The following is a 552,987-nucleotide window of genomic DNA, read 5'->3' as shown; positions in this document are numbered from 1 at the left end:
TGTGTGGGGGGGGGGTTGTGTGTGTGGGGGGGGTTGGGTGTGGGGGGTGTATGTGTGTGGGGGTGTGTGCGGGGGGGTGTGGGGGGTATGTGTGTGGGATTGTGTGTGTGTGTGGTTGTGTGTGTGGGGGGGTTGTGTGAGGGGTGGTGTGTGTGGCTCAGCGAGACCTAAAAAACTCTAATCTCAAGATTTCATGACATGCGGGAGACTAAAACAGTCAAAATTAGACTCCATTCCGAGATCTTTACGGATTCTAAATGGTTATATATTAAAATCTACTGTGCAATTTTGCACCAAAACCCAAGTAGAATGATAAAAGGAAGAGGCACGAATCTCATGCACAGCTTGGTATAAATCTATTGATTCAGTTTTGCTCTAACTGGCATCTGGAAATATTTGTATTCGCCAGAAAGTGCTATACACTTCCATCACCGGAATTTGCTGCTCAAAATCTGACAAAAAGCTACCGTGGCATTTTGAGAAAAATTTCCTGTAGGCTGGTCAAACGTGGACATCTTAGCAATTGGTTAAAGCTTTGCCTGCATTATGAAGCTTGAGAACCAAGTACAGCGTTCTGTTTTATTGCGTGCATTCGCACATAAAATGCAGGCACCGAACACGTTCACTTATGTACTTCTGCTGCACGATGAGCCCTGAACTTAAAGTTTGGACCAATCAAAAGGCGGATGAGAACCGGTTTGCGTGCTCTGTGCTGGGGGAGGGCCATTAAAGGAAGGGGGCGGAGAGGAGCCTGTGAGAACTTGCGGCTGAGATGAAAGGAAGAGTGGGCGGGACATTGGCGAGCAATGATATGGGGGGAGAGGGGGTTTGCAGCCTGGTGAGCCGAATGCGTGTGGCAGCAGAGGCGGAGTGCTGCGCGCGCACGAAGTGTCTGGTTGCAAATGGAAGCTGTGCACAATGCGCGTGGTTGCAGAATGCCTCTATACAAAAATGTTGAAAGCTTGCCCTCATTTGAAGTTGAGACAAGTCCCCAAACTAAGTTACGAACATTGTACAACTCTAGAGGCAGAATTTAAATTCTGCACAGACCTACTCTGTATAATATTGTCCTTTCCTATACTGTGACATCAGCTTTTTAGACTAGTTTTCTCTCCCTTTGATTTCAGTCCTCTTTTCACATGCGTATTAGTGTTTTGTTTAAACACAAGCCCCAACGAAACAAGACATCAGCATAGATTGTCCAATAAGTCCATTAACTCTTTAAAAACAAGTCCCTGTTGAGCAAAGCAAATCCTAGCCACATCTATATTTGGGTCTACCCATCTGCCTGTACAATGATGTAGAAATATTGATGGCAAGTCCTCTGTGCAGCCTGTATGGGATAGCGCCAAGAGGTGGTAGCTTTCTATGAATTCTCTAGAATTACTGAGATTGATAGAACATACAAGAACCCTACATTATGTGATCAAATTCAAGATTACGTCTGATTATAGTGAACAAATGTATCAGCCAATCCTGAAGAAAGATTGTCACCTTGGATGTGGCTATGACTCTTTCTGCCCAACAGGGAGTTGTTTTTAATGAATAATGGACTTCTTGGACAATCTATGATAATGTCTTGTCTGATTGTGTTAACTTATTACACAGGCGAATTTTGATTAAAGTGTTTTGTTATAATTTACTTGTGAGTAATTACTGCTCATGTTCCTATTTAAAAACTGTAAAGAGCTTAGATGAAATCGTTCTTAAATTTCAATGAAAGATAGGGTATGAGGAGTAAACGTTTTTGTTTGTGTTAGTTGAGTGAGCTCTCTTCTACCCACTTTGCACCCTACACTCTTCATTTGATGATAAAATGTCCCTGGTACCACTGCACATGCTGCACCTATGGTAGCAACACGTACAGTAAGCCAGCACCCTGGTGGAAATTGCAGACACAGGTGATTTCAATTTAGTCCATTTGCAGCATCTGGATTTTGGAACATTTACTACATATGACCATTGGAAAAAGTGGATTTCTACTCACTAAATAGTAACAACAGAATCTAATAAACACCAATTAAAAAATCACACAATTAAAGGCATTAGACAATTTCAAAGAGGGAGCTGGGATCGACTGGAATTTTCTCCGGCCATGGCCAAGAAACAAAAAAAAACCTGTCATTTGACTCACCAAACTGACGGCGTAAGGCACTTAAATACTTCAGTTTCGACTTATGAATTCGCCTGTGATTGCATTATTCGGGCATACGGTGACTGTTTAAAGGCACAGCAGGCCCAGTTCATCACCTCGGCCAATTATTCACTCGAGTCTGTCTGTGAGGCTGGAAGGGGGCAGAAGAGAGCTCGTAATCTGAACAGTGTTTGCACGCAGAGGTCATATACATGCGCACACTGCCTCTTAAGTGCTAGATGCCTTGCCATAAATATATTTTTTGAGCCGCGGTTCAGCTCTTTAAAGGGGGCATTCCTGAAATGGTTTCTTGTCTATAAAGAAGGGGTCGGTTTATACTTATACCACAAAATAAACACCAGAGGTCCCGCTGATTTTACGGCCTGGCTCTTCGTAATTTACGGCGCACCCTCGCATCAGGAGCCCTTGTTTCGCGGACCACGCACATGGAAAAATAAATCATTTGAAACATGAAACACAAAAGCCGTGATATGAAAGCAGTGGGTTAAACAAGACTTTTTAACATTTTAAACTGTGCCTGGGGTTGTGAAAAGGCAGGGCGGGAAAAGAACAATTTTGCAGGCCCAAGGACACGGTGTGCCAGCTTGCGAGTCCTGTGCCAGGCGGCCTGGCATCTGCGCTGCCCGGTAGCTCATGGCACATGCAGCGGGGTGGAAATGAATAACGGTCTTCAGTAGCGTCTGGACTTTCTCCAGCACTCCTGTTGTTTCAGACTGACAGTTCTCTAGCCCAACACACAGCCCTGCTGGGCACCCAAAGGAATAAGGTTCAAGCTGACGTCAGTGGAAGCCCGCGTGGGCAAAGTAGTCGTTGTCGTGATCGTGAACTGTGAGTGCACGTGCTTAGATCTGCCTTGAAAGCGCTGCTTCCAGTCCTTTAACATATATACAACGGGGCGTTTGCTACGAAAAGAGAAAAATATTCCTTTTCTAGCCACATGCTATTAGCTTGTTTGTGTGTCATTCCGCCTCCTTTAGTGTGCTGGAATTAAAATGCATGAGGGGCTGTTTTACAACATGTATAATCCTCGTCTCATAAATGCAGTGTATATAGTAAATAATCTTTTCGTTGTTTAGTTTTTTCACTGCAGCAGACCTTTAAAACAAGGACTGGGTGAGAAGGGAGGGGGGAATGCCAGCAGGAAGGGAGGGGGTGTCAAAGCAGCTGGAGTGTTGCTTGTAAACAACGAGCTCTGGCATTGCGCAGAGGGAGGCGGGGGAGCGGATTCCTTTGAAGTGTAAACCAGCATGAGGACAAATGGTGTGGATGTGCACGAGCTCTCACACATGCACTGTTGGCAATCCGCTCGGAAAAGCCTTTGGGTGCATTTCTGAAAGTCCCGTACATAAGTCTCGCAGACAACGCATGCGCGTTGTCTAAAACGAGACCTAAAAAACGAGAGAATCGGATTTTAAATTTCAACAGTCCTTCCTTTTTAGCCTATGCTGCATCCATTTTAAAAGCACATATATTAATCTTGTATATCAATGTTCATAAATTCGTTAATTTCAAGTTGCATCATAATTTTTCGATTTATTTATTTATTTATTTATTTTTTAACATTTAATAGAGCGCGAACAAATGCCCGCAGGCGTCTCGGCGCTGTACTATTGTGAACTCTCCTATACTTGGCTTCTGGCTCAACCATGTTTTCAGCTGCTTTCTGAATGACAGGAGATTTGGGCTGGATCTAATGGATTGAGGAAGCGTGTTCCATAATTTCCGGGCAGCAACCAGGAAACGTCTGTCTCCCCAGTTGACTAATTTAGTCTGTGGTACTACCAGATCGTTCAGCTTGGCTGAACGGAGTGGCCGAGGAGGATAATATGGCGTAAGGTGATCTCTCAGGAATTGAGGGGCTTGTTGGTGCAGTGATTTATAAACGATACACAAGGTCTTGAATTTAATTCTATTCCTGATAGGGAGCCAGTGAAAGTCTCTCAAGGTATCAGTTATAGGTTTAAATTTAGGGACACCCGAGAGAAGTCTGGCCGCTGCGTTCCGTACTGTCTGCATTTTCTTGATGACCCTAATTTGGGCATTGCAAACAAGCCATTGCAATAGTCTAATGCAGACAGGACAAGGGCGCTAACTAATGTCTTGCCTACGGTTTTGGGGAGAAATGGAAGGATCTTTTTTACCAGACGTAGTTTGTAAAACGCCGTGGAGGCCGTCTGGTTGGCATGAGCCACAAAGTTCAAGTTGTCGTCGAAGATGACGCCTAGGTTTCTCACCTTCGAAGTAGGTTTAGGCAAGGCTCCAAAGGATGAAGGCCACCATACAGAGGACCAACTAGGGCTAAGGTGACCAAAAGTTACCACCTCGGTTTTTTCGGAGTTCAGTTTTAAGCAGTTTGCTGACATCCACCGTCCGATGGCCAGCATACCTGCTTTAATTCAATTCATGAACATTAATCGGGGGAGGTTTAACACTATTACAAGTGGCTATACAAGCTGTACATATTGTAGGGGCACACTGAATGCAGCAACAGCAAGTGAGAAAGATGATTACTATTCCCATGAATAATTTCCAGCCCCAAGTAGAATTTTTTTTCCCATAACCACTGAGACCAAGTCCATGTTCCTTGGTCTTGATGTATTTCCGTATCTATTTTATGCAATTTGGAAATGTCGTCATAAACAGATGACCGTGGTCAGGGATGAACACACAGCAGCTACTCCTGATAATGCGACATGCTCCACCACGATCAGCTAAGACTACATCTAACACCATCCTGTTTTGTAAAGTTACAAGTCTTGAAATTTGGAGCTCTTCTGTAATACTTCCCAGAGCCATCGCTGTTTGATTAGTTACTGCTTCTACTACTCGAAGTAGGCGTTGGATTTTCCTACTATTTAGGGCTGCACCAACAAAGAAGAAGAATCCCAAATTAAAAAGTCAACACATTGCTGTAATGCCGTATCAGTTTAATCTACTTCATCATTAGTTATAGTTCTCTTGAATTGGTTCAAAGAAACGTCATTAAACAATTTTTGGTCTATGTGATAAGATGCAGGTGCTAAGAACGCGGGAGGAAGCAAAAAGGACACATAGCGTATTCCAGACCATCCAATTGGTAGATGATAGTAACCTTTGTTTCCACAAATAAAATAAGTGTCATGAGAAGATAGAAAACTGCTATTGTTTGTTCCAGTAATATTCAATACTGTTGTACAGTCACATTTTCCCACAGGGATACTGCCAACACTGCTTACGCAGAGATTTGCTTGGGCTCTGGTAACAGTGATGACAGGAGGTCCATTACCATTGGCTGTTTGAGTGTTAGGGAAAACGTATCTTGTGGAGGAATTTCCTCTGCGATACTCCCCATTTCCCATACAGTTCCTTTGGCCTGTGGGAGGCCTTCATCTTCAGGGTAACAGACCTGATTTAGCTGTGTATTAAGACTTCCTACGTCCGGTGGAGCAATATTATCAACAGCAGAGGCCCATAACAGTGCGAACCAGGCTCCACAAGAGCCCTTATGTGAAAATGGCTGGGGAATGAGAGCGTTCCTAACTTCTTCTGATGGGCTGGCAACATTCAACATACCCAGCAGTTAGTAGTATTTGTAGCATTATGAGTATGATGTAACATTTGTATGAAAGTGTTATTGAGGTATGACATTCAATGCTTCTTTTTATGATAGGGAAGAGTGAAGAAATAATGTTCTGTGGGGGCAGGAGTAGTAGTGGGCAATAAGTTTCGAGCCGGAATTACTTCCTCCATTGTCCAAGAAGCTGCTGCCAATATTATCAATAATATGATCAAAGTCACCATACACAGAGTAGTGTCATTGCTTCGCAACTTAGATCCCAATTTCTGCATTTCTCCTTCCCGGTATCAATACAACCACAGGTCGGAGAGAGACCCAGGCACCACTGAACACGTATCACAACCCACACTAAACCTAGTTCAGCTGATTCTGCAATCCTACCGTGTCCCAGCCGAACCGCCTCACTAATTGGAACTGGTCCTCCGGTACCTCTATTTGCTCCTTCCCTTCCTTGGTCGTAAATTGTACCTGGTTGCGAAAGGCGTAGCTTGATCAGGAAACAAAGTTTCTTGATTCAGAGGAACAACACTCTTCTGAGTTTGTAGGATGTCTTTCAGATTGTTTCTGCCTTCTGGTTGGAGAACAGTCTCCGGGATCCTTTTACAATGTGCAGCATTAATCTAGTTGCGTCTTTTGGTGACACAGACAGCAGTTCGGGTTGCCAGCAGAACTTGTTCTGTGTTCTTCCATCGAGGTTCCAGATTCTTAGAACGTTGAAAATTCTTTATTAGAACAAACTTGCCAGGCTGGAGACTATGAGCCGGACCCTCTGATTTGTCTGGTATCGTTTCATGCACCTGCTGGTAAAGAGACAATTTATCAGTCAAATCTTTCAGGTAATCACTCAAAATAGGGTACTGTATTTCTTTTATCACATTTGGCCTTGGGGGTGCCCATACTTTCATAGGCCTGCCAAAAACTATTTTGTAGGGTTGTAACGAACAGATAACAATGCTAGAGGCAGAGCGTCTGGCCAATTTAGGCCCGTTGTTGCTTGTATCTTTGCCAGTTTCAATTTTAATGTGGCACTGTACCTCTGTACTAGACCAGCTGCCTGTGGATAATTATCAGCATTAAACGTTTGTCTTACCCCTAAACCCTTCATTAGGTACTCTATTATTTGGCCAGTAAAATGAGGGCCATTGTCACTCCATAGGTCTTTACAAATTCCAAAACGGGGGAAGAACTCTTTTAGCAGACTTTTAGCCGTTGTCAAGGCTGTGTTGTCTATGGTTGGATAAGCCTCCACCCACTTACTAAGGGAACAAACCACTACTAATACATACTTCAAGTTATTACAGCTCTCTAACTGAATATAATCCATTTGAAGGGCTTTGAAGGGGACCTGGGTGGAGAAAATCCGCCAGTAGGGGTTGATACTCCCTTTCCAGGATTGTGCTGTAGACATATCATGCAATGTTTACCCAAATCCTCAGCTGTTTTTTGAATGTGCTTATTATCCCAGACCTGTTCTAATTGGGAGATGGTGTTTTTGGCACTAATATGAGCAGGTCCATGAGCCATGGTTACAAAGGGCCGTAAATAGGCATAGGGCAACTTCCATTTCAGCATATCTTTGGACCTCCAACATCCCTCTTCATCTGACTCTCCTTCCTTTTTCCATTCTGCCTTTTCTTGTTCAGTAGCTAACTGCTGTATTTCATTGATCTCCGTGTACATATTTTCCCATCTTTCAGCTTGGGGTCGTAGTACATACATCCTACTTGTGTGCGTACTTGCAGTATTTCTTGCAACTTCATCCACAAAGGCATTTCCTTGTCCCACTTTCTGATTTTCTTGTGGGCACTGCATTTGTTATTTGATACACTTTTTGGCAAAGTCAAGGCGATAAGAAGGCTATTTACCAATTCACTGTGCTGTATTTTAGAACCATGGGAGGTTAGGAATCCCCGTTCCTTCCAAAGCTTGCCAAAATTGTGTGCCACACCAAATGCATACTGACTATCCATGTAAAAGTTTACTGATAACCCTTCACTAAGTTCACAGGTCCTAAAATGTGAAATGAGTTCAGCTACTTGGGTGGATTTTTGTGGGATACGGGCTGTTTCTAACACTGTTTGTAATGTAATTATGGCTTAGGATGCAGAGGGGGTGCCATCAGGTAATCTCAGACAGGAACCATCAACCCATATACCCCCCTCGGGATCTAACAAAGATGTATCTTTAAGAACAACTCTTCCCTTGGTTTGTTCTTCTGTCATGAAAATACAATCGTGCAAATTATGAGATAGTTCAGCTGGTAAAGGTAATAATGTTGCTGGGTTTAGTCTCTTGGGTGTGATATGGGGTGCCAAGAGCGTACGTTTGTATCCTTTGAGTCTAGCGCTAGTTAAGTGTTGTGTCTTGGTCTGATTAAGGAGTGCTTCTACGAAATGTGGTACCATAATCAAAAGCTTGTTACTTAACACTATCCCTTTCGATTGTCATATAGAAATGTCTGTGGAGGCAACCGCCCTAAGACAGCCCGGAAGTCTTCTGGCCACTGGATCTAATACAGCTGAAAAATAAGCACATGGACGATGTTTACTGCCATGTGGCTGTGTCAAACCGGATAATGCACATCCTTCCTTCTATACTACTATTATAAAGCAAGAACTTTGGACCTTTGAGGTGGGTAAACTCGGGAACCACAGCGCAAATCCACACACCCGATACATCATTGTAATCGTCAGGGTGTGCAGATGGACATAGGCTATATAAATAAAAAAAATATATGTTATTTTAAAAATTGACGATAAAAAAAAAGTAGTCCCTTGCAAGTAGCGCCGGCCGCGACCTGCGTGGTGACATCAGGAGCGCGGGGAGGAGCGGCGTGCAGGAGCGGAAGAGGAGCGGCGGACATCAGCGCGGGGAGGAGCAGCGGACAGGCTGGAAGGAGCGGTGAGGAGCGGCGGACAGGCGGGGGGAGCGGTGAGGAGCGGCGGACAGGCGATGAGGAGCGTCGAGGAGCGGCGGGGAGGAGCGGTGAACGGCGGATGAGGTAGGTTATTTATTTATATATTAAGGAGCGCAGAGCGGCAATGACAATCATGAGCCAAAAAAATACAAGAGCCAGCAAACGGTGCATTAGCGTAGCAAACGGTGCATTACAGAAGAAAAAAGTGACGTGTGCAGGAGCAGCAATGAAAATCGTGAGCCAAAAAAATACAAGAGCTACCAAACAGTGCATTAGCGTAGCAAACGGTGCATTACAGGAGGAAAAAGTGATGTGGGCAGGTTACAAAAGCATACAAAGTAAACATAGAGGTATAATACTGCAATATATGGAGGAAGGCTCCGGGGGACCCACGGACAACGTCGGGGCGGCAGGGGGCCTGAAGCCTAATTGCTACCGGACAACGTCGGGACGGGCTGCTAGTATAATATAAAAGGCTTGGTGTAGTCTGGAGTGCCTAACACTGGCGCAGAACAAAGGGATGTGCAAAGCTGCTGATATGCATTTTGACATTCAGATGATCATGGTAGAGGAAAGGAAGTGTCTTTAGTAACAAGGGACAAAAAAGGTTTAATGATATGTGAAAGGTTGGGGATCTACTGTCTGCAATAGGAAGTAATACCAATAAGTGCCCTGACTTCTTTTTGAGTACTTGGAATAGGAATATTTGGGATAGTTTGAATCCTGCCCTTAGTGAGAGTGCAACCTTCCTTAGACAAGAGGTGACCCTAATAGGTGACCTCAGACTGACAATATTGCAACTTATTCTTAGAGACCTTATGTCCCTTAACAGCAAGATAATGTAATAGGGAGAGAGTGGCCTCTTTACAATGCTCAACTGTGTCTGCTGCTAGCAAAATGTCATTGACATATTGCACAAGTGTAACTCCTGGTGGCAAAAGAAGTTCATCCAACTGTCATTTAAGTGCCTGTCTGTAAATGCTAGGATTTTCCGTATAGCCTTGTGGAGCCCTACAAAATCTAAATGAGCAGCCCCTTAATGAGAATCCAAACAAATATTTACCATCCTTATGTATAGGAATAGAGAAAAAAGCATTCTTGAGATCGATAACCGAAAATACAGTGGCAGTAGGTGGGATTAATGTCAACAGGGTCGTAATAACAGAAACAACAGGATATTGAGGAACCACTATTTTGTTTATTTCTCTTAAGTCAATCACAAATCAATAAACCTGGTCTCATGTTCCATCGCCCCTGTTAAGGATAGGAAGACTAGGGCTGTTGATTGCATTAGAGGAAACCTCCTCAATGACTCCTATACATATCATGTCATCAATAATAGATCTTAGCGCATCCTCACCTTCTTTCGATATTTTATATTGCGGGACCCGTGGTAAGGAAGCACCCTCCCTAACCTGTATGTGTACTGGGGAAATGTCCATTCTTCCTACATCTGTGTCAGTAGTAGTCCAAACACATGGGGAAACAGAATCAGGATCCGGACATAAAGAAGAATTATATTGTTTAGGCAATGTCTTTTTCCCAAAAAAGACACGTACTCCAGATGGGGAACAATGTATGGTAGCATGCAAATATTTCAAAAGATCAAGTCCCATCAAATTAGCAGAAGCGTGGGGGGGGAGTAAAAAGGGGGATAAAGTGATGAAATTCTCAACCTGTAAAGGTAGTCTTTGGGACACAGGGCTAGCAGTTGGTGTTCCACCAAACCCTATAGATGTGATTACTTGGCCAGACAAGGGTGTCCCAGGAATCAGTTTTTGTGATGTTGCACTGCATGTCACCCTTGTATCCACTAAAAATGTCTGATCCTGCCCAAGTATGGTGGCTGTTATATAGGGTCCTGACTGGTCTACAGGTATCTCAACTGGTCCTCCTTGTCCTACGCTGTCCTAGGCAAAGTGCGTTCCCACAGTTTCCTCTGATTCTTAATCCTCCATAGAATATTGATTATTTTGTTGATCAAAATAATTTTTCTGACCTATTTTTCTCTGGAGCTTGAGCTTGTTGTAGCTGCTGTCGGGGAGCTGCAATCCCCCGGCCACCGTTCCCTTGTCCCATTCCTCTCCCACTAGCAGCTAAAACAGGACATTCAGAACACCAATGTTCCTTTTCTTTACAATAAGTGTATTGATCCAGCCGAAGTGGAGTCTGTCTACGTGGTGGCCCTACTGGAGGTTCTTGTTTAAAATTCTAACCATAGTTTTGACCACGATCTCTACCTTGGGGTCCATAGGCCTGGACCAGCATCCCCTTAGTTTTCAATTCTTTTAGTTTTTCTTCTTTCCGTTCTGCTCAGTTGTCACCTGATTCTGATAATACTGAGCCATATCTAATATAGCTTTCGGGGTTACCAAAGCCCAGGTTTCCTCAGAATTTTTTACGCTAACACATACCTCGGGAAGTAAGTTTCCCACAAATCGATCTACAAATAAATGCGCACCGTGGGTGTAGATGTATCTTCCCCACTAAAGTCATGCAACACTTCTTCAAAGCGAATAAAGCAATCAGGGACGGCCTCTACCTGTTCCTGTGTACAAGCAGTAAGAAGTGCCCAATCTATTTCCCTTGCCGGAACTATCGTCTTTTTATAGGTAAGTATGTTACCAGGAATATCCAGTACGAGCTGACTAGGTTTCTGACCAGGCTGCTTATCCCTGTTGGCGGCTATTATAGCAGTGCAAACTCCTCCTAATTCAACAGCATGATCCTGTTTCCGAGTAAGTTGCCACATATCCGGTGGTAGGATCATACCAAAAAACATATCAATGTCAGCTAAGGAAGGTATGACCCAGGAATCAATAGCTGCCTGTACATCATCATAAAATCCTCTAGGGGTTTTCCGTATGTCCGGTAAGGAGGCTTTTAAAGTGAGTACATCTGTCCTTTTCCAGGGCGCATATATCGAAGTGTACATAAAGTGGGCTTTAGCATTTGGACTATTAGGGTCATCATTATCTGCATTCCCTCTCACAGGAATAAACTGCAGCATGGCTTCCCTCATTGGTCTTATCCGCGGAGAGGAAAAAAGTTCATTACGATATCCAATTATTCTTGCAATGGCGGTGTTAACTCTACTTACAGGGATAGCTCCTATCTGACATTGACGATTAATGGCTCTAACATCATCTAGACCATTCTGTCCTGTAGTCATCCCTAATTGGACTGTGAGTTGATGGGAAAGCTTATTCACGAGGAGACAAAGAAGCTCACCCTCAGAAAAATCCTGTATCTGACCTATCATTTCTTCTACTTCCATTTCTTGTTCACTCAACCAATTTAATACTATCAGCCTTATTGCGTCCTGACGTGACTGAGGTACAGTAGAACAAAGAATTCGGGGGGGTCGGGACAGGCACAGGAGGTACGGAATCATCAACCATTTCAGGCTCAGTGGCCTGGGATGGAGAGGGTAAAGGATGTACCTGTACTGTTTGAAAAATAGGGAGCTGGAAAACCGCAGGTAAAGGAGGTGGAACCGGAGGGACAGGGGGGGGATGACATTTGGTGGTCCAGGGAGAAGAGGTGTTAAAGGTACATAAGGGGTAGGGGTCGTTCGATCAATAATCCATCAATATCTGAATCCACATCTTCTTGGTGAATCTGAGCTGCTATTGTCGGCCTGACTATATATTCCTTTAATACTAGCAATCTATGCTCTCGATCTAAACATTCCTTTTTCTCCTGAACTTCTTTATCCTTCAATTCCCTATACTTCTGATACTCTGTCTTCCTTTCCTGGTTCCTTTGTACCTTCTCTGCCTTGAGCTGCCACTCTTTTACTTTCACTTTCACTGTCAAACATAGCTGGCCTAACTTTCTTTATGAACAATCATTTTTCTAAATACTCGAGTTTATGAGGGTCCATTGTTCCCTCTAATGGCCATTGCAACTGGGGATCCCCTTTTGTATATTTGTTCCACAATGCATTAAACATAATGGGAAAAATACCATATTTGATGTACATCTCAAAATTCGGGTACCCGCTGGTGGCGCTGGCTGACTTGCTTCCAAAATGCTCTGCTTATCGCAGCAGGAGCAACAAAACTTCCAAAGTGTACTCATTACAGGCATGTTATATAAGATATAAACCACTTATAAACAGAGAGAAATAAAAATGCTCTCACGTTACCTGTAAGAAAATATGTTAATCAATACAAATAGCAATTCCAAAGAAGGTCCCAAACAAGTTCCAGACAAATTCCAAATAACCAAAAGAACCGGTTCAATACAAATCTACCTTATTTGTAGTCTTCAACTCCCACCTGTCGATCATCCCTGATCCAAAAGAATGACCGTCCGAGGGCCCCGGTCGAGGTTAGCAGCCGCCGGGAAGATCAGAGTCGGAGAGCTGAAAAAGCACCTTGGACACGAAAACTAGTCTCTTCAGGTGGTGCGCTCCTGGTACGATCTACTTCCCCGGTCCAACTGCAAGCCTTCAATGGAGCCCCACGTTTGAGCGCCAATTTGTGGAAGCGGAATATTAAAAACCCACTGGTGCAGGGGTCACCCTTCGTCCATGGGTTCTAAACAAGGAGAAATCAACACTGGAGTGAAGTACAAACCAAGGATCATTTATTAGCATTATTATTAGCATTCATGAATGGGGCCTCATCCGGTAAGCACCATAAAAATACTCCATGAGAAAGCACACTGAATGATGGTTACACGGGCAGTTCGGTCTGGACTGTTCGCATGGGGCCCAGGGTCAAGACTGATTTGCATATGGCTGGGTCCAAACTGGGGTGGTGTAGTGGGCAAAAGAACGATGGATGTAACCCAGATCTTTTGACTGGGAGAGAAAGTTTGCATTGTCAGCATTCCGTTCATCATTTGTTTGCTGTAACACTTTTCGCCTTAAGTGGGATGAGTATGCCCAGACGTGGGTCCCTTGCACACTGTGCCACTGGAATCAAGCTAGCCTGGCAGAAGAAGTGTGACATACCCTGAAACTGGTCCCAGGATGCTTGTTTTTGGTCCAGGGAGGACCGGGCCTGGCAGTTCGGTATGGACTTTTCCCATGGGGCACAGGGTCAAGACTGATTTGCATATGGTTGGGTCCAAATTGGGGTGGCGTAGTGGGCAAAGGAACAATGGATTTAACCCAGATCTTATGACTGGGGGAGAATGTTTGCATTGTCAGCATTCCGTTCATCATTTGTTTGCTGTAACACTTTTCGCCTTAAGTGGGATGAGTATGCCCAGACGTGGGTCCCTTGCTCACTGTGCCACTGGATTCAAGCTAGCCTGGCTGAAGAAGGGTGAAATACCCTCAAACTGGTCCCAGGATGCTTGTTTTCGGTCCAGGGAGGACCTGGCCTGGCAGTTCGGTCTGGACTGTTCCCATGGGGCACAGGGTCAAGACTGATTTGCATATGGCTGGGTCCAAACTAGGGTGGCATAGTGGCCAAAATAACAATGGATTTAACCCATATCTTTTGACTGGGGGAGAATGTTTACATTGTCAGCATTCCGTCCATCATTCGTTTGCTGTAATACTTTTCGCCCTAAGCGGGATGGGTATGCCCAGACATGGGTCCCGTGCTCACTGTGCCACTGGATTCAAGCTAGCCTGGCTGAAGAAGGGTGACATACCCTGAAACCGGTCCCAGGATGCTTGTTTCCGGTCCAGGGAGGACCTGGCCTGGCAGTTCGGTCTGGACTGTTCCCATGGGGCACAGGGGCAAGACTGATTTGCATATGGCTGGGTCCAAACTGGGGTGGCGTAGTGGGCAAAAGAACAATGGATTTAACCCAGATCTTTTGACTGGAGGAGAATGTTTGCATTGTCAGCGTTTCGTCCATCATTTGTTTGCTGTAACACAGGTTTCTATACCAAAAGATCACAAATAAGTGACGCCCAGATGTAAATAGAACTTTGGGAAAAACACACAAATTAGGTAACGGAAAGAATCGACAGCCTTGGTGCTTTGTGCAATCGTCACATTCTAAGGCTGCACAACAAGGTATGCTATCTGGGTAAACTTTACTTGAGGCTTTACCATTGTCTGAAAACCTCTGAGCAGACCCCAGCTGTTCTTTTGCGCTGACTCTGCATGTATACATAGCCTACAATACCCTAATCTAGATTCTTTACCAATGCTTATACCAGTGCGGTGTCAAGGATAGAGCCGGGGCTGAAAGTTGGGCAGGGGTGAAAATGGATGATGCATAGCTCAATAAAAAAACGAGAGAATCGAATTTTAAACTTCAACAGGTGTCCCCGTTGTTCTGAATATGGGGATGACATATCCCTCATGTTTGCTACGTGCGATGGTAAGGACATTTTGTCCCTGAATCTATCTCTAACCCCTTCTGTGATATTATTAGGGGTGCAGAAAACCATTGGAAGGAAGGACGGGGGCTTGATGTTTTTCACTATGGCCTTACTTAGGCTGTATATTGCCTCGGCAAGGCTGGATTGCAACCCCCCCCCCCCTTCGTTTCAGCAACGGTTGACCCGATTACTTTCAACTCACAATTTAGAAAAAGCAATTTATGCTACGAAGGGAATCCGTGACAAAAAGAAGGGTTTGAATATTTGGGTGCGCTTGACCATCTGGATTTGTCACACAACTATGTAAATCAGGGGGGATAATGCCCAAAGGACAAAGAATTTGTCCGGTTCAATCCAAGTCGAATAAGTTGTTTGCGCTTTGTTGTTATGAATCCATATTGTTAGTTTTTGTCATTTGTAGGATGTTGCTAAGAATGCATGAATTTTTTTATTGAAAACTGTGATGGTTTATGAAGGGGGAGGGTTAAGCTCAATGGGTACTCCTGGTTTAATCATCGATGAATAAGCACTTTGTACTTTGCACCTGCCACTTTAAACTCTCATTGTTAGTCTTTGTTTATTACTGGAATGGTGCTAAGAATTTAAGATGTTATAGAGAAAATTATGAGAGACCATGAAGGGGAAACCCCAGTTTAAAGGACACTCCCTGGTCAGTTAGGGTTGAACTGGTAGCTTGCACTTCGCACGTTGCAGTTTGTAGAATTCTTCTGGTCAGCATTGGGTTACCTGAGGAATGCTGTTAAGGATGAATGAATGTATATTCAAAAGGTTGTGGTTTTGTCTATTTTGTAAGTATGCGTAGGGCCGCGGGGGGAGAGGGAGGGTGGTGGATGTATTAATTTACTCTGGTTGTATATTTCTCTAAAAAATAATTTAAAAAATAAAAAGATAATGTCCTATATAAACAGAAAAGGAGGAACAAAGTCCACATTTCTCAATCTGGTAGCCTTGAACACTGGAATATAGATGGAATAGGTGGTGTTAATATGCCATAGTTGTGGATCCCTTCCTGGATCTATTCACTGCTCAAGAAGACACTCAACTTATGAGGTTCTTCTCTTGGTTTCTTACTTCTAAAGATTCAACAAGAAGTAGCAGAGTTAAAAGGTATTTTACCTTTGTAGCCTTTGTAGAACGTGATTTTCTCTCCTTGAATCCATGGCTCTGCACCTCCTTAGAGAACCGCACTAGCACCATGTCCTTCAGAGCATAGGGGGTCCATTCCTTTTGCTTAGCTTTCTCTATAGGTTTGAAGGTTACGAGGATTAGGTTTCAGAGAATTTAGAAAAGACAATACCAAGTGCCAGGTGTCTCTCATCCTTAACGGCTTATTCCAAACACGGAAATTAATTTTAGCAATGGTGTGCTGTGAGGGATGTTTCTCCTATTGACTGAAAATGTCTGCTTGTCTTCAAATGTTGCTTTATGGCTTTTACCACTTAGAGAGCACATGAGAAAAGCATCTAGAAATCTTTGAAAAAGATTGAGTAGGGATGAAAATCTAGGTGTGAGATTACTGAGAATGTTTTCTGTTTCGAGATCAGTAACTCAACCTTTGGTACCTCCTTGAAATCCGAGAACTCTAGGGGGGTACCTTTTGAGCCATTTACTTTGGTAGATTTAAAATGTTTTTCAATGAAAGTGACTCTTTTGTTGGCCATTACCTCTGCTAGAAGATTTGAGGAATTGAGAACTTTGTTGGGTAAATATCCTTTACTACCCTTGTTGAATAGTGGTATTGTTTTGAGACCTAACCCTGCTTTTCTTCTAGTATTTGATCCATTTCTTTCTTCTAGGGAAGCAAAACTGCTGCAATTATTAGATGAGCAGTATTTCTCTTGAACTTTCCAAATGCAACTGCAGAGGTATATTATGATGGGATCGAGGGCCCCAAAAAACTGCCCTCATACAGTGCAGCAGGTTGCGGAGGCCTGGGAACAGGCTGTCAAGCTAGTTCTTTGCAGGGCACCGTATGCTAACACTTTGCCACTTCCGTGGTTACAGGGGTTTCAAAATATTCAGGCGACAATGGACATCTCAAAGTGGTACGAGGGAGGATGCGAAAGGTCTGGGGATCTATATCAGAATGGAACTTTTCTGACCTTTGAGGAGGCACAAAGTACTGGCAGGGCATTTCCTGCAGTACGCAAAGGTCTTGCGTACGGTTAGGGAGATATAGACCACATTTTCGGAAGAGCCGCAGGAGTCACACACACTATTGACACTGCTGTATCCAGGCTCTGGCAGAGGCCTGATCTCATGCATTTACACAGTGATAAAAGAAGACCGGGGACCAACCTGTCGAATACTAAGGGGAAATGGTAGGAGGACCTACCTGCTTCCCCGACAGACGGGGAATGGAAAGAGCACTAGCACTGATGGCTGACGCAACAAGCAATGCTAGGTTTAAGCTCGTTCAATTCCATTACTTGCATCGCACATATGCATCGAGCGCGGTTCACACCGGGAGCCACGCCGTCCTGCCCAGGATGCAGCACTATCTAAGCCGCATTTTTACACAACCTGGATCTGCATACGTTTACAATTATACTGGAACCAGGTGGTATGGACTCTCCGTGCAGCAACAGCATTGCACATAGACGTCTCCATAAAACAGTGGTTACTGGGTATCCTCCCAGCACCAAAAAAAGGGGACATGGATACAACATAAGTTGTTGATGATGGGTATGGTCCTGGCAAAAAAGACCAATCGCGAAACATTGGATTCTCTATACGCCACCCATGTTGAACATATGGAAAGATGATGAGCCTGAGTGGGTGACTTGAAAGAATGCCGCCTCTGGGCATTACAAATGGACGAAAATGCAAAGAGTGACTTAATGGATTGGGGACAAAGTTAACAGAAAGTGCCCGTAGCAGCAACCCTGGGTAATGATGAAACAACACCCACGCAGTCGCCCACTCACGCTTCACAGGTACCCAGCACAAAAACTAACACCAACCCTCTAACACACACATTAATTTAAATTAAATATGTCAGCCAATCTGAACACCCACACGATAAATAGAAAGGGATGCCAATTGCTGCTGGGTGGGGGGCCTGAGGGGGAAAGTTTCATGTTTTTCATGTTCATTTGGATATGTTTATGATCAAGAAAATACTAAAAGGGCATCGCAAGTATATTGTAATTTGATATGTCATGGAGGACATAGCACATCAATATATAGAACTGAAATGTAAGAATGTGCACGATAAAGATACAAGATGTAATGTGATGCAACGCTATCAATAAAAACAGTTTTTAAAAAACTAAACAATTTTCCTGATGCTTCAGGAAGCCTGACCATTTATTTGTTACATTTGGTAGTGCAAATCAGCGACTAATATTACGATGAGCAGATGAGTTTGATGTATGAATATTATGGCATGTTCTATGATATCAGTATCACAAGAGGGGGGGTCAGAGGAGATTTAAAGACCGGCTAGGGTTAGCTCTCACACTCAAATATCAGAAACACAGAAAAGGAACCCTTAGGTCTATAGTGTTGGTACCTGTAACAACATAAGAGCGTCTCTTTTATAGGATGGTTTCCCTTCCCCACCTGAAAGTGGCATGCTTCATCATTGGGGAACCTCCTCATACTGTGATGCTTAGTCATGATACAGGCTACAACCCCTTCTCTGAGAGGAAGGAGATCAGGGATGTTTCCAATCTAAGTGAGGGATGGACGAAATACCCAAATGTGGAGCCGGGGGTGTTGAGGGCAGCAGAGCACAAGAAAACTAGCTCCAGGGTTTGCAAAAAATGCTTCAATAGGGCGACCCTGTGCTAGGATTAAAAACAGTGTGGCACTGCGGGTGGAATTAAACCAGCTGGTGTGTCACTTAGGTTGACATGTTTCAGTCTATGACCCAGAAGCTGTTGAAGCTTTCTCCAGGACCTAATAGTGTTGCTGCTTAGCGTGCTCAAGGTGATAAAGAAAAATAGACAGTTTATAAAAAAAACCCCAGTGATCCCACAGAACATCAGAGGGTGAAGGATTCACTGGCGGTACCTGTGGAAGACAGATTCAGAAAGAGCTCTTCGTATGGAAACACATATATAATAAATACATGTGAAACAGGTAAAAAGCCAGAGGGAATTATATCATAACAAAGTCAATGCTACAGCATAACGCATCCTGTAGTGGTCATGTGAGTGCTAAGGTCTGTCCCCAGATTTACCAACCTAATATTTTGAGGCCGGGACATTTGAACATTACACACTAAACAAAACATAATGATGTATAAAAAACTAGAGTGGGGAGCTTACCCGCTGTAGTTGGGTATTGCACCTCATCCGACCTGGGCATGGAGCACAAGGAAGGGAGGGGTATCAATCCTATGCAAAATGTCATAGAAGAGAGAATGAGAGTAAAAGAGAGAATGAATCCTTAGAAGCTTAGAAGGAGGAAAAGCAATGGAGTGCACAAACATTATGCAACAGTGTTCACATGATGATGCTAAACCAGAACTACCCTAATACTGTCATCTCATAGAGGAGAGAAAAAAGGTAGTCTAGTCAAGCAATCAATAGAGAAATAGCAGGCAGCTCTTAGCGTAAATCTGTAAAAGGCCCCGAGCGTTAAAATTTGTTATATAGCTTCTCTGTCGTCTGACAATTCAAATGGTTGTTTAGAGGGGGAGGGAGACATTAACCAGGTGAAAGGGAAAACACACAGAAGAGAGTATGTTTATTTGGCTTTGCTGTTCACAGCACGGTGTGTCAGAATCAAATTTTAGTAACCAGACACTTCATCATACATAAAACAGAGGCATGTACCTAAAAAGTAATAAGGGAATTGTCAGTAATACTGTCATGAAGTGGGGGTGACAGCAGTGTAACATTGATTCTGATGAGGCAACCGCCTCGTGTTGGCACCCATAGTGATACTACCGATAGTTGGCAAAGAATACCTTTGATAGGAATGCTTTGTTCATAAATGGAGCGGTGTATAGAATTTTAAAAGGGAGTATATAATGTAGGGCTCCATAAAAATGCTCAGTCCAATGTGAGGACTGAAGCGGAGTAAAATCTATGGTGTCAATAGATTGGAGTTACTATTCTCTAACAGCGGAGTAGAGCAGTGTTAAATGTTATTTAAAAGAGCCGATGATATATGGCTCCATAAAGTTACTTTGTTAGTTGGACAAAGTGTAATCTATGTTGTGGGCAATAGTGATTTCCTATACTGGAGGGAATTCAAGGCAGATCTACAACAGGTGTTGCAGCCTCTTTGTTAAAATGTAAAATCTGTTTCTCTCGTTTTTTAAATAAGCTATGCCTCATGCATTTTTTACCTCTGCCCTGCTTCCAGCCTGGCTCTATTCGTGACACCGCATCTGTATAAATATGAGTAAAGAATCTAGATTGGGGCATTGTAGGCTGTGTAAACATGCAGAGTCAGCGCGAAAGAACAGCTGGCATCTGCTCGAGGGTTTTCAGACAATGGTAAAGCCTTAAGTAAAGTTAACCCAGATAGCATATCTTGTTGTGCAGCTTCAGGACGCGACAATTGCACAAGGCACCAAAGCTGTAGATTCTTACAGTTACCTCCTTTTTGTGTTTTTCCCAAAGCTCTATTTACCTCTGGGCGTCCCTTGTTTGTGATCTTTTGCTATGATAATCCATGTAACCATCGTTCGGTGTGCTTAATCCTTGAGTATCTTATGGTGCTTTTCGGATGAGGTCCCATTTATGAATGCTAATAAATGACCTGTGGTTTGTACTTCGCTCCAGTGTTGATTCCTCCTTACTTGTTAAGAACCCGTGGACGAAAGGGTGACCCTGCACCAGTGAGTTATCAATAACTCGCTTCCACATCTTGGGTGTAATTACATGCAACCATGTGCACTTCTGCTCATACTTTTGTCATATACTATAGAATAGAAGTAGAGAGGGTGGAGAGTCACTCTTTAGGTCAAACTGTGTTAGATGCAGTTTTTTTTCTAACTGAATGTATTTTACTGTCACTAATTAAAGTGAGCGTTTATAATTACATGGTGGAGAAGGGCAGCATCATTTTGTCATACCGCTAAAATAATAACTCAGATGAGGTCTGTAATTATTCTACTTGGTCTTGTCACAGTTAATACAACCACCCACCTTCCCTTATAGCTGTTCTTCATTCGGTTTGGTACAATCGGTAAGATATATGGGTAGCTAACTCTATTAAAGTGCCAAGAGGGGGTGTAAAGTTAGCTTGCCGCCTCTACGTAATAACTGTGGTGAGGCTGAGTGGCTCCCAGCCATAACTAAACTATCACAAATTTCTACCCTATCTCCTCTGCTGCACCCCTCTACCTCATATCCCACTTTGTCTATCCCCCTGGAGCCAAACACAGCCAATCATCTCCTCCCACGTCAGCCATGTTCCTTCGCTCACCCTCACAATCATTCCCCTCCTAGTGAGCCACATCTCTAATTCACCCATATAATTATCACCTCCCACATGAGTCTTGCTCCCGAACCCCCCATCATGAATCTGATTCTACACTCTAGCCCCCTCGCATTGACTACCTTATGAATATACAATCCATTCAGGGGAAGTTAGACTTTATCTTCTCCAAACTCCAATTGTTTTCTAAAATTATCTTGCTCTGGTCCAACAACCTCTTCCTTTGAGCTCAGAACAAGGTCTCTCCTACACACCATAACATCTAATACTCATCCACCCCACACTCCCACTGACTTGTTTTGCACCTCATGCAACAACAAAGGTCCAAATCCCTACAGAGCCTCCTATGATATCTCTTACAGTTCCCTTAAACATTGTCTTCTCTCCAACAACACTGGGTTTCAACCCCCCCCCCACACACACCGGTTGGATCCTACCATCACAACAAACAGACCCTAACCCTACATATCCTCAAGCAACTCTGCTAATCATAAGAACATCATATATATATTTCTATTTAATAGTCCACAATCTCCAAATCTGACAGATCTGGTCCCTCCACAACTGCAGATCCACAACTAAGCGCAAACTAGAAATGAGGATTTGTAGCTAGATTCATGAAGCAAAATTGTGATCGCAATAGCTGCGAATTAGCAATTGCGATCGCAATGTCAAAGAAAGGGATTCATGATAGTGAGAAATCCAAAATAGCGAATTCGCAACATAAAATTTGCGAGTCCGCAAATAAATTCGCAGAATCCAGGGACAAGCCCATTTGCGATTCTGAAATAGCGAGAAACCATGGTTTCTGCGAATTCATTTGCGAACTCCCAAAATAATCGCAATCGCCATTCATGAAAAATCGCATATTGCGAAAAACCCGAAAATCGCTATTTGCGATGCGCAATTTAAGGAGAACCCAAACCAGGTGGTAACCAGTAAGAATAAACATTTTTTTTTTCAAAAAAACGTTAGCAAACTACAAACAGGTGCAGGCCTGACCAAACACACTTAAGGACATGCAGCTGGAGCCTGAGCACTCTCACAATACCAGGACTCTACATGGTGGTAAGGCGGCGAAGGCTACAGCGAGCAGCACGGAACAGACGTAGGATCCAGGAGCGGATATTCCGTGTGCGGGTCACCCTTCTGGGCCAAACCAGGGAGCAAATTTACGCGAAGTATCGCCTAAATGGGGCAATGATCATCAAGCTGATCCAGGACCTAGACCCCCTGATGCAGCACCCAACAAGGAGGACCAATGCCGTTCCCACCCATGTGCAGGTATTGTGCAGCCTGCACCTACTGGCCTCCGGAAGCTTCCAGGGGATAGTCGCTGTCGCAGGGGGGATATCCCAGCCCACCATGTCCCGCTGCCTAAGGAGTTTCCTGGAGGCCATGCTGACCCAGCTACATCACTACATCTCATTCCCCACCAGCCAACAGGACTTGAATGACACCAAGCTGCAATTTTACAATGTAGCCCAATTTCCACATATAATAGGATGCATTGACTGTACCCACATCCACATCTGCCCACCAGCACAAACGGAATACATGTATCGCAACCGCAAGTCCTACCACTCCCTCAATATCCAGATGGTGTGCAATGCAAAGACAATCATCACGGACATAGTGGCACAGTACCCGGGGAGCACACATGACTCCTTCATATTCCGGCACAGTGGCATTCACACACGACTGGCCAGGGGAGACTTTGGTGAAGGACACCTACTGGGTAAGTACACATGCCCCACAATATTACGCTGTGATAATGTAGCTGCGCAGCACAGGCACTCACCCTCTGCTCCTATCATTCAGGTGACAGCGGCTACGCTCTCCGTGAGTACCTCCTCACACCATACCTGAACCCTGCAACACCACAGCAACGGCGTTACAATGCAGCACACATACGCACAAGAAATTGCATTGAGAGGACATTTGGCCTTTTGAAGAGCAGATTCCGCATACTGCACAAGACTGGTGGGGCCATCAGATACGAGCCAGAGGTCTGCTGCCGCATCGTGGCTGTGTGTGCAATCCTCCACAACATTGCTACCAAGCGCAGGATACCTGTTGACATCTCTGGCAGTGAGTCGGAAGGGGACAACCGACCACCTGCACATGTGCGTCACGCACGCGGTGAGAATCCTGCAGAAGGACACATGCGGCGCAACCAAATCTGCATGAACTATTTCTAGTGCACCCACTCCCCACACCCATTACCTAACTCATGCATGACAACATTAATAATGACATGAGTCAGATTAAGTTAGTCAGAATATTTGTAATTGTTACAGCACAATAAACTGGGCATTCTGAAAACTGGTACATGAATGACATATTGCGTCATATGTCTGTTCTTCAGGAGGGCATGCTTGTAGCAGCAGCATGGCCCCTCATGTTCATGTTATATTGTTCAATGCCGCCTCCGGGCAGATGCTCCCAGCCTCCTTTCTCCATCCTCCTCCTGATTAGGCTGTGAGGCAGCAGAGGGCCTGCTGCTGCGGCGGGGTGCTACTAGCGGTGGAATGGACTGGCTGCTATGGCTGGATGTAGCCTCACTTGTGTCGTCAGCCCCCTCCCCCCTGGCCATGACCGACAGCCTGCATGCCCTGCACAGCTGTTGACACATGCTCCAGAGCTCTCGCGACGTCCTGGCAGCACTGGACCATTTGGACCTGCATGGCCAAGGAGCGTCGCGAGAGCTGGGAGGTCGCGTTCCCTATTATGTAGTTGGACCGCGTGTATGCGGACAGGCGGGTCAGCAGTTGGCGGTGTCTGCGGCGGTTGAGATCCCGCTGCCTGTTCATGGCCTGTGTGTTGGCCTCCATAGCAGCTGTCATCCTTTCCATGCGGTCTGACATTAGTGCTACATTTCGGGCGGTCTTGTCCAGTTGGAGGTGGATAGCCCCGAGATGACGGGCCTGCGTCTGATGCACATGTAGCATACAGCGCTCGATGGAGAGCCCAGCTGCACGCACGTTTTGTCCCCTGCCAGCACAGGAATTGTTAGTGCGCTGACCCCTCACCAGTCCGCTGGACTGGCTCCTCACAGCCACAGGGCGGCGGGTTGGTTGGCGAACTGCTGCTGGTGTTGCATGCCCCACTGGTGGTTGTGTGACGGGCAGTGCTACTGCAGCGCGTGGTGGCACAGGGGTAGCACTGGCCACAGGGGCAGGTGGTGTAATGATCGCTGGTGCGGCAGCTGCCCTGATGGTCCGGGCTGTGGGGATAGATTTGTGTCTCCCTCTGTGTCCTCCGTGATGTCCTCAATGACCAGGCCATCGCTGTCTGTGCTGGGGACTTCTACGCCACCTGTAATGTAAAGTGGACATTGATTAGTGACATGTTTCTTACACATTTTGGCTTCCTACATGTATGCAGACTACCATTCACTGAGTCGCTGCAGGATTGACTCTCACTTAACACGTCTGGCTTAATGGGGCAAGATGGTAATTGTGGTCAGACTACATGTCCCACAATGCAATAGCGCTTTAGTGGTGTGCTTTGGCTGCATGACTGGGGTTTGATATGGGATGCTCTGGAGTCATGGACATTGTTAGGGGACAGGGGGTCGCAGTCGCATGGCACTTACCTGGTGTGTCTTCAGTGGGTCGGGAGGAGTCAAGCTGTGTCACACCCACGCATGCCTGCGGATTTATTGTGTCCTCCACTCGGTCCTCCAGTGGTGTATTCGGTGGGACAGTGGGCTCCCCTCCACCTGTCGCCACACGCTCCCCCAGCCTCTCTGCAATCTTCTCCTTTGACCGCCCTCTGAGGTCATACCAGCGTTTTTTTAGCTCGTCCACGGAGCGCTGGGTCACCCCCACAGAGTTAACTTTAGCGCGGATGCGCAACCATAGCCGCCTTTTATCAGCCTTGGGCACCCTTCTGGAGTCTTTCCCGAAGAGCCGATTGTAGTCCTTGCAGACTCCTTCAATTAAAAATTCGAGCTCTTGCTCTGAACATTTTATTTTCCTTTTTCTCCCACTGGCAGATCCAGCTGCAGCTTCCTCAGACATCCTTGCCACTGGGGTGTCTCCTAAATAACTCCTGTAGGCACACTGGAGGGGACCTCTGATGATGATGCTTCCAGTTCAGGCTCTCACTGCTGAATGAGAGTGGAACCTGCCTACTTCCTGGTAGTGATGTCATCACTGTGCTCAGGATGCGACTTCCCGTTTTTGCGATCTCGCAGTTAGAGAGATCGCAATTTGCGATATCGCTAATTGCGAAATCGCAATTTCAACACGGGATCGGCCGATTATGCGATTATTTACCGATTTTCGGGGACTCGCAATCGGCGATTGCGGCCGATTGCGATTCGCATTTTTTACTCGCAAAAATTCATGAATGCCAATCTGCGATTTCTTAATTGCGATTCACTTTTTCTCGCAATTTAGAATTCGCAGATTGGGACATTGATGAATCTGGCTGTTGATTAGTTCATACAATCTAGACTTCCTGTAACTTTTTACAGAAACCTGGCTTACAGATTCTTCTAATTCCGACCTTGGCCTTCTTATCGTTCCAAGATAAGAGAGGTTTCCTGCGTAGATCGAGAAGTAACAACAGGTGGGGAAGTTGCAGTCATCCGTAAACCTTTGGTTCAATGTAAAACCCTTAAAATAATCCAGCCTTAAACTTTCCAATGCCTATGTGTTGAAATCAAAACTGCTGAACTATCTGAAGTAATATTCACCATGGTTCACTCATCAGGAGAAAACTCTATTTTTGTAAAATAAATTATTTATTACATGGCAGAAATGATCTGCTCCACTACAACACACATTATTTTAGGCTTTTCAGTCAACATTTGGGAAATACCCTCAATCCTGCGATCATACATCTTGAAACCTTAACAAGCCCGCTTAAATGCCACACTGTTAAAAGGACATTTACTCAACAGGATAATAGCGAAAAGAGGAAGTGTCAAAATAGCACCTCTACCCCACCCCCTTAAACTGGTCAGACCACTTCCTAATTCTCTTCAAACTTCCATCCACCAAAATACTGTCTTGAGGTCAACCCAAGCACATGAGAGGATGGATTGAAAATGTCCACGCCTTTATCTTCCTCAAAAACAAGATTTTACCGAAATTAGCATTGATCCTAATTGATCACAGTCCTGACTCATTACTGCCCACCACGAACTATATCTTGCCTATGGTGCCATTCAAAATGGCTCCTCTGAAACAAAAAAAAGTTTGGGAAAAGAAATCCACAAATCGGCAAAAACCAATTCAAAGAATGAAGATCCCTCAGGCTAACAGAACTTACATGGTGTAAAAACCCTCCAAATTGAATCTGCTAACTCTGCAAGAAATGCAAAAGACACATAAAACACATGGTCATGGCAAAAGCCAACTTTATCAGCTATGCAATGAAAGTCTGTGTAACGGAGCGGCTGCTCCAGCGGAGTACTCACAATACCCCTCCCCTCTTGTTTGCCCTTCACAGCATGAACTTCCCTCGATGGACTACAGTGCACGCCCCTACGACAGTGAAGTGATCCACTGGCCCTTTAATTCCAAGCACTGGGACGAGTGGGCGGAGCCTGATGACGAGGCCGCCGCGTCAAATGCGGAAGCAGGGGACAGCGGGGTGTGCTTGTTCACCCAGAGCGTAGGAGGAGACCAGAGTGAAGATCGAGTGTGGAGAGGAGCGTTGCGGTAGGAGAGCCGAGGAGAGCTGTGGAGAGAGGGAGCGGCGTACGAACGACAGAGGAGCAGGGAAAAGCCGTGTCCGACGAGGAAGAGAAGCCAGGAGGCCACCGACCTCTCGAGTCGCCCCGCCACACACCCGGGGGAGGTGTGTGGCTTTCCCAGGTACGTGGGAGAGTTGCGGGTTGGTTCGGGAAATAGGAGTCACCGCATGACCTAAGATCCCCCTCCTTTTTCCTGGTGAAGTTACCCTCCCTGAGCACAATCCCCTCACGGGCGAGAGTGTGTGTGTCACGGGTTACAAACTCCTCATTCCTTTTCCCCATTGCATTGACTATAGCGGGACTATTCCCTGACAGTCTGTTTCTTTGCTGTACGGTACCCAACGAGAGGCACCACGGAGGACGCAGAACCCCGACCTAGGAGGAGCCCCGAGGGTTTGAGGAGGAGCCAGTCCACCCCAGGGAAGAAGAAGCGGACCAGCCGTAGCGGATCTCCCCGGCGTTCTCTTCACCTTAGAAAAACCTGCACAGACTACCTGTATGCCTCAATAAAGCCTTCCCTAACCAAAACCCGTATCTTGCCCATTCCTCCTGCCCGCGTTACAGTGGTGGAGAATGCGGGCATAACGTCCATCTGTCCCGAAGAGATGGAAACGGTGGTACAGCAGCTGACCAAAGGGCAAGAGAGACTAGAATGGACAGTGGAACAGTAGTTGACCTCGGCTCAAGCTGACCGGGAAATCCTGAAGTCCGCCCTAGCCGCCCGTGCACTAGACCCCCCTTTACAGCCATGGGTAGAGACCCCCAGGCCGAGAACCCCGGAGGAGAGGATCATACCACATGGGACGGCCGGAGTGGCCCTTCAAAAATACCAGCCAGGAGAAGACCCGGACTCATTCCTTCTCAACTTCTAGAGAGCGGCGCGTGCATGTGGGTGGCCCATCAGTAAGTGGCCCTTCTTTCTGGTCCCTCTCCTCGTTGGCGAGGCCCAGGCTGCTTACCAGGTGGCCAACCCAACAGGAAACACTCCATATAACGAAGTGAAGAGAATCATACTCGACCATTTAGGGTTAGATGCGGAGGCATATAGACTCCGGTTCCGGAAGGAAAGGGGAACTCTGGGGGAGAACCCTAGGACTCTATTTGTGAGACTTAAGATGGCCGCCGATAAGTGGCTCACTCCTAGCACCAGTTCCAAGGAGGAAATAATGGATCGCATCTACTTGGAACAATATCTGGAAGCCCTGCCCTTTGCCACACAACGCTGGTTGCGCCAACATCACAATCTATCTACGACGCAAGCTATAGACATGGCCGCAACGTATGCACGGGCCCAGCCTAAGGGTCCCAGTTGGGAAACAGAAAAGTCATCCAAACCCCTCCCCAAGCCCGAAAACCGGCGGCCTCGAGGGCTGGACACCCCCCAAAACCAAGAATCTGGAGGCCAGAGCCCACGGGTCCGTCTGGACCACAATGTTTCGACTGTGGAAACTGGGGACACATAGCTCGCTTGTGTCCCCGGAGAAAAAAAACTGACAAACCCATGGAGGTGGGGTACCTCCCGAAGGCGGTCCTCTACTCATCGCAAATGGGGAGTTCCTTCCGCGTGAGTGTAAGAGTAAACGGGTCTTCTATCCATGCCTTCTTAGATTCGGGGTGCCGTCAGTCGGTGATACAAACACAACACGTGAAATATTCCCAATACGTCCCCCCGGCCCTGGTCAACATAAGATGCGTACACGGGGACATCAAACCCTACCCCCTAGCAGAGGTCCCCATCCATCCCTCCCAGGGGACCGCACATGTCATCCGGGAAGGGGTTCTGTCTTCCCTGCCGGAAGACCTTATAATAGGTACAGACAATCCGGACTTCCTACGCATGTTTCAACACAGTTTACATCAGGAACAGGCATACCCGGTACCAGAGCCAAGCCCCATAGGCCCTTCCCCTGCCTTAGTTTCCCCAGACCCCTGGGTGTTAGACAGGAACTTCAAGTTCGCCCAGGCAAACGCCAATACCCTTTTCAACGCCTGGGAACAGGCACATCGTACCCAGGGAGAAGATTCCCCTACTTATCCCAGGTTCTACATACTAAACGACCTCCTGTACCGCCAAGGCAAAAGAGATGAGCCCTCTCAGTTACTGGTACCCGTTGCCTTCAGAAAACAGATACTGTTTTTCTCACACAGCCACCTCTTAGCCGGACACGTGGGGTCCGAGAAGACAATACAGAACCTGACACGACAATTCTACTGGCCAGGTATCTATAAGGACACCACCGAATATTGTCGTGAATGTGACATTTGCCAACGCAAGGATATGACAAAACCCCCAGCGGTACCCTTGCAGCCCTTACCGATAATCGGTAAACCCTTCGAGCGAATCGGAATGGACTTGATCGGACCCCTGCCCAAAACACGCAAAGGATATCAACACGTCCTGGTGGTAGTCGATTACGCCACCCGATTCCCGGAGGTTTTTCCCCTAACCGCCGCCACCACAAAGCAAGTTGCAGACAAGATGTTAGAACTGTTTAGCCGCGTTGGATTTCCTAGGGAAATTCTGACGGACCAAGGTACTCCGTTCGTCTCCAGGCTAATGAAGGAAGTATGCAGACATCTGAACATCCAGCAAATAAGGACCTCGGTTTATCACCCCCAAACAGACGGCCTTGTGGAGAGATACAACCGAACTCTGAAATCAACTCTCCGAAAGATGATGGAGTTGAACGGTGCGGAGTGGGATCAGTTGTTGCCATTAGCCCTGTACGTTATAAGGGGACAGACCCAAAGCAGTCTTGGTGTTTCTTCATTTGAACTTCTATATGGAAGACAACCACGCTCCCTGCTGGAGATGACCCGAGACGCCTGGGAAAACGAGACTTCCGAAGACACCACAAAACCGCTGGAATACGCACAGAACCTAAAAATGAAACTGGGGAAACTAAGAGACCTTGCATACACCCATCTCGCCCGGAGTAAGAGCCGACAAAAGATCGCGTATGATAAGGGGAAGAAGTGGCGACAGCTACGCGTGGGTGAATGGGCCTTAGTACTACTCCCCTCCTCAACCCAGAAGTTTAAGGCTGAATGGGTCGGGCCCTACAAAGTGGTGGCCACCATGGGTCGGACCAGCTACAATCTACAGACGAACCCCAATAAAATGCAGATATACCATATTAATCTGCTGAAGAAATGGCTTGGCCCCCTTCCTGCAGGAGTACATTGACCAACTCCACTCCCATAGAGAACAACAACCGGTTCACCATAGACCAACTGGTATGCAACGAAGACCTGACCGAAACCCAGCAACAAGAACTACATGACACCCTTCAGAGACATAACGGTTTGTTCTCGAACCTACCGGGAAAAACCACCTTGGCAGAGCACTGCATCGAGACCACGCCAGGGAAAATTGTAAGGATACACCCGTACAGAGTACCTGAGGCCCGACGACTGGCTATTCGCAAAGAAATTCAGGACATGTTGGACCTAGGAGTCATCAGGCCCTCCAAAAGTAATTGGTCCAGCCCTATTGTTATGATCCCGAAGCCAGACGGGTCCCGCCGTTTTTGTATGGATTTTAGGGCTCTGAATGAGATTTCCAGTTTCGATGCCTATCCAATACCAAGAGTGGACGAACTCATCGAAAAGCTACACAACGCCAAGTACATCACGACGTTGGATCTAACGAAAGGGTATTGGCAAGTGCCCCTAAGGGAGGAAGACAGGAAAAAGACCGCCTTTACCACCGACGACGGCCATTATGAGTTCACAGTCCTCCCTTTCGGACTTCACGGGGCCCCAGCCACTATCCAGAGATTGATGAAAGCTGTGCTGAAGGACCTGAAGGGTTTTGCATTGGCCTACTTGGACGACATAGTCATTTACAGTCCCGACTGGCCTACCCATCTGTCACATTTACACCATGTGTTTGCAGCCCTGGAGAGAGCCGGACTCAAGGTAAATTCCAAGAAATCTAAGGTTGCCTACCAAAAGGTGAAGTACCTAGGGTATGTGTTGGGGCACGGGCTAATAGAACCCCAAATAGAAAAGAATAGGGCCATTTCAGACACCCCTTCCCCTCAAACCGCAGAGAGTTAAGATCATTCCTGGGTCTGGTCAGTTATTACCGGCGATTTATCCCCCAGTTTGCTGACATATCCGCCCCTCTCACAGATGCCCTTAGGGGACGGGGTGGGTCCACCACGCCGGTAAAACACACTGAGGAACTACACAATGCCTTCCACACCCTGAAAGGGCTCATCACGTCCACTCCCGTATTGACTTCCCCAGACTTTTCCAAACCATTTACTCTACACACAGACGCCTCGGAGTACGGTATCGGGGCGGTCCTGTCCCAGGTGGCTGAGGACGGCCTGGATCACCCAGTCCTTTATATCAGCCGTAAGTTGTTCCCGAGGTAGCTCCGATACCCTTTCATTGAAAAGGAATGCTTGGCGATCAAGTGGGCGGTGGAGAAACTGTTGTATTATCTAGAGGGACGCCCGTTTCACCTCTATACTGATCACGCCCCCTTATTGTGGATGGCCAGCAACAAATCAAACAATGCCAGGGTGATGCGGTGGTTCCTGTCTTTGCAGCCCTACACCTTTTCAATCCATCACCGTAAGGGTACTGACAATGTGGGTGCGGACTTTCTCTCTCGCCACCCGCTCCCTGAGCGGGAGCGTCCATGGGGGGAGGTGTGTAACGGAGCGGCTGCTCCAGCGGAGTACTCACAATACCCCTCCCCTCTTGTTTGCCCTTCACAGCATGAACTTCCCTCGATGGACTACAGTGCACGCCCCTACGACGGTGAAGTGATCCACTGGCCCTTTAATTCCATGCACTGGGACGAGTAGGCGGAGCCTGATGACGAGGCCGCCGCGTCAAATGCGGAAGCAGGGGACAGCGGGGTGTGCTTGTTCACCCAGAGCGGAGGAGGAGACCAGAGTGAAGGATCGAGTGTGGAGAGGGAGCGGCGTACGAACGACGGAGGAGCAGGGAAAAGCCGTGTCCGATGAGGAAGAGAAGCCAGGAGGCCACCGACCTCTCGAGTCGCCCCGCCACACACCCGGGGAAGGTGTGTGGCTTTCCCAGGTACTTGGGAGAGTTGCGGGTTGGTTCGGGAAATAGGAGTCACCGCGTGACCTAATATCCCCCTCCTTTTTCCTGGTGAAGTTACCCTCCCTGAGCACAATCCCCTCACGGACGAGAGTGCGTGTGTCACGGGTTACAAACTCCTCACTCCTTTTCCCCATTGCCTTGACTATAGAGGGACTATCCCCTGACAGTCTGTTTCTTTGCTTTACGGTACCCGACGAGAGGCACCACGGAGGACGAAGACCCCCGACCTAGGAGGAGCCCCGAGGGTTTGAGGAGGAGCCAGTCCACCCCAGGAAAGAAGAAGCGGACCAGCCGTAGCAGATCTCCCCAGCGTTCTCTTCACCTTAGAAAAACCTGCACAGACTACCTGTACGCCTCAATAAAGCCTTCCCTAACCAAAACCCGTATCTTGCCCATTCCTCCCGCCCGCATTACAGTCTCTAAAAATCACCCAAGAGTATTGTTCAAACTTGTCGTAAATCTTGCAACTAAACAGACAACCAATTTTCCCTAACTCCACAGAGGCCTCTGAAAAATAAAGACGATAGAGCTCCTGTTAGATTATGATTATTTATGATAAATTCTCAATTATTAGAAACCATTGCATACAGTTACGTAAAAACAATGAATTGACATAAAAACTAATCATAAAAACGTTGAGTTTAAATCCGCCCTTTCTGGGCTGAAATTGTAGCCCAAATCAAAGATATGTTAGGGTACCCTATGCCAAATACCCCTGACTCTTGGGCTTTCGGGATAATTGCCAGAAATATCAAACAAAAACAGACCAAGCTATAACATGGCTTTGCCTGGGAGCAGCGAAGACTGCAAATGCTGCAGCTTGGAAAAAGAGGGAAGCATCGGCCCTGACACAATGGCATGAATGTCCATGGCAAGCAGTCATAATGGAAAGAATGAGTGACATTTTTAGAGATGAATTTAAAAACGTTGAATACGCCTGGGGACCACTGATCAGTTACCTCTCTAGGGGTCTTCCACTAGTGGCATGCCCCTCGCGAGTGAGAGCGGTACATCTTTCAGTTCTGAACAGCGAGGTCCTACCCACAGTATTGATTTCAGAATTCACACTCACCCCCATGTCACCCGAGTCTCCTGCTATGCTTTCTTGATCTTTTTAGTTATAGTTTGTTATTTCCTGTTTTTTTTTTCTTTTAAGTTTAGGAGGGAAGAGGGACAGGGACAGAAGAGGAGGGGAGGGCACAATCTGGCAGGGATATTTGAATAAGGTTTCCTTATTGACCCTCAATGCTTAATGAAAATCGGTACGAGGGGGTATCCTGAATAACTGAAAAACGCTGTGAATTGACATAGATACCGGGTAGCTGTAAAGGGATTCCTATAATGAATGTATTGTCATGTTTTTTTGACAAAAAGTTTGAGTTTAACAATATTTTGGGAGAAACATTGTTGGAATTTTTAATATTACTTGATGGCGAGATGGCATTTCTGGATGCTTGTACTTTTCTCATAAAATGTCGGCAGAGAGGTAGTAATAATAGGCTACCGATTCTTGCGTGAGGCACACATTGAAAACTCAACTTGTGGAGCATTAGGTTTCTTCGCTGTGCAGGCCAGAAGGTTTACAAAGCGCACATTTAGCCTATAGTTAGTGGCTTGCTGGGACTTGATCACAGCACTTTTACACGTGCGTATCCCTATTGTGAGCAAGATAGATTTAAACCAATGTCTGAGTTCAATTTGCCTGGCTGGGCAGGTGCAAGTTATATGTTCAATTGACTCTCGTTGGTTGTGGCACAACCTGCAATGCTTTCTGCCATCCGGGTTTGCGCCATATAGAGGCCAGATGAGCTGCTGTTTCACTATGGTTGACAGGCCGGCTGCAAGGTAAGGTTCCGACTGCCATGCCTTATAACTATTAATAATGAGGTGGGCATGAGATCGTGTTCTTATCCATGATAGAAGCCGCTGCACAGCTTTGTTGGTAACAACTTTAAAGGTTGTGAAGGAGACAAGTGAATACCAAAAATCCCTTAGTTGAAGAGTTTCAATCGCCTAATCTAAATAGGCTCGAGCCAGAGATAATGGCCCTATGTTCGAGATTTCTAACCATAGGAGCTGGTTTAGAGTGTCAGGCTTTGAGCTGCGGAGTTTGTGCCAGAGTTTTACATAGGAGCTGTTATGTTTCAAATGGTACTCCAATATAGGCTACAGTAGTCCCCTAAACCCTTCACCTACATTTACCCTACCATTACACAACACGTAGAGTCCCCTGAGGGTACCTTTTGGATATATATGTACACCATATCTTTGCAAGGGCAGGCAGAGGAGAAACACTTCCATGCTGACACACTGATGCGAGACGCTGAGGTTCCTACACACAGATACTCCAGCTCGCAGTGGTCTGTCATCCCTCGCGGGGTGTCCATATCAAGACCAAAACGGAGTCCCACAGTCTCTCACTTCAGGTAATGGGTTTGGCTTTAGCTTACAGGATTCTTGGCTCTACACCTACATACATGCTAGGTACACAGAGGTACATCAAGTTAGGGTTGCATCGTAGGAGTACGCATTATTATTGTCATGTATTTATATGCTTGCATATATCCATAGTTTTAGCACTGTGGTAGAAATCTACCACCCATTTACTCTATTGCTGCTTAATTTAGTTTTTATCTGTTTCTGTCTTGTGGTTGTTTCAGCACACCTATTTTAAACTAGAATGACGCTGGTTCAGTAAATGCTTATTGAAAACGTCCCCACTGTTTACTCTGTGTATCTCTCAGAGACAAAGTGAGTACGAGGGACTGAGCGAAAAGTACTGTACTGTTTCCACGATCCATGATGGGACAGGGTTGTCATGTTCAATAGTTGCTAAGGACTATTCTCTCCTTGGTAAGAGGAGTTTACAGGCGAACATACCCAGTGGGGGTGTCTGGAATCAATCTGGACACCAGTCCCACAGTCTATGTTGTCTAAACACACAGAACCTATATAGGTCTATAGGAACTACACAACATGGTGCCACCAATGCTGGTGTGGTACTTATTTAACGGTCAAATCTGAGTAGTTCGGTCGGGCTTTTCTCAGAGACCCCTACTCACATTTACCCAGAGACGTCTGGAGTGGGAAGGGTAAAAAATCTGCTGCAGCTGAGTATACATATTCTATGTATTAGATGTAGGTTTATTCAAGCCTGAAGGACAAATAGTTCCTATTGTGTATAAAATCTTATCTCAGTTTCCTTGAAACTTTTTCAACAATGGCTGATGAAGACCTTGCTGCGCCAGCATTACGTGCAAATGCAGTGGAGGAAAGAGAACAAGAAGGCGAAATAAACATTTCAGAAAATGTCAGAACTGCACTTACTTTGAAACTAGCAGACTATGGAGTCACAGCTAGGGGTGGGACAGTAACATGTGTGATTGAGGCACACGAATCATATAGAACTGAGGTATTCTATTCATGGGTTAAATTCCCACAAGCAGATGCACGCACAAATACATTTCATTCTTACACTGAAAATGAAACACCAGCGGAATATTGTCTATATGAGGACATTGAAGTTCCGCTCACCTACCTTGAGTACATAAACTGGTTTAAAGGAACCCTCTCACACACAAAAGATAAAGTAAGAGTCGGTCCGCTTGGCAGAGACATGGGGCTACATGTAGGTAAATAGAATTTACCAATTCTAAAATACCGAATTTTACCGATTCGGTATTTTAGAATCGGTAAATGCTATGTAGGTAATAATTTAGTAAAAATTACCGAATCGTTAAGATTCGGTATTTACCGAATCGGTATTTACCGATTCGGTAATTGCCATTCATTCCTATGAGCCTGGAGGCCCATAGGAATGAATGTCAATTACCGAATCGGTAATTACCGATTCGGTAAAATAGGGAAAGAGTCAACTGTGGCAGGGTGTCACTTTGACACCCTGTTGCACCCCTGAATAGTGCTTGTATGCACATGTGGCACACATACATGTCTGTCACATGGCACAGGTGTAAATGCACATATTTGAATTTACAGAATACATACATACATACAATACATATTTGGAATTCGATTCCCATCGAGCTTAAGAGGTTGCCATCAATTGATTTGTTCAAAAAGGAGCTAAAGACATGGTTCTTTAGGAAGTCTTATCTCTAACTGAACGTTCCCTGGAGTGATAAGCTGTGATTCTGATGTTAGGCGCCTTGACGCCCATGGGGCAAAGTATGCGCAGAATAAAAACATTTTCATTCATTCATTCACAGAGGTATTCTGTATTTACCACCAACTAATAGTTGGTGGTAAATAACGAATCCTTAAAGCACAGAAGCACTCTTCAAAGTGCTTCCTACATGTCATTTACCGATTCGGTAAATACCGAATCGGTAAATGATGATTCGGTAAATACCGAATCGGTAAATACCGGTTTGTTATTTACCAAATCCTCCCCTACATCCCAAATGCCCAATACCGGTCGGTAACGGCCGAAATTCGGTAATTTCGTCCGTTACCGACCAGTATTGGGCCACCTACATCTGGCCCAGAGTGACTTGGCCAGTCCTATAGGCTTACACACCCCATCTAGATATTGACACACTACCGGTAGCAGACTTATGTCCGCTACACAAAAAAATATTAAAACTTTACAGAAACCTGATACAGTTTGTTATGAGAACACACACACACTTCAGCCAATAAGGGCTACACCAGCAGGACAAATTTAGGGATCTACAACTAAAATAACTCCACAAATGCTACACACAGTTATGGGTAAGTTGCTCACTAGACGGGAGCAAATGCCATTCTGGATAGCTCCAAATATCACACAATTAAAGGCAGTATTTCCACACACAAGCCCTCGAGAAAAACACAGAATGCTAACAATCTGCTTGCCAATGGGGATAGCTCCCCAGATAGAGGATTGTACCTCTTGGGTACAGTTTTCTCTGCCATATATACCAGAACACATGGTAAACCTTCCATAGCAGTGATACCATATGTATTAAGACAAATACATAATGAGTATGTAGCAGAACCTGCTCTAAACTTAGGGATAAAATTGATTGGAAATTTTGCCCTGGTATCAACTGTTATATTAGCAAATATAAAATGGGAGACAGTAGCAGTGGCAATACGCAAGCGCCTGAGGGACTTAACTCCATTACAACAGGGGCGTGAGTTACCTAAAATTATCGAAGACACGTACCAAATTAAGTAGCGATGATTTGGGAGCTAGAGCAACAAAACCTCAACTCATGGGTGGTCTTGAAAAGGACAACACCAAACAAGCACCTGATTCTTCCAAGAAGACAATAAAAATCAAAAGAATAGAGAGAGTAGGTCACAATCCAGGGGTGGTTCTCCTCAACAGGAGCCCTCCGAAAGGAGGTAAAACCTTAGGAATCGTGATAACATTAAAAAATCTGACAGGTATCAGGATACTGATACTTGTTCCTCTCGTTCCTTTCAGGATTCATCAAAAAACTCAGAGAGGGAAGGACAGTCAGAACATAGACAAGAAAAATGGACAAAGTCCAGAGACACATAGCGTACTTCAGACAATAATATCAAGAAAGAAGATAAACCAAAATCAAAACCTCAATTTAAAATAAGAAGAAGGTAGCAGGTCTTAAAGTTAGACATGCCCATAAATTTGAGAACTTAACTTCTGAACGGTAAATGGACTCAGACGATCCTAGACAGCGCAGCAGAAATAACAATAGCTCACCAGAACCTGATGGAATTTCTGGTGACAGCGGTGTTGAATGAACATATCACAGTGGAGACAGCTGATACTAGGGTAAGTGTCCCACACCCGTTATATGAAATAACACTCCAAATGGAGGGGGACAAACCCAGAAAGATTGAAGGTCTCTTTTGGGAGAACACGAGTTATGGCTATGACATCCTTTTGGCTGAAAAACATTGGCTGCCTAAGATTGTTATGGAGTGCCCAAAGGGAGAAATGTTAATTTTACTGGCTTTTTCTAACCTCGATCCAATATACTTAAAACATTCAAATGCGTAGGAGTGGGTGGTAGCACTTGCTCCAACATTATATCTCAACAATGTAGAATGGGATGCAGAGTTATCTCACCATGTAATCCTGTAAAAACTCCAAATAAACAGTGACAATACCCTAATAAACAAGAAGTGATGAAACAGGTCAGGGAGATCTTAGATCAACTTGAATACCAAGCTGTAATAGAAACGTGCACCTCTTCAAAGAATAATCCTTTATTTCCGGTAATGACACCTGATAATTAATATAGTTTACTTTTAGACTACAGACATCTGAACACATGCATAAAGACATTTGCAGTACAGAACGAACACAATGCCGCATTGATGAATAACATTGTGCGGAAAAAATAAAAAGCAACCCTAGATATCTCAAATGGATTTTTCTGCTAAAATATAGCACCAGAAAGCGGATATTTGACAGCATTCTCAGCGCTCCGCAATTAGGGTCAATTCTGTAGACTGCCCCAAGGGTATAAGAATAGCCCTGGGTTGTTCTCAGCCAGGGTAACTAAGTAATTTCAAAATTTGGATGAGGAGGCATTGTCCTATGTAGATGATATTTATCTGATGGATGATGATTTAAAAGATCATTTGACTGGGATAAGCAACATAATTTGGGGGTTCGCCTCTGAGGGCTACAAATTCAACTTTAAAATCAAAAATAGCCCACTTCAATGTCCTATTTTGGGTATATGAGTTAGCAGGTTAAGGAAAAAACCTAGCAGCTAACTTTTTAGAAAAGTGTAAGCTGCTCCAACTTCCAAAAAGGCTGTACATTTTGGATTACACAGAAAAAAGTAAAACCTTTCTACAACTTATCAGACCTTACTTTTTAAATTAGACATTGGACACAGGAATACACAGATATCCTATGTTCCTTACAAGCTGACATGATAGCTTCAAAACACTTACACACATGTGTAAATACCACAAATGTGGTGATCCGTGTAATCGAGAGTCAATCACGATACACTTACCTAACCTTCAATGAAGGAGAAACAGTGCCCAAAGCATACAAATCACACTTGTGCACAAATGCTGAAATGTCTTTTGCTTCTACAGAGAAAATTCTGACAGCAGTACAGACTGCTGCAGTGAGAGAAAGAGCACTGACTCAGGAGAAACAAACAATTGTTGTGACTCTGGTACCTGCCTTAGAGGCTCTTACAAAGGCTAGCGTTCCAAATGCTAAAGCTTGACATCCAAGATAGATACAGTGTGCTAATTCTCTCACTGCAACAGCAGTAGACTACAAATTTAATTCTACAGTAAAAATACAGGCATTCCTGCAAGAATATCCTCTCCCAAACAAAATTATGTCTCTAGATCAGTATGAATACATCATTTAAACTGACGGTTCTGCTCAGCCTGCCATAGGAAGTAAACAGCAATACAGCACAGCTTTTGCGATTGTAAAAGGACATATGCAGGACAACAAGTTCCATCCTAACAGTACGAAGACACAGTCTCTAGGAGATTGCACAGCACAGCTGGCAGAATTAAAAGCACTATTACTGTCACTAATACAAACGGATCAGGAATTCCCCACACTTATAGTGGGCGATTAGTTTCACTGTGTCTAGTCTTACAATGATTATCTCCTCTACTGGGGTCCGAATGGGTTTAAAGACTCAAAAGGTTGCACAATAAAGCACAAAATGCTTTGAGAACAAGTTGCAGAGTTGAAAAAAGACTTGTTGAAAGCTCACATGATAAACACGCTGAGTCATCATCGTTATGGCGTTCACATTGAAGGGAATTCATTGGCTGATTAAGCCGCAAAAGGGGCAGTACAAACTGCTGCTGCAGCTGCAATCACTCGTTCTAGCACAAGAATATATGAGAGCACAATGATAGCTGTCATTGTTTCACGCAAAAACAGCATGTGCTTGCCAAAAGTATTTCCACACAAGTGCTCCTACACATTAGATGCAAAAAATATTCTGTATGCTCAAATTCCAGGAGTTGGGGATAGAGTAATTCCAAACATGGATCGCAGGTTAGGTTTAATTCTAGCTGCAGACGAGGATCTGGGTACTGCACACGCAGGGGTTACTGCAACCGTTTCATTGCTGAAACAATGCTATTGGTGGCCAGGTATAACCAAACAGACAAAGCATGTATACTTAAGTGCGACATATGTAAGCAGATGAAGGGATCAACTGTACCACACCCACCACCACACCCACCACAAACACCATTACTAATATCAGGCAGACCTCTTGCCTGTGTCTATTTGGACCACTGCGACCCCTTACAATCTAATGGGGCTTACAAGCACATCTTGGTGGCAGTGGATTCATGTTCTAGATTCCTATGGGTTTGGCCTCAGCGCTCGGTTGACGCTTGAATTGTTATAAAAGATTTGCAAGTCTTCATAGGGATATACGCAGTTGGCACATTACATTTTGACCGTGACCCTGCGTATAGCTCTAGGGCTTACAAGGAAGCCATGGGAAGTTTGGGTGTTGCATTGTGGTACTCCTCTCCATACCATCCCAAAGGGAAATTCCATTGGGAGAGGAAAAACCGGGGCTTAAAGTCTCTTTAACAGCAAGGGTATTAGGTTTGGGTACTGGTTGGGTCAATCACTTATATGGGGCACAGAGGGCACTAAATAATATGTCAAGAAGATCCCAAGAAGGTGTCCCCCCTTATGAAGTCCTATTTGGACAAGAATGTAGGTACCTGATCTTGATTATGAAAGCACAGTGGCGGATGAAAAACCTTTTGACATCGATAAACGTTTGGCCGTTTTACAGGATCTCAATGAATTGCAGGCACTACAAAGCAACGTGCAAGTAAAACGCACCGCCACTGGGAAAGTGAAATCAGTAAAGGCAAGACCTGCCTGGATCTTAAAAGTCAGGCATCTGGGCAAAGAAAAGATTGTGGACAAGAAAGAATTTGGGCCACCATACAGAAAGCCTGTAGCTGTACTGGCTGTTGATAGAACAAGAACAGTACTTCTTCGGCCTCTTGCTGTCAAGAAAGGAAAGAGATGTGTCTCCATTGATCTGATCAAACCATACTATGTGGCTGATCCTGAATAGCAGGTCATGGTGGCTCCTGGGTAGCCGCTGCTCTCCTCTCACTACCATACAGGAAGTTCAGACAGAAATATTTATAGCATTTGAAGAGTCTATAATTTGAAGTAATGAAATTACCAACAATGAAATGGAACTTGTTGCTATTGAAATGGAACAACAACAAAATTCAACTTCATCGATTTCAACACATTTTCTTTGGGTCCAGGTGAACCTGAGTCGCTGCCAGCTCTAGTTTCCTGCAAAAAGCAACTTCATAATTTCTACATTTTTCTGAAAAAGACATATCTAGTTTGACCATGGCTACAGCTGGATATTCACTGATATTCTGTTCCTACTTTTCTGGATAGGTTTAGTGACTGTCTTTTCAATGATCGTGAATGGACACTATCTTCCAGAATGCTCTGCAGTATCAAAAGTGAACTTGGTATTGAAACCTCATACGTCATGTCATCGTGAACAAAGAGACCTGTCCTCTGTGAACATTACAGCAGTTCCAGTTCCTGATGGAATAGTTCGGGATACGGTTTCATATGATCTATTGGTCTCACTAAACTTTTAAAAATACCACATGTATTCATAATTTCTATAAATTATATCATCACCTCAAGTACATATTCTGACGATTGGGATTTTGAAACTGCAAATAAAATGTTGTCTAATTTAGAAATGTCTGCAGCATTTTCAAAATATGAAATGTTTGATGGCTTATCTGATTTTGATACCATGTATTGTTACCAACATTATGGTCATCACTTTCTGCATAAAACAAGTGCACCACACAATGTTTTTACATACCACCAATGGGAACATTGCCCAAGACCACCAAAAGGTAGTTAACAAATGTTTGCACAAAAGTTTGCCTATTTTTTGGGGGTTTAATACATCCGATCCACGCTCATATTATTATAAGCTTGCACATACATCTGCAAAGAAAAATATGCTCACTAATACGAAACAGATATATTCAGCGTCCTTCATTGCCCAACTGTCTGAACAGGGTGTCGATTTACAGAAAGACACCATTGACATAAAATCAATCTGGGGTAGTAAGGAATGGCAGGTTTAAGGAACTGAGACACTATTTAGAGCATGCCTTATACCGCAATAGAATATCTTCTGGAACGACACTGTGCAACAGACTTCCTGTCTTGGGTTGGCCAAGATTAAGGACCTAAACACACCTCGTATTCCCTGCCTAACACACTTTGAGGGATGGCAAAATGGTGGGAGAGCACTTGATGACATCATGCACGAAGTTTCAAACAGTTCAAAAGACCTCAAGTAGAAGGGATGGTTAGTTTAGCCTATCGACACAAATAGGTGTCAGTCAAGATTCAGGGGTACCACCGAAGGGTTTAGTACCTGTAGGCCCGACTTACTTATGTAGAACGAGAACATATGGGTGGTGACATCATAAAGTGTTGGGAAGTTATGCCTAAACTGGCTAAGAACCTCAAGACACTCAGAGGTGTAGCAAAACTTGTCCCAACTGTCAGATGACATGGTTCTCAGGATTTTTTTACTAGGCCCCTGAAAGCCTTTTCAGAAACGCTTCTTATATGCTGTTTATAATGACATTTGGAAAATATTTCAACAAGAAGCTGTGGAGAGATTGCGTGAAATTCACAGAATTAACTTGGAAAAGACTTTGGCTGTGGTTGACAATGCTATGAGCACACTGACATCAAGAATTTATTCACTGGGCAACATTATATCTTCTGCTATAGATATAGTGGAACAAGATCTGTCCATCTTACAACACCGACAATCACAGTTACGTTCTATTGTGTCATTAAACTAAATGCTACAATCACTGCACTCTGGATATGTGCTCTGGCAATATATATCAATAGTACATCTCTGTTCTCTGCATATAATTGGACTAAAAAGCAGAAAACAATGGCACAAAGGGATGCGAAATATACAATGCTGCACATTGAAAAATTAGACCAATTACCTTTCACCGTGGCAGAGTCACTGTCCACAGAATGGTTAATTCATGGCCATATAACATTACCTATAACAACTTTCTAGTTTCAGTATGGACTAGAACACCACCAGGTAGGCTGGTGTGAAGCAATGGGTAGGGAATTCATCCATGAATCTTGGAAATGACTGTATAAGTTTAGATGCAGGAAGAGGGACACTGAAGTGTTTCTCAGCAGTGCAGACAGCGAGAATTCTTTGAGAAGATCTCTCATGTGTCAGGATAGTATGCTTAACGGGACCTTTAATGGTTCAGTAGCTAACTTATCCTGTCCTTTCAAAGGTTCCTCAGCTGCCGTGATTAAAACAGTGTTCAGGATGCTCTTAAATGGGAGTTACTTAATTCTGAATGAGCAAGGTTGTTGAGGGATGCTTCCAGGCATCGCATATCTTGTCACTGTAAGTTCCAGGGTTACTTGTTGTTTGCAAGAATTGTTTCCACTGACCCACACAGTCAGGGAGGAGCCGTTATGGCCTTCGTTGAATGTTTCCTTTATACAGTTTGATACTCTGAGCCGAATAAAAGCCATGCTTTTACAGAAAGATGTGTGGGGGTAACGTCAGCCCGAGAGACTTTTGATCTCCAGGTTCCAACGTCTTTGGCTGAGATACAGGCACTAGTACAAACTTACTGTCCATTTCCATTTTGGAGAAATGGTACAGCATCAGTCACTCAGAAAATCTTTATTCGGCTTAAATGACAGCCATAAAAGAACAAATAAAAACATTATTTGACAATAATACACATAATAAAATTTCAGCCAACCAAATTAATTCCAGGGAGTTTATTTTCCAACAATGTTACGGAGTTGGACTGCAGAGGAGATACATTAATAAACGATAGACAAGTGAATTAATTGTTTAAAAGAAGTAGATGGCATAATGCGGATTTACACTTTCTAATGTTAAAAAATCCTAATAATGGTTTTAAAATAGTGTGCCACGGATTAAGATACAATGTCCAAAAAAACATAAAATGCAAAGTGCTCTGTACATAAGTTGAGTTACATGGGCACAGGTCTAGTTTGGCATCGCAATAAACATCATGTGGGTACGAAACCAACAAGTGAGCAATACCCATCCTAAACCTAATCAGATAAAACATTTTTGCTTTGTTAAAATAGAAAGAGAGATCAGATTCAATTTGTGGGGAGCTAATTAACAATGAATGCTCTACAACTCTTTTTTTGGTCATCTCTTCACTATCTCTTGCAAGCTTCAAAAGTGAAAGGGAGTCATTTTTCAACTTAGCTTTTGAAATTGCAGTTATGTTTCCAGGACTACTAAAACAATCCCGGAGTCCCATTTTCTCCAGTTTGTCTTGCAAATAAGAGAGCCAGGGAATTTTGTTTGTATAGTCCAATTTCACGGTACAGCATATCTTTAACATGTGTTATACGAAGGGTATAGTACACCTATTTAAGACCATTGGTTCTGGACTGTTAAGCACCTTTAAGACAGTCTTTGGAGTAATTCCAGCTTTCATTCACTCCATAATCTGAAGCATTTTTGAAGGGCTTCTGCTAATCCTGCTACTGGTAGTGGGAATCCTTATTTAAATTGTTCTGCTGGCAATGGATGTCCCAGTCACCAAGGAAATTGAAAAAACGCTCTTGCAGCGATGTTACCGTGATTGCATGGTACTCCATCTTGGCACACCTTGAATTCAGGAGCTAAGCGAGTCTTGGTTCCTATTGTTTCCACCAGTCTGGATTGACTATGTTTTGCCTGTCCTCTGCTGCCTGTTCTGCATCAATTAATGTTTGTTGGATCCTTGCCTAACACTTCCATCGGTTTCACAACCGGACGTGGATCTATTGCTGGACCTGTTAACGGCCCACGTACTGTAGTGTCCCCAGCGTATTCCAATGTTGATGTCTGCATTCTTAGAGCCACCACAGGACTCATCAGCTCCTGTTGGATCGGATACTGGCTCTACTACAGGCACACAGGCTTTGGATATTACAAATGCTTCCCAGCATCGGTTGTTGGAACTGAGGAACATCATCATTGTTCAACTGACCTGATCTGTGAGCAGCCACGGCCCGTGGAGGGAGTTACGGTGGGGCAGGGAGGCGGGGAGGGGGAAGGGCAGGGTGGAGGGTGCTAAAAACCGGCATATGGATAATTGCAGGTAAGTAAACAATTTAATTAATAAAACGAATTTAGTAGCGCGCCTTGCATCGCAAAATGCGATGCAGTGCGTGCTACGATTTTTTCCAAAACAACCAAAATCGGAATTTTAAACAAAACTTTTTCTTTCGATGCTATTATTGAGCTCCATGGCTTTCAGACGTACTCAGCGGCTCAGACTATATATATATATATACGAATATATTTTAACGCCTTTTCAACAATGTTTAATGCTTGATTAGAAGAGCATTCCCATTTTAGTATGTCGCCGGTCGGATGAGAAAGGGTGTTATGTTTCATAGGGTACCCCAATATAGGCTTCAGTAGTCCCTTAAACCCTTCACTTACATTTACCGTACTATTACACAACATAACGGGTTTTGGTATTGACCTTTTACCTAGTTAAGCTCTACATAATTGTTGTGTGGTTTCCCTTGAAAACTAGCCTCATTAATTATGCATTAAGATTCTCAGAATCACAGCAGGATCATCATCTTCTGCATAACAACTATGTATAAGGGTCATCCCTTCAGTCATCGTTGGCCAACATGACACAGCAAGGTAGAGTCCCCTGAGGGTACCTTTTGGGTATATATACACCATATCATTGCAGGCAGAGGAGAAAGACTTCCATGCTGACACACTGACGCTGAGGTTCCTGCACGCAGATACTCCAGCTCGCAGTGGTCTGACACCCCTTGTGGGGTGTCCTTCTCGAGACCAAGACTGAGTCCCACAGTCACTCACTTCAGGTAATGGGGTTGGCTTCAGCCTAGGAGGATTTCCGGCTCCACACCTACATACATGCTAGGTACACAGAGGTACATCTAGTTAGGGTTGCTTCGTAGGAATAAGCATTATCATTGTCATGTATTTATATGCTTGCATACATACATTGTTTTTGGACTATGGTTGAAATCTACCACCCATTTACTCTATACGTGCTTAATATCGTTTATATCTGCTTCTGTCTCATGGTTGTTTCAGCACATCTATTTTACAATAGAATTCCGATGGTTCAATAAATGCTTATTGAAAACGTCCCCACTGTTTATTCTGTGTATCTCTCAGAGACAAAGTGAGCATGAGTGACTGAGCAAAAAAGTACTGTACTGTTAGCATGATCCCTGATGGGACAGGGATGTCATGTTCGACAGTTGCCAAAAACTATTCTCTCCTTGGTAAGAGGAGTTTATAGTGGCACTGTGAGCTAGCTGGTATACAGTCAAACATACCCGGTGGAGGTGTCTGGAATCAGTCTGGACACCAATCCCACAGTCTATATAGTCTAAATGTGCAGATCCTATATAGGTTTATAGGAACTACACGACAGAGCCCTGACACATTATGTTTTGGCCAATGAGCCCAAATTCTGGCTGTTTTTGGGCCAGGGACACGCATGTGGTAGTCTGAAGTCCTTCCTACATGCATTTGAAAACAGGCTATCAAGAAGCAATGCATTCACACTGCGCAGGGCTTCAGACCCATATGTTATGTTAAATCCTCTAATAGAGGGCAACTGTTTCCCAACAATAGGCATCCCATTTCGGATAGAAGGAGCTCATTGACACACAGAGTTATATGAAGATGTTGTCCCAGACTTATGCAAAGAGGTGGGTTGTGAGTTGATTCCTAAAACGTAATTGATTATTTGACTTAAGCTGAACAGGATTGTCTGGATCAATTTTGCCTCGATTACTTTTGTGATTGGTGCCAATGGGATCCCGGTCAGGCGGTTTGCCAATTTTCCAAAGGCGTTTAGAAGAGCTCCAGCCTTATTCCTAATGCATTTCTTTTGTGATAGGGATGAGCCACGGCTGTCTATTAGACCACCTGAATACATATAGGTGTTGTCTTTGGAAATGTTGCTTCCGTTTAAGAACCATTTACCCTTCTTTTTGATTTTGTACCCTATGATCTTGTTTTGGTCTTTTGAAAGTTCGCCCACCAGTTGGTTCTTGTCAGTGTATGCTTAGAGGGTGTTTAGCATACTCTGAAGGCCTATTTTATTTTGGCTTATAAGTGCAGCATCTGCGTAGAACAAGCATCCCAAATGAATGTGCAGTCTTGTTGTTTACTGGATGTTGCCAGATCTGCCAAGAAGAGATGGAAACGAAGTGGGACTAGGACACACCCCTGACTCAGGTTGTTAGTGCAAAGGATTTTTCTAGAGACGGTGCACTCGTCCCCCAATTTATGCACACCCAAGTGTTCATATGCAATCCCAAAATCACTCTGAGTGGATGTTGTGGTACCTCCTGTGCCGCTAATTTTGCCCATAGGAGTGGTCTGGATATCGAAGTGGGAAAGTGCCGGTTTTTGTCATGGTCACACGCACTTTTTGCCACTAGTACTGATGTTTTTCAACTGATGTGCACTGGGTTTAAGCTATCCAGGCTCCAATGCCAATGCTCTTTCCGGACTTTCCACATTGTGTATCTCATTTTAGTACACTACATAAAACACCTGCTTCCTCTACCAAATCAAAAGCTGCCATCAAGTTTATGAAGCAAAGGTAGAGGAGGGTACAATTGGATTTGATCGATCATAAGGGAAACAATCATTATGGGCCATATGTAGGTAGGTGTTTTGTGATCGCAAACCCTGTGATTCGCAGAATCCAGGGTGTTTGCGATCGCAAAGCAAAAGTATTTAGCCACGCAACCTATTTAAACAGGCCCACAATGCCACAGTGGCTTCTCACAATGATAGGCCTGTATGTAATAGCCAGGAGGCTGCGTATCCGAGAGGCTGAACAGAGAAGGAGACGCCAGGAGAGGATATAAAGAACACGCATCACCCTCCTCCAGCGCACTGAGGAGGACATCTATGTGCACTACAGGCTGCACCCAGAAAGTATCCTGGCGCTGATAGAGGAGCTGACACCCATGATTGAGCACCCCACATACAGGGTACACACCATTCCCACCCACATACAGGTGTTGTGCTCACTGCACCTCCTAGCATCAGGGAGTTTTCAGGGGGTAATAGCCGTAGCAGGAGGGGTCTCCCAGAGTGCACTTTCGCGCTTTTTTCACGCTTTCCTTAATGCTATGATGCAGATGATGCATCACCACATCAAATTCCCAAGCACACAGCAGGAACTTGACCAGACCAAACAAGATTTTTACCAAATAGCACAATTCCCCCACGTGATTGGCTGCGTAGACGGAACCCATGTTGCACTGTCCCCCATCACACAATGAGTATGTGTTCAGAAACCGAAAATCCTATCATTCTTTAAACAGCCAGGTAGTCTGCAATGCTAAACATGTACTCACATATATAGTAGCAAAATTCCCGGGAAGCACTCATGATTCTTTCATTTTCCGAAACTGTGGTTTACAACGCAGACTCACAAATGGCGAGTTTGGAGAGGGATACCTGCTAGGTAATTGTATGGCACACACAAGCACTAGTATGAAATGTCTGAACTGGCAGTATATCACTAAACATCAACATACTTTATCCCTGCAGGAGACAGTGCATATGCTGTGCGGGACTACATCCTCACACCCTACCTCAATCAAGCCACAGCATCAGAGCGCCCTGTTGCCCCTCCTTCTGGCTGCACACTTGCCTCACTGTTGTCTTCCCCTGCTCTGGACTGACGCCCACTCTGGCGCCTTTCAGCAGTCATTGGTGGAGTCTGGGTGCTCCTGCTGGACTGGCTATCAGTGTCCAAGCTCCCTGGTGTTCCAATGCCACCGGTGACTACAGCACGCAGTTGATCTAGCGCATGCGTGACCTGCACCAGGCCCCTAGCCACATCCTGGCAGCAGTGTGCCATCTAATGTTGCATGCTAATGCATCTCCGAGCTAGCATGGAGATTGTAGTAGATTGGCAGGTTACAGCCTTAGTGAAGTGGTCCAGGCGGGTGTGTAGGCGATGTTGTTCCCTGCGCCTGGCCAGCCTATCTCTTCTGTTCTCCCTCAAATAAGTCTCCAAAGCTTGTGACATGGTAGTCACCCCAAGCCTCAACTCTGACATGTGGCGGTTATGTTGTGCTAATTGGAGCTGAATTGACATGATACCTTTGCCTTGCAGGCGCTGTGCATGCAACATGCTGCCCTTAAAGGCCTGCAAAGACCAAGTCTGTTCCCGAGGAGGCATTGCTAGTTGTGGCCTGTGCCCGGTGTCTTGCACCACTGCCAGTTGCGGTTGGTGCACTGGATTGTGGTGTGCTCTGCCTTGGGACTTGGGTTGGAGCAGCCTGTGAGTCCGTTGACTCTGACGCCATTGGTTGTAGTGCTGGAACGAGTCTGCGCTGTTTGGGTGGTGCTGATTGTGTGTCCCTTGTTGCACCATGCCCCTCCTGCCCTGCCCAGTCTTCATCTGTAGCTGTCTCCACCACTTCAGCCACTGTGTCCTGTGTTGTTGGTCCAGCTGTAAAAATCTTTATACAACTAATGACATGACTACTTGTCTAATTTGCACATTGCTAGTATGACTCTTCCCTATGTACCCTTTGTATGTGTCACAGGACCAAGTTTCATTGCATGGGACTACATTTCCCTGTGGGAGGGTAGGTTTGATATACAGGCGAGGAGGCTGTATGTATTTGCCAAATGGTCTATTTTTATTATCAGACGTAACACGAGTGAGTGACACAACAGATAAGTCTAGTTTTTTCCTCAGGTGTAAGTCTGGTCGAGCTGGAAGGGCCAGTAGAGGGCAACGGTTCCGACTCCTCTTCTTGGTGGTCAAAATCTTCACCCCGGAGGCTCATAGAGACGGAAAAGAAAGGAGCCGTCAGCAATATGTTTTCCTGTTACTTCTGTTTTTATAAACCCTTCACCACACCGCAAAGTGCACCAGAAGAAACAACGTGGTATATTTACAGGGAAATAGAATCTTAGTGCCTAGGGAGTCTAGTCATGTGTTCACTGAGGAAAAAGGAAACAAATAACGTAAACGCTGCTGGTTTAGGCAAGGTTCACTTAAGGGACCCGACGTTGAACTGAGTACTGACTTAGCCAATGTTTCCTCCCAGTATCTGAGTCAATTATGAGGATTTAAACATTAGGAAACACCGAGTAAAGAAAATAACATGGCACAGTAATCTCAATGGTATTCACGTCGAGCCAATTGCAAGACTTTACACAACAAATAAAAACATGGATAAAGATATACTGTCACAGCAACCTCAATGCTACTCAAGCCGAGCCAAGAGTTTTCTCCCTGATATCTACAGGGTACGAGTCACACAATTCTCCCTCTGAAGTGGTACCCGCTACCCTTTTGAGTTCTCCACCCTCGTTCCTCCTGCCACCCTCCTGTTCCTCGAAGACGCTGCCACTCACCTGCTCCGCCGCAACTCTCCTGAGTTGCGGCCGCTCTCCGGCATCCTCCGGCGGACTCCACCAGTCTTCACACCACCGCTCTCTGGATTCCTGGTCCACGTCCTCCTCGTCATCTTCGGTCCTGGTCTCTCGGGTATTCTGCGGACACGGCTTGTTTCCCTCCGTCTTCCTTTCCAACGTCATCCCTGTTCCCTTCGCTTCACTGGAATGACCCGCCTCCTCCTCAAACACGCCTCTTATTATTGGTTTCTCTGCTGCACTTCTGGGGTCATATTCTTTTGCTTCCGGGGTATCGTTGGTTCCATGCTGTGGATACATAAAACAGCTGAATGGATTTTGCTGTATAATTGGAGCCTGTCGGTCCGAGCTGTCGTGGGACCCATGTTCGTCAGGAGGGGAATCCGCCCATCGTGTAGTACGGGTAAGTCCTGCCTCACATTCCCATATTGCAATTCTGGGTGACCCTGAACACATGGACTGGATTTCTACTCATGCATCGGTGTTTGGGGCTGTGAGTGGGATGGGTATGTTTTGGGGATATTGTCATGCATCTTACCTTGTCTGGTGTCTCTATTTTCTGAGCTGTCAAGATCAGCCACGCCCGTCACTGACTCAGGCATGAGTGTGCCCTCCACCAACTCCTCCAGGGGCGTTGGCTCTGGTGCAGTTGAGGTCCCACCTCCAGTCGCATTTGCCTCTGCCAATCTGGTGGCCACCCTCTCCTTTGATCTTTGCCTCATATCGTACCACCTCTTCCTTAAGTCCTCAGTGGAGCGGTGAGTTACGCCTATCGCATTGACTTTTTCTTGGATGTCAATCCAAATTTTCCTCTTCCAGGCTTCAGTAGCACGGAGTGAGCTTTTCCCAAACAGGAGGTCATGCTGCCTCACAACCTCCTCTATCAACACCTCAAGCTCCCCGTCAGAGAACTTTTGCTTTCTCTTCCTGCTGTGTTCCTCTGCCTGCTTGTCACCACTCTGGGAATCCATTTCAGCTCCTATGAGATGCAGAGACAAAACCACACTCCCTCCTCACAGTCTCTCAGGCAGCAAATGAGTCAGGAACAGGTGCAGGCAATCAGGTGCAGCATGGGCAGTCACACTTCCTGGTTGTGATGTCATCATTCTGAAACTGAATTGTTTTTTCCGTTTTTTTGCGATTCCTTAATAGCGAATTCGCTAATAAGGAATCGCAATTTGAGTAATCGCTCTTTGATTCTGCGACTTTTTGGTAATCGCTATTTTTTAGCGATTTTTAACCTACATCGTGTTTTGCGATTCCGAAAATGCGATTCGCAGAAAATCGCATTTTCAGAATCGCAAAATTGAAATTATCTACATAGTGCCCATTCCCTTTTTAAATCCTATCTGGTTTGTGGGCACAATGGAATTCTCTGATACCCAGGTCTCAGGTTCTTCTAGGAGATACCCATAATATTTTGCACTATTGTCTAGCAGGGAGATTCGGTGATAGTTTCCCAGATTTGAAGGATATCCTCTGTTAAAAATAGGGTGTATGATAGCCCCTTGCCAGGAGTCTTCGATCTTACCAGTCATTGCTACGTGGTTATAAAGCGGTGTTTGGATTTTTGCTTTTGCAGACGGAGAGCAATATGGTCCAAAACATGTTGACGTGGTTGTTCTTGTGCTCCCAGAGTTTATTTTCATATTGGTTGTGTAACAGCATGACCTTTTTAAATATGTCCTGGTTTGAATGGTTGCAGGCCAACAGACGCATTTCTCCAGTTAAGCACTTAAGTATTGAGGGGAGACTGGGTGGGCTTGTCGGGCTGAGTGTCAGTTAGTGAGCTTTGCATGTTATCGTTTTTTGGTCCAGAAGCAAGGCTCTTACAAGCTACTCCCACGAGTTAAGTGGATTTTTGAGGTCTATTGATTTGGCTTAAAAAGTTTACGTTTTGGCCCGATGGATTCTGTCAGGGTGTCCTTCAAGTGTAACCTTTTCAGGTTCATTGAGTGCAGGAATAACCCCAAGAACTGTGCTACATTTTGAAATTAGGTTTTGAGGTTGCTTGCGGTGTGCTGTGGGAAGCTCTTGTTAGATTCAACAGCTGACCATTTACAGAACAACTAACTAGTAAGACTCCATTAAAAAAGATCAACTTTTAAGGAGGTAATATATTCTGGTATTATCAACAAATATCCACCCAAAACCTTCTAGCCACTTTTCAGACACTATCCCTCCAAAATTCTGAAAGAAATCCCTGCTACCTATACTCGTGACATGGGTGATAAAGAACTCTTTCTCAAAAGTAGTCCCTGACTCTCCTTTAAAAACTCAACAGGACTCACACCTTGAAATATATTCAATTGGAGCAAGATGGAGCCAGCGTGAGTGCTTGCGCTGTTCGGCTGCTCACGCCAGCTGCGTGGTTGATCGGCTAGGCGCCCTGCGATGAGATGCGATGCACACATGGATGCTCACACGGACGCGGAGGCTGCTAGTGGGAGGCTCGTTGATTCCCTGCCCTCATCTTCGGCGGCGCGCTGCCGCGGATACGGCGGCATTTTTTCTCATTACCCCAGCAGACCTACGGGAGCTGCCCATCTGGTGTTGAGTCCCCCTCCTGGCCTGGATTGTGTTTTTCATCGCGTTCTTGGACCCGGACCCAGACTTTCACTTAACTGCATCTGCAGCTTTACCTTCCTACAGACTCGGCGGCGGCTGCGTCTTGGCTGTAACTCCAGCATGAACATCCGAGGGGCCAGGAAGGGCGGCAAAATGAAAACGGCAGTCAACCCTGAGCCCAGAGAGCCTAGGGATACCGCACCCATCGAGGGCACTGCAAAACTCAGACAAGAGGTCAGTAGCAGAAAAAAATCATTGCAGAAACCTGGGGGAGGACTGTCTAAGGACTCAAAAGAATCAGCAGATACTCAGCCACCTCTAGCGAAAATGTTTCTTGGCACTAAAACTCAACCCCCTGGCACTAACTCTAAGACCCTTATGCATACACCTCCCCCTGAAAATGTTCCCTTGGTCCTTCCGACCACGTTGACCATGATAGCGCCCGCACCTGTCTTGCAGCATGAGGCTGGCCCAATACATAACCAGCAGCAAGAGCCCGACCTGGTAACAGCGACACCAGAGGAAGGGTCGTGTACTGACGCAGGTACCTCAGGGGGGGCACAGGACTTTGCCAAGAACCCGGGTATCTCTCCCTGCATCCCCGTTGCTGATCCTCCGAATGGAGCAATTGAGCAACAAAGTCAGCTAACCCTGCCCACTGTAACTCAGAATGTGGAAGATTATTCCCACACGATTGATCCTGGTACCCCCTCACAGCCCCAGAGGCTAGCATGGCCTGCATAGCCAATTTAATCCAGACCTTGGAAGCTGCCGCTGGTACACAAGTTCCTTGGACTACAGAAATAGGGCCTGAGCACTTCTATTCAGTCTCTGATAGCACAGCAACCTCATCTGGTGAGGGGGGGTTTGACACAAGCGAGGATGACAGTGAGGTCTCAACTAAAGGAACTGGGACGGTTCAGCGATCAAAGAAAGCCAGGAGTAAGGACAAGCGGCGCAGCCAACTTAAATGGGACTATTCTGACTCACAAATGTCCTACCCGCTGGATGAGGACGATTCTAAAATGACAAAGTGGGGGAAAACAAAAAGCATGCCAATGGACACTGCTGAGCCCTCACAAGCTTCTATCCTAGCCTCTATCAAGGAATTTCAGGAAGACGTTCAAGCAGACAATCGCGCAGCAAAAGGTGCTGCAAAGAAACTGCAGGGAGGCCTAAGGCGACTGAACAAAACGTGCACAGACATAAGTGACCGTGTCTCTATGATCAAGGTACGCACCGAGTATCTGGAATCAGAATCCACGGCAGTCAAGCAGCAGAGCGAGTCTAACACCGCTTGTCTGGCAGATTTAATGTCTAAAATGGAGGAGCATGAAAATCGCCAATGTAGAAAAAACCTTCGCCTGCTTGGAATTCCAGAGGGAAGGAAGGGGACGACCCCAGGCACTTTATTGTAAAACTCCTGCAGGAATCCTTCCCTGACCATCCTGGCTGGGATTGGGACGGTACAGAGAGCGCACCGCTTTCCCTTCAATCAGAGGCGGCAACACGATGGCAGCAACCCAGCTGGAGAACAGCAAAGGGTGTTTTTGGTGTATTTTGGCAACTTTCTCCTGAGGCAGCTAATTTGTGACCAGGCCCGTCCGAACTCCAAAAAAGGGGCCAACGGCATAACATTCTTCGCAAAACCCGACTTTTGCCATCAGACAGTAGAACGGAGATGGCGCATAAGACAATTAATCTCTCCATTTCAGCAGTTGGGGGCAGAGGTGTACTTAATAACCCTGCCAGAATTAAAGTAATTTTCAACGGGGGCACCAAAATCTTTCTCTCCGAAGTTAAGGCTGGCAAATATCTGAACGAATTGAAATCTAGGAAAAGCTTCAGATAAAAAGTCCACCACATAGGGCCTTCGCTTTTTGATCATTTCTTTTTTTTCTCTTTTTTTCTTTTTCTCCAGTCCTTTTTCTCTCTTAGACTTCCTTGGGTTTGGCACTGCTCATACCAGGGCTGCTCTATGCAAAGCACAAGGTCGTCCGACCGAGCAGCTCTCTGTTCTAAAGGGGGTTTCTAGCCGAACATACGATTAATTTCACTTTCAGGCGTGGTCAGCAGCCGAGACTCATGACTGACTACCGTCATTCAGGTTATTCCTGATTGCTCAGAAGAAGGGGGGGTGGCGTGGGCAGGGAGCGGATGGGCACCTAAACCGACACAGAAGAATCAAGGGCACTTTTTTGTATGCACGCACTCACACATTTACTTACTGAGACACTGGGCGAGGCTAATGAATTCACCAAGTGAAACACACCCTAAGGTTCGAGAAATCTCAGTCCTAAATCTTCTTAAAATACTTAAATGCCTAAGATAGATTCACTTAGGCTTGTCTCTGTTAACATCTGTGGGCTGAATGATGCATCAAAAAGTTAAAATGTAACGCAAGGTCTGCGCTCTCTGGGGGGTAACATCACCTGACTTCAGGAGACCCACATAGATGGTTCACAAAAGCACCTACTAGATCCCTTGGGGTTTAAGGTTGTGGGAGCCACTACGGAGTGCGCCAAAATAAAAGGGGTAGGAATCATGGTAGAAAGGAGACTTCCTCTTAAAAATCCCCATATTAAATCCGACTCATTGGGTTGATGGGTAATTTCCGAATTCCACTTTCCTCCTAACCCCCCTTTTACCCTTTGCTCGCTACACGGAAGCAATACAGATGACCCAGGGATCATCAACCTGGTTTCAGGGGAGCTAGCTCACTGGCCCACACAAATTATTCTCTGTGGCGACCTTAACATACATCTGCCCAGTGACTGGAAAAGAGACAACAAATAGAGGTACAAACTCACTACTAACTAACTAATTTAGCTCAGATCCACGGGCTGAGCAACATTTGGGCTAGACTAAACCCCGCTCAACCTGGCTACACCTACTTTTCAGCTCCGCACCAGACACTTGCCAGATTAGACTACTTTTTAATCTCATCCTCCTTACTTAATAAATGCACCATAGACATCGCACCTCGCTTCATGTCAGACCATAACCCACTTATCCTAAACATCAAGGGGTTAGGAAACTGGAAAGAGGCACCAAGGTGGAGCTTTGAGAAAGCCCTGCAGCAAGACGCAGGATACCGCCTACACATGCAAGGATGGATACAGGAGTTCCTGGAAATAAACATTGGAACTGCCCCATCTATGATTGTTTGGGACACATTAAAAGCGGGTGTTCTGGGTGAGACTGTTAGGTTTTCAACTCGGAAAAACAGGAAGGAAAAGTCCTTAATATGGGATCTTCAGGAAAAACTAAAGAAAGCAGAAACTAAACAGGTCCTAATGGTTAATTCTAGACAGGATACTGAGGAAGTTCAAAAAGAAGTCATTTTTGAAAAGGCAGAATTAGGGGAAGTATTCGCAGAAAAAACTGCAGCTAAATGGGTGACAATGCGGGCAAAGACCTACGAGTGTAGCGAATCTATTGGTCATCACCTTGCCGTTAAAACCAGGCAGCAGTTCACAAGTAGCGAGATACATGTAATCAAACTGTCAACAGGGATGGAGACCAATGATCCTATTACAATACAAAAGGGATTTCAAGAACTCTACACCGAACTATACGCAGAAGAGAACAGCAGGGTAGCTGGTTCAGTAGAATACGAGATAATCAGCTATATGAATGAGGCAGACATAGAACAGCTTACCCCTGAGAGTAGTGATCAGTTGGATCTCACCCCAACATGGGATGATATCACGGAAGCCATAGACTGCCTGCCTGACGGGAAAGCCGCAGGAATGGGATGTATTCCTGTTGAGTTTTATAAAACCTTTGCTCCTCAAATTAAATCTATTTTTACTGCCGTAGTGACCTCCATCTTCAACGGGGGTTTCCCCTTCTGCGTCCTGGTCTAACGTCAAAATATCCATATTCCCCAAAAAAGATCAAGTACCGCTAGAAATGGGCTCATACAGACCAATCACACTTATTAACTGTGATTCTAAAGTCTTCTCTAAAATAATAGCTGTTAGAACCGGGAGTCTCTGGTTGGCAAAGGTAAGTACCTTGGCCCAAGTAGGGACCCCTGGTTCCGGTCAGGGCGACGGAATAACCCTCTGAGATAACCCCTGCTCACCCTCTAGGTAGCATGGCGCAAGCAGTCTAGGCTAAACTCGGAGGCAATGTGGATAACATTTGCACTTAACACAACAATAATTCCCAATCCACCACAAACTGAGACCACACAGGTAAGTATATATAAAATATAACTTTATCTAGTTTCAGCATGTAAATGAAGCCGTTGCATGATAATCACTTCTGTAGAACACATAGCATTTTAGCTTAAAGGTTGCACGTAATTTTCTAGGATGGTACTTGTAAATAGGCAGTTCTGGTCATTCAAAACAATAGTCTCAGGGTCCAAATCAAAAATAGTCTCTAGTCTCTTAAATCAGCACTTACAAAAATATGGCCACTGATCTATAACTGTGACGCTCTCAACATGAGCAAAGAAAACAAGGCCCACGTGTACTTATATCTATGGGCTTCAAGCGCTGTTTCAACTCCCTCGCGAGGCCCAGGGACTCTTTCTCGTCCCCGGGGCAGCCTCGCGTCTTCCTGGGACTCAGGCGCACCACTGCGCACCAGCCGTGCAGACTGCACGCGTCCCCGCCCCGGCCGGTCCCCTTTCCTCTCCCGCCCGCTCTCGACAATCCAACGAGCGGCGGGGGAGGCGGTGAAGCTCACCTGATGGAGGGACGGCTGGCCAGGGGTGCGGGACGCTTCCAAGTCCCTCGGTGGGGTCAGAGCTCTTCCCCGGTCCCGGCGGTGATTTCGGCAATTCCTCGGCACCTCCCGCAGCTTCAGCGGAGGCAGCCAATCCTGTCGCGGCCCTCAGTCGAGCCCCTCTGAGCGCGAGGCCGCCAACCAATGGCAGCGCGGCCTCGCCGATGACGCTCCGCAAGCTCGGCTAATCACGGCACCAGGACGCTGATGATGCTACGCCGCACGGGCCAATCCCGTCGCGGCGTTGGTGAGGGGGCTCGGCTCCCTCAGCCAATGGGGTCGCGGCGGCTTCGTTCTTCGCCGCGGCAGCTCCTGGACCTCGGAGCAAGTCGCGGGGGGGTTTCCTGGCCCCGGGCCGCGGTGGTGATTTGGCGGCAAAGGGTTTTCAAGGGCGCTGGTCTCGATTAGACCCCCCTCTCGACCTTGCCACCACCTGGGAGCAGATTTCACGAGGGGAGGCTCCACAAGCCTCCAACCCTCACGGTTAATGTGCCGATGAGCACACCGATCCCTTCCTCACGCTCCGCAGTTCAGCACCACGCGTCTCGGGTCCCAACAGCACGATTTTCCAGCCGTTTTCTGGGATAGCTTTTAGGAACCTTTAGTCCTTGGTTCCCAACAGGAGGCCAGCTCTTCTCAGGCCCTTGGAGATTCAGTTGTAGACACAGCACACAGCAGAGTCTTGGCAGTTTCAAGTAGGCAGGGTCACAGCACACAGCAAAGCCCCTTTTCTTCTCCTCAGCTTCCAGGTAGACAGTAGAACAGGTCAGCCCTTAGAGCACACAGCAAGGCAGTCTTCCTTTAGTTCCCTAGCTGTCCTCCTTCCAGCAGAGGTTCCTTCTTGGTTGCAGAATTTCAGAATCTACCTCTCTGTAGACAGGGGTCCTTTCCTTATACCCCTCAGTGCCTTTGAAGTTCTTTGAAGCCTTTGTGCATGGAGGCCCTGGGTCCAGTCTAAACCAGTTCTGGGGGTTGAGGAGCACTGAGGTGTCTCTGGTTTTCTTCTTCCTGTCAGCTTCAGGGCCAGGGGGGTCAGTTGACCACCAGGAGAGAGCTAACGTGGGGGAGGTAGGCAGGCGCAGCTCAGCACTTATCAGGCATTCCTTCCTCCCTCCTCCCAGGCAGGCAGATGTGCCCTTTCATCCCCGGGATGGCTCCGACCCTCTCCTCTGGGGCTCTGCAGCCCCTCCCTGTCACATCCAGACCAGGCAGGCATTCCACAAACCCAGGCACACAGAAAGGTTTAGACAAGAGAACAGCCACTTTCTAAAAGTGCTATTCTCCAACACAGGATTTAAAAACACCCTTCACTAAAAGATGTGTCATTAAATTCTGAGTCCAGGGATATCTTTCACTTATGTCCCATCTTGTTCCTAGGGGAAGATAGGCTGGTATCACATGGGCCCAGCCCCCTCCATGTTACTCTATGGAGCAAGATAGCCTTACGGCTGCAGCCCACTACCAGAGCATATTACCTGCGCTAGCACATGCTCTACCTTATCCATACACTGCACCCTGCCCAGGGGGTTACCTTGAGCCTTCCATAGGGGTGACTGATGTGCACAGACAGGGAAGGGTTAGGCCTAGCCAGTGGGGACACTGGCCAGGCTGACATGGCAGTCACTGACTGCACACAGGCTCTGCGCTGGCAGGCCTGAGTCACCATTTTAAAGCTACTCATGTGGGTGGCGCAATCTGCGCTGCAGGCCCACTAGTAGCATTTGTCATCACCAGCCCTGGCACACACAGTGCACTTTACTAGGGACTTCGTGGTGATACAAATATGCCAATCAGGTATATTCAATCAATATCACAATTTACAGAGGGAGCACTTACACTCTGACACTGATCAGCAGTGGCAGAGTGTCCAAAGCATCTAAATCAGCAAAAACGAAATCCAGCACAGCATCAACACACATGAGTCAGAGGCAAAATATGGGGGAAGAACCACGCCAAAAGGTGTCAGGTCTAACACGTGTCCCCTCCAGCTGAAAGTGGGGAGAACTACCCAACCTCTTGGGAGTCCTCATCACTAAGGCGGAAGAATCTGGACAGACCGTCAGCATTGGCGTGTTCTGTACCAGGGCGGTGCTCCACCGTAAAATCCATCCCCTGTAGGGAAATGGACCACCTCAACAATTTTGGATTCTCACCCCTCATCTGCATTAACCATCTGAGGGGCCTGTGGTCGGTCTGAACGCGGAAGTGAGTCCCAAACAGGTAGGGCCTCAGCTTCTTCAGAGCCCAGACCACAGCGAAAGCTTCTCTTTCGATGGCACTCCATTTCTGTTCCCTGGGGATTAGCCTCCGGCTAATGAAAGCCACAGGTTGGTCTCCTTCCTCCTCATTGATCTGTGAGAGTACTGCTCCCACGCCTTGCTCTGAAGCGTCAGTTTGCACAATGAACTCACTGGAAAAGTCAGGTGCCTTAAGCACCGGTGCTGTGCACATGGCAGTTTTGAGGGTGTCAAAAGCAGTTTGACAGGCCTCAGTCCAATTCACTTTCCTGGGCTGATTCCTAGATGTCAGCTCTGTCAAAGGGGCCACAATGGTGCCATAGCCTTTGACAAACCGTCTGTAATACCCAGTGAGACCAAGAAAGGCTCTCACCTCCGTCTGAGTCTTGGGGGGTTCCCAAGCCAGAATGGTATCAATTTTTGCCTGTAGGGGCGCCACCTTGCCGCTCCCCACCTGGTGTCCCAAGAACACCACAGATCCCTGCCCTATCTGGCATTTACTGGCCTTGATAGTGAGGCCTGCCTTCTGCAGAGCCTTCAACACTTCAGTGAGGTGTTGCAGGTGTTCTTCCCAAGTGGAGCTGAACACCGCAATGTCATCCAGGTAGGCTGCGCTGAATTGCTCCAGCCCTGCCAGTACCTGGTTGACCAATCTCTGAAATGTGGCGGGGGCATTTTTCAACCCAAAGGGCATGACACGAAACTGGAAGTGTCCTTCTGGCGTTGAAAATGCTGACCTCTCCTTTGCCCCGTCAGTTAAGGCAATCTGCCAGTACCCTGAAGTCAAATCAAAAGTACTCAGGTACTGGGCAGCTCCCAACCGATCCACCAGCTCATCCGCTCTGGGGATGGGGTGCGCGTCAGTCTTCGTGACCGCATTGAGCCCACGGTAGTCCACGCAGAACCGAAGTTCTGGGGTGCCACCGGGGGTAGCAGCTTTCTTAGGCACTAAGACCACTGGGCTAGCCCAGGGGCTGCTGGAGGGCTCAATAACCCCACGCGCCAACATCTTGGAAACTTCTTCCTTGATGCTAGCTCTGACCTTGTCAGCCACCCTGTAAAACTTCTGTTTCACAGGCATGCTGTCTCCAGTGTCCACGTCGTGGACGCACCATTTGGTGACACCTGGGGTCAGGGAGAACAGTGGGGCGAACTGACCCAACACTTGGCGACAGTCCTCCTGCTGTTCTGGGGTCAGGGTGGGGGAGAGGACCACACCATCCACTGACCCATCTTGCTCCTTGACTGCCAGGAGGTCAGGGAGAGGATCACTATCCTCCTCCCCTCCAACATCTGTAGCCATGAGCATAGTCACTTCAGTTCTTTCAAAGTGGGGTTTGAGGCGGTTCACATGTAGCACTCTCAGGGGCTGCCTGGGAGTCTTCAGGTTAACCAAATAGGTAACCTCGCTCTTGCGCTCCACCACCTCATATGGGCCAGACCACTTGTCACGGAGCGCACAAGGCTCCACTGGCGCCATCACCCACACCTTCTGACCAGGTTGGAACTCAACCAGAGAAGTGTTCTGGTCATACCACCTCTTCATTTCCTCCTGGCTAGCCTCCAGGTTCTCTTGAGCGAGCTTCCTGAAGCGCTTGGTCTGGTTGCGGATGGGCAGCACATAGCTGAACACATCCTGAGGGGTTTTCCCACGGGATTTCTCCCACCCCTCTTTCACCAGAGCCAGAGGCCCTCTGACAGGGTGGCCATACAGCAACTCAAAGGGACTGAACCCTAAGGATTTCTGAGGCCCCTCCCTGTAGGCAAACAACAGGCATGGCAACAAGACATCCCATTTCCGCCTCATGGGCTCCTCCAGGCCCATGATCATGCCCTTCAATGTGCGGTTGAATCTCTCAACCAAACCATTTCCTTGAGGGTGGTAAGGAGTGGTGAATTTGTATGTCACCCCACACTCACTCCACAGGGACTTCATATATTTCGAAATGAAGTTTGTCCCGCGGTCCGAAACGACCTCCTTCGGAAATCCCACCCGGGAAAAGATCCCCATCAGGGCACGGCCCACCACTGGGGCGGTGACTGTCCTGAGCGGAAGGGCTTCCGGGTACCGAGTGGCATGGTCCACCAAGACCAGGATAAACCTGTTGCCTAGGGCCGTCTTGGGATCCAGGGGCCCCACGATGTCAATGCCCACCCGCTCAAAAGGGGTGCTCACCACGGGAAAGGGTTGGAGGGGTGCCACGCGCTTCCCTCCACTCTTGCCACTGGCCTGACAAGTCTGGCAAGACTTGCAAAAGGCAGAGACATGCGTCTTCATCTGGGGCCAGTAGAAATGGGTGACAAGCCTGTGATAGGTCTTGTCTTGCCCCAGATGTCCTGCGAGAGGCACGTCATGAGCCAGACCCAGTAGGAAGTTCCTGAAGCGCTCCGGTACCACCAGCACACGGGCTGCGCCGGGCTCAGCGAACTTAGGCTCACTATAAAGTAAGTCATCCTCCCAATAGATCAAATGCTCCTTGGACCCCAGGCCTGCGGCCTGGTCGGCAGCCTGCTGCCGCACACCAATGAGAGAAGGGCACTCCTTCTGAGCCTGGCAGAATTCCTCCCTGGAGGGACCACCCTCTTGCTGCCACTGGGACAGCTCAGGCAATTCCCCTAGTTCGGCCACCTGCTCCCCTGTAGGTTCCAGGGCATCCCCCTCTGGGTCTGCCTCCTCCTGGACCGTGGGAACAGTGGGGGCCGGTTTCCCGCGCCCTCTACCCCTTCCTCTCTTGGCAGGTCCCTGGGCCACTGTTCCAGGCTCCAGTTTTGCTAGACCGCCCTCTCTGGCTGTCATTGCACGGGTGGACACACAGATCCACGCAGGCAAACCCAACATCTCCAAGTGAGTCCTGTGCTCCACCTCCTTCCATGGGGAGCTCTCCAGGTCATTACCTAATAGACAATCTACAGGCAAGGCATCACTTACAACAATCTCCAAAATACCGGAGACTCCTCCCCACTCAAATGGAACTCTCGCCAGCCTGCAGTAGCGCACTGAACTGTCAGCTGCCACCACAGGCCGGAGTACCTGGGGAATAATTTGCTCTTCAGACACCCACTGACACCTAACAGATGTCACGCTGGCCCCTGTGTCTCTCAGAGCCTCCACCACCTGTCCATTGATGGTCACCTTCTGCCCGTATTTCTTAGTGTTTTGGGGCAGCAAGGTTTCCTGGGCCATCTCTTGGTCCCCTAGAGAGACAAGGGTCATCAATGCTAACCCCTCCTCCCCACTAGAAATCAAATCCCCTCCCAAAGCTACACTGGCTATCGCCGGAGCTGGAGCTGGAGCACCAGTGGGTGCAGATTTCTTCTTTGGACAGTTTGGGGCAATGTGCCCCACCTCCCTACATGCATAGCAAGTGAGGGTCTTCTTGTCCTGCGGGCCCTTATGGGGCCAGGACTTCTTAGACTTGGGGGGTTGAGACACCTTCTCTTGGGAACTACTTTGGGGCCCTTTAGAAGACTCCTTTTGATTACCCGTGTCCCCCCCACTCTTCTGCTGGGGACCCTGTCCACCTTTGGCTGGGGTACTTACCACCCCCTTGTGGACCCTGGTGCTAGTCCACCGGTCCGCCTCTTTAGCAAGCTCACTGGGATCAGTTAACTTACTATCCAAAAGATGCTGGCGCAGCTCTGGGACACACAAACTACTTAAGTGCTCCCTACTAATCAAGTGACACAACCCCACATAATCAGTAACTTTGCTGCCCTTCATCCAACCTTCCAGTGCACGCGTGTACATACTCACACACTCCACCCAAGTACTTGAATCAAGCTTCTTGAAGTTCCTAAACTTCTGGCGGTACTGTTCAGCAGTGAGCCCATACCTGAGGCACAAAGCCTCCTTCATGGCGGAGTAGGACAAAGCATCCTTTGCGTCTAAGGGTGCCAAAACATCCCTCCCAGAGGCCTCAAAATGCTTCCACAATCCTGCTCCCCAATTCTTCTTAGGCACCTCATTCATCTGTAAGGCAAGTTCATACGCTCTGAACCACGCATAAATATCCTCACCCCTCTGATAATTCTGTACCAGATCCTTTGGTATGTATACCTTACCCGCCTGTACTGGTTGTGCGCTGCCACCATTAGAACTGGACCCCCTCTCTTTATATTTGAAATCCAATTCCTTCATGCTCCTCTCATGAGCCAATTGGAGCTTCTTTTCCTCCAAAGCGAGAGCATGCCTTCTCTCCTGCGCCGCTCTCTCCTGCGCCTCTTTCTCAACTTCTAGGCGCAGTCTCTTCTCGTCGGCTTCCGCTTTGAGCTTCAAAAGCTCAATCTCATGGGCCCTAGCTCTCTGATTCTCCTCCACCTCCTCTGGAGAAATAATCCTACTGGAGTGGGTGCTGCCGGCCCTAGACGCTGGCTTCGCCACTGGCAATTCACTGGGCAAAAACCCATTCTCCTGTGTGTCTCCCTCTCCAGTAGCAGCTTCCGGGGCACCATGTTTGGCCTCCCACCAGGCCCTCAGAGCTGTCCGTAGCTCTTCCTTATTTGCGCCGCCCCTTACTGGGCATTCAAGCTGTCTGCAGAATTTTCTCAGTTGCTCCTTGTTATAGGTGAGCAACTCCTGGCTTTCAAATTCCACTTCCCCTTCTGCATTCATGCTTTGCGCGGTCTGAGACATGTTACCTCCTACCCCTTTTCAACTAAAAAGGTTTCACCAAAAAGAAAAAATCCTGCGCAACCTGTTCCGCTAAACTAGACTAGTGATGTACAAGAAATCACTGCAGGTCAAGTGCAATCATTAGTTCAAAATACGCACCGCGAGCCACCAATGTTAGAACCGGGAGTCTCTGGTTGGCAAAGGTAAGTACCTTGGCCCAAGTAGGGACCCCTGGTTCCGGTCAGGGCGACGGAATAACCCTCTGAGATAACCCCTGCTCACCCTCTAGGTAGCATGGCGCAAGCAGTCTGGGCTAAACTCGGAGGCAATGTGGATAACATTTGCACTTAACACAACAATAATTCCCAATCCACCACAAACTGAGACCACACAGGTAAGTATATATAAAATATAACTTTATCTAGTTTCAGCATGTAAATGAAGCCGTTGCATGATAATCACTTCTGTAGAACACATAGCATTTTAGCTTAAAGGTTGCACGTAATTTTCTAGGATGGTACTTGTAAATAGGCAGTTCTGGTCATTCAAAACAATAGTCTCAGGGTCCAAATCAAAAATAGTCTCTAGTCTCTTAAATCAGCACTTACAAAAATATGGCCACTGATCTATAACTGTGACGCTCTCAACATGAGCAAAGAAAACAAGGCCCACGTGTACTTATATCTATGGGCTTCAAGCGCTGTTTCAACTCCCTCGCGAGGCCCAGGGACTCTTTCTCGTCCCCGGGGCAGCCTCGCGTCTTCCTGGGACTCAGGCGCACCACTGCGCACCAGCCGTGCAGACTGCACGCGTCCCCGCCCCGGCCGGTCCCCTTTCCTCTCCCGCCCGCTCTCGACAATCCAACGAGCGGCGGGGGAGGCGGTGAAGCTCACCTGATGGAGGGACGGCTGGCCAGGGGTGCGGGACGCTTCCAAGTCCCTCGGCGGGGTCAGAGCTCTTCCCCGGTCCCGGCGGTGATTTCGGCAATTCCTCGGCACCTCCCGCAGCTTCAGCGGAGGCAGCCAATCCTGTCGCGGCCCTCTGTCGAGCCCCTCTGAGCGCGAGGCCGCCAACCAATGGCAGCGCGGCCTCGCCGATGACGCTCCGCAAGCTCGGCCAATCACGGCACCAGGACGCTGATGATGCTACGCCGCACGGGCCAATCCCGTCGCGGCGTTGGTGAGGGGGATCGGCTCCCTCAGCCAATGGGGTCGCGGCGGCTTCGTTCTTCGCCGCGGCAGCTCCTGGACCTCGGAGCAAGTCGCGGGGGGGTTTCCTGGCCCCGGGCCGCGGTGGTGATTTGGCGGCAAAGGGTTTTCAAGGGCGCTGGTCTCGATTAGACCCCCCCTCTCGACCTTGCCACCACCTGGGAGAAGATTTCACGAGGGGAGGCTCCACAAGCCTCCAACCCTCACGGTTAATGTGCCGATGAGCACACCGATCCCTTCCTCACGCTCCGCAGTTCAGCACCACGCGTCTCGGGTCCCAACAGCACGATTTTCCAGCCGTTTTCTGGGATAGCTTTTAGGAACCTTTAGTCCTGGGTTCCCAACAGGAGGCCAGCTCTTCTCAGGCCCTTGGAGATTCAGTTGTAGACACAGCACACAGCAGAGTCTTGGCAGTTTCAAGTAGGCAGGGTCACAGCACACAGCAAAGCCCCTTTTCTTCTCCTCAGCTTCCAGGTAGACAGTAGAACAGGTCAGCCCTTAGAGCACACAGCAAGGCAGTCTTCCTTTAGTTCCCTAGCTGTCCTCCTTCCAGCAGAGGTTCCTTCTTGGTTGCAGAATTTCAGAATCTACCTCTCTGTAGACAGGGGTCCTTTCCTTATACCCCTCAGTGCCTTTGAAGTTCTTTGAAGCCTTTGTGCATGGAGGCCCTGGGTCCAGTCTAAACCAGTTCTGGGGGTTGCGGAGCACTGAGGTGTCTCTGGTTTTCTTCTTCCTGTCAGCTTCAGGGCCAGGGGGGTCAGTTGACCACCAGGAGAGAGCTAACGTGGGGGAGGTAGGCAGGCGCAGCTCAGCACTTATCAGGCATTCCTTCCTCCCTCCTCCCAGGCAGGCAGATGTGCCCTTTCATCCCCGGGATGGCTCCGACCCTCTCCTCTGGGGCTCTGCAGCCCCTCCCTGTCACATCCAGACCAGGCAGGCATTCCACAAACCCAGGCACACAGAAAGGTTTAGACAAGAGAACAGCCACTTTCTAAAAGTGCTATTCTCCAACACAGGATTTAAAAACACCCTTCACTAAAAGATGTGTCATTAAATTCTGAGTCCAGGGATATCTTTCACTTATGTCCCATCTTGTTCCTAGGGGAAGATAGGCTGGTATCACATGGGCCCAGCCCCCTCCATGTTACTCTAAGGAGCAAGATAGCCTTACGGCTGCAGCCCACTACCAGAGCATATTACCTGCACTAGCACATGCTCTACCTTATCCATACACTGCACCCTGCCCAGGGGGTTACCTTGAGCCTTCCATAGGGGTGACTGATGTGCACAGACAGGGAAGGGTTAGGCCTAGCCAGTGGGGACACTGGCCAGGCTGACATGGCAGTCACTGACTGCACACAGGCTCTGCGCTGGCAGGCCTGAGTCACCATTTTAAAGCTACTCATGTGGGTGGCGCAATCTGCGCTGCAGGCCCACTAGTAGCATTTGTCATCACCAGCCCTGGCACACACAGTGCACTTTACTAGGGACTTCGTGGTGATACAAATATGCCAATCAGGTATATTCAATCAATATCACAATTTACAGAGGGAGCACTTACACTCTGACACTGATCAGCAGTGGCAGAGTGTCCAAAGCATCTAAATCAGCAAAAACGAAATCCAGCACAGCATCAACACACATGAGTCAGAGGCAAAATATGGGGGAAGAACCACGCCAAAAGGTGTCAGGTCTAACAATAGCAATCAGAATATCCTCTGTAATTGAGTCCCTAGTCTCAGAATGGCAACACGGCTTCATACCAAAGAAAGGCACCACGTAATATGTTAGGCGGGCCATTACCCTATTTGACGCAGCACAGGTAGCAGGAGACCCAATATCATTAATACTACTAGATGCCCAAAAGGCATTCGACCGGGTCTCCTGGCGGTTCTTGTGGGGGTGTCATTGGTAGGATGGGTTTTGGGCCAAAAAGTACACAGGTTGTACCGGCTCTATATCAAAAACCGACGGCCTGCGTTTCAATCAACGGGCGGCTTACAGAGCAATTCAACATCTCCTGGGGTACCAGGCAGGGTTGTCCTTGCTCTCCCCTGCTGTTAGCCCTCTATATAGACCCATTCATTAAGAAAATTGAAAAGAACCCCCCAATTATGGCAACAAGCATGCAGGGTAGTAACACCAAAATCATGGCCTATGCCGACGACCTGGCCATATCTTCCCCCGTTCCCAAGAGTGCCATTCTGGCACTGGAAATGGAGGCACAAAAATGTGGGAAAATTTCGGGGTATGCATTGAATAAAAAGAAAACCCAACTAATAATAAACAAGGAAATCACCTGGACCGACAGCTGGGTAATCTCAAAGGCAAAATACCTTGAGGTTTTCATTACTGCTAACATGGACCAAATTGTAACGGAGAACCTATCCCCCCTTGCAGCAGAACCAAAGAAAGCCCTTAAGCAAACTGACAACTTGCACCTGACTTTTGTTGGCAGGTGCAACGTTATTAAAATGACCTACTTCCCAAAACTGCTCTACTTCTTCCGCATCATACCACTGGAATTCAGCAAAGCCAATTTGTAGAAATGTCAGCAAATATTTACGCAATTTATCTGGGCCTACTCACAACCTAGGCAGGCTCTAAAACAACTGTCTCTTCCCAACATTGCACTGTACTACTGGGCTTCAGTCTTGCAGTATAGTACTGAACTGCTGAGGGAACACTCCCCTTCCCCTCCATCCAGGTTTTCTTCACCATTTCAACTTTTACTGGGTGAAGAGCACCCCGGTTGCCTTTTCAGGCAGGTATCCTTCGGATATTACAAACGTGTGAGATTTAAGACCTTAATGCACTCCTTTAATGTCTTCCGTAATATCCGCAGAATATTTGGGCTGGGAAGATTTAATTACTACTCTCCTATCACTGCGAATTGTTACCTCCCCGCCATCTTTGGTAGGTCCTATCTTCTAGACTGGCACAAGGCTGGCATCACGAAACTGGGAGACCTAATCACCAGTGAAGGAGTTAAATCCTTTCCAGACCTGCAAAATAAACACGGTCTGGAAAGCCAAGATGCCTTTAAATACTTCTCTATACGTGACTTTCTCTCTAGAAAGGTTGGGGGCATCGCAGGGTTCTCAGAAATAGAACTCATCAATACACTGAGGGATTCTGCGACCCCTCGAATAGGTCTTATTTACACTGCTCTAAACAGACAAACTCCAGACGATCTACCGAGAATAGCGGACAAGTGGCATACTAAACTTGCTGCCCCGCACAACACGTTTTATACCTCACTAGAACTTTCTCAAAACTTCTTGCTGTCAGCTAAACTGCAGGCACAACAATTCACAACCATCTTTTTTCTGTTGCTAAATGGGGAGCCGGCAAAGGGACATTGTGCCCTCGGTGCTCGGAGTTCAGCTCCGACTCAGTGCACATGTTTGCTACTTGCCCCAAATTCACTCCAGTTCTTCTTAAGGTGCAGGATTTTCTGGGGAAAGTCACCTCTCAGGCCATCGCACTTACTCCCACAGTCTTGTTGGGGACCCAGATCGAAACCAATAGGAACAAAGGTGGGGCACTAATCTTTGTTGCAATGGCAGTGTGGAGGATCTGTGTTGCCTCTGCGTGGCTGGACGTCGATCCCCCCCAATCTCCCAGTGGCTGGCTAGGCTAGGCTAGTCCTCGGTTCAGGCTAGCCACAAAAGGAGGGAGATCCTTTTCGGTCCTACTGCCCAAAATGTGGAATGAGCTGCCTGAAGCCCTTCGCAAGGAAGGAAACCTGCTCCGCTTTAGGAAAGCCCTAAAGACAACTCTATTTAGAACAGCGTTGAGCTCAGTATAGATCCAACGCGCCTCCTGTTGCTGCCCGGGCTGTTATGTCATTGCGGTCAAAAGCGCCCTGAGACCTGTCGGTGATTTGGCGCTATATAAACCGACATTAACAATAACAATAACAACAATAGTAGCAGCCTACCATCTAGAAAAAGCTATTTATGCCAAAAAAGTTCGTAAAGGGCGGAAGAAGGGGCAAGGAGTCTGGGAAGCTCTCATTACATGATTCGAGCACCCGGGCTAGCTCGGCTTGCGATTTCTCCCCTCCTGCTTTCTTTTGGTTTCTATTATTTCTACCCTTCTTCTCTCTCTTCTCCTTCTCCTATGGTATCACTTTTACCTAGTGCTCTTGTACCTAACACCTTGTCTCTTTTCTCGCCCTTCTTTAAGGTGCTATTTATTCCTGCTATCTCCATTTCTTTCTGTGTCCTTGAAACGTTAGCTTTTTGTCGTGGGGGTGGGCGGTGGACGGGACGGGAGTTGTAAATGTCACACCTATGTATACTTTTGTTTACTGCAAAATAAAAAAACTTTCAAAAAATAAATAAATAAATAAAAACCCAACAGACACAGAAGACCTGAACAATTTCCGATCGATATCCAATCTTCATTTAATGGCTAAAATATTAGAAAGCAGTGTAGAGAAACAGCTGAAACCTTCATGGAAGAAAACAACCTGCTTGAGCCTCACAAACCTTGATCCAGAGACAGCTGTAGCACAGAATCTGGTAGACTACAAATAAAGCGCAATGTGATCACAATCTTAGAAAAGGTCATTTTGAACTTCTGGCTCTTCAATATTTGTTGGCAGCATTTAACAGCATCAACCACAGCTCTCTGCTTAAAATAAAATAAAAACCTGAACGGATGGGTCTAGAAGGCATATTTCTAGCTTGATTTGAATCATACCTTTCCAATCAATCACAACATGTGAAAATGACAAACATCTCAACCCAGTCTCCCATCAATAAAAGAGTACCTCAAGGGTATATCATGTTCCTCACTGTGTTCACTTTATACATAGAACCCCTGAACACTCTCCTGAACAATTCGGACATCTCATTCCACACTCTGATGACAATCAGTTACGTCTTAAGATATCTTCCGCGAGTGACATAACTGCACTGGGAAGAGTGATGAAGAAGCTACAGTCTGCAAGCCAGGTAACAGAATGTCTTCTTATTTCGCCCTATCAATGCAAAACCCCTGTGCAAAGATGGCTAGATGCTTCTAACATTCCAGACAGTAAGACTACCATTATTAAGACAGCAAAATCCCAATACTGCACACTTAACAAGAAAATAAATTAACATCCCACCATTAATACCACAGAAAGTAATCCACTTTACCAGATCAGACTTGTTCGGAAAGTTAAACTCTTTATTCATACAGAGGACTTCAAGATTGTGGTGTAATTCCTAGTATCAAAACTTGATTGTGGAAATTGTCTCCTGTCTGGCATTCCCAAAATAACCCTAGCCCCTCTAAAAACAGCCTTAAGCTTGGCAGTCTGCCTCGCACAATCAAACAAGATCACATCTTACCGATACAGACCACACTTCACCAATTAAAGCTAGAAATCAATTCAAACTAACATTTATTATCTATAAGGCCCCATGCTATGTAGCCTCTATTTCCATCTAGTTATTACACTACCCTTCATTACTTGAACACTTAACCTCACCTCAGTCATTTTTTCACTATGGAGTCTATTCTAATGGCTGTTAATGCGCTCCAGTACGGCGCTTAGTATAAGGCGAACCAGCCCAGTTGGGGCTGGTTCGCCTTACACTAAACCGTAAATAAATAAGGACAGTGAAGATTATCAGTTAGCAGAGCAACTGGATTTGAGCAATTTTCTGAATTTTCTGCAAAATAATTGATTTGCTGTATTTGCCACATGATCCATCTACTGCATAATCCGCAGATATAACAAAAAAATGTGTTTCTAACTCATCCAGATCAAAAGTTCCTAAAAATGTGGCGACATGTGTTGTTGCTGCGCTGTGGAAGACCCTTCGCAAATGTTGAGGGGTCACCTTTCTGTAGCTTATTGCAGTATTTGAGTGTTAGACTGATACTAATTAGGCATTGTTTACAAGTATAAAACTGGCAAAATAATATACTCTATGACAAAATGTGGTGCACTATTTGACTTTTTTTGCTGCATTATTGGTCCTCCCTGTCGCATAATTCCAGTGCCCCTGCAAGACAACTTTTGGGTATACCTTGCAAGGATATTATGTTGTTTTGTTTTTTTAATTGGGGATTTAATTTGCCCAAGAACTTGGAGAGTGAGAAGTAGGGAGGGAGATGTGGCATAACAACCCCTGGGAAACCTTGAAACTGTGGAATCAGGCTCGAGGCCCAGCCTAACATCCTGTGATTCTGGGTTAAATACTAAATTTCATTTGGTGTACCTGCAACGCTCTCCAATACCCTTGGGACACGTTCGCGCTTAAGTTCGAAATGGTAGAAACCAAAATAGCACCATTTTATGAATTTACGTTCGCGCTACAAGCATCTGCACAATAAGTTCTAAATGGAAGAAAGCAAAATAGCACCATGTTATGATGGATAGTTAACACACCATGTTATGTATTTTATTGGCTTACAAATCGGGGCCTTCTGCTTAAATTCGGGAGTCCTTGGATGTATAAAATAATTCATACAGTAATTTGGAATTGCGCAATTAAGGTAACGAGCAATCGATGAAACACAAATTACAACCACCGCTCCACGCTCTGCACATGAACTACTTGGCGGTCAGTGTTTTTCCGTTGCCTAGCATCTTCTGAGACACCTATTTTTGCCTATGAGCAGCTGTGCTGGCAAGCAGCGCTGCTCCTCGACTCCTCTTTCTGTTGCAGCTGCTGGCGATGGGGGGAAATGAAAATGAAATTGACTTTTCCGAGAAAAGAATGAGGCGGTCTGACTTCACCAATGAGAGCTCAGGACCGACTTCCGCACTCCTTCCTCGTTAACTGCCGCTCGCCTTCCTCACCCTTGGCAGTGTAGAAACTGAGAGGAGACTACAGGCTCTGGCAGGCTGAGCAGGGGTCGGATGGAGATAGAGGCCATCTTGTATTAAAGCATTATTCAGTTGTATCACACATGCACTGAGCGCTTCGCTTACAGGTTGTCTTTCAGTCTAAAAGAAAATAAACGCAGGCAAACACGTTATTTAACAGCTTTAATAAAATAGTTAATCATAGAAGCAATACATGATATTTCATTTTGCTTTATAAGTACTAAAAGAATTGTATTTCACAACAAAGTGGCCATGCGTACTGGTATTTGATACAATTAGGAAAAAAACAATGATTTACAACATGGTCTCAGGGAACTGCTCACTCGTCATATCGCTTCAAAATGGCTGCGCGGTATGTACCAGAGCGAGCACGCTCCCTCCTCGACTGGTTGAGCCAGTCCTTCTCGTATCCATGCCCCTCAGCAGGTCTCCCTTCCCCCACAGCTCCCTCTGCAAACATGAAACAAACAGCAGGGAGGGGAGGCGTTTCCAGGGCCAGCTCACTCTCGCTCTCTTCGTCTTGTTTTGCTTTCGATCTAGACCCGTCTCCAGCAACAGCCTCTGCTGCCTTAACTTTTAGTTTTGATACTGCGGATAATTACCCAGGGTCCTTCTAACTTCCATTTTCAAACGCCTTGACAACAGTGAAACAATTTGGGATTTCGTTGTTTTCATCCAGACAGAAATTAAAAAAAGGTAACCCTTTTTTTTCTTAAAAGGAGTACGGTTTTGCTTCGTCTCTTAATCAGGAAGTAGCTGTTGGCTCGTTGACAGGAAGAAAAAAATCGTATATTTGTCAGCTCAAGTTTGGATCAAGCGAATTTGGGTTTCGTTTATGAGGTGAAGTTTGATTTCACTTTTGGATTTAAAATGATGTCACGGGATTGGATGTGAGTGTGCGTTTGGAAAGCTGTTTGTTTACCTGTCATTCTATTTCGCCAGGTTCGCCCAACAGCCCTGAGACGTGTTTATTGAGCGCATGGATGTTTATAAACCTGTCACTTAACTGTTTAAAACATGTCACTGTATTCCTTGTTGAGACTATTTCGGAGGTTTAATCTGGTATAATATTCATGCAATACGCACTCGGGTTGTGTCAAAAACGACAAACGTGCACCAAATGAAGCCTACCCTTTGGATTTGTTTTTATAGGCGCCGGGGGTTAACGTTTAAGCTAACGTCTGGTAAATGGCTTCTGTTAAACTAAAGTTGTATATGTTTTATTGTATTTCTTCTGTGCTTCACATTGTTTTTTATCGGCATAATTCCATCAGTGTAGTTTAGTTACATTTTACTTTTTTGTTGAAATCCAAACCATTTGCTTCGCGTTTTTCATTAACTGATACCTTCCAATCGAAGACTGAAACTGAAACCAATTAAAGGGGAAGCCCCCCCCCCCTTGGTTGCTTTTAGGGTTGCACAGGTCCAAATTGTTACTTTTGGACAGGATCACACACATATTGCGCAACACATTTCTTATTATAGATCGCGGCGTAACTGTGTAACGATGCCTTGCATCCTTTCAGTACATTCGTTCATACTTCAGTGTGTCAAGCATTCTCACCTTACCTTTTACTGGAAACTGTTGCAAATTGTGTCTTGATCTTTGATTAAACATTTTTTTGGGGGGGGTGGGTGGGTGTGTGGGTGGGGGGCATATTAACCACTTTTCTTTTAACTATCAGAAGGGGATCCAGTCGAATCTAGATCATTTTTGGTAAAATATACAGGCGCGTAGAAAGGCCATTTAAGGTCACATTGAAAGTACCCGATTACCTTTCCGTATAGGGCATTTGCCGGCAGTTCTAGTTTGCATGGCACGGCGGGCCAGAGCTGCATGCTGGCACTTGTTGCAGTTTAAGCACGTTACACTCTGCTGAAGTGGAAGCAACTCGAACATTTGTAACTGCAAAGGGGAGCTGTCTTTCTTATTTTTAGCGCAGCTAACGACAAGCTGGTAGCTGAAGGTGTCTAAAAAAAGCCCGGAAAATGTGGCCACGTCCCTCCTTTGCTGGGAGGCAGGCTGCTGCCTTTCCACTGTACTGCCCGACTTCTGTAAGTCGGTCCTCTCGCCTTGCTGTTAAGAGCTAAGCTGCTGTCGGTGGCCTCCAGAGCAAACATGATAGGCTGACCAGGTCTTCAACAAAATAAAAACTCTGAGTAATCACTTTTAATCAGCACACACGTCCTAAAAAAGAAGTGGGGGGACTAACGTGTTGATTAGAATGCAAGTGGCATCATAGTGCGCGACATCACGGCGCGTGACATGACAGGAAGTGGCCTCATAAAAAGTGACATCAGATCTTGAACCCTTACATGTATGTTTACATTGGAGCACATTTCGAGTATACAAACAAACCCTCCTGATTGAGGCAGAGATTCACACTTTTGAAAGCTATGCATTAAACAGTGTTGCCTAGTGTCAGCGCAATCTTCCTCTACCCATAGTGCTTAACAAAAAAAAATAGTGGTACTTGAATTATTTCAATGCCTCCTCAGGGGTAGTAAGCACTATATAAATTACATTTATTTAGTGTAAATACAGGGAAAGACCAATGTATCTGACATTCCTACAGCACATGCATATCTCCTAAACAGAGCCTGACCAACATGAAAAGCTGCCTTTCAAGTATGTGTGAAGTGTACCAAGGTGTGAGCCTATGTTTCATCTCTGCTGCATTTGCTTCTAGGTGTGAGGCTCCTGACTGCTGCCAGCCAGATTCGATTAAAACCAGGCCTGATGACCCCTCAGATTGGACCTTTGTTATGGGCCCAGCAGGAGTCTGAACTAAGAAAGCCCTCACGTTGTGCGATCGAAAGCAGACAACAACGTGTAGCTGAATGTGTCTTGGTGTTTGCCAATAACACCGGGACGAATTCAGCATATTTTTTAGTGGGGGTGAACTTCTTGGCTGGGTGGACGGCGTCCACCCTGTAAAAATAGTGTGCGGCTGCCCTCCGCTCGCGTGTACCCCCGACTCGTGCCCTGTTTTTATTTTAATAATGAAGAGCTCCAACATTACACATACACACCACTCCCTCTGAAAGAAAACCAAAACGTTTAAAATGATTATTGCGTTTGACGGTTTTGCAGGAAGTTGAACTGCTTTTGTTTTTTGCTCTTGCCACCTTGAATGACCACTCACTTTTTAATAGCTTGTCGCAAACCCCATTGGCTATGTTCACACAACTACTTTCATCTGATGTGTTTCTTCTGATCTTTTCTAGCCTTTCTGGTAATCATTTTTATCAACCTCTTCTTGATTTACGTCCTACTGCAACATCAATTTCCATATCCGATTAAATAACCTATTTTAATATGTCAGTCACCAACATCTGGTAATATTACAGAATGACAGAGAATCCCTGTAGCCTTCTTGTGTGGATAATAACCTACATTTTACTTGGGAAATGTGGCCTCTTTTTCCCCTCTTACAAAATGTCCAGCATATTCCGTGACATTCTACGCACAGTTTCTTTTTTTCATATAACTGATACTGATCTGAGAGTCAGTACATTTACTCCACTCTCCATTTTACTACTCTAGACAGTTTCATCCACCAAGCGCACTTTTGGAATTGAGAACCCTGGCACTGTTGAAGCTCGGTGTACAGTAGCTTCTGGCGTCTCTGGTCATGGTGTTATGCGTGTCCCACATAGTTATTCATTTCTAGCTCCATTTCAATTCCCTGTATAATGACAACTGTAATGTATGTATATGTATTCAATCTATTACACCTTAAAAGAGGTCCAGGTATGTTGATGGCTAGCAACTCAAAAAATGTCTGCATTACATGCGCTGAATTGTACCTGATTGCTATTAGGCATTCCTTCACTATGATTGACTATTCCAAACATTTTAGCACAGGTGCTATGTTCGAGTCATCACCTGTCCATTTAACCTACTTAATGACATTTAAACAAATGTGACCAAATGAATCCCGGCACTCTAAAGTGTTTCAAAATGATAAGTGTTTAACCTTAATAAGTTATTGTACCCATACAACAAAAGGTCTATTCACTCACAAGTGTGAATACCCAGCGATAGAATTCAACAGAATTGCTTTAAACAAAATGTTGTTAATTTATTACATACAAAAGAGGTTATACAGGTAAGCTAAACGCATCACTTATAACAATCGTTAGACAGGATCGAATACACTTAAAGTACATCCCAACCTTTATAGCTGCGGTCAAAATGGATGTCCCGGCGCATATAAACTACAGAATATAGATAGGGGCCAATCGTAGCCTGTAAGATTCACTATTTACGTCTGCAAGACTATATCCTGGAATTTTGACTGTTATTTAGGAAATGGAATTTAACTATTATTAAAGAGAGCTGCTCAAGGAAATGTTTTGCAGCCAGTACCAGCTCTTATATAAATTATTTCGGGCATTTTTCCATTCTTTAGTACTTACATGAACAATTGAGCGATCAGCACGACTAGTCTATCAACATACTGGTCATTCCAGGACCTTCAAGATTTTTTTTGTGAAAAGCCTTGAGGAAGTCGCTGGATGTGACTAAACACGTGTGGGCTGTTTCTGTATTTGCTCACGTGGACTAATGCACGTCATTCCCAAAGAAATGTTATGTCATCTATATGGATGTTGGGATGTACTTTGAGTGTATTCGATCCTCTCTAACAATTGTTATAAGTGATGCTTTTAGCTTACAAGTATAACCTCTTTTGTATGTAAATAAATTAACAACTTTTTGTTTAAAGCAATTCTTTTGAATTCTATCTCTGGGTATTCACCTGTGAGTGAATAGACCTTTTTTCGTATGGGTACAGTAACTTATTAAGGTTAAACACTTGTAATTTTGAAACACTTTTGAGTGCCGGGATTCATTTGGTGACATTTGGGTACACTTGGACCCTTGAGGTTTTAGTGTCTTGTCGCACCCATGGTAGTGGGGTGCTAGCAATCCTGAGGGGCACCTCAACTTATGTGATTGTTTGTTACGACATACAAATTAGAAACTCCATCCTTAAGCCCTGCATATATTTACAATTCTGTGATGTGCGTCCTGTTTATACACTACTACCATTGTTGTTGGACATTGTAAACAAGGTCAACTGTTTGTACACAGAGACAACTGCTGTCTGTGACACCCTCCAAAAATGTCGGTCCAGAATGTCCTTTTCTCAATTCTTCTAGAGTTTGTGGACAGCAGCAGAATAGGTCTCAATATTTCCAATGACCGGTTCATGCTTTCACATGCAACACACTTCACAACAGCGTATAATCTCCCTCTTTAGCATAACAGATGCTTATGAAGTATGCTGAAGAGAAGCTTGACTCGTTTTAACAGTGAAAGAGTGCCTGAAAAACAGCAAAATGCGCAACTCAAAACATGGAAGAAACATGTTCTACAGAAAACACTTCAGAAATCCTCTTGCTCTCCTCTCATTATGATGATCTACACCAGGGTTCTCCAACCTTTTCTGTAATAGGAGCTACTTATGTTTAATGAAAATCATCCTAACTACTAATATTAATATTATTGTAATAGTGACAACAGACAAAATTACACTAGTGGACACCATATGCAAGATTACCAGCACTGATCACATACTGACGCACTGGCGTTGTCAGCAGTAAGGGTTTGTTAATTTAGAGTGCTTCTACATGAGTAATAAACATGACATCCATAGCCGCAGTGCCCCTGGTACCAAAGTAATAATGTTCATGATAAATCTCCCAAGTGCCACATGATTTATCACACCAAAATCAGTTTCAAATATATTTTAGAAATTGTCATTTTCTATACACATTAAAGTACGAATCCTGAAAATACAAATATTCTTGTCTCAAATTCACACTCTGTGTTGGTATGCATATTAATTCAACCAAACAAGAGCTTCATTCAGGAGCGCTACTTGCAGGTAGATTGAGAGCTACCAGTAGCTCACAAGCTACTCGTTGGAGAAGCCTGTTCTACACAGTCCACCAGTGCTGTGGGAAGGTAGCCTACACAGTCCACCAGTGCTGTGGGAAGGTAGCCTACAAGACCTGGCTTGTTGTCATTCCCCCTTATCTATGCAGAGGAAAAACCATTAGCTCTTCAACATTCTCCTGGAATAGACACAATAAAGTTGAGCTTCAAATGAAACAGCTTGAAACTCCAGAAGTCTCACAACTCCTATGTGAACTCTGAACTCCACACTACAGCATATTATTGTTACAGGTTGGCGGGGATGATCTAAACTTTTGTGTCATATCTTAAACCGAATCTCACCCTCCTTTCACACTAGTGAGGGAGATTTTACATTTGATGGACATCATGGATATTATATCCCAGACAAGCTCACTATCTCTGGTGTTCGCGGCAGAACCGCAGCCAGGGCACCTTCAAACTGCAGGCTAAGAAGCGTAAAAAAGAAAAAAATAGAAAAGACCTTTTCCATCTATACATCCAGGATCTGGAACAAAATTCCCGTATCCATCAGGACTGCCCCAACAGTCTCCTATTTAGGATTTATATTTTTGAAGAACACTACATTACATTCATATAGAGAAAAGCAGAATCCTTGATGCTAGAAGCTCTTAATTCAGTAGTTATCAAAGCATGGAAGCTTAACAAATGTCTGCTTTGATTCTGTAGAGACCCACCATCTCCTACAAATTGCACATTCTTTTTCAAACAACTAATGGTGTGTTTCGAGGAAATCCAAGTCTAGAGTTGCTCCTCCACCAAGATTTGTAATTCCTTCAAGTACATTTTATTCATAAGTAATGAGGGTTCTTTTACTGCCCCAACTAAATTCAGCATTACATTTATTCATAAGCCTCTTGTTTTGTGTACCAATTATAGTATACAGGACGCAGCAAACTTCTATTTGAGATACTGTTGTGTTGAATCTTAACCTCATTCAAAATCCTTTTGCCCCTTGCAATTCTTCTCATTTGCCAAACACAATCATAACTAATTTGAGATACATTGAGGAAAAACTTCCTTCACTTCTAATTGCTCCAAAAACATATTTTCACCATTTATTTATTTTTTATACATCTTTTTATTAAACAGACATCGGTATAGATAAGACCACACAGGGGATCAGACAATGTATACATTACAATAAGCATGAAGGGAAAAGTTTATAATCATTACATAAGAGAGGAACGTCACAGGGAGGATGGGTCATCTTGTTCATTACATCGAGGCGGTGCACAGATCTCTCCTCTGTAGGTTTTCCATGGGCCCCATATTGGGAACCACTTTTTGGGGCATCCCCTTGCCAAGGTCACTGTCTTCTCTCTAAACATGCACCAATCAAGGTTCATTTCCCAGGCTTCTAGTGTGGGTGGGTGAGTTGCCCCCCATAGTTGGGCAATGTTTCTTTCGTTAGCATGAACCCTATCGTGGCTGATTGTGTCTGGTGAGTGTTTAGGTCCGTGGGCTCCCAAATATTTAGGAGGCATAGTCTCACCTCCGGGCGGAGACAGACATGCAACACCTCATTGATCGTGTCATGTATCTTGAGCCAGAAAGAGCTGATATGTTTACATTCCCAGATAATATGCATGGACATTCCCATAAGGCCACAGCGCAGTTTGCATTCTCCAGTCTCTGACCACTCCATGTGTACTAATCGCAGCCCCGTAATGTATATCCTATAAAGGATCTTAAGCTGTTCCAACCGCAGGCGCGCTGGGATAGCCACCACTCTGGGGGAAGACACTGCCATTTGCCAGTCCTCGTCATCTAGCTCGCCCCCCTCTTGCACCCACTTATCCTGTAATGTTTGGAGGGGGTCTATCATGTGGTTGATTAACTTCTTGTAAATTAAGGAGATAGTTTTGTTAGGAAGGTGACCATCTAAAATTCTGTCCTCCAGGGGAGAAGCCTCCGGAGGAACAGTCCCCTTAGGCAAAGAAGACTGGAGAGAGTGTAGGACCGGTGTATAGCAAAAGTGTTCTGTGTCTGCCAGCTCATATTCAGTCTGAAAAACCAAAGGTGGTGATGGACGGAGCGTTGACAATACAAACACTCACCCCCAGTCAACTGATCTGGGTTTAATCCATCACCGTTCTTTAGCTCACTCCGCCACCCCAGTTCAGACATACCTTGCCAACTTAGGTTTTTCTTTGTTCGCCATAAGTTGGCAGGGTATGCTCAGACGTGAGTCCCTTGCTCACTTTGCCACTGGATTCAAGCAAGCCGGGCTGAAGATGGCTGAAATGCCAGAAACCGGTCCTCGGTAGCTTGTTTCCGGTCCAGGGAAGGCATGGCTTGGCAGTTCGGGCTGGACTGTTCCCATGAGGCACAGGGTCTGACTGATTTGCATATGGCCATGTCTGAACTGGGGTGGCAGAGTGGGCTAAAGAACGGTGATGGATTAAACCCAGATCGGTTGACTGGGGGTGAGTGCTTGTATTGTCAATTCTCCGTCCATCATTTCCTTTGGCATATTCAGTCTGAAGCGTGTTGAAGGACTTAATCCCTCCACCTCCCCAGCCATCTTTAATATACGAGATCCCAATGAGGTCCCACCTGTCGAACCCCTTCGTTTTCCACAAATCACCTAGTCCCAAAGAGGGGTGGCTAGTGTCAATCTTTGTCTCCATCCAAGAGAGTTAGTGGTATTGTGCCAATTTTGAACGGGGTGTTTAGTGGGGCCAGTTAAAGTAAATCATTTAGGTCGGGAATACAATGCTTTATTGTAGTTGCCACCTGGAAGAAGCCATCTATCCATGGCGTAGCCGGGATCATCAGCGTGACCATATGTGCCATGGTTGACGGCTGCAAGATGGGATGCCAAATAGTATTTTTTTATATCGCGGAAGTCAATACAGAAACGTATTGACCCGTCGGGTTTGGGCACTAAGACGATGGGGGAATTCCAGTCGCTCATGGATGGCTCAATGATCCTCATTCGTGGCATTTGCTCGGTTTCTTGGCGTATGACAGACCGGCGGGCCTCCGGGACTCGGTAGGGTCGGAGGCGTACAGTCTTCCCGTGTTCTGTTTGTATAGCGTGCTCTATGATTGAGGTCCGCCCAGGAGAGGAAGAAAATGCGTTCTGTAGGGGGTATAGAACGTCCCGAAGGTTCTGTTTCTCGGATTCGGCTAACTCGGGGTCAAGACAGGTCTCAACGGGGAGAGGCGTTAGGAGGTTTCTGCCGGATAGGACCGGAAAGGGTCCTTCCCATTTTTTTAGGTGGTTTATGTGATATATCTGGGTTGACCCCCGAGTGGGGTCTAATTCCAGCTCGTATGTGACCGGGGTTACTTGTCTTAGAATGGAGTAGGGTCCTTGCCACTGACCGAGTAATTTCTGATCGGAGGACGGAATCATTAAGAGGACCAGGTCTCCCACTGCAACGTGTCGGGTTTTAGTGCCGTTTTCATATTGACGCTTCTGGGAGGCTTGGGCATTTTCCATATTCTGTTTGACTATGTCTCGTATTAGGGAAAGATGTGTTTTGAGATTGTCAATGTATTCAGGGAGAGGACGCGTACGGTCGGGTTCTGCCTCCCAGGCCTCTTGGGCCATGTCCAAAAGGGTACGTGGAGGGCGACCATAAAGGAGCTCGTAGGGGGAATAGCCGGTGCTGCTTTGGGTCTTGCACCGTATGGCAAACAGGGCTAACGGCAGCATCTCTTCCCACCGCTTATCTTCTGGCGCCAATAGTTTCTTTAGGGTTAGCTTTAACGTGGCGTTGTATTGCTCCAACAGCCCGTCCGTTTGCGGGTGGTAAGCGGATGTTCGGATCTGTTTTATTCCCAGTTGAGAGTATACCTGTTTCATAAGAGCAGAGACAAAAGGTGTGCCCTGATCCGTAAGGATCTCTCTGGGGAACCCTACTCTGGCAAATATTGTGATCAGTGCTTTGGCTATGTTCTGAGTAGTGGGCTGGCGTAGGGGCACGGCTTCAGGGAAGCGGATGGCATAGTCCACGAGGACTAGGGCATAACGACAGCCAGTGCGGGAAGGTATCAGGGGCCCTATGATATCCATCCCGATTCGGCTGAAGGGAACGTCAATGAGAGATAGGGAGTGTAGGGGGCTCTTGGTGGTCGATACCTGCTGTTTTTTTGACAGACCGGGCATTCCCGGCAGTAGGTCTTGACCTGTTGATACACCACTGGCCAATAGAATTTTTCTAGGATGGAATGCCCTGTCTTCTCATCACTAAAGTGACCCCCCCCCCCCCAACAGGTGGCTGTGAGCAAGGAATAAGACCTGGTCTCGGAACGGTCCGGGTATCAATAACTGGGGGGGTTGTCGAGGACCACCTTTTCTGTATAACAGTCCATTTTTTTTTAAAAATAGGGACCTACTTGCAAGGGGTCTTCGTTATCCAGGGCTTTTCCCCACGCTTTCTATAGAATGGAATCTTCTCTTTGAGAGGCCCGGAATTCCCTGTCCGTCTGCCAGGGGTGTTCTTCGGATAAGACCGGGTAGGCAGCGGCATGCTTTTTCTTCTCATTTCTTTTCTGGGTTCGGGTTTTCCGTTGTCTGGGTTTCTGTGTTGGTGGGGGCTGGTCTCGAGAAAAAGGAGCTTCAGTCCACCACTGGGTCAGCGAATCAGTTGTGTCTTGAAGGAGCTTTGGAAGGCCTGAGTAATCACTCCCTAAGATGACCTGTTCCGGAAGGCTGGGTATGAGTCCTACCGTGAGGTTGGTTCCTGGATCGGTGGGATGTTGGATGCGTACCTGAGTGGTCGGATATCTCTTAGTGTCGCCATGAACGCATTGGATGGCAACCATGCCAGTGGGAGGACCAACCGGGATTTGCATATCTTGTGGACGGAGAACACTTTGTCTGCACCCTGTATCGGCCAAGGCCAAAACCGGTTGTCCATCAACATTTACGGGACAACGGAACAGTGGTGGTGCAGCCCCTGGCGTGGCACACACATAATTATGGATAATTAAGCCCCACCTCCAATGGCTCTTCCTTCTGTGGACACATGCGGGCGATGTGGCCAAAACCCCCACAATAATAGCACTGGGGTCCCGGGTTGGGTGGTCTGAACATGATAGGAGCAGGTAATAACGGCAGAGGGTCTGGTTTCCGGGGAGGGGGTGTCCGATAGTGTCGGACGGTATTTGTACTGTGTTGGCGGTTGGGGTGTTCGTCTTTGTCTCTCTGGTACTCGTGGGCTCGACTGTAGGCGCTTGCAATTTCTACAGCCGTGTGCAAAGTGAGGCGGGCGTGTTGCCTTACCCACCTCTGGGTGGCTGGATGTAGGGAAGCCAAGAACTGTTCGAGATAGATCTTTGCAAGAATGTCTTCTTTTGTGGACGTATCGGGTCTAAGCCAGCGATTGGTTAAGTCCTTGATACGGAATGACAGAGCTCTTGTGGTTTCCTTGGGTCCTTCCTTGGCTTGGCGTAGCTTGACCCTATAGGTCTCATCGTCGATGCCGAGGCGCTCTAGGATACACTTCTTTATATCCTCATATTGTGTGTTGCCTTGAATGTTGGCTTGCTGGTAGGCGGCCTGTAGATCTCCAGTCAACAGTGGTCCCAGGTATTGGCCCCACCGGTCGGTCGGTCGGCCATGAGGCGGCCTGGGCCAGTCTCTCAAAATTCGTAAAAAAATAGTCTGGGTCCTCCCCCTGTATGTACTTCTGGAGGACCACCGAAGGAAGTGAAGGCACTAGTCTTTGTTGTCCGATGGCTTCGGTGATCTTCCCCATCGCCTGGTCGTGTGATGCTCCCTGACCCTTGAGGACGTCATGTAGTTGACCCCTGTCGTCCTCCGCGGTTTTTAGGAAACGTTCCATCATTTGCCCCAACAATTCCTGGGACTCTGCCATTTTCTGGACGGTGGCCTCCATGCTTCCGGCTGATCCCACTTCTGACACCAACTGTGGTTGTGGGGTGATAGCGGGCCGGAATAACAGGCGAGGAGGCCGGATAAGGTGAGCAATGACGGTCTTTATTTGTAGAGGGTGTGCTCAGGAATATAAGGGATGACTGGGTAACAGAAGTCCAGGCTCCCGAAGGGCGACGTCTTGGTAGGCCCCGAGCTCACGTCGGGGTGCTGGATCTTCGGGGAAGGTCTCGTCCTGGCGTGGTCCTCGGAGGTTATAGGGGGAAGAAAGAAAACAAGGGAGCCGTTAGTCCGATACGGACTATACTGAGCGTAAACCGTAACCGGCACCGGGTTTAGTGTGGAGAGGGTTGGAAACGACCGTGAGGTAAGGTGGGGTCGGGCTCGGGTAAGGAAGGGAGAGAGTTCCAAGAAGGTATACGTTCTGTGAGGGTCGTGAGGGAGAGGAGGTATCTACAGTGCTGTACACCGGGGCGAGTGCTATACAAGGTAATTACAGTGGTAGCCAGAGGCAAGGTGACGCTATAGGGAGATATATATACAAGGCACCTAATGTGCCAGAGAGGCGGATTATGGGTACTCGCACGCTTCGCCGCAACTCTCCAGTGAGTTGCGGCCGCTCCCCAGCCACCTCCTGCAGACTCCACCAGTCCTCAATCCACACGTCTTCTTCTTCCTTCGCCTGCTCTGCTTCCGCTTCAGTCTCGGTCTCATGTCTCGAGCTTGCTTCTCCGACGCGGTTCCTGTCTCTTCCGTCGTCTTTTCCGGCTTCCGCGATCGAGGCTAGGGAGGGACTTCCGGGGTCAAGGTTGAGTGCTTCCGGTGTCTGGGCGTTCCTGATTGGCTCCTGGAAGAGAGGACAGAGGGTTAGGCTTCTGGTTGTCAGGGTCGTTTCCATTGACGCTTCAGCGTCGGTTTCCGGGAAGGGAGAATGTCCGCGGAGATGCGGCTCCAGCCAGGTAAGGAAGTACGCCGCATCACAATGCACTAAACCACTGATCACTTTAACCAAGCGATTAGCTAAGAGTTTGGCTAATATTTTAGGCTCAGCGTTTAGGAGAGAGATTGGCCTGTATGAGGCACAGTCTGTTTTGGGTTTTCCTTCTTTATGAATAGTGACAATGGTAGCTATCCTCTGCTCCCTGGGCATTACTCCTGCCTCCCTGGAGTCTTCAAACATAGATTTCAAATATGGGACGAGTTTATCCAGTTGTAGTTTGTCTAGTTCAATGGGGAGGCCATTAGGACCCAGAGCTTTTCCCGAGTTTAAAGAGTGGATCGCTTGCGCTATCTCATCCATTGTCAAGGTACTGTCCATATAGTCACGGTCTGCAAGGGAGAGGCGGGGGAGCTTAATGTCTCACAACAATTCTTGAGAGTCCACCTCAGTGAGTGAAGTCACTGTTGTATAGACAGTCTGGAAATGACTGCCAAACCTGTCCACTATTTCATGCGGCTCGTAATCAAGATGCCTCCTCCCACCTTAAGCTCTGGGACCAGCCTGCTCGCCCACTCCCTCCTGTCCAGCCAAGCTATGAGCTTCCCAGCTTTATCTGCCAGGTCGTAGATCCTACCCTGTTGTTCCCTACTCAGGGTCTTGGCCCTTTCGGAGACTAGAGCCTTGTAGTCGTATTGTTTTAGGCTCAGTAGATGGAGTTTCTCTGGCATCACCCCAGATTCTAGGTCGCTCTCCAGTCTAGAAATTTAGGTTTTGAGTTCTAGAACTTTTTGTTTATCTTTCTTGTAGCCAGAGATCAATGACAGAGCCTGCCCCCCGAATTTCCATCTTGAATGCTTCCCACAGGGTATGGGAAGAGGATACGCACCCCACATTGCCTGAGAAATATTCATCCATGGCTTTGATAAGGTCCTTACGGATTTTAGGGTTACGGAGGTGCCAAGGCTAATTGGGGCTAACCTTCCTACTTTGCTCTGACTAAGGATCATGTGAACCCATACGGACAAATGATTGGAGATGCCTCTAGCCAAGTGTTTGATTTCGTGTATGTAAGTGACTTGTGCAGCTGGTATCCGACAATAGTCTAAGCGGGGAGAGGCTGTGATGTGTCCCAGAATGATAATTGTGTTGTATCTCGTCCGGATGATAAACTCTCCATCCGTCAACCAGCCCCATCGCTTCAAGGAAATACGGCAGCCAACGGGCAGAGGGACCCACCTCCCGTGGGGGATATCTATCTAATGTGCCCGAAATCACTGCATTGAAGTCGCCCCCAAGGATTAAAAGGCCATCCGGAATGGTGAGTAGGACTGCACCTAAGTCAGCGAAAGTAGTGCCCTGCAGGCCTGGGGGGAAGTATACGGACATAAAGGTGATGAGATGGCCCTCCCACATCCCCGAAACACCAACATATCTACCTCTATCATCTACCCATGTGGAGCTTATGACAAGTGGGGGCGTGTTTTTCACCATGATACCCACACCTCTGGAACCAGAGATAAACCCAGCATGTGCAACCATCTTGTATCCCCCTCTATGCATTGCCTTAAATAGGTTTCCGATCAGGTGTGTCTCCTGGAGCAGGACAATATCCGTTGCCTGCCGTTTAATGTATTGGAGAACCACACTACGTTTGATTTTGTCCCCAAGACCGTTGACATTCCAACTCAATATTTTAACATTTTTGTCCCCCATTGCACTTGCCATTCAGTTCGTCAGTCCCGGAATCCTCCATACTGACTCATCCGGCCCCACTTCTATGGATGAACCCATATATCGCACCAATGTAACAATTACAACAATAAACAAACAAAATGTCCCCCTCCCAACAACCCCCCAGCCCTGCACTCTGGGCTCGAAACTGCCCATTCTAAACTTGCAGAGTGCCTGTCGCCCTAGCGAAAAACTAAAAGGAGAAAAAAGGTGGGGTGCAGCTCGCCGTTCTCCATCCACCCTATCCCAAAGTAAATGGTAGAACCCCAAGGGAAAAAACACACATCAAAGTCTTGGATCTCAAAAGTTGTGGAGAAGTTCCTCCCGGATTATTAACAGCGTGGCCACCCCGTACCTGACAGAGGCACTTTCTGGGCCGAGAAAGCCAGGATTGGCATCACCTCGTCGTCACAGTACCTTCATCCAGTAGGCTGCAATGCTTCGGCGTTCCTGGAGTGTTGATCCTGTGGACTCTGGGCCTTCCTGCTCTCAATCCAGTCTGCCGCATCCTCAGGATATTCGAAGAACCAAGTTCTCCCTTCCACCTCGACCCGAAGACATGCAGGAAACAACATAGAGTACTTCAGGCCTCTTTTCCTTAGCTCTCTCTTCACTGCAAGGAAAGTTAGTCTCTGCTTTTGCACCCTCTGCGTGGAGTCTGGGAAGAAGGAGACGTCTGCATTCTCATATCGGAGTGGGGCCCCTGCCCTAGCGTTTTGGAAAATAACATCCCTATCCCGGAAGTTTAACACTTGCTAGCATCGGTTGTCAAGGGGCCCCGGGCTTCGGACGCCCCCCCAGTACTCTGTGGGCCTGCTCAATGACAAAGAACTTGCTAAGCCCCTTGGGTTGGAGGTGCTTTAGGATCAAGTCCTCAACAAAGAGGTCAGGAGACTGCCCCTCTGCCTGCTCCGGGACTCCCAAAATGCATAGGTTGTTGCGCAGAAGGCATCCTTCATAATCATCTAGCTTCATTTCGGTGAATTTACGAAAGTTCTGTAGGTCTGTGACTTCCCCTTGAAGCTGTGTGATATCTCCCGTCAGACTGGTTGTAACGATTTCGGCCTGTTTGACTTTCTCATTTAGTTTGGTAAGATCCGCTCTGATCAGATTGACGTCAATAGCAATAGTGTCCATCTTGTGCTCAAGGAAGGTTTTAACAATTGTAATAGCGTCCGTGCTATCTTTTAGTGAAAGTTCCTGTTCCTCGTCACCTTGTTCCCCCAGGGATGCACATCTAGACTGACCGCTCTGTATCATGTCTTTGGGCAAAGTGTAGTGGTCAAGTTTGTTGGTCTGCATTGATTTGGGACCTCTGGAGCCTGAGGGCTTATTCCTCTCAATTGCGGCCATTCCTTACTTAGCAGGTTTTCAATAGTGTCTAGGTCTGACTACAATGGGGGAGATATGAGGGGAAAGGGCCGCTCCCCTCCCAGACATCTGAAGGAGGCCAGCAATTCAAGGAGGGAAGGTGGGAGGGACGGTGGGTGAGTGCGCTTAATCGACCTACCCACGCCCGATCCTCGGCGCAAGAAAATGTGTGGAGGTGTTGAGCAATCATCTGGTCTAACTGGAGGTCGAGGGCCAGCTAAGTCACACTGGCGGCTCTGGATACTCGCAATCTCAGGGTATAGGGCAGGCTGACTCATCCACTATCCTCGTCCGCTGGCCATGGAACTTAGATTTTCAGGGGGCCCTGGATTTTAGTGTTGGTTTTTAATGTGCGTGGAGGGGGGGCACCACCTCCTGCAGGGTAGCACCTTCGGCCCGATCAAAGCGTGTGTCATTCAGTAAGACCTAGACCTTGCCGTTACCTTACTGCTCCTCCCGGCTCGCATCGCAGGTAATGAGCCAATGCCACGGAGCAATGGCGTCCCAGCCAGTCGCTGCATACCCAGCCTCTGTCTTGACTCCAGGCTGACATGGGCCTCTCTCCTCGGTCTCAGCTGCATGCACCAAGTCCCTATCGTCGCCGCATTAGCAGGTGAATGATCCCGAGGGTTTGTCGTCTAGGCCCCGGGTTCTCACAGGGATCAGACGGGTCCGCCTTGCCTCAGCTGCGGTGCCTATCCATACTGTGGGCCCCGGCTTCAGGACGCCATACAGGCCTTGGGCGGTCGACCCGTTAAGTCAGTCTACAGGTGTCAGTCGAGATCGGGGTTAACGGGAAACTACTCTGCAGGACCTCCGGTGTGTTTTTGCCCCTCGGGGGAGGCAGATCAGGGTGGCGGATAGACGTGGGGGGCGCAAGGATCAGGGAGCTGTGGAGTTAGGCGGCCATTATGGTTCGCTGCTAGGCCACGCACCCTATTTCCCCCATTTCTAAACTTCCACGGTTTCTTGACCCGCACATCGCTCATTTTTCCAATATCTTGTCATGTTACTCCTTATATACACCTTGCACCTTCTTAATGTTGCTTCTCACAACCTCCGCAGACCAATTTAATTGTCTAGATTTTGACATTCAACCGATTATGGTAAATGAAACTCTTCTATATATAATGGTAAAGGGGCCAGTATTTGTGGGAGTGTTGAGTTACATCCAATTAATTTTATTCACTTACAACCTCAATTTCTTATTTTTAATTTTATCCATTTGTAAAGTCCCCATACTGACACAATTAAACTACTTATCTTCTCGATTATCCTCTGGACCAAATTAAACGTATGCTGAAACTGAAATGTGTTAACAAATGTCAGTCTCCTCTGCCATAAACTGAACACCATTATCAATAATTATCCTCCTGTGTATTTCTTCTCCCTGGAAAGTCTTATCCAAAAACTTGACCCCACTGGAAGCATCACCACTTTCCACATATCTCTCTCAGCTCTGGCCACTTTGAAAAGTAATCAGTGGCAACTAGAGTAAATGTGATATTAGCCTCTTCGTCCACCGCAGGTCTCTTTATATCAACTCCCCCTGTCTCCCAAGCCATACGAAGGCTTTATAGTGGACACAAAGCAGATTTCAGTGTAAGGTGAGATTTGTCAACACTCTCACATTCCCAACACACCCTCACTTGTCGCTCCACCTCAACATCCATTCTTGGCCACCAATGCGATTCATTGATCTTTATCTTGCTTTTTACAATTCCCAGGTGTCCCTCCAGTGACAAATGCACAGTTCTTCTCCTTTACACTTTCAGTGGAATTGCTCTCGTTCCTTGCAACAACTTTTAATTTACAACAGAAAGTTCATCATGTAGCGCTCAAAACTTTTTTTCATGGCCTGCCCTGACACGACTCCATCTTTCACCGCCTTCAACTGTCAATCTCATACCATTCTTCCTTAGTCACTGCCTCCATCCCTTTTGCCCCAGTGCTAAACCAAACTGAAGTCTTTCCAATTGTCTTTTGGCACGTCCTCAAGCGGCAAGGTTAAGTGGCTCAATCAGTCAGTAACCTTATTTTTATAGTTTAAATCTTTTATTGATTTGAAAAGAATGCCAAGCACATAGATTATGCATTACACGTGTCACCATTAGACACCTAACCTCCTTTTTAACACCAGGAAAATACTGAATCTTATATTTATAGTACAGGAGACTAATTGAAAAGCTTGCATTCCTCGTAGTGGCAGAGAACAATCCCATCTGTAGACGATAGTTTACTGAGAGGTTTATGGTCATATTAATTAAAATTTCAAAACTGAAGCCTGAATTGCTTGCGAGCACAAATTAGAGCAAGAGTCTTCCCCTCAACCACGGAATAACATTCTTCCTCTGTGACAATACACTTGACGCGTATGCTAGTTATTTTTTTCCCATTCCGATCTCTTTGGGATAAATCTGCCCCAATCCTTTTATAGCTCGGGTCTGTAGTGAGATTGAAATTCACATGCTGGGTCAAATCCTTGTATCGCGTTCGCAGAACAAATGTCCGATTTATAAGTTAGAAATCCATTTGTAAGTCGTTAGACTATACACATCTTACTTAGTTCTTCAAAATATGTCTTAAGCTAAGTTTTTTCCCCTAAAAGTTTGGGCATAAATGTAACAAAATTAAATAAGGCCCAAGAAATTCCTTAATTCTCCTTTATTAGGTACTGGGGCATCTCTAACTACACTAAATAATTCTTTTAATTTGTTTTGATACCCTCCTTGCTAACTTTATGCTCCAATATAATGCAAAGATTGAACACCAATCTTGAATTTGCTAAATTCTGCTGTTAACGTATGTTTTCCTAAGTTAGCTAAAAACTTTCCTTATATACTCAATTTCATGCTTCTAATTGGTACAGACCACCAAAATATAATCTTGGAAAAACAGGTTCCTCAAAATCTTTGAACAAGTTATGCATCAATATTTGAAATACAGCAGCTGCTGAAGCTACATCAAACAGCAGGCGTAAATATCGGTAACACCTAATAGGCATCATACATGTATTCAGTTTCTTACTATCAGGGTGCAAGTACACATGATAAGCAGATAAGTCAGTTGAGGAGAACTTTGCCTTCCCTTATCCATTCCCACCATTTCATTAATCTTAGCCAGAGGGAGCCTCTCAATTACCATGTTACTGCTCAAGTCTATGAGGTCAATACACAATCAAATCTTTCCATTAGATCATCTGACCCATTCAGAACCTTTCCTATCTCTTGGTTAACCTCTTCTCTAACCTTCTATGGCAAATTATTCATTTTATCTACCTTGGGTATCAATCCTTTTTTTAACACTATTTTGAGACAAAAACTAACAAGGGCCCAACTTTTTCAGAGAAAAACTATTTGAAAATCTTCCAAAACTTTCTTTACTATGTCCTCACTCTTTCCAAAAACTAGCTCTGAGCTGTTAGGGTTCAAAATGATACCTGATGCCCTATAATCGATCCAGCCCAACACAAAGGCTCCTTCTACAGAACTTTCTGATTGCCCTTTATTTTTAAGTGCAAAGAATACTGTCCTATCCAAATCATTGGTATTGATGCTCCAGTGAAAATATCTGGAAAAGTATCTGACTGCAGATGGTTGCTTCCAAGTACACTTACTTACACATATTTCTTCCCAAACATTTTTATCCACAATGGTATACGGGGAACCTGAACCTGCTACTATTAAAATTTGAACTCCACCTAATTTTATTTCACCTTTACCTCTTGAAATCTTAGTAGGAATACTCACTCTTCAAGGGGCATCAGCATCATTAACACCTTACACAGACACTTTCAGACTTGTAGCATCTTCATCCTCTGATGTTCCAGACTCGCAATTAGACTATGACAACTCTTTGACAGTGTTAAATCTATGTCAGGTACTAGTCTTTACCTGTAGCATAGTGTCTTATAAAATATGCAGCACACTTTTCATTAATCGCTGAACAGTTTTTATATAACACTCAGTGTTCTTGACTTCTATACTCCTCCTATTTTTTTCTGTTTACTTTATCCCATAAATTAGCTACCAACTGACCCTAGTCTAGAACTTTTTTGGATTTCAAGAAATAACATTTTTCATAAGCATTCTTTTTAACTTCTGCTATCTCCACATGCCATTTAGACCTACTTGTGGTCCTCTCTAATGTGACAGTAGCACACTTGTTCGAATTCTCTGCTCATCGTACCACCGCATTCACTTCACTAAGCTGTGAATCCCCATGGGCCCATATTCTTTCCTGAACAAACTCATTATTCACATGCATTATGATTTTGATCCTTGACCAATGCATTGTGCAGTGACACATATTTACAGTTAACTGCAAGAACCTTGTACCATTATGTACTCATTTATTATATTAAGCCTCAAAGATTCTCTGCATTTCCCTGTATCTCATTCATATTTTCTCAGCAGGTCGGGTAGTATCCTCTTCTTTCATTTCTCTACAGCTGCATGCAATTCTTTAGTCTCTTAGGTAGTGGCCTCTAAAGCACTTTTTCAGTATTCACATGAGTGACACAACTTCTTGATTGGTATATTTTGTCTGATTGACAATACTGTTTCATCATAAAAACCGCGGGCATAAACATCTAGGTTTCTTGCGTTGTCTTGTATCCTTTTCAGTGTATACTGCGACGGAGTCCTGGCAAAGGCTTTGCCGAAACGCGCACAGTTTGCCAACAAACCGCCAGTTTTTTCACATCGTTTCGACATATGTATTGTACGTTATAAACAATTAATGACTATGTACCATTTATCGATGTGAAATATATGTTATGAAGGAGTGATAAACACTCAATCCTGTTTGTATGAATGTATTAATTATGAATGACTTTTTCATTTATTCGCTGATGTCTATGACAACAAATGCTTTTAACGAAAAAAAAAAAAAAAAAAATATATATATATATATATATATATATATATATAGAGAATTTTTTTAATTCAAATCGAAAAATATTTTTCATACAATAAAAAATTATAAATAATTGAATGACATCAGTTTTGGTCAAACTTGTCTGCTTTTCTATAAAATTTGTAAGTGTTTGAAACATGTCCTAGATAGTTTTGCCCGCATATATAGTAAAAGTACCCTGCCGAGGTGTTTTTTTATTTTTTTTATTTTTTACAGTTTGAGATATATTCATCAACAGGTTCTGATTTTCTCTGTTTCCTCTTAAAGAAATGAAATCTGTTTAGAGCAGTTAAAACTGATGGGGTGTAGTAGTCATTAAATCCGCTAAGGTGTTAAAAAGGTCTCCTTTTTCATACCTACTCATATTTTTTCAATTTGTTTATAAACTTTTAGAACCTGTAGCCCCTATAAATGTAGGGTTTTATTTTCCTTTTCATGTGTTAATTCTTCATCCTCAATAGTGTCATAATTTAAGAAATACTCTTTCCACTCTTGTCATTTCAATGGCTGATTCTCTGAAGTAGCGAGCTATGGTTAAGGAGGAGTCATTGTGAATGTTTGTGAAGCACACATTGTACAATAAAATTATTCCACAAGAGATCAGTAAGCTGCTCTACCAATTAGCTCGAAGAATTTACAGAACATTTAAACAGAACATTAAAGGGAAGGAAAAAATCTTCTGTAAACACTATGCGGTAAAGAGTGTGTTGTAATCCTCGCTGCCTGATATTGTAGAATTACTGTAACATCCACTAAAGAACACGGAGAATAATCAGACAGTAGTTCACAGACAACTGTAAATCCTGTATTTGCAATTGTTCAATAAGGTTGATTGTAAAGGTGGTTTAACAATACCTTTCTAGTATTTACACCTCTGTCTGGTAGTCTGTTAACACTGTAACGGTATATGTGTAAATGCTGGCATACATCAGCAAACATGCATGCGATGACAGTAGGCACCTGAATGTCATTTAACACTGTACAAAAATGCCACGCCCAAGAGCCATGAAACGTGACAGTCTGCATTGTGATGACATGCCTGGTGAGCTCAAGGCTGGTACTTAACCGCAGCGCGAATTCCGCCGAGGTGCAGGAGTTTGATTAAGTGGGCGGGACCGTGTTGGCCAACGGACGTGCGCAGTACTACGGAGGTAGTGCTCGCGACGGCCGTTGGCCGACGGGCGCAACAAAGGGGTTAAGATTTCTTGTGTTGCCCAAGCTGATCCTCTCGCACAGTACTGTGACTCGTGCCTGGAGCAGACTGGCAGTCATCTCGTGCCCAGAGTAGACTCTTGGCAAGCACCGACTGCGATGAACAGCTAGCTGTTCACTCACCCAAAAACTACAGAAACTGAGATTTTGAGTGAATTTTAATGAGGAACAAGGAAATCAAGTCACTCGTCCGCGAGCTTACTGTTTCCTCAGGGAAATCAACGATTGGAACCCCTCTTTTCTGAATTTACTGTTGGCAACTTGGCTAATCGTGAGGGTCAACCCTGCTATAGATGTTGTAGTAAGAGTAGTCACCAGTGGATGATGCACTGCACAGTTGATTAGCGTGCACCTGTCCTATTCCATTGCACAAGGTCCCTTGAATGGTATACTGAGTTTTCCTTCTGTCCAAGACTAATCTAGTGTACACAAGTGGTTTAGATTATCATGAGGTTTTGGGATGTAATCGGTCTCAGTGCTCTAGTATTAGGCTATTCTCCAATGCAGTAGGAAAGCATCATCCTGAGATACAGCCTAAATCTGACCTCCCTTTACAGGGCAGAGATCACATTATTTCATTAATGGACCCATATTGAAGTCATCATGCTACCGATGTTTTTTGCCAAGGTTGTGTGCCCATGAACGATGGACTACATGTAAGCAGCCTGCACCTAACCTTCTCATTTGCAGAATGTTTCTTGCATGGTATTCTAATTGGTGGTTTCACAGGTAACTGTTTGTCCCCCATTTTCTCATTTTCACCATTCACTAAGCCTTCCACTCTTAGTATATTTCAGGCCTCAGTTTTAAGTAGGCCTACTTTTTGCCTCATTGTGTGGTACTGCTTATTGGGTACTCCGTACCTCAGGGGCAATGGAGAGCCTGAGTTTCCAGCTGTTAGGACAGGTTCACTAGAGTCCCTCAGCTTAGTCAGACTGTGCAAATAATAATGGGATGGACCACAGCTGTGTGTTTAATTAATCTAAATAGTGTATGTACAATTCTTTGTCAAAGACACTCGTCCAACTCTTGATTTTCAGCACTACTGGAGTCCTGCAGAGGACAAGTGCTCATTGCTTTCTTTTTCATTACTTTTACTTCGCCCCTTTTTCAATGGCCACTAAGGCTGCCAGATGTAGAATATTGGAAATTGGGGGCACTGGGAATATAAAAGGACTCATCTGTATACTTGATTTGCAGGGCCATTGGTTCCCTTTGTTGGCAGCTCCCATGTTGTAAAGGCATTGCATTTAAGCTAATCAGAAATGGATAGTACGACTGAGAGAGGCTGGTCTGCAGGGGATGGCTCTCGGTTTGCTGGTCAGCTTTTTAGATCATCGCACGTAAACCATCAATCTAGGCCCTTTTCGATCTCAAACTGTGAAGCTTAGTAAGGGGGTGCCCCAGGGTTCCTGTCTGAGCTCTACCCTGTTTAAAATCTATGTGGCCCACTTGCTAAAGTCATCCGAGAGTACGACTTTACGCCGTTCTCTTACGCTGACGACACACAGTTACTCCTGTCCTTTGATAAGGACATTGAGTTAGTCGATCAGCGCTTTGCTAATGGCATGTCAGCCATAGCAGAATGGATGACTGAACACTCTCTGCAGTTAAATGCGGCCAAAACAGAAATCCTGCTGTTTGGTGCTGCACTAACTTCCTGGTCCCCTGAGTGGGGGCCGACAGTTTTAGGACCCACCCCTTCGCCAACTTCGGTGGCAAAAAATCTAGGGGTCCGGCTGGATGTACAGTTATCGATGAAGGACCAAGTCATGACCACAGCCGGGAACTGCTATCATACTTTGAGCCTTTTGCGCAGAGTGTTTATGTGGCTACCCTAAACTGTACGTAGAAACCCTAATTCAAGCTTTGATCATTGGTCGCCTGGACTATTGTAATGATTTATTGGCATCTGCGAATGAGTCGCTTCTTAGCAGACTGCAGATCGTACAGAATGTGGCTGCTCGCCTACCTCTTAACAAACCACCCACACCAACCCCGGGCCATTACTAAAATTTCTCCATTGGCTTCCAATCCGCCAGAGAATAAAGTTTAAGCTCTGTTGCTTTGCTCACAGAGCTCTTTATGGTACTAGCCCGAGTTATATGGCGGATAAGTTCAAAGTATACTGCCAGAACCGGTGTCTGCAATCGGAAGGCAAAAAGTGTTGGTGGTCCCTCGTTTTAAGAAAAAACGATCTGGAGGCAAAACTGTTGCTTATTTGGCGCCAATATACTGGAATTCTCTGCCAAATGATTTACGTAAATGTCCTAGTCCTGCTCGCTTCAGAAAACTCCTGAAGATGAAATTATTCAAGAGTTGAGCTATGGGAATCTGTGCCTGCCTGACTTGTTTCTATGTTAGCGCGGAGATACCCCTTCGGGGGTGATTTCTGCGCTCTATAAATTCCCTACGTACATACACAAGCTGCAGCATGGCAATGAGCTTGACTTAGGTTCAGTAGAATAAAGAAATGGCCCACATACTGCATCTGGGAGTCAGCTAATTTCAATTGTTGCACCTCTTGAGTAGATTTTCTTCACTCATTTGAGTTGTGCAGTAGTTTGCTTGGAGCTCCTTTGGCTTTTTATATGGATGCCTACCATCTGTGCACAATTAAATGGCTTTTCCTTTCCTTGTTCCAAAGCAAAGATTTTAAACCCAAGCTGGTTAGGAAAGTAAGAGATATGGTAGACCATGATAACTTTTATGTTTAAATACATATGCCATTTAGCAGATGGGGGAAACCGAAGGTTTATGTCGAAGTCTGTTTTCCAATGTAAGCAAATATTTGGGAGATTTGACCATGAGCTTGAGGATGGTTGGTTCTCTGGATGTACCTTCTCTGGCTTAGCAATATTATTCTGGGGTTATTAGAAGTGTATAACTGTAGTTGTGAAACTGTGAACTTGGATGAGTTACTGCTTGGTAGAGCTGTGGTGTTGCTAAAGCAATTCATTCAATTTCAGTCCAGAATTACTTGGGGCCCACCAATCTGTTGCATATTCTTCAGGATTTTCCTACCATGTCAGTGCTTAATGTGAGCTGGTGGTTTCCAGTGCTCGACAGGGCACTTAATTGTCAACACCAGCACTTATGGCAGCAGCCGCATGGTGGCGCTGTTTATATAATTTAGAGATGAGCAGAACATCAATTGTTTATTAATTCAGTATACATTAAAAACACATAATACCTGCTGCGCAAGCCATTTTTATAGCTTTGGGGGCCTGGAATAGTGTGTATTGTCACACTTGTAGCAGTGTCCTGGTTAATAGTTGTGTAGGTCCTGCCATTGGCAATGCTGGCAGTGACAATAGGTGGTGCAAGCTGCACATGCCTCCTGACGAGGTCCCTGGCACATTTCTGTACAAATTAAGATCCTTAAATATTTTTGTTTTCTAAAACCTAACTGGTATTGCAGGTATGACCCTGGAACAGTTTTTGCTGTGTTAACTCCCATATTTTTAGGTAAAGTATTGGGGAGAGGCAGGCAAATGGGCGAATGCCCCCAGTTTAACTGCTGAAGATTCTTTATAGGGTGAACTGAGCCCTTCTAGTTACTCATGTGGTCTGGATTTTCAGTCTTGTCTACTGATAATGGCTTACCCACCAGCGTACTGTCTATTAAGTTCTTGGTGTTCAGGGAGGCCGTTAGCATCTTTTTTATTTTCAGAACAAAATTTTATTATGTTGTTGATGAATTACATAGAGGACACCGTCCCCCAATGAACCGGAGGACCAGTGGGCAATTCAATCAACATTGAAATATAAAATAACCCTCCCTCCCTCCCGGATCCCACCCCTATCCCCTCACGGTGTCTACATAGTTCAAAAGTCAGAGTTATCAAGTCGCAGGCAGTGTGTACTCCTTATCGCCCAGGGTCAACGAGCATTCGTTCAACATCAACATCTTGTGGCGCAGGTGGTTCCAGCCACAGCCCTCTATAGTTCGCCCATCGCTTCCATATCTTAAAATGCTTCCGGGGGCAGCCCCTGGCCTCGAACACCGGACGCTCCAGTCCCATGCAAAATTCCAAACCCCTCTTCCACACTTCCAGCAAGGGGGCCCTGGGGTCCTTCCAGGCTCGAGCTATATCTCTTTTGGCCACCGTAAGACCTAGGACTAGTAGGTGTCGTTTATATATGTTTCCTCCAACCTGTTCCATAATATGTAATGGGCCCAATTGCGGCGAGCGGGGAAGGTCCCAGCCCAGCACCTCGGACAAGCAATTCCACACACCCATCCAAAACCTCGACAGCTTCTCTCAAGCCCATACCGTGTGTATAAATGTGCCCACAGCACGCTCGCACCGCAAGCACTCAGTGGAGGCAATCAATCCAGCCCTCCACAATCGCTCTCTGGTATAATAGGCCCTGAGGAGGTATTTGAATTGAATGAAAAATAAGCGCACCGCTATCGCTGCTCCTCTCGGAGCTTCCAGGGCCTCCCTCCAGTCTTCTTCATCAAAGGCCCCCACGTGTCCCTCCCACACAGTGCGCAATTTATCCAATGGAGAGGAGCAATGTGTGACCAGGGTCTGATAGATGTTGGAGATTTTCTTTTCCTCCAGTTCCCCCATAAACACCTTAGCCTCCAGGGGGCTAAATTCGGGCAGCGAGACTAAGCCCACTAGGGAGGGGAACAGGGCGTGTCGCAGCTGCAGGTACCGAAAGAATTGGGTTCGAGGCATATCATATTCGTCTCTCAATGCTTGAAACGACTTGAGGGTCGTGCCATTCATGACATGCCCCAATGCCGATATGCCGATGGCATCCCAGCCCCGAAACCCTTGCAAAGACGCCAGGGCCGGCAGCTGTCCGTTCTGCCACAACGGAGTCTCTCTCGTTAATTTATTCCACCACCCCATGCGGCGTAGAGCTCCACGCCGCACTCTGAAAACCACCTGGGTAGCCATGAGAAGCCTCTTCTTGACGGCCGCCGAATATAAGATGGTATGCAGCGTATCCGGCTCCATCATGTATCTCTCAAGGGCATAGGCCGGGTCACCCTGGTCCCCATACCACCATTCGTTGAGCACCAGCAAATGAGACGCTTGATAGTAGGATAAGATGTCTGATGTCGCTAGGCCCCCACAGTATGTGGAAAGAAAGCAGGTACGAAGTGCCACTCTCGCCACTCCTCCGGCCCAGAGAAACTGGCTTAACGCCGAGTTCACTTGCCGAAACCACTGCGGCGCTATGGGACACGGGTGGTTTTGCAGCTGATAAAGGAGGCGCGGGAGGGCCACCATCTTGAATATCACCGAGCGACCATATATATTTAGGGGCATTCTGGACCATGTCTTCATATCCGACCGCACTCGGTCCCAGACAGGCACCACATTTCGTGCCCAAGCCACTCCAGGTACATCGGTCAAGAAGACGCCCAGGTATTTAATACCGCCAGCCGCCTCCTGCAGCGCCGACGCCCAGGGTCCCCTCTCCTCCTGACCCCCCAACACCCACAGCGTGGATTTCCGTACGTTCAGGTGTAAGCCCGACACCTCCCCAAAAATACGCATAATTTCAAGGACCCTAGGCCCGACCTATTTATGTCTGTAAGGAAGAAGAGGACGTCGTCAGCGTAGAGTGCAATTCGATCAGACGGTCCCATCTCCCATTCAAGTCCCCGCAACTGTGCGTCCACCCGCACCCACGCCGCCAGCGGCTCCACGGCCAATGCAAATAGATAGGGTGAGAGAGGGCAGCCCTGCCTGTTACCCCTGCCGATAAAAAACGGGTTAGACACCGCTCCCGCCACTCTCACAGACGCCGTCAGATCAGTGTACAGCAACTGCAGGTAGGAGAGGAAACGAGGCCCACGGTTTGGGCGGGACAGGAGCGCTCAGAGATAGACCCAGCTAAGTGAGTCAAATGCTTTATCGATGTCGGCCAGAAGGAGCCCGGGCTACCTCCACCACCACCTGCGCGCGACGGATGTTGTGCCTCGTCGCCCTATGGGGCATAAACCCGGCTTGATCAGGGTAAACTAAGTCTGTAATATATGGGAGGAGACGATTGGCCAGGGCTTTCGCCAATAATTTCGCTTCAAAATTCAGGAGCGATATTGGCCTATACGAAGAGTGGTGTTCGGGGGGTCTCCCGGGCTTACAGAAGACCACTATTTCGGCATGTCGCCAGTCCGCCGGAAGGCGACCTCGCTCCCTGGCCGCCTCCAATGCCTTCCTAAAGCGCGCCCCCAGCTGGAGATGAAAAGTCTTCATGAATTCACACAGGAACCCATTAGGTCCAGGGGCCTTCCCAGAGTTCAGCTCCCCAAGCGCCGTATCTAGCTCCTCCCTTGATATAGGGAGCTCCAACCGGTCGCGACCCTCATCCGACAGCGCACGCGGCGGGAGGTCTGCCAAAAATGTATCTACGTCGTCCGCTGGGAGAATTTCTCGGGGGGCATACAGGGCCGCATAATACTGCGCAAAGCTGGCTGCCAGATCTTCCGGGGCCGTCATAGGGTCCCCCTTGTCGTCGCGAAGTCCCGTCAGGGACTGCGCCTGGAAGGCATTCTGGCAGAGTCTATAGAGCATGGTACTGGATTTATCTCCCCATTGGTAAATGGGAGGCCGTTAGCATCTTTGATGATATGTGTGAATGTGTTTAACAGATGATCTTGTGTGTGCTATTGCGGTATCCTAAGTCCTGCTTCTTATGAGAGGCCTGACACGTGTTTGTATTTCAACTTGTTACCGCCCAATGCCATTTGGCAGTCTGGGGCAGGGCTTTGATTTTTAGTTCATAGTGATCCTTCCCTTGCTAATAGCAATTCAAGGGCTAAAAATGTCATACCTATCCTGTCTGTTTTGGATCGTGGCCCCAGACCGCTTGCAAACTGTATTCAAGCACTTATATCCCATCCCTTTTGTCAAAATGTGTGACATCTCGCCAAAACGGTACTACTTCTGGGCATCCCTATGTCCAGTACTGGTTTGGTGGAGGTGGGGGGGGGGGGAGGGATTTGCGGGATAGCTTTGTAGGGTACAACTACATTTTTTTCCACTCTTTCTCATGAAGCCCCGTGTATAGGTCTGATTCCCATGTTTCATTTAGTCTTATCCGGGATGTTTCTGCTGCCCAAAGCATTACTCTCTGTGGCCAAGTTATTAACCACTTGCGGCTCCCCATAGCGTATATTGATTGTTTAATTCTTGTGTAGATGACTATAGTTCAGCAATCTCCCATATTTTACGCAGCCCTGTAGTGATGGTTCTGTGCCACTTAGGGAGTCTGTACTCCCTTCACTAGTCACTCAGATGTGGCTTGTGTCCATCGTCAAAGTAGTGCTCTATATAGGTAACACCGCAGTCTCCCAATACTGTTGATTCCTGGCCAACTGAAAGCTGAATTTGTCCTTGGACTCCCAGCTAAAAGAATATGGGAATGTATGGTGTGTCCCGCTTATTCATGTAATTTTGATAACACTTTAAAGCTAGTCGTACCAGTCCGGGGAGGGTTTTCTGTAGTCTGGTCTTCGGTAGCTGGAACTCGTGTATTGATTAACTGTGGTTTCTGGCTCGATCCATGCCCACTTCAGACAGATGACAGGCTTCCAACCACTGGGCCACCAACTGTGTCTGTGGGGCTAGACATTAAAGCTTGAAGTCCTGGGTTCTCATTCCGCCCTATTCTGCATGTGTTTTCAACATTCCCAGTGCACTCTATACTTGCTTCCATTCCAAATCAGGTCTCCCAACATAAGGACTCATTCCTTAAAGAACTTCATCGGAGCATACACTGGAAGTAGATTAAAATAATGTAAGAGTCTGGGCAGCATTACCCTTTTTAGGTCTCGCCTGGAAATAAGCATCCGAAGGATGCGTCCAGGCTGGAGACTTATAGCTGCCTGTCTCGGGGGAATGAGGGACAAAAGGGTGTTACGAGCTTTTCTCCAGGATTTGGGTGCGCGAACGCGCACGTCGGCTCCGTCCACATTCTGAGCAACATGCGTGCGCACACAGCCAGCCACCACACAGACTGAAACACACGCGCGCTGGTTACTTTCACTTTCCATCCCCCCACCAGTCATCGGCTCTTTGTACACACGCACGCACACATGCATGCATGCATACATACACACACACAGACACACGCGCACACACAGGCACACACGCGGACATACACGCGCACATACACACACACAGACAGACACACACACTCGCGCGCACACACACACACACACACACACACACACACACACACACACACACACGCACACGCACACATCCCCCCCCTCACACCCCACTCACCGAGTTCTTTTCGTGTGTCCCTCTCTCCCTCGGCAGGCAGCGGGTCATCCTCAGCAGCAGGCGGGGCTCTCCACAAGCACGGGAGCCCCGCTAGTTGACACGCAAATCTTCCGGCTGACGGGCACAGGAGCGCTTCAGCACAGGAGCGCGGGGTAGGCTCCCGTCTGCTTCCTGTCTTTTTGCGGCCCCGCCCCAACACAGGTTGCCTGGCTTCCTGTTCAAGCCGGGCTGCGGCGGTGAGTTTTTATTATTTCATTTTTGGTATTAGATGACTCCTTTTGTCGAAATTTCCCCCAGATTATTTAACATATGTATTTCGTCTTTAAATTGTGGCATTCTCTCTAGTTTTACAAGGGAGATCGGGGTATGAATTTACATAACATTTTACACGGGAGATAGGGTATGAATTTACATAACATTTTACAAGGGAGATAGGGTATGAATTTACATAACACGGTTTCAAGGGCGTTCTTAATTAGGATTGCTACACTGCTTGTGCGCTTTGTAGTCTTTCTTCTATGCCCGATTATGTGTCTTAAGATGTGTTCGTAGTCTCCTTTCGTTGTCTATGGTTATGTCAGACTAGCGGCATCTAATTTCTTTTTTTTTTTGCTTGTGGAGGTCATGCTGAGCAGGATGGATTCCTGGTAATCGCTTAAAACCGCTTCTCCGCAATCTTTGTTTCCTTCTTTGGTTTCTTGTTCTGGGGTGAGTATTCGTCGGCTCAATGAATCTCGGATATAAATAAACAGTGGTGCTGTGGCACATGGTACCATTATCTGCAATGATACTACTCTGCTGTCCTGTGCCCTGGCCGGGAAACTCCTGCTTGTCATCGTTCGTGTCGCGACCAGTGCCATTTAGTCCATCCTATCCCCGAACTAGTGTCCCCACGCCTGTCCTCAGACCAGTGCCCTTAGATCCACCTCTGCATTATCCCAGACCCGTGCCAGTCCTCAAACCATTGCTCTCCGTCCACCACTGCACCGTCCCAGACCATTCATTGCCTTCAGGTCCAGCCCAGCCACAGAGCAGCTTCCTTTCGGTCGTCCCTGGCTCCGTCCCAAACCAGTGCCCTAACCTTGAATGATTACGGACCTGTGCCAGTTGGTCCGTCTCTGACTTCTGGACAAAGCCCTTCCATAACGTGCCCCCGTTTAGGACTTGCGGCCTCTAGCAAGCTGATCCTTCTCACCTGCTTTGGACCGCCGCTTTGGACGCATTTGGACTTTGCCTTTTCTTTTTCGTTGTCTCCCTGTTTGACTGCCTGAAGCCATTGTTGGTTATTCTGAATTAGTTTCAAATCCTGAGCAATCCCTTCACCAGGGCTTTAAATGGGCCGGGTCCTGCCGGTGCTGAGCAGTTATTAAAAGCAGGTGCTGAGACTGGTCCTTATCCGACTCTACATATTTGCCCTCACCCTCAGGGTGACAAATAAATCTGAACTCTGCAGCAGTACCACCATTCACTGTCGTTGACCTAACGTCAAAGAGACTCGTTATAGTTCTTTCATAGTCTCATAATTTCAGAACTGAAGCATATTCAATGTTATATATAACAAAGCCAAAGTTGTTGCTTATTCATTTTATGCAGCTAACAACCACTGACAAAGCCAATAGTCCTGGCTTGTTGTAGTTGAAATGTTACTTGTTGTGTTATATATCTGGATGCAAGGACAGAAGCAGTAAAATACCAGTCGGGCGGTACACTATGCTAAACACAGATTTTTAGCATGTGTATTTTAAGCCACGCCCTTAATTACATTGGCTACGCCCCTTTGAGAAGCCCCCCCCCCGTTTTTCAACTCACTTAAAGCCATGCCCTTCACCATTGCATGTTAAAGCGTATCGTGGCCTCTTTTTGAATAATCAGCTGGCCCTCCCATGGATCGGCGTGGACGTGGGCCAACTAAGTAGTCCCTCTCTATTCCTTTGGACCCATCCGGGCCATATGTCTGGCCTTGTTTCTAGTACAGTTATTTATTCAGTTACAAACTTTAGGATCTACCTTCATTCTGGGATTGGATATTGCTCTCCTCCCCACATTGGTTGGCTTTTAATTCCTGTGACGCCCAGAAAAAGATGTGACCTTCCCTTGGTCCTCACGAAAATCCACTTACCATCTGTTGAATACAAGGACCTGCAACATTGATTGTTATCATATTGGAATTAAAGGATTGTTTTTTTAAATATAACATTAGAATTATCTGTGATGTTGAATGTTGTCTATTTTCACCGCCCTTATTTCATCCTAGGTGATCTCAGCCACCCATAGCATTTTTATGTCTCGCCTAAGCAGCGCGCATGCACTGCATAGGAGGACCTTTAGCTGTCTCACTGCTCTTTTTGGGAGCACACTCGTGCTTGTGGGGGTATCCACCTTGCGGGAGCGAGCAGGGGCACGCCACAAGCATGAGTAGATGCTTCAAAAAAGAGCATACCACGCACGCACCACTCCCGGGCTTGTTTATGCCTGTAGCCCAGCAGATTGCCATAACCTCTGCAGGCCTCCATTTTGAATTTATTTGACATTTGTTCTGGCTAGTTTTCAGCCCATTACTCTCCTGACTCAAGCGGCGCATTGCCTTTTCAGACGCCAGAACGTGTGATTTTTTTTACACGTTATTTTTAACTTTTGCTTCAGATGTACATGCATTAGCCTGATACAATTATTATTGTACACACTGGTTATTCCTACTTATGGAATGGGCAATCTCAAAACATTTTAGGCGAGGCACATATTTTGTGCCAATATGTGTGCACACTGCTTCAGACCTGCTGAAGAAATACTGCACCGCTTCCCGTCGATGGTTCCTGTCCCCCCCCTCAAGAGAGGCAGTAGAGGTGACTGCCTATCATTACAAGCTGCCCTGCTTTTACTATTGACAATAATATCACAGTGTAAATGGGTGGCAAGGGCTACGCCCAAATGTAAAAATAAACAACTGTTGTGGCCAGCAGCCTGGAAGGCTTGCCAGAGGTCAAACAGTCTTTTGTACGAATAATATAAATTATAATATTGATGGCAGAGATGTCCAACAGCATAGTCAGACTTTTTGGGGGCAGGTCGAAGCAGTACTAAACCTAATTATTGGTACTGCATGGGCCTCGGGTTGGGCTCAAACTTTGTGATCAAATGACGAGACGGGCCGTTTAAATCCCAGGGCAACGTCAAGCAGTTACTTTGCTTCCACTGGTCATAGGCAATTAGGTCATCCTGCTGTTTTATGACCAAGAAAGAAACTACACAAATTAAAACAAACATGCATTTACAATGCACTAGGTCTTACATTTCCGCGAGTTTAAGCAATTGCCATTGTAAATGACAAGGCCTTTTATTTATGTTTTAAAAACGAAAACAAAAAGGCATTGTTATTTGCAATGTCAATAGCTCAAACTCTCGCAAATGCGAGACCTATTGCATTGAAAATGCTTGTTTCCCAAAGCAATCATCCCTTCTACTGACAGCAGCATAGTTTTCCATAAAGAGATTTGCAGTCTCCGGGTCACAGTAGCTTCCCTATATTTCCTTCAGATAGATCTGGTTCTGCATGTGAACTCCTAAATAGCAGAAAGAGCTTGCTTCCCATCTTTTTTCTTCCTATGTCAGTCTCAGGTTTGTGGGATAGAAACATCATTTGATCTCATTAACTCCCAACCCATACATCTCCTCAAACTAGTCTAAAGCAACAGTGATCAGAGCTAAAGAAGCATTCACTCGTCTTTAATGTATAATATAAGGGTATCCAACCTTTTCTGTAATAAGAACTACTTATGTTCTATGAAAACCTTACGGTGCAACTAATATTATTAGAGCTGTAGTAGTTACCACATCAGACAAGATTACATTAGTGGCCACCAAATGCAGAAAATATCAGCAGAGATCACTTCAGTGCATCAAGCATGATTTTTGTTATTTATTTATAAATGTTTGCGAGAAATACAAAATGAACAAGAATATAAAATACAATCAAATACAAAAATAAAAATAAACAGGTCACATATTTATATACTGTACAACGTCAGACTGTAAAAGAAGGAGGAGGATATTGGGCACAGAGTGATATCAGCAACAACAGTACTACTGTAACACCTCCCAGGGAGGGATGATCTAGTCAGGGAAACCATTATCTCTCACAGACGTGGAATAGGGGACAACAATCATGTCACAATTACGGCATGGCCGATAGACATTAGTCGATAAAGCTACACAGTGTTTAGGCATCGTGCATTTCAGTCTCATTGCGACGCACCTTTCTATGGTCATTAAGACCTCTAACATTCCATGTCAAGAGTTACAACCGTTTCCTATGATCCATAGTGTAGTGTAATCAATATGCAAAGCGAGAAAGCATCTCTGCTGCACCCATCATGAAGTGACTGTGCCACCTCCCTACTCAAGGAATAAAAACCACAACATGTGACCTGTAAAAAGAAACCATTAAACATTCTAAAAAAAAAAAAGCTCCCCCACATCACCACCCTCCACCCACGCCATGCATACCCCAACTGTGCAAAGGCGACACACAACCCTCCCATATCCAGACACAACTCAGTATTCACGTAAAAGACATAAAACACAAAAATTAAACTCCATAACAACAACTGGTAACGCTTAGGGGTGGATGTTACCCAGCAATCACAATCTACACTTTCCTACGCCTTACCACCTTTAAATATATATGTAGTATCCGTGTCAGAGGAGAAACTCCCGAGTGGGACCAAGACCGTCGGCATTACTACCGGGATCACTACGCTAAGGGTACCTCTTGAGCAACAGTTCAACAGTTATCAAACATTATCCATCGTTAGGATGTGAACCCCCTCAGGAGCCAGGGAAAACAGGGTAGCCTCATCACATTAAACGGTACTGTCAAATGCAAAGGGAGAAACAGTTTGAACCCAATGACCTGCACTCAGCCATTTTCATCAAGAGTATGCGGAGTGGCATCACCACCAGCATCCTCACCATGGCCTCTCTTTCGTTTGCTAGCCATTTACCAGGTTTTCAAAGCCTTCTGCAGGGACTGTGGATCAGAGAAAGTTCTAGGTTTGCCGTCAAAGAGAACCTTCAGCCTTGCTGGGTATAGCATAGTGTACTCGATGTGATGATCTCGCAGCTTGCTCTTTAGAAGGGCAAACTGCCTCCGGGCTTCCTGCACCTGAAGTCAGGGAAGAGCCATCGTACTGCAGTGTGCCCAATTCTCTCGCCCTGCGAAGCGCAGCGTCTCTGTCACGATAGTTGAGGTGCTTAGCTATAATGGGCCTCGGGGAGCACCAGGTTGAGGTCTTGGGCCCAGTGAACGATATGCCCTCTCAACCACGAACATAGCAGAGAAGGTTTCAGCCCCAAGCAGTGTTGTAAGAAGGTGTTCGATGAAAATTCCATGGGGCCTGTAGCTGTCGATTCAGGGAGGTCCCTGATACGGAGATTACACCGCCTCGACCTCGCTTCCAAATCTTCTGCCCTATCCTGCAGCGCTGCCAGTGCCTTCTATACTTGTCGTTGGGCATTGCTGGTATCCACCTGGGCTTCCTCCATTTCGGTTATTCGGCTCTACGCCATATTTAGGCGTTCTGCGTGTTTGTCAACTCTTTCGGTCATCCTGTCCATCCTGTAGGCCAGCGTGTCTATCTTAGCCTCTATAGCTGTCAGACCTTGCTGCATGGACGCGATTATTTGTTTAATGTTACTTACAGGGTCATCAGTAGGGCCATCTGAGTCGGCCACCGCCCAGTCCGCCACCTCCTCATGGCGCTTCGATTTGCGCTGCTCGAAATTAAGCTTTGGCTGGGTTTTATCCGCTTTGCCCATAGTTATACAAGCGGTGTGCGTGGACTCCGCAGTGGGTGTACGTCCAGGGCCCTAAACTGCGCACACCAGTTCAGGAGGACGATGAGACAAGAGATCAGTGTGCAATGGGGGGAGGGGCAGAGTCGCAATAAGCACTACTACTCTGCAAATGTCACAAAAAAGGTTGTCCGTCGCCCAGACAGACGGCAGCAATGGCACCAACAGGGCACGTTCCCAAATACCGAGCAGCTCGGCCTCTGGCAAACGACAGTAGACTGATGCACAAGAGCTGCAAGTCCAGCCTCCAGATCGTCAAGGTCAGAGCAGCACGCCAGCACAAGACAGGCACCCCAAGATGTCAGTGTCTCTGATCAATGCGGACAACAGCGGGGGGGGGCCAGGTCACAGCCGACACGCCCAGCGTGTGTTTCGTCCTAGTTTCGCGAGCCGTAGGACCCCAGAGTACTTGGCTCACCTGCCGATCCACGGAACGCAGGATCGTGTAATAAGCTCACCACGAAGCTGCATCACCATCCAGAGTGCGCTGGAGGACCTTCGCGCACCCTCCGATCACAGTCGCAGCTGGCTTCGATGGGACACCGCAGCTCGCACGTCGGCCACACGTCAAGGCCGGGCGCCAATGGAAGAAGCGACGGTCCAGTACTCCTGATCAAATGGCGCTAGGCAGGACTGGGTAACCTCGGCTGGGTCACAGACCGCTGGGATCACTTCAACCGCCTGACCCTTCCCCATCTAGGCTGTAGGAGCTGCGGAGTGTGCCGGATTGCATCGGTGGACGGGGGAGGGCCTGATCACCGAGTGACCCCCCCCCCCCCGTAGCCAGGCAAGATTCGCTCACCCTTCGGTTTGCTCACTTATTGAAGCCTTCCCCCAGTAGGTACAATTTCCGCACTGCAGCGCATGTAGGCCCACTGCAGCCCCGAGCCAATCAGTCAGTATTTGAAGCTGCTTCGGTTGGGAAACAGCGCCGGAGATCATGCCCCTCGCAGTCTTATCTTTGCTGATAGCCGCTTACCGGATAACTCTCTGCGCTTCCTCTTAACTTCACGTATCCCGGTCCCCGGCGATGCAGCTGCAGTCCCCGGCATAGGTACTTAATTATCTGCGGAACTCCGTCGGATCGATAGCGACCCCCTCTGCACGGTGACACCAGTCTGTGTAGCCTCAGGCGCACCGCCGCCGGTCTCCAATGGATACTCCGCACTGCCTCGCCAGGGCCAAGAGCGCCAACGCGGCAGGGCCGCTGTGAGCCTCCATGGGGCAGGGGAACCTCCCATGCTCCTTCGCCCCGCTGTGCACCACAAACATTAGCTTTGGAGTAACGTCTGCAATTCGGCCGGTACTTAGCTCCCTGGATAGCGTGAATCAGCTGCTACAATACTCTCCCACTCAGCAACAGGATACGAAGGATTTAACAAAGGTTTATGTAGGATAATTGGTGGCGATCAGGAGAGCTGTTCTAGAGCGCGAACATCTTAGCGCCAGGCAAGCTCCGCCCTCCTGCATCAAGCATGGTTGCTAGCAGCAATGTAAAAATGCCTTGTCAATGTGGAATGTCTCTACATGTGTAATACGTAACAGCCACAGGTGCACAAGTTAATATTATTCACAAATCTCCCCAACATCTTTTGATTTCCCAATCAAATATCAGCTTCAAATATATTTTGGAAATTCAACCATTGTTCTCCACACATGAGCTTATGAGTTTTGCAAATACACACATTTTTGTCTCAAATACATGCTTTTCAATTTTGGTTTACATATATTAATTTAACCGATCAACACAAGCTTCCAATTTAGTTGACGAGGCTGCACACAGGAGTGCTACTTACAGGTAGCTGGAGAGCTATTAGTAGCTCACAATCTACTTGTTGGAGAAGCCTGATATAATACAATTTCATATGCATGAAGTGACATTACATGCAAGCTGCCATCCAACTTTCTACTCCATTTCTGACCGCCTGCCCTCTGATTGGCTGCAAAAGTTACAACTGTGAGAACGACCGTAGTGAAGATGTCTGGCCACCCTGGTGAGTCTGTCTACTGATATGGCACTGGGCTGATATTCCTTTCCCGTAGACTCTGTCTAGCCTCTGGGTTGGTTCGCAGTTGTGAGATCCATATTCCCATTACAAATTTCCAGATCTCCTGGAACAGATATTGCTAGCTCAGGGAATCCTATGTCTTTTTCTTGAGCAAAGGCCAATACTGCTGAGTTTCACCATTTCCAGGAAGCCCCTTCAGGTAGCTGAAATTGGCTTCTAATACTCAGTCATTGTTACGCTTGATAAAAAACCTGATTTGTGTGATCCAGTGTAGGCTTGCACAGCGGCAGCCTTTAGACTTTCCCTAGGATTTTTTTAATCTGTCTGTATTCGGTATCAATGACAGTCGATATGAGACCATTTGTTTGATTTTATTCCCAAGCTTCAGCAGTGAAACCATCAATGCCTCCCTCATTGTGGGGGATCAGTTGTCCCTTATCATATATCGCTGCGTAGAAAGTGGCTAGTGTGTGGACTAGATTATCTTTGTACATGCTATAGAACTCATGTGGGAGTCTATCAGTTCCAGATGTCTTTCTGGATGCCAAGTCTGAGGTAGTCAACCCGATCCCCTAAACTGATATGGGCTGTTTCATCCATTCCTGAGAATCTGGGTCTCTTTGAGGGAGCATTGTTATCTAAATTAATTTCTATTTCTGCTAACAATGCCCTAAAATAGTTGTAGATATTTTAAGATTATGTTTCTAGATGCATAATGAAATTGAGGGCAGACTGGTATTCTAAGCCACCATTTTTTGCTTTGTGAAAATGAATGTATTTACCCTAATTGAAGGCATCAGGTGGTGTTTGATTGTTTAATCATATCAATTGCTTATGTAGAACCATGGCAAGTAAGAGTCGGCATTGCTAATCTAATTCAGATGGCAGACATTTTTTAAGTATTTGTGAAGGAGTTTAATAAAGTGTTACATGTCACTTTTCGGCTGCATGTGTGCTCTTTTGGTAAACAAAATGTCTGGATGCTGTGTTGCTAGGGGAAGTTAGAGTCCAGTCGATGAGAGTAAGCAATTACCTCTTATATATATTTCCCTAGCACTGCCCCCGAATACATAGCCTTTAGTTGAAGACAGCCTGGACTAAGGGTTGAAGGTCATTTTTTAGGTCGAGCCTCAGGCATTGCTTTAGCAATGCTTGCCTGGCGAGATTATAGTAAGGCTTTCAAAAGTGTACCCAAACTGCGGATTAGGTACAGTTCATGTGAGCCAGGCGCGTGCACATCGCCAGCCACATCGCACACCATTTGTCTGAGTCTTGGCATCAGACTTCAAAGTAATCCTCTCCCCCGCTCCCCCATCAGACTTCAAAGGAATCCGCTCCCTGCCACCTCCCCCCCCCCCCCCCCCCCCCGCCACGCAATGCCGAGAGCTTGTTGAGGCTGCAGCCTAGCCCCACTCCTTTCTGCTCTCTCACACTTGATTTATCTCTATCTCATATTCTTGTTTATTTAGACTCCTGACACTGAATCCGCTGAAACAATGACTTTGCTGACTGTTTTGAGTACCCATGGGAGAAAAGAGGTGTTGTGAGAAATATGGAGCTTATAGCAGCTCTGGTGATTGCCTCGAATATTGATTTTCCACGGTGACTGGCAATATCGAACGTCTTGTCCTGTGTGTTATTTTTTTCTGTATAATGTAAGTGCTACTTTGATCTTAATAATGGGCTAGGGCTTTTTGTCTGGCTGAATTCCACCTCTTATTCATTGTCCTGGCATCTCACCAAACACTGCATTTAACAAATCTGCATCTAACACCTTTTATTTTATGAACGTTATCTTGATTTGCTTGTCACTTTATGCAACCTTGACACTGCTTGGTGAATTCCCCTTCTTTGTTTCGCTGTCATGTATTTTCCTTTGCTATCCTGTCCTTTGCTGGTGTGTGTTAACACCTGGATCTTTTCACTAGGTCCTTGGTCTCGCTGCTTTCCCTACCACTCTGACTCACTTTATCGTCCTCAGGGGTGTGGAATTTATTAAAATATCCACGTGTCCACGGGACAGGTTGCTTCATAAATCTACTTGTCCTGTAACAAAATCCACTTGTCCCTTTGGTGCCATGTAGTGCTGTCACAAATTATGGCAGCAATCTCATTATATAAGAGCTCTTATATAGCCTCCCTGATTATGCCAGGGCATATACCATAGTAGTGTTTAAATACTAGTAATCATTTTATGTTGCCACGTTTCCCCAGATCTACATACTGGGATTGAAGATGGTGGTAAGCAGTAGTTCCAGGGTTGGAATGCCCTTTTGAGTCTGTGCAAACCTACTAACTTGCATGTTTTAAGGGTTTTCAACAAATCTTCTCTAATCTTTCCCATACTGAGAAATGTTGGAAATGTACTCCTGAGAGTGGCAGGCGTAAACCTTCTTTCACAGTTGGGGGAAAAAAGTAGTTGGAGGGAAAATGAACTTTTAAACATCAAGGTTTTCACATGAGCAAATCTACACATGCATATTTATTCATGCTAAAATGCAGTTCACAAATATTTTGTAGAAGTACAATTTCTTGCCCTACTATTGTAAATTCTTGTGAATTCATGAAAGCCATATACCAAAGGTGTACTTGTGAGACTTTCTTTAATAATTGGGCCCCTAATTTGGTCTGGCGTTAACCATGACCTTTTGTGTTTATTAAAATTCTCTATCCCTCTGAATCGCTGGCTTCACTGTGAGTGACAGCATTCTGCTCTTTCACAAGGAGCATATCGGTACACAAAGTAGTTTTGTTCAGTGCCAGTAACTAATGTGACAGTGTGTGCTTTTTTGAGACCAAAAACTACTTTTGCGTTTGCCAATGTTTGTAATAATGGTGAGGGCCCGGCAGCTCTCACATCAATAAGGTTTTACAAAAGCCATGCCAAAACAAGTCCCGCATTGCCAAAACTAAAAAGCTGACCACCAATGTCAGGCCTACTGGCTTTGCAAAGGCTTGTTTATTTTTGTTTCCCATAATCTTATTGAAACTGGTTACACAAATTTTCCATATGAATATTTTTGGGAAATACTAGCATGCATTAACACATTTTACTAAACGATGCTGCAAAGAAATGGTACCTGAAGTTCAGCAAAATGTTTTTTTCCCTACTTTCATTTTTTAGGAACATTTTATATTGAAAGCAAAGAAGTATTAATCTTGCTTTCAAGCTTCTGCAAATGTTTGCATCTAATCAGAGAGCATTCTGTGAGCATCATGCACAGCCTCATGTTGCTAATTTTTGAAAGCATGTGTACATATTTTCATACAGGAACCACTGTCAGTAGTGCAGTCAGAACGTACATGTACTTAGAGCGCTCACCCTAATAATAAAGACTTTCAATTATTGAACCATAAATACAAGTTTGAACAGCATTAACACATGCACACAAATATTAACTTAACTACAGGCAGTGCCCTTCCCTGATCCATAGTGTGGTACTGCAAACTGGCAGCCAAAGGGTTTGTACTGCAGGGGGTTGGGCCTACTTGTCCCAAGGACAAAATACACATTAAATCTTGTAGCCCTTGACCCCAAACAATATGTCCTGGGCGTCGGGCTATAGGAATTCCACATCCCTGCGCCGTCCTTTATTTTCAATTGTCAGGAGTACCTTATCAGTTGATGTATGCAGCTCGCACAACTTTTCAGTTTTCGGAGATTTGTTATTGTCTTGTACTGGACCTCAGCGTCTTGTGGCTTCTGACTGCAACCACACCCTTCTTGGTTTTGCCACCTCCAGTTCAGGTCTTAATTCTCTTCCTGCTTTTCTCTGGCATCCCAGCCCTCCCACTGTGGTAGACCTCTACCGGTCTAAGGTGAAGCAAGACACCTGTCTGTGTGGCACTGAAAAGTGTAGTCCGGATGAGCTGAGTAGTCTACATCGGCAACATCATTTTCTTCTCCTCTCCTTGTGGCAACTCCAAGTACTTCAAAGTTCACCTTATCAATGTCTTGAACTTGTCTCGCTCATTTCTTCTCTTTCCTCCTATTTGAGCTGTCAGGATGACCCTCTGGCTTTTCCTACGATGGTACAGTTAGAATCAGGAAGACATGACTGGTTGTGGTGTGTCATATGTGAATCCTGTCTCAGTACTGCTGTAGCATAAATTTGGATTTGATGGGAAGGTTTGGTGTTCGGGAAGATGGCTAGAGGGAATCACAGCCACACACCTTTTAAGTGTGATCTTCCTTGTGCCTACTGCCAGGAATATAAACTTTAACCAGAGCCTTTGGCATGCGTGGCTTCTTTTGTTCCAGGCCGCAATTTCTTGAATATTATGCTGCTGTTATTTTCTTTTTTGTTTGAGTTCAGCTTTTTTTAAATAATTCAAGCCAGCATCCTTTTCAGGAGACTTTGTCATAATCGACCTCTGAATTGTTTTTACCTCTGATTTGTCAAGGCAGATAGCTGAAATATAATTTTGCTACTGCTATCAGTTGGCTAAATACTTGGAGGAAAACGTTTGACTACACCTTTTAAAGAATAACATTGAAACAGTCATTGTCATCATAACTTGAATACCTCCTACCTCATCAGTTGTGATAAGCCTCAACACTTTGAACCACTGTCCCGTCAAGTTAGAACTTTTAAAACGTTGTAATTCAAGACCCACATCAAACTGTGACAGTAGTCTTCTGACTTTGGGGCTTGCCTGCCTTGGACGTGCTTTGCGATATCTAGGTATGATGAAGAGTGCATACCAGTCTCAATAAATTTGGTTAAAGAGTTTTTGTAATTAATATCATGTGCGAGCTGTACATCATTTTTTTTTAAATAGTTGTTGGCGTGCCTCGGTGTGAACACAACTTTGCCTGCCTGCTGTGCTTGTTTTGCATCCCACAGATGCTGCCTAGGAATAGATTTCAATCTGTCCTTCTCTGCTTGTTAGCGCTTCATTAGCCTGCCCTTGTTTCTTTTCTAAAGTGTCGATTTTCACTCCAAAACATCACACTATCACAGACTTTCGGTCTGCTTTTGGCCACCCAAAACCACGATTTAAAATGGAACACTTTAGCCTTTTGTACGGTTAAGAAATATTTAGTAGATTAACTTGAGGGCCTCTACACATTGTTTGTTTCTTTTTTTGTTTTAGTGTTTTGCTTAGTGACATTTAGAATATACACAAAGCACTGTAAAAAGGATTCAGCCCCCTCCCGCTTTCCACTCGCCCAAAAATTATTATCATTACACTTTACTTAACCGGCTTTAAGTGAAAGCAGGTCTAAGCGGGGTCTAAGTTTGATGTTTATTATTGGTTTTGAACTGTTATGTGCTCCCCGGCATTTTGTTTGTATAACAACATTGTAGCGTGAGTGTTTGACGCAGTAAAATGTTTCCTGCTACAGACTGGTTCAGTTTTAATGCTTCATGTTGTTCCTGGCAGTGTTGCCCTGCACATGTCTGATGAGTTCCTTGGTGACGTGTGCCTGTCGTCCCACTCCAGTAAAAAGGCAATCGCTAGACGTTATTTATTTTGCATGTGCTGTAGAGTACAAACTACACCCACGGGTATATTTTCCCTGAAACAGCACTCTAAGAGAAGATCCACCCCCCACTTTCGGTAACTTGAGGAAAGAAGAAGTCCGGTTTTAAGGCTTTTATACATTGTGATAATTTTGGTTCCGCTAGAATATTTGCTGTAGCCACTGAAAAGGCCTTGTCTCCCGTGCTGAGCACTTACCTTTGGGAACCTCCCACTAAACCTGATCAGCTGAGCTTAGGAATTGGTGGGGTTAGTGCCAGGTTAAGTGATGGGAGAGAGGGGCTTTTCTTAGTGGGAACAGACGGAGATTTGTTATTGGTTTTCAAAGCACGTGATCTGGCATCTAAAACTGAAGGTGCCATGTGCAGTTTGCACGTCTGTTCTCGTGACCAAGCAGCGTAGGGCGCGATGCCTCCTCAGAAGTATGCTGTAAGTTTGCACTGTAAGATGCAGTGCCTGTGTCCAAGGGATTGCACAGCTTTCCAGCGGTGAGCACGCACAGCAAGATACAGTGCCAACAGTGCAATTTGCTCCTCGTGCGCTAAGCATGCAGTGTAAGATGCTGCCTTTGCACCCCTCCCTCACTGTGAACAGGGCAGGCAGTGCAAGATACAGCGCAAACACCCCTCAGTGTGAGCAGGGAGTGTTAGAGGCAGGGCCTATTACCTATCCTATGAGTAGGCAGCGTAAAACAAGCATTTGCAATGCAATAGGTCTCGCATTTTTGCGAGTTTGACCTATTGGCATTGTAAATGACAATGGCTTTTATTTATGTTTCAAAAACCAAAACATAAATAAAAGGCAATAAATAAAAGGCAATGTCATTTACAATAAAAAAAATAGCTCAAAACTCTCGCAAATGCGAGACCTATTGCATTGCAAATGCTTGTTTATAAGTGTGTGTCATTATTTTTCAACCCTAATGTGAGTTTTTTCTTTACTCTGTCTTGGGCTCTCTATTTTCAGAGACCTTCTCCTATAATACAACCTTTTGAAGGGTGGCTTTTCAAAGACACATGTATCAGCAGAGTTATTAAATCATTTTCTATAAGGAACCATAACAGAATGACCTAATTTATTGCAGGATTCTCTAAATGTGTTCATAGGTTTGGAATGTCTAACTTTTAATGTAAGATAGTTCCAAACTCTTGCTACACAGAGCTTTAGGCCCAGTGAAATGCTAACATTACAGGAATTCAAACAGGTGTTGAATTGCTGATATCCAGATTCGTGCAGACCGTAGTGGGCCATTGTGCCCAGTTAGTAGCTGTGCACATTGTGGTAAATGCTTACTATATCTTTTCCCCTCTACCACTGCATCAGAATGTCCTGTGACATCATGGAATGTTAAGTGTCTGACTCTAGCTAGAGAGTCAGTTGGTCATCTCAGGCTAAGGAGCTGGAAGCTCTCTCCTGGTGGGGTTTTCTACTTGTATCTTACCATCCTGTAACCTGCCACCTATCTACCTGCTAATAAAGAGGGATCTTATACTACAACTGGACTACGCATCATTGTTTTTGTACCACAATTTGGCGACGATTTGAAGCTGATGAATCTACGTGTGTCAACTAAGGACAAGTGTCTACTAAAGAACCAAGAAGGAACCTAAACAAACTAAAAGGTAACGCCCAGCTAACCCCACCAGTGTCCTTTTCACCTTGGACAGCCTGCACCCTGGGCGTCTGTGTTGTGAGTAAGCTAACTGCCTTTTCACTGTCATCTGGAGTCTATCTGTTCCCAGCTACAGGAGCCAATGTCTCAGCGGGCCTGATCACCCTGTTGTACCTTCTGGCTTTCTTGTGTACTGTGACAGTTCGCCTTGGATTTAACCACTGTGTATTCAGTCTGTTTTCACACAGTGTGGACATTTACTTTGAGCACTATTTTGTTTGCTCTTATGGAGGTCCCCTGGCGCTGGCAGTTCACTCTCAAGCACAGCAACCTTCGTCTGTGAAGTTACATTTTTCTTTTATTTGGTTTTTGTGGAATTTTCCTTTGAGTGTCACTCAATGTTTTCAGTGTGCCACTGGGATTTAGCTGTTCTCGCAGTTTTAGGTATGAGTGACCGCCCCTCCATCACTTTTGTGCCGGCTTCCTTCAATTTGGAACTACACACGAAGCACATGTACAGTATTGAGGGTGCGTGTGGCCGCCCCTCCTTCACTCTTGTGCCGGCATCTTTTTGTTGGAAAGTGCACACGGGGCGCATGTACAACTTTGGGGGTGTGACTGGCCCTTCGTGTTTGAATTTGAAAATGCGCACGAGCCGCGCACATCTTACCTCTTCACGAGCGGCGTCTATGACGTTTTTCTTTGTTCCTCTTGCCTTGGCTGCTCCCAGAAGTCTCGCAGCAGCAGCGCAGCAACGTGCCTTGAGCCATCCTGTGTACGTCGTGCGAACGTACCGCCATCTTGGGATTGCTTTACTCTGGTCAGTTTGCGACGGCTTTCCATGCAGTTTCTCCCGCACGAGCGTTGCCAACCACGGTGTAATCTACAGTAAAATTACAAGCGTCAAGCACTGTTGACATATCGTCTTCCAGTTTCGTTGGTGCTTGTTCTGGGACTCTCGCAGTTACTGTGGAGTAGTTGCTTTTGTATAAGATTCACTTACTCTTCAATGCTGGCGCAGGAACGGTCGACATGCTTCTTCAACAGTTTTCTTCCCTTGGTTGGATGTTTTGTTTCCTTGGGCGTAGGATCTTCTGGACTACTTTCCTCGTCTTACCTGCACGTCGCCTGGTTGTAAGGATCCAAGGAAGCAGTTGTAGTTAAGATGATTTATTGAGCAGCACAGCATCCAGTCCTGACACAGCAGGACACAGGTTACAACTGACTAACAGTGGAGAATGCTGTATGAGCAAAGCTCTGTTAAGAATGCAGAGTTAAAAGGAAACACAGCATGGCTCATGCAGTTAAAGAGGTACAAGCATAAATAATATAGGCACTTAATAATAACAGGATATAACACACCTCCCTCATTAAATGAAAATAAAAGGAGTAAGGCTGGGAGGGCTACAGACCAAACAAAGGAAAGAGAAAAAACAGCTATACAAAATCTTGCAAAGAAACTGGTCTTCTTCTGATTCGCCTATCGTCTTTGATCCTTGAAGCTACAGAATCAGAAAATGAATCAGACCCACCATCAGAAATGTAACCTCTATCAGTAACAGCGTGAGGTTGGAATTTAGACACATCTTGAGTAGGACATTTAGCAACCCTGCCTGAGTTCCAAACCTTGCCATCCTGAGTAACAACTGAGTTACTGAAAACTCTTTTGATTTGAATAGGTCTGCTAAACTTACTCGTACCTTTGGTGACTAAGAAAGGTTTTAAGATTCTTACCCAATCCCCAACACACAATTCATGCTCTCTTGTTTTCCACTTCTTATTGTACCAAACTTCAGATTTACTTTGTTTCCCACTTACTCTCTTTGCAACTTCCTTGACATCTACATTATTTTGTACCAGAGCTTCACATTTTTCCTTGAACCACCAAGGGCACGTGTCTGACGCAGGATCCCTACCTTTGAGTAGTTTGAACGGACTAATCTCAGTAGTGCTATGGGGAGTTATACGATAAGTCCAAAGTTTCTGTCTGATACGGTTTAACCAATCCCCTTTCTCTTTGATGGCATCAGAGACAAAACCCTTTAAAACACGGTTGAAACGCTCAACCTGCCCGTTCTCATGTGGCTCGTAAAGAGATGTACACATGTGTTTGATGTTGCAGGATTGTAAGAACAATTTCATTTCAGCGGAGACTAACTGCACCCCATTATCAGAAACTAATACCGAAGGACAGCCTTCCCTAGCAAAAACTTCTTTAAAAAAAGAAATGACAACTTCAGAAGTGATTTTGGCTACAAATTTCACTTCTGGCCACTTAGAGTGGTAATCCACAATGACCAATGCAAAACGTGAACTTTCTGGCAACACTTGGAAGGGTCCTGAAATATCAAATGCTATCTTGCTCCACGGAAATTCTGGCCATTTCACTGTCTTAAGAGGTGGAACATGTAATTTTAACATCTTGTCGCTGTTACAGCACTCATTGCATTCTCTGACAGTACGGTCTATGAATCTATCCATTCCAGGCCACCAGAAATGTAACCTTATAATACGCTTCATGGCCGAGATTCCCGGATGGGTCTTGTGTGCTAATTTGAGAATAAGTTCTTGCACCCCACTTGGTGGAATACATTTTTCAGATTTGAAGAACAAATCCCCTTCACACCATAACTCTTCTGCTATGTTGTAAAATGGTAGCAGATCATATTCAACGTTATTCTTGCTGGGCCAACCTTCTAGAAGGTATTTCTTCAGCTTAACAAATTTCTCATCCTTATTCTGGCATTCTAACCAAAACTGTTCAGAAATATCTTGATACTGGGGAGATACTAAATCTGTCAATCCTAACACAAAATCAACTTCAGAAAGATTATTCACATTGTCTACTTTACTTTCACACGGAAGACGTGACAAACAGTCAGCAGTGACATTTTTCTTCCCTGGAATATATTCAACCTTAAAATTGTACTCCTGTAGCTTGGATGAAAGACGTGCAATCCTAGCTGTCGAATTCCAACCACCCCCGGCTGATAGGATATGCACCAAAGGTTTGTGGTCCGTTCTTAGAATAAACTCACTGCCCCAAATGTAAATCCTATAGTGTTCAATGGCCCACACACAAGCAAGCAACTCACGTTCAATAACCGCATATCTGCGTTCAGTTTCACTCAAAGTTCTGGAGGAGAAAGCTACGTTCCATTCTGCAACATCATCAGTTTGAGATAGCACACACCCAAGACCGTACAAACTTGCATCAGTGGTGATGATGCATTTTTTCCCAATTCTAAATGGTTTCAAAGTCGGGGAATTAACAATATCATGTTTGATATCTGTAAAAGCTTTTTCCTGTTCAGTTTCCCATACAAAATCGTTGCACTGTCTTAACAGTTTTCTTAAAGGTTCCATCTTGGTGGCAAAGTTCACAACAAATTTACTATAGTATTCACACATCCCGGAGAAAGAGAGAAGTTGTTCCTTATTCTTTGGGGCTGGAGCACAGAGGATGGCCTCAACATTAGATTTTTTAGGAACAAGACCTTCCCCCGACAAGGTGTGACCTAAGTATTCCACCGACTTCCTAAAAAGTTTGCACTTGTGTGCTTTGAGGGTAAGGCCAGATTTTTCTAATCTTTTGCATACAATACTCAAATGTGAACTATGTTCAGCCTCATTTTTTGAGAAAATTAAGATGTCATCCTGAAAGCATTTTACGAATTTATCAAGATCCCTAAAAATTTGAAACATAATACGTTGGAAAACGGAGGCAGCGGATGCTAATCCAAACGGCATCCTTCTATATTGAAATAGTCCCATCGGGGTAATGAAGGCTGTATATTTCTTGGAATCTTCAGTAAGCTCAATTTGATGATACGCAGATCTAAGGTCCAAGGTGGAAAAGATCTGCGCACCATCAAACAAGGAAACCAGCTCATTAATATTGGGGAGTGGATGACAGTCTATAACAATATTAGAGTTTAAAGCCCTCAAATCAATGCAGACCCTCAATTTCTGGTCAGGTTTGCGCACCAAAACGATGGGCGAAACCCACTCTGAAGATTCAATGGGCTCTATAATACTGTCCTTGAGTAGGTCATCCAACATTTCTTTTAGCTCATCCCTAACATTTAGAGGAACTCCCCTAAGCTTTTGTTTGACTGGGACAGCACCCTCCTTGAGAACAATTTTGTGTGCAAAATTTTCCAATCTTCCTAAACGGTCACAGAAAACTTTATTGAACTTTTCAGACCATGAAATAATTACATCATCCTTTCCATTAACATCAGAAACAGAGTTGATCATATCTTGTTCACTACAAAGAGAGATGGGATCCTTGGCACGTGGATTCAACGTGATGCCAAGTTCCCATTGATCATGCCAACCCAGAACATTGACTCCTTTGATAGCTATATAAAGCTTGATTTGAGCTGATCTACCTCTGAAACATAAAAGAACATCAAAGAAACCTTCAATATCGATAGTATTTCCATTGAAACTTTCAGCTAAAATGTCTGAAGGTTGTAAATCAGAAATATTGCAAACACTTGTTAACTTTTCGTTAAAATATTCTTTGGTAATAATTGTCCATGGAGATCCTGAATCTACCATAAGTTCAATAGCAATACCTGAGACATGAAAAGTACATTTGGGAGATTTCTTAGTGGTTGATCCAAGAATAGAAACAACATAGCCACGTTCAACTTCATGTTGTACTTCAACCACCCCAACAGAAGAAACCTTTGAGGAAGAGGGAGTGACAGATCGTCCAGAACGAGGTTGAGAATTGTACCTCCTTTCTCTACATACGTTGCTGAAATGTCCTACCTTGTTACAAATATTACAAGTTCTGTTTATGGCAGGACAGCCCTGAAAAGAGGCTATATGTGATTTACTCCCACATCTGTAGCATAAAAGTGATGAACTATTAGAATCAAATCTTCTATTACCAATACCCACAGTATTTTTAAATTTAGATTGGAAAGGAACAACATTTTTTTCATCAACTTTGGATTTAACAATACACACTTCTTCTTCAGTGTTGGATTTAACAGAGTGAGAATTAGATGTTTGTTTCACAACAATATTCATCCATTTCTCTGACATTTCTGTAGACTTAGCAATAGCTATAGTTTCTTCCAGATTAGGATCACCTATACACCAAAGCTTATCTTGAATTTTTTTGTTTTTGACATGGACAATGATCTGATCGCGAATCATTTCATCTGCCATGGCACCAAAATTGCAATGTAAGGTTAATGCTCTTAGAGAAGTAAGAAAATCATCAAAGGATTCCTCTTGTTTTTGTGCTCTAGTATAAAATTTAAAACGATTCAACGCAATGTTAGCGGTAGGCTTAAAGCGTTTTTCCAACCTACCTAGAGCTTCAGTGTAAACATTCACAGAGTCACCACTACCACTAGGCGCAGCAAAAGGAGGCAAGGTCCTAAAGATTTCCTGACCCTCAGAGCCTAAACAATGTAACAAAATACTTTTTTTTCTTTCTGAACCCATACGCTCTCCATCAATAGCTTTCATATAATTGAAAAACTCCTCTTTCCACCTTGACCAAGGCAACGGTGGATCGCCCTTGACTTGTAAAAATTTTGCAGGCGGATCAAACTGCATGTTGTTAATAGTAAAATAGAATAATAAATTGAACAAACGAATAAAATGATAAAATACAAAAAAAATAAAATGTAAATATGCAGAAAAGGTAAAAGGTAAAATGTAACAGTACTTATGCCAATTGAAGTCAGCGTGGTCAGTAGCTTGTCAGTGGAGAAGAGGCGAAGCTGTGGTTTTAATAATGGTTGTGGAGCGCTTGGCGAGGTAAATAAACAGTGTGAACTGTAATTAAGAGAAGCGCTAGTAAAAAGGGCTAAAAACTAGATAAAATCAAAAAGAAACGAAGCAAAACGATGACTGGAAAAGGTTCCTTCGTGAAAGTTGATCGCCGTGTGAAGTTGCTAGGCAACCAAGAAACAAAATGGAGGCACGTGATGTAGCGTGCGTGTAGACGTCCAAACAATGCGTGCGTGATGACGCGAAGACGTTGTTAGCAGATCCAGACCAATGATAGCGTGGCTGGTAACGCAGGGTGATGACGCGGAGGCGTTGCTGGAAGTTACGGCCCAATTGTAGCTGGTTGCTAAGGAGCGCGTAGAAAACTGAAATGACTCCGACGATGTTCAAAGCGTCATCGCTAATTAACCAAGGCGATGACGTGTGCGCTGGCAACCAAAGCGTTGTTAAGGAATGAGGCAATGACGAGTGAATGTTGTCAAGGCAGCAGGAACACTCGTGAAGAAGTCGCGTTGTCAAGGCAGCAGAAACGCTCGTGAAGCGATCGCGCTATAAAGTACCAGCTTGAAAGATGCCAAAAGACATTTAAAGGTCAGAAAAGGAAAATAAATGCCACAAAAACATCCAAATTGCAGGGAAACGTTGGTAGAGACGTTGGTAGAAGCCAGTAGGTAGTGCAGGATGTCTTGGGTATTTTCAAAGCAGGCAGATCAGTAGAATTTTGTAAAATAAGTAAATATATCCAAAAATGGGTTCAAACTCCGCTCCTGTGCTGTAGATGGCTGGAGTAAGGTTGTCCTCGTCGCCAATTTTGTAAGGATCCAAGGAAGCAGTTGTAGTTAAGATGATTTATTGAGCAGCACAGCATCCAGTCCTGACACAGCAGGACACAGGTTACAACTGACTAACAGTGGAGAATGCTGTATGAGCAAAGCTCTGTTAAGAATGCAGAGTTAAAAGGAAACACAGCATGGCTCATGCAGTTAAAGAGGTACAAGCATAAATAATATAGGCACTTAATAATAACAGGATATAACACTGGTGTCAAATAATTCATCAGAGTCTATGAACAATTCAAGCCATGAAGATCTCGGGTGAGAAATCGCTCACCGGAGCTAAAAACTCTTGTTTTTTTTTGTTTTTCTTCATTTGCCTATGCCTTACCTTATTTGTATTTTGGTGTATATTGAAGCTTGATGTGTGTATTGGGCATAATGAATTGTTCCATTTACTTTTGAGGGGTTGTAGTATGTCATTGTAGTGAACTTTTTAGTATCTCCGTGCATGTTGTGGGTGAGTATATGTTTTGAGCATCATTTCTCTCTGGTTGATTTAATACTTTTTGTTGTTCTCTTTTGTGGTGAGTTTAGTTTCCTAAGGCAACATCTTACCCTATGGTGTACCCTTACTTAGGGCAGGGCGTGTGGCTTGTCAATGCCATATTTTGAAACTAAGGCGAAGATGTACCTTATGGCGTACCCTGTATATATATATATATAGGGGATGTTGTAGTTTTGGTCTCACAGGGTGTGTATCCTGTGTTTCACCCTGCTTGAGCAGCTAGGGTGTTTGTTTCCTAGGGTCTTGTTGTTACCCTTTGGAGGAGTTACGTTGCGCACTTTCACGTGGTGTACCCTTTTATTAGGGGAGGTTGTCTGCATGTAACTAATTTGTTAGAAAGTTTCAAAGATAAGTATCTTTGTGTACCCTTTTCTGGGGAAGGTGGTGTGCGTTGTCAGCACCGCCATTTAGTGATGTTATCTTGAACAATTCCTACATTGTTCAATGGTGTACCCTTTTATTAGGGGAGGTTGTCTGTGTTGGTCTGAGTTGCATCACTCTTTGTGGGTAGTCGAGGTGCGTAGTCAGCGCTACCTCTTGGTGTAGTTCCGCCACTTTTGTTAGTGTGTGGCTACTGTGTATTTTGTTCCAGGGGCGTTAGTTTTCTCTGGTGTACCCTTCCCTGGGGAGTTGTTGTGTTCTACAGTTTAAAGGTTGCCTTTCTAGGTGTACCCTTGGAGGGGAGGTTGTTAGTGCACGTCATGCGCTAGTCTTTATTGCAAGGCATACCCTTTTTCTGTGTAGGTTGCTTGTTCATTTTTTTTAATTGTGCTTATTTCCATCTGCACACATTTTGTCATTTAGTTGTTACACCCTACTTAGTTTACCGGGATCGCTACCTTGTTTTATTAAGGAGGGTGGATGGGCATGTTATGTAATTTTGCATTTCTTTCTACATGCCTCTTTTAATTTTCTCTCTGCTTTCACGCTTGAGTTTCTTGCTTTTCAAATTGTCTCTTTGACTTGCTCTTATGTCTACAGTCTCTTCTGGTTTCTTCTGCTCCATCTTAACTTATTACTTGCTGTTGTTCACTAACGGAGGAGGATGTGTGGTAAATGCTTACTATATCTTTTCCCCTCTACCACTGCATCAGAATGTCCTGTGACATCATGGAATGTTAAGTGTCTGACTCTAGCTAGAGAGTCAGTTGGTCATCTCAGGCTGAGGAGCTGGAAGCTCTCTCCTGGTGGGGTTTTCTACTTGTATCTTACCATCCTGTAACCTGCCACCTATCTATCTGCTAATAAAGAGGGATCTTATACTACAACTGGACTACGCATCATTGTTTGTGTACCACACACATCAGTAATGTTAAGAGTGATAAGATGGCGGTAAGGGGCACGTCTCTACAATCTAGAACTTCCACGCCAATACAAGTTGAAGCATTGCATATATTTTATTATTCATTTGCTTTATAAAACACTGATAAGACCAACTGGGTCTGCTAACTCATAGGGCTTCACATGTAAAAGGAGGTCGAACCAAACACATGTTCACAAGAATCATCAAATCATGTAACCTTTAACAAAACATTTAATCATTGATAACTCGTAGTAAAGATGTTCAAAGACGAGGACATACACAACTGATTTTAGCGCCCCAACTGACTGCCACAGGCTCGGTACACAGGGCACCAGAATAACCCCGGATCCTGTCATGACCGGGGCAGTCCGAATTGTGATCACGTGTTTACGCTGTGTTCAAACTGATGGAACATTTCGAAATAAATAGTTTCCAGTGTCAAAGGGCGCCCTGCACAATTGCCCTGGAGTAAAAAAAAGTGTTGTATCCAGATCAGGTTTCTAAAGACCTGTATCTTTCCGATGCATTCCTAAGAAAGGATGGGCAAAATAGAAGGTAAAACCCTGGCTTGTGGGCTTTCTTATGGTCAACTGTCCCTGGTGGTAATAATGTACCACTTTCACCATCGGATTGCAAGTCGTGACATTCATTTTGCCTTTAAGAAGATCACACATTTAAAGAGTTCAAATAGGGGCTTCTCATCTTTACAGTATTTCCGTCCCTCTCCCTCTCTCTTAACAATCAAACTTTTTAAAAAATATTTACGCTGTCAAACCATTGACATTTAAAACCTGTATAGAATGCCAGCACTGCCCCAGGCCTGTTCATGTAGAGTGTGGTAAAGGCTAACGAGGGGGATATCTGTCAAGTAGGTGGGGTTTGTGCTTGGCCAAAGACAGTATTCACATTGTTATCAAAAGTAATTCTTTTAGGTTTCAACCAGATCTAGCGATTTGGAGCAAGACTGTTTCGAAAGATGAAAGGGTCCCCATGTGAAGGACAGTTTAACTTCTTATGAGGTGTTCTGTATTGCACTTTGAACTCTGCTTCTTTCAGATGTTATCTAAATTGCCTAAGCTAACTGTTGCATAATTACTGTTTGCTTTATGGCTCTACTATCCCTGGCTGTGTACTTTAGAATAACAGGCAGTGGCCACTTCCTTGTTTTAACTGGGCCTTGTTTCATCGTTAAGGGTGCGTCCTAAGCGAGGTCAGTGCAACGCAGATGCCGCTTGCAGTCCGGCAAGTCTGAACCCCTAAATAGACCCGAAGCGCCACTCCCTGAAGCTGGTGACACTGCGGATTTTTGTAGACCTCCTCATACGTTCTCAGACCGTTGATGATGCCTATTCCGTGTAAAGAAGAGCCGAGACCCTAGTAGTACAGGCATGATCGAATCGAAAGTATGGAAGGGACTCAAACCGGACACTGTCTAATTTCCGGCATTTTGTAAAACGAGCGTTTGCTTTAGTCGTGTTCTTTAATGGCCACCAGTGTTTCAACACATGCATGTAGCATCGTTGGCATTTTTCTTTTAACTTTTCCCAACGAATATTTATTTTAGCTGTAAAAAAAGACGCGTCCAGTCGCAGTAATACATAGCATAATTTCAATGACAGCACATTTCATCTAATTCAGCTATTCACTTCGAAGATGAATTTGTTTGCGTTTAGGGGAACAATATGCATTACTTATATACGATAACGTTTTTGCAAATGAAAAATGTAAACTTCCACTAAAAATATGGGTAAAAAGGTACTTTCAATGTATTATGCTTAAATTCCTCAACCTAATGATGTACTAGAAGAATTTCCAGGCTTTTTAATGCCATATTTTAGTTCTAGAATCTAGACCAATGTGCTTTTCTGATCAAAAGCAAACTTTTAACAGTTTGAAACCATTTAGTCACTTGGACCCAGAACAGAATATTTATGCTAAATAGCCCATTGCAAATGTGATCGGTGCTTGTTTTGAAGGTGGGTAGTTGGTGGAGAGTTTTTATTGCTCACAGAGGTAAAGAAAGAGGGAGGAAACCCGGGAACATGCACTGTGCAGCTTTACAAACTGGGCTTAACAGAGAAAGTAAGGCCTTGGCAGCTGTACGAATGGACATCTGTGGAATTTTCTTTGTAATGTATTTCTCCCCAGAGTAAAAGATTGCCTTCCACACACAGAATGTACAGCACTGCCTTTGCTGTGACATCTTGAGGTGGACACAAGACTTTTGATGCAGCCTTCAGAACTGCACACAATACGCATTAGGCAGTCTTCACACAATATGCCACATTTAGCATCTCACAGAAGTATCAGTATTCCTCAGTTGGCATCGATAATTAGGCTTCCAAAACTGGCCATATTATGCTGTAGCTGACCTCCATGGCAGTACACAATATTCTAGATGTGTCTTCTAAATTGTAAGCTCTCAAAAACTGACACACAATTCCATACATGGCTTCTCAGACTAGACACAACGTTCCAGATATGGCCCATAGACCTGGGCTCAATAGTCCAGGTGAGATTTGCAAAACTATACATAACATTATGTAGGTGGTCTCCAGAACTAAGCACTGCGTTCTTGTTGAGGCCACCAGATGTAAACACAATACTCCCATCTTAAACCTGTAGAACTAACAGCAATATTTAGTGGGTGGCCTGTAGAACTAGGCAAAGTATTCTAGATAAAGACTCTAAAATAAGTAGCAGTGCTACTGCAAGCCAGGGATTAAAGAAATGGATACCATACTCCAGATGTGTCCTCCACAGCTAGACACAACGGGCAACATCCTTTACAACGTGGTAATGACACCGCAGTGCCATTACAACGCGGGTTTCACAACGCAAGTCGTTACCACGACTTGCGCTGGAGGGCGCTCTAGGCTAAGGAATAGTAGATTTACTATTCCAGCACCTTCCCTACTGTACGTAGGCTGGTGTTGGAATAGTAAATGTTACTATTCCTAAGTCCAGCACCCTACAGCGCAAGTCGTGGTAACGACTTGCGTTGTAAAACCTGCGTTGTGATGGTCTGCGGTGTTTTATACTGCGTTGTACTGTCATACATCTGACATAACACACTCTAGATGTAGTTTCCAGTACCGACCACAGGAAGAGAGTTGTGGCCTTTATGACTGTTCATAAAAAGATAAGCTGTGACGTTCAGATCTTAACACAATTTTGCTGGGGTGGTCCCAAGAACTGGATGCAATACAGTAGCGGTGGTATTCAGAACTCAACACAACACGATATAAAGTGGATACACAGTACTTGTGAACGAAAAATGTGAACAGCGCCTTTTGGGCACGTGGAAGAGTGAAGGCAACAGCAAGACGTGCTACAGGTTGACACTTTGTCGATGCAGACCAGCGTATTTACGGCCTCTGGCACTTAACCTGCTTCTGTAAAACTCCAGTATTCATGTTTTGTACCATTTTAAATTAATACTCTCTCGCTGATATCTTCCTCATGCCTCACATGCACCGTTCACAAGCACTGTGTCCACTTTATATCGATTGCACATCCAAAGAGTAATACCATTATTGCTGTCCGAATTGGTTTTTATTCTTTCTTCTCAATACAGACTCGATAATCAATCCTTATTGTTTCTCTTTTTTTCTATGTAATTACTTTACTTTGTGCAAATAAGTTCTTAATACCTCTTCAGACGTTGTTTGCTATTATACTCACCCAGGCCTTAACTAGGTATACAGTATTTTCTCCTGTCATTGTTTACTGTTAGGGATTGGGTTAAGTCACGATTTGGATTTTATCAAGGCTCTGATTATGCCACCATTCCGATTTTGCAAGACTGAACGGCAGACACTGAGAACTCCGCTCTTATCATGTAATATATTGACATTATCACAGGCTCTGCTTACGCAGAGGCTCTGTTTATAAATGGGCTCTACTTAAGTTAGGTTTCTTATATAAAGATACCACCACTTTCGTTATGTTATAGTTTTTGTAGCAGAGTTCAGGATATATCTTCTCTTCTTGCACCAGTGCCCTTTTTCTTGTTTTATTTTTGGAGAAAGTAACTTGTGAATAGCTCTGGCGAATTTACTCTTAAGCACTCATTTGATATCACAAAATGTGACTTTAAATAAACACAGATTTTACCTGCTTTCCAGTGCCTAGGTAGCCATGTGAGATCAAGGAGATCTTCATCCAGTCTGATATTTTCCATTTGATCACACTTTGTAATTCTTGGGCAGATTACTTCTTCTCACTGTGCTACAGCTCTTTTGTTTGCCATAACACTACGCTTTCAGCAAGCGCTATAGCAATACGTGGATATTTACATTTTGCAACTAGATATACTCTGCAAAGTCTTGTCAGATTCAAAATACAATGGGCTATTAATGCATTCAAGTTTGGCTTACACATGCAGAAGTTTTATTTGCACACATAAAAGGATTTACCTACACTCCGATTTTCATGAGCCAATCTATTCACAGCAGCTGGTAGTCAGCCAGAAAAAGTTCCAAAAACTGGAATGCACAGTGAGTTATTCCCGGATCTGGTGGCTTGGAGGACTAATGCGTCCATTGAATGGACCTGTGTTTGACCGCATGGTCACAGATTCAAATCTTTCATCCTTCTGAGGTCAATAAAATGAGAACCATTGAGTTGGGTCACAATAAACATCTGTTATTCAGCACAAAAATACTCTTGGGTGAACGTGCGCTTTACAAATACCCATGTTATGTTCCCATTCTAGAAATGGTAAAATATGTATTCATGACAATGAGTAAAATCTTTTCCAGGGTGGGAATCGGTCCCGAACTTTGGAATATAGGGAAACGAGTTTCTCCATGGGGGAAAAATGTTTTTCCCATCGAGAAAAAAGAAATGTAAGTTCTAACAGGTGGATTTGAGCTTGCTCTGTGGAATTTTGCATGAATAAATATACTTGTGTGGATTTACTCTTGCGAAAAAGGAGTTCATTGAAGTTTGCTAGGAGTATGCCTGGAAACCAACTAGTTTTGAATTCCGGGAATTCCTACATCTGCACCTAAGCAAAATCAGATTCGAGGGTGCACTTTTGTGTCTTTCTTTAAGAGTGCATGCCTAATTAATTGTTTTATGTTGCATCTATGTTTATTAAATGATACCTTGGACAAAAGTTATTTACAGTTGTCCTTAAGCATTGCCTGATTGTTTTTCTTCAATTTTCAGGCATTTTTGGGTACATTTTATTTTCGCACAAATTGTACTTTAAGATCAAAACTGTCAGCAGCATTCCATGCAAATATTTTAGGTACATTGTTTGCTTTAAAAATCATCATCTTGCTACCGTTTTTCTTCATGTATTAGCATATAATAATCGAGCATTATCAATAACCACATACAGTTACATGTTTAAAATGTATGCATGTTTAGGTCGCGCCTATGCAGCGTGCAAGCGCTGCTTTGGTGTGACCTCTTGGAATCACTCCGGGCTTTTGTTGAAACTCGTGCATGTTTTCACTGTTTCCTATTAGTACTCGTGCATGTATGGCGTTTCCCTTGCGGGAGCGAGCAGCGGCGCCATCTGTTAGCAATTATTGTGCCTACTGCTGCTCGCTCCCGTAAGGTAAACGCTGCGCGTCACTTTAACTTTTTTGGCCATGGGGCGGCACTGGTTTTATATAGGAACCACGGTCAATAATGCACGCTGAGCTAACAATTCACTATATTTCCTTGAAATGATTGCACTAATAGTGAATTCAGGCTTTGTGTTAATGAACCATTTATACAATTTTGAATAACTTATACATATAGGTCTACATCGTGCCTCAGCAGCAGACATTTATCTTTCCCACAGCCTTGTCACACTGGAAACCGGCAGCCAAAGACTTTGTGAATCATTGCGCTGAGCCTACAAAATATTGTTCTCCTTGACCCCAAACAATACATCCTGGACATCAAGCAATAGAAATGAAAAATTCCTAGTAAACATGAAGCAAAGTTTTAATTCTATTAAGGACACAGAGTTGAGGATTATGCTTTAACTTGCTTTATTCCTCCTTCCAGCGGTTTTTAACAATAAAGACAAAAATCTCCTTCCCAGAATGCAGAGGGAAACAGTGGAGGTCAACAGGTTAACCAGTCAACGGTGCCATAGTCCCACAAAAGCCTATGCCATCACGTCATCTTCCTCTTTCTTGACTGCAATAAGAGGCTGTCCCCATCATCATTTCACTCTGCTCTCGAGCCCTCCGAACCTGAAAGGCAGAGAAAACCCAAATGAAACTGAACATCGGGAGGACACAAGCAACTATAGCGCCCCCTGGGATTAATACCAAATAACACTGAAAGCAAGGCAGAAACCAGCAACAAGCAACTAAACAAGGCAGCAACAGAGAAACCTGAAAAAACGTGTACTTGTACCTAAACTCCGGTGTCCCAAGTACATCCAAGGTAGAATTGCGAAAGAGCCTCTTTCTCTGAGTAGGGAGAACAGTGACCCCAGGAAACATGAGTGGGAATAATCCTTCCCTCCGTGTTCTTAACAGAATTGAAACTTTCCTTCATGTTTACTAGGAAATGTTTCATTCTACAAGAGGCGAGTGAACAATGAAAACTGAGCGACCTCCTAATGTACATTTCTACAAGTGGGGGAGGAAAACAAAGGACGGATATACGAGCTGAGTTTTGTGAGATGATTACAGATGATTGTTGGAATAATATAGATTTGTATGTGCATGCCATGCAAACTATGCTGTAATTGAAATGCCCTGCGAAATGTAGCAATAAACATTGTTTAAAAAAAAAAAAAAAAGACAAGAGGCATGGATTTTCCTAATTTAAAGCTTGTCTACCACCTAAGACACCATATTCATTACTGGCTTAAAATAAAACTGCTTGAACATTTAGTCCGAAGACCAGTCTGCTGCGTTAATAATGTCCTCCAAGTGAGCTCCCTGAGCATAAGCCTTCAAGGCCATGGCTCCCCTGACAAAATGAGCTCCGAATTGAGTGACATCTACACCAGCTTCCTGCATTACCCAGCAGATCCAACGAGCAGTGGCGGGAGGAGCTACCGCCTTGAACTGTTTCGTGAGGGATCTGATCTCTGAGCCTGCCTCCTCCGGTGTTGGCAAAGATCCGTAGGGAGCTGAACAGGCTTTTGTCCAGGCCCATGACCTCCCTCCATCAGGTGACTCGGATTGTGGGCCTTCTCTCCTCGTCTATTCAGGCGATCTTCCCAGGTCCCCTTCATTACAGTGCACTCCAGCGTCTCAAAGTCTTTCACCTAAGACGGAGATTACAGTATTCCAAGGTGGTTCTGTTGTCCGACGAAGTCAAGGACGAGATAACGTGGTGGCTCGACCAAGAGGCATGGAATGGTCACGCTATTTTCAAATCCGATCCCGATTTGGTGATAGTCCGACACCAGTATGCCCGGCTGGGGGCCACGTTGCAGGGACTCTTTCAGCCAGCCAGCCATTGAACTCCCTGAGATTTATGACTAGGCGTTGCCCACCTTCGGATTTGTCCACCAATAAGATATTGCTGAGGAAAACCCAAGGTGGATACAAGATCTGGTTATCACTCCCTTTTGCAGAATATCTGCCACCTCCCGATCTATCAAGGCCGCCTGATAGATGGGGGGTGTACACAGGCTTACGCTATCTCCATCAGGCGGTGCTCATAGGGGCCCATTGCCGCCGCTACTGCCTGTTCGATGAAGGCATCCACAGCTTCGCAAAAATCATCACCCGGGGAGAACCTGTAGTGACTTCTCCTCAACATAATCCTCGTCCATTTTTTCTTGGCAGGAAAGGAGCAGGAACCGCACAGGAAGGCCAAGAAGGCAAGAGAGGGGGTAAAGACCACCCACAGGGGTAGATAGATGTAACCGAGCAGCCACAGACTAATGTGATTGACTGGGGATCAGTCTCAGTCAAAACACATGAGGTGTTAAACACACTGAATCTAGGCAACAAAAAGCTAGTATGGTAGCTTGGGGCCAGCCGAGATAGGACACTCCAAGTGGACGGCGAGGCAGGCTCCAGCCGGGGCTGACTCGCCCTATGTAGTGAGAGGGTGTCCGTTTTGCCTGGGCTGGGCCCGAACAGCTGTAGCGGTGCTTAAAGTGTGGTGAAAAATTGGCAAAATACAGACCCGCAAGGGAGCCTACCTCACGGGCGTCAGGCTGTTCACCGTAAGTTACAGACCTGTGAAAACTGGCGCCACGGCTTGGGGGAGGTTGCAGGCTATGCAGGGAAGAAGCGAGTCTCCGAGGAGAAACGAGAAGTTCTAGAGCACTCTGGCACCCTCAGGCGGCCCACCGGCCTCACCACACTCAGGCAGCCCGAGCTCTCAGATATGTCCGCGAGCGAAGCGATTGAAGAGTGCTCCCGCTGCCTGAATAAAGTAAATGAGAGTGCTGAATCTTGAGAAAAGCAAACAATGAAATATGCAGTGATTAGTAAGAAAGGTAACTTAACTGCCAGAGAGCAGGAAAGAAAGAGGAAGAGGACGTGATGGCATAGGCTTTTGTGGGAGTATGGCACCGTTGATTGGTTAGCCTGTTGACCTCCAATGTTTCCCTCTGCATGCTGGAAAAGAGAGGTTTTTTGTCTTTTTTGTTGTAAACTGCTAGAAGGAAGAATAAAGAAACTTAAAGCATAATCCTCGCCTCCGAATCCTGACTTTGAATTCCATAGCCCTACCAAATTAGACTTGTGGTCTTGTGCTTGGGCTGTCAACGTAGTCTAATCATCTCCATTTGTCCATGTTAAATAGGTTGTGTAATTCTTGGGGAAATCACTTCATTTAACAGTGTCTCAGTTCATCAGGCTCCTTGTTTGCCATAATTATGAGCATATTTGCACTGTATTAATGACTGAATATTTACATTTTACACGTAGATTAGCTCTACAGGTTCTTGTCAAAGATGTGTTGGTCCGATAGTCAAAGCATACAAAAGTTGATTTTGCACTTGTACAAATATTTACTCATGTTAATATGAGTAAATCTGGCCACATGGGCTGGGAGTGAATGGGAAGCATTTGTTTTAGAGCTGGAATTCGTGATGAATTTGTGCACACCCACAGACTTGCATGTTTGTGAATAGCCATATTCACCCCTCCAACCCCATCCCTCTCAGGAAAAGGATGGAAATATACTCCTGACAAGGGTGGAGTTGAATACACCATAGAGTTAATGTATGTACGTGTGTGGGTGCATAGAATGGAAATAGCGTAAGCCCTGGAAGCCGTGGATGTGCATAATGAAAGTTATACAGTGTACGAATTGTTAACTTTTCTGGTGCAATTGGTACTCTTGTTACATAAAGTAACGGCTGAGCCAAACTTTTAATACAAGGATTGCAGATATATATATATATATATATATATATATATATATATATATATATATATATATATATATATATATATATATATATATATATAATTATAGATGACCGCCACCAGCTTTTATCTTTGCCCAACGCCTCCTTTTAATTATCCTCTAGTAAAACCAGTGTAACCTGGATATCTTATTTACTTTTGGACTCGCTAGTGTTTGAAAACTATTCCATCCTTAATCCATGAATATCGACAAGCAGCAACAGTTTGTTTGAACTGTTGTCTGTTTCCGTACAGTAGAATTGGACTGTTCATCCTGGACTGTTCTATTGCAGCAGAGCCAAGATTGATTTGCATATTGCTAGCCTTTGTCTAGAGTGGAATCTAGTGTAACAAGCATTGACCAAGCCAATAGGTCACGACTTTTGGCTTTGCCAATGGTGTTTGCTATGTTCAGCATTTCCACCAAATCCGTGGCGTGCTTCGGCGGTTGGGGGGCTCCTCACTGGCCGCTGTAAGTGGGGAGGGTGCGGGAACAAAGGGAATGAAGACAACGGGAGGGGGGCAAGTAAGCTAATGTCTACGACAAAGCTCATGCAAGAAAGGTCAGGAAAGAAAAGACCGGAAGTAGTAATTTCGGGTCTTAATTGCACACGAGAGTAATAGTGCCAACGGGCAAACAAAGCAGAAGGAATCTTGTGACTCATATAGAAGTGGGAAATCATCAAACCGCACACTATGAAAAATTTCCTAGCTATCGTAACGGAAAGTTTCAGTTCTTTTAAGGACTCGAAGGCGCAGATTATGCTATACTTTCTTTGCTTTATTCTGATAGCAGCTATTTTAAAACTTAAAACCAAACCACATTTCCCAAAGACCCTCAGGAAATTGGTTAAATAAAAGAAACAAAGAAGGGACAGCATATCCCTGAGACCAATGCACCAATCACAACACTGTATCCAGTACATAGTCCCTCGTCGACCCCTTGCTCATCCTCTTTCCTAGCACGAGTCACGCCATTCGTCTTGGTCTAACCGTCTTGTTTCCCGGAATCCGCTCATGGAACCGAAAGACCAAATTAGGACTAGGAAAAAACCCAACAAAATCCATAGGTGCAATTACTTTACAAACAAGGCTAACCAAACATTACATGACTGTATCGACACTAGAGAATGTTATACCAGATGGTCCAAGAAGAATTAGGCTATCACAAGAACTACAGAAACGCAACAAGTGCAAGTTACAAGCAGTAAAGTACAACCATAGAGGAATGTACTTACTCCCAACGGGCGGGTCGTCTCGTAGGGATCCATGGGTGGGATAATCCTCGCCTCTTAGTCCTTAATAGAATTGAAACTTTCCGTTACGATAGCTAGGACATTTCTCATTATATGTCCAGACCGGAGGCTTCAGATTATGCTAGTTTAAAGCTTACTTACCACCAAATGTGCCATATCAATTATAGGCTTAAAATAAAACCTCGTAAAGGTTGAATCCGAGGACCAATCTGCAGCGTTCATGATGTCCTCCAATCTCGCCCCAAGCATGAACACCTTTCAGGCCATCGCTTCCCGTGTGGAATGAGCTCCGAACTGGCGAAGGCTAATGCTGGCTTCTTGCACGACCCACCACACCTAACGTGCGGTCGTCGGAGATGAAACTGCCTTGTGTGGTTTCCGGAGAGTAATCAAAAGTTGCCTCTTCCCTGGAGGTCTCGGCTCCCCAGACATTTCCTCATAAGCTTTCAAGCAGCAAACCACACACAGTTTGGGGGAATCTGGAAACGTTAGGTAATCTATTACTCAAGTGTTACTTTTAGTCCTACGGCTGATGGTAAAGGACACACCAGAGGGGAAATAAACTCAGCCCGTGATGTCCAGGGCCTGTACATCAGAAACCCTCCTGCAGGAGACAAGACAAAGGAGCATTGCCAGTTTCGCTGACATTTCCTTTCTCGACAAATATTCATTAAATTGACAGAAATAAATTGAGTACTCTATTAACATCTCACAGCTCTGAGTACCGAGGCTCAGGGGGAAGTGACAAACAGAGCCCCCGCAGCAATCGGCAAAGAACAGAATGTTCACCTACCGGTTTGCCTTGCAGCAGGACATGCCCCGCTGAAATGGCAGATAGAAAAGTGTTCACTGAACGGTAGGCTAAACCTTGTTGGGGTAAACTTGCCACGAAATTCAGAATGTGGACTATGTCTGCGCCCACGGGATCACAACCCTGTCGCTCACACCAACGCCCGCATCGTCGCCAGGCCGATCGATATCTCTTGATGGTACTATCCGACCAGGCTTTGGACAAGAGGCCCTTTGCGAACTCTGAAAGACCCGGGATAGACCATCTGCTCCTGTAATCCTCTATGCTATGAGACGCAGGGATCCGTCGAGCACCATCTGATCAGGGAGGTGATACAGATGGAGAAGCAGCTCTGGAAAGTGGGGGAGTCTTATTGGAAAATCCCAAGAAAGTTCCTGAAGAACTGGAAACCAGACGTGTGACCTCCAAATGGGAGTGATGAGGCCCATGTTCGCTTGCTGCCGCCTGATTTGGGCTGACACACGGATGATTATGGCGAAAGGTGGGAACGCATAGGCCTGTTCCTGCATCCATTCTTGCAGGAAAGCATCCGTGGCTATTGCTAAAGGATCTGGCCTCCAGCTGAAAAACGGAGGAACCTGATGGTCCAGTCTGGAGGCGAAAAGATCCACTGAAAAAGGACCCCAAAGGTCCTGAACCAGAGAAAAAACGGCTCGATGTAACTTCCACGGACTGGAATCTCTGAAGTGATGCAAATGCCAAACTGCCACTTGATTCTCTCAGGCGGCCAGATACTCTGCTGTTTCCGAAGTGTGATGGTCGAGACAAAACTGCCACAGGTCCGTCGCAAGATCAGAAAGCACCTTCGAGTGAGTGCCCCCCAGGTGGTTGATGTACTGGACTGCCAAAATATTGTCTATTTTCAAGAGGACACAAGACTGAACCCGCTCTTTGGTCCAGCACCCTACGGCAAAGGAGCCCGCCAGGAGCTCCAGACAGTTGATATGCTGGGTTTTCTTGCTCCTGCGGAGACCTGCGGAGACTCTCCTGTGGTAAATTCTCCACACCTGGTGCCCCAACCCGACCTGCTGGCGTCTGACTCGATAACCAGGTCTGGGGCAGAGCTGAAAATCGCTCTCCCGTTCCAAGCTTCCATGTGAGAGAACCACCAACAAATCTCTGCTTGTGCCTCCTCTGACATGGAAACCGGATGGGAATACGGAAGTCCCTTTCACAAATATTTTGCCTTGAGGCGCTGCAAGGCCCGATAATGCAACAGACCGGGAAATATGGCCTGGATGGAGGCCGACGACAATCCCACTACGCGGGCAATCTGTCGAAGTGGGACCTTTTGTTTGGTCAAAGTTCACCTTAGCTTGTGACGAATCTTGGCGAGCTTCCGCAACGGAAGACTGAGGGTCTGTAGTGTCGATGACGGAGCCCAGAAAGGTGTCTTATTGCGCCGGAACCAACAGGGATTATTTGGTGTTTTATCACATACCCCAAACTTTCCAAGAGACTGACTGCTTGTTGTAATTGATCCCGAAGCAAATATGAATCCTGGGTCAACAGCAGCATGTCGTCTAAATAAACTATGAGCCTCGTACCTCGCGCCCGCTGCAACTCCACGACGGGCTTGAGTACCTTTGTGAAGCACCAATAGGCAGAGTATAGCCCGGAAGGGAGTGTGGGGAATTGAAATACTTGCCGGCGCCAGAGAAACTGAAGGAATCTCCTGTGAGGCGGAAAAATAGGAATGGCCAAGTAGGCATCTTTTAAATCCAAGCGGACCATCCAATCTGCCGGCCACAGAACATCTCGTAAGAGGTGAATACCCTCCATTTTGAAATGGCGCTATATGAGCCATTCGTTGTAGTCGCGGAGGTTCGGGACCGGTCGTTGCCCCCCATCCATCTTGTCCACTACGAACATGTTGCTCAGGATACCCTGTGGATGCAAGTTACTGTGACATGTAGCTCCTTTCTCTAAGAGCGCGGACACTTCAGTGTCTATCAATTCCTCTTCTTGGTGAGAAAACCGAATAGGCCTGGGCTGAACCACTTGCTTGGGATCGCCGCAGAATTCTATCTGAAAACCTTGGACCGTTAGCAACACCCAAGCATCTGACGTGATTTTCCTCCACACACTTAGAAAGACGGCCAAACGGCCGCCCACTCGCGCCAGAGAGTCGGTAGAGACACTTACCTGCGCTGGAGGATTTGACCCCTCCTCAGAAACCACAGCCTCTGGACCTTCTCTCCCGGGAAGGGTAGACCTTGTTGTACCTGGACTGGTTCTGGTCCTGCCCTTGCCTGGATCCTTGCCCCCAGGAGTTTTGAGAGGCTTGGCCGGTCGAGCTGCCCTGTCCTCGACCGGCCCCACGGAAAACCCGGGAGGAAAAAACTTTTTTTAATCGAGGACTTGGCCTTATCAAGTGATGGGAAGGTGTTATCGAACTTGCCCAGTTCCTTAATGAATGGTTCCCCAAATAAACCTCCCTTGGCTACCGCCCCCGCTTCTGAGTCGACAGATCTCCCAACTTCGGGTCCACTTTGATAAGAAAAGACCGCCTCCGCTCTGTTGAGTGTGCACAATTTGCGTTTCCCAGAAAAAACACTGCACGTTGTGCCCAGTTTGCCAGTGTGTCTGGTGAAATAAGAGCCCCCGAACTCTTGGCGTCCTCTGCCATGTCTAGGATCATGGTGAGGGGTCCCAGGGAATCCAGAAGCTTGTCCTGGCAAGCCCTCCAGGAACGATCTATACCCTTTTTGAGGTCCTTGATGAACTTTGCCCGGAAGTTGCCATTCTGGGGTCCACTCTGGGGTCTGTGCAACCTTCCCATCAAGAGAGGGGCACGGCCACTCAGAGCGAAGACGGCTACGGGCTTCCTTGCTCATGGGGGTGCGAATCCGACTCGCCACGTAGCCGGCGACCTTCACTGATGGGGTCCACTCAGAGGACCGGGGGTGCATGAGCAATTCCGGGTCCAGCATGTCGGAACCTCCACTTGTTCCTTAACGCTCTGTAGAGCCTGACGGCGCTGCCATACGCCATGGTCTAGACGGCCCTGGCTCGTCATCGGTATTAACTTGAGTGGCATCCCGAAACCCCTGCTAAGGACTCACTGGGTTAGTAGGGGGTAGGGGATGGGGGGTCTAAGGTGGCTGGCTGTGGCTGATTTTGAGCCAAAAAGGCCTCTTGCAAATGCTCGAAAGCGTCTTGATCCACACTGTCTACCCTGGGACACTTAGCTGGCATTGTGTGTCCCCCATGTGCATCTTGGGAAGATTTAGGAGCATTGGGAGCTGGTGGGGCCCACTTGGCACACTCTTGCGCAATCTTTTTCGACAAACGCTCCTCCATGGGAGCCATGACTTCTTCAACTGCCTTGTAAATGGACACAACCACTGCATCATAAAACTTATCGTCCATCGGCAGTTGGGCTAGGGGAGCCTCCTCCCACTGCATGTCAGCCTGTTCCGACATAGAAGAAGCATGTAGACTCTGCGGCCTAGTGAAGGTATATTACGTAAGCAGTGGCGACCTCCACAGCCTCAAAGACTGCTGATTATACGCTGGGGACCAGCAGAGTGAGCTAGGGCACGGCCCTAATTAATAAATGGAAACTAGGTCAGAGCCTCCGGGACACCACCAATCCTTAGAAATGGATGGACAGGCTTGAGACACCTCTGGGAGCATGTCCCCTCTGGCTCAAATTCAGCCTGCTAACCAAATGTGCCTAAAAACACAGATCTCTACACCCACCGGGCATTAAATGTAATGACACACAAACCTACTCAGAGAGCACTCTGAGCGTCACTGGGCACGAGCGCACAAGCTCTACAACCCTCTCATGAGGGCGTAACTCTCCAGGGGGTTGCAGAGCTCCAGGCAACAGCAGGCGAAATGAATGCAATTGACGGTCTTTCCGATTTTGCGTGCATTGCTAACGAGGCACTGACGCGCTGCACATGCGGAACAGCGCCCCCTGGCAGCGGAGGTCGGGGCCACGCTCCGCGGCAGGGAAGTGAGGAGCGAACCCGCATAGGCCCGAAAATGGACCCGCGAGTCGAATGACAAAAAACAAACGCGCGCCTACAAGAAACACAGAGAACCGCAAGGTAAACACGGGCGCGGAGAACAGCGCCTCTACACGCGTCTGAGATCAAGTGTGATTACACGGCCAAAGAGCAAAACAAAATTTTTGAACAAGCTGCAATAAGAAAACAAACGTGCCTTAACAAGGCGCAGTAGCACGAGCACGTATCTTCGCAATCGCGGGAGCCAGAACAACGCAGCCCCGTGACTGTGCTAACAACCTTACACAATCAATCTTGGTAAAATAGATGGGAAAGTAAAAGGCACTCATCTCGTGGCTGCATAGCAGCAAAGAAAGCGGATGAGCAAGGGGGCGACGAGGGACTATGTACTTGATACAATGTTTTGATTGGTGCATTGGACTCGGGGATATGTTGTCCGTTCTTTGTTTCTTTTATTTAACCAATTTCCCGTGGGTGTTTAAGATATGTGGTTTGGTTATAAGTTTTAAGATGGCTGCTATCAGATTAAAACAAAGAAAGTATAGCATGATCCGAAGCCTCCGGTCCTGACATAGCACCACAGTTGCGGATATGTGTGTTCATTTTATGACCCTTGATCCGACTTTAACGTGGCTGCAGCTTTAGAGGAGCTAGTCTACAGCTACAGCAGGAGATGTGGCAGCCATGGCTCGTGGGTGGGGTCCACCAGGTGTAGCGGGGGAGGGGGGGTTGAGGGTGGTGTTGCATGGGGTAGCGCAAAATAAAAAAAAAGTAAACTTACCACGAGGCCGGCTCCGCATCTTCTCTGTTCCTGCCTCTGACAGGAAGAGGAAGCAGGCAGCCAGGCTACCTCCCCTAAGTCCATCACAATGCAACAATGCTGCTCTGTGATTGGTCTGAGCACTGTGACACTGCCCTTAGCCAGGGGCTGGAGGGGTGGGTATGTTCTCCATGCAGGCTGTTATGCAGTCTGCATGTAGAACAAGTAAGTGTGCATGACAGTTTTGGCCTGCCCGATAGGTCCGACCAAACATTCATTGCGCACTTTAGCAGTGGGCAAACCACTTCTCCCCTGTCCTGCTCGGAGAGCAGAGCAGCCCTGCCAACCCGCTGGCGGCAAAGCAACAGGACAAGTCAGGAAGCATAAAATGATAATAACTTAGTTATCATTTTATGTTTTTCTTCTTTACACTTCTTAAAAGAAGTGGGGCGACGCCCCTGAGCTGCAGTCTGAATAAGCGGGTCGTGGCATGATTTTAAGGATGAAAAAATACAAAGAAAACCACCCTCAATCTGCAGCCACTTACAGGGCCGGACTGGGAACCCACAGCAGTCCTGTCAGATTTTGTTAGACCAGCCACCATACAATGCCTAGCAATCAGGCGCAAAGAGTGAGCCTGGACAAGGGTGATTGAGGAGGAGAGGGGTGGGGGTACCTCACGGGCTGCTGCAAGTGGGGAGGGGGAGCGGGACCAAAGGGAATGCGGCCAACGGGAGGGAGGCGGGAACATGGTGAAGACAGACAATGGGTGTTGGGAACAAAGGGAATGTGGAAACCCGGAGGGGGGCGGAATCATGTTTAACACCGACAACTGGAGGGTCGCTGGAGTAAAGGGAATGCGGACAACGGAAAGTGGGTAGAAGCATATGGAATGCGGACAACGGAAGGGGGGGCAGGAGCAAAGTAAAGCACAACAGGAAATTCAAAAACTAGCCAAGGCAAAAGAAAAAGTAGTGCGGGTACCAAACCATATGGCCCGTATCGATGGATCCATGCAGCAGGGGCAAACGCCAGGGCGGAAACAAATCAGCCACATGGCGAGACAAATGTACTCTATCCACAAACCAAAACTGTGGCAAATAGCCAATAAAAAATGCGTTCCCCCCTCACCGGGGAGATGTCCCCTTGATGCACAGCTTGTTGTTCTCCAAAAAGATGGATTTCTCACATTAGTTAACATCCAAACAAAAAGGGATGCAGTTAAAGTTTAATCATTTTAGGATTTATTTTGTCATCCACATGATTCGGTTAGAGTCTGAAAACTGTTCCATATATACAATCAATTTAATACATCAATCCTAATATTGCGATGTATTCATTCCATCAATCCCAATGCATTTCAGCCTGAATCTAGCCCTTCATCAGGGGAACTGTTAAGCTCTAAAAAATGAAGCTCAAAAACAAACTGGATTACCTACCCTGGCTATCGTTCGAAAGGGAGCTATAGGTGGTTTAATAAAACCAAGAAGTGCACGTGCTTTGAATAGTGACCGATTCACCTTAAGAGATTATCTCACAACCAGAAAATCTAGTCGACGATATTAACACCATGGTGAAACGATTTGAGGACAGAAAATATCCACACTCCATGAAGCTAAACAAAGAGTTACCAACAAGTCACAAGAACAACTTTTAAACCAAAGCCTCGAACCGAAGAAAAGTAACCGCATGGTGATGGTATCCAAATATTCCACGTCTAGCATAGCCTTAAAAAACTCATCTTAAGGCACTGGTCTATGCTTGCAAGTGAACAAGATTTCAATGATATATTCAATCACAAACCTCTTTTCGCTTATGAATGAAGGAAGAACATCAGAGATTTCTATAATTCACCTCACCCATCACCACAAATCAGCAACATAAAGGAACATTACCATGTCACAATTGCAACAACTGCAATAATATCATACCAGGAAATACTATCACTCATCCCAGAAAGACACAATAGCTACATGTAATAGCAAGAATGTTACATACATGTTGAAATGCCCCCGCAGGCTTGCTTACATAGGCAAAACTGATACGTATTTTAATTTAATTAAAATACGCATAAACGAACACAAATCCAATATTCGGACATGCAACTTACAATCGTGTGGCCACACATTTCCAATCCAACCACCATAATGTCAGCCAACTTCGTTTCTTGATTCTCAAAACTGTACAACCAAGAGAAGGTTGGAATATTACCGAACTACTTTTACAACATAAAATCGTTTGGAAGAAATTACTGGACACGCTACAGCCGAATCGTCTCAATGACCGCATGGAATACAGCTGTTTCCTTTGACTATGGTGAAGTTTTGATTGTTGCTAAATTCGTTCATATACTTAATATTTGTTTCATATGAATTTGACTGTATGTCACCACGGTGCAATGTTCAGCATTTATCCTTTATTGTAAACCCTTAGTTACTACTTCAATATGGCTGTTGTTACCGCTTGCACTTTCAGTTTCAATTAGTTAAGTTCTCTGTCTAGCTCCACTAACCCGCCACGCGTCTCCGTTTACTTTTTTTTATACGTACTGGGTCACTAAAGCAGGATACCAGTCGGTACACTTTATCCGGACACAGAATGCACCCGACTAGCATTCACCAGAAAGTACGACACTCAGCATTATTTTATTTCACAAACTAGCTCTTTCTTTTTATTTGAGCACGCTAATTTCGTTGAACGCGTTGGTTTTTCAGTTCGAATGCAGTTACTAAATAAATGTGGCCAGCATTCAAACACCCGAAGGCACGCCACTTTCACGAGCCTTTAGCTTATTGAGCACTTTCTCCGAGCATGTTAGTTTTATTTATCGTGCCGTTTCTATGCTTTCCTTTTCATCTTCATGTTTCACAACCAGCTTTTTATCGTTGCACGCAATATTAGTCACATTCATTGATTGGGTACTTGGAATCTTTTTTTAGGATAACACCGCATTCCGTTCCCCTTATTCGACATTACCACTAGTCTACATTTTTATTTGAATTTTGGACACAACCTCTTAAGGTGAATCGGTCACTCTTCATAGCTTGTGCACTTCTTGGTTTCATTAAACCACTTATAATTTCCCTTCAAATGATAGCCAGGGTAGGTAACCCAGTTTGTTTTTGTGCTTCATTTTTCAGAGATTAACAGTTTCCCTGATGAAGGGCTAGATTCAGCCCGAAATGCATTGGGATTGATGGGATTAATACATCGTGATATTAGGATTTATGTATTAAATTGATTGTACACATGGAACTGTTTTCAGAAACTAACCGAATCATATGTGGATGACAAGATAAATCCTAAAATGATTAAACTTTAACTGCATCACTTTTCCTTTGGATGTTAACTAATGTGAGAAATCCATCTTTTTGGAGAACAACAAGTTGTGCATCAAGGGGACGTCTCCCCGGTGAGGGGAACACACTTTGTTATTATTTTCATACGCCTGTGGGCCAGAGGGATATACCCTTCATAGCACGCTCAACCTGATTACTATAAAAAATTAATATGTTCACTCGGTGTGCAAGTACCACTTTGTATATCATTGTTCATTGGTCTAAATAGCCAATGACAAGTGTTGGGCGTGTGGTGGGTGTCTTCTAACTTCAGAGACATTGCAGCATGCCTTGCAGAGCAGCGCATGCGCACTGCCTCTAAGCTCGACCTAATAAACAAGCATTGAAAATGCAATAGGTCTCGCAATAGAAGAGTTTAACTTTTTTCGTTTTGCAAATGGATGAGTGGCGTTGCGTGGATGAGTGGCGTTGCGTGGATGAGTGGCGTTGCGTGGATGAGTGGCGTGTGAGAACACTAAGGCTATTGGCATTGTAAATGACAATGCCTTTTAATTTAATTTAACTATTAGTGAATAATATATTTTATTTATTCACTATTAGTGTAACAAAAAATTGACAGAAAATCAAGTGAGTGGAGCACCAGCTGACCCTGTGTTTCTGGCACTGAATTTGCCACCTCTTATGCCAGGAGACACAAAGGCAGTGCTAGGGTAGCAGCAAAGGTAAGCCACAGCACCCCTAAATGACGTCCAAGGTCTGCATAGTTGGTAGTTTGAGCAAGCAGATCTGTTCTGGGAACTCCCAAGTTGTATCAGTATAATCATTAGCAACAAGCCCACAGCTGCACAATGTGCTCACAGAGTAGACATCAGTGTAGACGTGTGTGTTTCCTTGCTAGTTGAACTAGTTAGCTCTCAACCAAAATGGTTGTAATGGTTTAGGTTTGGGGGTTTCACATTCTCACAGGCCATCTAACTTTGACACTCTTATTTTCTCACTGGGTGTTTTGTTCACATTTCATATTGTGTTGCAGGTCCCTCAGTCTGTGCACACAATTGCAACTAATGCCCCTGCTTGTGCATAGATGCGGGGGTGCAAAGAGACAGGCTTGGGACGGTCACGATACAAATTAGAAAGTGTTCCTTTCAACTTTATAGGCATCATTGATGTTTACCATAACTCCAATACTAAAGGCCACACTCCATCGTTCTAATACGGTTGCAATGGAAATAAAAAGGGGGGACCCATGGGGAGCAGGGCACAAGCCGGTCTCCCCCAGGCTGTTTTGCGCGGAGGGAGCAGCGCACAGGTGGGGGCAGGGGTCAATTAGGGCAGCTGGCGTGCGGCGGCTAAATTTATTTAGCAGGGCGGGCGGGGCGGGAAAACTACTGTGCCCTCGGGAGGAGCGGAGGAGTTTATGTTCGGCGTCGGGATAATTTTACGACGTCACTCACCCTGCTCGGAGTTCCTTTCACATGACGGGGCTTAAGGACATCAGGGAGGCCGTCTGGATTCTGCAGGAGGCCGGGAGGAGTGACGTTCTAATACGGTTGCAATGGAAATAAAAAGGGGGGACCCATGGGGAGCAGGGCACAAGCCGGTCTCCCCCAGGCTGTTTTGCGCGGAGGGAGCAGCGCACAGGTGGGGGCAGGGGTCAATTAGGGCAGCTGGCGTGCGGCGGCTAAATTTATTTAGCAGGGCGGGCGGGGCGGGAAAACTACTGTGCCCTCGGGAGGCGGGAGGAGCGGAGGAGTTTATGTTCGGCGTCGGGATAATTTTACGACGTCACTCACCCTGCTCGGAGTTCCTTTCACATGGCGGGGCTTAAGGACATCAGGGAGGCCGTCTGGATTCTGCAGGAGGCCGGGAGGAGTGATTTATTGGTGCCTGGGGTCCCAGGTGCGGCATGGCTGGGAGCAGCTCGCCGGAAACAAGACGGAGGGAAGAGAGGGGAGGGGGGAGGAGAAGTGCGACAGGGGAAATGCGAGACGGCGGGAAGGGGAGGGGGCGGAGCGGGTAAACAAAGACGGACATGCACGCGCCCGTGACTTTTAAGGTCAATGCGCATGCGCATAAGCTTAATGCGCATGCGCATTGACCTTAAAAGTCACGGGCACTGCAAGGAATCGCCACGATTCCTTGCAGTGTGGATAAAGAGTGGATAACTCGCAATACTCTCGCCTTGCTCGATGCGCATGCGCATCGACAGGCGAGACCTAAAACAGTGGCCTGAAATGCAGCCCCATGCAGTGACTGACAAGCATTCCACCCATCACTTTGTTATCCTCAGTACAGTAGAACCCAGCAACACCATCCGCTTGCAAAGCCCAGTCATCTGCTTTGCCCAGGTAACGCAAATGTAGTCAGATGCTTTTGTTTTGGGATTTAACAACACCGCGTAACCAAACGTTCAGAACAAACATCTTCCTGGGTGATTTAATTACTCACTGGTGCAAACTCACACTCGGGGCTTTAAGTGGGCCGGGTCTAGCATTCTAAAAAGCCGGTGACAAAACTCGATTGGGCTCTCCATTTTTGCCATCATCCTCTGGGTGAAAAAAGAACCTTACCTCTACAACAGTACCACCCTTCGCTGCCTTTTAGATAACTTCAAAGAGACTTGTTATAGTTCTTTTACAGTCTCATCATTTCAGAACGGAATTATCAATATTTATATGCAACAATTCCATAGTTGTTGCTTATGTATCTTACGCAACTAACATTTGACAAAGCTAATAGTCCTAGCTTGTTGTAGGTAATCTTATTTATTGTATTATAGATCTGGAATCGACCACAGAAGCAGCAAGAGTCAGGCGGCACACTATGCCAACCCGACGCATTTTAAGCCGGCCGCGCCCCTTTAAAGACCCCACAGATTTTTCATCCCACTTAAAACCGGTTCACACTCACCACTGCAGTCTCACTTTACATAACAAGTGTAACACACGTTATTTATTCTCTCTAAATATCCTTTTCTTAAATACTTTTGTATTACAATATTGCCAGAGCTGAGAAAAAGTTCTGTTGTCAAATAACCTTCAGTTTTTTTTATTCGTAAAATATTCACAGTTTTCAATATTATGAACATAATCCAACGGGTATTGGAGGGCCTTGCGTTAGACCAGTAAAAGACTTCGGCACAACAGTGCACGTGAGATCATGTCACACGTTTCACGTAAGATTAGTTCCCAAGTGCAAAGGAGCAGTTTGCACAGGAACATTTCACTTGAAGTTAGAGGAGAGCCGGTGTGCTTGACATGTTTGCATTTTACATACGATTGTTTAACCACAAAATAATCCAGGTTGGATCTGATCGAAATAGCAGAGTACTTTACTGAGGGCATAACTAAAAAGACCGCGATTTTGCACATTTGGCGTGAACTGGTTTTGCTGAACTGCGTTTGCTAATATTGCACCTGGCACGACAATGTTCCTATAGACACATTAGCTATTTCCTGCTGTCAAGTATCTGTGCTCGTAGGCATTGTGAAAGACTCTCAAATATTGGATTACCATTCAGAACTGCCTGTAAAACAGAGGGCTGTTAAACAAGTTATTTGGACACTTGTATTAGAACTGCAGTTTGGATTAATTTTGTCCAAACGGCTTACCTCGCCTTCAAAGCAACGGAAAGAGCTAGATTTGCTTGCAGGGCCAGCTACTGTGTGAAAGGTGCAGTTGGTATTAGCATGTTTTTCTTCGTTTCTTTGAGGTCCTAGTCTGTCTCTGCACACCCACTGGAAAGTCCCCTCACCTAACCTGTTCTGTGTTGGGCTAGGTTACCTGACTAAAGAATGTACATTCACGCTCTGGAGCCATGCCTTGCAGGGGTTCGAACTGTGTTTCAATAGACGAGCTTTCACTAAGGAATTCTTGAGAGTTTTGTGTAGTGAATGAGCTCGTGTTATGTTTGTTTTACACATAACGTAATTTTTTCCCCGTAAATCTTGGACAAACATTTTCATTGTGCAATAAAAGCCTACGATAGGTTTGCTTTATCAGGGCTTTCCTCTCCTATACAACAGCTATAGCAGAGCAGCAGTGCAGGCCTCCCTGAGCACAGCTTGTTGTTCTCCAAAAAGATGGATTTCTCACATTAGTTAACATCCAAACAAAAAGTGATTCAGTTAAAGTTTAATCATTTTAGGATTTATTTTGTCATCTACATATGATTCCGTTAGTTTCTGAAAACAGTTCCATATGTACAATCAATTTAATACATCAATCCTAATATTGCGATGTATTCATCCCATCAATCCCAATGCATTTCGGGCTGAATCTAGCCCTTCATCAGCGGAACTGTGAATCTCTAAAAAATGAAGCTCAAAAACAAACTGGGTTACCTACCCTGGCTATCGTTCGAAGGGAAATTATAGGTGGTTTAATGAAACCAAGCAGTGCACGTGCTTTGAATAGTGACCGATTCACCTTAAGAGATTATCTCACAACCAGAAAATCTAGTCGACAATATTAACACCATGGTGAAAAGATTTGAGGACAGAAAATACCCACAACACATTCTCCATGAAGCTAAACAAAGAGTTACCAACAAGTCATGAGAACAACTTTTAAACCAAAGCCTTGAACCGAAGAAAAGTAACCGCATGGTGATCGTATCCAAATATTCCACGTCCAGCATAGCCTTAAAAAACTCATCTTAAGACACTGGCCTATGCTTGCAAGTGAACAAGATTTCAATGGTATATTCAATCACAAACCTCTTTTCGCTGATGAACGAAGTAAGAACATCCGAGATATCTATCATTCACCTCACCCATCACCACAAATCAGCAACATAAAGGAACATTACCATGTCACAATTGCAACAACTGCAATAATATCATACCAGGAAATACCATCACTCATCCCAGAAAAAGACACAATAGCTACATGTAATAGCAAGAAAGTTACATACATGTTGAAATGCCCCCGCAGGCTTGCTTACATAGGCAAAACTGATGCGTATTTTAATTTAATTAAAATACGCATAAACGAACACAAATCCAATATTCGGACATGCAACTTAAAATCGTGTGGCCACACATTTCCAATCCAACCACCATAATGACAGCCAACTTCGTTTTTTGATTCTCGAAACTGTACAACCAAGAGAAGGTTGGAATATTACCGAGCTACTTTTACAACATGAAATCGTTTGGAATAAATTACTGGACACGCTACAGCTGAATCGTCTCAATGACCGCATGGAATACAGCTGTTTCCTTTGACTATTGTGAAGTTTCGATTGTTGCTAAATTCGTTCATATAGTTAATATTTGTTTCATATGAATTTGACTGTAAGGCACCACGGTGCAATGTTCAGCATTTATCCTTTATTGTAAACCCTTAGTTACTATTTCAATATGGCTGTTGTTGTTACCGCTTGCACTTTCAGTTTCAATTAGTTAAGTTCTCTGTCTAGCTCCACTAACCCGCCAAGCGTCTTCGTTTACTTTATTTTATACGTACTGAGTCACTAAACCAGGATTCCAGTCGGTACACTTGATCCGGACACAGAATGCACCCGACTAGCATTCACCAGAAAGTACGGCACTCAGCATGATTTTATTTCACAAACTAGCTCTTTCTTGTTATTTGAGCACGCTAATTTCATTGAACGCGTGGGTTTTTCAGTTTGAATGCTGGTCAAATTTATTTAGTAACCGCATTCGAACACCCTAAGGCACGCCACTTTCACGAGCCTTTAGTTTATTGAGCACTTTCTCGTTTTCATCTTAACGTTTCACAACCAGCTTTTTATCGTTGCACGCAATATTAGTCACATTCATTGATTGGGTACATGGAATCTTTTTTTTAGGATAACACCGCATTTCGTTCCCCTTATTCGACATTACCACTAGTCTACATTTTTATTTGAATTTTTGACACAACCTCTTAAGGTGAATCGGTCACTCTTCATAGCTTGTGCACTTCTTGGTTTCATTAAACCACTTATAATTTCCCTTCGAATGATAGCCAGGGTTAGTAATTCAGTTTGTTTTTGTGCTTAATTTTTCAGAGATTAACAGTTTCCCTGATGAAGGGCTAGATTCAGCCCGAAATGCATTGGGATTGATGGGATTAATACATCGCGATATTAGGATTTATGTATTAAATTGATTGTACACATGGAACTGTTTTCAGAAACTAACCGAATCATATGTGGATGACAAAATAAATCCTAAAATGATTAAACTTTAACTGCATCACTTTTCCTTTGGATGTTAACTAATGTGAGAAATCCATATTTTTGGAGAACAACAAGTTGTGCATCAAGGGGACGTCTCCCCGGTGAGGGGAACACACTTTGTTATTATTTTCATACGCCTGTGGGCCAGAGGGATATACCCTTCATAGCACGCTCAACCTGATTACTATAAAAAATTAATATGTTCACTCGGTGTGCAAGTACCACTTTGTATATCATTGTTCATTGGTCTAAATAGCCAATGACAAGTGTTGGGCGTGTGGTGGGTGTCTTCTAACTTCAGAGACATTGCAGCATGCCTTGCAGAGCAGCGCATGCGCACTGCCTCTAAGCTCGACCTAATAAAAACAGTGGCCTGAAATGCAGCCCCATGCAGTGACTGACAAGCATTCCACCCATCACTTTGTTATCCTCAGTACAGTAGAACCCAGCAACACCATCCGCTTGCAAAGCCCAGTCATCTGCTTTGCCCAGGTAACGCAAATGTAGTCAGATGCTTTTGTTTTGGGATTTAACTACACCGCGTAATCTAACGTTCAGAACAAACATCTTCCTGGGCGATTTAATTACTCACTGGTGCAAACTCACACTCAGGGCTTTAAGTGGGCCGGGTCTAGCATTCTAAAAAGCAGGTGACAAAACTGGTCTCGATTGGGCTCTCCATTTTTGCCATCACCTTCTAGGTGAAAAAAGAACCTTACCTCTACAACAGTACCACCCTTCGCTGCCTTTTAGATAACTTCAAAGAGACTTGTTATAGTTCTTTTACAGTCTCATCATTTCAGAACGGAATTATTATCAATATTTATATGCAACAACTCCATAGTTGTTGCTTATGTATCTTATGCAACTAACAGCATTTGACAAAGCTAATAGTCCTAGCTTGTTGTAGGTAATCTTACTTATTGCATTATAGATCTGGAATCAACCACAGAAGCAGCAAGATGCCAGTCAGGTGGCACACTATGCCAACCTGACGCAATTTAAGCCACGCCCTTAACTGCGTTGGCCGCGCCCCTTTAAAGACCCCACAGATTTTTCATCCCACTTAAAACCGGCTCACACTCACCACTGCAGTCTCACTTTACATAACAAGTGTAACACACGTTATTTATTCTCTCTAAATATCCTTTTCTTAAAGCCTTTTGTATTACAATATTGCCAGAGTTGAGAAAAAGTTCTGTTGTCAAATAACCTTCAGGTTTTTTTATTCGTAAAATGTTCACAGTTTTCAATATTATGAACATAATCCAACGGGTATTGGAGGGCCTTGCGTTAGACCAGTAAAAGACTTCGGCACAACAGTGCACGTGAGATCATGTCACACGTTTCCCGTAAGATTAGTTCCCAAGTGCAAAGGAGCAGTTTGCACAGGAACATTTCACTCTAAGTTAGAGGAGAGCAGGTGTGCTTGACATGTTTGCATTTTACATACGATTGTTTAACCACAAAATAATCCAGGTTGGATCTGATCGAAATAGCAGAGTACTTTACTGAGGGCATAACTAAAAAGACCGCGATTTTGCACATTTGGCGTGACTCTGCAAATTGGTGAACTGGTTTTGCTGAACTGCGTTTGCTAATATTGCAACTGGCACGACAATGTTCCTATAGACACATTAGCTATTTCCTGCTGTCAAGTATCTGTGCTCGTAGGCATTGTGAAAGACTCTCAAATATTGGATTACCATTCAGAACTGCCTGTAAAACAGAGGGCTGTTAAACAAGTTATTTGGACACTTGAGTTGTATTAGAACTGCAGTTTGGATTAATTTTGTCCAAACGGCTTACCTCGCCTTCAAAACAACGGAAAGAGCTACATGTGCTTGCAGGGCAGCTACTGTGTGAAAGGTGCAGTTGGTATTAGCATGTTTTTCTTGGTTTCTTTGAGGCCCTAGTCTGTCTCTGCACACCCACTGGAAAGTCCCCTCACCTAACCTGTTCTGTGTTGGGCTAGGTTACCTGACTAAAGAATGTACATTCACGCTCTGGAGCCATGCCTTGCAGGGGTTCGAACTGTGTTTCAATAGACGAGCTTTCACTAAGGAATTCTTGAGTTTTGTGTAGTGAATGAGGTCGTGTTATGTTTGTTTTACACGTTACGTAATTTTCCCCCCGTAAATCTTGGACAAACATTTTCATTGTGCAAAAAAAGCCTACGACAGGTTTGCTTTATCAGGGCTTTCCTCTTCTATAGCACAGCTGTAGCAGAGCAGCAGTGCAGGCCTCCCTGAAACCGATAAGGTACAATACTGACCAGAGGAATGTAGATCAGATACATACAACTGATATAGCACAGGGAGCAGCAGTACTGCTTCCCTTGCATAGGGCAGGCACAACTTGCTTCTTTAGCATGTGCAAGTATATATTACAAGTAGCACTAGTAGAAGAGAGTATGCACACACAGTACAAGAAGGGGACCGCACAGGTAACTGCACCAAAACTCACTCAGTCATAAGTGAGAAGTTGAACAAGCTTTGGCACCGCCAACATGTTTTGCCTATACGAAATCTTGTGGCTTTGTCAATGTTTTTTAGACCTGCTGCACAGCAGAACGAGCTGTTGTGCAGCATGCCTTAAAGGAAATGAAAAAAATCATGATGGTGCCATAGCGGACATCGTCATAGCGCTAATATTTTCTTTAGTTTCAGCCACATTGCACAGCAGCCCGCACTGCTATACAGCATGTCTTAAAAAACGGTGTCAAACCAAATAGATCTTGCATACCGCAAACCCAATGGCTTTTACAATGCTTCTTTTTTTAATACCTTTCAGCCTGCCATGCTGCTGTGCAACATGGCTAAATTAGCAAAACCAATAGCTTACATAGGCGAAACTTACTGGCTTTGCCAGTGTTTGTTTATAGCGCTCCTCTGATACCGGGCATTTGTGATATCCAGCACCCATACCCTCATGACCACCAGAGAGCAAGGCTGGCCTATATCGTATAATTTATATGTAACACTCCTCTGGTATTGAGAGCATTTTTGGCACTATAATATCAAGTTACCACCGAAAAATGCATTTGTTCTTTTTAAGAATTCGCTCAACTGTGTGTAATGCAGACATTACACTAAGTTTATACTGCCACACCCAGACCAAGCTAAAAAAATACAATGTGATTCAAAAGGGGCAGTTAATCAATATCGAACATATATATATATATATACACACACACCCATAGCTCATTAACCCCCTGAGCTGTATTACTGCATTGGAACCAGTCAGCTGCATCCACATACAGCTTTCTGCCGCAGGCATACTGACCACTAAGCTATCTGAGGGAACTGTGGACATAGTGACCACAAAGTTACACAGAGATTGCTACAAGAGGCGCAATAACTCCTACCTCAAACACAGGAGTGGGAGAAGGAAGATTGGGAAAGGCAAAGGCAGCAGGCTTGGGCGGACAGACTGCAGACACATACAATCTTACAGGCTGCATTTGTAAAAGTTTTTTAAAAGTATACCTTGGAAAGCATGTGGTCAGTGGAAGGACACTGGCCACAGGAAACCGTAGTTGATCCAAGCTCCTTGATAGGGACGAAGACTCGAAGCCCAGGATGAGGAAGCTGGAGGCCAAGAGAAATGTTGACTAAAATGAAGCAAGGAAAGAGACCCACATGGGAGCCCACTAATGGTAAGTAGAGATAAATAATGGGCGGGCTCTAAGCCCTTTTTAAGATATATATATTTTTAAATACAATAGATTTTGCACACGATGTACAGATGAAACCTAAAAAGGGTAACGGTAATGGCTTACATCAGCGGTATGTAACCTTTTGACTACTGCGGACCCGTCTAAATCACAACTGGAAGCCATAAAAATGCATAAAATTAAAAAGTGCACATTATGTGAACTCAGCACATCTAATTTCCTATGCATAAAAGCGTCAACAGACTGGTGTTAGACCAAGGTAAAATTCACAAATTACTAGGTAATCATGTGAAATTAGAGCTCTCAGCAAAAGTAGTAACTGGATTGACCTTGGCATCGGAGTTTGGTATGGAGAAAGCTGGATGCCATACATGTCCTTTATTTCAAAAGGTGACCATCAGTGATTGCATAAACGCTAGAAAAACAGGTGCACATTATTCCAGGGCACATGCCTCCTAGTGGGAAGTAGTACTCTGCCTGTGGAAGTAGTTACGCTTTGCTGAAAAGTGCTGGTGCCTTTTGGGTAGTCTACCTATGTACATATGCATAGATTCCCGAGTGCTTAGAACATTGGCTTTCTAATTGTGTGGATGCACATGATTTTCTATAAGATCATAAGTAGTTCAAAAGTGTTTTTAGTCAGAAGCTAAATATTGCTAGCTCAGGTCGTAGCATGTTTGAATGCAAATAGGCTGTGCACATTAATGCATGCTCCGTTATAAACTACTAATCAGCTTCTGACTGGAAACATTTTTTAAATGATTATTTCTTGTTAATATATCTTTTTTGTAAAAGTTTTTTTTTTTTGGAAAAGTTAATATATCTTTAAAAAGGCACTGCAAGTTTCAAATCTCTGAAACATATAGATCCCATAGTAGTCATCCATTCTGACCTAATACTTCAACAAATGTTGAATAGCCTTATTTACATAGTGAACAGAACACATTTTAATTAAATAAACATGCATTCTTTGCAAAGCATAATGATATATGACCAACATAAACAACAATATGTAAGGGACTTCATCAAAAGAGTGCAACACTGCAGGATTGGAGAATACATTTCTCACAAACTGCTCCAACTCACTCGCTAAAGCCAACCAGGTGAGGGCAATGTTTCTGGCCTGTTTGGTTTTAATCCTGTTTTCATTTTCTCTTTTAGACGTCCATCATGAACAGTTAAGAATATATTATTTGTTGGTGACCCCATTGTTAAAATTATAATTTAAAGTTTTAGAACAGCAGGCGCGGCATGAGGAAAGCTGTGATTTTACTGTTAGTCCAAGGGAGCATGATAAAGGTCCATGCAGGTAAATCAGTCTCGTGTTTTTTCAATTTGAGATGTAGTCAGCCATGTACAGATATTTTATAGCATTTTCTTACCTGATCCGAAACCTTCTAGGGCATTTGTGTACCGATTATTCTGTTTAAATCACAACAACAAAACAAGGAGGTGTCAACAAGTGTAAAGAAAATATTTGAGGCGCAGCCCCTTTAAGAATTCAACTCGTCTGGCTTTACGCACAGTCGCCCACGGATCTCCTGCCTCGAAGCAACCCTCCTGGCATGACATGCTGCAGAAATCTAACAATTACTTTTGAGTCATAATTGTGTATAATTGGACTATCTTTAGTAAAATGTCAATCACACATCTCCGCCACCCAATAACTTTAAAATTTCCCTCGAGCAAGAAACTAAAGGTCAAAGGGAGAGGCAACCAGAGCAAGAAGAGAGAGAGAGGGGGGGGTGACAGTGAGTGAGAGGGAAGAGAAAATCAGAGAAATTCAAAGAGAACTGGAGAAAGAGGAGGTAATGGAAAAAATTAGAAATGGTACAGAAAAAGAAACCGAGACAAGAAGAAAGGGTTGAGGAGAGGTAGAGAAAGTGACAGAGAACTAAGAGCGATCAGGATTGAAAATAACAGGGAGAGAGAATGAGAGAGAGAGAGAGACGGTGAAGTAGAGATAAACAAGAATGTGACGGGTGAGATAGGGGGAGAAATACGAGGGAAACAACGGTGTGATAGAGATGTAGCTATTAAGAGAAACGCTGGAAAGACAAAAAAGGCAGCTAGAACCCGGGAGCCCCAAAGTGCGTCGGGCGTAAACGCACAGCATTTTTCATATCATCGAGTCGCAGAAGGTAGAAGGGATTGTATAAAATCCAGTTAGAGCACATTTGTTTCCATCTGCCCGTAAATGCGCGTCTTACATGTTTGTGCATTAATAGGCTTACGGTGTGGGGTGCTGCGGTCGGGGAGCTGTGCCTGCGCTAATCTGCTCTGCTGTAGCCTAGTAGCAGCCCCGGGGTGTAAGGGCAGCCCAGTAAGCGTGGCCACTAAAAAAACAAGCCCGCAAGTGTTGCGCGTGCGCGCCACAGCGTGCGATCTGTTTTCAATTATCGTGCCCATGTCTGGGCATGATAATTGAAAACAAATGTTGCCTGTGCGGGTAACCGCAAGCAATAGGCCGTGGGCGGAGCAAAGGCGGGACATGCACCCGCCTTTGCCCAATTGCGTGCTGTCTTTCTTAGAAAGACGCAATCAAAGCCCAATAGCCTGGGAGAAAAACAAAAGCACATGCACAAGCGTGTGGTGAGCTTTCTGAAGCCCATTACTAAAAGTCTCGCAAGCAGCGCATGCGCGCTGCTCTAGGCTCGACCTAATGATGGTTTGTGAGGCAGATTAGGTTAAAGGTTTCAACACTCTGATGGCGTTTTTTTTTTAATCGGTGGGCTTTTTTGTAGTTCTGAATTATGCTTGTCTTTAGTAATTTAGTTGAATGACTGAGCTATACATGGCGAGATCTATGGGGACTTCACTAAACAAACATTTTGAATGTTGCCTTGAGCGTAATAACTACAGCTAATACAAATGTTGAGTATTTCAAAAGAAAGATAACAAGCTGGTATATCAAGATATATATCTAACACTGTAATTCCTCTCTCTTACTATTTCTTGTAAACTGCCATAATTTCCTAGTTCCTTCTTGTATCCCATCTCACTAGATCATTTTGTGATCATTCTTTATGCTACTCCCCTCTATCCTGCTCTAGCTGACCATCAAGTTGTGTCATTGCCTAGTCAATTGCCAGAGCGTTTCTCTCGTATAACCAATTAACATCTTCCATAATCCACATATAACAGTGGTTTCTGGGCTAAACACTCCCATTCTAGTGTTACATTCGTTGTTTTTGTGATTATTATCATCACCTGTAGTGAGGCTATCAAGTCAGAATTCATGCTTACATTTCCTGATGTCACCAGCAAATGATTACCTGAAAAAGCAGACTCCCTTTGAAGACCTGCCTGTCACATCCAGAATCCACGCCACCTTCCTCATCTTTGCCTACAAGATAACCTTGTTGCCAGTGGAATATAACTCTTCTGCATTTGAGCTTGCTGTCAGATCTCTATTATTTTATCTCATAATACCCGGTATTTGTATAGCGTAGTAATTGCAAGTTACTTGGCCTCCTAAACCATATTTCACGTGGTTGGTAGTTTGGAGCGTGTGGGTTAGCCTTTTGAAGGTTTCCCTTAAGGCGAGGTGGCCCTCGTGACCTTCCAACTTAACTCCTGTGTATGAATTGTGTGTCATCTCTGTGTAGTGGTTCACAGTGATGGTTGTGGTTTTATAGCGCTCCATCTAATTCATGGCAGTTGTTGTTTACCTGTCACAGGTTGTCTGTTGGTTCAGATGGACCTTTTATAGTTAGTGGTTGTGTTTCCTTAATTTAGCTTTGGTTTGCTGGTGCAAGTAGATGAACAACTGTGGTGGCTATAGTGGCTGTTCTGGTTTGGGAGGTAGATGCCCTGGTCAGGAGTTAGCATCTAGTTGTGTTTGTCCTGAGTTCCTTAAACTAAATCCATAGATATTTCTAGGCTATATATCATTTGGTGTCCTGCATGTGTCAAGTGTTCCCTTGCTGGTGCTTGGTCCTGTCATTTGTCTTTGGTTTTCTTGTTTTCCACCCCCTGTTCAAATAAAATGTGTGCTCTGCGTGTTGACACCGATCAAGGTCCGCAATCCACTGTGACCCCTCCGGTGTGGACGCCGCCGCCACCCAGTGCTTAGCAATGTTCCGTTTAGCAATGATTGCCGCCAATTTTAACCATTTTTCTGTCTAGCTGAGCCACGACTGTTCATGGGGAATAAGCAGCAGGAACCATCTTGGGTCTAGTAAGACCTCCGACCCCACCACTTCTGTCAAAACTTCCCCTACTTTCTTCCAGTACACTTGTAGTGCTGAGCAATCCCACAACATATGAAAATAAGACCCCACCTGCCAGCATTGCCTCTGACATTGATTATTCTCTATACGTCCCATGCGGTGTATTGCCTCACAGGAGTCGTACAGCCTATGCAGAATTTTCATTGGATGAGTAGTAAGCGAGAATGGATCGCAACTTCTCGTAGCCCCTGTACCACGTCCCTCCATTCTTCCTCATCTTTCTGCCCTGGGTCCACCTCCCATTGAGCTTTCAATGTCACCAAGGGGTCTGGGGAGTTGTTGATGAGCTTTCTGTATATACATGATATGGCTTTACTGGTCAGTGGTCAGTTGCCTGTCTTCCACTGGAGACGACGCCGGTAAGGCCGTCCACTCCTGTATATATGCTTTTAGGGCATGTCCCAGCTGGAGATACCTCAACCATTCTCCCTGATTTAGGTCGTAGTCTTTTTGCAGATCTGTGAATGTTATGCAGGCTCTGCCCCTCCACACATCCCCCAGTTGTTCTAAGCCCAGTAACCTCCATTTGTGAAAGCCTTGCAGGTTGCCCCACCCCTTGAGTTGCTTACTTTTCCAGAGTGGCATCATTTCCGTAGTACCCCTTTCCACCTTAAGTGTTTGTGAGCAGAATTCCATGACTGTGAGTGTATGCGGCTACAGAGCCTCGACTTTCCCTGGGCTGTAAAGAAGGCGTGAGTAGCCTCCCTCTAATTTAAATTCTTATTTTTGGGACCTGTACATCTTTTTCATTAGAATTTCTAGAAATTGCAGATGTAATCCATAAGGTGGTTAAATGGTTGTAAGTCTGCTGCCAAATCTGTGCTGAAGTGGTGGTTAAGGATTCCTGCGGGGAGTTCTTAAGTCTGTTAATTAATTTGTTTCTAATTTAGGAACTCAAGGTGGGTTTTTAAAATGTATTAATATTACCATGTGCTGAAGTTGTATGGACTGAAAGTTTGCAGAAATCTGCAGTAATTACATATTTGAGTTGTACTGAGTGTGTTCGTAGTCTTGTGTGTTAGTGTATTTGTGGATAAGTTGTGGTGTATATTGGATGGAGAGAGCCATAGAAGAGACAAAAACATACCACATACAAATATTATGACCATTGCAGTTTTACATTGCTTATAGGAAGAATAACTTGTGCAGAATATCAACAATGAATGAATGTTTGGATTCCTAAAGAGCATTGTTACTCCTAGCAGTGTCCCGGCGCTAAATGGAAAGTAAGAGTCCGAGGGTATTAAGTCACCCATTAAAGAGTGAAAATCCAGATCTTACGTTGCATTCTAAAAGGCAGTTCATTGCCCACTTGGCATTATTCAGCAGGCAAACTGTTCCACGCTTGAGGGCCCAGTAGAGGGAGAAGGATCTGCCTCTGGTTTTTGTCTGCTTTACCCATTGAACCTTGGCATAGTGGCCGCTGATTTCTGAGGGTAGAGTAGAATGGAATCCTGGAGGACCGGTATTTTGGACCAGTCTGATACAGATCCCTGTGCATAAGGGCGAAGGTCTTAAACATGATGCTTTTTGAACAGGAAGCCAGTGCAGGTTATTCAAATGAGAAGAAATAGCGGCTGGCCTGGGTAATTGAAGAGCCAGACAGGCTGATGCGTTCTGTATAATTTGTAATTTCTACAGAAGGTATTGTGGGAGTCCTGCATATAGGGCATTGGCATAGTCCAATCTTGACACCACCAGAGCCAGGAAAACGGTAATCCTTGCCGGCAAGTAAAGGATTTTCAGAAATTGTTTGGCCGTTCTCATACCAAAGCATGTGCGGACTACTTTATTTGAATTTGTTAAGTTAACTGTTTGTCAATGTCTTATACCATGTACAGAGGAGGGCATAAAAAAAAGGAGATGAGGACGCAATTCTTCTTTATAGCCACACAAGCTGCAGGTCTCAATTCTATTTGGAAAAGAAGGCCAATTATATCTAAATTTTGCATAGGAAACAAACCAAATCTTAATCTAGGAACAATATACTTGCCTTAGTTGAATAATGAATAGGAGAGATAATCTTGTTTGTTTAGCCTCCTATATGAAGAGAGTAAATATCAGGAATGTTTTTGCTAACAAGGTCATCTGTATCATTCACCTTCACTAGCTCAGTCTTAAGCTTCCCTATTGCTCTGCAGTTCTGATGTGTTGTTTTTGGAGTGTTGTGGTTTACCAATTATCAAAAGGTACATGTGTTGCTATATTGCAATTGATTGGTTCATGCTGAAGAGAAAGGTAATATTTGATATTGTTTACTATAGTGGCGTAACACAGATCATGGTGGGAATTGGATAATAGCTTGATGCGAATCAGGAAAGTTTGTTTCTGGCAAATGAGGGGCTGTGAGGGTGTGAGGGAGATGTAGTGGCTGTGTGAGTTTTGTATTGCAGTGTATGGCTGATTGTAGAATGTATTGTGGTGTGCTGATATGGTTGGGGTAAGTAGGAAGCTGGCGGGGAAAGATAAGAATGGCAAGGTGTTGCGTCATGTGTGCAGAAGTGGTACGGTCAGTTGTGTATTGGCAACTGGGGGGCTATGATAGTCAGTTTGTGGATAATGCAAATGAAAGAGTCTGAATGTGGAGGGTGTGTAGTGATGTTCCGACATTTGAGATGTATGATGGTATGCAGTCGGCTTTTCCATTCTGAATTGTAGATTTATATTGTGTGATGTCTAGGGGCTTATGTCCAAGGAAGTGTAATGGGGTGCAGAGTTTGAAGGAAAGGGGGTGTGGGTTAGATGGTGGTTTATTGACACGGTAATGAGAGTAATGTAATGAATTTCAAGATATAGAGAAGGTGACTGAATAGGCGGGCATGGGTGGTGGAAAATGGTTGGAAGAGGGGTTTGGAAGTGTGGTTGGGAGAGGTAGCAGTTGAGAGAAGGGTCTGTTTTTGCAGGATGCATATTGGACTGGGGTTAGGAAAAGGTGAGAATATGCCAAGTGGAGGGACAGTGGGTACGGTGTGGCATAGGTACAAAGAGAGGCTGGGAGTGGCCTGGGCCTGTTTAAAGCAGAAGAGAGGATATTTTATAGTTTGGGTTCAAGATAGGACCTTTGTTTAGGCTGGATGGGAACTGTAGCAAGTGAGTCAGATTGCCCTGGATGGGAAAGGGAGGCCCGAGGGAACAAGAGAGGTTGGAGGGCAGAGAGGCCATTATGGAGCAGAGAAGTAAAGAGTAGTTGTATGATGGGTTAAAAAGGGAGAATGATGGTGGGAAAGTAAACAGGAGACAGATGAATCTGGGTGATTCTTGGTAGGGAAAAATGTAAGGGTATGAGATAGTAGGGTGTGAGAGATGGTGCAAAGGGAATGTAGGGAATAGGTGTTGGAGAGAGATGGTGTACAGATGGGTAGTTAGTAACTAAGAAGAGGAACAAGCGAGGGAAACTGGACGAGTGATGGTCGGGGCTAAAAAGCTAGCTTGTCAAGGGAGGAACAGAGAAGGCAGAGGATCCGATAGAAGAGAGGAAGTGCGAAAGGACATAAGTGTAGAGATGGAGAGTGATGTGGTGCTGTCCCTGAGTGATGTGGTGGTGTCCCTGAGTGATGTGGTGGTGTCCCTGAGTGATGTGGTGGTGTCCCTGAGTGATGTGGTGGTGTCCCTGAGTGATGTGGTGGTGTCCCTGAGTGATGTGGTGGTGTCCCTGAGTGATGTGGTGGTGTCCCTGAGTGATGTGGTGGTGTCCCTGAGTGATGTGGTGGTGTCCCTGAGTGATGTGGTGGTGTCCCTGAGTGATGTGGTGGTGTCCCTGAGTGATGTAGTGGTGTCCCTGAGTGATGTGGTGGTGTCCCTGAGTGATGTGGTGGTGTCCCTGAGTGATGTGGTGGTGTCTGTGAGTGATGTGGTGGTGTCTGTGAGTGATGTGGTGGTGTCTGTGAGTGATGTGGTGGTGTCTGTGAGTGATGTGGTGGTGCCCCTGAGTGATGTTGTGGTGCCCCTGAGTGATGTGGCGGTGCCCCTGAGTGATGTGGCGGTGCCCCTGAGTGATGTGGCGGTGTCCCTGAGTGATGTGGCGGTGTCCCTGAGTGATGTGGCGGTGCCCCTGAGTGATGTGGTGGTGCCCCTGAGTGATGTGGTGGTGCCCCTGAGTGATGTGGTGGTGCCCCTGAGTGATGTGGTGGTGCCCCTGAGTGATGTGGTGGTGCCCCTGAGTGATGTGGTGGTGCCCCTGAGTGATGTGGTGGTGCCCCTGAGTGATGTGGTGGTGTCCCTGAGTGATGTGGTGGTGTCCCTGAGTGATGTGGTGGTGTCCCTGAGTGATGTGGTGGTGTCCGTGAGTGATGTGGTGGTGTCCGTGAGTGATTGGTGGTGTCCGTGAGTGATGTGGTGGTGTCTGTGAGTGATGTGGTGGTGTCTGTGAGTGATGTGGGGGTGTCCCAGAGTGATGTGGGGGTGTCCCAGAGTGATGTGGTGGTGTCCCAGAGTGATGTGGTGGTGTCCCAGAGTGATGTGGTGGTGTCCCAGAGTGATGTGGTGGTGTCCCAGAGTGATGTGGTGGTGTCCCAGAGTGATGTGGTGGTGTCCCAGAGTGAAGTGGTGGTGTCCTAGAGTGATGTGGTGGTGTTGTGAGGCGTGCGGCGGTGTGAGGTGTGAGGCGTGCGGCAGTGTGAGGCGTGCGGCAGTGTGAGGCGTTCGGCAGTGTGAGGCGTGCGGCAGTGTGAGGCGTGCGGCAGTGTGAGGCGTGCGGCAGTGTGAGGCGTGCGGCAGTGTGAGGCGTGAGGCGTGCGGCTGTGTGAGGCGTGCGGCTGTGTGAGGCGTGAGGCGTGAGGCGTGCGGCTGTGTGAGGCGTGCGGCTGTGTGAGGCGTGCGGCTGTGTGAGGCGTGCGGCTGTGTGAGGCGTGCGGCTGTGTGAGGCGTGCGGCTGTGTGAGGCGTGCGGCAGTGTGTGGCGTGCGGCAGTGTGTGGCGTGCGGCAGTGTGTGGCGTGCGGCAGAGAGGGTGTGTGAGGGTGAGAGGGTGTGTGAGGGTGAGAGGGTGTGTGAGGGTGAGAGGGTGTGTGAGGGTGAGAGGGTGTGTGAGGGTCGGTGAGGGTGGGTGTGTGAGGGTGAGTGAGGGTGGGTGAGTGAGGGTGGGTGTGTGAGGGTAAGTGAGGGTGGGTGTGTGAGGGTGAGTGAGGGTGGGTGTGTGAGGGTGAGTGAGGGTGGGTGAGAGGGCATGAGGGTGAGGAGGTGTGAGGGTCCGAAGTAAATGGTGGCAGGGCAGACATTATTGCAGCTAGCAAGTCGAGTGTTTTCAAGATGAGTGTCCCTAGAGATAAGAGAACACAGCAAGAGCATTTGAGGAGCAAGGCTACTGTAAACATTGTCGGCATTGCTGTGGCATGTGGGGGCGGGGGAGTGGGAGCGCATTCCTTTGAAGTCTGATGGGGGCGGGGGAGCGGCTTGGGAGCGGATTCCTTTGAAGTCTGATGCCTAGGCTGATGGTGTTTGATGTGCACGCGCCTGCCTCACACGACTGCCTCACATGAACTGGACGTGATCCGCAGTTTGGTAGAGATTTTAAACTCTCTTAATCAGAAGGGGGAAAGGATCACTTGTCCTGCATAAACCTTGGGTTTACAGGTCGAGGAACTGGTATCTCCCAACAAATATGACCCTCATACACGTGTATGTTGGTAACTTCTCTTAAGCGATATATACTGTGTCCCTGCTTTGATACACGTGCGTGCGTAATCATTGGATCATTTTTTGTATTGTGCACCCTCCACCAGGAGGTTTTTGCCTTAGGTTTAAGACAGTAGTGATCGTGGAAAGTGGGGGGTCTAGTGGTGGTGTCGTTATTAAAAAGTCCGGACAGCCAGAAAAAGGCAATTTAATAAATCTGGATTCGGACTATAGATAAAATTCTGGATTCGGACTATAGATAAAATTCTTGGTGCACTCTTCGAATTGGTAAGGGATTCAAGTGCACTATGTATAAGGTTTAAAACCTTATAAGGTTTAAAACCTTATACATAGTGCACTTGAATCCCTTACCAATTCGAAGAGTGCACCAAGAATTTTATCTATAGTCCGAATCCAGATTTATTAAATTGCCTTTTTCTGGCTGTCCGGACTTTTTAATAACGACACCACCACTAGACCCCCCACTTTCCACGATCACTACTGTCTTAAACCTAAGGCAAAAACCTCCTGGTGGAGGGTGCACAATACAAAAAATGATCCAATGATTACGCACGCACGTGTATCAAAGCGGGGACACAGTATATACCGCTTAAGAGAAGTTACCAACATACACGTGTATGAGGGTCATATTTGTTGGGAGATACCAGTTCCTCGACCTGTAAACCCAAGGTTTAAGCAGGACAAGTGATCCTTTCCCCCTTCTGATTAAGAGAGTAAACTACGGAGACTGAAAGGATTCCCACTCTGCCTCCCCCATCCCTATGATTATACAGAGATTTTAAACTGCCTACTATAATCTCGCCTATCTATCCCTGCGGGATAGAATAGTCGAGACCTAAAAACACATGAAAGGAGAGCCAGCAATTGAGACACCAAACATTGAAGAAGTGGAAGCGAGGGTGGGGGTTACTATGTTACAGATTAAAGACAAGAGAAGCCAGGTTAGGAGTTAGATATTGAGACAGGAAATAAACACGTTTTAAACTACAGAGCAAGTGAAACACAAGAGGTGTTATGTGCGTGCCTCGTACTGATTCGTGTGTTTTAGATAACGATGGCGTGGAGAGACAGGCTGTTGAATCAATTGTAACATAAATGAGTCAACCTTATAGTTTATTTAGTAGCTGAAGATTGATATATATTTTTGTTTTACTGTTCTGAATCTGCGGGTTTTGGCGACGAGAGGGCTTTTAGATAAATGTATAATACTTCATCAAGATCAGTCTTGAGTCTGCTTTAAAGATTCCACTTCCACTGTGCTCAACATAATAGCAGAACAAGCAGCTCAGCCACACACACAAACAAATACAATAAGAAATAATGTCAAAAATACAATGGAGTATGCATACAAGAAAAAAGCAATTGCTTAAAGCGACACAATATGAATTATGCTTTAGACTAAATCCGGCCGTACCTTAATGTTTGTACTCGCAGCATTTGTCAGGTCTTTTTTTTAAGTTTGTACTGCAGCCACCTACATTAAACACCCTCTGCTCACATTTAATGTTTCTGCTTAGGCTGCCTTTGTGCCGGAGGGTGGTGGGTGCGTGGAAGCAACAACGGGAGCAAAGCAACAATTTTATTTAAAAAAAAAGTCACCACATTGAGATTCGAAGCGCAGCCATCTACATTAAACATCCGCTGCTCGCTCTCCGAAGTTTGTAGGGAGCCTGCGTCTCTGAAGTTTGTACGGAGCCTGCATCTGTGTGGGAGGGCGGAGGGAAAGACTGGAGCAAAGCAACAATTACCAGGTGTTTTCTTAAAGTTTGCACTCGCTGTATAGCAATTGCTTAAAGTGACGCAAAATGAATTATGCTTTGGACTAAATCCGGCCGTACCTTAATGTTTGCACGCGCAGCATTTGTGTTGGAGGGCAGAAGCAGCAACGGGCATTGCCTCTCTCTAAAGAACGAGACCTAGTGTATTTTCAATGCTTGTTTTATCGTATGCCATTGATTAAACGTGTACATTTGTTTTCACTAGTAGAAATTGATAATAACCAGATGGCACATACGATGAGATAGAAATTATTACTGGCACTTTTGGGGGTGTGGAACTGTTCTGGTCGGTTTTGTGGTTGGCTGGTGATCCAGTCACTGCATTACCACTGGGTTCTTGTCCATGGCTTTCATGTTGCACTCTGTAGTAGCCTGGTGCTCTAGTCCAAGTGAGTCGATGGAATTAAATTAAGGCTACAACTCCCAGAGTGCATTGTGTTAACTGAAAGCCCAGCACTAGAAACGTGAGGCCTCTACCAGCATGCACTCATGATTTGATCACGGTAAGTGTTGAGAGTTATACCTTAGCGATAGGAGACGAGGGAGGCCCTGAAGGAATGAATGGATGGATGGTCCTGGGAGCACAAGAGATTAAAACGGGTCGATGAATTACAACCCTCTAAATCGCTGATAGCCCTTGGCATGAGGCAGCAGGCGGGGATTTATCAGCAGGATGCACCTTCTGAATTATAGCTTCCTTCATCAGTTCCGTAGAGGGCAAAAGGTCCAATAGCCCGTGTTTCTCTCCCTTCCTGAGCTACTAAACAACTTTCTTCAGGTTATGATGGATGGTTTCCACGTCTTTTTGTTTTTTTAATTACTTGCAATGTATTGTTTTCTCCCTGGAATGTGTTTGTTTTACCAACTTGGGCTTCTGTGTTCTTCGCCGCAACAAATTGTGTGCACCTTCCCACAACCTAGCCTTGTACTAACTGTGATATGTACTGCATGCATTTATTTGACTTTATGTGCAATTATATATAGAGTGGACATTTCCCAAAGGTGCCAGAGTGCTTTACAAAAAAACAATGATGGTTACATTGTTGAGTATCTGCTCACTTTGAACGTTCCGCGGTTTGCATTCTGGCTTTTGTAGTTCTAGGTTTCTGTTGTAACCTCTAGGGATGTAAGAAGTTGTGTTGAAGGGGTAAGCGGTTGAGGTAGGTGAAACCTGTCAGTGTTGAAGTCTGTTGTTAAACATTTTGGACCTGCCAATTGTGAGGATGTGACTTAACGGCTAGAGCGGCCGACTTCGAAATTGGCAAACTGTGTTCGAGATTGGTGTCGGCGTAAACATCCTGTGATTCTGGGCAAAACAATTAAATCTCCCTGTGCCTAAAAAAACTTAAGTGTCCTGCAACTGGTGCTCATGTAAAGCGCCATGATGCCTTTGGGTCGAGTTCAAGCTATATAATAAGAAAACTGCAAAATAATAAACTCGCAAACATTTTTCAGCGAGAAGACTCCGGGGTAGACTTACTACAAAAGCGTTTATTGCGCATAATGCAGACTCCGACGGCATTATATGCTTTGTAGCCCGATTCTGTACTCTGGGAAAGAGTGGGTTCCGTGCCCTACCATGTATTCCTGTGGAGCACTTTTATTCCAATTACAGGCACTTACAAAAGGTACATGCTCTGGCGTGAGAGGCAGCTACCATCCCTAGTGAATATGGCTATTTTTTTAAGCAAACGCCTAATGCCTCGCCTCAGCTGTGGAAGCGCTACATAAATAGGAGCGCATTATTGAAGGCTTGGAGTGAGGCGAGATCGTGGGCTGCAAATGAACGCGCTCGCTTGGTTTTGTCCGTATGATGTCACTACACGCCCTTTTGACTAGTGAGAGTTCTTTGTCCTGAGGGGTTGGGGTCTGGGAGGTCTTGAGGCTTCCCTCTGGAGTCTCTGGGGGAGGGAAGTTTTTCCAGCTGCTGATGCACACGCTGTCCCTCCCTTTTGTCCTTGGGCCTTGAAAGGAGATATCAGTCTTGACGATGCAACAGACGCTTGTGTAACCACTTGGCGCACTGCATGAAAGTTTTCGTGAACTCCTGCAAGTATGAGGCCTCGGCTTCAGACAGAGGGGGCAAGGGAGGGAAGGGTGGGCGCCTGGGGTCTGCAATCTGCACTGCATGTATAATTGACTGTGGAATTGTGGAAACCTTCAGGCACAGTAAGTCTACTGGGGCGTTGTCACTTCTACATGACAACTGTCAGTGATCACGTCACAGGTCCCTCACGGCAGAGTTGATAGCCTGCAAAATGGATGAAATAAAAGCACGGCGCAAGCTAAACTGAAACGGAAGGAAATGGATCACACAAATAAATGTGTGGGTGGTGGGACGACGGATCGGGGAGATAAAGTGATTTCCGAAATAAAATTAACAAGCTCTTGGCATTGCGTGGCGGGGGCGCGGGGGAGCAAGGGAGCGGCGTTCCTTTGAAGTCAGAAGGGTGGGGGGAACAAGCATATGGTGTGGGAGGGAACGAGCATATGGTGTGTGAGCGATAACGAAAGTAAGAGGGGGAGCAGGAAGTGGCCGAGCGCGTGCTGCGAAGCTTCGCGCTTGAATGCCTCACATGCACTGGGCATTATCCGCATTCAAAAGGATTTGCTGGTGGCCCTCTATATCTCTCGCCAGCAATGCGCAAGCGCATTGGCAGGCGAGACCTAAAAAGGGGCGTGATGGAGGGGGTTATGGAAGTGAAAGGGGGCATGCTACAATATGGGATGTATAATGTGTTGTGAGTGCTGGATGTTACATTGTCTTAGTGTAAGGGATTTGATATGATTAAGAATGTGAGGTTTCAGTTGCATGTGAATGGGATAGTTTGGGATTGTAGTTGAGTGAGGGGACGGGAATGAGGAAGCATCAATAGAGAGCAAAGGGTGAGAAGATGGAGAGACCGAGGAAGTGGAGATGGAGAAAGGAGGTGATCGTAGACATTTCACAGGGCCTGTGCCAAAGCCAGGCAGAAACCACCACTCTAGTCAGGATAAGGGAGTTACACTCCTAAAATAACCCCTGCTCACCCCCTTGGTAGTTTGGCACGAGCAATCAGGCTTATCTTAGAGGCAATCTGTAAACAATTTGCACCTAACCAACAGTAATACAGTATAAGCACTACAAAAGGACACCACACCAGTTTAGAAAAATATCCAATATTTTTATATTCTTAAGACTATACCAAAAATGATTTAAAAAATCACAATACAGTACTTAAAAATCTTCAATTGTTAAAATATGCTTGAAAACAGTTGTTTGATGTCGATAGCTTCGTCTGGGGCTATCACAGCATCGCGAGTAAACAAATCCAAACATTTCTGGCTGACCGCGGTGTCGCAGGCCAGCTACGGCGCCGGGAAGACCTGCAAACAGTACCTTTTAGAAATGCAGGGCGTCAGCGACCTCTCGTCGAGCTTCCGAAAGCACGGCGTCTGCAGGCGTCAGTTCCAGAGGTCGGTGCAGGAGTCGTTGGGGCCCTCAAAGTCACATGTGTTGCAGTCAGGAGTCAGGAGTGCAGGCGTCGGGTGCTGCGGTGCGAAGTTCAGCGGTGTGACGTGCGGTGCCCTCAGGTCGTGGTGTAAGCAGCGGCTCGGTGGCGGTGTCAGATGATGTCGTCGGTGAGACCAGGGTCGCGGTGCGGAGTGAATTGTGCTCGTCGCGATGCTGGCAGGTCGTGTGCAGGCAGCGTTCTCCTCGTTACTGAAGCACTGTTGTTGGCTGACAAACTGAAGTCCATGGCGCCGGCGTCGGTAGGCCAAGGATGCGGTGCAGGATGAGAGCGGTTTGTCGTGTAACTTTATGAGCGGTGCCCGCGAACAACGGTGCAAGCAGCCGCATCGATTTTGGCATGGAGCGTCGACGAGGATACCAAGGTGTCATCATTAAGTGAGGCGGTGCGGAGTTCACAGGTCAGATGCAGACCAGGCACTTTGAGGTTCAAGGAAATCTACCCCTTCCCCAATTGCAGCCCAGGTCTATTCAGCCCTTTCCTGGTCCAACGAGACTCTCTGGAGCCACTTCTGCTCCCCAGCCTTCTGTCTTCCAAAACCCAGACAGGCAATCCACATTCCAGCAGAGGCACACAGGATGACTGAGCAAGTAAATACCTACTTTCTAAAAGTGGTATTATTCAAACACAGAATGTAAACATCACCTTCTCTAAAAGATGCATCTTTATATTCTGAGTTAAGGCATAATAAAGTTTATTTTCCTACCTAATTCCCCGGGCCAGTTATGATTATAAGATGTTATAAACAAACTCCCCATTTTGTCCTATGGGGAACAGGTAGCCTTGCAATACCGAAAAATGAAATTGGCCGTAATTCACTATCAGGACATGCCACGCACACCAGGGCACGTTCTACCTTTCACATACACTGCACCCGGCCCACAGGGGTACCATGGCCCTACCTTAGGGGTGGCTGACATGTAAGAAATGGGAAGGTGAGGGACTGGAAAGTGTGTGCACTGGCCAAGTTGACATGGCAGTTACAAACTACGTGCAGACTCCGCAATGGCGGATGTGAGTTGCCTTTTCAGGGCTATTCACGTGGGTGGCATATAAATGCTGCAGGCCCACTAGTAGCATTTGATTCACAGGCCCTGGCACACTCAGTGCACTTTACTAGGGACTAACAAGTAAATCAAATATCCAATCATGGAAACACCAATCCATAACACAATTTACCACAGGACCACTTGCACTTTACCACTGATCAGCAGTGAGAAAAGTGCGCAGAAACACTACGCCAACAAAAACAGTCAAAATCGGGAGGTCAAAAAGCAAAAACTCAGGGGAAACACACCAAAAGATGCCAAGTCTAACACCTGTCCCCTCCAGCTGAAAATAGGGAGAACTACCCACCCTCCTGGTAGTTCTCTTCACTAAGGCAAAAGAACCTGGACAGACCATCTACATTGGCGTGTTCTATGCCAGGACGGTGTTCCACCGTAAAGTCCATTCCTTGTAGGGAGATGGACCACCTCCACAGTTTTAGATTCTCACCCCTCATTTGCATCAACCATCTGAGGGGCCTGTGGTCTGTCTGAACCCGGAAATGAGTTACAAACAGGTATGATCTCAGCTTCTTCAGTGCCCAGACCATAGCAAAAGCTTCCTTTTCTATGGCACTCCACCTCCACAAAGTGCGCAGAAACACTACGCCAGATAAATCGGAGTCAAACCCGGGAGGTCAGAAAGCAAAAACTCAGAGAAAACACACCAAAAGATGCCAAGTCTAAAAATTACAATGAAGGGAAGCAAGGTTAATTGTGGAATACACTGACAAAAGGTATGCTAGGTAAGAGTGGTTCGAAGCAGGGAGAAGAGATCCTAAGGTCCCCATCACAAAACCATGTCTCTCTCCCCTCCCACACCTTCAAGTGGTTTTCTTTGATTGATAGTTGCAGAATGTATCCATCATCTTCATCTTTACCTGCTGAATAGTCTGTGTTGTCAGTAAATGTCACTGATCTCCACTTGTCACTGTGCTCACAGACCTTTGCAAGAACCTTATTCTACCTCAACGAGCTCAGGCAAGCATCTGATGCACTGACTACTTTTTCATGGACTCTGCTCTAGGACATGACCACCTTCATACCCACCATTTCAGCCATTGTTTTTTTTTTTGTGACGCTAAGAAAAAGAACCCTAAAAAATTGAAACATTTTCTACATTTCTATGGGAATATCCACACCGTTAGGACCTTGTAGAACCAGAAATCAATCAGTTTTAAGCACAGAATGAATAGCTGTGAGTTTGAGGTGTGTGTGTCCTGTACCCCAGGGCCTATCTACCAGCATTCTAATCTGTAGGCACTGGACATATTTGGCTAAAAGTCCAGAAAAACACTAGCTTCCTGCAGAGGACACTTCTGATAAGATTCCCTTAAAAAAGGAGGAGGACATGGCTACTAGCCCTGCCTATCCTGCTCCACAACCCTCTCCACGTCCACCATCTTCTCCACAATTAATAATTGAAGATCCATTACACATAACACCGGAGGGATCTCCACATACAGATACAGATGTGGATCAGAGTGATGATGATACTTATTTGCCTGCAGACCCATGGAATGATTACACCATTGACCCTCCAGTAGACAATGAGCTAGACCTTTATCCTGCTAAACCGTCTCCACCTGATGATAATTTGCTGCTCTAGCAACAAGCAATTGATAAGCCAGAGTATCATGGGATACCATTACATAAAGAAACATTAGAAGAGGACTTTCTATTTGAAACACTTGAGTCCACACATAGGTCAAGTCAAACACTCCCTGTGCTTAAAATCATGATGAGGCATGCAGATGATATCTTTAGAGACCCTTTCAGAGCACGTATGTTAACTCTAAGTGTAGACAAAAAATATAAACCCTCACCATCTGTTCCTGTGTTTATGAATGGACAATTACCACTTGACTCCCTAGTAGTGTCCAGCGCTTTCAAAAGAGCTAACTTACAAACCTATGGGGGTGCACCTCCCCGAGATAAAGAATCCAAACTTATAGATGCCTCTGGAAAACAAGTAACTGTTCAAGCCGCTAACCACTGGTGCATCGCTAACATGTAGGGCCTACAAGCTAGGTACAACAAGGAACACTGGGATGAGATGGAGCAACTGCTCCAATATCTCCCAGACGAACACAAAAATAAGGCACAGCAGTTAGTTGAAGAGGGGAAAACTCATCTCTAACTCCTCGATAAGATGTGCATTAGACGCAGCTGACACAGCAGCTAGGGAGATCAATACCAGCATTCTCCTTCGAAGGCATGCTTGGCTTAGGATCTCTGGGTTTAAGGTTCAACAGTGATTTTTGAACACTCCCTTTGATAAAGGACACCTGTTTGGTCCTATAGTTGATCAATCCTGAGAAAAGATGAAAAAGGACATTGAAGTAGCAAAATCCATGGGAGCGCTCCAGTCCCCATCTAATAGAGGCTCCTTTCGCTGCCCATTTTACAGAACAGGGTCCAAATCAACATCCCCAGACCCAAATGATTACTCTTACAAAGGTAACAACCAATCCTTTTCCTCTAGAGGTTTCTGCACAGGAGGATATAGAGGAAACAATTCCAAAGGCAGAGTTAAAGGTGCCAGAACACATAACACCCCTTCCCCTAAATAACAGTGACTTGCCCACACTTCCCTCCCAACACTCAACACCTGTGGTGGGGAAGACTTCAACAGTTTCTCAGTTTTCAGCAATCTATACCAACCGACAAATGGGAACTAGACCTTATCCATAATGGTTATTGTCAGGAGCTCACCTCCAATCCAGCAATCATCCCACTGTTTGTTCACAAACTGTTGTCAGACCATTTGCAGTTACTCAAACAGGAGGTGCAATCTCTCTTACAAAAGGAAGCCATAGAACCAGTTCCATTTCAGTACCAAGGTTCAGGGATTTACTCTCTCTATTTTCTATTTTCCAAAAAGGACAGTTTCTTAAGACCAATTTTGGATCTCAGAGAGTTAAACCAGTACATACTGTCAGAACATTTCCATAGGGTAACGCTTCAACAGGTTCTTCCTCTCCTACAGCAAGGCAATTTTTTGTCCACACTGGACTTAAGACGCATATTTTCACATTCCCATACATCCAGCCCATCAGAAATGTCTCAGATTTGTGATAGTAGGCAAACACTAACAGTTCAAAGTACTTCCATTCGGGGTAACAACTGCTCCAAGGGTATTTTCAAAATGCCTAGCAGTAGTAGCAGCTCATCACAGAAGACAACAAATTCATATATTCCCCTACCTAGGCGACTGGCTCATCAAAGCCAGCACACACCAAAAGTGTTTACCAAACACTCAAACCATGCTCTACCTACTCAACCAATTGGGTTTTTACTGTCAACATTCAAAAGTCTCACCTACAGTCTTCACAGATACAATCTTATCTAGGAGCCACTCTCAACACTCACACGGCTCTAGCCTTCCCCAATGCAGCCAGAATTTCCTCTATCCAAACTCTATTGCTACAGTTTCAAACCAAACCTTGCCAGCCAGGACTTTCATGCGGCTACTGGGAATGATAGCGTCCGGCATTGCAATAGTACCTCATGGAAGACTACACATTTGTCCTTTACAAAAATGCTTAGCACGTCAATGGAATCAGTCACACAGTCAATTAACAGATCTAGTGTTGGTGGACAGCCGCACCATCGCTCTCTGCAGTGGTGGATCCCACAAAATTTATCAAAAGGGTGGCATTTCATCGACCCTGTTCCACAAGTCGTGCAAATAGCAGACACATCTCTAACAGGTTGTGGTGCACATCTCCATCATTACACAATGCAAGGTCTATGGGGCAACAAACACAAACGTCTCCACATCAACTTTCTGGAGCTACTGCAGTGTTTCTAGCGCTGAAAGCTTTTCAGTCTCATCTCACAGGCAATGTTGTCCTAGTCCGCACGGACAATATGACAGCCAATGTATTATGTACAAAAACAGGGGGGGGGAACACTCTTTCCAAAATTCACGCCAGTCTCAGACAATTTGGAAATGGGCAATCAATCACAATATTCACTTTCTGGCAGAAAACCTCCCAGGAGTGAACACTCAAATTACCGACCTCCTCCGCAGAAGAAGACAGCAAATACACTAGTGAGAACTTCGTCCCCAAGTTCTCCTTCCATACTTTCTACAGTGGAGAAACCCACAAAGAAATCTGTTCGCCAAAGTAGACAAGCAAAATGCCCAAACTTCACCTCCAGATTACCACACCCTATCTCCAAAGGCAATACCCTATGGATGAATTGATGAGGGATATTTGCCTACGCTTTTCCGCCTCTCCTACTCCTTCCGTTTTTGGTTCGGAAACTCTGGCAAACATCACTGACACTGATTTTAGTAGCTCCCACATGGGCCAGTCAAACACCTTCCAGTTAGAACTCTCAGTAGTTCCACATCAAAAGCTACATCTCACCTCCAGTAGCCTCACTCAGAACCATGGAGAAATCAAGCATCCAAATCCTAAGGAGCTCAACTTAGCGATTTGGTTCCTGAAGTCATAGAGTTTGGATATTTAAATTTGCCGCCTGACTGTATGACTGAAAGAAGCTAGTGAACCTAGTACCAGAGCTTGCTATGCAGCAAAATGGAAACGATTTGTTGTTTACTGCAATAACAACAACATTCTACCTCTAAATGCTTCTGTTCAGAACATTGTCTGTTACCTTTTAAACCTACAGCAATATGGGCTAGCTCACACATCTATTAGATTGCACCTTGTAGCATTAGCTGCGTATTTGCAAAATAGACAACATTTGTCTTTGTTCAAAGTTCCTGTCATCGAAGCATTTATGGAGGACTTGAAAAGCGATATACCACCAAGAATTCTACTGGCACCAGTGTGGAATCTTAATGTTGTACTTACAAGACTTATGGGTCCACCCTCTGAACCACTACATAGGTGTCCTTTACAGTTTCTTTCTTGGAAAGTTGCATTCCTCATTGCAATCACTTCATTAAGGAGAGTTGGTAAGCTACAGGCATTAACTTTGGAAGAACCCTTCTTTCAGCTCCTTAAAGATATGGTAGTTCTTCGCCCCAATCGCAAATTCCTTCCCAAAGTGATTTCTGCTTTCCATAATTACCAACCTGTGTTCTTTCCTCAGCCTGATTCAGTAGCAGAATGAGCTCTTCACACACTTGACGACAAAAGAGCTTTATTGTACTATATTGAAACAACAAAATATTTTCGTAAAACAAAGCAACTGTTTGTTTGATTTTCACCACCTCAGAAAGGCAATCCTATTTCTAAATCTGTCATTTCAAGATGGATTGTTAAGTGCATTCAAATTGCTACACAAAAGCTAAGAGAACTTTATCTATACCCCCTAGAGCACATTCTTCTCGCAAATTGGGGGGCATCCATGGCCTTTTTTAGGTAACATTCCTATAGCTGACATTTGTAAAGCAGCATCATGGTCTAAGCCACTCACATTTACCAAACACTTTTGTGTGAATGCACTAGCATTTCAATAAGCCAATGTAAGACAGATAATGCTAAAAACACTTTTCCAGACAACTGCAATATTTACTGGTTAGCCACCGTTTTGGGAGAATAATGCTATATAGTCTATGCAAAGCATGTGTATCTCCAGCACACATGACTCAAACGGATTATGTCACTTACCCAGTAAGCATCTGTTCTTGGCATGTAGAGCTGTAGATTCACATGCACCCACCCTCCTCGCAGGCACCTGTAGTTGTGGCAGTTCTCATTATTTACATTATCTACGTATGGACATCTCTTTATTACACTTGCTTACTCCATTCTCACCTTCTTGCGGAAAAACAATCTAACAATGGAGTAGATGCCCATGCACTTTATCACCGAAAGAAGGAGTCAACCTGTCTTGTGACTGGAAAGACTTCTTCGAAGAAAAATAACTTGCAAACATCTAGACCCAACACTAGATGTCAGGAGTATGCAAACATGTGAATCTACAGCTGTACATGCCAAGAGCAGATGCTTACTTGGTAAGTAACATATTCCTTACTCTGTAGTTTAACCGTCTTTTTCTGAAAACTTGTATGGGATAGGTATTTAAACATTCTAAAAGGCCTGAGGCGCTCTTGCTAAGAGGAAACATGTGTTGGCTGTTTCTGGATTGGGCTCCGTTTGAACTGAGAAGATTACATTAAGGCACCAATTATGCTCACATGCTGTTTATACTTTATGGGCCTGACAAATATCTATGTATCATTAACATTTTTTCATTAAAAAAAAATATTTATAAATTGAAAAGTTTTCGCAAATTGTTCTGCTTTTCAGTGCTCTAGACTAGCATGCAATGTTAGGAAGGTTTTTTTGCCTTCTGGCAATTTCCATTACTTCACTTTTTGCCGCAGAAGTGATGGGCATTGTAGTACTCTTTGACATTTAGAATTGACCACAATTTGGGGGGGGGAGTGGGGGGTTTTAGTTGCTAGTTGTACTGTCCCTCTGCTGCAAATTGTAATAGTTAATGATCTAATATATATTTTGGTTAATTGTTCCCAAAGTTTGGATAAGCTTGGGCAATAAGATGAATATAAATGACAACCAATTCCCAATAGTGCGTTTCTTCCGGCATTTTCCTGAAGTAGGGTGACTGATGTCATAACAATGGTATTTTATTTACTTAAGACTAGAGAGAACAGTTGGATAGTGACCTGCCCAAAGAGCTAGCCTGGGAACAGATACCATTGTGCCGACTGCGGAGATAACATCAAGAGTATGCCCATCTTTTGTGTACATAAAACTAATTGAGCAATACATTTGCGTTTATATGTATTTCTTAGTACACTGCTAATTTTTTACATTATGTAGGAACCAGTATTGAAACATCTGCTATTAATTAGATACTCTATTGCTTTTACTCGAGCTTGGCATGGACTGCTTAATAACTCAATTCAAGAAATTTCCAACTGTAAAACATGGACAGAAAATGGAGGCTGCCCCCTTTAAGAATATAGTTCTGGCATCTATACATCCATCAACAGTTATTCGTACTTTTCTTTGCTTCCTATATGATGAGTTTCCTTAAAGAATCCTGAAATTCCCTTTTGAGCATGAATACCTTCTTTGATTTTGTTTTCTACACGTGATCATTTAGTTTTTTTCCAAATTGTAGATATTCATCACCAGCAAGGTCTTGCCACACATTGCGAAATTAAATTTACGTGAGTGCCTTTTGCAGCCTAAAAGGGAACTCCAGCCTCAGAATGTATTATTATAGGAAGTACCTACCTGAATGATGGCTAATTTTTTTTTTTTTATCCCGCTGAAGTTTAGAGTATGGCTTAAAATCAATTAATGCGAATAGTGTTCCCTAAATCAAATTACCTATGTAATATGTGGCTCAAGCACTTTACCAGCTGCTGTCTTAAAACCTTTTATCGAATGTTTTTACCTGAAGAAATGTTATGGTTTCATTTCTCTGGGATGGGGCAGGCTTTTTAAACAGTGTTTTATAATAATAAAGTTAAACAGTGAAATTTCAAACCGAAAAGTCAAGCAACTGGTATTTTAATTTTTTTTTATATATTTAGAATATACCCTATATATTTTTTTTATTTTAAATATTTTCATAAATATGTAAACAACTAATTAAAGACAATGAATATAATGAATATAAATTGATGTGTTTTTGCACCTACCATTAATATTGCTCTTCACTATTAAGTATCAAAGCACACAAACATGTTTTGTCAATATTATCTGTTTTAAAAATTAACTATGATTTTCCTGTTCTTCCCATAGGTAGAAAAGCTTAATATGCCCGTAGAGAGAATGAGAATGCGTCCATGGCTAGAAGAACAAATAAAGGGCAGCACGATACCCGGGCTCAATTGGTTAAACGAGGTAAACATTATCTTTCTCTACAGACCAGGGTGCCCATTTGTTAGTTTACACATGCTGTGATGCTCCTTGACTGATTTGCCCAAGTATATTTAAGTGAATGATCTTAGAACTGAGGTAGTAGATATTGTTCAAATACAAATGAAAGTGGGAATAAATATGAAAGAGCCTTCGTTAAAAGCTGTTCTTTGCAGTGAGTTGTTGTGGTCATCGAATATTCAGTTTTATCTAAGCAGTATTTGAATTTGTCGTTGATGAAACCTGTTGGGGAATTTAAATTTGTTACACAACATGGTAATTTTTAAAATACCAACATCAGCAAAGAAAAAACACATTATGTAGCAGTATTCTGCTAGGATCAAGCACTGCACAATTCATTGCTAAGAAAAGTGAATACTTCAAACTGCTTTGACTTTTGACCACTTTAAACGGCGCTGACACAACTGTTTCTTTTACACCAAGTACTAAATAAATAAAATTAAATATACAAACCAGTTAATGTAATATGACCTACTGTCTGTGCACTCAGCTTATGCTCTCTTTTCGAGTCCAATGCTAGGTTTACGTGTTCCTTGGCCCATGGCCATGTACCCCAGGAACCACAGGGTAGGCTGGCTGAGCTTCAGTAGGGGCCTTCAGGCTTATTTCTAGCTAGGATAATGTAGACCGCATTCTTCTACGTGTTCTGGAAGCTCCAGGGGCAGCAAGATCCATGCTGATCTGTGTCCAGGCGGTGTCGATGTATGCTGGTTTGTTTCCAGGAAGTGTTAAACAAGGTGGATAGAAGTACCATATCGTATGTTGCTACCCAGGCAATGGACTATGACCTTTGGTGGGTTGAAGCCAATGCATGCATCAAATTCAAACTGTCTAGCCATTCAGGCTGGGGTAGAATCAAAAATGTCCTAGCTTTTGCCACGGAAAGTTTCCATTCTATTAAGAACATGGAGGCCAGGATTACGCTATTCTTTCTCCTTTAATTTCAACAGCAACCATTTTAAACAAACAACAATCAACACAAAAACTTAATCTCCCATGAAGCCTGAGGAAAAAACCTTCAAGTTCATAATAATGTGTCTCATCCAATCAGGCGTCTCCTGGCTCCATAACTGTTGTTGACCCATGCTGGACTCCCTCTTTTTTCCTGCGACAAAGCCGACTGTGGAAGTTCCTTAATCCTGTTTCGAGGATTCTGCACCTATGGATGTAAAAGGAATCATATTATACTCCGAGCAGTGAAGCTACCTCACAAAGCATTTACACTCCGCGTGAAGAACCAGGAAAACGCTTTACTTACATTCCGACGTATGCCTCAAAACCCAGGTAAGTACAGATTTATCATGCGGGCGGGCTAATCCTGGCCTCCGTGTCCTTAATAGAATTGAAACTTTCCTGCTACAAAAGCTACGAAACTTTTCATTCTATGTCAGGGCACGGAGGCGAGGATTAGGCTACTTCAAAGCTTATCCACCACTAGGGTTTCGATGGAGAAGACTAGTTAACAGTAAAACCTCTTGAAGGTTGAGTCTGACGACCAGTCTACTACTTTCAAAATAGCCTCCAAGCTCTCCAGGATGGGGTGATCACCACCAGCTCAGCCCTTCGACGGTGGACTTGGGTCGTTAACTGCATTATCATGGCGAAGGGGGGAAGGCATAACTTTGTTCCGGCATCCAATCCTGAAGGAACGCATCCATGGATGTCACCACCGGGTCCGGTCTCCAGTTGAAGTACCAGGGAAGCTAGTGATCGAGACGAGACGCAAACAGGATGCTGGAGAACGACCCCCAAAGATCCAGAAGGACCTGGAACACCGGGGGGAAAAGCCTCAATAAGCGTGAGTCCCGCAGGTGACGAGACTGCCAGTCTGACACCTGTTTGGGCACTCCTAGTAGATGCTCCGCCATCACAGAGACCTGATTTGACAGACCATATTCACAGAACTCCTTGACGAGGTCTGCCAGGGCCTTGGAGCGAGTCCCTCCCTTGTGGTTTATGTAGCGGACTGCCGCCACGTCCATTTTTAGGAGGACGCAAGATTGGGCTCGGTCCTTGGTCCACCTCCGGACTGCGAAGGAACCCGCCATCAGCAATTGATGTGAAGGAATCGCTCCACGGTAGACCAACCTCCGCCTGTAGTGAACTCTCCCCAACCTGAACTGCTGGTGTCCGACTCGATCACCAGGTCCGGTTGGGAACCGAAAATGGCACGGTCATTCCATGCCTACATGTGGGAGAGCCACCAATGGAGGTTGTCCTTTGCTTCCTCAAAGAGGGACCTGCTGGGCGTAAGTTAAACCCATGCGCAGGTGAGATGCTTTGAGTCTTTGGAGGGCCCGAAAATTAAGGGGACCCGGGAAAAAGGCCTGGATTGAGGCTGACAGCAGGCAGACTACTCTTGCAATGCTGCACAGAGAGGTCTGAGGTTTCCGTAAAATCTGCCGTATCTTGTGATGGATTTTTGCCATTTTCCTGGATGGGAGGCTCTGGGTTGCTTCCACAGTCAATCACAAAACCTAGAAAGGTGATCGAATGAGAGGGCAGAAGACAGGACTTCGCCTGGTTAATCATGTATCCCAGCGATCGGAGCAAAGTCACTGCCGAGAAGTGAGAGCCGTAAAACTCCACGTGGAACTCCTGCACCGTTTGGAGCACCAAAGCGTCTGCCGTAAGGGCCCACCCGTTGTCTAGGAATTACACCTGCCTGCCCACCAAGCACCGACATGAGATAAGAAAAGAACTCACCGTGGGAGGGAGGGAGTGTAGGAGAGTAGGGTCTGCTTCCTATAGTTACCCCCACTTTTTGCTATGATTCACTGGTTTTTAGGTTTCGACCTGGCGAAAAGCTGCGCCGCGCAGCTTTTCGGCGCAGGTCGAAATCTTTTGAGTTACACTGTGTGCTTTAGTTCAGCCTCTCTCTTCCATTGGCTAGCTCCATAAATGGAGGCTAGCCATTGGAAGAGAGAGGCGTCTGTCATTCACCAAGGCGATTGGTGGGCGTTCCGTAGAATTTTTCCCTTTTGCCTACGTCATGCGGCGGTGGGCGTGTTTATTTTATTTTTTTTCTCGGCAATGCGGCCGCCATTTTTTCGTGGAGCTGGGGCGGATGGGTCGATCCTACATCCTGAAACATCAAGGGTGGTCTGCTCGTCTGTCTTGCCCAACAGCTGGAGACTTGTTCTGTCCAGAGATGCCCTTATTTTATTATGTTTTATCCTTGTCTGGTTTTCTAGTGATGGTAGCTTTCCACTCCACTGGGCAGACAATGAGCACACAGCCACACAGCAGCGGTGTTTTTTCGCGTGGCAGTGGCAGTCGCGGCACTTCCTGATGAGCCCAGCAGCTCACCTCGCATCGCTGTCCTCCGTCCTTATCGTTCTCTCTAAGCACTCTCTGCCACAGAGCAGCAGAACCGCAGAACCGCTGAGCCTCCTCTCCGCCTCCGCCCTTGATGGTGCAAAGCAGGGCAGGGCAGGCGGGCAAACCGCAGACCGCTTGCCGCACCGTACCGCTGAAGGAGTCGGCAATCAAGCAGTGAGCGGCGGCAGCGATGGCACAGCAGGGCGCCTCAGCCCAGCAGCTCACTTCGCCTCGCCAACCTCCGTCCTTATTGCTCCTTATCGCTCTTTCCCTCACAGCGGCAGGCTGGGCACGGCAAGGCTGACTGTACCATGCCACGCCGCAGAGCAGCAGAACCGCTGAACTGCAGAGCCTCCGTCTCCGTCTCTCTCTCAGGCGTTACGAAAACAAAATTGTGAGGGTGTTGTATAGCTAATAAGAAAACATATTAAAGACATGAAGCATAGGATAACCATTTGCATCTGTAATTGACAGGTAGCATGTGAGCACATGCTTCCTATTTATAGATTCCCAATTCTTCGTAGTGTTAGGAATGACACTCTTTTTACTGATAGATGCCCTGGCTGCCTGTTGATCTGCAGCTATTATCTAACTACCAGGCTCCATGTCTGTGAAAATAAAAAAAACTGTAATGAGTCGTGGAAAGGTTGTTATTATTATTGAAGAAATACTAAACAGTGTTCTTGAGGGGAGGGGCAGTGGCCCAAAATCCTCCATAAGATAAGTATGGCAGCACGCTAGGTGGCTGCAGGAGGTAACTAGAAGGGGTAGGGGTGTGGCCACCCACCAGGTAAAGAGGGATTCAGAAGGCTGTGAAGCACTAGAAGAATAATCTAGGCCCTGAGCAGGATTCTTTGCCCATGCAAGTACTGCTCTAATGAGGGCAAGAGCACTGGCTCTTATACCTGAGGTAAATCAACGGGCCCTGCACAGAGGCAGCAAAGAAACTAGTCCAGCAGACTAATGCAGACAGAAACGCCCTCAAATAATTACGGGCGGAATAAACTCATTGAGTCGGCCCGGGCCGTCTGCCTCATGCAGGGTTATTAACCCCACAAGTCTTACCCCACAGGGTGTCTCGCTCCAGGCCGAAACGGGCCCTCACTGTGACAGCTAAAAAGCAGGCAGAGGAGCTCAGTTTGTAACCGTAACTGACATGCCCTCCTCACAGCGCTACGGCAATCAATCACTGAGACAGAGACGAGCCCTTTAGCGGACGGCGGACCGCCACGTTCTCCGACCCCGCTGAAGAGAATAATTAATGACAGGTATGGCTGCGGAACAGTGATGAAGCATTCCCGCGGCCGCAGAAGCGAAGCAGAGATGTCGCACAAGAACCTGCAAAAAACAGTCTCCATTCCAAATGGAAAACATACAGTTAGGAGAGATCAAAGAGAAACCAGCAGTTTTAATGCAATGGTTTCGCCTTTGGAAAAGTTAGAGCTATTGGCATTGTAAATGTCAAAATTTTAATTTATGTGTTTGTTTTGAGAATAGCAAAATAGATGGCATTGTCATTTAAATTGCCATTAGTTCTAACTTTTCCAAAGGCGAAACCATTGCATTGAAAATGCTTGTTTGACTTTAATCTTGCTGTGGTCCTGCTAATCAGGCCCACAGCCTAGCTGTTCTCTCTCTAAATTAATACCATGTACTTTAGGTACATACCAGATTGGTTACTGGGTCACCCTTGTGAGCCCCTGTATATGGTACCTTGGGTACCCAGGGCATAGGTTCCCCCCAGGCCTACCAGGGGCTGCAGCATGTATTGTGCCACCCCTGGTTAGCCTTCCAAACTGACACCACAGGTCTGTACTTACAGCCTGATTTAAGGTGGTGTAATCACCCCTTACTTTGATATAGTATATCTATATCTACCTTATATATAGACACATAGTAACCTTTAAGTCACTCCTATGGCAGGTCTTGACAATCCTGGAGGCAGAGTGCTGGGTTTTGTGTGAGAGTGTGCCCTAGCATGAGCTGAACCCCTCTGCAGCTTTCGAAACCATCTCCTTAAAGCTGTTCTATGATGTAGCCATACCATATACTCTTAAGTGCATTATAATCCTCATGGTTAATGTTAACTTTGGTTTGGCTTTATCAAAACATGTTGTGTAAGGTGTCAAACACTTTGGAATACTACACCCCCGCCACTTCTGGCGGCGGGGGTAGCATTTTACCCTTCTAGAGGGAGAAGACATGTAGTTACTGTTAAACCCGGTTAAAGTTAAACAGAGCCCCAGCATCACAAAATGGATGCTGCTGCCACAGACACGAGTCTGCCCTCCTGCTGCTGGACGAAACTCCGGCAGGGTAGGCCAGGGTAGGCCTGGACAATAGGTTTCCTGTCCAGGGAGGTGCTGGCACGTGGCGTGCCTGGAATCTCTTGCCGGTCGCCATCACAGGAGTCGGAGAGAAAGAGGCTTGGAAGCCGCTCCGCGTTAAAAACATCCCGTTTGTTCGGGTTTCCTGAATCTTACATAAATAATTACGTGGCCATGATTGTTTCTTAAAGAGGGCGGACACCTCTGGAAGTAACGTTTTGAGTGGTTGAGAGAAGCCACAATATAATAAAATATTGTATTGGCCCAAGTACTGATGAGGCCCATAATGAGAAGGCTGAAACGCGTCGACACCTTTGTTTAAAAGAAGACCCCTACCAAAAGATTGAAAACTGTAAATTGGACTAATGACCTTGCGAGGAGTAAAAAAGACTTGAGACAGATCAAAAACCATATAGGATCTGATGGACTCCTTGTAAAAAGGCTTGGGGTACTTACTTATGGTTTGAAAGGAATGTGGAGGCTATAGTAAAAGCTAAACATCCTGCATAAACAAGTTGGGCTAACTACAAAAAATTTTTTTTAGTATTTGTTTATTGTTGTATATATTGTATATGTTTGTGTAAAAATAATAAGTGTGTGTGTATATATATTTGTTTGTTGAAATAAGATATATATAAAAAAGACTCTATAAGATAAATAAAAAATCTATTTTTTCTTTTGGAATAAATTAAAAATCAAAAGAAAAATATTAGGTGTTCTTTGTGGAGGGTGGGGTTATCTGTGAAATGAAACATAAGAATTAGATTCATACAAATATATCAGGTATGGAATGAGATAATTAAGTGATCACATTCTTGAAATAATTTTTGTTTGACTTTAGTCCAAGGCATCATTTTGTTTTTATAAGAATTGTATCTACCCAGATGCCATAGGTTTACCGGGTTACCCCTGCTGTTGAAGGGGCACCTCCCCAGACAGGCTTTAGTGTATTGGGGCAGGGAGGGTTGTATTCAGTGAATGCATTTCAGACACTGCCTGGGGCACACAAGGTGCTCCATGCATTTCCCAGTTCAAACCGGTTGCTGGGGCACTCGGCCCCAGCGCGAAACTGGACAAAGGGGAAGGGGTTTAACCACCCCCTCCCCAGGTCCACCCATCGGAGGGATCTTAGAGTTAGTCCAACCCCTAAACTTACTATAAGTATAGAACCTCAGTCCCTAGGACTTTAGATTACCCTGGATGAAACTCTGCAACATATATCTTGGACCTTCGACATTCCATATTGACTGGAAGATGGAAGAAATCTCCCTTGTGGTCAAGGAGTTACCACCCTGTTCATACAGGCACCAACAGCATCTTTGCCGGTCTGCATTTTCGAGGCTCCCGCCGGATCCCGAAGAATCTGCGACACAGGACACGGACTTCCAGACATCTCTGACGCTGACCTGTGCTCCCAGCAAAGCTGAGACCTGTAGCGGACACGAGAGACATGGGACCGGAACTCCTGGACATCCTGCATTTTGCAACTTGCACCTACTTCCCGAGGTATCGTCTTCGCGGTTCCTAGTCCGTTGGCTAGTGAGCCCCCACGATGACCAATCCTTAATTTACTTTGCTTTCCTGGTTGTTCCAGGCTTGCTCCAACTCCTCTCCAAAGGGGGAGTCCCCCAGACCTTGCTGGTCTGCTCCGAAGCCCATCTCAACATCCTGCGTGGATTGCGTTTGCCAAGGCTTGTTGGGTCCAATCCGGATACCAACACCGCAGTCACCTAGATCCTTCGTGGGACAGCTCGAATCCAGCTCCTGGTCGTTGTCGACGCCTTCTGGTCCTTGTGGCTGAGGAGACAAGCTTCACCTTTTTACCTGAAATCACCCAACATCGGCTGGCATCTTCCTGTCGCCATCCTGGTCACTGGCTATGGCCCAGACTCGGTTTCCTCTGCTTTCAGGTTCTTCACATCTCCGATCCATCTGGACACTTTTCCTCTGGTCGCCTGCAGCACTTCTTTGCAGCTCTCCATTGGAATCGACGACGAAACCCGACACCAAAAGGCACCTATGCACCCGGCTTCCCTGGGTGAGGTAACACGAGTACTCCGGTGCTCCCGTGGGTCTTGACTCTCGAAGTGTCCTAGTCTAAAAGGGTTCCATCGTAGTTCACCTAGAAGTACCCTTAAACTGTAACTTTGTAACTTGTTCGTTCTCCATAGAAAGTCAGTGGTAACCCGTGGCTGTGTTTAGACACTGCACGCATCTCCCGTGGGCCTTCTACATCCTAACGTTTGGTGGTTCTAGGCAGCCCCAGCGATTCAACAGGCCCTAGGCCTGCTACCTAACTCTCATGTGGTTCTTATACCACTATTTTAGTATGTGGTTTGTGAGGCCCCTAGGGCATAACGTATACTGTGCAACTTATCGTATGCTAATTAAGTTCCTTGTATTGTACTTTTACCCTATGACCTCATAAAGAGTGCAGAGGCGTTGTAATTAGAATAAATACATATATATTTGATATATAACTTGTGTGGTGTGCTTTCATTTGATCATTCAAGAGATTATAATTAGTAAAACAACTTGCTTAACTCGTCTCCAAGTCTTAGCCTGAAGGCTGCTCTCCACAGCTACCACTAGGATAGCTTTCTGTAAGGTTGACTTTATAACCTACCATCAATAAGGGTCGTTTGGACTGGTGCAAGGCGCCCACTAGAATAGTGGACATCATATACCAGGCCAACTTCTCACAGGGAGCACCACCTCCATGGGCTCTGTTGCGCTGACCTCTGTGTCTGGATCGACCCTAGTGGGGTAGAAGCTTCCAAAGTGCGAGGAATCCTGCCACTGTCCCCTCTGTGACTGCTGGTCTTTGTCGGAGGCTGTCTGTGAAGAATGGCCAGCCTAGCACCCCTTACCATGGCCGGCCCCGCTGAAAACCTGCTTGTTGAAAATGCGTTTCACCGTGGACTGGGCCTTGTCCAAGGAGTTGAAAGTGGAGATAAACTTGCTGAGCTCTTTCACAAACGGGTCACTGAAGAGCCTGCCCTGAGCTAACTGGCCTGCTTCTGACGTCGCCCGCTCTCCTAGCTTGGAGTCAAGTTTGATAAGCAGCGACCTACACCTCTCCGTGGAGATGGCACAATTTTCTTTACCTAGGAAAATTATGGCTCTTTGAGCCCATCTCGAGAGGACATCTGGCGGGATCAGGGCCCCTGATGCCTTCGCGTCCTCCATCATATCAAAGATCTTTACCAAGGGGGGGCATGCCCGCCAGGACCTGTCGATGCTCTTCTTTGGATCCTTAATATACTTGGTCAGGAAAGTCGCCATCTTGGTGTCAATTTCTGGGGTAACTGCCACTTTACCGTCGAGGAAGGGGCAAGGACATTCCGCACTAAGGCGGGAGCAGACCTCCTGATCTAGAGGTTTTCGTAGTCAGCCCACCATGTATTTGGCTTCTTTCTCACATGGGACCCACTCCGAAGACCAGGGGTGTAGGAGCTCCTCTGGATCCAAGAGATCTGATAGGGCATTACCCGGAGGGTTTGAAGCTTGGTGCGAGCCCGGAGTCAGGGAAGAAGAGTAGCACCAGGACCGGTCATGGTCTGAATCTCTGTCCGACCCGGGACTCGTCAGAGGGTTGGGGGGAGGTAGCGGAGCCCTGCCCGCTTGGGGGTGGAAGGTCTTTTAGGACTTTGCCCCTTGGCATGGAAGGGATTTTGGTAACCAAGAACGCCTGTTTTAATCTATCAAAAGCATCCAGGTCTACCCCTTCTGGGTGTGAGCGCTTATACGGGCTCCCTGAGGTGGGAACGGTGGACTGCTCTGGGGGTTTATGGGCCGAGGGCCTGGGTAGCTCTTCCCTCGAGAAGAGGGGATGCAGGCACCTCTGTGCCCGATCCAACAATCTCTTCTCCAAAGGGGCCACCGCCTCTGAGACTGCCCTGACAATGGAGGCATCCACCACATCACAAAAATCATCCATGGCCGGGAAGTATTGAGTCTCCTCCTCCTTCTTGTAGCAGTTGTCAAAATCCTCCATATTTTAGGAATCTGGAGGAGTTGAGGGCTAGACTTACGTATCAGGTAAGTATGATGGTGGCCACCCAGCATGTAAGACGGCTAGTGTGTGTTGGCTGTAACCCACAGTCAAAGTCCTTGAAGAAGGAACAGAGAAAAAGAGGGGGGGTGGTAGCAGAAAAACCACACACACGCATGTACTTTCTCTTAGAGGGGTGTGGGGGGAAGGGAGGGCCAAGTCTGCCAATCGTAACGCAAATGGTCAACAGTCGTTCGTAAGGGCGGGTGATCCAGTGGAGCCTGGGCCGGGCTACTAAACTATTCAGGCTCAAGAAGCCTGTCTCCCTACCCCGAAGGGTGTTAGTGCTCCAGGCTGGCAGGGCAAATCAGCACGATTCAGCAAACGCGGACGTAGGCGCTCGGCGATGGCTGTATCTGTCCCGCGTTGGCTGAAAGGCGAACATCTCGGAGGATGTGGGAAGGCACACTCTCGTCCCGTCACTGAGGAAACCGATCGCGGCGGTGTAGGAGCGACAAAGCATTCCCGCGGGCGAAGCGGAAGCTTCATTAGTGCATAGAAAATCAGACAATTAGAGCACAAAGCCCAACCGAGTCAGTACATTCTAGAAAGTAGAATCAGAACAACACTGAGGAAAAAAAGTGTCGACACTTAACTGACACAGGCTGCAGCAGCAACAAAGAAAGAGGAAGTCCAGCAGTGCTCAACAACAGTTATGGGGCCAGGAGACACCTGATTGGATGAGCAACATTATTATGAACTTGATGTTTTTGTTTTCTCAGGCCTCATGGGAGATGAAGTCTTTGTGTTGATTGTTGTTTGTTTAAAATGGCTGCAGTTGAAATGAAAGGAGAAAGAGTAGCCTAATCCTCGTCTCTGTTTCCTGACATGGAACACCCTTCTCACAGTGGTTTCTGGGAAAGCTTTTTCCAGGATACATTGTAGTATGCACTTCCTACTTGCAGAAGGCCTTGTACATCTTCCAGCTGACTCTTCCAGTGGAAAACTGTGTGCTTTCACTTCGGACTGACAGAATACCAAAGATCAGGAGAAGACTTAGGGTCTGGGCTGTCACTGTTTTGTCTGTAGGCAGCATCCATCCACCATTGCACTTACCATTCTTACAAATTAACTGTTAGTGAGTAGCACAGGGTGAACTTTATGACTGGTGCACCACTAGTATTCACAAAGTGTTTCATATATACATGTTAAGAGATCAGTATTACACAATCGAATCACAATGTTTAACCACATCACAAGCCCAAAACAAGCATTGACAAAGCCAATAGACCAGTCCTTTATAGGGTAGTTGTGTTTTAAAGTTTTTTTGTATTGCGAGTATATGCCACAAAATAAAAAGAAGTGAAAAAGAAAGATAACCTGCTCCTGCTTAAGAGTGGCAGCAATATGCCCCCAATACACATTTTAAATCAAAAAAGAAAAAAAATAACCATCACAAATATTTTTAGTAAACAGTACTGTTGATTCCCACTAAGATTGTGTTCATAGAACAAGCATAGAAACCATTTTTGACATTTTAATGCACATCACATGAAAATGTACCTCTTATTGGTGAAAGAATAAGATGTTTTTTAGGCTGATGTGGAAATGAGTTAAGGTAAAAGGTGGTTACTCACATTGCGAAGAGTCAATGGCTCAGTGGGCTTACCTGTCGCACCATGATATATGCTGTGGTGGTCCGAGCCAAAATGTGAGTGATGAGTGGCATTAGAACAGACAGAAGGTTGAAGAGGGCTGACCCAAAGCTCCTATATCTATGTTTGTGTTTTTATCGCTTTTTGTTATTTCATGAGGCTATCAGGCAGCTTAAGCGGTACAAAAGGGGGTGGTGATGGACGGAGCATCTGAACCAATCAAACACTCACACCCAGTCAAAAGATCTGGGTTTGATCCATCACCGTTCTTTTGCCCACACTGCCACCCCAATTCAGACATGGCTATAAGCAAATCAGTCTCACCCTGTGCCTCATTGGAACAGTCCAGCCCGAACTGCCAAGCCATGCCTTCCCTGGACCGGAAACAAGCTTCCGAGGACCGGTTTCTGGCATTACAGCCGTCTTCAGCCCGGCTTGCTTGAATCCAGTGGCAAAGTGAGCAAGGGACTCACGTCTGAGCATACCCTGCCACACTTATGGCGGCCAAAGCGGTACAAAAGGGGGTGGTGATGTGGCAGGGTATGCTCAGACGTGAGTCCCTTGCTCACTTTACCACTGGATTCAAGCAAGCCGGGCTGAAGACGGCTGTAATGCCAGAAACCGGTCCTCGGAAGCTTGTTTCCGATCCAGGGAAGGCATGGCTTGGCAGTGCGGGCTGGACTGTTCCCATGAGGCACAGGGTCAGACGGATTTGCATATAGCCATGTCTGAACTGGGGTGGCAGAGTGGGCTAAAGAACGGTGATGGATCAAACCCAGATCCTTTGACTGGGTGTGAGTGTTTGATTGGTTCAGATGCTCCGTCCATCACCACCCCCTTTTGTACCGCTTTGGCCGCCATAAGTGTGGCAGGGTATGCTCAGACGTGAGTCCCTTGCGCACTTTGCCACTGGATTCAAGCAAGCCGGTCTGAAGACGGCTGTAATGCCAGAAACCGGTCCTCGGAAGCTTGTATCCGGTCCAGGGAAGGCATGGCTTGGCAGTTCGGGCTGGACTGTTCCCATGAGGCACAGGGTGAGACTGATTTGCTTATAGCCATGTCTGAACTGGGGTGGCAGAGTGGGCTAAAGAACGGTGATGGATCAAACCCAGATCTTTTGACTGGGTGTGAGTGTTTGATTGGTTCAGATGCTCCGTCCATCACCACCCCCTTTTGTACAGCTTTGGCCGCCATAAGTGTGGCAGGGTATGCTCAGACGTGAGTCCCTTGCTCACTTTGCCACTGGATTCAAGCAAGCCGGTCTGAAGACGGCTGTAATGCCAGAAACCGGTCCTCGGAAGCTTGTTTCCAGTCCAGGGAAGGCATGGCTTGGCAGTTAGGGCTGGACTGTTCCCATGAGGCACAGGGTCAGACTGATTTGCCAATAGCCATGTCTGAACTGGGGTGGTAGAGTGGGCTAAAGAACAGTGATGGATCAAACCCAGATCTTTTGACTGGGTGTGAGTGTTTGATTGGTTCAGATGCTCCGTCCATCACCACCCCCTTTTGTACCTATCAGGCAGCTTAAGCCATCTGTATGCCAGTCCTCAACATAAACATAAACATGGTGGGGCCACATTTTCTTGTTTACTCCTAACATCTGGACTTTTTATATGCACTGTGATCAATAGGCAGCTTTCCAGATGCAGTCGATGCACCCTAAAGACTACAATAAGCCGCCACTACTCAGGGCTGGTGCAGAAGTAGACAATGAAAGCTGTCCCTTTGAAACCACATGGTAGGAAGACTTATAGATGGACTGGACACTTTTGCCAAAAAGCAAAAAGACAAGGGAAACATGGTGTAGATGGTATAATTGTTGTGGACCTGAAATGTGCATAGTCAGGCACAGGAAATAGTTTTTACTCTCAGATATGTTATGAAACAATAGATCAGTTTATAGTTTTGTTGAGGAATTTTTGCGATGTGATTTTGAAGAACAAAATGAATCTCTTAATTAGCGATAATCTGATTGTGCAATCTTTTAATATGAAAATGCATGTGAAATTGTGGGACAGCAAAACTTCTTTCTCACTGAAGGACACCTTGAAAGAGGTGGAGTCCGATAAATGGATGCCTGCAAGTGAACAGAAAAAGTAGATAAGAAAGTGAATTGGAGAACGGTGAAAAGAAGCTAGGGATAAAGAGTAGTTGCAAGCTTTGTTAGCGGGGTAGTCATGGGATTAGATTTGATTCTATTTGATATTGAAGTCCCCTTGGAAAATATTTGGCAGGTGGATGTGGTCTCATCTATGTTGGTTTTGTTTACAGGCCTCTGTCGTTCAAAATGGTAAGACCCGTATGGGTGAGGACTTGTGAAATCCAAACGAAATGCCTAAAGAAATGCTGACCACAAATACTCACTGGATCCACCATACTGATGATCCTATTCAAACAGAAAACTCTCCTGACGGCCAGGGTGTGAGGGTAGCTATACCCAGCCGTGGCCCGTTCAGGTAAGAGCAGTGGGGCAGTGGGGCTGGGTGGGAGTTGGGGTATCTCAACATATGACCACAGGGGAAAATTAAATAATACATTTTCCCTCGTGGTCATATGTCGAAATCCCCCGCCCCCCCCTCTCACCAGGCCCAACCGCTCTTACCTGCACGAACCCCGACTGGCTTTACCCGACAGGGTTTAATTGCATACATATATATAATAAAGTGCTGTGCTATTTTGTTAACAATAGTCTTCGCACATGTGCAGTGTTCACACCAGCATTTCATCATGCTCTCATCTCTTGCAGCATAGCCTTTTCTTGATTACTCATATACCATTCGTGGGAATCAGAACTTCCTGTCCTGGTCAATTAAATCTTCAAGACACCAAGTATCTGCTATACAGCACAACTTTCATTTGCCTTCTGTCAGTAAACAAGAGGGACAACCAACCATACAAAATGGAGATCAAAAAAGTCACGTTAACTCTCCCAGACTTTCAAAACAGCTAACCTTTCATTTTAGATGACCTGTAATAGGGCCGAAAGCAGTTAAGAACTCTTACAGTCCTTTTGACCTATCATGCAGGACCCCACCTGGCTCAGTTTAAACTCCCCGGTGTTCCTCAAAACATTTCTTCTTCACACACAATCCATTTCAAGCCATCAATTACCTCTGCTTGAAGTTAAAATGTAATTCCTTATGAAGCACCTTCTACCATGATCCATTAGACAGCTAGAATTGAATTTATGAAACTCCGTTATAGCTCTACAGAAAATAAATCGAATCTTGCAGACCTGGATAACTGCAATTAGTTTACATTCACTAACGAACGGTAACTACAAATTAACTCCCTACTTGATTTGGTTTCTATTTATACACCAGATCTTTCATTACCGTGTAGTGCCTCTGAGGGAACTGATATAAACACAATGTCCTCTAAATCAATGTGTTTGGGCCCTTGAGTTGGAGGTGCACTTGGTCGTAATTGTGCAGCTTTGAGAAGTATAATCTGGATTTGATCCCAGAGGTGTGCTTAGAGGGAAGTAACTTTTCGTGATTATTGGTAAACGGGCAGGTGGACACTCAAAAGGAATGTGGCACAGCTCGGATGACAGGAACACCACTGAGGCAACAGAGAGTGGGTTATTGCAGGCAAGAAGCACAAATGATGGGTAACAGTGGGCCTTTTTGCTCTGCGACTGCAGAACAATTTATGGCAGTACTAGGAATAAAATGGCATACATCACTGCAAACTACCCTAATATTATAACCAGATCATTGGAATATTAAAAATATCTATAGTTTACTGAGATTGAAATAAGTATCAATAGGCTAATAAATGTCACTTCTCGTAGATAATTGATGAATAGTTTGGTTTTTGGAAGGTAACGTGCCAGACAGACTATTGTGTACTGCCAGCGCTGTGCAGTCAATGTCATTGAAGTGTTGGCTCGTCCGCATTATTTGTCAGGTCTAGTTTGTTATTCACTTTCTCTGTTTTACATCTCTTACTGTTCTATTCACTAGAGCAGGACTCCACAGCCTTTCATCGCCCGACCTATTACAGTAGTCATCGTATGCCGGGACGCACTCCTCACAGTAGTCATCATAGTCCCGGACACACTCTTCACAGATGTCATCAAATGCCCGGACACACTCCTCACAGTATTCATCATATGCCCAGACACACTCCTCACAATCGTCTTCATATGTCCGGACACACTCCTCACAGTAGTCATCATATGCCGGACACACTCCTCAAAGCCTGACACACACCTCACAATCGTCATCATATGCCCGGACACACTCCTCACAGTAGTCGTCATATGCCCAGACACACTCCTCAGAGAGGTCATCATATGCCCAGACACACTCCTCACAGTAGTCATCATATGCCTGGACACACTCTTCACAGATGTCATCAAATGCCCAGACACACTCCTCACAGTAGTCATCATATGCCCAGACACACTCCTCACAGCCGGACACACTCCTCACAGTCGTCATCATATGCCCGGAAACACTCTTCACAGATGTCATCAAATGCCCAGACACACTCCTCACAGTAGTCATCATATGCAAGGACACACTCCCAACAGCCGGACACACTCCTCACAGTAGTCATCATATGCCCGGACACACTCCTCACAGTAGTCATCATATGCCCAGACACACTCCTCACAGTCGTCATCATATGCCCAGACACACTCCTCACAGTAGTCATCATATGCCCGAACACACTCCTCACCGTAGTCATCATATGCCCGAACACACCCCTCACAGTAGTCATCATATGCCTGGACACACTCCTCACAGATGTCATCAAACGCCCAGACACACTCCTCACAGTATTCATCATATGCCCGGACACGTTCCTCACAGAGGTCATCGTATGCCTGGACACACTCCTCACAGTAGTTATCATATGCCTGGACACATTCTACAGTACACAGTAGTCATCATATGCCCAGACACAATCCTCACAGTAGTCATCATATGCCAAGACACAATCCTCACAGTAGTCATCATATGCCCAGACACACTCCTCACAGTAGTCATCATATGCCGGGACGCACTCCTCTCAATAGTCCATGTACGCCGGGACCCACTCCTAACAGTAGTCATCATATGCCTGGACACACTCTTCACAGATGTCATCAAATGCCCAGACACACTCCTCACAGTAGTCATCATATGCCCAGACACACTCCTCACAGCCGGACACACTCCTCACAGTCGTCATCATATGCCCGGAAACACTCTTCACAGATGTCATCAAATGCCCAGACACACTCCTCACAGTAGTCATCATATGCAAGGACACACTCCCAACAGCCGGACACACTCCTCACAGTAGTCATCATATGCCCAGACACACTCCTCACAGTCGTCATCATATGCCCAGACACACTCCTCACAGTAGTCATCATATGCCCAGACACACTCCTCACAGTAGTCATCATATGCCCAGACACACTCCTCACAGTAGTCATCATATGCCCAGACACACTCCTCACAGTAGTCATCATATGCCCGAACACACTCCTCACAGTAGTCATCATATGCCCGAACACACTCCTCACAGTAGTCATCATATGCCCAGACACACTCCTCACAGTAGTCATCATATGCCCGAACACACTCCTCACAGTAGTCATCATATGCCCGAACACACTCCTCACCGTAGTCATCATATGCCCGAACACACTCCTCACAGTAGTCATCATATGCCTGGACACACTCCTCACAGATGTCATCAAACGCCCAGACACACTCCTCACAGTAGTCATCATATGCCCGGACACGTTCCTCACAGAGGTCATCGTATGCCTGGACACACTCCTCACAGTAGTTATCATATGCCTGGACACATTCTACACAGTAGTCATCATATGCCAAGACACAATCCTCACAGTAGTCATCATATGTGCAGATGCTCTTCCCTCAGTAGTAGTCATATACCCAAATGCACTCCTCTCAGTAGTCTTCATATGCCCAGACACAATCCTCACAGTAGTCATCATATGTGCAGATGCTCTTCTCTCAGTAGTAGTCATATACCCAAATGCACTCCTCTCAGTAGTCTTCATATGCCTGGACACACTCCTCACAGTCGTTGTCATATGCCCACACTCCTCACAGTATTCATAATTTTTTTTTTTTAAACACGCTTTATTAAATTTTTTCTTATTCTTTGTGCAATAAAAGCAAAATGAATACATACATGCATTGAGAGTTATCAGTACCTTTCAATCATCGATTAATATCTGGCAATTGACAGCATACAGTGGAGGACTGTGGCTCACTGATTAGAGCGGCAGACCCTGATGCAGAGGTCTGGCCCGGGATCAGGGTTCAATTCCCGACGCGGCAGGGTCCTGAGCCCAAAATGTCCACGGACTCGATAATTCTCGCCTCGGTGCCTATTCTAATCATGGGGTCCCACGCTGCAACTCTGGGCAATAGTTGCTTAATCTCCACTACGGCGGCCCACCCACTGCGGGATGCCTGGCTTTCACCCTGGGGATACCCAGTAGGGGTTATCTCACAGGGAAAAGCCAGGACGGGTTCCCAAGGCAAGCGCCTCGATGCCTTCGGGTGATACGTGCGCTATATAAGTCGCAATACATTTACATTTACATTTACTCCAACGGTATATGTTGTACTGTATGTATACGTTGTAGGAGAGTAGGGTCTGCTTTCCTATGGTCACCCCATTTTTTGCTTTTTGCTTCACTGGTTTTCGACTTAGATGTGGCTGTGGGCCTGCTAATCAGACCCACAGCCCTGCTGTTCTCTCTCTAAATTCACACCATGTACTTTAGGTACATCACCAATTGGGAATTGGGTCACTCTTGTGAGTCCCTGTACAGTGTACCATAGGTACTATGGGCATAGGTGCACCCAAGGCCTACCAGGGGCTGCAGCATATCTTTTGCCACCCCTGGCTGGCCATCCAAACTGACACAACTGGCTGATCACTCAGCTGGGGCAAGGTTGTGTAATCACCCCTTGCTTAGATATAGTAGTCCTATATCTAACCTTCTATCTAGACACATATACACCTATAAGTCACTCCTATGGCAGGCCTTAACAATCCTGAGGGCAGAGTGCTTGCTTTTATGTGAGATGGGGCTCTAGCATGAGCTGAGCCTGTCTGCAGCTTTCGGAACCATGTCCTTAGCTTATAGCCATACCATATACTCTTAAGTGCATTATGAACCTCGCGGTTAAATGCAAACTTTGGTTTGGCTTTATCAAAACATGTCGTGCAGGGTGTCATACACTTTGGAATACTACCCCCTCGCCAGTTCTGGCGACGGGGATAGCATTCCACCCTTCTAGAGGGAGAAGACATGTTGTTCCTACTAATCCCGGTTAAAGTTAACCAGAGCCTCCACATCACAAAATGGATGCTGCTGCCACAGACACAAGTCTGACCTCCTGCTGCTGGGATTCCTTCCAGCGAGGGAGGCTTGGACAATAGGTTTCCTGCCTTGGGAGGTGCTAGCACCACCCCAGACAGGCCATAGAGTATTGGGGCAGGGAGGGCTGAATGAAACAAGACACTGCCTGGGGCACACAAGGTGTCCCATGCACAGTCCAGTTCAAACCGGTGCTGGGGCACCCCAGCTCTGGCGCGAAACTGGACAAAGGGATTCCTTGGTCCCACCCATAGGAGGGACCTAGCAGGTAATCCAGCACCTAAATTTGGTATATAGGTAGGAGCTGAGTCCCAAGACTTTAGATTTATCCTGACTGAAACTTGAAACTCTGGACCTTCGACGTTCTACCTGAGGATAGAAGACTGAAGAATCTCCCTTGTGGTCAAGGAGTGACCACCCTGTGCAAGCAGGCACCATCAAGCGATCAACGGTTTGCTTTGTCGACGCTCCCGCCGGAGCCCGAGCACAGAGCCTGAAAAGACCCAGACTTCCAGCCCAATCCACAGTCACAGCAGAGCTGAGACCCGTGGAAGCGACCAGAGACGTGGGACCGGCCATCTTGGAAAGCCAGCGAATTGCTTTCCGTGCAACTTCTGAGGCGCCCTCGAAGTTGTGCATTGGGGATTGAGAAGCCCCAGCCCCGAGCACCAACTGCACCGAAGATCAGCCCTCCACACTCCACGAGTTCTGCGTGGGGCCCTTCTGCATTTTCCTGCTCAACGCGTCTGTCCGGTCACTTGCCCGTTGGCTAGTGGCCTCTGTGACGACGAACCTTTTGATTTACACCGCTGGTCTGGTTGCTCCAGACTGGCCCTTGCTTCCCTGAAAAGGAGAAGCCCATCAGACCTTGCTGGTCTGATCAAGAAGCCATCTTCGATTCCTGCGTGGGGTGCCTTTGCCAAGGCTTGTTGACTCCAATCCGGAAGCCGACACTACCGACAGCGAGAGCCTTCGTGGGACAGTCCGTATCCAGCTCCTGGTCGTTGTCGACACCTCCTGGTCCACGTGGCTGCAGAGTAAAGCTTTACGACATCACCTGATCGCATCCCGACATCGCCTGGTTCACTGGCTAGTGACCCAGACTCTGTCCCCTCTGCTTTCAGGTACTCTTCATCCTCGATCTGTCCTTGGATCCAACCGGACACTTCTCTCCTGGTCGCCTGCAGCATCTTTCTCCACGGCTCCATAGGAATCGGCGACGAAACCCGACACACTTTGACACCTATGCACCCACTTCCTGTGGGTGAGGTAACGCGAGTAGTTTGGTACTTCTGTGGGTATTGACTATCCTAGTGTCCTAGTTTCAAGTAGCTTTTCACCAGTGGTGGTTCTTCCATGGGGGCGTTTGGGTGCCGCCTCACCTGCTTTCTCGCCGTGCGAGAAGAAGGCAGAAACAAATGGTAGTTATTTATTTATAACTACCATTTGTTTCTGCCTGCCCTTCTCGCACGGCGAGAAAGCAGTCAGCAGAACTTCCTGGTTACTCGAGCCTCAGGGCAGGGGGGAGTGGCTTGGGGGAGTGGCTTGCCCACTGTTGTTAATACTGACTGTTTGGACAGCCTGAGAGCAGTCCAAACAGACGACAGTATTAGCAACAGTGGGCAAGCCGCTCCCCCAAGCCACCTCCCACTCTCTCCGTTCTGCAGGATGCAGACTAGGAAAAATGACGCGTTTAGGGCAGCCGGCCGAACCAATCAGCGCCGGCTGCCATGGAGGGTAGGGAGGCTGCCTGCAGCCTTCAGTGACGAGAGCCTACACCACGTCAAAATCCAGGACGGCGGGAGTTTGCAGTCTCGGGACTCGAGTCGGGAGTCAGCGCGGGAAGCCAAGGTAAGTTTTTTTAAAATATTTATTTTCAGCAGCGGGTTCTCCCTGGAGACGCAGAGACAGGCTTACAGAGCAGGACCACCCTGTCACATGTCGCTTTTTATCCGGGCCAGCAGCTGTGTGACGCAGCAGCGGGATAGACATCTGGCCTTGTTAGCGCATTAGGGTAGTTATACAGCAGACTGAAGCTAATATAAGATTGCGTTTAGTTTTTCGATGCAATCACACAAATGTCCCTTAACAGTCTTCAGGGACCCCACAGCCCGGTTGTCCTTGCAGAGTTAGTACTTGTCTGAATTTAGCAGTTTTGTGAGAACCTTTCTGGTCTTCACAACATTTTAAAAACAGAAGCACTCATTCTCACTCCTCTCTTGCTCTTTTGGGCTTTTTTTATTTTTCTCTTGGGACCTCTGTGCTTTTCTTTAGGAGCAATATGGGAGGCACCCTTTACGCTACAGATAGTAGGCACTCCACGAATGACGCTTTCATGTTTGCAGACACTGCTGTGCCTGTTCTATGTGTGATGAATAACCTAAAGCATGCTCTCTGCTGCTTCCTGATCTGTACTGCTTCCTGATCTGTCCACTTCGGCTTAGCGATGTGTATCATATGGCTGAGGGGCGTTTCAGCTGCAGTCTTTATGCTGAGTCTGTTAAGCTTGTACCCCTGCTTTATGTGCTGTCTTTTCCATGTGTGAGTGTGTGGGAAGACTGCAGGACTGTTATCTCGTGTGGCGCATATTATGAAATCACCGGCCAACTTTTCTCTAACATTCTAATAGCCTTTGGTGTTTGTTCCTGTATGGACTTTTCTCCACCGCCAATTTTACGCCTCACCAATTTCAAATGTCACCAGCCGCCACTGCTTTTCACTAGTCCATCCGGAAGTGTCCTAAAAGAACTAGTTTCCAATTCTTTCGTTCCCATTCTAACTCTATGGTAACTCGCGTGCGTGTAAAGACACTGCACGCGCATCCCGTGGGCCTCCTGCTCTCTATCCTTTGGTAGTACAGCGAAGCCCCAGCGATTCTCCAGGCCCTACGCCTATCCTTTGTTCGTGACGTGGTTCTTATACCACTATTTTAGTATATGGTTCGAAGTGCCCCTAGGGCATTACTGTATTTTGTGCAACTTATTGTATGTTTATTAAGTCTCTTGTTATTTGCTTGTGCCTCTGACCTCATAAAGAGTTCAGAGGATTAATTTAGTAATAAATACATATATATTTTCTATATATAACCTGTGTGGTGTCCTTTCATTTGGTATTAAAGGGATTGCATATGGTAAAACAGCTGGCTTCACATGCCCTCTTGAGTTTAGCCTAAGACTGCTTTGTCCATGCTACCACTAGGATAGCTGGTCTTTAAGGTTGACTTTACAACCATCACCATAAGGGTTGTTTGGACTGGTGCAATGGTGCTCACTAGAATAGTGAACATCATATACCAGGCCAACTTCTCACATACGTTAATACCTGGTATAGTGAAACCATATAGAAGTGTTTATATGTTAACACAACATTTCTACTTCACTACCCCCCACCCCCAATTACTGGCTCTAACCCAGATAGAACCGTCAGCTATTGAGTCCACCCTAGTTTCCACTTTGTATCCATAGAGACATGTATATATGCTACAGAGTGCAGCCAATCATGCTTTATGCGTGTGTCGTTCTGGGGTCAGTAATATTATAAGAAATGACAGTAAGTACCAATATTATGCATCATCTACTCTGGGACCTGGCATAGGTTGTAGGGCTTTAAATGCTTCCATTAACAGGTCCCATTCCTTTGATATTAGGGTCTTCCATAGGTCTCAGGCCTCCTCCCGTCTGATGGCAGCACCTTCCGCACTTCCCCAGCGCACCACCTTTCCATGCAAAGTGTACACTAATGTTGTTGAAATACTTTATTGTATGATTAATTAAAATCCTTTACAAAAATAGAAGAAAATACGAATTAGAAAAAGTTAAAAGTAAGATATATAAAATCTGAATAAAACAACAAGAAGTTAAAAAGCAATGATGCTATAAAGTGACTGCACACAGCTGACTTTGTACCAAAAGTGGACCGTACATAGAGGACTTTGTACCAAAAGTGGACCGTTTAGAGACCGCTTATATAGAGATTTACCATGCGGGGGATGCGCAAGTTACAGAGGGCATACTATTCCTAGTACAAGTTAGTATAGACATAAATAATATTAAAAAGTGCTATGCCAAGTAGCTGCGAGCGCCAGTAGTCCTTTGAGCATGATTTATTAAACTGTCACTTCTCTGGCCGATTGTAAGAACATTCCAGTAGCCGCGTAAAACTTCCCAATTAGTGCCAGCTCCATCGGGACTATGGTGGTGTAAATATGCCTTAAGGCCTCCTTGCATGTTCTTATGCGGTGTTGTATGAACATAATTCTTAGACATATGCGCCTTGGGGACAACAAAGCTGGGCAACAGCAAATGACATGTTCCGCAGATTCTAACAGCCGTACCCACTTGATGACCAGTTTTTCCAGTGGGCTCTATAGTCTTGTATTGGCAAAGTTAAGATCCTCACCCTCATGACATTTTGTAGGGCTTGCCCTCCAAGATCTGCTTTTAAAAAGGGCTGTCATGCAGTAGCTTCATGTGACTTGATGAGGCCATCTGCACCCAGGACCGGTCTGAACCGTTCAAGATCTTGTTGCCTCGAGATATTCTTGCCACACTTTTTTAACAGGATCTTTAGACTTCACTTAGTTAATGATGTGTCTGTTGAAAATTCAGTAGATAGCCCAGTGTTTTTTTGGCCGTCAAGAAATATCTTGCCCAGCGACTATTGTTTTGCAGCGTGAATCTTTCTGGATTCACTATGCTGTGCATTATTCCGCGGTCGGGTCTGGATTTGTAGTCTTTTCTTTGTTTTTTTGTTTTTTTTCGTAGCCCAGGTGGGCGTCGGCGTCACACCCCCTTGGGTGTATTTCCGGTGACGTCGGCATGCTTCCTGCGGAAGCTCCCACTCTTGGGCGCCATCTTCAGATTCTTTTTTTCCGCGGTCGGGTCTGGATCGTTCCCGTTTGGGCTCCAGACATTTTTGGAGAAAGAAGAAAGGAAAAGACAGAAAACACAAGGAGAAGTCATCTGAAGACTCCAGGGGACTTCATCGACGAACAATCAGCAAGGAGAAGGCGTTTTTCATCGAGATCCTCGACGACCGTCGACGAACACGCGACCAGGGAGCCCCTGGACACTCGATGATGGACAACACGCCGTTCAAGTTCTGCCGTAACTGCCACCACAAGTACGCGCAGAAAGACCAGCACCCGGTTTGCAACCTTTGCCTACCGGTGGACCACGAAAGCGGAGACTGCAACGCCTGCTCCGCCTTCGCACCAAAGACCCTTCGTGTGAGGGAGAGACAGAGGGTAGCGCACGCCACCCTGCAAGGGAAGGCCCCGACTCCGTCCCTCTACGAACTGGGGATGTCCTCCGAGGAAGAAGACAACGCTGCCGCCGAAGACGACAGCTACACGGTCGTAGAGACCGATTACACGAAGACTTCTGATAAGGTAGGAGACTCTTCGGCCCCCAAGAACCCGAGAGACTCCGAGTCTCGAAAAATCGAGGGCAAGACCCCGAAAGCGCCGACGCCAAAGAAGGCGGCGTCCGCGACTACTCACAGGCCCAGTGGATCCTCCGAGAAGGAGTCCCCGGCGCCGAGAGTTGCTGATCAGCAGAAAACGTCGAAAATCATCCCCGAAAAGGATCGATTGACGCCGAGGGAGAAAGACCCTAAACTAACGACGACAACCAGAGAGCCAAAACCCGGTTCGACGTCGACGTCAAACTTCGACACCGAAAAGCTCGGCACCGAACCAAGCGCCGAAAAGAACGGCTGATCCATCCGACGCGGAACACGCGGCCGAGATGGAGAAGAAGAGAAGGCGCCTCGAGGCCGAAATGGAGAACATCATGCAGCGGAAGAAAGATTTCGACGCTAAGATGAAATCCTTCACGATCCCTCACAAGACCAAGCCACCGGTGGTGGAGGTAGTCGAGGAGGAAGACGAGATCAACGAGGTCGCCGAGGAACAAGACCAGGACGTCGAGGTGGTCGACGACCAAGAAGGGTACGAGAATCCCTACGATAGTTACAACTATGGGGAGGAAGAGGACAGCAGGACGGACGCAGAGTCGGCACCCTCTGACCTACAGGAGGTAGATTACATAGATGTCGACACCGACAGCCCGGAGGAGGCGGTCGACACATACCCCTCGAGGCGACATCGGGGCCTACAACTCGGTGATAAAATCTGCCGCAGCAGCATTCAAGCTCAAACTCGACGAAGAGAAGCAGAAAGCAGACTTCCTTCTAGAGACATTGCTCCCAACACAAACAAGGAGCCAGTACCTTCCAATGCTCTACAGCGTCTTGGCCCAGGGTAAGGAAGCATTCAGGGAACCCGCAACATGCAAGGCAGTAACTCCCAGAACAGAGAAAAAGTACAAACATTCCTCAAAGGACCCAGCCTACATTCAGGGCACGGTCTCCGCAGACTCCATTATCACGGCCACAGCAAGGAAGAGGGCTAACGTACCCACTACCTCGGGTCCACCACCGGATAAGGAGAGCAAGAGGATGGATCTGGTGGGCAGAAGGATCGAACGGAATGCCGTGACCCACTGGCGCATGGCTAATTCCAACGCCCTGATAAACAGGCACATGTACCAGATCATGGAGGAGCTGGGGCAGTTGGTGAATGACCTGCCCCAGGATGCCAGGCAGAAGGCCGAAAAACTGGTTGAAGAAGGGAAGAACGCGGCAAATTCTTGCCTTAAGACGGCCCTAGATGGGGCAGACACCGCCAGCAGGCTCATGATGATGGGTGTCACGGAAAGGAGACACGCCTGGCTCAGGATCTCCGGTTTCAAACCGGAGGTGCAGCACAGCATCCTGAACACACCGTTCAACGGCGACACGCTTTTCGGAATAACAGTTGATGAAAAGCTCAGTCAACTAAAGAAAGATAACGAAACAGCAAGATCCATGGGAGCATTGCAGTTCAGAGGCAACAAAAGGGGCACCCCGTCACGGAGGCCCGGCGGGAGAGGTGGAAACCAACCAGGTACATCACACCAGGCTTTCCAACAAGCGCACCAGGCAGACTCGCAGGCTCAACAGGGGCAGCAGAAGCAGTCCTGGCAGTACCAACAAAGAGGCCAGTCCTTTCGTGGGAGAGGAAATGGACGTGGACAGAACAGAAGAGGGGGACAGCAGCCCGCCTCTAAGTGACTTCAAAAAACTCAGTGTGCCCGCCCACAAAAAAGATCCCAGGGGGCAGCACGTACAGAGGGGTCAAGACAAACTAGACACCTACGACCACATGACACCAGTGGGAGGAAGATTAAGATTTTACCTCCGAGAGTGGAGAGAAATCCCATCAGACAAATGGATCCTCAACATTATCCAATTCGGATACTGCATAGAGTTGGAGGGGAGCCCAACAAGCAGAAAACCAAAAAGAAAAACACTAGCAAGCAAGCAGCTGCAGTGTCTTCAGGAGGAGGCAAAGGAACTTCTGCGGAAGCAGGCCATAGAACGGGTACCCTTCAAGGAAAGAAACACAGGAATATACTCAACGTACTTCCTGGTACCAAAGGTAGACGAGACAATGAGACCCATTCTGGACTTACGGTTCCTGAACAAATTCATAAGAACGCAAAAAACTCAAAATGACCTCCCTGCAAGAGGTGCTCCCACAATTGCAGACCGGGGACTTCATGGTCACAATAGACCTCAAGGACGCCTACCTGCACATCCCAATGAACAGAAAGCACAAACACATGCTCAGGTTCACCATTGGAGAAAGCCACTACCAGTTCACGACACTGGCCTTTGGACTAAAATCAGCACCAAGAGTTTTCACAAAGTGCCTCGCAGCAGTCGCAGCGCACCTACGAAGGCAAGGAATACACGTATACCCTTACCTGGACGACTGGCTGGTGAAAGCAAACTCATACCAGAAATGCAAGCAGCACGCACATACAGTGACGAGCACGCTCATAAGCCTGGGGTTCTCCATCCATTGGAAGAAATCATCAATGGAGCCGGAACAAGTCAAGATCTTCCTGGGAGCACAGATCAACACCTTACAGGGCAAGGTGTTCCCCAGCGAGAAGAGGGCGAGGGCGCTGGTGAAGGAAACTCGCCTCTACCGGAAGGGACAAGCTCTGACAGTGAGGACTGCGAGCAAGATCATGGGCATGATGGCATCATGCATCCACCTGGTACAAAATGTACGACTCCACATGAGACCCATTCAAGAATGGCTACAGGAGCAATGGTCACAAGCTACAGGCGGTTGGGAGGATCTAGTGGTTGTAACGCACGCAGTGCAGAAGGAGATGGCATGGTGGACCATGGAGAACATAACAAGGGGAAAGCCTCTAACGCCCCCAACGCCAACAATGACCATCACCACAGAAGCATCCCTGAAGGGATGGGGCGCTCACATGGAGGAGCTCAAGGTGAGGGGACTGTGGACGCCAACAGATGCGGCAAAGCACATCAATTACCTAGAACTGAAGACAATCTTCCTTGCACTGAAAGCCTTTCAAACAAGACTGTACAAACACAAGGTGTTGATACAAACAGACAACACCACTGCGATGTTCTACATCAACAAGCAGGGGGGCACACAGTCAGCCCCGCTTTCAACGCTGGCGCAGGAGATATGGAGATGGGCCATCCCTCTCAAGATAGACCTGCTAGCCATACACCTACCAGGGAAGGACAACATACAAGCCGATTGGCTCAGCAGGCAGACATCTGCATCCCACGAGTGGGAGCTCAATGCTCAGGAGACAAGGTACCTGTTCGACAGATGGGGGAACACCATCGGTGGACCTGTTTACCACACGCCAGAATGCAAAATGCCAAAACTTCGCATCCAGGCAGCCCGAGGAGGGGTCACTGGGGAATGCCCTATGGATAGATTGGTCAAGGACATTTGCTTACGCCTTTCCACCGATACCACTGATGCACAGAGTGCTGAGCAAGTGCAGAGCGAGCAACATGACACTGATACTGGTCGCACCACAGTGGGCGAGGCAGACATGGTACTCGCAGATCATGGAGATGACACAGGGTGCACCCCACAGATTCAGCAGGAGGAAAGACCTACTCTCCATGCAGAACGGGGAGGTACTACATCCAGAGTCAGAGAGCATGAGCCTAGTAGCGTGGCTCCTGAGGACATAGAGTTCGCACATTTGAGACTGCCAGAAAGCACCCTGAGGGTCCTTCGGGAGGCACGAAGGCCCAGCACTCGGAAGTGCTACGTTGCGAAATGGAAAAGATTCACAATATGGTGCAGACAAGAAAGACTTCACAATAAAATGAAGAGGGACTCCACAGTGCTAAGGTACCTGACGCACTTGCTGGAGAAGAACCTTAGCTCATCCTCTTTAAGAGTTCACTTGGCAGCGATAGTCGCCTACACAAGGGGAGAAACATGCAGGAGTTTCTTCACATCACAGGTGGTGAAGAGATTCCTAGAAGGAGCGAAAAGGATCGCACCACCCAAGCGGGTGCCGCCACCTGCACGGAACTTGAACACAGTCCTAACGGAACTCATGAAAGAGCCCTTTGAACCACTTCACAAGGCCTCCCTAAAGATGCTAACTATGAAAACAGCCTTCCTGGTTGCAATAACGTCCTTACGCAGAGTAAGCGAGCTTCAAGCGCTGACGCTACAAGAACCCTACATACAAATACACAATGATAGGGTTGTGATGAGGACTGACCCACACTTCATGCCGAAGGTGGTATCCAAATTTCACATGAACCAGTCTATACAGATACCGAGTTTTTTCCAAAAACCAACAACTAGGGCAGAGCGAGCTCTGCACACCCTGGACGCCAGAAGGGCAGTCATGCACTACATTGAAAGGACAAAGGGACACAGGAAAACAAAACAGTTCTTTGTGTCATTCGCAAACAGCTTCATGGGGAAAGCAGTAACCAAAAAGACCATTGCACGATGGATCGCACAGACAATTCAACTCTGCCACAAGCGTGCAGGACAAGAGCTGGCAGAGGGGACACGTGCCCACTCCACTAGGAAGAAGGGCGCTACAATAGCCTTCCTGGCTAACACACCCATAGAGGACATATGCCTGGCGGCAACATGGGCTTCGGTGCACACGTTCACGAAGCACTACTGTGTGGATATACAAATGAACAAGGAAGCTCAAGTTGGACAGAAGGTGCTACAGCACATATTCAACACCCAACGCTCATCTTCCACCCAGCCGCCACAGAGATGAGAAACCGCTACAAAATCTATGCACAGCATAGTGAATCCAGAAAGATTCACGCTGCAAAACGAATGTTTTCTTACCTGTCGGTGTAGTTTTGCAGCTTGAAGATCTTTCTGGATTCACTAGCGAACCCACCCACCTCCGCCAGAAAGATGAGGCTGGAGAGAGAAGAGGTGGTTAACAAAAAAGAAAGGATTTTTAAAAGTACAAAGCGGTAAAATATCAACTGAATAGAACATTGCCATTCGGAAACGAAAGAAACACGGAAAAAAAGAACCCGAAGATGGCGCCCAAGAGTGGGAGCTTCCGCAGGAAGCATGCCGACGTCACCGGAAATACACCCAAGGGGGTGTGACGCTGACGCCCACCTGGTCTACGGAAAAAAAAAGAAAAGACTACGAATCCGGACCCAACCACAAGACCGCGGAATAATGCACAGCATAGTGAATCCAGAAAGATCTTCAAGCTGCAAAACTACACCGACAGGTAAGAAAACTATTTGTTATCTGTAAAGACCACCTGTAGAGCAGCCCTGAGTGTGCCCGGGCATGCATTGATCACATTGTGTTGGATTTTGACTATGGGCCATATGTATCATAGTTCCGTTTTGCGAATTCTAAATAGCGATTTTTAAGGAATCGCTATTTAGAAATCGCAAAATGGTATGTATGTAGGAAATCGCTTCTTTTTAGCGATTCCTTAACATTCCTAAATTGCGATTAGCAAATTGCTAATCGCAAATTTCCCATTAATTTCTATGGGCCAGGAGGCCCATAGGAATGAAGGTGAAATTTGCGATCAGCAATTTGCTAATCGCAATTTAGGAATATTTTCAAAGGCGCAGGGGTGTCTCAAGAACACCCTGCTGCACCCCTGAAAATGACATGTGGGGGCATATGGCGCACATACATGCCCTAAGGGCATGTATGAGCGTCATATACATGCCCTAAGGGCATGTATGAGCGTCATGTGGCACCTTGGGATTAAATTTTTTTTTTTTTTTTAAAGAATTCGCAACTTACCACCAACTAGAAGTTGGTGGTAATTTGCGAATCCTTATGGGCATTTTTGAATTATTTTTTCTTTGATACATTGCATTTAAGGAATCGCAAAATGTGCGATTCCTTAAGTGCAATCGCAAAATAAGGAATAGCAAATTTTGCGATTCCTTATTTTGCAGCCAAAATGTTTCATACATACCATTTAGCAAATTAGCATTCGCAAAGGCCGAAATTCTGCGAACTTCGGCCTTTGTGAATGCAAATTTGCTTGATACATATGGCCCTAAGTCTTTTTATCATTCAATGTCCATACCTGTGATGTTGAACTCTAGTCGGATCAGTGAATGCTAGTCGTGTGGGGGAGATTAAAGACTTTTCTATACACCATCATGTGTAGGCCTTCCAATTTATTGGTCAGCAAACCAGGGAAGGCTAGATGGCCATAACTGAGTGTAGACGTTAACTTGGCTTGCATTACTCGTCGGATCCCCTCCGTTGAGTGACTAACAAGCTTGTGGTGTAATTTACACAAGCCGTATGTTAGCTTAGCTGCTTTTGCCTCTAGTGCTTTAACCTGCAGTACCGGTCTGCAGGTATCTATAAATTGTACTCCCAGGTAGGTGTACTTGTTGGTCGTAGTTATCCTAAGAGGACCCAGCTGCCATGCCACTGTTAGTTTTTTCGACTTGCGACCAAAAATCAGCACTTTTGTCTTAGATGCATTAGCTGTGATCTTGTTTTCCATGTTGTAATTATGTAGCATCTCTAATGCCCTTTTCATTCCAATTCTAATGTGATCCAACAAGACGAGATCGTCCACATACTGCATAGTTGGCAGTCTGAGGTGGCCCAATTTTGGAGGAAAGATGTTAGTTTTTAACAGTGCTTCTTCTAGGTCTGCGGTGTAGAAGTTAAACAGGGTGGGGGCGATCACGCAGCCCTGTTTTAGCCCCCTGTTCGTGAAGATCTTGGCAGTAGCACATGTGCTAGTGAGCTTAACTCTCACCCATGTGCCAGCGTAGAGTGGTAAGATGGCCGCAAGGAGTTTACTTGGTGTACTAATGGGGCTCTCACTGATTTCCACCGCATAGTGATGGCACGTTTGGCAATCAGTACCGCCAAGTCAATAAAATGGGTTTGCACCTTCTGTGATTTCGGGCAGCGTCGCAGGTCAAGCACGCAGCCATCTACTGTCTGCTCTATAGGTACACCGGTTGTGGTTTTTAGACTCCGGATCTCCTCTGCCCAGAATTCAGCCAGTTTTGGGCATGCCCATACCATATGTAGAATGGCGGTGTTTTCTAGCATGTATCTAGGCAGTAGTGTTCAGCGTCCGGAAACATAAGATGTAATCGGTGTGGGGTGAGGTACGCCCTATGTAATATCATAGATTATATGAATTTAAACTTGCCACTGTGAGACACTTTTTTGGGGTACTCCAGCAATGTGACCCACTCCCTGTTTGTTAGATCCCTCCCTAGATCCTCGGACCACTTATTACGGAGGACAGTGAGGGATATCCCAGCTTGTGCCCTGATGGCACAATATAACCATCTCGTGAGATGACGTCCCGTACCCATTAAATAAAGTGCCTGCTTGAGCTCGTGTGCTTGGGGCTCTTCTCTGGTTGGGGCCCAGTGCTTCTTTACATAATCATGGAACGCTGCGTGTGATAGCCCGGAACCCCATTTTCCCTAGTGAAATTCTCATGATCCATGAGGGTACCGTTATTGAAGAGCGCTCCTACCGTATTAACCCCCTCCTCAGCCCAACAGCATATATTACGTGTGCTAATCAAGCCCTTGAATGTGGGGATACCCAACAGTGGAATATTATTAGCGTACGGTATATTCCTGTGCTTGTATTGTAGCCTTATGCCAATACAGAAGTGCAGTGCGTAACAGTGTCGGTGCGCTCTGTGGGATTTTTGTGCGGGGCAGTATCAAAGTGTGGAGAACTCCACGATTAATGTCATGGGCTGAATACCCTCCCTCTCTCTATTCGTTCCATTCCTATCTTTTCACACTTTCGTAAAGCTCTCAAAACTTACTTTTTTCTTCAGGCTTTCCCTGGCTAAATCCCTTGGACCCCTGGCAGATACGGTTGTGTTCCTCAGCGCCAGGAAGCCGCTTGGCCGCAGTGCGCTCTAGAAGTTCTTTTTTCATTTCATTTCATCTCACGTAAATTGCGTCATGCCAACCAATAAGCCAACCACTGTAGCTGGCTCACATAGCAATAGGCACACAATTGATGGATGGAATGCAGAACAAATCAAAACATTCAACCCCAGTCAAGAGATCTGGGTTAAATACATCATTCTTTTGCTCATCATGCCACCCCAGTTTAGATCTGGCTATATGCAAATCAGTCTTGACCCTGTGCCTCATGGGAACAGTCCAGCTCGAACTGCTAAGTCCGGTCTTCCCTGGACTGGAAACAAGCATCCTAGGACCGGTTGCGGGGTTTCACCCCTCTTCAGCCATGGTAGCTTGATTCCAGTGGCACGGTGAGCCCAGGACCCACGTCTGGGCATAACTGGCGCACTTAGGGTGAGAATGCAAAAGACACACAATTGATGAACGGAATGCAGAACAAATCAAAACATTCACCCCCAGTCAAGAGATCTGGCAATATGCAAATCAGTCTTGACCTTGTGCCTTATGGGAACAGTCCAGCCCGAACTGCCAAGCCAGGTTTTTCCTGGACCGGAAACAAGCATCCTAGGACTGGTTTCGGGGTTTCACCCCTCTTCAGCCAGGGTAGCTTGATTCCAGTAGTCGTCATATGCCCAGATGCACTCCTCACAGTAGTCGTCATATGCCCAGAAGCACTCCTCATAGTAGTAGTCATATGCCCAGACACACTCCTCACAGTAGTCGTCATATTCCCGGACGCACTCCTCGCAGCAGTCGTCATATGCCCGGATGTGCTCCTCACAGTAGTCGTCATATGCCCGGATGTGCTCCTCACATTAGTCGTCATATGCCCGGATGTGCTCCTCACATTAGTCATCATATGCCCGGACACGCTCCTCACAGTAGTAGTCGTATGCATCGTATGCACAGATGCACTCATCCCACGCCATAGACTGATTATTGTCAGTATGCTAGTGTTCCATTGACAGTCAATTCATCTCCCTCTCAATAAGGAAAACACATACTGTTGTAAATAAAATAGTGTTCCTTGTAGTTCCTTGTAAGTAGTTTATTCAGGTAAGATGGTAAGTTAAGAAGAAGAGGATAAAGCCCCACCAGGAGCAGCCTCCTGCCGCTCAGCCCTTCATCCAACTGACAGTCTTACACACTGAACATTCTAACAAGCTCTCACACCAAACATTCTAGGCTGAGCAGCAGGAATAAGTACAACACATACGCAATTCAAACAGTAAGCAGCCAGACACAACCTGTAGCAATGACTGCAGCCACATGCCTGGCATTGCGTCAGATGCACAGATATTCCCACCACGTGCTACATATTTCCTATCACTATTTTTTGATACAATTTGTCTTGCCACATTTTCTCAGTAGGGTTTATAATGTTTATTTGTGTGCACCTGAAACAATTTACAGGCCTGTTAATTTGTGATACCTCATGGATTGGTTAATTGCTGAAGAGGGCCAAGACATTTCGTAGTTTCACATTTGTGATTGGTAACGTTAAACCCGGGACACATTCATTCCCTCACTGAGGTTGAATGGGATCAAGTGACTTAGTTGTTAATTTTAGGTCATAGAAAAACAGGTCTGGTTTGGCTTTATTGTTGCCTGCAATGCTTGTTGGTTGCCTCTGGGTAATTAGTACAGCACTACAGCGTTCATGCCGTGCCAAGCCTCCGAGCATACGGTTTTCGCGCTAACACAACGAGAGATGTGGGGAAATTATATTTTAACAAAACGAGATGCTTTCTGGTGGGGTTGTTTTACCTCCTCGCAGGTCCTTGTTGATCGTAAAGACCACAATGATAAAACCGCTTCAAAACTGTGTTCACTATATGTACTACCCTCTACGGGCCTGTCGCCGTTTCAGAATCAGGACAGCAAATATGGAGGCAGAATGGTCCTGGCTGTAGTAAACACCAGTGTGTCTAAATGTTACATAATCTGGCTGTATGAGTCTGCGACCTGTTGCCTTTCATCTTATCGTGAATGAACATGCATGTGTGGAAAGAACTTGGAAGTGTTTAGCACTTTGCAGTTCAGGCCGTGCACGTGCTCCTGAAAGCAGCAGCTGGGGCCTGGATCTTGTTGATAAGCCGCTGTCCTTTCTTTGTATTCTTTAATTCAAGGATCAGAAGATTTTCCAGATCCCGTGGATGCATGCTGCCCGGCACGGATGGGACGTGGAGAAGGACGCCCCATTATTTCGGAACTGGGCCATTCATACAGGTACTAATAACGTTAAATGACGCTTCCTTCACATCAAATAGTATTTTGTGATGTATTTGGTGAAAGAGTTCTCGATTTCCTTTTGATGCTTTAGGGAAGTATCAGCCCGGGGTAGATAAAGCAGACCCCAAGACATGGAAAGCAAACTTTCGATGCGCAATGAACTCTTTGCCGGACATAGAGGAGGTGAAAGACAAAAGTATCAAGAAAGGAAACAATGCTTACAGGGTGTACCGGATGCTTCCGCCGTCCGAAAGGCCGTTTAAGAAAGGTAAAAAAATGGATCTGTTCATTGCAACATTTCTGTAGAATTTCACGCTACTTAACATATTCAGGTGTCCTAGAGAAGAGGAGAAAAACAGGCTTTGTTTTAAAATGATTTGTGGACAATCATACAAGGGTTTTCATGATTAGCCTTTCTGTAAGGCTCTGGTCCTGCTCTTTTTTGCATTTCAGTTTTTGTTGCCCCCACGTAAACCCGAGAGGACACACCCTGCCTGGTGGGATTTTCATATGTTTGACTGTGTTGGTATGTCTTCCACGAGATTATCTTGGCATGTGTTTTTTCATTTGGCATGCCTTCTTTTTATATTGGTTTCATTTAAAAAGAGTGTTTTTGTGTGACAGCACTATGGGGTTGTTGGCTCCTCTTACGGCACCAGCACAGCCTCCTCCTCATGGCGGCTGGCTGAGACTTACAGGGATCACACACAGGAATAATTCAGAGTGTTGCTTCTAAGAATACTCGGGAATGTGAAAAAGTGAGCCGGTAGATAAGGATTTCTGCTACAGCCCTGCAGCATTATACTGGTATGGTATTGTACGACTAAATGATAAGTCAGCCCTAGATTGAATGATCATTTTGGGTGGTTGGTCTGTGCTTTCTATTTAGTGCATTCCACGTGGAACATGAGAATGATTGTCAATGTGTATTTGTTCTCAACATGAACACTCCTTGATGAACCGGGAATAAAGGAGAGAGAGCCCTGCACTGTGAGCTCACTCCCAGGAATGCAAGTGCAGCCAAAGCCTGAAATGCATAGGTCACACAGCCCACTTAGAGCCTCTGTTCTCAAACTCCTGGTTGTAGTTTTGCAATGATAGCAGATTTTTTAATAATACAACCATCATACAGGTCCTTTGACAAAAGTGTCTACCATGCAATACTCTGCTGTGTACTATGCAGTTTAACTTCACTACTTATGCTGCCAACTTCATCTGTTGACTTATTTTCTTTTATATGGCACGTCTTAACTCCGCTAATGCTGTCTATTCAGCGAAGAAGCCCTATTCCCAACTTACATATTTTGTAGCCCAAGATATGCTCCATTATATAATGTTCGTTCTAGGACTGCTGGGTGCAACTCACACAGTCACACAACTATTACCAAACACTTACCTTAACCAAAAGCCAGACCTGTCGCTTTTGCCAGTGTTCATTAACGTGCTCATTCAGAGAACAATTGATAATGCTACGATGGTTGCAATTTGTGACACATGGGGTTTGCACCTTTGTAAAAAACAAGTGCAAAATGGACAACGTTTCCCTCCCATTATGCCTCATTATTAGTAGAAAACATTAATGTTGGTGCAAAACATTTGGCAGCAATCTGCTATAGTTGTACTGATAACACCACTTTTGTGCTGTTTTATATCATCATTTGTAGAGGCTGCCGATCGTTAAGAAAAAACTTGTTGTAGTGAAAAACAAAACAACACATTCTCTCTCTATAAGATGCCTCTATGAGATAAAGAATTTAACGTGTGATGATTCAGTGTACTTTTGAAATGTAAACTAGTGTCCCATTCATTGCAGTAGAAGCACTCCATGATGCACCAAATAGACAACTTACACGAAGTGAGAGGGAAATAGTGTTCTGGGTGACTCCAAATCCCATTCTATGCCTGTTTTGAATAATTTATAACAATAAGTGCTGCAGACAACTGCGCTCCGAGGCCAGACCTAAAAATATGCAGGTCGTGTTTGGTGCTGCCCCACATTACAAGGGCCGAAAGAAGGGTCACAGATAATGGTCGTTTTCTGCCATTATGGCAAGCTGGAAGTCAAAACTCAGCAGCACTTAAATGCATACAAATCAAAGCACCGTCATTCCTTACAAATATAAAGTGACATCACTAGAAAACAGTTTCAGAGTTACTGACTCCCTCAGTATCCCAAGTGAAATCATTGCAATGGAGATTTTCAATGTAGCAAAGGTTTGCAGATTAAATCTACTGCATCATCATTTAGCATTGTAATACAGGCTGTAGGTGGACTGCCTATCCCTGCGTTGATGATGTTTCAATTTGCTTTGGGACGAAAGTGAATTAATGAAAAATGACATATTTGCTAATATGGAAAAATGTTTTGGCATATGATGGAAAATAATCCTTTTTTTCTCATTATAGCCAAGAAACTAAAGATGGAGGGGAAGGAGGTGAAGGCGGAGGAAAAAGTGGAACCAGTAGTCCATATTAAGGTAAGCAAGGGCCATTTAAAATAAACATCAATAAGTAAGCAGATGGAATTGGGTACAGACAGCACACGCTTGACCTTCAGTAACCTCATCCATTCCTACTTACAGCAGACCTATAGGAAGTTTTACTTTTCAAGCTCTCTGATTATCTGTTACTTTCCCTCTCTCCGATAGATGTAGATCAAATGCGTATGAAGAGAGGAATTGGGGGGAAACAAGAATGTAGAAAGCTTAATTTTCACATCCTCAGCCATGCTTCAAACACATACAGCATACCATCTACTGCCAATCTGGCTCGCAACGGACATGGCCACCGCAGGCCACACCCTCTTTAGTTTAATTAAAGATTATTCTTTGCCAAATACATTTTTTTTTTTACCACCAAAAAGGTCATCTTTCAGTTTCCCACAGGCTATTTTTTTTTTTTTTTAAAGTGTCCACTATCACAAGGAGATTCCAGCTGGGCAGGCCTGCAGCGGAATAGGTTAAAAAGCCAAGAATCTTTGCACTGCAAAACATTTAATCACGAAAGAGAATACTTCCTTTAAGCCTCCATCGTCAGCGGGCAAAAGATGGTCCTGTGTGCTGGGCTAATCTGGCTACAAGTATGATGCATACCGTCTGCAACTTGTCAGCATCTCCGTCGTTTATCACATGTGGATGAATGTCTGTTTGGGAAAGGTCTTTGTAGTTCAGCTCTTTAGCTTGTGATCTGGCCCTTAGCAGGGGAGATTTTGAATAACCTTCCACACATGCTGAGGGTGTTTCTTTTCCAGATGTATCTTTGGAGAGACGCTCGCCTTACCATACTTGTGGAACACGTCTTCCTCAAAGCATGGTTAGATCTGCTGCGCTATATGCCATTTCTGGTAAATGTTTTAGGTGCAGTTAGGGTGATTTCAAGTCCCACACCATAGCCTGTGCTTACACACCTGTAGTGTTTTATGCGCAGTATTTGCTGTTTTTGTCATTGTTACATTGGTCCATTAAAAATGACACCCACACACGGGACTATTATGAATATGTGAACTGCTACGGTTAGGTCGAAGTTCATTGGGTCGCTGTACCAACTACGTTTTTGACCAAAGCTGCGTTCCTTCAGGTGCTAAAAATGGAAATATTTCTCGGCCTTTAAAACACACCTTAGGCAATTAGCATCTTCACAATCTGGGTCTGGTAGTCGAAGTTTTTTGGCAGCTCAATGAAAAGTATGTCTTGTGTGCTTGCTGTTATTTTCTTACACATACACGTAACACAGACACTTAAAATCAAGTTTAAATTGTGATCTGCTGTGTCAGACTATATACCATGATTGGTAATATTTAGTTAAAACACACTGATCAACAGGAAGGGGTTAGGGTAGTTAGAAATGATGTATTGGATGACTTTTTGATCATGAGTAGGTCACATGTTTTATAATATGCCCATACATTTTTTTGTGAGCGTTATGTTGTCAGATGCCCAACATGAAGCATGATTTTCTGGTGAATGGATTTTGGGCAAATGTATCGATTTAATTATATTAAACAAGTCTGCACTGAGCCAGTTGATAAAGGAAGCATCATACCACTAAAACAGTTTGTTTCGTCCCCTTTCAAAGATAATGACACATCCTCATGTCTTTTTCCACACACCCACCACCTTGACCAGGTATTATTTCATTCTCAATCAAGGGACTGTCCCTTGTATGTCCTGCAAAGAATGGCTGTCTAGTGGCGTGAGCATGCATAATAATTGAATGGATCCTTGTTAATGACTGTTCTTCCAGAAGGACATAAGACCGACGCACAGCACCACATTATAAAATACCTGGAAGTGGACAAATCCAACATCTTTTGACTGGCTCACAATCTTGCTGGCACCCTTAATCAAATCACATAAGGCAAGAAATCTGGGAAGGATATAGGCCCTAATTAAAAGCAGGTGCTAGATTTGTCGATCTACAGCTATCCGTGGCTGGGAACATCCTCACTTCCTTCACACCGACTTCTGCTGGAGGGGACAAAAGCCCTTGTCTAAAAGAAGCTGGATTCTGATTGGGGCAGGTGGGATACACAAAATAGTTATCAAAAGATTACTAAGACTGTACGATTAGGTCAGTAGAATATGCTCAAGCTTTCAGAGCAGTGACCCTCTGAAACCAGCCTTGAAAGCAATGCTACCAACGAAGTCAAGTATGTAATTTAAAACTTGTTCCATTAAGCTTACTAGACCAATGCTCTGGATATATATACTAAGTAATTAGTCTCCTACAAGGAAGATATGCTCGACTAACATACTCTATAGCCACACATAGGCCTTCAAGTCACAAAGCATGGAATTGGGCCCCCCGGTCTCTACAATGCTTTGATTCCTAACATGAGGGCAGAAGCTGTCTCCTTCACTCCCTAAAACTCTTATAGGCTGTAGTATTCAGGCTGGCATTCATCCGAAAAACTGGTGTAGCCGAGATAAGGATTGAGGAATAGCAGATAGGAGCTCAGGTTTTGCATCCAGTTGGGGTGTAACTACTCCCAATCCTTGATCTAGGCATATCCCTGCACATGGCTGTGGGCGTGTAATATTGTGTGCCCTGCACAAAATTAATAACTAAAGGTCAGATGTACAAAGCTTTTTTTGAGGTTGCAAACGGCCGATTCACAGAATCAGGCCGTTTGCGACTGCAAAAAAGCATTTGTTTTATGTACAAAGGCCCAATTTGCGATTCGGTAACCTATTACCGAATGGCAAATTGGGTTTGCGATTCAGTATTAGTAGGGCATGTTTAGGGCATCCATCCTAATACCGAATTGTAATGTATGTGTGAATTTATTTATTTTGAAGGTTTTATATAGCGCGGACAAGACCCTTGCGGGTATCAGAGCGCTTCACAAGCAGATATAGTAGACAATACTAGAATTACAAGAAATAGTAATGTTCAGAGCATATCATACAATTATTACAATTTGTACCGATGGTTCATGTGAATTTGGATAAGAGAATAGATTTCACTTCTTTTTTGAACGATATAATAGAGGGATTCAGTCTGGTTTCAGGAGGTAGAGAGTTCCAGATCCTGGGAGCAATCCCGGAGAAGGATCGGTTGTATGTTTTCTTCTTGGAGAAACGTTGTGGTTTCAGTAGACGGTTACTGGCGCTTCTGGAGGATCTGTTGTCACACGAAAGCTCCAATTTCTGTGCCAGGTAGGTCGGAGTATTGAGATGTATGGCCTTGTGCGTCATGCAGGCGAATTTTAGTTGAACTGTGGCTTCGAAGGGTAGCCAGTTGAGGGCTCTAAGGTCCGGGGAGATGTGGTAGTTTCTTTTGGAGCCCTTGATGAGTCTAGCAGCTGAGTTGCTTGAGGCTCTTAGGGGTGCTGTCGATTTTGAACTGCAAGTTTGAAGTCATTTACGGGTAGGAAGGGTTTTATTCTTCTTAGGGTGTTAATTTGAAAATGTGCTCCTTTTGTTGCGCTGCTGACGTGTTTCTGCATGTTGAGATTTTTAAAGAGAGTTACTCCCAATGATTTTGCTGAATCGATAATAAGAGGTTGGCAGTTAAGCGCTGTGAGGTGTTTCAGCCAGTCCAAAATGATTGTCGATTGGTTGGGGGGTGCGATAAGGAGGAATTCGGTTTTGAGGGTGTTTAGTTTTAGATTGTTTTTGTAGCGTTACATTGAGAGATTTGATGTCCTCTAGAGAATGGATTTTTAAGTATATTTGTGTATCATCCACATACATGTGGTATTGGACATTAGAGGAGCTGAGGATGTCGGTGAGTGGTTCCATGAATAAGTTGAAGATTGTAGGAGAGAGGGACGATCCTTATGAGATTCCTAGCATGACTGGGACGGGGTTGGACAAGGACTGCTTAACCTTGAATCTTTGTGATCTATTTTGTAGGAATGAAGAGAACCAGTTTAGAACTGATCCAGATAGTCTCATTCTCTGCTTCAGGAGATCTAGTAAGTTGTCGTGCTTGACGGTGTCTTAAGCTGAGGATAGGTCTAGCAGGATAAGCAGAAAAGCTTCATTTTGATCCAGGATTTTTAGAGCGTCATCTATAATGTGAGTCATGGCTGTTTCCTTACTGTGTCCTATGCGGAAGCTGGATTGGTATTGATTAAGGAATTTGAAGTGGTCAATGTGTTCGCTAAGCTGTGTGTGAGCACATTTTACTAATAGTTTGGCCAGCGTAGGGATTTTGGATATTGGGCGGTAGTTATTTAAGTCCACTGGGTCGGATGTTGGCTTCTTGAAGATGGGGGATACCTTCCCAGATTTAGGATATCTGGGATGATTTCTGCAGGAGAGAGGTATTTATAATCTTGGTCCATAGAGGCAATAGTAGTCAAAGTAAGTCTTTTATGTGGTTTGCGGGAAGGAGGTCTGTGAAGTGGTTGGAGGGGTTCAGAGAAGTGAGCATTTTTTAAAAAAAGATTTCTTTTTATTGAAATAAACATCTGCAATAATATACACTACAGAGGGTAAAGCAGGGTAGTCGAGCATACATCACAGGGCAACAGAATAAACAAAATCCAAAATAATGTCAGGACTTCACGGGGAGGGGGAATCATCAGGGATAGTGCCGACAGGTGGTGTACAAATTTCTCCTCTGTAACTGTTCCAAGGCCCCCAAATCAATGACCATCTCCGAGGGCGTCCCCTCGCAAGGTACGTAGTTTTCTCCCTGAACATACACCAATCTGAGTTGTTTTCCCACTCTTCCAGGGAGGGGGACTGCTCTGCTCCCCATAGCTGGGCGATATTCCGTTTGGCGATCATATACCCCAGCGTGACCCATTGCGTCTGCGAATTGTTTAAGTCAGTAGGCTCCCATATGTTGAGTAAACACCTCCTTGCCTCCGGAGACGGGGAAAATCCACGTACTCAGTGAATAGTGTTATGTATGTTGCACCAGTATGTGGTGACATGCTCAAATTCCCAAATAATATGTATAAAAGTACCAACTAGACCACATTTCCTTTTACAAAACCGGAATCTGAAAGTCCCATATGTACCAACCTGGGTCCTGTTAGGTAAATCCTATGTAAAATCTTAAGTTGTACCAGCCGGAGGCGAGCTGAGATTGTGACCTCTTTAGGAGAGGACACAGCTGTCTACCAGTCTTCCTCATCTAGCTCTATTCCGTCTTGTGACCACTTATCTCTAAGCGCTTCAAGAGAGTCAGTCCTGTGATTAATCAACCTTTTGTATATTAGAGAGATTGTTTTGTCAGGTAGATGGCCGTCTAATCTTCTATATTCCAGAGGGGAAGCTTCTGAGGGTCCTGTTTCACCAGGCAACAATGATAGGAGGGCATGCCAAACCTGTCTATACCGAAAGTATTCTGAATTGGCAAGTTTATAGTCAGTCTGCATTTCTTCAAATGATTTAATCTTCCCCTTCCTCCATATGTCCTTAAGCGTGGAGATGCCTTTGAGTTCCCACCTATCGAAGCCTTTCGTCTTCCACAGCTTGCCAAGCCTCTCAGAGTTCCAGAGAGGGGTAGCCATAGTCAACTTATTTCTCTATCCCAATGAGGCCGTGGCCTCATGCCAGACGTGTACAGAATGCTTAGTGGGACATGTCAATGTTACTCTGTTGTGTCGAGAGTATAGGGCTCTGTTATAGTAATTACCTGGAAGAAGCAATTTATCCATGGCGTAGCCCGGGTCATCGACCCGGCCATACATGCAGTGGTTAATTGCCGCTAGGTGGGCCGCCCAGTAATACCTTTTAATATCAGGGAGGGGGATACCTCCGTCGTACCTAGAAAGAGTCAATTTGTGTAATGCAATGCGAGGCCTCTCCTCCCACAACAGACTACGCTGCAAACTCTCAATTTCACAGAAATAACTAGAGGGCACCACATCCGAGGAATTTTGCAGAGCATAAATAAAGCGTGGGAGAGCCATCATCTTGAACAAGGCCGCTCTGCCCAATAATGAAAGCGGAAGCTTCTTCCAGTTAGATATATCACTCCTAAGTCGAAGAAGAGGGGGAAGAAGATTTTGAGAGTACCTAATTGATGAGTCTGGGGACACAAAGATCCCCAGATATTTAAACCCTTCTAAACTGAACTGTATCGGACAGTTTCTAGGAGGTACAGGAGGGTCACCCTTTAACCCCTTAGGTGCTCATGACGGAACGGTTCCGTCATGAGCGTCGGTTGGCCTGTGCTCATGACGGAACCCTTCCGTCATGAGTCCATAGGTTCTTTAGAACCTTCAGCACCGCAGGGGAATTCGCGCAGCACTGAAGGGGTTAATACAAACAAAACGGATTTTCCCCAGTTGATCGAAAGGCCAGAATTCCTCCCAAAGGAGGCAAGGACATCAAAAACCACAATAAGAGATTTACGGGGGGAGGCCAAATAAAGCAAAATATCATCACCATATAGGGATATGCGGTCCTCCCATTCAGGGGACCATCGCAGACCCCTGATCGAAGGCTCCCAACGTATCCAGGCGGCCAGAGGCTCTATAGCCAGTGCGAAAAGAAGGGGGGACAGCGGGCAACCCTGTCGGGTTCCGCGTCCCAATAAAAAGGCAGCCATGACTTGGTTATTTACTACCACTTGTGCGAGTGGCTCCGAATACAGCCGGTGTATCCAGCGAATGAATCCGGGGCCAAACCCAAACGTAGTCAGTTATAGCCGGTTCCTGCAGAGCCTGAGCCCTGGCCAAAACTCTGTGTAATCTACGTAAATTCAATGCCGTATTTCTGTGGGGCATAAAGCCTGACTGGTCCGCACGAACCAGACATTGATCAGCCTATTTGCCAATAATTTGGCCTAAATCTTGGGCTCTGCATTGAGCAGAGATATAGGTCTATATGAGGCACAACTGGTTTTGACCTTACCCTCCTTGTGTATCACTACTATCGATGCAACCCTCTGGTCTCTTGGGAGAGCCCCCCTTTCTCTGGACTCCAAAAACATTTCCTTCAGGTAGGGCGCAAGGCTTAAGCTTATAAAGTTCTATAGGGAGACCATTGGGGCCTAGTGCTTTGCCGCAATTTAAAGAACGGATAGCTAAAGCAATCTCGTCTGCCGTCAGTTCACTATCCATAAAACTTTTATCTTCTGTGGAGAGATGTGGGAGTTGTATATTTCGGCGTAACAGATGGGAGTCAGCCTCCGGGTAAGGAGAGACCGAAGTGTAAACAGCCTGGAAGTGTTTAGAAAATTCGTCTACAATACTCTGTGGGTCCGTAGGTTTTTCCCCCTCCTCCGTCAGAAGCTCAGGGACCAGACGACTGGCCCAGTCCTTCTTATCAACCATGAGATGAGTTTTCCTGCCTTGTCTCCCAAATCGTAAAGCCTACCCTGTTGCTCTCTGCCAGGAGCTTTCGCCCTATCCGTGACCAGTGCTTTGTAGTCATGTTGTTTTAGACGCAACTGATGGAGTTTACATTGCGTCACCTCTAGTTCCAAATCCCTTTCCAACCCCTCGATTTCAGTCTCCAACTCAACCACCTCCCTCTCCCTCACCCTCTTAGCGCCATCTATCAATGATAAAGCCTTTAACCCTGATGACAGTTTTAAAAGCCTCCCATAAGGACAATGAGGAAGAGACCGAGCCCACGTTCGTGACAAAATATTCTTCTAATTGGGCAAGGAGGTCCTTTCTAATCTTAGGGTTCCGTAGATACCATGAGTTTATAGGGGTCACTCGCCCCGCCGGACCACGATTTATAACAATATGGATCCATAGCGGAGAATGCTCCGAGATCCTCTAGCCAAATGTTCGACCCTCATTACATATGAAGCTTGTGCAGCCGGAACCATAAAGTAGTCCAGTCGCGAGAGACTATTATGCGCCCCAGAATGAAAGGTATATTGCCTCCTTTCAGGGTTTAGCAGCCTCCAGCAGTCAACCAGTCCCATTGCGTCCATAAAGTCAGATAACCACCTCATCGCCCGCCCAATTTCTCGAGGGGGATGCCTGTCCATCATACCGGAGACGACCTCATTAAAGTCGCCTCCCAAAATTAAAAGACCCCCAGGGAGCGAAAGGAGGACCGACCCCAACAGATAACCACCTCATCGCCCGCCCAATTTCTCGAGGGGGATGCCTGTCCATCATACCGGAGACGACCTCATTAAAGTCGCCTCCCAAAATTAAAAGACCCCCAGGGAGCGAAAGGAGGACCGACCCCAAGTCTACAAACGTTGTACTCTGAAGCCTTGGAGGGACATAAATAAAAAGGAAGGTTATGTGATGACCCTCCCACCTGCCCGTGACCCCGATATATCTGCCCCTCCCATCTTCCCAAGTGGAGGTAACTGCCAATGGAAAAGCCTTGCGGATCAATACCCCTACCCCTCTAGAACCTGATGTAAACACCTAATGCGCAATCAATTTATATCCCATTCTATGTAGTGCGTTGCATAAGTTACCAACTAAATGAGTTTCCTGAGGCAGAACCACGTCAGGCGCCTGCCTTTTGAGAAATTGAAGAACAACCCTCCGTTTGATTTTGTCCCCAGCCCGTTAACGTTCAAACTCAGTACTTTTATTTCACTACCCCCCATCGTCTACCCAGCCCCACCCGCCTCCCCCTACATGCCGCCTATTCAACAAAAAGATAGTGCCGATGAAATCTACAAACCTATAAACATAAAAGACTAACATTCCCCCTAATTCCCCCCCACCCCCCCCCCCCCCCACTGCCCTGCCCATTGGGCTCAAAACTGCCCGATGAAAACTGCAGAGTGCCTGTTGCCCCCAACACTTCAAAGAAAGAAAAACCCAGAAGAGGATCCCTCTACGCCACCCCCGCCCCAACCCCCAAATACAACAACATCCCCCGCGAGCCCATATTCGTGTCAATAATCAAACTTCCGGTAGGCCTTGAGGCATTACAAAATTCACACGGATCCCATTACATAACTAAGTGAAAGTTACTCTGAAGGGATTAGAGGCCGTCTCATTCCTGTTCCATCACCGCCTCCTCCTCCGATCGACCCGGTGAGTCAGTTCCATCCGGAGGGAGAGTGTCAAGCCAATCAGCTACAACATCTGGATTGTCAAAGAACCAAACCTTACCACGTACCTCCACTCTCAACCGTGCGGGAAACATCATAGCATATTTCAACCCTCTGTCTCTTAGTTTCTTTTTTACTGCTAGAAAGTTACAACTCTGTTTCTGTACTGCCTGCGTGAAATCCGGGAAAAAGGACAGGGTGGTGTTCTCAAACTGGACGGGGCCTCCAACTCTTGCTGTTTGCAGGATAAGGTCTCTGTCTCTAAAATCTTGTATTCTGGCGATCATAGGGCGGGGTGAGGCCCCAGGCCTCGGTTTCCCCCTAGGCACTCTGTGCGCGTGTTCCACAGTAAAAAAATTACTGAGGCCTTTAGGCTGAAGATGCTTGAGGATAAGATCCTCCACAAATAAGTCTGGGGCAGGCCCCTCTGACCTCTCAGGTACCCCCAGAATGCGGATGTTGTTTCGCCAGGCCCTACTTTCATACTCTTCCAGCTTGCAGTCTGCCAATTCCTTAGAGGATTTAAGAACCCGCACGTCCTGCTGTAGCTGGGCCACATCATCCACCAGGCTGGATGTCTTCATGTCTAGCGACTTGACCTTCTCGTTGACTTTAGTTAGGTCTGCTCGTATGAGGTTTGCTTCAATAGATACAGTGTCCAATTTGGCATCCAGCGTTACCATTTGTTGTCCCAGGGAGGATTTAACGCCATCTATTGCTCCCATAACATCATGCAGTGTGATTTCACTCCCCTGGGGTGGGAGCGCACCAGTAACCACGGCAGTAGAGCCCGTTCTGGTCGGCGAGCCCTTAGGCAGGGAATACTGGTCCAACTTGTTGGATAGCACTGGTTTCGGGGCTCTCCGTCCCCTGGAGGAATGCTTCTCGCCATCTTGTTTGGATGCCATCCCACGCGTTCTGTGGTTCCCAAGCACAATTCCCTGCTCCGTCACGCCCCACCGGACGTCGCCGCTCTTCGGACTGTGGGCCCCGCTACTTTCAGGCCGATCCCGGGGGAGGGGAGGAGGGGGGCGACACCTCCTCAATCACCTAGGCAGGCCAATTTTCACCCCCAACACCCCACTCCTCCAGCGTCTCTTCACTGGGATCCCTGCACCAGGCAGGATCAGCGCAATCACTGCGTTTCCCTCGACACTCTGGTGGGCCGTCCTATAATGCAAGCCCCCAATGTCCAGGGAGGCTGCCCTCACCCGGGGAAGCTGGGCCCACAACTCACTGCCACTGCAACTAGCTCCTCATCATGGTGGCTCCCCCTTGCCAGCAACACAAACGCCACAACAGAGAAGTCCGGGGGAGGCCCGCAGCGAAACCCCAACCCACACTCACCTCCCACTGCGCCTCAAATCCGTTCCGTGGCTCTCCTTTGGCGCCCAGAGTTGCACAGTGTTCAGGGCCCCCACACACCGTGGGGCTTCAGCGAGTCACGAAGGGGAGGGGGGCCCACAGCAAAGCCCCGGCCCTCACTCACCCCCCCAAAGCTCCCGGATGCCGGTCCGTTGGCCTCCGTCGGCGCTCCAAATTCTGCCGTGTACAGGGCCCCCTCGCACTACGGGGCGTCTGCGATATACAGCCAGAGGGGGGGGGGCAGAGATGGTCCCACGTTCGTGCCGTCCTCCTGCGCTATCTCCGCGCCCCCAAATCCAGTGTCCCCGGCGTACCCAACAGGCAACTTCCGGAATGGGCCGCCGCTGTTGTTCAACTCTGGAGCAGGCACAGCAAGGACTCCAGTCTCCGGTCTCCGCCCTCCGCAGGCCCGGAGTCAATATGGGCACAGCTGAGGCATTCGATGGTCCCTGTATCCCGGAATTGGCCCCACCTGCTCTGCGTGGCCTCCGACGAAAGATCCAGGGCTCGGGGGACAGGACTTAGAGCAGGATTTTAGGGCCAGCGGACGGACTCGGCGGAGCAGAGAGTCTACGCGGCCATCTTAGGTCGTCTCGTAGCTCCTCCCCCAGAAGTGAGCATTTTTGATATTGCTTCTTCACTGTATGTGGTGAAGGAGGACCAGAAGGCGTTGTTTTTGAGGCAAAACTTAGGGGAGCAAATAGGTTGGGCCCCAGGGGGGTCGGGGGGTTGGATGAAGTGTCCATATGAATGTCAGAGTGGGTTGTTAAGTCCTTGAGCAGGCCCACTTTTATGTTTTCTGTCTTCAGCATGAAGAAGGAGGCAAATTCTTCGCAATTGGGTAGTGTGTCCGAGTTAGCTTGGGGGGGGGTGAGGGGGGAGTGAGGTATGCCCTTAGATTGGGCTTTGATTAGTTCAAATAGTTTTTTTGGGGCGGTTCTTGGCTTGGTCTAATTGGTTACTGAAAAAGAATGCTTTTGCTTGTCTGATTTTTTTGTAGTATGAGTTTCTCGTGATTTTTAGCAATATGAGGTGGATTGAAGAAGGCGCTGACCTCCAGCGTTGTTCGATTAATCTAAGGGATCGTCTGTCCTCATTAAGTCTACCATCGTACCATGGTTTAGAGTCTTTTGTAGAGGATCTTTTCAATTGCAGGGGAGCGACTTTTTCTAGGACCTAGTTTATGGAGCAGAAGTAGTGGTCGATCAGGTTTTCCACATCAGAAAGATCTTCGGGGGAAGCAGGATGTTAGGGTTGGAGTTTGTAACTAGGTTTGGACTGACGTTTTGTAGGTTTCTCTTCCAAATTTTGGGTCTTGTGGGTTGGGTAAAGTGGGGTTTTACTGATTCCGTGATGAAGAAGGTGATGATGTGGTGGTCCGACCAGTCACAGGGGAGGATTGTTTCTAGCTGAGTGGCTTCAGCTTTGGAGATGACTAAGTCTAGAGTTGAGCCTTTATCATGTGTGGGGCAGTTACAGATATGGTTGAGGTCCGAGAGGAAAGTTTTGAGGCTGGTGACTGCTGAATCATTAAGGTCATTCCATTGGAGGTTGAAGTCTCTGAGGAATATGTGTGGTATTTGTTGTCCAGCATTAGTAGATACAATATCCATGAGCGGTACGACAAAGGTGAGGTTGTCCACAGGGGGGTGGTACATTGTGTGCAATGAGCACAATGGTTTGTTATTATTCGTGATGTTTAGGCGCAGGTAGTCACAGGAAGATAGAACCGGTGAGAGGAATATTTCACTGAGAGATAGGTCCGATGTATGCAGGCGATACCGCCACCAGCCCTGTCAGTTCTGTCAAGTTGGATGATGTTATAGTTTGGGGGCACCAATATATCGAGGATGGGCGTGGATGATTCATTTAACCATGTTTCGGTCAGTATTAGTAGGTCAGGTTTGTGAGTGAGGATGAGATCCGCTATGTCAGCAGCATGTCTTGCCGCTGATCTACAGTTTAGCAGTATACATTTAAGTTGCGGCTTGATGGACTTTGGGTTGGGCTCTTGTGTGAGAGGGCCTCACGTCCGGTTATTTTCCACAATGTTTTCTGCATCGTGGTTTGATAGTCTGTGAGTGTTGGGGGGGATGGTTTGAATTAGTGATTGAGTAGGAGGTATGTCTGAGTGTGTTGTGTTATGGGTATGTTGCGGGAGATCATAGGAGTGAAGTAGGGAGAGTAAATCTATATCCGATAGGGGATTTTTCCTTCGTATAGGACGGACTAAGGCATTAGAGTATGGTACTGTACTCCATATTAGGGACTGCTGTTTTTGAGGGCATGCAGGCTGTTGTGGGGAGAGTTTTGATTGGATATTGTGGACGTTGGTCTTGGATTCTTGTTCAACTAGTTTGTTCTCGGGTTGAAGGGTTATCAGGTTGCATATAGCTTGAAGGTCTTCTTTGATTTGTTGAAGTGATAATATTATCTCATCAAGTCTAGGGTCTGGTGTGGGTGGAGTCATATTTAGTGATAGGCGAGTGTGGGAGGAAGTGCTTGTGTCCTGTATGATGTTAGGCGGGAGATTGTGGGCTGGGAAAGCGCTGCGGGCTGTCCAGAGTGTTATCCTGGGAGAGGTGCGGTATGATAGCGGGTGTTGAAAGGGTGTGGAATGGTTGGGTGTGAAGTGAGGGTGAGGACAAGGTGGTGTTAGAGGTGCTAGGTATAGAGTAGGGTTTAGGTGGGTGTGTATTATCTCCCAGGGTGACATATGGCTCTAGGGTGAATATAAATGTCAGTTGGGTCAAAGGTGCCGAGTGTCTTGAGGGGGAAGCATGCGGTGGGTCAGGAAGCGGATTATGGATAGGAGCAAGTGGGGAGTGGTGATAGTCTTAAGACTTTATCCCTAATGAGGGAAAAGATATTGTCTAGTAGGTTTAGACTACGGTCCGAAGATTGATTGAGGATGATCCCATTGTGATAAATGGAGACTGTTGCAGTGGCTTTGTATATTGTGGATGGGATGATGGAGATGGTAAGGCCAGGTGCTGTTTTCCTGGTGGAGGAGATAGAGAACGGGCTAGGAAGGCATTCCTTCATTGGGCCCTTCGCTTAGTGTTGAAGATCAAATCAGTGGTAGTGTAACCTTTATTTGTTGATAAGTAGGGATCTGAGATTAGTGTTTCTGGTTGGGATTTCAACATGTGTCTAAAGCGTTTGGCTGCTTTTTTTGAAAGGTGGGGGTATATAATAGTCTAGGTATGTAGGTCTGTGCCTTCTATAATATAGGTGGGGCTAGAGTATGGGTGTGGAGAAAAGATATGAGGGATGGGTGAGGTAGAGTGATATAGGTGAGAGAGTAGGGGGGTAGAGGAAGGGGGCGACTGCAGGAGAGTGGTGAGGTTAAGTAATAATGAGGTTAGGGATGGAAAATGTGTTCTCAGAAAGGGGAAAAACCCTAGTAGGTGGGGGTGTGCCTGGATCCGTTTGATGTTAAACATGAGATGGGGAAGTGTATAAACCGGGGGGAGGAGGGTGTCTGGAAAAGAGGTGCAGGGAGAGGAGGAGGCATCTTAAGTACATATAAGGCACCAAGCTTGAAATATGTGAAAGAGGTAGGGATAGGTAGGAGGTGGAACTCTCACCTGAATATTTGTAGCGAAGAGAACCAGGGGGAGTGGTTGGGTCCTTGAGTAGTGGATAATTCTAGAAGTGATAATCCATGGGTATGAGGATGTCCGATATAGCCACGACTCTTGCTGCAGGTGACTGGTCTAGAAAGGTAGTCCAAGATGGCCACCCCTTTTTTTGTGGATGTATGATCTTAGGCTGTAGTCCTATTTCACTTTCCATATATGGGTTGTCCTAAAATGTATTCCTATTTCACTTGCTGTTTGCACCTGTTGGATAGGCCTAGCTTCCTTATTCTCTATGGTGGTTTTAGGGAAAGTCCTACGTCTCTTTTCAGTCTAAGCCCCAATATTAGTAGTGCTTTTTTTAGGTCGAGCTGACAGAGTCTGCTAGAGACCTATTGCTGCCCGTATCTGGGTTAGGTCGAGCAGACAGAGTCTGCTCGAGACCTATTGCTGCCCGTATCTGGGAATGTAGACACGAGAGGGGCACGAGCGCAGATTTCACCTCGTGGGCGCGCACTGCGCCATGCCCCTCTCGTGCCTCATATTCCCATGCACAAACACACTCACACAGCCACGCATGCGCACACACATTCCCACGCGCACACACTCATCCCCCTCCTCCCCCCCCCTCCCCACACACGCGGGGCTTACATACACACACAAACCCACACACACACCCTCCCAACCCCACTCACCGGGCACACGCAGGCCTTCCATCGCTGGGGGCGGGCACCGTCAATGTGCCCCGACGCCCCCCCCTCACCGTGTCTGTTATACTCCTCTCGTCCTGTCCGGCGGGGTAGGCTCCCGTCCGCTTTCCTTATGCTTACGCGCTGTTAATACTCTTTGCACCTTTATTTTATTGACATAGCCAATACGCTCGGTTTTTCAGTCAGGTGCGCACTTTATTTTGTTAGAGATGGCGGCACGTTTCAAAGCAGAGCGTCGGTCTGACGTATAAGGCTCTCACCCAATTGTCACTCTGGGTTTGTTGCCTACGTCATTCACGGCATGCCTTGCTCGTTTCTGACTGAAACTACGATGTCGCCTGTACGGTATTCCTCTCAAGATTTAATTGTACTTTTCACTTACTTTTCCTTCGCTTTTCCTTTTGAAAACATCGCTTTGCCGTATCCGTTATTTCTTTGTTTTTAGACTGTTCATTAATTGTTATTTCCTTGAGTGCCTTCCACACGGGAACACCACAACTATCCTCACTTGGGAATCGGATGCACCTGCAGTTCTTTCCCTTAACAGCACAAATGAACCTTTATGGGGTTTATTTTGAACTGGTTCCCGTTCATCTTGTAAATAGTGAGTTACAGAACACCTCTGTTTTGTTCCGAAAAAGGATTCGCTCAAGCAAGTTAGAAATCTGTCAGCCGTCAGTGATTAGATTTCTCTCCATATATGTTCTTTCAATTTTGAAACCTAATATGTGCAATGGGCTCATTATTCACCGTTCCTTATGACCTCAGTAATGTCACTTTTAATCCTGTCAAGAAATCAGTACCAACTTTGTTTGCATAGGGACTAGTGCTTTAGTGTTGCCATTTCTGGCAAAGAACAGGATTCTCTGTCACCCTATTTCGGCGGGGCTCATTTTAATAAACACAGAAGGGTGAAATACTGCATCTTTCCTGGGTTTCGAACCTGTGACCTGCAAATTACAAGCCTTAGCCATACACACTCAATCAGTGAGGTGACTGTACAGCATAACAAAGTGACTGATTCTGTGCAACACTGACAATAGGAGCTTAGCTGGCTTTGCAGGACACTGGGTAAAACAGTGATTTTGAAAGTATGGCCCAGGTGTGAACTCTAGAACTGTCACGCTTGCTAATGCCTTATAGTGCAACCACACACACAACACCACACACACAACACCACACACACACAACACCACACACTCAACACCACACACACAACACCACACACACAACCATACAAACACACAACCACACCCACAGCCACACCCACATACAACCACACACACAACCACACATACAAACACACACACAACTACACTAAAAACCAAACCGTCAGTGCACACTTTCACCATGCACAGACACGATCACTCATCAGTACACGCTTTCACCACACACAAACACCAACAGCCATCAGTGCACGCTTTCACCAGACACAGACCCCACCAGCCGTCAGTGCACGCTTCCACCTGGCACACACCAACAGACATAGTACACACTTTCACCAGGCACACACACACCATCAGTGCACACTTTCACCAGGCACGCACACACCACCAGCTGTCACTGCACGCTTTCACCAGGCATAGGCACACCACCAGCCGCCAGTTCACAATTTCGCCATTCACACACACACCACCAAATGTCAGTGCACGCTTTCACCAGCCACAAACACACCACCAAACGTCAGTGCACGCTTTCACCAGGCAAACACCACCAGCCGTCAGTGCACGCTTTCAAAAGGTACACACACCACGAGCCGTCAATAAACGCTTTCACCAGACACACACCACCAGTTGTCAGTGCACGCCCTCACTCTATCTATCTGTCTATCTATCGCCCTCACTCTATCTATCGCCCTCACTCTCTCTATCAAACTATCTACCGCCCTCACTCTATATATCTATCGCCCTCACTCTATCGCCCTCACTCTATCTATCTATCACCCTCACTCTATCTATCGCCCTCACTCTATCTATCACCCTCACTCTATCTATCACACTCTATCGCACTCACTCTATCTATCGCACTCACTCTATCTATTGCCCTCACTCTATCTTTCACCCTCACTCTATCACACTCTATCGCACTCACTCTATCTATCGCACTCACTCTATCTATTGCCCTCACTCTATCTTTCACCCTCACTCTATCACACTCTATCGCACTCACTCTATCTATCGCACTCACTCTATCTATCGCACTCACTCTATCTATTGCCCTCACTCTATCTTTCACCCTCACTCTATCTATCTATCTATCTATCGCCCTCCCTCTATCTATCGCCCTCCCTCTATCTATCGCCCTCCCTTTATCTATCGCACCACCACAGCATCACTCAGCACCACCACAGCATCACTCTGGGGCACCACAACATCACTATGCTGTACCACAGCATCACTGAACGCCACAGCATCACTCGTCGCCACCACAACATCACTCAGCGCCACCACAACATCAATCTGTACAACCATTCAACAACAACTGGTTCAAATATGTTCTCTCAATGTTTAAGCTTTATTACAAATTTCACAAAAAAAGTTCATATTTCACTTCTGTTCTTGTATTTTTATCACAATAAAATACACTAAACATAATCTTCACAAAAGTTATTTACAAAACTTTAAGCTATTGTTATTATAACTTACAATAACTTTTAAGTATTAATTATTTAAAAAAAATATAAGCCATTGTTATTTGTAATATCAATACATCAAAGTCACGTAAATACAACACATATTGCATTACAAATGCTATAGGTGTCACATTTGCAAAAGATAAAACTATTGGCATTGTAAATGACAAAGCTATTAATTTTGCTATTTTCAAAACCAACACATAAATAAAAAAAGTGTCATTTACAATACCAATCGCTCAAACTTTCCTAATGCGAGACCTATTGCATTGCAAATGCTTGTCATCCTTATGTCTCAACTCATGCCCACAGTTGTCCTTTCTCTATGGTTATATGCTAAGCTGCCATTTTGTTGAGTGGGGGGGCATCTGGAATAATTCTCAAAACGGGTTCCCTATATTAAACACCCTAGATAGCAGAACGATAACAAAAGAATAAACTATAGAGTAGTGGAGTTAGTTATTGGGCAGAGATTATTGCCATTACGAACCATCTTGTCAGGGGGATCTCCCAGTCCTATCTGAGCCGCTCAGGCAGGGGGTATTCTTTCAAGTGTGGGTCCCTGCTCGGAGGCGAAAGGGGTAGAGCGGTGAGGGTGCTCCACATCGCTCGAGATCAGCCCACCTCAAAGAGCTTGCGCTCCGGTTCCTAAGCAAAATCAAATATTAGGTGCGGTGTTAGGGGGCGCCAAGGCACTCATAAATCATAGAGGTCCGGGCTGTGCGCACCAATCATCGCCACGAGTTACCGGTGCCTTTCTTCACTGAAAGCCTCATGTGGAGGGCGGGTAGCTCTCACAGTATAGACGGTCACTCCCTCAAAAGAAGGCCCAATTCGCTAATTTGCCAAACTGCAGTTACATTTTCCTACAGATGGGCGCTTTCTAGAATATTGTGAAGAAAGGGAGGCTTAGAAAAAAACAGACAAATAGATATATTTGGTGGTTCCAGAGAGCACATTGATGGAGATACAAGAGGTAATTTCTCCCCTCCTTAGGTTTAATGAGCATATAATCTAGCCTATGTTTCAGTCCATCACTGTGCTGATGAAGAAACAGCGAGTTCTCTAGAGAGAGTGGAACTGCTGCGTCCTGTCTACTCTTTGGCATGCTGTTCAGTACTTTGTATTATTCATGCAACTGTGGTTTTAGATTTTTATGATATTTACCAAAGCTCTCATAATATGAATGAAGTGGTCTTGAAGGAATAATTGTAGAGAGGTGTGCATACATTGATACAACCCTATTATTGTAATTTTTTTGCATAACAATGCCCAAGAAAATGGATTTCTAAACTAAGAGTGATTTATACGCTATTTATGTTTTACAATATAAAAGATTTAGGACTGTGATATAGTGTTGATTTATTTGAGTGTGTGTATTTATGTGTGTAAAGTCATGCACAACTGTGTACCTAAAAAATGAAATAAAAAATAACTTACTAATTGTTTAGTAAAGTGACAAAGAACTTGAAGCATTAAAGTATGTGCACTATTGATCTTGTAGGACAGAGAGCTCACTATTTAAATGTTATGTGGCCCTTTTTACTTGTGAGTATTTTCAGTAATGCTTTGTTTGTTTTAATTTAGCTGTGAAAAGAATCTGTTTTTAATAAGTTAATAGGAAAACATACCTTGGGAAATCACAAGTGAATGTTAAAGTGCTAAACTTAGCAAATCTTGTTTTGGAGGTTACATTCTAGCAATGCAAACCCACAACAGTGTATTTTTAGTATATATGGGAGGGTTAAAATCCTTTCTCTTTTCCCTGGGGGGTGCAGTGTTTGCTGATGGTTGCCTTTATAATATGCCTATGAGTTGGGAACTGTGGAATCAACTGTCAGTGGCACCATCAATATCAGCTATAACCTTCTACTTTAGATAACATTTATAACTTTAGTTTTTTTTAAATTTATTTTTTATTTTAACTAACTTTATTGTCACCAAGTCATTTCTGCACAGCTTCAGGCCTACAACCTGGAGGCCGGCCGCAGGTATACCCAGGAGCAGTAAATAATGACAAACACATAAGACACAGCCATAAAACCGTCAACACTGAGGTCCGGCGGCAATGCAGTTATTACACAGTGAATGCCCCCAAGTAGGGCTCCGAGGAGTAGGACAATCCCCACAGATGCAGAAGAGAAAATCCCCTCTCCTTCAGACCCCCCCCTCCGGATTCAAAGAATCAAAAAACTAGGATGAACAAGTCTTTATAGATCAAGTAAGCTCTGCCTCAGTAACAATTGAAACAACCAACTCCTAACCCCCCCTCCCCCCACCCTATTGCCACTGCCCAAGCCATTCCTGTAGGTTATGTAGCCTGTACGTGTTCCTGACGTCTCAGCATCCTCGGCCATGGGGCCATGCCGCTAGAGCCCGCTAGTCCTCCCCAGTCTCACCCGTTGAAGAAGGGAGTTACCCCCCAACCGCAGGAGGTTCCGTCGCAACCCTAGTCCCAGAAGATGTTACTAGGCTCCTTTCTGTCATGGTGCAGTCTCCGAGTCCACCATTGTGCCACCTTCCACCTCCCCCGTGTCTCTCTCTGCGCTCTTCGTGTTCAAGTATGTCCTATACAACCCTCAAACATTCTTAGGTCGGGAGGTCGGGGGGAGCAGTTCACTATAATGTTCTGATTGTGTGCAGCAATAAATCATATTGTGCGCCCATCTTTTAGATTTATAACTTTAGTTACAGCCAGCTATTGTGTTGGAAAGAGGCAGAGGCTTTTAGTGCAGAGGAAAAGGTGTTAGAGAGAGATTTAGAAGGAGCATTGGGAGTGACTGAGCTGCTGGTGTGAAAGAGTAATTAGGATCTGCAACTAGAGATTACTCCTTGAAAAGTTGTTGATTCAGTGATGTACTTACCGTCAATTTCTAAAGTGGAGAAGGGATAGATCGTGGACTAGACGGGCATTTCAGATCCTTGGAGCATAGTAGAGCCTTGGCTTCTTATCTTCCTTCTATATTTTTCTGATTTCCAGTGCTGAGAGCTATGTTGAATCTTATTGAAAGTTTACATTGACCTTGTTTCTCGCCTCATACACCACCGGTCCCAATTAAGTTAACACCACTAGTACGACTGCTAAAATACATAGAGAAGAGTCAACCCCTACGGGCTAGAGGGGTAAACTGGAACCGTGTATGTTTGGGGAAATCTTGAGTAGCTGAATAAAAATAACTGTATAAGAAAATAGTTAACTCCTCTGCTTAAATTGTGTTTTGGTGTACTACACGAAAAGAATCAAAAGCAACTACATGAATCAAATGTGACAACCGCATATATTGAACTGCAGAAAACTGTCACGTCGTCCTATTCTGCATGTTCAGAAAATATACCCATAAAATAGTAAATGATGGTCGGTCTTCTTTAGGAATAGTTCAACCAATAACCAGACTAATGGCCAGAATATAAAAGCATAGTTTACAGAGCCTAACTGCATTTACTAACCCTAACAAAGACTTACTAAATCAAGTAAAATTTCGAATACTTAGAAGAAACTCGTTCAGGCGTTGAAGACGTTTCCTCAGCAATCCGTCATGCAGCAGAAGAAAGAGAAATTCTTAAGAACACGGCAGCAACTCCACATAGACAGATCACCTAGTAAAGGTCCAATGGCACAGTGCTCCTTTTAATTACTTCTACTGCTGTTTCCAGAATGTTCTTTACCCTTTCAGCAGTTTCTTCTTCCAGAACTTATCAGCATAATATTGAAAGTGTCAGTTACAAAATAGGTTAATTCCCGTTCAAGTGACAAGTGCAATCAATTTGCCATTTACAAAGTATTATTACAACACAAAACATCCTGTGTACATGCAAGGAAAGACTTGTTTCTTACCACGGTAGATCTGCCTACATTGGAACCACTGCCCTGTCCTCAGCGTTTTCCTACAAGTATAATTTGCGTTATCTAACAGCACTTGTACTCGACTTGTAGCCCCAAATTCTTTATTCTGCTATTTTAACCATTTCTTAAGTTTTAATAATGTGAGCAAAGTAGCACGAATTAACTTTCACACTCTGAGCTCAGGTTGCCACAAATACACTTGTTCAAGAAGTTACCACTTCTCAGTTGGTGGTAGGACCATTTATCCACAATCTAAACTTGACATAAATAGAGCAAATAGAGCAAATAAATGTAGGTTTATTATGTTAGCCTTCTGGACTCACCGTGATTTTAATTTTACAGTCGTGCTGGCCCAGCACTTTTGGTCATTGGCCTCGCCGAAGGAGGTGGGGATACCATCTAGACTCAGGCTGGTACAGCTCAAAGTTCTACACCGCATATACCACACTAGATACACCCTATGCAAGATGGGCAGGGCACACCACCCCTATTGCTTTAGAGGATGCGGGGAGGAAGGGACATTCTATCATACAATGTGGCAGTGCCCCAAGATAACTGACTATTGGAAAAAAATAATGAGAACGGTGTCACAGATGGAGGGGAGTCCCTCATCCCAGAACCACAAAAGTGCCTACTAAATGTCTGGGAGCCGAATGACCTCACGTATCAGGCGCAGGCTTGGGTAATGATGGGGCTAATGGTAGCTAAGCGGAACATAGCGCAAAGATGGGGGGCGGCAGAAGTGGGCAGCATGGTGTAAAGACATAGATATGGCAATGATGGCGGAGAGGACGGTGTTTATTAATCGGGGCTGCCCCGGAAATGGAGCAAGATATGGGGGGCATGGAATAAATTCCGGGGAGATATTTGTGAGCCACCGCCTGAGTGTGCTGAAGAAAGTTCGGATGGGGAGAAATAAAATGTGGGCTAGAATGAACCTAGAAGATTTGTGTGGGGAAATGTATAATAATAGAAGGATATGCATCGACGAAAGACCTAATTTGTTATCATGGGAATATAAATTGATAGTGCTGAACGAATATGTACAACCTGTAATGTATGCCACAGTTTGCTTTGAAAACAATAAAGCAGATTTTAAAAAAAACATATCGGATCTTATCATTGAAAACCTTAGTTACACAATTTGTCCACAGACTGATCTAAACAATTGCCTGTTTGATGCCACACCTTCCATTTTTAGGTCTCGTCCTATTAATCGCGCAAGTGATAATAGGACGAGAGTATTGAGGGCAAAACAAGCTTTGAAACCACCAGGCGGATTACATCGAGTGCATGTGCTTGTGAACGCTCTTACCATTTGCTCCCCGAGCCGCCTGCCTCCGAGAGCTTCACTTCAAAGGCAACCGCTCCCCCGCCCCCTGCTTCACACTTTTCACGGCCGCCAGGCCGCGTCTCGTATTTCTCCTCCCCTCCTCCCCACAACAATGCCAAGAGCTTGCTCGTTGGGTTACGCTGCTGTTCAATGAACGTATGCCATGTTTCGTGTCTGTTGCCGTTCTTCTAGCGCTCAGTTCTTTGTCTTCCAGCTGTCCCTCCTACCTTTGCCTCCTCCAGCTGACAGTTCCTTCCCCGGTGTATGTCTCAGCTGTTGTTACATGAGCCTGCCTGGGGCGCTAAGGCTTCTTCCGCAACAGACAGACCACGGAATGCACGACAGTGAAGCGACGGTCCGTGTCTCTGATTAAGACTTGTTTTGTTTTTACTTTTTTTAAACCAAGTTATTCAGCAGAAACACTAATAGTGTGCTCGTTTCTCCGCTGCACTATTTCACAGTTAAGGCAAGTATAATAATATTTGAGTAGCCATAGAGCACTATAAAGGAGCAGTAAAAAATGCACCAACTATAGCGAGTAACCTGTCAGCTGTGCGCGAAGGGTCTGGCTTTCACTCCAAGTCGGAAACAACCAGCAGAGAGTCCAGAAGTCAAAGGAAGGTCACTTCCCGCTAGAGAGCAGAGTGGGATGGATGTGCCAGTACACACACCCATGTGCTCCTTCTGGGGGCATACTGCGCCATGGTACCGTAGCAGAGGTACCCCAGGAACAATGCGGTGCTTACCGTGACCGTGGCAGGAACACCGCTAGAATAATGCGGCGCTTCAAGGTGTAGTGTCGGAGTCATTCCTAGAATAATGCGGTGTTTTCTGATACCAGTGCAGAGACACTCCTGGAATAATGCAATGCTCTACGGTGAAAGGGCAAAGGCATTCCTGGAATAATGCGGTGCTTTCTGGTACCGGTGCAGAGACGCTCCTGGAATAATGCAATGCTCTACGGTGAAAGGGCAAAGGCATTCCTGGAATAATGCGGTGCTTGCCGGTGCCTGGCAGGCGGAGCCTTAAGCGGTGCTTTCTAGCATCATGGAAGCAGCACCCCTGAAATAATGCGGTACTCTCCGGTACCCTAGGCAGACGCCCCCCTGGAAAAATAATGCGGTGCTATCGGTACCGTGACAGACGCACCCATGTACTTATGCGGTTTCTTCTATCATTTTAGGGAAATGTGTCCACGAAGGGGTCCCCAATCTTCATGTCTACACTCTTGTGCAGAAGGCCGCTCACCACATGCTTGGGGCTAGTACTGGTGCCCACTGCAGCCCTGTCAGAAGTGCAGCCTCCCAGGCCATGTGGTCGCAGAAACTCCTCCAGCCGAGACTCACGCGCTGCCATCCGTTTACTGGATTCCCGGTGCTTGCAAAGATCAGGGCTCCGACACACAGAAGGACCGAATGGACGTATGCGGCGATGGAAAGGCCGGAGGTAGCCTGACGCGAAATCGTCGCGAGTGGCAATACAGCGCTATCGAACTCTGATTTAACACATCTGTCAGCCTTCAGTTTCAGGTCCAACACGTGCACTCTGTCGATTCTACAATCTACGTAAACTCCCGCAATGATCAATGCGAAGAGAGACCTCACGCGACCAGCCAGCCGGAAAACGGGTTATTAGAGATAAATAGAGGATTAAATACCGATTTAGGAACGCTATCATACAGGAGCAAAGAAGAGCTCTTATTCAGGCAGCAGCTGAACAACCTGCACGGAACTCAAATTTGCATAAACGGTTCAAATTCACGAAAGCAAATGAACACAAGAAAACCTATTTTACTGTAGAGGCTCGACGAGCACAGAACGAAACACAGGAAGGAGATGTAAAAACGACCTTATAATGTTCCTGTGTACATTTCAACATGATATTATTAGACCGAGAGGTGTGTCGCCTGGAAGCGGTTGGGGGGGGGGGGGGTCTGGTTTTGTGTGTTTTTTGCGTTAATATTTACCTGTCAATACCTCGCTACCTGAAAGGCGAGCGATTCATTCTTTATCCTTCTATGGGAATGAAGGTGCGAGGTAGACTATTCACATTATTAATTATCTGTAACCAATCATCTGTATTTCACTTCGAAGTGCGCCGAAACGATTCCAAGGAGCACAGATGCAGGTTGAATCTGTTCAATTCCCGCAGTGCCGGCAGGATGTCAGCTCGCCCAGCTGGTTGCACGCAAAACAGGTTTCTGCCGCAACAACATGTTCTTCGCTGCGTTCCCCGTGCGCCGTGCAGATATGCTGGTCAATGTCACATACCAAGAAAGAGAAAAGGAGTACCAAGTCCAAAGAAAGCGCCGGTGTCACTCATGCTTGTGACTTACTGCATAGATGACGACAATGCCAATAAGAATGGAAATAACAACAACAATAATAAAACATAATATTAGCGTTATGGTTACGGTCATTATTATTATGTAAATACCCCGCCTTAATTAAAAAAAAGTCGTATTTGGGTTCTTTCCCTCTCCTGTCCTCTCATTTTGGCTCATGCGGAAGTGCGGTGGGGGCATTACGGAATCAACTCCTCCCCCCACCCCCATAATTTATACTCTGTTAATTAAGATATATTTTCGGCTGTCTGTGCTCTAAAAACGAATGCTTAATTTATGTAATGGATCAATTAAGTAGCATTCCAACATATGCTCTACATGCCCAGAAGGTGTCCTCCGTCCCAGGTACTGCTTTCGATGTCACGAATTGCGTCTAATTAATTTCACCTGCATATTAATTCAGGATCTATTTAGCAGCTCCCCTTTGTGAAAGCAAACGTAATATTTATTTTCCTAATCTTTGCCAGGATATCCGCGCTGATTGTTCACGCGGAGGTGACTTTTCAAAACGGAACGGAACTGTCTCTGAGCACGTGCCTTCCCTGTTTAAAAAAAAAAATACTTTGTTCTATACACACGGGTGCCTTTGTTTATTTTTAAAATATACTCAGATAAATATCTACGTGTTTGCTAGATTGATTGCATACTTTAAATTTTTGTGCCTTTCTGCCCTCTGTTCGTTTTTTGTGCTTTTCAGCCTCCTGTTAGACTCGTTTTTTTGTGCCCTTCTGCCCTCTGTTAGACTCGTTTTTACCTTGTTTTTCTGCCCTCTGTTAGACTCGTTTTTGTGCCCTTCTGCCCTCTTAGACTCGTTTTTCCCTTGTTTTTCTGCCCTCTATTAGACTCGCTTTTTGTGCCTTTCTGCCCCCTGTTAGACTCGTTTTTTGTGCCCTTCTGCCCTAGATTAGACTAGTTTTTCTGCCCTTCTGCCCTCTGTTAGACTCGCTTTTTGTGCCCTTCTGCCCTCTGCATCACACATCACTCAGCGCTACCCCAGCATCACTCAGCACCACAACATTATCACTAAGCACCACCACATTATCACTAAGCACCACCACAACATCACTCAGCACCACCACAGCATCACTCAGCACCACCACAGTATCACTCTGCACCACCACAGCACCACTCAGCACCACCACAGCACCACTCAGCAAGCACTACCACAGCACCACCACGCACCACCACAGCATCACTCAGCACAACAGCATCACTCAGCTCCACAACAGCATCACTCAGCTCCACAACAGCATCACTCAGCTCCACAACAGCATCACTCAGCTCCACAACAGCACCACTCAGCGCCATAACAGCACCACTCAGCGCCACCACAGCATCACTCAGCACCACCACAGCATCACTCAGCACCACCACAGCATCACTCAGCACCACCACAGCACCACCACAGCATCACTCAGCACCACCACAGCATCACTCAGCACCACCACAGCATCACTCAGCACCACCACAGCATCACTCAGCACCACCACAGCATCACTCAGCACAGCGCCACCACGGCACCACAACGGCATCACTCAGCACCACCACAGCATCACTCAGCACCACCACAGCACCACACATCACCACCACAGCACCACCACAGCACCACACAGCACCACCACAGCATCACTCAGCACCACCACAGCATCACTCAGCACCACCACAGCATCACTCAGAACCACCACAGCATCACTCCGCACCACCACAGCATCACTCCGCACCACCACAGCATCACTCAGTACCACCACAGCATCACTCAGCACCACCACAGCATCACTCAGCACCACCACAGCATCACTCAGCACAGCGCCACCACGGCACCACTCAGCACCAAAACGGCATCACTCAGCACCACCACAGCATCACTCAGCACCACCACAGCACCACACATCACCACCACAGCACCACACAGCACCACCACAGCATCACTCAGCACCACCACAGCATCACTCAGAACCACCACAGCATCACTCCGCACCACCACAGCATCACTCAGCACCACCACAGCATCACTCAGCACCACCACAGCATCACTCAGCACAGCGCCACCACGGCACCACTCAGCATCACTCAGCACAGCGCCACCACGGCACCACTCAGCACCAAAACGGCATCACTCAGCACCACCACAGCATCACTCAGCACCACCACAGCACCACACATCACCACCACAGCACCACACAGCACCACCACAGCATCACTCAGCACCACCACAGCATCACTCAGAACCACCACAGCATCACTCCGCACCACCACAGCATCACTCAGCACCACCACAGCATCACTCAGCACCACCACAGCATCACTCAGCACAGCGCCACCACGGCACCACTCAGCATCACTCAGCACAGCGCCACCACGGCACCACTCAGCATCACTCAGCACCACCACAGCACCACCACAGCACCACCACTGCATCACTCAGCGCCACCCCAGCATCAATCTGCGCAACCATTCAACAACAACTGGTTCAAATCTGTTCTCTCAATATATCAAGCTTTATTACAAATGTCACAAAAAGATGTTAATATTTCACTTCTGTTCTTGGATTTTCGTCACAATAAAATACACTGAACATAGTCTTCGCAAAAGTTATTTACAAAATTTAAGCTATTACCATTATAAATTACAATCACTTTTATTTAAGTATTAATTATTTAAAAAAATGAAAAGCCATTGTAATTTGTAATATCAATACATCAAAGTCACGTAAATACAAAACATGTTGCATTACAAATGCTATAGGTGTCACCTTTGCGAAAGTTATAACTATTGGCATTGTAAATGACAAAGCTATTAATTTAGCTATTTTCAAAACCAACACATAAATACAAAAATTGTCTTTTACAAGACCAATAGCTCAAACTTTCCTAATGCGAGACCTTTTGCATTGCAAATGCTTGTTATATTCTCCAGTTCTTTCATAAGGCATGTGATTGGAACCAAGTACAGTGGTTATTGAATCGGAGTCTTAATCGAAATCAGAAACAATTTCTAAACAGTGACCCCGTATGTAGACTAACTATATTCCTGGATGCATGCCTATTTGCGGTTGTGAATGTTTGAGATTATATGCTCAATATCTTTGTACCCAGCTTTTGTTTGACTGCATTGTACAATGTATATATGCAATACAGATACCTAATTTAAAGATATAGTTGTTCTGGTTGAATGCCATAATGCTCTCTATATATGTTCTTTAGACCTGTGGGGAACCAAGCCTTACACCTTTTATTTATACTTTTTTAGCAGGAAGAAGTTGACTCAACTTATCCAGAGACTAATGGAGTGTGTCAGACTTATTATAGCTACATTGAACCTTGTTCCGAAGTAAAAACGGAGGTTGACAGCACTGTGAACATTATAAGTAAGTTTTGTCACCGGGTCTGCTAATAGAGCAAGTGCATTTATTGTGTGTACATATCCACATCTTGAAATAGGGCTGATGGAAATTTGACTATCCATTTAAGTGCAGCTTGACTAGGGCCCAGAATGAAAAATTTCCTAGCTATCGTGACAGAAAGTTTCAATTCTATTAAAGACTCTGAGTTGAGGATTATGCTCATCTTTCCTAGCTTTATTTTAACAGCAGCTATTATAAAACTTTATCTACAGACCACATTTCCCAAACACCCTCGGGAACATGTTGGTCAGAAAAGAAACAAACAAGGGACCACACGTCCCCTAAGTCCATTAACCAATCACAGTGCCATGAGCCCGATATAGTCTCTCCTTCTATCACTGCCCTTCCTCTTTCGAAGCGTGAGTCATGCCCATCTTAACCAATCACCCTTCCTGTTTCCCAGAATCACCTCCTGGAATGGAAAGGACAATATCAGAGCTAGGAAAAACAACTGTTTTGCAGCGTGAATCTTTCTGGATTCACTATGCTGTGCATTATTTTGCGGTCTAGTGGTTGGGTCCGGAATTGTAGTCTTTACTTTCTTTTTTTTTTTTTCGTAGCCCAGGTGGGCGCCGACGTCCCACCTTTTGGTGTACTTCCTGTGACGTCAACACGCTTCCAGCGGAAGCTCCCACCTTTGGGCGCCATCTTCAGATTATTTTTCCGCCGTTGGGTCTGGATCGTTCCCGAGGGGCTTCAGAGTTTTGGAGGAAAGAAGACGCAGAAAAGTCGATTTTTGTACGGAAAAGACTGAGAAGACGACGAGGAACAACACCATCAGGGCACCCCCTGAACGCAAGACAAGACACCTTTTTAGGTCTCGCCTGTCGATGCGCATGCGCATCGAGCAAGGCGAGAGTATTGGCACTTATCCGCTCTTTATCCACACTGCAAGGAATCGTGGCGATTCCTTGCAGTGCACGAGAAATTTAAGCTCAATGCGCATGCGCATTGAGCTTAAATGCGCGTGCACATGCCCCCAGCCGCCTACTCTCTCTCACAGCCTCCCCCAGCTCCGCCCCTCACTACTTGATTGCACGGCCGCTAGGCCGTGCCTCCCCTACTCTCCTCCCCCCTCCTCCTTTCCTCCCCTGCCTGCCTGCCGCTAGGCCGTGCCTCCCCTACTCTCCTCCCCCCTCCTCCTCCTACTCTCCTCCCCTGCCTGCCTGCCGTGTCGCACCTCTCCCCTCTCCGCCCCCTCCCCTGCCCGCCCCCTCCCCTGCCCGCCGTGTTACGGTGAAAGGCTTGTTTCCGTTTGTCTCTCTCCTTTCAGGTATTCCCTTCCTGTATTCTTTTTCCTCGAGCTTTACAATATTTCTCCCAAGTGCCCCCACCTTCTACCTTTGTCCCTCAATTTAAACATTTTCCTTCGGCCTCCTTTTCAATTATGCTCCTCAATTTTCTGCCTTGAGGTTCAGTCGCCCCCTTCAATGGCCTTCCTCTCCTCGTCCTTCCTTCCTCTTGCCTCTCTCCTCCGTTCCCGGTTCCCACGCTGCCTGTCCCTGCTTCCTGCCTGTCTTTGGGGTCTCCGTCTTCTTTGGTTGTCCCTCCCCTTCCCGCCGTGTCGCATTTCTCCTCCCCCCTCCACTGGTCCCCGCAGCCTCCTCGAGTGAAGCCCCTGCCTGCGCCAGCCCTGCCTGTGAGTACCGCGTGCCTGCAGCAGCTCTCCGAATTCGACTGCCTCCTGCAGGCGACCCCTCCCTTACATGTTACTGCTCCATGTCTGTGACCGCATCGTTTCTCTCCGCCTGTGACTGCTCCTGCCTGCGATTGTTCGTTGACTGTAACTGGTCTCCAGTTCTGTGTGTGCGCTCTGTAACTGCTGCACACATGAGCCTGCTCCTGCGATTGCTTCCTGTCCGACTGTTTCTTGTGTTTGTTTAACAGTTTATTCTGACCAATTGATTTACAGTTCACATTCGGGATTTCACACGGTTTGCGAAGTTACCTGGAAACTAAGTATATGCTGGGGCTTTGTCAGGTACATGCAAACGAGAGCAAACTTACTCAAACACAACTCCAGACCTTCCTGAAGTAAAATCCTTGTCTGACTGGCGCAGAGTTAAAAGAGGCGAACGCGCTGTCGTCGTTTGCGTTCCAACTTAAATATATCGCGCCAAAAGATTAAAAGCAAAGAAGAGCTCACTCACGCGCACACACGCAAATAGTTGTAACTTTTACAGCCTCTTGAATTTACGTAGCAAATCTCGCGTCATTGTTGATAAAAAAACACGTGCTCAATTATACTATATCCAATCCTGGCTGCCCCGCTACAGTATTTGCACTGAATTATTGCTCGCCCATGTCAGGCTTCGTTTAGCGCTTGCAAACGGATGTAGATTTAATATAATGTTACCCGTCTTCAGCCATGGTTCTTTCCTTCGCGTTTTGCCTCGTTGACTCTGCGAGAACCCCTTTAACTTCCACGGCTCAGAACCGGAACGCAGCAGCCAGTCGGATACCAAAAGCAAACGAAGCCATAATCGTTGTCGCCCCACCGTCGCTCTCTTCCACAGGTTTCCCATCTCTTCGGACATCCGCTTCCAGGAACATACAGTTTCCTCTTTTGGTCACCATATAGCAGTGGGAGTCTAATGCTAAGCCTGCCGCTGCGTTTGGGTTTGAAGTCGAGCAGGCTGTGATGTCCTCGCTTCCAGGCACTGTATCTGACCCTCGGGCGCTCTCTGCTAATAGCCAGTCAAGCCCCAGCACTGTCTGCTCTTATTTTTTCTCACTCACCCTCACTCACCCTCACTCACCCTCACCCCCTCCCTCACCCTCACTCACCCTCACTCACCCACCCTCACTCACCCTCACTCACTCACCCTCAACCCCTCACCCTCAACCCCTCACCCTCACTCACCCTCACTCACTCACCCTCAACCCCTCACCCTCACTCACCCTCACTCACCCTCACTCACCCTCACTCACCCTCAATCCCTCACTCACCCTCAACCCCTCACCCTCACTCACCCTCAATCCCTCACCCTCACTCACCCTCACTCACCCTCAATCCCTCACTCACCCTCAACCCCTCACCCTCACTCACCCTCAATCCCTCACCCACACTCACCCTCAATCCCTCACCCTCACTCACCCTCAATCCCTCACCCTCAATCCCTCACCCTCACTCACCCTCAACCCCTCACCCTCACTCACCCTCACTCTCACTCACCCTCACCCCCTCACCCTCCACCCTCACTCACCCTCACCCTCACTCACCCTCACCATCACTCACCCTCACTCATCCTCACCCTCACTCACCCTCACTCACCCTCACCCTCAACCCCTCACCCTCACTCACCCTCACTCACCCACCCTCACTCACCCTCACTCACCCTCACTCACCCTCACTCACCCTCACTCACCCTCACTCACCCTCACTCACCCTCACTCACCCTCACTCACCCTCACTCACCCTCACTCACCCTCACCCTCACTCACCCTCACCCTCACTCACCCTCACCCTCACTCACCCTCACCCTCACTCACCCTCAACCCCTCACCCTCACTCACTCACCCTCACTCACCCTCACTCACTCACCCTCAACCCCTCACCCTCACTCACCCTCACTCACCCTCAACCCCTCACCCTCACTCACCCTCACTCACTCACCCTCAACCCCTCACCCTCACTCGCCCTCACTCACCCTCAACCCCTCACCCTCACTCACCCTCACTCACCCTCACTCACTCACTCACCCTCAACCCCTCACCCTCACTCACCCTCAACCCCTCACCCTCACTCACCCTCAACCCCTCACCCTCACTCATCCTCAATCCCTCACCCTCACTCACCCTCAACCCCTCACCCTCACTCACCCTCAATCCCTCACCCACCCTCAACCCCTCACCCTCACTCACCCTCAACCCCTCAGCATCACCCTCACTCACCCTCACTCACCCTCAACCCCTCACCTACCCTCACCCTCAACCCCTCACCCTCACTCACCCTCAACACCTCACTCGCCCTCACCCTCACTCACCCTCAACCCCTCACCCTCACTCACCCTCACTCACCCTCACCCACCCTCACTCACCCTCACTCTCACTCACCCTCAACCCCTCACCCTCACTCACCCTCAACCCCTCACCCTCACCCACCCTCAACCCCTCACCCTAACTCACACTCACCCTCACTCACCCTCAACCCCTCACCCTCACACAGTGCAATAGGTCTCGGAGCATTTGAGTTAGAGCTTTTAGAAATGTTTATGGCTTTTTTTTTAATTCTTTAGCATTGGCTACAGGAAACAAAAATGCTAAAGATTTACAAAAAACCCATAAACAATTCTAAAAGCACTAACTCTAATGCTGCGAGACCTATTGCATTTCCAATGCTTGTTAAATTCTGTGGTAACTGCCACCACAAATACGCGCAGAAGGACCAGCACCCGGTTTGTAACCTCTGCCCACCGGTCGACCACGAGTGCAAGGACTGCAACGCCTGCTCCGCCTTCACAACGAAGACTCTCCGGGTTAGAGAGCGACAGAAAAGAGCCAACTACAACATGCAAGGCAAGGGACAACCACCGTCCCTTTGAGACCTGGGGCTCTCGAGCGACGAGAAGGACAACGTCGCCGGAGAAGACGACGACTACACGGTTGTAGAGACCGATAAGAAGACTTTTAAAGAGGTAGGAGAGTCGATGACCCCTAAGCCCCGACAGACCCTCGAAGGTCTGAGTCAGACTCGAGAAAAACAGAGTAAGTCCTCGAAGGGAGCACTGGCGCCGAAAATCTCAACGGCTGCAGCTGCATCCAAGGACAAACAGCCCAGCGGATCCTCCGAAAAGGACTCCCAGGCGGCGAAGACCGGCGAAAAGCCAAGGTTGTCGAAGCACGTCCCCGAAAAGGAACGTTCGACTTTGAAAGAAAAGGACCCGAAGGTCACTTCGGCGCCGACTAAGGACCCGAAGCCCATTTCGACGTCGACTTATACGTCGAAGAGATCAGCCGAACTGTTCGACGCTGAGCAGGCCGCCGAACTGGAGAGAAAGAAAAGACGGTTCGAGGCCGGAATGGATAACATACTGCAAAGAAAGAAGGAGTTCGACGAAAAGATGAAGAGGTTTGCGATACCTTCGAAGCCAAATACGGTGATCGTTGAAGTAGAAGAGGAGGAGGACTTCGACGCCGAAGAGCCGCCGAAAAGCCTTCTACTACGAGGAGGAGGGCGACGACGATCAGCGAACGATCCTCGGCTCTGCATTCTCTGGGCACAGGACCTGGAGTGGCAGGACCTCGGCACGGAAAGCCCAGAAGAGGCCGTGGACACGTACCCTTCGAGGCCTTCATCGCCAGATGACATTGGGGTCTACAATCTGGTCATCAAGAACACGGCAACAGCTTTTGGAGTCCAGCTAGATGAGGAAAAAACGAAAGCAGACTTCCTCTTGGAGACCCTCCTCCCCACATAAACTAGGAGCCAGTACCTCCCCATGCTTGAGTGTCATGGCCCAGGGGAAGGAGGCGTTCAAGGAACTGGCAACATGCAGGTCAGTTACGCCTAGGACGGAGAAGAAATATAAACACTCCTCTAAGGATCCTCCCTACATCCGAGGATCAGTTACGGCAGACTCCATTATTCTGACGATCGCCAGGAAAAGGGCAAATGTACCAACAACATCAGGGCCACCACCAGACAAGGAAAGCAGGAGGACGGACCTAACGGGAAGGCAGATAGAAAGAATTGCAGCGATGCACTGGCGCATGGCAAACTCAAACGCCTTGCTGAACAGGCACCTGTACCAAATTCTGGACGAGATCGGACAGCTGATCAAGCACCTTCCAGACGAGTACCAACAAAGAGCTTCACACCTTGTGGAAGAAGGGAAAAATGTGGCAAATTCTTGCCTCAAAACAACCTTGGATGGAGCTGATAAGTCCAGCAGGCTGATGATGTTGGGAATCACGGAGAGAAGGCAGGCATGGCTCAGGATCTCAGGCTTCAAACCAGAGGTGCAGCACAACATTCTAAGCCCCCCGTTCAATGGGGAGACACTGTTTGGGGCGCCGGTCGATGAAAAGCTCACCCAGCTCAGAAAAGAAAACGAAACTGCAAGGTCCATGGGGGCCTTACAATTCAGGGGGACGAAAAGGGGTACTCCGTCGTGAAGACCGAACGGAAGAGAGGGAAACCTGCCAGGAACGTCACACCAGACTTTCCAACAGTCCCACCAGGGCGACAGCCAAATATAACAAGGACATCAAAAACAAACCTGTCACTACCAGCAAAGGGGCCAGTCCTTTCGCTGGAGGGCGAACGGATGTGGACAAAATAAAAGAGGGGGCCAACAACCCACCTCTAAGTGACTCCGTCCCGCAATACGTGCCCACCCACGCAACTCCTCCCAGGGTGGAGCACAACAAGACCAACACAGGGTTACACGGACAAAACATCAACGAACATGTAACACCAGTAGGAGGCAGGCTAAGTCATTTCTTCAGGGAGTGGAAGAAGATAACCACAGACAAATGGATACTCAACATCATACAGTTCGGATACTGCATAGAACTGGAAAAGACACAGCCAAACAGGAAACCAAAAAGAAAGGCGCAGTCAGGAAAGGAGCTAGAGCTACTGCAAAAGGAACCGAAGGAACTCCTCCAAAAGGAGGCCATCGAATCAGTACCATACAGAGAAAGGAACAAGGGAGTGTACTCAACCTACTTCCTGGTACCAAAGGTGGACGAAACACTGAGACCCATCCTGGACCTAAGGTTCCTAAATAAGTTAATAAAAACACAAAAGTTCAAGATGACGTCCCTACAAGAGGTCATTCCTCAGACAAGGGACGGAGACTTCATGGCCACCATAGACCTCAAAGATGCCTACCTGCACATCCCAATGAACAGGCAGCACGAACATCTACTGAGATTTACCATCAACAAAGACTTCTACCAGTTCACAGCCCTAGCATTCGGACTAAAATCCGCACCAAGGGTCTTCACAAAGTGCCTCGCAGCAGTGGCAGCGCACCCAAGGAGGGAAGGGATACATGTATACCCTTACCTGGACGACTTGCTAATAAAAGCAAGTTCACACAGGACATGCAAAGAACACGCACAGCGCGTGACAAGTACACTGGTGGACCTGGGATTCTCAATTCACTGGGGGAAATCCTCAATGGAACCAGAGCAAGTAAAAATCTTCCTAGGAGCACAGATCAACACCATACAGAGCAGGGTGTTCCCCAGTGTCAAGAGAACACTGGGCCTGCTGAAGGAGTCGCGCCTCTACCAGAAGGGGCGAGCTCTGACAGTGAGGACAGCGAGCAAGATCATGGGCATGATGGCCTCCTGCATACATCTGGTCCCCAATGTACGGCTCCACATGAGACCATTTCAGGAATGGCTGCAAGAACAATGGTCACAAGCTACAGGAAGTAGGGACGATCTAGTGGTTGTAACGCATGCAGTGCAGGAGGAGATGTTGTGGTGGAACAAGGAGAACATAACAGAAGGAAGCCTTAAACCCCACCGACCCCAACGGTGACCATCACCACAGACGCATCTCAGAAGGGGTGGGGAGCACAAATGAGCAAGCTCAGGGTGAGGGGTCTGTGGACTCCAGCGGATGCGGTCAAACACATCAACTACCTGGAACCAAAGACAGTGTTCCTCGCCCTAAAAAGCCTTCCAGACAAAACTGTACAACCAGAGAGTGTTGATCTAGACGGACAACACAACAACTATGCTCTACATCAACAAGCAGGGTGGAACACAATCAGCCCCGCTGTCGAACCTAGCACAGGAGATATGGAGATGGGCCATCCCACTAAAAATAGACCTGCTAGCCATACACCTACCAGGGAAGGACAGTGTGGAAGCAGACTGGCTCAGCCGACCGACATCGGCATCCCACGAGTGAGAGCTCAATACGCAGGAAATACAAAGGCTATTCAGAAGGTGGGGAACACCGACAATAGACCTATTTGCAACACGCCAGAATGCAAAATGCCGAAACTTCGTATCCAGGCAACCAGGGGAAGGATCCCTGGGGAATGCCCTATGGATAAGCTGGTCGAAAACATTTGCTTACGCTTTTCCCCCGGTACCACTGATACACAGAATACTCAACAAGTGCAGAACCAGCAACATGACTCTGATCCTGGTGACACCACAGTGGGCCAGGCAGACCTGGTACTCACAGATAATGGAAATGGCACAGGGTGCACCCCACAAGTTCGGGAAAAGGAAAGACTTACTCTCCAAGCAAAACAGAGAAGTACTACACCCAGAGCCAGAGAGCCTCAGCCTAGCAGCATGGCTCCTGAAGTCATAGAGTTTGCACACCTGAAGTTACCTGAGAGCACCCTGCGGGTACTACGAGAGGCAAGGAGACCTAGCACACAAAGGTGCTATGTGGCAAAATGGAAGAGGTTTACACAATGGTGCAGCAAGAAAAAGCAACACAAGAAGATGACAAGGGAATCAACGGTGCTAAGATATCTCACGCACCTGCTGAAGGCAAAACTAAGTTCATCCTCACTAAGAGTACACCTAGCTGCGATAGTAGCCTACACTAGAGGAGAAACAGGGAAGAGCTTCTTTACATCATAGATAGTAAAGAGATTCCTGGAAGGGGCAAAGAGGTTCGCACCACCAAAGAGGATGCCGCCACCGGCATGGAACCTCAATTTAGTCCTAACCGAGCTCATGAAAGCGCCCTTTGAACCCATTCATAAGCCCTCCCTACAAATGCTAACAATGAAAACAGCCTTCTTGGTGGCAATCACCTTGCTGCGCAGGGTGAGTGAACTACAGGCGCTAACGCTGCAAGAACCCTACATCCAAATACACAATGATAGGGTGGTGATGAGAACGGACCCACACTTTATGCCGAAGGTGGTGTCAAGTTTCCACATCAACTAGACGGTACAAATACCAAGCTTCTTTCAGAAACCAGCCACAAGTGCAGAGGGGGCACTGCACACTCTGGACGCTAGAAGGGCAGTAATGTACTACATAGAAAGGACAAAGGAACACAGGAAGACAAAACAGTTCTTGTGTCATTCGCAAGCAGTTTCCTGGGTAGACCAGTAACAAAGGGAGCCATCGCACGATGGATCGCACAAACTATACAATTCTGCCACAGACAGGCAGACCAAAAACTAGCAGAAGGGGCACGGGCCCACTCTACCAGGAAAAAAGGGGCAACAATAGCCTTCCTGGCTAACACACCCATTCAAGACATATGCCTGGCGGCAAAATGGGCTTCAGTGCACACGTTCACTAAGCACTACTGTGTGGATATACAAATGAACAAGGAAGCACAAGTAGGACAGAAGGTGCTTCAACATATGTTCAACAACCAACGCTCATCTTCCACCCAGCCGCCACAAACTTAACAAACCACTACAAAGTCTATGCACAGCATAGTGAATCCAGAAAGATTCACACTGCAAAACAAATAGTTTCTTACCTGTCGGTGTAGTTTTGCAGCTTGAAGATCTTTCTGGATTCACTAGCGAACCCACCCACCTCCGCCAGAAAGATGAGGCTGGAGAAGCAGGTGGTAATACAAGGACACCACAGAAGCAGACACCTTGAAGGACAAAGCGGATAAATCACTTACTTGAAAAGAAATACAGAACATTGCCAAAGGATTCGCAATCCGAACACAAAACAAGAAAAAAGAATCCGAAGATGGAGCCCAAAGGTGGGAGCTTCCGCAGGAAGCGTGCCGACGTCACAGGAAGTACAAAAAGGTGGGACGTCGACGCCCACCTGGGCTATGAAAGAAAAAGAAAGAAAAGACTACGATTCCTGACCCAACCACTAGACCGCGAAATAATGCACAGCATAGTGAATCCAGAAAGATCTTCAAGCTGTAAAACTACACCGACAGGTAAGAAACTATTCGCTATCACAGCTAAAGTGTGAAGTCAAAGAACAAGATGCTATCTCAAAATCTAGACATTGAAAGATATGAGCTATCTGAAAGTTGCAAACCATTGGAACATAAATAGTATGCAAATTCAACTGTTAAACCACTGAACCACATGTCAAAGTAGGACATAAAATCTTACTTACTCCTTAACGGGCGGGCGAAGGCAGATCGCTTCCACCGGTGGGATAATCCTCTCCTCCGAATCCTTAATTGATTTAAAACTTTAATGCCAGATTCTTGCATGACTCATCGTACCATCGTTGGAGCGGAAACCACCTTGTCTGGTTTTCTTATAGCAATCAAAAGTTGCCGTTCACCTGGAGGTCGGAACTCCGAGGACATTTCCTCATAAACTTTCAAACAGCGAACCACACATAACATGGGCGCGTTGGGGAAAGCTGGGTATTCAATGACTCAGGTATTGCATTTAGTCCTTCGTCGGACCGTAAAGGACACTCCTGAGGGAGAAAAAACCCTGCCTGTGATACCTAGGGCACACACATCTGAAACTCTCCTGCAAGAGATTAGACAAAGCAGCATGGCTAATTTCGCCGATAACTCCTTCCTTATCAAATACTCATTATGTTGCCATGACAAAAACAAATTGAGCACTCTATTCACACCCCATAGCTCAGAATAGAGGTTCCGGGGGAAGGGACAAACGAAGCCCCCACAAGAGACGACACACAAAAATGTGTTCTCCCATCGGATTGCCCTGAATTGGCACTTATCCCGCTGAAATCGCGGACCTAAAAGTATTAACCGAGCAATAGGCTAAACCTTGCTGTGCCAGACTGTTTAGGGAGTTCAATACATGAACTAAGTCCACGCCCACGGGATCACAACCCCGTCGCACACACCAATGACACCATCGTCGCCAAGCGGATTTATAGCGTTTGATGGTGCTATCTGCCCAGGCCTTGGACAAGAGGTCTTCAACGTAGTCCGAAAAGCCAGGGAGAGACCATCTATCATAATCCTCCATGCCATGAGCTGTAGTGCCCCGCTGAGCACTATTTGATGAGGAAGTAGATCTGGATTGAGAAGGAGTTCTGGAAAGTCGGGGAGTCTGATTGGAAAATCCCAAGAAAGTTCCAGCAGAACTGGAAACCATACTTGCGACCTCCAAATTGGTGTGTTGAGAACCAAGTTCGCTCTTTGTCTCCTGACTTGGGTCGAGACCTGAATGATCATCGCAAACCGTGGAAACGCATAGGGTTGTTCCTGCGTCCAGTCCTGCAGGAACGCATCCGTGGCAAGAGCCAACAAGTCCGGACGCCAACTCAAAAACCGAGGAACCTGGTGGTCCATCCTGGACGCAAAAATGTCAACTGAAAAAGGACCCTAACAATCTTGTACTAGTGAAAAAAACGTCCAGATGCAGTTTCCAGAGATTGGAATCTTTGAAGTGACACAATTGCCAGTCCGCCACCTGATTCTTCCGGCCGGGGAGATATTCCGCCTGCAGAGAAATGTGATGGTCCAGGTAAATTGCCTAAAATTTGTCGACAGGTCCGACAGCACCTTTGATCGGGTGCCCTCCGAAGTGGTTGATATACCGGACTGCCGATATATTGTCCATTTTCAGCAGGACACACGACTGCCCTTTCTCCTTGGTCCAAGACTTCACTGCAAAAGAGCCCGCTAGAATCTCCAGACAATTGATATGCAGTGCCTGTTCTTGCTGATACCAGTGGAGAAGTTTCCGGCCCTGCTGGCGTCGGATTCGATGACTAAATCCGGTGCTGAACCAAAAATTGCCCTCCCATTCCAGGCTTCCATTTGAGAGAGCCACCAATGAATTTCTTCCTGTGCCTCTTCCGACAGGGAAACTCGATGGGAGAAACGGCAATCCTTCCTTAGGTGTTGCGCCTTGAGGCGGTGTAAGGCCCTGTAGTGGAGCGGGCCCTGAAAAATCGCCTGGATGGACGCGGACAACATCCCCACTATGCGGGCTATTTACTGAAGGGGAATCGTCTGTTTGGCCAGAGCACGTCGCAGCTTGTGACGGATCTTGGACAGTTTGCGCTCCAGGAGACTGAGGGTCGAGGCAACGGAGTTTATCACAAACCCTAGAAATGTGACTGATTGTGCCGGGGTCAACAAAGACTTCTTTGTGTTTATGATTAACCCAAGACTCTCTCAGAGAGTGACCGCCTGCTGTAGCTTGTCCCGAAGCAAATCCGGGTCCTGGACCAGTAACAGCATGTCGTCCAGGTACATAATCAGACGGGTTCCTCGTGTGCGGAGGTACTCCACGACTGGCCGGAGGACCTTCGTGAAACACAACGGAGCAGAGAAGAGACCGAAAGGACGAGACTTAAACTGGAACACCGGATCTCGCCAGCGAAACTGAAAGAACCTCCTGTGTGGAGGAAAAATAGGAATGGCCAGATAGGCATCTTTTAAATCGGGGCGGACCATCCAATCCGCGGGATGCAAAACATCTCTGAGGAGATGTATGCTCTCCATTTAGAAGTGGCTGTAGACTAACCACTCTTTAAACTCTAGGAGGTTAAAAACTGGGCGCTGGCCTCCATCCGCCTTGTCCACCAAAAACCTATTGCTTAAGATGCCCTGTGGGTGCAACACGGTACCGCAAATGGCCCCTTTGTCTAGTAAGGCGGAGATGTCTGTGTGTATTAGGAGTGCCTCTTGGCGGGAAAACTGGACAGGCCGGGGTGGAACCAACTGTTTGGGCACGCCACAAAACCCTATATGAAAACCTTGAACAGTTTGTAACACTCCAGCATCGGACATGATTTGCTCCCATTGACTCACAAAGCAGGCCAGACGGCCGCCCACACTCACCAGGGAGTCCGGTGTTACACTTACCGGCTGATGACGAGTTGCCCCTCCTCTGAATTCACGACCTCTGCCACGGCATCCACGGGAAGGGTAGAAATTGTTGTACCGTTGCTGGTTCTGGTACTGCCCTTGCCTGGAGCCTTGCCACCTGGAAATGTGGGGGGGCTGGCTGGACGAGCTGCCCCTGCGAAGACCGGCACCCGGAAAACCCAGGGAGAAAAGACCTTCTTTCTAGAAGTCCGGACTTTGTCCAGTGACATAAACGTGTTGACTAACTTGCCCAGCTCCTTAATAAAGGGCTCTCCAAACAAACTTCCTTGCGTCACTGCTCCCGCCTCATAGTCGACTAGGTCCCCAAGTTTAGGGTCGACCTTTATCAAAAAGGACCTTCGCCGCTCTTTAGAGAGCGCACAGTTTGCGCTGCCGAGGCAAACTAGGGCACGCTGAGCACATCCGGAGAGGGCTTCTGGAGAGATAAGGGCACTGGAAGACTTGCCGTCTTCCGCCATAGCCAAAATCATTGTTAGGGCGTCCAACAACTTGTCCTGGCTCGCCTGCCACGACGTATCAATCACTTTCTTTGGATCCTTTATAAACTTGGCTAGAAAAGTTACCATTCTGGTGTCTAGCTTGAGTGTTTGTGCAACTGTGCCATCCATAGAGGGACGGGGACACTCCGACCGGAGTCGACTACGGGTATCTTTTCCCATAGGAGTCCTGATTCTACCCGCCATGTTGTTCGCCACCTTTGCGGACGGGGTCCATTCAGAAGATCTGGGGTGCATGAGGAGTTCTGGATCCAACATATCCGAAGCCCCTCCCGCCCCATGAGAATCGAGGGTCCTGCTTGTGACGCTGGGCGCCATGGTATAGCTGTTTCCGGTTCCTTGTCTGTGTCAGCGTGGTTGTCATCCCCTTGGGACGGGCTAACCGGGGCAGTGGTGGCTGGGGAGGGTGTGCTATGCACCGGAGTGACCACCGGCAGGCTGCGAGCCAGAAAAGCCTCATGTAAGCGCTCAAATTCGTCTAGGTCCACTCCGTCCGTCCTAGGGCGTTTAGCTGAGACCGGCTCCTATGCCTGGGCACTCTGTGGAGTAGTAGGGGTAGTAGACGATGCACCAAGGGGTGCAGACGGGGCATTGGACACTAATGGAGCCCAGCGAGCGCATAGTTGCTCCAGTTTTTGGGACAAGCGCTCCTCCATAGGAGCCATTACCTCCTCAACTGCCCGGTAGATAGTCGTCAACAGCATCGTAAAAATCATCGTCCCAGGGCAGTTGGGCTAGGGGATCCTCCTCCCACTGCATGTTGGCCTGGTTAGACATGCCCACATGTTTATGTAGTGTGACTAAGGTCCAAAAAACAACCTTGCACCAAATCTGGTGCCTCCGCAGTTAGGGGCTGCTTAATAATGCTGGGGATCAGTGTATTGTAAAGGGCAGTACCCAAAATAGGAAATTAGGAGGAGGGAACCACCCTTCCGGCACACCACCTGCACCTAATTAAACAACTCAGGACTTAAGAAAAAAATGGTTTGAGGCATATGGGCTGCAGGCCACACACTATTGCATAGATCACCATCTGGTGGTGGGCCCGAATGATTACACTTTGTTTTTGTCTTGGAAGAGTCTTTTTCTGTTGGATGACTCCTCCTGTAGATCGTAGTGCGCATGGGCATCGACTCCATCTTCAGATTGTTTTTTTCCGCCATCGGGCTCGGATGCGTTTATCGTTCTGTCCCGTTACCGATCTCCTTTCGACTTCCAGACCTTCATCATACCATTGGTATCGTTTTCGACAGTAATTCCGGTTACCCGCGTCAAAGATAGGCTTGCGCTTCTCGATTCCAGCATTCGTCGGGGCTGTCGGGCCCAACTCCGCCATTGGGCCTTTGGCTCATGGAAAGAACACCTTTTTTTTTTTTTTGCAGAGTTTTATATAGCGCGAACTAGAACCGAACCGAATCAGTTATCAGAGCGCTTTACATAGCACCAGTTACGTTACATGAGGACACACTTTCATTTTAGGCACGGGGAGATTAAGTGATTTGCCCAGAATCACAGGGGGTTTTTGGCGTCGTTACCGAGACTCGAACCCAGATCCCCAGGTCCGAGGTCGAGCGCCTTAGCCGTTAGGCCAACCCCTCTCCCCTTGTGGACACAAATTCCCTCACACTGATCTTCATGAGGTTTGCAATCTGTGCTTGTCCCCAGAGCACGAGAGTCGAGACTGTGAGGCCTGCGCTTCGTTCCGGTCCAAGAAGACCATCAGGGACCGTCGAGCTTGAAGAGTCATGGCGCAGTCATCTTCATCGACACCAGACCTCATCATAGACGAGGCTCCGATCGAAGTAGAGTCCGAAGAACAGCAGCAGGACGACATCGTTTCCGAAGCAGAGGATTCAGCTTCCGGAGTAGAGGATCAATCGGAAGACGACGATCTTCTTCCAGCTGGTCAAAAGGTCGTGAGTACAAGTGTCGACACTTCGACCTCCCCATACCGGGACAGACTTCGGTTCCACCTCCACCTCCGGGTCCAGGTGCACACTGACCAAAACCTTCCGACGCCCGCCTCCTGGCTCGGCAAAGAAGAATACAAAAAAGCCTCCAGTCGACTCGGGCTCGAGTCAGTCTGTCGTTCCCGTCAAGCAAAAGGTCCTCAAACCGAAAACCAGCTCAGCACCGAAAGACGTTCTCAAGTCTGCCGAACAGAAGACTTCTCCGATTCTGAAAAAAGTCGACCCCTAGCCTACTTCGGCATCGAAACACACTTCGGCTCCAAAGGTCGATGATTCCAAACGCACTTCGGGGACAAAGATTCCGGATCCAAAGAGCGCAGATCCGAGAAAGACCAAGTCTTCGGAACTGAAACCAAAATCCGCTCCAAAGACAATAGACACTGTAAAACCTAAGCATTTTGGTCCCAAACAAGATAAATCTGCACCGAAAAAGGATTTTTCAGCAGAAGAGCTTTTCCAACCAGACCCAAACCAAAAAACTCTTCATATTAATCCAAAGACTGGACATGTTATTACAGTGCCTGAAAAGAGGAAACTGGACTATCCTAAACCACCTCCAGTTCCTCTCAAAAAGCATGCTCAAACTTCCCCCATAAGAATTCCTTCACCATTAATAGAGATACCAGCAGATATTTCTCCAGTACACTCACCATCCAGCACACACACATTATACCACAGGATGATGATGATGATGAAGACAATTATTCAGAGGGTATAGAAAGTGAGCATCATATAGACGACACAGATGACCCAGACAATATTCCTGGGCCATCAGATGATCCATGGGAGGATTATAATGCGCCAGATCTGCCACAAGATGACGCATACCCTTCTAGACCATCTCCCTCAGATGACACTATTGGGTTTACACAGCTCATTCATAGAGCAGCCACATTTCATGGAGTAGACTTGCACACAGATCCAGTGGAAGAGAATTTCCTCATGTATACAACACTGTCGTCACATAAAACCACGACCACATTACCAATACCTAGTGGAATGGTGAGACATGCACCAGAAGTAATCAAAGACCCCGTCAGAGCCAGGGTAATTAACCCCAGACTGGAAAAAAGTATAAAGCGGCTCCAACTGACCCAGCATACATCAAAGGTCAGCTGCCATTAGACTCATTGGTAGTATCAAATGCGAGCTAACTCGCAGACAACAGGGGATGCTCCACCCCCTGATAAAGAGTCTAAGCTTTTAGATGCTTCAGGGAAACGCACCATCTCACAAGCAGCCAATGTCTGGAGAATTGCTAACACTCAAGCTTTGTTAGCGAGATATGATCGAGCTCATAATGATGAGTTAGAATCACTCATGAAACATTTACCATAGCAATGTAAGACCAGGGCTTCTAATCTAATACAAGAAGGCAAGGTTATTACAAATACCTCAATCCGCTGTGCATTATATACTGCAGAAACAGCCTCTAGAGCAATAAATATGGGAGTATTGTTGCGGAGACATGCATGGTTACGCATCTCTGGGTTCAAACCAGAAGTACAGGCCAGTATTTTAAATCAACCCTTTGACCAGCAACATCTCTTTGGTCCAACAGTTGATAGTGCACTAGAGAAGATGACAAAAGATACAGATACGGCAAAATCCATGGGAGCTTTACAAACGCAGACCCATAGAGCGTCTTTTCGCCGCTCCTCATATAGAGGAGCATCTAAGGGGTTTCAAACTGACAGCACCTCCTCTTCTTATAAAGCGCCCACCCAAACCTCACCCAGCAGAGGGTATTACAGAGGAGGATATAGAGGGAACAACAATAAGGGCAGAGGCAACAACAACCGCAATGCCTCTACTCCCAAACAGTGACTTCCCTTCCATCCCCCCCAGACCATTCCACTCCTGTCGGGGGGAGATTACAACAGTTCCTACCTGTCTGGAACTCCATCACCACAGACAGGTGGGTAAGACAAATAATTCAGTCAGGTTATTGCCTGGAGCTCACTTCCACTCCACCAACAATACCACCCAGACAACGTCCCATGTCACAGGAACATCTCATACTTCTAAGACAAGAGGTTGCATCTCTATTACAAAAGAATGCAATAGAACCTGTCCCAAAACACAGGAGTTTACTCCCTATACTTTCTCATACCCAAAAAGGACGGGTCCCTCAGACCTATACTAGATTTAAGGCCCCTGATCCTGTACATACAATCCGACCATTTCCATATGGTCACACTACAACAAGTTCTGCCGATGTTAAAACAAGGCGACTTCCTTGCCGCATTAGATCTCAAGGACGCTTACTTTCACATTCTTATCCATCAATCTCTCAGAAAGTACCTTCGATTTGTACTAGAAGGCCAACACTACCAATTCAAAGTACTCCCTTTCGGAGTAACTACATCACCTTGAGTGTTTACAAAGTGTCTAGCAGTAGTAGCAGCACACTTGAGAAGGGACAACATTCATGTCTTCCCATACCTAGACGACTGGTTAATAAAATCCAAGTCATACCACCAATGTGTACAGCACACACATCAGACCATCTGTCTGTTGCACAAGCTGGGATTCACAGTAAATCAAAAGAAGTCACACCTCCAACCATCCCTATCTCAACAGTATCTAGGTGCCACAATAGATACCTCCAAAGCAATTGCATACCCCAATCTTACAAGGATACAAAGTATGCAAGCTCTTATACAAAAATCCCAGCCACAGCACTCACTACCAGCTCGAGTGTTCGTGCAATTAATAGGAATGATGGCATCTTGCATTTTCATAGTATCATACACAAGACTACAAATGCGCCCCATACAAGAATGTTTGGCAAGTCAGTGGAATCAGGCACAACAACAAATAACAGATCTGGTGGTGGTAGACGACCGGACATACCGCTCTCTGCAGTGGTGGAACACCAAAAACTTTTCCAAGGGCCGGCTGTTCATAGAGCCTGTTCCACAGGTGGTGCTAACCACAGACACATCTCCCACAGGATGGGGAGCGCATTTAGAGAAACACACAGTACAAGGTACATGGACACCGCAACAAAAGTTACTCCACATAAATCATCTGGAGTTGTTAGCGATTTTCCTAGCTCTAATATCATTTCAACAATACCTGTCAAGAAAGGCTGTACAGGTCCGTACAGACAATATGACGGCCATGTATTACATCCAAAAACAAGGAGGAACACACTGTGTACAGCTCTCCCGGCTTGCGCAGAGCATATGGAGGTGGGCCATTCCTCCAAAAATCTTTCTGTTAGCAGAACATCTACCAGGAGTTCACAATCAAGTTGCAGATCTGTTAAGTCATCAAAGACAATAGATACACGAGTGGGAACTTCATCCACAAGTTTTTCAACCATTCTTTCGCAAGTGGGGACAGCCAGAGATAGATCTGTCGCCACACACCGCAACTTCAAATGCCCAAGCTTCGCCACCAGATACCCACATCCATTGTCCAAAGGCAATGCTGTATGGAGGAGTAGGTCAAACTAATTTGCGTACGCTTTTCCACCTCTCCCACTAATTCCGTTAGTGGTACGCAAGCTACAGCAACATTCCCTCACATTGATTCTCATAGCACCAACGTGGGCAAGACAACGGTGTACACCACACTAGTAGAGCTATCAGTACCACATCAAAAATTAAAACTCTCTCCACATCTAGTGACACAGAACCATGGAGAGATCATGCATCCAGACCCAATGCAGCTCAATCTAGCGATTTGGTTCCTGAGGTCTTAGAATTTGGATACCTCAATCTTCCCCCTGATTGCATGAATGTCATAAAAGAAGTGAGACGTCCCACCACTAGAGCATGCTACGCAGCCAAGTGGAAAATGTTTGTTGTGTATTGCACAAATAACATTAAACCATTAGATGTTTCCATACAAAACATCATATGCTACCTACTTCATCTACAAAGATGTAATTTAGCGTACTCCTTTATCAGGTTACATCTTGCTGCTATAGCAGCTTATCTTCAAAACAGACAACATTTGTCATTGTTTAGAGTACCTGCCATCAAGGCGTTTATGGAAGGATTAAAAAGAATAATTCTTCCCAGAATACCACCCTCTCCGGTGTGGAATTTAAATATTGTTCTCACTAGACTTATGGGTCCTCCATTTGAACCATAACATAAGTGTGAGTTACAGTTCCTTACATGGAAAGTTGCATTTTTAGTTGCTATTACCTCACTCAGAAGAGTAAGTGAGATTCAGGCATTAACAATTCAAGAACCATTTATTATACAGCTCCATCACAACAAAGTGGTTCTTAAGACAAACCCGAAATTCCTGCCAAAAGTCAGTTCACCATTCCACCTCAACCAGTCTACAGCATTCTTTTCTCAACCACAGACAGTTGCAGAAAGAGCTCTACACACATTAGATGTAAAAAGAGCACTCCTCTACTACATTGATAGGACAAAACCATTTCGTAAAACTAAACAACTGTTTGTGTCTTTTTCTCCTCCACACAAAGGCAATCCCATTTTAAAATCAGGCATTGCAAGGTGGATTGTTAAGTGCATTCAAATCTGTTACCAAAAAGCAAAACACACTCTATCCATTCCCCCTAGAGCTCGTTCTACCCATAAATTAGGGGCATCTATGGCATTCCTAGGAAATATACCATTAGATGATATCTGTAAAGCAGCTACATGGTCTACACCGCATACATTTACGAAAGACTACTGTGTAGATGTGCAGGCAAAACACCAAGCTACTGTGGGCCAGGCTGTACTCAAAACATTATTTCAAACTACTGCAACAGATACGGGTGGTCGCCGCTAAGAAAGAAAACTGCTGTGCAATCGATGCAATAGTGTGTGGTCTGCAGCCCATATGCCTCGAACGGAAAATGCTACTTACCAGTATGCATCTGTTCTTGGCATGTAGGGCTGCAGAACCACACACGCCCACCCGCCTCCCCGGCTACCTATATCTGTTCCAGTAATGTGTTAATTACATACTCAATACATGGAAATCCTTATCTATACTCCTACAACTCCATCATTTGCCCAATGGCGAAAACAATCTGAAGATGGAGTCGATGCCCATGCGCACTACGATCTACAGGAGGAGTCATCCAACAGACAAAGACTCTTCCAAGACAACAACAAAGTGTAATCATCCGGGCCCACCACCAGATGGTGATCTATGCAATAGTGTGTGGTTCTGCAGCCCTACATACCAAGAACAGATGCATACTGGTAAGTAGCATTTTCCTTCCCTGGGATCGTGTCCCTGCAGGTCTTCCTTTAACCTGCTGCTGGCTATAAATACACCCAGAGGGCATCAGGTTTTTAACACACACACCGACCCAAGCAGAAGCTTGAGTGTCAAGTCCCAGCCACTAAATACCGAGCAAAGGCAGGGCTTTATGTCTCCAGGGCACAGGCAGCGGGTGCGGAGTGACGAGACTCAGACAACGGTAATTCTCGTATTTCGGTCCCATGCAAACGAGGCAAGGAGATGTTTAAACTCTCATCTCACTCTCGTCCACTTTGACAACCCCCTTGATAATGAGGCCTCTGACATAAAGTCTGATTTGCTCTCCTTACAGCTAGAGCTAAAAAATCAGGACCCTACTCACCAACTAGGACATTTGCTGGACCCCATTTTTGGGAACTGGACTGGAGTACTCCCTCTGGCCCCTCTACCGATACCCTGGTCTGACCACTTCGTCATTCCGATGCAAATTCAGATCGCTACTACCAAACTCAGCTCCGATACTGCTAATCGCTATCAATGTGGAAAATGGAAAAATTTCTCCCTTGACTCCTTTATTAAGAAACTTGATAACGCTGGACCTCCAGGAGGGTATGATTGTGAGACAGCCTATAATCAGCTACAAAAAGGTAACACAACAGCTTTAGATAGCACTGCCCCGACTCGTACGCTGACAAACACCAAGAGGGCCAGTAAAGCTAATCCGTGGTTTACTCAAGAACTACGTTTAGCCAAATCCGCATGTAAAAAACTTGAGCGGACATGGCGTATCAATTTCTGTCCAAAAATTAAAACCCTCTACAAAAAAGCTCAAAAAAACTATTATAAAATGATCAGAGCCTCCAAAGCATCCCACTATAACAAACGCATTATGGAAGCAGAGAATTCCTCGAAAGAGCTTTTTAAGATCTTTAAAGATATCTCTGTAATTACTTCCAACAATACCTCCCATAATGATTCGGTGGACACTTGCAACAAGATCGCTTAATATTTTGCTGGCAAAATCACTGACATTTATGCCAACTTCTCGGGCAACATAAAACCAGGACATGACTTTGTTGAGAGTGAAGATGCCGCTCCCACAAATTTATGCCTACGTAATTTCACGGTCCCTTCCCCGGAAACCTTTGTAAAAACCTGCCAAAGCATCAAATCTGGCTCCCCTCGGGATCCGGCTCCTCCCAAAATAATAGCTGCTAGTCTGGCTGTTTTGGAGCCCCACCTTAGATATGTGCTACAAAGTTCCTTTTCTACAGCTTGTCTGCCTGAAGACTGGAAAAAAGCTATCGTACTCCCTATAAAGAAAAAGCCCAATGTGAGTCAGGACACCCTAGAGAATTTAAGACCTATATCTCTGCTACCTTACCTAGCCAAAGTCGCAGAGAAGATAGCCCATACTCAACTCATGGCCCATCTTGAATCTCAAAATGCTTTACATAGCTCTCAGTCTGGTTTTAGATCAGGCTACTCAACAGAGACTGCACTCCTGAGAGCGACCAAAACTTTACGGGAAGGAGCAGATGAGGGTAAGACCATGGCACTCATTATGCTGGACCTCAGTGCCGCGTTTGACACTGTAGCACACTCCATCTTGCTACAGTGTCTAAACAAAGCTGGGGTCACCGGGAAAGCATTGGGTTGGCTGAAAGCTTTTCTAACCAACCGGAGCTTTCAGGTTCAGAGAGGCAACTTTCTCTCGGACAGCATAGCTTTTGAACAGGGGGTCCCTCAGGGCTCTGCCCTGAGTCCCACCCTGTTCAACCTGTATATGGCCCCGCTGGCAGGGGTAGTCCAATCGTACGGCGTAGAGCTAGTCTCTTACGCCGACGATACCCAACTGCTGATCTCCCTGTCCCAAGCCCCCTCCTTGGCTGCTGAGAATTTTAAAACCTGTATGAGCGACCTTGCAGATTGGATGACCCAACATTGCCTCAAACTGAACGGCTCTAAAACTGAGGTGTTAATAATTGGAGGCAAGGATACTAGCTGGACCAAGGAATGGTGGCCATCCTGTCTGGGGTCTTTACCCACCCCTGGCAGAGAAGCTAAGAATCTAGGTGTCTGGGTGGACACCAAACTCTCTTTTGACAGCCATGTAAATAAAATTGTAGGGAAGTGCTTTGGGGTCATGAAAACTCTCAACCGTACCCTGGACCTCCTCCCCTTGGAGGCCAGGTGCACCATGACTCAGGCCCTAGTAACCTCTCGCATGGACTATGGCAATGTACTTCTTCTTGGTACTTCGGAAAAGAACGTCAGGAGATTGCAGGTGCTACAAAACTCAGCAGCACGGCTAGTATTGAGACTACCCAGAAGAGTTGCTTCTAAGCCCACCTTGGCAACCCTTCACTGGCTGCCTATTAGAAAGAGAATTCTTTTTAAAGCACTTCTTTTCTGCTATAGAATTATCTCTCATAAAGCACCGTCCTACTTGTCTGACCTAGCTGTTCCGTATGAGCCTAACAGAGCACTTCGCTCGATGGGAAAGGGCCTCCTCATGATCCCCCGTATAAAAAAATCCAGAATGGGAGGTCGGTCTTTCCGCTCCCTGGCAGCAATTAAATGGAACACCCTTCCCATCAATATTAGGCTAGCAAATAATGAAGCCACTTTCAGAAAATTACTCAAAACGTATCTATTTGCCCTTTAGGCTCTTCCCCTCCTGTGATCTCTGACCTTTTTTTCACTCAGCGCGGGGATACGCCGGGAGGCGTCACCAGGCGCTTTATAAACCCCTTTATTATTATTATCTAACAGCGCCCCCTGGTGGCCAGAGGCTGACAGCACCCTGATGCAGGCTCTTCACGGCGTCGCAATAGGCCCCATCAGGAACCCCGCGAGCCAGGGCCGTGAGTCCGGCAGAAACTGCCAGAATCAAGCGCTAAACAAACCTGCAGCTAAACCCTAGGTAACCAACATGCAGGCACAAGAACCTTTCGCACATCCCCTTACCATAACCACAAGCAAGGTAAGTGCCGGGGCTGAAGGAACAATACTTCAGGAAAATGCACATGCCAGCAAACATTTAAATACAATCAACTGCAATCAACCAAATATGGAACACGTGATCGCGGGCGCCTGGCGACAGTCCGCGTTTGCGTTAAAATTGTAAAGCATGAATCACAATCAGATATGAGGAAACCTAGAAAAACACTCATCTCTAAACTGCGAGCAGCAAAGAAAGAGGAAGGGCAGTGACATAACTATATCGGGCTCATGGCACTGTGATTGGTTTATGGACTTAGGGGACGTGTGGTCCCTTGTTGGTTTCTTTTCTGACCAACATGTTCCGGAGGGTGTTTGGGAAATGTGGTCTGAAGTTAAAGTTTTAAAATGGCTGCATGCAAAATAAAGCAAAGAAAGATAAGCTTTATCCGAAGCCTCCGGTCCTGACATAGAATCTCATTTGTTAGCTGTATTCTTCAAAATGAAATTTTGCCCCTAAAGTTAAACACAAATTTGGTAATGTATAGAAAAAGATAAATTGTATCAAGGCCGATTCTTAAGTTGAGCGCAGCTTTAAATTATTAGCAGAGCAATCCTATGCATGTATTTTTTTTTTTTTTGGGTGGCATTGTGGTTGGTCAATAAGAACATACAGAGAACAGTCTGCTACAATTCTCTTCCTTGCACTGCGCCGAACCCTATTGCAGCAGCAATGATTTGCTGGTCTTGGCAACCGATGTGGCGCAGTCCATAACAAAAGTATCGGGAGTGCTTTCTCATAGTGCTCTACAATGACACTTATGTGCTAGACTGACATAGGAGTACTGGTCCTTCTTAGGTCATGTACGTTTACTTTGAGCAGCACAGTCATGGCAGCTACTTTTAGACACTGCTACAAGCTTTATGGAGGCTATTTTGATAAGGCTGCTAGGAAAGCTGTTCTGAGACTCCCTCAATCCTTTTGTCCCTGACAGCTGCAGCAGCCCAGTTTTCTCAATCACAGAAATTTGTTTTTCCTGTTCCCCATATGGCCATACCAGTCCGGTATGGCTGTTATTTCTTACTGCATGTACTGCTAGTTTATTGTTTAGGGATATGTGAATTGGCTGTTGTCCTACACCAAGATTACCCCGTGTCTCTTTTAGATGGTGCAGTTGGAAAGAATCTGGGTGTTCGAGGCATATGGGCAGCAGATGGTACATTTATGAATAGATCGCCATCTGGTGTTGGGCTCGGATGATTGCACTTGTTTTTCTTCTGGAGAAGTCTTTGTCGTCATAGATGACTCCTCCTCTTGGTGTTAGTGCGCATGGGCATCGGCTCCATCCTTAGATTGTTTTTTTCCGCCATCGGGTTCGGATGAGGATCGAAGCGCTCCGGACCGACTTCGATAAAGAAGGTTATATTCGGCGCGTAACCCTTTCCAATTCGACGGTATTGTTATCGAACGCGACTTCACTTCCATACCGACGCGTTTCGAAGGACGACGACTACGAGAAACTCGAAGTAGTCCAGCCCGGGGTCCATGGAAAGGACTCCATTCAAAAAATGTCCAACGTGTGGTGCTAAGTTCCCACACAAGGACCTACACGAGGTGTGCAACCTCTGCTTGTCCCCTGAACACGAATCCAGGGACTGTGAGGCCTGTGCAGCGTTCTCTTCAAAATCGACGATTAGAAACCGTCGAGCCCGAAGACACGAGGTATCGAGAATGCAGTCACAAGCAATCCCGGAGCTGTTCGAGGACCAGCACCCAGAAGAGGAGGAAGAAGAGGCCGGCGAGGCGGGGTCTGAAGTGGACGAGTCCGACGTCGAGGAAATCGACGTCCAACAAACCGTGAGTGACGACGTCCCTTTACCAAAGAACAGACCCCGCACGGTGTCGACCCCGCCTTCGAGCCCGGCAACGAAACCGAAACCGAAACACTCGGTCTCCCATCATGGTGGTTCCGATAAACGGACCACATCGACACCGAAGCTCCAAGTCAAGGAAAGCTCGAAGTCGAAGCAGTCCATGTCGACACCGAAACACGTTTCGACGTCGAAAACACCCTCGACACCGGGGACATCTTCGATACCGGAGACATCGGATCCGAATAAAATCTCGGTGCCGAAAACACAAGTGGACAGTCAGAAGAAAAAACACCTTTCGGACCCGAAAACTGCGGTACCGACACAGGAATACAAGACCGATCCTAAACAAAAGACTCTGTTTATTGATCCAAAAACTGGCAAGGTAGTCACAGAACTACCTAAAAAGAGGAAGAATGAACATTCGGACGACAAAACTCATCCGAAGAAGAGAACAATGGGGACAAATACAACTCCTCCCCCTTCTCCAAAACCTAGACACACACCATCTTCTCCTCTTCCTCACAATAGACCAAATATTCCTCCCACACGACCATCTACACCTACAACAGATGTAGAGAGTGACACAGGGGAGGGGGAACATCCTGGGGATGATGAAGACACAATCCCAGAGGAGGCAGACCCATGGGAAGAGTACAATGTAGGGTCAGATAACGATAACGACCCTGAATTGTATCCTTCAAAACCTTCACCTCCTGATGATAATACTGGTTTTGCGCAACTCATTAATAGAGCAGCAACATATCACAAGGTAGAACTACATGCAGAACCTCAAATAGAGGATTTCTTATTAGAAACACTACCTACTGCACAAAGAACATCAGGAACACTACCAATGCTTAAGGGCCTTCTCAGTCATACATCAGAGATATTCAAAGACCCAAGTGCGCCCTAGACGCGGCAGACACTGCAGCAAGATCTACAAACACAAGCATCATGCTAAGGAGACATGCATGGCTCAGGGTATCAGGGTTCAAACAAGAGGTACAAACATCGTTACTGAACCAACCTTTTGATGGGAAAACACTTTTCGGCACAGGGACAGATGAGGCCTTAGAAAAGATGAAAAAGGATACCGAAACGGCTAAATCAATGGGAGCATTGCAACAGCCGACACAAAGAGGTTCCTTTCGTAGGTCCGCCTATAGAGGAGGATCCAAAAATACAGGTACAAGCCAGCAACAAACCTCTTTTACACCTACATCACCCAGAGGTAATTCTAGAGGTGGCTACAGAGGTAGCAACAACAAGGGTAGAGGTCGCGGAAACAACAACAACCGCAACTCTCCAACCCCAAAGCAGTGACTTCATACAGCTCCCCCCAGACCATATAACACCGGTCGGGGGACGCCTATCACAGTTCCTACCTGTCTGGGAAAACATCACATCAGACAGGTGGGTGAGACAAATTATCCAACATGGTTATTGCCTGGAACTCACATCTACCCCACCAAACATCCCCCCCAAACAGCGTCCAATGAAACAAGATCACCTGACACTGTTAAAGCAGGAAGTACTATCCCTGCTAGGAAAGCATGCCATAGAGAAGGTTCCACAGCACCAACAAGGAACAGGAGTATACTCCCTATACTTCCTAATTCCCAAAAAGGATGGGTCTCTAAGGCCGATACTGGACCTAAGACCTCTCAACGCATACATAAATTCGGAACATTTCCACATGGTCATGCTCCAACAGGTACTTCCTTTACTGAAGAAAGGGGACTTTCTTTCTACACTGGATCTAAAAGACGCTTACTTTCATATCCCGATTCACAAAGCCCACAGGAAATACCTCAGGTTTGTGGTAGAAGGACAACATTATCAGTTCAAAGTCCTTCCGTTTGGTGTCACAACGGCACCAAGGGTGTTCACAAAATGCCTGACAGTGGTGGCAGCTCACCTAAGAAGACAACAAATACATGTCTTCCCATACTTGGACGACTGGCTAATAAAGGCCAAGTCACAAGAGGAATGTCTTCAAAACACACAAAAGACAATTCAGCTACTACACCAGCTAGGGTTCACGGTGAACTACACAAAGTCACACCTACAACCAAGCAAGGTTCAACAATATCTGGGGGCTACTATAGACCCAGAAAAAGCCAAAGTATACCCCAATCCAGTCAGGATCCAAACAATGCTTACAATCATTCAAAGATTCCAGCCACAACACTCACTACCAGCAAGAGTGTTCATGCAGCTATTAGGGATGACGTCATCCTGCATACTGCTAATACCATATGCCAAACTACAAATGCGTCCGCTACAAGAATGCTTAGCGACACAGTGGAATCAGGCTCAAGGACAGATTACAGATCTGGTGTTGGTAGACGACCGCACACACCGCTCTCTGAAGTGGTGGAACACAACAAACATTGCCAAGGGGCGGTCGTTCCTAGAACCAATTCCACAGGTGACAATAACAGCGGACGCATCGCTCACAGGATGGGGAGCACATATGGAGAAATACACAGTACAAGGAAGGTGGAGTGTGCAGGAAAAAAGACTGCACATCAATTACCTAGAACTACTAGCGGTGTTTCTAGCATTGAAAGCCTTCCAAATACATGTTACCAACAAAGCAGTCCTGATCAGAACAGACAACATGACAGCAATGTATTATATTAAAAAACAGGGGGGGACGCACTCTCTCCAACTATCCAGACTAGCACAGGAAATCTGGAGATGGGCCATTCCTCAAAACATCTATCTGTTAGCCGAACACCTACCAGGAGTCCAAAACCAGATAGCAGAAATCTTAAGCAGACAGTCGGAACAAATACACGAATGGGAACTGCACCAACAAATACTGCAGCCATTCTTCCAAAGATGGGGACAGCCAGAGATAGACCTCTTTGCCACCCATCAGAACGCAAAATGCCAAAGCTTCGCGTCCAGGTACCCGCACCACCTGTCGCAGGGCAATGCGTTATGGATAAATTGGTCCAACAAATTTGCATACGCTTTTCCCCCTCTCCCACTAATCCCATTAGTGGTCAGAAAACTACAACAACACTCAATGACCATGATACTAGTAGCACCCACGTGGGCAAGACAACCGTGGTTCACCACGCTCCTGCAACTCTCACACGTGCCACATCAAAAGCTACGAATTCTACCCATGCACCTTACACAGAACCATGGAGAAATAATGCACCCAGATCCCACACAATTGAACCTAGCGATCTGGCTCCTGAAATCCTAGAATTTGGGTACTTAGATCTACCCCCAAATTGCATGGAGATAATTAAACAAGCGAGACGTCCCACCACCAGAGCATGCTATGCAGCTAAGTGGAAGAGGTTTGCTATACACTGTACTAATAATAATATCAACCCTCTGGACGTATCAACAAAGGAGATTATTTGCTACTTATTACACTTACAGCAATGTAATCTAGCGTACACATCTATCAGGGTACATCTAGCAGCTATAGCAGCGTACCTACAAAACAGGCAGCACATATCACTGTTCAGAGTACCAGCGATAAAAGCCTTCATGGAAGGCCTTAAAAGAGTCATTCCACCAACATTACCACCTTCCCCAGTCTGGAACCTCAACGTAGTACTCACCAGACTAATGGGGCCACCTTTCGAACCTATGCATAGGTGCGAAATACAATTCCTTACATGGAAGGTGGCTTTCCTTATAGCCATTACCTCACTCAGGAGAGTAAGTGAATTACAGGCATTGACAATACAAGAACCATTCCTACAGTTACACCAGAATAAAGTGGTTCTTAGAACAAACCCAAAGTTCTTGCCTAAAGTAATTTCAACATTTCACATCAATCAGCCAGTGGAACTACCAGTCTTCTTTCCAAAGCCACAGACGGTAGCAGAAAGGGCTCTACATACACTAGATGTCAAAAGAGCCATTTTGTACTACATAGAAAGAACACAAAACTTCAGGAAAACTAAACAACTATTTGTAGCATTTTCCCCAACACATAAGGGCAATCCTATCTCTAAAGCAGGCATCGCTAGATGGATTGTAAGATGTATACAAATATGTTACATTAAAGCAAAGAGAACATTAACTGTTCCTCCTAGAGCTCATTCTACACGAAAACTAGGAGCATCTATGGCATTCTTAGGGAACATTCCCCTAGATGACATATGTAGAGCAGCAACTTGGTCTACACCACATACATTCACAAAGCACTACTGTGTTGATGTACAGGCTGCACAACAAGCCAGAGTGGGCCAAGCTGTATTAAAAACTCTATTTCAAACAGTTGCGACAGACACTGGTGACCACCGCTAGGGAGGTAACTGCTGTACAATCTATTCATAAATGTACCATCTGCAGCCCATATGCCTCGAACGGAATATGCTACTTACCAGTATGCATCTGTTCTTGGCATAGAGGGCTGCAGAGTGGTACATGCCCTCCCTGCCTCCCCGGAAACCTGTGTCTGTCCCAACATTATCTTATTTAGATACACTTACATGGGCATATCTTTATGTATTATACTACACTACTCCATCTAACCCTACTATGGCAAAACAATCTAAGGATGGAGCCGATGCCCATGCGCACTAACACCAAGAGGAGGAGTCATCTATGACGACAAAGACTTCTCCAGAAGAAAAACAAGTGCAATCATCCGAGCCCAACACCAGATGGCGATCTATTCATAAATGTACCACTCTGCAGCCCTCTATGCCAAGAACAGATGCATACTGGTAAGTAGCATATTCCTTATTGGCCTTCCTGGAAACCTAGATATCTATGAATTTGGAAATGTATTAGAGCGTTGTGTTCCATAGCTTCGCAGCTTGTCCTGTGACTGATGGTATTTTTTATTTGGCACCATTATGGAACATAATGAGACATACTTATCTAAAGGTGCTTTCTGGAGTTGACTGACCAGTGTGATGCCTGCAAGATGTGCCTGAAGTGATGGCACCATGTTCTAAGGAATACTTTTGGTTCCTACTGGTAAGCAAATGGGTGTTGCTTCATGGAGAGTGCTTAATGCTCCTGGAAAGAGCTCTTGTCAATGCAGCCCTCCACCGCAGTGCAGGCAGGCACCCTTCGCTTAGGATGTATTTAACTAGCCAGCTCATATGAATTTTTTATTCTCCTCTGCAAGCGAGAATAACATTGACATTTTTGCGCACTTGTTCAGGTGATTGCTATGTGAGGTAGACAACTATCCACTATAGAACAAATGAACTCCTAGAGAATCAGACATGGCAATGCCATGGTAAATGCTCCATGACATGTGAAACGGTGGTGCATTCCTGTCCTCCAGCTGAACCTTAAAACAATATCTGTGCACTTAAGGTGGTGCGATCTGAAAATAGGTTAGCTGAAAACAGTATAATACTGGCCTGGCAAGCATTGCACCATAGTAGCAGTGAGTCTGGGATAGTGACGTATATTTTACCCGTACTTAAGATTTCGAACAGTCGGGCTATCTAGAATTCTGATTTGTTCATTTGTTGGAATTGTTAAATCCCCATATGTAGAAATATGTAGAAAACAGCACAATTGTGGCAAAACTGTGATCATCCGAAAGGATGTAATACTGGGAAAGAAAGTGTTTTGTGTGTTTTGCCAGTGTCTGAATGTGAAATGTTAACCCAATAATTATGCAGTGCATGATATGAAATTCGTCCTCTTGAAATAGAAGTCCATTGAAACTTCGAGCTTGTGCTTTCTTATGCTGTATAAATGTGCAGATAGCTGTCACTATTGTGTAGCAAGTGGACTTAATTTGTGTTATGGATAGAAGAATAACCCATCGTTTTCCTGCATTCTGACTGTATAAGTCATTTGGTCTTCCGCCTTGTTGGACATTACAAAAAACATATATGAGTATTTTTCATATCTCACAGAATATGCTGTATATAAAGTGTTTTGTTACTTCTCTTTTATTTAGTTCTTTAAAAATGACTCAGTGGTTTTAGTGCTCTCTACTTTAACGGGTGTTCTTCCTCTCCAAATACCCTCATCTCATCCCCATGAGCTGAGAACGCCCGGTACAGGGGACGTCAGTGGGATCCACTCATGCTGCTGTACGTTCATGCCAGCAGAAGGATAAGGGTATACCAAGCATTAGACAATTCCCGTTAGCACATGGGTAAAGGTGACACTTGAACCTCTCTATTTTATTTATTTTGTATTTATAAAGTTTTATATAGCGCGAACTAGATCCCATAGGACATCAGAACGCTTTACATTAGGAAGGAAAGGAAGGACAATAATGCAAATACATCAACAGGTAGGGATAAAAACAAGCATGATCACAGATTACAGGACAAATGCCACAAGGAGGTCATATTAGTCACTATTAAGATTATCCGCATCACCACGATCACGAAATGCCTTATTCGGAAAGAGTATCAAGCTGCGAAGGCCAGTTACAAGTTGCAATTCCGTACCTATGCAATGACGTGTTCCATGGCATTTCACAGAAGGTACGCGAGGCATGCAGGTACGTGAGGCACACAGCAACACTGCCTGGCTGATTCATGAACTCGCTCTCAACACCTCACGGAAGCCTCCAATCAAGGATAAGAATGGTTCGCAAAGACAGCTGATACCCAGATGGTACTTACTTAATGGTCCTTATGGTTCTTATTGTCCTCGGTTAATCCCTGTGATTTTCTTGTTGGATACGGTGTGACAGTTCACTGTAGAGAAACACTAATGCCTCTAAGCCATCGTGATCATTGAAAACAATGGGGTAAACCCAATAAGTCAAAGGACCTGGGTGATAATATATATAGAAAAGGTGGTCCTAGACAACAATCTAAATATCAATTAATGTGAATCTTAATTATTCATAGAACAATTCGTCAGATTGAATCTGTAAACAAGGAGGGGAGATATGATGCTTGCATTGTATATACAGTAAACCCAACACAACTAATTTGAATGAAAACCATATAACAGATAATCACATTTATGTCACAATTTTATTTACATATTCATAAAGTGGTTACTGAGAAGGAAGAAAGGAGGGAAAAGAGTGCTAAAGTGAATTAGAGAGGAAAAAAGCTCAAGGCACAGGATTAAGATGATTATGTACAACAAAAGAAAAATTTAAAGTTGCACAAAAAAACAGCAGAAAGCCTACCCATACAATTCTATATACATTACTATACAAGGGGCAAGGGAGAAAGAAGGTGTAGGCTTCAAAATAAAAGGGGCGTAATCGTCGACGTTTCGACCCTGGCGCAATACGGGAATTTCACGACCTCTGCAAGCGGGTCTTCTTCAGGACAATAGGGGGGCAGGGGTTGGGGTTAGGCAAGGACCTAAAAGGTAATTTAGAACCAAATTAAAAATTAAGAATACTCAAGGTATGAGGAGGATACTTTAATAAAAATAGAAGGTGTTGGGTACATTACCACAGAATTAATGTGGAGGTGTATCACGCCAATTCGACTGGGCGGGCCACCTAAAGAAATAGCATAAAAGAGGACTATAAGCGCCATCTCCCAAGGCACCGTTGTCCAAATTCAATTAAACCAAGTGTCAATTAATAACACAGAATAGAACTCACCTATGATCGGTATGTCCTTTCAAGTCCAGTTAGAAGAATTAATGTAGATCGTTTTTCAAAGGATTACTTCTAAATGAGAAAGCAAGGAGGGGGCGAATAAGTAAAATTACCCAAGCCTCCACTGCAAACAAGATAAAAGACCCCCATGGTGTGTTCCATTAGTATCACTCACCCGGGTCTAGTTGCAAGACTCCTAGAAGGTGGGAAGGGGGAACCACTGTGAGTAGAACCTAAGCGGAAACAAACATAACGGAAGTTCGGTACAAGGTTTTGCGGTACAGCGTCAAGAGGGTAGCTGATATGAAAACCTCAGCGCTCCACGACCCAATTACCTGATAGATGGTGGTCAATTGCATAGAGAAATCACCGGCACGATTTTGGCGATCTGCGCTTGAATTCGCGGTATGTTACCGTTTGGTCGTCGTAACTGGAAACACACGTAACGTGGGAACACGTGATAGCCGTCACCAATTGAATCTGTTTCATCCGGGGACTAACTAAAAATAAACAAAGGGCTAACTCCATTACGTTCCTAGTCAGAGAGGAGCCCCGATGGAGGTAAAAGAAGGACAAATTGACTGACTCCATTGTGTTCCTATTCTGGGGGAAACCGGGTAGAGATAAAAGAAAGAACATATTTTATCGGAATGAAAGGGCATTTGTCACACCATAGTCAAGTGGAGTTACATAAAATCTCCACTATTAAATTAAGAAAACAGTCAAAATAAATGGTATACAACCGAATAACATGACATCATTTACATAAGGTACCTACACTCTGTGCTTAAATTGAAATAAAATAAAATCGGCCACAGTATCTTAATCCATACCAAGCTTAGTTATACAGAGGGCCAAATTGCTTTGATTGTATACTACAACATATATATCTTAACAAGTGCTCTCGCTACAATCCATAAATAGCAACAATCAATACAAATATATATACAAACACATGAGACTTATATACATATACAGTTAATAATACAGAACAATAAACAAACATCTGAGGAAATACATAGTCTCATGGTCCTAATGTATGTTGTAACAATTAGGGGGAGGTCTAACCATATAGGAAAGGATATCCTAACCCATTGGTTTCAAGTATATGCAGGTACATTTCAAGGAACGTCAAAAACACCCAATTGATAAGAGTTGTCAGCCAGTGGGAATTGAAGCCATTTGTGTCATTACTTCCTCCTGTTCATTCAGACCCCTATTCACAGTATAAAAAAATGCATCCACCTGCATTCTCATGTTCAATATTAAGAAGGGTAGTGAGGCTCATGAGGTCAACTAGCCTTTGTCCATAAGTAAGCACTATCTATGAATCATGTCTTTTCCCTCCTGAAATCTAATTTAGGGATTATCATGGCGTTTTTTCCTAAAATTATGTGTGCCGTTGTCTGTGTGTATGTCCATGTTCTTTCTTTACAGGTTTTGTTGGACCTCATTTGGTTACACACTACCCTTCTTTATTTTGAACAGGTCATTGTTCCTGACTACATCGACGTCCGATTGTGATGTGATGGTTTATCATGTTTTTTGTCTTTCACAGGTTCTGTTTTATTAACGCCAACTGGGCGCAACAGACTCTATTCTTATAAACATTATTAGGTACATTGCACCTATTTTAAATTTTTTTAGAGTTCACTTTTACATTTACATTTCATGTGAGTAAGGTGAGGATAGTTGTGGATATCCTGGTCCTGAAGAAGGAGTTTTTTACACTCCGAAACTTGTCGACGCACTTTTGAGGTTGACGTACCCTAATATACAGTAAACAACCTCACCCTGCACCCTTTTAATGATACCAGCCGAGGGCTTAATAATTTTTTTTATTTTTACACCTACGAGCCAGGTATCTTTTAATCACCACTTTTCACCACCTTACTACTCACACTTGTTTACCTCACACACACCAACACATAGTTCACTTTCAGTGCTCCTGCGTAGTCGCGAGTCGTAGCACGCCGCATCCCGTAGATGGATGCGAAGACCCCAATGATGAAGCATGACACCAAGGGGCCTGTTGGTGTGTGAAGGGTATTTAAAACAACACTGTGTGCTCCCCACCACTGTAGGGATCACTACCACTGCCAGAGTGGATTCCATTTTGTTTATGTAAATTGCCAGGGGAGACCGAATCCACTTTCCCTCTCCCTCCCTCCTTTTGTTGTATTCTTCACACTCTGGATGTCCTCTTTCTTACTGAAACCTGTTTCTTGGACTTCTCAGCGCCTGATTTAGAATCTGCCTTTTCTCAAGGATACAATGTATCACAACCGTCAAACTGGATTAGGCGGTGGCATTGCTACATTCTTCTGCTCTAACATCACATGCTACATTATTGAAAACAACAGTTTGTCTCAAGAAGAGTGTTTGGTATTTTCTATACAATTTAGCTCATTCCTCACCTTTACAGGTGCATTAATTTGCTGCCCTCCTCGCTCAGACATAACTTCTGCTGTGTCTCACCCACCTTTTTGGCCCATTATATATTTAAGCCAGGCAATATCTCTGTTCTTGGAGGCCTTAACTTTCATTTCGAAGACCTTACCCTCACTGAAACTAATAGCCTTTTAGGCTCCTTAATGGCATTGAGGCTCCAACAGTTAGTTACAGTCCCTACTCACTCTTGACCTGATCTTAACGAACCTTCTCTTCTTCAAAGTAGAAAATCCCTTCCTACTGCTTTTGAACTACTGTTTCACAGTTCCCATTAAAATGTTACAACCTTTGGTTGTTCCCACCTCACGTCTTTGGATTATTCACTTGAGACATGTCCTTGGAAGGTTACCCATGCTAACCTACCTCCAGTGCCTACTAATCTGCTTCAACCTTTTTCTGAGAGAGTTTAACACCTGGATTACCACAGCTCTCAATTTAGTTGTACTGATAACATTAACAAAAGCTCACCGAAACGTCTCGCTGTCCTTTGGTACAATGACGAACTGCAAGCAACCAGTCGCATTTGGAAGCTTGTTCAATGTATTTGGAGAAAAAATTATATTATCAACGACTTAACTATTTTCACAATATCATTAATTATTAATAACACATTAGGTCTACTCAGATCTCTCTCTACACTATGAAAATTGAAATCTCTAAAAGCTTGGTTCATGAGAATTGTTTTAAGTTTCTAAATGTGTCGGCTTGTAACAATACTATTCTACAATCACAAAAACTGTGTGATGAACTGCCTCATTTCTTTGTAGATCAGTTTTTAAACATCCATCATAACGTTTCACCCACCCATCACCTGACTCTTCCTTAGCTTTCTCGCCCTGTACCAACTCAGTAGCTGACTTCTTGCTGCCAGAATTCAGCACGCTATCTACTCCGCAGGTACTGCCTGTGATGGCCAATATCAGATTGAGATCTTCATTAAATCTCATCCCCATAGCATCTCCTTTTTTGCAAAGGAACTGATTATTCCAGTTTTAACCCATCCCTGCAACTTCTCCTTATCCTCTTCTACTGCAACCAAGTAATTGGAAACGGACCTCACTGATAACTGCTGCTTAAAAAACAAATCCTTAAGTAAGCAGACCCTAACACGATAGCTAATTTGAAGCCCATCTCTCCTAGGTAACTAAAGATGTTAAGTTCTTCCCTCGCTTCCTATGTCATCTTGTAAACCTGACATCCAAGCTCTTAAATCCTCCAGACTCGACTATGGAAACTCCCTTTATCTAGGTACTCCTCAGTACCTACTGCAAGGCTTTAAACCTACAAAACGTGAATGCCCACTTACTTTTCAATCTTCCTCATAACACTTCTATTACCTCTAGTTTTGCCAATCTCCCCTGACTTCTTCTCTGAGCTTTCAGTAACAGATTAATTTTCCCACGGATCAAACGTTAGCTCTACTTTTCCTTATGCTAAATTCTCTTCCTGTTGATGTCCGCAACTCCTCTACTCTTACATTCGTATGTAAAAAAACGAATATGTGGTTTTGCAGCGTGAATCTTTCTGGATTCACTATGCTGTGCATATTCCGCAATCTGGTGGTTGGGTCCGGATTCGTAGTCTTTTTTTCTCTTTTTTTTTTTTTTGTCGTAGCCCAGGTGGGCGTCGACGTCCCACCATTTGGTGTACCTTCGGTGACGTCGGCGTGCTTCCGGCGGAAGCTACCACCCTTGGGCGCCATCTTCAGATTCTTTTTTCCGCCGTTGGGTCTGGATCGTCGCGTGAAGCTCCAGAAGTTTTGGAGGAGGATAGGAGAAAATATAGCAAATCTTCAACAGAGAAGACCTGAGAAGATCGGGAGAAGAGGACCTTTAGAGAAGAGACGACGAAGAAAGGAGGGAATTTCGAAATCTTCGACGTCCTTGGAGGAATGCGCACACAGGGGGCCCCCTTAGTGCAGGGATGTACAAGACGCCCTTTAAATTCTGCAAGAACTGCCACCACAAGTTCGCACAGAAAGACCAGCACCCAGTCTGCAACCTCTGCCTGCCTATCGACCACGAGAGCAGAGACTGCAACGCCTGCTCCGTCTTCAAGCCGAAGACACTCCGAGTTCGAGAAAGACAGAGGACGGCTCACCACACAATGCAGGGCAAGGGCCAAGCCCCGACGCTTTACGAACTTGGCCTCTCCACAGACGACGAGGACAACATCGCCGAAGGCCCAGATGACTTCACGGTCGCTGAGACCGATAAGAAAACGCCTGATAAGGTAGGAGAGTCTACGACCCCGAAAACTCCCACAGAGCCTCGAAAACCAGAGGCAGACTCTCGAAAGTCTGAGCCCGGAGCCTCGAAAGGAGCACCGGCGCCGAACAAATCGACGACCGAAGCTGCATCCTCCGAAAAAGAGCCCAGCGGATCCTCCAAGAAGGACTCCCGGAGGCCGAAGACCAGCGAAAAGCAAAGGTCATCGAAGCAGGCCCCCGAAAAAGGGCCTTCGACTTTTGACTTCGACGTCGAAAGAAAAGGAGCCGAAGAAAGCTTCGACGGTGCCGCCGAAAAGGGCGGCCGAAACGCTCGACGACGAACAGCCCGCAGAGATGCAGAGAAAGAGAAAGAGGCTCGAGGCCGAAATGGAGAACATCCTTCAGAGAAAGAAGGATTTCGATGAAAAAATTAGAAGTTACAAGATCCCCTCGAAGCCGACATCGAGCGTCGCTGTGGTACAGGAGCTCGAGGAGTTCAATGTAGAAGATCCGCCGAAAACTCCGGAACCTTCGGAGCACGAAGAGGAGGAAGACCTCTACTACACAGAAGGGGATTACGGGGAGCAGCAGTCAAGCTACGGCTCAGGTTCCTCGACGGCCCAAGACCAGGAATGGCAGGACACCGAGGCCGAAAACCCAGAGGAGGCGGTAGAAACATACCCCTCGAGGCCTTCACCACCGGATGACATTGGGGCATACAATGAGGTGGTCAGAAAGGCGGCAGCAGCTTATGGAGTTAAGATGGAGGAGGAGAAGCCAGAAGCAGACTTCCTGCTCGAGACATTGCTCCCCATACAGACAAGAAGTCAGTTCCTGCCCATGCTCAAGAGTATCACAGACCAGGGGAAGGAAGCCTTCAAGGATCCGGCTACGTGCAGATCAGTAACGCCGAGGACGGAGAAAAAATACAAATTCTCCTCCCAAGACCCGGCTTGCATCAAGGGATCCGTCACAGCAGATTCTATAATCGCTGCAACGGCCAGGAAAAGGGCAAACGTCCCAACAACGTCTGGACCCCCACCTGACAAAGAAAGCAGGAGGATGGATCTAACTGGCATAAAAATTGAGAGGAACGCCGCAGCACACTGGCGGATGGCGAACTCCATTGCCCTCCTGAATAGGCATCAATACCAGCACTGGGATGAGATGGGACAGTTGCTCAAGCACCTCCCGGAACAATACCGTGAGAGGGCATCACACCTTGTGGAAGAGGGGAAGAGCATCGCCAATTCATGCCTGAAGACAGCCTTGGATGGGGCAGAAACATCCAGCAGACTGATGGTTATAGGCATCACTGAGAGAAGGCAAGCCTGGCTCAGGATCTCAGGCTTCAAGGCTGAGGTCCAGAACAACATCCTGAACACACCCTTCAACGGGGAATCACTGTTCGGAGCCCCAGTTGATGAGAAGCTCACACAATTGAAGAAGGACAACGAGACAGCAAGGTCCATGGGGGCCCTGCAGTTCAGGGGGATGAGAAGAGGCACTCCTACACGGAGGCCGAACGGCAGAGGTGGAAGTCAGCGAGGAGATTCTCACCAGAGTTTCCACCAGGGGCAACAGAGTGACAACCAAGGCCACCAGGGCCAGCAGAGGCAAGGCTGGAACTACCAAAGCAGGGGCCAGTCCTTTCGGTCAAGAGGAAATGGACGGGCCAGAGAAGGAGAGGCGGTGAACAACCACCCTCTAAGTGACTTCACACGGGAGAAGGTGCTCCACCTCCCAAACCCTCCGGGGGAGGAGCACGGAATAACAAAGAGGAGAGGGCTACACGGACAAGACACAAAGGAACATGTAATGCCGGTAGGAGGAAGATTGAGATTTTTCTCCAGGAGTGGAGAAAAATAACAACAGACAAGTGGCTACTCAATATTATGCAGTTTGGATACTGCATAAAGTTGGAAAAGAGGCCACCAAACAGAAAACCAAAGAAAAGACAGCACTCGGGAAGAGAGCTGCAACTACTTCAAGAGGAAGCCAAAGAACTCCTCCTCAAAGCGGCCATCGAACGAGTCCCTTTCAAAGAACGGAACAAGGGAGTGTACTCAAACTACTTCCTAGTGCCAAAAGTGGACGAAAGTCTAAGACCCATCCTGGACCTACGGTTCCTAAACAAATACGTCAAAACTCAAAAATTCAAAATGACGTCCCTACAAGAGGTCATCCCACATATAAAGGCAGGGGACTTCTTGTCCACCATAGACCTCAAAGACGCGTACCTGCACATCCCCATGAACAGGCAGCACAAGCACATGCTAAGGTTCACAGTAAACGAGGATCACTACCAATTCACGACCCTCGCTTTCGGCCTAAAGTCCACACCAAGGGTGTTCACCAAATGCCTCGCGGCAGTGGCCGCACACCTAAGAAGAGAGGGGATACACGTTTACCCCTACCTCGACGACTGGCTGGTAAAGGCAAGCTCTTACAGGACATGTAAAGAGCATGCAGAACAGGTGACAAGAACACTAGCAAGCCTGGGTTTCTCCATACACTGGGGCAAATGCTCAATAGAACCAGAGCAAGTGAAGATCTTCCTAGGAGCCCAGATCGACACCGTCCGATGCAGAGTCTTACCGAGCGAGAAGAGAACGCTCAGCCTACTGAGGGAGAAACGTCACTACCAGAAGGGGCGAGCTCTGACAGTGAGGACTGTGAGCAAGATCTTGGGGATGATGGCATCATGCATACACTTGGTCCCCAATGTACGCCTACAGATGAGACCACTCCAAGAGTGGCTACAACAGCAATGGTCACAAGCTACAGGAAGTTGGGAGGATCTAGTGGTTGTAACGCACAGGGTGCAGGAGGAGATAAGGTGGTGGACCAGGGAGAGAATAACAGAAGGAAAACCTCTAACACCACCGGACCCAACAGTGACCATCACCACAGACGCATCCCAGAAGGGGTGGGGCGCACACATGAACAGGCTCAGAGTGAGGGGTCTGTGGAGCCCTACAGATGCAGTCAGGCACATCAACTACCTGGAACTGAAAACTGTGTTGCTAGCCCTCAAGGCTTTCCAGAAGCACCTGTACAACCAGAAGGTGCTAATACAAACGGACAACACCACAACGATGTTTTACATAAACAAACAGGGGGGAACTCAGTCGTTCCCTCTGTCAAACCTGGCACAGGAGATCTGGAAATGGGCTATACCACTAAAAATAGACCTGCTAGCCATACACCTGCCAGGGAAGGACAATGTAGAAGCAGATTGGCTCAGCAGGCAGACTTCAGCGTCCCACGAGTGGGAACTCAATACTCAGGAAACAGAGAGACTATTCAGGAAATGGGGCATGCCAACAATAGACCTATTTGCAACACACCGGAATGCAAAATGCCAGTACTTTGCATCCAGGCAACCAGAGGCACTGTCCCAGGGGAATGCCCTATGGATAAGCTGGTCGAAAACATTTGCCTACGCTTTTCCCCCGATACCACTGATCCCGAGGGTTCTCAACAAATACATGAAGAGCAACATGACGCTCATCCTTGTGGCACCACAATGGGCCAGACAGACCTGGTTTTCTCAGATAATGGAGATGGCGCAGGGGCCACCACACAAGTTCCCAAAAAGAAGAGACCTACTCTCCATGGAAAAGGGAGAAATCCTACACCCAGAACCAGAGAGCCTCAACCTCTCAGCCTGGCTCCTGAGGACTTAGAATTCGCACACCTAAAACTACCAGAGAGCACCCTGCGGGTGCTGCGAGAGGCAAGAAGGCCCAGCACACGCAAGTGCTATGGGGAAAAATGGAAAAGATTCACTCAATGGTGTTGCAAGAAACAGCTCCAAAGGAAACTGACCAAGGAATCCACGGTGCAAAGGTACCTCACGCACCTAATTAAGGCTAAGCTCATCCTCACTGAGGGTGCACCTGGCAGCGATTGTGGCATACACAAGAGGAGAAACGGGGAGAAGTTTTTTCACATCCCAAGTCGTAAAAAGATTCCTGGAAGGAGCTAAAAGAATAGCGCCGCCAAAAAGAATGCCGCCACCGGCATGGAACCTAAATGTGGTACTGATGGAGCTCATGAAAGCACCTTTCGAACCCATCCACAAAGCATCAATGCAAATGTTAACAATGAAGACGGCCTTTCTGGTAGCAATCACCTCGCTACGGAGGGTGAGCGAACTGCAGGCACTCTCACTGCAAGAACCCTACATCCAGATACACAGTGACAGGGTTGTGATGAGAACAGACCCACACTTCATGCCAAAGGTGGTGTCAAGGTTCCACATGAACCAAAGTATTCAGATACCTAGCTTCTTCCAAAACCCCACTACAAGCGCAGAGAGGTCACTCCACACCCTAGACGCTAGGAGGGCTGTGATGCACTACATTGAGAGAACGAAGGAACACAGGAAAACTAAACAGTTCTTCGTATCCTTCGCAAACAGTTACATGGGCAAACCAGTCACTAAAAACACCATAGCGCGATGGATCGCACAGACAATACAATTCTGCCACAAACAAGCTGGCCAGGAGCTAACTGGAGGGGCACAGGCCCACTCCACCAGGAAGAAAGGAACAACAATTGCCTTTCTGGCCAACACACCAATCCAGGACATATGCCTGGCGGCAACATGGGCTTCAGTGCACACTTTCACTAAGCACTATTGCGTGGATGTACAGATGAACAAAGAAGCACAAGTAGGACAGAAAGTGCTTCAACATATATTCAACAACCAACGCTCATCTTCCACCCAACCGCCACAAAAGTGAGGAAAACCGCTACAAAATCTATGCACAGCATAGTGAATCCAGAAAGATTCACGCTGCAAAATGAATAGTTTCTTACCTGTCGGTGTAGTTTTGCAGCTTGAAGATCTTTCTGGATTCATTAGCGAACCCACCCGCCTCTGCCAGAAAGATGAGGCTGGAGAAGAAGGTGGAAACACATAGAAAGAAAGAAAGTTGAAACTTAGAAGATACGTGAAAAGATACATGAAAAGAATTACGTTGAAAAAAGGATTAACAAACAAAGCCATGGATTCACTACAAAAACAGAAAAGGAGAAAGAGACAGAAAAAAAGAATCCGAAGATGGCACCCAAGGGTGGTAGCTTCCGCCGGAAGCACGCCGACGTCACCGAAGGTACACCAAATGGTGGGACGTCGACGCCCACCTGGGCTACGACAAAAAAAAAAGAGAGAAAAAAGACTACGAATTCCGACCCAACCACCAGATTGCAGAATTACTCACAAACAGATGCTTGTATCATTGCGCTTTAGAAAACAACACATTGAAATCACACTCAGAGCCATAAGCGTATAAAAAATTCCTTTAAATCATGCAATCTTATGCTTACTGTTGTGCTACACTGTTTTAAGTTGTAAGTATGTCCTGGTCTGCTCAGTATCCTTCAGTTCCTTCGTGATAGCCATTTAAATTTTGCTTTAAATGCTGGCATACTCCTATCCTAACTTAGTGCCTCATATAACTTTGTAAGGAGTCAGACCACCCTTGGCCAATCCGATTTTTGCGATAAATGTCAGTAACACCATATGTAGTTCACTAAATCCACTAAGATATTTGAGGAATTGCGTTGTGAGATGTTTTTTCATTTCTAGAATTGGCAGGAGCTCACCATTTAAGTATAAGTTGTCTACCTTGTTGCATCCCTTGACTTTCCAATAGGTAAGATCCATGAATGTAGAAGCCCTGTTGACGTTGGCTATCTCCTATTTATTTCTTACTACCTTGACTGAAGACCACTTCGACAATGAGTAGATCTCTTTATGTCATAGGGCTCTACCAATCGCAGTAATAACAAGTGCTCCTTAGTAGTGTATTCCATCAGCCGCCTTGCTTGTGATTTGTTTCTCATAAATACATTTCACACATGGAAGGCCTAGCACATTGTCATTTGGGAGCTTATGTATGTTCACATGTTCACTGTACATCTGTTTCTGATTTTAAAAAAATTATAATTTTTTACCCCAATACTTAAAAAGTGTAAATAGGTCCAGGTTGTGAGGTCTTGCTATATTTTCAAGAATGTTCATGCCTTACTTCTACCCATGCAGTGTTTTTCATTTTATACGTGTATTTGGATGCTTAGCAGAGCTCCAGATAAAGCCCTTGTTGGCCCTGTCAATTGATCTGAGCAGCGCGATCAGTATAGAAAATGGGAGCATTCTAAGACCTGTGTGAATCTAGAAAGGGTTACCATTTTGATGGCCTGCACCCATCCCCAGAGGAAGATATTAAGGTGTGTCCACTTGGCAAAGCCCGCTCTGGTCCATTCTAGAAGTAGTTCTAGATTGTCCTTCGACATGCAATCCAGACCCTTATTGATAGATTCCCAAATATTTGAGGCAGGAAGGCATCCAGCTGAATCAGTAGGCCTGAATGGCGGCCACCGTTGTGGTCGTAGAAAGGGATTGGGCTTCAATCTTATCCCAGTAAATCCAGTATTTTGCTATCGGTGCAAACCTGTCAAGTGACGGTCAGGAGGGCCTGTAGAGCTCTAGGGAGATCCGTAGGCATCAATAGAAAGTCATCTGCATAAAAAGGATGTTGAAGGCTCTCCCCACCCCGAGGTAGGAATTCCCACTTATTCTTTTGATTGAAAAATGGCCCGGGCCAATGGTACAAAGGCCAGCAAGAAAATGAGTGGTGAGAGCAGGCACCCCTGCCAAGTCTTGCATCGGATGGGAAAGGGAAGTGATAAGAAGTCCCCAAAGTTTACATGTACCTACGGTGTATGGTACAACCAACGAGCTTGAGCTATGAAATAGTCTCCAAGGCCAAATTTACTAAGGGTCGCAAAAAGTTATCTCCCTCAATGCAGTTGAATGCCTTTTTGGCATTGTGAGACGAAGCCTGTGCCTCATCCACAAAGTCCTTGTCCAGCCAAAGGATATGAGACAGGATTCAGAGATTGTTGTGCGACGTCAGACCCGAGACAAAACCAACCTCTGTGGGATGGATCAGCGCAGGGATGACTTCGTAGCACGGGCTGTCAACCCACTGGTCAGGATCTCGACATCCCTGTTCAGAAGAGATATGGGTTGGTAAATGTCACAGGACAGGGGCACCATTATGAGGGTTGTGTTGAAAAGTGCCCCTAAACTGCCTTGTCCCTCCGCCTCCTTATTGGCGGTCTCAGAGAGATTCCATCATGTTTGACGATGTCTATTTGTAGAATTTGGCAGGGAAAACATCTTCCCTGAAAGCTCTGCTGTAAAGTGCGGCAAATATGGCCTGCACGATTGCTTCTCTGGTGATCGTTCCTGAGAGTAGCGCCCGACTGTTGTCATTCAATTAGGGGAGATGGACTGAACTAAGGAAACTATCGATTTGTGACTCGTCAGTCACTGCTTCCGGGGTGTGAAAGTTTGTGTTCATCAGAAAATACTTTTATATTTTGACTTTTTTTTAGCTGAAATCAGTTTGGCAGTGGTACTTACTTGGCGTTAACCTTAGGTGTTTTTGCAAAGCAGAGCTAAAATTATCTTCTATTAGCATTGGAATGCTTCAGCTACCTGTGGGAATAGGGGCATCAGTGTACAGTTTTGTCAACAAAGTTAATGTGTTCCTACGCTGCACAGTTAAGGTTCTGGAACATTACCAAGAACGAAGTGGCAGAGAGAAAAAGTGTCAGTTCCCCCAAATAACACAACTCTGCTGATAAGTCTTTTAACAGGACTGATTTGCAAGAAGTCCTGTAACTATATATGCCACTTTCATTTACGAACACTGTTCTACTCACTGATGTTTATTGACACATTTGGTATCCATCCACTCAGTTACCATAAGAAAATGGCTTCAGCTTATTTAGTTTGCAGAACCGAGCGTTGCAAGAATTTTGACTCATTCAGTCATTGTGTTATGTTATGTTAAAGTTCATTTATAGAGCGCCTATCACCAGAAGGTCTCTAAGCGCTGCAACATAGAACGGAAGTCCAGTATCCTACACACAACCATCCATGACCTGCATCAGAGTGGGATTAACCAAACGCCTCAGAAAACAGAAGGGTTTTAAGGCTCTTCCTGAATGGTAGTAGCCTACTTTCCTTGCGCATACCATCATGCAATTTGTTCCAAATCTGGGGAACACTGACAGAGAATGCCCATCCCCCTAGGGTTGTTCTGTTAAAACGTGGACAGGCTAACAAACAAGAATCTGATGACCGCAGAGTACGACCGGGCACATAGGGCCTGAGGCGATCTTTGATATATTTGGGTGCCTCTCCAAACTGGGCCTTTTGAGCAATGCACAGCCCCTTGAATTTAACCCTTTGCTTGATGGGAAGCCAGTGGAGCTGCTGCAATAGGGGTGCAGCATGGGCTCTTCTTGGTAACCTGAAAATCAGCCTTGCCGCGTCATTCATGACCACTTGTAGTTTCCCCAGAAATATATCAGGAAGCCCAATGTAGACTGCATTGCCATAATCCAGGCGTGACAAGATTAATGCCGTCACAACAGTCTGCATAGTGGAGAAAGACAACAAGGTCACTAGTTTCCGGAGTTGCCCCAACAGGTCAATACAACTCCCTACGACTGCAGATACCTGTTTTTTTAAGGTTAGTCCAGTGTACAGCTTTATACCTAGGCTCTTTACTACTGTCACCGGGATTGGAGTATTGCCTAGCTCGGGAGGCCAATAGAGACCGGACCAGGGCAAAGCTCCTATGGTCACAGCCATTTCTTCTGTTTTGTCTGGATTTACCTTTAGGGAGTTGGAAGTCATCCAGTTCATAGTGAATCAAAGGATATTCTGGACGTTGCCCTGAGCGGCTGCAGCATTATCAATACTTACGACTAGCTGAGTGTCGTCAGCGTAGTTAAATACCTGACAGTTTGTTTTAACTAATGCGTCTATCAAAGGCTGCAGGTAGATATTAAAAAGTAAAGGGGACAGCGCAGAGCCCTGAGGGACCCCCCATTGTAGGCTGCCCTGCCTAGATGTACAATCTCCCACTTGGACTCTCTGGGACCGATCCTCCAGGAAGGAAGTAATCCATTGGAGGACCATCCCAGAGACTCAGAACGTGGTTCACCGTGTCTAATGCGGCTGAGAGGTACAAGAGGATTAAGGCTTTAGGAGTCTTCTTGTCGGCTGCAAGCCAAAGGTCATCAACTGTGAACAGTTTTTTTTCCCACCCATCTTTGCCTTGTATTATTCAGTTAAAGGGGCCTCGGAATAGAAGTGCATTCGCTAATTCATTCACAGAAGGAGCTGGTGCTTAAAAGTATATAGATCTACAGTCATAATTTCAGTACATACTGTGTGCCCCACACTTGACATGGTGTTAGGTTCTATTATATATGGGATAAAGTAGCCCCTACAACACATTATAAGGATATTAAAAGCCACCAAAGAGTTATTTGACCCTATGGAAGAACGAGACAGAATGCTGAGTTGCTTTATAAGGTCATGGAACTCCGAGGTTACTTGCTGTGACCCTTTAATGTATGACCGGGTATTGTATTCCTTACAATACATGATCACCCTTCCCACAAACCACTTAAATCCTTGGTGTATTCCTCCTTCTTATGAAAAAGATAGTATGGTTGCAAACATACAGATTAAAAGCTGATTCTGTAGTGCAAAATTAACCATACCCTAAAGTAGTTAGTAATTTGTTTCAAAAATATATTAGAGTTTGTTAAATGTAAATGAAATTAAAAAGGGCTTTGGCTCACAATAAGTAGAAGAGAGAGAGATTATTTCTGTCCTGTAATGAACAATGTGGAAACAGTTAACATGTTTACATAAATCTCTTCTTTCTGCTGATCACTGTTAATTTTACAAAAGCAGATTAAAAAAAAGTCAGGGAAATTTTCCTTTACATTGTTTAAACTTCAGCTGCAATAATATTCCGTGAGCTTCCTTTCACCTAAGCTACTAGCTCTGGCATCAGCCAGTACCACGTCACAACTCGACTGTAATATGTTGTTACAGTTGAGCAGCCATCCCATTTTCTTACAACATGAGACTAAATAGGTCACACAACTCCACTGTTATAAGGAAATTAGAGACCGTTTTTATGCTGGGATTGCTAGCTTGCATGTGTTATAAGAGTAATAAATAGCTACATTATTGCGATGAAATGGATTCATATCTAAGTCCAGAGGACGGGAGAAATTAGTCATCTCCAGCTGTAAAGTGGCTCTCCTTCTAACTCTGTCCATCTTCAAGTACTTGGTGAAAGAGATAGATTAAGCCTCGGTGGGGAATTACCTCGATTCAGGTTCACAGATCAGACAAGAACTTTCTCTGCAGCTTCCAACCCGTAAATCTCTCCTTCCTAATAAACCAAAACCACTACTACAGGAGAGCAGTAGGCTTGATTTAATCTTTGCTGTCAGCCAAAAGAAGAATACTCTCCCCATCGTCCTTCCAATTAGAAGCTTCTCATCCCAGAAGCTTGCTGTAAAGATCCTCCTAAAGGTAAAAGTAGAATATAGATTCTTTATTCAAGTAATAGGTTACACCTCAGCCTGCTAGTACCACCTTCAGAGCAGACAACACGGTTACTGTTCCACTGAATCAAAGATATACATTCCAAGCTCAAGCTTGGCAATCAGAGTTCCAGAACTCTGAAGTATGACAGGCAGAAATACACTTACAATGGCTGACAATATACATAAGGCGAGACACACATACAATAGGTACAGAATAACACACATCTTCCTCCCAATAACTAAACATAAAAAAAATAGAAAAAGCGTGTTAAGTTAAAACTTAATTCTAAACAAAATCATCAAGATATCTTGGCTTGACATGTGTTCTCACACTTCTTTTAAGTACCATATCTTTTCCACCAATTTCTTTGTTACATTGTGAACCATCATTAAGAGTAACGACAGAAGATACATTAGGAAGTTTTTCAACTTTATTAAGGTTCCATACTCTATGGTCTTCTGTTCTTATGGCATTCTTGAACACTTTGATGACTCTCATGGGACGTAAGAACTAAGAACCCCCAGAAACAGATGTCTTACGAGGGCTGCGAATCTTAACCAAATCTCCAACCCTCACAACAATTTTTCGTACTGCTTTTCTTTTGTCAAAAAGACCTTTATTCATGTACATGTTCTTAATCTCTTTCCCGATCCGATCTTTGTCTTCATTTAAGCATACAGAATCAGACAAACCTCTGGGTATCCAAGAAGGACACAACAAGGTGGAAGGTTTACGCTTACGAAACAGTTCAGAGGTTGTCCTACCTGTCGAAGAATGAGGAGTTAATCTGTAATCTTTTACTTTACTATGAGTTTCTACTTCCCAAGGGATATGATTAAAAAGAGCTATCTGGATAGTCTCTTGGAGAACCCTGTTGAACCTCTCGAAGATACCGTTAGTTTCTGGATGATAAAGTGCTGACTTTTTGTGCACAATCCCTTTATCATCCAAGAAGCTAGCCATATCTTTGGAAGTGAACTGGACACCATTATCTGAAAGTAGAGTAGAAGGAAAACCCTCCCTTTCGAATATGTCCTCAGGAAACCGTATGACATCCTTGCTTTCTTTTGAATTAGTAATCCTTATCTCAGGCCACCTGGAATAAACATCAAGAAGAACTATAACAAACTTATCTACACTTGTGTGTTTGATAGGCCCCAAGATGTCGATGACTACTTCCTCCCAGACATTTTTAGGAAGCGTTCTCAAAGACATAGGTTGCACACGTGGTTTTAAAATCTTGTCGCTTCTGTTACATTCATTACAATCTCTAACCACCCTCTCCACAAAAGTCTCCATTCCAGGCCATCCGTAGGCTTGTCTAAGAATCTCCTTTGTTTTAGAGATTCCAGGGTGGCTCTCGTGAGCAAAGTCCACAAGTTGCGACCTTAAAGAGGTTGGTGGAATGAGTCTTGTGCCTCTCATCAAAATTCTATTCTGACATGCCAGATCATCCTTAATGCGAAAGAAACCACTAAGAGCTTCTTCTACCTTTTCAATCTTAACCCAACTTCTGGCAATGCCCTTACAAACAGATTGAAGAGACACCTCATTTGAGAGCTCATGTTCCCACACTCCCTTCTTGATTACACTTGTGCAGATCACGGTCTTGTAATTAATACAAGTAAAACAAAATTTATGGTTCTGCACAAACGACGACACATTAGAGGGAAGGTTACTATGGACGGGGTACAGCTTGAACAGACCCAGGTTTTCAAGTATCTTGGAATTAATTTGTCCCATAACCTAGATTGGAAACACCATACTAATGAGTTGGTAACAAGACATGCCCAACTAACAGGAGCCCTTATTAAGGAACTTTTTGCATCTCAGACTAAACCTATCCGACCAGTTTTGAAAATCTACAATGCCAAGATCGGAGCGGCAGTTCTTTATGGAGCCGAACTCTGGGGGCCAAGTAATCTTGCGAAGTTGATCGTGGCACAGAATAGATTTCTTCGCAACATTACTGGGCTACCAATGTCATCACCTCTAATACCACTAAAATATGATTTGGGCTTTCATAGCTTTGAGGATATGGCTAGATATAGATCAGTAGCCTACTGGAGAAGGCTCTGGGTAACTCCAGAGCTATCACAGTATGCTCAAGGCTTCTCAGAGATACGAACCCTGGATAAAGGGCGTAAAATAATCTGGCTAAGAGATGTAAGAAGCATTTATAGGGCGATGGGACTATCCCACCTCTGGGACGATCCTGTTAATAATGCATTTCCACCAAAAAAGGTACTTCGGGATATATACTTGAGCATGATTGAAATGAAGTGTTTTAGAAATCGTATTGATCGATCTTTTACAAACGATTTTCTAGAACTTAAGCATGCACCTGCCCTAGAACCTTACTGGGACTGGATTACTGTGCCAGGGGACAGGAAAAGGTACCATCAATTGAGGGTGGGGACTTTACCTTTAAATGCCCTAACGGGGAAATGGAATAAGAGCCAAACCTTAAGGTGTCCCTTTTGCCCTGATCAAAATGAAAATATCGCTCATGTGTTGTTTGCCTGTCCCGAATATTGCGTCCCCAGACGGACATGGCTAAAACCGATCTGTGCCCAGCTGGGCTTAAAAACCGCAATTGAGGCTGCTAGGGTCCTAAGAACCAATACATCCCAGCCGGTAGTTATAGCTATGTCAAAATTTTTGCATTGGACATGGATTATACGCACACGGAAAATGAGCTTGGAGTAATTATGGGAAAGCTATCATGTGCTGCTATTTAATTTGATAGGTTATCAATTGTTGCTATCTAATTCTGCATATTACATTAATAAGGCATTAACTATGTATATTGCTTTAGTTACTGTTAATTTGTATTTTGGTACTGATGAAATTGTTTTTATACCTGTTTTTATAAATGTCTTTTTAAAATAGGCTTAACTTATGATCTTGTAAAAATGTAAATAGGATGAGATAGTGTGTTATTAATTCTACCTTGTATATTTATAGTTTTTTTTTTTTTCCCCTTTTTATGTGTGTATGTGAAATAACTCATCATGGACCTGTTTTGTTGTGGGATTGTGGGTGGGGTATCAAAACAAAAAAAAAACAACAACTATTCTTTCTTTTAATTGTAGAATGTCTTTCATGATTGAAATATATCGAATAAAGACTATTTTGAATTTGAATTTGATTACACTCTCATTGACAAGACATACAGCAAAGTCTTCAAAATCATCGCTATCATCCTCAAAATCATCACTTTCATCCTCAAACTTACAATACTTGTTATTTTTGGTGTTTACCAAACGTGAACAACAATCCGCTAAATTGTTCTTTGCACCAGGGACATAAACAACATTGAAGTTGAACTCTTGAAGAGCTACACCGCATTTTCTTATTCTGGAGGAGATGTTGCCAAGATCCTTTTTTATGAAAATTTCCTTCAATGGTTTATGGTCTGTCTTTATAGTGAAATAAATTCCCCAAAGAAATTTGCGCAGTTTCCTTATTGCCCAGAATATACCCAGGGCCTCCTTCTCAACCACAAAATAGTTGTGTTCAGCTCCCCTTAAAGCTCTGGATAAGAACAAAATAGTTTTCTCTATGCCTCCATGGTTTTGTATAATAACTGCACCCAAACCTGCAGAGCTGCCATCTGTCATAATGGCAATTTCGTGACTAGGCTCAAAATTGCAAAGTGAGTTCTTTAAAATCATCGCCATTGTAAAGATCCTCCAAAAGGTAAAAGTAGAATATAGATTCTTTATTCAAGTAATAGGTAACTCGTCAGCCTGCTAGTACCACCTTCAGAGCAGACAACACGGTAACTTCCACTCAATCAAAGATATACACTCCAAGCTCAAGCTTCAGAGTTCCAGAACTCTGAAGTATGACAGGCAGAAATACACTTACAATGGCTGACAATATAAATAAGGCGAAACACACATACAATAGGTACAGAATATCACACATGCCTATGTGCCAAAGAGTGCTACATACTTCTGCATAGGTTCTGTTAATTATCAATTCTTACTGGCAACCATCAGGACTCTGCTGCAAAAACAATCTTAAGTCGCCTGCATTTGATTGCTTAGAGCACAGCCACATTATTCAAATTGAAACACCCTGTACCGATGCTCCTTGCAGTGACCGATGCCTGCACAAAGTCAAAGATTGTATGTGACATAACCACAAGAAGTTCAACTAAGGTAAGACTGTTATTGGCAATACATTGCTGGCAGCCCTCAGTCACAGCCTGGTATGTGAATTGACTTTGATCAGTCCGTAATATCTCAAATTTTCTCTATAGTCCAGTTGATCTCAGAACAATAAGGCAAATATTCCCAGCCCTGGCCTTAGACACAGGATCTCTGCAACAGCTGCCATTGTACCAAACTGCCTTAGCTACACCTCCTAGCATACCTGTTACGTATTCCAAACTTAGCAGCAAAGGTCTGCCTTCTTTTCTGATTAATGGTCATATGAGCTTTGCCCTGCACATTCTCCAGCTATTATCCACTACAAATCACACCTGTTTCAAACTAAAACAGTTCAGAAACACACGTCTCACACATTGGCAATTTCAGAGACCTGTCATTCCAGAGACCACAAAACATTGGCTCTTCCCACAATACCTAGGCACATGTACAGGCAATTTGTCATTTCTAAGCACTTTCAATAAAAGGTGTTACTAATACCAAAGATAATCTTGCTGTTTTAACATGAACACTAATACAGAAGCAAATGCAGACTAAGGGACTTCTTGCCAAAGAGAAAGGCAAACCATGAAGGGGTATCTGATGGAACAATAAAGGCCGAACATGAATGGGTCCTAAATGTAGAGAAGCTCAGGAAACAAACAAGGATACTGTCCTGCATACTAAAGACAGTTCTTACTAATATTAAAGCTCATTCCTCAGTGGATACACTGTTGGAAACGCCATGAACACCATGTTTGAAAACGGCAAGCACTCATCAGAGATTTCTGAGGAGTTATCACACATTAAGTTACACAGTTTCCTGAACCGTAAAGTAGACAACAGGAAACAAGGTTGGCTTAGGAGTGAAAACCAAAATGCAGTCATCGGGAAGAAACAGAAGTGAAACAGTTGCTTTCGGATTCTCAGTAAGAATACAATATAGCTCACTCAATCGTAGAGTTGCTTTGGCCATTGAGTGGTGCAGTGTTTACCTCACTAGAGCATTACAACGGTTTGGGAGCTGTGGTGGATTCTGGTTTCAAATCATTTTGTATTTTAGCACAGCCCAGCATTGGGCTATGTAGTGCCTTTATTTTGTGAAGGCCACAATAACACAGATTTGGCTTTGCTTCTGAGGAGTAGTCCTCCCTGATGTTCCACATGTCACTATACCTGGCGACAGCTGTAGAGTCTGGCACCCCTTTAGTTTACACCGAATGTGAAAGACATCAAGGTGTTTAGATGCTTCTATGAGCATAAGTAGCACTTAAGAGTATTGTAGATGCCCACAATCCCTATACATCATATCTCCAGCTCTATAATAACATGATCAGGCCCTCTAAAACTAATACTGTGCAAGCAGATTTTCTTGTGGTTATGTTACATTCAGTAAAACTTTCTAAGTAACTCTATGATGAACTTCGCTCTTTTCTTGCATCTAAAATATAAAGGTGTATGCTGACATTCCCTCTGCAATCTATGCCATTCAGGATAGAAGAGTGTTCAGCTATCTGTCTGGACGTAGTCAATGTTTACTTTCATTGTATGGTGGCATCTGCTTACAGTATTGTGCCCCTCGCGGTGCTATTTCTGCCTCTAGATGATTACAAAGTACAGTGCCTTTTCAAACACTGCACGCAAATTCACAGAATGTACCTTTTTAGTTGCCTCGCAAACGTTGAGCTAGCACAGTGCGAGGCAGCGAAAATAATTAGGTCGCAGTCTACCAGCGAGCACAGCTGTCTGGTTTACTAAAGACATCTTGGGGACTTTCAGAAAGTTGACCTAGCCATGATTTCTGCCTGTTGCTTGCCATTGGCTTTGTGGTTTGTAAATGCCGTGTTCCTGCTTTCCATTTACTGGCCATATTTGCTTCAGGCTTTCCAGGTTCAGTTTGTCTCTACTGTTGCCTAAACTGTGTTTACTGTATTTTTCCACAAACTCAATTTCTATAAACAGGCCTGCAAATCTTGTTATCTTTTCACATTTGCTGTGCATTCAGTGGCTCAGGCACATCCCCAGGGATCAAAGTGCTGGGTATTAACAGGGATCCGCTCGGGGTTGACCACCCCGCTCATTAGAGTAAGCATGAAGAGGCATGGCTTCCCAGGCACAGGAATGATCTTCATTACTTCTTGCTTTCTCCAGTGCCAAGGATAGAATCCGAGCAGTGCAAGCTGGTGAGCCCCTGTATATAGCTGTTGCTTTTTTTTCAGGTACTTTGGGGATATGGTTTCTGAAGCTTGTTAAAGTTGACTCCTGGGGAAGAATACCAAGGCAGGCTAGAGTAGTTGCTCATCACCGTTTACAAATTACCCTTTCCAAAATGAAGCTTTTCCCAACATAGTGCGCTGTGTCCGAGGCGAAGTCTGGCTCATGTGCGCGCTTCTGGGCTGCGAGGTGCATGCGACGCGACTCAGTAACATACCAATAAATACGTTCACTGGGTGCAAGAATTGTGTAATTTATCCTGCCTTTGGCTCTCAATTAATAATCCACGCATAAATGGTATTCAAATAACCTAAAGGAAAAGTGTATTCTGAGGAGAACCTTATCGTTTACATACAGGATTTTGAATTATAACGATCCGACAATACTCGCCCGTACCGGAGTCAATAATCCCATCGCATTTCACACAGTGAGCAGGATGGTTCAGTGAGTGAAATGCTTGCTTCAGATACAGGGTTTCACCTTATTCTGCATGTCACAACTTACACATTCAAATATTGACAGTCTTCTCTTTCGTCTATCCAGGCGAAGTACATATTATTGTAGTTACCTCTTATGTACAGTGCTAAACAGCCATGAAAGTGCAATATTAAGTGCACTGTGAAGTTATTAAAAACAACATATGCAAATTAAAAATGAATGCAGTTAAAACTCGCTGTGAAAGGAGTATATGTTATGAAGTTGGGGCTGGCGTGGGCAGAGGGAGGAGCGAAAATGGATTACAGTATCTTTGTAAGGGTATCCTTCTAGGTTCTCATCCTCCTGTAAGACAGCTGTCCACATGCGTTACCCTCTCTGCGCCCTACAATGTAATGCCAGAGTCTGCCCCCACCCAAAACACACACACACGCCCACAATGATGCACGCCCACACCCATATAAGCCTACAGACTCACACACAGACTGTTGCACAAATGCACGCACAGGCTCCACACTCATACAAAGCATATGCCCATGCATACATATACGAATACATACACTCATAAAAACACACAGGCAACATATATACACCTACAGACACAAACTCCCACATATCCCACTGGTATGTGCTCACAAATAGTATATACACAAATGTTCAAACACACCCACTCAAGGCCTCGGCAGAAAGACCCCATCCCACACTCTGCCCCAAATTGTGGGGGCTGTTAGGAGGGCTGTTGGGCGGGGATGAGGCCATTGTGGTCTGAAGGAGATGTCACCTCCTGGAACCATTCAGAGGCATCAAAAATGCCTGTGGCTGTTGCCATGGCAATTCAGCCCTTAACCTGCAGACAGTTTGAGCAATATTGGGCAAGGAGACTATGCCCTTCTCTGTTTCCTTTCAAATCCCTCTCGGAACCTTTTTTCTTTCCCTTTGAAGAAGGTATTCCCACCTTTGTAGTAAAGAAACGGACAAAAAAACCTTCAGAGCTGTATCCTGAGGATACAAAGTGATTTTAGGCACTGGCTACTACTTGCCTTACCAGCCTGGCACCACAGCTGTTTAAGAATGCGCGTCAAAAATACTACATTATCTACGTTCCTAAGTGCCATGATGAGGTTGTCGAACTGTGTACATGCACTGTAGCGATGCCAATTGTTTTTTTTGTATCTGTCGCATACACAGAAAAAATAAAGTTAAAAAAAAATGCAACATTATATCAGTTAAACGCTTCACATTTTCCATTCTTGTATGCTTGTATTTATATCAGAATGCAGCTAGCATGTTAATTGTAGTTCTATTTGAAATATATATGTATATAGTGTAGCCTTTTTCTGTGTTGAATCACTGTTGGCAATGCTATCGATATGCAAAGTGTATCATAACACACTAGTTCTGCCTCACTCTGATGTAATCTGGAGGGAAACACTGAGGTGCTGTCAAAAGAGGTAACCATCTGGTGGCTAATTGCACATTGTGTAGCAGAATGTCTGTTATCAGTCACAGCTCCCTTGTTTGACCAGATTGTGTGATCCTGGGGAAGGCTGTATTTCATGTGTATCCTTATGTCCCTTGCAATGTATTTGTCTAGCCTGCACACCTAGGTTTAAATCAATTAATCCAAAATGTAGAATAATTCAAACTTTTATCGGGAGCATCCCAGTGAAATTGTGCCCACAATTTAGTGAAAACAGCCCTGTAGACATCTGGAAGCAACCAGGTCTAACCGGGAGCTCACCCTTAGTCCCATGGGTCTCTAAACCTTTCAACAATTTTTTCACGCATGTAGTCCCAACTAATACGTTCAATAAACTATATACACTGTGTGTTCCAATGCTGGTTTATGTTTACTGATACACTTCAAACATATTCATGTTGTAAACATTTCAAAATCTGCATGAAACCAGAAGAACATGAATGCTTATGATACATTCTCATTTATACATTTAACAACAATGATCGAAAACGAAAAAAATGTAACATTTCCCAATGCATTTCGGGTCTAATTCGACCCTTCTTCAGGGGAGTGTAACTTGTAAGGAAAATCCTTGTATTCGGTCTTTGTTCAGGTAATTTGTACCTCAGTTTTGTTTCTGGGCACTACAAAATAATATAATATAATGTAACGTTATACTCTGCACTATATACATGATTGGCAATTAGAATTGACACCAATTTCCTTGAATATATGAGGTAAGTAAGTGACAAAACCTATAACTCACCAACTACCACCACCAACCGAAAGTGCAAAGATGAAAAAAGTAATGGTAAAAGTAATCACCACCAATGTGATGGATGAACCGAATATCGCCTTTCCATCAACGTTATGTGTGTGTAGAATAGTGACATTAAACTCTATAGTCCCATTAGAATATTAAGGTAAAATAGCTGCTAGTCACTTACCTTAGCCTTGTGTCTAAAACGATGCAACGCTTGTGTGTATTTCAGGGCAAGTTATACCCCCATCTGTCAATAACGTGAATACAAATGAGTACCGACGAAAGTAAATGTAAAACGACACCCAGTGTTGACGACCGTGCCTCACGCTTACCCAATTCTTATGTTGAGCCGTCCACACTTCCGTTATCCCGTTGCTCCCGAAAGTGCCCACTTGACTAATAAGTAGAGGAGAAACGGGTCAAAAATGAATCCGTTGGAGCCCTCGGTTGCACTATAGCGTGCATAGATAATAGCATGATCGACAAGACCACTACCTCGCTCAACGTGGCGTTCTGCAACCTCTAACCCGCTGATTCCTTCCGGCATAAACATCCGGTCCGTCATCAGTTTCAATATATAGCGTAACTCTGTCAATATCCGTGAAAGTTGATGAAATAGAAAGAGAACGCGCTATACATGTGCAACGGTGTGGTGTGTAAAGTGGAATTTCATCCCCAGTTTTGTAAAAGAATAGATAGTGAAAGTAAAGCGTGACAGTCACCGGGAAATATGTGATATGGAATTCGGTATCAATCCTGTACAAACATTGCGTGAATGCGAACATGGCTTTTATCACGTGACATGTTTATAAGAGGAAATGGATCCTGAGCGAACTAAGCATGTAATACTCTGTTCATACAATAAATAAAGAGTTATATAAATGCAAACATGGCTTTGGTGACGTAACATGTGTGAAATTATTCCTCGGAGCACTTGAACGTTAATTGCTATATTCTTGCACTAAACAGATTACTGTGTTCATGTTTATATTTACACCATGTATTCTGCTCATAAATTAAAAAAATGGAATCCTTGAGTTAGGAGGATTTGACCTACTACATAACTATACATATAAACTAAATGTGAAGCAATGTCTTATTTTGATGATTTGATGTAACAATAAATACCATACTCATAATTCACATGTATTAATGATATCAATACTAATTGATAAAGGGGTGAACAAGACATATCCAGAGATAGTGGACCTGTTTTATAAAAAACATATCATTTCATATTGGTCATTAAGCCCACCCGGTGTCAAGGTGCCCAATTTCTTAATCCAAAATGTTTCCCGACGGGATAATGCAATATTGTGGTCTGTGCCTGTGTGTTTTTCTACAAGTTCTAACACTGTGAATCTCAATTGTGGTATGGTATGGGATGATTTGATCCAGTGGGTAGCTAAACTGGAAGTAGATGATCTATTCCGTATTGTACTCTTGTGTTCGATTATACGTGTTTTTATTTTTCTCGAAGTTCTTCCCACATAAGTCAAACCACATGGGCACAGAATTGCATAAATCACTCCTGTGGAGTTACAATCAGCACTGTGTTTGAGAATGATGTCTTTACCGGTGTGAGGGTGTGGAAACACCTTGCTCACAATGACGTTATTGCATTGACCACAGTTGTGGCATTTTCTCATCCCTTTGAAATTGGTTGCTTGAATGTTCCTTGGATTCTTCAATATCTCCCTGATGTTTTTAGCACGAGTATGTGCCACAATCGGAAAGTTCTTGAATAGGTTACCAAAATCTGGTTCATTGGCTATCATTTCCCACCGTTTCTTGAGAATCTGTTTAATCCTTTGGGATAATGCAATATTGTGGTCTGTGCCTGTGTGTTTTTCTACAAGTTCTAACACTGTGAATCTCAATTGTGGTATGGTATGGTATGGGATGATTTGATCCAGTGGGTAGCTAAACTGGAAGTAGATGATCTATTCCGTATTGTACTCTTGTGTTCGATTATACGTGTTTTTATTTTTCTCGAAGTTCTTCCCACATAAGTCAAACCACATGGGCACAGAATTGCATAAATCACTCCTGTGGTGTTACAATCAGGAAACTTTTTGTACTGAATCTTCCAGTATATGCATCGGATAGCCTCTCTCTGTGTATCTGTTGATTTGTTCTTTGAATAGCGTGTCACACTCGGTTTGAATAGAAGTTATCCTTTTGATGCGAATCAACTGTGAGGTGGGTAAGTGATTCTTCAAGTTGGTGGGGTGTGCACTCTTATAATGTAGCGCAATATTCACATCCGTTGGATTTCGAAAAACAGTAGTCGAAATGCCTCCAGGTGTTTTGCAGATCTCGATGTCCAAAAATTGAATTTTGCGATCTTGAATGTTGTGGGTGAATTGAATTCTAGGATTACAATCATTAAGTTCTTTAATTCTGTCTTCCAACGCCTGTTTACTACCATGCCAGATCACTAAGATGTCATCTATGAATCGTAAAAATAAAACCAAATTATCTGTCCATCTTGCATCTGTGAGGATATGCTGTTGTTCGAAGTACGCCATGAATGTATTCGTGTAGGATGGGCCCCCCGAAAAGCCCATGGATGTACCTGTTTTCTGCAAAAAGTATTGAGATTTCCAGCAAAAATAACTGTGGAATAATGAAAAATGTAAGAGTTATGAAAGATGAAAGAATGAACTAATGAAAGAATAGTATTTGTCATGAAACATTCGACGCAATCCCAAAGGATTAAACAGATTCTCAAGAAACAGTGGGAAATGATAGCCAATGAACCAGATTTTGGTAACCTATTCAAGAACTTTCCGATTGTGGCACATACTCGTGCTAAAAACATCAGGGAGATATTGAAGAATCCAAGGAACATTCAACATAAGAATTGGGTAAGCGTGAGGCACGGTCGTCAACACTGGGTGTCGTTTTACATTTACTTTCGTCGTTACTCATTTGTATTCCCGTTATTGACAGATGGGGGGTATAACTTGCCCCGAAATACACACAAGCGTTGCATCGTTTTAGACACAAGGCTAGGGTAAGTGACTAGCAGCTATTTTACCTTATTATTCTAATGGGACTATAGAGTTTAATGTCACTATTCTACACACACATAACGTTGATGGAAAGGCGATATTCGGTTCATCACATCGGTGGTGATTACTTTTACCATTACTTTTTTCATCTTTGCACTTTCGGTTGGTGGTGGTAGTTGGTGAGTTATAGGTTTTGTCACTTACTTACCTCATATATTCAAGGAAATTGGTGTCAATTCTAATTGCCAATCATGTATATAGTGCAGAGTATAACGTTACATTATATTATATTATTTTGTAGTGCCCAGAAACGAAACTGAGGTACAAATTACCTGAACAAAGACCGAATACAAGGATTTTCCTTACAAGTTACACTCCCCTGAAGAAGGGTCGAATTAGACCCGAAATGCATTGGGAAATGTTACATTTTTTTCGTTTTCGATCATTGTTGTTAAATGTATAAATGAGAATGTATCATAAGCATTCATGTTCTTCTGGTTTCATGCAGATTTTGAAATGTTTACAACATGAATATGTTTGAAGTGTATCAGTAAACATAAACCAGCATTGGAACACACAGTGTATATAGTTTATTGAACGTATTAGTTGGGACTACATGCGCGAAAAAATTGTTGAAAGGTTTAGAAACCCATGGGACTAAGGGTGAGCTCCCGGTTAGACCTGGTTGCTTCCAGATCTCTACAGGGCTCCTTATGTCCCTTGTCACGTAGGTTAGGACTTTCCAACGCTTGGGCTCTGAATGTGCGTGGGTCTAAGAACCTTTGTTTGGATTTAATGACCTATAATGTTGTGCTACATAGGATAGAATATGGTTCGCTTTCTAGTCACTATAATATTGCCACTAGCTCCATGGCAAGAATTCTTCTCGGTTCACAGTTGAAACTTATTTTAATAAATATTTCAGCATGCCAGTGGGCAAAGGCGTAATGCTTCAGTGGGTGAAAGAAATACATATCTTGAACTTATAGGCAGCGTACCATATTCCTATTGACTGCAGGAGCTTCCTGATATTTATTGCATGATTCAATGTGGAATAGGTTCATAAAGTGAAGAAAGCCGTAGGTGCTGTTCCGACATGATAGTGGGTGGGCTGTTTTTGGCAGTTTTGGGGCCGGTTTTGGTATTATTTTCCCTGATATTAAACAAATGTGCCCCACACCCCCTTTAAAGTGACCCATGTTTTCCAATAAGGGCAGTTTCATCTTGTCATGGTATGATGCGTCAGTGTTTGCAAGGTTGGAGGACTCTATGGATTTGTGCTTACTGCGGGTCTGGTTTGTGCATATGTTCTTTGACCTACTTTTGTCCCTGTCAGAGCATAACTCTTCCTTGAGAGTTGTTGGTTCGCTCACTTTTTAGGTCTCTGCTCTAGACAGGGTATGCGGTGTCTTGAAGAGACATGTTGTATATACTTTGTGGGCTTCATGTTGCCCAAAGACTTCCCATTTGCTAGCTCAATCGTCGCTCTCATATTCTTTGTTCCCGTTTGTCCATAGCTTGCATGTGTCATACCTCTTCCTGTGTTAAGCCCTTCCCAAGAGCAGGGACCAATTACTGCTATCATCCACAGCAACTGTTTTTGGAAATACTTTTTTAATTGATTTTGAGAACTTCACACAAGCGGTCGTTCCTAGCGCCATATTTGTAAACAGCCATGCAAATTTTGTCCTTATCTTGTCACATTTCCTGTTTTCTAATTGCTGTTTTCTGAGGACGCCTGTTCCGTCCTCCAAACGTCTCCCGCTTCGATGCTTGAGCCATTCTCCCACCCCCATTGCTTTATACCCCCTCTGTCATCGGACGCTCTTCCGTGTCCTGTTCGTCCTTTCTTTATTTCTCTGCCTTTCTGACTTCAAGTCCAGTAGAGCTATTTTTAGCCTCCCGGCTCCTTCCTCCTTTGTATTGTGTTCAGGAGGCAAGCGCTGCGGTTTCCTCCAAGCTCAGCGTTTTCACAATCGAAGAGTTATTTAAACATTCATTTGAGGCCATACTAATGACCTGTGCCCTCTCACTTTGCAGTGCTGCTCTTAAAGGAGCATGTACTCTTAGCCGAGCACAAAATGAACAGCATGATCTATTTAAATAGTGGTCACTGCTCGGGGTTAACATCATGTATTCTAGTGCAGATTAGATACTATTGTTAACATTATGTGATCGTGAACAAATATCATGGTACAAAAGCCTATTACAGTGGCCGCTGTTTTTCAAAACTTTAAAGAGGGTTTATAGCTGCCGAGTGATGGCATCTCAGGCCAGGTTCACACTATATGAAACAGCAAAATAAGTAAATAAATATAAATGTTGCCGGCAGGAGTAAACAAGCTCACTGCCTGCTGCATTGAATAACTCTGCAGTTTCAATGCATAATTCATAATCAACATTTATATTTCTTACCGCTTTCCACTTCACCTACGAATGTTGAAAATATAGGGTTATCTGTTGCATCTCTCAACTCCTGTGACCCAGAGCTGGGGTCGGTATGCCCACCCAGCACTTGGTCTACTGGAACTCCAGCGATACCTGTTGATGTCGGGCTATACTCTTTCAAGTGTGCTGTAAACGCAGGACATTGAGCAAATGGATTACTATTATTATTATTTAGCATTTATTGAGCACATGGTTACCTTAAGGCATCCCAGCGCTAACGACAGAACAGGTGAAAGTTGGTGGCTAGCAATTACTCTTCCGGAATAGCAAGGTTTTAAGACACTTCTGGAAGGTAAGGTGGGAAGTTTCTAAACATAGATTGAGAGGGAGGGTATTCCACAATCTGGCTATGTTGTAGGAAAAGGAGCGACCTCCGCTACACATACTATTAATTTTTGGGATGCTGGTTAGATTTAAAAAAATATATATTGACATTTTTCAACATATGAACAACAAAACCAACATGGCAGTTAGTTACATCCAATGGTCTAGCAGTGTAGTTATTATCTTTTATTGAAGTCTCATTCTGTTAGACATCAGGGGAACCCTGGCTGTGTAGTTGAGGAATGTGGAGGGCACTTTTTAGATGTCTTCTAGGTATGTGTGTCTCTGAGATATTGGGACTGTAGGCTGAGTTGCTTTCATTCTATTTCAAATGTGTGTTTGGTGTTGGGTTCTTTCTTCCTTAGTTCACTCTTGTCACTTCTTCAGTTTATTAGTCTGACAATTCCCCTTTATTGTGGCCTATCATTTTTTTTCAGTCCTTGTTAAGAATGTCAGACCCCCTTCAATCACTCTGGTGCTCCTGGCCTCTGACTTGTCATGGGTTCTGTTAGAATTGGGTGTCTCTAGTTGGCAGTGGTATGCGCCCTGTCGAAGTAGGGACCCTTCCTTCTAGTTATGGTAAGGGGATTACTCACCCAAGACCACTCCTGCTCACCCCCTTGGTAGCTTAGCACGAGCAGTCAGGCCTATCTCAGAGACCATTTGTAAAGATTTGTACATAACACACAGAGTAACACAGTGAAAACACTACAAATGGACACCACGCAGTTTAGAAAAAGAAAGTATCTTTATCTAAACCAAGCAAGACCAAAACAACAAAACCCCAACATAAACAAGCAAAGATATGCCTTTTAACCGTTTTAAAGTAGTTCAGTTCTTAGAAAACTATGGATGCGTCACTATTTGTGCAAAGTACTTGGGATGCGTTAAAATCACAAACCGAAAACCAGGCCCTGGGGAGATGAGGTGCTGAAAATACAGCAATGTCAATTCCTTACTCTCAGGGTAGGTGATGTATCGATTCCTTACTGCTAGAAAAGGAGATGCTTCGATTCCCTTCTACGAGGGGAGGTGATGTGTCGCATTTCGGACACATGGCCTTGATTCCTTACTGCTAGGTAATGTTGATGAAGACTTGGCACACAGGCGCGAAGTGTCGAAAATTCAGAGGTTGCAAGTTGATGCATCGGTGAGATAGGCTCTGCGTCGATTCTAACAGCCAGGTAATACGTTGACTCCTTCAGCTGCACAATTCAAAAGGGTGTTGGGAGAGCCGCGAACATGTCACTGCCGGATTACCCCATTGCCTCATGGTCATTGCAGTTCATTATTCTTCGTTTAGTTCGAGGATCACCAAATGTTCAAAGAGTTCATGGCCAGTGCCCGTATGTTCTTAAATCATATCCCTAGACACGTGTTTCTGGTTTAATACCTTCATCAGTAGGGAAAAATATTTTCAGAGGTTGCTCAACATGCCACCTTCATCTCCTCAGGTCAATTACCGCTCCCGGTGTGCAGGCATCTCCCAGTGCTCGTCAGCGTTTGGCTCACGGGAGCCATTTTATACAATTGAAAAGGGGGTTGGGAGAGCCGCGAACATGTCACTGCCAGATTACCCCATTGCCTCATGGTAATTGCAGTTCATTATTCTTCGTTTAGTTCGAGGATCACCAAATGTTCAAAGAGTTCATGGCCAGTGCCCGTATGTTCTTAAATCATATCCCTAGACACGTGTTTCTGGTTTAATACCTTCATCAGTAGGGAAAAATATTTTCAGCGGTTGCTCGACATGCCACCGTCATCTCCTCAGGTCAATTACCGCTCCCGGTGTGCAGGCATCTATCAGTGCTCGTCAGCGTTTGGCTCACGGGAGCCATTTTATACAATTCAAAAGGGGGTTGGGAGAGCCGCGAACATGTCACTGCCGGATTACCCCATTGCCTCATGGTCATTGCAGTTCATTATTCTTCGTTTCGTTCGAGGATCACCAAATGTTCAAAGAGTTCATGGCCAGTGCCCGTATGTTCTTAAATCATATCCCTAGACACGTGTTTCTGGTTTAATACCTTCATCAGTAGGGAAAAATATTTTCAGAGGTTGCTCGACATGCCACCGTCATCTCCTCAGGTCAATTACCGCTCCCGGTGTGCAGGCATCTCCCAGTGCTCGTCAGCGTTTGGCTCACGGGAGCCATTTTATACAATTCAAAAGGGGGTTGGGAGAGCCGTGAACATGTCACTGCCGGATTACCCCATTTCCTCATGGTCATTGCAGTTCATTATTCTTCGTTTAGTTCGAGGATTACCAAATGTTCAAAGAGTTCATGGCCAGTGCCCGTATGTCCTTAAATCATATCCCTAGACACGTGTTTCTGGTTTAATACCTTCATCAGTAGGGAAAAATATTTTCAGAGGTTGCTCGACATGCCACTGTCATCTCCTCAGGTCAATTCCCGCTCCCGGTGTGCAGGCATCTCCCAGTGCTCGTCAGCGTTTGGCTCACGGGAGCCATTTTATACAATTCAAAAGGGGGTTGGGAGAGCCGCGAACATGTCTCTGCCGGATTACCCCATTGCCTCATGGTCATTGCAGTTCATTATTCTTCGTTTAGTTCGAGGATCACCAAATGTTCAAAGAGTTCATGGCCAGTGCCCGTATGTTCTTAAATCATATCCCTAGACACGTGTTTCTGGTTTAATACCTTCATCAGTAGGGAAAAATATTTTCAGAGGTTGCTCGACATGCCACCGTCATCTCCTCAGGTCAATTACCGCTCCCGGTGTGCAGGCATCTCCTTCAGCTGCACAGCAGGGCCTGCTTCAGAGTCAGATCAATGGTCTCGGACTTCAGAGACATGCTGTGCAGCAACTGCAGGCCAACCCAGAAAAGCAACACGCAGTAAAAGAGGCAGTACTCTTCATCACAGCTCTTCAGCTCTTCTCCTTGGCAGAGATTCATCTTGATCCAGAAGTGTTCTAAATGTCTGGGGTTTTAGGTCCAATACTTAGACCCCTTTTAGCCTTTGAAGTAGGCATGCTTCAGAAGACTTTTTGTTGTTTAAAAGTTCCTAGTTTGCCTGGACTTGGCTCCAGACACATTCCAGAGGACTGGAGACAGCATTGTGAAAGGACAGGCACAGCCCTATTCAGGGGTCAAAGGTAACTCCTCCCACTACTCTAGCTCATGAAGGCTCATTGTTTCAGCCTGGTGATGGCCCATTAGGATAGGCAGGACACACCTCAGCTCACCTTTGTGTGACTGTCTAGAGTGAATGCACAAACATGCTTTACCAAGAATGGTAAAACAATTAAATGCCCACTTTCTAAAAGTGGCATTTTCAAACCCACAATTTAAAAACCAGCTTCACTAAAAGATCTATTTCTAAATTTTGAGCTCAGGGAGCCCAAACTCCAAATCTCCATCTCATCCCAATTCAAAGTTACACCTGTAAAATGTAACAAGGCAGCTCCAATGATAATCTATAGGAGAGACGGGCCTTGCAATAGTGAAAAACGAAATTGGTAGTATTTCACTATCAGGACATGTAAAACACATCAGCACATGTCCTACTGTTCACATAACATACACTGCTCCCTGCCCATGTGGCTACCTTGAGCCTACCTTAGGGGTGCCTTACATGTAGAACGAGCAATGGCATAGCCATAGGTCTCGCCTTTGGGACCTTATAAGTATTTAATTATGCAGCACAGTATCCTTGGTGCAACATCAACTGTTGCATGGCTAAACACTTATAATGTCCCAAAGGTGAGACCTAATGGCTATGCCAATAACACGGTTGGGGAATTAAGTTCTGTGAAAAATAATGAATAATTTACGATTAGGTCTGGACAGCACCTGAGTCATATTGGTCTGGCTGGTGAACCCAGGACTGAACTAAAAGAAATGTTTCAAGGTAGGGCTTAAAGTCGGGATAGATGACGGAGCCCAAGCCGCGGTCAGGGAGGGGAGGTGGAACTGGATAGCCACTTGGCTTCATACTGAAAAAGTAGGTAAGTGGTATAAGACACTCAAAGGATACCAGAGGAACCAAGGTTGGTATGCCCTAGGTGATTACTTACAGCTGTGGGTATAATCAAGGTCCCTAAAGTAGCTCAGGTGATTGGTACCTGTAGCGGGTTCAGGGGAGCCGCAACAAGTTTCTAAGGGCAGAAAATACGAAATTAAGTGGGAAAAAAGAGGGGCAGCAAGGAGGTAAAGTACCACATTAATTGCAACTCACAGGGAAGCTGTATGTAGTGGGGGGAGCCAGTGAGGCTAACCGCTATTGTTGAATCTGTAACTGGTAATTTGATCCAGTTGCACCGGGTCAAGTTACTGCTGCAACTATAAGGAAAGGGAAAATAAAGTGAGGCTGTCGTTGTTAATGTAGCATACAGGAACCTGTTGGTAGCCAGAGGCTCGTCGCTGGATACTTACAATTAGACTTTAGGGTTAAGTCTATATTCAGCTGAGGAGTGGCGAATAGTTAGGGCCATTGATATACAGAAATAAATTATGTAAGTTAATTGGGCCAGGTGAGTATCCTAGTGTGCCTGCAAGTACTTACTAAAGAGGGTACTTAAAGTCGTTATGACTGAGCAGGCCTTAATGCAAGAGCGGACATTGTCTGAAAAAAGGAAGACAGTTAATTAAGTTATCGAAGTTTGACAAAGCAGACGGGGATGGGGGGGGGGGAATGAGCGTATAGCCCAGATACTCTAATTAATGAGCCGCTGTGGACGCATCTGCAAGTTAAAAGGACACGCGGTAGTTGTAAAGTGTGTCTTGGTTAGGGTAAATTTAAAATACTGCGGCCAGTAGAAGACTTACTTAATTGAGAAACTTGTTCCACGGCTAAATTGCAGCCAGCGTTCGGGACGCGATCAGTGCGACTGAGAAGCATGGCTTTGAGCGCAGATAAGCCTTTAAGGGGGCGTGGCCAAGGCATTGCCCAGGGCTTCAAAACTATTAGACAAGCCCGGGAGTGGTGCGGGAGTGGTGTGCGTGCACGCGCTCTAAAAGGAATTTAAAACAAGCATTGGCTAAGGAAGATAGTTAATTAAGTAGTCGGAATTTGAAAAAGCGGAAGGGGGGTGAGCGTATAGCCCAGATACTCACAATTAATGAGCCGCTGTGGACGTATCTGCAAGTTAAAAGGACAAGGGGTAGTTGTTAAGTGTGTCTCGTGTAGGGTAAATTTAAAATGCTGTGGCCAGTAGAACACTTACTTAATTGAGAAACTTGTTCCACAGCTAAATTGCAGCCAGCACTCGGGACACGATCAGTGTGACTGAGAAGCATGGGGTTGAGTGCAGATAGGCCTGTAAGGGGGCATGGCCAAGGCATTGTCCGGGACTTAGAAACTAATTATACAAGCCCGGGTGTTGTGCGAGCGCTCTTAAAGGAATTTAAAACTAGCATTGCCGCGCGGCCGTGAAAGTGACAGGGCCGTCAAAGTGAAAGCGATCATGGGCTGTAAGGATGCCCGCGAGCGATGCATTTAATGAGCCATGACGAGAGAAGAAAGCCAGATGGCGCCTCTGCTCGTAACTGTGCGTGTAACCGCACGCTCTAGGCCACACAAAAAGCTGTGGTCAGCTTTTTAAAGCCCACTCACTAAATGTCTCGCCAGTGCAACGCATGCGCTGGCTCAGGCGAGACCTAAAAAGGGAAGGTTTGGGCCTGGTAAGTGGGTGCACTTGCCAGGTCGACATATAAGTGTAAATCTGCTATCACACACACTGTAATGGCAGGCCTGAGACACATTTGCAGGGCTGTTCATGTGGGTGGCACAACCAGTGCTGCAGACCCACTAGTAGCATTTGATTTACTGGCCCTGGGCACACACAGTGCACTTAACAGGGACTTAACAGTAAATTGAATATGCCAATCCTGGATACCCAATCGGAATCACAGGGAGTACTTACACTTTTGCACTGATCAGCAGTGGTAAACTGCCTAGAGTACCTAGACTAGCAAAAGCGAAGTTCAGCACACAGTCAAAAAATACAGCAGGTAGAGGCAAAAAGACAGGGGAAACCACGCTAAGGATGGCAGGTCTAACAGGTTCCATCCATTTAGTCAGCTCATTGTTTCACTGTGCAATTGGTTGGTGCCCGTTAATTTCAATTTCATGGCAAAGTGTTAAAGTAAGAGGGCGAGTAAGAAGGTCAACAGATCTTCTCTTTTTGGGCCTAACCCTAAGCTCCTGTAATCAGACCCTTCACATTCATACTGTTGTGTTCCTGTTCAGGCATAACATGTGACCTCTTAGCACAGTCCAGTATTGTGCTACTGGTGGGCAGGACCAAAGCATGTGCATAAAGAGTCAGTCTTGTTTATGACACCTTTGATGTCTGTCAGGAACCATCTAAAAAATCTTATGCAGATGATGTGTTATCAGGCAAGTGAGGTGTAATATGTTGTGTTTGATCAATTTCAACCTGGCATTTCTGGACATGACTTGCAGGTATTCTACTGTCTGTCTTAATGCACCCAACAAGGTTTTTTACATATTTACCAGTGCTTGGTATAGTTGGGAAAAAGCCATATAGGGATTGAAGAGTATCTCGTGGGTGTACAGAGCTGCTTTACCTTAGCCCCTCACCTTGCTCATCGCATGTTATTGTTAAGATACTGAAGGTTAAGAGTAGCTATATGGGGTTGGAGTTCACCTGCTGCATGCTCTGAATCTGTGCATCTGTTCACCATTGAATGAATGAGTTTATAAATCATTACAACTGTTACAGTTTCATTTATATCTATATAAAACTACATTTGAAAGATACATGATTAACTTCAGAATCCTAAAAAACTCCTGGTGCCGTTTAACTAATCATAACCTTTACAATTCATGCTTTATCACTTGTTTCAAGCTCTGTGTCTCAATTTACAAGGACGTATATACAACAACGGTCAGCTGTGCTTAGCTGAATTCTAGACCCTATTATGAGGATCCGAAGGCATATGATGCAAGGACCCTCTGTTCCTACAAATCCCAAGGTTCAAGTTCTCACTAGCCAGGAAGTAATGCCTTGTGGTATGGAACTCACTCCCAGTTTACCAAACCTGTGTCTTTTAACCAAACTCAAATCCCAATTGTTAAAAACATTCCTACCCTAGATATAATCCTTTATTGTTCTCTTCTGTAACAATTCAAGCTACCTTGTGGTGTACACGAATTAACAATAAACAACTTTGTTTATTCTTCGGGTTCCAATCTGTTGTACTTCTTTTTTACCTGTATCAATGTATCCCTAACTGTTATTTCACTGTTGCATGTAAAGTGCCACCATACCTCTCCTGGTTGTGCTATATAAATAGTTAAATACGTTTAGTAATTAAACCTTACATCTCTCCAATTCTAATATGCTCCCAGTGGAGTCCTTGTAGTCTTCAAAGCAGTGTTTAATGTGTCAGAACAGTGCTGCATCTGAAAGCACCTCCACGTAGTGCAGCCATTTGAGGTCTCGTCATTGGGATTGGAGTGGCCTTTCATCCCCATATTTGGTTCCACCAACTTAAAGCCAGGTAACACTGTTCTTAAAAAGCTTTTTTTTTTTAGACTTTAGACAATCCGAAGCAGTCAATTGTTGGCCCATTTGTACGTTTTTTCGCTTGTTAAACTTTTGGAATATGTAATAATGAATGAAATGTAGTTCAACCTGGAAACTAACATACTTGACTCGGCAGTGGCCACTTATCTGCTTAAAAATCAATTTCACCTCAAGGGATGTCGACAACTATTGCCCAATTAACCAGCCTTGTTTAAATTTGAAGACACATTTGTTGCAACACTATTTTCATTTTCTGAAGAAAGTTGGAGTTCTGGATGCCAGGAAGCTTCGCTTTCTTACTGCAGGGGGCACACAAGCTGTTTTGATTACTGTCTGCATAAAGGCGATGAAACAGGGCTGATCAGATTAGATTTTTCTAATGTGATCAATAATGTCACAACATGGTCTAACATACATCAGCATCTCTTAAACCATTCTGAAGCTTGTCTTTCAACAAGGAGGTAACCCGCCTCAAACTCGGTCCTTTCTTTCACCTGGAATAGCAAGGCTGTTGGGCATAACGCTCCCCAGGCCTTCCCAGAAGCCTTACATTTTTAGGTGTATGATGCAACAGCAGTTAGAGCCCTTGTGTATTTATTCTTTCCTGTTTAGACTATCAGCCGGGAACTGTCCAGCTGGGTATGCAGCCTTCAAGTTTCCTTTTCTTTTCAGAGTGCAGGCTATACAACATTGTGTGGGGCTCCACGTTCTCAGGCTGAATGCTAATAAAACGGATTTTCTCCTGAACGTGAAGGTCATAAACCATTTGGACAAATCACTGTTGCCTTCAGCTCTCAGTCCACCAAGGTTACATTCCTGGGAGCAACTCTGGACTAAGACTTCAACAGCACTTTCTAAGGAACGCTCTGCCTTCCCTCACTCAGTAACGTTTTGCCAAGGTGGTAGCAGCTTGCATTTTATCAGGGTTAGATTACTTGAGCAGTTTACTTGTGTGTCTGCCCCTTGTGCCCTACTGGAGTGTGTTTTGAACTGGGCAGTCCTGATCGTGTTGTGGCTCTAGTATTTTGATTGGGAGAGCTTGTTATTGGCTTCTCGGCCATCTGAACTTTTGATTTTAAGAGACTGTGTTTTGTTTACAGACCCTTTTACAGACAAGGTCTTAATTGTCTATCCGACCTCTTTGCTCATAGTAATACAGCAAGACCTATAAAGTTGAGTTCCGAGTTTTTTCTTTATTGCCCCAGAGCCAAGTGAGCTACTTTCTGGGCTAGTGCTCTACGCTTCTTAGGATCCAAGTTAGGGGATGATTTGCTTAAGCATTCTCTTCAAATCCATAACCATTTGGCATTATGGAGAGCCCTAAAAACCTTTTTGCTGTCTCTGCATTGGACTGAGTATGTTGGTCAGTTACCACTGCCACTCTTATCATTTGTTTGAGCTCCTTCTCTCAATTAAGGTTTGTTCTGATTGCATGCCCGAGCGAAGGTATCACTTTCTAGGCAAGTGGGTTTCCTCACATTGGATGGAATAGGAAATGAGGACCATCGTGCCTCACCTCTTTTTGCATTGTAACCCTTCCCTTCTTCCTCCATCTTCTGCGCTCTTTTCAAGCCCTACATTTCAGAATGGAGCAGGGTAAATGGGTTATCTTCGCCTCTGCCGTACCATACATGGGAGCCCCTTTTAAAGACCCCCGACAAAGGGAATTCACTTGCAGTGTAAGCCAAAAGTTCAACACGTTTTTTGATCACAAACACTCTGATTCTGAGTTTTCGACTGAAACCTTGCTTTTAGCAATGTGCTCAACTCATTTTATGGTTCGTAACTTTTTTCCGACTCCTAAAATGGGTTTAGAAATGGATAAGGAATCGCTATTAGAAGGCGCGTGTTGTCGTGCCCCTTCCAAATAGCAATTACTATCCATAGGTATCAATGGTTTAGGACCGAAATAGCAGTCGTAAATCATTGAAAAATTACTGACCTCCAAGTGGGATGGTAACCCTTTCTTAAAAGGCTATGGGTGCCTCAGACACCGCTTTCACTTTGTGAATGTAAAAAAAAGAAAATGTTTGAGAGTAGTACAGTTTTCTTTTTACACTCAGCCCAGTTTCCTTTATGGAAAACAGGCTAGATTTAAAAAAAAAAATGTTTACTTTATTGACGTGTTCATAGGTGTGATGGTTTTCATTGAAGAAAACGGGCTGCATTTAAAAAAAAATGACTTTATAGAAATGTGATCACTAGCTAGGTTCTCTGCTGACCCTGCCAGGCCACCCACCATCCCTGTGATGGCATCCAATCATAGTGATTCACAGTTTGGGACCTACTTCATTAAAATTCATGTGGTAGGTCGGATTCCATTCGACTACGATTCTGATTTTTAAGAACAGACCTATTAACACATGTGTTGATTCTTAAAAACCTTTAGTGGCCACAAGAATACTGGTCGCAGTTTTCTTCCAGTATTTTTGCCACCAGGTAGTAGTACATCTGAACGTGTATTCTCCAATGGCAGAGAGAAGAGTTTTAAACTCTCTTGTAAGATATCCGTTGTCCCCCAGGGCATAGACAGGTCGGGTGCACATACTGCACTGTGGTGATTCCTTATGCCTGAGTACTTATTTCAAATCCTTTTGTTGTATGTTGAATCACAGTGAAATTTGGCTGCTAGGTATGTATCTAACCTTGCCCTTAGTACATCTGCAGTTAAAAGCTAGAGTTGTTTTTGGATAAGTCCCAGAGAGGTATAAAAGTAAAAATCATCCTTTGAGTATGATGTAATTTAGCTCTCAGTTTCAGTAAAACTCGTAACCCGGCACAACATTGCTTTTTGGTCAAAATGATTTCACATCTGAACCTAAACAAAATGATGGATATAGGGCATGGGAGAAAACCCAATACACAAACCTTTTGTACACCTGACTGAAGTTTAGGTGCGCAAGTGTCACCTCCACTCTCAAATGATAAACGCCGATTCATAGACTCAGGATCTACAGACATTTCTAGTTTTAGTTATTACAGCCATGGTAGTCTACGAGTTGTGTACCTTTACAGACGTACTCGATGTGATGTTGGGATTACCAAAAAGGAGAAAAGATGTTCACGTGTGATATTTTAATATGTGTTCTTTTTTTTTTTAATAACTCTCTCCCCAGTTGGTGAATGCAAATAATGTGTGCAAGTCAGATGCAAAAGGAGAAGAAGGTCAAGCCTTGGCTACATCATTGACTCAACCAAATCCTTGTAAACTCATATCTCAAAGCAAACGTAAGACAGTAGGATATCAACTCTGTCCTACGCAAAGTCACACAATGACTCCTTGAGGAGATTTGAGAACCTCTATGAAAGCCTTGACCCTCTCCCAACTCCATGGGGGCATCACATTGCCTAGATTTGTGTAGAACAAATGAAAAGAATCGTTGGTACCGCTGTCTGCGTTATTGGGACTGTAGGAATAACAGGATGGGGTGTAACGGCCAGAGCTGCCGACTTTTGAGCTATGGAACCAGGTTTGAGTCTCGACATCGGCTCAACATCGTGAGATGCTGGGCAAATGACGTAATCGGCCCCCGTGCCTACAAAAAAAAAGTGTCCTTGTATAATGCAACTGGTGCACATGTAAAGCGCTCCAATACCTTCAGGCCATGTTTGTACTCTATAAAACTGCCCTAAAAAATACAGTCAAACTGGCTACAAGGTCAAGTTCACATCATTTGTAAAACGTGCTGCACCTCATACAAAGAATAAACAAAGTGTGCTACTCTTTTCCCTCACTACTTGACAGAATAAATGCAACATCTCAAACCAACAGAACACATGATCTGTACTGCGGTCTGCCAAAACCTGTAGTCTAGCGCTTACAAAGTGGGCAGAATATGGCTGCCATGCTAATCACAAAAGTCAGGGGAAATATGACATGACCCTGGTACTGGGACTCTTTCAGTGGCTTTAAAGCAATGTCTCAAATTAAAAAATATTAATTGTAGGCTGCTTTTAAATGTTGACACGGCCACGCAAACAAAACCAACAGGCTCTTCCCCTACCCGCCCATTACATTATCTTACCTCATCTCTCCTGCAGTTCAATAAGAATCTGACGATACATCTATCCTCATGTATTCCAAGTTGTAGCTAATCAGCCAGCAGGGATGAGCGTTACCTTTCTCCTCTCAGCTATTAAGGACTCTCTGCTCTTGATTGTAAATGTGATCTTGAATCATCTCCCCATCCAGTTCTTGCACACCTATGTCATGCATTTCCTCACACTGGCTGTATGAGTATTCCATGCTTACTCTTTAGTGCTGTTGCAATAGCAACCTAAAACTAATGCGAATCAACTTTAGAAAGCGAAGCAATTGAGAGAAACTTGTTCACTTTTGTAAAAGTATTTTATAATTAGTGTACCAAAGAATTTCAAACTGTGCATGAGCCGTGTTTGTTGATCAGTTTCTATTGCAGGCCTGTCTACAACAGTACACATGGGGGAGTTGATGAGGAGGTATTGAATTGATATGTTTTTCTGATCAAGTTGTAGGCAGTGAACACATGGAGGAACAAATGATTGTGACGAACCCTCCAGATGTTTGCCAAGTTGTAGAAGTGACAACGGAGAGTGATGAACAGAATGTTGGCAAAATTCAACACTACCCGCTGCAGATTTCCCCAACTTATTCGTATGCAGGTCAGCCATCTACTGTTCTTAGTGACTATCTGTGTGTTTTAACATTGTATATGGAACTGTTGAGATAATCTGACTTTACGGATGCTGCTGTGCTAGTTACAGCCTTTTCTAGAAACGTGTCTCTCTGTGCAGTATTTTTGATTATACTGTGAATAAACTGCCCAAGTCCGACCCGGAGATATCCCAATGGGATTAACAGGGAACTCTAAATGGAGCCTTAAATGTTTGAGAATCTATGGGGCGGTACCAGTTGTATATGCTTGTCATTGAGCTGCGCTGTACTGCCTGGGTAGTGGTTCCTAGTAGAGGCGACATGGGGATGAGTAGCAGCGAGTGATGCTTGCTTGTTGGTTTTACGTGGCCATCCTTTCCAGTTACCAGCATATCCCGGACTTGCTTTCTAAAACAGTATGGCACCCTTTGTTGTCTTTTTCTGCTTGCCTCTGCAGCTGTCACACAGGTTGTTTCATGATTTGTACATAGTGCATTCTTACCTTTCAGTTCTGAGATATATCATGTTTGCGACTGTTGATTTGGCTAGGCATATAGTCACTAATAAAACCTAGATCTTATTTAAAAACTGAACTGTTGGTCCCGCTGTGTCAGTGCTAAAATATCTTTAAATTTACTCTGTCCACAGCAAGTTTTATATATGAAAGTTTTCTTTTTTTATAATCCTCTGTGCCCATTTGGAGGCAGTTCACATCTTCGTTTTCTTGTGTGAATATCTTATCTTGATGTCCAAGATAAGTTGACAGGATGAAATTAAGAAGTAGTCAAAAGTCTGTGCGCTCACCATAAGGCAGAAGTCTGTATTATTCTCACACACTGTACCCTTACATAAAGACACAATCACAGTACACTAATAGTTCAGTTTTAGGCCTTGCATTTCTTTTTCAATAATAGTAGCCTCGGTAAAACAACTGAGAACACCACCAAGATGGAGAGAAGTAGCAAGTCCCTAGAGGCACTGGTTCACCCAACTTGTGTCAGGCCTTCCAAGCCCCATCATCAGACCAGCGAACTCAAGACGGTCACAGCCAAGGGACAGCAAGACAAAACAACATCTGCATGTTTTCAATGGAGAGGAATAAAGGATGCCCCAAATCTCCGGTTCCACGACAAACAAAAATAGCATTTGTTTAAAAAACGTTAAGTACTTAAGTTCTATTTGAACAAGTTTGACTTTTCCTACCTCTGAATTTGACTAGGATTAGATTACGTTTTAAGTTTTACAAACAAAATGTTTGTTTATTTTATGTTTTTATGTAGTGCCACTTCAACAACAATAGAGATTAAGATATTTTTACAGTACAACTGTTTTGTTATCAAAACAAAATGAAATGTGCAGAAAGCATTTGGTGAAAAATTCATGGTATAATCTTTAGTTCATGTCGGAGTCCATATTTGCAGTAATTGTCGAAGGGCGCCGGTCCAAAACAAGCAGTCAAAATTTAAATTTAAATCCAACAAAGATCAGGGTCAAGCAATCTAAATTGGTCTACCGCCCTAACATGAACATAGTTAAAGTACATTTATTCTTCTCATATTTATCTCTGCAATCACACCACAGGGCACACTTGACCTGATATTCAATATACTCTGTTTCCCAACCATAGTATTGTCACCGAGTTCAATTCAGTAAGTAATCTTTTGGAGCATATGTCTAAAAGTTTTCTTTAGATGGAAACGTAATAGTTTGCACATAGTTTCGTAACGTGTCAATCATCCTAATCATTTACCAGGGAAGCTTGTAACATCAAATAGTTGAAGAACAATGATTACTTGCAACGAGGTTAATTTTAAAAGGTATATCTCATGAGATAGCATATCATGTGAGTATTTGCAAAAATACTTAAGCCGCAGACTATATTATAGATGGTAGCATCTTTGGAAAACAGGCAGATTTGGATCTGGTATTCAAGATTCCATGTTATTCCCCGTTTTCAAGAAACAACTTGTGGACCCTTTGATCTCAGGGGATGGTATGACCCAATATCATTAAGTCCGACCCTGAGATATCCCAGTTGGATTAACATGGAACTCTAAATAGAGCCTTAAATGTTTGTGACAAACCTGCTCTCCCCCTCCCCCCAAGCAAAATCTGTATCCGGCATGTTGATTAATGTCCGATCAGAAGTGCCTAAACATTCACATTATTTTAGAACATGCTGGAGATAATACTTGCTGGACCGAAACATGGCTTACTGAGGATTGTGTAACTGTTGTTCTAGTTGTACCAAGATCTAGTGCCACGGAGGTATGCCATTGTGTCAAGTTTCCATGACGGCAAGTGGGGTGGAAGTTTTTTTATTATTATTTATAAATAGTCTTTAAAATACTTAAGGCTCTTTGATGTCATGCAGCCTAGTTTGGAAACTCTGTCAGTTCGAGGTACACCTAAGGCATTTCAAGAACGATATATTCTTCTGTGTTACCACCCTCCTCAACCCCTGAATGCAGTTATATAGTTGCCATCCATCTAACAAACCTTTCCTCAGTTAAAACCTAATCAATTCTTATGTGTGCGTTTTGAAATCCCCTCTAATCTGACTCCGGCAATATTTAGAGATCTCCTGTTTAATATTTCCTTTGCTGACTGTAGTGCTGCTCATTGTAGTGGCCACACTCTAGATCTTGCATGTGCCGATACTAAAGTCTTTCACTATTGGTTATCTAAAGATACAAATACCTCTGTAGGGACCTATATTTCTTTTTACATTGAATAAATCTCAAACATTTATAAAAGAGATGCCAAAGAGAAAACTACAAGTTATTTATCAAAAACATTTATTTTTATTTATCTTTCTCTTTTTCTTAAGTGAAAATTTTTCTGAACATTTGTGCAACTGTGCATATCATTTTGTTAGCATAAAGGGTGGTCATATTTACACATATTTTTTCATTTTTTCTTGATGTTACATACAGACACAGTGGATGTGCTCTCTAATAGCAGTTGGTTTTTGCATTCATACATACATACTCACATACCAGTCATACTATTGCTATTTTTTAAAAAAGGGAGGGTTGCCTATCAAACATAAACAGACAATGTAAATCAAACATAACATAAGACCAACATGAATGGCAGCTCTAAGGTGTGCTACATAGAATGTTATGGGAAACTAGATGGTACAATTCTGCTAGTAAAGGTGGAATTAACCAGTTCTTATCCGAAACAAAGGATGTAGGGCCGACGTACGTTTCGGTGAGTGTCACCTTCCTCAGGGCCGTAGACAAAATATACAACAATAAAGGAACATAGGTAATACTTAAAAGGTCGAGAGCACAATACAGTTTTGTTTCGGTGAGTGTCACCTTCCTCAGGGCCGTAGACAAAATATACAACAATAAAGGAACATAGGTAATACTTAAAAGGTCGAGAGCACAATACAGTTTTCTATGGCGTCGGTGGTTAAAAAAGATCTTGCTTTGTGGAGCAGATGCTGGTCATTCTTTTTGAGGCATGCGCTCAGATGCTGAAGTTAAATCCCTATTTTTCTTAGCTTGCAGTCCTAATAGTGGGAAATCACAGGGACCTCGATATATCATGTAGTTTTTCTGTTCTTGTGAGCTGGAACAGATATAAATCTCAGATGATGCGTTGTAACCAGCCTCTCGTACTGGTCTAGGGAGAGATGGCACGAGGGCCAAGATTGCAGGGGTGAGCTCAGTGCGGTAGCTTATTTTGAGAGAGGTCGGACATTTGCCTTCTTTCGCAACGAGCTGTTGTTTCGACCGGGGGTTCTGTAGAAATTATTTCCAATTATTTCCAATTATTTCTACAGAACCCCCGGTCGAAACAACAGCTCGTTGCGAAAGAAGGCAAATGTCCGACCTCTCTCAAAATAAGCTACCGCACTGAGCTCACCCCTGCAATCTTGGCCCTCGTGCCATCTCTCCCTAGACCAGTACGAGAGGCTGGTTACAACGCATCATCTGAGATTTATATCTGTTCCAGCTCACAAGAACAGAAAAACTACATGATATATCGAGGTCCCTGTGATTTCCCACTATTAGGACTGCAAGCTAAGAAAAATAGGGATTTAACTTCAGCATCTGAGCGCATGCCTCAAAAAGAATGACCAGCATCTGCTCCACAAAGCAAGATCTTTTTTAACCACCGACGCCATAGAAAACTGTATTGTGCTCTCGACCTTTTAAGTATTACCTATGTTCCTTTATTGTTGTATATTTTGTCTACGGCCCTGAGGAAGGTGACACTCACCGAAACAAAACTGTATTGTGCTCTCGACCTTTTAAGTATTACCTATGTTCCTTTATTGTTGTATATTTTGTCTACGGCCCTGAGGAAGGTGACACTCACCGAAACGTACGTCGGCCCTACATCCTTTGTTTCGGATAAGAACTGGTTAATTCCACCTTTACTAGCAGAATTGTACCATCTAGTTTCCCATAACATTCTATGTAGCACACCTTAGAGCTGCCATTCATGTTGGTCTTATGTTATGTATGATTTACATTGTCTGTTTATGTTTGATAGGCAACCCTCCCTTTTTTAAAAAATAGCAATAGTATGACTGGTATGTGAGTATGTATGTATGAATGCAAAAACCAACTGCTATTAGAGAGCACATCCACTGTGTCTGTATGTAACATCAAGAAAAAATGAAAAAATATGTGTAAATATGACCACCCTTTATGCTAACAAAATGATATGCACAGTTGCACAAATGTTCAGAAAAATTTTCACTTAAGAAAAAGAGAAAGATAAATAAAAATAAATGTTTTTGATAAATAACTTGTAGTTTTCTCTTTGGCATCTCTTTTATAAATGTTTGAGATTTATTCAATGTAAAAAGAAATATAGGTCCCTACAGAGGTATTTGTATCTTTAGTTTGCTTTGTTGTCTCCCCCCTCTGGACCTTAAAATAACTGGGAGTACTCTTCCTTTTTTCATTTCACTATTGGTTATTCCTTGATCTGACCTTTATGAAGTCCCTTTTAACTGGTGTGTTGAGCCTCTGCCTTTGAAGCGAATGGGGAGTCATTGGTTAAAGTTGTAAATGGAAAAGAGTGGTGTAGTCTGATAATGTAGCAAGGAAACCCTCCCATGGCAACTGTGGAATTTATTAATTCATTTCAATATGTGATTCAGAGTCTTTGCTCAGTTCTGTAGTTCACCCTGTCTTAGATCCTAAGAACTTGTTACATTTGTATAATGAAAAACTAAGTATGATTTTTAGATGATCTTTCATGTTGACCAAACTATTAGTTGTAATAAAGCAAGACCTTGTAATCCTGGTTCAAAAAAGAGCTCCATAAGCTGCACCTAAAATTCAAGCACTTGGAACAAGCATCTCGTGAACCTTTCTCCTTTGCAATAAACCAAGAATAGCAAGTCTGCAATAATTACAAAAAGGTGGTTACATTTGCGAAAGCCCAATATTATGCTGATTAAAATGTTACTTCCCCTAATGTTTGTAAAACCTATTTTTGCCACTCTACGAGAATTGACAAAGCACCTTCTTTTTTTGCAGAAGCCAATACAATGGCAAAATGTAATCAGTTTGCTGATCACCTCAAGTTTAAAATAAAAGATAGGAGAGCAGCATTAGACTGTGGCTTCCCAATCTCACTGGCCATTATTATCCAAATGTATTGTCTCTTGGTAATTGATGCTTAGGTAATGTTGAAGATCGATGGAAACTTTATTCAAAGAGACAATTGAGTGTTTACCTGCTTTTAAAGAGTCCAAGCTTGTATGTATTTGAACAAACACACGCTTAATGAAAGTAAAACTGAAATCCCGGCTCTTTTTAGATATTTACCTATCTAGAAGTTGCCTTTTTGTCCTCCATGCTTACGAGAGAAGCCTGCTCCTGCTGGGTGTCAAGAACCTGTGCATTAAAATGGATCCACTCCTTTCCTGCAAAAGCTTGTCAATTTGCTAGGCAATTCATTCCTATTCCAGCTGTGCTCTCTTAAACGCGTTGTCTTTGTGCTTCCATTATATCTATGCATTAGCCTCCTGTCAAACAAAGGAATATATTAAATGCCCTTTGCTTGGTCAAAACTGAACAGAATCTCTTATCTAGGAGAATTGTATGCTGCATTTCTAGTCATACACTTTGGTCATCTTTTGGGGGCTAAACGTTCTCTGAATCACTTACACAGCTTGTCTATATTTCTTCAAACTCAAATGTCTACTCAAATTTTGATGAGTGCTGAAAACTGGGCTTTTTTCAAAGTCTTTTTAGCAATGTTTGGTGGACAGTCTTTCAGGCCTCAGATTGTCCTGATCTGACTTGCATGGTAGTTGCTGTCGTAACACTGTGATATTTTCGGGTGTACACTTTTGATGTAAGACAAGTTACAACCCACACCAATGAAACTAAAGGTTCTTCGTCAGATTTTTGGCTCACCTCAGTCAAGTCTGCTTTTAATTTCTATGTTTCAAATTTTTGTTACCATCTAAAATAGGCCTTCATGGAGATATATTATCCTACATGGTCTACTTTAAACATTTTCCTTATGCCACCTGCAGACACCTCCATTCCTACACTGGGAGTAAAGTGGCGCAGACTGGCAAACAAACTTCAATCCGAGCACTCAGATAGAAGTCCAAAATCAATAATGTAAACACAGATGTAGTCATAGTCCACTTTTAATCCAAAAGTTCAGTTCGGGTCAAGCAATATCCAATTTCTTTACAGTCTGTATAGTGACTGTATAGTGTATAGTACAGTGTTCTTTAACTTACCTGGTTGAATTAGCAGTGGCTGGCAAGCTGTCCATTAGCTAAACGAGGCAGCTCACTTATAGGGTCTCTACCCCTTCACTTTGATGATCGCCACCCATTCCTGGGGCTGTGGTTGGCTGATGCCCTGCATTTGGGCATCTCTCCACTGCAAGCACCATTCCAAAAGTGTCAGGTGAGGAGGGCCTGAGGGTTTTTTCTCAAACCCCTTCGCTCCAAAACCCTACTCTGCCCCTCAAGGTACACCAAGCAGCCCTCCTGGCAGCGGTTGCTGCTTCTCTGGAGCTCGATGTGGGCGTCATCTTGGGATTGCTGCAACATGGATGGAAGTGTCTCTTTTTTTCAGCCTGTTTTGTTTTTTTCTTCCACGGTTCTTCATGCTGCTCTGGGTGTCCGCTTGTTCGGAAGCATGTTCTACCTCACCTGTGGTCCTCTGACATCTGCAGAGTGCTGCTTACTTTGCAAGCCCATAAATCTGATGGCCAGGATCAGAACAGTAGAGAACAACATCCCACCCACCCTGCTTTGCCTGCCCTAGGATTTTGGTTTTAACATTATATTAGGGGGGGGTCAGGGTGATAGGGAATAAAACGTATATAAAAAAGGACTTACCTGCCGCTGCCGGAGCCCAGCTTCTTCCACGATCACGCACTGCACAGGTTCCCCACCCAATCCACACGCTGTTCTCATTCATGAGAGCAGCTTTTGGATTGGTCTGAGAGGCCTGTACTGACGCTCGCTCAGAGTCAGGGGCAGGTGCCTTTTCTCCCACCCGGCTGTACAATACAGCTGGATTGGAGAAATGTTAGTGCGCATATCGGTTTGGCCATCCTAAGATGCGTGGCCAAACCAACATGCACACTTACAGTGCGCAACTATCCTCCCTGCTCAGCCTGCTGCCGTCATAGATGATGGCCCCGTCCTGTCCTAGACTCAGGCCACTTGACTCAAACAGGGAAAAATATAATTATAATAAATAGTTTTGTCATTTTTTTGTTTTATTAATCTCCTGGCTCTTAGAAGTGGGGAGATGCTCTGCCTTCATGTTTTGTACATAAAATAGTGGCAAATCATATGTTCAGGTTTCGAAAGTGGAGTTTCGCGGTAGGTATAGTTTCTATAGAAGAAGTTGTCTGTGCGTGCCAGTTCACAATTGAGATTGCAATAACTTGTGTGTGGGTGTACTATGTATAATATGTATGATCAGTAAATATAGTGAACAGTAGTATGCCTGTTCCAATATAGATGGTCAGAGGGTTAATATACTTTTGTAAATACAGGAACGTTTTTATACAGATCTTACTCAAGTACCAAAAATCAAATTTTGCAGAAATATAATTTTGTTGAGTTGTTGAGAAAAGGGTTATACTTTGCATTGTATTTATTAGTGATGCCTCACGCTGCAAGCAGCCAGATAATTAAGGTTGTCTAAGGTTAAGTTGCTGGAATGAGGAATTTAAAAAATGTGAAAAAGCTAGAAATGACACCACCATTGACAGAATGGTGTTTTTTTATACATTTGAATCCTGTGTTGACCAAGAAAAAATAATAATAAATATTACCCCATTTATTGTTGAGCCTTGCAGGTACTTAGTTAGCTCCAGAGTCCCTTAAGACCCCCTGAGGTGGCTACTGTAACTATATTTTTTCACCTTAGCCTGGGCTCTGTAGTGGTCATTCTTACAGTTCAGTAACACCCCTTATTCTGATTGATGTTAGCGGTTCTGCTTCAATATACCATTCCTAGACCAGTTCGGGCCCCCTGTTTTGGGATACTTAATCCTTACTAGATAGGCTGCAGCCCATTCCGCGCTTCCCTGGTCTTTACTGGCGTTTTAACTAAGTGGATCTTAATTCTTGCACACATAATGATGCCCTTCAGTGTGGTGCCTTATTTTTGGTTGAAGCAACAACACATGTTTTTCCTGGGATGTGGGTGGGCTAAGGCCGTGCTGTCTGCGCAAGCTGCCTGGAGTTAAACTAAAAGAGAAACTCCCAGAACCTCGAGTGCAAGAGTCTGCCACCAGTGGGCTTCACCAACCTGAGCAGGATAGCCACTGATTCTTCACTCTATATCGTCACATTGAATAATACTCTAGTGTCACGCACTGACCAGCCTCCTTGTACGCATTAGCACTAGAGGGAACAGTGAACATTCGGGCACCTAAAACTAAGACCTTCAACTAGGTGCCTGGAAATGTCATCAGTTTCTGAAAACAGGATTATGGAGTTGAAACAGAGCAGGTCTAGCAGTAGAACCAGATCTGACTCCTGCAAACTAAATCAAGTTTAAAATTAATATGACTTGGATGTTTGATGGTACTTACATCTCAGTCTCATAAGTAATTTTATATTGGTTCATCTGTCACTAGTATGCTGCTGTCTATGTTATCTGTACTTAGCACTATTATGCCGCGTGTCAAACATTTGAGGTTTTCTCTCGTACGTTGTCCGACCTCCATCCTTATTGACGGAGTTTACAATCCTCGTCTTACATGAAAAATAAACAGGTCATCTGCAACTCTGATCTAACAATTGGGCCGAAGTTTACCAGACAGCAGTGCTATAGACTACTCGGGGACATTCTGAAAGCTGACTTAGGAATGCATTCTGCCTATTGCTTGCCATTGGGTTTGTGGTTTGTTACTCGCCTTTGCATGCTTTCTGTTTGCTTTGCTGGCTTTGGTTTAGGCTGTCCAGTATGTCTTTGTCCCTCTCGTGGAGCATAGCCTATTTACACCCTCTCTTACTCGCTCCTTATATTCTTCCATGAGTGCTCGTTTTCTGTAAGCAGGCCTTTAAATTATGTTCATAGGTTGTCTCATTTGCTGTGCATTCAAAGACCGAAATCAAATATTAGGCTTTGTCTCTGGAGTGAGGGTGGGGTTTACTTTCTTTCCCTAACTTCGAAGTAAGAGGATATATGTGAAAAAACTGGGTGTGTGAAAGGAAAGGATTTTTTCTAGTACACAGCAAAATTAAAATGGCTGTGAATGAACTGTGCAAATATTTCAGAATATGTCAGAATTAGGAAAGCACAAATGAAGCACATTTTTTGTAATTCTGAAGTGTGGTGGAAACTAATATTTTTATACGATCAAAACAAATCAATATACAGGTGATGCAGTTTCCACACATTATTGTTCGTGTGCTGTATAGTTTTATCAGTAAAACTGTATGCCTGTGCAAATGTAATGCTCGTTTCAATTGAAAATGTGTTGTTTGTAATGGAAGTGTGCTACCACGCCATGCATAGCCCAGTCTACACCACTCCACAACACTATGCCACTCTACTCTACGACACTCAACTTTATGCCAGTCTGCACCACTTTACTTTACACCACTTTACTCCACTCAGTGCCACTCTGCACCACTCTGACACCTCTTTATTCCACTCTACTTCACTCTATGCCACTCCACAACATGACCCTCCCCAGCATGACACTTGTATCTACTACACTCCACTTGACTTCACTCTACTTCATCCCACTCATCGCTGTGCTCCTCCACTCCACAACACTTTACTCTATGCTACACCAATGATGACACTCCACTGTATAACACTCTACTCCACTCCATTCTACTTTTCTCTGTGCCACTGTGCCACTGAACTCCATGCCACTCCATGCTACGTCACTTAACGCCACTCCACTTTGACACTTTACTGCACTCTACGCTATGCCCCTCCACTCTGCAGCACTTTACTCTACGCCCCTCCTCTCTACGCGCCTCCACTGTATGACACTCTATTCCACTCAACAACACTCTACTCCCCTTTTGTTAACTCTACTCCACTTTATGCCACTTCACTCTAGCCTACTCTGACACCCCATGACACTCCACTCTATCCCACTCTGACGCCCCACTCTACTTCACTATATGCTATTCTACTCTGCTCCACTACTGTACGCCAGCCTACTCTACTTCACGCCACACAAGTCTACTCCACTGTACTCCAACCTAGACACCTCTACTCCACTCTGCAACACTCTACTCCGCTGTTTGACAGACTACTCCACTCTGTGCAACTCCCTCTGTGTCACGCCACGCTAATTTACTACACTGTACGCCACACCAGTCTATGCCACTCTACTCCAGTCCACTCTACTCCTCGCTAGGCTACTCTACGACACTCCACTCCACTACATGCCATTCTACTCTACGCCACTCTGTCACTCTATGACACCCTACTCCTCTTCACGCCAGTCCAGTTTACGCCACTGTACTCCAGTCTACTCCCCTCTGCAACACACTACTCCACTCTATGCATGTCTACTCTACTCCCCTCTATGCTACAACACTCTACTACTCTGACACTCTACTACTCTACTTAGTGCAACTCCCTCAACACCACTTTACGACACACTACTCCACACTGCTCTCTGCCCCTCCAACCCTTACACAACTCAACTCTGCTCTACTCTACTCTGCTCTTCGTAACTCCCTCTGCGCCAGTCCATGCCACTTTACTCCACATTATACCAGCCCACTCCACTCTACACTACTCCATTCTACACTACTCCACTCTACTCTGCTCCACTCTACGGCACCCCCTCTACGACACTCTACTCCACGCATCTCCCTCTGTGCCACCCCATGCCACTTTACTTCACCCTACACCACTCTACGACGCACTACTCTACGACACTTTATGCTGCCTAACTCTGAAACACTATATGCCTCTATGTCCCTCCAATGGTCACATTTCACTCTACTCCACTCCACTCTACACCCCCCCCCCCCACTGTATACCACTCTGACACTCCACGCTGCTCTACAACACTCCTCTGCGACACTCCACTCTGCGACAATCCACTCTGAAGTGTCGCAGAGCAGTTTGGAGTGTTGTAGAGCGGAGTGGAGTGATGTAGAGCACTCTGACATTCCACACTGACATTCCATCCTACGACACTCCTCTCTGTAAAACACCACTCTATGACACTAACTTAGCTGGTGTACAACATGGCTAAAACACACTGGCAAAGCCAATAGGTCTGGCATAGGTAAGACCTATTGGGGTTGCCAATGCTTTTTAACTTTACCGGCCTGCTTTCGCTTTAGGGTCCACTGCTCTGTCCTTGGCCCGACCCCGAAATTCTAATTTACCAGGTGTGCTGGGTTTTCTTTTTCTGTGCTGAAACCATCTCCCACCAAAATTTGGAGACAAAATGTCAGACCTCCATCTTTCCTCTTTACTTACTAACTACGCTTAACCTTATGTCGTGTCTCAGAGTCCAGCACTTGGACACTTTTGAGTAACAGTGCATTTATAAAAACTTGTTAAATATATGTGACATTTCAAGTCATTTGTTTATTGACTTGACTTTCCATTCCCCTTTGGGGGAAAAAGGATTTTTAGATAGGAAAATTGGCACAGGTAAATTGTACGTTCACTTAAAGGGTGTTAGTGGAGAGGTACGCGGTGTGGCTTGCTTTGGGTACAAGGATGCACACTTTTTCAGGAGTCTGACACCGATTTGGGAAATCGAGAGTTCCATGACCATATTCTGCATGCCTGCCCACCTTCTCGTCGAGAATAGGAGAGCATATGCTATTTCCTGGCAGAACGCTAAGGATGCAGTTTCTGTTCACAAAGTGTACTTTTCCTGAATTCTGAACAAAGAGTGGTAGCTTGGAGAAGGGGGGGCCTAGGAGGTGAGGGAGTGAGTTCAAAGTATTGTGTGGTGTTTGTGAGAGCTGAAGATAAGGAGAGGCTGGAAGACATCTCATGCTGGCTGATAGGGGCTTATCACAATTTCAGAGAGATAATTTCACAACCACTATTACCTCGAACATGTGTTTTATGATTTAATGACACAGTAAGCGGAATAACATGGAGGTAGGGGCTTAACGTGCCTGTTTATGCATGTCGTCATCCATTAGCATGCCATTTTTTTGGCCGCGAGTTCCACCTGCCCTCAGTTTTGGGTATGCTGACAACCAAGGCACTCCGAGTGGAGTGTTCACCTTACTCCTGACCAGGCCCCTCTCGTCAGACAATCAACACAAATAGGCTTCTGTTGGGGGTAATAGCACTTCAGTTAAGGATAGTATAAGGGAGTTTTCAGCTCTGAGGCAGCTAGTACAACCACCATCCTGCAATCAGTTTCTGGAAGGATCTTTTCCCTTTATTATGGTGTCTTTGATTTGCAAGAGCCAAACCTGGCCCCTGTAAATATGTTAAAAGTACAAAGAAGCGGAGTAGCTCAAAGGAAGAAACGCTAGAAGAAATGACAAACCCAGTATGAGCCTGCGCCAGACACTTCAACCTCATAAACCACATCCATAACACTATTTAACTCCGCGATTTCAAGATAAACATGCCTCAAGTTATTTCAAAACCTTTCTCGATAATATCAAATTCTGTTGCAAGCTTTTTCCAACTCACACTATAGGAAGGAGTAGTTTCTTACCTGTCACTCCAGTTCTATAGTAGGGGTATCTCTGTTATAGTCATAATCTAGTGAATAGTCCCGCTCATGTGCGGGGACCCCGGAGCAATCAAAAATAATCTCTTAAACTGTCTTCTTTGCAGAAGTGCATAGACACTTAAGAGAGAATTAAAGACAGATAATGCAGCCTATACATGCAAGGCTACACTGTCCATTACTTCAACTAGAAATTCAAAGGATATTCCACCAATATCACATTTGAACCTGTCTGCCAGGTTTCACCATGGAAAACACTTCCACCCTTCACCAAATCCTTGGAATGATAGAGAGGAAGCACAGGACAGACAAGCCCCCATAGGCTGCCATTATGTGGCTTAAAAAGGGATACCGTGCCTTTAAGAAAACTTTCCAGAACTCTCCTGGTATCCCAGAATGCACAGCAACTCCCTCCACTTTCAGTTCTTTTTTCCGGCTCCTGCTAGCAGGACCCTGGAGCATTGAGCTCTCCCTTTTTTGGGAATTTGTCTACTAATTGTGCACTTTTAAAGTGTTAGAGTGTGTTCACTCGACGTGTTTTGCCTCTTCTCATCTTTGTTGGAGTTTCTCTGGTGTTTTGGACTGCTCTTTTATCAAATATGCCTGCCTTATTTGATAAATGTCCTGAGTGCTCCAGGAAAAAGGCAAAATCAAATCCTCACAGGGTTTGCATCCTGTGCCTGCCTGAATCTCATGTTCCTGAGGAGTGTGATATCTGTCTGCAGTTCCCTAAAAGGACCCTGAAGGACAAGGAGAAGAGCAGGCTCCAAGGTTTGGAACAGAGAAGGCAGTAAGGACAAGGTGGGTCTGGGCATGAAGGGGCTCCTTCCTCTGCCCGTGCCTCTGGGGGGCTCCCCAGTAAAGAAAAGGCCAGAAAACGCCACCGGTCTCCGTCGACAGCCTCGACGTTGGCGTCGAAAGGAATGACCACAGTCTGTTCCAGGGATCTGGGTCGAAGCGCCGTCGAAGTTCGACGTCGAGGGGACTGACGTCAAGACCTCCGACGAGGTCGACGTCGAGGACTGATTCGTCATCGAGCCATCATCGACGTCGAGAGAGGTCAAGACGCAGGCGCTCGCCGTCGAGGCGACACCGCCGGTCAACGTCGAGACGAAAATCAGTGTCGAGACGAAGGTCGTCGACCCCGAGAAGATCGCCGGCGTCGAGGCACCGACAGTCGACGTCGAGGCGACGACCATCGACGCCGAGCAGACGCTCGTCGACGACGTTCGACATCAAGGAGACGTACGTCGAGGAGACGCTCGTCGACGTCGAGGAGATGCTCAGCGTCAAGGAGGAAGCCTAGACACTCCAGGACGGAGTCCTCGGCGTCAGCAAGTACACGGTCGCGACGGCGCCGTCGCTCTTCTACAAGGGGTAGGGCCTCAAGATCGCCCCCCTCTGGTCAGAAGAAGAAGAAAAGGAGAATGTGACAGTCTCCGGGATCGGAGTACTCTCAGGTTTATTCACCCGCTATACCCAGGTCACCTACACCTCCTCCTTTGCCCGTGGATCCTCCTCCGCGGAACCAGACTCCTCCTCCACTGCCTCCACCTCCTACTCCACCACCTCCGGTGCCTCCTCACCGTCCTCCTCCACCAGCTCCGCCAAGGTCGGCCTCATTTGCCGACGCCGCCTACGGGGCTTCCGCAACCTAGGCTCCTGGTTCAGCCTCCGCAGCGCCCTCCTGTCTGGCCAGCGGAACGCCCGAGGCCGCGGAGGTCGAGGTCTCACTCGAGATGGAGAGATAGGTCCAGGAGTCGCCGTCGCTCGTCCACGAGGTCCAGACGGTGCCGTTGGAGGGACAGGTCTAGATCCCGCCACACGGATTCGTCCAGTGCCAGGGACTACTCGCCGACCCTGTCGGACTCCCCTCGGACGAGGGTGTCCCCGATCGACAACATTACCTCCTTCCAGGAGGTTTTACTGCGAGCAGCGGCCAAGTTAGGCATCACACTCACGGTGCCCACGCCCCTGACGTCCGTCATCTTAGAAACACTGCACAAGAAGCAGTTGTCTCGCCCATTGTTGCCGTTGGTGCCAGGGTTGGTGGAACCCGCCATGGAACTCTTCCTCACCCCTGCGGTTACGAAATCAGCTCCTTCCAGGCTGCATAAGAAGTATCGGGCTCCTGACTCGGATCCGGCGTTCCTCCGTGTGGACCCTGCGCCGGACTCGGAGATTGTGACGGCGGCGAGGAAACAACACACCACCACCCCGTCATCGACAGTACCTCCAGACAAGGAGAGCCGCTGGATGGATTCGGCGGGCAGGAAGGTCTGTGGGACGTCCGCCACGTCTATGCCTAGTGCCTCGGCCTTGCTGGGACGATATGATCGGTCCCTATGGGAGTCCCTCGCACGGTTCGTGGAACTTCTTGCCCGGGAGAACAGGGAGGATTTCCAAGAGATCTTGAACGAAGGACTCATGGTCTCCAACCAAGTGATCGGATCTGCTGCGGATTCCTCCCTCCTGGCAGCATGCGGATACTGTCATGGGGTCAACCTGAGGCGCCACGCCTGGCTGCGTCTGACGTCCTTGAAGCCTGAGGCGCAACAGAGGGTTGCCAATCTACCCTTATCGGGCGAGACCCTTTTTTTTCTCCCTCATCCGTTACCCGCTCCGGTGGGGGGAAGCATCCAACATTACCTGTCTGAGTGGAGAAACATTACTCAAGACATGTGGGTGCTGAATATTGTTTGCAATGCTTAAAGGTAAGCTTAGACAATGTCTGGTACTAATGCGTGCACAGAGAAATTCTCCCCTCTTATATGCTCTGATCGCTCAAAAGAATATAGTTGTGCTCAACCCCTTAGGAACACACTGTCTAAAAGTCCCTCACCATGCTATACATCCTCAAATTGAAAGAAGGAGCACAAAAAATATAAGTGATGCATATAATCAATACAATTTCCACAAGTAATAATGGGAGATCTTTCAGATTGTTCTAAAAAAACATGTACATATAATCTTCCTTTTTAATCATCTATTGCATTCTTTCTGCCGCAGAAAGAAATGGACAACAATGTGTCATTAATTCTGCTTTTTCCCACAATAATTGAGAGATTTCAAATGTTCTCTACCTTCCGATCTTTTATTGAAATGTATAGATTGTGGCGTTTTTTTGTTTAGATTGTTCAATAGGCAGATGCAATAGATGATTAAAAAGGAAGATTATATGTACATGTTTTTTGAGAACAATCTGATTTATTCCGTTTATAATATATCAATATATTTTCTAGCATGTTTACAGCCCCGATGATGTCCCACGTGGGGACTAAACGCGTTGGCTGTTGATCAAATGATACATGTATTGAAATATGGTTGGATGCTGACTGACACCAACAAGATATTCCGAATAAAAATCTAAAGAATTGAACAACTTCATTGGAAAACTATTTTTTTGGGAAAGATCTCCCATTACTTGTGGAAATTGTATTGATTATATGCATCACTTATATTTTTTGTGCTCCTTCTTTCAATTTGAGATTGTTTGCAATGGATACAGTCTTTGGTTCACCAGTCCGCCGCCAGCGATTCCACCGGTTGCCTCGCAGTTCCAGCTACGCGAGCTCCAGGCGGAGGCTGACACCCTGTTAAGAAAAAGGGCGATAGAAGACGTCCCTCTGTCTCAAAGGGGAAAGGTAAGGAAGAAAGACAAGAACGAGTTCAGGCCCATTCTGGATTTGCGACAAGCAAACAAGTGGATTCGCAGGGAAAAGTTTTGCATGCTGTCTTTGTACCAGATTTACCCTCAGCTGCAAAGGGGAGACTGGCTTTGCGCGATAGATCTGCAAGATGCGTACTTCCACATGCCCATTGCACGGAAACACCGGAAGTTCCTGCGGTTCCTCGTCGGCACCAATCACTATCAGTACACCGTACTACCGTTTGGACTGAAGTCTGCACCCAGGACGTTTTCGAAGTGCATGGCTGTGGTGGCAGCGCACCTGCGAAAGAACAAGGTGTTTGTCTACCCGTACCTGGACGACTGGTTGATCAAGGCCTCCACCTTCCAGGAAGCACAACTGCACTTCAACAGGACGGCTGTCCTGCTGAATCAGCTGGGGTTGCACATAAATATGTCCAAGTCTGTTCCGATCCCGGTCCAGTGCCTGCAGTACTTGGGAGCCTCCATCAGTACGCTGTCAGCAAGCGTGTCTCCTTCGGAGGAGAGACGCTTATCACTCCTTCGGAAGGCTCAGGCTCTCATAGCTGCTCCATCTACAACAGCGAGGACGGTGTCTTCTCTACTGGGGTCGATGGCCTCTTGTATCTTCCTCACCCCACATGCGCGCCTACACATGAGGCCGTTGCAGGAATGCTTGGAGGATCAATGGGACCAGAGGAAAGGGTGCTGGGACGATAGGATCCAGTTGTCTCGTCATGCCCAACAGTCCCTGAGATGGTGGTGCTCGGCAGAGAATCTACTCTGGGGGGTTCCCTTCCACAAGGATATTCCGACTCAGACTATCGTGACGGATGCGTCCCTCCAGGGCTGGGGAGCGCATTCAGAACATCTACACATCCAGGGAACGTGGTCTCCAGCAGAGTCCACGTATCACATCAATTTCCTGGAACTCAGAGCGGTTCACTTGGCATTGAAGGCCTTTCATCCGTCCTTCCAGACCAACTCCTTGCTTGTACAGTCGGACAATACGGCCACGATGTATTATCTCAACAAGCAGGGGGGGGGCTTAAGATCGCGCACACTGTCACAGGAAGTGCAGGCGATCTGGCACTGGCTGTTAGCCAGAGGACTGACGATAACGGCGACTCATCTGCCAGGTGTGCAGAATGTTCAGGCGGACGCCCTCAGGAGACTACTTCAGGAAAACCACGAGTGGGTCATAAACGACAAGGTGCTCGGCGACGTCTTCGCCATGTGGGGCACTCCAGACGTGGATCTGTTAGCCACCGCCGAAAACAGCAAATGCCATGACTTCGCCTCGAGGTATTATCAGCCGGGGACTCTGGGGAACGCGTTATGGATCAGCTAGTCGAACAGCTTTCTGTACGCTTTTCCACCCGTTCCCCTGATTCCGGCGGTGCTCATCAAGCTGGCTCAATCCCGGGCGCGGATGATCCTCATAGCTCCGGAATGGCCCAGGCAGTGGTGGTTCACGGACCTGCTTCATCGGTCGATCCTACCTCATCGGCGGCTGCCGTGTCGGCCGGACCTTCTCACGAAGTTCGGGGGGCAGATGGTGCACCCGACCTCTTGTCGTTGAGTTTGGCGGCAGGGCTCCTGAGATAGTGCAATATGGCCACTTGAATCTTCCTGAGGATTGCATGAACATATTGAAGGAGGCTAAGAGGCCATCTACTAGGATCTCTTATGCTTACAAATGGAAGAGGTTCTGCATCTGGTGCATTGCTAAGAACTATGATCCGACGACCTGCAAGGAAGATGTCATCCTTCCATACCATCATCATTTAGCTCAGTCTGGACTTAATTTCCATTCCATTAAAGTTCATCTGGCGGCGTTGACTGCGTACAGAAAATGCCCTTCGCAGACGTCCTTCTTCCAGATTCCTGTGATTAAGGATTTTATGGAAGGGTTGAAGGTGTTCCCTCCTGTTCGGCTTCCTTCGCCTGCATGGGAACTGAATGTGGTGCTGTCCAGGCTGATGAAGGAACCTTTTGAGCCTATTCACAAGGCTTCACTGCAGCACCTGTCTTGGAAGGCGGCGTTCCTCGTGGCTATTACATCGGCCCGCAGGGTGAGTGAGATTCAGGCATTGTGTTGCCAGGAACCTTATACTGTATTTCATGCTGCTAAGGTTGTTATTCGTACTCACCCTAAGTTCTTTCCCAAGGTGATTTCTGATTTTCATGTTAATCAGGTTATAACTTTACCGACTTTTTTCCAGAATCCTTCCACTCCAGCGGAAAGGTCTCTTTATTCCCTGGATGTCAGAATGGTGTTGAAATTCTATCTGGATAAAACCAAAGACATTCGCAGATCCGACCAATTTTTTGTCAACTATGGGTCGGTTAGGACTGGTCTGGCTACTTCGAAACAGTCCATCTCTAGGTGGATTGTGTCTTGTATCCAGCTCTGTTATCAGAAAGCGAATAAGACCTTAGGGGGTAAGCCTAAGGCTCATTCCACCAGGGGCAAAGCGGCTACAACAGCTTTGCTTCGTAACGTTCCCATTGCAGAGATCTGCAAGGCTGCCACTTGGAAGTCGGTCCATACCTTTGCTAAGCATTACTGTCTGGACTCTGATGCCAGGGCAGATGCTCAGGTTGGGCAGGCTTCATTTAAGAAATCTGTTTGCACAGTAGTGATGTTGCCTTATTTTTCTCCACCGCCAGGTTGTTTTTTGGATGGGCTTGCCATTCTATTCACTAGATTATGACTATACACAGAGATCCCCTACTACAGAAGGAGTAGTTTCTTACCTGTAACTCCAGTTCTGTAGTAGGGGTATCTCTGTTATAGTCATAAGCGCCCGCCCTCCTCCGCGGTGGAGAAAAGGATAAACGATGAATGCTACAGGTCTAGCTGTATACACCTCCAAAAAGAACTGAAACTGAAGGGAGTTGCTGTGCATTCTGGGATACCAGGAGATTTCTGGAAAGTTTTCTTAAAGGCACGGTATCCCTTTTTAAGCCACATAATGGCAGCCTATGGGGGCTTGTCTGTCCTGTGCTTCCTCTCTATCATTCCAAGGATTTGGTGAAGGGTGGAAGTGTTTTCCATGGTGAAACCTGGCAGACCGGTTTAAATGTGATATTGGTGGAATATCCTTTGCATTTCTAGTTGAAGTACTGGACAGTGTAGCCTTGCATGTATAGGCTGCATTATCTGTCTTTAATTCACTCTTAAGTGTCTATGCACTACTGCAAAGAAGACCGCTTAAGAGATTATTTCTGATTGCTCCGGGGTCCCCGCACATGAGCGGGACTATTCACTAGATTATGACTATAACAGAGATACCCCTACTACAGAACTGGAGTGACAGGTAAGAAACTACTCCTTCCTATATTCCCAATAGGCTCTGTACGTTGGAATAACATAGCCTATAGATTTGACGTAGGACTTTAGGTCTACTAGGTCTCTATCGAATATATTAAACTTAATTGTGCCAGCTAGCTCAGAGGTCACTAGAAACTTTCTCGAATAAACAAGAAGGTATTAGTTTCTGACAACCGCATAAACATGACAACTTTGTTTCCTCAAGATAAAATGTATCTTCAGAGTCGTGGAAAAAATAGATAGATATTTTACTCAGTCAATCCTGCATGCTTCGTTTCATCAGAGGTGCAGAGAAAATAGAGACACAGGCGTTTCCAATAAAAGTATATATTGTACAGTCTTCTTTCTCATGCAGAAGAAATGAACTACTACAATCGTAATACTGGCTTTAAAGTATAAGCGTACAGCAAGAAGAGTATTCTAAAATAATACTGTAAAAGCATGGTATGGTTTCTAAGCCATAAAATACGTACATATATAAATAAAGACTAAAAGTAGTCAACTGGTGTTTCTAAAATACGCCTACCCCGATGTACCCAAGTCTAGTACGAGGGAAGAAGTAAGTTTGGTGTAGCATAAGTTTAGTATTCTTTTGCCAAGAATCTATCCAAGATTTCTCTTGGGGTCTAGTCAGGTCCGTACCTTGGTTTAGAATGAAGGAAGTCTGGTATCTCTCTGTCTCGGGACTCGATTCTCACCCCCCCACACCCCCACCCCCACCCCCCTCGCAAAGGGAGCTTGAAAACACTGGTGCTGGATTTCTCGGCAAGAGAAAAGACAGCGTCTCTCTCAGTGCGCAGCTGGAGGGTTGGCTTCCTTCGGCACTTGCTGTAGCGAGCTGCGTCGGGCAAGTAGATAGTCGAACTGCTCCAAAACAACGTGTGTTTGCTAGGGCAAGTGTGGGCATATTTATACCTTGAAGGTGCCGAGTTTGACGTAAAGTTGGACATAATAACGTCATCAAAGAATCGCAGTTCTTTGAAAACTCCATGAGTATGTACACTGGAATTCGTTATTTACCATGTAATAGTATTACATGGTAAATAACGAATCGGTAATGGCTTGTGGCACTGTTTTCAGTGCCACCTACATCTGTATTTACTAATTCGGTAAATTTACCGATTCGGTATTTTACAGAATCGGTAAATTTACCGAATCTGTAAATATACCGATTCTGTAAATTAATCCTACCTACATGTCAAATCCCAAATACCGGTCGGTAACGTCCGAAATCGGCCGTTACCGACCGGTAATTGGCGACCTACATCAGGCCCTTAGTCCTTTAAGTTCCAGTCCAGCACCAGAATACTCCTCTAAAGCCCCCAAGACCTCAAGAAACACACTTTGAGATTCACAAGGTGTCAGGAGGATGCCAACTGCATGGTCCTGTTTAGGTTCAGTTGCCGCTGGTCACCTGGCCAGTTCCAGGAAATACCTCTTGTAACTTGTTGCAACACAATAGTTTGGACAGGATGTCAGCCATTTCTTTGTTCAAGGGGGAAGAGGTCCAGTTTTAAGGGCTCCTCTCAGGTCACAGACAACAGGTCTAATCCTCTTCTGATCTTCCGCGGGTCCAGGAAGTATTCTGAAGCAGTAGCCTGGAGGTTCCTCATTTAAGCCTGGCCCTAATTAGTGGGTGGCACTGACTCCTTGGCACGCCCTAACCAGTGGGAGTAAAAGTTCCTGAGTCAGCCCTATGCCTTTTGGGTTATTTCAAGAGGGTGAAAGTTTTCAGCCATGCTAAACTTTGGCCCTGAGGCCTTGAGGGGGGTAGGGGGGGGAGTTTAGAGTGTACTATAGGAGTCCTAGTATCCTCACAAATCTAACACTGAAATCCAGTTTGAGGCAGCCACTGTGCACACATAAAATCCAGAGACAGAATTCTGGTAGGACAAATACAGAATCCTTCAGCAACCAGACAGTGTATCCACAAGAACTGCTATGGCATCCTGTTTTCCTCTGCTTCAAGTTTGTCCCAAGGGTTATATGTAAATACAGGAAGTGCTGAACCATGTCAAGCAGGGTTTAACACTCTAGTATTATAAAGGATGCCCACAGCCATGACCCTTCTCCTGACCTCAAAGGTGGCGTCTCTTCCCATTCATGTCGAGCTGTTGATCAAAGTGACCTATTGTGTAGCTCCTGGGAGTAATTTCACATCTCATTCATACCTTATTCAGGCCAGGTACAGGCTGAGAGAATCTTCAGCATTAATGCAATAATCATCATAGTGGGAGGCACAGTAGGTTCTGCAGTCCACTACTGGCATTGAACTTCCATGCCTTGGGTGCATTTTGTACCACATAATATGGACTTTATAGGCAAGTTAAATATACCAATTAGGACTAAGCTAATTTGACCATGTTTGAGTGGGGAGTACAGACATGTTACTACTGATTAGCTGAGGTAAAGTGCACAGAGTTTGAAAGCCAGCAAAAAATATAGGGTTCTGCAAAAAGGTGAAAAATCAGGTGTGACCACACAGAAAAGGCAGGCGTTGGTTTGGCCATCAGAGTGTGGAAATGTTTCCCCAATCCTACACAAGATGCTTGTTAAAGCCGACTGCCAGTTAATTCAGATTTACAAGGTTCAGCTTCAATCCAGAGACTGCTCTTGGCGTTCACTCCTTCTGTCGCCATGTGAACGCCATATAACAGTTGCGGAAGATTGAATTTAAGTAGAAGGGTGACATCATCCAAGGGCTAATGCAGTTATTACCCATATCAGAAAAGGAGTGAACCTGCTAGGCCATTTGACCCTGTTGGGACCCGTATAGAGCAAAATGGACATCATTTGAAATTAATTTTAATACAGAATGATTTTATGACTAATATACCTTGTCCTGAAGATAGTGGTGAAAAAGTATTCTATTGTCCACCGAAACCCCTCATCAACAGTATTTTTTTTTTTTAAATAGAATGGTTTTATGTTGTATTTGTTATAATTATGGAATGATGACTTGTAGGAATTGATAATGTATTAGAGGAATAGGGATCATTTTCAACTTCCCCTTTTTTTCTGTACTTGTGATTTTAAATGCATGTAATTACCACCAAAGGCTTTTTGTGAAAATAAGAGAATACATTTATTTATTTTTTGTACATTATATTGTGTGGTTAAGGTCTAATTATGTGATTTGTATTTTTCTATGCCAGCAGTTGTCCATTGTGTTTGTAAACAAAGTGCTCAGTCTTTGATTTAAATATGCACAAAAGGAAAATTAACTTTCTGTTTAGCTTTAACTACCCTGTCCCTTTTGCTAGAGAGGGGTGACTCTCCTTTTGTTGGACTCTGCTTCATCAAAGCTATTACCTACTCTGATGTCTGACCCCAAATCTGCATTGGTTCGACACCCGACTACCGTCATACTCCGAAGCTACACCATTGCAATTGGTCGCTGTGCAGTCTAATCTGATTATAATCTGTGCTCGCTCTCTGTCGAGGCACACTCAGAGGATCCCCTGTCTTTTTATCTTCAATCCTATTCAGAGCTTGCCACCATCCAGAGATACCGATAGTGGGGATGATTTACCCTTCCCCCACCACACCTTTCCATGTTTCCCCCTCTCTACTCTCCCCCAACACCAATTCCCATTTAATGATCACAGTCTTTACATAGACATACAGGAAGACAGTGGGCTTGATACTCCCATGATACAGGGATACATTTAGCATCTTGGGCGGCCACCTGAAGACAGAGCTTCTTTTTTGCTGTGGTAAATCGACGAGCGGCTAAGGCTCTGGACCTACAACTGCCTTAAGGCTCCATACCGATCTGTTGGAGTTAGTGCCCATTCGTCCGGCACTGAAGGCCTTTTTGCCATCCCTCAAGAGGAGGCTGGTTCAGTTCTAACAGACAACCTCACTAACTTGTGATACTGGTTCAAGCAGGGTGGAGTGGAGTCCTGGGTCTTCTGTCAAGTGGTGTGGCGTCTCTGGAATTAGTCAGGAAATGTCCCTGATCATGAGCCATCTGGCGGGATCCTTGAATGTCAGGGCGGACTGGTTCAGCCAGCAACACCTGGCAGATCATGAACGATGGCTACACCTTAAGGTGGCACAGGGTATCTTCTGACTGTGGGAGGAAACCTAGCTAGATCTTTTTACCACTGTGGTGAAAGTGAAAAATTTAAACTTTTGTGCGTTAGAATTCCTTTGAAAAATCTCTAGGAGATGCATTCTGGCTGGAGTGGAGCACATGACTCCTGTACTACTGCCCACCTCTTTCTCTCCTTACCAGGGTTCTGAAGAAGGATCAGGAGCGACCGAGCCCAGGTCATCCTGGTGACTCCTGATTGGGCCCGGAGAGCGTGGTACCATTAAAGCTTCTCATGTATACTCCTTTCGAGCTGATATACGCCTGCTTGTTGCATCTTCTGATTTTGAAAACTGTCTTTCTCATTTCGATCACTTCAGCTCGTCACATGAGTGAACTTCTGGATCTTTTTGTGCAACTGCCCTACACCACCCTTTTTTCTGGACAAACTGGTGTTGAGGATTCAGGCGACTTCTTACAGAAAGCCATGACTCCTTTCCCTGTTGGGCAGTCCATCACTTTCCTAGTGTTCTTTATCCCCCCAATACCCCTCTGCACTACCCCCACACCCTCCTGAACCATGCCCCTCAAAAGAGGAGGAGAGGCTATATTTCTTGGACTCAAAAAATAGCTTTACATTTCTACATCAATCGTAGCAAGGACCATAGAGTGGATGATCATTTTTAGTGGTGTTCTCTGGGTCAAAAAACAGAAAGGCTGCAAAAAGGACTCTTCTGTGGTGTATAGTCCTCTGCTCCGCATTATGCTCAGCTATGATTGGCCAAAAAGCAGTCATTGGTCCATTCCACCATGGCTAAGTTAGTAAACAAAGGGCCTGTTCTCGACATCTGTCAATCTGTAACATGTGATTCAGTTAACATGTTTACATGTTCTAGAAGTGACTAATTGGAGCATCATATAAGAGCCACCTCTGTGTGCCAACATCTGTTCCTGCCGTGATAACAAGGTCTGATAGAAAGGACATTAAGCCCATTCAGTCCTGCGTGATTTTGCGGTCTGAGCCCACTCCACAAACTCCCCACCTTTGAGAGGTACTGGTTTAGTATCTGTCATAAAGGTGAGGAATCTGCAGTTAGAAGGATTCATCAGAAGAACAGTTACTTATCTTTGGCAATGCTCTTTTTGGTGGATAATCTATCAAACTGCAGATTCCTCACCGACATCCCACCATCACGTTCTTTGGGAGGGTCTTTTTTACCATAAAAAAAAGAGATCTGTATACTGTTACCTACATTTGCTTTGTGCTCTGTGCAGAGGATGGGAAAGAGTCAAGCAAGACATTGATGGCTTGATGGCTTGCGCTTGTATGTAGTTCTGCTCCATCTCTTCTGGGGCTGAACGAAACCTTCATGGAGCTGCAAGGCGTCCTGTAGATGCACGAGGGGTGCACTGCTAGGAAAAGGTTCCAGATCCAGTCTGGAAACTAGGGAATATTGTACAGGTTGAAAAATCAGTGGCTAGATTGGGTATCCACCAGAAAGACTACTAATGAAGGTAATTAACTTGTCCATCTTGTGGTCTCTGATGGTAAAGTCTGCAAAAAAGTAACCCTGTGCAGAGTTCGCAGAGTTGCGCTGTGAGGAACTCCGCGAAGTAAAAAAAAACTCTGCCGCACCACGTGGAGTACGATAGAAAAATGTAGTTTGCTGTGATTGCACAGTGCTGGATGCTTGCCCACGGTGCAATCATTGTGAACGGCACAATGCACAGCGCAAGCGGTCCCTGCTTTCCTATTCTGCTGCTCGAGTCGATTTTTACTCGTGCTGTAGCTTTCTCAACGCGAACGGGCAGTATCTCAATGTTAGCTGTCACGAGCATACGCAACCACTCGCAATGAGAAACCTGCCCACGCCCCCCCACCCCCACCCCCCAATCGCTCCAGAGAGAGAAATCTCCCTGGGATGTTGATTGCTCGTGCTCGCCAACCTGATGTTAACTATCGCAAACAGAGAAAAATCTCGCAGGGAGGTTGATTTTCCCCGCTAGCGGTCGCCAACTTTATGTTGACGAACGCAAGCGAGGAAAAAAACTCTGCAAGCTCTGCGTAACGCGGAGTGCAGAAAACTCTGCAAACTCCGTGACCGGAGTTCACAGCCCAGGGTTCCGAAAAAGTTTATAGCCTCCGAGTCATGGACCCAACCATGATGGAATTCTTGAAGAAAGGGGGAAATTAACATCTTTTTATGTTGTTCAGAATTTGTTAGTGAGCCCTTAGAATTCATGATATTAGGTATTCAAGAATGTTCTCTAGTCAAACATAAATCCAGTGGCAAGTAAATGAATTTGTTCTTTGGTCACAACATAGATATGTTAGTTTGCAGCTATTATGCTACTCAAAACTTTCATCGTCAAGTTCTATTACCTTATGCAGTTTAGTATATTTCGAGTTGATTGCTGTTGGCTCATCATTTGAGCCCCATTCCTTTTGCCTTCATTCGTTCCTGGTATGTTAACATGTGTTACCATGCCCAATATCGTTTTTCCCTCTTCAAGACTTTTGATTGTAAGGTTCCTGGAGTCCTACTGAAACATTAGCGCAAAAGGGAAAGCCTATCAGTATCTTTTTATCTCTGTCTCAATTCTCTCATGATATCGAACAAGGCTCCTCTCTTGCGCAATATGGTTTGAGACAAATCAGGAAAGAGTTTGGTATATCAAACTTCTTCTACTCTTTCAGTATTCTGTCTTATACAGTTGATGAGATCACTTAGAAATTGTTTCATTTAAGGAGCTCCTAGTGACGTTGGTCAGGCTTCTGTTTTATGTGTTCGCACTATGTGCACTTCACAGTCTTCGATCTTGTTCAATACATTTTGAAAGAGAACTTGGCAAAATTGTCTCTATATTTTTCCTTGAGTTCCTGATACTTATCCAGCTCCAAATCATCACATTGGTCTTTGAGATCTTTTAGTTCTTCTGTCATATTTTGTTTAGCATCATAGGTGTCCTTCAGTGTAATTCCCATTGTGGTAGTACCAGCATCATTCTTACTGATGCAATCCCCAAAAGATTGAATGTCCTTACATATTTGCATTATCTTTGAGAATATCTCCATTTTCATGGCAAGTATCTTGTCAGAGAAAGTCGTGGTTAACTTGCCATGGAGATTGAATAGGAAGTTGTGATTGCTGGTCACTTGCTCACCTATACAAATGTTCTTCAGTATATATATCCCTTTTCCAAGAAGGATCCAAAGTTGCTCCAAAAGTATTTTAATGTCTGCGTTTCATATATGGGGCTGACTAATTCTTGCTGGGGTGTTCTCAGCTCTTCATACGTTCCAGGAACTGTGTTGTACACCCCAATTGTTAATTTCTATATTCACTGCCATAGCTTAGATGTATTGTTGAGAGGATGTAAATCTAGTCAGTGCACCTCCATTTGTATGGTAGTATGGTAGTTCCTTCTAATCTTGCACTGGGAAGCACTATTAGTCTTTTCTCTAGGGTTTTGCATTTTCCACATGCTGCCCAATTCCTTTGACACACCCTGGTTATCTTCATTTCCCTTTCCTTCTTGTCATGAGTCTAGAGCTTTGGGTCTGCCCCTTCACAATCATACTCTTTTATATTTTCAGATCACATGGCAGGTACTGTTTTTCCATTTTTCACTGTCATTCCCACCCCGCTATTAGTCACGAGAAGGCTCTAAGTCTCTCCTGTGATGCACAAGTTAGTATTTGTTTCTTTCTTCAATGATTTTCTCTGTGGAGAGGCAAAGAACAGCACTTTACATGTCCTCTCGATGGAAATGTGTCCTTATGTTCTGTCTCTTATGGCAATGCTATCATGGCCCCCATTCCAACAGTCAGCTACGGCTGCTTCTCCAGGCCAGTGCATCCATTTTGTCTGGTAATTAGCAACAACTTGCCCCCTCTGAGCTTTTCAGTTGCCTATTGTGTTTGCTGTTCCTCTGCCTTCCAAGCATTTTTTCTTTTTTCTTATTTGTGATTCACAGTACAACTATAATTCAAAAATACAGCATGGTGTGAAAAACCAGAGTAGAGAGCGAGGGTATCTATCATATAATCATGAGTTATGTCCATTAAAGAGACCAGCCTACGAGCAAACTTTACCCAAAAGGCTTAGCAGAAATAAGATAAAGATGATTGGCACTCCATAAACTTTCAAGACAGTCCAGCATATTCAAGCAAAACAAAGCTGACCGCATTTCCATACACAGTTGTGAGCTCCTCATGACCAAATGCAATCCTACACCAACTACCTCCTGTAACTTCCTCTTTCTTTACAAACCACCACTAAGCAACACAACATTCCCAGACATGTTTCTAGACATGGTTTCAAACCTTATGACACAACATTCCAACCTATGCATCCTTGGTGACCTAAACATATGGTTTGACAAATCCAATATGCCCAATCCAAGAACTATCATCACTGGTCTAGACACACTGAACCTACATAAGATTGTCCACAAACCCACACAAATCGCTGGACACATCCTAGATGCCATTTTTGCCAATCCAGAACTAGTTACCTTTCAAAGGATTACTCCAGTGACATGGTCAGACCACCATCTGATAGCTTTCCAACTCAAAACACCCCAAATCAGGATACCTAAGACCATCATACTTGCATTTACTTATCAACCAAGGAACAAGCTTAATTTGGAATACTTTGAAACACAACTAACTTCCACAAAAGCTTTGAGTGGCTCCAAGAAGCGTTTGACATCCTAATACCACTTAGAACAACAAAACAGTTCAAAGGAAAACAAGCACCTTGGTGGAATGCAGACCTAAAAAAGATAAAGCAATGAATTGCAAAGCTACAACACACCTGGTTCAAAACAAATAATAGTCAAGAGAAACATCACCCACACAAACTTAACAGACTATACAAGTCCATAATCAAAAAATCAAAGAATTTTTTAAAAAAAAGTACTATTCAAACAGATTTTAAAATGCTAAATGTGCAAATAAAGAATGTTATGAATTCTCACAGAATTTTGTAAATCCAAATGCACAGAAGGAACTCCTCCTATGACGCATGAATTTACTAATATACAACCAAAGCAGACATATTTGGATTCCTATTTAAAACAAAAGCAAACCACATCACCAGCCCACTTCCTACAATCCCCTCCAAGGGTAGGCTATCCCAGCCTCTGCATTCCTTCAAACAACTATCACAAAGTCAATTAAGGATCTGGTCAAAGCAAGCAGACCAGATGGCTGTCTTTCTGACCCTTGTCCACCACAAATCTTCAAGAACATTCTTCTAACTAACTTTGCTGCCACACCAGTAAGAAAAATACTCACTAATGCTTTAACTACAGGAATCTTCCAAAAGTCTAAAAAGGCATACATACTTCCATTAATGACGAAAACAAACCTGGACCCACATGACCCAAACAACTACAGATCGATTACAAATGCACCTTTCCTGGGCATACTGATAGAAGAGCAACATTCGCCCATATGTCCCAACTCGTTGAAGAGAACTCCATTCTTTCCCACTTCAAAACCAGATTCCGTCCAGGAAGAGGCACAGAATCTGCCCTCATGGCCACCTGGGATGTAGACCGGAACGGGGTTCACAGCACGCCTACTCTTGGACCTTTCAGATACGTTCCACACAGTTGACCATGACACTCTAATCCAAAGACTCCACAAAGATAGCATAGAGGGGTCTGCTTTTGACTGGATGACATTCTACCTTCAAAACAGGATATTTGTCATCCATCCTCCAAATAAACCTCCCCTTCTCATCCAAACTGTAGTTCACAAAAGTAGGCATCCATCAAGGCTCTATCATCTAATCCATACTTTTCAACATCTACATGAAATCATTACCTGCAAAGACCAATGAATTTCAGCTCATATGCTGTAACTTTGCAGATGACACACAAATACTTCTTAAACTAGAAATCCCCATAGGCCTTGGAAACTCAAAAATCTTCATTTGCCTCAGAGCCGTTGATCAGTGGATGACATGGAGCCAGCTTAAATTGAATCCTTCCGAAACAGAAATACTCAAATGAGGGGACTGGATAAATTATGACCCACTCAGCGCTTGACCTGACGATCTGGGACAACCTTCTAAAGTATCTATGGAATTAAAACACCTTGGAATTACCATTGATTATAAATAAAGGCCCATGCAGACAAGTTAGCAAGAGCAAGCTTCATTACTATGAAAACTCTGCAATGCATCTTCCCCCACCTAGGATTGTCACACAATGCCCAAGCTTACTATCTCTCTTGTACTGCGTAAACCTTATTACACAATGGTCTCTACCACAATCATCTTTATTAACTATGAAAAAACGACAACTATTTCTGAACTCTGCAGCCAGACTACTCCTACATGTAAAACCACAAGCCCACATCTGCCCTGCCTTGAGGGCCCTACATTGACTACCGGTTGCCAGAAGATCCACCATCAAGCTGCTTTGTATCACCCACAAAGCAATACATGGAACAGGAGTACTTTTTATCAGGAATAAAATCACCAAATAAATCCAATAAAGGAACCCCTGCTCAAGATTGGAACTTAATCTCAAAACAACAGCATACAGGAAAAACCGCGAGTGGTATATCTTTCTCTGTTTAAGCAGCCGAACTATGGAATTCATTACCCCTCAAACATAAGAGCCCCCATAACTACCTTATCTTCAAAAGACTACTCAAGAGCTGGCTCTTTCCTACACGACTACCACACTCAAGCATAAATATACAGCATATAACGGTGTGCATATAAATATTTATAATTGGTTTAAGTGTATGTATTTAGATATGTGCATTTCATTGTGTAAAATACATGCTACTTATGATTTTAAAATATATTCTTTAGGTGTGCTTAACAAATGTATGTTCGAGGCATGTGGGCTGCTAAATTCATATCTTAGCATTAGATCGCCGCCTAGTGTTGGGTCCGGATGATCGCACATTGTTGTCCTGGAAGAGTCTTCGAAGTATCCTGAGATAGGTGGCTCCTCCCCTGGACTACAGTGCGCATGGGCATCGGCTCCATCCCCAGATTGTTTTTTTCCGCCATTGGGTTCGGATGCGGTCTCGACGTCTCTCTGTCGGAACCGAGAAAAACTAACTTTAAACGGCCAAAAGGCCTTGTATTCTTTGCGTCGGTATTGTTTGCGTGCGGTCTCGAGTTCTTCCGTCTCTTGGAGTCGGAATCAGCGGAGTGCTTACACTCTTCGGACATCGGGGCCTTCTCATCGCGACACGACTGCAACTTTACAGCATGGAGCGGAGTCCGTTTCAGCTCTGTCCGCTCTGTGGGTCCAAATACCCGCATATAGACCTGCACCCGGTCTGTAACAAATGCCTTTCGCCAGACCATGACGACGGCAACTGCAGGGCCTGCGCAAGGTTCAGGTCCAAGAAAACACTCAAGATTCGGCGCGCGGTGCGCCTTGAAGCCAGACAAGCGGCCCCAGATCCAGAAAACATCTTCGGCGACCAAGAAGACGAGGACCAGAGCCATCATCTTCAAATCTCCCCGCCCGAGACGGAGGTCGAGGCAGATCCGGAACACGACGACGGAGTCGGGGGTCAAGGCCTTGAATACGTCGAAGAGGTAGGGGACGTCGAAGAGGTTTATGGGGCCGCGGAAGATAGCTCAGGGGACGAGCTATGCCCCGAAGGTTACGAAGATCGAGATCAGGTCACGGGATCGCCTGTCGGCCTTACCCTAGACCCCGTACCGCAAGCCACGGCCCCGCCTTCCGGCCCGGCCACGGACAAACTTGCTGGGCAGGCCTTATCGAAACCGAAACCTACGGTATCGACTACACCTAAAATGGCCGACCCAAAATCGAAACCGAAACTTATGGATTCGAGCACACCTAAAATGGCGGCCGTACCAACGAAAACGACCAAACCCGCTGCTTCATCGACTCCGTCGACCTCCGGGCCACAGAAGTCGAAGAAATCTGTCGATTCCACAGTGTCAAAATCGACGACAGAGGAGGGATCCTCTAAGAAGGGTGGTCGGCACGGGTCGACCGCTGCGGCGCCGTCAAAGCCCGCAAAAGCCAGCGAAACGGCTCCGGTTCCGACTGGGACTCCGTTAGTCGGACGCGTGGTGGAGACGGAGCCGAAAAAGTCACACGGATCGAAGGCTGGTACATCTGCGCATCGGTCCAAGGACTCTGGGTCGGCGGCTGCGGCATCATCGTCAAAACCTCAGAAGGGGCAACAGGACGTCGGATCCGAGGGCAAGGTCAAGACCTCGTCGACGCCAAAGGCCACTGTAAGTGACGCGTCCCTCGTCGCCGCTTCACTACAGAGAATCAGGGAGAAGGCCTCTGCTACGTCGGCTCCGATGCCATCGCCACAGAAGCCGATGGACACTCCGGTGAAGCCTGCGGGTAAACTTCTCTTCCTTCTGCCGCCAAAGGAGGCGCCGAAGGCCTTTTCAACAAAATCGACGCCAAAGAAGTCGGATTCTTCGACGGCAGGGGCATTTTCAAGTCGGGTACTCGACTCAGAAGAGGATTCTGAGCGTTTTATCGACGCAGACACGGGCAAATTGACCCTTTACAAGAGGAGAATCACTTCACAGCCAGTGGACTCCTATGTCATCCCCCTGAAAAAGAAAAGGCTTCCTCAGGACGCTTCAGGCCTCATGGAACCTATCCAGCCTCCTCCAAGAAGGAGCCCAACTCCTTCCCCAGAACACTCTGAGGGTGAGGGATATGATGAAGATGACCAATACACTTTCCCCATCAATGAACCAGATGCACAGCCGGATTCATATGATGACATTGGTGACCAAAGCACCCAGGATGTGGGGCAAGACCCACAGCCTGACCCACAGCCTTTCAGTGCTCGTGCCTCCCCAACAGAAGATTCTGCAGGTTTTCATGCACTCATTGAGAGGGCAGCTGCTAATCATGATGTGGACATGCATGCTGACCCAGTAGAAGAAGACTTTCTATTTGACACTTTTTCAGTCTCTGAAAGGACAGTAAAGACACTGCCTATGCTCAAAGGGGTCCTCAAACATGCTGCGGACATCTTTAAAGAACCTACCAGGGCGAGAGTGGTCAATCCACGTATCGAAAAAAAGTACAGACCAGCACCTGCAGACCCTGCATACATTCGGGAACAGTTGCCGCTTGACTCCCTGGTGGTCGCAAATGCCCGCAAAAGGGCCAACTCCCAAACAACGGGTGAAGCTCCTCCCCCGGATAAGGAGTCCAAAGTGCTAGAGGCAGGAGGCAAAAGAGTAGCTGCACAGGCTGCCAATTTTTGGCGTATTGCAAATACACAGGCACTCTTGGCACGTTACGATAGGGCGCATTACGACACCCTAGAGCAAGTTTTACAACACCTGCCTCCGCAGTTTCAAGAGGCTACCAAACTGCTTATAGAGGAGGGAAAACTGATCTCCAACGCAGCCATAAAGTGTGCACTTGATGCCGCGGACACGGCCGCTAGGGCCATTAACACTAGCGTCATGCTGAGACGACAGGCGTGGCTCCGCATATCGGGGTTTAAACCTGACATTCAAACAACCATACTTAATCTGCCAGTCAATCCTGATAGACTGTTTGGTCCAGATGTTGACACCACCCTAGAAAAAATAAAGAAAGACACCGAAACTGCTAAGTCTATGGGGGCCCTACAATCACAACAGTTTCGTGGCAACAATTTTCGTCGCTCAGGTGCGCGTGGAGTCACCAGAGGACAGATGGGTCAACAATCACAATTCTCTAGAGGTGGAGCACAATCCTCGTACCCCAAAAAGAACAAGGGGGGTTACCGAGGAAACAGCACCAGAGGACGTGGCAGAGGAAACAAAAACTCCCGCTCCTCTACCCCAAGCAAACAGTGACTCTCTGTCACTGCCCCCCACCCACTTAACACCTGTCGGGGGGAGGCTACAGCAGTTCCTGCCCGTCTGGAGAAACATCACCACAGACAGGTGGGTGCGACAACTTGTCCAGTACGGTTATTGTCTAGAGTTAAAATCCACTCCACCCAACATTCCACCAAGGCAAAGGCCTATGTCCGCAGAGCACTTGCGCTTATTGCAGCAGGAAGTGGTGGTGATGCTGCAAAAAGGAGCAATCGAGCTCGTGCCAGTGGGGGAGGAAGGCACGGGGGTATATTCCCTGTACTTCCTTATTCCAAAGAAGGACGGATCTCTCAGACCCATTCTGGATCTGCGTCCCCTCAACCTGTATATACTGTCGGAACATTTCCATATGCTTATGCTACAACAGATTCTTCCCTTGTTAAACCAAGGGGACTTCTTAGCAACCTTAGACCTCAAGGATGCTTATTTCCACATTCCATTACACCCGTCCCACAGGAAATACCTCAGGTTCACTATCCAAGGCAGGCATTATCAGTTCAAGGTCCTACCCTTCGGAGTCACCACAGCCCCAAGAGTGTTTACCAAGTGTCTGGCGACAGTAGCGGCGCACCTCAGGAGGCAGAACATCCATGTCTACCCCTACCTGGACGACTGGCTCGTTCAAGCCAAGTCGGAACAACAGTGCGCCGCGAACATGTCAACTACCATTCACCTCCTTCACGATCTAGGTTTCTCGTTGAACTACCCAAAGTCGCATCTTCAGCCGGCACATGTCCGGCAGTTTCTGGGTGCGACAATCAATACCCTGACTGCCATGGCTCACCCAAACCAAATCAGGATAGACAGCATGCAGTCTCTAATCCAGAAGTTCAGACCACAACACTCACTTCCAGCGAGAGTGTTCATGCAGTTGATAGGCATGATGGCCTCCTGCATCTTCATAGTCCCTCACGCACGGTTACATATGCGCCCGCTCCAGGAGTGCTTAGCAAATCAGTGGACACAGGCTCAGGGACAATTAACAGACCTAGTGTTGGTTACCAGTCGGGCATACGACTCTCTGCATTGGTGGACTCCACACAACCTTTGCAAGGGCCGACTGTTCCAGGAGCCGGTGCCACAGATTATCCTGACAACGGACGCATCTCTCCAGGGATGGGGAGCTCATCTGCTCACTTACACCGTGCAGGGACTATGGACGACGCAGCAACAGAAGATGCACATCAACTATCTGGAACTGATGGCAATCTTCATGGCGCTCAAGTCCTTCATTGTACATCTGTGCAACAAGGTAGTGTTAGTCCGGACGGACAACATGACCGCGATGTACTACATTCAAAAACAGGGGGGCACCCACTCGCCACAGCTGTCTCATCTGGCTCAGGGCATGTGGCGGTGGGCCATTCAGAGGAACATCTTCCTCATGGCAGAACACATCCCGGGCAAGGACAATCAGATGGCGGATCTGCTCAGCAGATACAGCCATCAAATGCACGAGTGGGAGTTACATCCGTCAGTACTCCTCCCGTACTTCCAGCAGTGGGGTCATCCGGAGATAGACCTGTTTGCAACAAAAGAAAACGCAAAATGCCAACACTTTGCCGCCAGGTTCCCTCACCCACAGTCGCAGGGGAATGCGATATGGATGAACTGGTCAGGCAAATTTGCGTACGCTTTTCCGCCAGCCCCTCTGATACCGCTGGTGGCAAGAAAGCTAAGGCAGCACGCGATGACTCTCATCCTGGTTGCTCCAACGTGGGCGCGCCAAGCATGGTACACCACGTTCCTCGAACTCTCAGTGGTGCCGCATCAAAGACTGCGCCTCACGCCCAGACTCTTGACGCAGAACCATGGAGAAATTCAGCATCCAGATCCGCAACAGCTCAACCTGGCGATCTGGCTCCTGAAGTCCTAGAGTTTGGATACCTTAACCTACCTCCAGAATGCATGAACATCATCAAGGAGGCAAGGAAGCCAACTACCAGAGCATGCTATGCTGCAAAATGGAAGCGTTTTGTCATTTACTGTACGGCCAATGACATCAACCCGCTAGATGCATCTATCCCTAACATCATTTGCTATCTGCTACATCTTTACAAGTGCAATCTAGCGTTCACTTCTATTCGGATACATCTATCCGCCATCGCAGCTTATCTTCAGAATAGGCAGCATCTCTCTGTTTTCAGGGTGCCTGCTATTAAAGCTTTCCTTGAAGGCCTGAAACGAGTCATTCCCCCAAGAACACCGCCAGCTCCGGTGTGGAACCTCAATGTGGTCCTCACCAGACTGATGGGACCACCATTTGAGCCACTGCACTCGTGTGAACTCCAGTTCCTAACGTGGAAAGTAGCTTTCCTAATTGCTATTACGTCACTGAGGCGTGTTAGTGAGCTACAAGCGCTCACAATCCAAGAGCCATTCATTCAGATTCATCCAAATAGGGTAGTGCTACGTACTAACCCCAAATTCCTTCCGAAGGTGGTGTCACAGTTTCATCTCAACCAAACTATTGACTTGCCGGCATTCTTCCAAAACCCACAAACGGTGGCGGAAAGAATGCTCCATACGTTAGACGTACGAAGGGCGTTGATGTACTACGTAGACAGAACACAACACTTTAGGAAAACAAAACAACTTTTTGTTGCCTTCTCACCACAACACAAAGGCAACCCTATTTCCAAAGCAGGAATAGCCAGGTGGATTGTTAAGTGCATCCAAATCTGTTATCAAAAGGCCAAGCGCACTTTAACGATACCCCCAAGGGCGCACTCCACACGCAAATTGGGGGCATCCATGGCTTTCCTAGGGAACATTCCTTTAGAGGACATTTGCAGAGCAGCCACGTGGGTTACACCACATACCTTTACAAAACACTACTGTGTTGATGTGCATTCCAAGCAGCAGGCTGCTGTAGGACAGGCTGTTCTCAAGACACTTTTTCAGGTTTCTGCAGCTGGCACGGGCAACCGCCGCTAATGGAGGGACTGCTATGTATTCTATGCTAAGATATGAATTTAGCAGCCCACATGCCTCGAACTGAATATGCTACTTACCAGTATGCATCTGTTCTTGGCATGTAGGGCTGCTAACATTCATATCGCCCACCCTCCTCCCCGGTGCCTGTCGCAGCTGCAGATATACTATTGTATTCAATCATTAGCATGGACATCCTTTACACTTTTCACTCCATCTTCTGCCACAATGGCGAAAAACAATCTGGGGATGGAGCCGATGCCCATGCGCACTGTAGTCCAGGGGAGGAGCCACCTATCTCAGGATACTTCGAAGACTCTTCCAGGACAACAATGTGCGATCATCCGGACCCAACACTAGGCGGCGATCTAATGCTAAGATATGAATGTTAGCAGCCCTACATGCCAAGAACAGATGCATACTGGTAAGTAGCATATTCAATATTACTTATGGTGCTACACACAGACACACACACATATATTCATGCATTATTTTATGCATAACATCTATATATAGGTCACTGCACAGTTTTCCTACAAGTTATTTGATTAGATGCTTATGGTCTTGATTTATTATATTTATCACAATATGTAAATGTGATCAGAACAATTGCATCTATAAGTGCTTCACTATTAAAATATTGAGGAAAACATAAAAATAAATATATCAAATAAAAAAACAATACAAAAAAACTTATAAAAATACACAAATATACTACCTTCTACGTACAGCAACATCTGAAAGTCTGAATTTCGAACTGTCCATACTTGCACATATGGAGCATTATGCAAAACAATGTTATATCTCTTTATTATTTTCCTTATACATAGATACCCTTTCTATGTAGTTATGTCTCTATATAATAGTTACTTTACTCTCACTGGAGAACAAAAGAACAAAAAAAAAGCCTTCAACTCTCTCACATGCACTACTCTGTCTCATCCTATACCTCTCTCAATATATCCTCTACCTCCTCTCTGTGACTCATCCCTAACCTCATTCTAATTCTATGAGCTCCCTAAGATCTTTTTTTGACTCCTCCTGCCTCTATCCCTTCTTGACTCATCCCAAAACTCATTCTGTTACTATGATCTTCCATATAACCCTTTCTAGATTCTTCCCTCCTTGACTTACCCCTAACTTCATTTTATGATCAACAGCAACTTGATCAACAGCTTTTTCAAGTCATAAGCTGAGGTCTGACAAAACAGGTAGATGGATTCTGACAGTGGGACTTAGACCGGAACTGTCAGAATCAGAGGAGACTACACCAACGTCTTTGCGCAGCTAGCAGGAGGTGTACCTTTTAGTCTTCCCTGGTTAAGCTATGCCAAAATTTTACAAGTAACAGCATGGTGCTGAAAGGGAGCAGATCGAAGTAGAACAGATGATCTCAAGAATGTGTGAGAAGAGTTCTGAGGGCATGGTGCAGTATCTAAATTGGCATTCTAATGGTCCATACTGCATTAGCCCATCGGTCTTGAGTGGCAGAGCACATGAGATAGAACTAATGTGTTCAAAGAGGGCTTTGGTGGGGCTAAAATTCAATTCCAGCAGCAATATATTGATGTCAAAATGTGTGTTGATGAGCTTTCCAACTGCCACTGTAACTATTAAGGCTTTTACATCTTTTTTCCTCATGGTTCAAGGTGTAGATTGAATAGTTATTCAGGATTTAAGTATACTAAACTATGACCACTAGCATCTCCGAGTCACTTATCACTGATGGAAAACAAATCAAGCTGATAATTCAGAAAGAATGAAATCATAAATTCCTTAATGTTTTTTTAATCACATTTCAGACATTCCAGTGATTGCCACATTTGGTGGCTATTTTCCTCACTCATGGAGGAGGGGGGAGAATGTAGATGAAAGAGGTCTACGGTCAGCAGTGGGATAAAATGCAAAAAAATCTCTGCTCTCAGACTTGCTTTCACATTGGATTTCAGTTCATAATTAGAAACTAATAGGGATCAAAGTTCAGAGTGCTCATTATAATCAAGAGATTCCAATGATAGTTGTGCACATCCTAGGATGAGATAAGACCCTGTGATGAAGCATGCTACAATTTGAAGGTAAGTTTCTGTATATCTAAGGACATCTTGGTGATTTAATTTGTTTTGAAAGAGTTCGCTATATATGTTGTGTTATATAGGTTAGGACTGCAGATGTTTTGCTCAGTCTGGTAGAAGCAGTTGCCTTTAGTCATGCACCAGATTCAGTACACAATATAATTTGCCAATGGCAGTATGGGGCAAGATGGTCTCTCCATGTTCACACCATAATGTGCTGTATTTAGAAAACGCAAACCACTGGCAACTTAACCATGGTAAACTTAACTATACATCTTTGTGGTTATTCGGAGCTTGTCATACTGTAAAATAATACACATTCTGTTTGGCCAGTAAAATAATTCCACTGTAAGACACACACTTGTAGACTGACCATCTACACACCTTCGCTAAGGACTACGGTTGTGTGGAAGACTAAGTTGATCACCTCATGCCTACTTATAATGTTGATGTCAGGCTTTAGTTGGGTTTACTAGATGACGGTGTCTAGATAGGTTGCTGGCCTATTTCATTACACATCATTAAAATATTACAACATATACATTTATAGTAATGATGCAATTTGATAACATCCCTACTAGGTAAGTTACAGATTTCACATGCTGCAACACCTCAGCTGAGTCACAAGGTTTGTGATTTTACCAAATGCACATGTCCATGCTGCTTGTGATTATGTATTTCCACAGTGAGGTGTAGTCGTGAATTATTCCTTCCAGCTACACCACAGCCGTATCCTATAAACTCTCCCCCATCTGCAGCCAGCTTTGTGTTCTTGCAGCATGCTACTAATAATATCAGTCTCTGTTATCTACTCATCCTTGGTGCACCATACGGATGTTTTCAGATGGTCTCTGCCAGCAAAACATGCTTCTTGCGCACAACAAATATGTCAATATTTTCAATTTGTGTTGGCTAGCCATTCTTGCTGTACGCTGCTAAGGCTATTGGATAGTCCCACAGCCTGTGCCAACTCCAGATCTATGCTGGACACAATGTTTTTGGACAGTGTTGTAGCCTCAGCCAGCAACACAATCTTGCTGCACACTGCTCGAGTTCCGAGATGTTGAGAACCTCTGGCAGCTACAGGTTTGTTGCTAAATGCACGTTCTAATCTGACATTCTTCGTTAGCTACACATCCGTGCAGTACTATGTGAATGTTCTTGGATGCTCTGACAGTCTGTGTGTCATTAGTAACTGATGTGCCATCAACCTTCTCTTGCAGTCACACATTGGAATTACACTCATAAGACACGCACAACTTCACCTCTTACATATTCTCTTCTAATTACACAATCCTCAGTACTCGAGAAGTAGGTTCCTCCAGTTAAACAGTGGAAGTGATAATCCTTGGCTTTACCTTTGTCGATGGACGGGCATATATCTGTGGGAATTTGAACTCTGTAATTTCACGAATCTGGTCCTTTGTCTGTCTCCTCAGCACCATAGTGATTTCCACCAATTGTTTTTCGTGCCCAGTGGTCATAAAGTAGCTTTGGTGCTCATTTGTCTTTTCTTTCACTGGTATTGTTTCTGTGTAACAGATTGAAATCTTAAATCATTGTCTTCATGCGCTAGGGACAAGTAAAAAGGCAAACTAAAGTGCTGGACATAGGGTTGACTGCACTCTCCAAATGCAATATGTTTTCACTGGAATAAATCTGGGTTGGTTGCTTTTTAAGCATGTCATGCATGTCTAGTTTTATTTTATTATTGTATGTTTTCTTCATTTTATGTACACTTTCATTTTTCTTTTAACAGAAAGTGAAACAGATAGCGCACCAAGTGATGAAGAAAAAATCTCTGCTGTGAAGGTGAGTGTTAGTAATTAATCAGAAAATTGACATATTGTATGTACTTGAAAATCATTTAAGTGAATTGTTTAATGCCTTAATTTCTTAGTTAGCATCTTTCTACTCCAGAAGTATGTAAAAGCAAACTTGTTATATATATAATGTAATGTTTGTTGTGTTCCCAGCATTTGTAGAGTGTGCTTGTACAGTTTGTGTAGTTCCAAATCACTATTACAGTTTTGGCGTCTTTTACAGTCCTGGGATTCTCGTTGATCAGAGTCAAGTGAGTCTACAGTTGCTTAGTCATAGAACAAAATGCCTGTCCTATGTCATGTTTAAGGGTTCATATTAAATAGTGTCTGGCATTGCTGGGCTGTGTCTGATCCTACCACAGATCTTTTTTTTTTCCTGTTTTTATTATTTTTTAAAGTTTTTACATTAAGACAAATTGTATATAGGTTTCACATATGTATCCAATTGGAACTTGTAAGAGTTGCTTTTTTACATACATCAGCTGGTCTATATACAGTGCACATTTACCACTCTTATTATCTCATTACTTTTACATGCTTAGGATTGTTATGCAACTGAATTACTTTTTATCCCTTTCCTTTTCCTTTATTGCTTTCAACATTTTTAACGCTGCTCGACCCCTTTAGGATAAGCATAGCTTGTACATTATTGCTATTGACTGACTGTGATTATGCTTGCTAACAGAATAAACTGTGGGAAAGGGTCATAATATAACAAGAACTGACGCTACGTAATGATTTTTTAACTGAGTTTTGAACTGAGTCTCCCTGGTTTTATGTCATACAGAATATGATATGCCTAGCTAACAATGGCGTCATGGCATTTATTGGGCTGTGAGGGCGCCTGCCCAGTGATACTAATTGCCCATCTGTTTTATGTCTAAATCAGCATCTTGGTTTACTCTAATTATGTGTCCCTGTTCATCTCGTCGTTGTTAATATTTGGGTGAAGTAGGTTCATCATTATTATCGGTGCGTCAGAGAGTTGTTAGAATCTCGTCCCAGTTGCTAGCGAGTGGGGTCTTTCGAAGTCCCAATGTGTCTTCTCTATGAACTGCTACACTTTCTGCTTTTGCCCAGGTGAGCTTTGAGCATCTCCTCATTGCAATTTTTGGGGGAAGAGTGGCTTTGCACTTTTTGGTAATTAGTCACTTTGCTACCACCATTCCTAAATCTAGGAATCGGGAAGTGACTTTGTTGCTCCGATTCCTGTGATATAGATGTAGTATGTATGTGGGTCATTCTGGGCAGAGGTCTCTATTTGTGCAGTGCGTTAGGTCTGCCGTTACTGCTCTCCAATATTCGGCTAGCGTAGGACACCCCAAAGCCTATGGAGTAAGTCCGCGCCTACAAGTGTACATCTACGGCATTTTGTGTCTTGACAACTAAAGTATTTGTTGATGTTTGCAGGTGTGAGGTATGCTCAATGTATGATCAAGAATTGGATCTGACGTAGACGAGTGTTTCTTGGGATGTATACGGGGCTCTGCAAAACCGAATTCGATTCCGTGTTTGAAGGTTGGTGACCTGCTTCGGCTTCCCAGTGTTGCCTGAGTGTCGACAGGTCGGCAGCTGTGTGGTGTCGTCGCAGCCCATAACGTGAATATATTGCACTGTGAGGTACATGGTTCTTTCTGTGGATAAATCACCCCATTTGGTAGGTAGTGCTGGCATGAGAGAACGATGTAATAGGAATTGCCCGGGGGGGGGGGGGGGGGGGGAGATTCCTCGACTTCTACGAGTGTGGCATATGGTCGTAGCGCCCCATCAAGGTATGATTCTATTTCCTGAATTCCTGCATCCCGCCATTGCCGCTCAGATAACTGTGGCACCCCTGGGGGTTCCTTCCAATGGGAGGGCGGGAACGTATGGGGTGGATGTTCAAGTTATATATAGTGCTGCAGAAGCATTTGTGCGGCACACACAGCAATAATGAGTTTGGGGTCTGGCTTTGGTGCAAGTTTGGAATAACCTCAGCAGGTCTGGGAGTTGTGCAGGAGGGAGTGTAGTCGCTGTGTCTTCCTTGTGTGTCTGCTAACCACCTGGCTGCCCACTGCAGTTGTGCCGCCAGGTAGTATTCTCTAGATTTGGGACAGCTAGGCCCCCTTGGTCTGAGGGTAAATATAGCTTTCTGATTGCTACTCGGTGCATTGAATTCCCCCATATAAAATCTTGCATCAGAGTCTCTAAGGGGTGGAAATAAGATGGGGGACGTATAACGGGAGGTTTGTGATATAGTATAAGAATCAGGGGAGAATTACCATCTTTATCAGTGCCACCCTTCCCGTGATTGATAGCAGTAGAGTTTTCCAGAAGGACGTTTGGGACCTGACTGCTGCTAAAGCCTTGCCTAGATTCCAATCCAGTAGATCTGGCGGGCTGTGGTATACGCGTATCCTGAGATAGCGGAATGTGGTTTCATTCCATTTAACACGTTCTCTATTTAGTGTATAACCAGGGTTTGTATTGTTTTCACTAAAGGAGTACAGGCCGGATTTAGGGACATTCACCTTAAGTCCTGATATATTAGCGAATCTGCCAAGTAGAAGAGATAATCAATGGGGTATTTGGCCGATGTACCTAATGTACAGCAGGAGGTCGTCTGCGTATAACGATATAACATGTGTGTCATCTCCTTGTATGATACCCTCCCTCACTTCTGATCTGATCATTTCTGCAAGTGGCTCAATTGCTAACGCAAAAAGGAGTGGGGGGAGGATGCCTAGTCCCTCTGCATATCTTTACCGGTTCGATATATAAGGGACTGTTTTTACCCTTACCATTGGCACATGTTAGTGAAATAGACTCCCAGATTATATTTGTTTAAAACCGCAAAGAGAAACCCCCATTCTAGTGAATCAAAAGCTTTCTCCGGGTCTAAGACCAGGCATCCTGCATGTGGCCAACAACTGTGTGAGTAAGTAGCTAGCCTGAAGAAAAGTCTTGTGTTTAATGAGGTGCTTCTGGAGGGTATAAATCCATTCTGGTCTGCGTGCACTAATGAGGGCACTATTTATGTAAGTCTGTTGGCCAATAGCTTTGGTAGTATTTTGTAGTCGACGTTTAAGAGGGCTAGCGGTCTGTAAGATCCTATGTCTGTGGGATCTTAGTCCGCTTTAAGCAGGTATTCCAATCTTGCTCCCCGCATGGATGGGGGAGCTGCTGCTCATTAATTGCTTCTGTATACAATGTGTATAGGTTAGGGACTAGTGCTGTGGCGTAGGCCTTAATAGGATTCTGCTGGGAGGCTGTTCGGACCAAATGTCTTCCCGTTGGCGAGAGCCGTTGATTGCACTTCTAATTTCTTCAGGTGTTATTTGTGCATTCAACTGTAGTCTCTGGTCTGACGTTGTTTCGGGCAGTTGTACCGAGTCTGGGAACTCAGAGTAATCTGTTGTTCAATGGTCACAGGGATTGGTACAATTTAGTGTAGTGTCTGGTCAATGCATCATCTATTTCAAGTTGTGTATAGACTACCTGTCCTGTCTTTGTGTGTATGGCTCCTGTGGGGTGGCTAATGTGTTCTTGATGCAGGAGCCATGCTAGCATTTTGCCTGTGCAGTCTGCAGTGGCATGCGTGCACGCTGAATGTGCTTCATATTTGTGGCAGCGTGGCCTCTCCAGTAAGTCTATGTGCTCTGATCTTAGTGCGTCTAGCTTGCTAGTGTTTGAGTTGCCAGCTGTTTGCTTGATTTCTTGCCCCAGCAGTTGTATTTCTTTTCGGCTAAGCTTGACGTTAAGTTGTTTCCGGATGTTCCAGGTGTCCCCGAGCAGTGCCCTCTCAGGGTCATATTGAAGGCGTCCCACTCCATAAGGGGATCTTTTGCTGTGTGTTCATTTATCTCAAAATATTCTAATATGGATGTCGCTAGGGACGCACAAAATGCCTGGTCTTCAAATACTACTGGTTGTAGACGACAGGTAGGCACTGGGGGAGGGCCTCTGTCCCATGTTGGTTGCAGGAGCTGTGGATTATGGTCTGAGTGTGTGCAGCCTAGATGATCCTGCCACAGATATTGGTAGTGAATTAGGTGCAGGGATGTCTATGATGAAGGACTTCGCTGTTTCTTTCATTCCACTAGTGTGCCTGTTTGTTGTTTGCTTGGTATAAGGAGTTTGTTCTATTAAGAGACATTTTTAGTCAAATATAAGGCTACCATGCAATGTTGTGCATGGGTGGATGTGAAATGTTTAAGCTAAATTGTTCAGAATAGTTCTGATACATATGTTGGTGAGAGATTGTGAATTTCTGATGGATACATCTTGCGGATTCCTCACCTTATGAATACTCGTATTATTCTTCAGACTAGTTTAGAAATCTTTCTTTTCCAGCAATGACTTGAGCTCCACCAGAAGCCCCAAGCAGCTCCAGCTGCTACTCTGCTTCCAGACATGATGTCATCTGTGCATATTGGGCCCAAAAGAGCAAGCTGACATTAGTTCCTGCCTCATTGATGCAAACTGGAGCACTTTGTCTCGCCAACAAAATTCTCAAATTTAGACATTGACTAGGTGGAAAGTCTCCTCAAAGGTCCTCAAGCTTTAAGCCTTGCTGAAGGTACTGCAAGAAGAAGTCCCACAACTACTGTATGTGGTGCCTGGGATTGGGACATGATTCCATGCCTATTACTTTTGCACTTCCAGACAAGAGAAGGCTTTCAAGAAGTGAGGCCAAGTTATTTTTGGCCCAAAGGGAGACCCCCAAGTTGTAATTCACCTTCCAAGGAGTGTTCTCCAAAGCGATCCTCCCACAAAAAACACAGAAAGCGCGATAGGAGTTACACCTCAATTCACCGGCGTTGGTCTCATACTCAGCAGATTACGAAACGCCTAAGAAGGCAAGGTCAAAGTTCACTAGTATTTCAGCTGGCTGCCCAATTTGAGATCTTCTGGCTAGCTAATCTGGATCTTTTCACGATCGATCAGCTACTCCTGTTCTGCAAGTTTGACTGGCTGCTCTTTCACAAGCTTTGGCCTCGCTGCCAAAGGTGAAGTCAGAACACACTGTGTCCTGTTCGTTTGGAGCCTCCTTCAACACGTCCTCGAAGTTGGTGGTGTTGCTATCCATGGAGCTCGATCCGATGCCAGCCATTAGAATGAAAGATGATGACTTAAGAGCTGATCATCTCTTGCCGACACATTATACTGATGCCCACTTTTACTTTGATTTACAAAGTGCCAGTAGCCTAAATACTTCTCCAAAAGGGGACATTTCCTACTCCTGTGGCGCTGATCCAGATAGGTCTTGCCTTTCACAACTGTTTTTCAGAAGGTGTAGAGGCCTTGGAATCGACTTGGACTTCTGTGGAATTGAATTCAAGAATTCTTATGCAAATTTTGGTTCCTTCACAGTTTTTGTTAAGCCTTTGCTTCATTTATTTTAATGAGGCTTTGCTAGACTCTATAATGACTGCATGGTAGAAACCATTTTTGGCCCAGTACACCCATATGCATATTTTCTGGTGCCACAGTCAAGCTCCAGTTGACCCACACCTTTTGTCACCCCACCCATTACTGGAGAGCCTGGCGGTTCAGAGATTTTCTTCAAAACAGAAACCAAATGCCTTTTCTATGGTTCCTGGTTCCTCCGGAAACCGAGTCCAAGAAACTTGACAACATTTTAGTCTCCGGCAACTTGGCTTTATTCACAGCTAAAGCTACTTGACCCATGGGCTGTTATGTCCTTTTTTTATGGCAAGTGGCAAAACTCATGGTGCTCATCCTGTTAGAGTATATGAAGGAGCTATTATCAAACGTGCTGGGTGATGGAATGGAAGTATACAAATGTATATTGAAATGTGACTTTGTGATTGGGGACACCATGGCCCGGTCTTAAAAGTACAGCTGTCACACTACGCCACAAGGCCACTACGTAACAAGGCCTATGTAGATTTTCTGGGAATATGAGGATATGCCTAAAGGCATGTCCTTTGATGGGGAGAGACCATTTTTGAGAGTAAGCCGATTCCACATAAAAAGCTTCAAGAACAGAAGGGTGATGATTTGTTCCCTGGGATTGCCTCCCCTCCACAGATTCTGTTGAGACAAGGTTGGATCTAGAAGGCCTCAGGGGTAATAGTAGCAGGAGATCCAGTCCTCACTAGCCTCTGCTGGTCTGCTGCCTCTAAGCCCTTCTGACTCCCAGCTTCATGCCATCATTTTTTAATGGGGAGGATTTTGTCTCTCTTTTTGTCATTAGTTGGGTGCCGATCACTGGATCATCCACCTGATCTGGCGGGGCTAACCCTTCCCCTTCCATTCCTCATGCTGGATCACTGCTTCTTTCAAAGTTTACTCACAGATTCACACCTCCGTTTTGGAGGAAGAGGCCCTACTGGGAAAAGAGACCATAGAAGTGGTGCACCCAGAAGAGAGGGACACATGATTTAATTCCCTTAAATTTCCAGTCCACAAGAAGGACAGAGGCCTGAGGCCTATTTTGGATCTCTGCCTTTTGACCATCCAACAATCATTCAAAATGCTTAACCTGAGCCAGTTCTTGTTGGTTTTGAACTCTGCAGTTTGGGGTTGTTCCTGGATCTCCATTCTTCCCAGCCATTCAAACCTAATCAAGGTTAACAGTCGGGTTCCAACATTTGCAGTTTGCTGTCCTCCCATTCCTAGTGGCTACTGTTCCACGCATCTTTATGATGGTATTGGCAGACATGGAATTTTCGTGCATAGGTCAAGAGTCCATGTATTTCCAAACCTGAATGTCTGATTGGTAAAGGCAGAGTACCCAACTGTGCTGCAGAAACCTCTCCAGCACTTGATGACTCTGCTCCACAACCTGGGCTTTACATTGGACTTCCAAAACTCCCACTTGACTTCCTCACACAGGTTGAATTTTATTGGGTGGTGCTCGGAAGGCCTTCCCTCCTCGGAGAGTCACAGATATTCTGGTGATGATTTGATGTGTCTTGGTTCCTAGCCCTGCATATATTTCACCTGCTAGGCCTTCTGGCCTCTTGAATCCTGTAGGGGCCTCACATCACATAGTCGATGAGGGCCCTCCAGTGGTGTAACATAAAGGGTGCTTCTTGGCTCAGGTACCAATCTTCTAATTGGTACATCAAGATCAGCACTGGAGGATGGATGCCCTTGGAGCACCTCTGCAAGCTCAAACTACCGTTGTAATGGATGCCTCCTCATTGGGCTTGGGTGCTCATTTGGGCGACAGATCAGCATGGCACCTCTAGTCCGTGTATGAGCAGTACCTGCACATAAATGAACTTGATCTGCAGAAGGTCTTTCCTAAAATGAAGGACTTACTCCTTTTGCAATGTCCAAATTCTATTGGACAACACCACAACCGTTCATTGCATCACTAGAAAATCACCCCAACGACAGTCACAATTATCTCCACCGCACATACTAGCAGCCCCTCTAACATGACCCTGCTTATCCCCACCCATACTCTCTCCATCCCTCTCCCCCCGGACAGAGCATCCCCCACCCACAACACACCACCATCTGAACAAGCCACCGCCCAAAGTTTATCCTCCCAGCCCCCCACCCACAACACACCACCATCTGAACAAGCCACCGCCCAAAGTTTATCCACCCCCCCATCCCAGCCCCCTCACGACAGACACCTCCCCCTCCCCATCTCCCTCCCCACTCCCACCCACGAATCTCTCACACCTGACACAACAACTCCCACCCACAACACGCCTACATCTGCACACACCATCACTCGGAGTTTATCCACCTATCCCCCCCATCCCCCCCACGACAGACACCTCTCCCGTCCCTGCTCCCTCCCCACTCCCACTCACAACGCTACCCCCCTCCCAACAAACGATACAGAACATACCTCCTCCCTTACCTTAGCTTCCCCCTCTATCCCACCTCCTATTCTCAGCCCTCACTACCCTCCTGTCTCCCCCACCGTCTTCAGCCTGCACTCACTCTTCTACTCACCGGCACCGTCTTCCACTGAAGTCACTACCTATGCTTCCCACCCACCGCCTGTCTCACCTACATCACCCACACCCCTCGCCCACAAACACGTCCACACTTTGAATACCATCCCACCCTTTAGCACCGCGGAACACCTCAACAACGCCAGTATACCCCCCCCCCCCTTGATACCCTGCCTGCTCCCCAGATCACCACTTAATCACTCACCAACGGCTCTCTCCACCAACACCTTCCCCAATGACCCTCCTGACCTGACTTTATCCACCCTCCAACAAGTCAAAGAGGAAATCTTACAAATCAAAAAAGAAGTCCACGCTATCAAAGACCTCCTCTCCTCACAGCCCAGTCTACCTCGCACCATCCCACTACCCTATAAACGACGCACCCTCCCTACATACCCTCGCCCCCGACGACACCAGCAATGGCCTACTATCCCCGTTCGCAATAACTCCCACCGCCCCCGTCGTATTCTCAACCCCTTGTCGGACCGCGACCTATGCTCTCTCCTTCACTCTTATGGCCCAGGTCCGGTAAAAGACTTTTCCAACTCACACATCACCATACCCACAATTCTTACAAACCCTCGGAGGCTCCCAACACTCAACAACAGAGGCTCCGTCCCTAACAACCTCAGAAAAGTTCCCCTCACAGATAGCTCGACCACCCTACTCTCTCCCAAACTCAAATGCATCCTACTAAACTGCAGATCGGCCCAGAGACATTCCTCCGACATCGCGGATCTCGTCTCAGAAAGGGATCTGGACCTAGCCATTCTAACAGAAACGTGGCTCACTGAAGCCTCTACCCCGATTATGGACATACTTGTCCCCCCCAATTATCACATCATTAGGCTGGACAGGTCTCCTGGCAAGACGGGCGGGGGAATTGCATGCATCTTTAGGAGCAACCTCTCCGTTACTCAAGTCACCTCCCCTTCCCTTTCCTCCTGTGAACTCCTCTGCCTCGACATCACCAGTGAGGGCAAACAAGTCTGTGCTTTACATCTCATCTATCACCCGCCTGGTGACAATCTCATATTCACCCAACAACTCATGGACATGATCACTTCCAATGCCGGTCGGCAGACCACTCAAGTCTACCTGGGGGACTTCAATCTCCACTGGAACGATCAGAAAGACACCGTGGTGAATAGTCTCAAATCTTTCCTCAATGCGCTTGACCTCAGCCAATTATGCGATAAACCAACACACGACAAAGGCGCGATTCTCGATCTCATCATTGCCAAAGAGAACGCTATTCAACTGGAGGCGATTCTACCCTGCGATTGGTCAGATCACCACATTATCACCTTCTTTATCAACGAAAAAGTTAAACCTAACCCTACTCGATACCTATTCGGAAGAAGCAATACACAAACTGCTCTGCACCTTGAAGCCCTCTAATCACCTCACAGACCCTCTACCTGCTAATGCTGTAAAAGACTTTACCCCCTTGCTCCTCCCTCTCTGGACCAAGATCATCAACAGCTCTTTGCAGCAAGGCCACATTCCAGACTCCCTTAAGGTGGGGCAAGTCACGCCTATACTCAAGAAACCTACTGCTGATCCGTCTGACCTAAACAACTATCGGCCCATCACCAATATCCCCACCCTGGCCAAACTGCTGGAGAAATGTGTCCAACTCCAACTAACAAAACACATTGATCAATTTGACCTCCTCAACCCTCATCAATCAGGTTTCAGAGCGAAACATAGCACGGAAACAGCTATGACACACATAATTGATGACGCCCTCCAAATTCTGGATCGCAATGAGTCCTGCCTCCTCATCCTTCTTGACCTCTCGTCAGCATTTGACACGGTCAAACATGAGAACTTGCTGGAGCTGCTAAATACTCGAATGGGGCTATCGGGAACTGTTCTCAAGTGGTTTTCGTCCTTCCTTCACAATCGGTCTCAGAGGTTCAAGATCGACAATGTGCTATCTACACCTATGCCTGCAGATCTAGGTGTTCCACAAGGATCCACCGTCTCCCCTACACTGTTCAACCTCGTTATGGAACCGCTCGCCACCTTGCTTCAAGCATCCAATGTTCAATTCCATATGTACGCCGATGACACACAACTCTATCTAAAGTTACAATCCCCGGAAGATATCAAACATCTGAATTCCACGCTTATTAACACCCAATCTTGGCTGGCCAATAATCACCTCAAACTAAATGCTCTGAAAACTGAGTTCCTACTCATCTCACCCCGGCGAAAACCTCCTCCACCCAAACCTGGCTCAACAACCTAACAGCACTCAATGTCCAACCTACCATCGTGGACTCGGCGAAATCCCTAGGCATCACACTCGACGCCAAGCTCAACATGCAGCAGCACGTCAGCAAAACCACAAAAGCAGCTAATTTCCAAATTAACACGCTGAGGAAAATTAAACCCTTCCTCCCGGCCAAAGACTTCCAAACTGCTGTACACGCTTTAGTCATCCCTCGAATTGACTACGGAATTGCGGCCCTCAGCGGTCTCCCGCTATCCACAACAGCACCCTTAAGAGCCTCCCTGAACGCTGCCGCGAGACTCATTACTGGCTCTAGAAAGCATTCGCACATATCCCCAGACTTAAAGTCTCTAAAATGGCTGCCTTTTGAAGCCAGAATACAGCTAAAAATTGCAGTTATGACACACGCGGCCGTGCACCACAAGGCACCCAACTACCTCGCTCAAAAGCTGTCTATATCAGGAGGTTCGAGAACCAATAGGAGTACAAAAAATCTACTCCTGAAACCTCGTAGATTCCGGAAAGCGAAAACCTACAAGCGCTCCTTCTCAGGAATGGCACCCAGGATCTGGAATGCGCTCCCTCCTGAAACCAGGCTGATCTCCTCCACGGCACTCTTCAAGAAAGAGGTGAAAACCATCCTTCTGGCCAAGATCTCCTGATCGCTATAGATGTTGGTTCAGAGACTCTGCATTGTATCACTGCTCACCCTATCCCTTGGCACTACTACGCTACTCTCTTACTACCGACCAAGATATGATACACGTTGGTTTACTGATCCACCTGAACACCTCTGTATTGGGATCAATGACTTGTGCTGTCCTATATTACTTCCTTACCTGATTGTATATGGATTGGTTTTATGTATGTTTTTTATTATCCATGTTATTACCATGTTATTGTTATTGTTATTGTTACCATGTTGTTGTTGTTTTATCCATGTTATTACCATGTTATTGATTGACTTTTATACTGTTCCCAGTATCTCTGTTGACTCCTACTGCCCCTACCCTGTCTTTGTGAAGCGCTCTGATATCTGTAAGGATCCTGTTCGCGCTATATAAAACTTTGAATAAATAAATAAATAGAAAATGGCAGACTGGTGTCGTTGACCCTTTGTTGGAGGTGATTCACCTATGGAAATTGCACAGCAATAGGGAACCTTCCCATATGCAGCTTACCTGTCGGGGTCTCATTATGATGACGGATACTTTTTATCCCCCCTCGCTGGAGGACCACAAGTGGGGGCTACACGCCGAGGTGACGGAGGGATCATCTCCAGATTGGGGTTTCTGTTTATGGATCCCTTCATTGTGGTCCAGAACACGAAGTGTCCTAAGTTTTATATCATGCATGCATCGGACACTTTCCTGGGGGATGCCTTCAGCTTCACTTGATTTTGGGGTCTACCATACACTTTTCCACTGATCGCGCTCCTATTCTGCATCCTGTGGCAACTGCTGGAGGCTCAGGTTATGCTGATTCTCATTGGTCCTGATTCAGTATTCAGCCTCCTCTTGCCCTGTTGCACATAGCGGACCTGCTGTCGCATCAGCATGGTGAGGTCCTCCCCAACAATCCTCAACCCTGCAGCTGCCTGATAAGGTCACTAGTATCACCACAGGAGCTGGAAGCCTACCACCAAATCCATCTACACAACCACTGCAATTTGTGCAATGATGGGAGTTGGAAGTCATTAGTCCTTTTAAATCTCACCTAGCCAACATCTTGAGGTTTGCCTTGTCCTTTTCACATCAGTTTCTGGCTGTGGCTATGGTTAAAGGTGGCTTAGGAGCTCTGTCTTCTTTTGTATGCCTTCCTGATCAACCTTGGTTTAGTTGACACTAGTGGTGCTTTTTCCAAAACAATTGGTTTACTTGTTACTTTTCACTCTATCAACTACACTGGTAACACTGATATTGGAGCCTGGAGTTACACCCTGCATTGACAATGAACATACATCACCTACCAAATTCCAGTCTCGGCCTCCAGCAGAGTTATTGGATATAGAAGGATCGGTGGATGAAAGACTATTTGGCCCAGCACATACCACATCAAAACTTGGCATAAAATGCCAAGACTCGATTGAGGAAGTTGAATACCCCATCACAAGAGTCATTAGATGAAAGTGAACACAGAAAGTTCTCCACACCTTTCTACAAAGATTCAGAACATCAACAGTGGCATCCATGAGATAACTATGAGTCATATTAGGAAGAACAATATAACAACCTATCTAGAATACGAATTCCAATTTCTTAGATTAGAGATCTGAAACTGATAATGGCGGACCATTATAAACGGTTCTTAGAGAAACTCTCAAAGACATAATTTCAAAGGCAACAAACACCTGAGAATATACACCCTACTACATCTCCAATTGCTCATTTGTCACAACCACATTCTCCTACAGTGTTGGAAATAAATGTTCCTCAGACTCCTATGACTCCTGTATCACCTGCACAGCGTACATGCCTGATGAGGACCATGAAGATGGGTAAATTCCAGTCAATCAACTTAATTAAAACGGTCCTGAATGGGATGGCTATATAGCTCCACCACCGAATGCTGATTCCCTGTCGGGTGATATAGTGAGTTTTGCAGCGTGAATCTTTCTAGATTCACTATGCTGTGCATTATTCCGCGGTCTAGTGGTTGGGTCTGGAATCGTAGTATTTTTTCAGGTTTTTTTTTTTACGTAGCCCAAGTGGTTGTCGACGTCCCACCATTTGGTGGCCTTCCTGTGACGTCACACTTCCTGCGGAAGCTCCCACCTTTGGGCACCATCTTCAGATTCTTTTTTCCGCCGTTGGGTCTGGATTGTCACCGAGAAGCTCCAGAGTTTTTGGAGAAAAGGAGAAGAAAAAGACCAAAAACCACTGAGAAAATTGGAAAATACATCTCGCAATGAAGACCACTGAACCGGGGCGACGAAGGAGGAGAATATCGAAAACTTTGACATCCAACAGAGGAGGCGCATACAGGCGGCCCCCTGAGCGCAGGAATAGACAAAATACCTTTTAAATTCTGCTGTAATTGCCACCACAAATACGCGCAGAAGGACCAGCATTCGGTTTGCAACCTCTGCCTGCCAGTCGACTACGAGAGCAAGGATTGCAACGCCTGCGCGGCTTTTACACCGAAGACACTTGGGATAAGAGAAAGACAGAGGAGAGCCAACTACAACATGCAAGGCCAAGGTCAACCTCCGTCGCTCCGGGGCTTGTGCCTCTCCAGTGGGGAAGAGGACAACATCGCCAAGGGACCAGATGACTACATGGTCGTAAAGACCGATACAAAAACCACAAAGGAGGTAAGAGAGACGTCGACCCCTAAGACCCCGACAGACTCTCGAAAATCAGAGTCAGACTCTCGAAAAACAAAATCCTCAAAAGGAGCACTGCCGCCGAAACATTCGATGGACGCAGCTGCATCCAGGGACAAACAGCCCAGCGGATCCTTCGAAAAGGACTCCCAGTCGGCGAAAAGACAAGCCTAGGTCGTCGAAGCACGTCCCCGAAAAGGCACGCTCGACGCCGAAGGAAAAGGACACGAAGGCAACATCGAAGAGATCGGCCGAAACCCTCAACACCGAACAGGACACCGAGATGGAGAGAAAAAAGAGAAGGCTCGAGGCCAAAATGGACAGTATCCTCCAAAGAAAGAAGGAATTCGACAAGCGGATGAAAAGGTTCACCATCCCGTCGAAGCTGACGACGATCGTCGAGGACGAAGAGGAGTTTGATTCCGAAGAGCCGCCGAAAACTCCGGAACACCAAGAGGAAGAGGGCCTATGCTATTATGAGGGAGAAGGCGTGGAAGCCCAGCAAACAAGTTTGGGGTCGGCATCCTCGGTGGCACGCCGCCAGTTGACATCGGTATCTACAATATGGTCATCAGAAATGCGGCAGCAGCATATGGGGTGAAACTGGAGGAGGAGAAACCAAAAGCCTGCTTCCTCTTAGAGACACTGCTCCCCACTCAAACTAGGAGTCAGTTCCTCCCCATGCACCCAAGTTTCCTGGACCAGGAAAGGGAAGCTTTCAAGGAACCATCAAGCTCCAGGTCTGTCATTCCTAGGACAGAGAAGAGGTATATACATTCCTCTAATGACCCACCATACATCCAGGGGTCCGTCACGACCTACTCCATCATTGCAGCAACAGCCAGAAAGAGGGCCAACATTCCCACATACTCAGGCCCACCTCCAGACAAGGAAAGTAAGAGGATAGACCTCACTGGAAGAAAAATAGAGAGGAATGAAGCAATCCACTGGCGCATTGCCCACTCTAATACCTTACTCAACAGGCATACGTACCAGCATTGGGAGAAGGTTGGACAGCTACTCAAAGACCTCCCTGAACAATACCAACAGAGAGAAACACACCTGGTGGCGGAAGGCAAGAAAATAGCAAACTCATGCCTCAAATCAGCCCTGGATGCGGCAGACACATCTAGCAGGCTCATGAGGATGGGGGTAACAGAGAGAAGGAATGCCTGGCTGAGGATTTCAGGTTTCAAGCCGAAGTCCAGAATAATATTCTGAACACACCCTTCAATGGAGAAACACTGTTCAGAGCGCCAGTAGATGAGAAACTGACGCAGCTCAAGCAGGAAAATGAAACTGCAAGGTCCATGGGGGCGTTGCAGTTCAGGAATGAGAAGGGGCACCCCGACACGGAGACCAAACGGAAGAGGGGGAACCAGCCGGGAACATCTCATCAGACATTCCAGCAGAACTACCAGGGCAACAACCAAGCGCAGCAGGGTCAGCAGCAGCAAACCTGGCAATACCAGCCGTGGGGATAGTCCTTTCGCGGGAGGGCGAATGGACGAGGACAAACAAGAAGAGGGGGGCATCAACCCACCTCAAAGTGACTCCGCTCCACCAAACGCGCCCATGCACACAACACCTCTAGGGGAGGAGCGCAACAAAATAAGCAAAAAAGTTTTACACGCACTCAAATCAGGGATCAACGAACATGTAACACCAGTAGGCGGCAGACTAAAACACTTCTTCCAGGAGTGGAAGAAAATATCAGACAAATGGATACTGAACATCATACAGTTCGGATACTGTATAGAACTGGAAAAGAAGCCTCCAAGCAGGAAACCAAAAGGAATGGCGCGCTCAGCAAAAGAACTCTCGCTACTCCAACAGGAAGCACAAGACCTCCTCCACAAGGAGACGATAGAAACAGTACCATCCAAAGAAAGAAACAAGGGAGTGTACCCAAACTACTTCCTTGTACCAAAACGGACGAAACGTTAAGACCCATCCTGGATCTACGGTTCCTAAACAAATACATAAAGACTCAAAAGTTCAAGATGACATCCCTACAAGAGGTTACTCCTCAGATAAGGGACGGAGACTTTATGTCCACCATAGACCTCAAAGATGCCGACCTACACATTCCCATGGACAGACAGCACAAACATCTACTGAGATTTGACATAGAGAAAGCGCACTACTAGTTCACAGCCCTGGCCTTCGGACTAAAATCCGCACCAAGGGTCTTCACCAAATGCCTCGAGGCGGTAGCAGCACACCTACGGAGGGAAGGGATTCATGTATACCCCTAACTCGACGACTGGCTAATAAAGGCAAGCTCCTACAAACAATGACAACTACATGCACAGCGGGTCACACAGACGCTGACGGAACTGGGATTCTCAATACACTGGGGGAAATCCTCAATGGAACCAGAACAGGTGAAGATCTTCCTAGGCACACAGATCAACACCATACAGAGCAAGGTGTTCACCAGCGACAAGAGATCACTTGCTCTGCTGAAGGAGACACATCAATACCAGAAGGGGCGAGCTCTAACAATGAGGACAGCGAGCAAGATCATGGGGATGATGGTGTCCTGCATACACCTAGTCCCCAATATAAGACTCCACATGAGACCATTCCAGGAATGGCTCCCAACAACAATGGTCACAAGCTCCAGGGAGTTGGGAAGATCTCGTGGTTGTAACGCATGCAGTGCAAGAGGACATAGCGTGGTGGAACAAGGAGAACATAACAAGGGGGAAGCCTTAAACACATCCAAACACAACAGTGACCATCACCACAGACTCATCCCGTAGGGGATGGGGCGCACACATGAACCAGCTCAAGGTGAGGGATCTGTGGACTCCCAACAGATGCGATCAGGCACATCAACTACCTGGAACTAAAGACTGTGTTCCTTGCCCTAAAAGCCTTCCAGAAACAACTGTACAAGCAGAGAGTGTTGATACAAACCGACAACACTACAACGATGTTCTACATCAATAAAACAGGGAGGAACACAATCAGTTGCACTATCCAACCTAGCGCAGGAGATATGGAGATGGCCAATCCCACTAGAAATAGACCTCCTGGGAATACACCTACCAGGAAAGGACAACCTGAAGGCAGACAGGCTCAGCAGAGAGACATCAGCATCCCACGAGTGGGAGCTCAATGAACAGGAAACGCAAAAGCTATTCAGGAAGTGGGGGAGACCAAAAATAGTCCTATTTGCACGTTTTGAAAATGCATGGAAGTGCTTTGATTTGCAAGCACCAGCTAGAGACATTGTTTTCTTTATAATTTAATGATACCCTAAAGTCACTCAGTGTCATCTATGACCATGTTAGAAAGAGGGCCTTAAGTTATGCAAACCCCAGCAACTGTATCAATTGTTGTCCCTTGGTTAGATAAAAATATAAGGCACCAGAGAACACATCGGCCTGCATAATAGGACACCAAAGGTACAACTTGGTTCTGAACTAAGCTGCGCAAAGGCAATCAAGGAATCCTTCAACTCCTTGTACTTGCACTAGAGAGAGATGGAAAGTGCCTGGACAACATTGGAAAGAGATTCTTGCAGTGGTTTCAAACTTTATCAGGGCAGCTAACACACTGGCATAGTAAGTTGCAATGATTGACAAATGTGGTCAGATTTCTTACCCTTTCTCAAATATTTGCCAGTGCACAAGAATACGGAAGCAGCAGAAAACATCTTGCGGGAGTGGAAAAGAGCATCAGCAGGGATAATCAACAGTGCAGTGGACGTAGTGACTACAGGCAACTGGTTGGAATGGCAGTCTTGCAGAGGGACGCGTGGCTCTGCAGCACTTCCTTCAGGACTAAGTTGAAAAGTATAATTCTGGACATGTTCTTTGTTGGGAAAGACTATTTGGGAAACATACAGGTATAAAATAAGACACAAATAGGGCTAGATCATTGAACATCTTCCAGAAATGTAGACAGCAGTCCTTTCGACCATATAAAGGAAGAGGACAACCACCATACAGAGGAGGCATTCAAAAATATAGATTAAAAACTGTATTGTGCCACCAACATCAGGCGTATAATCAGTCATACCAAGTACAATGCAGACCTTCTTTCACAACATACCCAAGAGCAACATCAAAGAGGAAGGCTACAATATAATCCAGAATGAGGTGGACGGACGATACTGAAAGTCTGAAGGCATGAGCCACAGGATCCCTCAGTTCGACGGGAGGGGGTGGACTGGGAAGAAATTTCTGTGGAAAGATGGGCCTCAATTCTAGTGGCACATGGCCATTTGCCTGAGGTTCTTCAAAAATCTCCTCGATCACAATCGTGCAAGATGAAACATCGACAGTTGCTGCTAAAGGAAATTCTCTTCAAGAACGTAGCAATACAGACATTTGCCAAACCCCCAAAAATTCAGGATTCTATTCCCATTTCTTTCTCATCAAGAAAAAGTCAAGAGAGTGGAGACCAGTTTTGGACCTCAGAGAAGTTAAAGGTGTACCTGAAGAAGCAAAAATTCAACATGGTATAACTGCAGAATATCCGTAAATTGTTAAGAGAGTCCAAGATCAGGCCTACCTTGGACCTGCAAGACACATTTTTCCATATGCCTATCCACGCCAAACTTCGCTTTTCGTTGGCCAGTTGCCACCAGCAGTTCAAAATATTACTCTTCAGGTGTCAGTGCCAAGGATAACCACAAAATGTATGGCACAGGTAGTAGCAAATTTAAGAAGCAAGGTCACTGGTGTTTCCTTATCTGGACGACTGGTTGATAAAGGCAACTACTTCAGGTCAGCACCAACATCTGTACTGGGCTTTCTGAGACATTTCAAAAACCTAGATCTGACTGTCAGCAAAGAGAAAAATAATCTTTCACTACTTGCAAATAGATTAAATTCTTAGGATCTGTCCTTGATACAGAGCTAGGAAAAGTATTTCCTTTCAAGGACAGTCGCAGTGATTACACAATCTGACCATTCACATGCAAAGCAAGCAAGTGGTGACAGTCCCTCAGTTTAAATGCCTCTGGCATTCCCTTGATACCAGTGCGTCGATTACACAAGGCCACTACAAGAGGATCTAAACAATGTGAGGCACAACTGACTAGTACTTTTGATGACGAAGTAAAAGTAATAAGAAGTATGAAGTAAGCATTACTGTGGTGGATGCAAACAACACAACAGAGCTATAGGGCTCACATTTCAATTGGCATCTATTTACTTCATAATTCTAATAGATTCTTCAGTGGACAGCTGGGTGCTCACCTCCAGGAGTTGGCTATAAGTGACAGGTTGTCCCAGCAAGAAGGACTGTACAGAAGTCCATTGGAACATCAAGCAGTACAGCTAGTTTGCAACTCTACCTCCCAAAAAAAAGGCATCATCTGTTCTAATGTGTACTGACAACACTACAACAATCATTTACTTAAAGAGTGGTATGAGATCAAGAGTTCTGTCCGAAGAGGAACTGGGCTTTTAATAACAAATTCTAGTGACTGTAGAAGCCTTGCTAGGGGAAGACAGTGGCTGGGCAGGCACTCTACTCACACTCATTAGAGTCATGAGTCGGAGCTGAACCAGGACCAACTCTGCAATATTTGTTGGGCGTAGGAAGAATTGAACTTTTTGTAACGGACATCAATTGACAATGCCAGTAGTACACCAGCAAAGAAAAAAAAAACACTACAGTGATCATGGGGCAATGCCTTTTCATAGGATGAGTGGGGACATTGCTACACATCTCTCCCCTCCCTAGCAGAATGTGAAGAGTACTGTGCCATTGTATCTTGATAGCACCAACATGGCTAAGGCAGTTTGGGTTCCTGGAACTCCTACTGTTCTCAGAAGCCCCACAAATACATCTACTACATTAACACAACGGCTGACCAGATTCAACAGACATTTTCATCCTGGTCCAGTATGGATGAAATTGCACACCGGGCTCCTGACTGCAATGACGTCCACCAGTTAAACATTCAGGAGCAATACTTGAACATGCTAGATCTTGTACAATGAATGAAACCTATTGTGCTAAATGGAAAAGATGCTCTTTATAGTGTAGAGAGCGTATTCTTCACCCACTATCATTGTTGCTACATTTCCTCCATATCTGAGCGTGGCACAGGTGGGTGTTGCACATGCATCAAGGTTCATGTAGCTGCAATTCCTCCCTTCCGAAAAGAGTCGGATAAACAATCTCGTACAGCTAACTGACTCAAAAAGCAATTTCTGAAAGGACTATTCAGAACTTTTCCTCCTGTTAGAAAAGCTCCAGTCTTATGGCAGTTGAACACAGTCTTTTCTCACTGATCTGATGCTCATTCCAACCAATTAATAAGGCAGAAATCAAATATTTGTCATTTAAGCGTTCTCTGCCCTTAACCTAAGATCTGCAAGAAGAGTCAGCAAGATCCAAGTGTTTACAATAAAAGAATCTTCCTGCATTTTTGTAATGACCGTGTTATACAAAGGACTAATCCTCAGAGTTTATATGCAAAGTACTTACCTTCTTTAATTTTAATGCACCAAGAATAGTGAAAACATTCTTTCCAAATATGCCAAATAAGCTGAAAGAGCTCTGCATACTTTAAAGTCAAAAGATATCTGAAATTATATCTGGAGAAAACCAAGAGTTTCGTAAAATTGGATCAGATTTCAGTCGCATTTGGAAGACCAAAGAAAGAACAAGTTACCTCTAAACAGTATAGCTCGTTGGGTCACGTTAGCTGTAACCTTTTGTCATGTTAAAACGGACAGACTGCTCCAAGGTACAGTTACAGTGCTATCCACTAGAAGTGTTTCAGCCTTGATGGCCCTGTTCTCTGCAGTTCCATTGAGGAACAGGGATTAAAGCCTCTGAGCTATGTTTTACATTGCTAAGGGGAGGGGGAGAATTAACTGGCCTCTATACTGATGCAAGAGTACAAGAATTTGAACTGCAGTTCTGGAGTCGTTTTCTTGGAGGAATGGTTTCACTTTCTTTATTAGGGAGAGCTGTTGCCAAGAAGTCTTGTTTTCTTGGCAGGGTGAAGTTGGTTTCCAGGATGAATTTGAGTGACTTGCATTGGGCACTGAATCTGTACAAGTTCATGCTGTTGATCCAGTTGCTGCTTGTTGGTCTTGGTGACTAGCATGAATCCTGTTTTTGCGTGTGTACCCATGAAAAAGTAAGATCACATCACTTCTACCTAAGTGGAGATCCAGTGGCTCCCCATTCTGAGCGGCATCATCCACAAAGCTATCACGCCCAGAATCCACCTATCTGGTTAAAGCTCACCACAGGACAGACGACCTCACCAGATGCATTCTCACTGACCATTTTTCTGCAATTGGTAGTTCAAGCTACATTCAGCCGGTGGGGTTTGTCTTGGGTGGATCTTTTCGTCTCTGCTGAGTATGCTCAGAGTCGCCCCTTTTGTGCCCTGGCGCTTCCGCTTCGGAGGTTCTTAGGAGACACATTCTTCATTTTGTGGGATTCCAGTTTCCTTTATGAGCCTTCACCTCTGCTTCTCTGACTGTTGAAGAAGGTCCGGAGGGACAAGGCTCATCTCATCCTCATAGTCCAGATTGGGTTAGAAGAGTCTGCAACTATTAACTCTTGTGTATCTGCCCTCTGCCTGCCTGTTTGGGAGGCACTTTCCCAACAATATGCCCGGGCTATTCATCTAAACCTCCACAACCTATAACTCCCTGTTTGGAAATTGAGCAGAACAACCTGGGTGTTTTTGACCTTCCTACGGAAGTGTATATTATTTTGGCTGCTCGTAACCGGTCCACCAAGTAGATCTATTCGTGCCACAGGGCACAGTTTGTGGCCGGATTCAAGGGTCATTGGGCTAATTCTTTTTTGGCTACATTTTCTGATATACCTCTATCTGTTTTGTCCATGCTGCAGCACTTGTCTGTCCTTTTGACCTTACGGTTTTTGCTTATTCAGATCGGTTTCTTTAAGTCAACAATTGTGATGATTTTTGTTTTAAATTGTTACATATGTTTCCTATTCCACCCTTTTTTATGCTGCACTGGTACCTTAATTTGGTCCTTATGTTCTTAATGTACACACGTTTGAACACATGCTCAGTTTGTTTTTGAGTTTGCTGACTATAAAGACTTTTTTCTTCATTGATCACTTCGACAAGCTACATCAGTGAGCTGCAGGGCTTTCAGAAACTTTTAGTTAGTGCTCAGGATTTGGGCATCCTTACTTCTGAAAGTGGTGTTGCCCTTCAGTGTGAACCAGCCCATCATTTTTCCTTCTTTCTTCTCTCTGCCACATACCTTTAAGGAGTAGTAGCCAAACACAGGCATTAGTTTTCAGTTAGATTGGACTCAGAAGCACTAAGTGGATGAACAGATTTTTATCTGATTTGTCGGTGCCAAAAGGGCAAGGGCAGTTCAGAATGGATCATTCTCTGTATCAAGATGTGTTATGCCTTGGTCAAGACAGAACCTCCTGAGCGCCAGAGCCAAGGCCACCCACTGCAGCTTTGACTAGGGATGTGCAGGTACTGTACATCTACTTGCCTGCAACATTGGCATCCGTCTACACCTTTATCAATCATTGTTGTATCTAAACTCTGGTCTGCGCAGAGAGTCAAGTTGCACGTTCTGTCCTGCAGGACATTCTGGTGTAACGTCAAATCCTCAGTCCCACCTCCTTTTGAGAGGGTACTGCTTCTCTATCTATTCAGATGGTGAGGAATCTACAGTTAAAAAATACATCAGAAGAACAAGTTCCTTATCTTCTTTCTTTCTAGTGGAAGTTCTGTCTAACCACAGGTTTCTCATGACCCACCCTTCTTTCCTTCATCTGGAGTGGACTTCTGATATGTCATAAGGTCTCATACATTCAGCACACTGTCTGATTACTGATTCTTCTTTCGCTTCGCATCTGAGGGAGCTGAAGTTACTTAGAAAAGAAGGTTATGTCAGTGTACAAGGTTAATGCCTATATACAACTCCAGAGTTGGGAGGAAGCCAAAGTGCCAAGGGCACCAACTGTCAGCAAGTAGGAGCTGCTCCGTAAAAATTTCTAGATACAGTCTGGCATCTGGAGGAATTCAGAAGGTGAGGAATCAATGGTTACCATATTCACCAGAAACCGTGTTACAGAAGGCTGGTAACATGTTCAACTTTTCCCAATGAACCAATCAGATCTACTGTATTTAGCATGATCTTTCCCTGCAATCCACTACCAGGTGTACAATAATACAATTACAAATATGTACACCATTACTGTGGTCAAAACAATATAAAACCCTCCTAAGGAGGGCTATTAAGGATTATAACACTTGCAATTAATTTTCAAATCCAGTGGTTAGTTTGAGTAGTTTACAAACACCCAAACCCTTGCCTGCTGTGGTAAAACTGCATACAGGCCACAGTGCAATAACAATCCCTCCTTAAAAACCTATTGCCTATAACATATGTTTCCTACAATATGTAAGTAAGGACTATTGGCTTTGTCAGAACTTTTCATAATGTACCAATCAAATCTAAGGAATTTGACAATGAACCAATAAGGCAGGCTGCCTTTACCATTGGCCATAACCAACACATGGAGCTGTCTACAGCCTGTTGAGCAGTGCAATAACGTTTCACCATTGAAGGCCTATTGGCTTTAGCAAATGCTTTTCACTATAAATAAAACAAGCCTACTGCCTTTGTCATAACTTTTCATACTAAACAGATCAGGCCTGTGGCATTGGAAATAACTTTGCCCCATGAACCTATCATACCCATAGCTGTTATCGTTAACTTTGCCACTATAACCAACTTGTGCCAGTTGTATCGATACATTTTCCAATAATGCAGCAATCGGCCATACAGTCATAAAATTACAAAGAGTTACAGAATCACAGTGGACAAAACAAAATACTATCACTCCTATAAGTCTCTAACCAGGATTATAACAAAGCAAATCTTCTATCTCCACGGTTGGCCAGAAGGGGGTAATCAATACTAAAATATCGCCTACATCAGAAATCTGTAGGATTCCATGTACCAAAATACAAATTGGACTGTAATACTGAGTAATAACAATCCACCCTTAAATGCCTGTTATGACTAACATTTTGCTTTCCACAATAAATACTTCAAGCTTGCTGCCTTTATCATACGTTTTAGAACAGACATATTAGGCCAATAGCCTTGATCATGGTCTTGCCACTTTAACACTTAAAAAAAATAAAGTCTTCATTTTAAAGGAAGAACAAATTAACATTTTTTTTTTTTTTTTTTTTTTTTTATAAAACTTTATTGTCACATTTGCAAAGAAGTTATTCACATCAACATTGTTTCCCATCTGCTGCACATGTATCGCAAAGTGCACCTCATAAATGTAGAAATCACAGTGCAGTCCGTTGTCTGAGTACATTTTCACTAGAAGGGCAAGTAAAAAGTAAACACGACTTTATCGCATATAAACTCACTGAGCAATATTCCATACCCTCCCCCATTTCGCAATATGCCCTCGTTTAGTACAGCAGTTGGTTGCCAGTAAGTGCGACTAAGATAAGAAACTAAGTCTACAAAATAAGAAAAAGAACCTAACTAATTCCACCACTTCAATAAAATGTTGTACCCTTTCAGAAACAGTGGTCATCCATTATACACATCCCGTACAATGTTTAAGGCAATGTTGTGATCACGCTCCATCCCTTTACAAATCAGAGTAACATAACCCCGCCCTCACTCTCTAGTCCTCATCCTCCTCTGAGTCTAGGTCCTCATCCTCAGGTAGGGCTGCACACGGTTCGCCCCTGTATTTATTCCATGGCTTCCAGACCTTATTCCATTTACGGGGGCATGCCCGCATCACGTACACCGCCCGTTCTCTCACCATTAGAAGGTCCATATTTCGAATCCAGCCAGCTATTGTAGGTAAATCTTGAGCACCCCACTTTTGAGCAATGTCTCTTTTGGCCACTGTCACAGCCAACGTGACCCATAGTTGTCCATATCTACCCAGGTCAGTGGAGTCCCAAATGTTCAGCAGGCACCTGCGGGGCTCAGGCAGGAGTGACACCTCAACTGTTTGGGAGACTGTGCGCATAATTTGTCGCCAAAATTCCTGGATCAAAGGGCAATCCCATATGGTGTGTAGTAAAGTTCCCTCCTCCCCGCATCCTCTTAGACAGAAGGGGTGTGGTGCCCTGTGTATCTTGTGTAGAAGTGTTCTGGTGTAATAGGTGCGGTGGAGGATCTTAAGTTGGACCAGTCTAAACCTAGCCGAGATGCCCACTTCTCTTGGTGACGCTAGTGCCGCATTCCATTCCGTGTCATCCATGTCTCCCAGTTCCCCGACCCACCTCTCTCTAAGCTTCTGCGCGGGGTCTGCCAGGTTATTAACCAGTTTTTTGTATGTGAGGGATGTTGCCTTCTGTTCCATAAAGTCTGTTAGTAACCTGTCCTCTAGGGGGGATGATTCCGGGAGCGAGGTGTCAGGTGGAATGGCGCGCAGAAGGGCATGTCGTATTTGCACATATCTGAATGTTTCAGTGGGTCCCATACCATACTGTTGCTGTAGCTGCGAGAAGGGAACCACCGAACCCTTATCCCAAAGGTCGCCTACTACTGAAATCCCTATTTGATCCCATTGTGTAAAGCCCTTGCTAGATCTTAAGTTTCCCAATGATTTAGCGTCCCACAATGGCGTCATCCTGGTGATTTTCTCTTTCCACCCTAGTCGGGATTGTGCTGTATACCATAAAGTCGCCGTATGGAACGTCGGTCCAATCAATCTCCGAACCTGTGAATGATTATACAATACGGAGAGCATGCCGTCCGTCCCTAACTGCGACCAGTCTGCCTTATATGCGGGGTCATCCCGTGAGATGTGGATCCAATGATTAATGACCTTCAGTTGGGAGGCCCAATAATACAATTGGAGATTGGGTAACGCAATCCCCCCCTCATACCAGCCTTTCACCAGTTTGTCCTGTGCTATACGGGCTGGCCCATTGCAACAAATTAACATTTCAAACAATGAGCACATTACACTTCATATCCCTGATCAATGTGAGTGAGTCTCGTGCAGTAAACCTCATTCAGAACCATGCAGTCGGTATCATGACAGTATTACCGTACAAGGCAACATTTTACACAATCCATTACCTAACCCGGTAGTGATGGACCCTTCCTCCCCACTGTTCATTAGACTCCCTGTAGGGAGACTAATGTACAACTGGCTCTCTAAATAGGATACTAAAATGAAGGTCACTGTGCAGCGAGTCCCCATTTGGTTTACAGTGGCTAAAGTAGATAATACTAACGCTCTCTTTTGTGGTAGTGTGGGCGAGCAGTTAGGCTTATCAGAGGGTAGTGCTAAGCATTTGTTATACTCACGGAGGCAATAAGCGAGACACACACTCCAAAGAATAAATCAGAGACCAATTTACAAAAAATAACAATTCTTTTTATATATATTTTTGAACAAAAAACTACATTTAAAGGTAAGTACCGTATTTCTTATGAATTTTGGAAAGATAAGCAAATAGTTCAAACTTGTGCACCATTATGCTCCATGCAATCCTATGAGAGGAAAACCCAGGTAGGTAAAGCACACAGCACAGACAGTTGTTGGGGTTCACCTTCCAGATTTAGAATAGCAGGAAGCTAAGGTCCATTTAACTTCCAACAGTTTGTCGGGTGCCTCCCGAATTACGCTGGGAGCAGGGAGTTGGCGGAGTTGGTAGCTGGTGCTGTGTGGAAATTGGGCCCTCTAAAGAGAGGCTGCACAAGGGAACTTGTGGGCAAGTCTGAGAGCTCAAAAATAGGGGCTAGGATCTTAAGGACAAGGGAGCACAGCCCGTTCGTCGTTACTGAGGCTGGGCGTGCTGGGTGAGGAGCAGGTAGATCAGCCAGCTCCACTGCATCAAGGTCCTCCTCGTGGTCAGGAGCCAACAGCTGACAGGAGCAAATTCAGGACTACTAGTCCACTCTCAAAGTGGGTCTCAGGAGTTTTGATCTCCCTCGCGGCTGTTGGGCTCTGGTATAGTTTGAGTCCTGGCTGGGCTCTGATGTCAGTCTTGGTTGCAAGGCATCCGGTAGCCCGGGGATTGATACTGCATGACTCCAGTCTGTCCTCGTGCCTCCACACTTAGGGAGACAGATCGGACCTTCCAGAGCATGATTGGCTCTTCCTGGTCGTTTGCTGCGCTGGTCGGGCCAGAGAGCTGCAAGTGGGTGGGCCGGACTCTGCGGTTTCGGTGACTGTGTTCATCAGGGGAGTAGTTCCTCTTTTCTGGGGGAGTTCTTGGGCAGTTTGCGAAGACTGGTAGTCTTCCTGGGTTCTTAGGGGCCACACAGCAGCAGGACAAGACAGGTCACCTCGATTGTCTAATCTTAAAGCGGCAGGCAGGGGTTTGCACTAAAACTCCATGGCAGGCACTCAGTTCTCAGATTCAGCAGCTGTTCTTTGTCCTCTCTGTCTTTAGGTCTGTCTAGTCTGAAGTTCAGGGTCAAAGGGTGCCACCTAAATATTAAATTTAGGGATATTAAAGAGAGTACCGGACAGTAGCCAATGGGCTGCCTACCTGTAGGGCAACCACCCACTCTATAGAACCACTTCCGGTTGGGTATACCCCGGGCCCTAATAGCCTAATTCTCTCGAACACAAGATGGAGGATTCTGAAAAGTGGGGTCCACATCAGCTGACTCGCCCTAGGGGTGGTGCTGGCTTACAACCACAACAATAAGAAATTATTGAATCACTTTTTGTTAACACCATATGAGAAAGCTCAGGTGAGGGAGAAATAAAGGATTATTCGCAACAAATGATTCAGAAGAAAATGACAAGACACAAACACATATAGTCACTTCAGTTTGTTTAGAGTTTAGTTGAAATTGATAGGAAACATAGTAGTTCATGCACATCTTACATAAATACTTAAAACAGATGAATAAGGGCTCAAGCTCCTATAGAGTTAGGGGATAGGAATAGTGCTCAAGTGATGTGCCATATTTATGTATTTGACAGGCCTTTGGATGAAGAAATCTAATTAAGAAAAGCATTTCCTCCTTTCCTTTTTACTCCCTCATGAGCACCTTCCTTGAGCACTATTCCTCAATTTCTTGTTGTTGTGGTTGCTCCCCCAATCGGACCACTGTTTATTTGTGCCAAAAAGTGGGGTCAGGACAGGGGGTGGGCACCTCCACTATCTGGAGGACCGGGTTGCATATTAAAGGTGGCAGGGCCATTGAAGCTTCCCGCCCTGGAATTTCCATCCTGTTTGGAGGAGGTGTGGCCAGAGCAGGCTGTGTTCCTGTCCTTTGAGAGCAGAGTCTCTCACCTCAGGAGTTCAGAAACTGGGCTGTGGTGCCTCGCTGGACGAGACCAGTCAATCGACACACTAGTAGTCAGTAGGTTTTCTGGGGTCACCTCTAAGGTGCCCTCTGTGTGCATTTATTAATAAATCCAGCACTAGCATCGCTGGGGGTTTGTTAAGACGAGGTGTTTGGTACCAGGCACCTTGGGGTACAGCGAAGCCATAATTTAGCTGGGGAACTCGTACTGACAAGTGTCTAGCACATGTGCTCGTTATGGCTTCCCTATGCACAGATAATAGGTACATGTGAACTTCAATATCACTGGGGCATATCCACTCTTGCAGATATGCCCTCACAAGGTTATAGTGCACTCTGCCATAGGAGTGACCTCATGTAGTGCTGGCAGTCATGGCCCACAGGGATTAGTGCCATGTTAACTCATTGGTTTTCTCTTCACCAAGACACGGAGGCTGCAATGGCATTTTGATGGGGCTTGGTGAGCGGTCCCTTAGGGTGTCACAATCTATGCTGTAGCTCTGAGGGACTCTTTTTAGGTCCAATGCCCTAGCCGCTAGACGTACCATTTACTAGGGACTTTCAAGGGATCCTAAATGGTTTCCATTTGTGGAACAATCGTACAGTTTAGGGAAAGAACACTGGTGCTGGGGACCTGGTTGGCAGGATCCCAGCACACTTTCAGTCGTAATTGCACCATGTACCATGTACCAGGCAGGGGGAATTAAGGGGGGGTAACCATGTCAAAAGGGGCACTTTCCTACTCTCACTCTTTCACCTCTATCAGTGGTAAACTGACATTCTTTCAGTCAATGAGTTCATCATTTCGCAGGGAGCAACACCCTCTGCCATTCCCAAATCATGCTCTTCATTGTCCCCATACCTGTTTGAATTTCCTGGGACAAATCCTGTTGACATACACCACTTTGTCAGCACTCATGCACGTATCCATCCCCATTAACCTCTGTTGAGCATCATCTGGTATCCCCACAATTGCACTACGTCCATCTTCACCACCACCAAACCTAACTGATAAAACAGTAGCTGCTTGCATAGAAGGTCTATATCACATATAGGACACCCAAAAGCACAAACAATAGGGTTACCTCGCACTCAACAAAAACATTTAGTTCATTCTGGATTGTTGTCCAGTATTCCTGGACAATATTCTGATAAAGAAGTTTGGGACACCCCAACAGTGTGTGACCTCCATAGAGTTATGTTTTCAACAGACAGTGGGCTGTGTCTTCCCCATTTTGTGCAATTTTGACCTATCAAATTATGCCCTATGCAGGATTTTAAACTGGATCAGGTGGAACCTTGCCCTGATGCCCACTTTTCCAGAGTGAATCAGGACTGCTTTGCAGTGTTTATCCTTGTGGCTATCCAGATCTCTCTCTCCCCGCTGCTGGAGGGCTTTGAGGTTGTTGGGCAAATTATTGAATGTGCTATATCGCACCTTTTCGAGTTCCCTCTGCTGTATGAAGCTCTCTAGTAGAGCGCAGTCTGGGGCCTCTGCCAGTCTATTACCTTAGCTTGCAGTGCGTGCCTATGTTTTGTGTGTTTGTATTGTTGTGAAAACAAGAGGTCAAATTTCTCTCACATTCGTTCAAAGTCTTCACGACGCCGTCCATTATAACATCGCCGACTTTTGAAATCCCAATCTGCTCCGAATGTGCACACTTCAGTTTACTTACTTCCTTGAATGTAGTTCCCTCCGATAGTGACATCTCCATAGTGCCCTTCCCCTTCCAGCCCAAGTATACATTTACCCTCGCAAAGGCCGTCAGGGTGGTCTGAGTAGCCGTTGAGTGGTCCAGCTGCCCATTCTGATAGAGATAGTGGGTCCTTGTAGGTGCCGGCATATAGTCCCTGTTTAGTTGCAGCACGGAATCATCGGCAGTTGTTTACACCCACTTATTTACCACTTGCTTGAGTTGCCCAGTAGCATGCATGCACATGTGGGAAAGCTAGCCCCTCATTATACGTTGATATACCTAAGGTTTTACCACTATTTCTGGTGCTGCCCCATCCCATAACAGTAATCATACATTGCTGTTGAGTCTCATAAAAACAGACTCTGGTATCGAAAAGGTGTATTCTGCATTACGTAAAGGAGCTTGGGTAGGGTGATCATCCTAAAGGTGCCCCCATATCACTTTATCGTTTAGTAGGAGCATGCACCACCTCCCCTGTTGAGGTGCTGGTCAGGTCGTTGGGTAATATGAATTCCCAGGCATTTACAGTTTGCTGTATTGATCATAAGCTTACCCGCAGAGTGAAGTACGAGTACTCTTATTCAGTGTAAGTACTTATTGTTACAGTGAGACAATGTGTGTCCTTCGATGTGCAGTTCCTAACAGGGAGTGCAGGGAAAGGGAGGTCTTTCTTCGTGATGCCCTCACACACCCGAGGGATGTCATGCTTCATCATTGGGCCCTGCTCCTCGTTGGGACGGCGCTGCAATGCCCGACGGGCTCCCGTAAACGGGGCTCTTTGGCAGGATTCTTTTGAAGAAGCCGTAGGGTGCGTGCGGGTGTGAGGGCTGGGTAGTGCACAGGTAGCTAAATAGGTAATAGGTAGGTAAATCTGGAGCAGTTCTTTTCAGATAAAGTTTATTGGCTAAGGTAGTTCCAGCTTGGTTAAAAATGTGTTGGTGCCCTAAGTGGATGCAATGTTCCTAAAGGGCTCTCGCAGTGACATGGTCAGCACAGCCTGAAGATCTAGGGAAAGGTGGGTAGCCAAGAAGACCAGGAGTTCTTGGAATTTAGGGAGACTGAGGTTAACCAAGCACAGCCAATAAGAGTTTGAAATCCCATGCTTGATCGTATTGTTTGTTCAACTGAAGGAGATTGAAATAGCTATCAAAGCCAGATATTAGGCTAAAACTAATTGTCAAATATATATTGACGGCTAATACCAGAGAACCTTAAAGTCTATTCAGATAAAGTAGGTAAATAAAGTAAACATTTACATCATAAGGTAAGCGAGAGACAATTTAGCAGTAAATTGGTGACATAGATATTACAGGGGCAGAGGAGATCCTGACCACTGATCATTTGGAAATATCGCAATTATTTTAACAATTATCAAGATGGTACACGATGAAGTACACAGGGATAAAGAAGAGTGAAGCATACAATAGTACAAATATTTTTTTTGCCTTTTTCTATGGGATTTTTATTGTGATGTCTACTAAGCTTTGAACTGTAAAACGTATATCATATGCCCCTAAACAGTACCTCTTTCTTTTGTTTGTAGGCTCGTCTTCACTGGGAAAAAATTAAAGACGAAAAACAGTACATTCCCTTGGCAAGAAGCGCCCATTCTCTTTCAAACACTGCAACATTTGTGACCTCCAACAAGCCTGATCTCCAGGTCACCATTAAAGAAGAAAGTTGTCCTCTGCCTTATAACAGCTCGTGGCCAAAATTCTCTGAAACAGTGTCTGTCCCCCAAGTGGGAACTTCCGCGTCAATGAGCAGCAAGCCAGACAGAGTAAGCGTCATTAAGAAAACCTCTGATATTACTCAGCCAAGACTAAAAAGCTGCTAGGGCTTCGGCAGTTTCTGGTTTTTAATCTATTGTTTCTGGAAGTCCATTCTGTTGGCACACATTTGAAAAATCTAAGGGACGTCTTCGTCAGTGAAAGCTTAATGTGTCCATCACCACGTACACACTGGAGCTATTATCTCAGGACTCCAGCCACTCAGCTTCCAAAAAGCAGGTTTGACTTCAAAGGTATTCTGCAGAGGAAGAGATACCTTAGTCCTGCGTACTTGGGTACCAGTACCACATGGGAGGACCAACAACAGCAGATCATTTGTGCTGTGCTTCCTGTGGCCAAGGCTGTGGTGGAACTAAAACCCTTAGAGAGGAAGAGAAAATGTGAACTAGCTGGAATTTATTATTTTTTTAAAAGATACTTTATTGTAAATATGTATATTAGTGCAGTACTAGCAACCAATGCAGTCTGCTTCTGCACCTTACAAAAAGCACTTGCAAAATAGGCCTTTAATATCTTTGCTCTAATTGAAGGTGGGTCGTAGATTCTCCTTGTGAGGCCTGGCCTGGCTTGCTACTGCGTACTTATGAAAGAAAAATACTTTAAAAATATTATTTAAAAAAAAGAAATGCATCAACTCATGTAAATGTCATTCGTTTTGGAGAGTGCTTAGTTTTTTAATCTGATATGTTTAAATGCTGAGGTACCATAAGAAGGAAATGAAAAGAAGGAAATATGCAAATTCTCAAATAAAGTTGAATGCAAAATAATCTTTCTTGGAGCAAGCTTTTTAATTATTTTGTACTGCAGGATGTTTAGCTAAAATATATGGAAAAACAGTATAATTGTTTTATATTTTTTACAGTAAATTTATAATTTAGAGTTTCTTTTTTATGTCCGTCGGCCGTTATTTTACATCCTTGGCATAGTTCTTTTAAATTTGTAAACGTGAAACACAAAAAAGCTTTAATGAGTCGCACAATGCCCTATGGATTGATAAATAAATATAGAAAATAATTAAGATGAAAATGAATGTGCTGCTTGTTTTTGTAAGCGGTTTCTTCGTCTATGTATTCTGTGCACACCTTAAACAACAAATTATTTATTCAAAAGCTTGTGTCTGTGGCAAGCACTGTCCTATTACATCTGAAGAAACTTGCCAAATGTTCTATTTGATGTTTGCAATGAATGTTGAATATAAGTGGATGTATTGTACATCTTGTGAATGCTGATTAAAAGAGAGTGTATGTGTGTGTGTGTCTGTCTCTCTCATTGCTGTGCCCGTGTTAAGGGAGATATGCTAATGGTAAAGAGCACGTTAAAATCTATTTTTATCTCCTTGTTTTTAAAAATAAAAACATTCTGACGTTCTTTTAACTTTAGCCTCACTTTATTTTTTAAGTAATGATGTATTTTCTTTGGCACTTTATTCACTCTTGTATGTGCACTATCTTTACTATGTACTGTTGTTTCCCCAGCTCACACCCTTTTCTGTTTCTTCTTATCATACGATGCTCTGCAGTCCACAGGAGCATGGAAGAGCATTCATCGAACTGTGCACGTCTGATTTCTTTGCTGCATGCCATTTCTTCTTTTATTCAGGCTCTTATGCCAGTGATTTCATGTGATATTCAAATGGCAGTGAAGGACCAATTGGTTTTCTTCCAAGCCACGTATGGCTTTCTTTCCATTTCTCAGAACAAATAAGGATAAAGGACCTTCTGATAGGAGCGTTTAGCTGCAGATTTCTCACCTTGTAAATTTCTCCAGGTGTCAGACTGGATCTGGAATCTTTTTCCAGCAATTCTCTTGCATGTTGCCTGGCGGCATCGAGCAGCCCCATGTAATAGCTGTCCCATCTCTGATGAGACGTGGCCCTGTGTATGCGCAACCTCTGCATGCTGATACCAGTTCCTTTATTTCCGCGCCATTACTGTGATCCGGAGCATCTTAAATCTTGCAATACTGAAAAAAAAAATTGCCTTAAAGCTTTCAGTTTGCAGAAGCTATAGGATTTTTAGCCATGGCTCAACACACCAACGATGTTGATCTGTGGTGTCTTGGATCCAAACACCAATCGGCATTTTGCAAGTGCTGCATGAAGATGAATCTCCAAGCCATCCATGACAACGAAGGGAGACTCGCAGTCTCCGAAGTCCATATAAAGTGGAAGAAATGGTCCGAGTTAAAGTTGATGGCGCGGATGCGCTCTCGCTCCCAAGGCTGTTCCCTTGACCGCTCATTGCCAGAGTTAGAGAAGGTCAAAAAAACATGAAAATTGCAAGCATGGGTCTCTGTCAACCTGCCATTCAGGTATGTGACACCCTGGGCATATTGAGGCGGAGAAGTGGTGTCCCCACTTTGAACTGATTCCGGAGCTGACCCCGATGCACCCTGATCTCCTCAGGCCATCAGCAACACCACAACAGCTCCACAAGTTGAAGCAGATCTTAAACACCATCTTTGGTGTCCCACTGGCTCTGTCTGGTGTGCTTTCAGGTCCCCAGGATCCAAGGTGGCCTCCAATCGGGTTACCGTTGGCTCATTCAGCCCTGGTGCAGCATCCAAAGCCATCCTCAGCTCCACGATCGACGCCACCAATCCGGACTCTGGTGCCATTACTGACTTCACCGATGCCAGAACCTTAGACAATAATTCTGTCTGATTCCAAATCACAACTTAGTCCACACCAGGATGCACATTCGAACCCAGATACATAAGCTCCTTATAATAAATACATTAACATGGATAACAATAAGGATGTTATTGACCCTTAGAATGATGAGAACCTTTTTGATGACCAAAAGAAAGATAGTTGTTTAGACACTTTGACAGACACTGGACTTTTCTTTCCCATAATCCAGTCTTTGCCTCGGAGGAGCCTGCCTCCTTTACTACAGTTTTCTGATGTTCTATTGAGATGCTAGACCTCTCTCGCCCAACTACAGAAGTTAAGACAAGCGTCTTTATGGAGGTCCTCAAACTTGGACTAACCAGTCAAGAACCTCTACTGCCTTATATGAGGTCCTGACTGATGTGCTGATGAGCACCTGGGTGACGCCAGGCTCTTGCCTCCCCATACAAGTGGCAAGCCAACAGATGCCATCTCCTGGGTAACCTGGTTTTCTGCTCCAGCACCCTAGCCCAGAGAGCCTGGTAGTTTGAATGTCCACGAGCCATCTGAACACCAATGCATTCCCCACTACTTTCCCTGACAGAGAGTTGAAACAGATGGAAACATTCGCATGCATTGTGGGACGGAGTGACAGATATTTTGTCAGCTGTTTGCGACTTGTTTCTGAAACAATTAGTTCAGAACATGAAGGCCTATTTGAAAGACATCACTGATGTCCTGAACCTCATCAAGGATATGGATTTTGACCCCACAAGAGAATTCTTGGTGGGGTTGGATTTAGAGCCCGTCTATACTAACGCCCCCAGATGGAAACATTGAGGGTGATAGAAGAGATTTTGTACGCACAGGAGTGGTCATATTGCACCCCCAGACCGTTCATACTACACCTGGCAGAGATTGCACTTACAAAGAATTTCTTTGAGTTCCATGGTACCTACTATTTGCAGACCAATGGCACATCAATGGGTAGTGCTTTTGCTCCTAGTCTAGCAGGCCTTTATGTAGCCTCCTTTGAACAGCGTTTCATCTTTGATCCTGGTAGATAGTGAAATAATAACATCAAACTGTGGAGACGGTACATTGTTGACATGCTCCTCATTTGGGAGGGTGATGAATCATCAATCACAGAGTTCTTACTTTGGTTGAATAACCAGAACCCACTTCTACACTTTTCATCCACTGTGACAAAGGAAAGTCTCCCCTTTTTAGATCTTGAGATCATCCTGAGGGGTGGGAAACTCACTACATGAGTCTTTCATAAACCGACGGACAGGAATTGACTTCTCTTCTCCAAGAGCTTTCACCCGAAATTACTGAGGCAAAACCTTCTAGTGGGAGAGTTCCTTTGCCTTCGGGGGAACTGTTCTGACACAAGTGATTTCAAATCGGAGTCCAATACACTAGCAGAAAAACTACAAAAGAGGAATTACTCTGACAAAATTATCAAGAGGGCTCAGAAGAGAGCGCTGAATTGTAACAGGGGGCCCTTGTTGGAGAGTGTTGAGAAACCACAGGTCACTAACACCAGTTGCGTTACAACTTTCAATACCACGTCCAACAACATTAAGCACATCATACTGAAGACTTGGCGCATCTTGAATTCGAATGGTTTGCATCTGGACAAACCTCTCTTCTCTCTTAACTGCTTCGCCGAAGCACACATTCCCCCGCAGTGCGAGCGAATTCCACGGCGTCCTACGCACACGCCCACCGTGACGTCGGGCCGCATGGGGCCGTCCGACGCATGGAAGAGGTTAAGAGAATTTCGAACATTAGGGGACCATCTTGTCCATACCAGACCAAGACCAGAGATGGAGAACGGACAACAGAGACTTTGGGACCTCCTCCCGGTCATGGGTCACACTAATTGTGGATCGTGTGATGTGTGCAAACTCACTAAGAATACTAAGAGCTTTGATGTGGGGTTGGGCTACCCCTGGGAACAGCGCATACACACAAACTGTAACTCAGACAATGATATTTACATTATCCAATGCCCATGTGATCTGTTATACATGGGCATGATGACCCGAAAAGTCAAAATTAGAATCATGGAGTACAGGAGCAATATTAGGTGCCATAAAACCATGATGCAATTCACCGCACACTACGCAGAAAAAAGACATTTAATAGATGACATGTTCTGGACTGTTTTGACAAACCATACATCCCTAGAGACGCACGAGACCCCCAAAAAATCCTATTCTTAAGGGAACAGAGATAGGTTTACAGGATACGCAGCCATGAAATTGGACTAAATACGATATTCAGTGTCTCAGGAATATTAAATCGCTGGAATAAACAACCCGCCCACACTATAAATGAATATTCGCTGCCACACAATCTATCCCGATTATATACATCCTCTTAGAGATGTTACCCAGCTGTAGTCTCAAGGCGAGACACTTGTTAACAGCTACACAATTTACCCATGCCCCACCTCGCAGTAAATGGGATCAGGGCGGATTGCTGTTATTCATTAGAAGCACCCCTGACGCCTCCATCCTGAGGTCTGACACTGAGTTTAAATGCTAGCCCAACTACACCGGTTTGTCAGCGCCGGTAGTCCCATTATAACTTTGATTACAGTAAAGTAAACAGCAATGAGAAACAAGTGAGTGGCACATACTTGTAAACTGGGACGTTGTGATCTGGACTAGGGGGTATTGATGGTGACAACATCCTTCACGTGGGAACCAACGGTTTCTTGGCTGAAACACGTAAGGCGCGCATCACGTGACTGTCAGTGATCACGTGATGGAAAATGAGGGTGACAGAGAGAAAGCTCCTGTCTTTTTATGTGGATCACCAGATCACTCTAGTCTCCGAGCAGCAGCTCCCAACTGCGTGACCACCATTGGGACAGCGTCGGATTGGTAACGCGGGCATTCGGGCAATGCCCGAGGGGCTGGTGTCCGAGTTCTCCTTTGGGCTGCTTTTTGGAGCCTTCTGGGGGGGGCATTTGTGCGCTGTCTCTATTGTTCGAACACAGCCAGGTGCCCAGTGGGTGTCCGAGTGGCCTTTAGAGGCAGATGGGCGCTCATTACCTCCGTCTTGCAGCCTTTGTCTCGCTGGCCGGCCCATTCATGTGTGCACATACTGAGATTGCGCCAAAGCAGTGATTTGACTGAGGAGTGATTATGCAAATTTGGGCCGATTTTTTTTTTTTATGCGTGCCCGGGCCGATTTTCAATCCCAATCCAACCCTGCATTGGGATCATGTGGTGGAAGCGGCAACACCAATATAGAAGATTCGGAGCAGCCGATCAGAACCTTTACGGCGCACGGATCGATTTACTGAAGGAGGCAGGCTCACCTTGACGAAGTAAGCGGGGATCAAGGGGGGCATAGACCGAAATGGAGGCAACTATCTGGCTCCATTTTATTTCGAAGCTCATGCTCTTAGGTCGGATTACTGATGAAGATTAGATTTGACAGGTGGCGATGAGTCACGGTCAGATCCTTTCATGTCTCCTGGCATACCGGGGGCTAACAACTATATTGTTAAAGTTTGAGGCGATTTAATTTGCATATTTGACCCCTCGCATATTTACTGTGTTTTATCTCTAACCGCTTGTGCATTATCCCCTTATGCTATATCAGTGTGACTACGGGGGCCACCCTTGCTCCGACGCACTTTCGAGCACATTCTGTGGTAAAACTCTGTAAGATTGGCTGGTTTCACTTGATTCTTCAGTGTGATATAAAGACGCCCTGTGAAGGATGAGGGTGTGGTGGTGAATCCCTAGCTTTAATGTGATGAATTCCAATTTTACAACTTGTTTAGACAATTTCTGAAGATATCCTAACATGCGGTTATTAAATATAAATGTAATTATCCGTACGCACTGATTAAGTTTAGAGTGACAGAGCAACATGTTTTTATGAAATCATGAACACATACCGATATCTTTCAATTTATTATATTTTTTTCACTTACAGATCATATTCAAAGTGTGAATAAAAGACCCATATGTAAGTGCAGGGTTAGTGTTAGACCCTCTAATGTGGAAAGGCGGGTAGGACGACCGGGATCTATCAGCCCTGAAGGAAGACACAAAAAGTTGGCTAAAACATATTGACATATCTGCAGAGAAGAGAGGAGGGGAGAACGGTGCATAATAGATCGTGCTCACCACCATCCTCTAGGTCGTTAGACCTTCTTAACCCAGGCCAGGGAGTCCAGGAATAAAATAGGCATTGGGACTTCCTTGAGCTATTTTTAACATCATTTTCTGCACTTCTTATTCACTTGATCCCTACTATTCTTTGTGTTTGTTTTATCTCCCCCACCCTATTGCTCCACCCCAGACGTTGGTCTGCGCAGTGGTGTGTTTAGCAACCCAATGATGAAGCATGCCACATTCGTGTGGGTGAGGGCAGTTTTTCAAACATGTTGACTTTGCCTTACATAACTCTTTAAGCGATTCCCTTTTTTCACTCCTACTTCCTTTTGTGCGTTGAGTTAGTTATTTAGGAGGTCAAAGTAGGATTTGTCCCTTTTACCCCTCTTCATTGTGTGCAACATCTTGTCAGCTGTCCCAGATAATATAAGTCCTATGCTCCAACTCCTGATTACAGATGGTCAGGATGCATTAAAATACTCCCATCTGCTTGGGCTTGAGCTTGGACCCAAACGACTATCTGGGTAGGGCAGTCAGACCTAGCGTGGTGCTTCGGAAACACTGACTATTGAAGGTGCCTCAAGCAGTCGTAAGCCACCTCCAAACAGCCAACCTGTTGACATTGTTTTTGCTTTTCCATCAACGTGCTGAAGTCACACGGGACTCCTTCACAATTACTCCAATTCTTTGAAGCCACTGGATACAGTGCTTTTCCGAGTCTTTCCTCAGCCTTAATAAGCACAGGACATTTTTTTTTAAAACTTTGTTTATTGATTATTGTCATATGAGGTACAAAACAATTCAATATATGAACAATCACACAGTGCTGCAGAGACATAAGGAATAGCAGTCATTATCCTGTGCAGTAATTAGAGGCCGCTACAGGCACGCATCCATACTCCGTCATGTTAGAGAGGCACCCTCCATGGCCCGCCCACAATAAACTCTTCTTGGGCAGTACATGGGCATTTATCATATTATTAACCTTGCAATGTACTGTTACAGCATATATTACCAATCCATGGGGACAGTGCAGTAAGTGAACCAAAATAGAGCACTAAAACAGCTAGTGAGGACATATTCCGCAGTGTGTGTGCCACCCGTGTGTGGTAGGTATTAGACTGCCAATTAGTTTTTCCCCATGGATCCCAACATATCTATGATGACCCACCCTGTCTAGTCTCAAAAAGCAAGTAGGACTCTGTACAGTGATCTCTGAGTGTTCAAGCAGCAAGTGTCTACGGGGTGTCCGTGTCTGTACGCGTAAGTAAGTAGCATCTCAGGGGTGCCCAGATATCTGTCGGTCTCGAGGTAGGTGGTAGCAACTCTGCATATGTCGCCAGTTGTTCCTGACAGTAAACAAGATCATTTAACCAATCCTTAAATTTAGGCGCCCTTCCTCTACCCCATCTACACGCCACACGTCGTTTAGCCAGGAGGAGCTAAGTGTAATATATTTACGGTGTACTGCCTGGATTGGCTCTACATATCCCAGTAGTGCTAGAACTGGGGAGGGGGCAATCTCTTCATTAATCATGTCTGATAATGCCGCAAAAACATGCACCCAGTAGTTCTGTACCTCCTCACAAACCCATGCTAAATGTAGAAAATCAGCTCCTGGAGCATGGCATCGATCGCAAGTGTCCGAGTCTCTCAGGTGGTGCCGATGCATGCGCGCAGGGGTGAAGTACAGCCGGTGAAGATACTTTTAGTGGATAATTCTAAGCCTGCTGCTCGCTGAAAAGCGCTCTGTTTGCTGTGTGCAAAAGTCCCATTGCCTGTCCGTCAATTCGATCCCCAGTTCCTGGCTCCAGTTCGCCCTAGCCCTTGGGGGGTCAAATTCCCGCAACCCTTGGACGGCTTTATAGATAATCAACACTAATTTCTTGGCTCTCTCGCCTAGCAAGATCCTGTGCAGTGGCGTAAAAGTAGGAGGTTCATTGGGAAAGTCTGCTGTGCGTGCTCTAAGGCCTTGTCGCAGCCGAATATATAAAAAGATATCTAATGGAGAGTGCGGTATACCCATGAACATTTGCTCCCGAGATTTAAACGCACCTTCATGATAAAGGTCCCCCCACGTCTTGATCTTGGTGCGCTCCAACAGTCTGTGAAAAGCCGCCTCCTGTAGCAGAGGGATGGCAGGATGGTAGACCTGTGGTAGCAGAGGCGAGTACAGCAAGATCATACCGAACATGCCACATATGTGAGACCAAGCGTTGTTTGTGCTCATCACCGTGGACAATGACCTATCTCTGCCAGGTAGTGGGATATACAGTGCACCCTCTATGGGGACTGGGTGCGCTAGCTAATGCTCTGCCGCCAATTGAGGCATATATCGGGGCTGATGTACCCAAAAAAATGCATAGTGTGCTTGCGCACTATAATAGTAGAGCTCGAAGTCGGGAACTCCAAACCCTCCCTGCGCATATGGTCGCGCCAGTACCTCCCATTTCAGTCTTGGGTTTTTGCCAACCCAAACTAGTCGAATCAATTCTGACTTTAATCTTTGAAAAAAGTATCTTCCAGGATAAAAAAGGATGTTAAGGAATAGGTATAGCAGCTTTGGTAATAATACCATTTTTATCAGTGAGGCTCTGCCCGCCATAGAAAGAGGCAAAGCGATCCAGCGCGTAACCGTGTCCGAGATGTGGACCATGGTCGTCCCATAATTGGCTCTAATCAGTTCTTCTCTGTCCTTGGTTATACGAATCCCCAGGTATTTAAACTCATCGGTACTCCAGGGTATAGGGTAATCCATAGAGAACTTAGCCGTTGTAAGGGGAAAACAGCACGATTTGCTCCAATTTATTTGAACTCCGAAGAGTCTACCGAATGTTATGAATTCCCTAAGGATGGGGTTCATGTTCTGCTTTGGGTCTCGTACATACAGTGTGATGTCGTCCGCGTACATAGAGACTAGAATTTGTCGTAAATTGCACTGCAGAGCCTTGTCGTTATGACACTGCCTCAGTTTGGCCACTAATGGCTCCACTGCGATCGCATAAAGTAGGGGTGACAGTGGGCACCCCTGTCTAGTGCCTCTTGTTATGGGTATATCCTGCGACAATTTCCCGTTAATAGCCACCTTGGCCGCGGGTGATTCATACAATAGCCTGATCCAGGCAAGAAATATAGGGGGAAATTCCAAGCGTTCCATGACTGCAAACACATAATCTTATTCCAGGGAGTCAAATGCTTTTGTAGCATCGAGGAATATGGCCGCCATGGGTAACTCTTCAGAAACAGTATTCAGAACCGAAAAAAAAGTCCTCAAATTATGCGACGTTGCACAGCCAGGCACAAAGCCTGATTGGTCCGGCAATATTAGGTTCTCCACGAGGAGATTGAGACTCGTGGCTATAAGTTTAGCTAGGATTTTTACATCGGTGTTAAGCAGCAACAAAGGCCTGTAGGAATCGCATTGCTGCGGCGCTTTCCCTGGCTTTAGAAGCGATGTTATAATGGCCATTCTCATAGAAGGGGGTAGGTGGCCCATTTCAGGGGCGTCTTCATAAACCTCGCGCAGCATGGGGTCCATGAAATCAATATACGTTTTATAGAATTCTATGGTAATGCCATCCGATATGGTGGCCTTGCCCGATTGCATATGCATTATAGCATCTCTCACCTCGTCTAACTCGAATGGGGTGCTTAGGAAACGCTGTTGTGTGTCACTCAACCATGCCAACGACACGTCTGTCAGATATTCAGTGAGGTCTAGTTTGGCTGTTCTAGTGGAGGTGTATAATTTAGCGTAGTGAGCAGTGAAGGCATTCATGATATGCGTCGTATCCTGATATAGTCTCCCATCCTCCCCCTCTATTTCAAGCACTACGTTCACCGGCCTCATCATTTTTATCATTGCTAGCTAGCTGTTCCCCCCCCTCCCCATATGTACGTGCCAACCACTATCAGCCTTTGAATTTTGATTCTCTAAACGCTTCATCGTTATATTCCGTGAGCTTCTCCCTGATTTAGGCGCACGTTGTTGCAGTGGGGTGCAATGCCAGGGATCTCTCCAATCGCTTCAAGTCGTGTTCGAGAGTGGTGAGAGTGTGCTGTATGCTTTTTAGGACTCCCGCGCCCTTCGATATGCAGATCCCTCTCAGCGTTACTTTAAAAGCTTCCCAAATCACCTCAACACTGTCTACGGGCCCTTTGTTGCGCTGGAAAAAATCTAAAACTTCTTCTCGGAGCTCCTCTTGGAAACCTGTATCAAGTAGCATTGTGGGTTGCAATCTCCAAGGGGTTTTTTAGGGACGTAGGTCATCTGCAGCTAGGGTGAGTTTCACTGGGGCATGATCTGAGTAGGTTCTGGCTAGTGCTGCACTTTGACTATCATTGGACATAGTTCTCTTGACATAAATATCTAATCCAATCATGCCCATGACGCGGCTTGCGCAGTGGTGTGTGTACCTTCCTGTATGTCAGGGTGCAGATGTCTCCAGGTGTCTACCAGCTCGTATTCTTGCAATATTGCTCGCAGCTCGGTGCGTGACTTGGTGTAGTGATGTGGGGCAGGATGTGATCGATACATCGCTGGATCGTACGTCACGTTAAAATCTCCTCCCCAGATGATGCGATCTGGGCTAGTGACTAAGATTGCGGCCCATAAGTCCGTAAAGAAGCGAGGGTCATCAACATTGGGGCCTTAGCAGCTGACAAAGGTTAGTGAGATGTGTCCCATTCGTCCCCATGTTATGCAATATCTCCCAGACGGGTCACTTTTGCTTCCTGCTACCTTAAACTGTGCACCTCTTTTTACTACTATCGCTGTACCTCTAGAATAGGAAGAGTATGAGGCAAATACCCTGTGTTCTGCCCATCGCCCAGCAAATGCATTGTCAACTTTTGGTTTAGAGTGAGTTTCCTGTAGGCAGGCCACATGTATGTTATGCCTGTCTAGATACGCCAGTATTTGGCGTTTCTTACGTGGGTCCCCTAGCCCTTGCACATTCCAGGTGATAATGTTTAGTTCAGTCAAGCCCATTGCAGAGACCGAGTGCTGCTGCTAAATTGTATGTGAGTTAGGCTCCTTAGAACAGCCCCTCTCAGTCGCCAAAAAAGCAGATTTAGAGTCTTGTAACATGGAGCGTATCTCGCCGGCCCCCCACCTGCACTTCAGCGAACGTTCTCTGACCACCACATACATGTTGTGTGCATACGGAACAGTGTACCTCATAACAGCCCCCCTCCCCTCCCTTTCCCAATGCTTCTCGTGATTTGAGTATGTCAACATCCATACTAGAATCTGAAAGAAACAGGTTAGTATTAGATTCCTTACCTTAGAATATCCCCAGGCGTCAGTCTGGATCCGGAAACTTTTGCGTAGCAGTACCCCTGCGCGTCGGTAGGCGTCGTCTGCAGGCGTCCCCTGCGGCTCCGCGTCGTCGGCGTCGTGCGCCGTGATGACGTCGCTGGAGTATATAGACGCCGCCTCCGCGCGCTGACGTCAGTTCTTCTTTTTTCCGCGCCAGTTAGCGCAGATCCGAAGAGCAGTACTCCGGTCTTTTGACCAAGTGTTTGTTAACTTTAATCTTTCTACGGTGCCGGTAGGATGCCTGGGTTTAAGAGTTGCGACGAGTGCGACCGCCTGATGTCGGTCACCGACCACCATCGACTCTGCCTCCGGTGTCTGGGCGCGGACCACGACGTGGAGTCCTGCGTCGACTGTCGGGCCTTGACTGGTAAAGCTAGGCGGGAGCAGTCCCGCAAGCTTCTCGAGCTCCGAGTGTCGGCCCCGCGTCGAGAGCGGTCCGGTCGGAGGTCGAGGGAGCGATCGAGGGAACGATCGCGGAGCCGCCATGAGCGCTCCGGGAGTCGCCACCATTCCTCCGGTTCGTCAGGTAAGCATCACAAGAAGTCGGGGCGTCGTCATCGCACCCCCGACTCCCCCCGACGCCCGCGTGATGCGGCCGGGGGCTCGGGTGGCCCCACCCCCGCGGCCCCGCGTGGGTCGCCGGCGCCGTCTACCCCATACCCGTCGGTCCCTGGGGAAGGCGCGTCGCGCGAGGAGATTGAGGAGTTCCTCATGGCTATGAGGGCGAGGTCTCCTCCGGCGGGGCCTGCGGGCCCGTCGGTCCCGTCTGGGGGCCCGAGCGGTTCGGGTGCTCCTGCCTCGACGCCGCCGGTGGCTCCGGCCCCGGCGCCGCTGGGCCCCTCAGGTTCGTCGCCGGCTGGTCTACCGGCCTCTCCGGCGTCGGTTCCTTTGGGCTAACCCGTGGTACCGCCTCCGCGCGGCGCGGTGACTCCGCCGTCGGTTCCGGCCGGCGTCGGGTCCCCGGCGCCGGCGCCGCGCGGCGCCACCCCCATTCCCTCTCTGACTCCTGACGCGGAGTCGGACCGGCGTCGGCCGACGCCGGATCCGGCGCCGATGGGGCCCATTGACCCCGAAGTCTATATCGTCGACCCAGACTACGGCGATGAGGACGAGTATGGAGAGGGTTGGGAGGGGTCTGAGGACCCTTTATGCCGTGCCTGCCAGTATGATGTGGACTGGGTAGGTGACTTGGGTGATGCCAGTGGTCTGGACGAGTCGCCCAACCCTGGGTTTGTCTCGCCGACCCCTGTGGCGTCTGAGGCGGGGGCTGCCTATTCGGTGGTCCTGCTGAGGGCTGCCAAGACCTTGGGCCTTGAGCTCCCCGTCGCTAAGGTCAAACCAAACATTCTGACCGAAGTGTTTAAACCGCAGTCATGCCCTCAGGAGCCTCTGCTGCCGTTTAATGAGGCCCTGACGGATGTCCTTTTGGGCACCTGGTCTAGGCCCGCTTCCGGTGCACCGGTTGACCGGAACGTTGCCAGGCGTCACCGTCCGTGCTCGGACGACCCTGCCTTCCTCTCCACCCATCCCTCCCCGGAGAGTCTGGTGATCCAGGCCTCCACTTCGCAGTCCGCATTTCCATCGGCCCCGCCCGATCGGGAATCAAAGCGGTATGACCAATTTGGGAAAAAGGTCTTTTCCTCTTTGAGCGCTGGACTGCGGTCTTGTAATACCGCATGCCTCTTGGGCCGCTACACCCACTCCCTGTGGGATACGGTCGCGGAGTGTTTGCCGCAATGCCCGCAGGAAGTGCGGGACAAGCTCAACCAGGCCTTGGTTGAGGGCCGGGATGCGGCGAGGTACTCGATCCGGTGTGGTCTTGACACGACCGACTCGCTGGGACGGGCTATGTCCACGACAGTGGCGATTCGGCGCCATGCTTGGCTGAGATCTGCCAACTTCTCACCGGACGTCCAGAATGCCCTCATGGACATGCCATTTGATGGCAGTCGCCTGTTTGGTGACAAGGCGGACCACGCGCTGGAGCGCTTCAAGGACTCCAGGGTCACGGCCAAGTCCTTGGGTCTTTCGACCCAGCGCCAGCAGACGGGTTCGTTTCGCCCCTTTCGTGGCCAAGGAAGGGGCGGTCCCACACGTGCTGCCAGCCACGCGCCGCAGAACGCTCCCCAGCGCGGTGGCGGCCGTGGATTCCGCCGTGGTGGCGGTAGAGGGCAGCGCCGCTGCAGCCTCCAAGTCTTCCTAGTCCGAGCTTTCGGGCTCACGTGACGCCAGTGGGTGGCAGGGTTCGCCATCACCACTCCCGCTGGCGCGCGATTACATCGGACAGGTGGGTGCTGCAGCTCGTCCGAAGGGGCTACTCCCTCCCCTTCGAGTCCACTCCTCCAGCCATGCCACCGCAGAACCACCGTGTGTCGGGGGACCACTTGACACTTCTGCAGGAGGAAGTTACGGCCCTCTTGGCCAAGGGGGCCATCGAGCGCATTCCTGGGCCAGAAGTAGGGTGTGGTTGCTACTCCCACTACTTTCTGGTGCCCAAGAAGGACAAAGGAGGCCTGCGTCCTATCTTGGACCTACGGAACGTCAACGGCTTCCTCCGGAAGGAGAAGTTCAAGATGTTGACTTTGGCTCAGGTCTTGGCTGCTCTAGACCCACAAGACTGGATGGTAGCGTTGGACTTGCAGGATGCGTATTTTCACATCCCCGTCCTGCCGGCCCACCGGCGTTACCTGCGGTTCACGGTAGGCCACGAGCACTTTCAGTTTATCGTGCTCCCATTCGGCCTTACCAGCGCCCCACGGGTGTTCACGAAAGTGATGGCGGTGGTCGCAGCTCATCTGCGCCGGTTAGGGGTCTCAGTCTTCCCCTACCTCGACGACTGGTTGTTGAAGGCGGGCTCGCCCCTAACAGTCGTCCACCACCTTCAGATGACGGCAGACCTCCTGCACGAGCTGGGGTTTTCCATCAATGTGCCGAAATCACACCTGTGTCCCTCTCAAAAGCTCCTTTTCATCGGAGCGGTTCTCGACTCGGCGCAGTTTCGGGTTTATCCTCCGGAACGGCGGGTCCGGGATATTCAGGCTCTGATTCCCATCTTTCAGCCGTTATCCCGGGTTTCGGTCAGGTTGACGCTGCGGCTTCTGGGGCTGATGGCCTCCTGCATCCTACTGGTGCATCACGCCAGATGGCGGATGCGGGCTCTGCAGTGGGACCTGAAGTTTCAGTGGGCCCAGCATCAGGGCAACCTATCCGACCAAGTCCTGATCTCGGAGGGCACTGCGAGACAGTTGCAGTGGTGGCTTACGGACCGCGACTGGGTCAGAGGCAGATCCCTCTCCCTTCCCCAGCCGGAGCACGTAGTTGTGACTGATGCGTCCCTCCAGGGCTGGGGTGGCCACTTGGGAGAGGCGGAGATCAGAGGCATCTGGTCTCCGGCGGAGTCCCGGCTCCATATCAACATGTTGGAGCTGCGGGCGATTCGCCTAGCACTGAAGGCATTCCTCCCCTTTGTCAATGGGAGTGTAGTGCAGGTGTTCACGGACAACACCACCGCCATGTGGTACTGCAACAAACAGGGCGGTGTGGGGTCGTGGACCCTTTGCCAGGAGGCTCTGCGTCTCTGGCAATGGCTGGAACGTCAGGGCGTGACTCTGACGGTTCAACACCTGGCAGGTTCTCTGAACGCCAGGGCGGACGAACTCAGCCGTCGGTGCTCGGTGGATCACGAATGGCGTCTGAACTCGGACGTGGCGAGAGGCCTCTTTCAGCAATGGGGAGAGCCTTGGTTAGATCTATTCGCCACAGAAGAGAACGCGCAATGTCATCAGTTCTGCGCGTTGGAGTTTCCAAGACGGCACTCGCTCGGCGACGCCTTTCGGCGCGAGTGGAGTTGCGGTCTGTTGTACGCCTTTCCGCCTATACCACTTCTGCCCAGAGTGCTGAAGAAGATCAGGCGCGACCGGGCCCAAGGTATCCTTGTGGCTCCGGACTGGGCTCGAAGATACTGGTATCCCGAGCTACTCAGCATGACAGTCGGTCCCTCGATCCGCCTGCCCCTTCAGGAGGACCTTCTGTCGCAGCAGCAGGGGACGGTCCTCCACCCGAACCTGTCCAGTCTCCACCTCCATGCTTGGAGATTGAGCGGCGACAGTTGAGGCCATTTGACTTGCCTCCTGAAGTCTGTGATGTAATTCTGGCAGCCAGGCGTCCCTCCACAAAGTCGGTATACGCCTGCCGGTGGAACAGATTTGTGGCATGGTGCACAGCAAAGGCTGTGGATCCCCTTTCTGCCCCTCTGTCTGAGGTTCTCCTCTTCCTTCTTTCCCTTGCCCAGCAGGGCTCTGCTCTGGGCACTATCAAGGGCTATCTTTCTGCCCTTTCCGCCTTCTTGAGGCTACCTGATCAGCCATCTTTATTCAAGTCCCCTATTGTGTTAAGATTCTTAAAGGGCATCACGCACATGTATCCACCTGCTCCGTTCGTGATGCCTCAGTGGGACTTGAACCTGGTTCTGACATTCCTGATGTGTGCTCCCTTTGAGCCCCTTCATTCCTGTCCTCTCCGTCTTCTCACTTTAAAGACGGCCTTCCTGGTTGCCATCACCTCTGCCAGGAGAGTGAGTGAGCTCCAGGCTCTTTCTGTTAAACCTCCTTTCTTGTCTGTTCATCCTGACAAGGTGGTTCTTCGGACTAGACCTTCTTTCCTGCCCAAGGTAGTCTCTGCTTTTCACATTGGGCAGTCCATCACCTTGCCCTCCTTCTTCCCGCCTCCGCATCCTTCAAAGGATGAAGAGCGGCTCCATCGCCTGGACCCAAAACGTGCGCTTTCATTTTACATGGATCGCACACGCCAGTTCCGGGTGGATGACCAACTGTTTGTTGGCTACGTGGGTGAGAAGAAGGGAAGGGCGGTACAGAAACGAACCATCTCTCGGTGGGTCGTCCTGTGCATCAAAGCATGCTACTCTTTGGCTCGGAAGGAGCCTCCTGTTGGGCTGAGGGCCCATTCCACTCGGGCTACGGCGGCTTCTACTGCCCTGGGCCGGGGAGTCCCCTTGCAGGACATTTGCCAGGCGGCTACGTGGGCCTCGCTGCACACCTTTGCGAGGCACTACTGCCTGGACAGTCAAGTCCGGAGGGACGGCTTCTTTGGCCGTTCGGTCCTCCAGGACTTTCTGGTGTAGGTTGTATTGGTTCGCAGACCCACCTCCGGGGTTGGTATTGCTGGGGTATCTATTCTAAGGTAAGGAATCTAATACTAACCTGTTTCTTTCAGATGAACAAGTTACTTACCTTCGGTAACGATATATCTGTAAGAAACAGTAGTTAGTATTAGATTCCTTACCGCCCCGCCCATCCTCCCCGTTCTGCGAACTGATACCTAGGGTTAAGGACATCCCTTTCAGGGCCCTAGTTTCAAATGGCACCAGTGTTGGTTCTCACATGGCTCTGCGTGTTCTGGCGCGGAAAAGCTGTGTGCAAAGAACTGACGTCAGCGCGCGGAGGCGGCGTCTATATACTCCAGCGACGTCATCACGGCGCACGACGCCGACGACGCGGAGCCGCAGGGGACGCCTGCAGACGACGCCTACCGACGCGCAGGGGTACTGCTACGCAAAAGTTTCCGGATCCAGACTGACGCCTGGGGATATTCTAAGGTAAGGAATCTAATACTAACTACTGTTTCTTACAGATATATCGTTACCGAAGTTAAGTAACTTGTTCGTTACTGATAAACAAAGAGTTCCTGACAAAATGTACCACAAAATTAGTGTCCCCAATCATCGGCCCCCAACTACCTCCCCACCACCCACTGAAGCATCCCCAACTTGCCAGTACAAAACCCCCTCCCCCTCAACCTTTCGGAACAATCCCATGAACTCCCAAAAACACAAACCAAAATGGGGGAACTCCCGCAGGGGTACAGCCAGAGGTAGCTTCACTGTCACCTCCCGCACCTCAAGCCCTACTACCTGGGTGGGCTCAGTCTGAGGCGGGGAAGCGGGCCTGGAATACATTACCACCGGCAAAGTTGCATACCACTTGAGTGGTTCAGTCATCTAGTGTCCTTGGCCTCGGGAGCTGCCCCATGCGAAGGGCTTCGTCCAGCAGAGTTCATGAGGCGGTCTGTGGCCTATAAGCTTCCAATTTTGGGTATCAGGCCTCCTCGTCCATTTCCAGGGCACCGTTTTGCTTTGCAGGGCTTCCACCCTTGGCATTCTGTGATGATCTTTTTATAGCGCGCAGATAGACTTCCGCCTGCTGTGGATTGGTGAATACCCGCTGTCGTCCTTGCTGTGTTACTCGCAGTTGTGCAGGGTACAACAGGGCATAATCAATTTGTGCTGCGCGTAGTTTCTTTTTCAAGTCAATAAACTTGCGCTGTTCTTCCTGTACCATCGGCGTGAATTCCTGATATATTGAGAAGGAGACTCCGTCATATGACAGGTTCTTTCGGGTGCGTGCTGCTTTCAGGGCCATGTCACGATCTCGATAGTTCAGCAGGCGTGCAATAATAGGCCGCGGTGGGGCTCCAGGCTTGGGGCGCGGTCCAAGGGATCGGTGGGCTCTCTCAACTATAAACTGCAAGGAGAATGCCTCTGTACCAATCGCAGTAAGCAGAAGTTTTTCTATATATTCCTCAATGCGCCCAGTGTTTGTGGATTCTGGAATGTCCGTTACGCGGATGTTATTGCGCCGGCTGTGAGCTTCCAAGTCCTCATTTTTAGCAGCAATCACGCGTAGGAGGTTGTTCATTCGCGCTAACTGTGTCGTGTGGGATGCTGTGACATCATCATTGTCAGAGATTCGTCGTTCTGCCTCATTGATTCTCTCATCGTGGTGGTAAAGCTTGTGGGCAATGGCATCTATCCTAGAAGACATACGGTCTACTTTATCCACAACTGTGGCAAACCCCTGACGTATTTCCAAAAATAGCTGCTGCATGTCCATGTCAGGTGTCACTGGATTGTCCCCTGCCGTTTCCACTCTGGTCGATCCCCCAGCACTCGTCGTGGGTTTCGGGCCTCTTTTCCCCGTGGTGTCAAAGCTGAGCTTTGGTTGGCGGGCTTCTTGCTTACCCATGGCGTCGCCGCCGTCCGTGACCAACCAATAATACGTAAGTCAGTAGCCCTTCTTATCGCTGGCCTAACTGCCTTCCCACCGCGGAAAGCTGGTGCGGCCCTCCAAAGCACAGATATCACTGCGTGCGCCCTCGGCGCCGTTCAGGTTCCAGATGCCGTTGAGTTGGTGTGTGGGGGCACAGTCGGAGGGTGCCTGAGGCGTAATGCGCTCAGTTTGAAGATCGCTCAAAGCCTCACACCACAGTGACGCCCGCTATCATCAGCCTGCTAGATGGATCACAATATGCCCCTCCAATCCGGGGGTAATGCGCAGCCTCCACTGTCCCCAGGCGTATATCTGCGGTTAGACGGTGCTAAGGGGACGCCTCCCAAGTCTTTTTAAGCAGAGTTCGTACCGGTCGCTGCACAGCCGCGAGGGGGGGGTCGTGGTTTCGTAGCCCCTGTTGCCTCAGCACGCACCGGTCATTTGCCTGTCAATCGCGCAGTGCAGGGGGGGGAGGGGCTCTCTGGTGCTCTCCCGAGTCCGATCACGGCAGATTCATGCCCGAGTTGGAATGCTGGGTTCTTATCCGCCCTCTGCCTCCCACGTACCTTCTTTCCACCCTCGATGCTCCTGGTCTGGGGAACACAGCGAGAGGCACTCGCGAGCAGGGCCGGCGCCGATGGGAAGTTCAAGGCCCTTCGCGTCCGCTCCAATTCCGCTCTGCAAAAGGTGAGGCGGGCCCACACTATTTACGCTGCCGGGAGGTTGTTGCTGTCTCAGCCTTCAAGTGCCGTTTAGTGTGGCGTTGTAAGTTGCGCCGTAACCGATCACGGAGCTGCTCTTGGCTCTGTGGCCGGGTCTGATGCGGCCTGCACCCCTCGTGGTGAGCCGCGGCCTCTCCTACTCGCGGCGCGCCGCCTCACTCGCTTCGCCCAACTTCAGCCAGGGCTCGGTTGCAGCTTCCGGACCTCACTAGCATTCGCCTCTACAATGGATCGCCTTCAAACTTTCACCGAGGCCAGGGATTATATTAGTGCATGTCGTGCCGAGTTTACAGCACTCTCACTTGCCAGTTAATAAGGATAAATTAAGGATATATTATCCAGGCTGCAGGAGCCTCACTGCAGTGCAGCCATACTGCGTGTGCGCCCTCTAGCGCCCTCCAAGCACAGGACATTTGGGCTATGATCCCCATGCTTCAACCCTTGACCTGGGTCTCTGTGAGAGCAGCTTTGATACTTCAGGGCTTCTTGCATCTTGCTTCGGGATCATGCCAGATGGCACATGCAGCCTCTTCAGGGGGATCTGAAGTCTCTGTGGGCTCAGAACCAAAGGGACCTCTCAGAGTTTATCCAGGTGTTGGAGAAAAATGTGAAATTCCTTCAGTGTGACTCTCCAGCTGCAGACCTCTCTTCCTACCCCACCCAGAGCTAATTGTTGTAACAAATTCTTTGTTGCTGCATTGGGGAGGTCATCTGGGAGAGGCGGAAATCCGAAAACTCTGGTCTTTGGCGGAATCTCACCTCTTCATGAACAAGCGGGTGGTGCTAGTAATTCTCTTGGTACTGAAGGCGCGATGCTCCGGATCATCAAGGGGGAACAGGTACTGGTTCTGTCAGACAACACAACTGCCACATGGTACCGCAGCAAACAGGACAGAGTGGGGTCATGGGGACTGTGCTGTGGTGTATTTACTATGGGTACTGTATTGATCCCCCTGTTTCTGACCCTTGTCTGGTTAATAATTAACTAGCAGCCATTCAACTGCACAGAAATCCGTTATCTGATTAGCCACACAACGGCACAGAAGCCCGTTATCTGATTAGGTCATAGCGCATGCCATCTCATTAGGCAAGCACTATTCCTCCAGCCCCCTAATGGGCATACGGTGTTCTCAAAACAAATCAAACCTACCACGACCTGGGAAATCCCCACAGCCATTGTTTTGATTTAGCCGAGAACTTCAGTAAAGAATATGCGAACGACCAGTTCGTATGACATCCTTATTGACGTATTTATGTCCATCCTTACGTCAATCCCGGCACCTTTCAGGTATAAATAATACCGACATTGCCTTAAGCAAACACACGAGGTGGTGACAAGATTGGAGCAGCGAGACTTGCCGAGGAGCCCAGCTGACAGCGAAGCCCATAGACGCTGCCCCTCCTTTCTGACGCGCTGAGAGAGAGAGATGCTGCCTTTTCTCCTGCCGAGAAATCCAGCTCCGGCGCTTCCAAGCAGCCCTCGCAGGCAGCTGGAATATCAAGACCTGAGATAGAGATACCAGCCCTCCAGCCTTCTAAACTCCCAGGTACTGAACTGAATCATCCTTTGTAGAGAATTCTTGAAGCAGACCCTTGGCAAAACAAACTTAACTTAAACTGCTACTTATCTACTCCCGCCACGTATTAGGCTTAGGTCAGGTACATTGGGGTAGGCGTAGTTAGAAGCACTAGTTGAGTACGATTAGTCAATGTATATATGTATGTATCTATTTTATCCATTTTAAGTATCATATGGCTAAGAAACCATATCAATGCTTTTACAGTATTATTTTATAATTCTGTTATTACTGTATGCACTTTACTTAACTCTAAGTATTGCAATAATAGTGATTCATTTCTCTTGTATGAGAAAAGAGACTGATCAATAAATAACATCTTTTTATTGAACACGCCCGTCTCTTCCTTTTCTCTACAATCTGGTGAAACTAAGAATGCACTGAACTGACTGAGTAAAATAAGTTGTCTTTTGTTTTCACACGACTCTAGAGATACACTCTTGATTAGGGGAGAGCAAAGTTGTCATGTTCTATGGTTGTCAGAAACGAAATCCCTTCTTGTATATTCGAGAAAGTTTCTAGTGAACTCTGAGCTAGCTGGCACAAACATTAAACTTTAAGTCTAATATCGTCAGTAGAAGACCTAGTTAACCTCTGTCCTACGTCTATACTATTGAAGATATTATTCCAATGCGCAGAGCCTATTGGGATGATAGGAACTACACTACATGGCGCCCAACGTGTTTGGATGGGCGATAAATCTAACGTAAGACATTAGAGTAACTCAGTCGTGCTTTTTCACACAGACCCCTTTTCCCCATAATACTCCAAAGACGTCTGGAGTGGGTGAAAGGTTAAATCCGCCAAACTTAGTAGGAGGAGACTTCTATGTATGGTTCTTGGTTTATTCAACGTTAAAGGATACACTGTTCCAAAATATTGTGCATCTAATCTTTGTTTCCATAGAAACCTGATCTGCAAATAAATAAAATAACCTTCTTGACATTAGAATGTCACTAGAAGAAGAAGAAAGGGAGACAGTTAGAATAGCAGCTGAACTCCTAGCAGCTGACAATACTCTGCTACAGCAAGACCCGGATGCAATACTCATCCCGGTCAACATAAGAAAATCTATAACTTTAAAACTTATAGAAAATGGGCTGACACCGAGAGGTGGTACAGTCATATTCGTAATCGAGGCACACGAATATCGGCAGACAGAGGTATTCTATTCATGGATAAACTTTCCAGCAGCAAACGCTGTAACAAAGGACTTCCACTATTACAAAATAGAGGAACCTCCAAATGAGTACACTCCTTTCGAGGAGGTGGAAATACCACTCAAATACCAAGAGCACATGCTCTGGTTTAATGGCGCCCTAAAACATAATAATCACATCACCAGGCTCGGTCCACTAGGTAGACCAGGAGCAACGTGGCCGGTCCTATCCGGATACACACCACATCCAGACATTGAAGAAATGTCTGCACCAGATCTTTTAGCACAGCTAAAACAACTAATTAAAATACACAGACAACAGTCCTACCAGCTATTAAAATTCCACAGCTGATTCCTCACCAGGGGAACACAAATAAAATTACACCACAGAACATACAGTCCTGTCTAGGTAAAGTACCCACAAAACGGGAACAAATTCCATTCTGGTTAGCACAAAAAATCACTCAAATAGAGGCGGTATTTCCAGATACCACCCCGGTTGAGAAACACAGGATTCTGACTATCTGTCTTCCAATGGGAATCGCACCACATGTGGAGGACTGTGACACTTGGGGTACAGTCTTTGCTTCCATTTACACAAAAACACATGGTGTTCCATCCATGTCAGTAATACCAGATGTGCTAAAACAAATTCAAGATGAATACGGTCCAGAACCTGCTTTAACTCTTGGTATGAAATTACTAAAAGACTTCAAGCAGGTCTCGGCAATATTACTAGCCAATATAAAGGGAGAAGCAGCAAATGTGGCGATCCGCCAGAGGTTAAAAGAGACAGATATAGCAGACCAACCATTTGAAATTGCCAGAATCATAGAAAAATCCTATGAAGAACTGGGAAGAGATAGTTTGGGTGGAAAACCGGTGAAACCCCAACTAATTGAAAAACCTGAAAAAATATTTATTAAAAATAATCTAAACACTCACAAAAAGAGCTGGGATGGAAATAAACAATCCACTCCTAAAGAAAAAAGATTCCAGTCCAGAGGAAGGTCTCCTCGGCGGAGAGAAAGATCTCCGGACCAAGGACACAAGTCTCCCCAAAGGGAGCCCTCTGAGAAAAAATACAACCTTAGAAATAGGGATAATCTGAAGAAACCTGATAGATATCAAGATATTGATATACGTCCCTCTCAATCTTTTCAGACTTCCTCGCAGAAATCGGAAAGAAGAGGACGGTCAGAACACAGGGAAGAGCACGTCAAGTCCAAAGACAAGGAACCTGCTCATCAAAATAAGAAATTACAGTTTCCAAAAAAGAAGGTAGCCAGTATTAAAGTAATCAACCATGCCGAGAATACTGAGGACACAGCTGAAAAACGGAGAATGGGCTCAGACAATGCTAGACAGCGCAGCAGAAGTGAGCATAGCTCGCAAGATCCTTATGAATCATCTGGAAACAGTGGACACGAATGAATACATTCAGGTGGAAACTGCAGATACCGGAGTTAGCAAACCTCATAAAATATATGAAATAACATTGCGTATAGAGGGGGATAAGACTAGGAAAATAAGGGGTCTCTTTTGGGATAATCTCTCCAAAGGCTATGATATCCTTCTAGCTGAAAGAGACTGGCCACCAGAGTTTGTCAGGGAGTGCCCTCATGGCGAAGAAATAATTATGCCTGCCTTCTCAAATCATATTCCAATTCATAAAAAATATACACTTGCAAGAAAGTGGGCAGTAGCCCAAGCTCCTGCATTATATAAAAACCATGTGGGATGGGATGAGGACTCTCCTCCTCACAAAATCCAGTTAAAATCACAACCTACTGCTCAGAGGCAGTATCCTATTAAGCAAGAAGCTAAAAAACAGGTAAAAGAGATCCTAGATCAACTTGAATACCAGGGGGTGATTGAAACTTGCACCTCACAAATGAATAATCCTTTGTTTCCTGTCTCCAAACCAGATAATTCATATCGTCTTGTTTTGGATTACAGACACCTTAACTCATGTTGCAAAACCTTTGCAGTACAAAACTCGCATAGTGCTGCACTAATGAATAACATAGTGCGCAAAAAATACAAACAACATTAGACATCTCTAATGGATTCTTCTGTCATAACATAGCACAAGAGAGCAGATATTTGACCGCGTTCTCAATAAATGGCGCGCAAAAAAAATTCTGTTGTTTGTCCCAGGGGTTCAAGAACAGCCCAGGATTATTCTCAGCAGGAGTAACAGAGTTACTACAAACATATGATGATGAGGCATTATCTTATGTCGATGACATCTATCTAACAGATGATGACTTGGATACTCACTTGAAGAGAGTGAACACCATAATACTTGGGTTCGCAGCAGAGGGTTACAAATTCAACTTTAAAAAATCAAGAATTGCCCATCTAACTGTCCTGTTTTTAGGATATGAACTATCAAGTGAAGGCAAAAGCCTGGCTGACAATTTCCTAGAGAAATGTGCTGTAATCCAAGCACCTAGAACACTAAAAAACTTACAATCAATTCTAGGCTTCCTAAATTTCGGAAGAACTTACATTATAAATTATGCAGAGAGAGTTAAACCTCTCTATGATCTTATAAAACCTGATTTTAAAAGAATCAATTGGACTCAAAAACACACAGAAATTTTGAGATCTTTACAAACAGATATGTTAGTTAAAACAAAATTACAAACACGTGACAACACACGCAACCTTGTGATTCGAGTCATCCCAGGAAGATGCGGATTCACATACCTGACCTCTAATGAGGGAGAGAAGGTACCAATAGCATACAAATCACATTTGTACACAGAGGCTGAAAAAAGGTTCAGCATTAAGGAAAACATTGTTCATGCGGTTCAAACAGCTGTAGCAAAAGAAAATTACCAAGCAGACGGTAGACAGGTTACAGTCAGAACAGCAGCCAACAACCACTGAAGAAAAACCACCTGTCCCAGCAAGGCCTGTCTGGATTCCAAAAGTCGGGGATCTGGTCAGAGAAAAGATCGCGGTAAAGAAGGAATTTGGGCCTTCTTACAGAAAAGCAGTTCCTGTCTTGTCTATCAACGGGACAAGATCAGTAGTACTACCGCCCCTTGCTGGTAAAAAGGAGAACCGAGTCATATCCATCGACCTGGTTAAACCACAATCATGTGGCCGATAACAAATAGTAGGCCAAGTGGACTCCCAAGAAGTAGCAGAACACCAAAGTTTGCTACATCCACAGAGGTTCAATCTGAAAGACTGATCACATTTGGAAAATCTACAATGAAACAACAAGGACTATGCAACAAAGCAATGGAACTTGAACCTCTTAAAACCCAAATCAAAGCTTTTCATCAAGAAACAACAACCTACGATGATGTAACTACATAAAATATCTAGAATATGAGAGAGAATACCCTCTGCCAATCGACATTCTGCCTTTACGACAGTACGCCTGTGTAATATATACAGACGGACATGCTCAACCCTCAGTTTGGGGAGAGCTGGCTTACAACGCCACATGCGAAATTGTAAAAGTAGTGTGGCGCGGAGGTAAATTAAGACCTCGACTTACAAAAACACACTCAGTGGAAAATAATTCAGAACAACAAACTGAAATGATAGCGTTAAAAATGGCGCTAGATAATGCCGATCGCGAATTCCCGACACTTATAGTGTGCGATTCGTATTACTGCGTCAAATCATACAATAACGATTTACAGAAATGGATTCAAAACGGTTACAAAGATGACACAGGTGCAACAATAAAGCAAAAAGTGCTTTGGGAACAAGTAGTTCTTTTACAGAAAGAACTACCAAAAACTCACGTGATACACTCACTGAGTCATCAGCGTGATGGCGTTCACGTTGCAGGGAATTCATTGGCTGAGACAGCCAAAGCGGTAGCAACTAAATCGGCTTCCGTAGCTACAAAAAAGCGTGCAGTAAAATACATTGACGGTGAAACTGTGCTGGCAGTAAAAACGTCATCAAAAGGCGACTGCTCAGCACTACCGATCAATTACCCACTCAATTATACATACATAATCGATGCAAACTCAGTCCCTTTTGCTCGAATCCCTGGAGTGGGGGATAGAGTAATTCCAAACATGGACAGAAGAGGCTTGTTAATAGCGGACGCACATATGGGTGAGGGTCTTAGACACCTTAAGATAAAAGATTCTCTGGAAGAATTACAATCAGTGTACTGGTGGCCAGGCATGAGCCTGCATCATCACATTTTTGTAAAAAACTGCCCAGACTGCAATAGAGATCACAGTGGCGAGAGAAACGGGCTAATACCATGGCGTTTCACTCCAGAAGGTATCAAATCAACAAAAAAATAAAACCCAGTATGAATAATGCGTCGTATTAACAGGTAGAGACTATTTTCACTTATAATGTAGACCCCAACTTTCGGCTGACGTCTGAACTGTTATAAAAGATTTGCGAGTCTATAATGGCATATACGCTAGAAGCATGTTACGTTCTGACCAAAATCTTTCCTTTAGCTCTAAAACAGCTTATGGGGGGTGCCTGGCCAGAATAACATTGCATTGCGGGACTCTTCTCACTTCCTTCCTGAGGGAAACGGGATGGTGTAAAGAAAAAAACCAAGGCATAAAGCAATCTATAACAGCAAAGGTATTTGGTTCGGGAGCTGGGTGTGTCAAACATTTAATAAGTGTCCAACGTAGTCTAAATAACCTGCCAAGAAATTCTCTGAAAGGACTCAGTCCGTACGAACTATTGTTTGGGACTAGAATGTTAATCCAGGACTTAGATAGTCAGACTTCAGTGGTTAAAGAAAAATGCATTGATATCAAAGATCGCTTGGCTATTCTACAGAGTCTTCTAATGAAACAAAGCAAAAGCCAAAAACAAAAAGTAATTCAGAAGCAATTGGAACAATTGACTGAACGGCATCCGGCTACTTCATCAATTTCGATGATTCTTCAGAAGAACAAAGCGAGCCAGAAGTACAGCCATCAACAAAAACCTTTAAAGACAAAGCAAAGGAATTTTTTCAGCAACTAATGAGAACCTATCTGACTTCTCCATGGATTGAAATTTGGGTGACATTAGGTGCATTTATCCTCATGCTTTGGCGCATCATGGTACTATGCTTGGGACATTTCATTGAGGGAAAATATGCTAAAATGGACACAGCAAGCCAGAAAATCAACTTGGTCCTTAAACCACACACATCTTCACACGTCAAGAAAAGAGAACTTTCTTCAGTGACCTTCACAGCCAATCCTATACCAGGTGGTGTAGCATGGGACAATACTGATTATGAAATCTATGGCCCGGTTGAAATCCTGAAGTATCCACACCAATTTAAGATCTTGTTAAGTGACTTTGTAGAACCAAGCACATTTGCTGATGATTGGGACTTTGAAAGTATTAATGATATGATGTCTGACCTAGTAATGTCTGCTAAGTTTACAGAACATGATTATTTACAGGGTTCATCTAATTATGATCAAATGTTCTGCTATAACCACTATGGTAACCATTACCTCCATAAATCTGCACAACCTAGAAATGTTTTAAATTATAACCAATGGGAACATTGTGCTACTCCACCAAAGGGTAGTTCCAAAACATTTTTTGATAAATATTCATACTATTCAGGGTTTAATACAAGTAATCAGACCCCCCAGGATATAGCGGCATGGATTAGCAAATTTAGCGGCACAAATATGGAAATTTAGCGGCACAAATATGGAAATTTAGCGGCATTTTGCGGCCCTTTATTTTACTCATTATCATTCATTTTCAGCCTTAAATCAATGGAAACTGTTTTAGCAGAGTATTGCACTTGGAATAGGCATGCTTAAAGTGTCTGCAGCTCTACAGAAGCACAGCTCCAGTCCTAACCTTGTGGGAGGGTGCTGTATTTCTCCCTGGTATGTTCTAGTGCCCATGTATGCACTCCTATCAGGGCACCGCTGATCCGGATCCAAGAGGCAGGAAACCTCTCTCTCAGGCAGCCACTTTTTAATTTTTTTTAACTAATGCTATGGGGGCGCTCAACCAAGAGATCAGTAATGTTGAGGGAAGCCTAGGTGTCACCAAACAGGTTTTGCTGGAAGATAAGCAGACTCTACCAGAATCAGAAGTCACCGGCACCAGTACTAAATCAAGTAACCTGATTTCATTAAAGACATCTGGGTCCTCCTGATGGAGGAGAGTTAATCCTTGTATTTCACATGAACTTGTAACTAATGATTCAGATCATGTTAATGCTGTGAAACCTTTGACTGATTTTTCTCAGTTCACACCCAGGGAAAAGTAAAAAAAGGAACCTTTGCGTACTGTTCACCGTAAGGATAAAGTGCTGCCAAATCTAGTTGGCAGTTCAGTGTATTTCACTACTGCTGTAGTGAATTTGGAGATTAGGCCAATTTGGAGGTTAGGCCAGTTTCAACAGCACAAACACTGTACATACCTAGCACTCAAGATACTATTTGACGCATTCATGGTAGACTAAAAGCAATAGAGTGCACCATTTCGACTTGCCCACCTCAGAACAATTTATTAATAAAGTCATTCATTGGTTCAGCAGGAGATTATGGATTTTAGTTTTTTTCATAATGAAATCATTATGGCTAGAAGGTTTCCTTGGGTGGGCAACGGGCAAAAGCGAGATTATGGGGACTGCATAGTGATCCATTTTAAAAGGGCATGTGTTGTTGATACCCTCTCAGAGTGGAATAATGTCCCCCCTTTTTCTCACAGTAAGATAAAGGTGCTATCTTTTGGGCTATTTTTACAAGCGATCTGAATGTTTGCTCTGTGAGATTCCACAAGTAATCAGGGCTATTACAGTTGCAGGCAATACCCTTACAACATACCTACTGTCAGCAGGTATGCTCTGCAGGTGCCATCTGGCTATCTAGAGTGACGCAATACCTTGGGGTTGACAGGCTGTCAATTATTTCTTGTGAAAGATGTAGCTATTTTTGCTGGTGAGCTGAATAACCCTTAACCATTACTTGTTGATTCAGTCAATAATAACGATGGCACTGCTGTTAAGGTATGTAACCCATTGCCAGTTCGAAGGGTGTAGCCCAGGGCAGACCATCTGCTATTATTCTCAACTTCGCTACCAGGAATGTAGTAGGATTAAATAAATCCTGATTGGCTTTATTTTATCCAGGGGATCAATTTTACTTGTTTTCAGGAAACTTGAGGACATACAACAGCAAGTGCCAGCAGTGGTACTATGTTTATGCTCTCTGGGGAAGGGGAGCGAGAAGCAGCCTGGCACACTCATAGGTTGTGCTAATGTTTCAGGTGGGACATTGAGACACAGAGCACCGCGGCACTGTCATACCCTGGGAACATAATGCAATGACACATTTTAAAAGGGGAGGCATATTACACACCATTTATTTTTTGCGCCGTCCTGGGGCTAAAAAGCATTCAGGGCTCAAAGGGATTCAGGCCCTAGTAACCCCCCCCCCCCGAACACCAATTCCCCCCCCCCCCGCCTCTCTTCATGTGTGCAGCCCGGGCTGACGCAGCTTCCTGGCTATCATTGCAGCCGCACCAAGTACTTCACAGTTCTTTCAGAGGCCATTAACGTGTTAACAAGTCTTAATTGTTTTTCGCCCCTTCGTAGAGCCCCTGCATATCAAGTCTATTGCTGGAAGATTTAGCCCCCCAGAAATGTTTATACATACCAAAGCATGAAAGGAAATGTCTGGAGCTCAGCATGTATTCACTAACAACATCTTGCATAAAGCGTCCGCTGTGATTAACAGCCACATGAACCACAAACTCAAGGTCTGCCACTTTTGTCAAAGATTTTTCTGCGGCATTACATCTTGTCGATATTACAGTGCCACTGTTTACTTGAGCACGCTTTTTCCACACCTGCCGAGTTTCTAGTCAGTCAAATTATGCAAAAAACAAAGGCAAATCATGTGGCATAATCCGGCGCATTCTGTGGCAGTGACAGCAATATTTCACAACATGTTGGACACTAATTAATTCAGTCAGGGCAAACGTCTCACCACATTTTCGAAATTTCGCGGCAGTTTTGTAAAAATCGCGGCATTTTTACAAAACTGCCGATTTCGCGATTTTATTGCAAATCGCGAAATCGCGAAATTCTGGAGGGTCTGAGTAATGCAGAAACATTTTATTTCAAATTGTCAAATAAGACGGGTATGAAGACCATGCTTACAAACACAAAATTGATACATTCAGATTCATTTTTTGAGCAAATGAATACATTTGGTTTTGATTTCTGGAACTGTAACATTGAAACAAAAAATGTTTGGGGTACAAAAGATTGGCAAGTACAAGGTATAGAATCATTGTTCAGAGCCTGCATGATCCCAGAACAAATTATATTTTTGAATGACACCATTCAACAAACTACCTGTCTTGGCTTAGCCAAAATCAAAGACTTAAACAAACCGTCTATTCCAAAGCCAACAACGAATAGTAATAACTCTAAAGATGTTGAGATAGACGTAAACCATATTTTAAACCAAAACAGAACACATCCTGATTGGAAACAATGGTTGATCTGGCCCACAGATACAAATAACTGTCAAGACAGATTCCTGAACAAAATACAGGGGTTCAAATTGACCAGGCCAGACCCTAGATATTCCCAAAGACAACATCCAGAGATAGTAACTACTTACAGTGTGGGCAAGCTCTGCCTTCAATGGCTACAAACATCCACACTGACAGAAATTAAGCAACACCTAACTTTACTTCAAGAAGGTGCTGACTTGCGTGATTTCATTATGGGACCACGCAAACAGCGTCAAAAACGTTTCATAGCGGCCTCTATATATGCAGCTTACAATGAAGTTTGGAAAGTAACTCAAATTGAGACAGCAGAAAAAATACGGGAAATTGACCGTATTAATTTGGAAAAATCACTTTCTGTTGTGGACAATGGGTTAATGACTCTGTCCTCCAGAATATATTCACTGGACAGTATTGTATCTTCAGCAATCGATATAATATCGCAAGACTTACTGATGTTACAACACGGTCAGTCCCAATTGCGTTCTATTGTACAACTTGGCTGGACGTTACAAAATCTGCGTTCAGGCTATGTGCCTTGGCGTTTAATCAACACAACGTCACTATTTAATATCTTTAACCTTACTGATAAACAAATCAGTTTGGCACAGAAGGGTGCTGACTATACAATTCTGAGCATTGAAAAACTTGAGAGATTACCATTGACAATGTCAGAACGACCTGTCATTGAATGGATACTACATGGGATAATAAATATTCCGATAACAACTTTCCAGTTTCAATACTGCCAAAAATATATACAGGCAGGCCAGTATGAAAGGTTGGGTAAAGGATACATTAAGTCAACATGGAACTTGCCCTATACACACGCATGTGTTAGTAATAGGGGACAAAGTGTGTTCCTTAGTGGCAATAATTGTGAAAGGTCACTAAGCGGTACACTTCTGTGTCAGGGTATTAGTTTGCATGGAGCATGTGAAGGGAACTCAAATAACCTTTCATGTCACCAGCTAGGCACACCTGCAACACAAATAGAACCATTCTTTAGGAGACTCTTGAACGGGAGTTACATTCTAATTGTAGATCGCAGATGTTGCAGTCTGCTGCCCGGAAAACCTTACCTCATAACCGTGACTGCGAAGGTCATGTGCTGTGAACGAGTATTGTACCCGAACGATGCCCGAGACAGGGAGGCAAGGTTGTGGCCCAGTTTGAAGATTTCTTCTATTCGAATTGATACTTTAAGCAGAATGAAGACAGTGCTCCTACAGACGCCAACCATGTTAACGTCATCAAAAGAAACATATGATCTCCAAGTTGCAAGGACAACGGCTGAGATTCATTCACTGTTATCAACCAATTCCCCCATACATTTCGCAGAAATACTGAGCGAAATCTTAAATATTTCTGATACAAGCGGAATCGCGAGTGTATTTAAGACAGTGTTTTCGGGAGCTTTAACCCCATTCAAAGCCATCCTGGGTATTTTTCCTGATTTTGTCCATTCCATCTTTGGCGGACTTCCTCTCCTTTTGGGACTTGTGGCAGGCATCCTATTTTTGATCCTGTTACTTCGCTATGGCAAACCACGTCACAGACAAAACACCAGCGATAATGGAAGAAACAATCCGAGCTATTGGCTACCGGGACCGCATAACTAAAGTCCTTGGACTAGCACGGCTACGAGATTTGAACATGACTTGGTTTCTTTCATTCAGACCGATGTGGCAAAGTTGTGTTATGCCTGTATTAAGGTGCTTGCTATGCGGCAAAGAATGCATGTTGGACACCTGAATGACACTACAATCGGATGTGCCAATGGACGCAGAGACTTTGTTGGGTCCGGTAACGGCTCATGCATTGTGCTGTCCCCAGCGGCTACCAATCCTGATGACGGCATTCGTGGAGACTTCACCACTACGATTGAAGAGTTGTGAAGTACAAGATGAAAGCAGCATCGATCAGGTACAACCTTCTGTCAGCTATGCTGATCGAAACATCAATGAAGGCAATCATGCTCATGAATGCATGTTACAAAATTTATCCGAGTTAGTGGAACTTTCACAAGAAGCAGTTGACAGTTTTTTCGAAAGTCTCAACAATATGATGTTTTTACCAGAGCAGAAAGAATGACTTTGAACAAACTAGCACACGGCGTTCCCTTCACCCTGAATTTGGCCTTCAACTTTGAAAATAAAGCAATAAGAAATTTTCTCACCAGTTTTTACAGAGAGCGAGACATTTTTTCCCCTTCCATTCCAAAATATTTACGATTTTTTTGGGACACTTATCTTCTGCTTAAAGTAAGACTATTCTTAGAGAACAACATTTCTATATTTAGCTACTCTAGAGACATTAGCTACCCTCTAGCATGTTCACAAGTATTTATGATTTTTGTGATGAGATGGTCTCTACTTTTTCTTCTGTATTAAGAGCCATTTCATGTGTAATTTCCGCATTTCGTTCATGCTGATTTCAAAATATGCGTTTAGATTTAGCATTATTATACTGCTTGAAGTGCATATAGTAACTATACTCATCTTTTCGTGTATTTCGCATTTCCAAATTGCAATATGCAAATGATTGTATTTTGGGGTGGTTCGGTATACACATGCACTACTAGTATGTTTACTATGCCTAGACTTGTAAATATGGACATAGACTACGTGGAGTGGGTGTGGTGTATTTACTATGGGTACTGTATCGATCCCCCTGTTTCTGACCCTTGTCTGGTTAATAATTAACTAGCAGCCATTCATCTGCACAGAAATCCGTTATCTGATTAGCCACACAGCGGCACAGAAGCCCGTTATCTGATTAGGTCATAGCGCATGCCATCTCATTAGGCAAGCACTATTCCTCCAGCCCCCTAATAGGCATACGGTGTTCTCAAAACAAATCAAACCTACCACGACCTGGGAAATCCCCACAGCCATTGTTTTGATTTAGCCGAGAACTTCAGTAAAGAATGTGCGAACGACCAGTTCGTATGACATCCTTATTGACGTATTTATGTCCATCCTTACGTCAATCCCGGCACCTTTCAGGTATAAATAATACCGACATTGCCTTAAGCAAACACACGAGGTGGTGACAAGATTGGAGCAGCGAGACTTGCCGAGGAGCCCAGCTGACAGCGAAGCCCACAGACGCTGCCCCTCCTTTCTGACGCGCTGAGAGAGAGACGCTGCCTTTTCTCCTGCCGAGAAATCCAGCTCTGGCGCTTCCAAGCAGCCCTCGCAGGCAGCTGGAATATCAAGACCTGAGATAGAGATACCAGCCCTCCAGCCTTCTAAACTCCCAGGTACTGAACTGAATCATCCTTTGTAGAGAATTCTTGAAGCAGACCCTTGGCAAAACAAACTTAACTTAAACTGCTACTTATCTACTCCCGCCACGTATTAGGCTTAGGTCAGGTACATTGGGGTAGGCGTAGTTAGAAGCACCAGTTGAGTACGATTAGTCAATGTATATATGTATGTATCTATTTTATCCATTTTAAGTATCATATGGCTAAGAAACCATATCAATGCTTTTACAGTATTATTTTATAATTCTGTTATTACTGTATGCACTTTACTTAACTCTAAGTATTGCAATAATAGTGATTCATTTCTCTTGTATGAGAAAAGAGACTGATCAATAAATAACATCTTTTTATTGAACACGCCCGTCTCTTCCTTTTCTCTACAATCTGGTGAAACTAAGAATGCACTGAACTGACTGAGTAAAATAAGTTGTCTTTTGTTTTCACACGACTCTAGAGATACACTCTTGATTAGGGGAGAGCAAAGTTGTCATGTTCTATGGTTGTCAGAAACTAAATCCCTTCTTGTATATTCGAGAATGTTTCTAGTGAACTCTGAGCTAGCTGGCACAAACATTAAACTTTAAGTCTAATATCGTCAGTAGAAGACCTAGTTAACCTCTGTCCTACGTCTATACTATTGAAGATATTATTCCAATGCGCAGAGCCTATTGGGATGATAGGAACTACACTACAGTGCCAGGAGGCTCTACGTCTCTGGAAGTGGCTGAATGCACAGGGAATCTACCTGACTTGCCATTACTTGGCAGGATCTTTAAATGCCATTGCAGTTTAACTGAGCTGACATTGCCTAGCAGATCATGAATGACAGTTACACTCGGTGGCACAGGGTATCTTCCATCAATGACGATAACCCAGGCTCGATTCGTTCACCACCACAGAAGAGATACGCTTTCAAAACCTTAGCGGTTTGGAGTTCTCAAAACAGTTCTCCCTCGGAGATGCCTTCTATCCGAATTTGGGCTCTGGGCACCTGTATGCCGTTCCGCTTCTGCCTCTGTGTTGAAAACGATCAAGAAAGACCGGACCCAAGTCATCCTATTGACCCCGAACTGGGTGAGGAGAGTGTGGAACCCAGAACTTCCGACCATGAGCAACTGTCATCCAATCTGGCTACCCCTTCGGGAGGACCCCCTGTCACAACAGGAGGGATGGATTCTGCACCCGAGCCTGTACAACAATCCTGCTTAGAGATTGAACTCAACAAGTTACTGACTTTCGATTTGCCTCCCGAAGTGGTTGGAGTCATTTTGGCAGCCTGGGGTCCATCTATCTAAGCTATTTATGCAGGATGTTGGTAGAAGTTTGTTTGGTCTTCTTCTCGTAACTTTCAACCTATGAATGCAAAGTTGTCTGATGTTCTTATGTTTTGTTTTTCTTTAGCAGTTAAGGGTGAACTTTTGTCCCTCTTGCAGTTTTGGTGGCATTGAACATAGAGAAGCCTTTTGGCGCACGGTTCTGGCTTGTGCCTTGTGAAAGTCCTATGTCATATGACACTGGGGTCTCCAAAACACAAGGAGTTAACCTTATTCAGAGAAAAGGGGCTGGGTATGTATAAAGTCAACACAAACAAATTCCCTTTTCACTTGTTATATTTTCTAACCATAAAAACTGGTGTTTACAAAACAGTAGTAAAACCCAAAGAGGATCATTCTATTGTCTGGTAAAAAAACAATCCTGTGAGTTTCAATGAAAACAAGTAAACATAGAATTACAAGTACAATAATCTAAATGATAACATTGAAAAGCCACTTACATATGAGAAAAATATTTGTGGATAGATGTATGTGCATATATTTTATTCTTCCTCAACAATTAGAATTACATTTATACTCTGAAAAATGTATTCCTTGTTATAATTACATTCTACCAATGCAAAGTAGATTGCAAAAAGTGTATGTGATATTATTTAAAATCTTATACATAAAAAAAGCCTTATATATACAATTTCATATTCATGTTATAATAAAAACAATAGCAATCAATTATCACACATTATTCAAAAGAACATGACATATTAAAAAAACTATTGTTCCTAAAACACTCTTTAAGAACTATCTGTATTAAGACTGTTGACACAGCGTTTCGGTGAAAGTTACAATTCTCATCACCTCTTCAGGACAAATAATAAGTGTTCAATAATGATCACTATTTTAAACAGGATAAATCCCTCCTTGACAGAACAGAGCCTGTATGGCATCAGTTGTTATTCAAGTCGGTAAAAACCTTGGTTGGGGCAGAATCCTTTCCAGACTTGTTTTTAATTTAAAAACCATCTAGTCAATGCTTAGAGGTTTAGAATTTGGACGTCTGATAGAAATTGTGAATCTTACATGAAAAAAAGTGTCTTAATATAATTGACCAGACTATTGTGAAACTCGGATTCCTGTCCCTTAAATATAGACCCCGTATTGCACGTGCAGGCTCCAAACTCGCACGAGTCCCTATTTGATATCAAGGAATATCCAGTCAATTAAAAATACTGTATAAAGATAACTTGAGAGTGACTCGTAAAGTCAAGTCTTCATCTATATTTAAGGGACAGGAATCTGAGTTTTACTACCGTTTTGTAAACAACATCTTTTATGGTTAGAAAATATAACAAGTGAAAAGGGAATTCGTTTGTGTTGACTGCATGGGACTGGGGACCAGGTTCCTGTCTTCTTGGTTCCAATTGCTTTATAGACTGCCCACTGCAAGTGTGCGGATGGGGAAAGAGGTGTCCGAGGCCTTCAATGTCAGAAGGGCAACACGACAAGGCTGCCCATTGTCCTTGCTCCTATTTTCAATGGCAATGGAGCCACTAGCAATATATCTTAGGGACCAACTACATGATTGGAACATCCCAGTGGGAGACAATAATCATGGTGTGTCAATGTACACAGATGACACGTTATTATATTATTATTATTATTATTATTCAGACATTTATTAAGCGCACAGCTACCCCCAACGGGGGTGTCCCGGCGCTGAGGAATGCAGCTCAGGGGAGAGAAATTTATTGACCCGAGAATAGGAAGGTTTTTAATTTGCCCCTGAATTGAGACTCGACGTCAATGAGCCGAAGGCTGATGGGTAGTGAATTCCAGAGTTTTGACACTACCACTGCAAATGCGTTGATGTATATGTAAGAGATCCTGAACGCTCTGTGCCCCTTCTTATGCAGTTACTGGGGCATTTTGGCGAAGTATCGGGATTCTGAATCAACTGACAGAAGATGGTGCTCTTCCCCTGGCCGCTCTGGTGGACAATGACAAAGCAGTTCTCCCAACAGTTGAATGCCAAGGGAAACACGTAACTTTAAATATCTCGGTATCCAAATCACCCAAGACCACCATCTTCTGTTTGACCTAAATATGGGTAGGATCCTAGAAGGTCTCACAAACTCTGATTATGGACCCCATTGTCCCTGTGGGTGATAGACAGAGTGGCTTTGAGAAAAATGGTCCTCCTACCTCATTGCTTCTACACAATGCAAAACTCATTTTGTGCCCTACTATTGTCAATGTTTTGTCAGATACATAAGTTGTTAGTTGACCTGAAATGGGTGGGCAAATGGTGCAGGGTTCGATTGGAAATGCTGAAGCTGGATCTCGACGAGGGTGTGCTGGGACTCCCTGATCTACCACTGTATTATTTAGCTGGTCTTTTGCAGTACACTGCAATTTGGTGTGATGAAGACCCCAACTGGGAAATTGCACTGGTACAGTCTCTGTCTGCTCACCATCAAAGCGGCATTCCTCATTGCCATAACATCCACCAGGTGAGTCAGCAAGCTTCAAGAAATGTCTATGGCACGGCCATATACTTAATTCTTTCCAGATAAACTGGTCCTTCAAACAAAAGCTGCACTCCTGCCAAAGGTAGTTGCACCCATCCAAATAGGGCAATTTGACACTTTACCAACTTTGTAGCCACTGCCTCAGCCTTCCAAGGAAGACGAACTTAGCTTCTACATCGACCAGGCCAGAGATTACTAATAGGATGACCAGCTATTCATCTACTGCTCCGAAGCAAAAAAGGGCAAAACGGAGCAAAAGAGAAACGTCTCCTGAGGGATTGTGTTATGCATCAAGATTTAGTATGGGAAGTCCAAAAAGCAACCCCAAGAAGGATTGCATGCTCATTCTATCAGAGTGAAGGCTGAAACCACTTCACTAGCACGCGTTGTGCCAATTCTAGACATTTGCCAGGCTCCAACGTGGGCGTTCCTTCACATGTTCACAAAGGATTACTGTCTGCACAGGCAGGTTCGCAAAAGATAGGCATTTTGCCAGATCTGTCCTCCAGGGTTTCCTGGTCTGGGTCATTGCACACACCCATTCACAACAGAGGTACCATTTTGCTGTCTGTTCACAAGGTGAGGAATCTGTGGATAGAAGTCTATCAGAAGACCAATTACTTACCTTCATAACTCCTTTTCAGGTGTAGACTATTTAACTGCAGCTCAGCAGCGGGTGGCATGACTCGCAGGTTGAGGGGGGCAGCAGGTTGTTGCGCATGGGGGAGTAAGGCAGAAGAGGGGGGGTTGCACAGGGGAGGAGGGGGATCACCTGGAGGGTGGAGGGGGTCGCACCGGGGAGGGGTATTCACGATTGCGGAAGGGAGGGGGAAAATGATTAAATAAATAAAAAAATCACTTACCATGCCGCCACCTAGTCCCACGTCGCTGCTCCTGCTCTCCTGCTTCTGATTTTCGGAACAGGAAGCAAGCAGGCAGGCTCCCTCCCCATAGCTAATCACAATGCTGCAATTTCAACGTTGTGATTGGTCTGAGTGCCGTGACATGGCTTTCAGACAGGGGCTGTAGGGGTGGCCCTGTTCTCCATGCATGAGCGCTGACCAAACAGTCACTGTGTAGTTTTAGGAGTGGGCAAACCACTCCTCCGCTGCCCTGCTCACAGAGCAGCCCCGCCCACCCGCTAAGCAGCCAAACATAAAATGATAATAGCTGAAATGTATTATCACTTTGTTCTGCACTGCTTGAAAGCAGTGGGGCAAAGCTCCTCCGCCATAGCGGAGGAGCCGCCCCTGCTGCAGATTCCACACCAACCAACTCTCATCCCTGTTCTGTGGAATGCTCTTATGTATTCCAATAATAAGATCCCAAATCTGAAGGTCTGCACACTGCAATACTCGTGCCCAGTGGTGCAGATAAACATCACAAAGAAACCGATGTCAGTGCGCAGATGGGGAGCATAAATGCTAGCCCAGACTCACTCCAGCACCTGCCGACGCGTGAGGTTATTGGTAGTAAAAGCTTCCGGACCCAGTCTGGCACCTGGGGAAGTTTATACGGTGAGGGATTTGCGGTTAGATAAAGTCTCTACCAGAAAAGGCATTGCCAAAGATAAACCAGGTTCACCAGAGAAGACACATTAGATCGTGTACAAGAAGGTTAATCCACAAAATGACTTTTCTATTATTTGATTTATTTCTCACACTTTGATCCTAGTATGACCATAATTTGCAAACATATTACTTTTGTTCACTTTATTTCAAAGAAATAAAGAAAGCTTTGTCTTCGAATTTGCATCATCAGAACAGATATTGATTTTCATTGTTACAATTATATATAGAGATCGAAAATAATGCTTGGAACATTCCTCTGAGGCCTCTGTTACTACCATTTAGTGAATACTGCCTTATTTGTACCATCAAAAGAGTTGATAGAATCGCATACTATTTGGTTAAAATGTTTCCAAATAATATCAGCAGCCAAGAAAAGAGGAAGAATTCTGTGCCAGAGACAACGCTCGAGGTGTTTGGGTCAGCTCATTCAAGCTTGATTGCATAGGAAGCAATCTAACTAGGGTAAAAGTATAAAGACTACATAATGTCAAAAAGGAGCCTTGTTCCAACAAATTGATTTATATTTGAGGTATCAGAATAATGTGCTTGTCTGAAGCTCACAACCCTTTCCTGGACACTTCAGAAGAAGTGTGAGGTGCAAGCTTCAAAGCGGGCACTGCTGACCTTGGCTCCTGAGCTCCAACCGGAGTGGACCATACCAAGTTTTGCAGCTTGAATCTTTCTGGATTTACTATTGTAGGAGGGTGGATACCTGACTATGGTTACCCCAGATTTTTTGCCTAGTGTTTAGCTGGTTTTCGACTTAGTTGGCCTGGGATCCTGCTAATCAGGGTCCCAGGCTATCTGCTCTCTCTTAAAATGGACTCCATGTACTCTAGGTGCATAACTAAATTGGAACTGGACACCTTGTCAGCCCATGTACCATGCACTATAGGTGCTCAGGGCATAGGTGCATCCAAGGCCTACCAGGGGCTGCAGCATATCTTTTGCCACCCCTGGCTGGTACTTATATCGACAAAACTGGTTGATCACTCAGCTGGGGCAAGGTGGTGTACTCATCCCTTCTTAGTTATAGTATACCTATGTCTAAACCTATATCTGGACACATATGCACCTATAAGTCACTCCTATGGCAGGCCTTTACAATCCTGGAGGCAGAGTTCTTGGTTTTATGTGAGATGGGGCTCTAGCATGAGCTGAACCTGTCTGCAGTGTTCAGAACCATTTCCTTACTGCTGTTCCAGTGATACTGCCATACCATATACTCTTAAGTGCATTATAATCCTCGCGGTTCATGCTAACTTTGGTTTGGCTTTATCAAAACATGTCGTGTTTGGTGTCATACACTTTGGAATACTACACCCTCTCCAGTTCTGGCGACGGGGGTAGCATTCCACCCTTCTAGAGGGAGAAGACATGTTACTTTACTTAAAACGCAGTTAATCCTAACCAGAGCCTCAGCATCACAAAATGGATGCTGCTGCCCCGACACAAGTCTGACCTCCTGCTGCTGACCGAAACTTGGCAGGGGAGGCCTGGACAAAGGGTTTCCTGTCACAGGGAGGTGCTACACCTCCCCAGGCAGGAGATAGTGATTTGGAATAAAGGTAGGAGCTGTGCAGATGCACATCAGATTATCCTGGCTGAAACTTATGAAACGAAACTCTGGACCCTTCGACATCCCACTCGACGTGGAAGACTGAAGATTCTCCCTTGTGGTCAAGGAGTGACCACCCTGTGCAAACAGACATCATCCAGCTCGTCACCGTTTGCTTTGTTGCAGTTCCCGCCGGAACTCGAGCGACAGAGATCGACAAGACCCAGCGTGCCTGCCTTCTAACAGCCCGATGCACAGTCCCTGCAAAGCTGAGACCTGTGGAGGCCACCTGAAGCGCGGGCCAGCCATCTTGGAAAAACTACGAAGCGCTGACCGTGCAGCTCCCGAGGCCCCCTCGAAGCTGTGCATTGGAGTTTGAGAAGCTCCAGCCCGAGCAGCTTTTGCACCGAAGCTCACCCCTCCACACTCATCGAGTGCTGCGTGGGGCCCTTTTGCATTTTCCTGCTCGACGCGTTGGTCCGGTCGCTTGAACGTTGGCTAGCGGCCCCAGTACCGACGAACCTTTGAATTTGCTCTGCTAGTCTGGTTGCTCCAGACTGGCCCTCGCTCCCCTGAAAAGGAGCACCCGCTCTGACCTTGCTGGTCCGAGTAAGAAGCGATCTTTGAATCCTGCATGGGTTGCCCTTGCCAAGGCGTGTTGACTCCGATCTGGAAGTCGACACCGCCGACAGCGAGAGCCTTCGTGGGACAGCTCGTGATTCTCTCCAGGACATCCTCGGTGCCCCAGAGTCCAAGTGGCAGCGGAGACAAGCTTCGCGACAAGCACCTGATTGCGCCCGACATCGCCTGGTTCCTTCCTGGTTCCTTCCTGGTCACTGGCTAGTGACCCAGACTCTGTCCCCTCTGCTTTCAGGTACTCTACATCTTCGATCCACCCTTGGATCTCGCCGGACACTTCTCTTCTGGACGCCTGCAGCATCTTCATCTCCAGGCACCATAGATCTTCGTGACGAAACCCGACACATATTTGCACCTGTGCACCCGCTTCCTGTGGGTGAGGTAACTTTTGAACGCCGGTGCTCCTGTAGTGGTTTACACCTCTAGTGTCTAAGTCTAAAGTTTTGTCCTTCTAGTCCAGTCGGAAGACTCTTAAAACTGTAACTCGATAACTTTTACGCACCATTGACTTTGCATTGGTGCATGCGTGTGCTTTTAGCGCGGCACCCAAATCCCGCGGGCTACTCCCGTCCTAACTGTAGTGTAGTCCCAGCGATTCCCAAGGCCCTAGGCCTTACCACTGATCGAATAGTGATACTTATACCACTTTTTTGATGTATGGTTTGAGTGGCCACCGGCCTCATCCATAAACGTGCAACTTTCATATGTTATATTGTGCTTTTGTTTAAACGCTTGTGCTTCTATACTCATAAAGAGTACAGGGGAGAATAAATACATATATTTTTATAATATATAACTTGTGTGGTGTCCTTTCATTTAATATTACAGGATTGCATATGGTAAAACAGCTGGCTTCACATGTCCTCTTGAGTTAAGCCTTTAGGCTGCTTAGTCCATGCTACCTCTAGGATAGCTTGTCTTTTAAGGTTGACTTACAACCACCACCATAAGGGATTGTTTGGACTGATATAAGGTGCCCCCAGAACTGGAGACATCATACATCAGGCCAACTTCTCACATTGGTGAGCAGCGGTGCGATTTGAGCTTGCTGTTGTTTTACCATTGCAATCTTTTATCAAATTGAAAAATCACATTAAGTACCATAGATACATATAAACAAAGCTTAGCATATTTAAATTCTACTGAATTTAGTAGTTGTATATAAAAGGGATTAGCACACCCTGACTACAACTCACTAGCAAGGTACAGTAGGAAAACACTTAGTGTAGGTAAGTGCATCAGTTACACCTCACTAGAGTCATGTCTGGCACAGGTGAAGCTCTCAGCTCTCTACCTGTGGTGGTTGACCCTCCACAGGCAACTCCCAGCTATTACAAATTCAGCCATAGAGACTCGAGTGCCTTGTGCACTGCAAGGAAGCTGAAAAAGGGTCACAACCCTACCATTCCAATCCTGATAGGCATCCTGGAGAAGGATGATCTTGGGAAAGCTAGAATAGTTCCCTCAGGGTCAGGAGAAGGAGTGAATCCCCCAGATACTGAGAACACCACCCCAGAAGTAGAAGATGAGGAGGTGGACCCTGAATCAGAAGGTGAAGAGTCAGATCAGGATCAGAGGGAAAACCAGGTACCAGTTGGGAGGCTTAGCCAAGCCAACTTGGTCCTACATGGGAATGGAGAAGGGAATCACTTTCGGGACCCAATGGCAGACTTCTCCCAGGCAATAGAAGAGAGAGATCTCCTTCCAAGGATTCTCACATTTCTAGTGCCTCAAGAGAATCTCAGAGGGGAATGTCTTCTCCCAGAGGAAAGAGCATAAGGCCAGGATGAGAGCTGTTAGACTCCAAATAGAGAGGGAGGAAGTAGCCCTGGCCCAAGCTAAACTTGCATTAGCAAGAGAACAGAAATTGTGTGGGGAGACACCCACTGGTGGCAGCATTATCCCTAAGGATAAAGACAGGTCCTATGACCATAGAAACCTGAGTAAGATTGTGCCCCCCTACAGAGATGGGGATGATATCCACAAATGGATAACTGCTCTAGAGAGGACCTGCGTGGTACAGCAGGTCACCCAAGATCAGTGGGCAGCAATCTTGTGGCTCTCCTTTTCTGAGAAAGGGAGAGATAAGCTCCTCACAGTTAGATCTGAGGATGCTAAAAACTACACAGTTCTGAAGAGTGCTCTTATTGATGGGTTTGGCTTAACCACTGAGCAATACAGGTTGTTGTTCAGAGATGCCCGAAAAGCTAAGACTCAGGACTGGACTGATTTTGTAGATTGTGCTACTAAGGCTCTGGAAGGTTGGCTACATGGCAGCAAAGTACATGACTATACAGGATTGTATAATTTGATTATGAGGGAGCAGATCCTACGTAATTGTCAGAACCAGCTTTTGCACCAGCACCTGGTGGACTCAGATCTGACCTCTCCACAAGAATTGGGTAAGAGGGCAGACAAATGGGTCAGAACCAGGATTAGGCCTAAGAATCAGGGTAATGACCAAAAGAAGGATACTTCCAAGGCTCAAGAGAAGGGTGGGGATAAATCTAAAGACACGTCTCCTACAGGGCCCCAAAACTCCAAGGATGGGGGTGGGTCCCAAAACACTTCCTATGACCAAAAGAAACCTTATTGCCATGCTTGTAAAAAGCCTGGCCACTGGAAAACAGACAGCTGTTGTCCAAAGAATAGTAATAAAGAAAATATACCTCCAAGTACAGCTCCAACACCTCCTGTTACTATCAGTAGTAATCCCCCAGGTGGTGGGAGCACCCCCAAGAATTTGGGTGGGTTTACTTTTGGAACTCAGGTGGACTCTGGCCTAACCAGGACCCCTAATGGAGCTACTCTTGTCTGTGAAAATGGCATGGGGTTTTCCAACTTCACTGATTGCCCAAACACTTTGAGCAAGTACAGACAGGAGCCCCTCATCAATGGTCAAACAGTTGAGGCCTACAGAGACACAGGGGCTAGTATCACCATGGTGACTGAGAACCTAGTCCCCTCAAGGCAAGCTTTACCTGGTGCCACATATCAGGTGACTAATATTGATGGAGTGCAGAAAAATCATCCCATGGCAGTTGTAAATCTCAGCTGGGGAGGTGTCACTGGCTCAAAGAGAGTGGCAGTGTCAACAAACTTGCCTGTAGATTGTCTACTTGAGAATGATTTAGAAATCTCAGCCTGGGCTGAGGTGGAACAAGAAACCCATTCTAAAATGGTAAATGTCCATGGAAAGGTTAGTGGGGCTGTGATGGCCACAGCCCCAATCCAAGATGTCCTTCCTGAAAAGGTTGGTAGGGCTGTGCAAGACTCAGCCCCATCTTCAGCAGAATCACTTCCTGAACAAGTTAACAGAGCTGTTATGGTAACAGCCCATACCCAAACTGAGTCCCTTCCTGAAAAGGTTGGTGGGGCTGTGATGGCCACAGCCCAAACTCAAACTGATTCATGTGTTGTGAAGCCTGAAACTATGGATCACTCCACACAAACAGAGAGCATTGAAGAGGAAGAGAAATCTCCCTCCCACCAGACACTAGGAAAGGATCAGCCTCCTCAGGGAACTGATCTAACCCCTTGTGAAGAAACTGCCCCAGAGGTAGTCAGGCCTAGCCTGGCAGAGCCCCTGATGTCAGTGGACCCTTCCAAGATGGGACCCAGTCTGGAGCAGGTAACCTGCCCCTCTCTACTCTGCCTCAGCCAGCCCAGGGCTGCAGAGGTCAAGGAAGTCAGTGGACCCCAAAGGGCCCCCTGTCAAATAAAACACCCCCATCAGCAGATTAGGGGCAGCAAAGCTAGCAGCCCTAGCAAGGTGAAAACTTTAAAAGTTCCTGAGGGATCCCCCTTACCACTAGTTAGGGACCTCCCCCAAATGGACACTGTTGGGCACAGCCAAACCTGGGACCCCAAGGCCCCAAACCTGACCTGTCCCTCCGGTAAGCCAACAGAAGGGACCCAGCCTCCAGCTGTAGGCAGCCAGAGGTTGACCCTGAGAGCACAATGCGACTCAGTCAAGAAAAGACAGGCACACATGGTGGAAGATGATTGGAGGAAGCTGAGCCCTAATTTAGTGGAGCCTCACTTCAGTACTCCATCTCAACACCAGCCTTTTACTTTGCCAAAACAAACCACAGGTAGTAATTTCCCATGGTGGAGACCCTCTGATACCCATAGGGTGAGGGATTACTTGGTGGACCATGACACAGGGGGTAACCATGCCAGTGCAGGTTCCTCCTTATATGGCCACTCGGGTAATATAGGCTTACCTGGACAAGGATAGCCTTATCTCCTTTCGTTTGGGGGGGGGTTATGTAGGAGGGTGGATACCTGACTATGGTTACCCCAGATTTTTTGCCTAGTGTTTAGCTGGTTTTCGACTTAGTTGGCCTGGGATCTTGCTAATCAGGGTCCCAGGCTATCTGCTCTCTCTTAAAATGGACTCCATGTACCCTAGGTGCATAACTAAATTTGAACTGGACACCTTGTCAGCCCCTGTACCATGCTGCACTATAGGTGCTCAGGGCATAGGTGCATCCAAGGCCTACCAGGGGCTGCAGCATATCTTTTGCCACCCCTGGCTGGTACTTAAATCGACACAACTGGCTGATCATTCAGCTGGGGCAAGGTCGTGTACTCACCCCTTGCTTAGATATAGTATACCTATGTCTAAACCTATATCTGGACACATATGCACCTATAAGTCACTCCTATGGCAGGCCTTTACAATCCTGGAGGCAGAGTGCTTGGTTTTATGTGAGATGGGGCTCTAGCATGAGCTGAGCCTGTCTGCAGTGTTCAGAACCATTTCCTTACTGCTGTTCCAGTGATACTGCCATACCATATACTCTTAAGTGCATTATAATCCTCGCGGTTAATGCTAACTTTGGTTTGGCTTTATCAAAACATGTCGTGTTTGGTGTCATACACTTTGGAATACTACCCCCTCGCCAGTTCTGGCGATGGGGGTAGCATTCCACCCTTCTAGAGGGAGAAGACATGTTACTTTACTTAAAACGCAGTTAATCCTAACCAGAGCCTCAGCATCACAAAATGGATGCTGCTGCCCCGACACAAGTCTGACCTCCTACTGCTGACCGAAACTTGGCAGGGGAGGCCTGGACAAAGGGTTTCCAGTCACAGGGAGGTGCTACACCTCCCCAGACAGGAGATAGTGATTTGGAATAAAGGTAGGAGCTGTGCAGATGCACATCAGATTATCCTGGCTGAAACTTATGAAACGAAACTCTGGACCCTTCGACATCCCACTCGACGTGGAAGACTGAAGATTCTCCCTTGTGGTCAAGGAGTGACCACCCTGTGCAAACAGACATCATCCAGCTCGTCACCGTTTGCTTTGTTGCAGTTCCCGCCGGACCTCGAGCGACAGAGATCGACAAGACCCAGCGTGCCTGCCTTCTAACAGCCCGATGCACAGTCCCTGCAAAGCTGAGACCTGTGGAGGCCACCTGAAGCGCGGGCCGGCCATCTTGGAAAAACTACGAAGCGCTGACCGTGCAGCTCCCGAGGCCCCCTCGAAGCTGTGCATTGGAGTTTGAGAAGCTCCAGCCCGAGCAGCTTTTGCACCGAAGCTCACCCCTCCACACTCATCGAGTGCTGCGTGGGGCCCTTTTGCATTTTCCTGCTCGACGCGTTGGTCCGGTCGCTTGAACGTTGGCTAGCGGCCCCAGTACCGACGAACCTTTGAATTTGCTCTGCTAGTCTGGTTGCTCCAGACTGGCCCTCGCTCCCCTGAAAAGGAGCACCCGCTCTGACCTTGCTGGTCCGAGTAAGAAGCGATCTTTGAATCCTGCATGGGTTGCCCTTGCCAAGGCGTGTTGACTCCGATCTGGAAGTCGACACCGCCGACAGCGAGAGCCTTCGTGGGACAGCTCGTGATTCTCTCCAGGACATCCTCGGTGCCCCAGAGTCCACGTGGCAGCGGAGACAAGCTTCGCGACAAGCACCTGATTGCGCCCGACATCGCCTGGTTCCTTCCTGGTTCCTTCCTGGTCACTGGCTAGTGACCCAGACTCTGTCCCCTTTGCTTTCAGGTACTCTACATCTTCGATCCACCCTTGGATCACGCCGGACACTTCTCTTCTGGACGCCTGCAGCATCTTCATCTCCAGGCACCATAGATCTTCGTGACGAAACCCGACACATATTTGCACCTGTGCACCCGCTTCCTGTGGGTGAGGTAACTTTTGAACGCCGGTGCTCCTGTAGTGGTTTACACCTCTAGTGTCTAAGTCTAAAGTTTTGTCCTTCTAGTCCAGTCGGAAGACTCTTAAAACTGTAACTCGATAACTTTTACGCACCATTGACTTTGCATTGGTGCATGCGTGTGCTTTTAGCGTGGCACCCAAATCCCGCGGGCTACTCCCGTCCTAACTGTAGTGTAGTCCCAGCGATTCCCAAGGCCCTAGGCCTTACCACTGATCGAATAGTGATACTTATACCACTTTTTTGATGTATGGTTTGAGTGGCCACCGGCCTCATCCATAAACGTGCAACTTTCATATGTTATATTGTGCTTTTGTTTAAACGCTTGTGCTTCTATACTCATAAAGCGTACAGGGGAGAATAAATACATATCTTTTTATAATATATAACTTGTGTGGTGTCCTTTCATTTGATATTACAGGATTGCATATGGTAAAACAGCTGGCTTCACATGTCCTCTTGAGTTCAGCCTTTAGGCTGCTCAGTCCATGCTACCTCTAGGATAGCTTGTCTTTTAAGGTTGACTTACAACCACCACCATAAGGGATTGTTTGGACTGATATAAGGTGCCCCCAGAACTGGAGACATCATACATCAGGCCAACTTCTCACATTGGTGAGCAGCGGTGCGATTTGAGCTTGCTGTTGTTTTACCATTGCAATCTTTTATCAAATTGAAAAATCACATTAAGTACCATAGATACATATAAACAAAGCTTAGCATATTTAAATTCTACTGAATTTAGTAGTTGTATATAAAAGGGATTAGCACACCCTGACTACAACTCACTAGCAAGGTACAGTAGGAAAACACTTAGTGTAGGTAAGTGCATCAGTTACACCTCACTAGAGTCATGTCTGGCACAGGTGAAGCTCTCAGCTCTCTACCTGTGGTGGTTGACCCTCCACAGGCAACTCCCAGCTATGACAAATTCAGCCATAGAGACTCGAGTGCCTTGTGCACTGCAAGGAAGCTGAAAAAGGGTCACAACCCTACCATTCCAATCCTGATAGGCATCCTGGAGAAGGATGATCTTGAGAAAGCTAGAATAGTTCCCTCAGGGTCAGGAGAAGGAGTGAATCCCCCAGATACTGAGAACACCACCCCAGAAGTAGAAGATGAGGAGGTGGACCCTGAATCAGAAGGTGAAGAGTCAGATCAGGATCAGAGGGAAAACCAGGTACCAGTTGGGAGGCTTAGCCAAGCCAACTTGGTCCTACATGGGAATGGAGAAGGGAATCACTTTCAGGACCCAATGGCAGACTTCTCCCAGGCAATAGAAGAGAGAGATCTCCTTCCAGGGATTCACACATTTCTAGTGCCTCAAGAGAATCTCAGAGGGGAATGTCTTCTCCCAGAGGAAAGAGCATAAGGCCAGGATGAGAGCTGTTAGACTCCAAATAGAGAGGGAGGAAGTAGCCCTGGCCCAAGCTAAACTCGCTTTAGCAGGAGAACAGAAATTGTGTGGGGAGACACCCACTGGTGGCAGCATTATCCCTAAGGATAAAGACAGGTCCTATGACCATAGAAACCTGAGTAAGATTGTGCCCCCCTACAGAGATGGGGATGATATCCACAAATGGATAACTGCTCTAGAGAGGACCTGCGTGGTACAGCAGGTCACCCAAGATCAATGGGCAGCAATCTTGTGGCTCTCCTTTTCTGAGAAAGGGAGAGATAAGCTCCTCACAGTTAGATCTGAGGATGCTAAAAACTACTCATAAACAACAAGAGAGATAGGGAGAGTCATGGACACTCTTAGTCCCCAAACTATATTAGACATCAACAACAAAAGAGTGTTCCTGTTCTGTTTGAGGTGGAAAAAAGCACAGAGCACAAGGAACCAACAAAGCCCATTTAGTTTGTTAGGAAAGCCCTCACTCACCGACCTGGTCGGTGACTTGCTTCATCATCGGGCCCCACCGGGTGTGACCGAATGTCACCCCGGTGTGCTGCGACGCCAGAATTACTGCGGAGCTGGTCTTGTGAGGGTGGGAGGGCTATGTGAAAAATTACGTGAAAGTTAAAAAGTCTGTGAAGGAGACGGGTGTCGTGGGCGATGTGCCAAATGCGCCGTCCCCTCCCTCCCGCGGTCTATGGGGTGGATTTTCATCCCTGGTGAAGTGCTTTTTATTTTTTGTCTCTAAACTTTAGAGACAGGAGGTGTGTGCGTCCTACCTTCGGGTGGTGAAGCCCGCCCCCCTTGTTTTTTGCACTTCACAGACTTTTTAACTTTCAAGTCCTCTGGTTGGGTGGGCCTTAGAGTGCCCATACCGCCGAGGTTTACACTCTAGGTCCTGATGAATGCCAGGTTAATTATACCACACCGGCTGAAACATGTTCATGTTGACCATTCACGTTGTCACTTAATGTTAGTGGGAGTAGACCATTCAATTAGTTGGCCCTACTCACCATCACATTTTTTAACTTTGTCCTTGATGATCTTTGATTAAATTAATTTTTTGATACATACAAGGCAATTTTAAGTCACCACTTCACACTATTCACGTAATTTTTCACATAGCCCTCCCACCCTCACAAGACCAGCTCCGCAGTAATTCTGGCGTCGCAGCACACCGGGGTGACATTCGGTCACACCCGGTGGGGCCCGATGATGAAGCAAGTCACCGACCAGGTCGGTGAGTGAGGGCTTTCCTAACAAACTAAATGGGCTTTGTTGGTTCCTTGTGCTCTGTGCTTTTTTCCACCTCAAACAGAACAGGAACACTCTTTTGTTGTTGATGTCGATGCTAAAAACTACACAGTTCTGAAGAGTGCTCTTATTGATGGGTTTGGCTTAACCACTGAGCAATACAGGCTGTTGTTCAGAGATACCCGAAAAGCTAAGACTCAGGACTGGACTGATTTTGTAGATTGTGCTACTAAGGCTCTGGAAGGTTGGCTACATGGCAGCAAAGTACATGACTATACAGGATTGTATAATTTGATTATGAGGGAGCAGATCCTAAGTAATTGTCAGAACCAGCTTTTGCACCAGCACCTGGTGGACTCAGATCTGACCTCTCCACAAGAATTGGGTAAGAGGGCAGACAAATGGGTCAGAACCAGGATTAGGCCTAAGAATCAGGGTAATGACCAAAAGAAGGATACTTCCAAGGCTCAAGAGAAGGGTGGGGATAAATCTAAAGACACGTCTCCTACAGGGCCCCAAAACTCCAAGGATGGGGGTGGGTCCCAAAACACTTCCTATGACCAAAAGAAACCTTATTGCCATGCTTGTAAAAATCCTGGCCACTGGAAAACAGACAGCTGTTGTCCAAAGAATAGTAATAAAGAAAATATACCTCCAAGTACAGCTCCAACACCTCCTGTTACTATCAGTAGTAATCCCCCAGGTGGTGGGAGCACCCCCAAGAATTTGGGTGGGTTTACTTTTGGAACTCAGGTGGACTCTGGCCTAACCAGGACCCCTAATGGAGCTACTTTTGTCTGTGAAAATGGCATGGGGGTTGCCAACTTCACTGATTGCCCAAACACTTTGAGCAAGTACAGACAGGAGCCCCTCATCAATGGTCAAACAGTTGAGGCCTACAGAGACACAGGGGCTAGTATCACCATGGTGACAGAGAACCTAGTCCCCTCAAGGCAAGCTTTACCTGGTGCCACATATCAGGTGACTAATATTGATGGAGTGCAGAAAAATCATCCCATGGCAGTTGTAAATCTCAGCTGGGGAGGTGTCACTGGCCCAAAGAGAGTGGCAGTGTCAACAAACTTGCCTGTAGATTGTCTACTTGAGAATGATTTAGAAATCTCAGCCTGGGCTGAGGTGGAACAAGAAACCCATTCTAAAATGGTAAATGTCCATGGAAAGGTTAGTGGGGCTGTGATGGCCACAGCCCCAATCCAAGATGTCCTTCCTGAAAAGGTTGGTAGGGCTGTGCAAGACACAGCCCCATCTTCAGCAGAATCACTTCCTGAACAGGTTAACAGAGCTGTTATGGTAACAGCCCATACCCAAACTGAGTCCCTTCCTGAAAAGGTTGGTGGGGCTGTGATGGCCACAGCCCAAACTCAAACTGATTCATGTGTTGTGAAGCCTGAAACTATGGATCACTCCACACAAACAGAGAGCATTGAAGAGGAAGAGAAATCTCCCTCCCACCAGACACTAGGAAAGGATCAGCCTCCTCAGGGAACTGATCTAACCCCTTGTGAAGAAACTGCCCCAGAGGTAGTCAGGCCTAGCCTGGCAGAGCCCCTGATGTCAGTGGACCCTTCCAAGGTGGGACCCAGTCTGGAGCAGGTAACCTGCCCCTCTCTACTCTGCCTCAGCCAGCCCAGGGCTGCAGAGGTCAAGGAAGTCAGTGGACCCCAAAGGGCCCCCTGTCAAATAAAACACCCCCATCAGCAGATTAGGGGCAGCAAAGCTAGCAGCCCTAGCAAGGTGAAAACTTTAAAAGTTCCTGAGGGATCCCCCTTACCACTAGTTAGGGACCTCCCCCAAATGGACACTGTTGGGCACAGCCAAACCTGGGACCCCAAGGCCCCAAACCTGACCTGTCCCTCCGGTAAGCCAACAGAAGGGACCCAGCCTCCAGCTGTAGGCAGCCAGAGGTTGACCCTGAGAGCACAATGCGACTCAGTCAAGAAAAGACAGGCACACATGGTGGAAGATGATTGGAGGAAGCTGAGCCCTAATTTAGTGGAGCCTCACTTCAGTACTCCATCTCAACACCAGCCTTTTACTTTGCCAAAACAAACCACAGGTAGTAATTCCCCATGGTGGAGACCCTCTGATACCCATAGGGTGAGGGATTACTTGGTGGACCATGACACAGGGGGTAACCATGCCAGTGCAGGTTCCTCCTTATATGGCCACTCGGGTAATATAGGCTTACCTGGACAAGGATAGCCTTATCTCCTTTCGTTTGGGGGGGGGTTATGTAGGAGGGTGGATACCTGACTATGGTTACCCCAGATTTTTTGCCTAGTGTTTAGCTGGTTTTCGACTTAGTTGGCCTGGGATCTTGCTAATCAGGGTCCCAGGCTATCTGCTCTCTCTTAAAATGGACTCCATGTACCCTAGGTGCATAACTAAATTTGAACTGGACACCTTGTCAGCCCCTGTACCATGCTGCACTATAGGTGCTCAGGGCATAGGTGCATCCAAGGCCTACCAGGGGCTGCAGCATATCTTTTGCCACCCCTGGCTGGTACTTAAATCGACACAACTGGCTGATCATTCAGCTGGGGCAAGGTCGTGTACTCACCCCTTGCTTAGATATAGTATACCTATGTCTAAACCTATATCTGGACACATATGCACCTATAAGTCACTCCTATGGCAGGCCTTTACAATCCTGGAGGCAGAGTGCTTGGTTTTATGTGAGATGGGGCTCTAGCATGAGCTGAGCCTGTCTGCAGTGTTCAGAACCATTTCCTTACTGCTGTTCCAGTGATACGGCCTTCCATATACTCTAAAGTGCATTATAATCCTCGCGGTTAATGCTAACTTTGGTTTGGCTTTATCAAAACATGTCGTGTTTGGTGTCATACACTTTGGAATACTACCCCCTCGCCAGTTCTGGCGATGGGGGTAGCATTCCACCCTTCTAGAGGGAGAAGACATGTTACTTTACTTAAAATACGGTTAATCCTAACCAGAGCCTCAGCATCACAAAATGGATGCTGCTGCCCCGACACAAGTCTGACCTCTGGCTGCTGACTGAAACTTGGCAGGGGAGGCCTGGACAAAGGGTTTCCTGTCACAGGGAGGTGCTACACCTCCCCAGACAGGAGATAGTGATTTGGAATAAAGGTAGGAGCTGTGCAGATGCACATCAGATTATCCTGACTGAAACTTATGAAACGAAACTCTGGACCCTTCGACATTCCACTCGATGTGGAAGACTGAAGATTCTCTATTGTGGTCAAGGAGTGACCACCCTGTGCAAACAGGCACCATCCAGCTCGTCACCGTTTGCTTTGTTGCAGTTCCTGCCGGAACTCGAGCGACAGAGATCGACAAGACCCAGCGTGCCTGCCTTCTAACAGCCCGATCCACAGTCCCTGCAAAGCTGAGACCCGTGGAGGCCACCTGAAGCGTGGGACCGGCCATCTTGGAAAAACTACGAAGCGCTGACCGTGCAGCTCCCGAGGCCCCCTCGAAGCTGTGCATTGGAGTTTGAGAAGCTCCAGCCCCGAGCAGCTTTTGCACCGAAGCTCACCCCTCCACACTCGAGTGCTGCGTGGGGCCCTTTTGCATTTTCCTGCTCGACGCATTGGTCCGGTCGCTTGCCCCAGTACCGACGAACCTTTGAATTTGCTCTGCTAGTCTGGTTTCTCCAGACTGGCCCTCGCTCCCCTGAAAAGGAGCACCCGCTCTGACCTTGCTGGTTTGAGCAAGAAGCGATCTTCGAATCCTGCGTGGGTTGCCCTTGCCAAGGCCTGTTGACTCCGATCCGGAAGCCGACACCGCCGACAGCGAGAGCCTTCGTGGGACAGCTCGTGATTCTCTCCAGGACATCCTCGGTGCCCCAGAGTCCACGTGGCAGCGGAGACAAGCTTTGCGACAAGCACCTGATTGCGCCCGACATCGCCTGGTTCCTTTCTGGTTCCTTCCTGGTCACTGGCTAGTGACCCAGACTCTGTCCCCTCTGCTTTCAGGTACTCTACACCTTCGATCCACCATTGGATCCCGCCGGACACTTCTCTTCTGGACGCCTGCAGCATCTTCATCTCCAGGCACCAAGGATCTTCGTGACGAAACCCGACACATCTTTGCACCTGTGCACCCGCTTCCTGTGATTGAGGTAACTCTTGAACGCCGGTGCTCCTGTAGTGGTTTACACCTCTAGTGTCTAAGTCTAAAGTTTTGTCCTTCTAGTCCAGTCGGAAGACTCTTAAAACTGTAACTCGATAACTTTTACGCACCATTGACTTTGCATTGGTGCATGCGTGTGCTTTCAGCGCGGCACCCGAATCCCGCGGGCTACTCCCGTCCTAACTGCTGTTAGTCCAGTGTAGTCCCAGCGATTCCCAAGGGCCTAGGCCTTACCACTGATCGAATAGTGATACTTATACCACTTTTTTGATATACGGTTTGAGTGGCCACCAGCCTCATCCATAAACGTGCAACTTTCATATGTTATATTGTGCTTTTGTTTAAACGCTTGTGCTTCTATACTCATAAAGAGTACAGGGGATTATTCTGAGAATAAAAACATATATTTTTATAATATATAACTTGTGTGGTGTCCTTTCATTTGATATTACAGGATTGCATATGGTAAAACAGCTGGCTTCACATGTCCTCTTGAGTTAAGCCTTTAGGCTGCTTAGTCCATGCTACCTCTAGGATAGCTTGTCTTTAAAGGTTAACTTACAACCACCACCAAAAGGGATTGTTTGGACTGATATAAGGTGCCCCCAGAACTAGAGACATCATACATCAGGCCAACTTCTCACAACTATGCTGTGCATTATTCCGCCATCTAGTGATTGTGTCCGGAATTGTAGTATTTCCTCTCTTTTTTTGTTTGTTGCTCAGGTGGGTGTCGACATACCACCATTGGGTGTCTGTCAAGAATACACATCCCAAAACTGGACAAGCTACTGTAGAAAATAAAACGACAAATATGAACATTGCCGGCACCATCTTGCTTAGCGAAGGCCTTTACGTGCGTGTACGCAGCAACCATTTTAGACATCGCGGCCATTTCATACTCTCCTGGTTACCTGTGAGTCACCCTGACCTCGCTATCATCCCCCGCCCACACTCTGACTAAGCCTGAACACATGTACCAGGGTCATAAAACCTTGTCAGCATGACAATGCCCCGGAGTCACTTGTCCTTTCATCCTCCGCGCACGGGCAGGCCCCTTTGATAACCTCCTCCACTACACCTGGCCATTCAATTTTTATTTACACATACAACAGAACTTGCTTCACCACCAAAGGGGCCGGAATTTAATCAGTGACACGACCCCTTAGATCTGACCAATTCCACATGTTTTAGATCCTGTCGGAATGTCCAGCTGCGAGATAGCGATCATCTGTTAGATCTGGGTGGAGGGACGATTGCTGCGGGGTTTGTGTGGGAACTAGCTTGAGGCGGGGATTCCAAGGATGTTTGACTATGCAATAAACTGATGCCAGGAGTGTTTGACCATGTAATAAACTGACGAAAAAGCATATAAAAGGCCATGCCACAGAGATGCAGTTAGAGCACCACCTGATGATAGCCCCGGTGTCTGATGTGCCAGCGCCTGCCTTGTTATTTTGATCGCTAATCTTAAGGTGAATTAGAGGTGGTTTGCACCAAGCGGCATCGAAAGTCTTGGGAGTCTCGCTGCTTTTCATCAATTGGCGCACCAACGTCAGGCCCATCAGCGACACGTGGGTCCAGTGAGAGAGGTCCTAACGACGGAGTGAACATCTAAACGATTGGAGTGCACCTGCCTGAAAGAGACCCTCGTCTGGCTGCCAATCAACTCAACTTCACTGGTTCCAAACTGACCTCTCTCGAGTGACCTGCGGTCCTGACTGGGACCTTACAGGAACGCCGCATTTTTTTGGAGTGAGAGGACAAACGGGCGCTGGAAGGGGACGACGAAGAAACTGTCCTTAACGGTCCGGGTAAGGTCGTGATATACAACAAAACTAATTGTCTGATTGTATTGAAATTGTTTGCTCGAATACTAGTATTCCGCTCTTTGAAGTTATTGGTAGTAATTGAGACATTCCCTGCTTGCAAACAACGTAGAATAGGAATATTCTCTCTCTGCAGGCAGCGAGGGGCAGGTAGTGCGGACCTTTGTCCACGACCTATTGAGATATTTATATTGACCGCTTGTACGGCATGCCTGTCTTCTGAAAATTGTTTGACTGTTTTGGACCGGACCGTTTGTTAGAGGTCAGTCATCCAGCACCACCGGAAGGCACCCCTAACAAGGATATGTATGTTAAATATGGAGTAGCCATCGTTGCTTATAGCAAACTATGGCACAAATACACTAGAATACACTAGAAAGGACCGGGTAAATCAGTGGCCACTGACGGGATCTTTTGATCTCACTAAACTAGAAATCTTAGAAATAGCGCTCCACAAAAAGAAAGCTACGCCAGCCATGCTTGACAACTTTGGTCTGTGGCAGATAGAAGCAACCCAACGAAAGAGAAGAAACGAAGCTAGACCAGATAAAGAGATGCGAAAAGCAGCTCACCAAGCTTGTAAAAAGTTAGAGGAAGATAGAAAAGAAAGAGAGACCGATAGAAATGAACAAGAATCGAAAATATCAGGCCAGTGCCCTGTTAGAACGCCTTCAACTCTTTACCCAGAGTTACTGGCTAAACAGAGAATAAATGATGACCTCTGGTTGGGTCTCCCGATCATCTACATGCCCCCTCCTTATGCCCCTACTCATCCCGTAGTACAGCACCAAGAACAGCAAGGTACCAACGGAGACGCCACAACCGTTTCCGCTCCAGTCGAGCCACTTGCACCAAGTGCCTCATCAACGAACGCATTAGTAGAAATAGGATCAGTAGAAAAAGGGTTGCCCAGGGTTCCACGATTAAATACGCATGAGCGGGCAAACATTGACAAGATAGTCAAAACCCTTGTGAAGAGAAGAGAAACTGAAGAGTATGTGACTGACATATGCAATTCTTATGTCGAGAGCCACAAACAATTCTTCATTGTGCGCTTCTACTACTACACACTTACTGCCTATGAAAAGAAATATCAGGATGTAGGACCCGGGAGGCTAATGGCTCTTTATAGAAAAGTTGACATAGGAGACGAAAACAACAACGATGTAGCAGAACTATTTTTGTCTACGATAGAAGTATTCCGCCACCTCGTAGAACAAGGGCGGATAGATACAGACAGAGCATCAAAGCCAGTAACACCCCCAATAGGGAAGCTAGATAACATGAGGCCGATAAAGGAAGCCGCTCCGTGTTGGGTCCCCCCTAGGGGACAAGGGACTAATGACATAAACCATCAGGACGCTAAAGGGAGGGTGGTGTACAATTGGGTGTATCAGCCATGGGACAGACAGGACATCCTGACGTTCCGTAAATCTCTTCCAGATTTGCGAAAGAATCCCACTGCCTTTTACACAAAACTAGGTACTGCTCTGGGGTCCACAATAATGACACTTGCCGACATTGACTTGTTCTTCGGGTTATGTTTGCCAGCCGATGTGTGGAAGCAGATTAGGAGGATGGACTATACAGAATTGCTCGGTCATACCTGGGAACAACTTAGCACATTAGATAAACAGCAGAATCCTGGCCAAAAACCAGATAAAGCTATATTGGACCTCCCTGATAAAATAGTGCAGAAGGTAAAAACACTGATACCGGAGAAAAAGATAGACTGGTCCATAGTAACAGCGTGCCGCCAGAAACCACAAGAGGATGTCTCCGAGTATTTCTCGAGATTCGAAACAGTGTTCCCCGATTACAGTGGACAGGACATGTCCACCGCGACCGAACACCACTTATTCGTGCAAAATTACGTCAAAGGACTGCTGCCGGAGGTATCACAGAAATTACAAACTAGCGAAAGTAGTTGGGCAGCCTCTAAGCCAGCTGCTATTCTCCAAATGGCCCAGTATTATGAACATCAGAAAAACGAGAATGACAGACCCACAGAAAAGAAAAAGAAGGACTTGAAGGAAAGAGTAATGATAGCCCAACTCCAAGGGGTGAATACAGGAAGGGAACAATATAAAGGAGGATACCAACAGAATGTCCCTAGAGTACAGCCTCCTAGAAATGACTCATTGGCACCATATGTACGACGCCAGGACTTAGGACAGGATCAATGCACATTTTGCAAAGAATACGGACACTGGAAATCCCAATGCCCAGCCTTATCAGGAGTTGGTAGGGGCAGAGGGATAAGGGAATTAACAAATGAACAGAGAGGAAGAGGACGTGGGAGAGGGTACGCAAGTGAAGCTAGCGAAGGAAGGCCAGGAAGAGTGAACGCATTTGACCTCCTCAGACAGAACCAGTGTCAACAGACAGATTACGACAACATGTATGACTTTGCATAGGACAGCAAGGGGCAAGGGAGGGAACCAGTCGAGCTCTATGTTGACCAACAAGGCCCTTATGTTACCGCAAAGGTCCTGGGCACAGAGCCGCCATTTTTGGTAGACACAGGAGCAACACGTAGTGCGCTATCCAAACGACTGATTCCAAGGGCACCCTTGTCTGGCTCGCATATTACCTCAATAGGATTTGACGGTACGCCCTCCACCAACCCTTTGTCCAGACCGATCCCCTTCAAACTTGAAAACAATGTTATCGACACAAAGTTCCTTCTCTCCTCCAACACTCCAGACGCCATTGTGGCTCTCGATCTACTGAAGCATTTCCGTGCGACTATCAGATGTTCGCCAGACGGAGTACGAGTCATCTTATATGACAATCACCAACACCCGAGAGATAATCCATCCCAACACATGTATCCCATTTCTGAGACAGACACATCCCTACTAGACACTTTACCCTCGCATCTGTGGGCTAGGGCTGATTCAGACGTAGGACGAATGATGATTGACCCAGTACACGTGACAAGACGACAAGACGCAACCTTACCGAAAATACCCTAGTATAAGATATTGCCAGAAGGCGAGAAAGCCTTGACCGAAATCATACAGTCACTAGTAGAGGCAGGAGTGGTAGAAGAGGTAGTGAGCAATGTTTGTAATAGTCCTATTTTACCGATCATATAGAGACAGGGAGAGGGAGATGGAAAAGCCTACCGCTTCATCATCGACCTGCGGGAGATAAACAAAATAGTAGTACTACATTACCCAGTAGTTTCTGACATCACCACCATCCTGACCCTAATTCCGTCAACTGCTACCACTTTCACCGTTATCGATCTCAAGAATGCCTTCTTCTCCATACCCATTCACCAAGTCAGTCGCTATCTTTTCGGATTCATTCTAAGATCCCGCTCATATAGATTTTGTCGAGCACCCCAGAGGTACACCGAGAGCCCGAGCATCTATAGCCAGGCGCTCAAAAGACAGTTAGATGCCGTACAGTTACCAGACGGGGTGATGTTGTTACAGTATGTAGACGATATCCTTCTAGCAGCAGACACCTCTCCACTAGCCATCACAGCCACCATCCAACTCCTACACTTCCTTGCAGAAAATGGCCACAAAGTTTCTCGAAAGAAATTGCAGTTCTGCAAACCACAGGTAACATATTTAGGTCACCTCTTATCGAAAGAAGGGAGGAAACTCACACCCGACAGGATCCAGGCAATTCTAGACACTCCCGTTCCCAAGAATCAGAAGCAAGTCCGCTCTCTGATAGGCCTCACCTCATTCTGCCGACAGTGGTTACCGAACTTTAGCCTCATTGTCAAACCTCTTCTCTCCCTCCTAGCCAAAGACACCCCCTCACCTTTCCCCTGGACACCCGAATGCCAGTCAGCATTCAAAGAATTGCGAGATGCCCTTTGTTCGGCACCTGTTCTAGGAACCCCAGACTACTCCTAACCATTCTTCCTCTACACACATGAAAGGGGGGATGTGCATTGTCCGTCTTAACACAGTCAATTGGTCACAAGCATCGCCCATGTGCATATTTCTCTGCCACCCTCGACCCAGTAGCTAGAGCGTTGCCAGCGGGTTTGCGAGCTGTGGCAGCTGCAGCAGTATTCATACGGCAGAGCGAAGGAATAGTGCTCTCCAATCCTATCACCTTGTTAGTACCCCATGCAGTCGACACGTTACTGAACCAGACCAAAATCCAACACTTGACTAGCGCACGACTGACAGGTTACGATTTTACCCTGCTAGCACCACACATCACTCTGAAATGATGCACCACTCTCAATCCAGCCACATTGTTACCTCTACCCGAAACTGACCCTGGTGTGACTCCACTGCACGACTGTGTATCCCTCACTGACGAACAGGCAAAGAGTAGAGTAGATCTCCGAGACACTGCCTTTCCAGAGCCAAATGGGGAACTATGGGTAGACGGGTCGTGCATCAAACTTCCCGATGGCACCACCTCAGCTGCATATACCGTCACCACAGCCCGAACCATCCTAGAGACAGCCCGCATTGCCCAACGATCCGCCCAAGCAGCTGAGCTCATTGCCCTCACGCGAGCATGTATTTTAGTAGCTGGTACGACAGTAAACATATACACCGACAGCCAGTACGCCTTCGGGGTGGGTCACCATTTTGGGCTCCTGTGGAGAGAAAGAGGGTTCCTGACTTCACACGGCACACCCATCCTACATGGAGATCTAGTCTCCGCATTGACAGAAGCAGTCCTCCTCCCCAAGCAGCTAGCAGTGATTAAATGCCAGGCACATAAGAAAGTGACCGACCTCATTGGACAGGGAAACGCATTAGCCGACATTACTGCCCGAACCACAGCCCAGGACAGAACCACGACACGAATGTATGTGACCAGGTCACAAGCAGAACAATGGACTGATGCTAGAACTACTGTAAGGGACATACAAACGACAGGCACACAGGACAAACTGACTGGATGGGCTTGGGTGGGACTGAAAGACGAGGAAGGCTACTGGAGGACAAAAGACAGAAACAAATGGCTGCTACCTAATGCCTATCTGATCCCCATATTGACCATGGCACATTTACCAGCACACATAGGATCTGCCCCCATGACCGAACTGATCACCAGAGTATGGCATAACAGCAAGATAGCAGAATCAGCAAAACGCCTAGTACAGCAATGCATAGTATGCCTGCAACACAACCCAGGGAAAGGGACCGTAGTACCACGGGGAGGGTTTGGAGTCCCTGATCACCCCTTTGAAGTCCTCCAAATGGACTACATCCAGCTAGAGAGGTGCCATGGCCTAAAATACATACTAGTAATCGTGTGTGCCTTTAGCAAATGGGTGGAGGCCTACCCCACCCGTGACAACACCGCCTTAGCTACTGCGAAGGTATTACTGAAAGTGTTCTTCCCCCCCGATATGACTTTTGTAGAATTCTATGGAGCGACAATGGCCCCCACTTCGTAGTAGAAGTTATACAGAACATACTGAAAGGGTTGGGGGTAAAGCAAAAGTTCCATGCCGTTTTCCACCCCCAATCAGCGGGCCTGGTAGAGAGACACAACGCCACGCTAAAACTGAAGCTAGCAAAAATAGTCGCCACGACTGGGTTGAAATGGCCCGACGCCCTCCCACTGGCATTGCTGTCAATGCGCTCCACCCCAACCAAAAAGCCGACTGACCCCTTACGAAGTAGTCTTCAGCAGGCCTATGAACATTTGGGTGGCACCAAAGCCAACCTCCATTAATGATGTCCCGGACATACTAATGTCCGACTATTTGTACAAATTAACGAACAAACTAACACTTATCCACCAACATGTGCAGCAAGCCATACCAGACGTATCCAGGGGCCCAGGACACAATATCAAGCCTGGGGACTTCGTGCTGATGCGAAATTTTCAGAGGTCGAAGAGTCTGGAACCCAGGTGGATGGGCCCGTGGCAAGTCTTGGATCACCACCCGAACTACCCTTCGAGTGGAAGGAAAAAGAAACTGGCTTCATGCGCACCACTGTAAGAAGATATCTCCGACACTGACGGCCCCCGAAGAAGTGAAGAGCCAAGAAGAGCTCCTGACAAAAGACCGACCAGCCCTGAGTTGCTACCCACAGACAGAGACACTTGAACTGGCAGACTTTTCCAACCCCACAGTACCATCCACGAAAGGGTACAATTTGAAATCGACGAAAGGAGAGTGCTCCGACACGCAGGCCACTAACTGAGTCAAAAGTCTCAGAATGGTAGCTACCAGGAGAAAAGCTAGACGAAAGTATGTGGTCCTGCCAGTCGGCGAGCCTCTTGAAGGTGATGGAGGAACCTGGACGACCGAAGAACCACCGCGACGGCTCCAAACTTGCCAAATTGCACAGTACAAAGACAATAACCCTTGTGGCAGCATCTCTCACCTGCCTCTTGCTGATGGTCACAACTGGATCGTTGAAGAGAGTGCTCCCACTTACAGGACAATGTCACCCACCACTAAGAAAGAACACTATCTGGTGTCACTGTCACCATGCCTCCGAGAACGACGCAAAGAATTCTGGAATAATTATTTCGTACAATTATTGCACCAGCACAATCTTGCCGCAAATGCCACGAACTGTTGGATCTGTGGGTTGCTACCTCATGCCACTGAACATTCCATTCCTTTCATCCCTTCACCCTTCTCTGTTCAATGATCTTGCCTCGCCTGGTTAATGCTCCTGCAAGAGAGCTACAAAGACAATGCCACATCCGATGGGACAATCAAACAATTTTACAATGAGTTCTGGCTGAACAAAACGGGAAGAACATCCACTCCCTTCTGCCCTCTGACTTCGAATGCAACCTTTCCAATGAACATTCCCGCCAAAGAACGAGTTGAAATGCAAGTGTACAACAACCCCGCCAGACCTACCTTTTCCTATCTTTAGAAACTAACTGCCGCAACTCTGACAGTGGCCCTATCTGTGGTGAACGTCTCAGGGCTTGTCTGCATCGAAGGCCATGTGACTAAGATCGTGGGTCACAGCTCTTGCCAAATAACGAAGACTCTGAACACTGCCTACCCCCCTTCATTTGTTGCATCACCCAACATGTACTTCATCTGTGGTACCAAAGACTACACCTGGCTCCCAAAATGCTGGGGGGCACGTGCTACATCGCTTTTGTTCTGCCTCCAACCTACACAGCTCCTGCAGGCCATCACAGAGAAAGGCTTTCCAAAGACACAGAACAAGCAGACTCCGCCACATCACAGTTCCTCGATGCGGCAAAAGGACTCGTCCCGCTATGGGGCCCGATGGCAAACAGCCGAGCCATCTGGCACCTAACTCAAGCAGTTGAAACAGCCTTGAACGTCACTGCTGGCATCCTCACCAACAACACAGCTGAGCTTCAGGCGGTCCGCCTGGTGGCTTTACAGAACCACATTGTTCTAGGTGTGGTACTAGCGGACCGTGCAGGAGCATGCCGCATCATCGGAGCCAGTTGCTGTACTTACGTCCCTGACAACTCACCCTCTGTTTTCAAGGCAAGTGAACACCTCCACAGGCTGGCGTCAGAAATCCATCAGGAGTCAGAGACTTGGACACTTCGAAGCTGGTTTTGGGGCATTTTGAAAGAATGGGGCTGGAAAATAATGATGATCCTCTTGGTTCCAATATTACTCATATGTGGTTGTTGTTTGGGGATACATTGTGTACCACTTTTGTGTTCTATTTGCCTGAACTCCTTGCACCCTAAGACTATGGACACTGAGCACACGAAGATGAGAGTAATAAACGATAGAGAGATACAGGACATTATAGATATTGAGATAGACTAGCAAGCTGGCTGGATTATGTTCAAAGGGAGGACTGTAGAAAATAAAACGACAAATATGAACATTGCCGGCGCCATCTTGCTTAGCGAAAGCCTTTACATGTGCGTAAGCAGCAACCATTTCGCCATCGCGGCCATTTCATACTCTGCTGGTCACCTGTGAGTCACCCCGACCTTCGCTATCATCCTCCCCGCACTCTGACTAAGCCTGAACACATGTACCAGGGTCATAAAACCTTGTCAGCATGACAATGCCCCGGAGTCACTTCCCGCACCACACCCACTTGTCCTTTCATCCTCCGCGCACGGCCAGGCCCCTTTGATAACCTCCTCCACTGCACCTGGCCACTCAATCCGGTCCCAGGCACTAACCGACCCCTGTGGACATAGTTTATTACCCACATACGACAGAACTTGCTTCACCACCAAAGGGGCCGGAATTTAATCAGTGACACGAACCCTTAGATCTGACCGATTCCACATGTTTTAGATCCTGACGGAATGTCCAGCTGCGAGATAGCGATCATCTGTTAGATCTGGGTGGAGGGACGATTGCTGCTGGGTTTGTGTGGGAACTAGCTTGAGGCGGGGATTCCAAGGATGTTTGACTATGCAATAAACTAATGCCAGGAATGTTTGACCATGTAATAAACTGACGAAAAAGCATATAAAAGGCCATGCCACAGAGATGCAGTTAGAGCACCTCATGACGATAGCCCCGGTGTCTGATGTGATGTGTTCTCCTCTAGAGAAATAAACCTGTTCTTCGCCTTCCAGTTGCCAGCGTCTGCCTTGTTATTTTGATCGCTAATCTTAAGGTGAATTAGAGGTGGTTTGCACCAAGCGGCACCAAAAGTCTGGGGAGTCTCGCTGCTTTTCATCACTACTTCAATATGATTCCTGCACCTTAGGAGGAGCCAGTGCATGAATCTTCTGTGCCCCAACTCATATCTGGGCTGATTTACTAACCAGTGGCAATGCATTCAGGGGTACCTTCCCTTTTCTTTCCGTCAGGCGGGTAACGTGGCCTATTTGGCCTCTCCTCAACCCCTTCCTTCTGTTATCCTATGGCAAGGCCAGCTGTTGCTTGCATTGGATGCACAAAGGCGTCAGCCTTTCGATCATTACAGCTTCCATCATCCTCTGCTGTCTAACTCCTACCCCCGTGCCATTCAGACTAAATGCCCAGGGGGAGGGCAGAAAATTAAGAGCATCCTCCCTGTTTGAGCCTCTTGGAGTCTTGGACGTAGCAGAAACTCTGCCCAGACCACTGTGCCATCTCCCCTCCGACCGCCACCTTTCCAGTTTCACTAACCCCTTCTTATGGGTATTCTCTGCCAAACCACAACAAGCAGGTCGACATTCGGCTATGCTATGAGTACATCGTGGTAAGTGCATAACATATAGTGGTTTAACAGTGGGTCCAGGAATTCTGGCTTCTGTTGCTCCTAAGTGAACTTCATAGTGTTTTATTGGTGGTTTAATATAATCTCCAGAGGTTTGGCCCGCCATGGCTCCTGCGTGAAGCCCATGTATTATTTTACTGGAGGCCTAAGTCCCCACGGAGCCAGCACTCTGTTGCTCTTGGGTGGACTCCCCACATATTTAATGGGGGTTTAGCAGTGTCTTCAGGGATTGTTCTCGTCGCCCATGGGTTGACTTCCATTAGACCCTACTAGACCAGCTCTTTCCATATTCAGACATGCAAGCCACAGACCACACCCCCATGGAAAACAGTGAGAGCATTTAAAGTCGGCTGGTTTTCAGAATAACAATATTGGCTTGGATGTAGCTGACCTCAAGTCATGCTGGTTTGTATACGATGCTGGCGAATCCATCCCTCACACACTTCACTTTTTGCCTCCTGCGAAGGGCACTTCCACGCGCCTTCGCTCCAGGCCGCATGCGCAGCCCAGGATACCAACACTAATGGCGGAGATTGCGTCAATACTCGGTACCTCATGCGTGCGCTGGAAGGTGAGGTGATTTCTCGCTGAGTAATGCACCCTCCGAGGGCTTGCCAAGAGGTTGGGGATACAATACATTACCGGGGCGCAGGTGCGCTCCGTATTTTTTATATTTGCCCTGTCTGATGAAATAGAGCTACGTGATCTCTTTTTGGAATCTGATAATCAGAAAGGGGGGCCATCTATTGGTATGAAATATCAGCATTTGCTGCTGTCTAAAGTCTGTGCAAGATGTCATGCTCCGCGTGTCTAACACACCCAGCAGTAGTGCATGCCTGTCAGGGACTCTGACTACGTCAGCAGGGGTTGAAGGTGAATTCCCCCCTCCCTGCTGCCTGGTACATTCTTCGCAAGCTGAACTAGGGCGGGGTACTGTCCCAGGGCTTGAGCACAGTCAGGGAAAGGCCACTGTGTTTATTCTGCTGAAAGATGTAATTACTGCTAGGCTGTCTGAGCAAAGGCGACGAAGTGCAAGGGATACTTCCAAGATAGTGTGCCCTATCTGCACTGTGGTGAACCTAGGACCACCTTTTCCCTGTGTAATGTGGAACAAATGTAGAAGGGTTTCCAATCTCAGTGACTGCAGGTTGAACGGAAAATCTATATACAGGAGTACAGGTTGACTGCTATGACAGGTACGCCTTGCATTATGCCACCAGCGCACGCCTGTCTCTCCAGTAGTGGGTGCACTGAACTCTGGTCTGTGTTGCTATAGCATGTGGGCTCGTATCGGCTTTTCTTCGTCAGACCCCAAAGCATGACTTGGTGGGTCTGCATGGTGAGCCAGTTCAGCTTGATAATACCGAGCTATTCGGAATACCTGAAGTGTCTTTGATGGTTGTGCAAAGTACTGCTGAATGTGTTGTGGTCAGCATCTGTGTGTTGTTGCTTGGAGAGGAATGCTGATGTGAGCGCAATGATCCCTAACTCTAGGTCTATCTGTGCTGTAGTGTATGCTTTAGGACGGGTTTTGTCTAAACTTTCCTGTTGAATGCAGGGACCTCATGTCAAGTTGTTTTACCTTTTGCCCCATTCTGCCTGATTTTTCTTTTCTCCTTCCTCCCCCCCTCTCCTTTTCCTCCCAAATTGGAACATTTAAAAAGCTAATCTGTTAAGGTGCATAACTAACTATCATTGCTTTCATTTTTTGGTTCTAGTTTCAGGTATTGTTGCTGTCTTGATTTCCGATTCAGCTTCACTTTATACTGTGTTTGATACTTATTGCAATTTTTCCTCGATGTTAATGTAGTGTTGCACCTATAAAAACGTACGAACACAGCAGCAGACCAAGGTCAAGCACCTTCACTCTTTTAGTTTCAAAATTCTCAAACTGAGTGCAACAACTTCTGACAACTGCTGCTGAAAGATGCCTATTTACAATAAGAATTAAAGACCAAAGGAAGGTGCACTACATAGAAGTCAGGACAAGTAAATGCTTCGAAGGTTCTTCTTTTTATTGAATTCTTTGAAAAGAACAATGGCACACAGCCAACGCGTTTCGTTCCCCAGTGCCACGGGAACTTCGTCAGGGCTTATGGTATATATATAAAGGTTCAGTAACCAAGAAGGTGATATGTCTCGTAATCGTTCGAGGATGATTAGCACATATTAATCATCCTCGAACAATTACGAGACATATCACCTTCTTGGTTACTGAACCTTTATATATACCATAAGCCCTGACGAAGTTCCCGTGGCACTGGGGAACGAAACGCGTTGGCTGTGTGCCCTTGTTCTTTTCAAATAATTCAATAAAAAGAAGAACCTTCAAAGCATTTACTTGTCCTGACTTCTATGTAGTGCACCTTCCTTCGGTCTTTAATTCTTAGTGTTGCACCTATGTTTATATTTGCTTCGACAAAGCTCTTTTAAACTAAAGCAAAAAAACAAGATGTTCTTCACAACAATATCTGCCAAACGTAGGGTTGTTCTGCGGAGAGATAAAATACAGGCATCCACGTAGTCCCAAACTAAGCAGAGGAGCAGTGGAGTAGTGATTGCTTCCTCCAAGAACCTTAATCACAGAAGGTCCAAGAATCTAGAAGTTAATGTGTGCAGGGTGGAGTTTTATCCAAATGGATGAAATAATAGTTGCAGCATCAATAGAGGCTGGTGACATGAGCAGCTACCATGCAGAGATTCGGAGGCAGTGGTAGGGCCTACTCCTGCGCATTTGTGCCAGGTGAACCAAAGCGCTAATGTTACAGTAATTGGAACTTGCAACCTCAGCACAACTTACACATTATTTAAAAGACCCAGATTTAACCTTAAGCTGAAAAAAGCCATATTTTGTATGCATGTTTAGGACCATCGCCATTCGTGCTTCCAGAGGTTGACAATCTGCAGCAAAGTGAACCCCAAGAAGGTTACAACTCGAATCCCAGCCATACTGTCAGCCTGCACACGCGAGGCTGAGACACAGATCGCTTGGTAGGTTGCTGTCCTGACAGGACAAGCCTGAATCAGGCCTGCCTCATGTCAACCTTCTGGTCCCCCCACTCCTTGTTAAGTTCACAGAGGCCCTTTCTGTTTCATGTTTACCTGAATTAGAATCTTCCTACTCTCCTAAATATGCTGACAGGCTCCGCCAGTTTCATTTTTAGTAGGGTAGAACATATTAGGGTTAAAAAGAAACAAACAGGGAGACCAAGGTCAAGCCCTGTTCTGGTGGCTGGTGACTTACCTGCTTTCCATTGATTTGTATAGGATGCCTACGTGGCATGAATTTGGTAGGAGGGTATCATTTTTCAAGCTTAGCCCAGCCGTTATCTGTAATATTGAGCTTTGCAAGAAATGCATTGTATATTTTCAGAAATCGCTTTCCTCCCAATTGCTTCTCCACCACTCAACTTTTCTTTCTCTGCCCTCATCCTCTGAAACCTGCAAGCTCCCTCTCCAGTTAACCCGCCACGCATAACACGGTCTTTGACTCAGACAATAGCAGTCAAATTCTAATTAATATGGTGCTTTTTATATTTTTCAGACACCTGGATTAGCTTATTTTAAGACAGACCGTTATGGGCATATGTTGTCTTTGATTTAGAGGGTCTTAGAAATTGCCATTTTTGCATGGCATTCCCCCAAAGGTTTACCTTCTTTTGCTGAATCCATTTTGTTTGGCCATAGGACTCGGCACACTTTTCTCCTGCTGATTAGTAGTAAAGTGATTGTGATTTCCTTTTTAAACCTGGTCACATTGGCATATACCTAATTGCCATATTTCATTTTCTTATCAGCAGGGGCAGTTTCTCGATGTGGGAGGAGGAGCGTTGCCCCACTGCTTTCTCGCAGTGAGAAGCAGTAACATAAAATGGTATAAATACCATTTTATGTTACTGCTTCTCGCACTGCAAGAAAGCACAAATATTTTGTTGGTAGCGGGCTGGTGGGTGGTCCTGTAACAGGGCAGGGGAGGAGTGGCTAGCCCAGTGTTGCGGGCCTTGACTGTTTGGTCGACCCTCCGGGGCCGACCAAACCAGTCATGCGCACACTGCCATTTTCTCCATGTAGGCTGCATGCAGCCTACTTGGAGAAAATGCCCCCCCCATAGGCGCCTGGCTGGGCGCCGTACCCGCCAATCACATCGCTGCCATTGCAGCGTTGTAATTGACTTAGGGGAGGGAGGCTGCCTGTTTTCTGCTTCCTGTGAGGAGCAGAGATAACACAGGACCGGATCGGGCCGGTTAAGGTAAGTTCTTTTTTTTATAATTAAAATAGACCACCCCCCAACACGACCCCTTCCACCCGCGATCCCTCCCACCCGCGAGTCATGCCGGCCGCGACTGCTTATAAGTCCCTAGTATATGGTAGGTACTACATGCACACAGGGCCTGTACATTAAATGCTACTAGTGGGCTGTAGAGCTCGTTGAGCCACCCACAAAAATAGCACTATAAAACGTGTCTTCATGCCTGCCATTGGAGCCATTCTGTGCAGTTCTAAAAGTGCCATTTTGAGCTGGCAAATTATCTTTTTGCCAGGCACAAACCTCCCTTTTTATACATATAAGTCACCCTAAGGTAGGATGCCAATGCAAGTAGGAAATGTATAATTTATGTTTTACATGTCCAGGCAGTAAAAAGCCTCCACAATCATGTTTCACTGTGGAAAGGCTGGCTCTCCCATAGGTTAACACTGGTTTACACTGTTACCTTTAATAAGTGCTACGTTCAATTTGGGTGTACCTAGAAAAATGGTTCAAAGACTCATTTTAATAGTAATTTAAATCCAAATTAGTGGTCCAAGTTGGATTTTATATTGTTATTTTGAAAATGACATCTGTAGAAAGTTGTCATTTTCCTGCCAAAAACTAAAAGGCTTCCCTACCATTGTCCAGCTGTCACCTTACTCCTGATTACTCCCTTGTGGTGAGATGTGTATTGCTGTCAGGGGAAGAAAAGCCTTCCATACAGATGAGAGCGGAGGTGGGCTCATCAAATAATGCAGATGCAAGACAGATACCACCCCTCTCCCTGAGATCTTTAGAGAACGCAACATTCAGGTGGAGGAAGAAGCCCGCCCTCCTGAGTCCCAACTGGTGCATTCCAGTTCGGAGTCGAACTCGCCTTCTGAATCAGAAGGGGGAGCAGCATCAAGATCCAGAGGTTCAACTACACCTGAAGACTTCGATTATGAGTATGGTCACTACCCAGTCACAGCTACACAGCGGCCCAGTGGTCAGGCAGAGCACCGCCCAGGAGGGGGGTTGGGTGTCGAGCCCAGAGACCCAACAGCTGCTGGTCCACCACTGCCTTCAGGTAATGGTCGGTACAGAGAGAAGCTTTCGGAGCCGACATCTCGCCCTTCTCTGGCTGCAGAGGCCTGCATAAGCCGCAACCTTTCTCAGAGCCAAGGAGCTCCTCGACTCCCGTGTTAAAGGTGATGCTGAAACTGACACCAGCTAAAAGAACTAATGATGGATGGAATGCTGAAGAAATCAAACTTTCACCCCCGTCCCAGATATGGGTTTAATCCATAGTTTTTTTGCTCACCATGCCACCCCAGTTTGGACTAAGCCATATGCAAATCAATCTCGACACCGGCACTGAAACCTACCTCAGTACCAAACTCCACTGGGAGAATATGGTCTTATACGGGGCAGCACTCCTCATTCTTTGCAGTAGTGAGCAGCAGATATCTGTTGTGGGGACAGACATTCATAGACCCTGTTTCACAGGTGTCCATCACCACGGATGCCTCACTTTCAGGGTAGAGGTCACTTCTTGAGCAACTGATCGTTCAGGACATGTGTGGCCGCTGCAACAAAGAAGTGCACATCAATTGACTCCAGCTAGCTTTTAAGGCATGTTTCACCTGGTTCAGCCAAAATAGTGTGGATAAAATCAGATACATGACTGCCTTGTATTATCTTTAAAGGCAAGGCGAAACTTACGCGCCACAACTGTCTGCAAAAGCACAAAGCATTTGGCATTGGCCAGCGGATACACCGGTTAGCGGAGTACCTTCTGGGAGTGGACAGTAATTTTGCAGACCTCCTTAGCATGATACAGTAACAAGTTCTCGAGTGGGAACTCAACCCACAAGTCTTAATCCCATACAACTGCCTATGAGGGGTTTCTAGAGATCGACCTCTTCATCACTTCCCAAAAGGCCAATGCTTTGCTTCCAGGTACCCACACCCACAGTCGATGGACAGTGCTCTGTGCATGGTCACATATATTTTCCTATGCTTTTCCTCTTTCACTCCTTCCATTGGTGCTGTAGAAGCTTCAGCAAATTTCCCACTGTTCATCCTGATGCCTCCTACATGAGCCAGACAACCATGGTTCTCGACCCTTCCGTAGATGTCAGTGGCTCCCAATAAGAAGCTTCACAAAATGTCAGACCTTCTCATACAGAATGAGGAAAAGTGTTTTTCTGATTAGCATCATCTGTACCGGGACTCCATTGTTTTTTCATTGCCATCTCGTGTCAAACACTTCCACACAACCGACCTGGTCATTTCTGCTGATGCCTGAGGAAAATCTAAACTGACACGACAAAAACCATCGTGCAGCATGCATTTCTGCCCAGGAACTGTCGCACACCCAACTCCCTGTTCTTTGCAGTTCAACAGAAAGCCACGAAACACCCACGCTCTGTGTAAACAAGCTTGTTTTCCATCTCCTTCTCTCAGCCTGGTAAACATCCTTGACACCGTGATCAGGTTATCTAGACAATGGTCTGACTGTTGGGCCCTGATCAGGGTAAACAATGACTTGAAGGACTGGGCTTTGATCAAGGCAATTGAACAAAGACCTGAAAAACTGAGCCTTGATCAAAGCCGAGTGAACAATGATCTGTGTACCAAGCCTTGACCAGGTCACTAACTACAAACATCGTCTGGATCTGGTTATCAACTGTAAACACTGCCCTGATTAAACAAAGGTCTGACAGCCAAAAGACTGGGATGAAAAATGTATAAAAGGCTTGTAAGCTACAGAGTGAAGTAGCAGCCTCCTGGGTTTTGTCTCTGACTAGCTTGGAACTCTGTTACATAGCCCGGGCTATTGAAATAAATCTGGCTTCCTCCTGCAGACGAAAGGCTCCTGTGTCTCCTTTTACTAAGTATGGAACGTATGGAAGACTTGGGCGGTCCACCCGCCGCTGAGACCCAGTAAGTGAGTTATCCCGGTTCTTCAAATGGCGCCCGAACAAGGACTCCACGAGCACGAAGGTCAGGCCCGGTGGATGTGAGGAGGTGCACGGAGAGACTCCGACGGAGGCGCCCTATCCGAGGGATTCTTGTATTCCGGTAGTCCGAACGACTCCCCCGCTATCCCTCCACACCCGGTCTGGGCCACATGACCGCGTTCTCGCTGGAGTCCCCTAGCAAATAGTTTCTGGAGCAGGACACAGCCCTACGTCTGCAGAAGAGAACTACCCTTGTAAGGTAAGGGTGGACTGATCATCCACCAAGTCTGTATGATTCTGTTATTGACTTTCGCAAAAGCCAAGTTGTTATTGACGTTTGCCAAAGCCAAGCAAGCGAGGTGAAGTTTTAAAAACCCACTGGTGTCTGTTCTGTATGATTCTGCTGTTATTGACTCTTGCAAAAGCCAAGCAAGCGAGGTAAGTTTTAAAAAAAAAACGCTGGTGCCTGTTATCTGTTTTTAAACATGCCAGTCAGTAGTAAGTTCAAGAGATTATGTTGTTGTATGTGTACTCAGGACTTCCAGCTGGAGGCGGCCTGTCCGCTTCCTCCATAAGGGACCCATGGCCATACGATGTATGTAAAACATGGCCCTTCTGCCATAATGTTTTCCTCATTCTGGGTAAAATATACAAAAAAAAGTAACGCGGAATTACAGTAGCCACTTTATGGCTCCTTTCATTCTCAAGTTCTCGCCAACTTAGAGGAACAATTAATGAAAAGAAAAACGCACCCGTCTATGTTTGAATCTGTCCGATTTTGGAGGAAAGAGATAGAGCAGAGAGCTAGAAAGCAGAAGGCTCAAGAAAGAAAACAGGAACGTATGTCAATGGCCAACCCGCCAGAGAAAATTTACAAAATCAAATGACAAAATCAGTAGAAATAGACGATAGGGAGCATGGGGCCCGGGTACAAAAATGTTATCCAGCCCGTGAGGAGAAAGGAAAGGGCCATATGGAAGAGGGAGAAGAAGGTGATTCCTTGCATGATGCCATGCTAGAAAGCCCTCTTGCATATGCCACAATGTACCCTGCCCTGACGCCTCACACCCCGCATGTCCTCCCGCCACCACCCACTCTTGCCCCTCCTACTGTTCTCCCTGTCACACCAACCTTCCCGACTTTTCCTATGACACCAACCACGCCCGTTAACCCTGTCCTCGCTGCGGGAATGACAACAAGTCTCCATTCGCCCAACCCCTGCGGCCTTACCCCTACCCGCTCTTTTCCTACTTTCCCGTGGTCTACAGTTAAGCAGGATTTATATAAATTGTTGAATTCCCCCCGACTGGCCTCCCTGCGCTCTGCAGTCAGCTTTTCGTCCCTTCGAGAAAATGACCTACAGAGGCAACAGTGTGAATGTTGGATAAATAACGGGAATATTTATGCCTTTAAAGAAATATGGTCCACCTTTTCTCAGTGGACGATTATGGAACAGTTACGAAAAAATATAGGAGGACCCCTGTTGTACAGTCTGGGACCAGGGGAAGGAAGTTTAAGAAAGTTACAATGTCCCTGGAGTCAAGAGATCAAAAGACGTGACGATAATCACCTGGGATTTGATACTCATTGCATATCGTTTGAATATTAAACACAACCACCCAATGCAGGAATAGATATATAAGTCACATTACTTCAGAAATATAAATCCAAGACTGAAACACAACATGCAGATGTGTTAATTTTTCAAATACAATTTTTGTGACAAGTCAAAGCAATAAAAAAAGGTTAACACAAGAATCTGAGCATACATTTTTTACACTATTTATGAGATAAAAAACAATTTTCATACATTTAATAGATCCATCATGTTATTACACAATACATAAAAATATTACACAATAGGTTAAAAATGTACATGAGAACACAGGTCGACGCGGCGTTTCGGTTAAAAACCTTCTTCAGGACAGTTTCTACAAGGAAACACACAATTACTAAATTGTAATCAAATTGTATTTAAGCATATTTCATTATGTTTAACTGTCACAAAAAACTAAAAAGTACTTCTTGGACCACTGGCATATACCGTCTATATTGTATTAATACTACATGTTGTTCTACATAAGGCTAATCTTCATCTTGTATTCAACCTTACAATTCAACAGTTGTACACGCCCTTTAGTTCACATTATGTGCGACAATTCAACTGGGAAAAAAGTTGCCAATGTATGCCAGTGTTTCCTATTCCTTAAAAGAAATTTTTATCGACATTAAGATCTGCATGAGAAATGTCCTACAGTGGTGGTTGTGTTAATAGTCATATCGGACTCAAAGTAATATTTTTTTGAATTTTTTTTCAAAAGAATATATATACCACAAAATATTGGTACTAATTATGATTGGCACTAAATGTGGCCCAAACGTATAAAATTTCTTACCTCATATAGTATATGTAAAAAAGATTTTCAGATATTCATTCTGAGATACGATTTGTGCAAGAACCTAGATGGGAATATCCTGTTTATGGTCCGCACTCTAGACAACAAATAACCCAATTGATCAATGGGGGTATATTTGTAAATAATATTGTCTGAAAAATCAAACAAGGGATATATTATGAGTAAGAGTATCATTTCATCTCCTGCATTTATACTAAACCGTGTTTAGGTCTTAAATTACCTTACTCTCCAATGTGTTAATTCCACACTGTGTCAGAGGGACCACCGATATGTTCACAAAAGCTAGGAAAAGGAAAAAAAAAAAAAAGAAGGTATAGTCTCTCTATTCTTAGTGTTGATAATCCACTAGACATCGTCCTATGTAACCTAAGGACTCACCAGGGAAGAGCTTGAATAATCGCTGTAGCCGCGTGCCTGATGTGCCTCGTCAGCTAGTTTTAGTGCTTTCAATCTCTGGGGGAGAGAAATGATAATAAATCCATGTCCGTATTTTGGTTTTATTTAATTAACTGATATTCGTGCTGATATATATAAACAGATTAACTCTATCTCTAGTCTAACTCTAGCATTGTAGTATCTGTTGATTATTGGAATTGTTGAGCATTAAATGTTCGTTTCCCAAACTATACTTAATGCAAAGGGAACATTACTGGTTATAATGAAAACGTGTTTATTCCATTATTCACGTTTTGAACCTTCTATATAGGATAGTTAAGGCCGCTTATATTGTTTCGATTTAAAAAAAAAAATTATATCGTTTTTTTGAAAAACGAACTGTCACAGTTTCCCTTGTATTGTGAAATCCTAAAGCACATAAAGTTTAATTAAACTAAACTACCCCATCCCTAAATAAGGCTTTGTTTAGTATCTAAGCATTCTGTTATTGTTGACGTACGTCCTATTATCTCAAAGACGGCTTTAACCATGTCCCTCTCCACTCGATAATCATGCTTTACTTTAATAAGAAGGACTATATGATGCCATGCTAGAAAGCCCTCTTGCATATGCCACAATGTACCCTGCCCTGACGCCTCACACCCCGCATGTCCCCCCCCGCCACCACCCACTCCTGCCCCTCCTGCTGTTCTCCCTGTCACACCAACCTTCCCGACTTTTCCTATGACACCAACCACGCCCGTTAACCCTGTCCTCGCTGCGGGAATGACAACAAGTCTCCATTCGCCCAACCCCTGCGGCCTTACCCCTACCCGCCCTTTTCCTACTTTCCCGTGGTCTACAGTTCAGCAGGATTTATATAAATTGTTGAATTCCCCCCGACTGGCCTCCCTGCGCTCTTCAGTCAGCTTTTTGTCCCTTCGAGAAAATGACCTACAGAGGCAACAGTGTGAATGTTGGATAAATAACGGGAATATTTATGCCTTTAAAGAAATATGGTCCACCTTTTCTCAGTGGACGATTATGGAACAGACCACCTGGGCTGAATATATGTGTACTTTGGTCATGCAAAGATTTGAGAAAGCGCTTAAACAGGTACCCACTGGATTAATGGACCTTAGGGCACAAATAAAAAGAGGCGATGTTCAGGGAGAGGGGATGTTTGGCGCTATGTCTGCTTTAATGGCTTACCGTGATATGACAGCTTTTCTCAACACCCCTCTGGAAACAGCTATGCCAATGAGAGAGGCGGCCCCTGTCTTTGTTAACGCACTTACCGATGCCCAAAATTATGGCCGAGGGGCTGTTGAAGCACACTGGCACAGGCTTTGGGTTCATGTTCCTTGGAAAAGGTCAGAAGTAATTCAGTTAAAAGGACAATTACCAGATCTCCGGAAGAATGCGGCTGCCTTTTACAGAGAATTAGGTCAGATTATATCTGTAGGTACTCTCGTTCTTGAGGATATAGATTTACTTTTTGGTACCGTTGTCCCCACTGAAATTTGGGACAAAATTCGACATACTGACCATGAAGTAGCTTTGGGACGTAAATGGGCTGACCTAGAGGCTATGGAAGAAGCAAGGGTAGGAGGGACTAAACCAGAAGCTTCCATCCTGACTTTGCCCGGTAAAATAATGACGTTTATGAAAACACCTTTGCCGTAAACTGTCATTAACTGGGATAAAATAAACGCCTGCAGGCAGTGAAAAGATGAGAATGTGGCTGACTTCTTTAACCGTTTTGAGACAGAATACAAGGGACACAGTGGTTTGGATCCCCGGACCCCAGGTTCTGGCCCAGTATTTGTCGATAAGTTTGTCAGCAACTTGATTCCTGAGATCTCCGCCAGGCTTAAGAAAATTGAATGTAAGTGGTCTGCCCAAACTATGACTGGTATCTTGGCTATGGCACAATATCACAAGATTAGGGAGAATGAAGATAGAGACAGGGAAAGTAAGAAGGTTAGGGATCTTAAGACTAAGGCACTCCTGCAGCAGGCTTACCCTCCCCGAGGTCCTGATGCCCGCGGGAATTTTAGACCCCCAACTCCAACCCCCTCCAAGGGCGCGCCAGTCTATCCCCTCCAGCCCTCAACGTACGAGAGCCCTCCAAACAGATCAGTGTGCTTATTGTAAGGTGTACGGCCATTGGATAGATGAGTGTCCAGTGTTAACTGAAAACATCCGAACAGGTAAGACTCGGCCCCGCGCTCCTAGGGAAGCGAGGCCGACTAGGGACAATGGCCCACCCCATCCGCAGGATAAAGAACGTAGGCCCAGGGATGACGTTCCCGTCTGGCAACGCCCGGCCAATAGGTTTGATGAGTACGAAGCAACACGCACTTATTACAATGTTGATTATGATGAAGTTGATGAGACAGGGTCCTACCAAGCATAGGACAGCCAGGAAAGGGGTATTACCAGAGTGTAAATTCCAGTGGATCAAAGGGGCCCATATGTTCAAATGTCAGTTGTGGGGAATGATCAGAATTTTCTTTTGGATACTGGGGCCACCAGGTCTTCTATTGCACGTCTGTCAGTCCCGGAGGCACCCCTTTCTGGCAATATGAATGTCTCCGTGGGTTTTGCAGGAACACCCGTGACCAGCCCTGCCTCTGAACACCGCCCTCTCGATATTGACCCTGCACATGTTGACGCTCCCTTGGTCCTTACTACAGGTTGCAGTGAAAACTTGTTAGGCATGGATTTACTGAAAGCTCTGTATGTGACCATATCATGTAGTCCCCAAGGTGTATTCCTAACAATTTCTCCCACCGCAGCTTCCTACATGTATCTGTCCAGTCCCCTCCCAGCAGAGTTGCAGTCTTTACCTTCCTCCCTCTGGGCATCATCAGACACTGATGTAGGGTGTCTCAACATACCCCCTCATGTGGTACGCATCCAACCAGGTGCACTTCTCTCCCGCCTCCGGCAGTATCGACTACCGGCGGAAGGAGAAATGGCCCTTTTGACAATAATATCTGAATTAATGGACAAGGGCGTAGTGGAGGACACACGTGGCAATATCTGTAACAGTCCCATTATTCCTGTTCTTAAAAAGACCAATGGAAATGCTCTCTCCCCTAAAATATACCGATTTGTGATCGACCTGAGAGCCCTTAACAAAATAACAATCTCTCAATATCCTGTTGTCCCCGACATTACAGCCCGCTTAACGATGGTCCCTTCTGACGCCACACACTTCTCATAGACCTGAAGAATGCTTTTTTCAGCATTCCTATACATCCTGACAGCAGACATTTTTTTGGTTTCTCCCTTGGTGGGCGGAGCTTTAGATTCTGCCGCGCCCCTCAAGGTTTCACCGGGAGCCCCAGTATCTATAGTCAAGCCCTAAAAAGTCAACTAGATTCCTTGAAACTCCCTGATAATTCCACACTATTACAATATGTAGATGACCTCATCGCTGCAAATTCTGCACCAACATGTAAAGAAGCTACTCTCTGTCTGTTACGCCACCTTGCCCTCCATAACCACAAAGTCTCATTGAAAAAGCTTCAGTTTTGTCAAGAGAAGGTGACCTACTTAGGTCATTTCCTCTCGAAGGAGGGAAGGCAGCTCACCGCTGATCGTGTAGCCATTATCAATGCTATGACGGCCCCACGAACACAAAAGCAGGTGCGAGCCTTCATAGGCCTAACCTCATACTATAGACAGTGGATTTCCAATTTTTCGGCCATGGTCAAACCTCTTCTTGCCCTCACCACTAAAGACATATCAGACAGTTCCTTTCCATGGACTACAGAGCATGCGCAGGCCGTCCAAGATTTGAAGAAGGCCCTATGTACTGCTCCAGTCCTCGGTACTCCTGACTATAGCAAACAATTTTTTCTTTTTGTACATGAGACAGACGGCTGTGCATGCGCTGTCCTGACCCAGATGTTTGGAGGTCAGCAACGGCCATGTGCCTATTTTTCAGCCACCTTAGATCCTGTTGCAAGGGCTCTCCCAGGATGTCTACGGGCGACAGCTGCGACCACCCTCATGGTCAACTCCCCCCTGACTCTGGTGGTCCCCCATTCTGTAGATACCCTCCTTAATAACACCAAGACACAGTACCTCACTAGGGCACGACTTACAGGATATGAACTGACACTCTTTGCCAGCCACATTAACATCAAAAGATGCACTGCACTAAACCCCGCCACATTACTCCCACTGGATACTCAGGATGCCCACTTAGACCCACATGACTGTATATTGAGGACAGAGGAGTGAGGAAGGGACGGGTTGACTTACAGGATACCCCGATAGCAGAACCAGAAGGTACACTGTATGTGGACGGATCATGTCTCAGAGGGCCAGATGTTAACACCTCAGCCGCCTACGCCCTCACGACATTGGGGCAAGTAGTAGAAACAGCTCAGATTCCGCAGTGCTCTGCTCAGGCAGCAGAATTAGTGGCCCTCCCTAGAGCCTGTGAGTTAAGCAAGGGATTAACAGTAAATATCTATACTGACAGTTAGTATGCCTTAGGGGTGGCCCACAACTTCGGGAGGTGGTGGAAAGAAAGGAATTTCCTTACTTCCCATGGGACCAAGATTCAACATGGCCCCCTAATTCACCGACTGTTAGACTCCCTGACACTCCCCAGAAAGGTGGCCATTATAAAATGTAGGGCCCATAAGAAAGTGATAGATGATGTTGGGAAAGGCAATGCTCTGGCTGACCAGATGGCCAGACAAACAGCTCTTAGGAAAAGGGAAGGAATGCAAATTAAATAGGGTTTTAAAATGTTGAGCCTTAAGGTTAGAGGAGCGCAGAAATCTCTTATCAATTAATTTGTATTATACCCCATCTAAGCTGTTTGAGTGGGGGATGAGGGCTGATAGTGATTGCCCCAGATGTGGCAAAGGTCCTGCAGACATTGTTCATATGTTCTATGGTTGCGAGAAACTCAACCCTATTAAAACGGAGATATTGGCTTTCTTAGGGGGGCTCTTAGAAGTCAAAATAACTTTATCCCCAACCCTATTTATTTTTGGTTGCGATATTAATTTAAAATTAAGGATTGAGGAGGAAGCTTTAATTTTCATAGCAGTAGCAGTACTCCGGATATTAATAACAGCTGCCTGGAAAGATTTAGAGGCCCCAACTTTTCAAATGTGGATATGTAGGCTGTTGGGCATCCACAACATTGAGGGTGCTCTATACGAGCATAAGGGTTTAAAAACAAGAGAGATGGGGCTACGACTGTGGGCACCAGTGGTCAGATGGAGAACTACGAGGTTGAGTTGTCAGGGGAATTAGAGTTAATATAAGTACTGGTTAAGATTTAAAATGACTTAACTATGAAAGTTCTTCTCCCACTGGATTTCATGTTTTATTTATACATGTTTATAATTTGTTTAGGTTTGCTACTTTTTGCTAGATTGTATGTCCAAATCTGGAAAAAAAAAAAAAAGAAAAAAAAAAGGAAAAGGGAAGGAATGTATGTAGGAGGTCCTGCTAGGTGGGTGGCAGACGAGGGCATGGTTGAAAACACAGTACAGAGTGTGATTGATATTCAGTCTCATACTACTCCTGAGGAACTAAGGGTGTGGAAGAAGCAATTAGCAAAGGAGGGAATTGATGGTTGATGGGTCCGTACGACTATGGAAAGACAATGGATGTTACCTGACAGTCATGTGCTAGCAGTAGTTACGATGGCCCATGGTCCTGCCCACATTAGTGCAAAAGGGATTTGTAAACTGTTGGAACCTACATGGTACAACTCTAAATACCAGCATATGCTGAAAATCTGGTTAAAACATGCATGATTTGTCTAATGTATAAACCAGGAAAAGGCACAGTTACTCCTAAGGGAGCATTCTCTCCTCCTACCTTCCCTTTTGAAGTCCTCCAAATGGATTACATCCAGATGGACAGGTGTAACAATTTAAAATATGTCCTGGTCTGTACCTTCAGCCGATGGGTGGAGGCCTACCCCGTCAAAGACTGCACCGCTATCACTACTGCCAAAGTGCTATTAAAAGAATACCTCCCACGATTCGGTTTACCCCGCTTGGTCTGGAGTGACAAAGGGACCCACTTTACAGCCCAAATTATGGAATATATCTGTACAGCATTGGGTATAAAACAAAAATTTCATGCAGATAACCACCCCCAGTCAGGAGGTCTAGTAGAGGTGTACAATGGCATCCTAAAAACTAAAATGGCCAAAATAGTAGCCGAGACAGGTGTCACTTGGGTTGATGCTCTGCCCCTAGCCCTACTGTCTACAAGAACAACGGCACACACTCGGATAGGGCTATCCCCCCACGAGATCGTGTTCGGTAGGCCTGCCAATGTCTGGGGTGTCCCACGGCCTAATAAACTGCCTGATGTTGAATACCCTGTATTAACTGATTATCTGTACAGTCTAACTAATACCTTTCATACTCTTTATCACCATCTGCATGAGGCCATACCTGACAAAAGCGAGGGCCCAGGACACTTTATCCAACCTGGAGAATATGTCCTGATCCGGAACTTTCAACGGACTAAGAGCCTAGAGCCCCGCTGGACACAGCCCCGTCAGGTGTTACTGGCCACCCGCACCGCTGTGAAAGTAGAAGGTCGGAAGAATTGGGTTCATTCGTCTCACTGCCGGCGTGTGCCTCTGCCCCTCCACTATGATCAGTGGGTGAGGGAAGGACAAGGAGACTCAGAAACAGAAACAGTTCTGACGTTTGTCCCATTCAGCGATGCCAGACTGCATTCTACATCTACGGAAGCAGAGAGTGACAACATACTGAAAGGAAGCGTGGAACCTTCCCCTAACTCTGCTCAACAACAAGAACAATTGTTTCCCGACCATACTGTTTCTACTTCCGACCGATATAACTTGCGCCCCCGTGGGAAGGCTTGCCCTTGACTTCGCCAAGTGCCGATAGGCTGTAGGGCTGTGATCTTCCCAGATGAGACTAGTGCTGGTGTGTCAGACTAAGGTATGCCATAGGGCTCCTTGGCACCTGCGCCCAGTGAAGCAACCACTAATCACAGACAGCCGCTAGAGGTCCCTGGCTTAGCACAATGGCAGCCGTCCGAAACGCCCGAATCCAGAAACAAGATGTCAGTCTCCGACATAGTAAATGCTTCATAGCCATCGTGGTGACGCTGTTTGTCTCCCTCATCCTGTCTATCCTTGGTTGGCTGTTACTAATCCACCATCCTGTTACCTTACCAACTCCTATCCCGACTCCTGCAGAACACCAGTATTACACGCTACCAGCCCACGAATTACCCCGCCGTGCAGAATTCTTCAACAACACCTTCATCCAAATGTTGCATCATCATCAGCTGATCATGAACACTTCCAACTGCTGGGTTTGTGGACTGATGCCGCATTCCATGATACACCCTGTTCCATTCTTTCCTTACCCCTTCTCCATCACTGGGTCTTGTCTTGCATGGTGGATGCTGATGCAGGAGGCCTACACTGTCAATGGTACTGCCAATTCTGTCCTTGGGACATTTTGGGATGACTTCTGGCGGAACAGATCTGACAATGCCAATGCTCCTTTTTGCCCGACCAGCTTGTCCACATTGCTACTACCACCAGATGAACTCAGTGAAATGGTAGTATTCAACTCAACCACTCGACAAACATTTTCCAGATTCTGCACAAGAAGGATACTGCCTGATGAACGAGACACTGTGAATGTCATAAATGTGCAAGGCCGTGTCTGCATCCATGGCCTAGGGACTAAGAAAGTTGGTACCAGTACGTGTGATATCACAAAAGCTTTGAACTCTACATCCCCTCCGAAGCTGGTGGCATCCCCTAACACCTATTTCATCTGTGGCACTGCCGCCTACACTTGGCTCCCCCGTAACTGGTCTGGTACCTGCTATCTGGCCTTCCTCCTTCCACCAACATACTCTACCCATGGAGGTTACCACCAGTCAATGAAGGGCGCCCTGCGCCGCTCACGTAGGGGTGTCATATCAGGCGAGGATACAGCGGGCCAGAAAGTCGGGGACTTCTTTAAAGGTTTCCTTCCATTCTGGGGCCCCATGGCAAACAGTCGATCTGTCCGAGGACTGACCAGGGTCCTTGAGGCCACAATCACAGTAACAGCTGGTGCCCTCTCCAATATCACTGCAGAGCTACAAGCGGACCGCCTTATAACGCTCCAAAACCGCATGGTCCTCGACGTCATCCTTGCTGATCGTGGTGGTGTATGTAAATTGATCGGCTCCAGCTGCTGTGTGTACATCCCAGACAACGCACCAACAGTGTACGATGCCATCCGATGTCTGCATCGCCTTTCTTCTGAAATTCATTTGGATGAAGGCAGTTGGTCCCTCACCGGCTGGATCTGGGGCCTCCTTTCCCAGTGGGGTTGGAGGGTCCTCATCTTCCTTGCCTTGGGAGTAACTGTTCTGGTCTCCTGCTGTTTGTGCTTTCAGTGCCTGCCAGTGCTCTGTACAATGTGTGTCCAGACCATCAAGCCTCCACCCTCTAACATTCACAACACCAATATGATGATGATGCTCCAACAAGAAACAGATGGTCTTATGAACATTGACATTTCTTAAAAGTATTTGCTACTCAATGGCAAAAGGAGGGACTGAGGAAAAGTGGTTTTCTGATTAGCATCATCTGTACCGGGACTCCATTGTTTTTTCATTGCCATCTCGTGTCAAACACTTCCACACAACCCACCTCGTCATTTCTGCTGATGCCTGAGGAAAATCTAAACTGACACGACAAAAACCATCTTGCAGCCTGCATTTCTGCCCAGGAACTGTCGCACACCCAACCCCCTGTTCTTTGCAGTTCAACCGAAAGCCATGAGACACCCACGCCCTGTGTAAACAAGCTTGTTGTCCATCTCCTGCTCCCTGCCTGGTAAACATCCTTGACACCATGATCAGGTCATCTAGACAATGGTCTGACTGTTGGGCCCTGATCAGGGTGATTAAACAATGACTTGAAGGACCGGGCTTTGATCAAGGCAATTGAACAAAGACCTGAAAAACTGAGTCTTGATCAAAGCCGAGTGAACAATGATCTGTGTACCAAGCCTTGACCAGGTCACTAACTGCAAACATCGTCTGGATCTGGTTATCAACTGTACACACTGCCCTGATTAAACAATGGTCTGACAGCCAAAAGACTGGGATGAAAAATGTATAAAAGGCTTGTAAGCTACAGAGTGAAGTAGCAGCCTCCTGGGTTTTGTCTCTGACTAGCTTGGGACTCTGTTCCATAGCCCAGGCTATTGAAATAAATCTGGGTTCCTCCTGCAGACGAAGGCTCCTGTGTCTCCTTTTACTAAGTATGGAAGGTATAGACGACTTGGGCGGTCCCCCCTCCGCCGAGACCCAGTAAGTGGGTTATCCCGGTTCTTCAAGAACCATGGCCAAATCAGGCACCCCAACCCCAGACAACTCAATCTAGTGGCTATCTTATCCTCCTTCAAGAGTGCAAGTCTATTCTCCAAGAAGCATGCAGACCTCCTCCACTGCCAAATGGAAGAGCTTTGTCCATTACTGAATCCTAAGCACATAGATCTTCTTAAACCTGCAGTTCAGGATATCGTCTGCTACCTCTATCTGCATAAATCAGTGCTTGCCTATACATCCATATTCCTTCACTTAGCTGCTATTGCGGCTTACATACACAACAGGGAACTCTCTTATTTATTAAAAAAATCTCTGTTATCACGTCTACCATGGAAGGACTCAAATGGGTTTAATAAACCTAGGGTACACATCCCCTCCCCGGACTAGAATCTTGCTGTTGTCCATAACAGACCCATGGACCCTCCTCTTGAGTCATAAATTCGTGCCCATTAAAATTCCTTTCTTGGAAAGTTGCTTTACTACTCGCTATCACATCTTCAAGGCGTGTTGGCGAATTGCAAGCCCTCACCCAGGAAGTGCCTCGCTTTCAGGTTCTTAAGAACAGAATTAGCCGTACAACCAACCCTAAATTCCTCCCTAAACTGGTATTCCTATTCCAACTTGATTAAACAATTGACCTCACAGTCTTCTTCCATCAACCAAATGCTCCCCCCCCCCCACATCCCTGAAAGTCTTTGGTTGTTGCAGATGTGCAATTTCTTTTACTTAATCTCTTAGTATATACCCTCCTTGTACTGTGATCACACTTTCTTTTGTAACTCTCCATCTTTCAACTCTGCCTAAAACAAGCTTAAAAATAGAGCTGATGCCCATGAGCGTTACCAACTGAAGGAGGAGTCACTATACCTTGTGACTCAGAATACGTTTTTGAAGAAAAACAAGTTGCAAATGTATGAGCCCAATACTAGATGGCAGTAGTATGCAGAGCATGTGAATCTACAGTAGTAAATGCTACAAGCAGATCCTTACAAAGAAAGCTCTGTCTCAGGATGCTCAGTACATCTCTGTCTTTCTTGGGATTTTGAAACGCGCCCTGCCTGCGGAGGCATTTCTAGAGGTACTGGAAGGCAGTGAGCGAGTTGAAGCCTTTCCACTGGCCTCCTGGCACAACTCTTCCTTTGTTGCTTTGCCATTGGAGTCACATCTAGGGAGGCGAGGGAGGCAAAGAGTAAGCTGAAACCCTGCCACTGAAATCCCAGCACACCACGTTTGTCGGGGGCATCGAACAGCACTCTGCCCTCCAAGGTGAATCCACGGAGCTGGGAAGCCAATATGTAAGTGCGGGCCCTAACACAGGAATTGCAGTACACCACTTCCTTTGTTGGGCATTAAACTATGCCCTGCTCTCAGAATTGAATACAGAGTCGGCAACAACTGACCGTGAGTAGCGTACACACAGATAGGGTGGCTTGTGGACATATTGTACAAGTGCGCTCTAGCTATTGTTGGTGGTCAAAGAAACAGACCCTTGGAGATCCAATATGGGGAGAGTTGAGTCCTCCTCCAGAACCCCCCCTGTGTACAATAAGTCCAACATAGTTGGATCATCCCACCTAAATGCGGCAGACATGTCAGGTGAGGACGGAAACCTAATTGGACTACAACACAAGTACTGCGTCTTTAAGGCTGAATGCGGCAGACTTGTTTAGATAAGGGAACACCCCCCACAAGCAACTTAGAGTGCGGTAAACACTCTTTTCCGCTACAAGTATACAAACTCTGCCTAATCAAATGTTGTGCTCGGGGTAGTAACCAGCATGTGGGCGGAGCCAAGCTCTTCTGTAGTGGTGAATCTTAAAGCTCTTTTTTTAATGATTTCCTTCTGATCACAAATCGTGTGGTTGGACTATGGCCGTCTTCAGTATTTATGCCCACAGAGAATGACAGGTGTGTAAAACGGTAAGCTTCTTGTTTGTGGTTCAAGGGCCTGCAGAACTTGTTCCACGAAAAAGACTGAATATGTTTTCTTAGGATTTGTGTGAAAGAGGATTTTAAAGGCGGCTTATTTGTTTGGAAATACTACACTTCTCTATAGTTGCCTCACACCAGGCTGAAGCCGGCTGGCAGCATACCTGAAGGCCGTGCTCAGCAATGCGTGAATGAGAGCGCGAGCCGTTCTCCGGGGCGGGGCAGGACACGCCCCCTGAGGCTCAAAGGACAACAGAAATATCTCCCTGGAGCCTCGTATCACAGTGACAGTGGGCGCAGCTGAAAGGGAAGTCGGTCTGCTAATCTTGTCTCTCCAGAAGACAGAAACTCTCCGCCTCATCATCGGAGTTCATGTTTTTCAGACAATGAAGTACATTGTGGTAAAATAAAGCATATTGTGTTCCAGTGTGGTTAATGCAGTGTGCTAATACAGACAGGAATATGCATGGGGAAACTGACTACCAATTCACACTTTAGCAGAATCAACTGAATAGAACATTTGTTTATCAAACCATTTGAGCATTAGGGGGCATATATATCAAATTCCGTCATTGCGATTCTCAAATAGTGATTTTTAGAGAATCACTATTTGAGAATCGCAAAACGGGATGTAATAAACAATTCGCAAATATTTTACGATTTCTTGGCATTCCTTAATTGCGATTAGCAAATTGCGAATTGCAATTAAGGAATACTTTCCCATTCATTCCTATGGGCTAGGAGACATTCTCAATTTGCGATTCGCAATTTGAGAATCGCAAATTGAGAATGCAATTTCAAGGGTGTCTGACACCCTGCTGCATCCCTGAAATATGTATGTATGCAGATGTGGCGTAGAAACATGTCCTAAGAGCATGTATGTGTTGCACATGGCACTTTGAAAAAAGCAAAAAAGTGCTTTTTTCAAAGAATTCTCAAATTACCATTACCTCTCAGTTGATGGTAATTGATTTCTTATGCCAAATTCGCACAACTTAGGTGCTTCATACATTTCATTTAAGGAATCGCAATTTGCGATTACTTAAATGTAATTGCAAAATAGAGAATCGCAAATTTTGCGATTCTCTAATTTGCGATACACTTTTGAGATGATACATCCCAAAAGGCCTTTTCCTGTTCGCAAACGGGCCAATTCTGAGAATCGACCCGTTTGCAAACGGGAAAAGGGCTTGATACATATGCCCCAAGTGTTTCTTTTCGTGTTTCACAAATATTTAAAACAACAATAGTATGAAAATTTCGGGGGCGTTCCAAAAAGCACTCTGTCACACTGGATAATTCTGCATTTAGATGGGCTACACATTGGTTAAAAAGTATCCTCTGCGAGGTCTGAGGGCTCATCCCACCAGGGCGAGGGCTGCTACCACTGCCTGGCATGCCATGTGCCTATTCTTGATATCTGCCAGGCCACCACGTGGGTGTCAGTGCACACTTTCACAAAACACCACTGCCTCGACAGCCAGATCCAATGGGAAGTGAATTTCGCCAGTTTGGTCCTGCAGCACTTTCTGATCTGAGCCTATTCCACAACCCCACATTTTTGGAAGGTACTGCTTTGCTATCTATACTGAAGTTGAGAAATCTGCGGTTAGAAGTATCAATCAAAAGAGTAAATTACTTATCTCCTGCAGCACTCTTCTGGTGGATGCTAAGCACAATTTTTTCATTGTCCTCCCACCTCCCCATTCTGTGCAGGGGGTCAGCTTTTTGTCATCTTAAGTCCTAAATTAGCAATATGCACTCTAGTGCCGTCAATTGCTTTTGAGCCCCGCATCCGAAGGCATCAAGCAAGAAACTAGCGTCTATGTGCTGGTTTGGCACTGAAATGTGGCTCTGCTCTGTCACTTTTAGGTTGGAACTAGGCAAACACGGAACCACAGAACTCTCTAATGCAGTGCACAGGAGCATTGCTATGAAAGCTTCTGGATCCAGACTGGCACCAAGGGAGTATTATACAGGTGAGCAATTGCGGTTAAACAGAGTATCCACCAGAAAAAGCATTGTTTGAGGCAAGTTACTTGTTTGTTTGGGATGAGGGGATGATCTACTCAAGGAGATGGGGAGGCAGTGACAGTGCACCAGGCATTCTTTTTTCAAAATGATATTTAGAGAAGGAGGTAGGAAAGGACAGAGAAAGGTGCTAGCATGGTAGACTGGCATGTGTATGATTGTATTACTATTGGGAAGGCAGATAGAGCCTGAGGGAGGTGGGGACAGTAAAAAAGATATATCTTTTTTTTTGTCAAATGACTTCCACTGCACAGCTTATACATGGGATAAGTCACAATTTAATGTGCTCATGGGGATCCAGAATAGTATTGTGGCTAGAGCAGATGTGCAGAACATCACATTTTCCAACTCAGTGTTCCGTGTGATATCATAGACAGCTCGTACTCTTTCACTGCTTAGGATGCTGATATAGACCGCTCGTACTTCTCCACAGCTTGTACTTCTCCTTTACTGCTTAGGATGTTGTTATACGATTTTTAACAAAGGAAGGAGAGAGAGAGTATGGATTCGTTCTCCCTAAGTAACGTTTATAAAACAAGAAGAATCCATAAAGTTATGGGTTGACGATGTCCCTACTGTGGTTGGGAGCACGTCTGATGTTTTTGGGTACCCCTCACACACCAACAGGCCCCTTGGTGTCATGCTTCATCATCGGGGTCATCGTATCCCTCTACGGGATACGGCGTGCTGCGACCTGCGAATACGCGGGAGCACTCTTATGGCTATGTGTGGTGTATAGTGAGGGTTGTTTTTATCATATAGTGAGTGAGTGTAGTGGTGGGGTTGGGATAGTGAGTGGAAATTAAAAAGGACCTGACTCGTGGGTGGACTCAAAACTTTAATGGTTCCCCGAGTTGGTACTATTAAAAAAGATATAAGAGGAAAAAGCGTAGTACTATGTGCGCTGCCTCTTTGTGTGTGTCAACATGTTTCGATGTAAGAACATGCTTCATGTGTCATGCTTCATCATCGGGGTCATCGTATCCCTCTACGGGATACGGCGTGCTGCGACCTGCGAATACGCGGGAGCACTCTTATGGCTATGTGTGGTGTATAGTGAGGGTTGTTTTTATCATATAGTGAGTGAGTGTAGTGGTGGGGTTGGGATAGTGAGTGGAAATTAAAAAGGACCTGACTCGTGGGTGGACTCAAAACTTTAATGGTTCCCCGAGTTGGTACTATTAAAAAAGATATAAGAGGAAAAAGCGTAGTACTATGTGCGCTGCCTCTTTGTGTGTGTCAACATGTTTCGATGTAAGAACATTTAATTGCGGGTTTATATAGCGCTAGGAATCGACTCCCGGAGGAGTATCTCCACGCTTCGACCGCTGGGGAACCCGTCCTGGCTCACCCTGAGAGATGGTCCCAGATGGGTATCTCTAAGGTGCGACCAAGCATCCCCGGCGATCTGGGGGGGCCGTTGTGAAGATGAGGCAAGCTGATGCCCAGAGTTGCCGCGTGTGGTCTCTGACTAGAGTAGGCACCGAGGCGAGAATTATCGAGTCCGCTGACCCTGGTCCACGACCCTGCCGCGTCGGGAATCGAACCCTGGTCCCGGGCCGTTCTCTGCTTACGGGTCTGCCGCCTCTAACCAGTGAGCCACACTTCTCCATGTTAATGATGAAACTTTCAGTTATGAAAAATCTAAAGCGTCTATTCCCTCATCCTTTTCGTTTCTCCACCTCTAAGCCTTTCCTCTTCAGACATTCTTTTTCTCCCCTGATGTCCTGCTTTACTTCTCTTCCTCTTTGAATCTTTCATACTTTGTTTTACCTCGTGTATTCCATCTTCCGCCTGGAGGGCTTGCCCTTGTTTTCTCAGACTGAAAGTCTTGGTGTCACTTTTAGTTTAGTTTAGTTCTCTAGAGGTAACCTGCTATTTTTTAAATATCTGACTAAAAGCTGCAGGCCCAGGGTTACCAACTCTGGGCGTTAGCACCAGCTCAATTATCGGGCATTACGGGGTTTTGGGCCACAATGGGGAATAAAGTCAGTTTCAGAATCACCAGGATATTTAACTATGCAATCATTTAAGTCCAGGTACTTCTCTGTTTATATTTCCCACTTGCTTTCAGGAAGTGGAAAATGAGAGCAGAAATTACGTGCTCCATGCCTGGCCTTGGATGAGGGTCAGACTGGGTCCAGGAAACTAATCCTGACTGCATGCGGCCTATTTCCACAGCGAGTTTGCACAGTGGAATTTCTGGCTTGTAAATTCCGGTGCAGCGTTTACTCACACGAAAGAAGTGCAGTAATAGCAGCCTGCATATAAAGAATACACAGGCTTGGGGGTCACGAGTTGGCCTTCTTTATAGTTAAACTTAAAGCAAGTAGTATTCTACAGTTACCTACTTTTAAATTGAGAAGAGGGACCCCGGAGGCGCAGCAGAACACCGGCACCAATAACGCTCAACTTTGCTGCTGCTGCTGGCTACGTGAAAGTACGTACACGTGTATGGCATCCGTGGGCTCTTTGGCCAAACGATGATTCTGGATTATACAGGTGGCATTTGTAGCTTCGTTCGTATTGGCAGTGCCTGGGAGTCATTTAAATAAGCTTCACTTGCTGCCTTCAGGCAAACAACGCATCAGTTTTTAATTTCTCAGATGCATTCTCTCAACAGGATTACAAGCTTTTTCACACGTGTGCGGCGGCGCCCCTGGCCGCTCCTAACGGCGCACAGGGGAGCCGCGGCGCACAGTTTGGGAAACACGGTGCTATGGACTGCTCAGGGTCCTCAGGAAAGTTCTGTCCCTCCTTCCTTTTGAGGCCAGACAAGTGCTGGTCCAGTCGCTGATCCTATCGCGGCTGGACTATGCAAACGCTATTTATCTGGGTGCTCCAGCAGGTACCATTCAAATCCTGCAATCTGTGCAAAATTGCGAAGCTCGGCTGCTTATGAATTCACCTAGACGCGGCTCGGCGAAGGCGGCACTTGGTTTCACTCCACTGGCTGCCGATTCAGGAAAGAATCATGTTTAAGACGTTGTGCATGGCGCATAAGTCCATCGGTAATAGCGGCCCTACTATTCTTCAGCCCTTGTTTCGCCGTCATCGATCTCACAGATCCCTGAGATCTAATCAGCGAAATTTGCTGGTAGTACCTAGGGTGAAGCGAGCCCGTATGGGCGGCCGCCAGCTCTCCTTCCAGGCAGCCAAGGGTTGGAACAAACTCCCAGATAACATAAGGCTTGAAACTAATCATCTTGCTTTCAGGAAGTTATTGAAGACATTTTTGATCCTTTGATCGTCTTCTCCTTGTCCTCTGGTCTTACAGCGCTGGGATCCCTCAGGGTAGCCATGCGCTATATAAGAGCGTACTCATTCATTCATTCATTATTTGCATTTAAGGAATCTCAAATTGAGATTCCTTAAATGCAATGCATGAAAGTTTTTAAAATAGCGAATTCGCTAATAGGGCATGCAAATTACCATGAAGTACAACTTCATGGTAATTTGCAAAAACTTTGAAAAATGCACTAAAGTGCATTTTTCAAAGTTTCATGCTGCACGCACACATGCCCTAAGGGCATGTGTGTGCGCAACATATGTGCACATATCAATTTCAGGGGTACAACAGGGTGTCCTTTGGACACCCCTGCACCCTTGAAATCGCAATCTCAATTTGCGAATCGCTAATTGCGATTCACAAATTGAGATTGTCTTCCCATTCATTCCTATGGGCCCTTAGGCCCATAGGAATGAATGGGGAGGTATTCCTTAGTTGTGACTCGCAATTTGCAAGTCGCAATTAAGGAATTCTAAGAAATCGCTATTTTTTAAGTGATTTCTTGATGCATTCCATTTTGCTATTCCTTAATAGCGAATCGGTATTTTTAGCTGTTAAGAAATCGCAAATTGGGTTGTTGATGCATCTGAGGGTATATTTTTCTATTTTACAGAGAGAAACACACGCACGTGTGCGACGTACTGCTGGCCAGTACAAAATAATTCATATACATTTATCACTTGTGCCCATTGCTACCTCCTCCTGTCAGTGCAGGACTCTGTAAGACCCCTGCAACAAGGATAACAAACCGCGCCAACAAGATGGCCGCTCGCTGCTCATACATGAGAGGGGAGCTCAGCTTCTTCAGCGCAAGGAGGGGAGGCACAGGAGGAGGTGGTGGTGGGTGCCAGGAGGCCAGGTACTTGTTTAAATATGGGTGTTGGAAGGTTAAATGTAGAGGTCAGTGGGGGGGTGTGGCAGGAGGTCAGGTATATTTTTTTGCCAGTTTGGGAAGATGGGGTCCGGTGTCAGGAGGTATTTTTTTTTACATTTGGGAGGGGCGGAGGAAGCCCCCCATTTTTCCTCTGGCACTACGGAGCTATTGAGGTAGATGACCTGGGAGTCTGTACATGTTTTCCACCAAGGGGTTCTGAGTGAGAGCAAATAGGCAACTAAAGTGAAACATCTCAGTGAAAAACATCCCCGTTCTAAACTGTTACCCATCTAAAATTGTATTTGTTATCTATGGCTGTCACTGAGAGTCACCGGCGTGAATACCAGATTCTGAGCCTAGGTACTCACTGTTATGATATAGCAACAGTGGGGAAAAAGTTGTTTGCCATTGTTGCTTTATCATTGAGGAATTCAAGGACGGCCATGCTGACTGAGCTCTCAGACTTGTTCTCTGCTCTGATGGAGAACATAGAACTCAGCCTCAGGCAGAGAGAGGGAGGGATGGAAGGCAAAGTAGGTGGTGGAGGCGTGTGTCAAGGAAAGAGGAACTAATATTGTATATTCAAGAGAGGGTAGTGTGGATGGTGACATGCGACCAGTTTTTTTTAACTTGGGTGCGGAGGGTATGGCGAATTCAGAAGATATTAAGGTTGAGTTGGAGGACACCAGCTACATTATCGTTTCAATATTTGGGAGTGGAGAGGAAGGTACTACTGAGGGTGGTGTGGGAGGATGACAGGATGCTGTGTTTTCTTTTTTTGTTTTAAGCTTGGCCATCGGGGAGTGCCGGCCAGGTCCTGAGTGCAACGCAGGGCAGAGGACCGAGACAGGTGATGTCATGTTGTTTGTGGCTCTCCCAAGAATCCTCTGCCCCTGCATAGCTGTGAAATCAGGCAGGGATTCTTTGGGTTGGTCATACATAATAATACATTGTAGCTGAGTAACAATGAATAATGGATTCTGAGAGATGGGTCTTAAATCCCAAGAGTCTCTCTGCATTCTGAGTAACATTATAGACAACTCAAGTTTCCCTCTCGTCGGTGATGTCACCCAGAACACCTTGGTAAAAAACAAAATACACGTATTCACTGTTACCCATCAATAATTCTATATGTTCACAACTCTACCAAAGGCAACCTATTCATTAAGTGTCTACCAATCATGTTTTAAATATTGTTTTATTGGCAATTCAATCATGAATGGATTATTTGCACAAAACTTTAAATTGTACAGTATTGAAATATGCATAAGAGGGATGCATACATCATGAGTGGGGTCGATGAGTTCTATTAGCTTTATGGTTGTTAGGCACTTAACAGTATAAGAAGAACAGCAACAGCAGTTACCCAGGTGGAGGAAGAATGGCGGGATTATTCCACAGTGTGTACCGTGTTTGTCCAGTGTAAGAAAAGAAGTGTGCTGAGAGGAAATTAACATGATCAGCCCTGCCGAGTACCACCCATCAGGAGTTACACTAATGCAACTTGTTAGTCATTACCACATACCCACACAAGCATTAGGGAGAGTCCACAATAACCTGTACTGCCCATGTTAATCTACATGGACATCTGTTTCCTTCCCTATGATGATTACCATATTTGTGGATGTACTCAGCTCATGTATTCTCTTGTCATACGTGCAAATCTTAAGTAGTACCAGTTTGTCTTTCTGTCGTCACGATGAAGATTATTGTTGTTTGTTATAATTTTTTATGTATTCCGTAAGGGATACCATTACCGTGCAATGGGCAGCTTCCGTAACCCTCATCCCTCTTATCTCTGTGCTACTTATGCACTACTTTCTGTTTCTGGCCGTCTTCATACAGCTTTTATCCATCTAGCTACAGGAGAAGGTGTGCCATCTTTCCAGGCTTTGATAATAGCTGTATTAAGCAGGATCAGGGCAATGTCCAACAATTTTGCCGAGCTTAGTTGGTTTTCAGCATTTTGAACACCCCCATATACATACTTCAAAGCTGAGCAAAATATTGTGACCCAAAACTTTTTTTAGTGCATTCGTAATACCAGACCAGTAAGTGCCCACATTAGGGCAACTCCACATCATATGGATACAATCTGCTAGGGGTTCCTGATAGCTAGGGCGGTGAGTTGAGGGCTCTGCATATATCTTACTCAACTTGAGGGGGGTTCAGTATGCTCTATGCAAGATATTGAACTGATTGTATTGCCATCTTGTATTCTGAAAAACCCTACGTGGACATTGCAGTATTCTTTAACCCTCTTTATGGTTAAATACTGTCTGAACATCTCCTGTCCTCCTGTGGCAATCTAATGTGCTCCGGGAGGGCCTTGTAAAGCCAGCGAACCAATGTTCTCCCATTCCCAAGTGTGTGAAGATTATCTAAATGATCCCGAGTTAGAGGCTTCTGTTGGACTATCTACCAATGTGTGTGGAGAGCTTAATTGTCCTATATGTTAGTATTGTCCCGCCTGGAGTTTAAAAACTGGCAAGGGAGCCTGCTTGGAAAAGTCCCCCACTATTGTGATGCTGACAGCCCAGGCGACTAATGTGTTTGTAGATAACCGGCGAGGTGGTGTAGGGAGGCTCACAAGAAGCAATGGATCACTCTTTTAGTTAAGAGCATGCTTCTCCTTAAACAAAACTGAAGGTAATGTGTCTACAAAAGTGATCATTTTGCCAGTTAAAAAATAAATCTGGGTTCTATGTCCTGGAATGGTGACAGTGTAAAATTAAACTAAAGACACACATGCCATGCTACTGATCATATGAATTACTCTGGTAGGGAACAGGCATGCGCAACATTTGATTCAACAAAATTATATACATTCATCATGTTCATACAAGATATAGGTTACATGAGATATAACCCCTTCATACATTAATCATGTGAAAATAGAGTAAAGTAAACATATTTTTTCATCTACATAAATACTGTATGAGCAGTCCACTCTCTCTGTGTGTGGAATTAGTTCATCGTATGCATTAATTCATCCAGGAAACCAATGATTTATGCATGAGAAGTGGAGCAGACGTCTTGTTAAAGAAGACAATGCACTATAAAATACCCAGGAAGTCCTGTTTGTATCTCATAGTTAGGAAAACAAAGTGTATTTAGTGCACTCCCTCATATTTGGGATTGGTTTGGGTTCATTTTAAGAGGGTCTATAGCCAGCATATCAACACACAACCCTCAGTAATTGTTCTGATTAGTAATTTAACTCAAAATGAGGCACTTAATCCACTTTATCTATCATCAATTTCAGTGTTGACTTCACCACTCACTGCTTACCAGATCAAGTCACTCAGAAGTTGTTCCAAGTTCTTAAATAATGTCTTTGGCAAAACCAGTGTCAAATTCACAAAATAATTAAAGAAGCCCTGGAAACACAATCATTTGTACTTGACCTACACGGCCTAGCACCAATTGAGACAAGGATGACCAGAACATGACTTGTGGCTTCAGCGGTCTAACCACCACACCTATATTGCCTTCAAGTAGGTCAGATTTTGTATGACATAATTTTATTCTCCAATACCTACAAATATTGGGTTTCCATTTTGTGCAAACGTCCTGGAATTCCATCTCCTTTAATGGAAGAAGTGTGCTGAAGGGGAAATGAGCACGATCAGCCCTGCCAAGTACCACCCATCAGGTGTTACACTAATGCATCTTGTTATTCATTACCACATTCACACGCAGGCATTTTGTCACACCATTCTGGGTGCTCCATTGAGCTCAAAAGCTGTCCTTCAGTATACGTGTCTATGCATAAAAGTATTATTGCCCAGCATGCGCAAGAAGACCGCTTTAAGCTGCTGCTAGAGGTGCATGAAACATAGCTGAAATATCAGGGGTTGAGGAAAGATTTTTGTCATGTTTACATGGCGCACTGTGTCAAGAGTCTGGAGTGGACTGACCATATGCTTTACAAAGCTGCAGGAAGAAATCGATTGAGTGTACTGTTAACAAATGCGGGCGGTCTTGAGAAAATAGTCTCAGTCCCTGAGATTGGTTTAACCCCTTCCACGCTGATGACGAGCTGGGCTCGTCATGAGGTAGCCTCCTGCTACGCTGATGACGAGCCCAGCTCGTCACGTAAAATGCGGTTTCGCAAAACTCCGCGTACGAGCGGAATTCCGCCCGCACGCATGCGGTTAAAATATCTATGTAAAGCCATAGAGCCACAATTGTTTCCCATACAACCATGTTACGAGTGGTAGGTCAGTGACTACTTATAAACTCTTTGGGGGTGTTGCAGAAGCTTCTAAGCCATGTCTCAGGTGCTTCTAATAGCGGAAATGTGCGAATTTCAAAGCCAGTTTTACTCAAGACAATATCATTCAATGTGCCAGACATAGTAAAGTAGAATGCAACACAAACACACACTAAAACCTTGGAATGCCACACACAAAAAATATGAAAACTTGATAGCTCTGCAGACTTAGGTGTAATTGATTATAAGATCGGTTCTTCCCCAAAATGATTCCAAAATGTGGGCCAGCATGGCCATGTCTGCATGCACATATATAAGATCTATTAATATGTCATCCCCTTATAGCGAGATCACTTGATTAGCGGCGCTTAACAGAAGCCTCCATGCTGTTTCTCCCGCTCTCACCCTGGCTGCCAGTGGTTCCACAGCGAGTGCAAAAAGCAGTGGAGACAAAGGACAACCCTGTTGCGTACCCGTGCTAATCCTAAATGATGGTGATATTGTTTGGATAAAGGCCTGTAAGAGACCATAAACTTAGGGTTGCTTGCTTATTTAGCTAAAGACAGTATGATGGCCTAATTACAATGTGGGGGAGAGATGCATTTCCTGAAAAGCCGCAGTATGTAGCTGGAGCAACTCTGGAGCAACTTTGGAATCATTTGAATTGCCAATACCAAGTCGAATATTATCGGAATCTCATTGGAACCATGGGTTTTGAGGGTTACTAGGCCTAACAGTGCACTTCTAATGTATTGTTCTGTAATAGGATCTTCCAGCTCTTCACATTATTCCGGGGTAGTCTAGGGAGTGTCACACCTCCCCAAAAAATATAAGGGCTTTTTCAGGGATTTTATGATATACTTAAAAAAGACTTGTAATACCCTCAAATACTAATCTTATCTTGTGTTTATTGCAGCACTGCGTGTTGGTCTTTGATTGGTACATTTATAGGTGCTCCTTGTTGAAGTTTGATCCATTGTACTAGCACTCAACTGACCCTATCCTTTTCAGTATGCATTTTTGTAAGGTACATTGAATAGTCAAGACATTGTAACTTTGCAGCTGCGTCCACATGATTTACTTTGGTATGACTTAATTCTTGCCTAACTTCCTCACAATCCATGACCATTTTGAACACACTACCTGTGGGAACTATTTAAATGAGTTAATATTTGCATGTGATTTGGCTTTGCCAATAGAATTGGTCGTAGTGACGTTCCATTTCGCCCAACGTTTAATGGGAGAGGTGCTCACACTAATATTTTGTATTAATTTCAGCCAGCTATGGTGGAGAAGTCCAGGAGTTTAAAACTTTAGACAACCCCTTAAGTGATCACTTCCCCTTAAGTTTGGAGATTGTAAAGTTTACCAATGATAAGCCCAAGACACGTGTACTAAGTGCGCACATAAATGATATTGCCCTGAGTCGGCAGAACGGCTACTCCTTAAAATGGAGTAAAGTTGTACCGGATGATTTTCTGACACGACTGATAAAGAAATGCATCCCTAGTTTTAAAGCATGTTTAGATGAAAATGCGTATGATACAGTAGTTATTAAAAATTTTAGGACTATTGTTGGAAATATTATAAAGAGTCTCTGGGAGGAGACAAAAAATTTTAAGGAGAAATTACTGAGCTGGTTTGACACAGTCTGTACTAAGAGTTATTCAATTATCAAAAAGGAAGCATGGGTAGCATTATGCAATTCCTCACAGAATAAAGATTCGGCAGCATTCTGGAAGATTGTAAATGCGCCTCTTTTTTCCGATAAAGCTAAGGCCAGAGTGGAAATTGCTATTTCTGAAAATGAGTGGGTTAGACACCTTGAAGAACTGTATCGAGCGGAGAGTGATCAAGACCAACCTCATAGCCAGGACCATGTGGGGACTGATTTCGCACAGACTAGAATCTTGATAGAACTAGATATCACTCTAAATGAAGTAAAAGCGAGTATAAAAGATAGCGCAGGAGGTAAAGCGCCTGGCCCCGATGGCGTTCCAGTTGATCTTTATAAGACCAATATGGATCTTTGGGGCCTGCTGCTTACCCAGGTCTTTAACACAACCTGCTCCAATAGCTTGCTCCGTTCATGGTGTGAGTCAATTATTGTTCCGATATTTAAAAAAGGCGATAGATCTATCTGCCAGTGCTATCGTCCCATTTCATTACTTGACTCTACCATTAAGATTTTTGGTCGAGTAATTTTAAATAGGTTGCAATTTTGGGCCGAAGAACATTCCATAATCAGTGAACTTCAGTACGGTTTTAGGAAGGGTCTGGGCACGATTGACCAATGCCTCAACCTGCATATACTCTTAGAAAAATATGCTAAAGCCAAGGATGGTTGTATGTTTTTAACCTTTGTTGACTTGACATCGGCTTTCGACTGCGTCACCCACTCTAAGCTATGGCTGGTGCTACAGAATTTAGGGGTAGATATAAACATAATTAATTACCTTAGGGAACTCTATGCAGGGGCTACTGCCCGAGTTAGATATGGGAAAAATGGAGAGTGCAATGATCTTTTCAGTGTTGCGAGAGGAGTGCGGCAAGGCTGTGTCCTTGCTCCTTTTCTCTTTACGATCTATATTAACGACCTGGAAAGAATACTATTAGAGGAGTGTAGGGACATGCCGCTTGTCGGCAGAAGATTTGTCCCGGCCCTCTTATATGCCGCTGATGCGGTCCCGATGGCCGGGACACCGCTGGCCATGCAAACGATGGTTAATACTTTTACAGCTTTTATGTCTAATCTAAACTTGAAGCTAAATTGCACCAAAACGTTTAGTATGACTTACGGCTGCAGGCAACAAAAAAAGGAGAAAACAATATATGTTGGTCAAAAACCTCTTGAGCACACCCCTACTTTCCCATATCTCGGCGTATTATTCGACCAAACTGGTCGATGGAACGATACGATTCAAACTAGGCGCTTAATGTTTTGTAAATCTATTGCGGCGCTGAAATCCTTTAGTAAAAGGATGGGCAAGAAACCACTTAGGGAGCTTCTAACTGTCTATAGAGCAACTTGCGTGTCAATTGCCACTTATGGTGCAGGACTATGGGGACACGTAAATGTAAAACCGTTGCAGACGGTGGAGAACATCTTCTTGAGATTCCTCTTAGCAGTCCCAGAAAGTACATCAACTTACGTTTGCCACGCTGAGCTGGGGGAGCCTTACCTAGAAGATATAATTAGGGTTGCTCCTGTTCTTTTGTGGCATTGGGTATGGACGACGGAGGAATGTGTCTTTAATCGTTCTATTCTTAGGGATGCAGTGAGTCTAGAGAATGGGGGCAAGTTGAGGTGGTTAAGCTATGTAAATACTTTTTTGGCAAACATAGGCCACCTGGAATATTATGAGGATCCCTCAACTATGAACCATGTTTCCAGGAAAATCCTCAAAGATATATGTATGAGGTTTTTGTGCGACCAAAGAATTAGTACAGAAATGTCGAAGAAAACTGTGGCCGCACATTAATTAATTATGACCTCAGAACATATGCAACCCTATATTAGATTACCTATGAGTGTTTTTGAAAGATTTTTACTGACGCGCTTTAGCTTTAATCTGCTTTTTAGATCTGTTAGCTTTCCTGTTATGAACATTTGGTGTAAACAACTCATTAAGTGCCCCTGTGATGGTTTGTCTGAACAGTCAGACATCCACATTCTTTTTTTCGGTAGATTTTACACAAACCCCAGAAAAAGATGGATTGTCCCTTTACTAAAGATTATGCATCATAACCAGTGCCGCCCTGCTTTCTTAGAATTACAACGGCTTGATAATATTTTAACAGTTGCATATTTGTCTGTATATTTTAAAACTGTTTTTAAATTTCGGAAATCGATCATCTGAATGAATTATAATTAGAACATGCAAATTCTTGAAACTTAATTGTAATCTTATTGTGTTTTTACTTGTACTTTCATGGTTGTTTTTCTTTTAATAACCGAATAAAGTTTAAAACTGAAACTGACTGTGTTCTAGATTAGGGTCAGTTGTTTCCAATATTTATAATTCATGCACTAACGTTTTCCTGGCCCTTGCTGTTCTTTGTATTCTGAACCCTCTAAATCTGACCTTTTTGTTGTCTGTTAAATGAGGTGCATACTTTGTTTTCCATAAAAGAGTTCTCTATGTGGTCACTCAATGTTTCTTGAGAGGCTGGGTCCTCCAACATTGAGGCTTGCAGTCTCCCACTGGGCATGGGTGTCAAAACTCAGCCCTGCAATATGCATTTCTAAGGGGCTGTGCTCTGAAAATGTAGCAATTTACGAACTGCCAGATTTGCAATGTTTGTGAGAAGAGCTACTTATTGTACCCTAAGTAGCAACTTAATTGCACCTTGGGATGTCTGTTGAAACACACTGACGCCATTTCTCCTTGCTGCTCTATTGTTGTTAAATGTTAGGCAGAGGATGAGCGGGGAGCCCCCACCGCAAAGGCCTCCTGCCAGAGGGCCCAGCCAGCTGCCAACCACCTCCTTGCCTGCCATATTTATACCCCTTTCATGCCAGGAAACTCACGTTGACATGTCATAGGGCACCCAACACAGTCTTAAAACCCCGGAAGCCTTATTAGCTGGAAGCGTCCCTGCTCCAGCCAGTGCAGGAGAAGGCACAGTGCCAGCAGGGATGTAACCTAGAGAGACTTGGGGGAGAGAATGGAGGGAGAAACTTACATTTCCCAACTAAAAAAACAGCAGGCTGCAGTGTGTAGGGGGGTCGATGACTAGGTTTCGGGATGCACGGTTTCCATGAAGAACAGGGTCAGTACTGATTTGCATTAGGCTAGTCTCTTTCTAGAGTGGCACAGTGGGAGAACAACAATGGGTTGCAATGCTTTCCTGAGCGATTACCACTGGTTAGATTATTTGCCAGCATTCATCACATCACCTTTTGGGTGTTTGATTGACAGTAGTCTGCCTCGAAACCTCAGACCGGCACAGCATTCCAAGCCTACTACCAACAATGTTTGTGAATTTCAAAAAGTTGTACTTTTGCACAAATTCAAGGAGTATTTCTATAGTCCAGATTTACTATTGTGTAGGTAAACCGGTCAGTATATGGACCTGATTCACAAAAGTAAATTTGTAGTAATTTACACTTTTTGAGTAAGTTTACCACTTTTTGGCTATTCTCAAAATCTGAGTGTAAATTTACTCCAAAAGTGTAATTTACATGTCTCCAATGTTCCCACTAATTTTCTTTCTGTGCGGCAACAGAATGTTGGTGTGCACTTTTTTATTGCCTGTGTGTGCAATTGAGTGAAAAGATGTGCAACAAGGCAAGTTAATCAGCTACCACTTATAAGTAAATAACACACATTGGCACTGTCAATAAGCCTTGCTTTTAATTTAAAGTGACTTCTCAGTCACTGATTGGTTTAAACCACTGAATAAGTCATCACACCTGCACCCTGTCAATCATCCTTGCACTTGTGCATCCATAAATCCCTTATTCATTCTTGCATTCACCAACTTACACAACCACAATACAGCACATACACAAGTTGAGCCACATTTGCAAGATAAATTGAAAGAATAAAAGTAGAAAAAATACAACATGCTATCGGCTTAAACTGGCAGACACATGTGTGCAATAATAAAGTTAAACAAAGCATTTCATTTCTTGCCCTCTGTTTGAGCTTTCTCTGCTTATTTCTTGCCCTCTGGTTGTGCCTTCTCTGCTCGTTTTTTGCCCTCTTTTTGCCTTTTCTGCTCGTTTCTTGCCCTTGGTTTGTGCCTTCTCTGCTCATTTCTTGCCCTTTTTTGCCTTTTCTGCTCAATTCTTGCCCTCTGTTTGTGCCTTCTCTGCTTGTTTCTTGCTATCTTTTTGTCTTTTCTGCTTGTTTCTTGCCCCCTTTTTGCCTTTTCTGTTCGCTTCTTGCCCTCTGTTTCTGCCTTCTCTGCTAATTTCTTACCCTCTTTTTGCCTTTTCGGATTAATTCTTGCTCTCTGTTTTGCTTTTTTATGCCCGTCTCTTGCCCTCTTCCTGCTGTTTTCACACCTCCCGCTGCCCAGCACCCCTCCCTTCCCCAGGACACCTTCCCTGGAGGAGTTCGGAAACAAGCTCTAAACTTGCCTTTTTGATGGAGGCCTTGCATCCCAGCACCCAGATATCCTTAGGAGTGACAGCGCTGAACACTAAAAATGCTGATTGATTCAAATAAAGATACTTGAAAAAAGGTTATGATTGTTTGAAAAAGTTTGATTTGCAAAGTTTCTAATGGTGGTGAGTGGGAGAACTTGGTGAACTGGTTTGTGGGCAGAGGCCTATTGTTTGGGAAATCCACTGCTAGTCCTTGCTTTCTGGCTCATGTTCCGAATTACTTGACCTTTTTATAATCAGATCAGTAATATTACGAAATCATTCCCCAAATGCCCCTAAATGCATGATGACCTTTTAAGTACTTAGTGCCTGGGCAAGTATTTTCAGTGACCACTTAGAGTGTACTCTCTGCTAAGCCTAAAATGTGTGCCCTATTTGTTCATTTGTTCATCTTTTGCTTTGTCATGCATATTCAGTTGGCACTAACCTGGTGCACTAATAAAAGATATGAAAAGGGCACTCACTTGTTCCTAATCTGTCTGGGGCCCCAAAAACCCTAGAACTAGCCCTGCTGCTGTGTGTGTAATCGCTGCCTAAGTGTCAACGGCACATACTGCAGAGCTCCTGGCAGTTTAGAGAAGTGGAATGAAAACTAACATATTGAGCAGTTTGAGGCGGGAGACACAAATGTGAATGGCAGCATGCATTAGGGAGCATTTTAGGAGTCACTGCAGATGTAACTGACTAACAATAACAGCTGAAGGTGCTGTACTGGATGGAAGCATCTTACAAACAGTAAAAGCACTTGCGAAGCCAGTTACGCCACACAGTGCAAAAAATTAGAAGAACTGGAGAAATCAGGAGGTGGCCTGGTCGGAGGCAGTGATGTAAGGCGCAGCACGCTGGTGAAGTCACTGCAGAGGTGAATGGCCAGCAAAAATAGCAGAGGCTGCTGAACTGAGACCAACCAGCATACTGACTGATAAGGCCTCAGACAAGCATGTGAGACGTCACGGCCAGACACAGAAGGAGAAAATAAAAGGTGACGGCAGCTCTGCCAAGTACCACGCATCAGGCGTTAGACTAACGCATTTCAGTGTGGTGATCCGCATCATCGCACTGAAATGCAAAGTCATGCATTATAGCACCTTAGCTGTAAAGATGAGAGCGCTGCTATAATTATAAAGCACCATACAAGCTGCAGTGGCGGCGTGCGGTGTGTGCTGCTGCTGGCAAACTAAGGGTGCTCTTTGGCTGAGCTATAGCTTAGTTCAGCTGCACAGAGTGGTGTGCTACAATGTTACAAAGTTACAAATACACCAAAGCGCCCCAATATCCCTGACGTTAGAAGAGGATGGGTCAGAGCCCAATTGCTACCTAGTGTCTTGACTGACAAGTGACTTTAGGCGGGCCTGGCTCTAGCTCCCTGGGGCGGAAGCGGATGGGTCGCCACTCAGATCAAAGTTGGCTGATGGAGCAATCGTGATACCGTCCCCATGGCTGACTGCCGCAAACAATAATGGCTTACTTTTAGTAGCTTGCATGCCTGCGGTATCCGGCAGCTGCTACAGGACCCGGCCCCACCGGCGCCATCATGGATACATGTGTGTAATCAGGGCTGAGCAGCAGACTCATTGCCACGGGACTGAGCCAGTCAGTCCGCGGTACTCAGCATAAACATTGCTTACGGCCAGCAGGGCCGCCAATTGCTCTTGTCCATGTTCCCAGTCAGGTCAGTGTTTCTTTTATATTGATATATCCTCATGTCCTGTGTTCCACTGCACCTTGGGTGTCTCACTGTGGAGTCTTGGGAGTGCTGGTATCTGAAGAGGTTTCTGGCCTGTTTTATTTCTTGGTCAAGGAGCCTCTCCCCCTTCCCCTGTTTCTTGACAGCGGCAGGTCTCTCTTCCTCACAAGCAGAGGGAAAAAAGTCAGAAGCAGCACATGAAGGTGGATTCCCTCAGTCTGCCCGGCCGGCCAGATCAGCTACCACAGTACAGCAAACCATCTCCCATAGGGAACGAATATTTATTAGAGCGTCTTGTAAAATAGCGTAGGCTGTGTCGGGTGCCCAATTAAATGGCACAGTTTACTTTCGATTTAATAGGGCATCTTCTTAAAATACAAAGAATTTCGAGCAGTTATTCTAATGGAAATGGACAGTCCAAACATAGGTGAACTGCTCACCCAGTTGTATGTGTAAAGTGTGGCTCATTTCAATCAATGTGCCTTCCATAAAGTACAGCTGCCTGCTTGGTTGTGACCTAAATGCGTGTCTCCCACTCCCAGCTTTCTAATGCAGCTGTGCTTACTGTTCATGTCGATGTGTGTGAGTCTGCAAGTCACACAACTGATTACAATTACATTATGAAGGTCTTTCAGTGTGTCTAATCTTTCTGTCTGCAATTTTGGCTAGAGTCTGATAAAGCGGTTGTTTACATTTCTTATGTTTTATATTCCTTATGTGTTCCCCTTGTCTTCATTGCTTGATTTTGCTCGCAAGACAGTTCACTCATAGTCATTGAAATGCACTCATCATTACTCTAAAATTACAAAGATGTCACACATGGCAATCTGAAACCTTGGCAGCAATGTGGAGGAGCCAGAGGTCTGTGGACTTGGCAAACGGGACTTGGGCTGCAGAGAAAGCTCTGGGAATTCTCTCCTGCTGTTTAATGACAGCCTTGTTGGCATTTAAACGCCCCCATTAGCATTTCTAAAGACGAAAAACACGTCTTTAGAAATGCATTTGGAAGCACAGCAGCATCACCAATAGCCGCACTTCAGAGGCTCCAGTAAAGTATTTACTGAATGCAGTGGAATCCTTTGAAGTGTGCGCTGATTGTATGTGCGTGGAGGGAAGCCTAGGTGTGCGCGCACGCTCAGGCACGCAGTTTAGAAGAAACCATGCATGTCTGCAATTTGTAGTATGTTTTTTAGTACTAAAAGAATAATACAAACATACTACAAAATTCTATTCAAACACTGCATTTCTAAAGTACTACTGCAAACAGTGGTGGCTTCTCTGCTACATCGGAGGAGCGTCGCCCCACCCCGCTCTGAGAGCAGTGTAAAAAGGAAAACTAAAATAATAATAACCAACGCTATTATCATTTTAGTTTTCCTTTGTCGTTGGGGTTGGGGGTGGGGGTGGGGTGAGGCGGGTGGGCCAGGCTGGCCAGTGCAGGGGAGGAGTTAAATCACACTCTAAATTGCGCATGATGGTTTGACCGGCCCTCTTGGGCGGGTCAAACCGCCATGCGCACTTTGCATCTTCCCCACCAGGCTGCATTACACAGTCTGGTGGGAACATGCAAAGCCTCAAAGCCCCTGTCTGAGCACCAATCCACGGTGCTCAGATCAATCACAACACTGCTTAAGGCACCAGTGTGATTGTCTGGCGATTCTGCGGAGATAGATCAGAGCAGCAACCAGGTAAGTCAGTTTATTTTTATTTGTTTTATTCCCCTCTCTTCTCCCCCCACAACCTATGCTCCACCACCCACGCTTAGTAGTTACCGCTATTGACTCCAAAAAAAGAAAAAGTAGTGTATAGCATCCAAGTCCCTCAAGTAAACCCTAAATCAGTCATGTGAATGTGGCCTAGATTCTTATTATAGATAGAGGGACATTATACTCTATTGAATCAACCATAAGAGGTGCTTGTACAGAGCACATCCTAAACTCAAGTATTTAAAAGTGGTCTCCTATGCAATGATAAAGTAAAAGGAGGCTCTGAAATAAAAAGTTTGCCTAGGAACACCCAATTTGGACAAGCAGGGAAGCCAGTAATGATTCCAGGTTATCTGGTTTCACATTTTGAAATTCAACCATCAGATGTATATCTCTGTTTCTCTTTTCTTTTTACAGAGCAGGTAACTGTTTTGTCTTTTATACTTGGCCCAAGAAGAAAATCAGACATAGCAGACCAGACCTCGAGAACCCTGACCCAACTACCAGGACAACAATGCATGTATTTGTGGGGGTTCCACACCCTAAACACTACCCCTGAGTTCCAGCCCAACAAAAGGCTGCCCGGCCTGCTACATTATTTCCGCGGACTAATTTTCGTCTCACCTCTCCGCAGCAACCATTGCACACTGCTCCTCCTCTAGGTACCTCCTTTGTAGGGTCAGTAGGCTACGTCCAAGTGCCATGCTAGTTCCATTGTAGAAGCCTCGCAAGCGAGGAAGGGGACAACATACTCACATCTCATGTGGCAGCAGGCCTCCCTTTCCTATGCTGCAGCAATCATGGTCCGGAGTGCCAGGGACATGGACCTTCTCTTACACTGTTGTTTCCACTCTCACTGGGTACCCTTCCTAAGTTTACAAGGCCCGTTTGGTGGTTGATGGTGCGGGATAAAGCAAGTTCAGTACTAGACATCTAAGGAAGCGCGGCTAGCATGAAGGCCAGCTAGACCATGTCCTCCCTACCCACCATTCATAAAATTAAATTTCAGTATGCCTCGTTTGGACTCCTTGAGGTCAGATGGGCACGTATTCTAAAATAGACAATTTCCCCATGTCTGTTTGCACTTCTCAACATTTATTTTCATTAGATTTCCATTAAGGTGTTTCAGTCTGAACCATATTTTGGACCAAATAGACTTGTCTAGTCTAAGTGTGATAAGAGACGCTCTTTTGCTAACCCCTATATTTACTCATAGCAGAAAGCCATGGTGCAGGGGTTTGAGGCGTAAACGATTGCCTAAAATGTATATGGGGGAAATCTGAGAGGACAAGACCCCTGAGGTCATCCACGTAACACCCAGCTGATACAAAACCATAAAGTCATTTACTTCAACTGGCCCGATTAAGTGATGGGGACTTTCAGCCAGTTCTGTTTTCAGCAAACTGCCCTAAAAATGCCCAAACTAATAGGCCACTGCTTACCATGGGTAAAAATCCCAGTACGATTGGAGCTTTTGTCTAAAATGCACCCTCCTGACACGAGACCAACTGACAGCTAAACCAGTAGACAAACTCACCTACAACCTGCATTTGCTCTCTGGAGCCTGGTGGAAAGCCCTTCTCTTGAGGGTTTGCAGTGAGCATGAGTGACTTGGGGTAGGATGAATTGAATGCATTCTGTTGATAAATATAGGATGTGAAGGACTTTGAGTTTCAAAAGCTGCTGAGATGAGAACCACAACACTGACACCCTAAACTCAAGTATATAAAGTGGTCTCATATGCAATGATAAAGTAAAAGGAGGCTCTGAAATAAAATGTTTGCCTAGGAACACCCAATTTGGACAAGCAGGGAAGCCAGTAATGATTCCAGGTATCTGGTTTCACATTTTGAAATTCAACCATCAGATGTACATCTCGGTTTCTGTAGCAGGGGATCTCTGTGTATAGTCATAATCTAGTGAATAGTCCCGCCCATGTGCGTGGACCCCGGAGCAATCAAAAATAATCTCTTACAGTGTCAAAAAATGCAGAAATGCATAGACACTTAAGAAAATTTTTTAAAGACAGATAATGCAGCCTAAAAAGGCTACACTGTCCAGTACTTCAACTAGAAATTCCACCATAAAATCCACAAAACAGCAAAAGCCTGTACAGATTTCCATTGCTTTAAAAGCAAAACTCCCTCAGGAATGATAGAGAGAAGAACCTGGACAGACAAGCCCCATAGGCTGCCATTATGTGGCTCAAAACAGGATACTGTGCCTTTAAGAGAATCTTCCAGAACCTTCTCCCAGTATCCCAGAATGCATAGCAGGTCCAACTTACTTTCAGTTCTTTTTTCCGGCTCCTGCAAGCAGGACCCTGGAGCATTGAGCTCTCCCTTTTCAAGGGTTTTGTTGGTGTTTTTTCACTAAATTCGATTTTGTGTACTTTTAAAGTACTTTGGTGACTTTCTTCTTGGTTTTCTGCACTCTTTTGTTGTCCATAATGACAAATGCCCAGAGTGCTCCAGGAAGAAGGCCAAGTCAGACCCCCATGAGGTGTGTATCCTCTGCCTTCCCTCTTCCCACATCCCAGAGGAGTGTGTGATCTGTAGAGGCTTCTCTGGCAGGACCCTGAAGGACAGGAGGAAGATCAGACTTCAGGGACTTGAAGAAAGAAGACTGAAGGCTCAAGGTGGGTCTGGAGGGGCTTCTGCTGCCCATGCCGAGGCCTCTGGGGGGCTCCCCAGGGGCAGGAAGTCCAGCAAACGTCCAAGGTCTCTGTCTGGGTCTGTTGCTATGACCACGACGTCGAGAGGAAGGTCCACGGCCAGTTCCCAGTCTCCCCAGGGCTCTGGGTTGAGAAAACGTCACCCGTCGACGTCGAGGGACGTATACAGGCCGCCGTCGAACCCGGTGTCGATTTCCTCGTCGTCGCCGTCGGCGTCGAGTGGACGGCATCGGAGGGACCGCCGTTCGCCGTCAAAGGCGAAGACATCGTCATCGTCGAGGGCATCCTCGTCGTCGAGGTCGCCGTCGAGACGGAAGAGGTCTCCGGCGCTGAAGAAGTCAACGTCGAGGCGGTCGAAGAGGTTGACGTCGAGGCGATCGAAGAGGTCGGCGTCGAGGCGATCGAAGAGGTCGTCATCGAGGCCGTCGAGGCCGCCGTCGAGGCGTCAGCGCCCGTCGTCGAGGTTTAGAGGTTCGTCCATCTGGTCGGGGTCGACGTCGAGGCATAGAAGCCGGTCGACGCCGAGGAGTGTGAAACGGTCAACGCCGAAGGGCCGCTCGACGTCGAAGGAACCACGGTCGACGTCTGAGCACCGGTCTTCGATGTCAGGGGGTCGTAAGGACAGACCTAGGACTGTGGGGGGCTCCCCTCAGTCAGGACAGGATGGTGGCTCGCCGGGAATGGCGTACTCTGAGGTGTATACCCTGAAGAAGAAGACTGTTGCACCGCCTCCTCCTCCTCCTTTGCCTAGGGGTCCTCCTCCGAAGGCTTCGACCCCTCCTCCATTGCCTCCTCTACCTGCTCTTCCGTCAGGACCGCAGGCCCAGGTGCCGGGTGCTCCTCCTTCGGTTCCACCGAGATCGGTGTCGATGCCCAGACTTCCGACACCTCCGAAGAAGACTCCTAAGTCGAAGGTTCCTCCTAAGCCCAAGACGTCCGACCCGGGGAGGCCGGCGGAGCGTCCCAGACCCAGGAGATCAAGGTCACGCTCAGGGAGAAGGGACAGATCTAGGAGTGGACACGGATCCTCCTCGAGATCCAGACATCGCCATAGGAGGCATAGGTCCAGGTCCCGTTCGGCCTCTGGGACCCGTTCCTATCCACCTACATTGTCGGATTCGCCGGAGACGAGGGTGTCTCCGATAGATGACATTGGCACGTTCCAGGAGGTTCTCCTGCGGGGGGCGGCGAAGTTGGGGATCAAGGTTACGGCCCCTACGCCCTCAACTTCTGTGATCTTCGAGACGTTGCATACGAAGCACCTGTCTCGCCCCCTACTGCCTTTGGTGCCAGGACTGGTTGAGCCTGCTGAACAGCTCTTCCTTACGCCGGCGGTGGTGAAAGCTGCCCCCTCCAGCCTGAAGCGCAACAACGAGTGGCAAATCTGCCGTTTTCCGGCGACACCCTCTTCGGGAAACACGCAGATGACGAAATGGCCAGGATGAAGGCCGAGGCTGAAACCCTGACGGCTGTGGGCTTGGAGAAGCCCAAAGAGAAGAAACCCTACCGCCAGTTCCAACGACGGTTCGGGTCGCAGGGTCGAGGAAGGGGACAGTCTTCTGGGCAACATCAGCAGCAGCAACAACAGCAGCAGTACAGAAGACCCTTCCAGAAACGTCAGAGGGGTAGAGGTGGACAGCAGTCCTCTACCGCGAACAAGGGCCCGGCTGGGTCTCGACCCTGAGCGATTACTTCCCCTTCGTCCGTTACCCGCTCCGGTGGGGGGAAGCGTTCAATTTTTTCTGGCAGAGTGGAGAAAAATTACTCAGGACAAGTGGGTGCTGAATATTGTTTGCAATGGATACAGTCTTCGGTACATCAGCCCCCCTCCATCGATTCCTCCGGTCAGCTCGCAGTTTCAACTGCGCGAGCTCCAGGCGGAGGCAGACATCCTTCTAAGGAAAAGGGCGATAGAAGATGTACCTCTGTCTCAAAGAGGAAGAGGTCTGTACTCCCGGTTCTTTCTGGTCCGCAAGAAGGACAAGAACGAGTTCAGGCCCATTCTGGACTTGCGACAGGCAAACAAATGGGTTCGCAGAGAAAAGTTTCGCATGCTGTCGTTGCATCAGATTTATCCTCAGCTGCAGCGGGGAGACTGGCTTTGTGCCATAGACCTACAGGATGCGTACTTCCATGTGCCCATTGCACACAAACACAGGAAGTTCCTGCGATTTCAAGTCGGCACCAATCACTATCAGTACACGGTACTTCCGTTTGGGCTGAAGTCTGCGCCCCGGACGTTCTCGAAGTGCATGGCAGTGGTAGCGGCACACCTGAGGAAGAACAAGGTGTTTGTCGACCCGTACCTGGACGATTGGTTGATCAAGGCCTCCTCCTTCTCGGAAGCTCAAACACACTTCCAGAAGACGTGCGTTCTCTTGAACAAGCTGGGGTTGCACATCAACATGTCCAAGTCTGTCCCGACTCCGGTCCAGTGCATCCAGTACTTGGGAGCCTCCATCGATACGCTGTCAGCAAGCGTGTCTCCTTCGGAAGAGCGACGTTTATCACTCCTTCGGAAGTCTCAGGCTCTCATGTCCACTCCATCCATGACAGTGAGGACGGTGTCTTCTCTGCTGGGATCGATGGCCTCTTGCATCTTCCTGACGCCGCATGCGCGGCTGCACATGCGACCGCTGCAGGAATGCTTGGAAGATCAGTGGGACCAGAGGAGAGGATCTTGGGACGACAAGATACGACTGTCTCTACATGCTCTTCAGTCTCTGAAGTGGTGGTGTTCAGCGGAGAATCTCCTCAGGGGGGTTCCCTTCCACAAGGATATTCCCACTCAGACTATCGTGACGGATGCTTCTCTCCTGGGCTGGGGAGCGCACTCCGGAGACCTGCAGATTCAAGGGACGTGGTCCCCGTCGGAATCCACGTACCACATCAATTTCCTGGAACTCAGAGCTGTTCACTTGGCGCTGAAGGCTTTTCAACCGTCCTTCCGGACCAACTCTCTGCTTGTACAGACGGACAATATGACCACGATGTATTACCTCAACAAGCAGGGGGGCTCGAGATCGCGCACTCTGTCTCAGGAGGCGCAGGCGATCTGGCATTGGCTTCTGGCTCGAGGACTCTCGATAACGGCCACTCATCTGCCAGGTGTGCAGAATGTTCAGGCAGACGAGCTGAGCAGACTGATTCAGGAAAACCACGAATGGGTCCTAAACGACGAAGTACTAGGAGAAGTCTTCGCAAGGTGGGGCACTCCAGACATCGATCTGTTCGCCACCGCCGAAAACAGCAAATGCCGAGGCTTCGCCTCCAGGTACTACCAGTCGGGGACGCTGGGGAACGCGTTATGGATCAACTGGTCGAACAGCTTTCTGTACGCTTTTCCACCCATTCCCCTGATTCCAGCGGTTCTCATCAAGCTCTCCCAATCCCGGGCGAAGATGATTCTGATTGCCCCGGAATGGCCCAGACAATGGTGGTTCACGGACCTGCTTCACCGGTCTCTCCTTCCTCACATGAAGCTGCCGTGCAGGCCGGACCTTCTCACGAAGTTCGGGGGCGGATGGTGCACCCCAACCTCTCGTCTTTGAGTTTGGCGGCATGGCTCCTGAAATAGTGCAATATGGCCATTTGAATCTCCCAGAGGATTGTATGGACATACTGAAGGAGGCTAAGCGACCTTCCACTCGGACTTCTTATGCTTACAAGTGGAAGAGGTTTTGCATCTGGTGCCAGTCTAAGAGCTATGACCCTACGACATGCAAGGAAGATGTCATCCTTCCATATCTGCTACATCTGGCGCAGTCTGGCCTTAATGTCCATTCCATTAAGGTTCATCTGGCTGCTTTGACTGCCTACAGGAAATGCCCTTCACAGACTTCCTTCTTCCAGATCCCTGTGATCAAGGATTTTTTGGAAGGCTTGAAGAAAGTGTTCCCTCCTGTCAGGCTTCCTTCGCCTTCATGGGACTTGAATGTGGTGCTGTCCAGATTGATGAAGGAGCCTTTTGAACCTATTCATAAGGCTTCGTTGCAGCACCTGTCCTGGAAGGCGGCGTTCCTCGTGGCCATTACATCGGCCCGCAGGGTGAGTGAAATTCAGGCGTTGTGTTGCCAAGAACCTTATACTGTATTTCATGCTGCTAAGGTTGTTATGCGTACTCACCCTAAGTTTCTTCCCAAGGTTGTTTCTGATTTTCATATCAACCAGACTATAACTTTACCTACGTTTTTTCAGAATCCATCCTCTCCAGCGGAAAGGTCTTTGCATTTCCTGGATGTTAGGAGGGTGTTGAAATTTTATCTGGATAAAACCAAGGATATTCGTAGGTCAGACCAATTGTTCATCAATTATGGATCAGTCAGGACGGGTCTTGCGACCTCTAAACAGTCCATCTCGCGGTGGATTGTGTCCTGCATACAATTGTGTTACCAAAAAGCTAATAAGACCTTAGGAGGTAAGCCTAAGGCTCATTCCACCAGGGGCAAGGCTGCCACGACAGCATTGCTCCGTAATGTTCCGATTGCAGAAATCTGCAAGGCGGCCACTTGGAAGTCGGTTCATACCTTTGCTAAGCATTACTGCCTGGACACTGATGCCAGGGCAGACGCTCAGGTTGGACAGGCTTCGCTGCGAAATCTGTTCGCACAATAGTGGTGTTAATTCTCTTTTCTCCACCGCCGCTTTGGTGTGGGGATGGGCTTGCCATTCTATTCACTAGATTAGGACTATACACAGAGATCCCCTGCTACAGAAGGAGTAGTTTCTGTCCTGTAACTCCAGTTCTGTCGTAGGGGTATCTCTGTTATAGTCATAAGCGCCCGCCCTCCTCCCCGGTGGAGAGAGACATATTCCTTTAAGGAATGCTACAGGTCTGGCGTGTGACGCCTTAAAAAAGAACTGAAAGTAAGTTGGACCTGCTATGCATTCTGGGATACTGGGAGAAGGTTCTGGAAGATACTCTTAAAGGCACAGTATTCTGTTTTGAGACACATAATGGCAGCCTATGGGGCTTGTCTGTCCAGGTTCTTCTCTCTATCATTCCTGAGGGAGTTTTGCTTTTAAAGCAATGGAAATCTGTACAGGCTTTTGCTGTTTTGTGGATTTTATGGTGGAATTTCTAGTTGAAGTACTGGACAGTGCAGCCTTTTAGGCTGCATAATCTGTCTTTAAAATTTTCTCTTAAGTGTCTATGCATTTCTGCATTTTTTGACACTGTAAGAGATTATTTTTGATTGCTCCGGGGTCCACGCACATGGGCGGGACTATTCACTAGATTATGACTATAACAGAGATACCCCTACTACAGAACTGGAGTTACAGGACAGAAACTACTCCTTCTCTTTTCTTTTTACAGAGCAGGTAACTGTTTTGTCTTCTATACTTGGCCCACGAAGAAAAACAGACATAGCAGACCAGACCTTGAGAACCCTGACCCAACTACCAGGCCAACAATGCATGTATTTGTGGGGGTTCCACACCCTAAACACTACCCCTGAGTTCCAGCCCAACAAAAGGCTGCCAGGCCTGCTACATTATTTCGGCGGACTCATTTCCGTCTCATGTCTCCGCAGCGACCATTGGACACTGCTCCTCCTCTAGGTCCCTCATTTATAGGGTCAGTAGGCTCCGTCCAGGGGCCATGCTAGTTCCATTGTAGAAGCCCCTCAAGCGAGGAAGGGGACAACATACTCACATCTCATGTGGCAGCAAGCCTCCCTTTCCTATGCTGCAGTAATCATGGTCTGGAGTGCCAGGGACATGGACCTTCTCTTACACTGTTGTTTCCACTCTCACTGGGTACCCTTCCTAAGTTTACAAGGCCTGTTTGGTGGTTGATGGTGCGGGATAAAGCAAGTTCAGTACTAGACATCTAAGGAAGCGCGGCTAGCATGAAGGCCAGCTAGACCATGTCCCTATCCACCATTCATAAAATTAAAAATGATCTTTCAGTATGCCTCGTTTGGACTCCTTGAGGTCAGAAATTCTCATGGGCACGAATTCTAAAATAGACAATTTCCTCATGTCTGTTTGCACTTCTCAACATTTATTTTTATTATATTTCCATTGAAGTGTTTCAGTCTGAACCATATTTTGGACCGAATAGGCTTGTCTAGTCTAAGTGTGATAAGAGACGCTCTTTTGCTAACCCCTATATTTACTCATAGCAGAGGGCCATGGTGCAGGGGTTTGAGGCGTAAACGATTGCTCAAAATGTATACAGGGGAAATCTGAGAGGACGAGACCCCTGAGGTCATCCACGTAACACCCAGCTGATACAAAACCATAAAGTCATTTACTTCAACTGGCCAGATTAAGTGATGGGGACTTTCAGCCAGATCTGTTTTCAGCGAGCAGCCCTAAAAATGCCCAAACTAATAGGCCACTGCTTACCATGGGTAAGAGCCCCAGTACGATTGGTGCTTTTGTCTAAAATGCACCCTCCTGACACGAGACCAGCTGACAGCTAAACCAGTAGGTATACTCACCTACAACCTGCATTTGCTCTCTGGATCCTGGTGGAAAGTCCTTCTCTTGAGGGTTTGCAGTGAGCATGAGTGACTTGGGGTAGGATGAATTGAGTGTATTCTGTTGATAAATATAGGATGTGAAGGACTTTAAGTTTCAAAAGTTGCTGAGATGAGAACCACAACACTGACCCACTTCATAATAATGGAAAAATGTGTTATTAAAAATGTTACATCTGTGCTTCTGTACGCTATACCATATCCTTTCGCCTTGAAGTTTCAGAACATCTAGACTTTTTAGTCTCCTGATGCTCCAAGCAGCAGGACAAGAGACCTTTCATCTCCAAGTGAGGGGGTTTAACCTCTTTTTTAAGCATACCACACACACAGTGGGAATGCCTGACTTGGATTGGCAGCGTATTCCATTTTTGAAATGAGAAAGCTTTACGGACTGGGTCAAGAAGATGTTTGGAGGCTACACATTTACCATCATTTCAGGGGGAAAAGCAAAATGGAAAACACCAGATTTATACCCAGGCTGATTGAATACATTTAGGTGAGTGTTCGAAATGGGTAAAACTCTTGTCCTTGAAATATGTAAGAAGAAAAAGGGACAGAAATAGTGGGGCAAGACATAAGAAGATATACTATGGTATGGATAGGGTAGAAGTACTAGGGTATAGGTACCATTAGAAGTAGGGTATAGGTAGTTGTGGAGGACCCAGGGTAAAGGCATAGGAGAAGGTAAAGTTTCTGAAAAACTTGGTTGAACGAGTGAGAAGAGAAGGTGTGATTTTGGCATAGGAAGAAGGATGAAGAAATGGCAGTGAAGAGAGGAGAGGGCAGGAAGTTCTGGTCCAAACAAGAGAAAGAGAAGGTAAACTGTGAGGAGGATTTTTTTAATGGGTGGAGGTCCCCCCTGCAAAATAAAATGAAATAAGAGCTTTATGTGATACTAGAAAAAACAGAACTTTGGGGGATTTTTTCAAAGGGCAGTTACCAAGATGGATTCAACAGCCTGAGAATGCCATTTGCGTGAAAACCTTTTGAAGAGAAAGTTTCATGATAATAGTTTTCTTTAGTATATTTATCTACATAATCTTCCACCACCATCCTAGCTGCCAAGGCATGGACTGCAATTCTGAGGTGCCTAAAAGTATTGTTGAAATGGAGGTGGGACTTATTGGAGGGGTCATGAGAGGGTTGGAGACTAAAGGGCGGCAAAACAGATCTTCGCTTGGGGTGGCAAACATCCTTGCAGTGGCCTTGTTCATACTGCTAATCACCACTGGAATGTTATGTGGAGTGTTATTCCCTGCGGTGGTTTCTTCGTGAGGCGGGGGAGCGTCACCTCCCCCGCCCGCTGTGAGCCACGCTAAAGCAATGTGAACAATAAAATGGCAGTGAAATTATTCCATTGCCATTTTATTATTCACATAGTGCACCACAACCGTTAGAATGCTCAGGAGCTGGGGTAAAGGAGGGGCGTGTCCTTGGCTGCATGGTGGACTGGTTACTTTTTTGTGTGCAGATTTTATAGCGCAAACTCTTCCCATAGGTATTGGAGCGCTTAACATGAGCACCAGTTATGTTACACAAAGACACATTCATTTTTGGTAGGACCGGGGAGATTAAGTGATTTGCCCAGAATCACAGCATGCTGAGCTGACGCCGAGGCTCGAACCCAGTTCCCCAGCTCCCCAGCTCCCCAGCTCCCCAGCTCCCCAGCTCCAAAGTCAGCTCTCTGTCGAGACACTGCAAAAATGCACAAGTCTGTTTTGCTGACTGTCTAGAGCCAGCCAAACTGACATGCGCACTTTGCAGAAGCACAGGCCTACAGGACCTAGAAGAGCGTCTAGGCCCACTCCACCCAATTCAGGCACTGCTCTCATGCTGCATGAGAGCAGCGTTTGGATTTGTTAGGGAAGTTTCCTTCACTGGTGCCCATCAGAGTCACAGACTGCAATTACACAGAAGGCGGAGCCCATTTATTTATGCATTTTTATATACCACAAACTTTACCCGAGGGTGTCAGAGGAGCGTTTTAGAATAGAACCGTTACATTATATAAGGACTCTAGAGTCACATAAGAATGGTAGTAAGTACATAAGTCTACTACAGATACTAGTGGTTACAGTTGCATATATAATGCAAATTCACTCAAGGTTACATTTCAAGAAGAGTTAAATCGATTAGAGTTGGACAAATATATGTTATATATGTACACAACATGATCTTCTCGCCATTGCTGGGGTTCTTGCTTGTAGCCCAGTCTTTAGGTTGTTGTTGAACTCATGGACGGTGATCTTGGGGCTGGAGGGATCCCCGAGCTGGTGATGTCCGGATTTCCTCCACGCTTATTGGGAAGGTGGTCTACCAGTCAGGCCCAAGCACAATGACATGACTGTCAATCCGCCTCAAAGCAGCTGCGCCGGGGCAGCAGATCGACCCTGCCTCTTCACCTCCCTCGGACCTCGGGCCTCCGTTCCTGTGCCACAACACCCAAGGCAGCATCACAGGGTCTGTGGCGCGGCTGAAGGAAGTGGCCCGAAATGGGTCACACACGACCACCTATATGCCTTTCCAAATAATAAAGAGTCAGTCAGACAGTAGAGAATACAAACCAGTTAGTTTATTGTAAATACGCTGCAGCGGAGCCCAATCTGACCGGTGTCCTAAGAGGATTGCCGAGGGGTATGGTCTCCCTCTACATAGTCACATCAGTTATACAATTCCAAGACCTCTAGAGACCCGCCAGAACTGGAATTTTCCAGCTTAGGACACGATGAACAATGGAAGGCAAATAAGATGGGCTGGGCCACTGTGCAAAGAACATGTTATCTCAATTTCAAGGCCATGCAGCAGCTCTCTACCATGTAAATCTGTGAGAACGAGTACATCTAATGGTAAAAGTATGCAACAATGAACAGGACATTCATTAGTACAGTGAAGCTTCAACCTTGAGAAGTACAAGCCAGAGGGCCAGGGTGGCCTTCTTGCAGAGGCGAGCATTACAAAAACAGACACTCGATCTTGGTTATGAAACAACATGGCGTCGATAAAGATGGCGCCATGCATGCTAACTTTTACGAGAACAGGTGTTCAAACATAGCAAATAGAGCGTTGTAATCACGTGCATTACAGAAATAACATTTCAAATCCAACACGGCCACGGCCCCATGCTTAGCGAGCGCTGACACCACGACTGCCCAGTGGCAGACGATGCTTCCCCAGGGCTGGCCCAAGTCCACAAGGGCCCACGGTCAGGAGAGCACCGGGAAGCAGCTTTGGCCGAGAATCAGAGATGGCCCATACTCCCTCATGCAGCATCCCGGCCAGCAAAGACTAGGCCCCCTGTTTCGAGAAATGGAGGGGAGAAGTGGAGGGCCCCCACGTCACTGCCACTCCATCCAGGAGCATTGCGGTCGAGATCACTGCTTAGACTGCGCCTGCTCCCCGTTCCTGTTCAGCAAGCTTTGCAGTCAGAGCTCAACTAGGGAGCTGCCATCTTGGGTGCGAACTCGAAATGCTTGTCTCGGATCATCCCCGGGCTGACAGCGCAAATTTCAACCTTTCCTGTGCCAGATGTTGTCTCTGCGTCTCCTGCTCTCTGGGGGCACCCACGTCGGCTATAGATGTCGGGCGTTGCAGCCCATGGAGGCCAGGATCTCATGGACTAGCAAGGACCTTGAGCTCCGAGCTGCCTACGGCATGGCTGCATCTCCCCTGATCTCCCATGCAAATACATTTATTTCATGTTTAATATGTGTAGTGCTGCAAGTGCTTTTATTTTGTATTGCTTTATTAAATGTGTTTTGGGATGCGGTGGGGCACTCTGCTCGCCCCACCGCTTTCATACGTTACCAGTCGCTCCTGGTTATTCCTTCCCATCAATGGTAATTTTATCTGCAGCAGAAAGACTTCTGCACCATGCACCTCATTAGGTTAATGCATCCGTTGCAGAGATATGTGATGAGCCAGCAGGTCTCTGATTTGTATCCCATTGAGACCAACCTAGTCCTTTATTTTCTGCTGTAGATGGCATGACTGCAATTAAGTTGGTGATTAGTAATACCTATTTCGAAAGTGCTACAACATCACAAGACTGTTTCAGCAAGCACTATATAAAGGTCAGACTATTCATTTTGTTGGCGCTTCTAAATTTACAAAATACATTCTAAAATTAGATTTATTTCGCGTGGTGCGCAGCAGGCCCAGTTCTAGTGGGGGCAGTTGGGCCAGGCCCTCCCAAGGTAGTCCTGTGGCCCATTTATAAGCAGAAAAACATATTTTGTTTTTTTTTCTTTAATGATTCTTCTGGACCTACAGCCTTGCTTTCTGAATGTCTTGGGCTACTTGAAGTGGCTGGGGATAGGTTTGACGCTTGTGGGAATGGTGGCCATTATCCAGACTACTGTTCTATCAAAAGAGGCCCACAAGCTCCCATTACACAGTATTTAGGAGAATATATATTGCTAGAGCCACTGGAATTATGCGATACTAATGCCACAGCATTCATCACATAATTATGGATTGTGCTGCACTATCCATCATCTGCTACACAATCTGCAGATTGTAACAAAGTAAATGTTTCTTGCTCAGACAGATCAAAAGTTACTCAAAAATTCAGCTGCACATGTTGCTGTACAGTGGACGGGCATGTGCAAAGGTTGCATGGTTACCTCACAATTGTTTGTTGTTGTATTTGGGTGTTAAACTAGTACTAATGCGGTGAAACCTTTGCCCAGACTGTGTTAACATGAGGAAAATTTTCAAAATACTAATATTAACACAAATTGTACAACATTGCGCTTCACAGTCTGCTTTTTCTTCTTGCATAGTTTAGTGAAAGCTGCCGCATAATTTGGTCCTCCGCTGCTGCATTATTTCAGTGGCCCAGCATATGGCAGTAACAATCTGATAAGATTTTGCCATCCCAAGAAAGTTAATTTAAAATGTATATACAATCAATTTATCTCAGCAGTGGTTTGTTTCAATTTCTTCCTGCGGTGGCACTGTTCTTAATTTGTGGCACTATATGGAAAAAAACTGCCAACGCCACGTTTGGACTCATCTGAAGTGAAAAGGCTTTTGCCAAGTTTCACATACACAACACGGATACAGCCTGGGCAGGAGCAGTGCAAGTTCCCATTATACAAATTACAGCACTTTATGATTATTCAATGATTCGTACTTTATCAACAGCTCTGATTTAATTGAACCCAATGCAATACTGTATCTGTGAAATTATTTGTTCACATGTATCATTCTGCAAACTATTTCAGACACTCTTTCTATGCTTCTCAGTTATATACCCCGATGACTATTGTCTATGTATCATATGAACATCCTGTAGGATACCTGTTAAAAACCAACAAATCCAATACAAAAGGAGTGTCACAAAAACATACAGAGAACAGCACAGGCACATCTTCTGTGGCAGCACTGGCAAAACACCCTGCCACTGTCCTACCTACTTCCAATCTCCACAGGTCCTAATTGAGTCTACTAAAATAATTAGAAGAAACTTAAGACACAGACACCACTCTACGGCCACCAGTGACTTTGCATTTATTGACTCCCAACAAATTCTCTCTTTGTGTCACATAAGTAGATAGGCAAGGAGTATAGCTCTGCTTCAACCGTTCAGAGCCTTTACCTATAACATAATACAATGGGCTAATGCACCTGCTGCCGAGATGTTCCTACAATCTGTCTTCATAAATTCAAATTTTGCTACTCATCGTTTTGACTTGAGTGGAGCAAGAAGAGCTGTAAAAAAACATGTATGCCCTGCCATCAATATACCAATTCTGACCTGCTAGGTGTCTCTGAGCTGGATAAAGAACACACTTAATTGTGATGTTTTAGTGCATTTTGAAAGGTAGAGCACATAACCCGCTTAGACCACTGATGTTATTAGCCATCAATTAACATGCAGCTATGGATGGTGTGGTGTCCTTTTGTTGGAAGTCCTGAAAACCCCAAGTTAACAGTTTTCACAACTGTGGCTCTAAGGAGTAGCAAACACTATCAAACGCCTAGAATATTGACAGGAGGAAATGGTGATGGAGGACAGAGATGAGAAATGGAGGGTGATTAGAGGAGAGTGTGAGAGTAGAAAGGATGAGGGTAAGGATCAAAAGACTGTTAAGATAAGAGGTGGATGAAATAAGAGTAAAGTAGTAGGTAGAAGGGAAGAGAGGAAATATGACCGAGAGGGCTGATTAGAGAGGAGTAGCAGAGTAATGTATGCCATAAAGTAGAGAAGGAGATGAAGACAGTGTTAGAGGTAGGTGAAGGATGGTGACGGCGCAGGGGAATGATGGGCAAACTGGGTTATGGGAATAGGGTGTTTGGTACGCCTGTCCTGAGAAAAGGACGAGAAGTGGGTCAGAGGAGTAGGGAAGGCTGAAGGTGGAGAAGGAGGCTTATTACAGATCAGGATGATGAGAGAGGGAGGTAACCAGAGATGAGGGTGATCAGCAAATGATAAATAGCGGTGAGGCAGAGAAAGAGCATTAAGAGGCAAGTGGTAGAACAGAAGTGAAAAATAAAGCGATGGGTGGGGACAGTGATAAAACAGATAAGATGATGTAAATAGGAAACCCTAGTGGGAAAATGGAAGAGAACTGGAAAGAAGAGGGAACATGGCAGTGACCATCTAGAAGAGGCAGCTTTGTTAGTTTTCAGGCACTCGCGTGGGCTGTACAATTCCACTTTGTTTGCCTTAAAATACTTTCTACTGAAAAGACTGACAGACAATATTGGTTGAAATTATAAGTCGAGTCCTCAGCCTCAGCAGCTGTACTCCTGCAACAGTGTGCAGCTAAGTGTAGAAACCGGCCCACATTTGGTGGTTGTCTGGTTGCCAACTTTGATGGCTTTTCCAATTGTTATTACACTTATTTGAAGTGAATGGACAGCAATGGTGAATACCCAGAACTACAAAAAGCTTCATAACTCTTTACTATCTCTTTAAGATATGCATACCCCCAAAGTCTTTGTAGAACTTTTGTGTGCTGATCAACACACTCTATATAATCTATGCCTTGGTGTGGCTGCTGTTCAAAATGTTGAGCTGACACTGAAGAACAGGTACAATGCAGCAATACTGCAAGGTAGTTATGCACACCCACACAAGTACAACCACTTGTACAGAAGCATTGCAAGCTTCCTTTACATGCACAAAATCGCTACCCTGTAGGCAGCAGCAGTGAAGGTAGGGCTGACAGAAAAGGGTGAGATGGAGAGAGTCATGGTTGAGGTGGGGTGAGAGGAGGTTGAAATACAGAGAGGGGATGGTGAAACAGTAAGAGGGGAGGAGGTGGGTGGGAATGTGAGGGAATGGAGTCTAAGAGGGGGAGGTTAGTGAGGAAGAGAGAATGCAGGGGTGTGGTGGAGGGAAGAAGGAGGTAAGTAAGGAAGAGAGTGAGAGAAAGGCACGAACAGAGTGAAGGGTGGATTAAGAGAGAAGAATGAGGTGGAGACAAAAGGGTCTGTAGAACTGAAGGCACAGTGGGAGGAGGGTGAGGTGAAAACAGAAAGAGAGGAAGCCCAATCAGGGAGAGATGAGGGTGAGGCAAAGAAATAGGAGGATGAGAGGGGAGGATGAGGCCGAGAGAAAAGCCGTTGAGACAGATAGAAAAGAGGGCGAGTCAGAGAGAGCAAAAGTAATATAACACTTTGGTACAAACCCCTAGAAATAGAGTTAAAATGAGTTAGCATCACTCCCACAGTAGGTAGAGTTTGCCGATCATCCCGCTACAAGACCATTCAGCATACTCCCAACCAGCTCTGAGACACCTGAGAGGCACTAGGCAACTCCATTCCTCTTCATGGCCCACCCATGCTTCTTCATAGCCCACCCATGCTTCTTCATGGCCCACCCAAGCTTCTTCATGGCTCACCTATGCTTCTTGGCGCACCCACGCTTCTGCATGGCCCTCCCAGATCCCAAATCCTTGAGCCGGGCCTGGTGCCAAGAGGAGCTATATCATGTATTACACCTTCAGCCAGCCATGATTTTGTAGCCAACAGCATTTCATATTCTGCGACTTGCTTTTCACATTAGAACTACTGTACTACAAGTTCTAGCATTCCAAGTTGAGATTGCTAAAAAGCCAGGCCTGGTTGAAAGTAATATGGGGTAATTTAGCACCCAATTTAATGGGAAATTCTCAAGTGACCCATATGTTGTGAATAGGGGCGTATCTCCGGGGGTGGGGGGTTCTTTGGGGTGTGACACCCCTCTAAAAAATGTATTGTGTGGTAAACAGTTGGGTACAAGTGCTTTCAGGTGGGTAACGTAAAGAACCTGTTGGATTTCACCTGGGATTTTTACGAGCCTACACTGACAAAACACACACACTCTCGCTCCTCTATGTTTTGATGGACTTCAAAAATATTTATTAGATTGAAAAAAATTATGTTTTAAGTACTCATAACAATCCACACGCCTCTCTCTTTCCACTGACCCTTAAGCCCCTTCAAGCCCTGCTTTTCATTTAAGGCGTTTAAACAAGATACTCCAGTGAAAATAATGGAGATAAAACTCCAAGACGCCCCAGTGTGAATGTGGGGAAGTCTTACACCTCCACCCCCCACCCCCTTATACTGACCAGGCTACGTCTCTCCGGTTGTGCAACGTGGAGGGGGGCACTGGCAGTGTGTGTGTGTGTGTGTGTGTGGGGGGGGGGGGGGGGTTAGACGGTGTTGAGTACGGTTACCTCTTTGGTCCTGATTCCCTTGATTCTGTAAAACACTGTTCGTTTTCAGAATACTCTGCAAGGGCTGGAAATCCCCTTCTGAAAGGCCACCTGTCAATTCGAAAACTACACCAGCTCAAAAAGTTTTCTCATGCTTTAATTATAGAAATTCTGCTATGACTAAAAGTTTCAGAGGTAGTTCCTCAATTAGACATTTAAAAAAATTCGGACCACATACTATGAAAGATGTTTGAATTAGAATGACAAAACAGATTCGCTCTTTAGAAGATGGGAACCAATTTGGCGAATTACGCAATTATTCAGAATTAAATTGAACTTTAAAGCTATTCTCGAAACAGTGCATGAAACCCAGCGTTTAGCCTTTTTGCAAGATACCTCTCTCCTCCCTTAGCGACGTCTGACTTTCAGTACTGAAATGTGTAAATTACTACTGTCATTTTGCGGCAGTTTCCTCGTGTGAACTAGGGAGACGGCTGCCTCACGTGAAACATGGAGCAACACTGACATCTAGCGTTCGAATAAAGTCAAGTCAGTCACTTGCGGAAAATAATTTAGTGGCCTAATGATAGGTGGTTTCATGTTTTTCTTCGGATGGTACTGACTTTTATATAGCGCTTTACTCCTTTAAGAAGCCAAACCGCTTTCGGGGTGCGCCAGCAAATGTTGTCCCATTTGCCGCATTTATTATTGACCGTCGCTGCCAGCTCGTCTCATATTAGGGATTTCTTTTCAGTATTTGCCAGTGTAATTGTATGTGCAAACGTATTTTGAGGTTCCCTGTACGTAAAAACTTTGAATTGTATTATTCATTTCTTGCTAATTCACGCTTGCATGATGCGAATCAATGCTAAATTATATGCTACTCTATAACAGATTCACACAAAAAGTTGAATTAGGACTTGCCTGGGACCCCTAAAATCCTTAAAAAGACTCTGTGTAGTCAGAGGTAGTGAGAGGGAAATAGGTTTAGATAGAAAAATAGCACAGACACAGGTCAAATATAGAGAACGTTCACTTCCCCAGGGGGCCCTTGGAAGGTAAAGGTCCTGGGCAATTGCCCAATTTGCCCATGTCTTAAAAGGTGTCTGTTCACCACGCCTCTTTGTTGTTGTCAGGGTTTTAAGTGGGCCGGGTCTCTCCAGTGATGAGCACCGGTCGTTTTTAGGTCTCGACTATAGCATTGCTTTAGTAATGCTTGTTTGTCGAGATTATAGTAAGGCTTTCAAAAGTCTACCCAAACTGCGGATCGAGTACAGTTCATGTGACCCGGGCGCATGCACATAGCACAGAGCCTCGGCATCAGACTTCAAAGCAAAGGAATCCGCTCCCCTGCCCCCCCCCCCTTTTCGACAGTTTCATTTTGGCTCCTCGCATTCCCCCCTCCCTTTTATCCCACTCCCTTTTGGCTCCTCTGCTCCTTGCATTCCCCCCTCCCTTTTCAACAGTTTCATTTTGGCTCCTTGCATTCCCCCTCCCTTTTAGCCCACACCCTTTTGGCTCCTCTGCCCTTGCATCACCCCTCCTTTTCGACAGTTTAATTTTGGCTCCTCATTCCCCCCTCCCTTTTATCCCACTCCCTTTTGGCTCCTCTGCTCCTTGCATTCCCCCCTCCCTTTTCAACAGTTTCATTTTGGCTCCTTGCATCCCCCCTCCCTTTTAGCCCACACCCTTTTGGCTCCTCTGCCCTTGCATCACCCCTCCTTTTCGACAGTTTAATTTTGGCTCCTCATTCCCCCCTCCCTTCTCGGAAGCCCTTTAAGGCTCTGTTCGAATCTCCCTCCTCTCCCCTCCCTTATCGTCTGCTTTATTCAGGGTCCTTGCATTCCCCCCTCCCTTTTAGCCCACTTCCTTTTGGCTCCTGTGCTCCTTGCATTCCCACCTCCCTTTTCGACAGTTTCGTTTTGGCTCCACATGCAATGAGTTTAACACAACCAAGCCTGAAACTGGACAAGTTGGACACATTTTCAGCTTGCACAGTAGTGGTGTTCAATATGAGATACCCATCTCCCACAGGAATATATGGAGTTGTTCACATTTATTCTGAATTCAGCCAGCACATACACATTAAATGAGACCAGACACGCAATGAGTCTAACACAACCAAGCCTGAAACTATACAAGTTGGACACATTTTCAGCTTGCACAGTAGTGGTGTTCAACATGAGATACCCATCTCCCACAGGAATATATGGAGTTATTCACATTTCAGAACTTACACCATTACAGTTGACTTAAAACAAACTATGTACGTCACACCTCTATTTCAATAAGCTCTCTGCCCCTATTTTTTCCTCAAATTTCACTCTCACTCGGCATCTCCCTCGCTCTCTTTCCCTCCCTCCCCTCTCTCCCCTCTCTCGCCTCTCTAGCTCTCCTTCTACTTTCTCCCACATTTCTCTCTCTCCCCTCTCTCACTTTCCTCTCTCTCCTCTATCCTCTCTCCCCCTCTCTCTCGTCTCTCCTCGCCCTTCCCTCGACCCTTACTCTCCCCTCCCCTCTCTCCTCACTATCCACTCTCTCCTCAATCTCTCCTCACTCTCCCCTCTCTCCTCACTCTCCCCTCTCCTCTCTCTTTCCTCTTTCTCCTCACTCTACCCTCTCTCTCCTCCCCTCTTCCCTCTCTCTCCTCACTCTCCCCTCACTTTCCCCTCTCTCTCTCCTTTCTCTCCCCTCACCCTCTCCCCTTTCTCTCCTCTCTCTCTCCCCTCTCTCCTCTCCACTCCCTCTCTACCCTCCCCTCTCCAATCCCCTCTTCACTCTCTCCTCAATCTCCCCTCTCTTCTTACTCTCCTCTCTCACCTCACTGTCCCCTCACCTCTCCTCTCTCCTCACTCTCCCCTCTGTTTTTCCTCTCTCCTCACCCTCCCCTCTCCCCTTACTTTCCCTTCCCCCCTCTCCTCACTCTCCCCTCTCTCTACTCACTCTCACCTCACTCTCCCTCCGTCCTCTCTCTCCCCTCTCTCCTCACTCTCCCCTCTCTCTTTACTCTCCCCTCTCACCTCACTCTACCCTCACCCCCTCATTCTCCCCTCTCACCTCACTATCCTCTCTTTTTCCCCCTCTCTCCCCACTCTCCTCACTCTCCCCTCTCTTCGCTCTCCCCTCTCCTTAGTGTCCCCTCTCCTCAGTCCACCCTCTCTCCCCTCTCTCCCATCTCACTTCTCCTCACTCTCCCCTCTCCTCAGTCTCCCCACTCTCCCCTCTCCTATCTCACTTCTCCTCACTCTCCCCCTTTCCCCCTCTCCTCTCTCCCCTCCCTCTCTCCTCTCCCTCTAGCACCTTCCTCCCCTCTCTCCTCACTTTTACCTCTCTCCCCTCCATCTCCCCTCCCTTCCATCTCCCCCCTCCATCTCCCCTCCCCTCACTCTCTCCTCACTCTCCCCTCTCATCACTCTCCCCTTTCCTCCCTCTCCCCTCTCCCATCCCTCTCTCCACTCCTTCCTAAATCATCCCACTCTCCCCTCTCCTCACTCTCCCCTCTCCTCACTCTCCCCTCTCCTCACTCTCCCCTCTCCTCACTCTCCCCTCTCCTCACTTTCCCTTCTCCCCACTCTCCCCTCTCACCCTTCCCCCCACTCTCCCCTCTCACCACTCTCCCCTCTCACCACTCTCTTCTCTCTCCCCTCGTCCCTCTCTTCCCTCTTTCCTCTCTTCCCTCTTGCCCCTCTCCTGTCTCCTCACTAATCCTTCTCTCCTCTCTCTCATTACTCTCCCCTCTCCCCTCTCCTCACTCATCACTCTCACCTCTCCCCTCACTCTCTGTTCTCTCTCCCCTCTCTCTCGCATTCCCCACTTCCTTTTTTAACAGTTACATTTTGGCTCCTCGCATTCCCCCCTCCCTTCTCGGGCAGCCCTTTGATGCTTTGGTTGCATCTCCCTCTATTCACACATAATACAATTCTTAATTCAGCCAGCACATACACATTAAATGAGACCAAACACGCAATGAGCTTAACACAACCAAGCCTGAAACTGTACAAGTTGGACACATTTTCAGCTTGCACAGAAGTGGTGTTCAACGTGAGATACCCATCTCCCACAGAAATATATGGAGTTGTTCACATTTTAGAACTTACACCATTACTCTAGCCTTAAAACAAACTCTGTACGTCACACCTCTATTTCAATAAAGCTCAGTGCACCACTGCACTTACCTCTCTTAACATCTAATTTACACATCACTGCGAACCTACCTCTACATCTCTAACTCTGAATCAGCTCTCTGCCCCTATCTTCTCATCAAATCTCCCTCTCACTCTCCCTCTTACTCTCAACCCTCACCTCTTCCCTCTCTCCTCACTCTCACCTCACTCTCCCCTCCACTCTCCTCTCTCCTCTCTCCTCACTCTCCTTACTATCCCCTCTCACCTCACTCTCCACTCCCCCCTCTTTTTCCCCTCTCTCACTCTGCCATCACTTTCACCCCCCCTCTCCACACTCTCCCCTCTATCTCCCCTCACTCTCCTCTCTCTCCCCTCCCCTTTCCCTCTCTCCCCACTCTCCCCTCTCACCCCTCTCACCCCTCTCCCCCTTCTCCCCCTTGCCCCCCTCTCCACACTCTCCCCTCTCACCACTCTCCCCTCTCACCACTCTCCCCTCTCATCACTCTCACAACTCTCTTCTCTCTTCTCTCTCCCCACTCTCCCCTCTCACCAATCTCTTCTATCTACCCTCTTCCCTCTCTCCCCTCTCCTCACTCTTCCCTCTTTCTCCTCACTCTCCCCTCTCATCACTTTCCCCTCTCATCACTTTCCCCTCTCCTCACTCTCCCCTCTCCTCACTCTCCTCTCTCCTCACTCTCCCCTCTCACCACTCTCCCCTCACACCACTCTCCCCTCTCACCACTCTCCTCTCTAACCCCTCTTCCCTCTAACCCCTCTCTCCTCTAACCCCTCTCCCCTCTAACCCCTATCCCCCCCTCCTCTCACACCACTCTCCCCTCTCACATCACTCTCCCCTCTCACACCACTCTCCCCTCTGACCACTCTCCCCTCTCACCACTCTCTTCTCTGTTCCCTCTTCCCTCTCCTCCCTCTCCTCTCTCTCCTCACTCTCCTCTCTCTCCTCACTCTCCTCTCTCTCCTCACTCTCCTCTCTCCTCACTCTCCTCTCTCCTCACTCTCCTCTCCTCTCTCTCCTCACTCTCCTCTCTCCTCACTCTCCTCTCTCCTCACTCTCCTCTCTCCTCACTCTCCTCTCCTCACTCTCCTCTCTTCACTCTCCTCTCTTCACTCTTCCGACTCTCCACTCTCACCACTTTGTGAGACTCTTGGACAATTTTCTGTCACCTTCTTCGGCCCCCGCTCTCCCACGTCTTCCCCCTCAAAAACTCATCACAGATTTTTTTTCCCGTGGTTTAGCACTTTTCGCTTTTATTATCTTTAATTTTGGTTTTGCGTAGCAAAATGTTTATATCGGCAACTACAAGACTGTTTTTTTAGAAGCACAATGGTCACTAAGCTCAGTGAGCTGTTTCTCAGCTTTGTGTTACTGTTTTCTTCCTTTTATCCTAAACATGACAAATGTGTTACTGCTGATTTTTAAGTATGTGCTAATGCTGTTTTTATAGCAATGGTTTTAAGTAACTGTGCTAAACTAATAAAAAACTTCAAAACTTCACTCTCACCACTCACCCCTCTCACCAATCGCCCCTCTCACCACTCATCCCTCTCACCACTCGCCCCTCTCACCACTCGCCCCTCTCACCACTCGCCCCTCTCACCACTCTCTTCTCTCTCCCCTCTTCCCTCTCTCCCCTCTCCTCACTCTTCAATCTCTCTCCTCACTCTCCCCTCTCCTCACTCTCCCCTCTCTCCTCTCTCCTCACTCTCCTCTCTCCTCACTCTCCCCTCGCACCACTCTCCCCTCACACCACTCTCCCCTCTCATCACTCTCCCCTCTTACCCCCTCCTCTCTAACCCCTCTTCCCTCTAACCCCTCTCTCCTCTAACCCCTCTCCCCTCTAACCCCTATCCCCTCCCTCCTCTCTCACACCACTCTCCCCTCTCACATCACTCTCCCCTCTCACACCACTCTCCCCTCTGACCACTCTCCCCTCTCACCACTCTCTTCTCTGTTCCCTCTTCCCTCTCCTCCCTCTCCTCTCTCTCCTCCCTCTCCTCTCTCTCCTCCCTCTCCTCTCTCTCCTCACTCTCCTCTCTCTCCTCACTCTCCTCTCTCCTCACTCTCCTCTCTCTTCACTCTCCTCTCCTCACTCTCCTCTCACTCCTCACTCTCCTCTCTTCTCACTCTCCTCTCTCCTCACTCTCCTCTCCTCACTCTCCTCTCTCTTCACTCTCCTCTCCTCACTCTCCTCTCACTCCTCACTCTCCTCTCTTCTCACTCTCCTCTCTCCTCACTCTCCTCTCCTCACTCTCTTCTCTTCACTCTCCTCTCTTCACTCTTCCGACTCTCCACTCTCACCACTTTGTGAGACTCTTGGACAATTTTCTGTCACCTTCTTCGGCCCCCGCTCTCCCACTTCTTCCCCCTCAAAAACTCATCACAGATTTTTTTTTCCCGTGGTTTAGCACTTTTCGTTTTTATTATCTTTAATTTTGGTTTTGCGTAGCAAAATGTTTATATCGGCAACTACAAGACTGTTTTTCTTAGAAGCACAATGGTCACTAAGCTCAGTGAGTTGTTTCTCAGCTTTGTGTTTCTGTTTTCTTCCTTTTATCCTAAACATGACAAATGTGTTACTGCTGATTTTTAAATATGTGCTAATGCGGTTTTTATAGCAATGGTTTTAAGTAACTGTGCTAAACTAATAAAAAACTTCAAAACTTCACTCTCACCACTCGCTCCTCTCACCAATCGCCCCTCTCACCACTCATCCCTCTCACCACTCGCCCCTCTCACCACTCGCCCCTCTCACCACTCACCACTCTACCCTCTCACCACTCTCACCACTCTACCCTCTCACCACTCTACCCTCTCACCACTCTCCCCTCTCACCACTCTACCCTCTCACCACTCTACCCTCTCACCACTCTACCCTCTCAACACCCTACCCTCTCAACACTCTACCCTCTCATCACTCTACCCTCTCAACACTCACCACTCTCAACACTCACCACTCTCAACACTCTCCCCTCTAACCCCTTTCACCACTCTCACCTCTCACCACTCTCCCCTCTCACCACTCTCCCCTCTCACCACTCTACCCTCTCCCCTCTCCCCACTCTCCCCTCGCCCCACTCTCCCCTCTCACCACTCTCCCCTCTCACCACTCTCCCCTCTCTCGCTACTCTACCCTCACCACTCTCCCCTCTCACCACTCTCCCTTTCACCACTCACCCCTTTCACCACTCTCCCCTCTCACCACTCTCCCCTTTCACCACTCGCCCCTCTAACCCCTCTCCCCTCTCACCCCTCTCCCCACTCACCACTCTCCCCTCTCACCACTCTCCCCTCTCTCCCCTCTCACCCCTCTCTCCACTTTCCCCTCTCACCACTCTCCCCTATACACTATCACCACTCTCCCCTCTCACCACTCTCCCCTTTCACCACTCTCCCCTTTCACCACTCTCCACTCTCACTTCTCACCACTCTCCCCTCTCCCCACTCTCCCCCTCTCACCCCTCTCCCCTCCCCCCTCTCCCCACTCTCCCCTCTCACCACTCTCCCCTCTCACCACTCTCCCCTCTCACCACTCTCCCCTTTCACCACTCTCCCCTCTCACCTCTCTCCCCTCTCACCACTCTCCTCTCTTACCACTTTCCCCTCTCTTCTCCTCTCCTTCCTCTCTCTCCTTCCTCTCCCCTCTCCTCACTCTCCCCGCTCTTCTCTCTCTCTTTCTCCCCTCTCTCCTCACTCTCCCTTCTCTCCCCTCCCCTCTCCCATCTCTCTCCTCTCTCCTCACTCTCCCTTCTCTCCCCTCTCCTCTCCCCTCTCTCCTCAAGGTACACACAATTGTCAATGAGCACTAACACAGCATCATTTATACCATTTCTGCATTAGTCAACACCCCTAGAGCATCACTCAGCACACCACATCATTAAACAGCATCAACACAGCATCATTCTCCACCACTACACTATCACTGATCACCAGCACTGCCTTAGGCATCACCAATACAGCATAAATCTGCCGAACTCTCACACTACAATTATAATATTCCCCTCAAGCGGGACACAAATTTAATTGAGCAGCAACACAGCATTATGTTTGCCACCAACGCAACACTCAAGACCACTACAGCATCAATCACCACACCACATCATTAAACAGCATCAACACAGCATCAGTCAGCACGACTACAGCATCATTTGTCACCAGCACAGCATCAGGCAGCAACATTACAGCATAAATCTGCACACAGTAGATTGCAGAGGTGGGAACAGAGTACTTTTTAGGTCTCGCCTAAGGCATTGCTTTAGCAATGCTTGTTGGCGAGATATTATGTAGGGGCTTTAAAAAATTCACACAAAGGCTTTTCTAGGAGGATTGCCTACAGTGCATGTGTATGAGCGCATGCACATCGCACACCATTTGTCAGCCTGTGAGCCTCTCTCCGCACTCATGCTAGTTTGCAATTCGAAGGAATCTGCTCCCCCGCCCCCCCCTACGCAATGCCAGAGATTGTTGTTTACAAGCAACACCCCAGCTGCTTTCGGGCAGGGAGGAGACTGCGGATTCTTGAGGGGCAGTGTCTTATATACTTGTTAGTTTTGTGAGCTAGCTAGCACTCCATCTGCAGATCATCCGTATTCTTTCCTCACCTGCACTTGGTGGGCATGGCTGCTTAGTTTACATACCTCGAGCAGCCTAGAAATTTGTTTTCCATGGTTTTTTTTTCACCCTGCGAGGGCAGACTTTACGTATTAACAACTGTTGTAGCAACTGCTCGTTTGTTGAGCTGGGGTGGGGTGGAGTTTTCTGACATTTTTCGCCTGGTGTTGCTAATGTTACTGCTTTCAATGAAGACATTATTGATTATCATATGTTTTGTTTCTTTCCAAACAGCTGTCCCAATTCACATTTCACTACCTTTTTCCTGGTGAAACACGAAGAGAAGAACATCTCAAATGTTCAATTTTTCAGTGAAGTTCAGAATCCTAATTTGTGTACCAATTCCCGTTTGTGCCCAAATCGGGATTCTCGCCAGCTTCAGAACTCGGGACGAGCGCATGTGAACAGAAATTTCACACCAGTGGCATTTTCATGTGTGCATTAAATGGATTTTTAACATGAAGGCGAACTATACATTGTGCTGCATGTCTAATTTTCAAAACAGAGGTACAACCCCACACATGGACATGTATGAGTGTTCTAATAACAGGAAGAGGACACAGTTTGAACCAGTTTTACAATATTGTTTTTTTTTCATTAGAGCGCAAGGGAAACACTTTAACTTTTGCCAATGCTTTCACTATCTAAAACTACAAAGAATAAAAAAAATAACCGTGCTCTCGTGACTCTCCTTCCTTGCACGCACCAGCGCTCTCTTTGCTTTCGGTGGCTCTCTGTTCTTTCACTGCCTCCCATCCCCCCTTGCTAGTCAGTTCCCGCACTTGTTTCCTTCTCTACCCCCATTCACACACCACCTCTCACTCTTGTTACACACCCTTCCACACACCTTTACCACTCAGTGCCACATAATTATATGCTACATAATTAAAATGCACTCAATGCAACATACACTCCAAACATTACCACTCAGTGCCACATATTTACACGCCGCACAATAACACTCTACTGAATACAACATACACTCCTCATAATACCACTCAGTGCCACATAATTATATGCTACATAATTACACTGCGCTCAACGCAACATACACTCCAAATACCACTCAGTGCCACATAATTACACGCCACATAATTACACTGCACTCTATGCATCATACACTCCAAATACCACTCAGTGCCACATAATTACACGCCACATAATTACACTGCACTCAATGCAACATACACTCCAAATACCACTCAGTGCCACATAATTACCCGCCACATAATTACATTGCACTCAATGCAACATACACTCCAAATACCATCAGTGCCACATAATTACACTCTACTGAATGCAACACACACTCCACACAATACCACTCAGTGCCACATAATTATACGCTACATAATTACACTGCACTCAATGCAACATACACTCCAAACAATACCACTCAGTGCCACATAATTACACGTCATATAATTACACCATACTGAATACAACATACACTACAGACAATACCACTCAGTGCCACATAATTATATGCTACATAATTACACTGCGCTCAACGCAACATACACTCCAAATACCACTCAGTGCCACATAATTACATGCCACATATTTACACTGCACTCAATGCAACATACACTCCAAATACCACTCAGTGCCACATAATTACATGCCACATAATTACACTGTACGCAATGCAACCTACACTCCAAATACCACTCAGTGCCACATAATTACATGCCACATAATTACACTCTACTGAATGCAACACACACTCCACACAATACCACTCAGTGTCACATAATTATATGCTACATAATACACTACACTCAATGCAACATACACTCCAAACAATACCACTCAGTGCCACATAATTACACACCACACAATTACACTCTACTGAAAACAACATACACTCCACACAATACCACTCAGTGCCACATAATTATATGCTACATAATTACACTGCGCTCAACGCAACATAGACTCCAAACACCACACAGTGCCACATAATTACACACCACATAATTACACTCTACTGAATGCAACACTCACTCCACACAATACCACTCAGTGCCACATAATTAGATGCTACATAATTACAATGCAATATACACTCCAAACAATAACATTCAGTGCCACATAATTACACGCCACACAATTACACTCTACTGAATACAACATACATTCCTCATAATACCACTCAGTGCCACATAATTATATGCTACATAATTACACTGCGCTCAACGCAACATACACTCCAAATACCACTCAGTGCCACATAATTACACGCCACATAATTACACTGCACTCAATGCAACATCCACTCCAAATACCACTCAGTGCCACATAATTACACGCCACATAATTACACTATCTATCTATCGCCCTCGCTCTATCTATCTATCGCCCTCACTCTATTTATCGCCCCTCACTCTATCAATCTATCGCCCTCACTCTATCAATCTATCGCCCTCACTTTATCTATAGCCCTCACTCTATCTATCGCCCTCACTCTATCGCCCTCACTCTATCTATTTATCTATCTATCTATCTATCTATCTATCTATCTATCTATCTATCTATCTATCTATCTATCTATCTATCTATCTATCTATCTATCTATCTATCTATCTATCGCCCTCAATCTATCTATCGCCCTCACTCTACCTATCTATCGCCCTCACTCTATCTATCGCCCTCACTCTATCACCCTCACTCTATCTATCGCCCTCACTCTACCTATCTATCGCCCTCACTCTATCTATCGTCCTCACTCTATCACCCTCACACTATCTATCTATCACCCTCACTCTATCTATCACCCTCACTCTATCTATCTATCGCCCTCACTCTATCTATCTATCTATCTATCTATCTATCTATCTATCTATCTATCTATCTATCTATCTATCTATCTATCTATCTATCTATCTATCTATCTATCTATCCATCGCCCTCACTCTATCTATCTATCGCCCTCACTCTATCTATCTATCGCCCTCACTCTATCTATCTATCTATCTATCTATCTATCTATCTATCTATCTATCTATCTATCTATCTATCTATCTATCTATCTATCTATCTATCTATCTATCTATCTATCTATCTATCTATCTATCTATCTATCTATCTATCTATCTATCTATCTATCTATCTATCTATCTATCGCCCTCACTCTATCTATCTATCGCCCTCACGCTATCTATCTATCTATCGCCCTCACTCTATCTATCGCCATCGCTCTATCTATCTATCGATCGCCCTCACTCTATCTGTCTATCTATCTATCTATCGCCCTCACTCTATCTATCTATCGCCCTCACTCTATCTATCTATCTATCTATCTATCTATCTATCTATCTATCTATCTATCTATCTATCTATCTATCTATCTATCTATCTATCTATCTATCTATCTATCTATCTATCTATCTATCTCACTCTATCTATCTAACGCCCTCACTCTATCTATCTATCGCACCACTCAGCACCACCACAGCATCACTCAGGGGCACCACAACATCACTACGCTCTACCACAGCATCACTGAACGCCAAATCATCACTCGTCGCCACCACAACATCACTCAGCGCCACCCCAGCATCATTCTGTGCAACCATTCAACAACAACTGGTTAAAATATGTTCTCTCAACATTTCAAGCTTTATTACAAATGCCACAAACAAAAAGATGTTACTATTTCACTTCTGTTCTTGGATTTTCGTCACAATAAAATACACTGAACATAATCTTTACAAAAGTTATTTACAAAAGTTATTTACAAAAGTTTAAGCTATTGCCATTATAAATTACAATAACTTTTATTCAAGTATTAATTATTAAAAAAATAAAAGCCATTGTTATTTGTAATATCAATACATCTAAGCCACGTAAATACAACACATATTGCATTACAAATGCTACAGGTGTCACATTTGTGAAAGTTAAAACTATTGGCATTGTAAATGACAAAGCTATTTCAAATTCAAATAAGCTTTATTCGATTTTTCGATTAAAAATCATAAAAGCATAAACAATACAAGAATAAAAAAAATATAAAAAACCGTAGACATTTCATTTCATAGACACAGTAAAAAACCATCATTCAACAATTATTGTGCAAGATTCAGTTCCCATTAAAAACTTAGAAGTTAGTCCTATGTAATGTGAGGGGAGCTCGGGTAAAAATCATACAGATCCCAAATGCGAATTGTGCCTTGTCTTTCTTTGGGGGTACAAACTCGTAAAAAGGGGGCAACATTGGTGTTTTTAAATTTAATTAGTACCAGATCCCCAGCAGTGCATTTGGGCAGCGTCCCTAACCATCCCACCCTCCTGACACTCAAAATACCCCCGTCTAGCCCCGGCGGCAAGGGTCTATTCTTTTTTAGCCAATAGATGGCTTTATTTAGCAGATCCTGCTGGGATTCGCGTGTTCCCTGGGTGAGGGCAGGGACCCCAGAGAGGACAGACACATACGGGGCGGCCTCAGGGGGCAGGTTGATATGTGGCATTCTTACCAAGGCGGATCTAGCCACTGTATGGGTTTTTGGTGCAGGTTTGACGAATACTTTGGGGCCTATTAGAGTAGGTGTGCATGATGGCTGCATTTGGGTGGCACCATTGCCAGATTTATACATTTCGGGGACGATGGTAGGTTTAGGGCAGACGCATGTGGCCATAATAGTAGCTGGAAGCGGGTGCTTTCTTATTACTGACTCAATATTGGTCAGCCTTTCCCCTAAATCATTCATTTTTGTGACCAAGGGAGAGATGGTAGCAACCAGCAGTTGCTCAATTTTGGCCAATAAAGTCGTATTTAGAGACAAAAGAGGATCCTCTAGTTTGTCCGCGGCCGGGTCCTCGATAAATGCTATTGGATTAGCAGGTGATGGTATAACATTGGTGCACAGTGTTTGTTTACTATTATTGTTCCCAAAGTTAGTTTCGATGTCATGCTTCCATCTATTGTAGGAACCCAGGGGCGCAGCATTAACTTGGTTGTACGCTATATCAGCAGGGCCATTTGCTTTGAGACAAAAAGAATCCACAGTTGGGGAGGTTATAGAATCAGGGACGTACTTTGTACCACACAGGGCATTGAGTTCTTCCCATATAGACATCGTGTTTATAATAGTTTAAAGAAATGCCAAAAAAAGTCAAATAATATTGCAGCACGATACCTCCCTATGTGATGGAGCAAGGTGGGGTGGCCCGTCCCCCTCAGGCCTCTGAGGGCCACAGAGGGCCCGCCCTTTGCCCGGGCTTAGCCCGGCGCTGCCCCGCGCGCTCCCGCGTCGCGGGGGGTTGTGCTGGTTTTCAAGCGCCGCCTGGCGCCAAATCGCGGTGCGCGGCTTCCGGCCGCAGGGAATGCTGGGGGCTGTAGTTTGGTGACCCCTGGTTCCCGCTGGCTCCCGCACTCTGCTCTGCGTCGGCACTCGGCAATGGAGAGAGCCGCTGCTGCAGGCAGGCGGTGACAGTCCCCACAGGAGGAATCCCCGGCCAAGGAACGGCAATCCCGGCTGCCCTGGTGAGCACAAATGATTCCCCCGCTCTGCCGGGGGTTGTGCTGGTTTTCAAGCGCCGCCTGGCGCCAAATCGCGGTGCGCGGCTTCCGGCCGCAGGGAATGCTGGGGGCTGTAGTTTGGTGACCCCTGGTTCCCGCTGGCTCCCGCACTCTGCTCTGCGTCGGCACTCGGCAATGGAGAGAGCCGCTGCTGCAGGCAGGCGGTGACAGTCCCCAAAGGACGAATCCCCGGCCAAGGAACGGCAATCCCGGCTGCCCTGGTGAGCACAAATGATTCCCCCGCTCTGCTGGGGGTTGTGCTGGTTTTCAAGCGCCGCCTGGCGCCAAATCGCGGTGCGCGGCTTCCGGCCGCGGGGAATGCTGGGGGCTGTAGTTTGGTGACCCCTGGTTCCCGCTGGCTCCCGCACTCTGCTCTGCGTCGGCACTCGGCAATGGAGAGAGCCGCTGCTGCAGGCAGGCGGTGACAGTCCCCACAGGAGGAATCCCCGGCCAAGGAACGGCAATCCCGGCTGCCCTGGTGAGCACAAATGATTCCCCAAAGCTATTAATTTTGCTATTTTCAAACCCAACACATGAATAAAAAAATTGTCATTTACAATACCAATAGTTCAAACTTTCCTAATGCGAGACCTATTGCATTGCAAATGCTTCTTTAAAGGGGGACTCGAAACGGGTCTCTATAGGGCTCTGTTTTGTGCCCTGGCTAGGGTGACCAGGCTTCCCGGATTTGCCCAGAAGGTCCCGGTTTTCCACCAGCTGTTCCGGCAGATTTCAGGAAATTTAGTGCCTGTCCCGACTGAAAATGGCCAGAGGTGCTTTTTTATGATTTTACAAAACAGGGATATTTATCAGTTGTTTCAAGAAAGCAATTTAATTAACAGTCAAGCTACTGGTTTTGAAAAATTGCATTTCATGTATGTTCTAACTGCCTGTTCTGTAATTCTTTGCTGAAGAGTGCTGTCATTCTGTCTGCTTGCTTGTAGTAAAATCGCAGTCCTTCTATTTTCGTGAAATGTCCCGGTTTTTTACTTTAAACTTCTGATCACCCTAGCCCTGGCACAAGCGGTCCATTTTTTTCCAGACTGCAGTGACAGCAGGCACATCATGTGCGCGTGCTCACACTGCTCACTTCACACTAGTGGGGAAGTTACGGCATGACGTCATGCCAGGTGAGCATTGTAGGGGAAGGGAAATCTTTTAAAGAAGAGAGTCAATTTCATTCAAAAAAACGTACATTAAGGCACTACTCTTACTAATACAATAGATAAAGACATCTTGACAGAAAGTGCATAAGTTTGGCATAAGGCCTGATGTAAACAATTAACACTTAGCAGCTTTTAGGGACAATAAACATGATCGCTATGAGAACAGTAAACACGTTATAAATTTACACTATTAACAATTAAAAGACTAATACGAAACGGCCACAATCCCAATACAATAAATAACCTATATTAATGTAATATGGTTACATTAGTAAAAACCAAGTTACACATGTGATATAAAGTGCAAAGTACTTTAAACATCCTGTTCACCTCTGGCATTATGGAGATTAAAAATACATTAAAACAACATACTCTTCCTAGCCTTAATTGAACTGAGAACAAATGAATAAATGTAGCAGTGAAGAAACAAATCCCAGGTTCTTCAAGAGCAAATAATAGGGACATAGCAGGCCTCATATTTTTTTTAAGTGGTTTTAAGAAACACAATTCTAAAAGGCAAAAACAAATCACATAAAAGTAAAAAGTGCAAGGTGCTCTGCTTTGTGGTTCCATTACAGGGCCATGGGGAAGACGAATGCTTTTTCATAATAGGAAACGCAACCAAATGGTGCACTAAGCCTAACCTCATTCTAGTTAAAAAAAAGCGGTGGAAGGATCTAGTAACAAAGGAAAGGTACCCTTGAAAACCCAGCGTATCAGTATAGATATGGTACAGCTGGTACGTGTTCTGTTTACTCACTATTTCCTTCCTCTTTTCAATCCTATGGGACATAAAAGTTCTTTTCAACTCCTGTTTAGACAGAGGTGGTAAATTGTTAAGATTACCCAAGATCGATCTGTCATATATGTCACCATAGGATTTAATTAAATAGCTAAGCCAGGGTATCTTTGTGCCATTATCCAAACTCAAACAATCGTTAATAATGGCCTTTGTAAAAAAAAAAGTCTCCTCCTTAGACCATATTGATCTCCATAGCTGCAGTGGTCTCATTGCAATTAAGTCCATCAAATAGTTAAGACCAACTTCACTGTGAATAAGTTCCGTGGATGCTGAGGCTGGAAGACATAAAAGCTTTTTAAAAAGGTATTCTCTTCCGATTGTAAATTCCCACTAGCTTGGTGGCCCCAAAGCCCTGCCCCATAAAGTGTACCGATGTGCATCTGGCTTTATAAATATCAATCATATCTTTAATCCGCCGGTCTCCCAAATAATGGCACAATTAAAAACACCGTTTATACTCTTTCTAAGTTTAACCTGAAGATGTGACCTCTCATAGTTCCATTCCCCATCTGAAGAAAAGGAGATACCTAGATAACAAAAGGTCTCCACATTTTGTATTTTGTTACCTTCGATGGAGAATGGTTTCAGACTTTTATATTTTGGGCCGCACACCATTGTACAGGTTTTAGTCTTATTTATCAACAAAAACCTCTTGTTGATAAAGGCGGCAAACTCATCAATTAACTTCTGGAGGCCCACCGGTGTTCTTGATAAAAGCACTGTATCGTCTGCATAGAGCATAACTGGTGCCTCCTTGCCTTCCACTAAAGGGGAATCTGCCTGGATCAATTAAAGGGCCGCATCCACTTAGTTAATAAATAAAATAAAAAGGAATGGGGCTAACACACATCCTTGGCGGATACCACGTTTTACTTTAAAATTGGGGGTACATTCTCCCAAGTGGCCGTAAAATACTTTAGTTGATAAATCTTCGTACAGCCTAGCTAGAAAATAAATAATGGGTTTAGGTGCGCTAAGGTTAAGTAAAACGGGCCATAAAACACCATGATTCACCAAATCAAATGCTCTGCTTAAATCTACAAAACATAAAAAAAAGCCTACCTTGTTTGGCTTTAGTATATTTCCGTATTAAAAGCTCCAAATGAATACTCTGTTCTAGTGTACCTAAGCCTTTTCTATAACCATATTGGGATTGAGCCAAAATATTGTTATCCGAAACCGACTTCTCCAATCTTATCAATAAGACTCTACTCATTATTTTGACCGAGGAGTCGAGTAAGGAAATGGTTTGGTATTTCTTTGCTTCCGATTTTTCTCCCTTTTTATAAATAGGGATAATAACAGATTCCCCCCAAAGGGGGCGTGGCTTGGGCGCCGATGGAGGAGGTCGCCTGAGCACTGGGCTCCGTGATCAAGCCCGTTATTATCCTGACTGAGAACCGTCAAAGCTCCCGTTTCCCTTCCAAAGATCGGCGGAAGCGGACTCCTGCAACGTGGCTGCGGGACACCCCCTGCCCGACCCTGCAGACGAGAGAAACGAGCTCTGCGAGAAGCCCGGGGTGCCGAGATCAAATCGACAAAATGGCGCCCGCGAAGTCCCTGTAGCTCTGAGACCACCGAGATCTCTGGATGCCCTGGTGAACCCTACATAATACCGGATGTAGCGGCAAACTCGGGTGAAACACCCAACCGGGTGGCTGCCGAGAAGTAGTACTGGGCGTAGGAGGTAGCGGAGACCGCCCGACCAGAACGCGAGTGGCGCTGATGAGCAGCGGACCCCCGAGCTGAAGGAGGCCTTCCGCTGCCGGAGCCAGTTGGGGCGGCGGCCTCATATTCTGCACGGGTGAGCACCTAGACTTCCCATGGCCGCGCTCTGGGCTCTTTCTGGGGCAGAAGCTGCATTCCGCTAGACACGAAAGTGGAGAAGATAGCGGATCGCTTCTCCCCCCCCACCCCTGGCGGCCATGGGGATTACGGTGAGCGGCCCTTTGGTCGAGCTGGAAAACTGAGGCCGGGTCCTGGCTGCAGAGGTGGGCGAAAGACCGGGAGGGCATCCGAGAGGTCCCTGCTGCCTGCTGGACGACCCTTGAGGGAGGTAACGTGGAGAGCGCCCTGCCGCATTAAGAGGCGCTTGCCGGCGGGGAGCCCGGATCACCAGTGCCCAGTCGTTGGATCCCTTTTTGTGGCCCCCCTCCCCGTCAGCGTGGCGACAATTGGGCTCCTAGCTGCACTTGGGACCCCCTATGCAGGAGTGGAAGTGGGGACAGTGACTGTGTAATACCCACTGTGGTGCTGAAACGCATTAACAAGAGGAAACTCCATGGTGAGGAACCTGACATCATATGCCAGGGGCAACGGAGTGGGCACCTATACACTGAATGCTAAGCTTTGGGGTTCGTACTGGTGACACGATGCGGCGGCCTGTGCAGTGCAACGCGGACCAGAGGCCTCCTACAAAGCTGCACTACTGAACAGAGTTGGAGGACTATCCGCTACCTATACCGAGATAGCACAGGCTGCCCCACGCAAGCCCTTTTCCACAACCGATCCTTGAGCTGGTGAGATTGGCCCATCCCTGGGACACCTGTGAGCTCCGTTGGTGCGTGAACAGCCCGGCTGGCGATTTGAGGGGCTGGGAGACCCTTGTTGACACTGACCTCAGGGCTGATACTAGGTAGACTGTCATACTATGCGGGGACCCTCGGCAATACATCTCCCCCTGCCGACGCCTCACTGCACTGGAGGATCTAGAGTGTTCCTGACCAGAACCTCCTTGGACAGATATTGCTGATAATAGGGTGCCGGTAAACTGCTAATTGGCTCTCTGAGACTGTTCTTTTGAGCCAGAGCTGCGCACAGCCGGGTGATATCCCTACCAACCTCTGGGGAATCTGCCAATCGACATAGACTCTGCCGTGGTCCGCCAGCCCTTGGGCAGCTCCCCCCCGCTCGTTGCAGACGAAATTAGACGACACCTCCGACATGGGGAAACCTAAAGGAGCCAAGGGCGTCACGCAATCCACATCGGACGCAGAGATGCCGGACAAGGGAGACCAACCAAATCCTGACCGGCCACGGGATCCACACCTACAACACCAGCTGGACAAAATCTTGGCGGCGATAACAGATACCCGGGCGGCGCTTCAACAAGATATAGCGCAAGTGGCAACGGGACTCGGGTTGCTCAGAGCGGATCACGGCAAGCTGTCTGATAGGGTTAAAGAGGTAGAGGTTAAGGTCCACACCCTGGAACCGGCGCAAAAAGCCCTCTCAACCACTATGTCTGATGTGCTGGACCACATAGACGCACTGGAGAAAAGAGCCGAGGAAGCTGAAGGGCGCAATCTTCGGAACAACGTCCGAATCGTAGGACTGCCGGAGAAAATAGAGGGGGGAGATTTGGTTCGATATCTTGAAGATTGGCTCCGGACAACGGTGGAGCCGGAAGGTCTGTCCCCCTTCTATACGCTGGAGCAGGCGCATAGGGTCTCTTCCAGACCGCTGCAGCAGGGCTGTCCTCCGCGCCCGGTGGTTGCAAGGCTGCTGCACTACCGAGACAGAGACCTGTTACTTCACAATGCTCGGTTAAACGGCCCCTTTCAGGTGGAAAACAATAAAGTCAACATCTTCCCGGATTACACTTACGAGACGCAGCGTAGACGGACCTCCTTCCTGGCGGTCAAGAGAGAACTGAGAAGCGAGAGCATACAATACTCCTTATTATTCCCAGCTCGACTCCAAATAATTGTTGAGGACTCTACCAAATTCTTTGACACGCCAGAAGACGTATGCAGCTGGCTGGAACTGTACAGAGCCGGTAAGGACGGCTTTAGCTCGCGGCTTGGAACGATGTCGGAAGGATTGCCACGACGGAAATCCAGGCGGATACGTAATCGACGTAGAGGACTGGGGCGACCTTCCTTATCGGAGACGGCAGCAGAGCGGCGGGGAGTCCTGGAGGTGGTGTCCAACATTTCGGGATCGCAGGATGCTCCATCACTAGAGGAGGCAGAATCCGGCAAGGGCGATGACCGCTCAGACACTGAGTGCTCAGAAACTGACGGTGTGCCGATGCCCACGGTCATCCCGGCGACGGCATAAGGAATGTTAGACGAACAATGAGAAATCCTGGTGAGCTGTTGAGATTGGGGTACGAACTGTGGTGAACTGTTTGCTACGAACTGAGGGAGGGAGTTGCTTGATTATTTGCAGAAGGGAGACGGGCAAAGGTTTCAGATGCACATACTTACTTAAGGCTCGATCGCTCGCAAGAGACCCAGATGGAGGGTGGCTTCTCGTTGGTACCCAACCCCCCACATTGCCCTTAAGGCATACCTGCGGTGACTACCGTTGGGTTTATTTGACAGTTTCTTTTGGGAGTGTTTAGATGGGAGCTGGATTGCGATCTTTGGGTCCTGTTCTGGGGGGGAAGTTTGGGGAAATGTTACATTGCTAGAGGGAGGGCACACGATTTTTCACACTTGGATCACGTAAGAGTTGGGTGGAGAAGCGGGCACGGGACACTGTGGGACAATGGGTGACTTATCTAACTTGAGATGCATAACCTGGAACGTGCGGGGACTCCACACTATGACAAGACACCATAAAATACATGCATATCTAGTGCGTAGAGGGGTTCAGATAGCATTATTGCAGGAAACACACCTAACGAAGACAGAGGGGATAGCATTGCAGTGCAGATGGAGAGGCCAAGTGTACAGCACCACATACTCAGCGTACGCTGGGGACGCACTAATTTGGATCAGGGCTGGGGTCCCGTTTCAAATTGCCAAACAGGTTGTGGACCCTGAAGGGAGGTTTGTCGCCATAGCGGGAAAGTTGGGAGGTAGGGATATTAACGTCTGCAGTGTATACGCACCCAACGGGGACCCGTTGGCCTTTCTTACGACACTATCAGGCTCCCTGGCCCACTTCTTAGTAGGGACACTGCTAATAGGAGGTGACTTTAATTCAGTATTGGATGGGACCCTTGACAGATCGGATCCTCCGCTGGCAAACTCCCCAACTCACCGCATTGCTAAGGGCAGGCTGGAGTGGCAATCCAGATGGGGCTTAACTGATATCTGGCGCGCTCAACATCCGCTAACCCGAGATTATTCCTTTTTCTCTGGAATGCACGAGCTCCATGTGAGGCTTGATGCGATGTTATGCTCTCCAACGTTAATACTAACGATTGTGAGAACGGAATATCTGTCGAGGACACTCTCGGATCACAATCCTTTATTGCTCACTATGCAGTGGTTCCCTGGCGTCTCCTGTGTTCCAACCTGGAGACTGCGCCCAGAAATGCTAGAAGATCCACTTTTCCATGAAGCACTGGAGAAGAGGAAAACCCAATACTTCGAAGAGAATGATGGCACAACGCGGGCGAGAGCAACGGAATGGGATGCCTTCAAGGTAGTCGTTAGAGGGTTTTGCATAGGTAAAAAGGCAGGAATACGGAAGGTACTCTTAGACGACCTCGATAGGGCAGACAAGAAACTCCGAGAAATGGAGCTCTTGCGACCTGGCCATCCCGAGTTACAGGAGCAGAGTAATGCGGCGAAAGAAGCAGTAGCTGCTGAAATAGAAAGGCTGTGCAGCTTTGACTACAAGGCATACACAGCCAGATCCCACGCAGAGGGAGACAAATCAGGAGCCCTACTGGCCTGGCTCGCCAACCCCACGAGGAGAAGTTCCCCCATAGTATCCATACACACGGCAGAGGGTGAAGAAGTATACACCCAGCCTGAGATCCTGCAGAGCTTCGCAAACTACTATGAAACTCTGTACCAAAGTCAATCACTGGCCGGTACTCCAGCAATAGATATGTTTCTCGAGGAGCTCACCTTCCCAGTGCTAGACCCTGAGCAAGCAAAGAACTTGGGCAAAGACATTGAGTTAGGAGAAATCCGTTGTGCCATAAAACAGATGGCACGCAATAAAACCCCAGGGTTGGATGGATTGCCCATTGAGTTCTAGGCAAAATACATAGATCTATTGGCTCCACGGCTGCTAGTAGTCTATAGAGAGGCAAAACAATTAGGTTATCTACCGCACACCATGTGCGAAGCATTAGTAATCCCCCTGCTTAAACCCGGTAGAGAGAGCAATGATACAACATCTTACAGACCGCTCTCGATGTTGACTACGGATTATAAAATTTTGAGTAGCATTTTAGCGTCCCGCCTATTGGAGTACATGACCGCACTGATACATGAGGACCAAGCGGGCTTCATACCTAAGCGCAACACCACCATGAACATACGCTGACTGATACGGCTTCTAGAAGATGACCACGGAGAGGCCCGCCATCCAATGATACTATCGGTAGACCTAGAAAAGGCATTCGACAGCCTAGAGTAGGAATACCTTTACAAAGTGCTTAGGCGCTTCGGGGTGGGAGAGGATTACCTGAAGTGGACTGCTGTGCTATACACTTCGGCAATGGCTAGAGTAAAATCGGGCACACTAATATCGCCACAATACTCAGTAGAAAGAGGCACGAGGCAGGGATGTTCACTGTCCCCGTTGCTGTTTGCGTTGGCAGTGGAGCCCCTTGCAATGTCAATCCGCTTGGGAGCCCATTATAGGGGTTTACGGAGCAAAACGGGGCAGCAGTTCATATCGTTGTATGCTGATGACCTTTTGCTCTTTCTCGAAGATGCCGACGGAGCCCTAGTGGGAGCTGACAGCCTTTTGACCACCTTTGGCGAAATTTCCGGCCTCAAAGTAAACTGGTCCAAGACATGTTTATTCCCAGTACACAAGGGGGAGGCCCAGCCCATCACGGCCAGGGCGATCAGATGGGAACCCAACTGCCTGAAATATCTAGGGGTTTACATTTACCACGCCCCAGCCGACATATTGGAGGGCAATATTTCCCGAGGTATCAGAGCGCTGCAGGGCAGTATGTCCTTCTGGGCCACTCTCCCACTATCAGTGGCGGGTCGAATAGCGCTACTTAAAATGGTAGCGCTCCCGCGGCTATTTTAGGACGCTTCCCATTTGGATCCCTCCTGCTACCTTCCGGCTCCTGAAATCTATGATAGTGTCCTTCCTCTGGGGAACAGGTCGACGCAGAGTGGCTCTTAAAACACTAATGAGACCTAAGTCGGAAGGGGGCTTAGCTGTCCCCGACTTTGAAGTATATTATTTAGCAGCTCAATTACAGATCTACACCCAGGAAATAACACGCGAGTTCAGAGGACCGGAGGATAGACGGGGCCTGGGAATATCTAGACATGTACTCTCTTATATAGTGATACAGCAGAAATTAGTCTTTCAGAACCTCACGCAAGAGGGAAAAACAATTAGATTATGCTGGAACCGGACACAACGCAGGGCGGGTGTGCTACACCCATATGCCCCCGAAATTCCGCTAGGAATGCTGACAGCACTGCCACATGGCGGCGATTGGTTGCAGTTGCAGAGATGGGAGGAGGCGGGGATCCAAGTCCTGGGAGACCTTTACGAAGACGGAACGCTGCTGCCGTTTCCGACACTGTTAGACCGATATGAACTACCTAGAGGGGACTTGCTGCTGCATTCAGCACTCACACGTGCAATACAAGCACATTGGAGAGAGGGGCTCACTGAACCGAAAACGACGATGGCTTGCCAATATACTATGATGGCAGCAGGAACGGTTAAAGCAGTCACATGCCTTTATTCCAGAATGACTAATGAGGGATTACCTCCTCTGGAGACGCTAAAGGGTAAATGGGAAGCTGATATAGGGAGAGAGATTCCTGAGACAGTGTGGACACAATGGCTGAGAAGGGCTTGGAAGAGCACGCGTAATGCGCGATTTCAACTAGTGCACTTCTACATCCTCCACCGAGCATACCTGACCCCGGGGAAAATCAAAAAATACTTTGCTGTAGATTCCGCGGGATGCCCCAGGTGTAAGGCAGTTGGTGTAGAGCTAGATCACATGCTATGGACGTGTCCTATTCTGAATCTTTATTGGAAGACAGTGGGTGACACTCTTAATGAGGTAACAGAGCGAGGCTTGAGGTTTGACATGGCTGTTGGGGTTCTCTATTGGTTTCCTCACACCCCTAAAAATAAGAGTACAAGCAAATTCATAGACATGGGGCTCAGCCTTGCGAAGCGTGAAATTACACGACACTGGAAGGCAACGACGGGTCCTACGGGTACCAGATGGCGAAATGAGTTTCTTTAATGGGCTGGTGTGGAGGGCATACTGAGATTCCAATCGGCACGACGACAACAGAACGACAAGGCTTTGGAAATGGCACAAGCGTGGGATGCCGTGGTACAAACACTGCGTGACTATGACACACGACACAACCCGGAGGACTAACACCATGAGTGGAATATACCCCTAAAACACAACAGGTACATAGCACGAACCATTGCCCGACGACTCCTGTGCTTTAGAACCACAATGACTGCAATATATACCGCACACCGATGGTGGGAATTGGGGAGGGGGGAGGGAGCTAATTCTAGCATTTATTGAGTAATGGGGGCAAGTTAGGGTAAGAATACCCGTTATTGCGATTTCCTATCCTTGATCCTGTTCATATCTGGGTCCACTATTCAGGATTCTACTGTAAAGAACCACTCAAGTGAAATAGAATGACATAGGAAATGCAACAATTGATGTATGTTTTGTGACAAAAAAACCAATAAACTTTGTTTAAAAAAATAAATAAATAACAGATTCCCCCCAAGAGGAGGGACAACCCTCAATTACTGCAGCATTAAAAACCCTAGTAAGTATGGGCCCCCATAATTCTGGTATAGATTTATATACATCTATAGGGACATCATTAGCACCTGGTGCTTTCCCCCTCTTCGTGTTACTTATGCCTGTCATTACTTCATCCAAGGTGATATCTAGCTGGATGGTAGGCCACTTGCATAGGGTAGATAATTCTAACGATGGGGTTTGACTTGGATTAAAAATGCTAGAAAAGTGGTCCACCCATTCTTCGCAACTCAAATGAGCCAAAAGTTCTGGGACTGTTTCATTTTTAAGAAATTTGCAATTCACCGTGTCCCAGAACAATTTATTGTTAAAGGTTGCTGCAGCAAGAGTAAGGTTATCCCACACCTCCTGTTGTAGCTCCTTCTTTCGATGTTTTAAGTTGGAATTATATTCAATTCTAAGGGCATGGACTACTGCGCTATCCCTAGGTTTATTCGATAGTGCTAATTTCAGGTTATTCAAGGAGACCGTGCAGGAATGATCAAACCAACCCCTTGCCTGTTTTTGTTTCTTAGATGTGGCCACAGTAAAAAGTTTAGAAATACGTTCGTTGATCGTGGGAAAGTTGGCCAGGATCTTTGTTGGTTCGGTCCTGACCATTAAACTATCTTACCACAGACCTGAACAATTTTTTTTAGATAGTTCTACTGAATTGGCTCACTTCCATTTGATTCTAGTACCATTAGAACGTATCGGGGCAATGTTATTTACAACCGTACGCCAATTAAACATTCTTGTTCCCCCATAGGTGCAGTTCCGTTATGATTGGATTGTGATCACTCATAGACAATTCCACAATCTGTGGGGTGGTGCATACGTTCACAATATTGGCGGAGACGATTACATGGTCTATACTGCTCTCTGATGACCTTCCTGTGAAAGTCGGAACCACCTTCCCATTCCCATCTTTAGCACATTGCAGGATATCGAAATCAAATTTAAAGAGAGTCATTTTCTTTGGATTTCCCTTCTGTTTTTGAAACTCAGGAGCAGCAACATTTTTGTGGTGTCACTAGGGCTTTAATTGGAAGCATTTTCGATAATATATACAAGTCATAGTTGCTGCTTATTTATCTTATGCAACTAACACCCATTGATATAGTACTGACTTGCAGGTATGATGTTACTTGTTGTATCATATATCTGGATGCAATGATAGAAACAGAAAAATACAAGTCTGGTGGCACACTGTGCTAAGCACAGATTTTTAGCTTAGGTGTTTTTAAGCCACGCCCTTAATTACATTGGCCACACCCCTTTGAGAGACCCCCCCCCCCCCAGTTTTTTCATCCCACTTAAAGCCGTGGTTGTTGTTATTATTATTTGTGATTTAGGGGATGATAAATTACTTAAACGAATGCCATTTATTTCACCCACTCTGGTATTGCAGAGGATGCATTGAAGTGTGTGCCAAGCAATACACAGAATATCACAAGAGGCCTTGCCATACAGGAGGCTCTTCTTCAAGCGAACAAGCCCGGTGGCAGAGGGCTAGCGCGAGGCTGCGAGCGCATTCATTTTAAAACTTTACCTTATTCCTGATCTACTGCTGAAGGCAAGCAGTCCCCTGTCCCTCATCCCGCTGATTACGAGCGGCTGCCTTGTGTTAGCATTTTAACCCACCTCCCAACCCGCCCTGTTGACCCCGCCCACCCTCTCGCATCCGCCTACTTAGGCGTTCCTCTCTCTCGCCTCAGCGTTGCGAACAAGCCCGGTGGCAGAGGGCTAGCGCGAGGCTGCGAGCGCATTCATTTTAAAACTTTACCTTATTCCTGATCTACTGCTGAAGGCAAGCAGTCCCCTGTCCCTCATCCCGCTGATTACGAGCGGCTGCCTTGTGTTAGCATTTTAACCCACCTCCCAACCCGCCCTGTTGACCCCGCCCACCCTCTCGCATCCGCCTACTTAGGCGTTCCTCTCTCTCGCCTCAGCGTTGCGAACAAGCCCGGTGGCAGAGGGCTAGCGCGAGGCTGCGAGCGCATTCATTTTAAAACTTTACCTTATTCCTGATCTACTGCTGAAGGCAAGCAGTCCCCTGTCCCTCATCCCGCTGATTACGAGTGGCTGCCTTGTGTTAGCATTTTAACCCACCTCCCAACCCGCCCTGTTGACCCCGCCCACCCTCTCGCATCCGCCTACTTAGGCGTTCCTCTCTCTCGCCTCAGCGTTGCGAACAAGCCCGGTGGCAGAGGGCTAGCGCGAGGCTGCGAGCGCATTCATTTTAAAACTTTACCTTATTCCTGATCTACTGCTGTAGGCAAGCAGTCCCCTTTCCCTCATCCCGCTGATTACGAGCGGCTGCCTTGTGTTAGCATTTTAACCCACCTCCCAACCCGCCCTGTTGACCCCGCCCATCCCCTCGCATCCGCCTACTTAACGCTTCACATGCGTCAGCGCAGCGGACGAGCGCAGCGGGCGCGCCGGCTTCGCGCCGGAGTTGCGCCAGAGTCAAGCCCGTCTGCGCCCGTCCGCGGCCGGTCGGGGCTAGGGGCCTCGGACGCTGCCCGCCCCCACACATACTCGCCCTCCCAGCTCTGCTCCTTCTGGGCCCCCGGGACCATCGGCGGCCATACCACCGGTCGCTTGAAGCAGCTAGGCCTGCTCACCCTTCCACCTCGGCTGCCTCCTGCGATGGTAACCTCCTTAGTCCTACCCTTCACCACAACACTTCCTGTACCCACCTCGCCCCTTGCCCCCACTTTCCCTGCACCTAGCACTTCTGTTACACTTCTAAATACTCGCTCTGCGGTCACCCACCAGTACGAGCTCTTTGACTATATTGACTCACATGCACCAGACCTTTTTTTTTTGACAGAAACCTGGTTCAAGGACGATTCCCTCCCCAACCTGCTAACTGCCCTACCATCTACTTATTCGGCTATCCGAGCGGATCGCCCTGAGGGCAGGCGAGGCGGTGGAGTGGCTCTAATAGCTCGAACAACTTTCAACTTCCAGCTTCTCCCCTCCCCCCCAATTCCTGACGTGGACTACCTATTAGCTCGTTCGACCTCGCACCTGGTTCCTTTCACCTTTGCTCTAATCTATCGTCCCCCTCAGTCTACCCCCTCTTTTCTTTCTGACATTCAGTCCCTTCTTGCCACACTGGTGATCAATAACTCCTCAGTATTAGTTTTGGGAGATCTCAATTTTTGGCCAAATGACCCTGCTGAGAGCCCTCAGTCCAGGGACTTCACCAACTTCATGCTTAGTCTTAACTTCACACCAATAGTTCATGGCCCGACTCATACTCACGGCCACACGTTAGATCAAATCTGGGTACTAAACATCCCGTCAACATCCCCCGCAATAGTTCCCTGTCCCTGGTCAGATCATTTCATCATCGCCTTCTCTCTTGCCCTAGCCCCGATGACTAAACCTCAACTTCCCAAAAATACCTGGGTCAGGAAATGGGGCAAAGCCGACATGCCTTCTCTCTGCTCGACTTTGGCAAACACCAGTCCAGAGTTATCGGGCCTTACAGCCACCTCGCAGCTGGCCGCCATTGACAACTGGCTGACCGTGGCAGGTGACGAATTTGCCCCTCTAAAGCGTCTTACGGTCAAGCGAGCCCATGCCGCCAACCGCTGGTTCACCCCGGAACTAAAAAAACTGAAGTTGGCCGCACGGAGGGCTGAGCGAGTCTGGAGAAGATCTTATAGCCCCGAGCAGAAGATAGTCTACTTGTCCGTGCTACAAGTTTACAAAAAGGGCATTCTCGAAGCTAAAACTGAGTTCTATACGAACAGGGTGATGGCAGCAGAGTCTCAACCAAAGGAAATATTTGCTACGATTCACGAACTGGCTTCATCTGGCAGAACCGCGCCTACCATCCCTCCATCCCAGTCCCTCTGTGACTCACTCAATGAGTTTTTTATTGACAAGGTCGTTAAAATTAAACTCAACATTCCCCCTCCCTCCCTCACATTTGTCAACCCTTCCCCTCCCCACACGGGTCCCAAATTGACTACCTTCCCTCCGTTAACCATTGATTCTCTCCCCCCGCTGTTGGTCCGAGTCAAGTCTGGCTCCCCCTTGGACTTCGCCCCAGCCTACATCCTTAGGGAAATCTATGTAGCGTGTCCCACACCGGCCCTGACCCTCCTCAACGACTCACTCCTACTGGGCTCTGTTCCCAGTTTTCACAAATCAGCTGTGGTTGTCCCAATTATAAAAAAATCGGGTGCTGACCCAACTTCCCCTGTCAATTACCGCCCCATCTCCCTTCTGCCCTACCTAGCAAAAGTCCTTGAGACTCATGTTACGACCTCTCTGAGTGCTCATGTAGAAGCCAATGACTGCCTCTCCTCCCATCAAGCCGGGTTCAGACCCCTGCACTCTACGGAGAAAGTGGTGATCTCGGTGATGGACAGGCTACGGGAAGGCATTGACATCAAGACACCTCAAGCCCTGATACTTTTAGACCTATCCGCCGCTTTTGACACGGTGGATCATTCCATTCTTCTCTGCCGTGTCAGGGCGGCGGGCATTGAGGGCTTGGCCTTCTCGTGGCTTGAGTCATTTTTAGCCGGGAGAACCCAGGCGGTTCATCTTACCGGTTTTTCCGCGGCCTCCCGTAGGGTTGAGTGTGGGGTCCCCCAGGGCTCGTCACTTTCCCCCCTTTTATTTAATTTGTACATCTTCCCCCTCATTTTTATGTTACAGCAGCTGGAGGTCACGGTGTTCAATTACGCCGATGACCTCCAACTAATTTTCAACCTCTCCCACTCCCCCTCATCTGCCCAGAACGTCCAGTCAGTGATGAGATTCATCCAGGACTGGATGAACTGCAATCACCTCAAACTCAATCCAGACAAAACCGAGCTGGTCCTGACTGGAGGTGGTTGCAGTCCTTGGTCCCCTTCCTTCTGGCCCCCCTCACTTGGTGTCCCTCCTTCTCCTGTGCCTAAAGCTAAAACCCTTGGGATTTTTCTGGATTCACAACTCTCTATTCATTCACACGTTAGCTCAGTCGTCTCCTCTTGTTTTTTTTCTCTGAGAACAATTAGGAAGGTTTCCCGTTTCTTTTCTCTCCCCGCCTTGAAAATCATTGTGCTAGCCTTGGTATTGTCCCGTATTGATTACGGCAACGTAATCTACAACGGGGCTCCCGCTTACGCGATTCATCGCTTGCAGCTGGTAATGAACCAGGCTGCGCGCCTGATTCATGGCCTTCCCAAATACCATCGGGCCAGCCCACTATTAAAGGCTCTACACTGGCTGCCGGTGCGGGAGCGTGCCCTCTTCAAGCTCGGCTGCCTCACTTTCCAGGCAAGAGCAGGGACCGCCCCTAAATTTCTTTGTTCCGCTGTCATCCCCTATCTCCCCTGCAGAGAGCTTCGCTCTTCCCACGCAGCCCTCTTAGCCATCCCTCGATTTAAGAAACTGAGGGCTGGCGGCGCGAGGTTCGCTGTCCTGGCCCCTACTTTTTGGAACTCCCTTCCTGTTGCCCTCCGCACCGTGCCCTCCTATACCCAGTTCCGGAAGGATCTTAAAACTTTTCTTTTCATTAAAGCCTATTCTGTTTAAATCCCTCCCACTGCTGACATCCTCTGTTATCGCAATAGCGCCATGAAACCGCTAGGTAGAAGTGCGCTGAATAAATGTTTTTAAATTCAAATTCAAATTCAAATGGTCTACGTTTAGCGTAGCAAGGATGACAAGGGCCCTAGAGCAAGGAAGGAACACAGGCCCCTATGACTGTTTCCGAGGAAGTAAAATACAGCAATTGTCAGGGTTCAAAGTCACTCAGGGCTCTGGCCCCTGGTGCCACTGTCTCAGAGCACATATTGATTCTGGCGATGCACCCACTGGATAATCAGTTACTTCTGGGCGTCTCACACACTGGGGCACAGCTGGGCCTCTGCTTCTAGAACATATCTCTATCTGAAGGGACAGCCAGTATCCTTCCCTCACTGAACAGACAGGCAGAATTTTAGGCACTTCTTCCGCAAGTTGTTGACTTCCCTCACCTCTGTCATGGAGATAGTAGCCCTAGTCAGACAGCAGCTCTTATATTGAAGCACCCACCCTGGTGCCCTGCGCTCTACCCTACAGCGCTCTGCCCATGTCTAGGACATTCTCCTCCTGTAAGTTTTCTTTATGCAGAATTAGACAGAGGCGCAAGTTTCACTAAGTGGTTGCTCCCGGTCAACTGGTAGATTAGTTCATGTATTTCTTTAGTCTAAAAGAGTCTTATTGATGAGGCTAGATTCTTATCACAGTTTGGCTTTGCTTGGTTTTTCAGTCTCTAGAGGTCATGCCCCGCTGTTGGATCGACTTGCGGCCGCAGTCTAATGTGCATGCCGGCGTTCACTGGCCTGCATTGTTGGTGGCGTTCCTTAGTCTGTGACAATGGCCTTGTTTTTCTCTCTCTCTTGTGGGCTGCTTCAAAGTTCAGCTTGGCAGGAGGGTACTGGGTATTTTTGGCTGGTGCGGCCTTCAGGCAGACTTTCCTTGCAGGTACAGCCTCCAGGTTGATGAAGACTTTGTGGCAAATTATCAACAAATCACATAGCGCAGCGCAGCAAGCGCAGCAAGCCACCTTGCTGCACTGTGTGATAGGGAAAGGGCAGGAATAAGCAGTGCTTAACATTATACAGCACATTCCTGTCTTTTCCTTGCACTGGCACACAATGTGCTGCCTGGTGCCACCATGGTGCAAAGTGCCTGCATTGTAGGCAGGATTGTTTTTGTGCAGGAAAGGATACCTTCCAGCACAAAAACAACCCTCAGAGGCACTTTCCTCATTCTATGTGTCCTACACTATGCAGCACACATAGAAAGAGGAAAAAACAAGGAGAAATATATTTCTCCTCGTTATGCCTCAATGAGGAGGGATAGAGTTTTGATGCATGGGAACACCCACGCTTCACTCAAGGAATGTCTTCCTGGGGCAGAGTAACACAACATAGTGATTCGTGCTGCATTGCATTACTCCACATTTATCAAGCCATGCAGTGCCACGCAAGGTGGCCTTGTGTGGCTTGATAAAGGTTACTTAGTAGTTGCGTTGGCCTTGCGCCCCATTGCGTGGTGCAAGGGCGATGCAACCACTTAATAAATATGCCCATTCCTGCGTGCGCTATATAAGTACCACTACATTTACATTTACATTTACATTGGTCCATCGTGGTTGTACTGCATGCCAGCATTCCTCTAACTGTGGAAGTGCTAGTTGACAAGGAGCTATGCAGTTTTACTTCTTTCCTTATTTCATCGCTCAGGGAGAGCGATGACCTCTCAGAGCACAGGTTGATCCTGGTGGATTTTAGGTACTTCTCCCACAAGTTGTTGACTTCCCTTTTTGAGTCCTTTGTGGAGCTCTTCCTTCCCTGGCCCAGAAGAACATGGAATTGTAAAACCGTGGGGTGGTTTGGGTCCCACTTTTATACTCCTTTTCCATGGAGAGGATGTGGATCCATGGTATAAGCCCCTGGAATTAGTTTAAGGTGGTTCTCATACAAACGTTATTGTTTGGCTACAGTGCGGACATTGCCTTTATGAAAGGATATAGTTTTCACAACAGATAGTGATGTGAATCAAGTAGAGAGACATAACATCCAAGTACTTACAACCTAAAGCTTCTAGATAAAGGCCAGCTCGGCTTGACAAACATTAAAACCAACATTCACTAATCAGTCAGTGTGGTGAGTGAGCAGGTGAAACGCTTCAGTGGTACTTCCACCTATCTAGCAGCTTCATCTGCAACTTGCAATGGAACTTTTAAATTGGATCCAGTATTACTTGTAATTGAGCTGAGTGGTATCACCCACATGAAACTATCAGGTAATACCGTTCCCCACAGCATGGGACAGTATTACCTGATAGTTTCATGTGATGAAGGACATAGTGTGTCTCTGCCTCAGTGCCTCAAGCTCCTCATACTCTATGTCATTGTACCACAACCTTCCGTGCTGAACGCCCATCTGCTGCATTTTCAAAGGATTTATTCTTTTTTCAGTACCTCTTATATTAATTTCATGCCATGCGGTATTAATTTAGTGTATGTATCACACAGTATAGTCACTTGTAAGCATGTTAATATCATTTGACACTGGGTCATATTTATTTCAACATGAACCTTATTCATTTTTGCATGCCACATTCATCTCACAAGGTTTCATATCATCCTCAAAGATTGTATTATTCATTTAAACACCCATCATATTGACTTTGACACGTGCCATACTAATTTCAACAGATGCCATAGTCATATCAACACATGTCATATTAATTTCAACCCATGTCATGTTCATTTCAAAGTAGTTTATATTCATTTAAAAATGTGTCATATTCATTTCTGTATTTTGTGCCATAATTTTTCATTGAAATAAAAGCATACATCAGGGTTTTAAGGCGAGAAATAAAATAATAAACAACATTGAGTGGTACAATAAGAAAGGAAGGAATGGGGAGGGAAGAAGGGCGAGATAGGGAACGTTGGGGTGCAAGATGAGTGGGTGTGGGCGCTAGCGGAGGCAGTGTTTTCGGCCTTTCGCCCATTGCTGTGTGCCGGACCCCGAGTGATGCTTGTGGTATAGTGGGAATAAGCTTTTCTCCCATTACAGTCAGCATGGAGACCTTTGTGCCATGATGTCTCAGGAGGTGAGGGAGGGAGAAAGGAGTGGGTGTCCAGGGGTCTCTGCGTGGGGTTGGTGGGAGGGGGAGGGGGAAGGCCGTTGTCTATGCTGCAGGGTGGGGTGGACCATTAGCCCCGAACCATGAAGAAAGGGCCGCAGCAGGGGGGAGGGAGGGAGGTAGGTGGCTGTGGGGTATTCAGAGGGTCCAGGGAGTGGGTCAGGGGGTGGAAGGGGGAGTCCTAGGTCATCAGTTTATTGGTGCGTATAATCCGTGGATGAGTGATATTGGGGGTCCCCGTCGAGGGGGGAGGGTTCATACGAGCACAGCTGGGGGGGTCATATTGATTTCAATGCATGACATATTTGTTTCCACAAATGTTATATTTATTTTAGTGTAAATTATATTCATTTTAAAGTATGTTAAATATTATGCCTGTCATATTAATTTCAATGCATGACCTATTCATCTCAGCATAAGCCATATTTATTTTAATGTATGCCATATTCCTTTGAAGAGGAGTCATAGTTATTTCAATGCATATCACAATCAATTCAATGCACCTCAAATTCATTTCCCCCAAATATAAGATCCGCAGATATCCATTTTATCATCAGAAGATTAATCAAGAGATGGCTGTTCCCTACATGACCACCATATTCAAAATGCAAATGTACAGCACTAGTTTGCACAAGACATCAATGGTGCATATAGGTGTGTTTGTAAACCTGTATGCTTTAGTTATATGTATGTATTTAGATATTCACATTTCTTTGTACAAATGCATATATTACTTATGAAAAAAATATATCACATTTCTGATATTTATGCTTAACAAATGTACACATGTAAATATTATTTATGGTAAATATATATATATATATATATATATATATATATATATGTATGTAGGTCATTACATGATTAACCTAAAGATACTTGAACTCCCAAATAACCCTTCCCAAATTATTCCCTCCTCTACCCATCCTTTATCCTATCCATCTAACTAACAGGTTCTCTGACTCACCCTGAACCTCTTTCACTGCTCTGAACTCCCAAATAATCCGTTCTAAACTCTTCACTTCACTTCACTATCCATCCCTTATCCTGTTCATTCAACTAACAGACACACATGTCTACCACTCTCGATAACATCTTATATCTCCCTCTACTAATCCACCTTTAGGCTCTGCAGTAGTGTGCCACTCGCAAAAAACACTTCAATGCATCATCAGGGGTTTTAAGCACTATATAAACATAATTTCAATTATAACTGGTCATATTTGTCAACAAAAATATCAAGTTTACATACTTTATATGTACACTGCCAAGACATAAAAAACAAATTGTCAAAAAAAGATATCAAAATATACATATATATGTAATTTATTTAAAATATTAAACTACAAAAATAGTATAATGAAACATAAATATTTGTCATTAATATTGTAAAGTAAATCTCTCTGTCTGCACATGTACTACCAGATACTGCTAAGAGACGTTTTAAAAAGCACATATTCCAATTTCTGAACAGGTGATGGGTCACACATATCCAAAATACCTGCACCGTATGTGACAGTGGAATTACATCAGCTGTATAAATATTAATCATGGTGGACACGCTTTGAGAGCCTAACATAGCTTCAAATCTAAAAACTGCCTTGCTGTATTGTTCAAACTGCATCTTTATCAGCTTCAGCAGATGGTAACAATTATATATATCTGAGCGCAACATATTCATTTCAGCATGTGTCATATTCTTCTTAATACGTCAGTCACTTCAGAAAATGTCATTCTTTTAATGGAAGTCATATTCATTCAGTGCTTTCTATATTCTTTTTAGTAAGGGCCATCTTCAAATAAGTATGCTTGTTATATATCTTAGTATATGTTCTATTCAATGTATGAAGTGCGTTATTCGTATCATTCTCTAAGTAATGTATTCATTCTGCTGCGTGTCTTATTTGTTTTGCTACATGCAATATTCATTCTACCATGTAATGGTTTTGAAATGTGTTATATTCATTCTAGGTTGTGTTGATTTATTTTTGCTATGTGTTTTAAAGTTATAATATTTGTAGACTTGTAAATTTGTCATGAACAGCTTTAACATTATGGCTTCCTAGGCTGTTCTTAAAAACACACATTTTCATAAGTTCTGAATTTGCTTAAGCCCTCACTCTTCCTCAGCCACACCTGAGTTGCGAGAACAGGGGCTGTTTCTAGCGAGTTTGTAGCACCAAGAGACCATTTTGATGAAGCAAGTGCTAGCTCAGAATGACATCACCACAGCACACTAAATTTTTCTATATATCTGTGGGAATGCGGCCCAAATTTTTCTTCCCCAGATCTGCAGCTACATGTGTTTGGCCACTTTGATGGTCACTCCTTCTGAGCAGTTGCATTTTTCAGAACCCTCTTGCCTTTAGTTGAGTGATACTGATGGCGGGCACCCCACCTGTGAAAATTGTTCCAGCAGTATTGCACTTCATAGGTACATCGCATCACAAATTTCTCAGTGTTGGGATTGGATGTTGTACCTTGTGTGTATCCTACTTAAAGATCAAGCCTGTGCCCAGTACACCAAACATATTAGGGTTGGGCATAGGGATGAAGAGGGACTACCAGCCCCATACCTACAGCAACAGCCACTAATTCCACCCAACCAGCCTTCAGTTCTGCACCTGTAGGGCCCACCACTTCTCCAGCACTGCATGACAAACTATGACACCACACTGCCCCTCTACTGCCGCACTTCCATTCCAAACACCTATACAGCTACTCTACCATTCTGCTTCCATCCTCAGACCACTACAGTCCTGCCCACAAACAACACCTTATCACCACCACACAACCAGAACCCTGCCCTGCCCATCACTCCCCAGAGCACCAGAAATACAGCACTGCACTAGTGAGTCTGTCTGCCTGCAACTGTGTATGAAGATACTTGTCAAGTCAATAAAGCATTGTTCGATTAATAAAGATCATGAAAGCAGGCATATATCGTTACACAGTCATAAAAAGATGTATATAATT

At 45.8% G+C, this 552,987-nt stretch overlaps 1 protein-coding gene across 3 annotated transcripts; it reads left to right on the top strand.

The window, feature by feature from the left end:
* The first annotated feature begins 73,221 nt into the window (after nt 1-73,221).
* IRF2 (interferon regulatory factor 2) lies at nt 73,222-392,912 on the top strand. Of its 3 annotated transcripts, none has more exons than XM_078678011.1 (9): nt 73,222-73,510; nt 156,872-157,019; nt 179,614-179,715; nt 213,843-213,942; nt 214,037-214,213; nt 216,352-216,422; nt 244,449-244,566; nt 360,241-360,293; nt 391,292-392,912. In XM_078678011.1, the coding sequence occupies exons 2-9, from the start codon at nt 157,014-157,016 to the stop codon at nt 391,583-391,585; spliced, it is 921 nt and encodes a 306-aa protein (XP_078534137.1). In that variant the 5' UTR covers nt 73,222-73,510; nt 156,872-157,013; the 3' UTR covers nt 391,586-392,912. The 3 variants fall into 3 exon arrangements, with proteins under 3 accessions (XP_078534137.1, XP_078534135.1, XP_078534136.1); XM_078678009.1 differs by lacking the exon at nt 156,872-157,019 and adding an exon at nt 319,285-319,437 and having other exon boundaries at nt 73,224-73,510; XM_078678010.1 differs by lacking the exon at nt 156,872-157,019 and adding an exon at nt 319,285-319,437 and having other exon boundaries at nt 73,224-73,654.
* Nucleotides 392,913-552,987: the final 160,075 nt, after the last annotated feature.

This window comes from Lissotriton helveticus, chromosome 2_2, assembly GCF_964261635.1.
Source record: "Lissotriton helveticus chromosome 2_2, aLisHel1.1, whole genome shotgun sequence".
Classification (NCBI taxonomy): domain Eukaryota; kingdom Metazoa; phylum Chordata; class Amphibia; order Caudata; family Salamandridae; genus Lissotriton; species Lissotriton helveticus.
Note: the sequence above shows the minus strand (reverse complement) of the source record. Positions and strands in the feature narration are given on the sequence as shown.

Bases quoted from the DNA above. Each gene is read 5' to 3' on its own strand.
- IRF2 (XM_078678009.1), top strand. From the start codon at position 179,629: ATGCCCGTAGAGAGAATGAGAATGCGTCCATGGCTAGAAGAACAAATA. The intron at 179,716-213,842 runs GTAAACATTATC...CTTTAATTCAAG, and splicing joins GGCTCAATTGGTTAAACGAG to GATCAGAAGATTTTCCAGAT. The intron at 214,214-216,351 runs GTAAAAAAATGG...TTCTCATTATAG, and splicing joins CGAAAGGCCGTTTAAGAAAG to CCAAGAAACTAAAGATGGAG.